Source organism: Rhopalosiphum maidis, chromosome 4 (assembly GCF_003676215.2).
Source record: "Rhopalosiphum maidis isolate BTI-1 chromosome 4, ASM367621v3, whole genome shotgun sequence".
Taxonomy (NCBI): Eukaryota; Metazoa; Arthropoda; class Insecta; order Hemiptera; family Aphididae; genus Rhopalosiphum; species Rhopalosiphum maidis.
This window is the reverse complement of record NC_040880.1, coordinates 52,045,399-52,556,563: the sequence shown is the minus strand read 5'-3', so window position 1 is coordinate 52,556,563 and position 511,165 is coordinate 52,045,399. Positions and strand designations below refer to the sequence as shown.

At 30.0% G+C, this 511,165-nt stretch overlaps 8 protein-coding genes and 2 pseudogenes across 9 annotated transcripts; 5 read left to right on the top strand and 5 right to left on the bottom strand.

The window, feature by feature from the left end:
• The first annotated feature begins 2,698 nt into the window (after positions 1-2,698).
• On the top strand, positions 2,699-11,547 carry LOC113557065 (annotated as a pseudogene).
• Positions 11,548-24,706: 13,159 nt separating this feature from the next.
• On the top strand, positions 24,707-38,418 carry LOC113558196 (annotated as a pseudogene).
• Positions 38,419-46,107: 7,689 nt separating this feature from the next.
• LOC113555901 (lachesin-like) lies at positions 46,108-443,598 on the top strand. The gene is made up of 6 exons (XM_026960513.1): positions 46,108-46,986; positions 88,786-89,148; positions 430,277-430,425; positions 434,722-434,932; positions 436,559-436,858; positions 442,509-443,598. Exons 2-6 carry the CDS (start codon positions 89,073-89,075, stop codon positions 442,688-442,690), a joined length of 918 nt encoding a protein of 305 aa, XP_026816314.1. The 5' UTR covers positions 46,108-46,986; positions 88,786-89,072; the 3' UTR covers positions 442,691-443,598.
• LOC113555900 (serine protease snake-like) lies at positions 322,950-325,781 on the bottom strand. The gene is made up of 7 exons (XM_026960512.2): positions 325,605-325,781; positions 324,453-324,707; positions 324,187-324,341; positions 324,017-324,126; positions 323,692-323,945; positions 323,430-323,602; positions 322,950-323,340 (listed from the first exon to the last, which is right to left on the bottom strand). The coding sequence occupies exons 1-7, from the start codon at positions 325,699-325,701 to the stop codon at positions 323,164-323,166; spliced, it is 1,221 nt and encodes a 406-aa protein (XP_026816313.1). The 5' UTR covers positions 325,702-325,781; the 3' UTR covers positions 322,950-323,163.
• Positions 443,599-445,812: 2,214 nt separating the features above from the next.
• LOC113558195 (radial spoke head 10 homolog B-like) lies at positions 445,813-455,825 on the top strand. Its single transcript, XM_026963697.1, has 6 exons — positions 445,813-445,837; positions 449,453-449,588; positions 449,782-449,962; positions 450,617-450,973; positions 454,361-454,505; positions 455,128-455,825. Exons 1-6 carry the CDS (start codon positions 445,813-445,815, stop codon positions 455,823-455,825), a joined length of 1,542 nt encoding a protein of 513 aa, XP_026819498.1.
• A 10,789-nt stretch (positions 455,826-466,614) lies between these two features.
• Positions 466,615-471,380, bottom strand: LOC113556354 (probable ATP-dependent RNA helicase DDX10). Its single transcript, XM_026961236.1, has 12 exons — positions 471,075-471,380; positions 470,350-470,541; positions 470,141-470,291; positions 469,343-469,586; positions 469,067-469,268; positions 468,844-469,006; positions 468,169-468,352; positions 467,934-468,110; positions 467,658-467,869; positions 467,364-467,581; positions 466,930-467,309; positions 466,615-466,859 (listed from the first exon to the last, which is right to left on the bottom strand). Exons 1-12 carry the CDS (start codon positions 471,171-471,173, stop codon positions 466,718-466,720), a joined length of 2,364 nt encoding a protein of 787 aa, XP_026817037.1. The 5' UTR covers positions 471,174-471,380; the 3' UTR covers positions 466,615-466,717.
• Positions 471,381-471,623: 243 nt separating this feature from the next.
• LOC113556352 (putative uncharacterized protein DDB_G0271606) lies at positions 471,624-477,995 on the top strand. The gene is made up of 5 exons (XM_026961231.1): positions 471,624-471,964; positions 472,049-472,684; positions 474,147-474,647; positions 477,249-477,441; positions 477,537-477,995. The coding sequence occupies exons 1-5, from the start codon at positions 471,884-471,886 to the stop codon at positions 477,665-477,667; spliced, it is 1,542 nt and encodes a 513-aa protein (XP_026817032.1). The 5' UTR covers positions 471,624-471,883; the 3' UTR covers positions 477,668-477,995.
• A 1,816-nt stretch (positions 477,996-479,811) lies between these two features.
• On the bottom strand, positions 479,812-483,127 carry LOC113556891 (uncharacterized protein C6orf136 homolog). The gene is made up of 6 exons (XM_026962107.1): positions 482,786-483,127; positions 482,414-482,695; positions 482,225-482,313; positions 481,935-482,159; positions 480,388-480,457; positions 479,812-480,322 (listed from the first exon to the last, which is right to left on the bottom strand). The coding sequence occupies exons 1-6, from the start codon at positions 482,921-482,923 to the stop codon at positions 480,146-480,148; spliced, it is 981 nt and encodes a 326-aa protein (XP_026817908.1). The 5' UTR covers positions 482,924-483,127; the 3' UTR covers positions 479,812-480,145.
• Positions 483,128-494,196: 11,069 nt separating this feature from the next.
• On the bottom strand, positions 494,197-497,198 carry LOC113556537 (histone-lysine N-methyltransferase SUV39H2). Of its 2 annotated transcripts, none has more exons than XM_026961546.1 (3): positions 496,798-497,198; positions 495,290-495,884; positions 494,197-495,223 (listed from the first exon to the last, which is right to left on the bottom strand). In XM_026961546.1, exons 1-3 carry the CDS (start codon positions 496,820-496,822, stop codon positions 494,572-494,574), a joined length of 1,272 nt encoding a protein of 423 aa, XP_026817347.1. In that variant the 5' UTR covers positions 496,823-497,198; the 3' UTR covers positions 494,197-494,571. The 2 variants fall into 2 exon arrangements, with proteins under 2 accessions (XP_026817347.1, XP_026817348.1); XM_026961547.1 differs by having other exon boundaries at positions 494,206-495,223; positions 496,813-497,198.
• A 7,326-nt stretch (positions 497,199-504,524) lies between these two features.
• On the bottom strand, positions 504,525-509,640 carry LOC113558957 (cAMP-dependent protein kinase catalytic subunit beta-like). The gene is made up of 3 exons (XM_026964548.1): positions 509,356-509,640; positions 507,975-508,362; positions 504,525-504,937 (listed from the first exon to the last, which is right to left on the bottom strand). The coding sequence occupies exons 1-3, from the start codon at positions 509,638-509,640 to the stop codon at positions 504,525-504,527; spliced, it is 1,086 nt and encodes a 361-aa protein (XP_026820349.1).
• Between the last annotated feature and the right edge of the window lie 1,525 nt (positions 509,641-511,165).

Genomic DNA, 511,165 nt, shown 5'->3' with positions numbered 1-511,165 from the left:
ACCACCTTACCATAATTTTCATCACGCCTTCGAGTTATCTAAAATTAACAATGAACTGTAATAGACGCCACATAATGGCTTATATAGATTATGTAAATTATGGCGTTATCTTTATAGATGACTGGAAGAGGGAAAATGAAAGTTTTATCAAACTCATTTTTTAGCTAAATCATTCATCCATCGTCCATAAATGTTATGAAGTATAAACTACTTTTATACTAAATGAGTGGACAACGATAATAAATTATATTTCAATATTATTCTTATTATTGGTACCTATTTTAAGAATTTTATTAATTATAGTAAAAACAAAGATGAACATATTTTAAGATTACATTATAATATAAACATTTAAATTTTCAACTAACATTATCAAAAGAAACAAGCAACACTTTTTATTACGATTAAAAATGTATTTAATGGTATTTATTCCAATTCACACATTTTTTTAATTCAAATATTCTAATAAATAAGTACGAGTACGACATTTTTATGCATACACTTCACAAGAGTAGACGTACATTTAACGTGTTTATTGCTCACTTATCTTATCTCGGCGTTTAGTGACCAAATAAAACGAGTTCAGGTAATAACAAGCATTATTACTACTACCTAATTATATTTTTGTTTTTAATAAATTAGTTTATATATCTACCTACAAAATACAAAAAATAAATACATTAGCTGCATTATTATAAACGCAACAGTAGTTTTTTTTATAATTTACTAATAATTAATTAGTTGCATACACTATATTGTAATGTGTATAAATTATCTTAAGAGTTGTATAGTTTCAAGGTCATAATAATACTATATATACAGTTAATTTCTAATATACTTTTAAATATAATTCAGATTACTATACTATTGAAAATACAATTTAAATTTTGTATTTAATAATATTTAAAAATGTATTTGATTTATATATTTTACAAACAGCTTAATCTTTTTATTATATTATTTAATTCATCAATGATCTTCGTTAATTTTATGACCTACTTATATCAACTATAATCGATCATGTCATTGTCGTCAGTTTGTCACAATCAGAAGATTTTTCGAATATTAAATGTATTCAGAATGTTCCCGAATAATTTAGCTACCTATTTTTAATTACAATTATCTGTATATTTCGATTATTTCTATTAATTTTGTTTCCTATAGAGACCCATACAAAAACGTTAAAATTATTTTCATAAAAGTAAAATTATACATACTATAATAAATATTTTAAAATGCTTGTAACTTGTTTAAAATTTAAATATTTAAAAACATCTACATAGATTATATAATTTATAGTTTAAACATGAGTTGTACTTAGTTAATGCATGAAAACGTTGTTAAAATATACGTAAAGAATATTAATTTTTTTTCGAAAATCTAAGCAAAAAAATTAAAAGCAAGACAAATATGCAGATGTAAGAATATTAAAGAAAAACGCACTTATATATTTTAAATCTCTAACATTCAAAATATAAATGCATGCAACTACATAAAATAAAATGGGGACCAAATAAAAAAAGTTTTATTAAATCACAACTCTGCTAATAAAATATAATTAAGACCCGGATTTTATGCAAAAATATTGTTGAATATGCTCATATTTATGAATACAAAAATAATAATTCATAATTGGAATAGTAAATATTCAATTAAAAAAGACTATTGAAATTTAAATTATAATTGAATTTATATAAAATAAAATTCTAAATAATATCAACTAATAATACTTTTATCCGTCAAATTATAACATTTTTCTGAGTATTATAAACAATTTATTAGGCGTAGGTATATGAAAAACTATTAATGATAGGGTATGCGTATTAAATTGAATGTATTATTAACATATTTTATGAACAAATAAGAATTGTATACCTGACTTTTGTATACGTATGCAAATTATATATGCTACAAACAAGTTTAATACATAACCCATACGTATACTAACGTATTTAATACTTATATACATATATAGTTATACATTATATATAATTCAAGTAAAAAGGCAAGTTTAAATTATAGGTTTTAGCTTGGAAAACGAAAAAAAAGTCATCAGTGTCCCCGCTTGACTTATTAGATATTCTTACTTAGTAGAACCTTGGGAACCTTTATCATAAAAATCAATAAAATCATTGTTAAAATATTTACGTATATGAATAGGGCTGTCTTCAGTTGTCCGTGTTGTTTCAATTGAGTTCTTAAAATGAAGTTCTCAACGATTTTTGAATTTTGGTACCAAATAAGCAATGACAATAAGAAATATGCTCATTAAACGGAGGGAAATCAAAAAAACATTATCTGTAAGTACATTTAGCTTTATTAAAAAAAAAAAAATATATAAATAAAAATAACGTGTATAATTTATTAAATAAATTAATATTATTTAGGAATCGCTATTCCAGTGTACACATTAGGACTTTTAGTTGCGATAAAATTATTGATACCTAATCCTCATTTCCACCAGTAACGGTACCTCAAGAATCTCCTGATATGTATAATTATTTATACGGAAATATAACTGTAGCCCCGTCGACAAAACATGTACAGGTAAATTGAATTATATAGATTATGCCATTATGGATATTAACTTATGTTAAAATACAGTATTTATAGTAATAAATAATAATTCATGCATATTATAATATACTTGTTGAATGATAACGTTATAATTTAATGTGTAACCAAATTATAGATTTTTTTAGAAAAAATGAATGAAATTTGGATGCAGCGAGACGGAGAAAAATTAATTTTAGTGTTTATCAAAACAAAGATGATATATCTGAAATACAAAGAAATAATCCGGAAATGGTTTACATAGCCTTATTATTCGATGATGATCCTATTCAAAATCATTCGTTAAGGTTTTATAATTTTATACAATTTATTAATAATATTATTTTAATCAGTAATAGTAACATACCTATATAATTATGTTGCATGATAAAATAACATTGATAAGTAGTTATTATTCAAACATTTCGTAACTATAGAATAGAGGCAATAGAGCATTATTGTGCATACGATTAATTATTTATCAAACATAATGTTGTTATATTTTGTAAACAAAGGATAAACTTCAACTTAATAACGAAAGGCGCAGCACATGTTTTTTAATGAAATATTTTATTTAATTATTCAAATTAGACAATTTATTTATATCAACTAATCCTTATTTTATACTTGGGTTTTTAGTTATAAGATTCGTACTAATCCGTTTTACGATTCATCACCATTACCATCTAAACTTTATGGATCAAGCCATCAATGTCGAAAAGTATCTGCTAATAAATTAACGAAAAAGTTTCTCCATCGGCATCACCATAATAACAATCTACATAATGAAGAAATATTATGTCCAGCAATTCATTACATATACTCTGGATTTATAGCCCTTCAGACTCTAGTTGATATCACCAAGATTTCTCTGTTACTAATTCGTCTATAACATTACCAGATTATAGTTTTGTTCTTTTTCCTAAACCAGCTTATACAGCAAGTGGGTGTGAATTATATTGGTTATACTTAGATAGATAATTTATTAAAATAATATTTGTAAAATCAAATTATTTACAGATTGGTTAATGGTATTTCATATGGTTATACCTCTTTATGTAGTGATTGCTTTATCGCAATTTATTACATATCTTTTAGTACAGTTAGTTGGCGAGAAAGAAAGGAAGATAAAAGGAAATGAAAATAATGGGTCTTAGAGAATTGGTATTTTGGTGTTCATGGTTCAACATCTACGCAGCTTATGTAGTAGTACTTTCATTAGCCAGTACTATAATATTATACTTACTAGGAGTTTTCAATAACACTAACTGGATTTTAATATTTTTATTAGTATTTTGTACTCGATTACAGTGATTTTCTTCAGTTTTATGATTTCTCCATTCTTCGACAAATCACGAGTAAGTACCAGCTATATTTTATGATATTATTGATATTAAATATTAGTGACATACGATGTAATATCAGTAATATAGGAACATATTTTAAAATTAAAATTACTAAAACCTTCTTAACTTATCTCAATGTTTATTATGTATTAAAAAAAAAACGATTATGTCTTCAGAAGATATTTTATATTTTATATTTATAAAAATTAGTGGATACTTGAGACTTCAGTCACTCAGTTTCATATTATTATTTACTTACAACAAATGATTTAAGGGATTTTATACCTTCTTGTATAGTATCAAAAATACAATAACTATTTAAAAACTATTAAAAAATTCTACAAACTTTTAAAGAAATGTTTTTTTTTGTTTTTTTTTTAGACAGCTGGAATTCTAGGAAATTTTGTACTGAATTTGATAAGCCTTTTGTATTTTTTGCATAATTTTATTGACCCGTCAAGTAAAAAACTAATGTGGTTAATATCCTTATTAAGTCCATCGGGTTTTGCATTAGCTATTGATAAAGCTATGGAAATGGACTTGGCGGGTGAAGGCCTTCATTTTAGTAATATTTGGGATGGTCCAGGAATGTCGTTTGGCGAAAGTTTAGTAATCATGGCATTTGATGCACTTATCTACGTGATTCTAGCTTATTATTTTGACATGATTTTGTCAAGTCAATATGAACGAAATCGTTCTCCTTGGGTTTGTTTTAATACTTCATATTGGTGTACTAAGGTTCCAGAATCAATAGAATTTGATGAAATTGATAGATATACCGTCTCAAATCCTGACTTAGAACCTGTACCAGAGTCCATGAAAGAACTTAAAGCAATTCAAATAACAAATCTCTGCAAGTCTTTCAAAGGATCAACAAAAAATGTTATAAACGGTAAATTAATTACCTATATTATTATTTATATTTATGAGTATATTAATTAATTTAAATTCATGAGAAATAACAAAACATTTAGTTTACATAAAAATATTATTGTATTTATTTAACCATGTTTTATGATGGTAGTCGACTTAAAATATCAAACAACTATTTACATAACGTACATACACTGTTTATATTACATTATACTATTATAATGTTAATTTCAGGTATAAATATGACAATATACGAAGGAGAGATAACTGCTATTTTAGGGCACAATGGTGCTGGCAAAACAACATTATTTAATATACTAACGGGACTTACTGAACCAACATCTGGCACAATAAAAGTATTTGGCTATGATGTTAGAAATTCATCAGATGTGATTAAAATAAGAAGAATGATTGGGGTTTGCCCTCAATATGATATATTGTTTGAACGACTTACTCCTAGAGAACATCTAAAATTCTTCGCTACTCTTAGAGTAAGTATATATTCGTAGTTAACAAAGAATATTTAAATTATATAATCATGTTCAAATAGAAAATTAGTATACATACTCTATACACAATACAGATATGTATATTATGTAAACTCTGTGCTGACATAATGTTTTAATTTTATTAAGGGACTAACTTCAGAAAAAATTGATGATGAAGTTCAAAAAATGCTTTTAGAACTTTATTTAACTGATAAAGCAGATAATATAGCAAAAACTTTAAGTGGAGGACAGAAACGAAAGTTATCGGTTGGTATCGCAGTAATTGGAAATCCAAAGATCATAATACTCGATGAACCTACCGCAGGTGTTGATCCACCAGCAAGAAGACATTTATGGTCACTTCTTCAAAAAAGAAAAAAAGGAAAGGTATTTTTATAACAAATAGATATCTACGAATAGCTATTTATGATGCATATATATATATAATAAATAGGTGATACTATTAACAACTCATTTTATGGATGAAGCTGACATCTTAGCTAATCGTATAGCTGTAATATCAAAAGGATGTGTAAGATGTTGTGGTTCTTCTATATTCCTTAAAAAAATTTGGTATTGGATATCATTTAACGTAAGTTGAAAAATTTAAATCATTATATACCAATTCGGAGTAGGTGCATAATATTTTAAAACTAACTACAAAAAATAGTATTTTCTGTATAATTTTGAAATTAGTATATGATTATACCTATTAAAATAATATATCAAACAAATTTAATTTATAACAAAAAAAATATAATATATATTATCGGGTTAGCGAATCACGTATAATTAAATATATTCTTACAAATATATCTTTTATATTACTACATTTAGTAAAAATTACATTAATTAACGAATAATCTGATATTTTTAGATTAATTCTAAATAACAATGCAAAAGAAAATTCGATAATAAAAATGATTAAAGAACACGTACCAAATGCAGAACGAGCAAGACGCCATGGATACGAGTTATCTTTTGTACTACCATATGACAGTGTGAGTAAATTCCCGCTCTTGTTTAGACAAATTGAAACAGAAATTAGATCTACAACTAACGACTTGGGTATTGAAAACTATGGTGTATCAATGACTACATTAGAAGAAGTATTTTTGTATCTTGAACAAGGCCAACATGACAATGCTGGAAAATTAGCAATTGAATTATTAAAAGGACAATCGGTGACAAATTTTAATAGGTGACTGATATTGATATATTATTATTGGTATATAGTATTAACTGCTATTAGCTAATAAGTTATGAATTAATAATTATAATAGTTATAACCCGAGCTACTGGTAACCTTCCATTTTATAACATTGAAAAGCACTGTAAAAAACATTATAACTTATAAGTATTAGTATTCTATAATAATTAAGAAATTATATAAACTTCTTGCCCTGCTTATAAGTTAGTTGTTTTATTGTTTTCATATATAAATGTTATAATTCATAAAATTTATACAGAGCATAATTTATTTATTTATAAAAAAATTTTTTAATTTCAGGGGATCAATTGATACAATACATAATGTTACTGTGAGATCAAGCATTATATATGATCCAACTAATTGGAGTACAATTATTGCCCTGCTAAAAATGCGAACCAAACGAGTATTACGAGATGTTCATAAGCTTTATGTTATGATATTATTACCTGTCGTATTCTTAGCTACTGGAATTATCTTAAACAAATTAAGTCATGAAATTCAACCAATACGAAATATTACTTTAAATAATAGTATGTATATCTTTATGTTAATATATTACTCGTTTAAAAAGTTGTTAATTTTTTTTTAAATTTATAATAGAATTCTTGATTTTTTGTTTAGTTACTGCCATAAAATTTAAGTTAATATTACTCGTATAATAGTTAGATTGAATATTAAATAATTTAAATTAATTTAACAAAAAATATAACAAAACAAAAGCTAAGATAAATATTTTTATTATTTTTATTGTGTAAATAGTATAATGTTATTTCTGGTCTAAATGGACATGTGTATGTGTAATCATGTTTCATGTAATAAAATTGAACGCGTGTAACGCGGGGTTAATAGTACCTATGTATAAATATATTATTTAATTATTTTGTTTTTATTACATATTTAATTTACTAAGTGTTACATTTATTTAACTGAATATTAAGTTTTTAAATAATTTTTAGATGTATATAAAGAAGACAGTCGACTAGTTGTAACTTCTGAAGAATTTTCAAATTATTCAACACTGGATTCAGATTTTTACACTGGCACGTTTTCCGGATTATTAGATTTGCCTTCCCACCTAGGAGCTTTGCGAGAACGGCACTCATATAATACAACTTATTCATCAATATTAGCACTTACAGTTTATTATAATGACTCATTTATACATTCGTTGCCGATAATATTGAATTCTATCACTAGCACCTTACTTGGGTAACTTGATAAAAAAAAATAAAATAAATCATATAAAATATTGATACTTATATCATTTTCAACATTTATACTAATTATTTTTCAATACAGGTCATAAATATATCGTAGTATTATAGTACATACCTATATTATAATATTAAATCTAGTTTAAGTAATTAACTTGATTTATTATTATATTACAAATTAAATTTGTATTTAAAAGAATAGAATGCTGTGTTTCTCCTATCTTAGATAAAAAGTACTCTAAAATGTATTGACTATAATTTATAGCCACTCATATGACCTATATAAATGACCAATACAAAACAGTATCTTATTAATCAAGTATCAAATGTCTTCATTTTTAATATTTAAATTTATTTTATAGAGATCAATTGATATTAAAACAGAACCGTTTAAAATGGAATACAAGCAAAATGAGTACAGTTTTAGTCGTTGTTCATCTGCATTTTTCTTAGGAATAGTATGTTTTTTTGTTCCTGTGAGTTTATCTGCTGATCTAGTCTATGATAGAGAGGTAACAGTCAATTAAGTTAATGCATAAATATATATTTTATTCGTATACTGTTAGATATTAGTGTTAAATTCCCTTAAGCATATTATTATATGTATGATTTGTTTAAATACATGCTGTGTTTGCATTTCATTTTTATTTTATTTTTAATAGTTTTACAATAATAGTTTAATACATACAATGTCTATAGTGAAATGTATGTATAAAATTATAAAACTATAAATATCAATGCTTGATAACTAAAAATCTCTGAGTACCAATTAAATTTAATATTTTATTTATTATTTTAATACTAAACAATATGTATCAATATATAAAGCTGTAAGATTTTATTATTTTATATTTTATAGATTAAAGCCAAAAACCAGCTTCGTATCAACGGTGTAACTTTTATGCAATATTTCAGTTCTTATTTTATTCTTTTATTTCAATGTTACTTAGCATATTCTGTATACTTATAATTCTTATAGCTTTATTCCATGTTGAAGGTTTAGATTCTCCTTTTGCAATAACAACCATGGTAATATTACTTACAGCATATTGTCCTGCGGCAATATTATCTACTGCGTGTGTATCATATTTTTTGAAAAAACTGATTCAGTACAGTCTATACTACCAAATGTGACCTCACTAATTGGTGGTGTACCATTTATAATAGTAGCTTCACTAGATATGCTGGGTATACTTAGTGATTTAGGATTTGCACTTCATGTTCTATTTTCTTCCACTAATTTCGTCTATGTGCCTTTCGCCATAATTTACTTCATAAATAGTGTATATCGGGAAAACGATGATCATGTTCCTTTTATAAAATATGTTAATAAAGAAATAGTTGCAATTTTAATGGGTTGCATAGGCCAAATTCCAGCATTATGGGTTATTTTAAAGATATTAGATTCTAAATCAAAAAATAAAAAAACTTCAACAATTACTATTGATACTCAAGATGAGGGTGACGATGATGTAAAAACTGAACGGATCAAAGTAAATAATATTATCAACGATCAAGTGGATTGGCCAGTAATTGTTGTTCAGGTATTCAGTGCGTAAATAACTATACATATTATTTCAAACTCAATTTTTGAGTATTTTAATTTTATATAGAATTTAAAAAAAGAGTTCTCAACCCAAAATTTGAACTCAAATATATTGTCTAATAAAAAAAAAATGTACGAATACAAATAATGAGAGAAACTTGCAATTCGAAATCTATCATTAGCTGTAAATTCAGGAGAAGTTCTTGGATTGTTAGGTCATAATGGTGCTGGAAAACAAAACTATGCGCATTATCACCATGGAAGAAAAAGAGTCATCAGGAAAAGTTTGTAAAACATTTAATACTCTTAAAGTCCATTTAATTTAAATTTATGTTATACATTTTTGATAATATATTTTTTTAACCGTCTTATATTTAAGATATTTATTAAAGGACATGATATTCAAGAATCTGTAGATATTGCATATAGAATGATTGGATATTGCCCTCAACATGATGCTTTATGGAGTTCATTAACAATCAGAGAACACTTGCATGTTTATGGTGCTATTCGAGGAATCTCAAAGATCAAATTAAAAAGTAAATTATTATTAAAATGTTGGTAAAAAATAAAATTGATATTTAGATGTAATTTTAAAACGGTTTTATCAAAAAAAAATATTTAATTTAACTGTTTAGCGTGTTTAATTTTTTTTAGTATTGTCGAAAAATATATTGAAGGCCTTCAAATAACTGAACATGCAGATAACAGGTTAGTTGTTGTTCAGGTGGAACAAAACGAAATTAAGTTTTGCTTTAGCAATGATTGGAAATCCAAAGTTGGTATTGCTGGATGAGCCTAGTACCGGCATGGATCCAAGGTCAAAAAGATATTTATGGGACGCTATAATTAGCAGTTTCCAAGGATCTAAAGGTGCAATTTTAACCACACATTCTATGGAAAGGCAGACGCGTTATGTTCTAGAGTTGGAATAATGGTTAAAGGCCAACTCAGGTAAAATTATTTTCAAAGACTTTTTACATTTAATAACTATAAAAAAAAAAAAAACATTTGATAGATGTTTGGGTTCCACTCAATATCTAAAAAACCTTTACGGCGCTGGATATACATTGGAAATAAAATTAAAGCCTCGCGGAGACATGGATGATGTTAAAAATTTTGTAATAACATCATTTCCAAATGCAATTCCAGAAGAAGAATTTGCTGATCGATTAGTATTTGGAGTTCCTCATCTACAGTTGAATCATTAGCCGATTGTTTTTGAATCTTGAAAATGGTATTTAATTTATTAGTTGTTATTTTAATATAATAGAATTTCATAAATCACTGTACTCAGTACTAAAAAAAAGACCATAATATAATACTACTGAATAAAATATTTATATTTATTATTTACCCACATCTGTATCTGTATATTATACTTATATTACTTATATTAGATTAGGAATAATTATAATTTAATATTTATAGTAGAAAGTGGTTCCCCCATAAATCGGTAATTTAAATTTAAAAAAAGCGGACAAATAGACAACTAATCTGTTGTAAGTAAAAGTGCCAATTAGGTCGTTATTGAATAGGTCATTGTTATAATGAATGTATTAAATTTGGATTCAATGATCAAATGCTATATATTAAAAATGATTCCGAGCGAAGACAATTGTCAATTTGTTAGCTTATATTTATATTACTAAGTAAATTAATTTATTATGTATTTATTTTAGTATTAAAATAATTTATTATAGTATGTCGCATACCGGACTATACGTTTTAACCCCTTTTCCAAAAACAGTGTACCACAATGTCCATTTTTATATTAAGATTACATATTAGTAATATCATAGGTTAAATTAATTTTTTCCGAAAACATGGCATTTATTATATTGTCAATTATAACATATATTATTGTAGTAAACTTTTGAGTCACTACTGATTTACCATAGAACGGTATGAATATAATTCGTGGTATAATTAGGAAAATCCTTAAAATTAATCTTTATATTTTGCACACACATATAAATATATATTATAATTTATAACATAAATAATATTAGCTATTAGTAAAAAAAAATATCTGCAGTAAATCTCATCAGTCCTTTTTTTGCTTATAATACATTGATTTATAATATAAATTTGTCTGCTAATTTTATTTAGTAATTTATTTATAGTACTAGGAACACATGTAGTTACTGCAATAATTGTTACTTATTTGAAATATTAACAGTTCTATTGATTTTTCAGCTAAAAATATGTACGACATCAAGAGTATAGCTTTAGCCAAACAACTTTAGAACAAGTATATTTGAAATTCGCACATTATGAAGATAGAGAAGTAATTGAAAACATTACAATGTAAATTAAATCATTAATTAGGTAATTTTTATCAAACCATATATAGATACTTACATTTACTCTTAAATAAAAACTTAGAATTTTAGATTGAATAAGTTTTAGTAATATAATTTAAAATTATATAAGAATTCTGAATATTTTAGCTTGGTGCTTTTAATTACTCATTTTAAGTTATGAATTATTAGTAGATAGTAATATAAATAATGTATAAATATATTTTAAATTAAACAATACAATATATTCGTAAAAATTAAAATAATTTACCTACTTTCTCTAATAATTCTACATAATTAATATCTTATGTTATAATTATTATTATTTTTAACAATATATTATATCCTTTTATTTTATAATACCTGTAATTATATATGGACTATATGTCAATGATAGTGATTTTCGATTAATACTAAATTACTATTATTGGCTTTTAATATGGCTGTCAAAAAATTTAAAAATAAGATACGCCTATCAGTAACAAAAAATACCTCTATTTTTTCGATACATCGAAAATACCATTAGCTAGAATACGAAACAGTAGATATTTATTCTTATTTTTTGCAATCCATTTAGTATCGTAAAACTTTTCTCTTGACATACAAATCTTGTCAAATCAGCTATTCTCTAAAGCTCTAAGGATATATTTGCATCATTTAATATATTATTGAACAATGCAAAATTATTTGAAAGTCCCAAGCGATCCCGCAGTATATGGGGATACTGCACCAAACGTTTTAATTGTTGAATCGATATTCGATATCTATTCGAAAGGATTGTTTAGCAATTTCAAAAACGAAATACTTCATTTGTAAGATGAGAGTGATATTGCTTTTGTCGTGAACAGTTTTGAATACTGTACAATGGCACTTGTCTTAACTAAGACGAAACTGTCAACATTGTGCAATGTGTAAAGGTCTATTGCTTTATTTATATATTTTTTTATTTTTACACCCCGATGCGTGGAATGGAAAAAATCACTATTTTTCCAATTTGTCTACAATTTTACGACCACGTAATCGCCACTAGCCAGCCTGAAAATGACATTCCCGCTCGTCACATATATATTTTTCCGATTTTGACGTACTATTATGGAATTCTCTAGGCAATGGGTTCCAGGAATAATGATAGTTGTGGCAAATCGCTACCGAAAAAAGTTTATGTTTATATATTATATACCTATACAGATGTTCCATCCCCGACGTATTTATGTCGGATGCACCTGAACGTTTTTCACAGTGGGGAATAAAACTAAAATTGAGTTTTTGTGGTGGAGTCACGTTTTGATGACAATTCGTTCAGTCTGCTTGTGACTATATTTTCAACACGCGTTGTATAACAGTATGAAAATACTTTGGTAATAGTGACTAAAAAAACTACTGATGATAAAATAACTATAAGGAATTTTCGATAGGTAACGAGTAATTAATATATGTATTTTTCACTTTTAATATTAGTTCATCAGCACATATTATGAAAACAGCAAGCAGATTGCATATTAAAACAATTTAATATATTCCATCGAAAATAGCTAGACATTTTGTTAAAGTAAAATAATTTTCAGAACTAAGGATTTAGTTTGAATATTCTTATTCGTAATAGTATTTTTATATTTTAACAGTATACCTTGAAAATTTAATAATTATTAAAGTATAAACTGTATTTTGTTTTAATAATAGTTTATGTATCTATATAATATATACATATTTATATTTTAAAGTCACTAAATTCTATTATAATTCACATTACATTTTTGATACAAAATAATGGTTTCCATTAAATTTTAAAATTATAATTTAATATCAGAACCACTATTTACCTTTTTAGAAAGTAATATTAATGAAATTATTTTCAAATTATCTTCACTAATTATTATTATATAAAAGTATTAAGTAACTCTACCTATTAAATACATTTTTGCTAGAAAATTGTGTACAATATATCATATATTCTGAGGTCATAATTTCATTAATAGATTATAGACACTATTAGACGTGAGATCATAATATATTAACTAACCATACGTATTATACGTATAGTTAGTTAATTATATTCACCTATGTAAATCCTGCCAGAATATTGATTAGATAAATTGATAACAAAAGGTTTAATGTAAGCTCTGCTAGTTTTATTTTTTACCTGTAATAGATACATGGAAACTTCACCCATACATTCATAGGCCTTCTCAAATAAAATACGTTTATATTAGTTGCGATGACATATGTTTAAACTGTTTAAAGTTCATAATTTTAGACTGAGTATTAAATACAAAAGTGAATAGGAAAATAGTAAGTGGATTCATCTATGTTTTAGATTATTGTAATTATCTTTTAGAAAATTTTCTAATATATTTGTTTTCATTTACTTTAGAAGCAATTATGTTGTCTAACTACAGAGTACTTAAGTTTTTAGATTACCTTGTTGATAATTATTTTAGCAATGACGCAGATATCCTATCTCATTTGTGGACTGATCACAGTGAAAATTTAAGTAGAATTGCAAACGCTTGTTAATCTTTACATAGTAATTTAAAAAATGATTTAACAGTCACCCAAATGTTTATAATTTTTTAAAGATCTTAACAAATTTCATTTCCTAATTTATGTAAAACTTAATAATATATCTCAACTAAATCAACTCAAAAATTTAAAAAATAAATTTAAAAAAAATGATAATATTAGACAACGCTATAAATAGTTAAAATAATGGATTTATTTATATGTATTATGTAAATATTTTTAGTTATTAATTTAAACTTAAAATATCTATAAATGTTACCACATAATTTTAGTTGATAGTTTAAAACGTAACAATATAATATACCTACATATTTTATTGTTATTACGAGTATTTATTATTCATCATTTTTTTTTAATAATATTATATACAAATTAATTTTATATTTTTAACTAACTCTTTAGTTCTAAGTTTTATATATTTTTTAGCATATTACACGTAATTATGGACGATTATTATAGCAATTAATAAAATATAAGTGTTAATTTTATACTGTAACCTGAATTTTTTCACTGACGGAATTTAAATGAACCCAATTTTACCTGATTTTTTCCTGGCGCAGCAACACTAAAAAAAGGTGTTTGTGGTGGAGTTAACATGCGTCCCTAGAGAGATATCGATAAGTTGGACATGCTTATTGTTACAAGTAAGTAATAGATGATTATACTAAATATTGATAATATTATTGATTGACAGTAAGACAATATGTGTTGATAACATTTCTTATGAAGAATTTTAGTATATAGAAATATATAACTACATAAATTATACATATCTAACGTATACTAATATAGTATTAAATCTTACTCGAGTTGTAATAATAGTTAAGTATAATAATATGATCAACAAAACTCGGTAATTTTAGTGAAATTAGTGTTTAGGTAAAGCATTGCGGTCCGGTGGCTTTGATAGCCTTTCAGCGGGCGTGAATAAAAAATGTATTTTTACTGAACTTTATCTACAAAATACTTAAAAAAAGTTTATTTTATATAAACGTACAATTCAAAAACACAGCCACTTTTACCGTACTTGTCAGTCTGCCACGCCTAATTCATTCGGTTTGTATTTAGTTTTATTAAATAAACTTTTGAATGCAGACCAGCGTTCGTTTGAAGTTTGTAAAAATATGTACCTACACGATTTGCAGTGGGTTATTAAAATCAAAATCAACACATTGTTTAAACACAAATGTTATATAATATTACACTGTAGAAAGTAGACGTCTTGTTAAATATTTTACACTGCTAACGTAATTATAAATTTATTAATGTACATGCGATACATAATATTATAATTGACTGTGCTAAGACAAAGCGTGAGTAAAATATCATCTGGTTATAGCAATATCAATAATAATTATTAGATTATAGAGTGTTGATATGTCTTTTAATTGTGTTTTATGTAATATTGCAATCATTTTCTCTTTGAAGACGAACGACATATTATACAAGATACAATATTATAGAAGCGTTTCCACGCAATATATTATTATTATAATGTAACACATTAACACTGCACTCTGCAATATTAAAAATTAATTAACAACATGTGTTTGTCCTTTGATGTGTTTGAACGAGATAAATTCACAATGAGAATAATTAAGTAAAAAAAAAAAAAAAAATGATACTTAAACTGTTTTTTTAACGCGAATAGTGGCATGAATATGACGTGTTTATGCGATATACCTACAATGTATATCGGTATTTACTCATGCTTCATAAACCACCAGACACCGGTCAAAATCGATTGTTCGAAAATACCTTCCCCCTATATGACTTTTATCTACTACTGCAGCTTATAATATAATATGCGCTATTCGTCCATGATCTTCATTATCCTATTAAAAAAAATAAAAATTAGTAGATACATAAAAACCGCGTAATCTCTTATAAAATCCCAATAAATATATTAAAATCGAAATTAAAATTTGACTAAACTATAAGCTTACTATCTATGTTCAAAATTAATAATATATAAATAGTAGACAACGATAAAAGTGAAAAAATCTCGTTGTAGGGTGAATACATTTTGGGTTAACTATTTTGACTGGTTTCGGGATTATAGTAGCACGAGTACATTGTATTTTAATGCGAAGAACATAGTTAAACATTGATGAAGTATTGTTTTTATTAGCGTTGGCGTAATATTATTTTTTGTTGTTTTATTTACAAACAAATTAGTTTATTTTATTGCAAAGACCCTGCGTTACAGATTTTATCAAAAATGTAATATGTTTATCTAAATGCACATTGTACGTGTATGAATGTTAAATTTACTCTGAGCTCATGTATTTATAATTTAATATTTAGTTCTGGATTTCCCACATTTATGTGTGATTTAAAATTTGAGATAGTTAATTCAAAACCTTTAATTTAAATAAAACAAACATATTATTAATTGTTTTTAAGTATATTATTTAGTAAATTCCCATAGCGATATTGAAATTACAATATAAATATGATACCCAATAGTTTTATTTAACATTAAAACAAAAATGTTGTTGTTCTTAATGCTTATAAAAATAAATGATTAAATTCGTTATGTCTAGTAATTTTTCAATGACATAAAAATAATGAAAACGATATTGAAAATGGTTTTATCTGTTGTAGGTAATTCAAAAAAAAAAAATTAAATTAAATGAATTTCGTGTAAATTACTTAGACGACTTTTATTTTAAAATGTAATTTTGGTAATGAAAATTATTGTATTTATGATAAACGTTTGCTAGTTGCTACGTACAATACCGAATACCATATAAATGCTTTATTTTATATTATGCACGTATTATACATAAAAGCTGAATGAATGAATAATTAAAATTATTAATAATACGTTTTTTTATGATTCACGTAAACATGTATGGATTATATTATATATTTATAACTAATTTCTCTGGAACAACAGTGCTCAATAAACATTCCAAATGCGCGAAAAATAATCGAATCGAATCTGTGTTTGTGAGGAGAGCCACAATTATAATTATAAAACGTATTTCGCTATTCATATAATATTTAATATAATGCAAATAGGTTTTTGAATTGATTCTGACGATACCATTCAAATTGAAAACGCTTTCCATAATACGACGTTTACACCAGTTAAACGTATGATGTTTAATGTTATACATAACGTAGACGTATGTATTAAAAATAATATAATGTGTATTGTTCCATTTAATCGCTCATATAATATAATATTATAGTTTTATAATTCATTTCTGTATATGCGTCTTACAATGTCAAGATTTCGGCACAGCGGTAGTGATGGTTGCCAAGTCAAATAATACATTAAAACGAAACGGCTATCAAAATAATTATGTACATTCTATATATATATATATAAAAGGTCAAACTTGACTAAAATATTAAAAAATGAATGCCTTTGATATTTTTATATGTCGAAAAAAATAATAAATAAGTCCCACGGTAAAATCAACGAACGTTTCAGTGGCATCCATTTTGAACGAGGATTCTACGTCATTATGCGTCAAACGGAGATCAAAGAACCCCGCGGCCGCAATCTCAGCATCCGCCGACGGACCGTCGAACGTTTTATGATAAATACTTCTCGAGAAAATTTGTAGTTTTCGTATACATTTTCTTTCCTCTGTGGCGACCGTTGTTCCGTGATTACGGGTCGCATTACTGCGCGGGTGCCTGCACTACCGCCGCGACTACTTTAATATTATTGCGTCATCGCCGTAGCCGAAATTAAAGGCTAAATGGGATTTAATAAGCCGATGTTGCACGAAAGTTTGTTTTTTTTTTTAAATTTTTTTTTTCGGTCAGCAGCCGTGAGATGATACCTACGATGTTCTGCCGCGGGACCCTGGTTTCCGGTTACGAAACCCAAATGAAATAACATCGACAGATTGCAATTTTATTTTACCACGTGTTGTTCGAGGCGTTTTCGTTTATATTTCAAAAGCGAAAACTGGGGACGTGAAACCGTCATTGTCAGCTTAAGTCACATTGCAATGTATTAATATAAAAAATATGTATAAGTACACCGGTGACTCGTCTGCACACAAATCGGAGGGCGACGTCGCTGCGTTTTAGACGACGACGAAAACCGTGGAGAAAAAAAATACACACGATCGACAGAAGAAAAATTCTGTAATATTTATAGTACACACCGGCAACAGTTTTTGCGGTCGTGCAGCCGTGCGGCGTCAACAGCAATAACGGTAACTTTTTATGTGTAGGAAATTTTTTTCGTACACGCGGAGATTTTGAGTTCACATCAAAGGCTCGCCGACCAGGACGACGACAGACTTTGAGAATAAAGTGGCTCGTTGACAGCTCTATTATTATTACTATTTCCGTACGGTCGGCTCGGCCAAACGATCCGACACACGTGATATCACATACACTCACACACACACACACACACACACACACAACACCACACACACACACACACTGTGATGAGTGTGAAAGTGTCCAAAGTGCCGACGAAGACATAATATTAATATTATTGTCATCTCGTCGCGTACAAATGCGCCCGACTGACGACAATAATATTATATTTATACGCGTATTGTGCGGCGCGGCGGCCAACATGGAACACGTGCAGTGTGTGCATGCGTGTGTGTTATATATATATACATTATATACACACGCTTTTCGGGGTCTGAGAAAATATGTAATATAATCGTCTTCCGCTCTCGTTAAATTTTTCGGTCAAGGCTCGTTGCGAAAACGGCTGAACGAGATTGAGACGTTACACCGATAATTAGTTGGTTTTCGTCTTTGCAGTTACCGCTGATTAGGTTAGCCCCCACGGCTTCGTCCCTTTGGAGATTTTGACATTACTGAGCTAGTGCCTAATTACGACCATCGGACCATTAAATCAAATATACGTAGAAAAATACTATTTTTAAATTATGCGACCACAATTATCAAAAAACGCGCAATTAACTCGTCTTCCACGTCTTTGTGTAAGGTTTTTTCTCGTATCTACATGATAATATGCATATTGAGTTTGGTCGCACGTATATAGAATTTCTATATGGATTGTCGTCCGTTTCTGACAGATATTTTCGGTTCAGATTATATACCTACGTACACTGTAGATATTTTCTTTTTTGTTAATATGCTTATGTTCGATGAAAATGTACTGGCACATTACAGTAAAATAATTATGTATGGTAACTATAAAAAATTATTTTAACTATTTTTTTTCGTATCGTAACATTTATCATTACATTTACAATGAATGTTTGAGCTCCCTTAAAGCATAGAATTTTAATTTAACTGTTTTTCAATTAGAATAATAAATTATTTGATTTATTCAAACAATACACAGAGATTGAGGTTCTAACACACTAGACTGGGATGATTTATTGAATTCCCTGTAGATCATATTAATATCTAATAACAATTATTTATTAGGTACGTCAGTATATACAATTAAGTATTGGTATAATTTGAATAATTTATACCAATTTATGGGATATTATTATTCATACATAAAATAACAATATATTCTCAAAACATTTTTGTTATTTTGTTTTAATGCAAAAAAACATTAATCATAGTAATTTGAATATTTCTCTACAAGGTACTTGAATATTATTTTATATTTACAATAAAATTTTCAAAATATTTAGACTAATTTAAGCTCGTTGTAGGTATTTGGAAATGTTGAATTCTATATAAATATTTTTTTTTTGAGTATTAATAACACCGTCTACGCATCTTCCATTGATATGCATCTACCGAAATTTAAAAACAAATATTATGAATTAACCGGCTACTTCTTTCGATATAGCACAAGGAACGTAAGTTCGAGTCACTGTAAATATGTATCTTTTATTAATATATATCTCTACTGATGAAAGACCAGAGATTAACCGGTTGCACTTTGGCTCTCAAAAGTCAATAGGACAACTCTATGGTTTACCTTTAATCCTTAAAGATCATAAGGAATATTAAATTAACTGGTTTCAGATCAGACAAATAGTAAGTATTATCATTATTGAAGTAAGATAGACAATATTAGTACACGAAAACTGTTATTAACAAACACACAACTTACTGATAAACCTTCAACAAATCATATCTGAACGTTCCATGGAACATATATATATATATATAATATATATTTATTCATGTTTACTTCGATCGAGTAAATTGATGAATCATTACCGTTTTTTGTTGTCACTGTTATGACCGTCTTAAACGTTATTTCGATATCTATTACTTCAGAACATTTGCTTCACGAGACTGTATGTTAATGCCTAGTCAACCATAAACTATATCTTACAATTTACAATTCATATTATATTGAACAATTATATGATGATACAATATATCAATGAAATTACTAAAAAATGTTTTGAATTAGAACTTATTGTGATGATAATTTTTAAAGTTAAATATATTATCCAAACGAGCCAAACCGAATACCAAAAATACAAAATCACATGGTTAGAATTCGACACATTATTTTCATACGAACATAATTTAAGTAGGTATGAATATATTTTAATCAATAAAATTAAATTAGTTTTGGGTCAAAAAACATTCATCTTGCAGAGGTTTTTCTTACAAATTTTGTTTTGTACCTAAGAAATTCACTGTACATTCACCAAAGTCTTTTGGATAACATATAAATAAGTTACGGGGCAGAGGGTGAGCTGAACTTTTCCAAACTAATAACAAACGGCGTATTAAATATAAATAAACAGTATTATTGGTAATATTTTACATGGATTTGAGACTATTAGGTATACCGACTACAATGCTACTACGTATACTTATTTTATAAAGGTATATACCCAATGTTGCGTGTAAAGTTCAAATAACAATATTAATTTCGAATATTATTATAATGACGTTTTTCAAATAATCAAATCCAATATTTTAGCATATTATAACTAAAACCATATTATTGTTGAAAACTCAATCTAAATGTCACTCGTTGTTAAGTCTGTTAAGAACCAGATCCAAAAAGGTCAGATTTTCAAATGTCATACTATATTAATTTATACTTCTTCGTAAAATTGATATCAATCGGGGATATGTTTTATCTCAATCAAAACTTAAAAATATTAAAATATAGTTATCAATATATGCACGAATATTGTATACCTATATTTATTATTATGGTTTATTATGATGTTTATCTGTAAATACAGTCGTATTATGACTCAAATCATTACTATAGAATGTATAAACTATAATACATAGTCAAAGTCAATAGTAGATACACTCCTTATTAACTTAATGGCCAAGTTCTTAAGCTTTATATAAATATACTTTGACATGTGATTGATGTGGATCTTCTTTCCTTGTTGAAATAAAGTGGATAACATAAAAATCAATACAATTTTGTATATTAAATAAAGTTGTAGTAATATTTTAATGATTAATTAAACAAACTGAAAACTACTGATAATACTAATATGCATATGTGTGTGTATCATATTTATAATGCTTACTCAGAGATAATAAGATATAACATGTGTTTGATTTACTTATATTATAATTCAATATATTTACTGAATGACGGTTTTTGATGTTTTAAATGTCTCAAAAAAAAAAAAAAACCATAATAACTAACACCTCAATATTATTATTACGAATATACATATAATAACTCTTTCGATTCACATAGAACTAATATAGAAAACTGATTATTTAAATTCCATCCATAAATTAATTTTAATAATCTATGTTGTATGGTGAAAAAGTGAAGCATAAACATCCAATCCGAGCGACACCACATAGACATCTCTTATTTCCGATCTCACTATTTCGCGTGTATTATTATTAATATTATTATTATGGTTTTGGAAGGTATCCTTGAAACCCTTTTTTTCTTTAACTGTGTATCAATATTGTTATTATTTATTATTTAACATCAATATTTGAATATTTGTGTGATAAAACAGATTTAAAAATAAGTGAAAAATAATCAGATATTGTGGTGTAGATAATATAGTGATTATCAAATTGAAAGATTAACATGGTAAACACTTGTACATACTTTCTTCCATTTACCATCATTATAAGTATCTATTTTTTTCAATATATAAACGGATTAAGTGTTAGAGAGTAAAACTGTTAGTTATATCACATTAAGTTGAGTGAATTAATATATTTTTAAGTTTTTAACTGTCACAGTGTAGGTCATAAAACTACGACGTGCTCGAAAAGTCCTTCAGTCTCATTAGTGCAAGCGGGTAAAGACTATTTTTTCCATTCTTCTATGATTATCTTCAGTACTTGACTGTAGTTACAACAAGACCTTAATACTATATACATGAATAGCACCTCACTGACAAACCACTTGCTCCGGCTTCCAATCGATGATGGCAGCAAAATTTATCTAACGTCGTAGAATGTAGAAAAATAAAATTGCAGTACTGACAATCTTAAACGTTAATGTGCTCAAAATTATAATTTCGTAAAATTATTTTTAAAAGATTTTATGGTTTTACTAGATTTTGTTATTATAATTATTTACCTTGGCATGTTTATTCTTTAATATTCATTTTAATTTTAAATGTTTAATTAATTTAATTACGTATACATTTACAGCTCTATCAGAATTCAATTTAAAATAATTCACAAATATAATTTTTTATAATACATAATCGAATGGTATAGAAATAAAAATAAATTTTAATTTTATCTACTAACAATTTATTTACTCATTTAAAAATGTATTAAAAAAAGGGTTTTAATTATAAAATGGTTAAATGTTAGATATTTTTGAGGTAACCAGTGTATGCGTAATTTAACTGCGCGTGCAAGTTAGATTTTTTTATAAAAAATGATAGTGCTGGATATTGTTAAGTATGAAATATACTCCTTTTCTTTAACAATATAAGTATCTGCAGCTTAATTTTATTATTAAAACCATTCAATATTTAAGTAAATTAATTTTAAGAACACTAAGTGCTTAGTGCTTACGTATATATAAATTATGTTACGAATTCAACGATACTTCCCCCTATAATAATATAGTTCTAAAGAAAATTAGAATGTACCTATACATAAAGTACTATAATAAGTAAATTAATTTGAATTTTAAGCTATTTCGCATACTTACTCGAAGGAATCAAATAAAAATTTATATTTTGATTGAAATATCATAAAACGTACACAATTTATTTCTACGATCGAGTAAACATATTGAATTCTCTAATATTTTCATACGTGTACCTACAAGGAGAAGGAACGTGGTATATTTAATGTGTATTCAATTTTTTAAATATGAAATTACGATGGTGATAAAATACTCATATAATAATATGTAATATATTACACATTTAAGATATGGTGTATTTAGATAAGGAAAACTACACACAACTGTCGTATGTGTCTGCGAGTGTGATTAGATGAAATATAAGCTGGAGCAACGTCGTTGCGTTTATTAATTGACACGGTCGAGTCCGGAAATCGACAGGTTTCATCAAATAACGTAGTAAAGTATGCACGCGACTATTCCGCGAGCAAAGAGACTCATGTCATGTGTGCATAGGACCCCGACTTGAAATATTCGGAAACGACTAAACGAAAACTTGTGTTTACACGATTATAAAAGCTTCAGAGTCGTGTGTCGAGACTGGCGCCGCACGAGCGGAAACGCACACATCTATCCTGTGGCACACGCTAGACGAACCACTGTAGCAGCCGCCAATTTCGACGTCGAAATTGATTTTACTCTTAAAAACAAATAATAAAAGGGGCTGCGCTGAGGCTAAGATTCCCTCCCGCGTGCCTGTCGTTCGTCAGTAGTGGCTGATTTGAAATTTAATAACACACGATCGCCGCTGGACACACGAAACACAGCAGCTAATGATGTATTTTTTTATTCTCCCTCGAAACAACCGAAAACGATGATGAACGGCATAGCTACATACAGTCCTAACGAATGAAGGGTTTAACGTAAAATATTCATTTCGAAAAATATAGTAACGTATTTTAAATTTTTCAAATATATAAAAATCTACGATTATACTTTTACTTTTCAAATCATACCATGTTCTATCGTTATATTTTTTTTAAATTTTTAAATTACAATTCCCATTTTTTTAAATTTATATTGCAAAATAATGAGTTTTCTGCTGTTAAATCGTTAAAAAATCAGTCTATATATTATAACGCCCCGAGACATACCAATACTATACGTGTCGTACACTGACAAAAACTTATTGTCAAAATATATACGTCTAAATAATATTACGAATCGCTAATATATGTCTTTATTACGATGTTATAAATAAATTAATACAACTACTTGTACAATAACAATAAAAATAACAACTTAATATAGGTATACTGCGTATTATGAATACCGTTAAAAAGAGATCATTTAGAAATTGAATATCGGAAAACTAGTTTTTAGACTTTTAAGATAAAATGTCTTTGGACCAGTTTTCTTTAAGGCGATGGTGTATGTATGATACAATGTATGATTTTGTTTGCAACACGAATTTTTTGTATTTTACCATTTTACCACACATGCGCATAATCAATGATTAATAATTATAATTTATATGTAGGTAATTTAGAATTTTTTTTAAATTTATAAAATATTTTGTTTTGAATATAACGGCTGATATTATAATAATACTTATGCTTATATAAATATTTATACGTATGCTATTTTATAATATAAATTCATTGGTTAAAATTGAGATGACAAGGTAAGTGGAATTCCTCTTCTAATTTTAAAAACCTTTTAATTTTAATTTCAGAAATCCTAGGGATAATTTAAATATATATGAATTCAAATAATACAAATTAAGTAAACAAATAAAAATAATAAAATATAGGTACTGTAATATACACTTTTTTATAAATAATAACAATTTAAAACATATAATAATATTAATCTAGATTCTAGATCATCTTAAACTATATTTTATAACATTATAATGATTATAATCAGTTTCGTTTAATATGTGATAATATTCTGTCTGTTTTTCTGTCTGTGATTGGTGAAGTACACCTATTTTATGATTTTTTAATGAGACAATACTATCAATTATGAGTTTGAGATTTTAAAGTTTTATATAAACTTAATTTATTATTGAGTATGACCAATATAATTGGTTGATATTTTCAGCTACCACAATTCATAATTTATAATTTGTGCCTTTCTTATACTATACTTATTTAATACTGATGTAGTAGGCACTTATAAGTTATTTACAAGTAATAGGTATTTAAATTATATATTTAATTGTTATTACATGAATAGTTCGTATGTACCTATTGTTAATGAAATTAAAAATGTTCATATCAATCTGAATTTATAATTAATAATATTTTATTTTTTGTTTATTAATTAATTATTATTATTATAAAAATATAAGAAGTATATTTTTATATTTACCAAAATAATAAAATCACAGCAGAATAATATAAAATTGTTTATATGTTTTCTAATTTCTAAAGTATCTTAAAAGAATGTGAGATTTAAATTTCATAGATTCCCCGTGGTTATATCTTTTGCGGATTTATTATTATTTTTTTTTGCACCTAACTAGATTTTGTACAAATCATACTGCACAGCTGGTGTGGACAGGTTTGTTATAGACATATTAAAGAAAAACATTCTTTTTTCGTATTTTGAGAAGTACACAAACATATATATATTTTTTAAATAAAAACCATGTAGTTTTAAATCCAATATAAATATTCGAATAGTTATTCTTGTTATTCAAAAAATGATAAGCGTCTCAAAAAAAATTAATAATATTTATCAGTACATATTTTAATAAAGATTTAAAAATAATCAATTTTTTTTATCATTATATTTATGAATTTATTCATAAAAAAAATATATTTCATTTTATAAAAAACTATTTTTAGGAATTTATTATTAGAGTAACAGTTTTAGTATAATTGAACAGCTAATAGCTATTTAAGGAAGTTTTCAAACTAAAAAATGAAATTAATTTAAAAAATAATAAATATACACTATTAGTAAAACATTAATTTATATAAGTACATAAGATACATATTAATTATTAATATGTTCCCATTATTCTTTTATATATGAATATATTTTCAAATATCGATGTATCTACCCAACGTTATTTTTTCAAATTAAAATCTATTTCAAGCTAACAGTTTTGTCTAAAAATTATACTTAGTGTTTGTAAAAACAAATGATAACAGAATAATGCTTTAAAATTATATTGTGATACTTTTAAAGTGCACTGCGATTGGTGGATTGATTCACCATATTATAATAGTTATAAATATTTTATTTGTTCAAAACTAACTTTAAATTTAAAAGAAAATATTGTGTAACAACCATTATATGACACATATATCTTACCTTATTGAATCATACCTTTACATCAAAAAATTAATACATCTAACTATCTAAGTCATAATATTTTCCCATTAACATATCACCGCGTGTAACTAAGTTTCCGGCATTATAAATTATAACCGTATTTCAATAACCAGGGTTATTCCAATAAAAAAAGAACTTAACTTCAGCTCAATCGATTACGTTCAATCTTCGACTAAAAACTAATTAACTGTAACCGGATTTTATACGATATATTATTTTGAACAATATTTTATAATATGTACTTTGTATATTTATGACGAACGGTGAAAGCGAGGGTGCGCGTATTTCATTTCATATATATATATTTGTATATTATTATTATTTTTTAAGTTTTCGTTGTTCCAAAGGTCTTTTCCACCCTCCATACCAGTAAAAAACACTGGGGACCCCGTTTATTATGAAAATTTCATTAAGAAGTTTTCGCGGCTGCACGCGAAACGCGATCAAACTGAATGCGGTGGGACATCTGTTGCCCCGCGTGTATCAAAACCGACGCCACCGCCGAGTACGCAATCCGTATATTGCCAAACTTAATCGTCAGTGACACGTTTCCCAGACGCTGTCCATGACAGTGTAGTGTAGAGCAATGCAGTGTAGTTTAGTGTAGTGTAGTGCAGTGCAATGTAGTGCGTATAGCGGATATATAATATATATATATATAATATATATATATATATATATATATATATATATATATAATAATATAAATGAGTCTACGCAAGCGCAATGTAGAGCAAAAGAAAAAGGCGCACGCGAGGGAGAGGAAAGTATTTAGTAACATTTGTTTCTTCCTCTTATCCCCCACTCGGTGTTGCTCGTTTAGTAGAAAACCGAAAGTTTCCCCTATCACGGCATATAATCGACGCCATTTTATTATGAAAGTTAAAAGTCTCGATTTCATTATCGCCAAAAATCTCTCGTTTAGACACGTGGAGGGGAAAAAACCAAAACATGACTAAATATAAACTGTATAAATATATACTGTTATATATTATAATATAAATATAGTAGAAATTGGAAAGGAGTAGTGTGATTTTGAAGAAAAAAAACACAAATAAATAATCGTTTCTGATAAAGAATAGAGGGGAGTCACAAAGTCGTAAAAGCGGACATTTCCGTTTTGACTTTTGGTAAGTACTTTGACTTTTTCGCTCTGTATACCTAGATAGTGGTTACCGATTATATAGTATATTATATGGTCCAATTCACACAATGCAACAATATTTTTAGTACGAGGGATCTACACTACATTCACTACTAATATTAATTTAAAATACATTAATCACTTCGTTCAGAATCTAAAAATTGGTTTTCTATTTATTTTAATTTGAGCATGCCATTTTCTTATTATGTTTATTAATATGTTTTCTTATTATTGTTTAAACCTAATCACATCGATTTTGATCGATCACAGTTCGATAAATATGATAATGACAATAGAAATAGATATAATAGGTATCTACTTTATTGTATATTTACATAATTTAGAATAAAATTAAATATTTTATAACCACAAAATGTAAAATTGATTCTTAAGTATGATTTTCAAATTGAAAACTAGGTATAATCTAAAATGTATAATACTATAATAATATATACCACGGTAAAAATTACAAACAAGAATTTAGGTAAAGCTAATATATTATTATAAGTATAATATATTTTTCAAAAATGAAATAATGTTTTGAAATACTTTGAAAACATTTTATTTAAAATTTTATGTAGAATATTGTCTTATAATATGATAAATTATTAAATTATATAAAAATATTCATTTGGCCGATAATGATTTATGGATGTAGTTTTCATATTAATAATTATAATGGGTTGATAATTATTCCAAATCGCGTTCATGGCACATATTTCACTTTGTTTGTAAAATATAATCTTTGATCAAACAATAGGTATTATAAAACGATTGGTTTTGTTAATTAAATTATAAATATAGCTGATTTTGTAATACGATCGGTGTATGTTCATTTATGATACCAATATCATTTTGTCTGTCTTTCACATAAATCGTTTCGTATTCGGTTTTTAAATTCATCAAAAATCCATCTGTTTAATAAATGATTTCAAACACTGATTAGAAAGCCAACAAAGAGATTGTATTATGTATATAAAATTGAAGCTATCACAAAGGACGTCATTTACAGACTTAGCCTAGGTTAAGTCAGGTAAATAATATTTACACGGAAACGCTGTAAAGGTAAACGCGGTTTAACAAATAAACTTCATCATGTACTAGCGACGCAGACTGAAAAATATACCAGTGCATTTAACAAATATACAGGTTGAATTAACAAGCAAATATTTGTTGATATAGTAACAATATGGTATATGTAGTACTTATTTCCATAATATATCATATATAACGTAAAGCATCTAAGATATATAATACATAATACAATTTCTATAAAAAAAAAACCATCCAAGTGTTAAAAAAAAAAAAATAATAATAACGCATTAAATGACAAATAAAAAAATGTTGCTATCACGAATGTTTTAGAAAATAATAACACTGTTTAAATAATGTAATAATAGTTTTAAATTCGATGTTAATAAAACTCCATGGATACGATAATATTTATACATACAATTTCATGTATGTAATTATTAATATATATAATTTTTGAACTGTTCTATAATACAAACTAATGCATTTAACTCTACATTCTACAAGCCATTGTTAAATCATATTTATAATAGGTATTAATGATTAATTTAATTTACGAAAATTGTCGATATCAGTAGTACTTAACAATTAGTATTATTGTAATTTAAACAGTACACTTTATGTTTGTCGAAGTTATTGTGGTCGTTTTTCGTTTTGTGTATAGCAAAATACGTTTCTGTGTGCTAATTGCTAATTAATAAAAAACAGTAAACAGGTATATGGTGTCCAAACAACAATTCCGCGATACTTAATAATAACTACGTTTAACGTTTTACGACCATTGTTACATTTATGGATTAATAAATCGTTCGAGATTATTAAGAGTAAAAAAATGCGTATATAAAATAAATATTTTTAAATACACTTAAGCTAATTTATAAATGTAGGTTTTATAACATTATTATAATACTATGAATTTATGAAATATGACCTGCGGTTTTGCCCATGTTTAAATTGTATTATATATAAAACGCTTTAACTAGGTTTGTTAAAACAATTTTTATCGAACATATTGCTTATAAATTAGTATCGTAGATTGATATGAATAAATTCGTGATATTTAAACTATTTAGTTTAAAATAATTAGTCTAAATATTTTGAATATATTATTGTTTACAGATAATTATATTATAAGTGATTTTGGAAAGTATCAAGTGGGTACTTTAAAATTTCAGTTACAAAAAAAAAAAAAAAAATAATAGAAACCGTTGTTTTTCAATTTGGTTTTTAGACGATCATATAAACGCCTAGTGGAAAATACTGTGTAAAATAAACAAATAACTATAATATAAATTTGCATTATGTTTTATTTATACAACACATTGATAAATCAATAAGTGTTAATTTTTAGAAATGCTCTAAAAACTATGCACGTACACAGGTTTATTATTTATTCTTTCTGAGAATTAATGTATTTTCCAGAATAAATACGTTTTTTCTCAAAAACCACCACGAATGTGTAAATTATATGGTTGTTGGCCTAGATAATGGGCACATATATAGCACTATAGTGATATATTAGGGGTCCAAAATCATCCAAATTCAGCCAGGATGGGGATAAGTCATATTAATTAAGTATTATGTATAACTCGAACTCGTGTAATTTTTACTGTTGAATAATATTACATCTTATTATTGCAATATCAATCCACTTACAACTTTTTGAGCTGAATACTATTTAGTCATCAGAAATCGTTGACTCGGTAAAATTGATTGAGTTGGCGCGCGACACTTGTTTTCGGACCTTCCTAATATTTTTCCCGGTTCACCTCATAAATAATTCATTCACTCACATTTTTATTTATTTATTTTTACATACACACGAACTCGATTACGGTGTACGTCAAGAACAGAATGATTATATTGTGGTCAGATTCGGTAGGTTGTCACTCGTACGTCGGCTTTCATTATTATACACGGCGTTCCATTTGAACTGACGAAACTACTGAAAACGTCGACTCCAATCAAACACCAGCAGTGTAATACACATGTGAAATTACTTCCGATAATAATGCACCGTCCATCAAACGCGTCTAAATTATATGTTATGTTATGTAATAATATTATATAATCATATATTATTTTCGCCAACACGCGCGGTATTATACATTATTGTACGGGGTGCGAGGCATCGATTATGAATAAGAAAACGATTTCGGTACCGAGAACCGACAGCCTGCAGTGTGTGCGTCTATATATTATATAGACGCAATAATTCAATAATATAAGAAATAATAATGGGCGAACAGTCATCATAATTTATTCGCAAACGCATAATAATATTATTATATTATTATATATATAATAACGACCGATGTAATATATTGTATGTTTTATAGTCCTTTTATGCTCGTCGGTTGTATATGTATTTATTAAACGCCGAATTGTAACAAACATTATTCGTTTTCGATACCACGACTGGCCCAACCTCGCCCGCCAAAGCTATCAGCGATACTTTTCTTCAACTATGTTTTTGTGTATAAAAAAAAATCGGGAGATTATATGGAATAATTCTGAATTCGGAACCTATCGTATACACGTATAATACATCTCTATCCAATCAATGATGTATCGTTTTGATTTTAGCATAAGTCTACCGTTTTGACATATTTGTAATAAATTTCTTAAAAAATATGTACTCAATGGAGTAACTTTAAGATATATAGTTGGACGATAACGCAATGTATTATTGTCAATATTGATATCGGCAGCAGAATATTTAAATATTTTATAAAATAATAAATTATTTTATTTCAATTATAATTTTAAAACTCTATATATTTTTATTGTATTTTTACTATTTCCACACAACTAAATGAGGAAGAAGTCGCTGTGTTATAAAATCGGTCGAACCATTTATAACTAAATAAATGTGTACCTGGGGTACTATAGTACTATACCCTATAAATGCGTAACCGGAGGTTCCTATATATAATATATATTATTATGTGAACGGGTAAAATGTAAAATCCCCTTTGCGCACAGTAAACTATATTTTTGCGTGAAATAAAATATATAATAAGTATAACACTATCTATGCAATCCAATGACAACTTTACTTAACCTGCCGTAATATTATTATTGTGTACCTTTATTATATAGATTTGTAAGCGAACATATTTTTATATAATATACACCAATCAGTAAACACGTATATAGTGAAATTATCATAATGTTCGTCAAGTTTTTACCACATTTAATAGTCGAAGGATACCAGTTTAAATTCTTCTATGATTATAAATTGCATCAGTAAAAGTATCTAACAAACAATCAAACGTTATCGTTTTAATAATGTGCACAGCTTTTCAGTTTGGAAACTTATCAACGATTGAGAATCAAAATAATTTTATTAGTTAAAGACGACATTGTGTTTTTTTCGGTTTGAAACGGTAGAAATTATAAACCGTTCGGCTGCTAGTAAAAAATCGTTATTATTATTATTAATAATAATAATAACAACACGATCATACGTGATATTTCATCCCAGGGCAATATTGTGCACGTCGTTGGACTTGTGACCGACTTTCGGGTTATCTATTAGATTTACGATTCGCGTTTTCTATTATTAGTTATTACAATATAAATATATATATGTATGACTATGGGTTGTACACGTACACACACTCGTCTCACACATACACACACTCAAGTGCGCGCCCTTTAAGCTTGTCGCGATCACACACCACCGTGGTCGAGTAAAATTTTTCGAAAACCAATATTGTATACGTGCGAAGCTCGTCGTTTGTTCGTGTATATATATATATATATATTGACAATACTTGGCGTATATGGCTAGTCGGTTTTTAGGACTGGAAAAGATCATCAACAACGTCGCGTGCAACGAACGAATTACGCGTTATAGCATCGAGCAAGCACTTCGGTAAACTGTTTTCGGAGCTAATATTTTAACGTAACTGCCGCTGTCAATGTGTGACGATGAAATAAATCGTGTCCCTCAGGAGCACTTGGGACTGTTCATTGCGAATTCTCACGGTATATATGTATTCACGTATATATGTATGTATAAATGTATGTATATATAATATATATACATGTATGTATGTTATCAGTGCGTGGAGCATGTGTTCACGAGATTAGAAAGTGATTCTTATTCGTAATATATATATATATATATATATGTATACGAACAACATCCAGCTCGAAGCACGCATGTGTAATAAATAAATACGATTTTAACTAATTATTATATATACTTGATATTTTGATGGAAACGTAAACAGTGAAAATAAGGTGAATAGAATGCAATACTATTGCGTCGTGGTTTGATAATAATAACACATAATATTATATATTTACTAAAAATTGCTTTGCTTGTGATTTACTTATATTAAAGACTAAAGTCAAAACATAATACATAAGTGCCGGTGATGTTGATGAGTATAATATTTTTGAATGGAAAGGGGATATCAATTATAATAAAATAATAAAAACAATAGATTCCTCTGAGATATAAATGTCAAAGCAAAAATTAGCCCTGCAATGCTACATTATACTTAGTAAAAGATTTTTGAGTTACAATATTCATGTTTATTTGATAAAACATTTTAAAATTACCAGTTTTGTTTTAGAATATAAAAACTATGGAAAAATATATGTAAATCAATTTCTAAGAAGTTTTCAAAAGCACAGGATAATAATATGACTGGATAGACCACGCCCATTGTCATTTGCACCTATGCCCGTAGGCAAAGTTAGTAAGACATAAAATAGTATAGACAGATAAAAGATAAATTAAACTTTCAAGTACATTAAAATAGAAAAAAACCACAGTAATGTATATAAAAAAAAATAAATATAAGTATAGAGCACTTAAAACCTTTGTAAATTTTATTTTTATTAAAAAACCACACATTTCTCTAGCACTAAAATACTATATAATATAACACAATAAATTCAGAATTTTACAATTCAAACCATGAATTATTTTCGCTATAATACATTATTTGGCTTATACATTCTATATTTAGGTTCGTATATTCTTCTTTCATCTAGCGTTCAATGCAAATTGTACACCTTGTTGTATTTAGTTTATTGTGCCAAAACTTTTTTGATTTGTCTTTACCAAGGTGTGGTGTTATATATAATACTTATTGTTATACCTTTCTTTTATGAATTCGTATAAAAGTTTGACTTTAATCGGACTACCGTCGACCATACGCTATACTGCTCTTAAAGTGACAATAATAATGTTACAGAAACTATTTATATTTGACATAGGTACTTCGTATCTAAATAGTATGACGTCTAGAACAATTGTTTATGATAAAATAAAAGGTGGCCTATGGTAGGCAATTTGAAACCGTATAATGTATGTTCATCGTTCATCGACCACTAAACAAAGTGCAATATTATTCGACTTAAACTTATTTGTGACATTAATGGGAATTGTACGAGTACATAGTTATTATATTATTATTGCACCTTGATAACCGTTTTAATGATTATTTCCATCAATAAATGTTTTAATATGTAATAATATATATTATATGTTGCTAAAAATTAAATTTTATTGTATTTTATTTGAAACTCAAGTGTATATTCATGTAAGTACGTCGGTGAGATGTGATTTATAGATTCTGGGCATTTTGAATTTGATTTTAAACGATGTAATCGAACGGAATTGAAATAAATGTATTTGACGTAAAATATGGTAACCGGTATTGGAATTGGATGAAAGGACAGTGACCATATTAAATACGATTTAAAGATCTTATGTAAATACCGTCTTAAATAAAAAAAACTACTGTACCACCAGTCTCCCACGTAAGGCTGTTGGCCTAGGATGGCAAGTTAAGAAAACTCAGAGTATAAAATAAACAATCGTACAAGGAGCGAGTGACCAATATTTAAGTGAACAAACCAATTAATTTATATGTACCGTCGTGCTACAAGTATATATTATAAAACTCGTCGTATAAAATACACAAACACAATATGAATAATATGAATAAAAATAAATACGGGTGCCAAAATAAAAGAAACAGTAAAATATTATAATAATTAACAATTTGGTAAGAAACAATAATATTGAACGTGATCGATATCACAGTTATCACGGATAGTATACAAAAACAAAATAACGATACCAAACTCCTAATTTCTGCCGACAGCTGAGTCCCTCACAGTGTGACCACTAGACTGGCTGCGCTTAATTATTGGACCTGATATCACTCTATTTTAGGTGACAGGTGCTAGATAGATCATTGACACACAAATTTGTGTGATATTTTTTACGTACTTCACGGATTTGTGATTCGAAAAGGGACGAAACGAAAGGTAATGATGACGTCTCGCACAACGACACAATAATAGTAGCGTAGACGACGTAACGACCTGGCAATTAATTAATACGCGGTACCAAACATCAACGACTCACACGGCCAAAAACGAGTAATGCGTCCACGCACAACGCACAACAGCGGCGATATCCCGCACGACAAGATATTGAATAGTAATTAAAAGGTCCGCAAATGCTTTTAATAAAACATACGTCAACGACGCCGAATGATACAAAAAATGGCACAAAATGGCCCACAACGAAAAAACACGCACACGCGACAAAGGCGATGTCTGGTACGACGGTCGCGGAAGAACAGATAGTACTTCATGCGTAGGTGGATATTCACGGTTGTCGTACAGTTAAGTGAGGAGAGGACGACGGTTGAGCTTGCCGAGCTTATTGCGTACAAAGGTCGTCGAACCTGGTCTCGAAATATCGCGATAAACGATAATCATATTATATCTTGAACAATTATTCAACCAAAAATCTCTATAAATATAGATAATGTTCAAATATTTACCGATATCTCTATAATTACCTTAGACAGTTTTGGATTAGTAATAACTAGTACCATTGTATTCGTGATTCTCCTATCAAACCACAATAACTCGCTTCACCCTCCACTCCTCTACATAGATTGTACTAAAACACAAATGGCATAAAATAAAAAATAAATTAACTCTACGCACATACAACGAAATGAACGTCAACATGTTATTAATCAATGAAATCAAGCTATCAAGTTAAGTCCTCACAGCTAATTAAAAATCACAATTCCATGCTGATCGCATTGAGAGTACTGTATATCATCTCGGATACGTATATGTCGTCGTCTTAATCCGCAATAAGATTATGTATAGGTATACTATGATACCGGTGATAATATGATGTCTATCTAATTAGAAATTTCTTTGTGATACTACCAAATACGAGTCACCATATTCGTGCGGTGTACAAATATGAAAACTAAAACCAAGTAATGAAAACTGGTAATACAAAAATCTCCACACAAATCGGACACATTATTTGTTATCCTAAATGTAAAACACCTTTTTTTTGCATAGCTGTTGCTCAAGACGACTACATCGTCACCATCCCTGCAGTAACCGGTCAAGTTACCTTTGAATAAACAAATTTTGGATAGTTCAATCCTTAGAATAAACCTGGTTCTAATTAATAATATGATGAATATGAAAATATGATTCAACAATTAACTGTTTACCACTTTTAGTTCTATGAAACGTAAGGGGGTCCAAATGCATAAACACTATTAATTCATTAACGCCGTAAAGAAACCCACAAATCAAAAAACAGTGAAATGTCGAGTGTCAGTTACGCTATTCAGAACGAGTATTTAAGCTACTGTAAAAAATACATCGAAACTACCAGGACATTATTAGGGATAATCGGACAAATCAATTTCATTAAAATCACTCTAAAGACTAAGTAAAAAAATAGGAACAAATGCACTTTACTACCCTATGCAAATTTTTCGATTTTTTTTTTTTGAACTTACTTATAGTAACTTAGTAACTATTTAAAAACAATAGTTCAATCAAAATTTGTCGGTTGGATTTAGTTTCGAAGTTATGGCATTTGGAAGTTAGTAATTTTGCGTTATTTACGCATACACGCTCACTATAGTTTACTGCGCCTATTACGAATATTGATGTTCTTTTTTTTGGAAACTTATGAAATTTAACGAGTTAAGAATGGCGATGCAATCAGAATTTATTGGTCAGGAGAATAATCTTAACTTAACTAAGTTATATACTTAAATTTCATTATGAATTATGAATAATATAAGTATTTATTTTAGTGACTCCCTTCGCCTGCCGGCTGCGGTCACAAAACTCGAGGTCCTCCGGACCTCTCGTTAGATGGGGGCTCGGCCCACAAACCTCCCGGGACTAAAATAGCTAACCTGTGGTGGGGGGGCAGTAAGTGACCTAAAAAAATAACTTAATCTTAATAAAACAAGTATAGTAGCTACCTTGCCTACCGACTCCTATCACCAAACTTAAGGGACCTCCTTTTGCCTACCAGCTACGTACGCCAGACTCGGTGGTCAAATAAAAAGTAACATAAGTGTATAGTGGCTTCGGTTGCACAAGGCACAACTCGAGGTGCTCCGGACCTCTCGTAACATTGACATTTAAATTAGTACAAGTTGTCACTTCCTTTGTCTACATAAGTAGAAATACCTAACCTAATAACCTAACCTAACTTGGTGTATCCAAATACTCACATTATACCTAATAATAATTTAATTAGAATAATCATTTAATTATAAATACGATTTTAGATAATAATTAATATTAAAAATACGATTTTAGATTATATTATTATATTATTAGGGAAACTTGATATTAATTATATACAAATAAAATGTCATTTCACCAAATGCTGTGTTCTAGGAAAGTTGACCTTTCGTGTTTGAATACTAGATTTTTTTTATTTAACATGGAAACATATAATTTAATTAAAATTTTTAACTGTGAGTTAAGTGATCTTCTCAATTCCAATATTGTCAAGCAGCTTCAGAATTGGGGTCTTGTTCCAAGAGAAGGTGACTATTTATGTCCTAGAGGGCATAAATTACGACTCGTAGAACGAAGTCATGTTAAAGACGCATATTCTTGGAGGTAAATTAGATATACACATATTGAATGAAATTATTTAACATATGAACTTCTATAGTGATATTATGTATGTATTACATATATTTCTAGATTCCGTGAAAAATACACGGATCGACATAAGAAATCGAATAGATATGAATACGATGTTTCCATAAGAAGTAACACATTATTTTCAAATTCACAATTATCAATTGCCAAAATTATTTTATTAACTTATCTGTGGATAAAACAAACCAATCAGATGTTAGGACGTTCATTATGGAAGAACTAAGCATAAGTCGACATACGATGGTTGATTGGGCTAATTTTTGTCGTGAGGTTACTTTTGACCATATGCTTTTAAAGAAAAATAAAATAGGAGGTGAATTTGTTGAGGTAGAAATTGATGAAAGCAAATTTGGTAAACGTAAATACCATAGAGGCCATCATGTAAAAGGCCAGTGGGTATTTGGAAGCATTGAGCGGGGCACTAATCGATGCTTTTTAGTCCCAGTTAAAAAAAGGATAAAGAAACTTTACTAAAAATTATTAAAGATTGGATTCTACTAAATACTACAATAATTTCTGATTGCTGGAAAATATGTATTTTACAAATATGTATGAATATAAAATTAATCACAGTATTAACTTTAAAGATCCAGATAATAATCAACACACTAACACGATTGAGGGACTATGGTGACATGCAAAATATTCACTGCCCCAATATAATAAAAAAAAAAAAAAACATCTATAGCTGGATACCTTTCAAAATTTATGTTTTTAAAACAATGTAAGGCATTAAATATTGATCCATTTACTGAATTTTTAAGAATTGGAGGTAGTCTTTACAGCCCGATTACAGCCGCATACGCTGATAATGATACTAATGATAGTGACGATAATGAGGATGAAGTAAGTGAAAACGAAACCTACATTTAGATATTATATTATATAATAAATAATTAATAGATATTAATAAACTCATTATATTATTAAAAGCATTTGTGTGTTTTAATATTAATCTATATAAATACTAATATTTATTAATTCAAAATTAACTTGATTGGCACCGTGCGTGACTAACGCAAGTAAGTAACAACAACAATATAGGGCATTATAGGCGTAAAAATAAATAATACTCATTAATAAACGTAAGTTTCGAGAAAAAAAAGAAAAAATCGTGAAACGTAGCGTTGCGCTCACGCGTAAAAAATGCAAAACTGCTAACTATCATAGGCTATAACTTTGAAACTAAGTCTGACTGACAAATTCTGATTGCACCATTGTTCTTACACAGTTAATATTAGTAAGTTACAAAAAAAAAATCGAATAATTTGCATGGGGTGGTAAAGTCCATTTTAGCCAAAAAATATTAATTAGTAGGCGCTAAATCAATGTAATTTTAAATTCTATGACTGCACAGATCCAAATTAAATATATATAGGTATACGTATCATAATATAGGCTACAGATGGATTTCCATCGTTGTGAGATCTTGTCCACAGAGCGAGGTACACCGAAACTGTTTTGACCGTGGGCTGTGGTACATTCAAACCAATATAAATTAAACGCCCTATTTTAAAGTTTTTAATTTTTTTCCGGCGAAATCAGATATTACTGCTAGTTTTATTTTTAATTTGTTAAATATACAGTTTTTTCTATTTCTGTCAATAATTTTGAAAATACTTACTTGGTCGTAAAAATGCTATTTAATCTAGGAAAAATGTCGAAAAGGTTAGGTGTGCATTTAGATTATAATAAAATCACTGTTATAATTTAGTTTAGCAAACTAATGGCGGGAAACCCATGGATACATCCATCAAACCAATCCACACTCTCTCCCTCAATCAAGGCACACAGGCATACTACAAGGATAATGTGACATGATGTGCATCTTATCTTAGCGTGCTACCCTTGTATAATCCTCGGGAAACTGTGCGATGTGTTCTTTCTAACAGGAAATGACGAAGCTTGAAAATAAAGACTTATTTCGTTGGAATTTAGTAGAACTGCTCTTTACGTAATTAATACGTACTGACAGACGACGAAGCGAAGACGTATTTATCAAAAATTAAACGGCTTCGTGGATACGGAGAAGAATGCCAAAGACCGCGTTTTCTTAAGTTAGACAGCGGTTATATTATCACGGTTATCTGTTCATAAGTTAACCGTTTAAAAAACTGGACAAAAATCGAAAGATACCGTGGTCAAAGGTAACCATGACCACGGTATCATTTGAATACAGTATGGTCGATGCTATACTCGCGGGCGGCGGGAACCGCAACATATTTTTCTGCGGTCATTCTTATCGGAATTCTATAATAACTCTTGTTTTTCTGTGTCGCATGTTCCGCGTAATTCGCAATACTCGATCAACAATATTACTACAGAAATCACAGTATTCTATGTGCCGTTCATTTGTGCAACACGTAATCGTAGTCCGCTCGCTTTTATTCAAAAAAATACGTGTCAGCCGTTTCCTCGAAGATTTTTTTAGGGCAGCGCGTTGAGATGCCTACGTAAGACGTAAGTACTTACACATCTTTCTGATTTACGGATTTCTCGCACCAGAACTTAACCGTTATTTGAAATTCATAATATTAATTCATAATTGCACATTACTATATGCGGAGCATCGTGCATGTGCATAATATATAATGTTAAATTCAAAATGGATTGTATTATGTAAATAAAATATAAAATAAGTAGTGCGAAATACGGTAAATAGTTCTGCAGTAAGTGTTCATATTATTATACTACAAAGATTATATTAATTGCGTCGTTCTCGTGGGTATCTTTTGAAATGTTGATCTAATTTTTATAATGTCAATATATTATTCCAGTAAATGCAATATGTATATGTTGTCAATATTTTAACATTTATTTTGTACCTACAAGGATCAAGGCTCAAAACTATTCATAATTATAATATAGTTAGTTACCCCTTTTTGTTTATTATTATAATATTGTTATTATTATTATTTGTAACTGTTATAGCGATGCTTACTTACTTTTGTTAATTTATGTTTTGTCTTCACTGCGGGGCGCGCAATTAATAAAGGTAAATATAATAAATACGTAGGTATCCGTGTGTACACTCCGACAGCGTACTCCATAATATTTTATAGCGTTCAGATTTATCGCAATAATAATTACCATCATACTGTCGTTTTTGAGTTTTTGAAAGACTCGGGAGAATATTATTTGGGTTCAATTAAGGAAAAATGCAAGTAGGCATATAATAAAATATAATATACAATAATATATATATATATATATATATATATATTATTATGATGTACATATGAACTTGAAAAGAAAATGTATAATTATAGAAATTTACGGCATACAATATACAAATATCATTATAATAATAATTATTATTTTATGTCAAGAAAATACGACTGAGATGATAAGATTTCTCTTGGAAATGTTCGCCTAAAATACGAAACGTACGAGGTGAAATTCTCTGAATACCCAACTTTATATATTCGCTACAAAAGCCCGAGTATTTTTTACGTACCTTTCTTGCGCGCTTTTGACTTTTGGCGTCTCGTCGTCGGCAGAGATCGTTTGTCTTTTGTCGTGACATTAATCGACCCACACTTTCACGGCGGTACGACACTTCAGCATAATATTATATAACATCATACAGTGTATATTATATATGTATAACGTATAATGCGTATAATTCTCCGCCATTTCATCACAGTAGTGGGGAACAAATATTTATTACCCAGTTTGGCCTTGCTACTTCACTTATTCTCTTATTCATTCGATATTCGATATAAATACAATACATTCATGTATATATTATATATTTATCAACATTTTTAATCGAATATTCTGCTTCATATTATATTCATAATATTGAAATACAACTTGCTCTTTAAGAAGGAAAAGTTGACGCTGGGCTAGCCTAAAAACAGATGGTTAAATAAATAAAGTCATTACAATATGATAGGATTGTGTGTGTAAATTAAATTTCCCCAAAACAAATCATGACAATTCTACACACTAAGTTCAATCCGCTTCAGATTGAATTGCTTTAAAATAATCGCTTTGGATATTAATATAAATTGCAATACATAAAAATAATTTAATAATTTATTTTTAAAATTTTATATTTTAACATGGTTAGTATGGACGTAGTTGAGTAAAATACAACAACTATTTATGTATTAATAGTTATGATAATAAAATAATATATCTTCATGAATATGTCGAAAATTAAAATTAGATTTTTTTTTTTATTATACGATGTTTGCTTGATAAATGCATGCGTGAAAATATAATAAAGTAAAATAATTTGAACTAACATATTTTAACATAATATTATCTTAGTCAAACTAAAAACTAATTTTTATTTGACAAATTTTACTACTCATATTTTTATACTCTTCAATAGTTCAATGTACATTAAATTTCGTTTATAGTAAGTTTTTAAAAAAATAGATAAACCAGAGTTGTTCCTTGTTTGATATAAAATTAATTTAAAATTAATTATAAACATTGTCAAGTGCAGTTGTTATAATTGTAAATTTTAGAGAAAATTGTTCTGGCCGAAAAGGTAACTGTAATTTTTGGTCGAAAAGGAGACCGCCCACCTATAGATGTAACGAGCTATGGTTAGCCGAACTTTTCATCGACATGAGATTATCCGTGAAAAAGCCCATATCCACTTTACGATTATTATTTTTAAATTGTTTAGCAATATCAGCCATACACTAGGTAATTCAACAAACACACTTGCCTCTTCTTTTATACTTTATTTGGTTATAGATGTTTGGAATATTTTATAAAACTTAAAGACCACATATATTTAGATATTTTTATGTCATTAAATTGATTTTTTGTGGAAATATATAAAATCTAAAATGGATGTATTGCTATTTGCTTTACAAAAATATTACCTATATATGTATTATAATAATATTATTTAGTTTCACAGGTATATATTGCTATACTAGGATAATTGTTAAAAATCATAAATAATTGTTTTGGTACAACGCTTATAAATATTAATTGCTAATATATTCAAATTATTATAGTGCCCATATCTTATCAATCCATATTATTTTAGACTATATTATCTGTAGCTCATAAAGTTGAATTACTCAGAAGTTACTTGTTCAAAATTTAAAAAAAAATCAATTATTTAGTTAGATCTATTTAGTCTTAGTGTACATACACTAAAAATGATAAATTGTATTTAAAAAATAGAAATTTGTCTACATAAGAATTCTTTAAATTACCTAAAAATCCAAGTATTTGAAAATATGTCCTTTAAGTTTATTTATAAATTCCAAAAATATGAATTTAAATAAATTTGTACAATTGGAGGAAATGGGGGTGAGTGTGTTTAGTAAATAATCCAGAACATTATAATATAGGTATGGAGACCACAATGTTAATAAAAATAATTCCATAACGATGTTGTATTATATGTGCGTTGCGTTCTGCCATAGAAATTCGTCGTTTCAGAATAAGCTAACATCACACTGCACCAATATTAATATGCATGTGTTTCGAGTGTTTTGACTGATGCGACCATGTAATTTTCATTGTTCAGATGTATAAATAGGATATTATATTATTATATTTCATCAATTATTAACATTTTGTTTCTTTAGATTTTATATTATACAATAATGGGTGTTATATAGGTACAAAACCACGATGTACGACAATAACGCGAATACATCATTTCGAATTCATAAAACGCGTGAGTGCGTTATTAAATCGTTATATAGTCAAATGTCTTGTATAAATAGATGGATACTTATAATATTTTATTACCGGCAATGTTGTTAGAAATTCTGGCAATAAAGGTAATGATTGGACGATGTTAGTAATACCGGTGGATACCAGTGATTGTCGGTAATCAGTTTATTTTATTTTTGACTGATAAATTAAGTTAATGTCATTAGACTGTCGGTATTTTTAAGATGATAATCGATTCATCAATCATGAGGTTACTTTTTTTCAAATCATATTACCTTTCGATTTTTACTACTTTTTTAGGTGTGGAGACATATTATGTGAATTATAAAAATAGTTTTTAAAAATGATTGGATAACCGTAAAGTTTCTGGGCTAACAACGTCATTGTAACATAACAATTTTAACTAAATAAGTTCTGAATTATTTTAATTTATTATTTTTTTTTCATTTTGACATAAAGAGCACGTACTTGCCTAATGTGCGTAGTGGTATGCATTGTTAAAATAAATAAAATTATCTACTTCTATAATATTGGTTATAGCTAAAATTAATAAATAGATAAATATTAGTATCAATTACATTAGCATAATAGGCACATGAATATTTTGATTTAAATATTCTTCAGTTATTTATGTAATATTTAGATAAATACATTTAATATTTTAACTTTTAATTTTAGTAATTTCAGTATGTATTGTCATTTCTCTAGGAAACTTCTGCAATGCTTAACCTAATTAGCTATTGTCAGTTATGATTAGTCATCGTAGAGAATGTTTGATCGCTGAAGTTAACATAAAATATATTATGGTATATGGTATAATATGTATGTATAGCACTCATGTGTGATAAACTGATAATCTACTTATAAATTGTTGATCCATCAATTTCGTCATCTCTATGAATATAGATGAATTTACGAAAACGCGTATTACACATTTACACGTATTTTTTAGCAGTTTGTGTATAATGGTTTAATTCTAAAATAATTTGTGAATTTTAAGTATGTCTAAATAAAGATTCATTGGTAAAGGCAAGGATTAAAGAGCAGTTATAGCTACAGGCTCCCCATGAACGATTTAAATGATAGGTTGTTACAATTGTTGTTGTTTTACTAAGAAAATAAAAATGCTATTAAAAGTATTAACTCTAATTATTATTATAGTTGGTCATAGACAATTAAAAATAATTATATATAAACACACTGGTTTGATTTAATTGATTGTCCAAATGTATATATTAGTATTATCGGTTATAACCAATATCATTGAAAATCATATCAAATAGAAAATCTAGGAAATAATCTAAATTTAATATTTAGAAACATTTAAAGTATGCACATGTGCAATACAAGTTATTATAATTCATAGTTGAATACACTTAATTAAATTTTGAATATATTTACATTAAAATTTAATTACGTATAAGTTAACTATACATTAAATACAATTTCATGTTAGGTATTCAATTGTTGAAAATACAAAATTATCTTGGTTAATATAAATTTATTTCAATCATATGTTTCTTATATTTTTTAAAACTTTTTATTACTGTTTCTTCATCGGACTAATATAATATATTTTAATAATGGATCTGTACTTCAAGACTCGTATATCGCTTCTGACTGAATTATAACTGAAAATATCTAAAAAATAATTATTCTATCTATTTCCTTAAAAGTTTATATTATGTCTCATGCTCACTCAATAATCAGTAAAGAACTTAATTTATCAAGTTTGTCTGATTGTCGCTTACATCCCATTAAGCCAATTTTATATTTAATTTCTAAATGTAATTTGTTTTATTAAATGCTTGAGAGAATAATTTCAATAGATACTTCCAACGGGAAGTTATTATGTTCTTAAAATCACTGCAATGTGACTTAAACTACACAGTTAAAACAAACATCATGTGAAAAAATTAGTGGGAGTTCCATTTCACTCAGGGCTTAGCTCAAAAATTACGTTAAACATGTATAATGAAAATAATGTCTAACGTTCTAAATGCTATTCCAAAGAAATGTTTGAAGTTGATGGGATATATTACATAGTTGATGGTCAGAGTAGGCGGCTGTCATTAAAAAAAAAGTTTAACTTAAATACTTCCGTAAACATAATGAATCAATTGCCTCAGCACGAGTAATCTTTGGTATCCTGACGAACAAAAAAAAAAAAAAATCACTTTTAAAATAACTAATATTACTTGTTGAATTATTAAAAATGTGTTTAGTTATTTCGAAGATGCACTGTAGTATTATATAGTATATAGCCGATTGTATATGTCACTGACCGGTCACCATAGGTTGCTCGACAAATCGTGAAATATGCACATCCAAGCCTGCAGTATTGACGAAGCCGACTTAAATAACACATAAACAATAATATATATAAATATATATAATATAGTTATGTATGTATATTATTATTATTAATTAGCATTTATATTTTTTAATAAACGATATAGGCGACGTCGAAAATCACAAATCTCTGTCCGAACTCGCGACATCCGCCGCTCTTCGTTTACAAAATTGTTCACTTCTTAAACGTATCACCTATTAAATAATAAATATAGATACGCACTGTACCCAAAATCTTATCGCCTAACCTAACCTAACCTAATCTGCAACGTGCACGATTATATACATAATATTATAATTATATGACGTGACGATAATAATATTGTTGTGTGACGTGCCAAAAACTCTCTGGTGGCGTAATAAATAAATTAATAAATACCAGTTTCGAAAAACAATCCGAACGCGTTTGTAAGTAGCCGATAATTGGCGAACGACAGGCGCCGGCGCCGACTCTTCTGGGCCGCCGACTACGGCGACGCTACGCGGCATCACCGACGCCGCCGCCGCCGCCACCACCGCCGAGCGACGGGCCAGCAGCTTGCCGGCGTTCGTCCCGAGTTTCCGTTGTGCGTCCGTCTCGTGCCGTCGCGAGAACCGCGTCCGCGACCGTTTCTGGTCGGTTTTATCTCCGGGAAATATATACGAAAAATCCGGGCGTAACATTGTAATATCATTGGATTGTGTACACGCGACGTTGTTGTTGCTGTGCGCGTACCGAACACGGAATTCCCAAACAAACGGTTGAAACGTTAAACTAAAAAAACAGAAACATAATAAAATATATAAACATTTTTTACTCTATACGAAATCACGCTCGCCCCGTGTCGTCACGCATATGTTATACAGATCGTGATTCATGTTTGATATTTTTTGATCGATTATCGTTAATATTCTATCGACGTCACCGTAAATCGGATCCGCAATCCGGCGCGACAGCAAAAACCGCCCGTGTTTGTGCGTGTGCTATCTCCGTCATCGTCACCGGTGCGGTTCGTTTCGGGCGCAGTGTATATACGTATAATACGACGTACAACATCGTACAACGTAATAATATAAAAATATTATAACACTGTTGTGTCGGTGTCGCGGTTGTGCGGGGGTGTTTGCGTTTGCGTGTGTGTGTGTGTGTGTGTGCGGGCGCGAAATGTTGGCCGACGAAATCCGTGTTCGCCAACGACGCTGACGATACGAAACCGACCGGTGGAAAACCGAGGTTTCGATCCGACCGCTGTAGCAGCGTTACGTCGCATCGTTCGCATCGCGAATAAGTGATAACATTCGAGCCTCCAGTTCAGGCGCTGCCATTCTTAGTTTACCGCGTGTTTTATTTTTGACGGTTGTGCGAATTTTTTAAGTCCACGAGGATTTCAGCGACCAGATCTTGTCGCAGTTGTCGACGAAGGATATCGTGAAATTCTTCACTGACCAACGGTAAGCGACAATATTGAACTACGCGTAATGCTTTATTGTAATAGAAATTGCAGCGCTCACGATACCGCGCTCGTATAACTCGACGACACTATGCAATCATTATATAACACAGTAAGATATTTAGCTAGGTCTCGATAGCGTAGTTTTCGTATATCGTCAGGGTGGCGCCCAGTAGGTCTTTATTTCGTGTTTTCGCAGTGGATCCATTCGAAATTCGGTCGGGTTGGCCATTATTTGGTTTGGCGTGCGACCTATAGAAACGGTGAACCAAAGTTTTGATTAAGGGTTTGGGAGAACACATGCGTGACAAGAGACACAGGAATTTTGACGTATACAAAAATCGAAGAGGTCAATCGTGTATTTATTGTTATAATGTGTGTAGAATTTTATGGGTAAATAATTTAAATAAAAAATTATAATATATTGTTTAGAGGCTATTCGCTCGTTTCCATCAGTCTGCAAACAATATGCACCATAACGCAGTTTTTTGATCGGCAAGTCAATAAGGGGTTTTGCAAGGACCCCACATCACATTGTTCGATGATGTACTGAATTTCCTCGAAAATTCCCTTTTTCTGGCCGATACGCACATATTAGCTATACAGCATGCCGCGAGTCATTAAGACTATAATAAAGCATCGACAAAATTTAGTATGTACATATTATCTGTTTATAGTATTTTAAAACCAATTTTCTACTAAAACGTGGATAGTAATTATTGCTCATTTGATCTACAATATTTCGGCGGTAAAAACTTACATTTTAATAAAAAAAAAAAATCGAATTGATGTAGCGTTTGTCTCGCTTTTGTCTAGATTAGTAGCTAACATATTATTATAAAATTATATTAACAACTTACAAACACATTCGTACAAAGCATTTGTCAAGTTAATCATTAATTATAGTATCGTAGTTTGTAGTTCTGCCTATACAAAACAAGAATTAAACACCATCAGTTAGATATACAAGATTTTAAGTTATGTAGGTATAATCTAAGTTTAATACTCTATAAGTCGCAAGCCTCTTCAAACAGTACTTATAATAATCGTAGACTTTCTCAGGAAATACATGTGAATTGAATGTGTTTAAGTGTGATATTTTATAAAGTACGGCATAATGAACAAAACACACTTTTTACAAGACAAAAAACTAAACACATAAATTATAACTATGATTATCGTGGCCATACTGAATTTAAATTATCAAAGTACACATTTACATGAGCAATAGTGACATACATAGGAATATTTGCAGAGCACTTGAAATATTTATCGTTTTTCTAAAAATATTTTTACACGTATAAAATGTTATTGTAGTCAAACACATTTTATTTTCATAAATATTCTATATAATCATAACGTAATAAAATATTTGCAATTAATAACAATATACTTATTGTAAATATGGTATACTATTATTATAAGTGGTATTTTTATTCTCTATTACAATATTATAATAAATTTTCAACACTATCTTATAATTTTTGATCTGTTTGTTAGAAACATAGTTGTCTACATCGAAACGAAAAATTATTTTGAAAATTTAGCAAATAAAATATTAAGTTACCTTGAATCGTAATTCTATAAAAGTTTGTGTAAAAATATAAAATTAAACTACTGATATATTATTTTCAATATAATATATTTAAGATCAAAAATATATTATGTTTGATATTTGTATTTATACATTTCAAACTTGAAATCTTTCATACAAATACAATCGGGCCAATATCCTGTAATAGACGTAATGTTCATGTTCATAATAAAATACGTTACGAGTACATTGTACAGGGATGGATTTTAGTTTCCATTTAAATTAGTAAATTGTTATTATGTCATAATATATTTTCTACTCTCAATTTAAAAGCAGTGGAAAGTTTACAAATCCGAAAGTACATTACTTCTTTTTGAACTAACTTCATAAATAATAAAAGTCATCGAGAACTCTACTTTTATGTTTACGTTTTTTCCCTTTAAAGTTTCGAGAACCTTTCCTCTTTTTTAAAAAATTAACGATATTAATAATTTTCAAAATTGCAATGTACATTATAACCATGCTATTATTATATTTTTATTTAATACATTATATTTGTTTGGAATTGAATGTTTTGCACGTCTTAAAATGATATACTGATTTTAATAGTTTTTATATTACATAATAATATATTGTATACATTAAGAAAAAAAATAACAAATAAATAAATATCCAGATTTTTAAATTATAAATATTTATAGTGATATTGAAGTAAAAATGTCTAACATTAATTAGAGGTGTCATCAAGCAATGTTTGTATTTTACATTTTTAAGTATAGTTATTGAAATATTAACTTAAAAATGGCGTAATTCGAAGAAGCTAAATGAGCTTAAATTTTATTTATTAAATAAAATAAAATAAAATAAATAAAAGCCCTACGAAAATAGATTATTTATATATATTTATATAAGTTAAATTTACATAAATTCAATTTAATTTTATCAATGGTTTTATTTAAGGTATTTATGAGATACACATTCGTATTCAATATTTTCAGAACTTTTATTTTTAAATAACCATTCAAATGTTGTGAAAATAATTTATTGTGATGCAAAATAAATGTGTCTTCTGACTAAATTTAAAGTTTAACTTAATATGTACATAGTACAGTATTACAGTATGCGCTACCATAGTGCAGGTTTTCAATTTTAAAATAAGCTACTATTATATTCAAATAATCAATTATTTACTTAATATTTAATTAAATTTGAAATGTGGTTTGAAATGTAAATAGATACCTACGTTATAATAATTTATAACAATACTTTAACTATATTATAAGTATAAAATACAAGCAAACTTGAGCAAAACAAATTGTCCATGTGTATATCCAATATATCATTATTCATTACTACCAAATATGTATCTTCGTATCATAAACAGGCTTTGCTATCTGTAGTTGTAATTGATATTTTCTGTAATAATTTTCTTTCAGTTGTAATAATAGTTATGATAACATCGTATATTGAAGTTTTGCAAAAAAAAATTGTATCAATAAATTTTATTTTTATTTTGTTGTTAAAAAGTTGTATAGTCAAAATCAGGCCATCCACTAAAATTCAGCAATTTCTGAATAGTTTTTTTTAAACTTAAAGTAGTATTAATTTAATGTGTTGATTAATTATCAATTAAATAGTTACCTATATAGAGTTATAAAATGTAAATAGAACAAACAATATTTACTTAGACAAACAAATACTATTATTATTGTATATTTTTTACAGAATAGTTTTAATGTGTAATAGGTATGTTCATGTTGTTTAAGAACTATAAACGGACCAATGTAAATACTAAATATTGTTATAATATTTTTACTTCCATTTTTTACTGTTTTAATATTAGCATCTAAATTATAAAATATTTTATATTTACAGTTATACAAACTTATATTAGGTATCATGTAACATGTCCGTACATTTTAAATATAATTAATAATGTATATATATAATTTTTTATTCTCTCTTTATCTGTAAAATAAGAACAATTCGCCAGGAATAAGAAAAAAAAAATAGGATAACGAGATTATTTCTGCAGTACAGTACACCCCTGTATTTTCTGTACTCATATCTACTATTATTTTCTACATCGTTTAATATATAAAAAAACCACTTTTATAGAAAATAGGGGTAACATTAAAAGGATAAATCAATACAGAGACAGTTAAACCATGGACTATTTTCATGTATTTTGGAAAATATCTCATTCGAAGAGGAACTCAAACTAATAATAACAATTCACTTTTAATCATAATAATTATTTTACACGGTCTAATTAACATAATACTTTTTAGCGACATTATCATATGACACTGATTTAAATAAATTAGTCATTATAGGTGAACCAAAGATAAAATTTTTAATTTTTTCCGCATAAATTTATGTAACACATTTTAAGGTTAATATTTTAAAATAAAATTAATAACTGTTTTAAAAATGAAATTCAACGAATATTTTAAATTGTTATTATCATTATTATTTCTGTATTATTCTCGTTTATGAAATATAACGAATACTTAGGTATTGTTATGTGTTATATTTGCTTAGATAAAAATCATATGCAAATTCATTCGTAGTGTGTATGCGAGAAATAAATTAATACTTGGAACCTATGACCTATGTAAATATTTTATACTGTGTATTTTAGTTTTTACGTAATTATTTGATGAAGAAATATTAAAATGTTATGAACATTTTTTTTTCATTCTAAAAATGAATAACTTCAGCAGCTAAGATGATTTTTTTTTTAAACTTTTATCAGGATTAATTTATTTGTTTAATATGCTAATCAAACGTGTATAATTTGTTGGGTTGTTTGTTCATAAAACCTTAAACAATACAAAATTACTCAATTTTAACTATCATTATTCAGAAAAGGGTCATGACGACGACAATGGTTATTCGTACTTCAACACTACCTGCAGTCTGATATAATAATAATATTATACCGTAAAACTAAAGGAAATAAATAATGTTTATAAATATGAAGTCAAGGAATTGAAATATTATCTCTAGTTGCGTGCAATCTGAGTTTTCATTCGTATCTATACAACTACTACAACAACACACTACAAAATAAAATCACTACCGGGAAATAATATATAATCTATTTTTAACCCTCTAACATTAAAAGAACAACTTTTAAATCTTTTATTTTCACATTATTCACACATACTCCACGAGCACAATTATATTATATTATATTTTGCGTTAAATTCAAATATCAAATTAAAAAAAAATATTTTGAATAGAGTGAATATATATATAATATATTACCTAACCTAACCTATATTATTATATATTATATATTATATATTTATAATTAAAAAGATATAAAATATAAAAATCTCATCATCGGATTATACAAACAAATATTTTAATACAATTATATTTTAAACATCCTGTAAAAAATTAAAATGCAAGTACTTATGTATATATTATGTTATATTTTAACGGTTTTCTAAATATTACAAAAAAAAAAAAATCTGTTCAAACGACTGCCTGCAGTCGTGGGTTATTTTATGTACTATATCAATTTAAATCGATATTCAATACTATTATCTATATGCTTGAGTGTTGGACGATCATCTACAAAAATAAGAACTGCGCGAGTCGTGTATAAGTTATAATGATATTATGAAAATATATTTAAATAATACAAGTTCATAATAAACGTGGTTTTTGTAATAATAATAATTATAAATGATAATATATAGGTTAAGTATTTTTGAGCGATATATTATTATCAAACTGGCGTGAGCTAAGTGATTGTTTATACATTTTTAAAAAGCCATCGTGATGAATATTATTATCAAACAAATTGACATTGACAGCCCGTCGCTGTGCGATGGCGGTTGGAGGTAGGGCGATTGCAAGGGTCACGTGATTATACGAGCAATTCATAAAACTCGCGTCTAGACGCATTCGCGGCTGATAGCCGAATTTATTCGTTTACCTCCCTCTAAAAAAACCACGAACACCTGGTTCAAATAATCCTCTTTGGCCACGGCGGAGGATGGATACTGTGTGTAAGTTGTCCCTCCACATAAAGTCCGAGTAAAAAAAATCTGAAAATCGATAGACCTAGACTATGTCGGCTGACTGAAAGATTGCTACTTAGAGAGTGCGTTCACGCGGTTATTCAATGTTATTATTATTATCAATATTATCATTGTTATTAATTTATTATTACTATTATGTATATGTATTTTAGAAAGTAATGATATAATATGCGATTATGACTTATTTTACTGAAATATTTTACCATACAAGTATAAAGTTACATTATAGTAGTATATTATTAGTACTTCAGTACTTGTCATTCAGAGAGAATAATATTATTTCTTAATTTATTGGCCCATTTTTTATGGAATACGATGTTAATTATATTAGAGATATGCGGTGGTTTAATTATAATTTTAATATTTATATTGCGTTAACATAAATTTTATTTAATATAATTTATGGACTTTTTTTTTAGAAATTTGTGAAAAAATACTATATATACCTAATTGTATTACTTTATTAGTATTATACTCGTATTGTAACATCGCTTAATTAGTTACATTTGACCTTTAACTTCGAGACTCAACAAGGTTAGTGTTATTACCACGAATTGTAGTTTTTTTAAAATTGTACATGTACCCAGCGTATGTATACATATATGCATTTTTTTTTATGAAATTAGGTCCTAGTATAATAACATTAATATAATTATTGTAATAATAATAATTCATATTATTTCTCACTATATTCACTGACTGCGTTAATATTATCTTATCACTAAATACATTTTTTCGAACTCGAATCCAAAACGTTCCAGTATGGGAGGACGGCTATCGCAGTCGGATGTTCTCCAGCCCCATGCTCCCCTTATACGTCGGTGTTGTGTTGTAATATACGTTGGCCCATACCCCTGTGGCTCTTCACGCCCATCACGACCGCGCGACCGATTCCTACCCAACAGGCGGCGGTAGAAGTGGCGGACTTTGCCCGTTGCGTGAAAACGTTCTTTGAATATCCTTAATGATGATCGATTAATGGTTCAAATGATGACAGTTCGGCGGCAAAGAGACGGAGTTTTCTCTTATCTCTCCGAGAGTTCGTATCCACCCCCTCCCCATTTGCGTACACGCACGTCTAAATACACAGACGTGCGCGAAAGCACACATAAAGCCCCGAGGGAATATGCAAATCGTAAAACCCGACTTTCGCGCGCGATTCAATTACCCTGGCGGCCGTCACTGCTGAAGCCGCCGCGGAACCACGCACATACACTAATGTTTTTACCTCCTGTAGCCACCGCCCATACAGCGGTTTTCAGGGGAACAAAAAAAAAAAAAAACTAAAATATCTCAACGGGTGTTTGTTCTATACCGCGTGTACACAATAATAATAATGCAACTATCTTGCGCAATACATACACAAATGTACGCCTTGTCAGCCTCTGCACTTAAGAGCATGTTCTTTGCGAAAATACCATATTTACAACGTCCGTTGACGCGTAACTCGTCTGTTGGCCTTCTACCGTGGCCCCTTCTCTACCGCACACGAGCGATCAACGCGGGTTTTCAGGGTTTGCACTCATTATTTATTTATATTAATTTTGGTACCGTTTTGCTGAATTATAAATACTTTTCGTACGACCCGTCATATATGTACGGTTGTTAAATCGTTTTGTCGTTAAAACATTATTATTATTATTATTATTATTCGCACACTTTCAATAATACGTTTGTATGTGACGTTTCACGTAGGTATAATTCTTATTTCGTGTTATCGCCTAAGTACTCTACACTATACAATATATAGGATAATAGTATGAATATATATATATATATTATTCATTGTGTACTTGTGTATTTATACACAGTTTTGGATTTTTTAAACCTTTTTTTTTTAAATATAATATTATAATATAGGTAGGTTGGTATATATATGTTGGTTCAAAATTGTAAAATCAATGAATTTAATAATCGCGCTCATTCTGTGGTTTATTTTTCAAATACACGTCGTGTAAACATTAATTAATATTAAATACGTATAGATATAATTTTTATTTAGATCATTATATTTTTCATTTCAAAATTATTATGATATTTATTAGAAATGTTAGGTATAATAGAATATAATATATTTATATGAATCTAAACTTTTTATAAAATGAAAATATTGAAGTTCAATGACTTACTTAAGTTTTTTTTTAGTATATTTTTCTTTTTAACTATGATAAAGACAATGAACTAATAATAATGTACACTTACAGTATAATATTTTGTTAAAAAACTACTTTTTATTGATTCATTATTTTTCAAATAGTTTTTGATATTAAATTAAATATTTCATTAGGTATTAGTTATTTTACAAAAATGTAATGTATTGTTTAGGCATGAAATATTTTATTCAGAATAAATGTTTTTTTATTAATAATATATATATATATATATATATATATATATATATATATATATATATAAATTATAATATTTATTATATCTGCATAATAATGTAACTTCTATAAGGTATGTATAAAATCGTTAAGTTTAATTGATATTAAACTTATAAACGTAACATCTGTAGTTTATATAATAGGTTTACATATTTTGAAATTAATATTTAAAGTTTAACAAAACGTATGGTAATTTTCTAACTGCAATAAAACTCATACATGTAATAATTTAATATAATTTTAAGTACATTAATAATTATTAAATTACGACTACCTTTTTCTAAATAAATCATTACTTTAAGTTTTACTTAAAAGATGAACTTCTAATAATAAGTTACTTTTAAATAAAGTTAAATTTTTGTATCAAATTGAAATGCTTATTGAAAGTAGTTTGATTCTAAACAGTATTAATTATAAATGAGCTTTTAAAAGTTAGTGTGCATTATTTTGTTTGGGAAAAATTAAGACTTTCGAACTTGTGTTTATTTTTTATTTTTTATCAAAAGGATTATTAATTATAAACATCAAAATATGTAAATGCTCTTTTGCTATGATCCAGATTAGGCTTTTAAAATTATGTCACTTTGTGTATAAAATCATTTTTGATACATAATATACACTTAGGTTAGGTATTAATATCGAAGGATTTAATAAATTATGACGTTACAGACAATTCAGAAAAATTTACTTTAAACTGTTTTATACATGTTTTTGTACTATTTGTGAATTCATGGTTAGGATTGTAATATAGGAATTAACATGCATGAGAAGTTACATTTAAAATGTTGTATATATGAAATTATCTAATTAATATAATATATATATTATATATATTGACTATTCAACTTATTACATGTAGAGATTTTAACAGAATTACATGTAAAATATTTATACAATAAGCTTAAAGACCACGTGCATGGCACATTAATATACCTAATTATTATTATAACTTAAAGCAAGAACTATATGAATATTATGATAAATTATCAATTTGATAAGCTACAAAAGTTACATAATTTTAGACGAGTATTGCAGGTCTAATCAAATTGCCTATTATATTAGTTATTGCAAATATACATTATACATACACTATTTATGGTATAATATTATAATATTTATATCATATTTGAGTATTTGCATAATACTTACGCTAGCTAGTAGCTACATGTATGAACTATTTCAACGCGACAACGTCAAATTAATATTAAAATCAATCGTGTTTTGTATAATCGTATGATGTAAAAAACCAGCGTAAATGTTTCTGTGTAACCATAAACAAAAAAGAAGCGCCCATAAATAAATACGCATATGATTACGGTTGATATTGGACATTGGCTTTCCATAAAACAATTATTATTAGTTTAGAAGTGTTGACGCGATTTAAAGTCTTTGTGACTATTAATAATATACAGTGTACAGGATGTCTGGCAGTACCTGTCCCCCACACATTTAACTCAATAAAGTTATATCATATATTTATTTATTTTTTTGCTTTTCGTGTTATTTAAACATTATTCGGAACAGCTTGCCATTTAAAAACGCCATTATTCGTATAATAACATTAAAAGCTTAATTATTTGTTTCAATCCATATAGAGTTATACGTTGAGATAAAGTGCGAGAAAAAAACAAAGGAGGTGGCCATGCAATACTGAAATTAACAAAATGTAATAGTAATAGTAATAATAATAACAATAATAAAAAAAATGATTGCGTGTACATGAATCAAACCACGGTCATCGTAGTAGAGAAACATTATAATATAATATATTACTTATATGGGCTATACGCATTTAGGTCGACTGGTATCCGCGACGGGAGGAGAAAGCGCTCTAAGTTTCCCGCAACACTAGTAAATAATAATAGTAATAATAATAATAATATATATATATATTGCTAATGTTTGTACAATATAATATTATTACAATAATGTTTTGTACATTAATACCGCGACAATCGCGCAGCAAGTGTATACGCAGTACGCACATTTAAACTATATACGGGTATAACATAATAATAACAATAATGCATGTGTATCGTCGTTGCCTTCATCATCGAGTATTGCAATATACTATATACACGAAAGTACATTATAGTACCTAACATTTTATTATAATATTATATTTCGATATGAGCGCGTGCGGGACGCGGCTACGATAATATTATTTAGGTATATTGAGAATTTCGTAAGAAATTGTGTTTTGGAATTAGGAACTTAACGAAAAACGTATATTGGTACGAACTCCGAAACTCGATTCTTGTTTATTTATTTATTTTTGTTTGCAGTTGCCAGCTCTGCGTGTAACCACATCGTATATACACTATTTACGATATGACTGGACGCCGCGGATGGCTCAAAAAAGTTTCGTTTGGAAAATTTTTAGATGGTAAAATACGATACAGTTGGCGTAGTTTATAGAGAGGTCACTTTTCCGATTATCACAGTATAGGTTTCTGTAAGCGTGTGAGGAAAAACTACAGAAAAATATTGTGAAATTTACGGTGTTGTAAATGAAATCGATTTTGGTCGTTTCCGCTGTAAATAAATTGTTATTCGGATAAAACTAATCTCGGCCACTTGAAACGTTTGTGGATTATTTATTTAAGTATATTAAAAAAAAAAATATATTCGTGTATGTTTTTTATACGAAGTTTCTTTTAAAATATTTTTATTATTTTTGAATAAAATACTTGGGCCGGTATTATAATGATTTTTTGAAGTTTTTCTTGTTGTTGTTGGTACAATTAATAAAAACAACAAACAAGCACATATTAGAAATAGGTACTTATATGGTTATTATGTTGATTTTAATTCAAAATGAAAAATATCAAACATTTGTTGCTTACCTATTACTAATTATTTTCATTTTCAAATTTCCTCGGATAAAATGTGCCTTTTAGGTCTTGAACTCTTGGGATTTGATATAACTATTTGTACGAGCTTAATTATTTTACTTGACTGTAATAATTTTGCCTCGCATCCATCTCGAAAAAACTTTTCTTCTTATACGATCACCCGTGATTGCGATGATTGTGTACAGTTAATTTTGATTTTACCGTGTTATCGAGGAAGTGAAAAAAAAATTGGAGACAATATGCGTTTTACACATTAGTGTAATAATATCTCATGACTTATTTCACATGCACCACACGAATATATCACACAATAATATATTATAACTTCCATGGTGACTACCTATATAATAGTATCTGTTTCCACATTATAATAATATCACGAACATATTATATACCCATTATATTTTATAAAATATTATTATGAAAACGCGAAGCGCACAATCGATGGCCTCTCCCCGCATTTTCTCTCTACGCTCACAAGCCCGACCACACTATAATTTGCATTCCGCCTTGCTATAACCTTTCGCCGGCGCTTGCGACTCCGAATTTTTGTTGTAGATCAACAACACCGTAGCTTTGCGTGACGCTCGCATAATAATATGATGTATATATTTTCAGCCACTCCGCTCGTTAACGGTCCGAAACGATAAATCGCTGCCGGAGCAGGCAGTATAATGCCCGTCTTCGATTTCGTTTTTCATGATTATATTTTCTATTTTTTTATTTAGTTTTACCGGTTTACCATTTTGCATCTTTCGCCGGGTCGGTCCACGGCCAAAAACATTATTATATGTGTAACTATATTAAAATATATTTTAAGCGAATGTATCTACTATCTATTTATTTATTGTGTGTGCATGCGTACATCATATTATTAGTTTATTAATGCTATGCATCTATGTACTCTTCTCGAAATATGGTTGAAAAATCGTCATTGAACATCGCACGTGCCGTGTTTGCGTTATCTTATTATAAAATGTTCGATACTATGGAGGAAATGGTTTTTTTTTGAAATGTTGATATATTTAAATACAAATTTAGTTTAGTAGAGTCTTAGTTATGAAGACGTATATAGTATTAAGAAAAACTATATAATAGTTCTTAAAATATTTTTTTATAAAGGACCTTTCTATAATATTTAATATTTATTTATACTCGAGCAATAAAAAAAATATAATATAAATTAATTTTATAACTTGATAGATTCAAGTATTAGAATTTCCATCCTTGTCCTGCATATAGTTATTTGAAAGTAATTCCTAAATGATTTTGGTTACAGAATAGACTCAGAAAAATAAATTAGTCTGCGAATCATGTTTTTTTTATACTTCCACATCAGTTTTGATGAATTCATTTAAAAAAGCGATTCACTAAATATATATTATTATTATTATATTTGATTTATAGTTAGTAAAATATTTTTTTTTTAAAAATGGAGATTTCAGAAATCAGTGTTCATGTATTATACAATATAGTATTAGTATTATAGGTACATTTAAAGGTGAATACATTTTTATAACCAATATTAATTTATAGAATTTATAAGAAATAATTCCAATCATATCTGTAAATTACATAGTTATTTATCGCCTGACAACTTTATGCATATCTATTATATAATAATTCAAAGTATTTTCGTGCTTAATACACAGTCGTATGTATGTAAAAAAAAATATTTTTGTATATAGTTTGAATTTCAAACACATCTCTGGTGTAGGCATCTCCTTCTCTCTTGGGATTAAAATGGACTCTTTAATGGACAGGATATAATAAATAATATAAATATTTCGAATATTCTTGGTCTGAAATAGTATGAAAATTCCGGAGTTAATATCTCTTTGGGTCGACTACACCTAAAATTTCGTGTTTTTTGATTTAAATACTATATTTCAAAAATTCATTTTTTTTTAAATTGGTTTTTGGAATTTTGTCTTTAATATTGAAATTTTCAAAAACTTCAGAATATTTTAAAACCAAGATTATATATGTTTAAAAATAATTTAATAAAATTTTTAAAAAAAAGTTAATATTATACTTTAATTTACATTTTGAAATACATATTTAAATAATATTTTTGAAATCAAAAAATAGGTCAATAATTATAATAACAGGTACACAATTTGATAATTTTTAATACATTTGTTCATTAAACTATTGAATTAGTTCCTTATTATTAGCAGAATCACAATATTGTTTTTATTTTTTTTTTATGCTCTTTAAATTTTAATAATCATATAAGATTTAATAAAAAACTTATTTAATTTTAGTTAAATTGAATGTATTAAATATATTTTATAGTTTTCTCAAATATTAATTTAACAATAATTTTTTTGTACCAATTTTTCTGAAAGCTTTTAGTTTTTCTGTAAAGTAATTCGACAAGTTAAATAAAATGTTTTTACTGAATGGCAGATGTGTCTGTACAAGTTATTTAAGCTTTTCTATGAACAGAACTATTTTTAATGTGAGATTATCATTAAAGTTTGTTCTAGTTACATGTTACATAATGTGTTTCAAACATTTTTCAAAACTTAAAAACAATTCTTCTAGTCTGAAACTTATACCATTACTGTAAAATAAATGTAACTTATAGATATCTGGAAAATCATATTTGTGAACGGATTTTTTTTGCTCCTTATCGGATGACAGTAAATACGTTCAAGAAATTTAGATCTGAAATATTTAATATTCAATAAATACAATAGAATTATGACCTACTACTATTTCAACTAGATAAATATTATAAAATATGTTTTTATGAAAAAGGAAAAGATCAAATTATTTCCCTTCTAGATAAAACGAGTTTTACAAAGACTCATAATAATAATAGAATAAAAATTGAATTGACAAAAGAATTTCAGGGAATGGCCACCGGATCTTAGAATCGACTATTACTTCCCCAATAGGTACTGAATGTAAGTTAATACTATCGTTTCCTGGTGAACGTTAGATAATTTATTTGGGCTATGGAGAATTTCTCGACGTGGTCCCCAGCGACTTTACGTATATTAGAATAACATAATGATATGTGAACGAAAATCACAAATGTGTACTAAAAGGAATAGCGTTAAATAAAACATGACGACGGGGCAAGGGGGAAATATGACATGACCATGTATCGGAAAATGAAAGAAAAACCTGAATTGTAGACCAGGCTAAAAGTTCTAAGAGAGCAGTGATATATACCGACATCAAAGGTTAGCAAGCAACGAGTCTATCATACATAATATTAATGCTACTTCTAAGACCAACACAGACAATACATCATAGCACTCTCGTGGTATAAAATTAGTCTATTGGGTATATAACCCATTTATAACATGTTTAACAAATAATGGGATTATATGCGTATTCATTGTTATTCAATATTATTATTATGCAAAATATTTATACAGGTATTTGTCACTACTCTAAAAAAGTAAATTATATTATACAATTTATGTACCTAATACATATTTTACTTATATTTAAATTTCATCATTTTGAATGCAAATTAAAATAATAAAGTATATTTGAACAGTCAATTAAAAATATTTTTTTTTTATTTCCTTTTCAAATTTAATTGCTTATTTAATATTTATATTATTGTGATAAAATATGTGAACTTTTATTTTAATTGTCAAGCGGGTATTACATTTAAAATTTCAAAATTAGATTTGATGATTAATGATTTAATTGTAAATAGAAAATGAATATTGACAAATTATATTTAAATTTTAAGGATTAAAATATGCGCTTCTATTTATCAGAATAATATAAAAAAATAATAATAAATGAAAACTGACATAATAAAAAAAAGAAATTATAATACATACCTACCTCACAAACACTATTTAACTTTAAATTTAATCTTATAATAAATGCAATGAATATATTTTCAATATTTATAGAAATTAAAAAAAAACATATTAATATCTATTAAAATCTACTCACCATTTTGGCCAAATAAAACATTTAAAAATGATTTTTTATTTAAACAATACTATATATAATTTTTGATATCGAAAAAATGTATATACTTATGTATATATTATATTATAATAATAATAGTTGGAATCCCAGTGAAATATTGATATTTATTTAATTCTATTTCGTTTATATAATGAATATATAATTGTACGTATAATTTATATGATTGTATATTTCTCAATTTTTAGTATAAAATGTTGTGTTTATTGTAATAATATTATACCTAATAGTTGAAATAATAATTAGTTGTGAGCAATAAAATATGAAATAAGTAGGTAATGTATATTTAAATTAATAACCAAATTAAACAGAGTTAAGTTTTAATTCTTATTAAAAAATATATATTTTTTATAAAATGTAATATATTTTATACGCAGGTACTTGAAAAGATTATGATTATAAACAGATTCTATCATGTATTATTATTATAATTGTTATTTGTTATTATGTAGGCTTACGCTTTAATGTGTTAGATACTTACCTACTGACAACGTTTGTGTTGGAGAGCTTTATTAGTGGTCTACATTTACTCAAATCCTCTGAAATGTATCGCTCTATGAGCATACTTAGTCACTCGATATTGTACCTACATAGGTTTAAATCATGTTTTCTGGTCCATTGGAGACTGTTTATTGGCCAACAAATACTATATATTGTAATTATTTCAACTCGAGGGACCATTCATTTACGTTATATGAGCCCAATTGATTATATAGTAAATTGACCTACGATATTGAATTGTCGAAAGAAAAAAATAGTGTTTAGTATAATAAAGTTCCCCTCATTGGACTTGGGATAGTTATAAATGCATTACCTAATTGGTACTCATAAATCGACACCATTGTTTGTAAAAAAATAATAATAATAATAAAAACAATGCATAATATTTATTTATAATTTTGTAATGCGAACAAATAAACCATTCTTCGTTATCAGTTTTTTGTTTCAAATGTGAATTTCACAAAATTTAATTTCTATTTATAAATTTCTCTTTGGACTCCAATAATATATTTTTTATTTGAGTGCCAACAGAATAAATATAAACTATAGAATTTACATGCATAATATATAACCACATAGATACTTTGTTTAATTATATTACTATTTCGTAGTTAGTACAATTAACAAGATGAGCTCCAATCTTAATAAAATTAATCTAATTTGATTAATTAGTCATAACAATGTATACATTTAATCGATAATTATAATTTTTACTTTTATTATATTCATCACAGGTATTTTCATAACATTAAAGGCAATAAGTTGCTATTCTCTTAGATTTGTTAAAACCATATCTTAAACAAAATTTCACGGACAAAAGTATTAGCACTAAATATATAATTTACATTTATGATTTATCAAAGCACAGGAAATTTTTTCAATTCAAAAATTGTGAATTCACAAATTTTTTAAATATACAAACAAGGCAGAAAATTACAATAATTTATGTTTATTTAAATATCTAATCGGTACAAGATATTATGTAAATGTATAGTTTTCTAATTATTATAGATCAGATCTAATGGCAGAAAAAAATATTCTACCTATTTGTGATCAAAATATCTATCCTTGCTACTTGCATAATAATATTATGATAATAAATTCAAATTATTGCTTACCTTTGGTAAAATATATGGTTAAACATTTAATTCGAGAAACTTCAATGTGAGATGTAATAACGATACACGTATAATTTGCATGCAATAATAAACACTAAAATATATTTTTATGAGCTATATTGTATTTATTAGATTTTAATATTGCATTTATTAAAATTATACATATATGTCTAGTATACATGTGTTCATCCTTTATACGTTAATAATATATTGATGTTCTTTCACTAAAAAAATTATTATACTCAAAAATTTTAATTTCTATTTGTACATAATTATCTAATGCTTTCATACATTAATATTTCATTTTTTATTATTGTTCAATCATTATTTTTTCAATTTTAAAATTGTCAGCCAATTTTCAATTTTGTTTAAACATAATTAACTAAGTGGAAATAAGTGGTTATAAAAGTTTATAATACCTACTTTTTAGGTCAGTAAACTTTCATCTGTAGTAATGGAAAGGCGATTGCTTTACTGAAAGCAAAAAATACGCATATAAATCAAAAACGTATTTCTAACATAATATTGTTTTAAATCCTACGTTGAACACAAGTCAACTGTATGATTATGAGATTGAATCAGTGGTATAACTTTATACTTATAACAACTTCATCATGACATACCTACTTATTTAAGTTTATACAAAAGATATCCAAATTTATAAAATTATTCATTCATTTGTTGTATTTTTCTATACTTTAATCTAATAATATTATGTATTATTAAATTGAATTTAGATCTGAACGTGCCATTATTTAGAAGGTGTAGTACCTAATGATTAGGAACGTTGTACGATAAAGCTCTTAGGGAGATATACTTAAAATTTTAATCTTTATCATTCTACCTCAATGAAATTAATGTTTTCAGTTTAAAATTAGATAAACAGAAAATAGTAATAAATTGTCTTAAAGCTTTTAAATAATTTTTATGTTCGATTTAAGATAAAATGTATACTAGCTGCAGTCATGTTAGGACTAGTAGAAAGCCTCTCCAATAGATTAATGGACATCATGCAATACCGATGAGGATATAAAAATATCCGAATAAGCAAAAATTGTTCATTTTAGTAATAAATCATCATTATTACTTAAGGTAAAATGATAAAATCTAAAACCCATTCTTGCAGCTCTTATCATATTTGATATAAAAGTGTTGTGTTCGTATATAAAGTATAAATGTTAAAGAACATCGTTTTACGGTAATATTATAATGATTATAGGAATACATTAATTCTGCATAAATTTATGGATTTGTTTTTGCCACCGTATTTCCGGCAAAATGAAAGACAATACTTAACGTATTAAGAGTGATATGTATATATATATATTTTTTGAAATAATCCAAAACCTATTATCAGGATATAGAAATAATAATAAATATTGTGTATAGTTTTATTGAGTTCTTATCTTTAATTTCAGTATATTATACGTTTGTACATGTGACATTGTACGTATTTAATACAATAATATATTAGGTATACTATAGGACCTATCATAGTATAGGTATATTAATTTCTGTATCTTCAAATTCAATCTTATATATATTTAATTTTTGTTGTAGGTATATTATAAATATTTAATAATTTACAATAAGTACTAGACACGCATAAAGCACCATACCTATTGTTGTTGTTTAATTATTTTTTTCATGACAGGACATGCAGAAAGTTAATTTTCGTCTTAAAAAGAGTTCTAACCGATTGTATTATAAACGTGATAATATTAGATATCGTGTTATTGTTATATTTATTGTTTGATCGCATTATAAAGTCAAATATTAGAAATTATAGATCAATTACTAAATTTTTAATGTTTACACATTATACAAATACATATTTTTTTTTTATCTAGTATACTCGTAATCGTGGTTATCTTAATAAGTTACATAATATACATAATACATTATAATTTACGAGTAGTTAGTAAATTAATAAACCCTTATAATTTTATGGTTACCTCCAAAAAAGAAAAAAAAATATTTATTCAAATAACAATTAGTCTTTACTACTTAAGATCTGCGCATATAATTTTTTAAGCTCTGTTTCTTTATGAAATACCCGATTTTTTGTTCAAAAAATAAAGTTTTACTTACGTGATAATATAAGTTAGAAGTTTATAACCGGTTTTTTATGGTAGTGATAACTATGGTAGATATGTATTATTATTAAACATATTATATTAAATACTAATTCACTTTATCAATAAAAATTAGTAATTTGTAACTTTTTTGTGTACATTATAGTATTATACATACAATTGAGTCGTTTAAATGTTTAAAACATTTTTGCTGCTTTTATAATTAGTAAATTAATTAGTTTTCTAAATGATCTTATGCAATATGTATGACAGTTTTCCTAAATTTTTGGACTTAAAAAATAGAGTCAAAAACTTAAAATACGGGTATATTATTTCATCATTAATATTTATTGTAAAATGTACCTCATATATTTTGCAAAGCAATAATCATATATAATTTATAAGATCACGAATAAGAACCTTTAATAGTTTAATGTACATTTTTGAACACTGTACAATGATGGCATAGGCGAAACTTATTTTATGCCTGCCGTGTTTTTACTTATGACCTAATTTTCAGAGTTATAAATATTTAAATACCATTTCTCATTTTGAAAATTACTTATTTTATATAGGTTTAATGCAGTGTACACTGTAGTACTTACATTGATAGCTCAAGCACTTTGTAACGTGGTCGGGGAATGACCAGTTAAATATGGAATATCCAGGGAGAGTAGGACTCTATAGATATAGTTTCTGTAGCCAGGGGTAGAATGTAGGAAACTTAAATGTAATAAAATAACTAGGATTCTGTTTCAGATGTTTTTAATTTTTATTATATACTAAATACTTATAAATAATGCTACTCACGGTAATTATCTTCTGTACTAAAAATTACCTTAACGTAGTCGTACGAAGTCCTGTAATCCTTTATGTCTAAGGTGTACAATCGACTGACTACCTATACATTCAGTGGCTTGGCCATAGGCCTTACAACTATTTGTATGTTTGTATGTGTGTGTTAATAATGCATTGGTCAGCAGCACAGTCCGTACGTATACATATAAGTGTCATGTAACATACTTATTTATATTTGTTACAACTTAAAATACATACATCAAGTATAATGATGAACGAAGTAGACGTCGAGAATATTTTAATCAATTATTATTGATTATTATTATTTATTGTAGTCATGTACCTTATAGTTAAAATTCATACTTTTCTAGAATTTTATTTTAACAGTTGTATTGTTGAATAAAAAAAAGTTGATTTATAACAATAGATTTTCTATCACATTGTCGCTTTCAACTACGCTCTTACAAGTATTGATAGGACATTGTAAATTGTAATAGAATGGTTATAATATTATGTTGTATCCATTACATGATGAGTGTGCGATTGAAATAAAAAAATTAAAATTATTTATATTCTGTCTTTGTTATAGTGAAAGAACCTACTTTAACATGTATTATGTCGTATTAATAACGTGCAATTATCCCGTGGTCCATTTTTTGAGTAATCTAGGTACCTATTTGTTGAATTATAACTTGTGATGTATATAAATAATTAATGTATGTAGGTTTATGGTATAACTTTTAGTCTACTCGTACAATAACGTAAACATGTAGTTATTTGCGGTATCAAACTAATATCAGGCACGATAATTTAATAAACGACAACCGCGCCCGCATTGGTTAACGTTTTATATTTTGAACCTTGCTATGAAAATTATATAGGAAGAGTCAATTGAGTGACGGAAAGAGGAGGTGATATTAAACGTCATCATTATTTTATTGCAACAACTAATGTTGTTAGCATAAATTATGAATTTTTGATTTCGCTGAATACAAAACGAGAAAGTACACTCCACTCGAATAACACAAAAGGTATAAAATGTTCTCGAGTAGTGCGTGTGTGTGTGTGTGTGTGTGTGTAAGAGAGAAAGAATACTGTGTAAATGTGGTCATGTGGACTTATGCTCTAAACGACTGGTGGGAACAGGTCGGCAGTGAAAAGTGAGCTTAAAACTCTTATGTTTTTAAAACTGGTAACGAAATTATTTTCACATAAACAAAGGGCACAAATAGTCTCTATATAGTATTGTTTTTTTCCACATAAGCGTATATACACACACATACACACATTGAGACACTCATATCAACAGTATAATACACTGTTTGTCTGAAAATACTTATTATTTATTTTTATTTTTTGTGGCTTACTTGTGTGGACTGCACATATATACACAATAATGTACACGTAAAATTATATTACACAGGTACATTAATGTAGTGTCAAAATGAAAACAAGTACATTCATTTCGAAACACCACATATAGTGTATAACAGTAACATTTTAAAATAATTCTTTTAAATAATTTCAAAGATAACTTTTGACGAAAAGTATGCTTTGAAGATTTAAAAAAATTAAATCTGTTTAACGTCTACTATATATAGATTACTATAAATTATAAAATAGATGTTTATGTTGCACGGCTAACAACTAAATCAAAATAAGATAGGATGTATAATGAATATTAAGTTATTAAATTTTTATTAAGATACCAACTAGCAGCTGATAGATGATATAAAATGCTTTGTAAAAATTGTTTAATAAAATTTCTGTCTTATCGTGATGATCGTTTGTTTGTTATAGTTATTTGTATTATTTCTAATGCGTCAAGCACGTTAAAAAAATTTTATTTAAGACGTTGATTATTCTAATTTTCAATCAATATAGACAACAAAATACAATTTTGCAATTCATCTATTTTTTTCTAACCGCGTTGTAAAATTGTATCCCGTTGAATTGTTGTTAAAAAAAAAAATAGTTTTAAAATTGAAGTACATATAAACAATTATAATACAATTATTATTCTAGTCAATTTTTGTGGGCTGTATAGACTAATACTTTGTTCTTAGAAGTAACAACGTATAATATTATAACTTCGAAAATTAAATTAAATAGAAAATAAAAAAATCCATACAGTAGTAATCATTTATTATAAGGTCATACGATACTTATAAAATAATATATTTTATAATTTATAATATTATTATATTGATCGAAATGGAACTACGGAATTCGTAAATCGGCTCCGAGTAAGGAAAGTATGGCTCACATATTCACATACTCACATACATTATAGGTCCCCTTGCTGAGACAAATAAATGAAATAAAACCAATGAACAACATCAGCAGCGATCTCGCACAAAGTTTGGTAGTACGTATATAATATACGAACACAAATCGACTCTGGAAATAACGTAAATTTATGGCATACCACGACCACACCGTAGACAGACAAATTGTTATAATAACAACATTGCAGTTTCGGGCCGTTGCGATTTAAATTTAAAACTGTGTAGCTTGATAGGTATAGTGTTAAGCGACCTATAAGATAAATTAATTCAGATAAAAACTTCTTAATGTTTAACACATCTAAATAAATAAAGAAATTGGTACATTATAGTTGTCATCCAAGATAAAATATCTTTTCATCTAGTCATCAAGATGAATAGGCACAATTGGGCTATTCTTTAATATACACTCTCTTTTTGATTAATTTACTACGATTTTTCAACTACATAGAGAATTTTTGTTTAATATTCTTGTATAAAATATGATCGGTTATTGTATTATACCCTCTCTGAAAATACATCGAGTATAAATACTGTATAGATGATCATTATAAGTATTTATAAAGTATGTCAGGGTTATAATAATAATTGTCTAGTATGCTTAAATAAATCAAAGGCATTAAATTATAAAATTACACAAGACCCGTGGCACGCGTACACAGATACGTACGTTCGTGTCGTTTTTCGTTTGAAATATGTATTTTGTGTTTGAATTACTTTAAAGTTTTAAAAATAAAAATATCTACATAAAAATAAGATCTTTATCATTATATTATTTATTTAGATAAAAATTCAAAATTTGATGATTTATCAGATTCTATATCTTGATATTTATTTACGAAATTATCTTTGAAGTATATAACTTATTTTTTTTTTCGGAAACAACTTTACCGATTAGATATAAAAAAAAATCCCATCTATTACATTAGAATTAACAGTTTATTGAAATCATTACCTCTTGAATACCTGAACATCTATATTAAATCTGCATCGTTTATGATATTATATCTTATTTTGTATGGTATATTATTTCAGATCTCCTACTAAACCATTGTTTCTGATATCTTAGTACAGCTAGTACTTTAGTCAGATTTTATAATAGACTATTAGCGTATTTCATCTATGACCTTATTGTCATCATTAAACTATATAATAGGTTTGGCACCCTCCAGTAATAAATAAATGTAAAGCAGGTGCAAGTATATCATCGTCATCAGTAGCACACGGCTAGGGCAAGCATAAAAAGGAAGAAAAAGAAATGTATTTAGTTTATAATGTCAAATGGCAATATGTAATGTCGTGATATAAGTTTTATTTTATTTTAGATGTACTATACGTATATTTACTCCATTATTCATTTATTATATTACATTAAAAATTAGAAAATATAATACATTTGGTTGTTTAAGTATGCAATATATAGACAAAAGAAATTGGAATTCCGATTTCACGGACCGTATTATTATATTACTGTACTACGGTTTTACGTTACAGTTAGAAGGACTGCATCGAGTGATTAAATTGTATTTGTTGTTATTTAATTAGGGAGGGGATGTACTTGCATTAAACACCTCCACAGCCATCGGTTGGTATTCGATTTAAAATTCAAACTCTATGCTCCATAATACTTGTTATGTCTTCACACTATGGTTGGGGCGTACGCAATAATAATACTACACCGATATCGCTATATTATACATGAAAATGAAAATACTACGAACACTACACGTTGCGTGTCTTCTGTTTGTCTCGCATAACACTATAATAATAGCACAATTGCCCCAGAGGGATCGCATATACATTTACCGATCCATAAATATCATACGAGTACCTACTGCAGTGTTGTAATTTCTGCTTCAGAGTAGCTTTAGGTCTTCAGCACCCTCGCGTATTGAGTTTTTATAAAAAAAAAAAAAAAATAGGTTTATCGTTTATACCGAAAACTATACATAAAAGATAATCATTTATTAAGTTTGAGATGTTGTCACGTCTCCTACATTCTCACTTTGAGCTTTTGTAAAAAAAACTTGCATGCGTTCGCTGAAGACTTCGCTGAATGTGATTTTTATAGTTCAAACGGACCCGATGTACTTTCTCGGAATTTGTATTATGCGCAAATACACCAATAAATATTATTTTGTAGGTATTATACTTCCGACGACCCTGGTACATAATTTTATAATATATTTTTACCAGTCTTATATCTTTTTCGCAATAGTTTCATATTTGAGTGCGAATTAACATGTTATAACATTTTCTCCACGCGTGTCGCTCAGTTTCGAATCAAGAGTAAATAATATTATTGTTATATTACTATTTTGATTTACTTTGTCATATTCATTATTTATATTTTCTTAGATTGAATATCTACGTGCTTAGGCGTAAAAGGTAAATTTTTTTGTGTTATAATTAGTCTTTCATAAAATATTATAATAGGTATAATATTATATTATAATCTTATTAATAAATAAGATTATGAAATCGAGATACCTCTCATACGTCCCAACTATATACATACATATTAATAGTAAAATATTATACTATCATATAAAAATAAAATATAAAACATGAATAGCCAGTGCGTGATAGTTGTAGTTATTTATTACTATCTGCTATTTAGTGATAGGTACGAGAAATATACGTTATATTTGTATGCAGTTCACAATGTTATTTACTATTTCAATCGAGCAAATAAAATAAACGTGTACACCAACACTTTTTAGGGACTTCTCATCTGTGAAAAAATCAACACAATCGATTTGCCGTGATATTGTTTATTATATTATATTAAACGACGGTACTCTTCGTGGTTAATTTTTAACACGGTATCTAATTTCTAATTAATATTTATAAAGTGATCTTCTTCGAGAGTTAAAAGCTGTAATGAAATCGATCTTATAAAAATATTTTCCAACTATATTATTTTAGCGAGGTTACAAACCATTAGACAGGTGAGTATGATTGTAATTTATCACCCTTCCGACTAACAACTAAAAGTCAAGGTTATCGTATACAGTTTGCTTTTAAGTCCTCTAACATCTGTTTGTGTTTTAAATGAAAACATTATATCTCATTAAAACTTGTGTTGGTAAATGATTCGGTTGGTGTTATTTTTCACATGGTTTAATTTTCATGTTCCATATTATTATGACACTACGATATCATAAAAACTTTTATTTTATTTATAAATTGTGATTTAAAGCAAACTTTGTCGTCTTGATCACAATGACAAAAAAACGAAATATGTTATTAATAATTAAAATTAGATACTGATACTGTAAATTACATATTTTAATAACAATAAAATATTATAGTTATTATTATAATTATTAATATTATACAATTTATACTTCTGTTTCTATAAATCTACTTAACTTAAATACAATAGTAATAATTGGCTATACAAAGAAGTTTATTTTTAAGTTTATTTTTAGTTTAAATTAACATGTTCAGCGATAGAAATTTAATTTAAATATTTTTAAAGAAACTGTAGAAATAAAAAGTTGTTAGATCCTTCTAGTTTAGAAACAAATTAGCTCGAAATAGGTACAATGTACAATTATACAATGTTTATTTTTCTTAAACAAACTGACTTGTACTAGTGTAAGATCTAACATAGCATTTAATATTTAAATGCCTAATTCAAGTTACACAGAACTTGTCTTCGTGTGTCTATATAAGTTAATAGATATCCAATACAATTTTTTTTTTTTTTATATAGACGAAAAGAAAAAGTATTTTAGTGATGGTAATAGGTATCAGTGGCGTAAATTGGGCTAAATTGTTAGGGTTGCAATCAGTTTTTAGGTTGGGCAGGCTTCAAATCAGCTGCCATTTATATTTTTTGTATAACACAATACCTAATACAATATAATATATATATATATATTATAAGTATAGATTTAAAATATTAAACTACTTAACTATTAACTTACTAAATTTATTTTTTAGTTAACGAATTTATCTTTCATTTTAAGAAATAAGTTAATTTATTTTTTTTTACATTCACTATTTTAGTCGTTTTTTTGTCAAAAAATATTTTCATTGTGAATTTATATAATGATATAAACAACTGAACTGTTTTTAATATGTATATTAAATACCTTGTTATTAATTTAATAAAATATTTTGTGGTTCTTTATTAAAAAATACACTAATACTCAATTACAAACACACAAATAATATCTGTATGAAAGACTTTATTTAATAATGTAAATTAATTATTTTCAGCTTTTAGGCACCTTAACTATTATTTAGATGACTATTGTTAGATAAAACACAATTAAACACTATTAATTAAAACACATACTATATAGAAATACTGTATGTTGTTTGAAATATAAACATTATGGTCTATAATTTAGTTGTGTGTTGATAAGAAATAAAGTACGGTAACGAATAAAAAAAAATATCTAACTGAGTTAACCAAAAATTGTATTAAACTTTTAACTTTTACTTTTTCTTATTGACGCATATCAACTTAACTGAGTTAAAAAAAACCATTAACTTGCCGAGCCTTGGTTTTTTACTGAAGGAATAATATCATTTACTGCAGTAGTAATCGGCGGCCTCTGTAATTATTATCAGCTACCATTGAGACTCGAGTCGGCCGATCACAATAAATATACATATTGGTATAATAATAGAAAATGATTAATAACAAAACTATAAATAATTGTGGAAAGGATATAAATATAATAATAATTCCAGTGCTTCAAAACAAAGTTAAACATTGGTTCTCAAAATATAAATTAGTTAATTTATTATTATATTGATATTTCAATTTTTTGAAAACTGAAATCGTGATTTTTTGGAGTCGCAAAAAGATACTCTTGCGACCTTTTGATATTTTCAGGGGTTGCAAGTGCGACCCCGTGCGACCCCCAGTTTACGCCACTGATAGGTATATTTGTTTAAATATTTTAAATGAGTGGAACGAAAGTTTTTTTTACTATAACTATTTTGAATTGTTTTTTATTTGAAATGGTGTAGAATAAATACAATAAAACTTTATTTCATTCTTTAAGAATAATGGTCAGATTAAATAGGACTCAAAACTTTTAATGATTAACTGTCAATGTTCACTAATATTTATATTTTACTAATTGTATGGTTGTATATCGGAAATCAAAACAATTCTTCAGTATTGTAGTAAGAAAAACAGTCATAATACATTATTAATTTATTAATTTTAATTTTTATATAAAATTTAAATATGTATGTATATATAAATTAAAGATTAATTATGTTTGAACATGAATATGCTCAATGATTTTATTACATGTGTAAACAATACCGCGATACGTGACATATTAATTAGACCATACATGTTCGTTTAAATAATTCGTTTGAATAATCAATAAATATATGCAAGAGATTCTATTTTTCAGTAAGCTCTAGAATAATGCACGTATTATATTTAAATAACCCATTAAAAAAAAATCATTTACATAAATTATTTTCAACTCAAATACTATTTTTTGGCTGAAAACTATAGTTAGAATATTTAAACAAATAAAAATTGAAACATTTATAAGTATAATATATTATTATCAATATCCATTTATAATTTTTTAAATTATTTAAAGTAAAATAAATACTATTTAATGGTTTACGTATTATGCAGTTTACTATCAGCATAATTAATTTAATTAGGTTCACCCATACTTGTAAATGAATACAATAGTATATATTGATTTATTAATAAAGTATAAAAGAGTCATTAGTATAGTGTTTAAATTCGGATTTATTAAATGCGTGTTTTGTTATAGCTAGGTAAATTGTGTAAATTATATTTTAATTTTTTTATAATGAAATACAAAGGGTATTTTTTGTCTATGCTTTAAGACTTTTAATCAACGTAAAGGCTAAATAAAACATAACAATACGTTAATTATTACAAAACGTGTGGGTACTTTTGAATGGCTACATATCGCTCATTTAGTATACCTATATCATACACAACTTACGGTATCGATTCAAGTCATTAATTGTGATGAATGCGATCTGCAATGGTTTGAATTAATTCAAAATCTAAATAATATAAAAATGTGTAAAACTAAAAAAAATATAAAATTAATTATTCAAAGTATTCATAAAATGGTCTAGAAATAGTTTAATAAAAATTCGTCATAATACCGCAATATTTACGTAAACATTCAGTTATACCTGCAGTTCTGTCACTTTAATATTAATATAATATAAACGCAATATGAGTGTATAATACGTATATTATATTATAAAAGATATTATAACCTATTTTTCGTAGTATCTGTTGCTAAAGTACAACTGTTAAGTTATATAAAATAATGGGGAGAGCATACCGAAAAATAACACGAAAACGTCGTGTTTATTGAGTAAAAGACTGAAAGCATATAGATACATTATACCAGAAGAAAAATATATAATATGTTATTATTTATCTCGAGTATATATTCCCATATTGTCGGGTGGTGCCTAAAACTGGTCTCGGGTGTATATAAAATAGACCATAGATTGGTAACTTTTGATAAGATGGGAAGTTACTAACCCATTATTTAAAGTCGTATAGCATGGAAATAATCAGTATCATCTCTCTTAACATCAAATCATAAGTGAAGAACTGCGTGCGTATTAAAAGGCTCAGTACATTTAGGAATATTAGTCGACACTTGTTTTTATATATAGATCAAGTTTACATAATACTATAATATATATATATATATTACTGGATTGAAAACATAAAATATGTATTTGTTTAATACAGAAAGTAAATATTAAGACACTAACATGTATACACGATATTATATATATAAAAAAAAAATATATTCGTGTATTTGGTTATTTATAGTAATTTATTTATATAATGTATTTGTGGGTTATGTTAAAATTACAGTCCGGAGAGAGTTCAGGTATAAAAAGGTGGTTCAATTCTAACTAATATATTTTAACCCTACACCCTACGATCCTAGAAACATGCTGAAATATTAATGCTAAATTTTAATTTGTTTCCATGAAATTATTGATTATATACATAGGTACCTATATAAATTATTTAGTTAAGAGATTTATGTTTACATATTCTTTATGAATTGATTGTATTATAAGTAATACATAACATGCAACAACTAAGTGCAATAAATACATTAAGGGACTATCTTTAAAAAAAAAATAGAAATAATAATTTTTAGATTTTCATAAAAATGTCTAACTCAATTAAACAATTAAAAAAAAATGCCAATGAAACATCCAGATATTAATTATTATAGGTAAATAATACGTAGTTTTATTTAAACAACGATCGATATGTACATCACGAGCAATTACCGTGTTAATATCTAACCAGATAATTTATTTTTATCATATAATTTTAGGCGGTTAAAATGCACCGCTTTTAAAGCGTATAAACGGCAATACTTATAATTTTACTATGATACTTATTTTTCGCTGAAAACAATTACCTCTTCACCCAATTATTTATACTTGTCGTACATCTGCAAACAGACCGATGAAATCGTTTAGTATCAAAACGTTTTTAACAAGGTGTTTATAATAACGTATATAATATACAACAATAGTCCATTATGGATAGTTACGACACAATAATACTTAATAATAATAGGTAATAATATATAATATTGTTATGGTCCACTATACGACCGACCACTGCATCCGTCCCGTCATTCGTGCATTTTTACAATATTGTAATGTACCTTGGCGGTATGATTTTGTTTAACTTGTGACGGGATTTGACGAAACTATGTCCAAGTGGCGTAGCGCACATCTTATGAATAAATATTACGTATTATATTATATTATAATATTGTGATATAATAATACAATATTACAATTTTATATTATAACGTTATTATTATTATTGCGTGATTATTGTTGTTTGAACAAAGAGAAATTGTGAACGAGCGTGTCTTTTATGTATAAAAAAAAAAAATAATAAAACAAAACACTTGTACATACAATTTAATATTTTTACGCAAGGCGACGGCGTACGAAAATTCAGCTCGTCAGTGCTCGCTATATACCTACGTATATACTAGCACACACACTACCCGCGGTGCTGCACCGCCGGAGGAGGCCCCCCGCCAAAGTTGGCCTGCAGCCAACACTCGTATAAGAATAATGTAAAGAACGGGCATCGTTGTCCCCCCATACCCCAAACACATCCCCTACACACACGCGCCCTCGACCAATTCAACCCTCCGACGGGCGGTTTCCCGTCAGCATCGCACACAGCCGGACAGCTGGGGTTGCATGGGTCGCGGATCACCAGATAGGTGCGTCGTTTATCGACTGGCTTTCTGCCGCGAAAACGCGTTGCGCGTCATGCGGACCGCGGGTCCGTAAATCACGATTATCGCGGTCGACGCGGACTTTCGTCGTTGTAATAACAATAGACGTCCGTACACTAATAAAACATGTCCGTTATGTGTGTGTGTGTGTGTGTGTATAGGTGTACATCAGTAAATGATATATTATTATGACCGTAATAGTGATACCTATGGCTATTAGGTATATTATTATCACAAAAAATATCGACGGATTTAGGTTAGAACGCGGTCGACTGCACTGCGTAACGCGTTTCAACACGTCGTCAAAACCCACGTTAACGTTTTGACGATCGTATATAGAGTGTCTCGCGAGGATTTACCCATTGCAATATCTCCTGAAATAATGGAGATATCATAATTCTGATTTTTTAATAAGATTCACAGGGACTAGAACTACAAATATTTCATGTTTTAATTTACTTTTATGTTTTGGTAAAAAAGTTAAAAAATGAATTTTTTTATTTAATTATTAAAAAAAAAAAATTGAAAATAGCCATTTTGTAAAGTTTTTTTTCTGAAAATATTGACGTTTAAACATTTTAATTTCATCAATTTCCTGATTTTTAATATTTTTTCTAGTATCGAAAAAACAGCAAATTATGTAATACGATAGTGCCATAGTGGTATCATTGTATCAAACATGTGGCCCGCGTGCTCGTACGGCTGGCGAACGGGTTTCAGTGTGACTCGCAATAAACGTTATATTTTATTTCTTCAACATTGTTAAATTTTAAAATAAAGTTAATAACTATTGCACAAAATATCAATATGTACATTTTTGTTATACCAAGTATTGAATACGGTTATATTATAATAATTATAATAAATAGATAAAACAAATGTATTTTGTTACTTTGAATTTAGTAAAAAAAGGTGTTTTATCCGCCAACTTATAAATACGTAATAGTTAATATTTTATGGCTTGTTGGTAATTTGAGTATAGCATAGTCCACAATTTAAATACTTAATTTAATGTTTTGATATTATTATTTTGTCCCATTTTTTGACAAGACATAAACATAATAATAATTTCGCAGTTTTTTCGAAAATAGAAAAAAATATTAAAAATCAGGAAATTGATAAAATTAAAATGTTAAAACATCAATATTTTCAGAAAAAAAACTCTACAAAATGGCTATCTCAATTTTTTTAAATAAATTAAAAAAATAATACATTTTTTAACTTTTATACCAAAACATAAAAATAAATTAAAACATGGAATATTTTGTAGTTCTTGTTCCTGTGAATCTTATTAAAAAACCAGAGTTATGATATCTTCATTATTTCAGGAGATATCGCAATAGGTAAATTTTCGTGGGGCACTCTGTATATGATGCATGGTTTTAAACGTTATATTTATTTTTATATTATCGATGTTGATATTTCATAATAATTATTAGGAGCCAACAAGGATTGTATGACTTTTTTTTTTTCATCAAAATCTTGTACGAGGTCGACGGAAAAAATTAATTTTTTTCTATTTAGTTTTACCATAATCAATTGAGTTTGAATGACGAAAATAAATCCACGAGTCATAAATTATAACAATTATTTACTCATGCAATATTGGAAGATTTAAAATAGCTTTTCTGAAATAGTTGGTGTTTGTGACGTACAACTTTTGGCGTGTAAACTTTCGATTTATGAAATATACGTCCTCTACATAATAAGAATACTAGTGTGTATACATTATATATTCTATACGACGATTCGAGTGAAAAACGATACATTTTGTGAGAAAAATATAATAATAATAATAATAATACGCAGTAAAAATACATTTGCGTTTGACGCGACGCGTCTCGTCGAGCTCCCGCGTTATGTGCGTAAAGGTTATTTCCCCGTATACATGTCGTTTTCATGTCACTACTTTCACACGGTTTTCAGTTTTTCACAAAGGGATAATGTGTATCAATGAGAATCAAACGTTGTCACTGTTGAGCGAAAAAAAAATAAAAAAAAAAACTATACGGTAAAAAATATTTTTCTGGTGCAGTCTGCAGTAGGCACCTGATGCGTATACAATATTTATATTGTATATCTGTGTACCTATTATATATAAATGACCCTAGATATCGCTCTCTAGTCCGTGGTGAACACGATTTATTTTTATTTTAAATTTCGTAGTGCCATTGCCCAAGTAAATATTATATTATTTGAATCTAATATAATTCAAATATTTTTTCATGCTGTAACTTCAACAATTCGAACGTCACCATTTCTCTTCTTTCGATATCAATGTCAACAGTGTATGCGATTCTTTATTTAATATAAATAATGTTCAACTATAACCCTTAGTAGATTTAGTACTTAATATATGTTTAAACATTTTACTTTGTGTGCTGTGTAGTACAAATAACAATATTTAATTGTTTAATAATTCATTTTGAATAAAATAGTATTTTTAATGAAAAAAAAGCTATAATTTAAAAAAAAAAAATGATACCACTTTCTATTCGATGAGATATAGCGATATTCATTTGCTTGTAAAATATATGATCGGAATACATGTGAGATGGCTGAAAATTATTAAACGTAAAATCAACAAATGTGGATAAAGTGCTGACACAAATGAATTATCAAATGAAAAGGCTAGTATTGAAATAAATGCTACCCTATAGATTTCAAAACACTGATAATATTCTAACATTTTTATTATCCTATATTTTTAAAGTTATTTCATTGGTTTCATTAATCATTTTAAAGATATTATTAAAATTTTAAGTCTCAGCCCCTGTTACTCAAACCCTCCTACTAATTGCGATAAATATCATATATTGATAATATAGTATTAACTTTATAAATATAATACGATTAAATAAAAATAATATACATTTTATAAACAAAAATATGATCATTGTATAAATTAATAATGAGATTAATAAAAAAAAGTTCCTCAACAAAATTATTTTACAAGATAGTTAAAAAAATATACATGAAATTACGTGCATCTGAAAAATGTCACTTAAGGTAATCAGCTAAAACTTCTTAAACCTCAGTGTGTTTAAATATGTATATTGAATATTTTTTTAAATTTCACATTATACAGTACATACTTATATTAAAATGTATACTTTTGGAATTATTATCAATATTCAAGGTCTAAGATTTATTTTTTAAATTGTTTTTCTTTTAACCACATTGAAGGATTTTACGACCACGTGACTATTTTAACAAAGTTTTTATTGTTTATCTTTAAATATAAATCAATTTACTAACCTATAATATAGTTTTTATCTACATACATTAAGCATCCACAAAGATTGTTGACTTGCAGTCTTAGAAGACATTATTATAGTACAAGTAACCTGCAAATAATAAATATTTAATTGGTGAGTAGTGACTGATGTGTATGTTACTTTGACATATAGCTTGTCATCTATATATGCGTATAGGGATTGTAATCTATATGGAAAACGAGTGACGCGTTTCACGTCTCAGAATCTTACATTATATTTATTGGTACACTAATTAAAATGTACGAGAAAATAAATTGTATTGAAATGTTGTTTTGGTATGAAACTGCTAGCGTGGCTTTCAGAGATTGGTATATCATGAAAGTTTATTTTTCCTGGAGCAATAAATTATGTGTTATTTATGGTGATAGTGGTGTTACATTTGAATTCGTCATCTCTCATTAGTCATTATATTTTTGTTAAATAAATGATACGACTAACATTAACAACAATTATTTTTGATAAATAATAAATTAAAATAAATAGAGGAATTATAATTTTGTGAATTAAGTATCTATTTTTTTATTTTGTTTATTTCAGTGGTCAGAAAGATGTTATTCAGAACTTATAAATGTTTAAAGTTTAACTACAAGGGCTCAGGCTAGCATCTATTTTTGAGAATGTCAAACACGATGTTATTCAACTTATACATGCATTTCAAATGCTAGTAATTCAAATGAAATATTTTTTTTTAAATATAAATTATTTTTATTTATTTTATCGAACGTTTATTTTGTGTATCGATGTTTTCATCTTGGAACTATTTTAAATTGTCAGACGAAATAAAACCTGTTATTACTATTGCTATTTATAGTCATTTTGACGTTTTTATATGGAATATTGTTATTAGGGAAATTATTCAGTAATTACTATTAAAACATGCATTTTGATTTAATAATTTTATGTAAAATACGCGTGAATATATATATATATATATATGTATATATATTTTTAATAACTATGCCAGTATATGAAATCAAAATTAAAATTTTCCTTGTTATTGAAATTTCTTGAGCAAATAACAAATTGTAAGCATATCTATATTTATTATTTCCCTTTAAAAAATATATTTTTTGTTATCAATATTATTATAGAATATAGATGTAACATTGAAATTCGTTTAAAAGTTATACTAAACAAAAACACGTAGTGCGTCAGGCGAGGAAATAATAAAGATCTTAATATGTATGGCTCTGACTTAGTATTTTGTTATGAAAAATCTCTTACAATAGCATTACGGTCCATATCAAAAGAATTTCTTGTAATTTCTAAAAGTGCTTTCTAATTGGAAAATATAAGAATAATTTTTAAAAGATTTTTCATTCAAAGATATTATTTTACTACAATAGTTACACGCCTTGTTGATATAATTACTTGTGATAATTTTTAATATATTTTGACATAGAATAACGTTTAACGTGTAAACCGAGATGATTTGACAAATATTCTCCAATTTAGTTAAGAGAAAAACATATTTCATTAATTTTTCAAACATTTTAGCAGGGGTTTCAAAAAATGTTTTAAATAAGTCATTAATGTTATATTGAAAATAAGAAAATTGTTTTTAAACGAATTATATTCAATTATTAAATTAAATTTAATCATATTATTTACATTAAATTTTGTCTTAAATTATTTACTTAATTTAATTATTGTAAGAAGGCAAATTATTTTAAAACATATTTTATCACATCTTATTGAATAATATAATGAATATTAAATATAAAGATTAATATAACTAGCTATTATATTTTTAATAATTTTAGGTTATTTTTAACACAAATAAAATAAAAATTAATTTCCTAATTTTGGAATTATTTTAAAAATTGATCAAAAAATTAACCTAATTTTCAAAGTAAGTTTATTTAAAAATAGAAAATTATGTATACAAAATTGATTATTTTTTAATTATTCCAGGAACTTATTATATTATAATAATTATATTTGTATATTATTTATATCTAATCCATTGATTTTTTTTAAATCTCATCATTTTATCGCAAAAATATTGTTTTAAAAAAATATTATCCCAGTTAATTATTTTCTACTTATGTCCAACAAATAATAATTTGTAAATAACTATTATGGTAAAACAAATAATAACGAGTTTTTTAATTTCACTTATGATAAAATCAATTCTGCGAGATTTTGAATGTTCATTAGAGTAATAGAGTATAAAGAAATTTATTAAAGTAAATTTATTTGACATCTAATTTAATTTGCTTATTATTTTTTTTATACTTTGAATTTTGAATTGCTGACTGTTGACGTATTAGACGTGTCTGTTTATTTTAAAATGCACTAAATGTTAAAGTATTTTTTGTTCTTTCACCTAACTATAATACATAGAAAGCAACCTTAAAAATTGCCAGAGAAGTATAAAAATAACATATGAAACGTTTGCAGTCTGTAATTGGGTTGAAAGAGTGAATGAAACAATCTATAGAATTAGGGCGAGGGCTGACTGAACAATTTAAAAAAAAGTAATAAATCCCCATTTTGCTTCGACGAGTATTGTTTCATTCAATTTCGACACCATAAATAAAACAAACACAGTACTGAATTGTATACATATGTGTAAATTAAATTGAATTATTGAATACACGATAACAACTTTACAGTTGTAGGTTTTAATTTATGACTAAATAACATCAATTATATTTATATATTATGAATTTTGAAAAGTTTTTTGAATTTTAAGTCTACAAATGATAATTTGCATTATATTAAAAATTTTAAATAATAATTGTCAAAATTTAAAATTAAGTATTTTTTATTGTTTGAACTCTTTAGATAAATAGAGCAGATATCTAAAAATAAAAAATAAGTTACATTTATTACTAATTGGGTCTTGTTAAATGAAAAACCCATTTTCTGTTTAGTTACTTACAGTATTTTTGCTAATTTTTTTCAAATTTATTAATTTATTATTTATAGCTTGGACAAATGAGGTAAAATCTGAGTTAAATGCAATCGAATTATACTTTTTATTAAATCTATAAAAGTTCTTTATTTAAATAATACTAGTAGCTAAATTATTGTAAGACCAACTGTAATCACGGTTTATTCCTTATCTCAATTTAATATCATAAAAAATATGGTAATCCCTTGATTAAAAATTAAATGTGATATTTTATATAACTTAACATAAATACTAATCATTGGACGTTATAACAAGCAGAGACATTTTGCATTAGTTATTAACTTAGGACAATAAATACTTATGCAGTATTAATGTTGATTAATGAATTTTAATAAAAATGATGGTTAAAATTAGATATAATTAATGATAATAAAAAATGAGTCAATTATATTCTTAAATATAACCAATTGGAAACAAAAATGTTTTATCGGGTATAGTAATGCAAATTGATAAGAGAAACTTATTTTTTATGTAGAAATGTTTGATAAACTGTTTTGTTAAGATTAAATCATCCCTCATCAACCAAACAATTAAATATACTTTTAAAATGTACAAATCGTAATAGATAAATAAATTATTTTTGTTTTAAATCTTCCGTGTAATTTACTACCCATAGTGAACCATCTGTGATAAAATTATACATTAATTTTCTTTGTGATTAAGAATCGATCTTGTTTGGAAAAATGAATCACTCTAATAATTATAATATAAAGTTCTATTAAGTAAATACTTAAATAGATGTTTAAGAATATTAAGTATAAGAAAAAAAATATCATATACTTATAGTATTTTAAATGTTTTAAAATATTAATAATCTAAATTCTTAAGTTTAGTCTTTTGTAATTAAAATAAATGAATTTTTAATTTAGTGAAAACTAGCAGCTTAAAGTGTATCTGTTATTGGTGAATGTAAAAATAAATATTTTTTTTTCTTAAGTAATCATATTATCTTACTTTAGGAATACACAAAAAAAATGTTATAAAATTAATTGATTCACGTGATTTATACGAATTCGAACACCAATGTTTAATAATGAAATAATAAATAATAACCATTTTTATGGAGACTATTAAATCCATTTCCAAATATCCAACAATTAATTAAGTTTTAAATATATAGCGACATCAACTTGAATTGTCACAGCATTTTTTACGATGTAAAGTATGTTATGAATTTTAATTAGTAAGCTAATTTGCTATGGTACAGTAATAGACTTCAATAACTTAAAATGGAATTGTATGTACTCAGCCAATGAAGGATGATTTACAAATAGACATTTACAGTATATACTTCAATTTTTTTAGTAATAGCAAAATAGTTTAACATATAACTTAATAAATGTGTAATTAGTTATACTACACACATCAATGCATCATTCATAACAATAACTGTCATTGAAATGTTTATCATACATAATATGGAAAATTAAATATCTTTCAAAATTATGCAATATTCACTTATTTGTACTTGAACTCTATTTACAGAAGAGAAATTCACAATAAATAGTAAATTTAACTTAGAAAAAATCCCGAAATCGTTAAGACATAATATTTGAGTATTTCGTATAACAACAATATTTATATATTTAATTTAAAATTAAAATAGCTGAACTTCAATCGAACCCGAATTCGAATTACTTATGAGATACAAAATCCTTTGGTATATTCTCACCTTCAAAGTTGTTTGGATACACGCCAATATGGATTTTCATCATCATAGATACCCGAATTATTTTGTTAGCAAACAAAGTGAAATACAATACAACTTTTCTCACTGAAAATGTAATACATATAAGATCAAAATGTATCCATCTTATTGTTACTTTTTTTCCAGTCATCTAACATTAATGCGTCTCCCAAATACAATTCTGTGGGTTGGTAACTGACTTAAATTAAATTTCTTAAATTTCACGTGGCATTAAGCTTCTTATTTCTACAAAGATAACGTAGATAACAGCTTGTAAAATTACTTTTTATTTTACTAAATATCCCCTTTCCCCCAACGATTTGCTTTTCACGAATATTAATGTTACAAATCATATGTATTTAATAATAATTTAAAGAATAATAATGGAATTTATTTTTATTATCTTGATAAATTTGACTCATAATCGTTTTAAATACTGATAGAATATTTTCAATCTGATTTATAATAATGAGTAATGGCTATGACTAAATATATTATTATGTTAATTGTAATAGGATAACAATGTTATACAATTTTATGTTTCAAAATTGATGTTAAGTGGTTTTACAGTTAATTAAATTTATTTTATAATTGTTATATATTTTTTATTAATCATCCCTAAAAACTTAAAAATAAAGGTGTATAATCTATATAGATAATTAATGTCTTATTATTAATTTAATATAATTTGAATTTTTATGAATTATTTAAAACGAAACTTACTAATTTGATAGGTTTATATAATATTTTAAAATTCAATTACTTGAACGTGTCATATTTAAAAAAAATCTGAAATTATTATTTTAATTATTATACAAAAATGTTATTTGTTTATTTTTAGGAAAACGTCTTTGATTGAATTTTATCGATTTCTAAGGAAGAATATTATTGCTATTAATAATGTATAAGCATAATTTATTAATAATCACTCGAAGATAAAATACTAAAATTTAAATTTAAATATATTTGTACAATTATTTATATTATCACATTAATTTCCCAATTGTGATAATATAAATAAACTGCTCAATATTAAATATTACTCATATTATAGTAGGAGGTACTCATTATAAATAATAATTATAATGATATGACCTTTGCAAATTCAAGTTTGCAGTCGTCAGACATTTACAAACGTAGGTGATAAATAACAGCGAAGTACCTACCTACACAATTAGTGTACAATTAATGAACGAAATACAATGTTAATTTCAAAAATAATTAAAGATACAGCATTATAATCGCCGATCATTTTATAGAAAAAGTAAACATCTAAACGAATTCGTATAATATACGTTTAAGCTGTTAAAAAAAAAAAAAAACAACTTAAGTAAATTAATTTATGTCTTGCAAAAACCCTTAATATGTAATTGAGATTTTAGTTGGCTCAGAAAAAAATGTAATTTATGAATCTAAACGATGCGTTGAATAGGTATTCGTAGAAACGTTTCGAAGATGTTATAATTATACCATTGAAACACGAAGAGTATATAAACATATTTATATTATTATATCTACTTAAATATCACTACGCTGTGATATAGTTGTAGAAAAAAGATATGTTTATTATTTTAAATAATAAAATTGAACAAATTATAGCAAAGTTGGTGCAATCCACAATAATAGGCAGAAACGTCATTGATATATAATTTATCACGATACATAGTGAAATGTTTTTGCTAATTTAGCTTATTTATAAACTTAAGTGGTTTTTTAATATTTTTAATCAATCATTACCACAGAAATTTACTATTGCAAATACAAAACAATTGACCCAACATATTAGAATTTTCATCGATAAGTATCCGATTTATTTATTTTTTTTTATTTCTTATTCGCGCGTAGACACTCGATTTTAATTACACTTTTGTTTATCGAGTATTTTGAATGCAATGAAACATTTATATTTAAAAAATACATTATTTGTTCAAAGACATCAATTGACACAACACCTGTAACTACCGATACAAACGTGTTTTTTTATGTCTTTGATATAGTTTTTATTTATCAACGTGGAAAAAAATACATTTTTTACCATATATTGAATTTTAAAAAGTAGTTTTTTAAATTTTTTAAGGAAATTAATAACGGAAATTAAATATCAATAATCACACCGGTTGTTCGAACAATGAATGAACAATGGGTGTCGTTTGGTATTTTTCAAGGTAATAAAAGACCTGAGTCTAAATATATATATTTTTTTTATTATTATTTCACCTCTCTTTCATTTTATATTTTCCTTACCAGAGAAGGGTTTCAATTTTTGTTCTGGTCTTGTTTAAACCCCAGCGCATAATGATATAGAAATTCTTTTTTTCTATTCCGCCTCTCTCGTTCCTGCCCCACTACACCAAACTTCAACGATACCACGTAAATAATGAATAGGAACACGTAGCTCATTCACTGCCCAAAAATACACTAAATAAATTACAAAATAAAGTACTACTAAACAGCTAATGATGATGATAATTGGCTTTATGCCTGTATATAAATTTCATTCGTCCGCTCGTTTTAAAGTGTGGTTCATGTAGATATTAAATAAATTTGTAGTAATAATTCTAATGAAAAAAAATATGGAACTTGTTATAAGAAAAAAAATGTTTGAATTGAAAAAAAAAGTTTTAAAAAAAAGGAAATACACGTATTTTCTTGAATATATTCTTTAGAAATTTAAATTTTTTTTTTTTTTTTTAATTTCATGTTAAGGTAAATACATAATTTAATGTATATATAAATACAACTATATTTTCATAATAAATTAATAATACGTATACGACAAATACATCTAAATGTTTCAATATTTAGACATTTCAAACATTGATTATAGAAGTTTAAGATTTATCAATCTATATATATTATTTTAATATAAGATTAATTCATAATTAGCAGAAAATATATTAAGTGTATGAGTGCTGCTGCGTTATTATAATGTAATGTAATATAATCTTTTTTATGTAAACTTATAATTTTAAATTATATTAAAATATTAAAAAGTTTATACCCCAGCTATATAAATGAATTAAAAAATAGCATACATATTATTGAAAAAAATATTTATTAATAAATGATAATTTTATGTAGACTGACTAGTGGCTAAGTGCTTTTTTTTATAATTTTCTGGTATTTTTAATTTTTTCGTTTTTAATGAAGCTGTGTCTCGTTAATTTCTCGATTGCAATATAATTTTAGGTAACTATAATATAATTTTTTATAATATGTCACTAAACAATGTTCCGATTGATGTGAAACTTATGCTCAGTGCATAAATCGTATTAATTTTTTTAAATATTTGTTTGGCTTTTAGTATTATCTAAAACAACAACTGTCAACTTCTAACAACTTAAACATTAATGTAATCATTTTAAGAGTAACATTTTAACGAATTAAGGATCACGACGAAGAATAAAATATATTAATATGTTTATTTAATCGTAATATTATAATGTATATGGGTTGTGTGTTTTGCTATAAAAACAATATTTGAATACTATTCTTCACGGAGTTTAGGTATAACTCAATTGAACAGGTACAGCATATACTTAATGTTTTTTTTTCTCCAATATATAACTATGTTGTCACGCAACAAATAAAATACGTGCGAGCTTTAAATTCGACCTAACTTAGTTACTTTAAAAGACATCCTACGAATTTAAAATATTCGAGAAATCTATTAGATTGTAAGTGTCGCCTGAATAGAGATAAAGAAAAATAATACATTCCACTCTGCGTGTGCCCTTTTTGAACACTTAAACTATCTCTAACTTAACGCCAAATGGAGTTTGAAAATCCTCAAAACGTTTATAAGACTTATTTCTCCAGTATTTTGTTTCTGTTAAAACAAATCTTCGGGATACTTGAATTTTCTGGTGGTTCAGTACTTTAGTGGTGGTCACCTTCACACTCTTCCTTCCCGTTGCGTTCGAAATGGATTGGCTATATAAGGTGACAAATTTCTGGGTGGCTTATGTGAGTGCGTGCACGCGTACGTTTCTCTAGCAAAATGGTATATGCCGGATGTAACCTAATTTGTATGTTGTTGTATTGTTTCAGGACTGTCAACAGAACCGGAGAACGGAAAAAAAAAATAAACGCGCCCCTTCTAAATTGTCTCCACTTTGTTGTTTGTTTTATGCATTTTCTCTGCTCTGTGCGATCGATTCGCATAGCTATGTTGACATTAACGGCACTGGAAGTAGACTTAATGTCCTAGGGTGGTTAGGGTTAAAAAAAAAATACTAAAGAGAGACGAGTAGTTAAAAGAAGAGTAGAAAATAAAGAAAAAAATAAGATTTAAAAAAAATTGTAAGCAAGGGGCGCGTTTACTGCACTTTAGGAGGATGTACTCGACAAAAGTAACAGTTATGACGTTCCTGGTGGCCATATTTGCAGTGAGCCCACTACAGTCTTCCGAAGGTAAGATATTTACATTTAAAAAGAGTTACGTGATTATATAAACAGTAAACACTCATTATTTTGAAAAGCAAATTTATTATTTTGGAAATACAGTGGAACCTCGATAAGTCGAAAACCATGACAAGTAAAAATAAATGCCATTCTCTTGCGAAAAGCTCGTTTACTAGAAAGAAAAACTATTGATAACTCGAATTTTCTTAGTTCTTCTGAATATAAACATTTAATGACGGATAATTATTTTAATTTGTATAATCTGTTTGTGCGTTCCGATAATCATAATCGCGTTTATTATTGTATTTTAATAATTTTAAAATAATAACAATAACAATACACACTGTAATTATATGTTTATTGTATATACTATAACTATTATATAATAACTAACAACTATAATATACATTTTAAAAACTCTTTAATTTAAAATGTTTTTCTAAAACCTTGATAACTCGAAAATCTTGATAAGTCGAAAAAATTGCATTACCCTTGAATTTCCACTTATCGAGGTTCCACTGTAGGTATATTATAAATATATTTTACATGATTTGACATTATATTATTTCACTTATTTTATCATTAAAATTTGAAATCAAAATAAATTATTCTTTAACTGAAATACAATACTATCGAATTATACCAAACGCATTTTACCTGCAATAGGAACCAATTTACTGACAGAGCTAACCAGGAGGTCTGGGGCTTAGCTTCAGTTAGTTGGAACCTACTATAGGAATAGAATTCATATATATATATATATATATACACGATTTCATAATATTTCATTTTTATTGTTTGGTTGAATTATATATATTAATTAGTATTTTTATTTTGAAACATTATAATCTATATTATAATATAATAATAGTAAAATAAGAGATTTTTATACAGAAGTATGAAATAAAAAATAACAGTGAGTGCAGTGAAAAGAGCGTCACGATAGAGATACTTAATAAACAATATCATACATTTAATATACCTGTATTATCATGCTTTGAAAAATTAAATTCAACAATTAAATAGTATTAAAACATGGTACTATTTTTATTCATTTGTTTAGGTATTATTATTAATAATTATTATTGTTATTGTCGTTTATTCGACTTTAATGTTTAATGGTCGCTAACGCGATGGTATAAGTGCTCCTATTTAATAATTTTACTGCCTCACTTAAAATCTTGATTATTCGAATTACTTAGTTTTATCCATTGGAGTAGTATCACCAGATTTCGCAAAGCTACATTATTACCGACTACGAAGTAAACCTAAATCCCATAGCAATTAAATTTGAATTATCACAAGTTAATATATCACTGTTCATATTCATTATGTCTCCTACACCCCAAGAAACTTCACTTTTATTTTAACGCCTCATTAACAACTTTTAACATGGCTCCAAGTCACCACAAGGAGAAGTAATTTTCTTTGAAAGTAAAAGTTTTTGCTATTTCTTTTTTCGAATTACAATTTAATTTGTTTCTATACCATTCGTAAGTTTTTCGCTGTATCGTAATTTCGTGATTATACCGTTATCCTTCTTTTAACTAGCCCCTTGTTTTCACTACCTACCTTTTAATTATTTTTTTCTCCAACTAACGATAAACTTGATTAACAGTTTCTTTCATGTACGTAACTCTTCTTTAATTCACATATTTAATTGAAATTAAAACAAAAATTTAATGCACAACGCATAATGTGTACATTGTATGGATATACTAAGGTAAATAGTAACATATATTATATTTTACATACATTTTGATAATTGTAATATATTTTACTACCATTATTATCAGTTATAAACTCCATCAACAAAATCTGATCGTTATATTATTCTAAACATGCAAATGATTAAGTAACTGTTGAAATAACTACATTTACAATTCAAATTACGCAACTCGAGGTAATATCAACGGGTTGTAGAAACCAATGTTTGAGAACTGCTTTACAAATCCCTTGTGTAAAGAGGTGTTTGTGAGAATATAGTTCAAAATATCTATAATCTTCATAAAATTTTCAAATGTATTTAATTTTTATGTTTAATATTCCAATTAAATTGACCGATGGACATTGACAGACCAAATCTATGAATTATGTCAATAACTATGTTTGATTGAAAAATAAAAATAAAACTATGTATTAGTAAGATACTTAAAAGTATATGAATACTTACACAAATTATAATGGGCATAGGACAAGAATACTTAGGTAGGTACTAAAGATGCTATTTTTAAATGATAGTATACGATTTGTTTTACTTTAATTGTAAATTGATAAACCAATCATTTTAATAATTTTACGAGAGAATTAAGGATACTTTGCTTTATTTACTTGATTTCAATATTCTAATAAATATTAAAAAAAGTATCTAGGTATTGATCTACTACTCCGCTTACCTAACATTTAAATATTTGTATAACTTATAAGTTACTCGTCCAAATTTTAATATTTATGTATCAAAATACTCCGAAAAATATTTTTTGTTAGAATATAAAATAAAAAATGTATGTTGTCATTCAAAAAATTAAAATACTTAAAAATATAAATAAAAAAACCGTTTTATTTTGACTGGAAATTAAATATTTTTTTTTTTTTAAACTTGAATAGTAGAGTAAAATGATGAGTGTTGTTTAATTAATGAACCACCTAGTATAAATTTACAATTTGTAATTAATTATATTTTTAATTGCTCATTCAAATTTTTAGGCTGTTTTATTCTGGTACAAATCATAAATTATCACCTTCGAGTTATTATAATATTTGATTTTTCTGTTACTTTTAATGTGAATAAATAGGTTTGAATTAAAATCTATGGAGTATTTAGAAATAATTTACAAACAACTTTTTTTGAATTTCTAATGTACCGAATTATTCAATAGTTTCATTCGGATATTATATTTTTTTCCACAGTTATATTGTAACACCATTTGTCTGCAGCTGCAAATAGCAATAATAATATTATCAACTCTATAAATGATACTAGTATACATCTAAATGTTTCTATATAGAATTGTATTCGTTTATACGGAGTACGTTATAGTACTATACAATTAAACGTATTGTCATGTATAAAACGGTAGTATAAATGAAATCTTTTTGGACCGTTTTTAATGAAAAATTTTTGATTTTAAAATTGACTGCAGTCATCTTTAATTACACTACAATGCAAAGGTATCTCTAAATTTTCAATCACCATAATACGAACTAGGCCCTATATAGGTATCACAGTCATCGTTATTATGTAGTATCTCGTACGTAAGAAAGAAAATAACGATAATACTTAACTAACGCCTTCCAGTCCTTATTAATACATACGATTTCAAGAATTCATGATTAAGAAAATATTTTTTTACCCATCAGACTCACACACCCACGATCGTCGAGATAGATTTTTTTCATTATATTGATCGATAATTATTGTTATGTTTATATATTATTTAATGTTTTTTATAGGCGACATCACCTATCACTCCGACTGGATATAGGCGTGGTATAAAAACGTACGTTGTCGTCGTATATTATATACACGGTAGACCGTTCGATTTCAATTAATGATACAACCACCATTCTTTACCACCGCTGACGTGGGCGTTCTGCTCTCCCCGGCCGTCGTTCGCACACAACTGCGATAAAAACTAGCCGGCACCGTTGCCACGAGTGTACAACTATAGAATTTAATTTGCACAAATTCATTTTGGCGTATCCGTCCACTTGTGTACGTCTAGCGTCCTATATTCCGATAATTGTAAGCGTCCTGAGCGTGTATGCACACATGTTAGGCATAACCGCAATGATGGTTGGTGGTGGCGGTTATGTAGTGGATCGCGGTACATGGTTCGCTCGATAACCCTGAGGATATTATTCGCGATGCAACGCACGAGGTCGGGCACTGCTGCCGCGCCGTGCCAGCCGGATTTGCCGGCGAATTTATTGCCGATAAGTTTGGCCTGGACCGGGAGCGTTCTTGGCACAAAACAAGATTCGGCTGCCAGCAAAAGTACAAAAGTTTCATTAAAGATAAAGAACCACCCTCTCAAACTTTACACTTCACAGTAATTACCATCGAAGCGGAATTTATCTTCGAAAATAATAAATGAACCCGCGAGAAATGTAATGCCACCGCACCGGTGTGGTGTGCATTCTCGTCGTTGCAATAGTATGACTGTTTGCTCCTCTATTAAAAATTTATATATATATAATACCCAAACCACCTCTACTCCTCCGCTTAACCACCAGAACCGTTCCATCAGCATTGTCAGGGACTTTTGATAATTATATTATGATGATCGTTGCCAAAAAATGATGCCTACCCCCTTTTAAGTCAAAATAATAAATAATAATATACAGGTATCTTAAACTGTTCCCTAGTATTAGATGTTGTATGATAAATTATACGTATTCACCTGATTTAAAATGCAAAATATCATTGGTTATCGGAACGACTTATAAAATCATGGACTCTTGTATATTATATTGGTGTATGTTATAAAGGTATATAACACAGAAAAAAATCATTAAATACCATATCATGTATACGTAAATGGTCAGTAAATTTATGAGTACAATTTTTAAAAACTACAGTTATACATTTAAATATGCTTACGTACAGTAAAGTTTTATTACACCATCTGTATAATATCCAAGATAATAATATGCAATCGTTTTATTTAAATGTTTTCATACGAAAACCGACAGTCTTATATATCTATTATTTTGCAATTTTAAAACCTACTCGTATGTAAAGTAACTTTTATTTAATAATTTATAATAATTATTAACATATTACATAATTTACAAATAAAACAAAGTAATACTTTCACTCTCAAGTTTTATATTAATTTCATGTTTTACTTTAGTTCGTTTTAATACAAAACTTTTACAGTAGAAGTATGCATAGTATGCACCTACTAATTAAAATGTTTTTGAACTTAATTCATGTTCCACCTTCAGTCGTTCAGTGTATCACAAAATGTAATAATTTAACTGCCACGCGGAATAAATATAATATACCATACCTATACGTTTTATTAAAACTCCATTTCTTCATTTTGAGTGTAATATTTATGTACTTAAAATGTCTTCCTAAAGTTGTTTTTGCCTTGGGATCGCATTGACAATAATACTACACTTAATATCGTGTAATTTACATACATCTCAAAACTTTCTAGAGATTTCCCTATGGAATATGAATAATTTGTTGAGTAGTAATATTCATTATATTATTGCTTTATGGTGGATAGGCAACTAGATTTATGTATATAAATACATTTTTATGAGGATGTGTGTTTAAATGTATTTTAGCTTTACTATGCGTACTTAATAAGTATTATTTATGGAAAAGAGTAATATTTAAGATTCTTGACTGACTTGTTTATATTTAAAAAAATACTATTAATATAAGGGCTTGAGAATTTAATAATTTGTTCATAAAAATATAATATGAATTGTGTTTTAAATTTGAATAGATATCCGCGAGATTATGCATGTAACTAATATTTTGAATGCTTAATAAAATTATTACTTATATTGATAAGTTATATTAAGAATAATTAAAAATAATTATGCACTCAATATTATTTCTTTTTATCTATTAATAAATATCTAATCTAACTTTTTGCGTTTAATTTAAATTATAATTTATGTATTACAACATAAATTCAAAGAAAAAATGTGGGTTTATATTGGTATTTGAAATGTCAACATTTGCATGTGCCCAATTCACACGCGAACCATACAAGAGGTACAAGTATAATTTGTCATTTTTTTATTTATTTCTAGATAATGTTTCATAACCACCCTTAAATATATTTGACTTATTAATGTATTATTAAACAAATTATATAAATATGTAGGTACTATCGAAAAATATTAAATAACAAAAAAATGCGTTTAAAAAAAAAATGTAACACTTACTTAATGATAATAATTATGTTACCTAACCGTTTTAACGTGACAAATTGTTGAATAAAAGGAGAAAATAATTATTAACTACTTGTTACTATTGTAATTCATAACAAAGTACCCAAGCAATTCAATAAAATTGTAATATATTAAATAACTATGTCTAGTTATATATTTATATGTTTCTTATATGATATTCGGATACTTTGTTACATTTTAAAACAGTATATACCATTAAAAAAATACTTTTGTTTTAAATATTAGCATATTTTGTATTAAAAACGTATTCGTTTTATGTTTACGTTAATATGATTGCATTGTATTTTAGTTTGTTTCCGTTGTCACAGTGTAATTCATCTGCAATTCATAATTCATTTTTTAATTATTCAACAGTAATATAAACTAAAAATACATTTTTTTTATTGTATGATATGTTGAACAAAATTAACAATTTAATCATATCGTTGTTGATGTATATTCTGTGAATCAAAAATTGAATTTATGCAATTCAAAAAAAAAAAATCGATAGTTAACAAAAATAGTTCCTATAAAGCACGTAATATTTTTCTAAAAAAAAAAAAAATTAATCCGATTAAACAGAATGCAATTATTATGGAGTATTATGTACGTATCAAAATATAAAATAAAATCATATTATACAGATATTTTATTCTTACAATATTATTTTATTTCAAATTAATTTTGTGTATAAAAATTTTTTTTCTAACATTAATATTTTAATTGATTCACAATTATTACAGTTATGACCCATAAGTTCAAATTCTTTGTATTATAGCACAACATAAACACTAAACAGTATATTAAATGTGACATGCTCACGAATTAAAACTCCATATAAGTATTTGTAAAAAAAAAAATGTATTGAATATTGATCTTAAATTAACATCGGCAGCAGCGGACATTAGTTTTATAAATTATAAATTATTTTTTTGAAACTTAATTTTCTTTTTAATCAATCACACCTCTATTTATATTTTAACGGTTATAATAGTTAGTAGTTAAAATAGGCTACATTTATTTCGTACGGTATCATATATAGATAGCGAGAGTTTATAATAAAATCGCAATATTTTACACTTTATATTAGTACATAATATATCAAATAATATGGGTCTAAGGCATGAAAAGTTGAAAGAAACAATTTCGTAGACAATCTAAAATAATAATGTAATATCGTTACCCCGCATCATCAGACTTACCGTGCTTAGAATTCTCTAATGGATTTTCCAACTACATAGATTTATGTCCAATCAAAACACGTTTATAATTAATTTCGTGGTATATATCACAGTTATCGAGATATATTGAGTTTTTTTTCTCCTAAATACAATCATTATTTATTTTTTTCTAATACTATCTAAATAATATTATGCGTTGAAAGTATGCGATTTTATGCTGAAATGTTTTTCCCTTTTCCTTTTATCCCATTAAACCGACAATGATAAAATTAAAATTAAATGATGTATTGAACTGCTCCCCTTCATCAGTGTATTAGATTTTTTTTACGGGCACCCTTTAATTTCACGTGCGAACTGCAGTTTCAACTCCCCGCAGAGGTCTCGGACATGTTATTGGAGGAAAAATGTGAAAACCGGCAATAAGGCGTTTTTCGTGTTGTCGTCGCCACCACAGCGGTAGTAAATACTAATAATACGTGCGTATATATATATATATGTATATATAAATAATAATAATAAAAAGCCAGTCGACTGTTACGCGAAAATGCAATGTAACGTTATTATACCCTATACTAGGTTGGTATATATAGCATGCATTATATAGGTAAACATCCAAAGGCACGAGGCTTTTTATTTTTTAACATTTTACTTAGTGTAAGGTTACACACGAAATTTGATTTTTAATACAGATAATAATATTGCAATGGCCTGCGATTTTCATATTTGATCGAAACACCATACTATTTACGCGCATGTGCATTATAATGCCATGTTAAACGTTTACATGTTTTCAATAATATAATATTACACTTTATATTGTTATCTATAAACACAATACAAATATGACTGATATTCGTGTCGATATCGCAGTATGAGTACCTATTATATAATATCGAATAACAGGAGCAGCATTATAACCGTGTGACGTAATGCTGATGATGACGACTCGTCTGTAGTTAATCCGGGACGGACACCTAATTGGGTCGTAAATTGTTACGACGGATATTTAAGCTAATTGACTGCGATTATTATTATTAATGAAATTAATATGGTATATTTGTCAAAATGTTTGTCAATCTGAAACCGACATCTAAAACAGATTTATATCACGATATTAATATACACAATATATATTATACATATAACATTACTTCTCTTCTATCAAAACGTTTTTATCGACCGTTCTTCGTCAATTTGTTCAACAATGTAGTCTTAAAACCGTAATGACTGTGGTACGTATTACAATCATTTTTTATGTATATTAATCTAGCGTTTTGACTACCGTTTAGCACATCGGCGCGTGTTGATACTCGTTACATTAATACATGAACAGATGACCATAATATATGACGTAATTTCAGTTTTAAATGTAGAAGGCACAAGTTTTGATCAGTCCAAATGGATAACTTAAAGATAACTAGCCTTGCCCCCCTCCCGCCAATTCAAATTATTGATCACGACCCGTAATGTGGTCTCGGCATCTGACCAGACAGCTGATTAAATTCTAGGGTTGGGTAAATCCATATTCTTAACCCCCCTCCCCCTCAAATGACGGCCCTGAATATATTATTATTGTTATATTTTAAAACGACCTGTTAGAAAGTTAATTATTTTTGTCATTCAATCGTGGTTCAAATGTTTTATGGGCGTGTGACTACACCGACTTGTGCCTTAGGCGTATTTACCACCAGTAAACATCTTTGTACTTGCGACGGAATCCGAGATCTCTATGACCCACCCACGACGAGGTTCGAGGACTGCTGCAGGCGTATAGATTGTGCGCACGCACTCACACTACGCGCCGGGACCACAATATAGACGATGGCGTTTTCGTCGTTTCCGGAAGATAAAACAATTAAACTGATACAAATTGAATTAGTTGGCACGTGGCAGTGATCGTCCGCGTATCTCTTGTACATACACCGCTGGCATGATGGTGTTAGAGCGAGGTGAAAGGAAAATTTGAAAGAGTGTGGTCTCAATCTCATGAATATAATAATATGGTGTATACATATAATATTAAGCACATTTATGATATTATAAAAACTAGCAGCATCCGTTTACATAATCGGAAATTATGCATCGTAATATACAGTATAGTATAGTATATAATTTTCCTAGTAAAACATGTATCACATCTACATTTTTGGTGTTTAAGGGACGGTCTGATTTTGAAAAACATGCAAAAACGTTTTTTTTGAATTCTCAAAAAATGTTGCTTTCGCCTTCGGAAGTGGATTTAATGCTGTTAACTTTTTAATCGTGGTTAATATAAACTTATTCATTGCACATTTTCACGAATATGATGCGTTTATACAAATAATATGTGATTCCGTGTTAGACTACCTGTATTTTAATTTAACTAATATTAAAAAATAAAAATTTAACGTCACGCGTATCTACGATATAATATGGCATGTCATGCATCGGTCGTCTTCTAGCCCCAAAACGGTAACGAGTAAGTTCGTACATAATATTGTTGTACAGGTACATGAAAAGAGTACGCAGTGACGTAGGTATTAATATTTCGAAATTGGATGCACTCGTTACTCGTTAAATATACACTGTGTATCTCTGCGATTCGATTTGGAGTTTATTCATTTAGTTAACACAGAAAAACGAAAATCACAGTAGGTAACTCGGTTTATATGGAATATAATAAACCGAACGGGGGCTGGAATAGAACTGCGTAAATAGTCAAAGTGCAAGCGTATATAACTATTTATGTGTACAGGTTGATCAATTTAAAGTGCCACAATAATATTATATGCTAAATGATTAGAATATCGTAAAATTGTGTTTGCAAAAATATGTTAAATAAAGAAAATATTGCACCTTACGTATATAATTATACATTATTATAAACAACATTTATCAAAACGTTATATTTTTACTATTTTTTTTTTACCTTATAGTATTTTTCCAAGTTTTTTTGTTATTTTAAATGAAATACTTACATTTTTAATTTCATATTCTGAAATAGAACATTTTTTTGAGTATCTGGATGTATAGAAACTGAATTACAAACAAATAATCAATTAGTTATAATTTATGAGTAACTAAGTTTAAATAAATGGAGTTGAATGGAATAGTGGTACCTTGAAATAGCGTAGGTATCTTTTTATCTAAAAATTAGTACAATTTTAGATTAGATCAAAGAACAGAACATGCTTTATATGAGGTAACTCAATTCATATATTATAGATGAAGTTGATAAAAATACATTCTCTGTTTTATTAGATTTAGCTATGCTTATTAACATCTATGCATCATAATATTCTTTTTCGTGCTCTTCTAAGTTTTAGAATTACTAACCGTAGTTTAATTTAGTTCAAAAGTAACATATATAATAGAAAACAAATAGTTAAGTTAAATGATACCTCAAGCGATGAAAAGGTATTCAAATACCGAGTTACACAGTATTTGGACCAATTGTACTCATATTATAAATATATTAATACAGTATGTGAGTTAAATGTAAATGGCAAAATATTAAATTATACTGATGATACTTGTCTGTTATTATCAGATAATTCGTGTGCAGAAGTAAATCTTGAAACAACAAAGGATTTAAACTTAATTTACAAATTAAAAAAGCTAAGTAAAAGAGGCTTAATTATAAATTATGACAGAAAATGTATTTGAAGTTTCCAATTAATAAATCAAATTACTCCAATCTTCTTCTTTTTATACATAACTGTATAAATATATGGAATTTGATCTTCAAACTTGCAATTAAATTAATATTGAAAATCTGTTATTTAAGTACTTATTATATTTGATGATAATTTAAGGATCTTTATATTAATAAATTAGTTGATAAGCTACGCTCAATAATTTATAAATTCGTTAAACTAAAATATATGTTATCGATTAAAAATATACGTAAAATATATTTTGTGTATTATCAATCTATACTCCAATACGATTTTCTGGTTTGGGGTGGCGTATAAAACAATAATATAAAAAATGTAAAACAAAACCAAGATTGTAGGTATATCAAAAATAATCTTAAAGGAAAAATTCTTTAGAGGATTCAACCAAACAATATTATATAATTTTGAGTGATTTACTAATAAGATTTTTATATCATAAAAAAATCACAATAATATTCATAGTTAAAAAAAAAAACTCATCTTATTTCAAAGTAACCAAATAAATTGTATTATTATTAAAAACATAGTTTTTTATCTGCCTGTAAAATATATTTAAAAACCTTTTGTTGACTATCTAGGTCCAAAGCTTTTTAACTATATTACTTTAAATAAATATATTCACTCCTGATTATTTAATAGGAGAATAATTCATGTAGGTAAATATGATATAAGATATAATAAATATATTAAATATTCATATAAATATTTTAATTTCTGTTGTGTTATTAATTATCATTTTTAAGTCAATTACCTATTAACTTTATATTAGGTATTTCGGTGTAGTACATTTTTCAAAATATTTTTTTGCACACAATAACGATATTGAGTGTTTGGCTATTTGTTTTCATTACAAAAATTTTAAATTAGATTCTGCTATGATTCCTCACGTTCTCAAATTTTGAATGATTTTATAAAAAATAAAATAAATTTAATATTTATATATCAACGTATTCGGCATATCTTTTATTTTAAATTCAAGTGAATTAAATTTAAAAAAATATATTTTAGTTAACATTAAGACTAAGAAAGTGAAATAATTACAGGCAAAAAACGGTGAAAAATACACTCACTACACTGTGTGCTTTTAATTATAATATTAAAATATTTTACACGAAAACTAGGAAAATGGGCGTAGCACGTTAAATGGATCATCCTGTATAGTCGTGACACCACTGCAAGGGAAACGAAAAAGAAATAAAAAAGGATATCGTGAGATATATAATAATAATATTACATGGTAGGTCCCCGAGAAAGGGTCAGCAGTGACAAGTGCGATAACGCCATACTCGACCATGTGCGTGCCGCTCAAAAATGGCAAAGTGGAATATTATGTGCTATATTACATTACACAATTATTGTTATATATTTTCAAGCATTCAATGATCATTGGTTCACGAAGTTATAAAATAATATGCCGTAATAATGCAAGTTTTGAGATTTCCTGCGACCGCTAACTGGTTTTGATCGCATACACCTCCGACGCCGTCATACAACGACTTAAATAGATTCTTATGAAGGCACTCTTGGTGATCTATCCACGCGGAAGATTGACGATAATTTATTCCATCGACTTAAATCGCATTTCGATTGTGAAATTCATCATGGTGTATTTAATATCGGATCTTATCGGAATTACAATCATTATAGTAAGTTTGAAGCTTTTCCAAAAATATGATTTAAAAACCATCACACAATACAAATATCGAAACATGACGTTTTAATAATAATGTTATATTTTATAGAGTTATTTTTGATAATATTTAATCAAGATAAATTTACATATTATACGTACAATACGCATAACCCAAAAGCTAATTTATAGTCATTTATAATGGTATAATATGCCGAGGTCAGATATATTATAATATAATTTATACGATATGATTATATGCTAATACTTTACCGTAATTACTTGTGAACTATTTTTATCAGTAAAACATGATTAGTAGTTAATTGAAGATACATGAAAATTATCCACAAGAAAATATAATTAAAACTGTATGAATTATAATTATAATTGTTATTACTCAAGTCATGTTATCTCTAACAAATTATCAAGAAAATGTATCTAAATTTCTTTGATATCTTCAAAATATTAATTTAAAACGTATTGTGGTAATTAGAAAATGAAAACTTTTTCAACTAATTATGCTGTTTGGTATACCTACATAATATAAAACCTTGAATTGTAGCAACGAAATAATATCATAACCAATTTCGTATAATATCTTAGAAATCTGCAATTACCTCTTGTGCTAGTTATAAGGAACTTACATTTTCGTGTTTCTTTGATACAATCGGTACATAATATAATATGAATAATAGATGAAACAGCAGACACTTATTAATGTAAATATGTTTTAATGAGACTTAATACACAATTATATTGTATTATAATTTCAAAAAAAAAAAAAATGTTATGATATACCTATTAATCGAAATTAAAATATAATCTAAAAAGCGTTATAATTAGTAATTATAATATTTTGTATTATTATTATCTTTATATACTATGTTTATTATGTTTTACCTGTTTTACATATCGATTATTTCAATTTTTTTTTTTTTTTATAAATTCGATACAGCTAAGTATTAAGTATTTAGATAATTTAGTTAATTTTTTAGGTATTAATCATCGTTAATTAACTTCACCAAATAACTAATAGCTTAACAGACGGTATAACAGTCGTGTAATATTATACGTGATCATGTAAAATTATTAGAACAATTTTTTCATACAGGTATTTTCTACTGTAACACCCACTAACATTTACAATTTAACGATAAAATATAATGTATATAATCACAGATTTTAGAGGTTTTTTTTGTGATACGATAATACATAATATTATTATACAAAAAAAAAAAAAAAAATAATAAATGATTTTCGATTAAATGTTATGTTTAATATCAACAAGACCTTTGCCGTGTATGTCTTATGCATTTTGAATCATATATAAATTTATACAATTTATATTATGCGTACAAAAATATATACGTATGTATTATTGTCAGAGTTATTCTATTCAATAAGACTAGTGAGTGGATTAACCGTAGCCATTCGAAATTTGTTCACGAGACGTTATACAAATGGTTGTATTTTCTACTTGAATAGTTTTTTAGTTTTTTTTTTCTTTTCGTTCTATACACCTCAAACATCCTTAAAGCTCAACCAGGCGTGACAACCGATTGCAAGGTATTCCCAAAAGTTCTTCGATAAATACATTTTGTAGACGCGGATCTGGTAATATTGATTTTTCTGTGGTAGAGTATTTTTCTATTAGTTTGAAACATACCTACTTAAACATGGAATATTGTTAATGTAATAAATTACATAATACATAAAACATACAATTTTTTTTTTCAATAAACATTCTGTATATATCATGAGAAAACGTATACACTTACGAAAAATATACAATGTACGTTGTATACTGTTTTAATGTCTTATTAAAAGTAAAAAAAAAAAAACCGGAGTACAAACCCTTTTTCTGTTGTCCGTAATTGCGATAAGATATGATTTATAATAAACAAAACATTAAAATATATATATATTTTTTTATATATACATATATAAATTAAAATTAAAGTCTTAATGAATTTACATATTTTTACTAATTTTAAGAAAATTTTAGAAATATAGAATTGTAATTCAGATTTTAATCGAAATTAAATAAGATTGAATCGCTTGGTTCTTAGTAATATTTATTTTCTTTAATTACTTTTCTCTTTTTACTATCTTGAAATACAATTACGCGTAGCTTGTATAATATTTTTTGACTCATAATTTACCACTATATATGATAAAGACGTTTTAAAAAAAAAAAAAAAATACATTTACAATTTTAAATAATTAGGTATGTTTTATTGATTATATATATATATATTTATTTTAATATTGATCTAACTAAGTTCAAAAGTGTTTGTACCTTAATATTTACTAACAGTCGTTAATCATAATAGTAAATTTTCCTAAAATGATTGAATATGTACGCCTTATTTATTATAAAGTTATAAATAAATCTAATATTTTAAATGAATAAAAAATATTCAATTTTTTTTATTTTATAAATGCATTATATACATGACCAATGACCATAATACTATGTATTGACGTACATATTCTATTGAATTGTATTGGTATACAAATTTAAGTTTTAATATTAAAATATTAAATTATAATTTAATACATTCAAATGGTTTTAAACTTAACTTGAATACTTGAATCACTATATAATATTATAACATAATAAAAACAATTTAATAGAAAATATGTTATTTCTTCAGACGTTGATATTCTATTTGATTTATTTTTCATTCCATTTTAGAAATAATTTTTTGTTTATTCTTAAAGTTATTAATTTTTTGACTATTTATATTCTTAAAAATGTGTCAAGAATACAATTTGCGTATTCATTTTAATATTGTATAATTTAAAAATAAACATTTTTAAATAATTGCCATTAAAAATATAATTGTACAATTTAATCACTCTTAATGATATATTGATATTTGAAATTTATTATAATAGAAATTTAACAACATTATTTAAATTAATTTAATTTAAACGATGTACTTGAATTTGTTCTTTATTTGATTGTTCAAGCGTTTTGAATAAAAATATTTAAATAAGTTTACTATAAATAATTTTAGTATAAATATTCTCTTATCTATAAAATAATATTTACTTATTTATAACCTATTTTGCAAAAATTAACGATTTTTATTCTTAATACATAAATATTACACTATCTTAAACAAACAATTTTTTTCCAACATTAAAAATTTTAGGTTTTAATGAGTTTTTAATATATTCAATTATTATTCAAAAAACTGCTGTATGAATATATATTAAATTATATTTAAATTTTAAATTTTTATCTCTAAAAATATTAAATAATGTTTTGTCTTAGCAAACATACTTTTAGAAAAATATAATTTAATTTATTTTTAGTAATATATATATATATATAGGTATACAATACAATATTTTTTAATTAATAGACAAAAACGTTGTTAACAATTTGCTCATAATATTATTATGTATTTTATTTTTATATTTTAGTATTTACTAACAAAATATATTGAATATTTTTACAAAAAAAAGTGAACTTAAGCTTCCACCACTGAAAATTTAAACGCAATTTACTCTGTACGTCATAAAGACGTACAGAGTAAATTATACTTATTATATTATGTTATTATATTTAAGACATTTTCCAACAAACCTATCATCGTATAATTTATACATTTTGTTTGAGTTGAACTATGACTATAATTCAGATTTTAAACGAAATTTTTAGAGACGGGCCTCATATGTATAGGTACATACGCGTTTACTTTTTGAGGTACATTCCACAGTACTGATTCGGTACAGTTTTACTAACATGATTTCAGAGAGACCTAAACGTGCTTTATGTTTACCAGTAAACACAACTAACTTGTGGTACATTTAAAGTTTGTTCGTACAAGCGAGTCATACGAGTCATACGGATGACAAAGATCAGAGTCAATTAACATGAATTTGGGTTGTGTATACAATGTAATATTAAATTGTAATAAAATAAAACGCTTGAATCATTGACTGAAGACAGATGAAATTTCAACGCAAATTTTACCGTTTATTCTGCCGTAATACAGAGTATGAGTAGGTAGGTACTTAATACTTATATTGTGTTTCTTTTTTGCGAATATTACACGATGTTGTGACACAATATTCTGGATAGGTAATCTTGCTATATATTGTTGCTACATCACGTTTGTTCATTTTTCCGGAATCTTTATAAACGTAAACCTGATTACAGTACTCGTGCAATAGAATTATTTGTATATCAAATCTAATATATACTTATACTAATCTATAGATCAATAGTTCATGTACCGCAATCCAATCGATATCTCAGAAAGTCTGAGAAATTTGTAAGACCATAATAATTGGTATGCCTATTACCGAAGAAGAGTATGAAAAAGTTCTTTCTCAAATATATGAAAATAATAAATTGAAAGTTGTGTATATTCGCCGAGATATTATCTGGTTTGATAATCACCATGTACACATTATAAAGGGATGCTTCATGTAATAATATATTGGATTAAAACCGTTCGAATAACTCTTGAAACAGCATCGCGTCTTCCGTTTAATTATACTATCCGAGTTGCACCTACGTACGCTAATTAAATTCGATTGCGAAGTAGTAGTGTCATATATAACGTATACGCACAAACACACAGACACAGACACACACAGACACACACACACACACACACACAGACACACAGACACACAGACACACACACACACAAACATATATATATGACCATGGAAAATGGCATTACCTGGGCTTGTGGATGTTGTACGTGTTACAAGCGTTTGTAATTGAATGTACGTTAATAATTGTCGCGTGTATACAGCAAAAATCTATAATCGCAGACACAGTAAAGCAGCGGCACCACTATTCGGCATGCTTAAATAATAATAATATTGAAAAACCCGTTTAACCGGAAATACGTGAAAACGATGATAATCTGTGGCAGTATAACTTTTATAGGAAGACAAAATGAAATATATAAAAGTATAACAATATCGCATACGATATTTGGATATACATATCATGTGTCGTCGTCGTGACGGTATTTTAACACTGGAGCTTTGTCTCGCAATTATACATAATGGTTTTAAACGTTATCAAAACGTACTTATACAGGAATTGACAGTATCTTATGACTTATTTGCATCTTTAATATTATGACGTTTGTAAAAGCGTATCCAGTACCTCGTGTGTAGATATGTTGTTCTTTGGTATATTTTTATACTTATAATATATTGTTTTGTCTTAAGATTATAGATACAAATGACCATAAATTATTTTGTTTTTGAATAGTTCAAGTATTTATGTACCTAAACTTTTTATTACTAAATCCTTTACTAATAATAAGTAAATAAATAATATTGAATTTTTTTACATATTTTGAATTTTTTTTTTTTACTAAAATAATTATTTAAATAAAATAATATATCATTTACCTTTTTATAAACATTTTTTTGCAACTATCTATTGTCCGTCCTCCTTATACCTCTCTCTTTCTTTATATAAATAATATATGTATTATAAATATTATAATATTGTACTATTGTATTCAAATTCGTGAATAATTTCGTTTTCTCACGAGCCAGTAAAATCAAACGGGAGATCGTTAAAATTCAATTACATTAGTGTAGGAGCTTCGTGCTATCGTCCATATCTTTATTGTCGTCGTATTAATCAACAGCAGACGATATTTGCGCGAACGTTGTTACTATGCATTATGTTTGGAATATTACTATACTTCGTACATGCCAGAGATGCTATCACAAAAACATAAAGTGATTTTATTACTTTTCATCGATTTCATACTGTCCGTCTGGTACACGAAACGATTTTCGGAGCGCTGGAAAACGATGCAATACTAGACGAATACGTTGTCATTATATGCATATCTTGCATACCAAGCATTTTCATGCCCATATTTTCGTTTATTATGATTTTTTTTTTTTTTTAATTCATAAGTATACCATAATAATATTTTGAAATCATTGAGATTTTTTTTTTTACTTTTTAATGAATGTTCTGTGATGATGATAACTTCTAGTTTCAAACGACAACGTTCCTTTTCTACTGTAAATTACTTGATGGTGATGATCAAAATTGGTGAAACACCCTATATATAATATAATATTATATATTATTTCACTTATGATATACCATTATCGTTGTATGAGAAAAAACGTTGGTAAAATAATCATAAAGTATAACTCCCCAGTGAAATGGGAATCTATCACTATTTAAATATAAGCCACAAGAGCACATATATTTTATGCAACGAAAATTCTAAATGCTCGTCTGTGGATAGTGTATTGTACTATGTTTAGTAATAATTCATATACATTTTATATTTTAATATACCACCAAAAAATAACTTGGTAATAATGAAGTAGTAGATATTGCCGGTTGAACAATTTCAACTCTGGTTGTTTGTTCTTAGAAGAGGGTTATACAACTTGAGATCTTAAATATGTTACTTACGTGCAAATTTCTCTGTTTACACATTTTCAAAACATTTTATAATATTATAAATTTATAAATATACTTTAAGCAAAGAACACTTATAATTCAACTTTTTTAGTTACAATTTACCAGTAAGTTTAAATATAACAGCTTGTAGAATAAAACTAAATCATGTCAAAATAAAATTTAAAATTACCCCCAGATGCATGATTAGAATATTTTTTAAACTATCCATTGTAACCGTTTATAATTTTACAAACAATGTATTACACAAAATTCACAAAATATTTTTTTTCTGATGCGTATAAGAAACGACGAGTAGTGTTATGACTGACTTATAAAATTATTATACACGTTAAATTGTCATCGAAAAAATATTATCTTATATTAGAATATAATTTTGAGTACAATTTTATATAATATAGCCTAAACAATCAGGATAGATACTTTGCGCTTGACAAAGATATAAATTTGAAATTCTGGTCATATCTGTACCGGTACAAATTGCAGTACACTTTTAAATATTAATGTATTTTTCAATATTTAAAATGTTGTTCATCTCTACGTCGAATTATTATAGTATATATGAACCACCAAGTTGCAATGTACAAGGTATTATATACTTTGCATTTTTCTGTTCCAATTGATGGCTGCATAATTTAAGAATTTCTGTCTGCAAAATAACCATTCCGTGGAAAAATTTAACAACCCAAAATATACATGTGTCACATGTAGTGCATTAATATGATATAATATGTAATCACTCAACACACATAATCGTGCTTATTATTTTATACAATTGAATACAATTTATTTCAAACCCTTGCAAAACAGGGTGATCTAGTGGATTAAATGATTTCATTTATTAGGTCTGGAATTATATGCATTCACATATTTTTATTTAATACCTAGATCATTTCTTCATTAGGTAACTCGAAACTTGGTCTAATTATTTTTTTTTTTGCTTATTTTTACAAATTTGGTAAATTTTTAATTATTTAGTATATTTCAACATTTTATAAAAATATTGATGATATCTTGAAAAAGTGGTACTAAGTGCATAATTACTCTATAACCCAACTATTTGATCACATTTTGATCATTTATTTATTTTTACCCATATTATATTGACTTGTTTACTTTTTGGTTAATTATGAAGTTATAATAAATGATTTATCAACAAAGCTTGATAAACAACAATAACGTCATAAACGAAAAACTTTTATAGATTTTAATAAAACTTATAATTTTAAATAACTATGTACGCTGTACCATAAAACACAACTCACAAAGTGAGTAGTTTATCTAATTTTTATTTTAAAATAAAATTATTTATACATAATAGCTATGTTATTATGACAAGAATGGTTTAATTTAAGATTATTCATAACCATAATTTGTGTTCATGTGAATTAAAATTCCAAAAATAAAATCATCCGTTTTAAAATATGTTTTGGAATTGTATGGGGATAGTCTTAATAATAATTGTAAAACATGTATCGCTTCAAATTCGAGGTATCTGTCGCAAAAATTAAAAAAAATCAAAATGTTAATAATTATTAACCAGCATACCGTAAAGCAGTCAATGTTAGTCAAAACTTGTGCATGGTATTGCTGGTAACAAAATATTCCTCTGGAAAAACTAAAGAGTTTGCATCTCTATTCGTTTTTTGTTAAACAATTACCAGCGAATTAATATTTATGCCCCTTCGGTTTCATCGTTAAGCAACGCGTACATTGACAATTAAATAAATAATTTGAATTGTTATTTTAACCGTCGAATGTTCGAGATACACACTGCACGCGGAATATTGTACACATCATCATATACGATTACTTTATCGAAGAATTCACCGTAGTTATAGCATTATTAGTGTGAAAACATGTCGACTTCTACGCGGGAGCTCGTACCAATTATTTATCCACTACCCATATCAAATTGCGGGAGTGAGATTTTTTTCTCTGTTTCTTACCAACGATTACGGAACGATAGTATTTGATTTTTATGTTACTGCCGCCCCGCCTTAACATCCCGTCGAGCCATTATATATAGGTAATACCGAGTCGGTGCAAATTGCAGTCGTATAGTTTTACTGTCGGAAACGGGCCACCCATTACCACCACACGTGGTACACGCGGTATATTTACGGTAACTTTAGTAGTTCTATTTGTATATACTCGTATATATATATAAACACCAGTATATGGTATAATCCACAAGTTTAACGAGCTATACACTCATTTTCTCGGTCAAGTCAATTTTTGCGTTTCAAACAAAAAAGAATGAACAATTTTTATGCTTGAGGATCGTTTTTGCAATTCGTATCTTTTTATCGATTATCGTGATATTATGGTATTATCATGAGTTTCCAATCATTTCAACATACCTAGTTGTCAAATATGTAATTATGTTTTTTATATAACTGTAGTGCTCTAACTTCAATGATCCAAATAATTATTAAATAAGGTATAGAGAACAAAGGTACGATACATGGATGTATTGTCGTATTATTTGTTTATTCTGTACCTAGTATAATAGTAATATCACTATATCAGTGATACAACATTTTACTATATAACCAAACTTCTAAATCAGCAAGTTTTCAACTGAAATTTTAATGTGATTATGAAAATTTTATATTATTTTTATCAAAATTAAAATTAATTTAAATAAAATTCAGGAATGTAAATTTTAGAATTAAACAGATGTCATATTTTTATAAAACGGAAATAATACCTAGTACTGTTTTTGTTTTTATCGTAACAACAAAAAAATAAACACAATAGTTTAATATTGTTAAGGCTCTGTCTCTAGTAATTTATTTAATTGTATAAAGGTTTAAAACATTATAATTGTACGTGGAATAGATATAACATGATAACTGTTTTTTTTTAATATAAAGTGGATAAATTACTCATAAGAAATATGGATTGTTTCTAATTAGATATAAAGGATTTATATTTTCATGTACGATATTTTTATTTATTACAATGACCAAAATCTAATATAAGCTTGGCTATTTTAAAAGTAAGGTTAAATCAAGTAACAAAAATGTTATATACATAATATATATATATATATATAAGCTATAAAAATTCCGATTTAAGCCGAATTGAAGGCGATACATATATCAGAAGTCTGAGCATTCACTCGTATAAAATAATATTACATTCCAAGTGACTTAACGATCTAAGTCCACTGTTTTAAACATTTAAACAATTCAAGAGCCATTCAGACATGTTTTAAATTTTTAAATTGTATACAATTATAGTTTTTAATTTAAAAGCTAATTCAGAATTCGTTTAATTAGTTACGTTATGAAAACAATGTCTTTAGTTGTTCCATTTTAATGATATTTCAAAAACATTATGTTAGATATTACTTAGTTCTCTAATGCAGTGTACTTAGATTGTTTGTTATTCATCATAGGTACGAATTTTGTCTACGACATGTTTAATATTAATAATATTATACTTGCCATCACACACTACAAATAATAATATCTAATGATACTGCGGTCTACAACCTTTATTGGACCGTGACACATTTAAATTATTATTTATTTATTGCAACTTCATAGTAGGTATTTAAAAAAGATACTAATCGATATATCATACTGGTTTATTTACATATTATGCGTAAAACTATCCCGATTTTCAATTAATTTATTACCTTTATAATTATATGCATTTTACTTCCTTCATTTAATTATTGAATAAAATGTACTTTTATTTCATACTTTTTTTCTAATTATTTAAAAATTATCGTTACCCAAAATAAGCTCAAACCCGGCTGGTTACCTTATGGTACCTTATATTATATTACACATAATATTTAAATCTAACTAAAAATCGAGTATGCCATGAATTGATTTCATACGGGTTAATCACATTTTTATAAGTTATCTTATACATAATAATATGGTAACGTGTTAACACAATGTCTAACTGTTTAAATAAGTATTAAAATATTAAGTTGTTAACATTACATTCTTAAAGATATTTAATATATATTGCTTCAGTACGCTAGTTTATCGATGCCGGTGACGTGAAAAAAAAATGTGTTTTCAATTACGATAATTGAAATCATGTGTATTGTATTAGCAATATTATTAACATTGAATAACATAACACCAATGGTTATAATATTATAATCAATGATATATGGTATTAGCATTCAGTCTCCGTCGTATGTTTTTGCGACAAAGTAACAGCTATTATTAAGATAGTTTGTAATGATTAGATTAGCACTGCAGTACTACGGAGTGATAGGCAATATGCATACTACAAACGGTAGAGATATGTATTGCTAACATAATGTATTTGATAATATTTGGAGAACTGAATAGTGGATAAATTAAAGTAGTATAATTTTTAATAAATAATATTGAAATATTAAGATGTTTTTTACAAACAGATACTATTATCTACATATATCTGGAATATGAAAGTACAATAGTAAATGCAATTCTATTCACTTTGGTGATTCAAAACTAAAATTCCTTATATATTATTATCAACATATCTGTAGCAATACACAATAGTATTATTGAACGTCAAAGTGATGTTGCGATATGCATATTATGATTCACTGTTTGTCTTGCCATTTATGATCCTACTTATTGTTATGCACACGGTACATCTAGAAATAACAAAGAGACATTTACCAAAAATTATATGAAAAATTTCGTAAGTCTTTGAGTGAAAAACTTGCGCTGACCGATGGTAAATAAACACTTTATGGATATTATCCACCGCATTATACATTATCATATATATTATTACGTATTGTTATTGTTTTAAATTTACAAAATGTTTTCATAACGCAAACAAAAACTTGTGGTGAAAATATTGTTTTAAATCCATGGTCAAACATTATGCTCTTGGATCGTTCACTGCGGACTCAATTCAAACGTGAGATTCTCGCCATCTGATGGCTGCGGCTAAGTAAATAATTAAGTAATTTTTCCGAACGTTCGTTGATGAGCTGTGGCCAACGGTATGGCTGCCTGGATAGTCATAGTTTGGACCAAAAATACACGAAATAATAGTAATAAAAATAAAAACCAATTATAACTTTATCGTCGTGTCTTACTACCGATGCATATCGAGTGTAGACAGACGTCGGCCGAAGGTTTGGTTGACATTTTTACTATGCGTGTGTATGCAACAACATCCGATTTTGGAATACCGTTTTTTTTCCAAGTAATAAAAAAAAAAGATTTCGTATGTGTATCTGTGTGTAAGCATTTTATGAGTGGTGAAATCCGTAACAAGTGTCGGAAAAAAAGGCGCTAAAAGTTGACGACGGGAGAACGCAGTGATTTCGAGGGACCTGTCTCGTGGGTTTTGACGGCCGTAATGGAAAGTCATAATGACGAGATGGTGGTTTTAATAAATCCTTTGTCGCTTTATAGTGGGTAGTAGTGGAAACTTTGTCGTGCACTTGATTAAAAAAAGTTACTTCGACCAATATAAATATATTCATACATATCATAATATACAATATGTATTATGTATATATATATTATATATAACACTGTGCTTCACCCCCTTGTCAGTTTGTGCTGTAAGATTTTGTAACGTATTTTCTACAAACACATACCTGTCAACTGCGTAATTATTATAATGGTAAGTGGTAACCACAGTGCACCGTACGGTATATCGTTTGTGGTAATAACCACTATATTCACGGCAAGCATTTAAGATATAGTCAGTTTTACTCTATCATTCATTATTTTCTCTATGGTATCGGTCCGAATTTGTGTCCGTCATATTGTACTATGAATATTATATTAATGGCGGTCTTGTCGTATTTTCCGTGACACTTTAAAATAAACCGTCGTTTATACAAATAGTGTTGTGTGCCTCATAATATTATAATGGTGTTCGATGTTAGTTAAGATGTCAAAAAATACGATGCTGTGCCGTTGAAAGATTCACACAATAAAGATTAATAACAATTATAATAAAAATGAATTATATATTCGTTAAAATACTTTTTATAATCAACATAGTGCGAGTACCGTGTCAGTAATAGTATGATATAGTCCTATACCAATCCACGAATATCTGTTTGTTTGAATATTAGCTTGTGTAGTAATAATTTGTGTAAATTATCAATACGAGTTACATGTGTATGGTTTAACTGTATTGCGACTATATAACGATTTGTAATTTTTTTTTTTAAACGATTTTTTGTTTCTTTTTTTTTTAACTTAAATAGTTTGTTTAAAAAAAAAAAAAAAACATTTAAATAAAATATCATTCCAAATTGTGTTATAAAATGATTTAATAATTTACACGGATACCTTAATTCTGTGTGTATATTTATATGAATACCATTTAATATACTATCCGTATTAACCACAATTGTCTGGAAAAGGTTTGTCTGTTTTAAACATTTTTTTTTCGTAAAAATTCTTCATAAACGACATTACGGATGTTGTTGTACAGTGATGAGTATTGTTTAAACTTTAAACTGATTCTTGAAAGTCCAAATTTTAATTGACCACGAAAGAAAACTTTAATTTTGAGATCTATTTAATCTATTTTGAATGTTTAGTCTTATGATTTACTTATCATCATAGCGAAACATGTTCTGATAGGAAAATGAATCATTTTAATAAGAATAGCAAATCTGCAGTGGTCATAGTTATTTATAGAATTAATAATATTTTATCAACGGCACGATGTCCAGTCAAAATGATTGCTTTTATGATATAAGGCATTGTGTATAGCTTTTGAATGACAGATATTTTCAAAACATTAAATTTTAGTAGATTGCCCGTCGTTCGCAGCAAATAAAACCAAACTTGTTAAGTTTTCAACTATTTTCGGGCGTTACGGTTCAGTTAATTTTACCACATCACATATTTTTTTGTTTTTGGCTATATTGACAAAGGTAATTATTTTAACAGATTTGTTTTTTCTCAGACAATTAGGACATAGTCGTATGTATTTTAGTGTATTGTTGATGCAAAGCCATACAAGTTTAAGATTAATGCCTTATATTTTACATTAAGTTCGCGTTGATACAGTCTTTAAGAATTAAATATATTCATAAGCTCAATTTTATAGTAGATTAATTCATCTATATTTTATACTGAAACCGTAGATTTTTATGTTTCATATACATTAGTAATTTTTTGTGAAATTTTATTGTTCATTTCCTTTACGATTTGATGTTTTTTAGTTGCTATAGTAAATAGCGCAGTATCAAAGTCAATCAGTATATTTTTTAAATAGATGATTATTATCTAGAATCTAGATAAACATTATCAATAAGTAGTTTGCAGATTAGAACGCAAGTTCACAAACTTTAGCAAAACCTGTTTTAGAAGTAGATCCGTCACCGATATTTTAAGCAGAGCATATGAAACATTAATTTAAATCGTTTTCACCTAATATACAAAATCACATAAGAATAGTCAGTTAAAGACTTTTAAATTCCATAGCTCTATTGGATTTAAAACTTTACCATACATTTATAAACAATGTTAAATAACTTTCTCATTTTTGTATGCACTGTTTGATATAATGCATCTAAAAATGGGTCTTGTGTTAATGATTATTAAGCAAATGTTGAGCTTGATACGCTGTAAAAATCAATTTATCTACGAAGGATATATTTGTTTAATTTTAAGGTTTTTAAATTCTTTTTTTATGTATAGTTATTTTACTATTTTGAAATTGGGGTAAAATTAAATTGTTTAAATAAACAATTATTGGGTTTGTATTAAAATTATAGTAGAAGCTACAAGCCTGAAAGTTTTATAATATTATTTTTCATTAAGTTTTGAGAAATTATTGATGATTAAATTGTATTGATATAAATTATAACAAATAAGAATTTCTTTTACTAAATATATAAAAGTAAAATATATAAAGTTGATTTGGTATACAATCAGATTTATATTATATTTGTGTTAAAGTTTATAATTTATATTCTATACATGATTGCCTGAAAACAAAGTTTGAGCGATTAATATTATTAAATTTACATAAAATATTCAATAGTATATACGAATGTGGAATGCATATATATGAAAAAAAAATGTACGAAAAATAATTTATTTTATAATTATGTATATTAAAATATAAATTATATTTTTGTTCCAGGTAAGAATATATTGATTATGATATATCGCGGATAATTTGTTACAAAATGTGTATATTCTATCAACAAAAATAAGTAAGTAATTTAAAATTTAATTACATTTAAAAAGATATCAAAAATTAATTGAACCTTTTCCGTGAATTTATTAGAGAATTATATAGATTTATATTTACTTTAAATATAGTTGATTACGACTGAACAAGGGTACATCAAATATATATATATATATATTTATTATTTGTATTTTTTATTAGAGTACATGTAGTAAATAAATTATATTTTTTTTCTACAACACATGTAAGTGTAAAAAAGATATTTTAAAAAGATTTTACTTTAAAAGTTCCAAATATCACCTAGTTGATGATATTCAGAATTAAACTTAAAGATTAAATTAAAACGTATAGAAATGGCTTAAAATTAATTAAAAACATAACGTTCAACTCAAAAATGATATGATGTTTATGTTAAATAGAAAAAAATATATTCATTTATAATTTTTTTGAATAAATGAAAGTTTCAGTTAATATTTGAATACATTACAATCATAATATTATACATGCACTTGTAAAACACGTTTTCGATTAATGTAAAAATTGGTTGTCGTAGTACTACTGCAGGTTTTTTTAAACATTTTTGCAAATAAATAAATTAACTGATTAAAAAAAACCTCTTTGTATACGTTTGTAACTTATAATCCTTTCGAAACGTACAATAAATGACTCAATTTTTTTTGTGTAAAACTAACGATAGCTATCATTATTTATAACCCTTCGTATTATCTTTTGAAATTTACATTGATTATTGTTATTAGAATACATGAAAATGAATCAACCTTATAAAAAGTAAATTATTTATTTGATATTCTGATGAAATTTCTTTTGAATTAATTTATATAATTTTATAATGTTATAATATAAGCAAATTATCTTTTATGGGTAAAAAATAAATATTTCTAAGTAAAAAGGCATATCATAATAAATTAATACTATTATCAATAACAAATTTTTAATGTTATTGGTTATTATACATGTATTATCTAATATCTTAGGTCTACTAATAAAATGTAATTTTTGAAAAATGATTGTTATAGCTATATTTTTTAATTTTTTTGAGCATACATATTGTACCGAACATAAATGTAATCAGTTTGAAGTTGCATTAAGCGTAACAATATATTAGAATAATAACGTAAATTTTTACGTTATTTGAACGAAATTGGGTTTTTATTTGATATGCGTACTAAACAAAAAAGGTCATATAGTATCATTATTTTAGATGCTGACACACGTCTATAAACCATATACGCAGCATCCGCCATGTTTTTGGTACGATAATATAATGTAATTTGTTAATTTGTCACGGCGATCGATAACTTATACTTGCACGTTTATTCATATATTTATTGAGAATGCTTTGAACAAATTCGACGGTTCGTCAAACAACCACAGACGTTTTCAATCCGATACATTCGTTGTACGATAGTTCAACGAAGTCCCCAATTAGTTAAACATATTATCGGACCATTCCCAATATAAAATAATCAAGTTAAAACCTCTTTTTATCACCAATAATCGCGGTTGCCTAAATAGAAATTGATCATACATTAAAACAGTAACATTAAATAACAATAATAATATTATTAAATAAAATGTTTTTCTACGACTATATACATAATAACATGCGTATGTGCCGCATATTATATAGTACATCACGCGATTTACACATGAACTGAAATTTTATAGAATAACATTAAGTTCAAACTCTTGTTATTGAAAGACTCATTTAATAATTTGTGCTGAATTTAAGTGCACTCGACGTTAATAACGAATAAACTACAAGAGTGGTACCTAATGTTTGATAAAATTTAATTTAATCTACTTGAGATCATATTATTATGATATTCATGTTATATTAACGATATTAGCGTTACGTAGAATAAACTGTTTTTATAGTGAACTAAATATAAAAAAATAATTGAAATAAAAATTATATTTTCTCAAATTATTATAAAAACCGACAAATTAGGTCATGTACAGTTAAATAGACGTCAAGAATTATTATACTTTCAAGTTGGTTACTTATTAGTTATTATAGGCGTTTCGTTTTTGGACTCCAATTTGTATAAACTCACATAATTTTACAATTATCGTACCATTAAAATAATCGTATGGCCTGCTCTGTCTCAAGAGATACTATGCAATCGATTCTTTCGGTCAGGACTACCTTCGCGTGCATAGATCTCCTTCGGCCAGTAGATTTATATTTTATTTTGTGGTTCGTCTGCATTGAACAATAAAAGACATTTTTGTGTTTGCTTGCATTTCCGCTGATGGTCGTTAAAATAGAACGGAACACGCACAGCGTCATTATCCTCTTCTCTCGCCATATCTATAATTGTTCGCAATCATCCAAGAGTATACAATGTATGTACATTTTCCTGCGTACTCGTAGGGCTTTTCTACGTAGGTATGCGGACTGCTTAGTTTTGTCTCTCACTGTATTGTGCGTTGTAAACGTTGAAATTTAACAACACCGTGTTATTGCAAAAACTTGGAATTAAAAATAAAATAAAAAAACAAACAAAACAAAAATGCACGACGACCCGTGTTCTAGCTGTAAAACTACAAAACCGATTCGAAACATTTACGCTCAGTAGGTACGTTTAGTGTGCGTTATTGTAGTTTCCGACAAGCGCATGATCCCGTCCAATTAAAACCTTAAGTAAAACGAAAGACGCGACGACGAAAAAAAAAAACCTTAAACGAGCAACGGATGGTTTGCATTCGGGTTATGGTAATTCCTCGAGTGTTTTCTCGTTCGTACCGGCTAGGACATACTACGCGTATACCTATATATTATGTCAGCACTGTATGACACGACGTCGTAGTTAACTAGTGGCGGTGCGGTCGCAGCGACGCTGAGAGATGGAAACAGAGAGCGAGACGCGTTTGTCTAGAGGTTTGTCTCTCTGTCCGTCTCGTTTAGTCACGTCCACCGATGCGAAATTACAACGTTTAGTCTTTCGCCCCTCCGCCTTTGCGCCTGTGTATTAACAGCTAACAGCGACGACTCACTTTAGTCATATGTATACATATATATATATATATACATTATACATATATATTATGTAGGGTCATTGGTTCCGATAAGAGGCTGTTGTTGATACAATACACACGGTTTTAATGAATATTTGTTCTTATTCCTCGCTTTCTATTCTTTTGATTTGATATATTACTATAAAGTATTTACCGAACGAGCAAACAGCGCAGCCGTATTTACGTGCACAGATATCGAACGAGCGAAACGGCCACGGTCGGAGCGGGCGTAGTTGGTGTTGTTTTTTGTTTATTCGTGCCGCGGTTTTTGTTTCCCCTCGGCCTCCGGTAAAATCGTATTTCCAATAATATTACAGACATTAAAATTGATTACGTCTCCCGTACAACACGCCGTCCAGTCGATACGCGCACAGTGCCGTAAAAAACACGCGCGCGTAATAGTCGTCGCTTTTTTTAGCTTCGTCACATCGTTCGTCGTGGTCGCCGCGAGCCCGCGAACGCGCGACCCGGACTCCGCCGCGACACGTTGTGTACGTTAATCATTATTATTATTATTATTATTTTTTTAAATGTATTTCACTACCTCTGAGACCCGCCGGAACGCGCTACGACGCAGCGACGCGAATCGTCATTAAGACATCGTCGTATGGCCAGAGATCGTTATTCGCAATCGCGTGCAGCTGCTGCCGTAGCACACGCGTGGAAAACCGCCGACAGTTTTAACATGACAGTGACAATAAAATAATAATAAAATCATATCGCAAACGATTTCGTTAAAACTTTCCGGTTTAATTGTTTTCATTTCGCGTTAACCGAGAGCGCGTTGAATTTGCCGAACGCCAACGGTTAGTAATCGTTCCGAGCGCGTCATGATAATAACCATATCTTTCCACCACAATAAAGTAATAACGACGAAGGTCTGCGCGGATAATATGCGCGCACGTATGACGGCGTCATGAGTAGGCAATTTCGCTACGCTCTTGCGTCTTTCAAGCCCCGTCCGTAGTGTGAGTGTAAGTTTGTATGTCGGACGAGTAATATAAACCGTTTTTGTTATTACGAGTATTATTATCATTATTATTATTATTATACAAAATATAATGTCATGCGAGTTCGAAACAAAACCTATTATTTTAGCGCAACGATAATGATCGCACATGTCGAATGTACAAAGACATAAACGACACAAAGAAACGTCGAAAGGTTCATCGAGTCTGTTCGATATTTCGTCGAACAACGGCAAATCGTGACGGAACTGTTGTGATTTGGCCGGAAATTAACCACTAAAATATAATTAAATGATTGGATAAAGCAGCACTCGTCCGATATAATGTATTTTATATACTTCATTCGATCGTATTGCAGTGATATTTTATTTAAACAAATTGTACGTATGTAATCGTCAAGCTGAAATTAAAAAATTCATCACATACCTCTGCGGAAAAATAAATTGAAATTTAGCAGATTAAATCTTAAAAAGTTAATATCGTCAAGCAAATACCGATGTAAGATTATATCATAGTATATATATATATAATAAAAAAACCATTTCATAAAATATATAAATCATTTCGTTACTTCAATTCCGACGTAATGAATAACTCAGATGGTTACACAAAACATTGCTTGTAGTTTAATTTAATATATTCATCGATATTATTAAAATCATTCACTCACGTTGTATGTAATGCAATATACTGAAAGACTTAACTTTAAATAATTTATTAATAAGATTTTTCTTTTTAACATTTTAGAAAAATCGATAACGTACAGAATTCATTATAATGTTTATGTCGTAGGCCATATGGAAAATTAGTTTTTTTGCAAAAAGACTAGGCTCTTTGCAATGGGGTAGCCCGTTTGCGAACTATTTATTATTTTTTCAAACAGCCTGCTGTTTTTCAGGCTCATCGCATAGCCTGTATGCGATAACAGCATTTAGGTCTTTTAAGAATTACAATAATTTTATGGTAAAAATCATTTTAATTATTTTATTTTAAGGGTTATTGATAATATCGCAGTACAATATGTGTAACATAAATGTAACATGTAATATAACTATTCATTACTTATTAATTTTGTAAAATAATTATTTCTATCTCATAGACATACTAATTTTTAGATTTTCATTTATCTTTAAATTTTAAATCATTTTAAGACTTTTGTAAGTGACTTGTCATTAATGACACAAACAATGTCTGACTTGATACCTTTTGCACATACTACTTAGTTGTAATAACACCCATTAATTTGGTTTTATAAAAGTCAGAGCTATCAGTGACAGCTATCATACTATGTTAATCAATACATAATATTGTTTTTAATTAGTTAGGTACCTAGTATCTACTTGGTTTATTAACAACTTTGAAAAGAACAGTTTTATAAAATATTACCTATGCAAGAAAATCAATAAATAAATCTATATTAAATTAAAATCTGTAACTATTTCAATATTTTAGTAATGGAGATATTATAATAATAGTATAATACCTCAAAAACTATTATAACTTACTATGTGTAGGGAATACTAAGTTGAGTATTGATGTTTTAAAATTCAAATATGATTATTAATTATGACTGAATAATAATATACTGCAATATTATACCTACTGCAATAAATGCGACGATAATAATATAAATCCCTATTGACCCTACTATGAGTATGATATTAATATTTACTTACTCTAACATAATCTATTCGTATATTTTGATAATCATATTTTTCATGATTTGAAGTTTTATAAAAGAATGTGTTCAAATTTCTACAACAGGATGACTTAGTAGTACTTGCTGCGCTAGTAGAGATGACATCTTACAAAAGTTTATACAAAAATAGAATTTTATATAATGGTAATTGAATGTAATAATATTTATAATACATTTTGCACATAAATATAATATGATAACAATCAAACAACTAGTCAAATATTCAACAACTGTACAAAATTAATAAGTAATGAATAATAATGTTACATGTTACATTTATGTACATATATTGTACTGTGTTATTATCAATAACCCTTAAAATAAAATAATTAAAATTATTATTACCAAAAAATGATTGTAGTTATTAAAAGACCTAACTGCTGTTAGTCTGTATGCAATGAGCCTGAAAATCAGCAGGCTGTTTGGAAAAATAATAAGTAGTTCGCAAACGTTTTCATATAGCCTACGACATTTACATAAAGAGAACATTCAGACGTGTAAACTGTAATTTTTCTTTCTCTAATTTATTGTAATAAATTATTACAGTTTAGTATAATTTTTTTAATTTTTTATAATATTGGTCTTCAATGATTTTTCTATACATTTTCGAAAATAGCAATTAATTACACTAGAAAAATAAATTTTTTTATAATCCTATCGTTAGTTTTCAAATTATTAAAATATGCGTTAAGCATACAAAATTTGGTTTTAATAATTTTCGTTCGCTTCGTATGATCACGATATTAATAATGAAGGAATAATGTCGATAATTGCATTAACAGATGAAAAATACATGTAGACACTTGGATTATTATACGTATATAAACGAAAAATGAAAACTTCTGGTACGCTTATTCTTATCTCATTATTTTTGTATCAAGTTTCGCGTGTATGTTAGTACCAAAAACCTTTCCATTAGACGAACACTTATACCTGCGAGGAATTTTATGCCATTATTCATTAAATATGCATAATTCTTCGGTATCACGCTCCGTCTTTCTTTATCTTCTACTCCATCTCTCTATCACTCTTTCCGTTATGCTCCCCGTGTACTGCCCGTCATTCGCAAAAGCTATCCCTTTTCTTATATTTCTCACGCGCAGACAGAATGTATACCCAAATACATTAAACGAATAGAACGGTGAACTCAAACGCTCAACCGTTTTATGATATCGGTTACAGACTTTGATAGACATGAATATAACTGTCATGGGCGGCAGTGGACTTTGCACACGAGGTAAATTATTCTCGTTTTAAACTTGAAACAATTTCGAAAACCTAAAAATTCGAGTGTATCGTGTAGCGAATTACCATTAGAAAATTAGATTTAAACGCTTTATAAAAAAAAAAAATGCGTTTGTTCGCCCTCGAAATGATGCAAATTAGAATTCTGACACTACATTAAGATGATGTACAGGTGCGTATTATTTTTATGAAGAGTATCTTGGCCTTCGCGGTTCTTCTTTTGTTTTTATTTTTTTTATGTTTAAGTTTTTATAAAAAACCACATGTTTTTTTTATAAATAAATTACCAAAGTTTCTAAAGGTATAAGAATATAATATTTCAAAACACATATTAATTTTCAGAGGTTTGAAAATAAAAATCACCCTGTAAAGGTACGCGTTACAGAGTTGTATTATTATATCGTAACGTGTTATATATTTGGTACATATTATACAAAAAACCATTCCGCGAGATATTGTTGATAATTTCTTGTGTTTGTATATTTTCATATTTATATAGGTAATCCCGTATAAATGTAAATATATAATAATTTATATTACCAAAAGTAAAGTTCAAGGCGAACATAAAAAAACTGCGTACAAAATAGGTTTATAATGCAGTTATTGCTATAAAAAATGTTTACGATTGATAAATTTCAACGAAGATTAAAATATTCTTATTGCAATTTATATGTAGAACGAAAAAATACCTGCATAGAATTTTTCATAAAATGCGTTTTTATTGAATTTCTTGAACTCTTTTAGTTTTCACAGAAGCCAGTTTTTTCAAAATTAATTTAATATATTTTTCAAACACAATTTTGATTATAATTTTAGGTAACTACTATTATAATACTGATATCGTTACAAAATAATGTTTTGTTTCATTAACATTTCGAGAAAATTATACGAATATATTATAGTTTTAAATGTTTTTGTATTATAATTTATAGCACCTAAATTTAATAATTTTGGATTTTAAAATTGTAGAAAAGACACAATTTTTGCACATATATTTTTGTAACGGAGTAATTATTTCAGTGGATCGACATTAAATAATATAATTAATAGTTACGTATAGTGAAATATTTTCGGTGCCCTATTTATTTGTATGATTAATATTAATTAAAAAATAATTATATTAAAAATACAGCTAAGACCATTTTTTCTATTGGTATATTGTGTAATTGTGGTTATAAATACTTAATATTATTTTTTAGTGATTTTCAACAATCATTATTATACTATAAATCAAGTGCTTTTACATCATGTCTATCTATCAGAGTATTACATAATATACAACACTTGAATTAAATTTAAAAAAATATATATTCGCAGAGATAGCACCTTAAGATCTTGTAATACGTTATCACAAAACATGTTGTTCTTACAACATGTTAACGTCAAGATTTTGATGAAAAACAAGATTGTTCGTTAACCAATGTTTATCTGAAGATGATATTATAGTAAAAATGAATTATTCAATGACGGAAATCATAAGGTTAGAAGTTATAACAATAATATAATCGGTGGTGACGTGCGATATGTACAATACGCAATTCCACAACAGAGTTGCAGCAACAATGAAACCGTTAGTGTTTTGCGTACCATATAAATTATTAATAGTAAATACAATCGAACGGTGTCTGGACCGTACCGTGGCAGCGGTGGCGTGAATAAACGGTGCGGTGAGATAATTATATTTATATTTTATTATTGTCGTCGACCTGGTCGGTTTTTAAAAATACGTGCCTCGCAAACTTAACTAGGTACGCACCGACACAGCGACGCCATTCCGTTTAATTTGTTGGTGGACCCCGCACAAAAGGATCGTTTAAGAATTTCTTGATATTACAACGACCATCGCCGACGTGGTCGGTATTATATTATTATTATTATTATTATTATTATATACGTTTGCGATTATTATTGTCTCATCGCGTAATTGTGTTTACCGATCGAACCGAAATCTAGAAATTCTTCTACTCGGCCACCTCCGCAGTACGATATTTATCTACCATCATTAACGTTATATATTATTTATTTATGCTATAGATTTTTTCAAACCCAACGGCGTTTCTCGATCAGTCTTGTTTTGTCCGTAGAAAACTTAACAACAAAATAATATTGCCGTTGGGATTTCTGAACATTTTCAATTTAACAACTATTACGATGTTTTTATATGTTCAGTTCGACCATATTATAAAATCGGTAATTTCGAAATCTCTCGGTATTATAACACGAATTTATCTATTTATTATTAAAAATACACACAGATAGTCTACGGATAGTGAATGGTTACAATAATTGCAATAATATCACTGACAAAATTAAATTATCATTAAATATGAACAGTATCATCAAGAATAGCAGAAAGCCGATTCTGCGTTGGAAATCCACACAATCCTTACTAAGGGCTGATTAAAGGTATAGTTGGTATGTAGTAGTATTGAGAAACGATACGTGTTACGCGTATAAAAATAAGTAATCAATACAGTTAAGGAGAGCTGAAGCATTTATTTTACCTATAATACTGTTTATATAAATTACTATAAGATAACTGGGATTGGATAGAAATATTTTGTCTGCTAGCAAGGACAATTTCAGGAATACAAATAACGGAATCATATAAAATATAATTATATAAAATCACTAGTTCCACAGCAAAAAACAATAATTTAAAATGTATAAGCTCTTAAAAAAAAAAATTGAATGTATCTATTGGAATCTTAAAACTCAGATGCATATTCCAAAGCAGAGCTTACTAGGCCTATAATATGCACGTAACCCGATGAGAGATTTTCGAGTTGAGTAAATCCGCTTTTGTGTTATTGTAGTTTAATGTTGGCATGCATTCGTTCTTTCTTTATTTTAGTTTTTACGAAAAAATATAGTTCACAGCCGTATAGTGTGAATTTGTGTTTCAAAGATTTTTCTCACAGCGTGTGACATATCAAAACTAGATTTAACTAGGTATGGCAGTGTGACATAATAAATTATAGTTTAAGAAAACTTTTTTGCTGCAAAGCGCGTAAAAGTTCTCGAATTATCTGACACACAACGTTACTCTACTTATTCGGATATTCAAACAATGGAATTATAAGATTTTTCAGTATTTTTAGTTTAGAAAAATTGATTTAATGTTCGAAAATATTGCATATAAATTAAATGCATCATCGTAAATTGTTCACGTATGTTACGCATAAAAATATACGCGAGTTTTTGGGTATTTGACTTACGTTTTAAAATCGCGGTTGTACGTAAAGTGTATTTAAGCTGTTTTTAAGCAATATCGTTTTAAAGCTGTCAGATGAAAATAATGGTCAAAAACCAAATCACATATTGATTTAGTACAAAACTATGGCACGCACTGTGATAGAATTGGTATTCTCGTATAATAATATTATTATAAATGTGTACACGATAGCATCGGACGTTCGACTAAACTTGACATTGGTTTGGTCTTCGAATATCAAAATATTCCTCTCCGGTCGTGTCAACAAGAGTGCTGCTGTTTGTTTTTTTTTTATTTTTTATTTTATTATATTATTCTCGAACGTCGATCAATGATGTATACGAATCTCGGTTCGGACAAATCCAATTTCATAGACGTCGTACATTTTCTCTTAAGTAGGTCAACGTCTAAGTGGAACCAATGAGCCATGTTCAAACTTTATCAGAAGTATAATGTGCATGTATATGTTTACATAGGATCAGTCTGAATACGGAGATTCAAATCAATATTGTATTAAACGACTGTGCAATAGTACGAAATGTACAATACGTAATGATAAAAATATAACGGAGGGAGTAGGCAGGGAAAAATCATAGTCATATTTTTTACTCAAACTCGTATATAAAATGTATACGTATTAGTAATAAGTACATATATATTCTATATTATTATTTAGTATTACTTTTAAAGAAAAATATTTACAATAATTTCGATAAAATATAATGTTTTACAATATCAATAAATATTAACAATCGAATTACTTATTTTGCCATGGTTATTGTTCCATTAATATAGTGAATATAGCTCTTGTGATTTTTAAAAGCTATCGAACATAAATAATAATTATTAAGTGCATAATAAATGTGTCCATATTTTTATTGCCAAATAACAAAATTCTATTTTGAGAATCCATAAACGTATATTAGCTACATGCTTACCCGAATAGCATTTATTTAGAGCGCGTAAGACGTAACCTGTAAATGAATTTCCAAGTATTTAAAATCAATTTATAAAATGCATTCGTTTCTCGAGTCTCTTAGACCAAAACACTTTGATAATTATCGTTAGACTTGTATTGAAAAGGTATAAGTTTGGTTAAGAACTCATTATAGTTCGACTTACGATTTTGGGAACAAGTTTATATTCAATTTAATATCCCATTGAATTTAGACCGCTTAATCTACACTACCAATGGTAGTGTAAACGTCAATCTCCCAATATACGGTGTGTATTATCTGTACTAGTGTAAGTCTTTACTATACATCATGCGTGCGTAATGTTTTCTGAAGCTTACACCAAGGGGTGAATGATGATAATAAATTAACCACTCGTAAACATAATAAAAATGTGTGGCGTAATAATAACGTAACAATGATCGTGGTAACTCGAAAGAAAATATCTTTCAACAGCTACCACGCTAAAGTAATCTTTTTACACGGTTTACCGTTTGGTTTATAGTGATCGAATAAAGTCAACCATAACTTCTACCTTCGGTTCAAGTAAATGACAAAGAGGGTGACCGAAAATCATACGTAACAGGTGTGCGTATGTGCGTTTTGTGTCATGATGAGATAGATAAGTGAAAAAAAAAATCATGCCATATTGATTAGGTCAAATTTACACACAGCAGACGGTTGATAATATTATTTTAAAGGGGTCTGTGTGATAAATTATGCTAAAGAGGTCTAACGAATGTCGTCATAGACGTTTTAAAAACAATTTCCCAGAAATATCGATGGGGGACCGACACCGTTTATGTACACCACCCTGTCACGATTTCGTTCACATAAAAATATTATTGACGTTATGAAGTAGATATTACAGTGTAATGTTTCAACTATGTAGTACTAGGAAACGTTATAAATCGAGGAAAAAACAAAATAATTTACCCGTTGATCTCCTAATGAACATAAGTGATCATATTATTATGGCTGTACAGAATTTTATCAAATAATTAGGTAGCAAAAGCTCGGCATGTGCCATTTTAAAGGTAGTGTACTTTTCGTACTCAAACGACAACGCGAATTGAACTACTTTAAATTCACATTACCGTGACGAATAAAAGGGCACCGTGCTAAAAGTGTTTCTAAGAGAGGAAAACTGTCACGCGGGGGGACCTTATTCCGATCAATACTACGGTGAATAGAACCGTTAAATATCGATTGGTATGTGTATTGATTATATATAATAGATAGATAGATAAACAATTTGATATTAATATTTGGCGGCCATGCATAATATGTATGATGCAACCGCTAAACGCGTTAGGGTAGTTGTAATGCTAAGGTGGTGATACCCTCACATATAGGTATGCAAGCACCAAAGAAAATGTCTAGATTCAACATAGGGTGGTACCTCTACCATAAATTTATTTGGTCCCGAGGGAGGGTGGCTAATCGCCGCTGTTTTAAAAATAGAATATTTGTTCTAAAAAAATGGAAATTGAAATATAATTGCTTGTATTGTTATCGTTTAAAATATGTTATTTGATAAAGCTGAAGATAGATCATGTTTTTTGTATCAACAACAATAGCATATTTTATTTATTACATGTGCCACATTTATTTAAAAGTGTACAAAATAATTTAATTGAATTCTGTTCGGTTAAAAGATGATAATAATATAATTAATATTATGAAATAAATAAAAAAAACATATGAGTTTGTAAATATAATCTTTAAAATAGGTGTGTTGTAAAAATAACAGATGTGCACATTTACCCGAATTACAATATTAAAATACAATAAAAATAAATATTACGTTTGAGATAAAGATTTGCTCTATTGTTGCGTTCTGAAAAATCTAGTGTATCTAATGTGGTAATAATATCAGTAAATACTCGCACACAAAGCCGGTTTTACTGAATCGTAACATTGACAAATAAGTTTATTTTTCGTAATAAAATAAATTATTAATAGTCGATTGTGCGATGTTAAGAGAATATCGGCTTATCGCTTTTTCTGTTATTGCCACAATCCGGTGAGGAATATGTTTTATTTAACGTTAATAATAATAATAATACATTTAACATTAATCATATTATAACGATACCTATCGGCAGCAATTATAAATAGAATTTTAATTCCCGAAAATCCCAATCTATACCATTGCCCATTCGTCTATTTTATAATCAATAGTATACGTTTCTCATCGCTAATATGACATCCTAACGGCGAAGAAAGCGGATGAACGAGAAAGGCAAGTATTTCAGTATTAAATTTGACAAGAGAATAATCTTAACCGCTAAATGATAATTATTGAGAGTAGCATCTAGGCGGCTCATGGGAAGAGCCATACGTCAAATTTGACTGTATTTATATAATATAATTATTAATTAATTATATTACATTTATATAATGTAATTATTAATTAATTAAATTAGCTAAATTTCCAATGTTGTTGTTCGAACTGAGTTATTATAACTTGAACGATGCTGTATAAACTTAAATAATGCTAACTCCCCAGACCCAACCAACCTCAAAATACTGAAATAAAAAAAAATTCTAACTTCTGAGATGTAAATTATTCGCCATCCAACTAAATCCAAGTTTTCACCAGGTTAGGTTAAGTCGTATATAATATGTATTACGTTATTGTTATACACCCATGTAGAATAAATTGATATATTTATTGTTCGGTGATGTTTTAATTTTGACATGATATGATTTAGTTTGATTATATTTCTGTTGCGGGACTACTACACTTAATGTCTAGAAATATAATATATTTTATAAATTTAACTTGTTATAATATTATATTTACGTAGGTATTGAAAATATTATAAATTACTACAACAATGATGTAGACACAAAAAAGACAGAAGATATTATTATGTGGAAACACCTTTGAGCAAAAGTAATATTTTAATTAAAAATCATTCAATATTCAAACATCTCAGATATTTTTAAAAATACATTATTTGTTTTTTATAATAATGAAATAATAAATGGCTTTGTTTTCATATTTCAATAGGACTGGAGTCAAGAATGATTTTTTCATCTATTAATTCGCCTATTGTTTGATTTTATGTGTAAGAATGTAAACAATAACACAGTTTTTTCTACATTTCATTTACAATGTCATAAGCAAATTAATTTTCGTTGTAAGTTAGTTTTAAATCTCTTCTAAACAATAACTCCTACTATATATTATTATTTTTTTTTTTTTTTGTTTACATTAATAATAATTTCCTAATAATTATTATTAAATAAGCCGAAAATTAAAATACTATTTATTTGATATCTTGACTTTTTATGTTTTTTTTTTTGTAACTGTAAGAAGTAGGAATATACAATACAGAAATAATTATTTGAACTGTATATATTTTATTGGTATTTTATATTGTAGCCAAAAAATCCAAAATATTAATATAGTACAAATTTTCATCTCATTTTAAGTCTGAAAATAGTATAAGTAAAAAAAAAAAAAAATTTATAATAATAATTAAATTAAAAGAACATTATAATATTTAAATTTATACTTTTTAAATTATGTGACGACAATTTTTACAGTTATACACTGAAAGATTTAGTTAAAGTTAATCACATGATAATATTATTATTAACTAATTGTTCAAAAAAACACTGTATACGAAATAATGAACTAAAATAACTGTTTATATAACCATTATTCATATTCGTCGATCTATAGAAATTTCGATTGACCGTTTTCGTATTATAGTTGTAAATCGGTATATATAGGAAAACGAAAACAACCGAATTCGGTAGCGTTTGATGATTTCACATTGTACGTGATGCGACACAACAACTGTCGGAAAACCCGTAAATGTTGACGCTGTGTATACGTTTGCTACGAGAAGCAGCAGAAGATAAATGATTTATTATATATATATATACACATAATGACGTGACGTTTCTCTCGCGGGGCGTATAGACTAACAGATCGACGTTAAAGTGTTGTGTTTGGGATACGGTTTAGACTTTCTATGCTATACTATCCCGATCCCGAACCATAAGTAGACGTGTATATTATACGTATGCAGACGACTTCGGGCAAATTGTCTTGATATTATTTTATTTCTTTTCCGGTCCCCAGTGACGTACCTTTCTTGACATGTCTGTGGGCCCGTAAATCATTCCGTGGCATCCTAATTTCGAACCTAAATGCCCCGCGTCATTTACGACGGTAACGATATGAATTCGTTTATCACGCCGGTATTATATATAATACGCTATATTTATATATGTATATACCGTTGTTCAATTCGTATGATACATATATAAATCTGTTTACATAAAACATGTCCTGACTATTCAGCGTACGACCAAAACTATGGTAGCTAGAGACTTGACGTTTTCGTGGAATCTTCGTATCACAACGACGAGACGCAATAAAAAAAAAGGATTTTCAAAAATTTAAATTTTAAAGACGCGCTCACACGAGAATTTTTTTGCTAACAAAAAACTAAAATCGAAAAATAAAATGTACGATACTCGTAGTTATAACGATTGGAAATAATTTTATGGAATTGAATTTTATAGTTGGTAAAAACCACCAAAGTTACAGTGTTAAAAATGTGTGTAGATTACATGCGACCGGAGTTTCAAATGGGATAGATCCACGGGTATCATTTAATATGTCACGGATAACGTCGTGCGGGATTAACTTGCAATGTATATAATAAAAAATATTCGCTGATATACGCTGAAATGTATACGATGGCATTTGAAATATTTGGATAGTATTTATCAAATGTAAAAGAAGAAATATTCACTCCAGCTTATATTTTTTTCCGTTAAGCGACCCCGCGAATCCCGAAAAATATATTCGACAAAAAAGTATAAATAAAATATGTAAATACATTTTTTTTTTTTTTTATTTTATCATATTTTCCTACGGAAATTTGTGTTTTTGATGATTTTCGTTGTTTTTCGCGTGTAATACGTATAAACTTAATTTTACTATTTAATTTAGCTTTATGTACAAACAAAAATTGTATAAAATTTGATTTGTTTCAATGTTTACAGGTAATACAAAATATGAAATTTGGTCAAAAATGTGTTACCATATTATAAGAACTTGTTTAACTATTATACTGTCGTGGTTTGATTTTATTATTGTTTTCGTTGACGAGTCGGAAGTCAAAATTATATGATTTGAGGTAAATTTATAGGTCGCCTTCAACGATGTTTGGAGATTACGTGTAGTAACGTTTGAAACGACGTTTATTTTATCATAATATATACATTTGGTGTACCTTTCGGGCGAACGCGTGTGTAGATAAGACCAGCGGAGTTCGTTTATCACAAGATACTGGAAAACGACTGCACGAGGACGGCCCGTAATTGCCTATCCAAGTCGCCGTGTGATTAGACCTTAATAATATTATTATTGTGACGTATAATAATAACGATAATAATAATGAGAATATCAACAACGTACAAATACCATTATCTTTTATATTATAATACCGTCGCGATGTATACTTCTCTCGGCAAAAAAAAAATAAAAATTAAATCACGTCGCACGTACCTCCTACCTCTCGTCGAATAATGTCTAATGTGGACACTTACTCGAATACGGTGTCCGGGCGCATTAATAACGAGCACCTGCAAATCCGTTTTACAATAATAAGTATTCGGTCCAATTGTTCGGGGGAGTTTGCTTTCAATGCGGGCTATCCAAAACTCTAGAGACGCCGTACCCGAACGTATTTGTTCAGTTGCATCCCGTTTTGCATGCCGGCAAAGTTTTGATCCCCTTTGGATTAAGCGATAGCTGTGTTTTTATTCCTTATCGTATTTGCAGTATCAAATCGTGTTTACATATTAATTTTCCACAGTTTTGTAAACATCCCATCTCCCGTATAAAATATTTCGCCGAATCGGGCGACTGTATATTATTACGATCTGACGGTTCGTGGCAGAGCGGATGAGCATCGAAATCGCCGGTTTTAAATATTATCTGTCGTGCGCGTGTTGCACCGTACACGCACGCGAAATATATTATTATCATATTATTACCCGCGAATCCTATTACGCTTGTAGTTTCGACTTTTTCTGCGCGTCTTTTCGTTTTTATTTTTTAATTATAAAATCGTTTTTAATTTCAGTACCGCGCAATATAACACGAGAATACGATAAATTTGAGTTCGTTCGTTTGACAATAAATACAAAGTGTTGCGACGCGAATAGTGCAGAGAAGATTTTTTTTTTTCTTCTGTACCGATTGCTGCGATCAAACGATATAACATCAATTTACGATCCAGACGCACGACTGTATAGTTTTGGTCCACTTTAATTCGATTGTCCGGCCGTACACCGTCGGACAAGTAATTCCTGTTCGCTAAGTGGTTCATTTCATTAGGCCAGTCGTTCGAAGTAAAAATTCCCTCCCGAGTCCGGTGAACTATCGCTTTGCAGCAAGAATACAATGTTTTTACTTATGCGTGTAGTATTACGGAAGAAGAGTTATCAATCGAGAACCGACAGATCTTACGAATTTCAAGGGGTGCGAAATAAGTTTAATTTGAACCGCGGAAAACCTACGGCCCTGTGACTATTTAGCGACCATGTTATACCGTTGACGGCTGTCCGCGGACACGTGTTTCGGTGTTCCGTCAAAGTGCATTGGATTAGATACTGATATTATATTATTATCGTATTCGATTGGTTGCGTGAAAGTCAACCAACACTACTTAGTGTCGATTTTAGGCAATGTTTCATAGCAACACAAATTTAAAAATACTTTTTCGGAGTAAGTGTAAATTCCCGGTACTTAGATTGTTGAATCATAATTGGTTTTAGATGTTTTGAAAAATGTCAATAATTTAATTTTTCTTATTAACTTTAGTACGTCAAACTTGTACTATCTTCGTTTAGTAAAATCTTTAAACACTTTCACATATTTTTATTTTTATTTTATTTAATTATTATTGCTTTTAATTATAATATCAGTAGTTTATGATAAATATTACATAAGATAACCTGAATACATTATAACCAAATTTTAATGCTATTATTTATCTTGCCTTTTATTATTTTTTATATTTTTCGTTTACAATAATCAAAGTGACGGCTTTAAGTGTTTTTTTATTTATTTTTAAAGAACCAACGATTTGAAAGTGTGCTGAAAAAATAATGGAAATTGATTAAATATCGAGAACCAAATCGAATTCAAGTTAGATACAAAAAAGTTTATATTAAACTACTATAACACTAAATTGATTATTATTAATGCAATAGTTTTATATGTTTTCACTTGAATTATTATAATATAATGATATTATATATTTATGTAGTGCGACCGTCATGGTTCCTATGCGATACAATATCGTCGAAAGATGTTATATCGATTGACTTTACTACACCTAACTGTTAGGTATATGAATCGTTATGTTAGGTAAGATTAGGTTTTGTGTGAGGAGAATTACTTTATTATTTTAAACACATTTTTATACTGAAAATATTCCAAACACTACCACTTTTGTAAATCGAACTTTGTAAAAAAATTCAATATGTTCCATAAATAGAAAATATCGCATATTTTTACTCAATTTTATTTTCATATTTTAATTTCGATATGTTTAAATCATCAACATTATTTTATGGATAAGTTCAACGACATATTTTAAATCGATAAAGTGTATATACAATAATATGCGGAGATTGTATTGTCCAAGAAAAATATCATGCAATGAACTGCGGACACTGCATGATTCCATTCAATATTATACAATATTCGCTTTTATACAGCCAGACATAAGATTTAATCGAAAACATGGCAAATAAATCGTATGGCAAATGTAATATTATTGTTGCTTACCGTGTAATTGTACCTTATAAGAATTCTACAGGGGCTACCTTTATAATATGCATAAGAAATATTATTTTTTATATACTCGCCTAATAATATTGCAGTATCGTTTTTATGACATCGTGTTTTCGAGTCATTACCGGGGATCAGTCTCGAACTGTGTACCATTTGTGTGTTTGTGTAAAGTGTGTAAAGGTACTGTGTATATACGACGACCTTTATATTGTGTCACTGCATTCTTTTTATTCGCGTATATCCGTTAAAAACTTGTAAGTAACGTTATATCCGCTTCCAGACTTGACAGTTTCTGTAGCACGTAGATTGCTTATATTCGAAAGTATACGTGTTACCCTCTCCTATGCATCCACATCCGGAAAAATAACAAAAAAATCTCTCTATAAACTGTCAGTTTGAGTGTCAAAACTTTCTTTTTTATGAACCGTATAACACTGTATTGATTTCAAATAGAATGGTGATATAGTGTATATATATTTACGTTTCCGCGTCGCATGCGTTCTAATAATACACATTGACATGACAAATCGAAAATAAATACGAATAGTTTTTTTTTTTTTTATTTCATGAGACAATACATGTATACCATAGGTATGGGACTTTGACGAGGTTACATTTTATTTATTTGCGTTTTCTATTATAATAATAAGAAAAAAAATAAATAAACAAATCACTGTTATTTTCTCGTGTTGATCAAAATGTATTCACGTATATTGCATGACACCTGTGTTTTCGTTTGCTTATATGCGCACAATCGTTGGGAAAGATACACTGCGTATAGTATTCGCTTGTAAGTAAAGTTGCATCATAAAATATATCGTGACACGAAAAAGCAGCAGAACGAAAAACGTCGCCTGCAGTTGACGATAATAATAATACTTACAATAATATCATCAAGTTTTTCTGGTGTATTATCACACGATTGTCGCTACGAAAAACGCGAACATTTATCTCGTCGCAAATCGTCGTTTTAAAATGTTGGCGTGAAAAAATTAATCCTGTTATCGTGGCCCAACGATGGTGTACGTACAGGCCGGCTCGTAGCGGCCGTCGATTGAGTTGTGTTATAATATCAAACAACAAATTATAAATAGCACATCCGACTGACCTGCGTGTTAACGTCGCATCGAGGAAACGATCACGGAACCGAACGAGAAAATAATATCAAGCTAAGTTTCGCCGCCGTACAATACAATATATTATCATAATATAATGTCGCATTATCATAATACAACGCGATCGTGCGTCTCCCGAGAAGATCGAACAAACGACGTCTATCCAGATTATTCGTCTCTATATCTATTCATGATTTTAGAACAAAGTGTCTCCGGTTCATATTTCACGACCCGACACACACACGCGCGCGCGCGCGCATACTGCAGAGCCCAACACCCTCGCATTGTTGTGTACGCGGCTGTTTGCGGATGTGTGCCCTTCTCCTCCCCTCTAGCCCCACACCGCCACACCACACGCGACCTCCCTAAGTATTATGAATAATAATTAACCAGAGAATAATGGGTTATTTATTGACGGCAAACGTACGGTGGGCGGCGAGCTTATTCCAAGCCGGTTGCTTAAAATAATGCCGCCGCCGCCGCACCACAATTTTGGTGCGGCGTGTAGGTTCATCGCTCGAATTGCGATGCGCGGATAAGAGGCGAGGCCAGGGCAGGGTAAAGAGTTAATTTTTTCACCCCTCCCGGCAGTACCACACCGGCACCTATAAAAACGATAATATTTTACTATTCGGCTAACGAATGGCAGCGATAACAATAGTAATAATAATAACCGTAATAATATATCGAAAAAAAAATCGCAAAAATCCTATATATATATAAATATATTTATACACCTTTATACACACCGCCGATGCTGCTGCAGCCGAATCGATCACCGAAAATAATGACAAATTACCACCGTTGTGCCACACCAGTTGCCACTCCCTCCCCGTGTTATATCCCCCGCCGTCAAACCCGCCTTTTGTAGATTTATAGATACGCGAACGCCAAAATTCTCCTGGGATACCGCCGCCGCCACCGTGGACATTACACAGAATCGTTCGAAACGGGTTTTGACCTCTCGCTATCTCTATCTCTCTCTCGTTCGATCCACATCACGAGCATCCTTGTACTCGTTTCTATAATATATTATACCTGAAAACGTAGACGTACGGATTTTTCGTCCTTCCAAACACCTGACCTTGACCGCCTGATTTACCCTTTTCCGACGTTTTGCGATTTTACCGACGAATTAATATATTTTTGAGTTTTTACTCGTATTCAACGGTAACTGCGCGGATGTAATAGCGAATAGTGTAGCGCTTTACTGGATACGACTGGATACGTGGTAATAAACCAATGATATTATTATTCAAGTGTTTCACTTTGGTACTTGGAACTCGGAAGTATACAATTATCGTTTCGGGTGATTAAAACGGGTTTATTTTGTTTTATACCTAATAGTAATAAAATATTATAACCTATATTAATATATTTAAGTTATAAGGCATTAGGTAGCCATAATATTATTATTGTTGCATTAAACGGCAGTATTACCTACTATATGCGAATAAAATAAGACTGTATGTCTGTATATATTATATTTATTATATTTCCAAGTTTTAGTATTGTCACGTTACTGTTTTCAATGGTGATAAAGTTTTCCAATAACATTATTTTATTGTGGTGTGATATAAGTAATCTTTTCAACTTTTACAGAAAGCTGAAAAGTATGTATAAGTACATGTACAGCTGAACAAATTTAACGGTTCTTCCTTTCTAATAAATGCTTTTTTATGATACCCGCTTATAATATATCGTCTGATCCTTAATCCTGTTTAATCTAACGATATAACAATACCACTATATGAGAACTTAAACCAATATATAAAGACCGAAAGTTTGTCAATATTGATTTTTATAATTCTAGCCCTACGATTTACCAAATGCAGTAGGTTCGTGGTTACCTATTTTATGTGATGCATAAAAAAAATAAATATATTAATCGCTACATGCCATTTTTATGCATTTACCTTATTCTAACTCTTCGAATTAAAAAATGTGGGCATATTTTAAAGTGTAATATTCAAATACTATATCTTTATTATTTTAATGACGAAATAATAATATTATATAAAATATTACGCTATTTTTCAAAAAAAGCTATAAATACAACAAATGAAAAAGAGGATTTTGTTTTAATCTTGCCATTGACTTTGAATGTTCTATTGGTACTATTTCGTTTCGATAATTTGGGTATATTTTGCTTGTAAGTCTAGATCAATATCGTTTTGTTGATTTATTTGTGTAGGCTAGCTGGATGATTTCATCGTCTTCTATTTAGAATGCTACTGCATATAGCCTACTGGAAATTATTATTTTTTTTTTTTTTTAAAAACTCTTCATATTAATATTTTTCATATTCGACTTATATTGATGTTTATTCATAAATATGTATGGCTACACTCGATGTTTGTCTGTCAATGACAAGACATTTTTATGACGTCCAGCGTTCCGGTATATATATATTATAAAATAAAAAAAAAACAAACAACATTTTATATTATATTTGCAACTCGGTCATGGGAACAAAAAAAAAAAAAAAAATACTGTTAAGTGTTATAGTTCCGTTTTTAGGTCAATCGTACAACATAATTCTTTTAGTTGAAAAGTGCTAATAAAATGACTACAATATTCAAAATAACGTAATGTCTTGATTAAAAATCTTCAGTGATTTTTTTTTCATTTCACGCTGTGTTTTTATTAATTATTATAAATATTTCGAACATCACTTTCATCAAATTCGCATCTGTTTATCGTCGAACTGTCGTCGTTTGAAATTTTTCATCATGGTCCTTGCATGATCTGCCTTTGTTTCTTTTGACCATAACCACGCAAGTTCACAATGGAAATAATTTGTTTTTCTTATTTTATAGAGATATAAGATATATTCTATGTACTACAGATATTTATATTATACTGTGAAAAACATATAATTTATACGTTATAGATTTTTATTAGTTTAAAATAAAAAATCATAATACGTTAAACTACTAAACAGATAAAGCAGATATATTTAACTATTTAAATATTATGAAAAATATATCTAAACACCCTCCGCCGATTTGGTATGTCTGTAATTTTTTCACGGCCGTTCTCAGAATTATAAACACGTAAACATTTTCTGGGGGGAGAGGTCCTCTTGCGTTGTGTGAATATATCACGTATTAAAAACATTTAAAGTCTTGTAAATTATTATCAATTATTATATATTTGTTTTTACTTAGTAATCTGAATTTTATTATTGTTTATTATTGTCTTGCCTTTGACTGTTATAAATTAATAATATAATTAATGAATACCCAATAAAAATACATACTATATACAAATAGAATAATCAATAAATAATAGAAAAATTACCACATATTAGTTATTAAATTATTATTCATGTGTCTAATCTAAGAAATAAAATTATAAATACATACTTATATAATACTATATTGTGTGACATATTTAATTTTAACTGTTAAATACTCAATTTTAAACCATATATATATATGTGTGTGTGTGAAGTGAAGGTATTATTTATGTTGTATACATACAGTTTACTAGACAATATAACACGACTTATATTAATGACAGCGTAGAATTAATTTTAAATCGAGAGTCCTAAAAGATGGTCGAGATGGATTAAATACGATAGTATAAGGCAAACAGTTTTATAAGAAAGACGGGATGATGGATATAAATGTGTACTAAGTTTAGCAAGTTGGGACTCTGAAATTTATCTGAACCACCTACAAAGGTGATTTTAAATCTCCAAACAATATTTTGGTAAAGATGGTAATATTTACAAAACACGGATCTTATAGCAACGTTGGTTAAATTCAATTACTCTATGTACAAAATTACCATAATCTATTGACGGATACTCTCTTAAAATCAGCAATTTCACGATGGTCTTAGAGATTACCACTATAACCAGTAACGTGATTATATTACTCCGGAGCTGATAATGTATATAGTTTATACTATACCCATCAATAGTTTTGATAGCAGTTCGCCAGACAGTCTTGTATGGGTGTAATATAATTGGATTTGTGTTGACCTTATTCGTCGTCACCTCCGGAAAGAACTGCGTTTTGCATCCATGGCGACGTAGGTATTATATAAAGGGTTTTAATTACATTTGCTTCTAAAAGTAGCTTTTAATAACAATCGTTCCTTTTTCTCTATCGCTGCGCGCTCGACTGGATAGGTGTAACCCGACTAGCGTATCGGAAATGATTTAACGTTGTATTGTATTTTTAGTCAACGCTAATAATGAAAATATGTGATATTCGCGAACAACAATAATTACTGTAAAAGCTTTGACGAATTAACTGTTACCATACAATATTGGGTTACATGTCATATGACTCGATAAAAAATAACTGATGATATAATATGATATACCTTATAGCCATAATTTATCGCCCACCTGTTAACCTTCTTCGTTTTAGAATGAACAAAAAATCAGTTGTCATTGTTTTGCATAACGTATGCACTGTGTTAACCGCTCGCACCATCTCGATTAACAAATTGTTTAAAAATACTGTATGCCATTAATTTTGGGAATACGATAATCATCGTGTACCAACTTTCAAACATTAAATCGACCGACATTAGACTGAAAATACTTTGGCGACCAGAGCTCCTCGTCCGTTTCGAGACTGTAGTCCCATCGACCGGTGGTTGCCCGCAACGATTGACGGCGGTGGAGAGGCATCGTAATGAAAGTCGGATACGAGTATAGGGGGTATAACATATTAGTCAGTAACCCTTTTTGTGGTTTTCCTGAAGTTCAGGGTGTAAAAAATTCACTACAGGAATACACTTCGCCGAGTATTAACAACTGAACCAAGTACATATTAGTTTGCTAAATTAACTTATATAATATTATACATTTTAATGATATATAGCTATATTATTTTTCGATGTAATAATATATCACAGTAAACGATCCAATTACTAATTTGTTGAACGTCATCTTGAAACTGTCATTCAGAGATCATCTTCATCAGTATTAATGGCATTTATTTGCAAAATGTGTGCAGGAATTTTAAATAGTTATAATCTATAACGTACAGGGCCAAAACAGCTCGTGCTACGTTTTAAAAAATATTAGTGAACTGATAAAAAGTTTATAAATTTGAAAAAACGATTTTACTGTAGATTTTTACTCTTTTAATATCTCATAATATAATAACGGACACTGTTAATTTTCAAAAGTAATCGATTTACCATAAAAAAAAAATAACCATCTGTGACCATATAATAATCCATTTTACCTCCCACACGTGATTATGCCACTGCAGCTCTGACAGGAGCTAGTCATTGAACCCATGTTTTTAAAACACATACCTACCTACGCATTATTGGTTATATTTATACGTTTAGCCATTTTGTGGTAATACAATTCACACTTCATACAATAACCACATACATAATTATTACCACAAAATTAAATATTTATTAAATTCCTTTGTTAATTCAGTCAAACGCAATATTGCAGTGTCGATTTATGTTTCTTCATTTGAATTAATAGGTAAATTAATACGAATTGGAAAGTAATTATTTTAAATGTAGATATTCTGCTGTATATTTTATACTTTGTAATAGAACTAAATTATAGTAAATTGTTAGGCTTTAATTGAGTATCTGAGTAAAAATGAATTGCTATATTATGTTTTATAATATTTTGTTGTTGCCCTTTTGAGTTGTTTCTGTATCAAACTATTATATTTATTACATACATAACATGCATATATTATATATAAAAATATAGAATGCGGTTAGCTAGTTACTAGACAATACTTTTAAGTGAAGCGGAGCTTTCAGTAAAACGATTTTAATCGCTCTAGAATATAATATGGAATATTATTTTTACAGAATAAAAATAAAACATGTTACGAACAAAACAAATTATAATAATACGCCGGCAACTCATAATATTATATGTATATACATTCACTGCAGTTCCGTTTTGCACGTTCTTAATTTATGTTTTTTTTTTTTATTATTATTATTTTTAATCTTGCCGAAACCGTAACAGCAAACAGCGTGCATGATTTATAACGTACTATTGAGAAAAAAACTTTTATATCGGTTTTATATATATATTTTTTTTTAATTTCCGACATATACTTATATTATTACAGCGCACATATATATATATATATATATATATTTACGAAGGCATACGACTAGTGGTGATATATATACAGAAAGTCGACAGGACAAGGTGGGCAAGAGTTGGTGTTGAAGGGTTCATTGTCGATCATTGGTCGTGGGTGGTGCAGGGCGGAAGATAAACGAAATCCTCGGGCACGTATATAGTCGTCAGTCGACGTCCGACCGTCGGTCGGGTCAAACGATAACAACACATCGTATCGTCGCACTCAAATGGGCGTATCAATATGGAAAATACCCGTTTTTGTGGGAGGGGGTGGCTTTAGTATTGCGAAGGCGGTGGTGTTGATGGAGAGGCGGTAGATGTGATACGCGCACACAATGAGATTGCAGCGCTGGTGGACGGAAGGTACAGTATGGCTGGATGGGACTGGGGATGAGAACTTGGCCAAAATTACGAACATTTTACAACGCAATTTAACAGGAGCTTAATTATCGTCGGTAGACTTCATTTCCAGTTACCGATTCCCAATTCATGAATTTGAATTGTGAATTCAGAACCCATTGTGTGTGTGTGTGTGTGTGTGGTGCTCTGTTGACACAACACTCAAACGTTCCACCATGGCCGATTTGCATGAGACCGTGGGGGATAAGTCTCCATGCGTACACACCCCCAAAACGCGCTTCGGTAATATTACGATTGAAAACTAGATATATTTTAATGTATTCAAACTTCACGCCGGTTTTGGTGATGTATAAACTCATCACATATACTATAATGTTATTTTAATTATAATCTTATTTTGGGCATTTTATCATAATAATTAATAGTATGATATTTAATAATTGTTGGACAGCATTCGTCGTCAGTGTAGATAGAATACGACGGTAAGTCGGTGTACACAATTCCCGACGAGGTTGCTGTACCGACAGATAATCATCGCGACTTGCGTCACTGTCCATCACCTAAAAATTTAAAAACACAAAAGCCAAAACCAATGAATTGTTATGTACGGCAATACCAATATACATATTATACATATCACACGTTTTCATTCTCGAAACTGATATCCCAGTCAATGCTACTACGTATCACGGTATTCGAACACCTGCTGTTGTTTCGACTCGTCGAAAACGCCAGAATCGTATATTATTTTATGTTATACGCATTATCATAATATCATTACCGATGGTTTAATAATAGACACTTTATTCGTATTCTCCGGTTTAAAATTTTATAGGTATATTATTATTTATTCGTTTGCCATAATCATATTCCAGATTTCTATACTATTACGAATATTGTTTTATTTTGGAATAAAATGTATTTTAATCTTTGTGAGTAAAATCAATAATAGCTTTAGTGAATAATTTTACAAACTATTATTACGTTTTCACTTTGTTCATATTCTTTTGTATCTGGTTATATGTGTGTATTTTTTTTATTATTCGTCTAAACTTCGTTTTAAAAGCCAAATCGATAAGCCCAGTCATGCGAGTTGTTTTTTTTTTTTATCGTCAGTAGATTTCAATTTTGACAAGTAGGCAATAAACTATATATCTAGCGTGCGAATTGTATTGTTTTCATAATCAAGTGACACGTCAAATCCAAATTGTCAGGTTCATTTTTTCTCGAGTAAAGCAAATGACGCGTGTTTAATATATACATTAAAACCTCTCTATAACGGACCCTTTATAAGACTGAATCCTTTTCATATAACTCAAAATTTCTAAAGTATACGTTAAACTATAGTAGCTTTTTCAACCTCTATGAACAATTTTTATAACGGGAAAATGTGTTGGCCCCAAGCGATTCCGTTATAGAAAGGCTTTACTGTACACACAATATATACGTGTTAGTATTATACTGTAACCTCAAAATGTTTGCTCGTTGATTTGGCCAACCGGAGTTGTGAGAATTCAAATACCAGCGGTGGTAATACATGGTAATAGACATTTTAATACCATACTATCGTACATTTTAGAATGCTATTAACTGTCCACGGTTGACTGGATATATTATGAGACATTTATAACGAAGCAGCGTCTTTGTATAAATAGCAGCTCGCTCGTTTTATTATGACAAAACGACGTGCCTAGTTTGGAATCGCGCGGGACTATTGCAATGTCGTGTGAATCAACGTGAACGGGTCGATGGATTTTGGTTGGCAGAGAACGATCGGTTCTCGGTAAAAATGAGTGTGCTCGTTTGCGAGACCAGCGCCCGGTGACGGGCGGAGATCTGTAGCGCACTCCTAAGTACAAAGTATATCCCTCTATATCGGCTTACAACTTTAGGGTTCCCCGCGGACCGCAAGACTCTAAGTCCCGACAAAATCCGCTCTGCGGTTTCCGTTGCGTATACGCACGCGGAGCACATTGGCGATTGTGAATACATACGACAGAAAATGTTCATATATATATACATAATGACAAAGCTGCTTTTCGCTCGTCGCAGACGACGTCTGCCGGGCACGACCGCGTTAATTAGAGAGACGTTCAAACCAATAAATGTTGTTATTATTATTGTTTGGTACTATTATTACTAATATCATTGTTCTATTAATCGGATCAGTAGAATACTACCAATATAATGCTAATGGTATACTTCCAATGCCGCCACCGTCAAACCGTTGTTATTGATTGACGGAAAACCGTCGCCGAAAAACCATCGTCGAGAGCTTCACTGTAATCCACCACCCTCCCTGCAGGCCACTAAGCCCGATCGTTATAGAACAATTCACCAGGTGTTTTCGTTATTCATTCGGATGTACGGTTGGGGTAAGTGCCTGTATATAAATGCGGTTTTTTTTTTTTTTTTGTTTTCATAACCCGATTTTTTCTGTCGTGGCGAGTGTACGAGTTGCAGTTGTCTGCCAGATAAGTCCTGTACGGAGTGCATGCATTTTTCAGCGATTGGTTCGAAATTATAAATCGCCGCTGTTGAAGCTAATAATTCTTTAGTCTATAACGTTTTTAAATCTTAAATCAAATAAGTTATATTATAAGGCATTTCGTCTTACCTTATATCGCGTATTAGCTAATCAAAAACAATCGTAAAATGTAAAGCTATTAATTGTTCTTAAGAATCCATTAAATAATATATTTTTGATGTGTTTCATTTAAAATTTTTCAAGTTTTTTCAACGCAAAACTACTGAAAATCTTAAAGATTGAAGCATTATTCCCGTTCCAAAATCGATGAAAGATAAAAAAAAAAAAATATCAAAATAAAAATTATTATAATATCATAAAATTAATACATTTATTATTTCACTAAGAGTCTAAAATGCAATAATACCTATATTATTGTATTAGACAATTTTTAAAAGAACGGTATCGTATTGAAGTTAATGGATTCACATCTCGTTGTTAGCATGCACGAAATCATGATCGTCACGATGTGTGTCACAAACCTATTGTTATGGAAGAATCCATTTCGTACGTCGCGTGTCGTTAATAATTATTACAATATATGATAAAATTATTATAATTTATAACACATAATACGTTCGAGTACGCATTTCGACGCAAAGCGTGATCGTAAGTGTGTACAATGTGCGAATATATATATTATGGTTCACCCGCTCATTTGTTTAATAACACACGTCCGTGCCGAATAATATTATCTAGAATATAATAATAATCATAATAATAACGATGGAAATTTAATTTGTTTACCCACACGCGTGGTTATCTGACGCACCCGGTTTATATGATTGTTGTTTTTTTTGGTGGTTTGATACAACGCACATATTATTTTAATGACGTGACTCGTACAGCGGTCAGTTTTACGATGGTTGTTCATGGTGACGATTGCATTCGAACACCACCACTGCTGTGTCTTCGTGCTTAGAATTTGTCCGCCACAAAGCATCGCACGATATTAATTATTCGGCTCTTTAAAATAATTTCAATATTACAATCGAATATCGTTTAATCTGCAGAATTTTATTGATAAAAATAGATTGAGTATATAATAATAAAAATGATTTTAGTAGTTGCTTAACACTATTTATTATTCTCACTTAAATTTTTCGGTTAAATCGTTAAAAATTACTCACGTTTCTATTCGACCGACTTTTACAGTAGTAATTATTACAGAACGTAAAAGTTATATTTCCATGTACTTGACGTTATTATGATACAGTTGAACGCAAACGATATAATATATAGAATAACGATAAACCGCGCGATCGGATATCTCACGGATTTGTGGTCTGGCGTTATCTCGTCCCCGCCGATTAGTATTGCCGAGTTTACTCCGCTACAGCGTTCGCTCGTCTTCGCGGTCATCCCGAAAACAGATCGGAAGCGCAAATCAAATGTTCCTCGTCTGATTTCCCGGAAACGCGTGTCCGTCTCCCACATAATACGCGCACTATCGATTTCCGACAGCAAGTCGCCCGTCCGCGCCATCATGTTATACCAGCGGGCGAGTGGGGGGTAAAGCTCACCGACTGCCGTACACTCCGTCTTCTGGCGACCGTCTCCCCGCACCCCTCTCTCGAACTCCGTGGAAGTTGCGATCGGCGTAAATCGATTTCACGTGTTACGCTTGTTACGCGTGTGCCAACCAAATGTCATGACATTACAATATATCATGAAATTGTTATACATTATACATATTATTATTATTACAATAGTGCTGCACATATTGTGAGGTCGAAAGAATGACTTGGAATAGGATGGTGCTTTAATGTCACATCGTGTGTATGTATTACGACGCTAAGTAGTTTTTCGATTACACGATGAATTTCGAGAAATAACGTACAACGTTCTGAATACCTATCTTTTATCACAATATTCGCGCGAATAAGTTATATTTTAATAATATTACCGTTTGAATCTGTACTGTAGTGTATCAAGTGAAAACATTTGATTTCTTTAAAAAAAAAAACATATTAAGTTATCATATTTTTATTGAAATATTTGTGTATTGTACGCAAAATCGTTCACGTCGTGATCGAAATAATCGTCCAAATAGTTATTATAAAATTCTCTAACACATATTGTATTGACTATTATAGGTAACAATGATTTTTTTATTTAATTTTGTGTATTTGTATATTTTGTCATTTTGATATTTGTTTTTTTTTTTTTTAAATTGGGTAATTTTTCTTTATTATTAACTTCTAGGTATATAGTGTCTGATAAAATATTATCTCAGTCGATTTATATTTATATTTTTCATGTTATATTTTACGAATTTGTTTTTTATTTTATGCAGATTAGCAGGTTACTATATTTTTTATGATTTTTAAGAAACTTCCTTTAAAAATCAAATTTTCATTTTTTTTTAGTTGAATTAAATAATATGAACATAAAAATTATTACGTTTTTTTTTTAATAAATTATCAAGATCTGATACTATTTATATTTTTAAAATTTGTATAGGTATTTTTAATAATATTAAATGCATTCTAATCTGATTTAAATGCATTTTTCAAGGGTATAGTGCATTCAATGCACAGGTAAAGTTATTATTCTAAAAGGTTTTTTTATGTGTTTTTCAAAAAAAAATATCGATACAATCATATAGGTAACAGAGTTTCAATATATTTCATGTTTATTATTAAAATAGTATTTTGTGAGCCAGGTTATATACATATAGTGTTTGACTGATAAATTATCAACTTTTCATTAGGTTAAACGTGACTTTTCGCTTGAATACTTTTACGCTTAATTTGCAGTCGTTAGAATAATCAAATTTCTCGATATCGTATGTGCACCTACGTTATGATATCGCGCAAAATTTACAAATTAAATCGGAAAACGTCAATTTATATTTTACTACTATATAAGCAAGGTACATAATAATATAAACGTTTTAACAGCTCAAAGCGTGCTGCAATTGTGTCCCGCTATTTAACATGAAACGGAAATTACAAGTGAGTTGATGTATTCTTAAACGTCTGTTTAAAATTAATTTACCATAGTCTTTCGTGTCGCGAGAGTGAAATATGAAGTAAATAGGTTATATAATATTGTATTATAATAAATTGGTTGCGATTTCTAATTAGCGTCATGTACCTATTATAAATAATAATAGTATAGTGTGTAGTGTACGTTTTATATTATTTTCGTTTTGCAATGGCGCGAAGAGGTGTCACCATAATACATTATACACGCCGGTCGGCACATCCCAATTATTTATTTTATCGTATAATACGACGTGTAACATTATATTTGGAATTCGACCGAAATTTATCGGTAACGCTGCTACTGTAGGTGGGTATATGTGATAATAATATATGGCTTGGAGTGTTGACCTATTCCGGAATTATTATTCCATTCATAATACAAATATCGTAATGATATTATTATCGTTTTTTAGACAACAGGATTGAGCTTTGCGGTCGTCGATTAGCCCGCGGCGGTATAGATTTCGACAACACCGATGACCGTTTATAGTAAACGATCATTCGTTGATTACTCGTCGCCGTCAAAATAGTAATACGTAAAATATAGTTGTACGGCTCGCTTACCCAAACCTTGGTCATCATGATAATAACATAAAATAGGTTATCATAATAAATATATATTATGTATCTAATGTGTATTAGATTATTATTTATTATATAACTTCGTCAGTCGTATCGAATTATTAATTATCAATGGTGTAGGTATATTGTAATAATAATAATATTATTATTATGTTACGTAAACAGCTTGATGTATATTGTATTAAAATATTGTTCGAACATTTTGCGAGAACACTATTATTACGTGACGTATACGCGATCGTAACCACTATTCGATAATTCAATGTAACATATTATGGTATACGTGTAAAGCGCATGCATAATAATATTGTGTGCAAAATATATGTAACGATGTAATATAATATGTGCAGATCCATTAACGACAATACATATATAAATACATTAGGTCATATATAGAATGCGGTGGTGGTTTATTAAAAATTTAACGAAATCGACCTATGTCCTTCGATTTTCAGAATATTTATATACGATAGTCACCATAGTGCTACTGATAAATAATACACTGTTATATGTTGTATGGTTTTGATGATATTTTATTATAAGAGTAATTTTCCATCAGTTGATAGATCGAATCATTTTATTTAATAATAATAAAAAAATTAAATTTCTCTATTATATATATATTAGTATAAAATATTATGTCAAATGTGTATTGTTTATTCCATCGTTGTTTAACAATCAGTCTTAAACTATTAGTCATTAAGTAGTTATTACATTTGCACAATATTATCATCGCTATCCCTTCCTGTTGTTTTGAATCTCTACTGATGATCAATAGACGTGGTATTATTTTATCGTATAGATTTTTTTTTGTTTGTTTACTTGATGTTTGAACCATCGACGAAATAATTAAAAACGCTCGCCGCCTTCAACTTTTACGAACAGACCGTCGATTTATTTGCACTATCTATATGGAGAAAATCTTGGAGATTCTTCGCATTCAAATGTTGATTGAATTATTGTTAGGTAGAAGACTTGAGTGCCAATAAAGAAGTCTAAAAACACGACTTGTAAAAAAATTATTTTTATTATAATGGAATTATAAATATTATACTGTAATAGGGGTACGCATTGAACTATATTCTCAGTGATGCCAAACGCTAGACAACACGTCACGATAAGTAATCCATTTACAATAGGTCTGTTCGGTGGTCTTATCGCGTTATACGAATACTATGTAATATATTCACAAGCGGACATACGGAAGGTACGACCATTTGCGGTCTAGATTGGTATAGAACTACAGAACTCTGAACTCGACTCGTAAATTACTATTCTCCATCGCTCTCTCAAAAGTCCTTCTCCCTCTTCGTTTTCTCTCTGTCACCCCTCTTATATATATAAACGGCGTATATAAATTATATTTATGTAGGTCACATCCAGCGTCGCGTATAAATAGTGGCGTGTTGTTTCGGAAGGGTCGCGAGTTACGTGCTGCGACGACTGCAGGCTGTTGATCGTCGACGGCACATACACCAACACATGACTACAAATACCAATATCGTCGTATATTCGTGTGTGCGTGTAATTTCGTTGTCCAAAGACTCCGCATAAGATACATTTTGGCAAATCGAACCGACCCGGACGTGCGATAGTGATGCTAGCGGTGGTGAGGACTGCGACGACAGATGTTCGACGAAAATGCTATATTGTCGTTTTGACCCGAATTTATATAAACGAGTATAATGTTACTATTGTTTCTTTTCTAGAACCGAAAAATATCGTTTCAACAAAATCGCTTCGATTCCACACGTGACGTGCGAATAACGTTCATGGTGATGAAAAAAAAAAAAAAAAAATAAAATAACTGTTATCCGGCGATGACATTGATCGACTAGGCGGTGTTTTGACGAAGTCGTCCCGATATATAATATTTTATATTTTGGATATTAAAATACAGAACTTTATGTGATTCCTTGCATAATTATATTTTCATGAGATCAGATGTGGACAAAACCAGGTACAGCGAAATTTAAAAAACATAATATGTATTAATTCATTTTTATACGTACCTCGTTAACTCTTTCATTTAGTTTTGAATTTAGAAAACTAAGTTATATCTAAATACTAAGAATGTCAGCTCTGAAGTTACTTTAAAAAGAAAAACGAACGGGGTTCTCTACCCTAGTGAGTATATATAGCTAAAATTGTGAGATATTCGTATATTATTTTGTTCCACACATACCGTAAATCACGCAAATATTGGATGTCGATATCATAATAATGGAGTGTATCTACAGTATTTGCAGTAACTGCGAGGGAAATGGGCGATTGATTGAAGATTGATGCGCTGCAAGTCATTCCGAAACATCATATATCATATTGTTATCACATGGTAACCATCGATACCGTGATATTATTGTGTGTACAGCTGATGGTTATACGAGTATATCCGATAAAAATACTATACCATCATGTTACTATAATATAGGCATTAGGCATACGGTTATCCCGAATAATATGCAGGTCGTACAGTTGTTTTCCGCGAACAACGTTCTGACGAGGGTCGACGCTTCCGAAATGTCGTGTCGCCGTTTATTTAATCAAGTGAAATCTCCTCATGAGCGCGATAATATTTCGGATTTCCCATGCGTGCGGAACGGCCGACTCGCGGACATACCATATTATTATATGATTATATGTATGTGCTATATTGCTATGTGATTTCGATAACGATTTGACTCGCGTATTATTATAATATAATAATTGTCCGTTATGGCAATAATCGAGGAAGGGGACGATTAATGTGATTAAGACGATGTGCGCGTGAGTGCGTGTCAGCGTGGCGAGTATGCAATGGCGAGAAGGTATATAATTATATTATGCATATTATTGTAGAATGTTGTATTATTGGTATATAATTCCGAATACCGCGTGTTATAAACCAATAACGCGGTACCATATGTTATGGCGTACTTCAATTATTCGTTTCCCTCAAAAACAATACACGCGTAGGTCTCCTGCCAACCTTTTATAATCATCACCTGACCGGTTATGCGTTTTCCACTTAACGAACCAAAAATGAGCAAATATATTAACATGGTATATAGATATACCGCGCTGGACATAGATGATGATATACGAGATGCATTAAGTACTTTTGATCAATGCGGGGAACGTCGGGGAAAAAACATTCCGTCAGAGTAGTTGTTGGTATAGTCGACGAAGACGAACCATGGGTCCGGAATGAACGTGACCGATATGTGCACATCCTCATCCTGCCCTTAATTGTGTTTTTCGAGTAACGTGGGTTTTTAATTAAAAACCTCTTTCGAAAACCGGGAAATTCGTATTTTGTTCCCTAGTGGTTTTTATTGTAGATAGAGAGAATTATCGTAGTCGTAAACCTGCAGTAGAGAGGTCGCGCTACGCATTATATCATGTGTACAGAACGATTCTTGTGACATAGTACTGTTCTCATTATCCTCGGCAGTCAATTGTTGTAAACTTTACCAACACAAATATATAGTGCTCAAAACACTTCAATTTATTTAATAATATACATTTTATTTTTCATAAAAATGCATGGAATAACGAGTGTCCCTTGTAAAAATAATAGCTACATTCTATACGTAGACAAAAATAATACGGCACATAAATGCTGAACAAATAGTAATTGCGTGAAGCGCAATAGTTCTATACATCATAATAACTAATATTTATACATTTATATATATATATATATATTGCTCAACGTATCATTGTTTATTTCGCTGACTAGATTGTGCGTGTATTAGTCGTCAAAACACATACACACGCGATTATTTCAACAAAAACTTGTATTAATATCAATCGTGACAAAAAAAAAGTAGACTATAAGTGAAACGCCCTTGAACGCTCTGCAAAATAGACACATTACTATAACATACTTGTAATACAGTGATTATTATAATGAGTGTACAAAACGCATTAAAAAAAACCGAGAAAATTGCTCTGCTACGCGGTAAATTTCGAGTGTAATTCGTTATCGAGTGACTGAGTATATCACTATTATTAATGTGATAAATTTGAATTCGATCACAACTCATTGTATACGAAAATGATTTTGAGCGCGAAAACGGTGTGTCAGTATCAGTCTCTATTAAACTTATAAAGATATTCTATGAATTATTTATATTATTATAAATATAAAACCTACAAGTAATTTGTTTTTTATTAATGATATGGTAATTTTAACTAATTCATTATGCAGAAAAGTAAAATATATTGTATAACAATTATTACAATAATATATATGATATATGCTATTGTTATTATTTTATTAAAATAAATTTTAAGTCAATACAAACTTATTGTGCAATATGTTTATGGTAGAAATAATATAATACACTATAATATATTAGTTCTTTAATAATATTATAAAAATTATTTAGTTTTTTGAAAATAATGAAAATAATAATTTAAGTAAAAGTTAATTTTTTTTAGTTTCTTTGATTATTTATTGATAAATTACGAAAAAAAAACAAAATACGTTTAAAGAGAATAACTTATACGTTGAATATAGAATTTCTTAAACATTTAAACTACGAACGTTCATAAAAAAAAATATGGATTTATGCTAAACTTTTTTTTTATTATTTCTGTAAGAACTAATGAGGAATCTTTTATAATATTTTCAAGACTTTAGTATTAAAATTAAAAAAAAATATGAACTAATCTACAAAATAATTTGTACATATTCATTATTTTAACGTCTTTAATCAAAATATGAACTTTGAGTTGGTCAAACCTGATATTGTAAAAATATTCTCGTTTTTCTGTTTACTGACTATTTTGAAAAAAATAATTTTGAGCTTATTTAGTCTTAAAAGATAATGTATTAAGGTGGGTTTCCACTGGATTATTTGCGTGTACGCACACGTTTATTTTGCACGCACATACATATGGTTGTAGTGGTTGTACATACACGTTCTTCTTGGAAAACACTTCGGTAAGCGCGGTTAATGTTGCTTTCTTCCGAATAGATAAAAAATTTGTGATTGCTACTATCACTCAGATTAGACCATTCGGACGAAAGTAGTTGAACTAGATTCAACTTCGTGGTATCGTGGTTATACGTGTGGTAAGAGCGTATAAACTCTCTGGTATACCAAAAGCTTACCATGTATACCAACCAATCACAGAAAATTATATTTATGCGCGTATACGTATGTAGTGCAAATCCGTCTATATATTACAAAGAATATAAATAACATACTTGTGTAAATTAATCATGAACATTTACATATTTTACATATTTTATTTCAATATAATGTAGAACTAAATGCATTTTTTTTTGTTTGTTTCAGGTAAGACCATAAAATTTGTTTTCAATAATCTGTTTTAATATCTACCTACGTATAAATAGGTAAGTAATTATAATATGTATTTATAGGTATATAATATAAATCATACTATTTTATTATCAACAATAAAAAAATGAGGTTAATATAATACAATTTGTGTAATCAACAATTATGTAATAAATGTTTTAATATAAGTGGTATATTTATATTTAATTAGTTCTACAGCTTAATTTATCTAAGCTGTAAAGGAATATCAAACTAGTTAAAATAATATTAGTTATGACTTAATACCTATATTTACTATATCTCTTATGGTTAGGTTATTCCTTATATTGTCTACTCATGAGTGTTTAATATGAATTTATATAATTACTTGTAGTACACTGATTTTTGGTTGATACATGTTGTCATATTCAAGGTCAAGCATTTAAAATTAAAACTTGATAAATTAATTAATTGTTGTCGTTTATTTGTTATACATGTTAAAGGATCCTGTAATATATTAATATGATATACATTACGTTGAGCAAACAATATTATAATTATTGATATCATGCTTGTATCAAACTTTATTTTATTAACATTAAGGATCTCGCAAAATAATGCATTATCTTGATCTAACATAATCATCTATAACATGCATATTGCAATACTAACGGTTTGAATCGTTTAATTGAAATAAAAATTAATTTTGTAGGTAGACATTTTGTAGAAAAAATTTAATCTTATGATGAGTAATAGTTTTGAATATTCACTGCATATTTGGAGCATTTATCGTAAGTAATATTATGTACTATGTACTTGTACTATAATAAATTCAGATGTTCCCACACGCGTACGTATAACAGGGGTAGTTTTTGACAGATTCTAAAAGGGTGAGGAGAAGCGTAAATATTTTAAATATACTTTTGAATGTAACTGTGTTTTCCATTAATAGGTACAGGAAAACTAAAAATTAATTATATGTGGTATACACTTTATAACTAATATGGTTATTATACCATGTTTATTTATAATAAATGTTTTATAATTTGATGACCGTGAGACATGAAATTTAGAGTGACTATGTACTTACAACACAAATAAACTAAGATATTGAGATTTTCCCCCTCCCCACAGTAAACCACCAATGATATTTACATAAATTTAAACAACTCATCATTTACAGGTTACAGTTAATATGTATTGTAAAATAAATATGTATATATTTATAGGTACATGTACAAATATAAACCAAACATAGAACCCAGATTTGCGTGAAAGTGTTTATATTATTATATACACATTGACATGGATCAAGACTATTTTTTACGAAAAAATCAATTTTTCTGATTTATAGATTTTTATATTAGAATTTTTTTTTTTTTGAGTATTGCCTTTTTTGCATATTATAGTTACTTGTTTAAGATAGTCCTACAGGACCAGAGTTCTACGTCTGTTGTATGTTGTTACTTGTATGCAAGAATATGATTTTTAAATGATGATTTAATACCTTATTTTATCGGGTTGAGACAAATTTATCAATAAAAATTATCATAACATTTGATCTAAAAGTTTATTTTTTTTCTGTTTTTTCTAATTAGTAAACATACTTACTAATTACATAGGTACACGTATCCATGTAATTCACAGGTTATTTTCATTATATGCAATAACTAATATTATATAATATACACGCCTATAAACCGTTTATATATTGCGTATAGATAATATAATAATAATAGTGTATATTATAATAATTTAATTAAAAACCAATCAAATAATATTATGATCATAAAAAGCGAATGTACTCACGTTTATTGTACAAAGTACTGAACCACCGCAGTACAATATTATTATACGGTGTACACCATTACTGCACGTATACACACATTTTTAAATTAGTTTTTAAAGGCACAGGATTTTTGAGATAAATATCTTATTTTTTACTCGTCCGCTACTTTTTGTTGCCACAAATAAATTGCGTTCAACAAATCGATTACAAAGGAGTGGACTTTTCACGTGTACTTTTTGTCGTCCCCATTCGTTGCATGAGTTTGTATGCGTGTGTGTGTGTGTGTGTTTGTGTATGTGTATTTGTAGCTTATAACTTGAAATCAGGTGCCCGTCGTGATTGTTATCTTATATTTATGAAAAAAAACTCGAATCTATTGTTGAATAGGTCTTTGAACACGGAGAAAGAAACCCATATAATATAGGCTACCAAGGTACACGTAGGTAATATTATATTACATACAGTGAACTATATGACATGGAGGGATGGCCTTTCAATAATTACGGATCAATAAAATGGAAATTAAAAAAAAAAAAAAATAATAGAAATAGGTACATGTTTTATTAATTATTATATACGGTTTTGTTTTTATGGAAATTCAATTTTTTTTAAGAACCCTGTTGTACCAACAATAAAATATCTTATTAATATTTTTTTTTCTCAACTCGATAAACTATTATTGTTTCTATTATTTATAGTCTATATTTTTTCCTATTAGTTTCTAGTTAAAAATTATAACAGTTCTATAATACGATATTTTCGTTAAAATATTAATTCATACATCTTGGCGGGTGGCAATAGTGTAATGGCGAATATGACCATATAATATCAACAATATCATAACACTGAGGCGGTTCTTTAAATCTGACATATGGTTTAAACACAATGGAGCGGAGCAGAGTAATAATGAAAAAGATTTCATGATTATTGTAATTAAGTGCCAGTTCGACGTAAAAAAGTGTTAGCGGCCGTCGGTTTTCTATAATTAAAATATTGTGTTGTATTTTTAATATTTTAAATACCTACAGTATAATATAATATAATATAATATACCTATTATTAGCAATGCAATAAAATTGTGTTATATCTTTATTGGTACATAGTACATTAATATTATTAAAGTACTTACCAAATATTATATTGGTAAATTAATCTATAGCTTTGATGAAAATACGTAAATATTTAATTCATTAGATTTAACTGATATGATATAATTTATCATTTAGAAATGGGCACATCGTCGTTAATAATACTGAATATAATATACTTAAAAAATAATAGTACTAGTAAGTTGTAACAATGACAGAATTTACATGAAAAGTACCTATTCATATGAAGGGAACAATGAGTTGGAAACGAAACAAAATAAAAACCATTATAGTTAATAATACATAATAATATTATGTGGTCAGTGCGATATCGACGTGCATTGTTAGTAGCCTATCTACAATTAAAAACATATTGTCGAATATAATATAAAATATATTTAGTTTATTAAAACTGCAGTATAACATGGAATTAGTGGGTGAAATGCTTTCAGTAATTACTCGAATGGGACAATAGTAGTTAAATAACGTTGGACGTAAATATTTAATTTTCAATTTTCAATCCACTAGATTTACATACACGAGTAACTTTTGATTAAAATTATTAAACTGTTTGATTTTACTACATTTTTGTTAGTTTTACATAGTTATACGTTTGTCGATTAGCATGTAATATTAATGAGATAAATTTATTTTCTCTATCTTTTATTATAATTTCACAGGCCAAAATACATTTATTGTTTTCATTAAAATGTATTTTATAATGAAATAAATAAATAATATAATATTTAAACTTTCAAAAAAAAATATAATATTACGGTCTTACCCATTATTATTATATAAACATATATTTTTATTTTGAAAAGATTTCCTTGTTCACTGTTCTAGTAATACCTACATAAATAATAATAATAATTATTATTATTAATACAATTATTAATTTTAATAAAATATTTTCTATTTTGTATAATATTATTATGACCTATCATCCGAATACAAAAGAAATTATCGCTTTTCTACATTTTACTTTATTATTATATAGGTAGGTAACAATTTTACGGTTTTCATTCAATAATGATAATTATCGGTATTATATTTTAAAATAACAATACAATACAATACAATAATTTTCACATCGGTCATTAATCGTTATAAGTACTCGTAATAATATAGTGAAATAATCCTTACACATCGTACAATAATATAATTTGTATATTATATTCACAATCCTCTATGGCCGGAACAAAACATTGTGTTTTTTTTTCACCCCTCGCAGTGTCGTTTTCTATTCAATGGCTGTAAGTATTATAATATTATAATCGTAATAATATATTATGTTACAGCGCAAGCGCCGAAATCGAACCATACCGTGTCGCGATGGTGGGTATAATTTTCGACGGTATCCACCCGCCACGGTGGTATACCCTCACTGAACAGACCACCGGGACGGGTCACTACAAGGGACGGAAACTCATAAATTGCCGAATTATTATAATATATTATATGTGATATATGTGTGTGTATGTATATGTGTGCGTGTGTGTAAGTTACCTGCGGGTATGTAAGTTACTTGCTGGTATGTATATAGAATTTAGTGGCAATACGATACAACGTTATTACGATCGCGTCCAGAAGAAGTCCTTAACAGCACCTCAGGAGTGTATGTTAACCAAAGCGGGCCTAATGTGCCGTCATCACGCGAAGACAACGGTAGCTATACACTATACTGTATAATATTAACAATAATAACTTCTCACTTTCGCATAGTTACATAGTAATAGTGTTAATAATTATAATGATATTATCGTATCGAGAACTAGGACGTATACCGCAGTAAGGTAGTATATTCGCACTTCTTGTAATAATAACATGCATAAATAATAATATTATAATATGGTATGTCTACTCCACGCTCCATTAAACGCGTGATATAACTAAGTTTGATTAACAATCGCTTATATTAAAAAATAAAAATACTAAGGCCTTTTCTATAGATAAACAATTACGGTTTGACAATTAAAAAAATATATTTCTAAATGAATAAGGTAGGTGTAAATAAACAATGAGAGAAAACCCATAAAATAGATTCATATAAAATATTAAGTTGGTGGATCCGATAATTATTATAATAGTACTTTTTGCACGTTTAATTTTATACGCATATTGTAGGTGTCTTAACCTATTGGCTATTTTAAATGTTATTGTAACTTAAAAATAAGTATTACAATCTGTAACATTAATAATTTTTAATATTTTTTTTGAATCATTACTGTTTGGTAAAAGGTAAATTGAAAAATACTTGTTTCTTCATATTTGACGGAAATGTTCGTATGAAAACTTAAATTTTCTTAAAAACCCAGATTTACCAATGACCAAATCGATTTATTTTATTTAGTAAATTTTCTGCTATTACAAACGAGAGCAGACATAAAATTTTTTTAAATATTTTATACCGTTAAATATACTGCAGTTGTTTGAAAATGTTGTATAGAAAACACTCAAACACTGTAAGAAGTATTTAATCCAAATATCGGTTACAATTTTACGATAAAAATATTCATTACTTTTTAACTTCAGTACAATACAATGTATACATGTATACATTAATAACATAATAACATAATGGTAGTGTTGGTATAATATATTTCAGAATATTTTTATTTTTATTTTTTGACACTTTTTGCATGTTTCCAAAAACGGTCGCTACGTTAAACTTTAATATTTATTAAACGAAACTCTAAGAGAACGTATTTTTATACTATAGAAAGAGGTTATAAACAAAATAAATTGAAATAAAACGCTTATCGTAAATACAGAGAGCATATATGTTTGATCAATTTATTATGAGTATTGTAATATTTTATTCTGGAACACAAAACTATATGACCGTTTTAATAAAAAAAAAAAAATAATAATAATAATAATAATAATAATAATAAAAAAAAATAAAGTAATAACATTAATAAATATATTTTATAGGATCGATATTTTTTCCGAGCTTGAGTAATTTTTTTTACCCAATGTTACCTCCCATATTTAACAACCGCATAGTTCGACATAGATCACATAATGTATGCTAAGAGCCTATACATACTACGTCGATATGACGCTTATGCTATATGATGTCAGACGTTCAAATTTCATCGTCGAAATGAGCTTAAAAACTGTATCCCTGTGTAGAGAGGAGTATTTCATACCATTATATAATATAAAAATGTAATATTTCGTTTATTCGCGGTGGTTGTGGCGGCATGTTTTCCAATGTCGACCGGAGACATGGGTGTGTTCGAGTATATTGAAAACAAAATGTTCCACACTCGTACAATATACATTATTATTTCTTATGGTATTATAGCCTATATAGATCTGGTGATCCGCTTATATATATATATTGTATATAGATTCCGTAACCGATAATTGTATAAATTTCGTTGATGACAATTCATTAAGCATCTGCGTACACCGACGTCTCGTTTATTTATTTGTTTGTTGTGCACGTCTCTGCGCCGGGATGGGATTCGAAACGATTCAATCGGAAACATCGCGGCTGATTTCACAACGATTTCCGACGTTTCGCCAAATGAAAAAATCTGTGTGAGAGCTATGATTCTCCTTTCCCCCAGAATGTAGTTGTGCTGTTTGCGAAAATCCGCTTTACGATGCGTCAGATTTTAGAGAACGTGCACCGTCGTTTAACACCCACCCGTCGACGTGTAATTAGAATAATGGAACGTGTTGGACTTTGAAATGTGTTATATATACATAAATTCGTTTTGTTTAATCGTATTCGGACGACCAGATGCCAAAACGTCTTTAATAGTTTGCTTTTTTTTTTTTCGTTTTTAAATGATTTAACACGTTCGTGACTTTTTCGAAATATTCCCCAATTTGATTAAAACTGCGATTTCTTTATGCTCTCTAGAAAACTGTGTGGTAAACTGGTAAATATATAATATGACGTAATGTATTGTACATTATATATAGGTCAATCGTTATTGGCTTGTAGCATAATAAAAATCTGTGTTGATCATCGCGAGTTAAATACATATATAATATAAGGCGTTTTTAATAAGATAATATACTCGCCACGAGAACGTTACGAAGAAATTGCTTAGAGCTTAAACATGTTCGGTCTATAATATATATATATATATATATTTTATATTTTTTTTTCGTCTCTGTAGGGCGAAATATTAAGTTTGTGTAAGACTCTATTGTCTATTGTCGTTCTCAATTCGTATATCGTACCCGGTCTGACGGCACAAAAATACATTTCGTTTAATCGCATGCAATTACGGTGTCGATAAAAACACCGTTTTAAGTTTGAAATCATTAACCGCATTATCTTAATCGTCCGAGTTTATTACATACATAAGAATATATATATATATATACATTTATATGCACTAACGTCAGTTCGAATATAAGTTGAAGCGCGTACGCGTACCGTTGTAATGTCCTCGTCCGCAAAAGAAACTCGGACGATTCACAATAACCGACTCTTGCAGGCGACGATGGGCCATCGGTAATCAGGTCAATCTTTATATCAACGAGTTTGTGTTTTTTCGTATACCTTTACGCCATCGTCGTCATCCTACTTAAATCTCGGAAATCCAAAATTATTATACCCGTGCACAATTTTGATCGAGTCATATTATAATTTATATTAACATATGACGTGGTACTGGACAATTCCTAGCTACAATTACTAGGTGGGAATTACCGTGAATTATCAGAAATGACCCAGAATATCAAGACATTCGCGTTCGTCCAACACTAATTAATAATACATACTAAATTTATAATTATTAATTAGTATATTATCCAATGTACAATGATATACTTCAATAATTTATACATTCAAATTTACAACTAAAATAATAATAAAATATAAAAACACCAACATAGTGATTATTGCAATGGTTAAATGGTGACACTGTTATATAGTTAGGTACTGTAGTACTCATAAAAATGAGATACGCAAGAGTGTGACAATATTTTCGATCGGAGAACGGTTAAGTACTCGCAACGTTGTAGCATAATAACATCATACCAAGACGGTACAATTTACTGTACAAAATACATATTTTAATCATATCTCAGGTGAATCCTTTGTACACGACCGGTTATCAATTACTTTACAGTGTGATAAAGATTTTACTTATTTAACTGCCATATGTGCTTTCAATTGGACGCAATTCAGCAACCACACGATCGGTTTTGTACTGAATATTTTGGTCAAGTTTGTCGAAACTGCACGGACCTCCACAAAAAGTCTGCGGATAGCTTTCTTTATTTTAGGTGTGTGTTTATATGCGTGTGTGTGCAATGCACATGTGTATATATACGTGTGATATATAAATAAATTAAAATCACAAACATCTCTTAAATATACGTTATACCCAAAATTTGTTGTATATGTGGTAAGACGACGCGGTATCCACTAAATATTCGTGCATCCTTCCACTGGTCAGCCACTCGCACACGTATCCTTTTTTACCCAGTGCATTATCGTTACTTCCGATTTATTCATGACATTCAATCGGTAATGTAACCCACGTTGCGACGATACGGACGTAGAGGAAAAAAAAAAGATAAATCATAATTGATATCGTCTGAGATCGGTTACATATAGATGTATAATGAACCGGCCGAAGTCTGTCACTGGCGCCGCATAAAAACCCCAATCGTCAGATATGTATTATTTTTACGTTTTCCGTCTGTCGTTTTAGAGACTCTATAGATCGTCTGTTTTTTTCAATGCGTATCGTGTAAAATCGTGTTTGTGTAACATTGTAAACAACGATTATTACCACTTTTAAGATACTTTTTAAATATTGTATTCTGGTCGCGAATAATTAATTTGAAAAGTATTGAAAAATGTAATAAAAACAAATAGTATTTTAGTACAAATCGTTTAAAAAAATATATTAGGTACTTATAATTATACTCATGTTAACTGAACTTTAATGGCATTTTCTCGCTATAATATAATTTATAATTTTATCAAAAACATTGTACCAAATGGTGTTTAACAAAAGGGGGAATATCGACTTGTTTTTTTTATTTTTATAATATTTCGAATCATCGTTTTCTTATTTTAATAAATTAAATGAGTTAATATAATTTAATAAATTGAATTCGATTTTGTATTATAACTTTTAAATTATTTTTATAATATGAAAAATGTATTATTTATTTAACAATTGTAATCTACATTGTCCAGAATAAATCTGAACTTTAAACTTGACAGTAAGCCATATTATATTGAAAACAATCGCTTGTTTTCAACCGGCTTGTATTTTAATTCAGAAATCAGTATTAAACAATCAGTGATATGTGACTATCCCAACAATTGTGATTGACTGTGATTAACACGTGTAATATTATGCTGCATCGATAATCAATCGTTTGAAAATTGTTTTAAGGGCATGCAAGTATAAAATAATATCACTGACTTAACGCTAAACAAATAAAGTAAAAAAATTCAATTTTTCAACATATAATAAATAAATTAGATTTTAACTAAAAAAGATAAATTGTCATTGCAATAATACAATTGAAAATTATCACTACGGAAATAAGCACGGGATAGTTCTGAATAAATATTCATAACTGATTTACACACTTTTTTATGTGGTAGGTAATATTCCCGTAAAAATATTTAAAACACTGATTTACATAAAATTACTTTTGAGTTTATATTCTCTTTGGAAATAATGGGCTATAATATGTGATGTTATTATTCAAATATTCCAGATTTTTTTTTTTTTTTGAAAATGTTGATGTGTATATCTTAAATTTTTTTTTTTTTACTTACATGGCATTGCTTCTTTTACAGACGAATTATGCGAATGTGTACCGGAGTGAATATATTATATATATTATGTATACGTATATTTTAATGATATTAATGTGGCATGTGCGTTGAGAAAATCACTTCTGTTAGTATATAAATGTATACTGTTAACGACAAATTTACGTTTATTTCAATAATAAACTGTCGAAATTTTCAGTAACCGTAATAATACCGTTTACGGATCTCCAATTATACAGCATAATATACATGATAGTATTTACAAATGTTTATTTATAGCCAACAACGTCGAGTTCAGTTGAACTGAGCGGTTCAAGTGGTCTGAAATTAGATACACAGGCCCCATACAAACCGAGTGGACGGAATATAATATTTTCATATAAATCCGATTTAATTCCAACGGCAACTTATTATTACTTGTGTTAAGTACTAATTCTCTTTGAACTCACCTTTTGAACGCCCACTAATTTGGATATTTCAAGCAACGCTTTAAGAACCACTTAAACCGGTACTATTGTTTATGGCGAGTACTGCTATGGACAATTAAGTATTAGGTTCGAATATTAATAAGACACATATTATATTATACATCACTATATTACCCATACAATATATTATATTACACAATAATACATAATGATAATGTGTGATAATACAACGTAATAAGAGTTCTTAAAATATCAGAATCTCGTCCGACTATAAGCAAATAAATAATAATTGTCATCAGAAAATTAAAATGGGACAACGTTTTTAATGTCAGATCTTCGGTAGCTTATTATTAAAATAATTTATATAATTAAAAATGTGTATTAAAACAATAAACGCTGACAAAAGATAATGAGCTTCGTTTTCTAGTTATAAATGTTATAATACTCGAATCCCGACAATCTATCTACTGTCGTGTCGCGAAAAATCATTATCTTGTATTTTTTAATGGTTTCAGGCATTTCAACGAAACAAATGGAATTTATCATCTAGTGATAAAAAAAAAAGACAGAAATATGATCGGTGTCAACAGACTAGCTTTTTTCTATATTAATATAAATATGTTATATACCTGCAATTTAACTTGATTCTGAGAAATACAAATGTTCAGTACATATTTCATTCATTTTTCCATATGAGACTTGAAATTCTCGGTAACTCGGAGATTCCATTGACTATTCTACATAATATTATAAATTTACATTTTAGAGACATATATTTGCATTTAATATTGAAATTGAAGATTTCGATCGAAAACGTCGAGAAAAGGTTTGATTAAATTATTTTATGTACGACAAGGAGTATTATTTATACGAAAACACTATTTCGGAAGGCGTTTAAAAGTCGAAAACGTGATTCATTTTTTATCACTATGCTGTAAAAATGTGTATGTTTAATATAATAATATTATACTCGTGAAAGTCAAATTAAAAGCACTTAAACTTAAGAATAATTAAAATCGAGTACAAATTGTTTTAACCGTTTCTCCATAATGTTTTCATAGCTGGTACGATTTCAGTAGATACATAATTATATTTGGTACCTATTGTTCGTTACAAGATGTGCACCAAGTTTATTACGTTAAATGTGAATAAACTGTACTCAGCGGTTAGAGTATATAGAATATTAATTACTATGATTTATAATACACATACATATTAACAGATACGAATACGTAACAACAATTAATATTCTAATAATTATATTTGAAACAGTTCGACGATTGCAGAATAAACCGTCAGTTCATGACTGTGCTCTCATATTTTAGATAAAATGTCAAGCTTTAACTGTTTTAAGTTAAAAAAATATAAACACATATGCTAATAATAATGTCAAGTTATACGAACAATAAAATATTAAAATTAAAAATCGAAACTAAAATCTATGTTGTGGACTTTGGTGGCATTTTAGCGCAATCTTTATTTACGTATAACTGACTATAAATAGCTAACTTCTTATATAAATATTAAATGGGACATATGCTTAGTCTTATCTTAGTCACCCAATTTAGAAACCAAAATATTATAAAAGAAAAATATGTATTCAATAAATGTATACATACATCTATAATATATACGAGTATATATTAAATACATTTGAATACCTGCAACAGGCAATCGGATATTTTTATCATTCAGTGGATATTTATTTATGCGATATTATAATAAATATTCAACATCTATTTACGTAAAAATTCTATACTTCTAAGCCGTTAAACTTTTATATAATGATGTAGTTCTATACGTTTTGAATAAATTGGAAAAAATATGTTTGTGCAGTTCTCCTTCTATATAACTATTTCAATTTATTTATACAAACAAAATAGATTAAGTTCTACGTGATTTTATTAAAATACCACTAAAAATAAGTAAAAATATTAATAAAAAAAAAATCGAAAGCTCATTCTGAAATGTTCTTTTCAATAGGAAACTGTACGGTTTATTTTAAATGTTTTAAATTTCTTTTCATTTTATTATTTAATAAATAAGTATGTAAAACAAGTTAAGAATCTTATGTATGCATATTAAGTAATTTTAAGTAAACTAAAAGATGCCCGATGGGGCACAATCAGTACAGCTACCACCAGGATTGGAAACTTTAAAAATGTTATACGAAATGTTTTGTTTGTAACGGTTATATTTATTTTACATTTTCGGGTAATCGGGTATCGTAGAATTACAATTTCAAAAATAAAAACTGAAATGAAAATACAAATAATTGTATACATTTTCGCATCATCTCAATAGTAATAAACTAATAAATAATAATAAAAAGTCGTGGAATACCGCGATGTCGACGCTTTGTATAGACAATTTCGGTTACACGGATGCCAGTGAATTATTATTTACGACGTTTTATAATAATATTATCGTGTTTGTTCAGTTCTGACACTGTATATTACGGGCACTACACATTAAATATACATATACAATTTTAACATTTTCTACACTATAATACGCATGCATAAAATAGCACCTATATATATATATATATTATTATAATAATGTATTGCAATGCATCATCTAGGATTAATTTTCCTAATTACTAAAAAATGTTACTAAATACGTATTCGTTCAAACATGGTCGATAAAAATGATGGAAATTTCATATTTTTTTTTCGAAACGTTTTCATAGTTTTGACGCGCATTTATGAATACAACACCCAACACAACGTTTATGTAGAAAAATCACCACTCGCATAATTTTATAATAAAAACCAGCAAACTAGTGGACATTTATAATTCTGTGGGTCATCAAAAACAGCGCCGTGGGTGTGATTTAACAATTTTCTCGGGAGGGGTTAAGTCAAAAGCTAAAAAATTGCACGTATGTGATGCATATCGGACCATGTCGGCGACACAGCTTCAATTAACGGAAAATAATTCATGTCTTAAAATCACACTCATATATAATTACATCATACTGCGGGTACAATATGGTATATGTTTGTCTAGTTAAATTTCTCAAACCGATCGCTTGCACTTCGATATAATGATATATTCATATAAAGTAATAGCGTATCGGTGTATCAGTCAATTTCGCCGCGTGTCTCCTCCCCCCCCCCCCAACACTCAAAACTTTCGCAGAATTTTAGTTTCGATAACATATTATTAAAGAGCGTTGAGTGCCACTAGCTGAAAATAGGTATTAATGTTAACCATTAAATAATATATTACACGCATCCGCGTTGTATAATATGTATTATATAGGCCGAGTCGTACTCTGCACGCGCGTTCCGGTCCATCAGGCTGAACGCATTACCAAAAACGACAAATACGTGCGCGGGCTACTTGTGTCGACTAAAAGGCCAGTATATTTACACAGCGTATAGACTGACACATAATATTCCAGATTCATATATAAGTGCACACAATATGCATTCACTTCAAAACGTGGTAAAAAAAAAAAAAATATATTATATATCATGCACTCGACATTGATTTATTTTGGTTGTTCGTGTATGTATATATTACAGGATTTAAATTTCAACTTTTTCTAAAGCGGGTATTTTTTTTATTTTTTGTTTTTATTTTAGCAGGATGATCGGTAAATGTATAGGTAAAATCGACCCAAAATATCAACAAAAAAAATTCGGAAGTGAAAACATTGCAAACACTTAAAACAATCTCACAGATCTGGTTTTATCACAGTGACAAATTATAATATATGAAACAAATATTGGTTATGTATTATTTGTTTTTTTTCTGGTTCCCAGTCCAAAAAAAAAAAATATTTAAAAACTAACCCAAATAGCCCGGTGACATGCCGTTGTCGTTTCAAGTCTATTATATCATAAATATTAATATTTTTTTTTTTTTGTTTTTGGCATATTATATGAGCAGGATAATTCGTGCACTAAACATGCACATAAGATACTGTTATTAAACCTTGTCAAAATCCTCGGTGAATTAAGCCATTGCCTTAATGTGAAGTTTGAAATTCCAAAAATCAAAATTTGATGAATAATTAATGCACATCGTTAGATAAAACGGGAAGGGAGCAGCGGAGTTTGGTGAATAATCCAGGATAATGTTACTATACAATATAATATTCTACAGTCTACATACGTGAGCCCGGTAAACGACAGCGACGTAGATACAAAATATAATACTATAAGATATTATTATACGTGTGATCAGATTTCGGAGGTTCGAGATTGGCTCATTAAACGGGAAAACACTTATGTACCATCAGATCACCACTTTGAGTTATTGTTTGCGTTTGTTTTACGCGTTTGAAAAAAAAATATCAGTCTACCGACAACGGCATAGACATAATGTATATATCATAGACAATAGACATGATATAATATTAATATGTCTATGGCATTTAAGCATACATAATATGTATATATACATGACGATTCACCAAACATGCTCGCCCCTGTTGTTTCCTTTAATAACGAATTTATTAAAATTCTGGAGTTTGGAATTTTTAATTGTATTTCAAAATCATGTTTTAATTCTTGAAAATTGTTGTTCTACTTAAAAAGCGTCTTGTGGCGATACAAACTTTTGTTTTGCAAATTAAAACCCCTTTACCTTCTCTATTTGACCGTAACTTTTTTAGTAAATATTCTTTTTGAAAATTTTGATTTATCTATTTCAAAATGTGTGCGAGTATAGTTTCTCAACCATTAAAATATTTATATTAAGGTCAATATAATCATTAAAAATAATCTTAGAAACATATAAAGTATAGCAGGTGTATTATTGTATTTGTTATTTATTATACTACAAATTATAATTTTTTATATACATTAATATCATTGCTGAAGTAGTCAAGTTGTAATAGCTTCTTAACATAATTTCTATAATTTTTGGTCTGAGTATGTTATTTAAAAATTTCAAAAAATTGTTTTTTTAATAACTGTATTATTAAGAAAAATGGCGACCATGCATGGCGAATCATTCTGTATATATATATGTGTGTATAAATACATATATATGGGTACAATAAATAGGATCGATCGCGCGTGACGGATGAGATTATTCCTGGCGTCGGCGACCGTGTGGTGGGGAAAAGGCGGTACAGGAAACGGAATAACGTCACCCGGTCGGCTTTCCTTTTTAAATGTCAAAGCGCGTGTCACTGTATAATAATATTATATTTTGTATATAATATATGTATTTATCCAATACCGTCCGCGTACGCGTTACGGTTTTGTTGTGTAGTTATTACGCTATATTTTTTCACATTTATTTTACACCACACACACACACACACACACACACACACACACACACACACACACACACACACACACACCTCTACCTCTGGCCGAGAGGGCGTCAGGACGATCAGAGAATAAATCGAAAAACGTATACTATAATGCCACCGTGAAATTACATCCCACTCATTCCCGACCATCCGCAGTAGCGTTTTGTTCTATAAACATTTTCTTTCATCCGATCATCGTCATTCCGCGTACACCTATTACACCATCACTGCACGGCGACGAGACGTGCTATTTATTTCCACAAACAGCTCAACGCAGTACGAGCGTGCGAGTATTTCGCAAAGACGACACATCGACAGTGACGTCTTATAATTCAAAGACTATTGTATAACGTTATTACGTATTATTGAACTATCGCAACATTTAAACGCGATAAATTTAATAATATGTATTATACTTACCTGCTGTATTACGTGTAAGCGCAATATATAAAACCCGAAATTTCTTGTACAATTATAATATTAGCGGACGCGCACGGTGCTTGTGCTGTGTAAAAATGTGTCGTAACCCACCGAAAGCTGACACGGAAAAGTACTACATTATAATATTATATTATGATGTTCCTTAAAGGTTTTCTTTTTTCTTTTTTATCCCACAATATTGTATTACCTACGCGTTTCGTACGAGTGGTTACAATTTTAAAAGCTTTATGCAATTTCGTTATTTTTAAATATAATATTGTACAAGAATATTATAAGCATTTATATTTTATATTTTCCTTCGCTCCCCCGAAAATAAAACAAAATATAAATGTTTATCACATAATCTCAAAGGAATGTGATGCACGTGGATTGCGGCGTATATTATATGTTTATATATAATATATATAAATGTACCAATTATATTATATTATATTGTGTGGCGCGCGTGGGTTTCGGCCGTTGGAATTGTACATATTATAGTATTTAATTTTGTTTGCCATGTTTAACTATTATAAATTAGATTAGCACGGAACGGTCATTTGTAAACTCTTCGCATCCGTATATTATTATATTTTTTCGACATGAACCCGTAACCGTCTCCACGCATATCCTTGCAATATATTTGAATCAATATCATAGTAATATGCATTTTTATTATTATTCTTTAGAGGTTAAATGAGTAAAACCCAATATATTTTAGTATTTTTTGTAACCGGCTGATGCTATCTACAACAGTATACATTACATAATATAATGTGCTTTAAGTAAAAATAAATAGAATTGTTTGAATTTAAATCGAATGCAACCAGGGTGAACACGTTAAATTTAAATTTAAAAACCATGAATTATTCAACATGTTTTATAATATAATATATTATATTACATATACATCACATCGAGAACAGCATTTTGTCTAAATGTCTGTGACCGTTTATGCGGAAACCTATTTTATCATCTAAAATATTGAAATTCATGTATTCAGAAAGATTTGTCCACGATGGTTCCCATAAATCGGTGGAAGTTTAATTAAGTAATCGACGGAACGATATAACTTAAGTTTCAAATAGGAAAATTATATTATGGTTTTATTAACGGAAACATTCGCATATAATCGCAAGATCAGAACTAAAAGGGCTAATTTGGTTTTTTTTCTATATCGAAAGACTAAATCGACGCAATTTACAATTGTTTTTTCAATACTTGTACAGATACATTTTTTTTCTGTTCTTAACTAAAGATAGTGAAAGATCAATAGTTTCATTTATCTATTTACACGGTAAGGTTATAATATTACTCAATATATATTCACTGTCGATTATAACAACTGTACAATTATAAATCATATTTTTTTTCATGGGGAAATTACAATTATTTCAAAATAAACAATTAAACAGTTCAGACTTAGTAAAAAAAAATAATATATTCTCAACCAAAATATGCAAAAAAGTTTTTAAGATTATGTTTTGCTTAAAACAAACTCAGAAATTAAACGCAGATTAGCTTTATTAGTATTTAGAATCGACAATATTATTATTAAAAAAAAAAAAAAACACACACATATACACACACACACACACACACACACACACATACGCATCATTGTAAGATCAATACTTTCATCTCTTCACTCAGAATAAAAAAACCATGTATATAAAATTAATTTAAAGTTTTATATTGCTCTCCTTAACAATTTGATCTTTTGATATAGCTTCTTTATGACGTAGTGATACGTACCGCCATTATTGTAATCGATTAGGTCATTTTTAAAAACAAAAATGGTTTTAAACAATTTCAAATATATTTTTACGAATATTTATGTTTGTAATCAATCCAACTAATTAATTTAAAATATCGTTTTTGGTTTTACTTATTTTTTTATTTTAATGAACGACGATCGATATTAATAATTTCATATTTTTAAATATTTGACTGTATATATATAATATTTTTTGATAATATAAATTACATAGTTAATCTATTTTTATTTACTAAAGCCTTAGTAAAAATCAGTGTTATGAAATAAAAATAAACTAACAGTATTCGTAGAGAATATGACCTTAAAAAAAAAAAAATATTATTTATGAATAAATCCGTTTGTTTGTATTTCTTTATGTTAATAACAATTATTATGAATATTAATAAAATTCTGAGCGATACAAACCGATATTATATGACTTTTCGTTTCAACGCATCAATTTGGTTTGGAAACCTGTTTTATTTCGTTTTTTATTCGTATTAAATACAAAAAATTCTACATCGGCGTTGTTGGTTCGTTTTATAATTTAATTGGTTAAGACAATATTCAACCGGAGCTGATTGCAAACGTATCCATGTTGGACGGGGAAAGCCGTTGCAAGTTACATTTTTGACAGAGGCAATTAATTATTTGGACCATGCTAACTGAAGTAATTTCATTAGCGTCTTGTCAGGTAGACGTTTTTGATTCGGTTACGTTTTCGCCTGTGCAAATGGTTGTCAAAAGTGTAATTATATTAATTGTAGTCATGCGAGAATCCGTACACGTTTTCCAGAATTTCATAATTATTTTTAGTCGAATCTCCGCGCACCATATTGCCATCAGTAATAATAATGCGTATGCAATAAAAGCGTTTGGAATTCACATTTGGTTATCTTATAGTGTTCTTGTATGTAGTGGCATAAAATATTATATCATAATACTACACATCATTCTGAACGCCATTTTCTAAATTAAATAAATAAACGCCCTGTTCTTAAAATGTTAATATTTTATTTATTATTATTATTATATACATGGATATTATTTCGGTAACACTGTTGTCGGTAGAGTCTAAGAAAATCGAATCGTGTACAAGGCTGTGTTTATTTTAATTATTACAGAAGAAGATCAAAAGAAATGAGTTTTCGGACATCCTAATATCGATTTACGGTGTAACTAATGTCAAAGGTCAATGAAAATAAAAAACATTATTATTGTGATAACAATGATATTTTCAATTATTATTGACCGTGAGATTGTTTCTCGTAGTCCAATGTAAAGCGGCATAGTCGTTAAAAGATACTTTTAAAAAGTATTTCTTATGGATCTAAAAATTCCAAAGTATTGAATAAAAAATAATTTAATTAGTTATTTAAATGAATATTCAAATACGTATTGAAATTTATATACAAACACACTAAAATCAAAAAGTATTTAAAATATTTAAAATAACATAAATTGTTTTCTTCGTTTTCTGGTCCATGTGAATTTTAGTTAACAATGCGTTATATATATATTATATGAGAAAATAATTTAGTAATTCAAATAATATTTTTGGATTTAGCACATTCCATATTATAACTATCCTAAATGTATTTATCATACATTTATTTTTCGTTTTTATTTTTGGCCTATTTTATGGATGTGTTTTTTTACATGCCAATGACACATTTAATCTGCTAATATGCCAAAAAATGAATACAACAAACAATATTACATCAATACTTCGTCAGTTATAATCTAAAATTATACATTTTATTTAGCATAATATAATATAGAAAATAAAAACAATTGTCACATGTTTAAGTTAAATCCCATAATAATATGCTTAGTGTAACTATATACTAATGAGTGGTATCTTGAGTTGTAACTTTAATTTATGTTTTTTTTTCCTCTATTATCATATAAGTAATTTAATTATGCATTGGTTAAATTGAATCTATGTATTAGAGTAATGTTCAAATAACAAAAGAAAAAAACACAATCAAAACTATATTTATACAAGTTACACCAAACAATTAAAAACTATTTAAACCTTAATTATTGGTATTTAGTACAATACTATTATTATCGGTGTCTAGGTTTTGTAAATATATACTTAATTACAATACATTTTCGTGGGTTAAATATTTTACATTTTTCTTTTTTTTTTTGTATTAAAAAAAAAATAATAACAATTTTGAAATGTATCTAAAGAACAAACAAAAGTATTTAAATACTTAAGTATTCAGTATTCGGATCTCGGTACTGAGAAGGCACAGGGTCCCGAAAGAGCTTTTATATTCAGATGTGAAACGCATAACCGACGTACGGATTTTTATTTTTTTATTATTATTTATTATTTTATTATTATTTTTTAAGTTTAAATAGTGAAGAAAAAATATTTGTGTTTACACGAAATGATTGAAAAACTTTTCATTTGATTTTAACTTTGATTAGTTTTTATATAGGTACCTTTTCGTATGCGCATACAAATATATATTTTACGTGTGTGAAAAAATCTATTATTTCGTTTCATACCCACATTAAAATCAAAATTCATATTTTTTTTTGTTATTAATTAAGTGTTTATTCTTGACTTTTATTTATTTCAATTTTTTTAAAATCTAATTGATAAAATCTAATTTATCTATTTGAAATGTATTATTTTGTTTCATAAAAAAAGTTCTACTCGGTAAATCCTAAGTCAATTACAGACACATACATACACATAAAGACCGTACAAACAATTTTAATTAAATATCATCATAGGGTATAACGCTAGCTTAATGTATAGTATCCACTAAATAATAACTCGTTTACGGCATACTGTGGTTCTGACGTCCAAGTCGTGTAAATTAAAATGTTTTCATTTATGTATTATATATTGTGTTAATTTGCTTTGTTTTTTAAAACAGAATGTGTTGTACCATAAGATACTATAGGAATTGTATAATTCATAATATTAAATTATGTGTGCGTACACAACATATTTTATTAACAAATTGAACATCATTGGAAGGAAAAGTTAAGTGGACAAGTCATACAGTTTATGATAACATATTATACTATATTATTCGAAACGTAAAGTTGACTAACATAATATCGACATATCCAACAAAGAAAATAGTTCAATATATAATATAGACAGTACTTGAAGAAAAAAATACCAAGAAAGGACGTAGTGATTCTTGAAAAATCAAGTATAATAAAATTCATATAAACTTATATTTTAGTTCTATGCAAATTACAAATAAGAAGTTATCAAAGTTTCAATAAAATCAAAAAAAAAAAAAAAAAATAATTAAAATATGAATACTTTATTTCAAACATGAATTTATTACTACTATAATTTGAAAAAATTGAGTTACTGCATCATTAGTCACGTCATTCAGGTATTCATTTAAAAATACATTATAATATATCAACATAATATGTAACATATATAATAGTACATTTATTCACTGGTATAAACATTAATTTAATTATAAATATATATATATATATTTCAAGACCGTGCGTAAATTAGATAGTCACTATAATAATAATATATATTTTTTTTTAATTTGAAGAATACGTCTTTAATATAATTATATTTTTTTTCTAATTAATCGTTGTCGGAAAAAACATTTGATTTTTAAAAAGATTGTTGTGTTTTAACGGATAATACGACTAGTTTATTTTCCATATTATTTTATTTTCTATCATTGTTGTATTTTTATTATGTATTTCTCCGCACAATCAACTAGACAAATAGTAAAATATACATAATAAGTTTATACCTATGCACGTATAATAGTATACACACGTATTACTATGTCACACGCAATATTATTTACCAAGTAGCCCTTCCCATCGTATACGCTGAAACAAAAATCAAAAATGTACATGAATAACAATACTAACCCACGCATACATATATTATTTCATTCAACGCGAATTATAGTAATAACAGCAACAATACGAATAAACCACCACGTCGCAGCTTCGATGATATTGGATAACGTTCCGTTTGCAATTAATAATTTTATAGACACGACTACACGAGTATAACATTTATATATGAAACATATCAGGTGGGCACTAGTGTATCGTGTACTCTTTACTATACACTCTTTTTTCCATCTAGAACATTTGCGGTCGGCGCGCAGTTGAGGCAAAACATCTCAAAGAACTCGGTGTACACGCAGAGAGTCATCGATTTTGTCATAATGAGCGATTCGAATGGCTCGTGTAGTCGTGTCCCTACACTTTTTCCATAGTCCCGACTCCGCGGTATTGTGATTTTTGTGACTTTGAGTTTGTCAGGAAAAATAAACCGCCCAACTAAGTAACGAAAGATATCAGTGCGAAAACGAGGTGATAGCTGCCACTCAAAGTTTGTGACTCGAGAAATTCGAATGTTATTTTTGTGAGGCTGACATCAAACTCGTAACGGAGTAAGTACGAAAAACGTATAAACTTCGACGGAAAACCATGTCAAACAGTTCGTTTTTATGTGAATATTATACAACAATAATAACTTGAAACGTCAAATCTTGTCTTTGAGTTACGACCGTTTTAGCGTTAAAACGGAGTAATTTATCGATACATAGGTATTGGGGGCGTGTGATTTCCTGTATCGTCATTGGTCGCGTATTCGCGGTATGGATGCGTTATAATACTATTATACTCTGGCGGCTAGCACAATATTATGAACCGAACGGGGCGAGTTCTCCGGATTCGCTGTTGTAATTTCTACGAATGAAATAGTCGACACTTCGACGGAGATTGCATACAAAACATATTATTATACAATATTATGTAGATGGGTAGGTAAGGCGGCGGCGGCCGTTTATCAACAGACGACCGATCGGTCCGGTGCGCGTGGAAGAACCGACAAAACGTTATAAGATTATTGCGCGTCTCCGGGGACGGCGAAAAGGTCCGAGATCGAGAGATACTCGATCGACGAACACTTTTCTCCGCAGACCATTCCACTGCAACGTTTCGAGTGTAATCCGTCCGAAACCGTTATGTACAGTGTACGTACACATTAATAACGCGCAATATAATGTTTGCCCGTGGTCAAAGATTATATTCATCGTCGTCGTCGTGGTCGTCGTATTGGTAATAATATTATAGAGGGTAGTAGTGCTCTGCATGGTCCGGTCGTAATCAGTCCGGTCCTAACATACAAAAACTATGAATAATCGGTTTGGTCCGGTTCAATATTTTTTAGGAGTAATCCAGTCCAGTCCTCAATAAAATGCATTATTTTCAGTCCCTTTCGGTTTCAAAAAAAAAAAAAAAAAAAATAATAAAAATAGTTCAGTGCGGTTCGGTTCGGTCCCAATCTAAGTGAGTTGTTTTTACGTAATACCGTTGATTATAAATACTATAGATAGCTCACTTAAAAACAATATCTCTCCATTTCAATACAAAACGCATCATTTTTCCAGTCTGAGCTAATATTGACTGAACCTTACGGTCCGGTCCGTTAACGGTCCGAAATGTTTTAAAATCGAACCGGCAGTCCGGTCCCGGTCAACTCTATATGAATAAATTTAATAACTGGTCCGGTCCGGTCTATAAATAATACGTAGCCATGGTTCGGTCTGAATTTGGTCTTCTATTAAACTTTCAAGCGTGGTCTGGTCCGAATTCGGTCCCTTCCTCGAATTTTAAGTCCGGTCCGATCTTTAAAATAACGGACCGTGCAGAGCTCTAGAGGGTAGTTATAGTTACCGCACCGAGTATATTATTGCATTTGTGGAAAAAATCGTCTATACATTAAACGTACCTAATTAAATCGAATGGGATCAACGACGGACGGTAAAAGGTTATATTATAATAATTATACCTTTTTAAACTCATAGTATTTTTTATCGTTATTATAGGTAAATAACAATCATATAATATGTAGGTAACCGTTGTAACTGTAGTTGTCAATTATTATAATACGTATACACGCGGTTTCTATTTTGCTGTCTACCCTTTTAACGCGTAAAATCATAAATAATGGTATTTTGTGACCGGTGCGGCGATGACGTTGGATGGCGTTGCATTACGGTATTCGATTATGCATGATATAACTACAACAACAAAAACAATGACTTTTCTTATGTACCGCGTCATCGTATTATCTTCATCTCGGGTTAAAGTTATTTAACGGAATACACTGTTCAATCAAAACAAATTATAATTAACTTTAAGCTTTCAGAGTATAATATGTTCTAATGTTGAGCACATAAAAAGCATTCGGAAAACTTAAAACACAAAACTTTGTAGTTCTTGTGAGAATTTTACGAAAAAAAAAAAAGAATCATCTAATGTATAATACATTTTATCTATAGGTCGTTACTGTTTCTTTTCAGAAAACGATTTCTTGGCCATAAAAACAAAATTATGGACTATACTTTAAATTAACTCTACACTTCTTTTTTTTCTTTTTTTTTTTTTACTGTGATTGTAAAAATGTGTTTTTAATTTCTAAATCAAAGATTTTATTGAAAACTTATTCAGTTGTCGATATTTTTTTTTTTTTTTTACAAAGAACTAAAACGCTATTTAGTTATCTATACGTACACCGTACTATATTATATCAATAGTGAATTAAACGAAAGCGAATATTGATTGTCTCTATAGTAATTTGTCTACGCTATATTCGACCGTAGGTTTTGTATTTCGATCACGTTCCGGGCGGGAACTTATCATTAGGCAACTGTACCGTCATCAGCGATTTCTTTTTTTTCGCCGCTCGCCTTTCACATACGGCGTGCTCGATGTACTTTTATTCGAGAACGAGTGGGTTGAACAGTTTTTGAGAAGTTATGTAAAATAAAAAAAATAAAATGGTTTCCCAAAAATACCTCAACGCGTTGTATAGGAATCATAATGCACGTCTGCAGAGACTCTATCTAACACTCACAACATTAGTTTTCGACATGGACATTGTCAATTTCTACACATCGTAGGTATATTAACTAATTAATAATAAATTATATAAATTGCTCTTAACGCTGTTTTTTTTTTACTCCGGAATTTGTCGAAAACTCTCGTGTATGAAAGAAATTCTTGTTTGTAAATTGCCGATAAATCAGGAAAGACGACAATCGACATTTGTTTGCAACGTTTCTCGTATATGCATTATACGAGAATATGGAAACATAGTGCACGAACTGTGGAGATCTAGGTTTTTGTTTTTAATTGCGTTCTTCGTTTTTTTTTAATTTTACTAATTTTTACTCAAACAATTTTAGTGCGATACATACCCGCACACACATTATATTGATTAAATAACTTTGTGATTTAGGTCGTTTTAATAGTGAATAATATAATATACTGGGTCATATACAGAATAGTGGAATTCTAATAACGAAAGATAAAAAAAAACTCCACTTACGAATGCCGTTGACATGTCTGGTGGTGAGTTTCAGAGTAAAATCGGACATTAAGCGCTTGTAAGGTCACTCGTGTGACACAACAAGTAATATAATGTTCTGACATGGCAGTGTGGTGCACACGTTAGAGGGAGAAACAAGCGGTTTCGTAGTGTTGGAAAATGTTCAATTAAAGCCAATGTAAAGAATGCTAATTTATCGTCATTTGGTCGTCGCTCCGAGCATAGTAACTTTTTTCACGTGGGCATAATCATTATTAATTATACAATTACAGTGAATAAAAAAAATATAAAAGTAGCCTATTTCACCGAATTCCGATTTTCGTCTCCGCGTGCCTTCGATTGGATTTATATTAATTGTAAACACTAATATATTTTCTTGAACATTACATTGATAAAAATCTGAAAAAAAAAATAAAAATAAATTATTTCAAGTGTTCATAATGATTGATATAAAATAATTATTACTATCGAAAATGCATTTTGTAATACGAAACGCCGCCGATAGATATTTTTATCTTTTGTAATAATATTATGCCGAGTATATTGTATAGTATACACATTTCTTGAATAGGTAGCATAATAACGATTATGGCCGATTAACCTATAACCACAAAATCTTATATACCAGAATTAATTTTTGAATACTTTTTTTTCTGTTACCTATTATAGTTAGGCTTTATTTTTAATCTCCGTTTTGTATACCGAATTAATGATGAAGACCGTTTTCGTTAAATACCTACTGTATAATGTATATATAAAATTAAAAGTTTGGTTTTTGTTATTAAAACGATAAAATTGTAACAGGTGTCCTACCACACTCCACATATTATACAATACACACACACACACATAGTATTAAATATCAAATAACAAAAGTTATTTCATTATGTACGTTTTTTCGAGTCTTAACCATCGACCTGTGGCCTCAAACCAGCTGGCATAAAAGATCACACGTGTACATTATCGACGTGCGCGATGTATAAAATACCAGAGACGTATTACGATGGTGAATTGTTTAAGATTCCGTTCGACGGTGGTTATGCACGTGGCGAGACAGAAAATAATGAATAATGACGTCCTTTCAATAATATAATATACACACACACATATATATATATAAACACTGCAGCACACACAACTCGTGGATATAAGTTATATACAACATACACACTATTAGTAGGAGCGATTAAGTCGATTTCGAGTGAGTGAGAATTCTCGGCATACCTAACCTATATCCGGTAAACGATGTGAAATCTACTATCCGCGTAATATTATCATATCCATTCGGATCTTATTATTTTTCGCGGATATCGTTTCCGTGAATTTTATAATAATATATTATGTGAATTTATAATGGTATATGCAATTACGTAAACGATATACGTCAGGGTTTTTCCAGAAACTGTGCAGCTGAATTTTCCGGTCCACTATAGTAAATTGCTATGTACATTTGGCGGGAGAAAAATAAGACAATATTGTATTGTGTAGGTAGACCTAATATGTTTGCTTGATATAATTGTGTACGATTTAGTGCTTAAAATAGACACGATAAGAAAAACAATTTCAACGTATAATTTATTTACAGTTTTATCGAATTGTGTGGCACGTAATAGTGGGTATTAAAATTAATAATAAAATTAATAATAATAATAACATGCCCAAACATCGGTAGCCGCGACCGTTCAACCGTATATTGTATACCTATGTTATATTATTGTAAAAAAAAATCTGAGGGTTTTCTCGATAACAATAATATTGAATGCGATATTTTATCGTCGTGATTAATTCGGTACGGTTTGGTTGGCAATAAACCCGACGGGGGTATTATGCAGATGACGTTGACATTTTAGAATAACGAAATCTGTAATTATTTACGGTACCTATTCAATTGTTTATATATAAGTTTACTGTCTCTGTCGAACGATTCCTTCGGTTTTAGTACATATAAACAAGACTTTTAACTGCCATCGATGCCATTTTATATCGGGTGGACGACGCGTTTTTAGACTGACGCGCGTGTTATATTATACTTTCGCATTATATTCATAATATTATGATGTTTGAGCTTCCGTTCTTAACGTGCCTGTACACATATTATATCGTGTGACGTATGTTATATTGTGTATGTTGTATTATTTGTAGTACTTACGCGTCGTTGGTGGCCAAGTCCTATACATGTATATTATATTCCGTAATGTATTGTTTGGATACGTTTCATAAAATAAATTGCGTTATAAAATTAAATTTTTGCGTCACAGTAGAGTAGTTTTCGAAACGCATGCCGTACAGAAAATAATATCGTTCCTAGCATTTTGCTAGTGACAAATAACAATGCGTAAATGTGTTTGAGAACAAATTAACGTTAAAGTGGGATGCGAACTTATTCAATGCATACCGTCATAACTTCGACCCGTTAACGAGAAATTCACTTGTAATTACTGTCATAAACGCATGTTATGTCTCGTTATATAATTGTTCAAAATCTTGAAAACTATTCAAATATTTCGCTTCGTCGGTGTTGTATTTTTCACTAAATTAAATTTTCTTAATGCGTCAGCTAACTTTTAAGGGAGCGAAAAAAAGAAAATTCTAAATAAGTTTGTATAATACTAAGAATTTCAGCTATATACTAAAATTCTTATCGATTGACCTCACGCACAGCATGTATTTATGTGAAAATGGTTTTGTGTATAATAAACACACACACACATATATATTATAATATTATAACATGCATAATATCAAATATGATATGTTTTATTTTTTTTTTACGAATATCATTAGTTATTTTTCAAACACGTTGACTGCCATGTGACCGCCAGCGGTTATCTGTAATTCTCAAATTGTATACTTTCGTGACCGCCAGTGCCCATAGTTGATCATGGCTACCGCACCACATGACCGCCGGTGACCTAATGATTATGGTTTTAAATTATTCGTTTTTCCATAGCGCTACAATAATGTTCTAAAATAAGCACAGTGACGTAGCGGGAAAAATAATTACGATTCATTTAATGTAATGAATACATTATTATTTTTAAATAATTTTTCAAGTATAATAGTGTAATTAACTATGAATAAACACGGAAAACAAGTTTGACTTACCGATAACTATATGGAATGCTCACCGGCGAACACATGACGGTTAACGGGTTAAATAACAGTTTACAGTTGTTGTTATTATCTATATTAAGTAGTTTACTGTATGCCGTACAACAGTCGTGTAGCTAAAATGCCTATTTATGACGCCGTGTTACGTAATGTTATTAAAATATTATAATACTTCGACTCAATCAGATAATATCGAACCGCTACTAACTTACTACTCTAAAGATAATATATGCATATTGATGTTTGATTTTGTAAGTGTTTAAAAAAAAAAAAACTAACACGGATAATAAGTAGTATAATTTTTTTTTAAGACAGTTTATAGAAAATATAATATAGAAACCACACTGGATAACTTGTAAGTCACTTAATACCTTAAACTGGGGCTACTGCGTGGTTACCATATCGTATTATTATTGTTATAATAAAATTATATATAATTTTTAACCATATCATATTTATTAGTTAATACGAATAATATAAGTAATAAATATTAAATTGATCATATTTTTTTCAAAAAACTGTTTGTTGTATAAAAATATGGCCTATTATTATTATTATTATTATTATTATTATTATTAAGTACTTATAGTGAATATTTTGCTTATAAAAGTAGGTATAGTTAACTCTGTTTCAACCGTACATGATATAGACATGGATGGCTTCACTATTGTGTTCAATTGTGCTCGAAAAGAATACTTGTTACTGACTATAAACCGGGTATAATAATAATATGTTTTGATGTTATTGTAACATAAATGCATTGTTATAAATTTATAATGTTATAATATTATCCGAATTGATAACCTAAAATTAAAATATTGTTATTTTATAATAAAAAAATATAAAAAATAAACATAGTTAGCTATGTTAAAATAATATTATACAAAGATACATTATTCAGTTATAAATATATTATAACTTTTTATTGACTACTATAATGATTTTTAAAAACGTGAAATTTAAATGCCAGTAACTTATTTATTTTAATTCACGTTATTCTATTTGTATTTCAATTCATAAAATAATATCATATCCCGTCGAAGTATTTATAAATTATTTGAATAGACGTATCAACCTTATTTCGAGATTAATTAATATCAAAACATACGCCCTTGAACCATTTACCTCTAGTTTAATGTATCACTTCATAATTTGTATATACATAAACACATTAAATTTATTTATAAAAATATTGAATTGATTTTATATTTATATAAACATTACATGAAAATAAAAAAAAATTTCAATATGTTTTCCTCGTTTTGCGCTAATTATAAATATTTAATAATATATAATATGATTTTATATATTTTTTGATTTATGTTAATAAAGAATATTATTTAATTTTAAAGCTTTGATAACGTAACAAATAAAAAATATAATTTTTTAGCTATATAAATATGCTGTTTGCTTTTATTTCTTAAATGTTACTATTTGTTTTATATAAAAATAAATAAATGAAATAAACTATGGTAAAATTGTGTTCGTAGGATAAACAAATTGTTTTTTCCTCGTGTAATTTAAAATAATTTTTTTTCCGATAATAATACTTTCAATGTTCAAATGGACAAAAAAAATATTTAAAAATATACTTAACCGCTATACTGGATCAATAAAAAGACTCACCTATCTGGAATTATAATACTAATATGTATATGCAAAAATAGCATTCTGTAATGCGATAAATTATTAGACGTTTATCAGTATTCATAGTTATGTGTGTGTGTGTGTGTGTGTGTGTGTGTGTGTGTGTACAACGAAAGGTCGTCGTCATAGTATTCTCTGGTAATTTGTTACGATGGTTTTCTTTATTATTATTATTATTATTATTATTCTCTGGCCCTCGAACTCCTGCAAAAGTCCTACAATTCCGTTTGTGAAGGGATAGTAGCGACCGCGTCGTTTGTGAGAAAACGAACATTAAAATTTAAAATCCCTTCTAATGGTATAAGATATATATATATATTTACGTACTATGTACCATTGCCCGGGAGAAAAACAAACTCCTTTTCGGGAAAGTTGGTCGATGCTGGAAGTGGGGTGTAAAAAAAGATGAAAAAACCGACTCTCGTCCGTCCGTAGGGCGATCGAACGTCGGGACAAAAGAAGTAGATGGTGCATAGACAAAAGCGGCGTCGAGCGGAAACCGCGAAATCGGATGGCAAGAAGACCTTCTCCTGGCGATAATACGCAGCACAACAATACGAGTATATAATACTATTACTGGGTGTTTCATTGGGAACGCTATATATCCTGTTTTATTCGATAATACAGTAAGTTATAAAAAAAACTATTTTTTGGGGATTTTTAATTATATTAATTAAAGACCATAATAATATTATCTCATCAATCATATTCTTGAGATATTTTTTATTACTAAAAAATTGTTCTGCGAATATCAAAACTTATTTTTTTTTTAAATAAGAAGCATATTTTTCTACTAAAATAATTCAACGAATAATTTTCTAAAAATTTTAACGAATATTTTTTGAGTTTTTTAACTTTGTGTGCTAAGGACAATATTTTTATAAATACACGATGATAATGGATTTGGAATATTTTGGAGCAACGGTTAATCGAAAATTGTAATTATCAATATCGATCTATCAGTACCTATTTATAATTTGCATAAATCGTTCGAATTAAAATAATATTAAAAAGTATTATGGTAAACCCAATATTACTCATATTTTATAATATTTTCGTATGATAATAACCGCACTACCGACTTCTACCGTATAATGTACACGTCATATCCGTGATCGTGAATTACGCTCTTCGACGTGCGAATCGTAGTTTTCCGACGATCAGGGCAAGAGTTGTAAACGGCTTGGGCGGTTAGATTCAATAATTTTAAACCGCCAATGATCTACGTCTCGCAGACTCGCGGAAACGGTCGTGATAATCAAAAATATGTGTACGCACGTGAATAGCTTGAAACTTTTGTTGTAAAACAAACATTTTTTTGTAACGACAGCTATGACACGTCGTTTTAAAATAATCGTCTTAAATCTGTAATCGATGGTCGAGAACACGACGTTGTACAGTTTTATTTTTTCACAGTTATGAGCAGTGTTTGCTTTCAAAATGCAAAACTCCTCTTGTATTTTCGACTCGGTGCACACACATATACATAATATATAATATTATATAGCGTGATTCACGGTGAAAATGTATTCGTCCTGTATTATCTGCGTACTGGCGAGCCTCTGTGGTCGTGTTCACCGATGTTGTTCGCCCAACACGGGACGCGCGGTGAGTGCACGGCGGACCTTCTCACTATTTCACTGTCCGCATTCTCGACGGCGCGACACGGTCGTTCGTCACGGCGCCGCGTCGGAAACAAACGAAATATTATCTGCATGCGCACCGCCCGGTCGATATAATTATGTATTATAATATTGTCATTTCACGCATACGCGGGTACGTGAGCCGAACCGAAGTCGCGTCTTCGGACGAAAAGTTTCTCGTCGGGTACAATACACCGTCGTAGCGCCGGCGCGGATCGCGGGCCAGCAGACGTGGGACTTCCGGAGATCGTGTCCTAACTCCTAAGTCCGTCAAGCCGAAGTCGGTCACGCGTATTAAAATATCGCAATATCGTTTTGGAATCGAGTGAAATACGACAACGGTTAAACGTCTTTGCGATTTATCGGGACGATATTATAAATGTATATAATATATGACGCGCGTATCGTGTCCGTCTCATACCTACATAACAGCTGAGAAAATTCTCGGCATCCGTTAGAACACTTAAAACCGATACGAATCGTTGACGATCACGACATAGGTACGCTGATTATCTGTATTTTATATTCGTACATGAAGTTTTCTGCAACCAATTACATCGACTATAACCTACACGTCTTGTGAGCTGTGTTGTGCGTAGTGTTCAGATGGTTTTTTTTTTTTTATACGAACCAGATAAATATATGAGAAATTTGCTCACAGTAACTTTAAAACATTTTAATACGATATATTATTCACTATCAGTTCTCCCCACCACCGTGTCATAATTTTATTTTGTGTAAGAGCGCGTTTACTACACTGCCACACATAAATCTTTTTTTCCACCACAAAGAAAATAGAATAAAATAAAATAATAGCCTTCAAACCTGCGAATCGTAGTATATTTTCACATAATACATATTTTATCATGGCATTTTCTTGGAAAATTTGCGAAACTTAAATTTTTTTTACACTATTACATAAAGTATACATTCATTTTTAATCCACTGCATTTTAAACATTGTTTTTATGGCAAGTTGTAAGTTTTTTGATTTATTAGTCATACTCTTCAACTTATGCCAACCACCGCCAACTTATTATTCCATAGGCGCGTGTTGCTTACATAGGTCTTACTTTCAAAGTCGAAATTTGCACACTCAAACGAATTCATACACATAGTTTCGATGCTTTTGTTCGTGTATGTACTCTGTATAATTTATAGAAGATTTACGACACATTTGCTCACTTTTTGTTGCTAACAATAATTAATAACACACGCAGACGGAGGTCGTTCGACACCAGCAGGGGCCATAGATCTCGTATCATAATAATATATATATATATGTATATGTATTGTATATGTATTAGATTTGATATCGACAAACAATTGTTGTTTTTTTTTTTTTTTTAGTATACGTTTCAATTTGTAAATAAACATTTTTTTTTTTTTGTTAGAATCTTCAGCTAATAAATGTCACAACAAATTTATAGAGATAATAATATGTAAGTGCTTCGTAGAAATCCGTTTACCATTTATCATGAAATGTACTTTTATTTTTTTAAATATATAATTTATTAGTTGTTTGTACGAGTAAAAAAAAATAATAATTTTTATTTTAAGAAGTTTTGTAATGGATATTTTATTTTTTATAATTGAAGATGTTTTTTTTAGCAAGGCACTGTCGTCGTTAAAGGACCTTCAGTTGACAAAAATCGTTGTATATACGTATATAAAAATGAAATTCATATAAAATTCGGTGGCTTTATTATTTTTTATTTAGTTCCTCCGGAACCGGGAGGGCGGCTTTCGCCAAAAAAAAAAAAATATATATATATAAAGTTTTGTTTCATACTTCATTTTAAATATACATATATTTTCAGCTATATCGTTCGATGCTTTTCCCCCCTTATCGATCTTTGCCCGTTATATCTCGCCGCAAGTGTTCGAACAATAGTTTGTACTTGTCAAGACAAAAGCAGACGGCCGCGGCAGTTAGTTAATAAAGAGAGACAAATGTAAAAAACATCGTAATCTTATGTAATATTATACATAATGATAATAGTAACATACTGAAATGTAGTTATTGACGCTCGACTGCGGTTAAAGGGTGGACTTGATACTCGCAACTATTTTTTGGTGTCTTACAGGATATAAATCACAGTAATTCTTATATGTTGCCATTTCGGTCGTATGCTATATAGGTATCATTATGGATTATAACACATTATAATGAAGCATACTCGGTTACTAAAAATAAATTCGTGTCACGCCATCCATTCTAGACCATAGCTATAGAATATAGTACAGAATAGTCTATTCTATAATCAATGGTTATACGATGGTAATTTGTAGTTTTCATGTTATTGTAGTATCTCTTTTCTGCAATTTACACTTGGTACACTTGTATAATATTATTTAATCCATCCACACGGTTATAATAAGGGACGGCTTTACATTATTATACATTCCGTAGTGTAAATGTAATTTATTTTCTGATTGCCTATAACAATATTCCATGAAATAATATTTGAATATTGTAAAAACAGTATTAAATCCCTCGATTGGTGAACAATTTTTAATTTAAAAACTATTTTCTATCTTGTTTTATTTAGTAATAATGAAAGTAATGCAGTATTATTATATGTAGTATATTACTTTTTTTAGGGAGGGACGATAGGGTAAATAAGACATGTAACTTAAGTCCAAATATAACATAAGATATATGTATTTATACATATACAAATTATATATACTATATGTATACAACACATGTATAATATTACTAACTGTGAATTTTAATTTATTGTTTAAAATAGCTGTACAAGTGGAGATTTTTTCAAGAATTCTTTGTTCATATATAAAATAAATATCATATTGTCATCGTATGCCACTTTATCAGTACTCAATTGAGTTGTGTGGCCAATGCGTAATAATAACAGTTGTTTAATTCATATAAACTTTCATACAATACAGTTATTGGTGCACGGCGAAGAATCCTGAAGCAAAAGCCTGTGAAGTATTATCGTAGTAAGGTATGAAATAGTAAAAAACAAAATTATGAATGTTTAATTTTTCATAAAATATTATAGTTAAATTCAATAACAAAATGTATCAATAGTATGACAAATCATCATGATTTTAATAACAATATTGTGATTTATTAACTTACATGATTACATTAACTATAAGATAAATACCTACGTAAATTATTAGTCTATTTGATAAAATTAGACGTTATCTATTGTTATAATGCACGAAATTTAAACAAGTGACATAACCTAGAAACGATAAAATTAAACCTAAAAATTTATTGAGCACGTTTTAGTTTTAAAAGACAAATTCTGAGTAAATATTGAGTGATGTTATTTAAGTTTATTACAGTACCTTAATGATAACGCGTCCTTATTCATAAAGTGCATAAAAACACATTTCTAATTCAAAACAATACTGGAGTATAGCCAATCAAAAACCATGAATCCACTACCAATACAGTAAAATATGAATAACTATAATAATATAATATATAGCTTTATTAATTGCCATTGTATTGTTTAGATGATGGTGTTGTATAGTATCGTATACGGAAGTAATAGTATGATAGTCGTATCTTCGGGGTCAGAATTGTTTAAGATGTCTATGTACATTATACACGCGCGACTGACCGATCGCGTGCTGTGGGCAAATTGACGCGGTTGATAATACGATATTATAATAATGATATTATTATATTAGTCGACGATTCGATTTCGGCAAACGATAAGCGTCGTCACGAGCGTCTATATTAGCCATTCGTACATTGGATTAGCGATTGTCTTAGAAACCGTTGTTTCAAAGCCACAAACGATTTCAGATCGGAATTGCAACTCGGGGAAGGGATGGCAGGATCCCACCGATATGTTATGAAATAAATACGTTTGTATAAACTATGAACATAATATAATCGTATATAAATACAGAGTTTCTATATTGTTGATGCACAATTTGAATGCATTTTCGTTCGATCGACTTTATTTCTTTCGGGTAGTTTATAACCCCACGTTAAAAATATTACTTACAGTGATTTTTCTACTATTAAACACAAGGAAATAATAGATATTGTAAGTATGAATATTCATTAATATATTATATAGATCTCAGGAGTCGAAGCTAAATAAAACATGTTCATATATATTATTGCTTTTGGAAAATAACTTTGAACAAATATTTCGTTCGATATAAATTTGTTTGATGTCTAGATTTTGATTTAAAAATATTTAGTAGGTTAATTTGTACTTGGTTTTTTTTATGCATATTAATTAATTGCATATTTCCACTGTTTGTTTATATTTTAATGATTTTTTTTCAAATTGAGTATCGAACCCTGATTTTAATTATATTATTAAAAAAATTAAAATATAATTAAAAACTTAAAAGACTTGAATGATCGAACGAACGGTTTAATATTTTACTACTAAAAAATATATAAAATATAGTCACATAGAGAAAAATTACCATGCTAAAAATAGAATGTTTCAAAGAAACGGATTAAACATGTGACACACTGATTTTGCATATAATTTTATGTTTTATATTATATACTATCAGTCACGACAAACAAAAAAAACATAAATTAATTACTATTATATAATATTGTATAATATATATAATATGTTTTAAAAAAAAGAGATGTATACAAATTGCACTGTGTGTAGAGTATTGCAAAGTAATTTATCGAAACCTTTTCCGTTTAACGGTGACCATTGATTGTATTCTGCTAATTTCTGAGGCCAATTTTTTTTATAAGGGTTGGCGAACGAACAAGGGTTGATTTTGGGGAGAACGTGACTTGCTATATAATGGCGTCATATTCGTCCACGTGTGGAATACATAAAATACAATACTGATAGTACTCCACTTCTACTTTCATATTCAATACGATAAGCTTAAACAACGATACTATACCCAAAACTATAAAATAACGTGATTTTATTAATTAATAATATTATTATCAAAGTCGTCACGTCCTGTAAAATCATTGCATAAAATATACTATTTGAGTGAACAAAAGTACTTCGAAGCGAATAGACTATAAATAATAAAAAATAATATATTATTTTTATTACTACTGTCATGTACTATTACGTCTGGAGGAATCCGGTCGGAAAAATACATAAAAACTAAAAAAAAAACCTAAAACGTCCGTTTTTCCGGTCCATGTTATTATTATATAATATAGAATTTAGTAGAATTTTTGTTTTAAACGTCGTCCCAGAAAAATGGTAAAAATTCGTTGTTTATTGGTACAATAATAAAATTGTATTCTGTTTTCTGTAACTTTAATAACATAGATTTTAATTATTAATTTTTATTTTTTAACTGTTCACTGTATTTTCCATAATTATAGATTTCGAATTTTTAATGTGTTATAAATAAATAGCTAAGGAACGTACATAAATATTTGTCTGAGCATAACAGTTCATTATAGAATTATAGTCCTTTGGGTAGATATGAATACAAATTCCCAAGGACATTTAATTAGTACTTTCGTAAGAAATAGTAATTTTAAAATCGTTCAAGTAGTTTTATGAATATACAAAATACATATTTTTTTAAATTGTATCTAACTATATCGATAATACTCAGACGTATACGAAACGTATATAATAATATAATGTATATTGTACCTATAGTAAAAATACTTCTGAAATATTCAAGTAAATAATTATAGTAATATAATTATTATTTTCATTTTATTTTATTAGGAATATATATACTATAAGTAAATTTAAAGCTTAGTGAACATTATTGCTTTAAGTGATATGGTTAGAGAAAATATCCATTGATATTATATAACAAGGAAAACAATTCTGTGATGGGATAATAGATTTGAAAGCCTTTTCAAACTTTTTACAAAACAAATATTTTAAACGTTTTTGTAAATCATTGCAAAAAGAAAACCATTAATCATATTTTACATTAAAACTGCTTAAAATATTTATACTACATCAGGAAATAGAATAATAGATTTTCCAATTAATTAACATAACGTCGTATAATGATAATAACAGAAATATAGCAAGTATTTTAGATGCGTTGTTATCATTATTTTTTTGTTTATTTAATAACATTTTTTTTCATTATTATAATTATGACACGGAGTTCTGCGGTTCATTTTGCTTTTAGACAACGGGTGATATTATTAATTATGTTAAAACAACATAAATTGGAAGTCGGAGGATTTAAATGAAGATAGTGCTAGAATACGTAGTTAAGTAAATTAATTAGTAGATTTTATGCAACCGTGAATAAAGTATAGATAATTATTCAGGTTTGGTCTTGATACTCAGATATTTGTAGAACGCTAAATTAAGTCATGAAAAATCATATAGCATTAGTGATTAAGTATTAATTTAAAATGCTGTAATACCGATGATTTTAAAGTACATAACATTTATTTTTTATCGTATAGTGGTTTCAATTGTTTATGTTCGTATTATATTTTCAGGTTTCCTATTTTTCTATAATTTGTAGTTTACCGAATTAAAATTTAATCACATCTTCCATCATTATAATATATTTGTATATTAACTTACCGTGACCATATCAATTTTTTTACCAATTATGATAATAAAAATTAAATTATGTATAATAATTAAAACAATCTTGATGCTAACATAAAATATTGCTTAATCAAAAAAAAAAAAATTCTTATGTATCTTGATTGATGAAAAGCAAAGTTTTTAGTTCTTCCTTTATACTACTAGTGTATTTATATGTCTTATTACTATATCAAACAAAAATATAAAATTAACGAGTTTATTTCAAAATTGTAGGCATATCCTACCTATACTTTTATTTTTTATTAACGTTAGTATAAAAACTATAAAGTAAATAATTATGCTAAGTATATAATTGTAGATACCACATAATATTTATTTTACAAATATTTTTCTTTAAATAATATATATATTTATTGGTTTTTAAATCTGATATTTTTTTCAGATATTTGTTATAATTTTAGAATATAAATATTTAAATACTATTGAAAGTTTCTGCCTAACGATTTCACGACTGAGTGTTTCGTTTTTATTTATTTATACGTGTAAATAAAATAACGGTTTAAATAAAAAAACCGATTTACAACAATACTATTTTCTTACAATATTTATACAATAAATAAATTGAAAACTATTGTAAATTGGTGATTCATGTTTAAATGGTCATATAAGTTATAAATCGTTATAATATAAAATTGCATGATAAATTTACAACAGATAATTTGCTCAAAAACTATTAAATGTTATAAATTCTTAAGTAAACGTTGTCACAAGCATATACACGACTTTAGGAATTATAAAATATTTTCATTTTAAATATATATATTTATTAAATATAATATTTAATTATAATTAAAGTTATAATTAATTTTAATTATATAATTCATGAACATATTATAATATTATGTTTAAAGTTCAACATTTTAATTAATCTGTGGATATCATTTTTTTTTATCAATTACTCTAACTAATGGAATTTTAAACTCTATAATCATCTATTCTGTAGCGCTCCATAGTGTGTTGATTGTATTTATTAAACATTGACTTAATTATAGCGAACGATACATAAAAAAATATTATATTAAATATTATGTATGAATGAGAAAGCATTGTCATTAAAATTTGTCGTGTACCATGTTTATGATGAATACAAAGTTTCCTTGCAGCAGTATGATATATTGTGTTTATTTTTTTTTCTTGTTTTCTACGGTTGAAGTTATTTTAGCCTTTAGCTGCCAACAATTCAATCTCCAAATGCTGACTTAATTTTTCGAACCGTCATGTTTTTAGGTTGTCTTTTCCAAACCATAAATATTATATAATTACACTACAAACAATATATTCACGGATATTTGTTATTGACCTTATATTTAAAAAGCCGCCTCTTTAGAGGGTCCCATTTCCAACATTTTTGCATACTTTATAATAATTTCAAATCAACGAATTAAGCATCGCGTGAATTTAAATTTTAAACCAAATAGCCTGCAACAGTGAATCGCCACGCTTCTCATAAGAAAAGAACTTTTATTTTAACTCGAATCTAATTTCACGTTTTACTTGCGTAATCTATTCGTGCTATGTATACTAAGATAAAACTCTGTTCGTTACGTATAGGTATATATTTTTTATCCAATGTAGTAACTTGATTTACGATTTTTAAACTATGAGTTTGTACATTAAATCGATTACTAAAATTGTATTGGTTTCAACGAGACTGGAATGCGAATTCACTGCGCGATTCTCGATATACGTGTACGACAGAGTTATAAGAATATTATGTTTGAAGTACTTACTCGTATAATATTACACTATTAGATACACTCACATCATTATATGTTCTAATTCTAAAGCAATTGGGAAATTATAATTTTATAAAATTTTTTTCAATATTAGAGTTATCGGAAAGTTTTAGTAGGATATATTTTTATTATTATTATTTGTTTAACAATAATGCTATATTATATGGTTAAATAAAAGTAGTAGCATACAATTATTTTACTATAGATAATATATTTTCAAATACTAATAATTCACATTTAATATTTTATTTTAAGTAATTTTAAACTTAAATAATGTTTTTGAATGTAGTCTGATAATTCAGGCCATATTAATATATGTATAAATGATTGTAAATATTTTTTTCCTACTGTACATTCTTCAAAAGTATGTTTTTAAAATTTTAACTATCAAAATATGGACTTTATTTATTTTATCCTATAATCAGGTAATAAATAAACCTAATGTATTGTTTATATTTTCTATAAAATGTATTTAAATATAATTTCAAGTGTGCATTTTGGTTGTTTTGCTTCACACAATATTTGGATAATAATATACATCAATATCTCAAGTAAAATATAATTATTATTTAATAATTAATTGTATGTATAAATTAAAAACAGCATTTAAAATGCTGGCATCATATAAAATTTAAATCCTGAATAAAAATAAAATACATAATAACCTGTATAGATGTTCCATACAAATCCGCGTGGTTCGTTGTGTATAATCATTAACCACTGTATAGTCGTGAGACAATACGGCTTATATGAGCTTAATAATTATGAATAATACATTTATGATTATGCACTTTTATAATTTATTAAGCAGAACAATTGGAAAAATGTGCAATTATAAATATTTATAAATACAAACGCGTGTCAGTATATTATATATTATTACAATATAATAATGTATACAAAAAATGCAGGTAGATAAATTTGTTTTATTCAGCAATGATTAATAAAATATGTAAAACGAGTTGGCCCACTACAGGAAATTTGTAACATGTTTCAAAAAACTACCGTTTTATGAAAATGTTATAATAATATATTATAGGCTATTTCGATCGCGTTTACATGGGGTTTTCATGTCTACGGTAGCTATTATCACATGTTAATGTACATTTTTTATATTATATTATAATCTGTTTATGTGTGTGGGGAACGAGAATAATTATTTCGATTTGTTTTTATCGATGTAATTTCCGTAAACGTAATAAGGCACAGGATGGTTTGGGAAACACATTTTTAAGTTTTTTCTTCAAATGCCACGAAAATGGCAATATGATTAACACTCGTATCATGACACATGTACATATAAAATCATTGGTTAACGATCGTAAAATTACACAGATAAAATTGCATTATAATATTATAAATCCCAAAAGGAGTTTTTGTCAATTGGAAATTTTTTAATATTACATAATCAGCCTGACAATTACAATATATTTGACAGAAACACAGTGGTATTTTCAAAATTAAATTGTCTTTTAACTATTTTATTTTATCTTTCCAAAAATCGATTTCACACTTCCATATTTTGTGGATTCAGTTATTCAGCATCTGTTTGCAATAATTGCATATAATATACACAGGTTTCGATTTGGGTTAATTTGAAAAATTAAACAATAACTATAAATGTAATAATACCTATAGTGTTAATACTTTATACCTGAATGGAAATCATAACTTAGGTATAAAAATTATTTTTCAAATGTTATTTTGACTATTTAAGAATTAAATTTATTTTATTCCTATAAATTAGGCTAAACCAATGTTCTATGTATTGTTTTAGTTTTAATTTTCACGTACATGGTATATATAGTATAGTATAGTATCATCACTCAAATGGTATTTTATAAGATGTCTAGTTTTCAATCAAATTCATCAACACCATAGCTATTAACTATTATACATAATTTATGTCTTTTCTCCCTTTATTTTTAAAAAAATATACAAGTCTGAAGTTTATGCATACGTACCTGTGCATATAACTTGCTTTGATATAACGACGGCGTAAATAAACAAATACACGTTACGAATTATAATTAAGTGTCTACAGACATTTTGAATAAAATTAGGTTAGTCATTTATTATAGTTGTGTCAGACTGCTAGAAAACTTGAAGCAAGTGCTTTAAAAAAAAATCTATTTTGTAGGTGAACAATAAATGTTAATTGCTATACTACTTAATTTTTGCCAAAGTTTCTGAAATAACTAAATTTGAATTTTGAATTTTTATTTTCACTTGTACGCGACATTTAAATTTACTAAACATATTTTAATTTACGCAGAGAAACGATTACATTATGTATAATTGAATAAACCTATTTCCGTTGAAAATATATTAAACACTGATTAGCCGTTTATTCAGAATTATGATCCATTCTTTAAGATCCGGTTGTTTGTGAAGCTACAAATAAAATATTATTACAATATTAATTTAATTTTTAGTTTACACAACTACTCTTTCTTGCTTAGAAAATGAATTCGTCTCATTTCGTAGAAGTTATGTTTATTTAATATAAACTTAACAGTGAGTTAACAAGGCGGTAAAAATAAATTAACAACATTATAAAATAAAAATAATTATGCATTTAATTACAGCTCTTTCAGTCATTTATTTAGTTGTATCTTACATTATATGCATTTAAAAATGCAAATAAATTTTCAAATAATAATACTAATCGTTGGTTTTTTAATAATACTTATAATTTAATAGAAAGTTATAAAGTTATCATCTCCCTAAACCGATTGAACATACATTATAATAAGATAAAATACTTTTAATGTATTTAAAATTCGTTATGATGTGATAACAAAACACAAGGTAATAACTGGATCCATATTGGTTGTTTCAAATATAGGTACATAACAATTATTACCTTGGTCTAACTTTAAAACTACGTATAGTTAGGTTTTTTCCTGTCTCTAAACGGCACTAGATAGGTATATATTTTAATGTAGATAACAAGTGACACCTAAGTAAGGGACAAAATAATAAAGTATATCAAATATCAAATATATAATATTTTCTTGTTTTCCATGACACTTGACTTTTGAAATTAAATTTAAAGAATGTTGAGCGAGAGCCCTTTCTACTGTACAGTATGTGTCTATAGTGGATCACTTTAATGGATGTAGTAAATTTTAAATCGATGATATATTATTATAATATACAAAAAGCGATTCAGAGCGATGATCTGTCAGCATATATCATTAGGTACATTTAATGATATGTATTTTAATATTGATACTAAATTTATTTATTTTACTACAAGTGTACGGTAGAAAGATTTTGATGAAATTTTTTAAACGCTTAAAACATTTTTTGTGAATTTACATTTAATTTTTTATTAACTTCTACTAATAAAATCTTATGACTGTCTATGTATATATATATTTATATATATATAATATATTTTAAAGGTTTTTTACCAAGAAAACATTTTTTATTGACATAAAAACAATTAAATCATTCAAATATATTTGTGTCCATAAATAATTTAAAAAGAGTCAAAATATTTTTGAAAATTTCATGTTACTTCAGTTATTAATTTTTGAATTATAATAAAATAATAAAATCAATTTTATCAAAAACTAGTTCGCATTATAAAATAACCGTTTTTTCATGTTTTTTTTTTTTTTTCAATTATTCGCGATAAATTGAATGCGTAAGTTAAAACCTGAAAGACTAAAAAATATACTGATCAAAAAAAAACTATTCTATTTTTAAATATTAACACTCGCGCGTACTTAGTATATCATATTCCGTCACACTTATCATATAATGTGAAGTATCATTTTATTAAAAGACGTAGCACGTGGGTTGTTGCTCGTGCATAAAAACGATTTGGGAAACGTCTTGAAATAAACGTACACACGTTTTGGTGTGCTCATATTATATACAACGTATTAAATAATATTATTGTTATTACATACAATAATGTATTTATGTAATGTACCGTCTGCGTATATTGAATTTATTATCAAAAGGTAATTGAAAAAATACTCATCGTATTTCGCGTCGGTTAACTGGCACGGAGAATTTTTCTTGCAATACCGTCGCATATGTGGGCGAGCCAGTGTGCGTGCAATTTAAATGGAAATTCACCAAACCCTCAGTGTTATATTTTTAAATATAAATATTTTGTTACGTTATTATGTCGGTGGCAAGCAACGGCACAGTGGCAATAGTAATAATAATATTATTCGTCCCGTTATTATAGTAAACGAGTTAATATGTCACGGTCGACAACCGAAATAGCCTATGGCTCGTAATGACGTCTTACTGTGAGTGGTTTTGTACGGGTGACAGGAAGAAAAGACAAAATAAAATATTATTTTAATTATTTTAACGTCATTATCGTTATACTTGAATTCCATAAACACGACTATTGCACATTAAATTTATGAACCGATAATACCTACGTAGGAAAATTGACTACATGTTTTTGAGACGCGAGTTTTTAGTGTTGTTATTTTTATATAATTTAGCATGCACAAAAAAACATCTACACGACTATATTGAACAAAGAAAAACGATTTTGTGTTATTAACTTATTTCGATCGTTTACAGTCTACGATATTAATAAAACCTTACCAAAGAGTCAAATTTCTATGTAACGTCTAAACGCATATTCAACTTTAAATATTGTTTTGTTATTTTTTTTTTCGCATTTCCTCGCATTCATTTATTCGGAAAAATTATGAAACGTCGCAAAATATTGATTCCGATGTCGTGAAGAAACGATTATTCAAAATTCACAACTATAATACAGTTTATTATATTACTTATCCGGAGTACGAAATATACTATATTAATATATTATTATGGATATATGCCGATGGTTTTTAATTACACGACAAGCATACACACAATATACGCGAGTGTGGCATGCAATGTTAAGTATAAGACGCGCATATACACGGTACGCAGTTTCACATATTAAACTCGAATGAGTCGAATCGATATGACGGCCGCCACCGCGATCTCTCGAATCACTTCTTGGAAGTGATCTCGACGTTTCCGCACCGCCGACGCAATACGCCGGGAGGTTAACGCGCTTCCGTTACAAATTTTCTTTTGCAAACGGCGCGTGCAAACACATACTCGCACACAGAGTACATAAATATATGTATACGTTTCGGCGCGTATAATATACACGACTAACAGGCAACATACTGGACGGATAGAGGACTTCCGGCCCCGCCCCCTTCCCGGATTTTCGCAGACATCGACCTCCGGCACAGGGCCACGAACAGAGTAAAGTTATAATACAATATAATGCGTATGTATGTATGTATGTAAGTATATGTGTGTGTGTGTGTATGTGTGTGTGTGTGTGTGTGTGTGCGCAAACCAACGACGTCTTGGACCCCAATTAATTACGGTCGCCCAAAGACTACGATGTGTACCTGCGGGCGTGTACAAGACGGATGAGCTCTGCCGTCGCGACGGCGTAGTGGACTTGGGCGCGAGCTGATTAAAACGTTTTACCTGCGGTGTTTGATTGCCGTCCGTCCATAATATCGCCGTATTATGTACGTTCTACAATGATAATTTAATATATTATTATAACAGAATACATCATACAAACTACCTTGGGGTATTCGAGCCATAAAACTATGTTGTCGCTGTATAAAAAGTTTATTTTTATTATTTGAGTTTATTTGTTATATTTTTTTATCGTTCAACATAGGTTTGACATATATTAAATATTAATAAACACAAAGCACTTTCAATATACTTTATATTGTTTTTATTTTCACACTATGAGATGGACACAATATAGTGAGTCGCTTTAAAAATATATAATAAGTAGTAAAATAGAAAACGTTTCTGAAACAAAACCGGCAACTCCGTATCGATGTGAAATAAAATGAAATTATTGCATAGGTTAGGTTAAAAACATATCGGACATATCGTGACGAAAAACTTATTTGTATTGAAATATTGTTTTCTCGGAAACAGACCTCTTCGCCTCTCCCCTTAGGAATTCGACTTTCCCAGTGTACCCCCGGGAGATCATAACAACAGTAGTATTTGTCATCTACGAATATGACATCTAAAGCTGGTCATCGATCATCATCAGCGGTTACCGTGTAAATAACATAATATACGTATTTCACGTGCCCGTATACGGTATGGGAACACAATTCGTAATTTAAAGGAAGGGCTAATCTTCGAGTGGAGATTCCTGATTACTGTGTACACTGTGTTATTTGTAACGTTCTAAATTTGCACGATATCAGTTTATTTTTTATCTACGCGTTCCGGGTAAGAGACTAGTTATTCCTAGTCGATCGGCTAACAAGCAATTATTTTCAGCTCTTTTGCATTCTACACATTTTGACAGAGATTATGTCACTATGCCTGTACGTGTGAATGATATTGATAACGATTGTTTTAAATATAGTTTTAAGTGAACCGATTGGAACCATGTCCCGCCGGGCGTAAAAAACTCCCCATGATGGACGTAGTAGGTACGCAGCTGTTATCTGAAAACTATATTATTGTTATTTTATTATTATACAGATTTTTATTGTTTTATAAAGTAACGTGGAAGATAATAACAGTTTTCTTTATTTTTATCCGTTTTAGTTTTATCCAAATGTTTGGGGTACGTCGATCGGTTGTTGTATTTTTATTTATTCTTTTCATCTCGTCCACGACTTCAATGGCAAAACAAACGAATCCAGACTGCATAATTAATGAATTAAAAATTCCTGAAAATTTGCTTTACAATGGCAAAGCGTTAAACACGTTCTTTGAAGGAAAAAGTAGCAGTACTTTTAAATAAACAATTCTAATTGAGTGCTCAAAGTCTAAGTAGGTAGCAATTATTTTTTAGTTACAAATTTTTATTTACAGTCGTTTATTCCATTTGTTTGTTATTTTATTTTTTTCTCACACAAAAGTAAAAATATTACCCAATTACATTAAAAATATCGTTTATATTATAACAAGAAATCGGTGGAAAAAAAAAATGTTGCCCTTTTTCTGTGTAACAGTATACTTAACAATATTCATTCAATTCAAAGAATAAAAACTATACAATAAAAATTTAATGAGCATATTACTGCTATTCGTTTACAATAGTACATTATAATATGAACACTTGTACGTACAATGATGCTGTAGTAGATGACGATCGACATTGCATAATTTCAAATGTCGGACGCAATGTAATTTATTTTATTTTTTTAAGATAAATAATAATACGAATAACAAGACCCGGTAATACGATGCTTGATTTAATAAAGTATATTATATCGGCGAATACGGGACTGTTAAAATATAATATAAACATAATAAATATAATCGTGTCGTAGCTGTATCGGGTTCAAAGTACAATCGACGTACGTTTTAGTCACGCCAACCCTCAATAACTTTGTATGCAACATGGTCGATGCCACTACATTATTTTAACATATTTTGTTCATTGTACCTACGTTTACAACACACATAGTTCACTCAAACCATAAATGCCGAAGATCGTATAAAGTTGTGCTAAACGATATGTCGTGTTCGTCGGTGCCATACCGTAATCGATTTCCACTGTTATTATTACTACTATTTTTTTTTTTTTTTTTTGTAGAAACGATTAAACGGCTCGTTGACATAATAATATTATACAATATGATAATAATGATGACACATCGATATTCGTGTTTCCTGTAACTACGAGGTGTATATCTTTACTATTATTTTTTATTTTTTTCGAAAATCTATAACATTTAAAGTGACGATCGAATAGTAAACGAATCATAAATATAAATACGCTGATTCGATTTTATAGGTGTGCTCGTTAAATACGTCTCACTGGACAACTGTTACTTTAAATTTTTTCCTCCGAGATAATATTATCGACTGCTCGTGTGTTATAATTTAACTTATTATATCGAATATTTAAACGAATAGCAATATGCGTACAAGCCGTAACAACCCAATTGACCCTCTCGAAGAGGATTGTAAAAAGAATGCGATTATAATCATCTTCAAATTCATTAGCGTTAGAGCAACCCATTGCTATTGAATTATGGCGAATCGAACGACCTAATACATTTAAACATATTTGATTAGGTACCCTTAATTACAGATTATCTAAAAATTATCAATTTCATTGTATCCTACAATATTATGTGCTATTAACGTTTTAACAACAATGAAAATCTATATCGGAGTATATTATCGTAAATAACAAAACCGTATGTTTAATTAAAATGTACATCGAAATTAGGTGCATTATATAATTTAAACTGAAGAGAAATTTAATGTATAATTTGTGCATTTAAATAGCGTGTTAAAATTATTTCAATTTCTTTGAATATATGTAAAAAAATTCAAATTTTATTTTAACTTTTTTCGTCAAATTAGAAAAAAATATATTTCGTAATATTATATTTTTTTTTTTTTTAGAAATTATTATGTTCCTTCTATAAAAAGTTGTGTACAACTTTTTTAAACAGTTTTTTATTACTTATTGAGATGGTTATTAAAATTTCACTTGTTTTGTTACATCATCGATACTCTAAACTATTATTTGTTTTTATTTTAAAAGCAATTTAAATGTTTGCTATACATTTATTTTCACAAAATACTATGCATACTTTACTTGTTTTATAGAATTTTTAAATATTGCAATATCATGGTCAATCATCCAAAAGGAGAATGTAAGTCATGAACACATAGTACGGTGTACATCAGCGGTTCTTAAATTGTGGTCCGCGGCCCCCTGGGGTCTCCGCGATAATCATGTTGGGGGTCCACAACAGCTTTAAGAATATAAAAAATAAAATAATTTATATAACAGTTTTATGAAAAATTAAATTTAATAAAAATAATTATAAATGTGTATGTTTTGGTATGTCTCCTTCTATAATTTGTGATATAAAATAATTATTATAATTTTGCAGGTTATTATAATACACAGATGTTTTGTAAAAAAAGGCATTCGACAAAAAATTGGTAGGGGGTCAGCGATTTCTAAAAATCTTTCATCGGGGGTCCGTGTTCTACAAAAGGTTAAGAACCACTGGTGTACATAATACATTATATCCATTTAAAATGTTGACGTATATTTTTAAATTTACCCAAAAACCGTCAACGTTTCAAATACATCATGTTAAGGTCAATTTATGTTCAATTTCCAATCTATAGTAAATATTCCTCGGTGACAAATGAACGTTTTTGACCTTTTTTACTGCCTTCAAACGTGATAACAAGAAACGACAGAAAAACGCATCGTGGTAAAAGCAACGTCAGCTACAGAAACCAAAGTTTAAACAAAAGTATCGGATCAAAGGTAGAACGGTAGACAAGTGGGTCCCATTCTGCATACAGTATTGTAGTTTTCGAGTTGATCATTGTAATGGATATTATGTAAAATTTGAATTCAATGGTTGGGTAATATATAGAAACAAGATGAAGTCAATAAGTTAATATTAAAGTTATTAAGAAAAATAAAAAACTTATTTATGAAAAAACCCTGAATTCATAAAAACAAACTAAAATAACTATTTTTTCAAAATATCTTATCATCTTTTATATACTATTACGTATGATATTAAAATTAATAAGTATAAAAATGTATTTTTTCTTTAATCAGTCACTCTCATAGTCCCGGTTCAGACAGATAATCGAGATTTTGCCGCATACATTTATACCGTATATTATACATCATTGATATTATTCTTTTAACCAAAAGCACATAACGTTGAACAGTGTAAATAAATCCATGGTATGAATAGGTAATATTTTTATTTTTAAAAATGTGTAGATAACCCATAGTAAAATCAAAAATATACGTAAAAGTTTCAAGTTCCCGCAAATTTTGTTTTTAAATATTATAAAAAAAAAATATATTTATAGTTAAAACATGCAATTTTGACCAAATTTAATCTATAAAATATATGTTTGTATATATTTTAGAGTTTTTGGTTCCAGTATGAGCTACACATACGAAGAACATTGTACTCGGTATTCAATTAGCTGTTGAAGCTTATAGGCGTGCAAACTGAAGATTTTATTATTTGCTAGAAAATAGATGGTAAACGCTCGCGATTTTGACAAATTTTGTTACAACTCTAAACAAGATTTAGACCTATATGCTATTTCGCCAGACTCAAAAACCGCCGGAACCGTATAAACGGTCGAATATAGTAATGGTTGGATACAAGTTTACGTTTCCACTAGCTATATACCGTAACGGCGTAACCTGGAATATTATACGTATCGTATATTACAATAATATCGTGTCTGGCGGCAACGTCCGCGTTAGAAATTCGGACCAAAGGCGCATCTTCTCGTAACGCTATATATCAAACGACTACAACATAATCCAGCATCGGGTACTGTAGTACACGCACACTACACCAGAGGCAGTATACTTGTATAGCATACATACGCACACGGCAATAGGCGTGGTGTACACGGGAGTTGTTCGAGTGTTGTTGTGGTGCGTGTAATATATACAATATATATTATTATTATTATTATTATATAGTCGCGGTGCTCGCGTAAATCAATTTAACTCGATGTCGAAATTTATTACATTAATTTCGTGTCGCCGCCGCCGGAGAAACGGATTCCAAAGTTAGCAAAGTGCTCGGTCACGGAAGTTAATCAAACTTGATTCCTGGCCGCGGGCCGCTATTAATCAACGAAAGTGTCGGTTTACGGTGTAATCACGTGATACGTCCAACAAAACGTTCGCGTGACTTTTGTCCGCCGCGCCACCCGGGCCAACCGGTATGAAATCCATTAACCCGACACCTGCCCGTCCCCCGTCCCCTCGGTCCGGGTTGATACCCTTTCGCGTCATCCGCCCACGCGGCAACGGTGGCGTCGGCGGCAAGCGCACCACAACGCGTCCGTATACGCGAAGTAATATTATATATCCAAATCGCCGCCGCGTGGAAGTGGCGGTCCTTATATATATATATGAGGTCTCCGTCTTTGGCGCCTTCTTTCAACCCCCCCTCTCCTTCCAACCCGCTCATACCTCGTTGCACTATACCGTGTTTGCGGTCACCACTCTCCCCCCCTCCCCACACGTTACCTCGGAGAGATATATCACGAGCGGTGCGAATACCGCCACGACCGTCTGTATCTATTTATCCTATTACATAATAATTCATATTGCATTCCCAGTCACGTCCTCGAGACCGTAAGCCTTTAAAATGTATATAATATCGTATACAAATACGTACTGTTTACATATCATATAATATTGTCATGTCCGTGAAAACGGTTATAATATATTTTGAAACAATCTCCGTAATCGCATCTATCCACGTTGACCAGCTCGACCATATTAACATAATATATTTGCACACTGCGCTTACAGGCCGCGAACCCGACTCGACGGTACCGAGACTCCAATTGTAAAACGGCGTTTGATTCTCTGCTTGTGAAGTCTTTTTCCGGTATTCGCCACGACGTTCCTGTACGAATCGTCCGAGTCGACAATCATAGTATAATAGGTTATAGGTCTGCCCGACGGTTTTCGGGTTCAAAACCTTTTGTTCTATCTCGCCGGACGAGCCGTAAAGTTCGAACCGCGTCATTGGTATCGGGACACGTGCGTATTTCCGAGTCGGAGTTTATCAAACTTTAATAACACAATAAAAAATTTAACTCTGTGCCAGATATAATTTATCTATAATTTGACATGAAAAGTACACAAATGTTCCGGACCAATGACTCCTATCAACTATAATCAGAAAATATTATGTTCGTTAATAATGTTTTACACCACGCGTTATAAAAAGTTAATTTATATATGCCATGCGTTGATGTGTGACAGCTGCCAAAATGCCAATCACAAACGTTGATAGAACGACTGAGTATGAAATTTATGAAACTAAATATATATAACTGGGTAATAAAATTCGAGAAACGCTATTTGTGTTGCATGAAAATAGTAATCATACAAAATACGATTGCACAGCGATTGTGAGCAAACAAAGTTGATACAAAAATATTTTAAAATTCAAAAAATTAAATATTTTTTCGATTTCTATGTTTTTGTGTTTGGTGTATTGTTGAACAGGGCGGAGAATCAGTCATATTATATACATGAGTACACCAATAAGAGTTTTAGGGTCATGTTTTTATCAAAATTTTTACCGAAATTGGCGAAATCGCATTTAAATAACGCGTTCTAGTTGATACATTATTAACCATTATTACATATAATAAAAATTAAATAGCATACACATACCAACGTAATATTAGCGTATGTAACCGATATGTGCATGTATATGCGAATGACTATAATAATATGTCCAGTAATCGTTATTATTTAAAAAATTTTAATCTATTTATTAGCATTAGTAGTAAGTTAAGTTTATAGTTTTTTGACGGTGTGACACATCCGTGACGAAAAATCCGCACGTTTACAATATTATATTTGAGCGTACAATACTACTACAATACAATAATATATCGTTTTGTATATTTTCATGACTCGACAAAACTCTTGACTATGTTTACGAATCGAAAGTCATTCACTAAAGTGTTTTGGAATGCAATCACTTTTGTTTCAAATTGCAGTTTTGAACCAATAATGTGTGGACTATAAATGGAAATATAAATAGTGCACCTTTTGCAGGCGAAACGTTTGCAGTACCTATTTGGCTTGAATACTGAACGATTTGCGTTGTTTACAAAATACTTAAACCGCACGCACGCACTCTGTTGGCAATGTATATCATACAAATTTATCTATTTACTATAATTCTGTCGATGCAGTTTATATGTGCTATTTGCAAATATATATGTGTATGTGTGCGAATGCTGCAGTGTATGACCCGATTATTTTTTTTTTTTTGCTCCGAGTAATTCTATTTATTTATCAAATACGACAAGGGATAACACGATATTCGTAAAATAAAATCACCGTAGCGAAGTAATGAGGTTTCTGTACGACGACGTAGTCGGCGAACAAAGTAAAGAAGTCATCACGATTCCATTATATATATATATATAAGTGTATATAGTTTGTTTGTTCGCCAAACGGATCCGCACGGTACGTAACTCAACCTGATCTCTGCCGTAAAGAACCGGACGAAAGTCTCTGCTCTACGTCATGGACACGTCTATATACATAAAGGTATGGCTGTATTGTGATTTGGATCGATAACTTCGCGAAAACAACAACGTGTACATATTATAAGAAACGTTTTCAAATAGACGACTGCAAATAACAATACAACAACAATGCTAATAATAATAATAATAATTGATAAGCAAATAATAATATGCTTTCGTTGTAATTTAAAGTCCGAAGGATTCGATTTTATATTATAGTTCGTTGACGAGCGAGTATTAATTTTTCTCGAACAAAACTTGAAACAGTTATGGAAGATTTTCACGTTAATGCGATCGCGGTAAAAAATAAATAAATAAAGACTGTGAAACGTACGACGTCAGTAATGGTGCAATAGAAATATTGTTATCGACGAGATTTATTAAAAATCGTGTGAAAAATCGTATTATGTTCAGAGGTTTGCATTATATTCTAAATAATACGAGTATTACAATGAGAATTATTGCGCGCATCAGTGAGTCGACTTGTCGCTAAAAATATTCCGTTTTTCAGTTGTACCCATCTCATTTGTACACAAAAAATATTAAATTACACGTGATACTTTTTATAACTCAAGATTCTTACAGCGCTGACAAGAGAAGTGGCCAATTAACAATACAATTATATCAAAAATCGATTTTGTGATTTTTGTGAAAATGGACATAATACCTTTTCTCCGTTTGACTCAAGTCAAGTAATTGTATAGTATATTAAGCGGTAATACGATGTTCTGTAAACCGGTAGACGGTGCGCATTATAACGAAACGTTTTAATAAAACTGTAATCGGATATTATATGTCTTCTTTTATTATACGCTCACGAAATATAATGATAAATGATAATATCATTTGTATTTGATATTGCAACAGTCTAGAAATGATTTTGAACTCTGAATATTGTCAAATACGGTCTATGTATTTTGTTCAAAAGCTGCAGTTTTTCTAGTTAAACGATTTTTATGAATAGTATACCAAGAAATCGAAACAATTTCTAATATAATATGTAACAATTTTAAACCTTAATCAATTACTTCGAGGAAATGATAAACTAGTAGGTAGATAGCTAATACTGCAATTTCGATTCTGTGAACATGTACAATAACTTATATCAACCCAAAAATAACAATAATTCTTTATCAAAGCGTCCCACATAATAATATAATAGGTATAACTAAATAACTAATAATAATATTCATATAAAATTAAGTTCCATGAATTATTAATTTCAAAAATACCTAATATATGATAATATTTGATGATAAGAAAGTAAGTACCTGGTACTTGAACTTCATAATACATTTATTATCGTTGATACATTTGTCGGAAAACTTCCTTGAAATACCATCATCGCCCACGATCGGTTTCCTACTCTCTATCTAGTACTGTCGTTATAACATTACGATGTAGTAGTAGTTCATAGATATGGCCAGTTCTTCGCAAATATACTATAATATTTATTAATTACAATAATTTATGTGAATTATCATCCAAACACTATATGATATGATCGTTGCATAGGTATTGTTTATTATGATCTATATAGTTTAACCCTGAGAGCACATTAGTTTAAACCGTAAAGAAGAAATCACACTTAAAAGGCTCAGATTTAGTCACACGAGCATCTCACCCGAGTACCTTATGGAATAAACCGATACTTACCAAACCTCCATTATGTCCAATTTATAATTTATAAATCAAAGCCAAGCACATTTAACGCGCATTAAACGCATTAATTTCAACGAGACCGGACATAAGAAGTACATAGTTCAGACAGTCAATATTAAGAATACGGACCGTTGTCATTGGCTCCTGCTTCATATCGGATCGATATTAAAATGTAAGGTAATGTAAGTACTACAATATTTTATTTTGTTCATTACCGTGTTATACCTTAGTAATAAACGTACTTAAAAACTTCAAATATATTTAATCGCCTACATAAATTTTATATTTTTCTCGGCTAGTCGATCACACACTAATCCTACAAATGCCAGGTAGGGCACTCGCGCTAATCGCCTTATAATGTTTACTGTGGAAACTCTGAGACACTTGTGGCGGGGGCGATCGAGATCGTTATTCAATCACGACCACGGTTTAATTGGCTGATTGAAAACGTGAGGTCCGAGTTTCGTCTCCGTTGTTCGTAATAATAAAGTGTGTACAGTATTACCGTAAAATATACTTTGCCGGACGCGTCTCGTAAATAGATTAAATGGTCACACCGGATATTACACCTGTAGTCTGAGCGCCACCGTGCGCTTCCAATAATATGATTATAACACCGCCGTGAATTGCGCGCGGCGGTAAACGTTATATAATATGTATATACAAACGATTATGCTGCAAACCGTACGTGTTATGGGACTTCTTATTTATTAACAATGCGATGGAACGTTTTTAATACCCCCGAGTTCGATTCGGCGGGCGTTAGGAACGCATTACATAATAAATCACCTGTGATCGGATACGCTCAATGAATCACGTGGTGCTGTACCTCTATATATATATTAGGCACTACTACACTACTACTGCTTCTACTATTACTACTAATAATAATAATAGTAGTAGTAGTAGTAGTAGTAGTAAAACACACGTACACGCGTATAAGCTTAGGTATAATATAGAACAGCAGACGATTCTTTTAGCACTTTTTTCCAAATCAATTTTTGTCGGGATTCTGATAAAATAATGAAGGTATGTTTTTACTGGGACTTAACGGTTGGACATATTATGCCTGTTGTAGTGCCTGAAAGGAAATCTGTAGTTTATTATCAGTGTATGTACTATCAGTAGCGCTCTTCGTATACTACGATTAGTGAGCTAATATCGTGCTTAACTTTTAATTATTTCACCTTCGGGTGTGAACAATATTTTTGTGTCCAATGCAATCGTATGATCGACATTAAATTATCATAAATTATACGTACGCTGAATACATTAAAATAATTGAAAATTAAAAACACATATTCTATTGTTTAAATGACGACTCATAAAATGTATTTGTTTAACCGATATACAGAAGTAAGGATTTGAGTGATAACTTAAAAGCATAAAACCGAGTTTTTATTTTCGTAAGCTATATTTTGTATTTTATCGTTTCTTTTCCGTGATCAATACTTTATAACATGGAGTAACACAATTATTACGTATGATATTATTAGATTATTTTATATGTACAATTGTCATTTATTTTTATTACATTTATAATATGCATATAAGATTCGTCATTGTATGTTTTTATTTTATTTAAGTAAAGTAATTTCAGTTGTATGAAAAATAATAAAAATAATTTTAAACACAGATAATCAATGGCTATTACAATAATGCACAATTGATAAATCGACCCTTAAAAATAACCGAACCCAATCGCTATATAAACAAAAAATAATATTCTAAGAGCAATCTGTAAATTTCCAATGTTACCTCGTTGAACTGTTATGATTCATAATACACTAGCGGCTATAAAAAAATATATAGAAATAAAAAAGTATCTATACTGGATCTTACATACGATGTATAATATTATATTTTACTAATACGCATACAATTTTTATTTCATATTTCAAAACATGCATTATGATTTAAAATTTCATAAATATCGAATATTGAACAAAATTGTATATCCCAAGTAGAGCGAAAAAGCTAGTGAATTCGTATAGTTTATTATTTTCTCTACGAAAAAACGTTTTCACCAGAAGAGTTGATCCAATTGGTAACCATTTTTTCTTTTTTTTTTTTTTTTTATAGCTTTTGCTGAGAAGTTATTAACTGCTTGCTTTTCTTCTACTAAATTTTAAGTATCTATAAAAAATATATTGATAGTGATTAAATTCAATTAAAAACAACCGTCGTTTATAACGATTATCATAACAAGTACTTTAAATTGCATGTAACAACAAAACAATAAGGTTGGGAATAACAATAAGTGTATAATAAAATCACTGCAAAAGTTACGCATACAATGTTACTGGAGTTTTCTTGCGTTTGCATAACTGCAATTCTAATCGAAACCCTCAATAATCACTTATTATCATATCGTTATAGCAAATAAGAGGCGCGCGCCTGATTAAACGATTTGAATATCGATCGACAGTAAATATTTACGTTTTATCGGTATATATAAATGGGCGACACCGTATATTTCGGTCAGTAATAATCCTATAATATTATCCGTGTCTGCAACAGTTGTTGTTAACTCCTCGTTGAATCGTCTAATTCAATGTCTAACGATTAATATTGGTACGTTTCTCACGAAATATTTTATAAAATGCATGCATATATCGTAAAAAACAAAGTTGTGTGATCTGAAAAAGATATCGGTTATAGAGACAACTATATTATATGGAGAATTAGTATTAAATCGATTTTAAAAATGTATTCAATAACTGATGCACCTGACTGTCGATCATAATCCAATCAAGATTTTCAATTTTATTGTCAGATTTTCAATTATTCCTATAATTTAATAGTTATTGTCCAGTTGTTTTACATTGTGTCAATGTTCGAAACACAACAATAACACTATGCGACGTGTCATCATAAAATGTAATTCTAGTTGTGTACTTATTATAACAATATTTGTTAGATTAAGCCTGAGGACTGTGGCTTTGTGTATATTGTAGTATCAATGAAAAACTTTTTTACGTGTCTAAGTCGGTTAAGTTAGGCTGATTCAACGCGACTCTTAATAATATATATAATATCATATCATATTAAATGTATAATGGTATATTTTACAAGAAAAATATGCCAAAACCCGAATTTTATTTTGTAAAGTATATTCAATGGCATCATATGTACCACGAGCGGAGAAACGATAAGCTATCGTATAAATACATTTTAGTACCGAACATTTTCCGTATAAATATCTAACGTTTGTTCGACAAACACCGCAACTGTGGTTTACGTCGTCGTCGAATGCCGGAAACGAATATTTTATTAGTGCAATCGTACAAGATGAATATTAAGCAGTATTAGTCTCCAGTATTGACGAAACGACCATAGTTGTCATTCATTATTGTCGGATGTATCATGTGTATCAGTGGTGATGCGTTCTGAAACGATCGTACGTGTCACTTAAATCAATCGATTCATCGTATCTCTATAGGTATAAGAGTGTATTTAATTAAATTTCTTTTGCTACTCACCGCGCGTCGTCGAGCACTACGGCGGTGTCGGATTCCGCACAGAAAATCGCGTGTTAATAATATAGTGAATAATCTCGCGCCCGTTTTTCAGTAGATAACCAAAAACAAATCGAAAAAGCAAAATATCATAATTCATACCGTTATATTGTTATAGGTATGATTGATTATTAAAAGTCATTAGCGTCATTCGGTATATCCCCGAATGGCGAATGATTATTTTGCGCACGGAGTATCGTAATAAATTGAACGTTATATATTCTAATCGATCATCGTGCAATAGTTTAGTATTGTCAAAAATCTTGCTCACCTGATACAAAATGAAAAAAAAAAAAAAAATTATAAATTGTAGAACTCTTGCGATTCGTGTAGGGTAATACAGCGACAACGTTAATGTACGTTTTCGAGAATTCGTTTTTAAATACTATTAAGTATTAATTATTTGATATTCATAATTACTAATTTCTAGCGTTGTAATATTGCTTTCCGATGTCCTGGTTTTCAAAGAATTAATTATAAGAGACATATCGTTTTAATATTATATTCTCACGAACAGACCGCGTTTAGAATGAAAACGTATTAATAAAATTCAAAAGCTGGTTTACGAGTAAATATCATTGTTTCCCGTGAATCGTATTTTACAGTCGGGCACACAGCTCATTGCAGAGAATTCAGTTTATTACGAAATAAACTATAACATCATAATAATGTGTGCACATTTTTTATAAAACTTTGTAATTCGATAGCGAGGTATGTGATTCCTGGAAAATAATACATTAGGTATATCATAAAATATATCCCGTGCAAGTACACATTTTAACGGAAACTCTAACGCGAAACATTCATTGTTGGCCAATTAATATCGCGTATACTTACCTACGGTTATTGTGAAACATGTTTCGTATTCTCGGGATTTACTTTTACAGCGTCAAATAATATTGTATGGAAATTAAACGCTATTTTCAAGTATCGATAAACCGTGGAGCTTAAACACACATTATTATTCATATTTCAACTCGCAGCGAATTTAAAATAATCCTATAATGTTATACACGAACACAAAATATGTATGCATAGAATATGAATATTATTATCGTCAAATTCGGCATAAATAATAATATTGATTTCAAAAGATTTTGCAGTTACAGGCAGTCGGCTGGGGCTTTGTTGGAGGCGGACGTCTTTAAATTTTAAAATAATGATTAAAAAAAATTAATATATATAAGCATTCGTATTGTACCTGTAAAGAAATTCTGCCGTAGAGTTTTTACGTTTTATCTCGATATTTTCAACATTTTTTTTTAAAAATCCGGGAAATAATTCTCCGTTTAATTTCTTATCTGCTAATACTTTTAGAATTACAACGTGAAACATTTTGAGAATTTATACTGTCCTAAAACAAAATAGTTATCTCGACTCGTTCGAAAAATCTAAAAAAACTTTGCAATCACAAAATATTACAATGAAAAGTTGAACCTTTAATTACGTATTGAATGCCAACAATGTAGAATCTGCAAATTCAAACATTATATACTAACATCCAACCAATTAAAAACAATACTATAATTAATGAAAAATTATTACTTTTCATTAACATTATCTCGTACAAATCATTCATTTATATTCAACAACCGTTGCTTTTATTTTCAGTGAACGAATATATTATAATAAATGAGATTTTCAGGGACATTTAAGTTTTATTTAAATAAATTTAATTTAATATTTATTTATTTTCAATATTCAAATATTTAATACAATTTGTTCATGTATTTTTCATATTGTGTACAATACCTAAATTATAATTAATACATTTTAACGTGTGCGATTTTTCTTGATTTTTTTTTTTTCATCGTCGATACTCTCGGAGAAGTCAATTGTATTTATATATATATATATATAATATGTATTCAAAACTATATCGTTTCTACTGATCGTTGTAAAAGTATAATATTATGAGTCTTAAAATTGATTTCTCAAATAAAACAAAAACATATCTTAAAGATAAATCTGTCTTCAGTGCATGTTTTTGTATTTTAATCACAACGTCCACAGATATAAGTCAAATGAAATAATGAAATATAATAATATAATATGAATTTAATAAAACTATTTGTTTTTATATTTTATGATGATAAATTATACTAACTGTTTTTTTTTTTTATTTTGCCTAAATTTTCAAGTTTCTTTTGAAAATAATAAAAGTTTTATTACATACAGGTATACATCTTATTAAAAAAATAATATAAATAACTAATTGATAAAATTCGTTAAAAAAAGAAAAAAATAATAATACGTATGTATTAAATTTCTACAAAAATATAAAATAATAAATACAGAAAAGTAAAACTATGTTGGAATTTATTAAAATAAATTATAAATCAGTACTCAGTATCGTAACATTGGAAACCCAAACACGTAGCCCTAATAAAAACTTTTATCATAAAGTTAATATTATAGTTCATATTCTTCTGCTAGTTTTTCTTATTTTTTTTTTTTTTTTTTTACAAGCATACAATTACCTTTGACTAATATAAAATATGTATACATTTGAAAAAAAAAATAAAGTATTAATTCAACTCATCATAAGACAAACCGAGTTATTAGTTTTCGTTATAAATTAAAAATTTAAAACCATAGACTTTTCTATACAAAATGCATATATTTACTTTTTCAATTTTTAATCTACTAGAGTTTCATCGAAATTTTCTTATAAACAACAACTCGATTTCCAACTCACTTTTGAATCACTTCATTTAAAAAATGTTATTAATGCATATTATTATAATCGTAACTAACGGATATAAATATAAATTAATTGTATTTATTAATAATTCATAATTAAACACCAAATGAAAATGTATTGATTATATTTTCAAATGAAATAAATTTCTCAGCGCATCGTATTGGCTATCTTATTTTTAAAAAAAACAATTTTTAATCACATGAACATAATTTTTTTCGTGGACGGGACACTCCGCTGGGCCTGCTGTATAGAAGATCGAATAATATTCCTAGTAATTAATAAACCTGTCTCCTATAACATTAAAATGCCTATTTTATATAGAAAAGCGTTTGATAAAATATATAATACTATAAATGCGCCTCATACTCTCATTTTTTTTTTTTTTTTAGCAAAAATCAACATTTTCTGCTGGTTTTTGGCACGAAATCCCGAGTTATTGTCTCGTACTTCCTTTACAGATTCTCAAAAATAAGCACATCCGTTTTAGTACACAATGTTTTACTGTACAATATATTATATAATATTCCACTTGTCGTTACCGCGATCCGTCTATAATAACGGCATATAGTAATAATAATAATAATAATAATAATTTCGTGTGTCGTGTGCTGTTTTCCCCGTTGATTCGGTGTATTGTGCTCTCGCCCGCCTTTTACATAATAATATACACATATTATAATAGTCACGTTGACATTCGATTTTGACAAATCGACAGTACACTGATACAATGTCATTTAATCATATTATATTATATATTATTATATGGATTGTGCCAGTATTATGATACATGCGCATACATAGCACGACACGTATATAGGATTTAAATTTACATATCGTCGGCGGCGACCCGCACGTAATATTATTTTGTTTTGTGTCAACAAATCGACTGCCGTGCGCTATATTTGTATTACTATTATTATTATTATTATTATTATTATTATTATATTGTCACCGTACAAATGCGGATTATGTGAAATAATTATTGTAGGCACCTGCTACCTAGGCACGGGCGCGGGTACCGAAATTGCCAATCCGAAGCGCTGTGTCATTCCGTTGAACCGTCGGCAGCAGTTTAATACATTTCTGTGATTGTGCGGAATGCGCATCTTCGGGGAAAGGCCCGCGATTCGTGATCGTAATAATATTATACTATTATTATATTGTACGAATATTCGCCAATAATGTAAATTGATTTCCTTTCATTAGAGGAGTTATAACTACTGTTATTGTGCGCGTACGATCCCGTGTCGCGTAATAATGCGATTGATTTGTAAGACATTATTAAGCAATATTTCACCGTCGACGAAAGTATTTAAGGCGGTGTTAACATTTACTAGAAATCGCGGCTTATCGACTTTTACGTCGGTGTAGTGATTCGACTCCAGTCACTTTTCAGTTTAATTGTGCCGTGAGTCTTACAATGTTGAATAATGTAATATAATGTGCGGATGATCGCTGTTTATTTGGAAATCCGGAAACATGATGCGAATGCAATTACAATTCCAAATCACTAAACGGATCTAACAGTCACCGAAACAGTTCTGAATACGATGTAAAAACTATTTAAAATTCTATTATTGATTCATCTTAACATTAACGTCTCTCCTTATCTTATGGCCAGAATAATATTCGATTTTTGTTTGGGACGTCATGTCACCTTATCACAAACCAACTGACCTACCGAGTCAATGAGTTATAGCGATCTCCTTCGACTAAAAATCTGCCATCTTAATCAATAGCCACCGGCTTTTAAAAAGCTTTTATAAACACGCACATAAGCACATTTTGTAAATAAATTGCTCGAAACTAATACTTTAAACCCGCATCTAAAGTCTTTCGGACAAGCAGAGGACACACTAGAATGGAAAAAAAAAGTAAGAACTAAAAATCTATTTTATTGTAATATCCAGTCAACACCATTTATTCCAAGACACAAGTCTGCCCGAAACTCGAGGAAACCAAAGTTAAGTAAATGCAAAAAAAAAAAAACCAATGTTTATTTATTTTTTAATAAAACCCTGGAGTCATAAAATCAATAAGACATTATTTCTCCGCGTGTAAGAGAGTCCTTTCAACAGTTTATATGCACTCTTATTTTCCCTTGGAACGTTGGTATAGTTGATATCAAAAATTCGGTTTTTGTATTTTAGTGGTATATACCTTTCAACAAAACACCGTCGACATGTATTACTTTGTAAGCTCGCGAATAGAAATGTGTTTGCAGGCTGTACAATATGCCGTTACCACAACAAAATTATATTATCGCCTTAAATATATTCATTCGACAGCGAGAGCGTGGAAATCATAATAATTTATATAAATACGCGGCCGCCGTCGTTTGCACCGTGCGCGCCTATCCCGTTTCTGGTTTTAATCACGACTTATTATAATATATACAACATCTATACAATACACACACACACACACACATTTATATATATATATATATATATATATATACATTATACTCGTGTGTGTATTAAATTATATCCGTTATTCCCATTCTATACATTGGTTTTACCTTTTACGTTATTTTATTATCGTACATTATGTTTTGTTTTTTTTTTTGCGATTATTTACATTTCATTGGATTATAATAATAATAATAATCTTAAAATATGCTATTATATGGGTTCACGCGAAATCCGAATACGAAGGATATAAATCAATAATGCAATAGGTACGCTCGTCACTAATTGCGTTTTCCATTATTCACATGCGTTAAAAAACAAAACGAAAAAAACCAGCGTTTACTGATTTTAAACACTCTAATGTCGTTTCGTTCGAAATTCACACTCGAGTGTTTGTTTTAAATTTAATTTATATCACCCGCGCGTATATATTTCACGTACAATAATATATTGCGTTTGCACTTTTTACGCGGTGCACTGCAATATTTTAATTGCACGTAAAATAATAGTATAGGACGTACGGGACGAGTGGACTCTTGTGTGTAAAGCTCTATAGGCGAATAGAATATATATATTATATGCTCGTGTATATTCATATAGTATTGTACATTTTCGTATACGTAAATGACATACGAATGCTATTTGTACAGCAGTCACCTCAGATCGGTGTGCGCGTGCGTCTCGTTCGCGAATAAAAATATCGTAATATCGTTATCGTGAATTAAACGGACACCGCGCCGCAGGTGACAATTCACAACACAAGGCTATAGTGGTTAAAACGTCAATCTATTATCAATGTAAATTGATTTTCGTGTGAAATTTCATGTAAGTGTAATAATGTGATCTACATGGTACATTATGGCCTTATACACAGCAATAAACGTAGATGGAACATAATATCAATAGTTGTATTTTTTTTTTAATTCTTTCTAAATATTCATATTATTTACAAATGACATTAGTATGGTAAACATTTTTAGAGAATTATTTGTGATTATAAAGTGATTGTCTTACGACAATTTGTATATATTTGATTTTTTCGTTATTGAAACCACACCCAAAGTTTTTGGAATATCAAAAAATATTTCAAGTACATTTTTTGTGCATCATTTCATTGTATCTGATCATTGTATGTATTTAGTCATTGGTTTTCCTCATACAGTCATCGTATGTTTTTATTGTTTTTAAAAATATTTATAATGTAAAACACTGCTTGCATACAAGCAACGTTGTGCACCGTTCGTATTAGTTCATATTTTATAGTTTATAATAAATTAATTATATATTATTCAGTAGGCACGCGTGAAATCGAATCGATCGCCGACGTTCGTTTTCCGCGTCCTTTTTCTACGGGCGAGTCTCGAGACTCGATATTATCGGAACTCGGAGCGTGGGAATATAATGATATTATAAGGGTGGTGGTGCCGGCGAGAGAACGCGGGTAGCGAATATTTCCATAAATAAGTACGATTTTCGCCGGCGAAAAAAATAACCCCCGCACAAAACAAACGGACGAAAATGTAGTATATATTTATGTATATAAATATAAGTATAAAAAAAGAAGGAAAAAAGGCTACCTCCGAAAGCTCCCGAGACCGCCTGGGAAATTTACTACAATTACCATCCGGTAATATTTATTTTTTTTAATTTCCTGTATCTCCGGATGAAATACGGACCCAACCGTTTTAACCGTAATCCACGGGGCAGTGCAGCCGCCACTGTGACTAGGACGGGAGAGCGCCTTAATTATTACGCCGCCGGGTTTTGCGCGCCCCGAGTGCTGCACAGCGCGATCCCCTTTATCTTCATTTCGTTGTCGGTTAAACGGACAACACTCGGCATCGTCGCGGTCGTGTTCGCCGGCATTCTACCCGCGATGTGCACACCCGTCCCACACCACTCGGGTCATTTTACACGAAAAGGCGAATCGGATGTACGCGCTCCGTAAAGTACCTAATAATATTAAAACGTGGATATCTCATAATATGCAAAGGATTCGTATGTTTTATGACTTAAAAAACTCGAATAAAATATGATATGCATGGTACATGCCCTGCAAAACATACCAATACACGTCCTCGAAAATATCAAATATGATATTATATAAATATAATAAATTCTATTAAAAACCATATTATTCGTAATTAATTTATTAGTAAAACAAGTATCGTACTTGAGCGTTTATGTAAGCTGTGACACCAAAATCTGTAATATATAAGTACTATTATAAGTTAGGTAATATAATGTGTGGTATCTCTTGCTCATGGCCGGATCTGAGGAAGGAGTCCAAGTGGTCCAGACACCCACCGGAATTTCTTAAATAGGTAAAGTAACTATTTATTACCATAATACCAATATAAATATTATTTTCAGTCATAAATGGCTTAAACTACAGTTTATTAAATCGGCTATTGACTGTTTTGTATCCTAATATCATGAGAAAATATTATATTATTATATCGTTTAACAATAGATTCTTATTGATCGATAACTACTGTTATGACGTCTCGATGGTCAACAACAATAACAACAACGACAAAAAAAAACAATAACAATATTATATTTGTGTAAATTAAAAATATTAGTTTAACGTGTCCATATCCCATACAGATGTTAGGTTAATCCTGAAGAAATATTAAACCAGTTTACTCTTAAGAGAGATAGAAGCATATTATGAAAGATATTAACTTACACTGTATTAGTGTACGTTTTATTTTTCCTATTTTGTACGTCTAGCGTAATTGTAACCTTTTCTAACAATTGTATACGCGCGCAATAAATCTCATAATCACAATAAGAAAAAAAAAACGTTCACTGAAATTTAAAATTTAAGAGAAATTATAGCTACATGCGAAAAATTAGTTACGAAAATAAAGTGGTTAAAATACAAACAAAAAACATTTTTTACTAAAAATTTTCAAAACAATAAAATTCACTATTTCAATGACATCATAGCTACTGCTATGCCAAGCCAAACAGATTTATAACTTGGTATGCAATGTAAACAGCTAAAAGAAGGAATTATATGTAAAGGTCATAAATATCTTACTAACAATTATAAGACCGTACGAGTATTCAAACATTGTATGTTCTGGACCGTGGTGTTAATCACGAAATGTTCAACAAATATTTTTATCCACTCGTGGTCGGCGATGGTGGAGTGTTTTTTTTATTGATATCTATTCTGTGTAAATGGTGATTTAGTAAAATATGGTTAAACATTTTATTTCCTATTGATTTTGTTGTTTAATGTGTAGAAGATAAAATTTACAAAAGTAACACACACTATAATATTATCATTATTATTTCGGTACAAACAACTTACTAATGCTTTGAGATTTCTTTAAACATTTTATCAAAATATTTTAATTATTTAGTGACCTCATGTTGTCCAACTGTTTCGATATATTGTCACATTATCCTGTTAGTAACTTATAGTTTAACGTGTGTCGACTTTATTGTATCATTTCGTAACCACCCATTAACGCCGTGGTCGCAATAATATTTTAATATTTAAGTAAAAATAATTCAAATTATAATTTATTTATATCGTTCCGAACAGATCAGTGATCATCTTATACACGAATTTAACTTATTTATATCATACACCCTATTTTGTATTGGCGTGGCATAAGATAAAACATGATACAATATCTGTATACATATTATTAAGTCAAACGAATTTGATACACCAACTTGTGTTCTAACTATGATACTAAGGATTCCACGTTATTTGACATGAACACAGTTTTTTATTTATTTATTTTTAAATCTGCTCTCCTTGTCGCCTTGAACCCGTTACTCGGTTTGCGGAAGAGGACGTATTATAGGCAGTAAGCAGTCGAGTAGAGATAAAGCCACACTAGTTTTTTGATCGTCGTAGTGTTGTAGTGCCGTAGTGGATGAGATAATATATATATTATATATTCGCGGGACGATATCAGAAGCGTACGGGGAGGAACGTAAACCGAGTAAATCCGAAGTATCATAATTTATGCATACGTCAAAGACTGAACTAGGCGTGGGCCAAAGGAGATTGGAAGATGAATAAAAAACAAATATATATATATATATTATATAAACTACTGCGACGAATACTTTTATGTCGTGGATGTAGTATAAATACAAATGTGGTGTACTTATGCCACGAGAAAAGTTTAAGACTCACCGGAACCGAGTGCTTGTGTGCAGGAATCCATTTTCGAAAATCCATGATCGGACCTTCAGCGGAACGATAACAAATACTAGACTTTCAACTAACAGAAAAAGAATCTGATATAGCTTATTTTTACTAAAATAATATATATTGTTAGATTTCCGAAAATAGCAGATAATATACGTTGTGATTTATACATGTCACTATAATATTATGTAGACGCTTTTGGATCACAAATACCGTTTCGTAATAATAATTATTTTACATAGAATATTTTCATTATTATCATTATGTATTACCCATACGACCCTCGACCTATTTTCGGTGGTTATGATGTGAAATAGAGACGAGCTTAATAGAAAATTAACTAATTTCTAATTTTGCTCGTGATGCAATTGGATACCTATCTTACTATAATGATATGTTGAAGGGACGAGCTATACGAAAACATCAAACATATCGAAATATAATACGAGTGGAATCAAATGTATTCATATCACAACGATAATAATTATTCTTGTCGTCGGTTCAGGACAACGTCTTTTTCGTTAAATTCGCCATTTCATAATACTGTAATAGTGTTATAAAACTATAATACTTTTATGTGCACGCATGTCGTTGTGTGAAAATGAACTTTAGAACCATTGAAAAATGACTGATTATATTTCATAAATTAAAATAAAATAAAATGTTAAATGTCATTTTTTATTTTAAAATAATTGCAATAAAAAAAGTAGATACCTACCTATTTTATGACGCGCGTACATTTTACAAAATTGAATGTGATTTTTCTAATTGTTCTGACGATTACATTTGTCCGGAGTCACGAGGGTATCGATTATTGGACGAAGGCATAATTGAAAATTTGCTCGAATGTACTTATACTAACAGTATTGGTACACGGGGACGGCATTCGAAAAATTAATCACCGAAGTGTGTGATCGTAATATTCGCATCAGTAATAATGACATTGTGTAACGGCGAATGGGGTAGCATATCTCCGTGCGACAATCAAAGTAGGCATTATTACCATTGTATAATTTAGTAGCCGGTGCGTTGTCCGCGGTTATTGATATAAATACAAATATCGTCTATATGATCACTCGCTCTTAATATGATCAGAATCATTCCATTAACGAGTGCCGTCATTCGTTTTTACGAGTTCATGTGAAATTTTAATTAAACTACAAAATAACCCGACTTTTTTGACTTTGCCGGCACTATTGTACTACAATAATATAATACTTCACACGATTATACGTGTACGCACAATACTGCAATATTATGCACACGGAGTTATAAAAATCGGTTTCCTAGAACGGCGCACGAGAATTTTGTAATAAGATTTATGTATAAAATCAAACGCGTGTAATGTACATATATTAATAACGTACAAGCTAATTTGTGCGGCTTTGAGCCAAGGTTCGGACCCTGATAGCCATTCCGCCGGCCCCGCAGCGGGTTCGACAAAATAAAAAATACATTATATGATTATATGACGTATAAATCATAGAGCCTTATTTTCCGTCCCCGTCGCCTCGTACAAAGTTACGAAACTCTCCGCCATATTGTTATTATGACTATGATGTACGTTATTGCATTACGTGATATCAACTATTCGCTTTGTAGACGTTTTAATATTTTCAAAGTATCTTCTAATTATTTAGACTACCTACAGCGTTTCGCGACGACGTGAAGCATACAGGAAACGGAAGGATCGGAGCGTAAAAAAAAATGATTTTATCCCTGTGAACAAACATTTGCACAGACGTCGTTATAAGATATAAATAGCTATATTATTATTACATCGAGTATTATTGTTTTTATTGATATTTTAGACGAGCTAAACATAATTGGCTGCCATTTAAAATATCATGACAATTATTATGTCTGGCTGTTATATAACAATAATTGTTTAGTAATATTTATGTCTGTTAAAAGCTAATTTTAAATTCATTATTTCAACTTATAGATACCGATCATTTGATCTGTGTACACCGACTGGTATAGAAGTCACATGCCGTTCTATGATCTATGGTGTTTAATGATCTTGTCATTCAAAATATTAAATATTTTAGTTACTTGTAACATTTTCGTCCTGGAAATCAATACAGTTTTTAACTTAACTTAAGGAGAGGAAGCAACACGCGTAACTGATATAATAATAATGAACAGGTGTCAAAAAGCACATGTGTTATTTTCAGTCTTCGTCGTTATCGCCCCCTCCCCACAACTATTATTTAACAATGTAAACATACCTTGGAACTCGTCAGTAAAATACCTCGGCTTGGCATTGGATAAACGGCTAACGTGGCGGCCCCATATCTTATCCAAATTTCAACTAGCATACCAGCGTCTTTCCATGTTATACCCCATACTAAATAGAAAATCTTCGATACAAAAAAAATGCTCTCTTCTTATATACAATCAAACCACTACGTCCACTACTCACTTATGATTGTCGGGTCCGGGGCAAGTGTGCGACCTCTTACATATCAGTAAAATTCAAATCTTCCAAAACAAAGTGCTACGTATAATTACAAATGCGCCTTGGTTTATTAGGAATACAAACATTGTAAATATCATTAGATGCAGATAGCCAACATCTAGGAACATCTTATTTTTAATTAATTAAAAAAAAAAAAAAAATGAACAGGATTGTTGTTCTTGTGAGAAAAAAACGATGACAACAATTGTGCGAATCGGAATATTTAACTTTTTAAGTATACATTTTACACTTAGGTATTTATTAGTTATTACTAGGGCTCGGATTTATATGCAAATACATATTTTTACTGTGACTCGATAAATTAATCTGGGCGAGTGATAAATTCGTTTCGAGGGATTTCCAATGAAATTAACTATATTTTGTTTTCCATATTTTTTTACATATTTTGCCATAAGTACATGTTTTTACATATTTCTCCATAATTCCATTCTTTCCTGCATATTTTTACAATTTGTTCATTTACGGTTTTTTAATAATTATTAGTTATATACGATTGTATTTTTCAATACAGACAATTTCCCATATTTCCAAAAGTACATAATAGTAACAAAATAATATCAATTATTGAATTTAATCTACATAGGTAGATACAATTTACTCCTTCAGACATAGTAAAAATGCAATACTATCCAATAACATCAGTGGAAGCTGAAAGATCATTTAGTCGGTATACGGCAATTTTACGACCAAATCGAAGATCTTTTGAATTTAAAAATTTAAAAATGGCTGTTATCATAAATTGTAATCAAGATAATTAAAAATTTTTTAGCTTTTTTTGTTAATATTTTATAATTTGTTACACCTTTTTTTAAAATAATTTTACTATTTAAAATATAATTTGTTTCATTAGAAACGCATATGGATATATTATATAATTAAATATTAATAAATAAATCATATTAGTAAAATACATATTTTGATTTTTCAGCACATATTTATGTACATATTTTGCTAATGTAAAAACATATTTTGGTTTCATAAATACATATAAATCCGAGCCCTAGTTATTACAAATTCGTACATAGCCATTACAGTTACATCACTCATTAGTTCTTACATGATATTCGTGCAGCCCCTTCATATACTGCAAATTGTATGCTAAAAACGGAATACTTTTTGAGTTTTTGAAGAAGCAACAAATACAATCGAAATTCGTATAATAAATCAGAACTAATGTGAATAAATAGCACTCACCTTGAACAGCAGTGTAACGAACACATTTTTTTTGATAAATTACAAATCGACGACGGTGGTCCAATTAAAAATAATAATCCAATACACGGCCTATCCTGTACAATACTAATATTTAATAGCCTACACGAGAACACTACATAGAAGTACCCAACCGTTATCGTGTGGGAAAAAAAAAATCTATTGAAGTTTTCTCCGAAAAAGCCTTTTTGCCACTTGACCTCTATATTATCATACGATTTTAGTTTTACACTTCCGGAAAATACGATCGGCATACAACAGCAGAGTAAAAGTCATTTCACCCCGGCGACCACGGTGAACAACGCCATTATAATAATAATATAATATTACGTAAACAATATCGACATGGGGTTATTATTATTGCACGTCGCAAAAGAAAATAATTTCTGGAAAACGTTTTTCTTCATATTATTTGGAAGTCTCGCAATTTATCAACAAAACCACCGTCGTCGGGGGGAGCGTTTAAAACAGCTCTAATAATAATAATAATAATAATTATCGACCTACATAGCTCTATAAGCTTTGTCTATGTACACAGTACAGTCCGCACAGTGTACACACAATATAATAATAAACCGCTGTGGTTTTGATTTATCGTCGTTATTAATTATATCCAACACATAATAATAATAATAATATTGTTCTCGCACTAGCGCGCGTGATTTACCACAAAAACGCACATGTGTTGCTGCCGTCCTCCGCGCGTTGTCTTATAAACGAAAACTCATTTATTACTATACTTATATTTTTGTTTTGATTATTATCGTCATGATTTTCCTTTTTGCTGATTTCACGGCGGTAAATCGATCATCAATAATCGCTCGTTTTTACAACGCAAACCGTTAATAATATACAATTATAACAATAATACATCTTCTATCGCATATTAGTTATTGTCTTATCGTGTTATAAATGTTCTATCATAGGTAATCATCATCATTATTATTTACATTATTTTACACGCGCTTTGATCAACGCATAACTTTGCGGATCTATGAGATACTTAAATTCTAAAACTTTGTTAACTACCCCCGTTATTGACATTCCTTATAGTCAAATCTATCCATATTGTCTTATTTTTCGATTGCATTAACTAGCTACAATAATTGTCTATTTCATCGAGCAAAATACGTGTTATACACTTTGCAATGTATAATTAAGAATATGACACACTCGTGTATTTATGCTTAACACTGTTCAAGGAATCCTTGAGAAATAGTTTGTGTTTCGTGAAACCCGCTTTTTTTTAAATAATATAAAACAATAGTTTTTAATAATATAAATAGTCCAAATATAATATAAAATAATTTTTTCGATAATCACATATATCTGGCAGAACCCTAAGGTTCCGCGGAACACATTTTGGTAAAAGCTGGATTAAACAATAATCATAGAATTTATGTCAATAAAGCAAATGAGCTGAAACAACAAATTTATAACAGATATTTAAGAGTATCATCGGAATGTGAGACAAGGCACTGTTCCGATAGACACAGTACGGAAAGTACTGTGATCATAGGACGAGTTTATATGGGTTTTAATAAAAATATACTATTGAAATTATAATCTGTTTGTGTTCATTTAAAGTATCCGTTTCACGTTAGTTGTACGTATACGACATAAGAAACATGATTAAAAAATATATATTATTTTTTATCAAAAAAAAACTGACATTTAACAATTGTCATACAAATTAATAGATAGTATTACCATTGATTATACAATAGTCTATTCTATACTAAATGGTATTATATTGTTCACATAAATTCTTTTACACTGGAGTTGAAGTTTATTGATTAATTTAATGTTCTGATATTATTTGTTTCAGGTAAAAATTGTCGTTTATTTCCAAAGACATGTAACACATATTATTAACGTCCATCCGGTAAGTACAATAACTGATTTTAAAGCATCGGAAACGTTTTATGGTTTTCCGGACATCAAAAACACCGTATAGGTATGAAAATACTTCAGAACATTTAGTCGTAAGTAAATTAAATAATGAGGATCTTTGATAATTTTATTAACTTAATATCAACACACATTTTTTTATAATTATTTTGAAAAGTAAATAAAATTACATGAAATAGAAGTGTAAAAAACATCAATAAATGTAAAGAATAAATTAAATAAATATTAAAGGTGGATATAAATAATGAAAAATACGTCTGTTATACCTAATTATCGATCAAATTTATTCCCAAATAAATATTTTAGTTCAAACCATAATTTTTTTTTCGGATTTTTCTACTTGAAGTATTGTTTTAAAAACTATATAGTTATTATATTTTTTATAGTGTAGTTTTCAAAATTAACAAATAACAATTTACGCTTTATACTATTTTAAGTTGTATGACCCGTTTTCTGAAAAATACATCCGAATAAATAAACTTGTAATATACTGTGAATAATTTAAAACAAAAATTGAATACACATTTAAAAGGCAACATTTAGAATGACATCAATAAATATATAATTTAAAATCAAAAGCAGATAGATAACATATATGTTATAATATTCTCAACATCTCATCAATAGTTAGTCAAAGTTGTTATGCCAAAGTCAATTTTTTAAAACTTTTTTACACAAAATTTTTTTAGAAAGTATTTTTTTTTTCAAAATAAAATTGTGCTTCGTGTTAATACATATAGACGAAATTAAAAATCTTTCTACTTCTATTTTTTTCACTCCTTTTTTATTTATTTCGTTTTAAACAAGAAATAACATCATAGAAACTCGATAACCCTTGAAATAAAAATCCACGCAAGGCCAATAAGTATTATATGGTCCAAACCTCCCGACGATGGTCCCGTTCTTTGGCTTCTGTACTCTGTAGGCTATATACCTTGAAATGGCAACATTATAAAACGGCGTTTGCGTCGTAAATATTCGACCGTAAACTATCGACGGAGTGTAAACCGGCCGCGGACAGGAAACAACGGTCGCTTTCGAAAATAAATTAAAATTCGGATGGAAAACCGGAATGGTCTTTTTTTCATCTCTCTTTTTTTTTTAACCTTTTCAACGGTCTTTTTACACCAAACACCCCGTGAATTATCGATTGGACCGTTTCCTTTCACACTGTCGTTGTTGTTCTCTCATCTCAGTTTCAAATCTCTCTTGAACGCGAGCTTTATACGCGACTACTCCTATGGGAAAAATATTATTTTCGTGTGTTTGAGTATAATGATTGCCATCACCGCCATTATTGTGGCCACCGTCGTCGTACCATAGAAGACGACTACTGCTGAGCTCGTTAGAATAGTATCCTCAACAGCCACACACAATGTACATGTCATAATATTTAATGGAAAATAAAAGCGTTTTGCATACGCGAAACTAACTGTTTACGAGAGCTATACTTTCGTTAAAAACAAAATGCGCTCAAAGATAATTTTATTTTTTTAAACCAGTTACATAATTTGGTGATATTTCACGCGTGAACATGGCTGCGGTGAAATCCATACGGGAAACAAGTAAAACATTTTAAACTTGATACAACGTACATATAATTATTCGTACAGTTAATGTGTGAATTTTCCCGGAGACAAGCATTTTGCTGGGTAATTTAGACTAATTTATCATATTATACAGCATCTCAGTCGGCTCTTATCTAAAGTCAGTTGTTCGAAGGAGTGCTCGCGTTTTGTTCAACGTTCCTCCCGACACCCATAATAATATATATATATCATTTTTTTTTTCGGCATCTGCCACGTTCAATGGGTATACGAGCAAAATTAATTGAAGAACCTAATTGTATGGAAATTTCGTTTGAAAATATCGCTCGACTTTCGGAATTATTCGACGTGAAAAAAAGCCAAAGCGATGACTGAACAGATTTCGTCTCGATAAAAACGTGACGGACTCGTGCACCCTAAAATATGACGTAAATTCGCAGTTATTTTGTATTTTTGCGGTAATCGTTAACTAGGAGAATGTACCAAAAATTAGAGACGTAGAGATTCATGATAATATATATATATATATTAGTATTGATTTGTGCCCGACACAATGTTTTTTTTTAATTCTTTGACCTTCGGTAATATTTTTCTTTCGACAAAACTTTACTTAAAAATAACCCTGGTATAAACTTGTAATATTATATAAATTGATACGGACACAAAAATAACACTAAAAATATATTTATTAGAAATCCCGTTATTGTTTAGTTTGTTTTAAATGCAATTAATAATATTATTATGTATATTTTTTCAAAACATGTTATATTATAAAATAATATTATTTTATTGTACATAAGAAATACGAAAAATATTTAGTTATTTTCATCATGCCAGTATCGTGAGGATTATATTATATATAAAATGTTGCAAAAAAAATCCTTTTAGTTGATTATACTTTAAAGGTATAAATCCTAAACCTTTAAATTTTAATTACACGAATAAACAGTATTTTCAGGAATGGATAAAAAAAATCACAAGTTTATCGATATAAGTATTAAAAATAATATTGTAAAAATTTCAAATAAGGTAATAAGCTAAAACAAAAAATGAACCATACATTTATGAATTAAAAAATCATAAAATAGGTTTATTTAAAAAAAAAATATATTAATACCAATGTATAGGTAATGGCCAAAGCTAAATTTAGTTTTCTTGCCAAAAAAAACTATTTTATCTTAAGATTACCTATGTAATTATATAATTCACCATGTTATATTTTGTTTCTCAGTAAAGACACTTATCAATTAAAAACTATTATAGTAGACGTTTGTTTCAAAATTAGAAGTTTAAAAAAACAAATTCCTGTTGACCCGCTTTCATCTTAATGTAATTTTATGACTTTATGTAGACACTAACTTAATATCATTTATGTACAAGAGTATTGTGATATAATGTTCGGCCCACACATAGAAATAATATTGTGTGCATAAAATATTTATAATACGTTTTATTTTACGTAGGTACGTCGTTTACTTGTGTAGTATAATATTCTAATATTCTTACGAGTGTTATTTTAATACGTTGTTTGAGTTTTGATGAAAAATCGATTACCGACGGCCAATTATTAATTATTATACACGTGTAGTGTATATTATTATTATATTACAACGTCGTTCGTTTCCGTTTACTTAACGTGATTGTTTTAATAATTTCTCGACGTGTACACATCCGTATTATTGCTATTTTTGTTTTCGCAATACATTATTATTGGGTATACAAATTACCAATAACTTCGCGTCTCGTCGCACAGTGGGCGTATGAAATCACCTGCTCCCCCACTCCCCACCGCAATCACCTGCCAGCCGAAAGCGAACCGGGCGCATCATCGCAAATAATGATCGAGTGATAAATCACATTATATAGTTGGACAACAATCGCAAAAGCTAGGACAAGGGCGTGCGCATAATATTATTGTTATATTGTGTTTTCGTTTTTCATGCGATCGAATGGAGTCGTCGGCGCAAGGTTGGATCGGAGCGCCTCCGTTAAAATAATATCGTCAGCGTCTCTCTCTCGCTCGCTCTCTCTCTTGCTCACATTGACATTTTCAAATTATTAACAAGTTATTAGTCACAAACGGATCTAGCACCGACAGCCATATATTATATAATATGCGTGCAGGTGCCGTAACAACGACACGGTTGCGCATGAGTATAATAATGTTAGGTAGTCGGCGGTCGGTCGTCCGTGAAATCCGCAAGTCACGTGGAAGACGTATAATAATAATAATAATATATTAAATTAAAACACTTTTCGTAGCGTTTCAATACAATACGCAGATACGTGCATCGTCAATGCCGCTGCAACAAATGCCCAAACACCATCGACCGATCAATCAGACGTCTGACGAATAAAACCAGCTGTCTCGTCGTTTCCGTCGAATCGCAGATTGCTCTGCAAATCGTTCGACTATACATATTTTCAAGACTATGGCTGCGGTTTGTCTCGTATACCGCGTGGGGCGCAAACCAAATCGTTCTATAATCTCGGCTTATTGATGAAATTGTATTGAAATCGATTTTTCATGCGCATCGAACGAACTTATAAATTAACCGTCGACGTGTTGTTTCCAAGAATGTATTTATTTCTATAAAGTTAATATTATAACATTATGATTTTTTTCTTATATATATATATATATATATTCAACGTGAGTACCTTTATTGTGCGTTTTTTTTTTTAGATTTTATCGGCCGTGGTTTAGGACGATGGTTAAAAATATATAATGCTATTATAAAGTACATGGTATGCGTTTTAGGTTTCTACGATATAACTTTATTATTATTAGTATGGGATAATGAATTTGCACATAAAAATAATATTATTATATTTTTTTTTCGGGTTTGACATTTAATAATGGACCGAAATAAAAAAAAAAAAAAAAAATAAACCTACCTACCTTTATTTTTGTTGGAGATTACGTGTCATACCAATGTAGGAGTTTTGGTACGTGTCTAATATTAAAAAAAAAGGGTTTCTCCGTGACTTCATAGGAGTTTATACGAACACCATTATATCGTACGTAGAACATAAAACACGTGAAACGCTTGTACCTACTCGCATATATTATCCAGTTGCTATTTATCGTTAAAACAATAAAATGTATACGAATAGAAACTAAGTATAACATTTTGGCGTACATTTTTTTTAAAAACTAAAATCAATCGGTTTTTTAGGTATGAAAATAGTCCGACAAATCTCAAGATCATTTGATTTATTGTACCTAATGGTCATATATTTAACTAAATTTATCGCCTATAAATGCGAGATTTTTACAGTTAGTTTCAGATCTCACCTTTTTTTAATATAAAAACAATACAACATCACGTTAGATGACTAATTCACGTAGTCAACGATAGATTGTTATTTTTTGGTCGTACTATACACTAACAGTTCCTTGAGACGACGGTAGCGTTATGGTGGTAAGAAATTATACCTCTTAAATAGTATCCATCTCTATTTTATGTACCTATTGTCGTATCTATGGACCAAAGACAATAAAATATCATTTGAGATGCCAAATTGCCGTAAGGATCAGTGGGCGTCACTGGAGAGCTTTTGACAAATGACCAGAGTCCTCAATTTACCCGGTCCCTTGTGGTCAAACACATAACTATATATATGTGTGTGTGTGTGTGTGTGTGTGTGTGTGTGTGTGTGTGTGTGTGTGTATTTGCTTTCTCTGCACAGGTCCTTTAGTAGTACAATTACCGCTGTCTTTTAGATGGTTATATACTCTGAGGGGATGAGGGGTAGTTCTGTTGGTAGGTGTGATGGTTTTGGGTGCGTTGGGTGTGGTATAGCATTCGGGATAATCGTTGAGCCGAGGTGACGCTGAGTAAACGCGTGAGGGTGTAGAGGGCCGGAAATTGTGTAGGGAGGACGAATGGTGTGGAAGTGTTCGGAATCAAGGCGAGAGGGGAGGAGTGGTAGGCGTAATTACAGGTGGATTTAGCTTTGAAAACTCGATCGTCACGTCCGTAGGACGGGTTCCGTGATTTCCACAACAGCCAATTCTTTCACGTTTTGGATCGTTCAGTATGTCTTTTTCTACTCTTTTCATTAAATATATATATAGTTATACCCGCGCGTTTTTTCTCTGTCTCTACTTTTCTCTCTTTTCTTTTTTCACTATCACTATCTCTATCTATCTTCGTCTACTTCACTTCATTATCTCGTCGTGGCTGCGGAAACGTGCTCGTTATAAAATCAAATATTGTAGACCGTAGACAGCCATCAGTTTTTCAGACAAACAGTGAGTATTCGTTTCTAATAAACGTTTGTTTTTAACACAATATTTCATACCTCATGATATAGTATATAGTATATAAGTATATTATAGTATTTAATTTTACGATATCCGTATTGTTTTGATGTTTTTAGAAGTTAGAAACAAAAAATAATATATTGTTTAATACAAAATAGACCTACGCTATGCTTCCATTAAAAATTTATTAATATTTAAAATTTCTGTTTTCTACGTTTTTCATTTGCACATATTATATTTAACTATTAAAATAATCGAGAATAACGTTTCGATTTGATTATATTTGGTTCTACGTATTGAACTCATTGGCAAAAAAATGATGTACAATTTAAAATTAATTACAGGTATCTAAATTGTATTTCAAACGTCAAAAGATAAATTTTAGTTTAATTAAATGTATTATAATTATAAACAATTAGCAGTATAATATATGTATCTGAAATTTAAAATAAATTAAATTTTTTTTTTTATTTAGAAATTAGTTTAATATCTTACTAAATGGAGTGTTACTGCCATCACAACAGCAGCTATATAACTGGTGTAGAAATGCATCGTTAGTTTGGTTCTATTTTCAAACACTTTCGTTTTACTTAAAATGCATTATTTATTCATGTTGTATATTTTTGAATCGATTATAAATTACTGCTCGTCGTTGCATATTATACATTATACATCATCGCAGTCCCCAAGTGAATGGTGCTCTGCATAGGTCACACTTAAACCCCGCGTATGGTAGTTTCACAAGAAAATTAATGAACATTATTTTAACTACGTATTTAGCGCTATGAAAAGATGAATAAACGACACGCTCAGTTGGTTAAAAGTTTTTTTTCTTAGTGCTATTTTCGCATGTAAATTATTTATATATGTACAGAGAGATCCATCTAACTTAAGACACTGATTATTACAGAAAATACAAACGTTTATGAAAATATTTCTTTACATAATTTAAGTTGTGACTTAACCTCAATCTATGAAAAATATTATAATTACTACAATTTTTTATCATTATGAAAGTTTAAATTTTTACTCTTTTAAATTACAATAATGTATTGCCACAATACATTATATATAAAAATATATTGATTTCATATTTCTAAGTAAAATATTATTTAGAGTATTTCGATCAATATAATATACAAATTGGGACACAACAGATTATTATTTTCTTTTTTTTATCTATTTAGGTATTCGAACTGAGAAAATATAGTATTGGATTTGCTCGAAAGTTTTTATTTAAAATTCCACTGCGCCTAAGATTTTTTTTTAGTAATATTCTTTAATCGTGCGTATTACAGCTGTGGACTTCTTTGTTCTCGCAACAATATTGTTTTGTCCACAATCTTATTTTAATTTACACTTTAAATGCATCAGATTTTCTTTTTTTTATCAAACGGTATTCGGGTGAGAAAATTAACATACCTAATGACTACGCTGTTTCTGATATTATGTGTTTATATATTGTTTTGAATTTGCATGGGAAAGGATTTAGAATTTTAAAATACCATTTACGCTTGGTAGCCTGGACGTTTTTAGCATATTTTCAACAAGAAAAGAAAATATATTCTATCAGAGGAGCTCAATCTCAGAAGGGATATAATATTATGCATTTATGTGTATATTATACGCATAAATGTATACATCATGATCATTTCATGTTTTGTGATATTAAATTATAACATGTAAGACAAAAATTGTACTGCGTGCCTAGAACCATGATGTGTGTCGTACACACAGTATCGGTATATATAGTTTTATAATACCTAGGTAATACAGGATTAAAAAAAAAAACAAAACAAATACTATGTAGTCGATTGTCGGTGGAACAACGATGTTCGAGTTGTTATGATATTATTTTTCTGATAAACCCAGAACACATTTATATTGTAATCGAATATCGTTTGTTAAACTAATGGAAAACATTTTTAATTTAAAATAACATTGTATATCATCATTCAAAAGAAGTGTATTATTTTAATGAGTATTATTGTATGTGAAACCATCACAGTTAAAAAAAAAAAATTATCTTCTCAGTTATACCACGGTTCAATGTTATTATTTTTAATTAAAAATACGAACGGCATAATTTAAAAAAAATCTCACTGTATTATACAATCGGTTGACGCATTGATTGTATACAGCACATACCACGGGGTCCTGTGCGAGATTTGCTATGTTATTATATTGGGTCCAGTAACGACACGAGTCATTACATCACATATACTTGCCGACACAAAGATCGCCTGGGTTTGCGCCAACTAATGACAACAATACGGTTTGTCCGTATATTACTTTTATATGTGTGTGTGTACGAGTTGAACGAATAGAGTTTGGAAACTCTAAATATTTCTAGTAGGGACCATAGTATAATATTATGATAACGTGCGACGATTACAGATAATTATATGGACCGTAACATTTAACAGTAATTTAACGTTAAATACTCTCGGTTTAGACCATTTACACTATATTATACACCTATATAATATTGTGAATATTATCTTATTTAATAGTAATATTTTAAGCCGTGGTTAAATATTAATCTGTAACCGTTGCGATATTATATACGTACATAATATTACCCATGTTATCGTTATAAACCATAACCCCTCCCCTCGATAAGAATCAAAGTTCTCTACTTTCTAAACCTTCTGAGCACCCTCTACACAACAGTAGGCACGGATGGATATCTTCAAACGCATTATTATATCAATGTGTGAATGTGTGATACTGTGCACCGACCGCGGTAACGTGGTAAATGCAGACGACGTTCGATAATTTTATGACAAAAAAATACCACCATGGTAAAAATATAAAATGTAATATCCTCGATATATTTATAATGCATTCCGGAAATATTGTTAAAAGCTTGTAAAGAAAACATGAAAGCATGGTATCAATTTTTATTTAAAAACGCAGGGAATTCGACAAATTATTTAATATTTTTAGTTTCATATTTTATTATTAAATATTTGTCAATATTAATACTTTTAAAAATATTATAGTATACCTATAAAATAAACCTAAATTTAATATTTATGACTCTATTTACTTATTTATCCTATCAGGTGAAAATTTTGAAATTTAAAATTAATTTAATTTTTCTCTCAATGCACAATAATATAGTGTTTAGATATATTTGAAAATTTTTAAAGAAAATGCCTACCAATGTAAGTACAACAAAATTAATTTTAACGGTTGCTTTTACCCGAATGACGCCATTATTTCCGAAAATGTTCACCAACATAGATTTCGTATTTAGTTAAGTACCTCATATTTTTTATTTATTCGTGAAAAGTTTTCGGTACTAAATTATTATCCTGTAATTAATATTTTTTTCATCCGTGGCTTTTCGCATAATGCAAAAAAAAAAAACAAAAGTGGAAGATGATTATAACAATTGAATAATAAGTGTCAAGAGCAGATATCTTGGTAACTCAAATACTCGCATTTCCATATATGTACGTAGCTCGTTCTGTATGTTATTTTTATCACTTCTATTATTCGGTCTCTTCACGAGTCCCTTATCCAAACTATTATATTATTGTCATATTATGCATTATATTTGCATACAATGCATAATAGTAACTACATATACATATAATATATTTCATAGTACGTTTGCATTGTACAGTTCTTAAGTACTTATGTAGGTACTGCATGTACATGTGAGCACTACAATGCTTGCCACGATGCACAATATAATATGTCTTTTGTATTCCACTGTCGAATAATAATGATAATAATAATAACAACAACAATAATAATAATAACAATAATTATGAAGTTTCTCCAAAAGTCCATTTAAATAATTACCTAGATTTTTTTCCATCAATAAGACTGAACAGTAACATTTTGTGCTCACCGGAATTCTACTGACGTCTGATTGTTAATAATATTACATTTTCCTGTATGCTTAGATTTTAAAAAAAAAAAAACTATAAAAGTTAAGTATTGGACGACTTTGGTTTGTATTCGGACACAGTGAATTACACATAATATAATATACATATTATAAAGATACGAATATCAATAAATACTCAAACGCTTCATAATAATCGATAACGGCATTGATAGCAGACCTTAAAAATAAGACAAGACGACACGATATAATAATACAAATCTAACCTCGCAATACTGTTTCCAATCGTTGTTTTACGTGTAATTTCAGTCGAAATGCCGCCCAGAATGATTATTAATATTATGCTTGTGCAAACTAACCTTTTTCCTTTTTGCGTTATTATATGCGTTATTATATACGTATTATATATCGTACAAGGTATACACAGACCGTCATTAAATATTTAAATATAAGAACAGAGTCAAGACAATAGATTAAATATAAAATTAAAGTTTCGTAAATTTATTAGACGTAGAACACAAATAATTTATAGGGTTATGAAAATTATGAACTTTGTTGGCGAACGTACGCGCGCAAATGCTAAATAAACGTCGCAAATATAAATTGAATTTATGCATTCCGCGTAGTGTAACTCGTTTTGCCGAAAATTAATCTATTGTTGTAAGAATAATAATATGTATTATTGCACACGCGTGGAAGTAGTCATATTATTGGTTCCGTTTTTCACGTTTGCGCGAAATATGTACGGGACACAGAACAGAAATAAATAACGTCCGTGACCTGTACGTCATAATATATAATAATATGTTTCACTCAGTCTTACCGTTATATCCGCAGTTAAACTGCTACCCTAAACGCGGGTGTTTTTGACAAAATATAAATGTTGGCAATAATAATATGTATAGGGCTGTTTTTCACATCATACTACGGCGGCAGACATTCGATTCGATTATGTCGATCGTCGAACGTCTCGAATAATATGATGTTAACCCTTTTTTCTCTGGAATATATTATCACACTCGTACCTAAATCAAAATAATCGGAAAGCACATCAACGTTTCGTGCACTTTACGCTTAAATACGTCGAGTATTATTTTTTTATTTTTTTATTTTCTTGTCGAATATAATCGACCAATGAAGTCGTTAACCTAACGAAGCGTATTATACATAATTCAAATTTATGGACGGAACTCTGCATCATTATTCATTATATTACTTATACGTCTTCGTATTAGTTATAAAAGGCGCGATACACATTTAGGCACCTATGTCGCTGTTACGCTTTGACTGGAGACACTATACCGATCGTAAATAATAAACCTGAAATTCATAAACGAGACGCGCGTACCGTTTGTTTTCTATGATTTTCTAATTAAACCGAAAAAATACATGTACAATCGAAAAGATAATAAATCAATGGGAAAAAAATCAGACGTAATTTATTTTCGACGTGTCAGGTGCACAATATAATAGGTACTCGCGACAATAAATCAAAGTTCGGCGGAGTCAAAATCTCGCTACAGAAGTTATTGCGGCATGAGTATACTCAGAACAAGTGTTCGTGTCCGATACAAAATAAATGCATATCGTATATTTAAAAAAAAAACAAAACGCACGCGAAGAGTGCAATGGCGGTGTCGACGTTAAGCGACATGTGCGGTAATATTATTCAAATTTCAATTTCGATAAAATATATATCGTTTAATCGCGTTTTCAGCCACCAAACCTGCAGATCCGGCAGTGTGTTTTATCGTGCTGACGTGTGGGTGTAAATGTATAATATAGTCGTATTTCCAAAGAACTCCGGTGTGTTGTTTCACCTTTGTGCGTCGAAATACCAATCGGGTTCATTGTAACTGCAGACCTTTGTTGCCGTCCAAAGACCACTTCCTGGTATTTCTGTTGACCACTTCCGCGTATTGATATTTGTTTTACACGTCGCTTCCTATTGTGTTTCTCGAAAAAATTCAGCACAGGTCTGTGATGGTATTATCGAGATATAGCAAGTATCCGATGTTTTAATTACAGCACTGGGCGCGCCGGGATGATGGATGGCGTAAACGAGAATATTTCGATAGGTATTAAAAAAAATAAACGGATCGAAGACATTTGGGTATATTATTGACAGAACGAATTTGATGCCGTAGGTATATGAAATGAGGATATATTATGTGATAGCAGAGTATGGCTTATTCGAATTTGCCGACTCGGTATGGTGAGCTTTGTAGTCTGTCCGAAATTTCGGATAAATCAGCTAATACGTTTAACATGACAGACGAAACAATAATAATTAATGTATTGCAATATGATTCGCAAGTTTTTTCTTTAATATTATCTGACCTACACGTACAAAAATTATACTTTTTATTTTCGTTTATTTTAATGACGCGTAGATACCTATAGCTATTGACTAAGTTGTACCGAGTAAACTTTTATTTTTCAATACATGCAATTTCCTGTTAAGTTCGCACTGCAATTACCTTATACAAAATATATAATAGTGCTAATAATTTGTAAAAATAATAATATTACCTTCGTTCACAGTTACAGAACATTCATAAAATGTTTTGAAACTGCATCCGTATTTTATACAACACGAAACATAAAAATTAAATTATTAAACGCATACAGATTAACGAGAAATGGATGGAAAAATAAAATTTGTCTGACTGTTTTTCCTTGAAAATGTATTATTGAATTATTTTACTAATTGCACACCTCATTCTGCAATATTATTTAAGATTTTGAAGTTATGAAATATTGTTGTTCGTATACAAATGTAATCGTCTTTTTTGTCGATTGCGGCGCCTTTTAAACAATTCAAATGGAAAATTCTTAATTCTTATAAATTAGGAGAATTCGTTTAAATACATTTATTTTACAATCTACCTTAATTAATTTCATTTTTTTTTCTTCATTACCTAATTATTAATGCAATTCTAATTTTACGGTTGATGCGTGTAGTCTGTACTATGTATACTGACTAAGTATAATTTGATTATACGTTTGTAGTAATAAAAAAAAAAATTGAAAAAAATAATGACTCGTGTTATATATTAATGATATATGGTTATGGAAAAATCAATAATTAAAAATTATTCACAACTGATAAATAATATACGCTGTATTTATTTGAAATCGGTAGAATGATATTTGATATTGCCTGGTAAGGTGTCTGATTTAAGTGAAATTACATTTTACACATACATTTTTCGTTATGGTATTTTTTAACTATTTATATCGATTAGTTTATTTATATTCAATGGATTTAACTTTATTTTATTTTGTTTTTTCGTGAGGTTTTTTTTTATTATTATTTAAAATTGACCTCAAGGATTATGTTTATTTCACGAATTTTGCTACCCCAAACAATTTACTTTGAAAGTATTTAAACTGAATTATTCGATAAGAATATTTAATATCGTTTCACTTGAAAATACAAGTATAGCTCGGCGAATATTATTACATTAACGACTGTATTCAAGAAAACTTAATGAATTGTCCTGTAAAACAGTAAGGGTCGAGTATTAACATAGAAAGTAGGGTCCATTATTTCTGGTGGTTCTAATGTTTATTTAAGTATTGTAATGGGGGATTATGATATGGCAAAGGAAATGACAAATAAATATTAGTATAATGTGGTATTTTAAAATAATAATAATAATTTATGTACAGTCCATATACCGGTCGTTTTTTCCCGTGTGATATACTTTTAGAAAAATATAGTTGGCGTTGGAGTGGAGAAAATATGTTACCTCGAAAAAGTACCTACGGCAAAATTAGAGTGAAATGTTAATTTTTGCTTGGATTCGTACCTTTTTGACGTCACAATGAACCAGACCAATTACAATTTTTTTCACGTACTTCCAAAAGGGTTTTTTTATTGGGGTTCTCTTTGTCCCATTTTCTATCATGATAGCGGATGTAAATTAAACTTCTACCGTTAAAGAGTCCTTTGAATAAAAACCCGAATTTTTAATAATAAAAAAAAAAACCTCTCAATTCTAAATCAAATATTAACAATGTTTTCTTTATATAAACTATCATGGACTGAAATGAGTAATATTATACTTATTTTGAATTCAGTTTAATATTTTAATTATGGTGTCTGTATAGATTATATATATGTGGAAATGTAGCCAATTAATTTCATATTTATGTAAAATTCCTTGGTGTGTATACCATTAAAAATACTGCACGTAAGTTCACGCAAGGTCACCAGTATCCATTCAAAGCTGATTATTTTTAAGTACATCGCATTTGTAATTATTTTAGAACAGCAAAAGCTAATAAAAATATGTCATAAACTCATAACTGACACTTATACCACATACATCTAAGATAATCGTAGTACTTTCATAGTACCTGTATTTCATGCTTTATGCAAATACAAAAATTACTATAACATTGCTTTTAAATTATAAATAATATAATAATATTACAATGCGCCACTGCCCTATGAAGATTATTTTTAATGCAAAAAAAAATTATTATTATTCAAACACCAAAATGGTTGTTAAAATTCTATGAAAAGACCATTAAAAAATAAAATCTAACACGAATTTATTAAGTTTGCAAATAAAGATTACTTATACTTTAATGTGCGTAGACTAATAATATGATTTGAATTTAAAATATAAATATCTGACCTGAACATCAACAATTTCCATTGGTTTCAGCAATAGAAAAATTATTTTCGTCTAGATACAGTGCGAAATAACAGAGAAATCAAAGGTATACGGTTATAAGTTATAGCACAATATGTTACAACTATTTATGTAATATATTCATATTATTTTTTCGTAAATTCCATAATTAATTGGTCGATATTGTTCGGGATTTTCATACAAATTGAAACGTATAGTTTCCTTTGTAAGTTATCACGGCAAAGTTGAACGGCATCTACCCCAAACCAACGTTAGTCGGGATTATGAATTGTTATTATGTTCATAACTTGAAGAGATTCACGACCCTAAATAACAGTTGATTACTATTTAATTAGTTGTTTAAAAATGAATCCGTTATTGTATTGTAAATCCTGAGTACAGTATTGTTTGTGAATATTTAACGGTAATTTTTTTTTATGTTGATAAATAAATAATATGAACTTAATTTGTAAAAAAATATTTTGAATTTCATAAAAATAATTTATTTTTTAATAAATTATACAACAGTATTAATTTCTCTACTGAAAAAAAAACACACAACAAACACACTATATTTTACTTTTATATTGGAATATTTATACATACAGAGTTAAATAAAAAAATTAAAGATATCATTGCCAAGTTCAATTCCTTTGCACTTTTAAAATATACTACGAGGAAAATCGAATAATTTTCTTTCCAAAGTACTAATATCATACTTTTTTTCCAAATAACAGAAAGTCAATTAATATTACTTGTCTTTGCGAAAATATAAAACATTAAAATAAATTACCGTGGAGCAATATAACAATACATTAATTAACATAATAAATAAAAAAATGTATAAACCTTTACTCTTATCAAAAACCAAAGTTTTTATTATTATTATTATTATTACAAATTATAGGAAACATGGATTATAGCTATAATATTATAAAGTATGTATCAAATAAATCTCTTATAAATACTGATTGTACTGCAATACGAAATTCGTACCTAATTTAATAACATACGGAAAATTGTAACGTCCATAAGGTTTTATTATTATTTATGATAATGAAAAAAACATAAACGTATTAACGCTTTAGTAGATTCTGCTATTATGATATAAATATTTAAGTAATTAAGTTGACTGTGTGTAACGTACCTACGCGTACGAACACATCGACACCTACGCATACCTATAAAAGCTATATAATGTGTATATATATATATATATATATATATTATATACAATAATTTAATATTTATAAATTTTTCAGATTTTGACAGAGTAGTGTTATGGTACGAGTGTTGCAGAAATGTAAAATAACCGACTAACGTGTGCGGTTTAAGCTTAACTATTGAGCGCGGAAGAGACACGGCGCAGTATAAATAACATTAACAATAACACGGTTTTAAACGAATTATGAATAATTATTATCATACGCGTAAAAACAATAGTGGCGTCGTCGGAAATTGATTAAATCAACAAAAGCGTGTCATAGAAATAGATGCGTTATCGCATAATCGATTTTTGTAAAACAGTTATGATAAATTGGGAAATTCAGCGTTCTTGTGACGTTCGAGTGATTGTACTAAACGTGATTATAACCGGAATATACCTATAACTTCATTTGCCGTCATCGAAATAAAATTTATTGTATACATTATTAAACCTAATATAATATAGTACAATAGTAGTATAAATAATATAATCTAATATTCTAATTAATTGCGTTTTCATTGATTTACGGTGGACAATTGATATTTAATTAACGTTAACGTGTCACACGTTGTAATGTAGTCTCTTCGTCGCCAGTCGTGGCGTTAGCGAAAGGGACTGATCGACAAGCCGTATACTTAAAGAGGTTAGAAAACCCATAAAAATAAAAGATATTTTCTAATTTTTTTTTTTTTTTTTTAATAAAGGTGGCCGACGTATACATCCTTTCCTCACGACTGCCACGGCTACGTTGGATCGAAATGCCCCGAGCGCTATAAACGTGCGAGTAATGTGTATATTATAATATATATTTATGGCGCGTGTTCTTTCTTTTTTTTTTTTTTTTTAATGAATATAATATAACATGTTCTCTTATTATTACGATTTTTCACCGGAGACGGACGACGACCACCGTCATTCGAGACTTTTTCCCGATGGGTTTTTTTTTCCACGGAGCCGAATCCTCCGGCCGCTCGCCTCGGCAGTGCTGTCCGGTCGATACACACTAGCCACCGCTACCACCACCACTACCACCACTTGGTCAACATCATCAGGCCTCGACCTCGACCAACCCTTACCGCCCTCGCCACCCCTACTGTTACGATTGCGTATTTATTTTATTTTATTTTTTACCGACCATCGCCCGCCACGGCCCTTCCGGTGGGTTCCGACTCGCGGAGACGAACTCCCATTCTAATCTCCCCCCAGCACCCCACCGCTTGACCTATGACAATCCTCCCTTAACTCATATACACGTGCTTATGCGTGTGAGTGCGCGCGTAACGCGCGTGCCGCCGTCAGACGTACATTAATATATATACATATGGTGTATACGCACAACACATGCTGCAATCGTCAACAGTATTCGTGTTCGGTATAAATCATCGCCGAAAAAGAAGCACACCATTCCATTCATCTGTACGGAAATTATTGCTCTTTTTCTTCTCACATTTTTTCCAACCACCACTCTACACTTCGGTCGTCACAAGTGCCTGAGTGTCTTGGCGCGTACGATTCGGGACGATTATTATAACGGTTTACCCAAAAACAGTGTAAGATCGGGTATTATTACTACTACTACTCTTACACATGACGCATTTAGTGTATACGTCCAAATTCATAAAAACGTCTATGTAGGTACATGTTTTGTACACTCTCGTTAAGAAAACCACTGTAAAACGTTTTCAAAGAACGTTATTTTATCCTGATACAATATCTTGTACGCAAATTCAGTAGTATAGGTACATTGTATATAATTTATTGTTTATTTACATTTTTTGGAGGAGAGGGTAAGTCTATTATGTTTTCTATTGTTCTATATTGAATATTTACTATTAAAATGTGTGGTTTTTAATACAAAACCTAATGACAAGACCAAGAGATTAATATAACCTCATATTTTGCACAGTATGATAGTAAACAATGGATATCGAGCATCAGCAATATGGATATAAGAATATCTTTAATGTTACAGTAAAATATATTATTTGTCGTTAGAGAAAAAAAAAATAATTTTTCATCCTACGCCATATACTTGTATTATAATATTCTATTTATCATGCATTACATAACATATTCGAAATTCTCGTATAATATATAACAAGTATCATACATTTTTGAAAAATGTCATGTAGTTTTATTTACACGGTAAACAGAGCATATAGGGCATACAAAAATTGGTCACCAAAAGTAAGCTCCAAGTCTAAAAAATAAAAATGTGTAACTCCTATAACTCCATACACAAATCGACACTAGTTTCCTTTTGAAAGCTCGACATTCAGGTCAAAATTAACACTAAAAATGTAATTTCGTATTATTTTATATTGAATGCTATTGTTACTATTGTAATATGAGTATTGTATTTATTTATTACATTGTATTGTGTATTTCCACTTTTCAATTATTGTTTTCTGATAGGGTTATTTGTTTTATATTATATATTATTGTAGTATTATATTATCAAATTAAATTATATATATATATATATAGAATATTTCTATGGTAGTAACAATAATAATAGTAAAAGTATGGCAGTGATAATTTTTTCCAATACGCTTAAATGTATATATATATATTTATTTTTTGGTCATTTCGTTGGTCACGGATTAAGGATTCCAAGTCTCTCTGATTGGATATATAAGTGTATATTACATATATATCGATAAATATAATATTTATATACTCTTATATGTGTGTGTGTATATATATATATATATATGACTTATTTATAGAAAAGATTACGTAGAAACACACTTTTCTATAAAATATTTTTACAAAAAGGTTCGCTGATCTCTGTCGAGACTATTATATTTGAAAATCTCTCCGTGTGCTATAGTTGAACTGTATTAATTTTAAAAGACTTAGACCCGAATCAGTTTCCTTTATAAGCTCGACGAACACTGTCCTATGTCATTAAGCTTCTCTCTCTATCTCCGTCTCTCACTCTCTGTCCATTTCTGTCTCTCTCCGTCCCTCTCTTTCTCACTTACTATCTCACCACGACTATACATCCACGTCACTCCCGTGTACCCGCAATGCGAGTAAAACTAAACGGTGGAGGTGTGCACTAAAATCCATAGCCCGTGCTCTCACCCCGAGGGGATAACCTGAAATCTTATTTGGATTCCGAATTGATTTGGTGCAATTGCTTAAAGTGTGTGCACGCGTTTTTGCACAACTCGCACACACGCTAAAAAAGTTCCCGAGCAAAAAAATAAAACCGTAGTGTATGTTTTTAAATATATAAAATACCTATTCCGTATAGAAATACAAAAATAATAATGAAATCACATAATGTTCTTACGCAATCACTGTTAATTGTTATACTTATACATATATATACATCCACATTAAATTGCGGTATATGCGAGAGATGACACATTGACATACCGTTCGTCCCGCGTTTTTGGGATAAACTGCCAGTTGAATATTTAATGATAAGTAATTATTATTAAACTTCAGTGTGTTGTGTTGCGGTTTTTACTGTCAAATTAACAGTAATAACACAAATCGGCGGCGTTTAATTTAATAAATATTTAGACAGTTTAATAAGATAATTGATCCGCGTTTTACTAACCCGATAATACAATTCAGACAGTAATAATTTCGAACACGTTGTTGTCACACTTATTCATTCCGACTTTTACGTTTAAAGACTGAAATATAACAGCATCACATTGTGTAGATGTGTCTGTGGAAATAAATAATATAAATTGCATTTGTTACTGTTTTAGGTCAAACAATCATAAAATTATTATTATAATAAAACCTAATTTTATTCCATATAATTGCAGCACGTTCGTGGTTCAGTTATTAGTTTCACATATGGGAATTCAGGCTTTTCCCCATTACTGTATTTACTAGATCAATAAAACACGTATAGTATAAATTGAACAATTTAACAGTCGAATAAAATTAAAGATTTCAATAGGGGATAACGTATAGATACAAATCAAAATATATTATATTTATGTATATTTTTTTCATTAGTTATGAATTCGTTGAACAAACATCGGCATTGTCCAAGTATTGACACTTTGTAGACTAGACTCGTAAACAAGTGCTTACATAGTTTATAACGCCATCGAATTTGGAAAAATAATAAATTATAATACTGATAACTCTTGAATAATGTACTATTTTTTTTCCCTTTTTTCTAATCGTCGTGTATCGTAATATTTGTAGGCGAAATTACACAACAGTTTAAAATACCTATTTAGTTACAAACGACGCCAACCCAAATGTACGTTAATTGAATCGTCGCGCAATCGATGACTAAAATAAGTGAATCCGCTGTCACAGAAAAGTGTTCTATAGGTACGTCCATCAGTTTTATGTAATTTTGACGATTTGGTAAAATATATGGGGCGTGGTGTAAATCAAGTTACGTAGAATTATATGGGGTGTTATTTTTTTTTATCATTATGACGGTCATTATAAAACATTTAATAAGATATTCACACAAACTGTAAAAATTAACAACCATAAACATTAGTGCTACAATAATTATTCTACGTTGAACGATTACAGTGTTATTGTTTCAAACCACGCAGGCTAAGACCAATACAGTCGATTCACATGATGTAAACATTATAATAAACTCGACGATAACAACATACGATTACTATTGTAAAATGGAACGCGCACTGTTAAATATAGATACAACAATTACATACAAACATATGACTGTAGACTTTAAAATAAAATATGTCTTGCGGTATAAATATGACATACCATATCCTTTCTCAAAAAAAAATTTAAAAAAAAAATACAATAACCATTATACAACATTATTTATAACAGGTGTACTATACGTACGGTTTAAATATGTATATTGATAATATTTAATGCGCACCCGGAATAATATATTATTGATTTGGGGTCTTCGAGAAATAGAAATAAAACCGACAAATTAACATCGAAAACTCGAGTAATGTCACGTCGCGCTCGCTAATTACACGCCTCAGATAAACTTCGGACAAATATATTAATGAATTATTTTCTCTTCTCGAAAAAGAAAAGAACCATTAAACCGATTTTAATAAATAAATGGACACCTCTCGTTGCAAACCCATCATCGTGTATTAATAATTCGGTTAATGGCTTATTGCTAACCGGTAATTCTATTCCATTAGGTAATAAAGCGCGTTTTACAATATTTTGATTTAATCTGTTTTTTCTGTGTCAATGCGTAAATAATTACATTTTATGATTATGTCTAGAAGAATCGATCCGGTCTAAACATGTTAGATTTACATAATTGAGTGCAAATATTACCACATTATTACATACAATATTATTTTACAGCACGTTTTAGAATTTTAGGTTTCGTCTTATTCGTTTAGTTTAGTTAGCGGAAAAGATTGACATTTTATCCGAAAAATGTTTATACTTATTTATACGCCAAATACCAAAGTTCACAACGTTAATTTTAATATATATTATATCGTTTTAAATGTACATGACATAAAGCGAATCTCTTATACGAAAACTGTTATACACGCCTAGCTAAAGCCGTAATGAAGTCCCGCGCAAGTGCGTAGATATATATATATATATATAATAGTAGTTTAGAAACACCAAAGCATTTTAAGTTTCAGAGCCGTCTAAACCGGAGTTATGGACGGGTCTTAATTTTTAGCGTGTACTTTCCGAACAGCTGGTGTTTGAGGAGAGCTTCTGGGTGGAAAACCACACGCGCGTCGTGTCGTTTGTCCTGTTTTAAACCGTCGATGTAATGCTCGTACTCGATCGCCATCGTGTTTTAATCCGTTTTAATTGCCGGCCCTTTATACGCCGATACCGCGGACGGACTTCCGGCGCGGAACAACGTCCGGGCGTGGCAGTGGTGGCGCGCGAGAATCCGCCGCCGAACGGCTACAGTGGACGGAAACAAATCGCCGGGACGGTATAATGTCGATTAATCGGCCGGATGGGATTTCGTCTGCGCCGTCGCCAAGAGTCGTGCATGATTAATTATCGTGATTATCCGTCGCCCGTGTCGAAACTACTACGACTTTCCTGCCCGGTATCACGACGCGTCGGTTTAAGCAATGTGTATTATTATTGAGGCGGGCGAACCGACGGACCCGGCGCCTATACAGGAAGTCTGAATCGAAAGTGAAAAAGCAACACATACTCCTTATTAGAGCAGCACATATATTATTTCAGCACCGAACCGGATGCAATAACATCGAGCGCGATCGGACGCCATTTTTCCCGTCTTTCATTTTTGAACCGCTTACTTTACACAGGGTTAAGTCTTCTCCGTGACTTGTAACAGCAACACTCGAAAAAATACAACAAAGAAAAAAGTTATTCTTTATTATAATATTCGTAGTAACGTATAATTCTATAATACGGTTTTAAAATTGTGCTCCGCGCGTCTTCTCTCCTCGATCATTGAACTTTAATTCGATCCGCTAATATTAGATATATTATCGGATTATAACGAAATCGTGATGCTGTTTTATCATAATATTGACCATCCGGAAATTCAATCGTAACTAATATTACTAGTTTTGCTGTTCACTGTTACTCGCTGTCCTAACTGTTCAATATTTATAGGTTTTTCTACGATTTATAATACCACAATGGGTAATACGGCATATCTCCGAAATCATAATTATGCTGTAGAGATAAGTCCCAAATAACGATCGTTTTGATCGAGCCGCTCCGAAATATTCTGTGACGACTTAGTTTTTAGCATTCGATTTGCTCACGAAATACCACGAATCTTTTATACTCTGAATTATTGTAGGTATAACATTTTAATTTTCCATCCTCTCGGTTATATCCACAGTTTTACAACGACGGAGAACAACAGCAGAAACTTTACTCATAAATAAATATATATATTCTGTATATTTTTAATAATATACTGAAGGAAAGAAAAAATTGATTGTATTTTAAACTTTAAACATATATTGTTTTGTTTGACACGTCCGTCCCGGAGCCGTACACGCCAAATCCACAAAATATATTACATCGTCGTTTAACGGCGGTAAATTATATAGTTGATTTCGAAAATATCGCAAATTGTATATCACGAAGTTCATATATTGTTTTAGGTGTAATAAAAATATGAAATATATTATAACGAAAGTATATAGTTTCCAAGACGTATAGAGTAGTGTGATCCATCATATATTATTATGATTCAGTCATTGGACGAGATAAAGTAGTGCATAACAAATAATTTATTTAGACGATATAATATTCAAGTTGAAAAGTGCGAAATAATAATAAAAATGTAATAACAGAGTTTAAATGTAGGAAAAAATCAAATCAATGATTATTTTGTTTGCATTTTATAAACAATACATTATATTATTTTCCTCAATCGAATTTTATCGACATTATTAAATTAGTATTCAGTTGGGTGCGAGTGTGTGTGGAACAAAATAAATATGATCAACTTAATTCGTTAGTGTAATGCACTAGGCCGATAATATTATATTGGAATAATATTTTTACTATATACGTTATCTAACGAGCTAATAATGCCACAAATATAGTTCCAAATAACGCTGATTTTCCATTCATCGTGTGAACGGAAGATAACAATATGTATTGTATTAACTGTATAATAGTGACTACACATCTTTACTAGGAACAAACAGATTGTAAGTATTACTATAATAGTATAATACATAGTTTGTATTCCTGTGTATGGTATCCAATTTTAATTATGCAATAATGATGTAACATCACAATTAATTTTTCCGAGTGGTCGAGACTGCAGTATATTTTCATTTAAACCGTTATCCGAGTATTTATCCTCAAGTGAATGTTTTAAAATAAATGCATTTTTCCCTATTTTTCTCAATTCAACACTTATTTAGACGCTGCAGTCTATGCAGTTATATTTTATTGACTTTTTTTGCAATACCTAATATTATATAGTTTTCGAAAAATTACGCGCCGTGATTAATGTGACTGTTAACCATTAAATATAACACCAGTAAATGATAATAATATGTAAAAACCGCTTTTACTGGACTAAACAATATATTTAAACATATTATAATACTATAATGTACATCAAAAGCTTATAAAAAATATCAGCATGAGCCGATCACTATATATTAATGCATTGGTGTAAACCAAATTATGGTATACGGTAAAACGTACATTTTATATGTCTACCACTGTCTCTCGTTTAATGCACCCGTGACATATCATTGAACTTCCACGATAATTATTTTAATCGCAGACAATTAGCAGAAGAGGAGGTGGTAATACGAAACGACGAATGTTAATTGTTGACATGGTAAAAGCTAATAACCTATTCGGAAACGTCCAATTAAAACGTTTATTATTGTGCAGTGACACCGATGTACTTTCGATGGCAAACAATACTTTTAAATCGATATGGAAGTTCATAATATTATTAAAACTAACGCCGGACACGCGAATGAAGCACGACGAAAAAAATGTACGTACAATAATGCTTTTATAAATTTTCTTAAGACCGTTTTGATGTTCAAAGTTCCATATGTCGTTTGGTTACATAGCTGAATTTTTTAATAACGGACACTCATAATTTTAAAAACTAAATGTCTTATGAAAAAATGTTTTTATAAAATATATAGCTTAAAGCCACTAAAAACAAAAGTTTTTAAGTACTTATAACTAATAAATCATCCGAAATTCAATTTGTATAATTTTCAGAAAAATAATGTTATATTAACATAATATGTATTCAAAAAAGTATACGAAACTTAAAAATTATTAAGACAAAAAGTAGTTGAAAATAGTCAAAATATATTTATTTTTCATTTCAAAAACACTTTTTTTTCTAAACGCGAAAATGTTATCTTCTACGGAATACTTGTTATAATGAATTTTCCGAGAAGATTCTTTGGCGGGCACCTATACCGCATCAACCCGGGTAATTTTCTGAACAAACAAAAAAAAATCGTATTCAAGTTTTGCTCAGTTAGAGCGATAACTTTAATTATTATGTTTAGTACAATACGCATAGGCACGCCTTATACGAGCGCGTGCGGCAGAAACAGCGCTAACATGTGCAGCGGTATGTACAGGGTGGACGGACACTTGCGCGAACGGGCAGCCGAGCGACGGACCATATGTTTTAATAGATCGCCGTACACCGGCGGCGTTGGCTGAAATATTTCGTTTGTCACTCGGCCGCGTTGACGTTGCATTTAAGCTTTCGAGACAAAGTTCCGGGTGAACCGTAAAGTCTCGGCTATCCCGGTTAAACGCGTACGCGCGCATGTGCGTCTATATATTATTTCGTGTGATTCGTTTCCGCGAGTCGCGTGCGGGCGTGAAGCCTATTGGAGCAGCTGCAGCGCATTTCGCTTTGCGCCGGGGAACGCGATATTCCACGGTCTGGTAAACCACGCCGTCACACGCATCGGCGGCGGCCAGAAGAGTGTCGCGCGTAGAACGGCGGGACATCGGCGCTTTTTCACGTGCACGTGCAGCAGTAAAGAGGAGGTCGTTCGGCGTCACGAGTGTGTTGTCGATAAAAATATGTTATTTTGTCGTACACTGCACATCGTTTCCTGTCGATTGAACCGAACGGCTTATTTGGCGTTTCGAAAACGGAAGATTTCCGATCGCGACCACCGAAAATCTCAAAACCGTGCCACGCGATATCTCACACACCCCCCTAACGATTATGGGTATGCGTTGAGCGGAATTCGACGACGACACAGCTACTCGTCCGAGGGATCCGCGTCGTTCCGCACCGCTATGTATAACATGTGGTTTGGACTCGAAAATAACGGGCGGCACAAAGCACGCAGTCGAGCGCGCACCGCCACACATCGCGATATTAATAAATACATATTATGTCGTGCGCATTATACAATAACAACGTACGGCGCACGGAGTCGATTCTATGGGCGTACGCATAAAGTTATTAATTTCGCTGTAAGACGATAACATATAACAATATATGCACTCGGCATTGGCCGTCCCGCTGCAGCCGGGGCAGCGTCGACGGTGTTCGGAGGGGTGTACGTCGTAATATCGATGGCGGCGCGCGCGCGGTCGTTGCGATATAATAATAATAATAATATTATATTGTAATGATAACAATATATATATATATATATATATGGAAGAGGGTTAACGACGACAGAGAGCAAACCGCCGCCGCAGCGATGTCCCGGCGGGCGGCGGCGCGCCGGTCGGTTTAGGCTTTCGAATTTTATGGCCGTCCCATCTGTAGCACATCCGCCGAGATATAAGAATATACGCGTATTATATTATATTATTACGCATCGGGCTTTTGGAAAGCGCAACCGCCCTCGGGGTTCGGGTGTGGGGAGGTTCCCGGGACGCGGTCGTTCGACTTGGCTTCGGACCAACTTATGAATATCGGAGATGTGTATATAATATATACGCGTGCACTCGCCCGTATGTGTGTGTGAGTGAGTGTATGGTGGCCGGTGTACATTATGGTTTGCAGCACACTATCGGGCGGAAGATATGAGTCAAAAAAAAAAAAATAGTAGTAAAAAAGGCATCCGAGTAAGTACCATCGTCCTCGCTATGTTATATAACAGTTAAATTATTTTTTTATTTTATTATCGTTATTATTGACGTGTGTATATATATATATATATAATATAAAAATATATTATGTACCGATATCGCCTCTATTGTTTTCCGATTTTTTTTTACGCTCGTCATAATATACGCTGTTCCCCCATCACTACACGCCACCCCGACGATACACATTTATATTCACAACCGAATATAATATAATATACCATGTAATTTTATTGCATCACGAGCACATAATAATAATATATTATTGGCATCTTTGGCGTTCGATTTTCGGGACGCTCCCCGGGAGACGTAAGAAAACTGCCATAGTCGGTCAAAAATGTATCGCGTCATCGTTTCAATGGTTGTCGCGTGAATGATACTCCTATTGCAATAACGAGTACAGTCATCCAGAACTGCGACTAAAAGTGTCGGATAGAACACATTCTGTTCGAACTAATTGTTAAAAATGTGCATTCAATAAAAACGACTTAATAAACAACAACTGAAATATAATGTCATATAATAAAAATGCATTGATAATTTAGTGCGTATATAATATATATATATATTAAATTTCACGATATAAATATAATATACTGAATAGGTAATTGGGTAGTTCCTGCGTAATGTAATAATCGACGTTGCATTATGTTACTTGAAAATGTCAAATATGTCCTCTATGTTCTATACTCGATGAGTATACGATATATACCTTATACCTAGTTACAAACCTGTCTACACGAATGTATGAAAGCATAATATATTATCAAGATATTTAATTTTCGATTGTCACCCCATCTCTCGACGTTTCCGAGATTATATTTTTTATATTTTTATCACAGTGAAATAGTATAATATACAATTACTAAGATTGTTTTAACAGTATTATATTAATATTGGGTAAATTGTATAAAAGTGATATTCCTTAGGCAATAAATAAATTCATTATGGGCTTATAATAGTAAGTGCTTAATCCGAGTGATTAATATTCATCACTTCGCTCCAAAATTTTAAAATATCCTCCAGTCATCAGGCATATCTCATAAATATAGTTACAGTGTATTCCGCGAAAGCAGTATGATTAATAATATTACCATAAGTGCACAGTGTCTACTATTTAACTGTTTCCCTTTCAAGGTATGAATTAATGATACAATATTCTAAAAGTCGTATCATATAGCAATGTATTATCGCAGCCACAAACAAATAAATTATCAAACAAATTCTCCGAATTTGGAGAAAAACGTATTAAGTAGCTAAGTACTTATAAATTTGCAATATGTTTGGCGACTCTACTGTGAACGGTAAAATGAACTCGGAGATATATTCCAATTATCCTTATTATTATAATTGAAGAATTATTTCGAGTTTGGTATACTGATTTATTATTACAAGTAGGCGAGTTTTCATAAGCTGCAGTTATAACGGTTTTTCAGTGGAAATGTATCGAAGTTCTTCGGTGTACACGACTCATTCATATTAATTTCAGAATTAAATTATTCTATATTAATAATTATGGTTTTGATATTAACGTCTCATTTTTATTCGTTATTATCAATATTGTCAAAGAACAAGAACAAAAGCTGTTCGATTTTTTTCCGTAAATTACCATAATGTAATATGCTACTAATTGAATTCAGCGAAACAGTTTTCGATATAAATATATTTTACAAACTATTACATTAAAATCATTAAATGTATACACTATGTTATAATAAGTAGTAAGTGATAAATTATGAATACTCTGTAGATTAATCATTTTATGACCATTTTATTACATTTTTACTCCGAACATAAATAACGTTGATTTTATAAGGATTCGATATGTTGCAACTTTATCATGACTAATACATTACTCCGATATAATATATATTTTATAAATCGTGTAAGAAAAAAAGTAATGTTTAATTAATGCAATATCATTTGAAAGATTAAGTATTATGTATGTTGCACCAACTGAATTTAATTACTTTTATTCAATTTTTTTTTTTTAAATCGTAAGAGTAAAAAAAAATAAAAATATACTTTACTCATTTACAATCTGAATACATATAACTAATTAAGTTCTGGTTTAAAATTACATTTTTATCACAACGAAATTCAAAGAGCAACATTCCGCTTTGAACTATGATATTAAAAATGTATGTTGAAGATAACGATATTAAAAATTAAAACGATAAAAAATAGTAAAAATGTAATTTGTTGTTTGGAAAACAATTTTCAAAAACACTTAAACCCACACAGAAAATTACTGCACGGAGATATAAATAAAATAATAATAATAATAATAATAAATAAAATAACCTTGAATAGTATACGCGAGTACGTACGGACCAATGAAAGTCCCCGTATTATTATATACGTGCAATACGCATACCTAACTCACGGCACATAATAATAATAATAATAATAATAATGATGATAATAAGCTATAATAAGCCGTGCGAATGCGATTAAACCGTCTACGGAGTGCTGCAGAAATCGGTTTACGTCCGTCAAAATTCCATTACGCGTCACTATCCGTACAGTCATGTTTTTTATCCCATACCGTGTTCGAACAATATGCCGTTATCAATGCGAACTATATTTATATTATTTCAGCGGGTGTGTTATTGCCGCTATTATTATTATCGTCATCGTCGCTGTTATTAGAATATTAGAATAATTCACGCGCGCCGAGCTGACGTACGTTATCTCGTCCGCAGTTCATATATTATACATACATTTATATGCATACATATGTATATATATTTCACGCATGTGTTTGGACGAGATAAGCTTCAGAAACAAGCTTAAAGTTATCCTCGTCGCTTTTAATGACACGAAATGTTAATGCCCCGCAGTCTGCTGCTGATGAGGGTAAATCCTGGGACTGCGGACCGGCGCCAAAACACGCATACACATGTGTGTAAATTATATTTGCACTACGTTGTAATGTTGTACTGGCGTTTCTTGTTTTTTTTTTTTTCTTTTTTTTTTGTCTTTTTATTTTACTCTTCCACCGACGTAGAAACAAGACTGACCGTTTCGAATCGTCTGGATATTAAAACGTCAACGAGATGACTCTACCGTGTATGTGTTTCACGTTCGCGCGATACGCCATTATAATAAATTAATAGCTACGATTTTCAGAGATTGCGGCGCGTGTTATGCAAATACGCGCCGGAGCTATGTATAAACGAGTTTATATGTATATTAGACTTACGTTTAAAAAAAAAAAAAAAAATAAGAGTCGACGTAATTTAATTAGTTAATTCGTTTTGACGTATGACAAATTTTATATTGTTATTCTCGAGAGCACGACACTTGTTAGTTTTACTCATATATTAAACAAATTATCATATTACTGGTCCTATAATTGGTCGGTCTACATTTGGCACAAGTCACGCTTCTGCGAAAATTCGTTTGGATTTGTCTAACACGGATTTAGACAATATATAATTAAAATTGAAGAAGTACACTCGATTTCAGTGACCGAATTAAAAAAAAAATAATAATTAAAGTAAACAACAATATATATTATCATTTTCATACTGGTATACGTACAGTATGATATTATAGTATCTCACTGACTGAACTATTAGTTAATTGAAATAATACTGCGATATATGGATTTTAGTGTTATGGTTTACCAACAATAATATGCATCTCACATGGTAAGTCTTACCTAAATCGTTTAAAATAAACAACGAGTACAATCAAATCAATTGGCGTGAGCTATACGAATAGTATAAGTAATATTATAACATACTGTATTATTAATCGAACTCCGGTGAATACATTTTGTATTTACATTCGATTCGAAATATTTTTTTGATGCAAACGAATCGAACGATAGTATGATGATAAAAATACTGCTGTAACACTTGTTTAGTATTTGACAAACAAATAATACATAACATCAATTCTACATCGCCGACGCGTTTATATAATATTGTATTGATTCGGTTCAAGAATTATATAGATAAAACTAATAACTTTTTTTGTTCAATTTATTATTACACTTTGATAGAAACAACATTTACTTTTGTATGTATTCAAGGAATGTTTATTTGGCGTATATCGTTGCTGAAGATACCCTAATATATACCTCACTAGAGTTCAAATAACGGAGTTCAAATACCAAGACTATTTTAGATACCACATTATTGCGAATCGAGCAATAATTATTTACCATTGTATTGTAATATAGATCAACTTATTTTTTAAACTGTTGTCGCTGTGCTGTTTTACTTACCTCGATCTGATCATTTATTGCAAACATCGTGAATGATTTCGAACAGAAATATATCGGTGATACTATTTAATTAAATAACGTTGATACAACTCATAATATATAATATGAAAGCTGTAAAAGCGACGAATGCGTCAGATTAACGTTAGATTTGGACACAATTAATAGTATTACCTACGAATATAACTGGTTGGACATAAATTGATTTTCAAGTCGAAACGTTTGTCGTTTGGGAACAGTATAATTTCTGTGCGGTGGTGCATGCATATTGTTTTAAATTATTTATAAGTTATATCCTCGTAATTTAAAGACATACGATTAATGATACTATTTAACAATCAATCGCGGCGGCAACGCACTGATTTAAACTTGTTCGGGCGAGAGTGGCTGACTAATAGCAACACAGACATATAATACAGTTGTATACGAAATGCTTTATCATCTTATAACGTAAATCGTGTATTTCGTGTATCTCCGGACGATATTCAAACGACGAATGGTTAATTAAATTAGCATTCACACGACGTTTGCGAGATGAGCTGACGATTGCTCTGTCGCTGCACAAACATCGCCGCCCCTATTTTTCCGGGTCTCGTAAAATAATAAAAAAAAGCTCGTAACGAACCTATTTGGTTTTCATTTTTATTAACCGCACGAGTGTGAATGAAAAAAAAAACTAACAATTTACAAAATATTTCATCACGAACTACCGGAGTGTAAGGCAGATTGGACGGTACATATTCATATATCGTACGCATTATTATTATCACAACGACGAACGCGTGACAGTACTAATATCATTACGCGTACACGAAGTAAATGGAACTATGCGCCTATGGGCACTTTTATACGTTTATGGATAGACGCAACCGAGTAAACGTGCACACGTTATAAAACCCATAGAGGTGTGTGTGTGTGTGTGTGTGTCTGTGTATTATTTGTATGAGAGAGAGAGTGAGAGAGAGTTCGCACGCTCGTCGTATTAGAGTTCTTTTTTTACCACTGCCGCATACTCGTGACCACCAGAGCAAATTTATATATGTTTTTTGTTTATAATATACGCGCGGTCGTCGTGTCGGTGCAGTTTCGTACGAGTGAATTTTTTCACCTATAATTCAGTTTGTGAATGGCGCGTCATAAAAATAAATGCATTTTTAGATTCCGCACGGTCGGATATATTGGACTACACGCGGCGCGGGGATAAAGCAATATACGACGGTCGTATATATACCTACAGGACGACGACGACGACGACGACGACAATTGTTAAACACGATGGATATTATTATAAATTATCGTATAATATCGTCGTCATTGAGATCGACATCGTTTGAAATACGATTATGGTTCGCTGCCAAAGTATCGGCGAACGAACGAATTGAACATGGCGGTGCGTATAGGCCTATACGACACGTGTGCTAAGGTGTATGACATCAAATGCGTGTATACCATCTCCACGGTTTCGGGGCACGAAAGAACAGCATCCATACGAGACCGAGCGATAATACGACATCGTTATGGCATTTAATACGACGGACCTTACAACGTGTTCATTCGAACACGGACAAACGTACCGAAATTGCCAATCCATCGCTCCGGCCAACAGTGATATTATACAGTATCGTGAATAGGTATCATTGTTATTGTTACGGGCGTGTTGTACAATGTATTGTTGTATTATACCTAAGCTCACTTAAATTATTGCTTTATGAGCGGATAACTTCTCGGCGTGATGGTTTATTAATTGTAGCTGTAGTTTTACTTGGTTCGATGTTGCGTTCGCGTTTCGGACTCGGAGAGATGGTGTTGAAATGACAGATAACGATTAGAATATTCGTGCTAAAAAATAACGGTAACCGCCCGTTGACATTAAATGATTCGGAATCCTTATCGATGTTCCGTTTTTAACGCAGGCTGAATCACATTTCAACATTTGGTTTTTCGAAAAGCCTATTTTCACGCTATAAATAGAAAACATTAATTCGTTTTTAAAAGTATGTCGCCGATACCGTGATTACAATAACAGTATTATTCTCGTGGTAAAACGGGCGCACACATATTTCATGCGCCGAATTTGCCACGCCTCTATAATAATAGAAATAGTAATACAATTATAATATTATTATGTGCGTACATGACCTACATGTCATGCGTACCAATATTATTTAATGACAATATCGTCTCTTGCAATCGCATTATACCTACTATAATACAGATAATACACGTGAAATATGCACGGACAAACGCATTTTCCTAGATCATTTTTATGTCGCGTGCCACCAGACAATAAATTGCGTGCTCAAAAATATATTAAGCTTTTGTGTGTAAGAAAAATAAAATAAAAAGTGCATAACTATTGCCACGGTTAAAGTTGTTTCGTGAAACGTCGAGAAAACTAAGTTAAAATAAACACTTCTCGGCGGTAAACGAATACCACGCAGTATGATAATGTGATATTTTAATTTATTATAAAATAATGATTTGCGTAGTGTGTAGAATATGAAAAACCGAAAATGAATTCATTGGGAACTGAGAAAAGTTTAGGTAGCATCGTGATTGGTCGGCTGCGCACTCGCGTGCGATGCAAACTCGCTGTTGTGCAAAGTAAAAATATGTATAATAACGAATTCGTGGAAACTGACTACACTGAACAATCGTTGCAAACAAGCAGTATACACAATGAAATAATATAGGTCGTAAACAAACGTAGACAACAATAAATACAGTATATACGGTTTTATTTTTTCTTCGTCGAAATTTATATCAAACTTTTGTAATATGCGTAATATTTACAAATTGCCATTTAGTATGTTTAAAAACGAATCATTTATTGGAAGGTGAATAAACAAATTTAAACAAACAGTATTCGATTAATAGATTGTACATTTATAATTTTATTACATGTTGTATAGATAAGTCGATATTATATCGTACAGTAAATATACTAATAACAGCTGTAAATAAACCGGTCAGAATTTCAGAGATTTATCCGATGTCGTTGTAGATTATCTCGTGTCACTATGTTATGCTACATGTGTAGTATGTGTTTGGTGACATGCAATGGGTCATAAAACGATAAAAACTACGTTTATGGTCTCAATCTATAGCCGTTGTCGTCGTAACAAGCATCCGCAGCTATACGATAACACGCGGGTAGTATGATGAAGAACAGTAAACGAATGGAAAATATTATGTAATAATAAATATTAAACTGATCATGGTTTGACTGTTCTTTTTTCAATTTCAAAATCATCAACATCAATATTATGGGCATTTGAAATTGTTAAAAAGTAATACACGATATGGACACAAACCAACACGTTTACTGACGTTTATTCGTTTACGTATTGTATTAATTATGTGTTGGTCGGCCGAACATTTTTCATGCTAAAATTTAAATCACTATTTTATTATACAGGCAATTTATGCAGTGCAATACGTGTGCATACATTACTATATAATTTCCGTGCGCATTACAAACTGCATTTTTTATTGCGCGCAATTAAAAGCAGTGGACGCCGATGAAAAAAAAAACCCGTCTAGAAAAACACGAATTGTCCCACTCGACCCACGCGTAATGGTTCATATTATACAAATAGGAATGCGGTAATGTGTGAGACTGGCATTTAGAGTAATAATAGTCTAAACCACGTATATATATATATATATATAATAATAGTATATATTATACATAATAGTACAGCTTAGGTACACTATACCGATCTACCTGCCGTACGCGTTTTATACGGAACACACATGCACACGTTTATGACCGTTAATTGTTTTTTTTCGGCGGCGGTGAGTTTTCGGGGCATTTTTTTTTTTTTTTTTTTAATATGTTTTGTTCTTGCTGCTACCGTTTCGGCACACGGAAATTAGTTTCGTTCGCTCACACGTGATTAATTACTGGCGACATTAAACTTTGCGGTCACGCGCTCAAACATTTTTTCCACTCGAGCCCTCACAATTTCTTTTCCATTTCTCGACTCCTACGCGGCCATACCTAACCCACACCGCTTTTAGTTCCCTCCGTACATAGGCGTATACTTTATATTATGTCCGTTGCCGTCACGATAATACGGGTGTAATGTATATACCTATATTGTATCGTATTCACTCGTCTTAACCACCGAGTAGACGCACCCTTTTGTAAACGTTTATACCCATGTATTAGATGAAGGTTAGCTCGCTGATCGAAGTCAAACCATTGTTGTGAGTATGCTTGTCCGATTACAACACGTATAATACCACAAGTTCGGCGTGACTACGAGACAAATCTATAGTAATGAATTATTTATGTCCGAGATAATCATAAATTTATGAAAAGTGTCTACATTTGTTATATCAAAAAGTTTAGTTTTACTTAATATGCTCGTTCTTATTTTTTTAATTACTTTGTATTGCGAAAAAAACGAATATTTTTACAATTTGTTACCGTTGCACATTTTAAAAACTTAATTGAACGAAAATAAGAAATTTTAATTTCGTATTTTGACGCACAATACTTTTTCGGAGTGTTTCTATGTACACAAGTCAATAACAAAATATTAAATTATATAATAGTTAATATAAAATTCACAAGATAATAAATCAGTTAAATACCTTAATTGTATAATTGTACAGACATTTTTAAAATTTAAAAGAACTGTGCATACGCAAAATAACCGTAAAAAGTAATAGACGATTTGTAAATAAAGTAATATAATATACCCGTATTTTAATAAATTGGACAAGGTTTTAAGAAAAAACAGGTATACTGTATGTGCCTATGTCTTAAGTAAGAAACCAGTATGTGATCAGAACATAACTCATTTTTGCATATTATTTTTTTACTAACTTTCCTCGGTAATATGCAACTTATATATGTCAATTTTGTAGTGTTGACAATTATAACATAAAAAACTTATAAACTTATTATAATTTCCTTTTTTTATAGTACTCCGATGATATAGTTACCGATAACCGACATTAAACGATAACAATATGATACTAAATTTTCAGGTACGCTTTTCAATGTGATAATCGAGAATATCTTATATATTTTTTATACATTTCATAATCACTATTGGTTATTACATATTTCATATGTAAATAAAAAACAAAGCACTGTATTTTAAATCTGTTTCTGTTAAATTAAATTATTTTCGCCTATCAAACGATTGAGAATAAAACAAAAAATAAAATAAACGAATGATATTGATTTTTCTTTCAAATATTATATCAATAATTAATATCTACGTAAATAATGATAAATTATAACACAGTCGACAAAATGTATTATTCGTATCAGGATACATTATTAAAACGATGTACGTATATGTTCTCCGCATGGATATCAATATTGACTATCGAGCAAATTCGGACTGTTTGTACAGCTGTCCAGTAGTAGTCGTCTATCTTATATGCACACATTAATTACGCTATACACGATAACTTATGCTCATTTTCATTTTTCCCGGTAATAACGAATTCAATTTATTTTGATTCTGCTTTTCGAAATTTTTAAACATACCAAAAGACTACATTTTGAATTATTTATATTTTTATACCATTTAATTAGTGTTCTGAAGTAATTAAAAATGTATCTGTTTAAGAAGAAAACCAGCCATTTTTGCCGTAAATTATTAAGTAGATGTTTTTTGTTTTTTTAATGTTAATGTTTTATAATCAGTGTGGGCTCTTCAAAACAATTACACGGCACACACTAAATTACATAAATACATTTTAGCTTGATATTTTCATTATTAGTTATTTTTGTATATTATCCATATTCTTAAGACCTCTGTTTCTTGATAATTATATTTGGAACAAAATTTGACGGCATCTAGTTTCAATCACTGTTAAATTAAAATTCGAATGATTAATTTTTGGGTTATTAAAATATATAAAATATCAAGAATACTGTTCCTTAAAATTAATTTTATAAAAGTATAAAATAGTTGTAACATTGAATTTTTACTACACAATTTTTACGCATTAAAACATTATTATAAATTAATATTAACTAGTTTGATTTTAAAATCATCACATCACCCATAATATATATCTTCAACCTATTATCAGGAACCTTTAGTACACGGATGAATAATTAAAAAAAATGTCATTCTTAAAATTTCAATTTTGATGCATTATTATTTTCTAAAAAGCTATCAGCTTGAAAAATAAATAGGAAAAAGATTGTTAAGAAAAGTTAATATTGCTACCAGGCATTCTTTAAACAGTAAAAAAAAGTCTATATATTTGAAAATATGGTCATTAAGTATGTTTAAAAATTCTAAAGATAAATTCAAATAAATGTATTTGTAAAGAGAACCACGAGAATGAGTTTGGTTTTGGCGAATTTCCCTGTATAGTGTACGCGGGCCCGGTGTTTATCATCGCGTTAATCTAAATCGCTACGGCGCGCGCGATGTGCGTAATTATTCGAAATAGGTAATGGATATTTGATCGCACAATATCGTGTAATATAGTTCCAGAGAAATATACGTGAAGTGCAGTGTATCATAATACTATATTTTAATATTAACATTTATACCAGTGTTTACCAGACGGTGACATGTTTATGAAAACGAATTAAACAATAACGGACGGTTTTCGAAGTGTTTAATAATTTTTTTTTGTTTTCTAATCAGTAGCCAAATAACCATACCAACGAGAATTTATCCAATTTTTATCAGTCCATCCGTCATTTTGGTATTTGAGACCCACGATTCCGTCGTATTACCATCAGCAATGCGAGATACCGTCTTAATGCCACCTACACGTCAATGTACCGTAATTGCATAAACAGTGCGCCGGTCAATAGACTAGAATAAAATTATTTTAATATTATTACACGTAATTTACCTACCATCTGATATCAAGTTAAAAGACAGACGAAAACATTGTACATAATATAGTATTATCGTTATTATGAAAAACGAACCACGCAAACGGCTGATGTTATCTTTATTTAGCGACTGTTTTTTCATTTGCGAATGTAACTTAAGTTAGTAGTTATAGTGATTTAGCAATGACTTCTATACATTTTTTAATATTTATTCTTTGTAATTTTATTATATTTTTAGTAAATACAAAAGACAATTCACGACGTTTGTGATCAAATAATCAATTTCTTTAATTCGAAATTCACATCTTTTGAAATTTTTAGGTTTAAAGACCATAGTTTTTAATTAAATAGAAACATTTTAATCGGGTTAAAGTCAATATTTTGAATAATTAACAAAATTCGAGAACTTCAGTAAAATTTTTATTTTTGTAAATTGTTAATACCATTATTTGATTGCACAGCAAATCTTCCCGTACAGACTTATTTTCAGCTTAATAATTAGTGTGTATAAAATCATTAACTATGCATATTTTTATTTAATATTACGAATAGTATATGAAAATTATTTCATTATTATTAAGTCGTGGTTTTCAAAAAAAAAATATATATTTATATTATTGTTTGACACACACGTCATAATTTTTATGCATATTTTATTATTTTTTAGTTCATTTATGTCGTTTTTCTAGTTAGGTATGCGTTTACAATATATTGTTACAACATTAGATCCTGGCGTGTTAACCGTGGACGTTTTTAGCTCGTCACCGAGATAGAGGTACAATCGTAATGTTCTTATTGTTTCTAAAACTCGAAACTCCTCTCGTCACGTTTATGTGACCATTCTGAAAGCCGTGTTATGCGGTTCACTATAATATTTATATATTTTATTATCCAGATCTATAACTATGTGTATCCCGGTTCATCAACCACCTGCGGGGGATCGTTTGACACGCCACACATAATAATAACGATTCTCGTGCATAACAAGTATATTATATTATTATATATGAGCATAAAACATTACTCCGAACGACGGTGGTGGCGTTACCGCATTATATTATTATTGTTATTACTTTTCACAGCCATCTTGTTCACACAGAGGACGATGCTCGTGTACATATACTTATGCGTTCCTCTCGTATTTCGTTATCGACCATACAGTATAATTCTGTGACCAACTGCAGGTGGGTGTGTTTGGAGTGGGGCGGTATGCGAGGAGTTATATAATATTGCGCGATGTGTCTAACGTACACGATGACGTGACTGCCGTCCGCACACGCAAAAGGGTGTAGTAATAATACAAATTTACATAAACAAAGACACGTTTTGATTGAAAATATCATAGTTTTCAGTAAAACATAATAATAATGATGATAATAATAATAATAATAAATTAACTGCGGACACGTCGTTATTGACTTCAATTGGTTTTACATTTCAGTGACGACGACTGTGTCGTATTGGCTTAATAGCGGTTTTCCGAAAACGAAACAACCGAACATACCGATAATCATAATATCGTGTTATTATAATCACCCCGTATATAGTGGGGTTTATTTTATCAAGTGCTTAATCCGTCGAGCTACACAGCTGCAAATATACGAGTATAGCGGCGGTACGGCACTAGCGCGCGGTTAACGAGGGTCGGCAGTGTACATAATATCGTATAATATGTATACTATACACAGCGCGTCCAACAAGTTTTTGTACCGACTCGGCAAAATCACACACGAAATATATATTCATACACCGCCATAATGTGGCGGCTGCAGTAGCCGCGCGTTTTTTCCCCACTTGTCGTGATTTATTATTATTAATAATAATATTATGTACACGAGCGTAATATTATAACGATATTCATGATGGTATTGTGTAGCATATAATATTAATTGTGTATAGCCACTGTTTACGGTTCCCATGTACCGTTGGCGTGCGCGTCGCATTGATTTCGCGCAATAATAATTAATTCACAGACACGTTTTTCGAGCGCGTCCCGCAATAACAACAATAATAATCATTATTATTATGTTATAATAATGTACGGCCTTCGAACACCGACGTCAGCTGTATACACTTCAAACGATTATTGCAAACAATATTATTGTTTTGCCTCGTGCACTTCAATATACTTTTCCTGGTCGAGCGACGTTCTGCGAGTTCGGCCGGCGAAGGCCACAAGCGTATAATAATATAAATCGTGAACGTCGCGAACGTCACGATATGACGAGGAATTCGTCTCTCTGTTAAATACCGAGAGATATTATGTAAAGGGTGTATTGGCGCTGATACGATAGGTACTTCGCCATAATATTCAACGCCGTTACACTACCACTGACATTTTATTATTACCGTGTAAGCCCACGGTAGCGGGTGTGAGGTCGACTTCACGTAGAATCGGAATTAGATTAAAAACCTCTCGAATGTTTGTTTTATGCACAATTTGTTTTCTCCTATCATTGTATTGCCCGCCGATAATGGCGAAACGAGAACTCGAGTGGAAAACGATTTCCACTGTCCCGCGGTATGTTGATCTCTTTGCACATCCGGCAGGGTTCCTGAACGATAAAATTTATAATTACATAATTACGTCACGTTTACTTGACGAACTAAATATTTTTCCTCTTAAGTGGATGTCTAATACACTCGGCAAAATTATAATGGTAATGATAAACTATATTTTAATAGTCTATGCTTATGTATATAAGGTACGCGTGTAATAATTATTGTATTTAATTAACGACGAACGTTAAGAAATAATAATAAAAAAAAAAAAAAGATTTCATGGATACCTTTTTGTGTCACGCGGGGTATACTATGAATAATAATAATAAAAATTAATATCACGATAATGGAGTTTCGAAATAAATTTCAGTTAATGGAACGATAATGTATATCAACCGATATTGTGACGTTTTATTATGATAATATTATGTTTTACGGCTGTCGCGGTCATTTATACATTATTACCTGTAGAGATGATGTTTTAATATTATGTTAACGTCATGGATAAAACAGCTAGTGTACCTATTTTAACGATTTTTTATGTCAGCGAGTCAGTAATAGGGTATATTATTTTTGTGAGCTACAAAAACTGCAACCAATAACGCCAATGCGATAATATAATATATTATGGTTTAAGATCGCGTTTGGTTTTATAATTTCCGGATATATAGACTACAATGGCAACATTTTGTATGGACATTTATGTTTTGTCAATCAATATGTATATATACTATATAGTCGCTGTTTTTTCATTCCAACTCTCTCTCTCTCTCTCTATATATATATATTAGAATATTTTTAAATGTACGAACGAAGTAAATTTGAAAAAAAAAAACAGATAAAGATCGTAAAAAACTTTATACACGCTACTACATAGTAAAGGATTTTAATGAATATGGCTGATTTGACCTACTTTCTAATCGATTATGGATGGTAGCAATAGTTTAAGAGTATATTCAATTATTGGCAAGGCCATGACACTAAATTTGATTCAAATTAGAGGACGAACGGAAAAAAGAGCAGATTAACGCTAGGAAATGTAATCGGAATGTGTTAGGTAAGTGTTTCTCAAACTTTTGGTTACGGTGACCTACAAATGTACTCTTTGTTCGTACGGTGAGCCATTACAAAAAATAAATAAAACACGGCATACCTAATATTAATAACGATTTTTATTTTTAAATTTTAATATAATTTATATTGAACAGCGATCGAATGCTAAGTCCCGTCAATAATTATGAATATTTTGAAATCAAAATTAACTTATACTTTACTAGTCGTTACATTGTTTGCGACCCATCGAAATATAATAATGCGATTCGATTTTAAGTCGCGACCCACATGTAAGGAAACACCGCGTTACACCGGTTAGGGATATATTCTCTTAGCACGCGATTACATCACAGTGATTTCTAAAAGCGATCGCGTCCGTAAATATGTGAGTTGCGCGAATGAAGAAACGGGAAACAAAATAGTGCGTCAAACTATGTGTAAAACCGTGTACGGTATATAGGTAATAGCGCTATATTAACGTACCGAGTATATAATAAATGGTCCGCATACTACTCCCGAACGGATTATCGTTATTAAACATAATTTAAAACATCGGGTCGGTAAAAATACGCAACCGTGGAAGGAAAAAAAAACACGTATAACCCTCCCCCCCCCTCACCGTTATAATTGTGGTAAACATTAGCATGAAAATAAGCCCTGCAGTGCCGCGGTGCGTGGCGTCGTGTATGGCATTATGTAATATGTTAGCGCGAGGCGATTAAACGAGCTCTACCAAGTGTAATTATTTCGTAAAACACACTGTGCAACATAACGTCATTATAAACGCGTGGCGCCGCCGTATTGTGCACCGCGATTGATTTCAATTACACGGGATCGCTGATCAACGCTAAAAATACGAGCGCGCGACCGACGGGATAATATTGTGAATCTGTTTAAACGTCGAGGGCGGGGCGCATGCCGATGCAACGCAAACGCGCAACAGGGATACGCGCCGGAAGGATCGATAAAATCCAACGGTATATTATGATATTGTACAACAAAGATCCGCGAAGCGAACAATCATAACGTACGATATGCACGTATACATACTGGGGCGCCCGCATCGTCCGGACGACGAATATCTCAATAACGCGCTGGTGATGGATGCGTTTCGCGAATATCTGATGGAATACGCCTAGTACGCGACATAACGATATATTATATATACGAGTGTGTATTATTATTATTATTAATAAAAGGGCGGAACACAAAAAGATGAAGGATGCCCGCGCGTTCCGAATATACGTCGGGCCAAATGTTTATTGATACTTCATCATCATCGTCGTCGTCATCATCATCGTATTATTATTATTATTATTATTATTATCATCATCATGCATGCGAGTATTACGGGTATATATTATAGGTAGGTAACCGTCATAATAATATATTATTAATATTGTTACGATTATGACGCATTAAAATATTTTTTTTTTTTTTAAATAAAGGCGTGCAAAGGTGGTGTAGAGCGGAATGTGCTGTTGTTACGTTTCTAAACTTTAACGATGTTCTATCGGTAAAACCAGAGTTGACGAACCCGACGACGTCAAACGACCAATCGGAGCGATATTTGTGATAGTGTTTACGATCGATATAATAGAACACCGCGATATAGTACTAGCATGTTTTACGTTTAAAGTTTCTTTCTGTTGAACACGAAACCACGTGTGTATTGGACGACGAGCTGATGGCGATGGCTTGTCGATAAAATACAATATTACGGTAGACACACGAAATTAAGTATAATAAGATAAAATGGAATACAATATACTCGTATATACAATAAGACGGGGAAACGACTCATTGTACATATATATTATGTACCGCTGCAAGTCGGATTTAGAGCAGAGCTTTGTGCGTTAATCTTTTAAGTTCCGATGGACGACGAGTAGGCAAATTTCAAAAATCGTATACAGTCGTACATATAGTTTCGAGTTTTAACCGCATTGACCTACATAGTAATGCAGTGGGTAATAAAGTAATAGTGTATTTACTTTTCCATAAATGTGTCACAACTGCTAACCCAATTACTCGACCAACTTTTGCTGTTGACTTATGTATAGTAACTGATGTTTATGATTATGCAAAATTGGCGTGAATCTAATAACACATGAAAATTATCCTTTTTACCCTCAAATAATATGCTAAAATATGCGAAATAGAATTTCATATGCGTTTGATAATACAATTTCGCTGTATTTTTTATAATGAACCAATTGCTTTATTTCATTACTTTTCAAAAATTACTTGCCCAAAACTGGACGCGTTAATATTCAATGTTATACGCATTTAGCACGTTAAACAATTTATTTGTAAAATACTTTTTGATTAAAATTAATATTTTATTAGGTGAGTCACTATTTTACATTTGGTATTCAATTATATTATAAAATAAATAAATATCTATACTCTATAGAATTTAATTAATATAACAAAATATATAAACTGTCATCAGAAAATATTATATTTCATCAAAGTACCGATGTAGACAATGCATAAGATTAATTACTTACTTTTTATATTTTAATTATAAACGTAACAGTTTTTATATTGCTCTAATAATAATATTAATAATACCATTACGCGTGTTAGGAACACATTTTAATTGAAAATTAACAGTTATTATGTAAATTCATCATAGAAGTGAAAATAAAAAAAATATATTTCAAATTGAATTGATAATTATAGTAACTATAGATAATAATAATACTGCACAGTGGTAAATATAATTTCTAATATTTAGTAGTTTTATATATATATAATATGTGTGATAATAAATAATAGTTTGTGAGTATGTCAAAAATTACTATAGTACCTACGTAGTTACATTAGTTTAATGAAAAATATAGATTTAACGCAATTTGAATACGATGAAATTGTTTAACACTTCACGAAAGTTCAAGGTGAAAATAACGAGCTTAGAACTGTTGTATTATTACAATCGTTGCCTCGCAAAACCTCACGTAGACGATATTCACCAAATAGTCGGCCTCTCGACTTGATATCTGTCACCTTTTGGGGGACGACCGGTGTTTATGTGGACAACGAAGAGAACAGCACTGTGGTAAGCACGTAGCGCTAGAGACTTTGAAATATCGAATATCAGTTTAATGGCGTGTGATTTGTGTGCAAAGGGTGTTCGTTGTTTACACGCCAAAGACAACAGGAAAACCGTAAAAATAGCTCACTTTGATTACCTATGCCACATACCCTCGCGTGTGAGTGTGTTACTTTTAACACACCGTCCTTAAATCGAGGCGCCGACGCCAGGACGCGTGTACATAATATAATGTATAACACTTATTATATGGTCGGCGCGTTACAAATATAATATACAGTGTGTGTCACGGCATTCGTCCATGCCGATTAATCTTGTAATTTATATTTTCAAACTATAGACCATGCGAAAATGTATTTCCTATACGCGCAAAAAACAAAAGAACAATCGACGATAAGTATACAAAAACAATGCTCATCTATCCGTGTGAATATGTTAATACCTCGGCGATTATCGACCTTTATACTAACTGTTCGGTAAGAGTGGTGTGTTTGGCGCAAAGATCGGGCACACAAGAGTATATTATTGTAATTTGACGTGAAGGCGAACGGAAATGTACGACGACAAACGCTATACGAGGTACCCGGTGCACGATACCGATACACTGCAACCGTGTCGGCGCCCGGCAATTTACGCAGTTCACGAAGGGTTATGTTTATATAGACGGTACCGTCTCGACGGCGACATCATTAGCGGCGTGCGCGTATCATATCGCCTTTGCCTCGGAGTACACACACAAATCATCATTTAATACGTATTATTATTATTATTGTTATTATTATAGTGTGTAGTGTGCACACTCGACGGCGGCGTGTCGATCCGGAAGGGTCGTCGTATAGACGATGAGACGGGGACGACGAATTAAATTAATGTCTCGGCGGGCCGTGCAGGCGCGAACGGTTATGTTGAAACAATTGCTGCAAATAGCGGGGGAAGGTGGCACCTCGGTTGAGGTCCCTCGCAAGTCCCATTGAGAATTTTAGATAGCAAAAACAAGTGAATGAATCCATATAACAATGGGTTAACGAATTGTAAAAACATCATTCCTATATACAATAGTGGGCTGTAAGGTAGTTATACGTTTATTGTCAATTCTTATTTTGTCGAAAATTTCGCATACATTATTACAGTTCCAATAGATTTACGGTATAAATTGCGGTCCTTATGTATCAGATTGGACTAGGCCGGACTGCCGTTTCGATCTGAAAAAAAATGTTACTCCAAACGTTTATATACCGGACTGGTTCGCGGTGTATTAATCCGGGCCGAAGTGGACCGTTTGATCCCCACAATCTGATAAAAATGAACCGAAGAAATGTCTGTTTATTAATGCTACAATATGAATATAATGTGGTATATTTATTGTATCGACATTGATAACAGCATGTCCGTGGTGTATGAAGTACTGTGTACTACTACACAGGCACAGTTACGTAGAAACTGATGTAAAATTCAAATTATTTAGTATATATAACTAATAACTTACTCGCACTAATATAAATTTACACATAACCGCGTGTCACATTATAGTGTTATATATATATTGTTATTAATTGTTTTGTACAAGATTATCGTGATATACTTACGTATATAAATAATATAGTTGATATTAGTAAATAATTATATTATAGAGTGGCGCATGTTGTACTGGAAAAAAAATCATTTCTTTTGCAGTATAGTTAAAATATTATTAAAACTGGTACCAACGTGGCGATATGCGTTTACGCACACAAAAAGTATAATAATATTTGAGCATTGGAAATACATAGTATTCGACATATTTTCAAGTATCCAGAATTATTGCTTTTTGAACAACAATGAAATAAAAAATAACAAAAAACGGAGAGTCATTGTTTTTATTTGGCAGTTTTCCACAATTCTAATAAAAACTACCTGTGAAATCCAAAGTCAAAATACAATACCCATGTCAAGATTCCAATCAAACGCGGCTTCTAATAATGGATTTTAAAAACTTTTTGATCACTCTTTCGATCCATAAACGTCACACATCCTATTGTAAATCCGTCATCGTTTAGGATTTAAATCAAGATGGAAAATAATTTTCACATTTTTTTTTCCTTGTATTAATTTTGACACCGACTATAACTGTATAAAAATAAAAACCATGATAATACTTTTGACCCAGTTACGTTTATTTTCATTTTTTTTATGTCTTCATAGCATGCGGCATATTATTGTTGTTTTCAATGTTTTAATTGCTGGTGTTATCTCTTCGACCTGAATGATACAGCAGTATAATGTAATACTCGTCCGATGAGTATTATACAATAAATGATTGGTAATTATTAACGTATCGCTGTATCAGTCGTTTGCAATACTGTATAATAATATTAAAATATTAAATAGGTACCTACGGTGTACACGGATAATATTTACAATGTTGTAAAAACGCATATATGTATCATTTATATTATGATATATCTATAGAACAATATAATGTACCTACATGGGGCTATATTGTTATAATTATGACTTTTAGACTCTTTTGAAATATTAATTGTAACAATAATTGTAAAATTTATTTTTCAACGACCATTTAAAACATTATTATTACCAAATACGACGTTAAAAAGAAATAACAGTATCCAATTATACAGTATTATTATATAGTTAACAGTGGCTTCAACGTCGTACATTTTAATGTTACTAATAAAGGTATACATACAAGTTTTTAATTACTAAATTTAGTTTACATTAGGTATTTTAAGTACGAATAAATAAACATTTTATGAGCAATGTTATTGTTTTAATTATATTCGTGTATCCTATTACAACGTTTCAATCGTGTTTTCCCGTACGTATTTGTATTATTTTTTTTTATTCCTTTACTTAGTGTTTACCATAAGCGTGAAATGTGGTAAGTAGAACTCGCCCCAATCAGCAAAAAAAAAAAAAAAAAAAATGGAAATTGCTTAGAAAATGTTAAATAATATGTACCATACATGTTCAATTTCTTAATGAAAAAATGATAATAAAATAATATTATTTTTTTTTTTTTTACATTAACTCGGAAATTCAGTAGATTGATATGTATATTATTATAACTGAGGCTGTGTATTTTTTTGAAAAATTCATTGTTTTCAGATTACCATTTTAAAAATTATCTTATTTAACGCAAAGTCTAAATTATATACTAATGTGAATTCAATATTGAAACTTTTATTATGCATTTTTGAATTATTTGGTCTTTAGTGACCTATTTTAGGTCATTTCATTTTATCGTTTTATTACCTTTTCGATATTTATAATAATTTCTGTCAATTAAAACTTTTTACCAGCATTCTATAGTAATTTTATTTATTTAATTTTCGTCTTTTAAATATTTTACATAGTACATTGTAATACTATTTTTAATTTAAATATTTTACAGTTTACAGATTTTTGTAGTCTTCAAACTATAATTCTTGATAATAAATGTTATATTTATAGCGTATAAAATACTGGATTTTTGATATTAAGGATTAAATTCTCAGCCTAATTTATTATTTCTATGATCATATATATAAGTAAAGTTCGTATGCAATTAATTTATACCGCTATGTTACGATTTTGATTGTTTACAGAACATCAATTATTACTGAGACTCTGAAATAATGAATAATAACAATATTATTATAAAACCGTAAACACGGCAGAGACGGTATATCACAATATTAATATTGTTACAATTACAGAACCTGAAACTAGCTAATTAGCATTAATTGTTTTATAAAATGCACGTTGAAGATATGTGTGGATTTTTAAAAACAATTCGCAGCTGTTAAATTTAAAACCGAATTCGCGCATACAACGCCAATAAGCAAGCGTAAAAAACCAATAAATAAATGTAAAAAGCATCCATTCGCAGACCCGCGAGTTCCCATTAAATGTCTATTGGATTACAACTATTATGGCTAATAATATATAGCCCGACAACGCGGATAGGAGACTAGAAGGAATAATAAAATGAAAATGTAGTAATATTGCTTAATTGGGAATTAGATTTTATATTGTTATCCTTTCTGCGAGTGTAAGCGCACAGATTAATTTGGTCTTTCTTTCTTATTCAACAATAATAACTTCTCTCAAACGCGTCGCGATCAATACACCACCACGCGCAGAACACTACACACACACACACACACATACATTACACACAAACACACACATATACATATATACATATATATATGCGTGTATGTACATTATGTAACAATATAACATACAACATACTAAATGTGTATATATATATATATATAGTGCAGTAATTTATATGTTATGCGTATCGTTATTATACGCATACACAGTGTTTAATGTTCCTAGCCACTCTCGAATTGAAAATAAATTAAATCTCGAACCGGCCGTATCGTTATTACGAATACGAACGGAGCTATAACGATAATACTGTGTCAGTCCGTTGTATTATCATTATTATTATTATTTAGATGTGGTTGTGATATTTCACCACTACCCGCGGCCGTACTCGGCGACAGAAAACGCTAAAAGTGCAGTCAAAATAATTATTAACATTTTCCATAGCTATATATATATATATATTTTTTTGTTATCGATTTTCTATCAAGCCCGTTCACGAGAACTCTAATCACGATGATAACAATTTATTAATTATGATTTTTGTGATCGGAGGACAAGGGTGCTGCTGAAGGTCACTCAATTCCAAAGTTTTCGCCACCCGTCCCCTAAATAATATAAAACAATAAAATCGTATTATATTTCGTATCGTAATAATAAAAATATCTGCAAACATCGACTCTGCGGTCATCGGCGGAAAAACCTCGGAACGTCCGTACGACCGGTACGCATTGCGATGTCATACCGGTGCTTCAGTAGCATATAGGTACCCACTACGTCAATCGTTTACTTTTAGGGGTAACGAGCGTTTTGTTCGCGCGGTATAATAATAACGGTGTCGCGGTTACGGATCGATCGTCCCGCAGTAACCGTCGGCGCGGTGCTCTCGGGATATCGTCATACCAATTGCCATCGTTTCGAATGCATGAGCGCCAAGATACGTTTTGTCCGTCGCTGCGTCGATGACCAGCCGTCAATACGCGGCGCATCGTGCAATTATGTATCGCGTCGTTTGGTTTACACGCCGTCGCACATCCGCCGTGAGTTTTGATAGACGGAATGTTACATAGCTGCAGCTGATGTCGCGTAAACGCCATATCGTATCTATGGGGTTGGGATGTGACGCGTACCGCCGAACGAAAATCTATACGCGTTTCGACTGTTCAAAAGCCGGTTTCCGGCGGGATTAGGTACCAACGTAATATTGACACAATACATTGTATATATTATTATTATTATTATTATTATTGTGTATGGACGCGAAAATCGTGCCCGATAATACATAAATACCTGTAAATATATATTGTTATTTTACATCAAATTGTTTGCGCGCGTATTTTCTTTTTACTTCGTCTCATACAGTCCTGTAATAATAACATACCTTTGTGTATATAATATATACGATGTTATTAAGAGGAGCGCAGTGAAAAATGTCTATATAATAAATGCGTAATGTGAGTTTTTACAGTATATATATATAGTTTACTTTTAGTTCAAACCACATTTTTATTCCAGTAAAACAGGCTGAAATTTCGTTATGTCGGTAGTAAACATAATAGAATAGGATGTAGAAAACGCGAACGGCTGTCGAGCGGAAAAACCGTGAGAACGAAAATGAATATCAAAAGAATACGCGCGCACTGCTCCTCTCGTCCTTTGGTTTTCGTACACGTGCGCAAAAGTTAAACAAACGCCCTGCAGCAGCGACTGAGAACGAGATCGAGTGCATTCAAATTTACTATAAAGTTAGCGCTCTAAACGGGACTGCGAAGACTATAGACAAACATGCACAGATTTCCGTCTGCAGGATTTATTGTTTATACAACAAACGGCCGGATGAGTTTCAATTCATACATAGGTACCCGCGTGTCTATAAACGTCGGCCGAAAAGATTTCTACACGTTCTCGTGTTAACCGTCGTCGTTTCTTCGGGATATTCGAATGTAGTGCCTCGTCCGCCGCACACCCGCCGACAACCGGCAACTCGTCGCACAACCGGTCGTACGAGATATAGTCGCGGTCCACGACGGATTATATTTGCGACGTTTCGCGGTACATATTGTGTTTAGCGTTCGTTGCGAAACGGCTTTTTCGTAGGCCATTATCTGCAGTGATTAAAAACAATTGTAATAATACATATTTTAATACGTTGTAATGTCGGAAATCAGAAAAGTAAATGTGACCTGAAATCGTGCGTTTTTATAGTAAACCTGACAGGTCAATATACACATGATATTATTATGTTTGTATCGTTTACTGTATTTTGTGAGTTCTTCGGTCGAATGGATTCGTTCGAAATAATAGGAATAGTTTTATAGACGCCGTGAACGTCGGTCCTTGACCACTGCAGATACATTTGTTTCGCGCACGCCTTGTGCTTATTATATGATTTATAGTTCAGGTTATTTGTATATAATATGCGCGTAAAGGCGGAGTGTAGTAATTCAAAGTTACATCTTTCCACGCTGCATGTGTCAAAATGCGTCGGAACTAATGAAAACGCATCGGCCTCGGTAGGACACGTCTAATAAATTATACATAGGTGCCGTATATTATTGTATAAGTAGAAACATACACCATATAGAAGTCGGTTGGTGTTTATCTTATGGTTTATCTATAACGTTCTTTAATATATATTTATATAGTTATAAATGTTTTCTTTTTCGACCCTCTGTAATCAAACGGCAAATTACATTTTATATCGTAGGCCTACTACACGCGTCGGCCATTACGATTGTGGGGTTTCGTCGTTATGAACGTCTACACGTATATCTGTCGACAGTCGTGAAGCTGCGACGAGAAGTGATCAGAACACGAATTCAGTCGGACGGTAATGCGCGACTCGTTACAATATAATAATATCGTTATTCGACACACGTTCGTGATGGTATTTGCAAAATCTACAAAAATGATTATTCGTAAGCCGGTCACATGAACAAAAAAATAAATAAATAAATGTCAGACGAAAACATTCAATTCAAAACCCATCACGGACCGTCAAAACAGCTCACTAACAAACTTCAGCCGTAATACTGTTCGTAAAGCTATATTATCGCACGGCGTACCAATCACAGTAAATCGCATAGTTATCGGGATGGTTCAGACAGCAGTATTTCAATATTGCAAAAAAAAAAAAAAAACTGCACTAATACAGTTTAAAACTTCACCGGTATGGGAGGCGCATTGTACCTGTACTGTTGATAACGCGAAATACGTGTGCATGTGCGTGCAGAGTAAATACAAGCGGGTCGTTCACAGCGATTTCTCGTTGTACCGTTTAACCAGCGCGGCAAAACTAGATATTACGGTAGGCCGTTGTTGTAGGCACGTCATATCATTGTTGTACAGTACGATATACCGATACGAGAAGTATAGCAATATTTCATTACAATGTACGATGTACCTTTTGTATATTATGTTGTATTCTGTATTTCAATAATTGTATTTTTGTTTTTTATTTGTTTGTGTTTACTCACAAACTCGGAGGACAAAATGCTTGCCTGAAAACGGATAAATTATGTATCGTCAAGCAGCATAAGTTTATATTGGAAAAGTTTTGATATGGCTAACCTTTAATAAAATGACGAAAGAACGATGATTAGTTACTGTGTGGCTTATGAGAGCTATGCAAAACTGACGTTTCGTAAATTAATATTGAATTCCTTTATTTTACTTGATTACTTTCGTCTTCTGGTAAACAACATTGGGTCTGATACGAGCAGTCACGCGAGAGAAATATTATCATCGATTTATTGTCTTCAACAACCCATCAAACTAAACAATTCACTTAATTTCCACTAAACATCAACCAGCTATACTTATACACACATTTCGAACACAATACATATTTCGATTTATTTATTAGAGTTTTATTTTTATCAATTCAATTATTTCTAAGGTTCAATCGTACATCGAACAATTGTTATCAATTTTTATGTGGTTAATACTCAATAGGAATATTTGTCAACAGCATGTTCTGATCATTCGGCTAAACACGTGACAAACGTGAGTGCACGTCTTTTGTTTTATTTTTTATTTTTCATGGAAGTCTGTTAACATCGCATTATATTATGAATTCACATGAAATTAATATTAAAAACTATCAAAAATTCACACTTTATACAAAAAAAAAAAAAAATATATAGTATACCCGATTCGCCAACTCAAACTATACTATTATCCTATGAACACCATAAAAAATTTTAATTTATATAAATTTAAAAATTTTATGGTGCATTTATATTGTACAAATATATTTCAATTAACTTAAGTAGAGTTAAATTTAAAACAATCTCGTTTAATTAATGTTTAAAAAATTAAATTAATAAAAACCAGCAGTGACTTAAACACATTCATAAGTTAAAATCAACTTAACAAACTAAACTTTGTATTAAAGCTAAACTTGTTAATGAGCAGTCTGAGAGTTATTTAGTTGTGTATCTACTCCTCGCCGAGGCCGATAACATACTCGTATATTTAGACGAATCACAAATATTATTACTATTTAGGAGAGGAAAAATGTTAACATAAATATATTAGTATTGGATCACTGAAATTAAATTATTATCATACCAATATGTCATACTTTTATCGTGAAATACTATTTCTGCATTTGACGTTTTAATATTATAATAATTTACCGATATTGGTTAGGTAGTCCGTTGACATTTCGTTTCTCAGACAAACGCCGCAAACGAAATGCGTACCGTACCTACATAATGACATTATATTATACTTACACACACACACACACACACACATATCGTTATATCAATATGAATGCTTTTCCACTTGGCCGTCAGTTGTTTTTATACGTACAGATAAACACTTGTTCATGTACAGCGTGACAGCTAAACCAACACACTTTTTTCCGGCAGATCAATATGGACTCGCAGCTCTGTGAAACCTGTATGTGTGTACTACACACAAACACAATAAAATATTATAATTTAATATCATATACGACAAAGATATAGTTTGAGACGAGACCATATACGTCCCGTTATAATTTTTATAGTGATTTTATGGTTAGAACATTTATTTACACTATTCACAGTGATATCCCTTATTCGGCTGCGCCCACAGAACAGCCAGTATAGATAATAATACGTGCACAGTGTTCCGAATTGATTTATTTGATTTCAGTAGGTGCGCTATACATACCCGACCCGTTGTTTGTGGCGAAACAACATAAATACAGCGGCACCATCTGAAAAAAAAGATTTTAAAGTTTTTTTGACTACTGCAGTGGGGTGCGTTGAGAAACGCCTGAGCCAAGTGAAGCGTTTCGATCAATTGCTGTCAAAATCCCAACTGATAACCAGAAGAGTACTATGAACCGAATAGCCGTTCTCCTGATATTAGTGTTTATGTATATATATTTTTTCTTTGGAAGATATTTAAATAAAAAATAATTTTGCAAGAGGTACATAACCACACGAATGGTCTTTATAAATTGAAAATCTTTCAATACACTCTATCGGCTATATAATATAATGGTCTATACATGCTTAAATACGTTTATATCTTAACTACTAAAATCGTACGATAAATATTTTTGGAACGCCTTATGTCTAAACAATTTATATGTACAATTAAGCATAATATATTTATGTTTACATATTACATTATTATATCAAATTAAACGTTTTATAGGTCAAGCATTGCAGATATTTACCCGCACGGCACAATATTATTATGAACAGATAGGCGAATAAGTTGAAAAATATGTCTACATTTGAAATATACACGATATATTGTTTTTAATATCATAATATTTTCAGATTTAACGAAAAAAATAGTAACGAGCAATCATATCCATTCATTAAGACCACTTGCCTAATGTCAATATTAGCTTATAAATAATATCGTAGTTTTTTGTGTTTTCAAAAATGTTTTTAATTTAATTTAATTACTATGTAAATACTAATACGATACCCAAACAATTAAAAATGTATTATTTGATATACTTTTGCGTAGTATTAAGTACACAAGTATTTTTCGCAAAGTTGAATAATATAAAAGTAAAGACTTTTTGCTTAATTAAAATTGTGGAACTACGCTCAAACAAGACTACTAGTTATGATGGAATTTAATCTGACATTTTGTTTGGGTTTGGACATTGCTCCGAGGAAATGTTTTATATTTGCATGTATTCAATATTTCAAACGAGATTGTTCGTGCGTAATTTTATAACCTAATACTAGGATAGGTAATCCGTTTAAAGTTCATAGTCCACTTTAATTATTTTGAAGTCTTAGATTTTTTGAAATTTTTTGGTCGACAGCGTTAATTTTACATCTCATAGACTAAAGCTGAATAGTTTTTGGAATAATTCAATTTCGAGCGAATAGTCGTACGTATTTAAAAATTAGACACGTGGATTGGTCGAGTTTTATTCATACGGTCTGTACACTCAGAACACCAAACGGGTAATTGCGATTTTCTTTTCTGTACCCGTGACAAATAAATATCGGTAAATTCGGACAGCAGATCGTCAACGAATCGTCTGCTGCACGTCTCGTCATCCGACCGAACACGCGCGTCGCGCGTATCGCATTGTATGCATACCGATTGCAGTACAGTAAAGCACATTCAACACGGGTATACCGTGCCATTATATCTCCAACAGAAATTGCAGGCCGGTGAAAAAAAAAACGTATCGTCGGTCGGTGAAACTGCTCTTGTTGAAAACCTTTGTCATATATAATTGTGTTGGCTGAAAAAAAAAATAACTCCAACGCTATAAATATATATCACACCGTGCGGTGCGTCCTACCTATATTAAACAAGAGAGACGGCTCAGAGTGTGGAACAGAATGAAATAAAAAAAAAGTATACATACACCACACCACTACATAGTGATTAATAATATTAGACCCTTGTAAATTGCGCGCAGCGGGCGTAGTGTATGACTATCCGGGTAAAATTTTCCTCGTAAAAAAATTCAACGCTATTATTAATTACCAGGCGTGGCGAAATGTCCGCCCGCGCGCCGCGCACCGCTCGGGGAAACGGCTCTGTCGCGAGCTATAAGTCGTTATTAACTTTTTTTTCCCTAACCCCCCCCCCCCCCGTCACTCGTCCCGTTCGTCGTTACGCGGTATCACGTTCCGTAAATGATATAAATACCGCTGAGCGCAAACATCAAACGGAAAACGATTCGTCGAATGTACGGCACACGCTACAATACGCGTGCAACGTCGTTCCCGTTCAGCGGCAGCCTTCGCCGGACTCGGTGGAAAAAAAGTCGCGCCGAACCGTTAACGGGCGCGCATCGACGTCACACGATGTTCTCCAACACCGTGACGATCATTGTTGCGACGACCGCGACGGCTGTCGTATGGTCGCGGCCAGGCGAGGCGACGTGCCGCTCTATCAGATATTTTATGCCCGTGAAATATGTTTTGGGATGGGCTGCCGCCGCCGACCGCCAGTTATGCATCCCGTCGTCGCGCGGAATGCGCACAGTCGCATCAGCATTACGTTGTGCACGCAAATCACGGCGTACATTATAACCGTAATATATATATATATATATATACACCCGAATCGAATTATCCGAATAACCCGACGGCACGGGCGTCGGGATAACACACACGCGCGTATAACGGATAGCCGTATTTTACTGTGGAGTCGCGTGTATCGCGACACGATATGCACTCGATGTTCATGTGTGACGTACATAACATACATCTGTGCGTAATGAACTCTGTCCGGGCACCATACACTGCGTACTACGCGAATATTTATACGATATATACATAATACGTAACGTAGGTATATGAGAAACGCGATGTAAATCGGAGAAAGTTTTTAGTCCGTCGCCGGGCGAAATAATTACTGTTATATTGTTTTCCGCATTCGCACTCGGAAACTTTACCGGGTCGATCGAATTATGTATAATATAATATATATATATATACACTAGGAAAACGTTCCGTAATATTCACACAGATGTATGATATATATATATATAAATAATATACACTAGGTACCCTATCCCTCGGGCGCAAGCGTCGTCGTAACTAACCTATATACACACACGCACGCACACATATATATATATATATATATATAAAGCGACGATTCCGCGATTAAACTACAATTCCTACCTACGAAGTTGATTAAAAACAAACGTTTTGACGTTATCCCGCCAACTGTGCGATACTACTATATTTTAGATATATATATATACGTTCAAAGCCATAAAGGACCGACCAACAATAACAACGATACGCCCCCGCAACCGTCATCGACGACAAATCGATAAAAGATCTATTATATCGTATGATTGCAGTCGTCGAGGTCTACCGCGACTAAACTAAAACGTACACGACACTTGCCTGTGCCATATCGTTCAAATGTACCTGTACCTTGGTAACTCGTATGCATAAAGAGGGGTAATGGAAAAAAGAGCATTCGTAACGAATATTTAGGTGTAATTTACAGCGTTTATTGCAATGACGATCCCGAAATAATATCGCTCGTGAACATAATAATACTGTTTTAGATGTTTTAATGTTCTTCCTAATACTATACACGTCGATGGAAACACATTTAAAATCATATTTTAATTACAATAGTTTATTTTTTTTTTATCGAAAACGTCATTTCTGTTTGAAACTATCATTTTTCGTGTATTTCCAATGCGCATTTTTTTGTCTGGCGTAAACTGTAATGATAATTCACTATATTTTCTAAACTTTGAATAATTATGTATTAACAGTTTAAATCATCATCGACCATCATCACATCGGTGACTTCATTATCTTCATTCCACTATTTCCGTTCTCCGCTAACAATATCTATATAGTGCTGATGACTCGAAATTATTTGTGCAACCAAATCATATGATCATCAGATTCTAAGTTCTTCAACATTTTATGATTGATTTTTTTTAGTTATTACTAAATATTATTAGATATTATTTTAGCTATCGCGGACGTCATTAATTTCCTCCAAAATATTTTTTCCTCTTTTGAGAATTTTAAAAACAGTGACATTGAACATTTTATAATTTATCATTTTAACTCGGTATGTAATCGAAAACAATGCTATAAACATATTATTCGATTTATCAAAATATGATTTTTAAAACGAACGTAACGCATTGAAGTTATATTTTTTCCTCCTATTTTTGAGATGTCTCTAGTAATCACGTGTTCCCGCAATCAAGAGTCGACTGTATTTTTTTTTATAGATATACGGCAATAGTTTTATGAATACGACGTTCTCCAATCACACGTACGTAATACGTACATGCGTACATAAGTATTTACGTCATTTTCGTCGTGACGACGAAACGGTATTTTCTTATTATTACTGTCATCAACGATAACGAAGAACCGCGATAACGTCCGAACACATCGATCGTCGTACCTACTACATTATTGTCACAGCTTGATACATTTATAGTGTGCAGAGAAAACCAAATTTATAATATTTATACGAGAAAATAAACAGTGAAACACAGTGTGTATTTTCGCTTCAAAATTCATTTTTTCGTTCGTTTGGATTCTTAGATATCACGTAGGTTCACCGTCGTCAACCTCCTCGAAAGATAAATAATTAAATAATCGTAATATAATAATCCGCCATTGGAACACCCTAGGTATTAAACGTATTAAACATGCATTTTATTTTATCATTAAGGCGCGTGCATTTCTGCTAAGTGAAAAATAAATCTCGAATTATTATTCCCAACCATTCTGAACCGCACCTTTTAGGTTAGTACGTATCATAATATTATTTATAGTAAAATAATTGTATCGATTTATGTGTGCTGTGCATTTCGCTCGTGTGCCTCGTAAATACACCTACTGCCGGATAACTCTATGCAAGACAAAATAATTATATTATTGTATAATATATGCGTATATATGTACGGGATTTATAAAATATTATATATTGTGAAATTACGACGAAACAAATGTAGAAACGCATAAATCCATAGATGATTTAAATTTTGTAATTTAAATAATTTAATTTGCCAATACGGAACGTTTAAAACCGTAAACATAAATAAGAGTTACACATTAATATTACATAATAATAATATTTACAACCGGTGTGGCATTTATGAGTGGTCCATAATTCATTAAGCAATTCAAATTTACGTTTGAAATTATGTAAATTACAGCGTTACTGTGGCGGCAGTTCGAATCCAATCGAGATGATTCGACGGGAAATATTCGATTAGGATAAAAAAAAATAAAATAGTAATTTAAAACTTGGTATATCGCCGTAAAATCAACTGAATCCCCTAATCGAACCGTTTGAACGCTGTGTTTTTATCGGGATAATATTTTGTTTTTTGTTCTACGTTTTTTCTCGTCCCCGTCGAAACGTCAATATATATATATTAATGTATATATTCATACGTAATACCTAATATTTCAATCACGGTCGACAAAATTATTACAATACGTATGTGGCAGAGGCTCGTTCGTTTTGTTCGTTCGGTATTTAAACATATGTGAATTAATCACAACCATAATCACTCTTATACGTTCAAATCGAAATTGGTTAAAAAAATTGTTACAAATGACAAAACAACGAAATAAAACCGATTGGCGGGCGACGAACAGGCGCAAAAACTCAAAGCTCCCTCTCATGCCCCGAGAAACCAGGTCAGGCCCCGTAAACTCACACACAATATTATACTTCGGTGGTCGGCGAACGCTGAATATTCGCGTGCAAATGTCGGCGAGCGCACGAGAGGGGACGATGAAGGATTCTGTTTGCGGTTTCATCAATCAAACGTCTCTGGTCCCATCCACCCCGAACACCGGCCGCCGCCCGCTGCACGAACAACAGTGCTATTATGTCAGCGTCTCCTCGCTCTCCCCGAGAATGGATATCGGATGATCATCTGTAATTCAGATTTCCTTTTCGCGATACGCCGCTGCCGTCTCGGGGGTGGCGGTGCGCAGTAGTGGCGGATGGGGTAGTGGAGGTGGCCCGGACTTCCTGCACAAAGTCGATAATGCCTGCGGCTGTATCGCCGCGTATTTACGCACACAAACATAATATATACACACGCGGTGACTGGTGGTCGACCCGGCGTGTCAGTGTTAGGAGAAGGATACAACAATATAAATACCGCGGACACGAAAGTACACGAAAATTTAACGTGTCGGTTTTTTCCCCTTTCGTTATCCGTTTTTCCGTTCTCCTACCCTCCCCCCCCTCGACGCCGTTTTCGTTTACTCGCGTATGCAATAAAAATAACAACTCACGTATGCATATACATATGTACGTATATATTACACGTAAGTACGGGCTTAAAGTAAACGTCGTCGTCTAAATGCTGTTATATTATTTATAGGACTACCGCGATGACGTCCAGCCGTACGATATATTATACGGATGTCCACGCGTGCGTACGTAATGCGAGTACCGATGTATACGTATTATATTATTATATTAGCCAGCAGCGGATGAAAAATTGGCAAACCGTCAGTGCGAGACGCCTCATTTTACTTAACGAAATAGTTAGAATCGGTATTTTAATGATTTTTACCTCGGTTCCCGCCGAAGTCGGTTAAAAGGACTGTAAAGTTTTAATTAGTTTCGAGAAATAATACACATTCTTGCCCGTATAATAAGTTTACACAGTTCTCCGTCCGAGAGAGTTCAACGACGCTGGTACCCTCGCGCAAAAGAATAATATATAATGTTTTAATCTACTGAACAATATCAGCTTATAGTTTTCAATTACTCGTATACCTATCGAGAAAATGAAAATCGTATTGAAAACTTTCACGGTTTCGAAACTAACACTGCAGAATAATGAATATAATAATATGCATTATACTCTATGCCTAATAGATTATAGATAAAGACGACCTGATATCTTATACAGAAATAAGATTATTAGTCTGTGTCTTATAGATATTATTATATTACCTTTATAAGTATTACGAAATAATTTGTTTAAAATAAAATAAATAATAATATAAGCATATTTATTAATAACATAAAATATATAGTAGGTGTATTGTGTATGCACAATAAATATTAGTTTTCTGATATTACATTTATTATTATAATTGTTTGAGCTTATATTTAAAATAACTTATTGAAATTAAATATACTGTTTTATCAAAAACTCAATTTAATTATATATAATATTGTAGTTCAAAGTAGAATAATTTATTGTCAGCTCAAGTTTCTAATCGCAATGGGTTATAGTATTTATTAATCAAATATTATATTGCTATTATAGCTATTATAGCTATATAATAGTATTAATAATTTTAAAACATGGTAATTAAAAACAAATTTGTATTATTATAAGACATATAAGTAAACAGTTGTTCTTAATTTAAGTACTATAAATGTTAAATGATCCCTTTGCATTTTAAACATTTATTTGGTTTAATATAAATTGAAATCTTTTGGTTGTTGAAATATTAAAGGTTTTGGAAGAAACAATTTGTTCTCGACAAATTAATCTATATTTGGTTGAAACTTATTTTAAAAAGCCATTAGATAATACTCAATTAATGTTTTATTTAATCTGTGGTATAATATAGTTTTATTAAAATATTATGTCAATATTATATATTTTATATGAAGTAAAAATTTTAATTTTGTATAATTCACAAGATTTCATTTTTTGTTTGCTTTAATAGTGAAGAAACTAAAAACGAGGTACTCATAACAGTAGGTAGTAGATACTTATACTGTACACTTTATACTTATTCTCTGTAGGTACTTTTAATCATAATAGCTTTTAAAATTAAGAATATTAAGGTAGTTTAAATGGTAGCAATTTCATCTCATTTATTTTTTACTTTACTTTAAAAATTGAGTATATAAATGATTAATAATCCATTGGTTATAATTAGTGGGTTGTGTTAAATTAAGCACTGAGTTAATTAATGGGTTTTTCGTATTTCTTTTTTTCATCATTAAAAATGTAATAATGGTGAAATTCTTGTTATTCAATATTTTCTTATTGATCTTTCCTAATTTTTAGTTCGCTATTTTTGTGGTTTTTTTTTTTTAAAAAAAATTCAGAGATACTTTTGTAACTGTTTATTTTATTTTCAATTTATAGAGGCGTAATATAAGTATTTGATATATCACATTATTATTATCCATACTTTTATTTAAAAAAATTATAACTTGTTTTATCTTTGTATAATGTCACCCTAACGGCTAACGTAGGCATATCAAATCATGGTTTTTTTATGTAACGATGTTATCATTTTAGAAACATTTTATATCTTATAATCACTACGATATATTATATATGCGCATTGGATCACATTTCACTCGCGGTACATTTTGTTCGAAGAAATCTTCGTCTGGAGTTACAATATATTCTTGTTATGTTTCTACATTATTATTACATTTTTTTTTATTCTGTGATAATAAACAATAAATTAAATTTACATTGATGCAGCTGTCAGATTATAACTCAAAGCTTATATCACAGGTATATTTTATTAGTATGTATACATATTTACTTAAGGAACGACATTATTGTTGTATTTGAACAAATAACAAATAGTAGGTATACGATTTGTAGTAGTAAACTCACTTGTTTTTTGATAGAAAAACGTTTTATAATCTGTCGTTTATCATTATGAAGTATGAGCTTATTTGTAGGTTTAACGTTTTCGCGTTTAATGTACCTAATAATATATTAGTTTCATTGGCTTTCCCGTTGAGCGAATCTATGTAAGTCAATGATTTGAAGAATTATTATTGTAGGGAGTTCGTTTTTAAAAATAATTTTTAACAAAACTTTTTATATACTGGTAAGCTATTTAGAAATTATATATTGGTACGTTCAGTTGAGTTTTAAACATTTTTAGTAGATATTTTTCATGAATTATAACATATAAATTATCAATTTAGTTATACGCATTGCTGTAAATTAATGATTGAGTTGATAAAGGTCGTTTAACTGAAAACAATATTAATTAACCATTGTTAAACATTGTTTACGTCCTATGTATATTAGATGGAATAGTAGAATGCATATTTAATTAAATAAACTGTTAACTTGTATTGGTTAAGTATAAGAGAGATTGATTTAAGATGTAAATTTGTGTTACCTATGGTTTAAAATAACCTGTGTGCAAAATCGACGATTGGATATTTGAAAACAAAAAATTTAAATTATCATATTGCTATTAACGATATCAAAATTATATTATTGTACAAAAATATTAGTTATAGTTAATATCGTAATACTAATATGGTCTATGGTTGATGAGCATCATGAAAGTAATAAATGGTAGCAGTCATGAGAATATTTAATAATTACTCAATTTGTTATATAATAATGTTATAAACAGCATGAATCATCTAATGGCAAAAAATATTCTTTACTCATTGGTTAAAATAAATTAAAATTCGTGTAAATAGTAATGAACGATCTTTGACATTTCATTATGTAAATCGGCTTTTAATAATCTAAAATATATTAAGTGAGATTCAGCTTTATAATATTAGTTATCTATACCGTTTAAGGTGTATTATTGAAATGTGGTTAAAAACAAATGTTTTTTTTTGTGTTAAAAAATTTTGTTATAGAACATCAGTATTTGTTTATTTTACATATTTATTAATATGAATCTGGTCATACGATCACTATTAAATTGTACTTCCAAGCGTTATTGCACGGTATAACGGACAGACGTAACTGTAATGCCTTGGCATCAATGCTTGGAATTCAAGCGTGAAAATTATATTATTATATACGGTTATTATAAACAGGGTAGTTGAGTTTGAAAAGCATATTTCTTAAGCTTATTTTCGACCAAACAAAAACAAATTATGCATCCAAAATTGTGTATCCGAGACAAAGTTATAAAGTACGATTACTTATACGAATAATATGAAAAAAATCATCTAGAAAATTGGAAACTTAGGACTTACAATTCTCGTATAATACTATGATACTATTATTGTTATTATTATTAATAATAATAATAATAATACTGTGTAATACTATAATATAACGAATTGTACGTTATCTCATCGTGTTTTGTACCTAAGAAGTCCGAAGCAGATTTCACCTTCGTCAAACATCTGTTTATATTATATAGTAATAATAATAACAATATTATAATATACAATAATATTCAATGCGATAGTGGCTTACCGTGTTGTCATTCACCGTTTCCGTGCACCCGAGAGAACTTGCCGCAACAGCTGCGATCGTCTGTGAATACACTTGCACTTACCTTCTAACACACACACACACACACACACACATAAATCTATATATATATATATATATATATATACAGAAATGTATTCAATATTTCGATATTATCATATACCTTATTGTATATATATATACGTTCCCTTTATAACCAATACCGTGGCAAAATATATATATAGCATAGCTGTTGTTCGCGTGGGAGATTTCTCTCTCGGCACACTGGTCTACCGCGGATTACTACTACGTACCTACATATATATATATATATATATATATTATCGTACTTTTGTAATATACATTCGACGCGAAATATGTCCTCCCACGGCAAAAATCTTTGACACCAGCGCCCCGACATCGCGTGGCATTTTACTATTATTTCATTATACATAATATTATGGTATCGTACCGTCGTGCGCGTTTCGCCGTCAATCGTGTGGCCGGCAAGAAGAAAACCGGATGCCACCGTAGTGGTATACTCCTCCGAACACGACAACGCGGAACGACAACCGTAATCGTAGCATTATGCGCGCGAGGGAAACCGCTCGTTTTGACAGCAACAACGGCGGCAACAGCACGGCCCGCGCGATACGCGTATAATGCCATCGTGCGCGTGTCTGGTGTGCTCGGCGAGGATTAAAACGATATTATTGTATCGTAATGTTTATGTATTGTGAACCGGATGTCGTTCTAAAGTCCGCCCGACTGGGAACCAAGTGCGGATGTTATCACGGGCGGAATAGGTCTGCGGAGCCGAAACATCGACGGCGACCGTATTACGTTCGCGTAGATAATATTACAATAATATCATAATGACGTCGAGCGCACGTATTTGCGGAATCGTTCTTGTTTTATCGTTCAAATAAATCCACTGGGCGACCGCCGTGGCCGTCGGGCGATGTCGCGGAATCGGTTTACAACGCCCCCGCCATCACGAGTGTACACGCACGACAGTCGCGTCGACGGCCTTCCGTATTTGCACGCGACCAGTGTACGTCCTACGCTGATGGGTACGCGCGAAAACCGTTCGTTCTAACCGGTGAAAAGTATGTTTCTTGACGAATGGGCTCGGTAAATTCATTTTACACTAAGCACTATTGTCGTCCGCTTGTTTAATATATTGTTTCGCAGTCGGTCGGAACAAGTCGACGATGTAGCCGATCGCTAATAGATCGTTACGCCGACGATAACGGTGCCGCCACGCTGTTTGATTAATAGCCACGAAATGATCAAATGCAAATAACGGCCAAATAAATCACACAAATTCTATTTTATTTATCGAAAATAAACGTAATACCGTTTTCTCATTTCCCCTGCGTATTATTATTATTATTTTTTTTTTTTTTTAAAGAGTTTCCTCTCGCCGTTTTAACTTTTAACGGTTTGACTTGTGCTTTTTTCACGTCAAAAAATAATACAACTTTTTCAAAAAGTTATGCTCCGAAAAATGTAAGCCCATATAATTAATTGCCTTACAAACAGAAGTGTCAAAAAGTATGCTTATTGAAACTACGTATACCTACGACTATTAGTCAAGACAGCGATTTATTATCGTTATTTTTATATTAAACCTAAAACAACTAATCAGAACTCAGATAGGCCTTAACGATATATTTAAAGAAATAATTTATACGAAATACTTATTTATTTATTTTTTTTTTTTTTAAACATTCATAATTTTTTTACAATCTAATACCAACAAATATGACTATTATTAAAGTAAAGAACTTTACGAACATCACTATTATAGTACTAATGACGAAATGATTGAACAATCACTTAAATTAAACGAATCAATGGTGCGATCTAATTGTCCATTATGTATTATTTAGTGACCGATATTGTTGGTCCATTAAACTAATATTTTTTTTTTATGCAACCGGGATTTGAGATTTAATTATATTAAATGTATAAAATACTTTATATAGGTAACAATATATTATTTATAAATTATAAATTACGTATATTTGTATGTCATATAGTTATATATTAACTGAAAACAATGATGCTAATATAATTTTGTATTTATTTTTGTTTCAGGTAAGATTCTTTGGCCGGTAAAATAATGTCTTTAATATTTAACGGATTTAATGTATACATCTACTTACATCTACTTATAGGGTAAGTTTTATTTGCGTTACCTAATGGATTGTAATATAATATATTATAAAACGATATTTTTCACTTCAATCAGTTTTAGATTTGTTGTAACGTATTTCCGTAGCCGTAGTATAATTAAAATATTCTATCTATCAAGAAGAATACGAACCTGATAAACATATACTCGTACACACATGAAAACTCCGAAATCGTGTAAGGTACATCGATAATGGTCGGTTGACAGAACGCTACATTGATCGGCCAAATATGACACGCAAAGCGTATGCAAATAATATCCTTATGATATTTAATCCACCACATGAGAAACCAATTCAACTCTAATAACTAAAGTAAATTGTGAACGCGAGTGCGCTCGAATTCATGTGTGCTAACGTAAACGATAAAACTTTTAGAATCTCAATTAAAGCGTTTATGTATGTACACGCGAACGCGAAATATCATCGTCTCTCGTCAGCGAGTGTTTAAGGAATTTTCAGTGTTTCTCGAGCGACACAAACACAAAATGTATGTAGTAACACACACTAATACTCATTTTCGTTGAATTTCCACAGATTTTCATTACCGATTTAGTAACTGAAATTATTTTCTTGCCGCTGTTTGTACGTATACGCTGTCTTCCCTCAAAACCACACACATGTACATCCCGTACTCATTACGATTTCAAAACACCCCTTCACTTTATGCCACGCTAGTCCACTCCACCGCAGTCGCTTTTTCGTTCTTCCCGTCTGCCTCAGTTCGTTCCGTTTACACAGTGTAGTTGACCGCATAACTCGCGAAACGCGCGAGCCATTCGACAAATCCGTCCCTACGAAACTTTTCAATTCGTACGGCTTCCCTCCTTTCCTCGTGTCCGACCGGCCGTGTCTTGTGCGTCACACCACCACCACCACTACCACCACCACCACCACCACCACCACCGCTACCGCCCGAAAATGTTTTCACTCGAAACTTACTCGACGCCCATAAACAATACACACAACTACGTGAGGGTTCGTGCTGGGCTTATGTCCGAAATTCCTGTAAATTGAACTTTTTGAACCGGACTATGCGCGCTGTACAGCACTCAACCAGCCGACTTGCCCGACCGTGTGGCGCAACAAGAGTGGTAGGGATTGAGGTTTGGTGGGATGGATAGAGTGAGAGTAAAAGAGAGTAAGAGAGTGAGAGAGTTAAGCCGTTTTTTATATGCACAACAACGGCCGCCCAACATGAACATCCGCAGAGTACCACAGCGTCTATGTATATAATATATATATATATGTATAATGCCGTGTACCGCACACGTAGACCGAAAGATTTATGTATAGACATTTTATTGCTTTCCGAATACACCGAGAAACCAGAAAGAGAAAAAAATCCTTACGCCCTCCCCCTTCCCCCCACTGCCATCACATATGTGAATTCTAAAAACAAGAAAAATAGATTTTACGTGAACTGAAATGAAAATTATTCGGAAATTGTATTACGGTTTTATATGTATTGTGTATTTTTATATTGGGTTGATGTAATTCGTCAATTTCAACGCCATGTACAGCACGCGTTCACAAACTACAGGTTTTGTAGGGAGAGAGGGGCTATAGGGTCATTCGTGGCTTGCAAATATATTATACTTTAAAATATCTATTAAATGCATGTTGTTTTGCAGTGCATAATATATAGGAAATCATCAATTACCCTGTGTTTTATACTCGAAATAGCTAAAATAACTATTTATTTTACAGACTGAATATTGAAAATTTTTATAAAACAATTTTTATTATTTAAGCCTAGCAATTGTTATCGAATCTAAGCATTTGAGTTCGAGAAACGGATATTTTTTTTTTCGTACGCACAATTAATGATCATTGATTAGTGATTGTTTTTATTCTGATACAATTTACCTACCTACCAATTAATTATTATATTTTGTTATTCAACTTTTTCTTAATAATACAAACAATTTCAGCACGATTAAATTATTTTATTTTAATATTAATAATATTTAATATGTATTACTGATAATAAGTAGCCCTGCTCTAACACAACCTGTCAAATATCGTACAAAGCACAGCAGTTGTTGATGTAATTCACTTTATTTTTATACAAAAATTATATTAAGCAAACCGTGCTTATATTTAGGTACTTTCAATTTTAAGATTACTTGAAAGATTCAACGTGATATACACATTAGATTCATAGACGATATATTTCAATGAATTAGATTTTTTTATATAACTTTGTATATTATGCATATTATTAAATAGTAAAAATTTAATACCATAACGGTTAACATAAGATAATGAAAACGTTATACGTTAGTAACGTTTTACCAATTTTTTTTTTTTACAAATATTACTCGGTATACATTTATTTAAAATATAACTACGTTGTGTAACCTTATTGTAAACATATTTGGTATTTATAATAACATTTCCATTGTGTCCATATACTCCATATTACATACATATTTTCTTGAAATGAAGTTTGAATTACTTTGAATAGTTCGTAGAAAATTTTTTAAAGTACGATAATAAAGAAGGAACGTCAACAATACATTTTTGCAATTATTTTAAATTAAAATATGGTTTACTATAGCGTTGCGGAGATTCAAATCATTTTTCCAATTAGATCATTTTTATAGAATATTATAGTACGTATATTATGTACAATTATGAAATGTGAATAGTTTTTTATAGCAATTATTTGAATACTGGTACATTTCTGCCTTTTGGTTATCGTCATTCATCGTGTCCATAGTTAATATATCGTTATTTCTTACTGTGGTTTAATCTATTTTTAAAGTTCTTAGGATGATATACGAATACGGGACTTATTCGTTTAATATTATTTTTACAATTTATTATTAAACACGTTATAATAAATTTATTAATGAGTATTCAATATAATACAATGTTTTGTGTCAGTTGCAAAATAGGCACAGATTGCACTGGCACACACACAGCAGCAGGGGCATGACCGTTGTTCTGAACTATAATCGTACTTTCTGTAAACTCTTGGATTACTGTTTAATGATAAATAAACAAAAACTGACAATTAAGCCGTAAACTTTGCGAAAACGAAAAGTTTAAGTTCGGTCTCGTTATTTTTTCTTTCTGTGCATAGCCAAGATGCGTCAGAGACATTCACGGTCCTCCCACGGTTTTATATAATAATCCAATAATATAATGTCATTCAATTCAGTCGCTACAACTTCACTGTTTCAGGTATGAGATATTGCTTGGTATTTCATTAATTTGCCGATCCGAGAATTTTGAACGTGTCGAAGAGACGAATTACACGTTATTCACTAACACGTCATTTAGACATATTGCATGTACTATGCGTTCGTACTCGCTGGTCGGAAACCAAGTCACGCCGCTATATTTCAGTAATAGGGAAAAGGCTTTTTAACACCTGCTGTGATTGTTTTTTACATCGTCGTTCCACACAATAGCACCGACGGTGTGATTGTTGTTCGTAAAACGTTTTGTTATCGGTGTTTGATTTTACGCGGATTTTTTTTTTTTTTTTTGTAGAGACAATAAGAAAGTTCCAAAACTTTTTTGCAATAGACTTCCGAATCGGTAATTTAAAACAGATTGTTGTACTGTACACAGAGCGGATTTCTATAGCCGGTTATTATTTGAGGACATTTTGAAAAAAATAGAGTAAAAAACTAGACTGAAACCCAATCGTTTTCGTCGGGTCACGCCGTGCAAAAAAATCATCGCCGAAAATGTTCGATCGCACCGGTCTGCCGGTACAATTAGAGGAGATGCATTTTTCTGTATGTCCACCACCGCGGTTCCCGTCACCGGATCGTTTGTCTCGCGGCACACGCTGACCGCGAAAACGCGTAACTTGTTTACCCTTCAGTGTTCGTCGATCGTCCCGGATCACACCAGCTGCCAACATCGCACACTGTACATTTATATGCGTTAAATACGATCCGGCGTGTGTCGTCCCGGACGCGCGAGACAAAACCCGCGACCCCGACCCCGATAAATATCGACGAAATTAATATTTCATGATCCGCCCGTGTATATCGTATAATACGTATAATAATATATTGCGTACGACGACGGCGAATTCTCGCGATCAAACGCGTGTCCGTGTGCGTGTGCGTACGGCAAAGCGAAAGACGCCCAGAGAAATATATTGCCGGGGTTAATGGCTCGTCGGCCACGTCACATAAATCCCGATCTATTATAATAACAAACGAGAACAACGCGACGACGACGACGACGACGACGACGACGATTCGATATCTATGTATGTGTATACACATATACCATGGGTGTATCATGGCCCGGGACGTTTCACCTGGGGTCCGGTCCGTATATTATCGTAACACGACGGTTGTCTCTGCTCGCGACGGCAGATATGCGTGCGTGCGTGTGTGTGTGTGTGTGTGAGAGAGAGAGAGACTTTCGAACTATCGAATGAATGAGGAGGTCGCCGCTAAAAAGTGCACAGTTATATTATTTTATATTATAAAGTTTTGTCGACGCGTTTTTTTTTTTTTTTTTTGTGAGCACCCGGCAATAATACTATTATAATATATACTATCCGTATTTCCTACACTAAGTAGATGATCGTACGTTGTAATTAAATGGGTTTTCAATTAATACACGTATTATGCATACAGTTATGTCGCGAAACAATACTGACGCGATAATTACCAGTCACACCACAGTAAATCACGTCCTACAATGGCACGGGATCTTAGGGCCGCGATGCCCGATCGTCCGGAAAATCGGTCCACTTATTATCTATTTATTAGTTTGACACCCACAAGGCGGTTATAATGTAGTGGATTTTATTATGGATCAGCATAAATAAAAGAATATTTAATTACTCGCATTCGTTTTATGAACTATAATTCGATTTCAAAATGTGATGATGATTCAATTATATGATAATCCTGTATTTATTAGTATGACATAGGCAACCGAGTTAATATTATGAACTATTTTTGTGATAAAAAGAATTTAAAAATAGAAATTATTTTTTAAGTTGAGTTACATATTATATACTCGTTCGTCTGGCCTCTGACGTCGAATTCTCGTATTTCTCTATTGCGCCCGTTCGTCCATCTTATTAATAATAGTATTTTAGAACCGAATTAAATGGCCATAATGAGATTTGTCTAGCTAAAAACTAGCTCATATCTCTTATTGATCTTTTTGCTTCTCGTTTGTTTATATATTTGTTCATCAATCGTATTGTATGAACATACATGATATATTTGAATGTTTGTAAAATTAATATTATATTAGAAAAATGTCGTGTCCCTTATTTGCACACACCCGTTCTATGTAAATTAATTAAAATACGTTATGTACAGGTCTATAAAATTTAAATACACAGGTTTTCTGCTCGTCACATAAAAATAAAAATAAAAGCCGATTTATAAAAGAAGAGTCAAACTTTTAAAGTAACAAAGTACTGTACGAAAATAAATATAATATTATTACATAGTGATTTCTTATAAAATTATACCAAATCGGCATATATTATCACCCCATCATTAAACATGTTTAATTTACTCCTGAATAAATTATTTTTGATGATGTATGGTTGTGGTCAACAACGATTTGAAAATACGTTGGCTCGTGAACTTTGGCTTTTAATCGAACATCTATTTTCAAATTATTTCAGAATAACCCCACTAAAAAAAAAAGATCTACTGATGAGCAGTAGTTCAAGTCACATAACGGATAGATAACGAAATTAAATTTTGTACCAGTCTACGACGATTGTATTTTATCGTAGAAAACTTCAGGAGAGACCGAGTAAAAATGTTGTTTTAATTAAAAAGTTTTGTGAATTATTTTGAAGTTAACGGACATGTCATTAAAAAATAACCTTTTCAGACAAGACAAGAAAAAAAGGATAACCGGTGACTTACGTCAAAAAGACCTCACTAAAATCCATATTACGTTATATTAGGCTTATAATACGTTACTTCCTGTGCGGTTGTGTCTATAATATAAATGTTCAATAAACCATTCGACTGTTTATATTAATACAAGTAAATTATATATTTATATAATATATTATGTAAAAAATGTAAATCATAGTGTGTGTGTGTAGTAACTATATGATCAATAGTGTCATACACGCAAAGTAGGATTATATCCATATTTATACTTGCACAGGAAGAAAAATCTTCGTATAGCCAATAAAATATTAGGTTAAGTTGGTAAATTTATAATAAGCCAATAAATGTTGTATTGGTTTAAATATTGCACTTTCGATGACCTCGTATTATTGTTTTATTTTTTTTTTTTACAAAAATTGAGTTATTGAGTTAGTAAATATGTTATTTTATTTTCTCACGCAATTTCGTTTATTTTATGATTAATTTTAAATGTTCAAAAAAAAAAAGACATAAACAAGTATTATAAGTATACAAAATGTATTACAAGAGTAAATAATAACAAATATAATAAGGAACACTGATAACCGGAGCATCGGCATGAATAATGCGACAAAGCAATGTAAACATTGGAAGGCTATTTCAAATGATCTTTTTAAACGATATCGACGGACCGTGATTTTAAATCGCTATCCTTACATAATAAATTACCGATTCTTATCATAATATGACATATACTTAACAATCCGATTAGTTAAAAACAAAATATGAAAAGTTGTATTACACCTTTTCACTTCCAGTACATTTCATAAGACAGTATGATGTTATGTAATTTAAATAAATATAATATTTTTATCGATACAATTTATAAAATCGCAACTAACGGCTAATTGGTTATATATTTTTAGTAAAATTAACAATATTCTAGTTGAATATATTGAATATAGAAACTATGATTTTTAATTATAACTTTACATTTATAATATTGTTAATTATACAGTACTTACATAATAATATTATTATAACATTGGTTAAATAACCTATAATATTATAATTTTTGGTACTTACGCTATTATCTTTAAATTTAAAACTATTTCACTTATTCAACATCATATTGTTCTGTGATGAATTTTAACAAAGCCGATTAATATTACAATGTAATTATCAACAACCAATATATATATATATATATATAATTTAAGTTTTTTAACATGTAACTCTCTACTCTCTACCAACACAAGCTCTGCTTAAAGGTAGCAGATATAACAATGTTTTTATATAAATAAATAATGACAATAAAAAAAAAAAATGTTCATTTCTACGATGATACCGTAAGAATGAAAATTCATTACATGTAGCTATGAACTGCCTATCTATGTTACCATTGTCTGGAAAATAGTATGTATTATGCTCAACTTAATGTCCGTGTAAAATTGGACCGCTTGCACGGAAATGTTGATTCGAATGCACAAGCACCGTAAAAAATATAATTTCTTAGTACGTGGACAATTTTAAATCACCTATACCGTTTGTTAATTAATCGAAAATGGTTAGACAAAAACGGAAAGTACTGTGAAATACGGTAAAAAAAAAATACGTGATTTTTCGACTTTTTAAAAACGAAAAGATGAGTAAAAAAACGTCATTTACTAAAAACAAAACTTAAAATAATTATAATATACGGTTATCCCATCCGATGTTATTTATCTCAGTGGCGAGCTTATTAATAATTTTGCTACATCTCTCTTTGAACGGTTGGCACGACGCTCATGATGTCGTTTGCTACCACCGAGGTTGCAAGATAAACAATTAAGAAATTGCTTTTATCTATAAACATGTGCCAATGCACGCTCACCATTCGTCCGACCCCCTCGGCGAAAACTTTTCGAGTTATTTATTATACATAATATTATGTTCTTGCTGTACTGTTTCGGCACAATAATTATAATCGCTAGTGCAATGTGCCCGTAGATTAGAGGAATCGAGTATTATAGCGATCGTATATGCGTATTATATTCGTACAATTATTATTGTGCTAGAGCGGTGCCGGGACTGTAATAATAATTCATGTACGCGAAACGCGATAAACTTATCTCATATTTTCTGGTCGCATATGTTGTAGAATGCTAAACGACGACGATCGTTAAATTTGTATATTATATAATATATTAAATATATACATGTGTGTGAATTTAATTAAATTTTTTTTTTCGTGAAAATTTCAATCCCCTATAAATTGTTTGTTTCTTAAGATTTTAAATTGTACAATACATGATTAGGATTGCTCAGTAAATAACGAGTATGAAAACAATTTATGTACGGCGATGATTACCACTTACGACTTTCTGTAAACACACGATACACTGACAAACATTTGGTCGTTTCGGTGAAATTCTTATGGTTTGCACCCCAGTTGTGGGTATTACACACTTTACGACGATATATTATACATATCGTATAATCACACGGATGACATACATTTCATTGAAATGCAAAAAACGACTAGCACCAGCACGTCGTAAAACGTTAATTATTTATTAACGATATCGTGACGCGTTTATTATTACACACGGTTACTTTTAATTAATGACGTCGTAAACAATTCAAAACTCGAAATATAAAGGATATCATTATGCGGTTTAATGCTACTGAGTATGTGTATAAGTCTTTTAGAAAAATTCGAGTGAATATAAACACGATTATCACGTGTATAAGCTAAATATACACCATTATAATAATAATTAATAATCATTATTTTTATTTTATTCGATACCCCATCAAATTTAATAATGACGACTCAGGACCAACAACACTTTTACATTAGATAATTTTATTTATTTTTTTTTCGTGAACTCGATTTGATTTAAAATTCCGTTGCTGAAGTTCCGACCTTCAATTCGAACACGCAAGTGCGTATTTTAGGGAACTATTTCAGTCTTGATATATATATATATATATATAATATATTATCAAAATACCAGTTTTATATACGTCGATACTTTTACGTTTATTGACAAATTTTGTTACTTTTCCTTCCCTCTGTATTTTGTAAAAACGCGTGAATTATTCCGTTTTTACTTTTTTTTTACTCCGTACCCAAACTCCGAACGGCTTATCTTGTAAATCAATTCGACGCAGTCGGATTTTGATATAACTGAACAAACAAGTGAAATATTATTCAAAACCTCAGGGAGATTTTAATGCTATTATCGAAACCGTAATCCTGTTTCCTTAAACATTACGTCTTCCGAAACACATGTATTATATAATATTATAAGCGAACGAGTGGCGGTTAACTGACATTTTGTGCTGCTATTGTTTTAATTTCTACTCGATGTTACAGACACGAAATAAGAATAAACAAAACATGTAGATTTCTTAATCGTATTTTATAAACCAATGACATTTTCGATTTAAGGTTTTATACAGTAATTTTTCTAAAATATACGTGTATATCTGATATTACAATATTAGTTTTTAAATATTTTATTATAATTGTACGTGTATAATAATATGATTATATGGCTTACTCAATTCTTACTACATTTTCGGGTTATCTAAAAGAACATTTATATGGGCGAGTTCAAAACATTTTTTTATGAGGGTTATTAAAAAATTTAAACAAACGTTAACTATTTAAATATTTAAATCGCAAAATAACATTTCAAATAGTTTAAATTGTATTAATATCCTATACATAACGATTAATCGGTATTGAAAAATAGTATTATATTAGCCGCATATTATTCACTTCATTCGGACGAGTAAGTGGATGTGGTATCCATAAAATGCGTAGGTATAGAATTACGTTGTTAGAAAAAACTGCGAAAAATCGATAATTCTGAGTTAAAATTGTAAAATTGATATATAAACTTTAAGTTGCTAGCGGATACGCACACGGACACACACACACACACACACATCGAAGGAAGCCTACGAAACGACAGAGAATTATTTATTGCTCGCGATATTTCCGTAATAATTCTTACAAAACTGTAAGTCGTACGGGTGCGTCAGGATATCAGCTCAGTCTTCTCCATCCCTCTGGTTCCTGTAGGTCCACCACACCAGTACCGCGTTTTTTTCGTTCCTCGTCCCGTCGCCGTCCGCATCTAAGAACGGGCCGCAGTAGCAGCCCCGCCGGAGGGGTGCGAGTAATCGTTACATAAGGCCCTTCTGTAGGACATTGTGATTTATATAATCCATAATTCATGAAAATAGGAAAAAGGTGCGTCCACGCCCCATCGGTCGGTTCAGTGTACGCGCGCACGGTATTCGACGGTGATAGGTGTCCGAGAGACCTACATAAAAATAATATATTAATCGGGATAAAACCCGTTCAGAAAAATTAAAGGATTAAATCCCGACAAATTCTGACAAACTTCCGTGAACTGTACACAGTATACCCCACATTAAGAGATGTTGTATAAACACAAATTTTTGTCTAAAATTTTTTATTTTTTTTCTCTACGTTTTCCGACGGAAGAAATTAAAAAGTAAGACTGTGATTTGGGTTGATCAACGATCAATACTTTAAACGCAAAATAGTTATTCAACCATTACATAATTATACGTTAATATTAACAATTATACATTTTGTGTAGAGTCAATTTTATAGATTTATATAATCCTCAGGTTTAATTACAGGTATGGTTAACGATTATTTTTTAATTTGAGCGATATTTGGTTAGGATTTTTTTTTTAGTGTATCATATTGTTTGTAATTTTGTTATATCAAGGTTTGATGTAATACTGTTATACGTAGAATTATTATATAAATTTAAAAAATATAAACGTTGACTGAAAATTAATTTGGTTGGACCATACGATGAAACATTTCATTAATAGCGACAGAAAACTAAGTATAATTCAATAATATTGTGATGATAACAAAACATTTTTTTTCCTCGAAATCGAATGAGTAAAAAATCTCATTACTCATCTAACGTAACAAAACAAAAATATTTCATGTTATTTCCGTCTATATATGAATGGTCCTTTAAAAAAATAAATATAACAATTATAATACGTATACGATAATCCGTATGATAGGTCTCATCAACGGACGCACTTCAGACTTTATGTAAATACTTTTGTTTTCAGTACTGTTATTATTTATTGTGTTCTACGGTATTAATTATACTCTTCTTGTCAATCTTGGGTCTTGATCTGTTGTGTACCACAAATAAACACATAAACATTATTGATATCGTCAAATTTCGAGTAACCGTTCAACTAATGCTTTTCTTTGTAAGCAAGTAATAATTTTAGTACCTATACATACTTACATACCTAATATAAGTTATGCTGTCGGTTAACACATACAAATAAAAAACGATATTAAATAATATAATATGCATTAATGTATAGCACGTAACCAGTTAAACGTTAAAAAAAAAAAATAATCATTTTATCATAATGTTATAATATAGACCTATTGAAAAAGACTACCACTGATCTCACACTAACGCCGGTTCATTTCCTCAGCCCTCAAATTTGAGTTTTAATTTTTTTTTCTACAGCTCTCCTTTTTAATCTCTTGTTACAATCGCTGGTAAAAATATTCATTTTTCAAGTTATACGAGTATTAAAATCGATTTTCATCAGAATTTCATTAAGATAAAAATATATAATTTGCTATAGTATTGAAATATTAAATATTATCAGATGATGGTATCTATGAAACGATAGCACTATGTCATTTAAATTTTTCAATAGTTAAAATACCAACATCACAATGAAGTTTAGTTTTATGGCGTATAAAATTGACGACAATAATTACCGTTTAATTATGGTATATACGCATTAGTTAAAATCACCGTGACATTGATATGCGCCATATATAAATAGTTAGATTCGCGTTTGGAATCGGAGAGTTTGAACATTTGTTGCGATATATTTGCGTTCACTGAACATCAACATGACACTTTGACAGCGTTCAGCCGTCCGTCGACCGTGATATTCCAATGGCGGGCGGATGACGTTAACCGCGGTTTACCGCAACCGGAGCGTATGTTGTACAGGGTGCTCCGGACCCCGTTTGACAAAAACGATGCATTGAGTTTGCACGTGATTCCGGCAATAAATTCCAATACAAATCGCAATGGCCCTGTACATTATGCGCGATGTGCGTGTCCTTTGGAGTATATGCACTTAGAGACGCCGAAGAGTATTATGACAAATTACATATTATATTATTTAACCCGACGACCCGACAGCACGCGAGAAAAGTCGCAATAATGATAATAATAGTAATAATAATAATAATGGTATGTTCGTTTGAATACCGTGTTATAGTAATATACAATAATATAATACGTTGCAGCCGCTATCATTGAGCTCAGTGGCGGGTTTAAGGGGGTGGCTATGGGCGCATTAGCCCCCCCTCCCCCTTGAGACTGAGAAACTATTTTTTCCTAAGGCAAGTATTATGATTTATCAATAACAATTATAAAATATCGTCATAGAACCATAGAAGAATAATATATGGTTATTTATTAGGTGAATGCTCTGAATGGTTCTGACACACAGCGCGGTCTCTGTAAAATTATATATAATTGTCCACCTCCGTCCGCGTACAGCTAAGTAAATTCTTGAACCTCAATAATTAGCCCACTCCTTAGCGACCTTAAAAACCCGCCCCTGATTGAGCTGTCAACAAAGGCAAACCGTTTTTTTTTTACAAAATGTCCTATATATATATTAGTACTGATAATAATAATAATAACAATAATATTAACTACGAGATAGATTTCAAATTATTTTTTTCTGTTATGCTATACGCTTACATTTTATATTGCCATGATAAATCAATAGAGAGAGAAGCTTCACTATTTCATCAATAGGTTTTTTTCTAAATTAAAAAGCCACCGTAATCTACACAGAAGGCTTTCATAAAGTGGCGTCGTGATATTTTAAATTAATTTTCTTTTGACCATTTAATCCCAATAAAAGTGTCCCTAATGACAAGGCTTCTTATTCGCCAAATCCCCGTCTATGTATTTTCTTTACTTATTGCTAGTATATATATATATATTTATCGCCCATAAATTTGTATATTGTATTCTTATCAAAGTTAGGTATAAAATATTGCTATAGTATAATACGTCGGCTCTACGCATTTCGTACATATTATCTTATTCTATTAAGTTAAAAAATTATAGAAATTAATTTCGTTTTTGATGTCGAAATTCAAATTAACTATTTTTATTCATCGGTGTTTGTCGGTTTCTCTGTTAATATTATAAATGCAACAGTGATTATTAACATATTATAACCATTCATATCTAATTCCACTCATATAGTTTGACACGAAAATTCGACATATGACAACATGGTAACATTATAATTAATCGTATTCAAACTAAAAATATCAGGGATTGACATTTACATATCTACTTACCCGTGTACCTATTTGTTATGTTTTCCAGCTAAACACAGTTACAAACGTCCTTGTTTAATATAATCTATTCTATAATTAGTCTTGTTGGGTTTTGTTGTAAAAATATATAGTTTACTGTATTCTCTTAAATATTTTTCTCAGTGCTTGTATTATAATATGTTACAATGTCACTATTATGTATCATAGTGATCAATTGAAATTAATTTGATTTCATAAAAAAAAAAAAAAAAAATTAAAATAATGATATTATTAATTTGTTATTAGGTATTCCTAAACATCATTGGAAATAATTTTTAATAGAAATCTATGTCTATCAGGCCGTCAAACACCGAAAAAGCTACAGGAATCACGCTTTTCTATGACATTAACCACTCCATCACTACAGAAGTGTTTCTGTCGAGGAAAAAATTCGTGTCAGTCAAATTATATATATATATATATATATTTACAATATACATCATTCGAGATTTTTTTTTTTCAATTCGATTGACTCCGCGCGATCGACGCTAAACGAAGCTAACGGAAACTGACGGGTTTATGCGAAGGCGTGCGTGCTTCAGCGGGGCCTTCGACGTGATGTACAATAAAGTTTACTAGGGAAAATCAGATTCTCTATGCTTATGACGTCTTATATATGTATGTATGTACTATGTATGCATGGTGTGTGTGTGTGTGTTTGTGTGCACGCATGTGGACAAGGAACGATGGCGACAAAAGGTATTAAACGCTATATATTGATAGGAAATCACTATTCCTATCACGCCATATTTCAAAAGATGTTCTTATATGATATACCTTTTAACATTCTTCCGATGTATCGGTATTACTGTTGTGCGCGTATATATAAAATTTAAGTCCCGTTCGTACTAAAAAAAAAAATAACATCGTTAACATTTTTTTTATATATATTATATGTATTGTGCTTTTTTCGCCCACGTGTCTCTTGACGTAAAGCCCCTTTGCGCAAAGGAAATAATCTGTATAATAATATACAGAACTGTAAGCGCGACAAATCCCACGTACGGTCACCCATCCTAGATTATGTGCCTACACCATCACTGACGACGACCTGCGTGGCTTAAATCGGCACCGCGACATCGGGACTTTATAGTGAAATGACTTTTGGGTCACGTCAACGTCCAACTACGAGATATATATATATATATATAAATACAAACGTCCTGCTCGTTTGAATTAAGTATTTAGATCGTCACAAACACCGTCGTCTACCTGCTGCGCCATGCATTCCGCTATTACATGTTATACGATATAATATGTTATTATTAGTTCTGCATGTTAACTGTACTTATTTAATTATGTATAATGTATTTTTGTGCTCCAATTATATGCGGACATGGTAAAGACTGGCGCATGGTTGGTATTTCTAAACAATATTACGTATTATTGTGACATTAAAACAAAGTCTAAATCTGTTGAATAATTAACATAGAATTATATATTAAGTAAATAGAATTTATTTTGACGAAATGTGACTTATTTCAAGTGCTCAATAGAATAGTTAATCAGTGCAGCGCACATCCTTACATTATTATTTTCAGAAGTACTCAGTTACTTTATTAGTATACCGATAAACCTGTCTCTACAATGGTATAACTTTTGTATAACTACAGACACGAGTTGTATACATAATATTATTATTCACGGCCTGGGTGTGGACATTTTTTGGAGCCGATTTATCACACATCTAAAATATTGTATTCGTTTTTATACCAACCTACCAACACACGGATTATAGGTACCAGGGTCGGCGCTAAGTATTTTGCCGCCCTGTGCAGTTAATAAAATGCCGCCCCTTTCAATACTTTTTGTCATATAATTAGTACATAGTATTATTTATTTTATACAAAATTAATTATAAACTGGACTAAATTGTAGGAGAATAGGAGTTTAAACGGTGAAATAAATAATCAATTTATTTATTTACATTTTACATTGTTACACTTAATATTTTTTTCACAAAAGTTTTTTATTTACATTTATAAAAATAAATGGTAGTTCATATTTACAATTAATAATTCATACAACAATAAATCATAATTTTATAAATGTTTTCTTGCTTTTAACTTAGCAAAATCGTCGACTAACTTTTTCTCTGTTAATTCTTGACCAACTTCGTGTTCAATTGAGATCATGGCTAGACCACAAAGTCGTTCGTTTTTCATTGTTGAGCGTAAGTATGTTTTGATAAGTTTCAATTTCGAAAAACTTCTTTCACCAGTTGCCACTGATACTGGTAATGTTATCAAAATTCGTAAGGCAATGGATAGGTTTGGTGCAAAGTCACCTGCATTTATCACAAATGTTAAGAGTTCATAAGGTGTTAAGTTATCATCAACCATAGCTGATACTGACTTTAATTCATGGGCCATTTCAATTCCATTGATATCTGTTGAATCACCATCGGTAAGAAGAATTTGTAAGTCTTTGCAATGTTTTAATAGTTCTTCATGTGTAAGATTTTTTATTTTTTTTATATTGTAAAGAAACGAAAAATTGTTATTATGTTCTTTTAGTTGTTCAAATCTATTATTCACGCTATTTATAGCTACATCAAGTGTAAAGTAATAAAAATGTATTTTGAATTGCTGTTTTGGGTCAATAACTGGTTCATCGTTGTGTTCATAATCAAAGTGTTTACGAGTACGTCGTGGTTTAACTCTACCCCGTGAGTTCTCAAAAACAGACTCTACTCCCATTTCCGTCGCAAGTGCTGTTGAATCTATAATCATTTTCTCAAAAGATTCTTCAGATCTCAGTTCATTTAAATGTTTCAATAAAGTTTCTAAAATGCCCAAAGCTAAAGATATGTCAAAATTTGGTTTTTGCATTAATTTATTAACTGGATTTATATGATTAAGTATGTCGTACCAAATGACAACAGAACAAATAAATTTAAATGTTTTAATAAGATTACATAAACATTCAGCTTCATGTTTTACCATCGGATCTAAATTTATATTTTCTGATATTTCAAACAAAGCATCATAAATTTCACCTATGTAATTTCGAAACGGTTTAAGTGCGTCTATTCGACTTTCCCACCGGGTTTGACTTAATGGTTTGAGTGTTAGTTCTTTAACATGTTTTAAAAGAATTTGCCAACGAATAGTTGAGGCAGAAAAAAAGTTGAATACTTTTTGAATTATATCAAAAAACGCTACAGCTTCTTTTGAAGATTTTGCGGCATCATTTACAACAAGATTTAAGGAATGCGCACTACAAGGAACAAAAAATGCACGTGGATTAATATTTCGAATGTGCCGTTGGACTCCGGAGTGCACACCTTTCATATTGGCTCCATTGTCATATCCTTGTCCTCGCATATTACTCAAAGGTATATTCAGCTCACGTAATATATTTAAAAGTACATCGCATAGATTTTCTCCAGTACTATTTTCAACTGAAATAAAACCAAGAAAATGTTCACGTATGGTAACTTTTGAATCTTCAATTGACACAAAACGAATAATAATAGTCATGAGCTCCGAGTGACTTATATCAGGAGTACAATCTAGTATAATACTATAATACTTCGCTTCGCTAACCATAGTAACTATGCGAGACTTAATAGACTGAGCTAATAAATTAATCATCTCATTTTGAATATCTTTTCCTAAATAATGGCTTATATTTTTTTTACTATTAATTATTCTTCTTACATGTTCAGCCATCACAGAATCATACTTAGCCATAAGTTCAATTAATTTTAAAAAATTTCCATTATTATGTTTGAATAACTGATCAGATGATCCACGAAAAGCTAAATTTTGATGACCGAGAAATTGTACTACCGACATGATACGTTGTAAAACTTCATTCCAATGCCTACACTCAGATTCTAAAATACGTTGGTTTACGTCATCAATTGTTTTTGTTTTTTTTAACCTCAATGACAATTCTAACCATGTACTATATGCGGTCAAATGATTTTTTGATGTTTCATGTCCTTTTAACATTTGTGTACAATGCCTCCAGTCATTATACCCTTCTAAAGCCAACTTAGAGTTTGAATTATCAAATAGTTTACAGCAAAAACAAAATATTACGTCATTGGAAATAGAGTATACAAGCCATGTTCTTGTGACATTTTCTCCATTACTCATACTTCGTTTGTAATGAAATTGTGTGAATTTTCGTCCTTGATCATCTGAAGGAAATACAAAATTTGCATTTAACGGAGCAGGAGGGCCTTTTTCAACCAACAATGTTTTAAAGTCGTTATTAATAATTAAAGGCCATTCCGCAGGGTCTGTACTGATAACATTTTCTGTTGAACTTTTGGCTACTGTAGTTTCAGAAGGTACAGTGGCATCTATAACTGAGAAAGAGTCAACAACTTCACTAGGTTGTACAACTACAGCATTTGAAATATTTAATGAAGAGGAAGAACCCGTTAAAAATTTTTTGATAGAATTAGACTGTTTTTTAATTACAGCTTCTTTTTCACGTTTTCTTTTCCTATATTCTGCACCTGAAAGTCGCTGTCTACCATCCGACATATTGGCGCTTTCTTAACTTTTTACTACATAAATAAAAAATATAATTTGTTAAAAATAAGCATGTCACTAAAACATGGATAAATGATCTTTGAGTCTGTATTTAATATTTTTGCCGAGAAACATGAAAATTGACACTTGTCATTTTCTAACAAAAATCATCTCAAATTTCTTTAAAAAAAAAATGTGATAGTTTTAAAAAAAGGGTAACTTACTAAAATTTTTTTAAATATATGTTGACGTATGTATACGGTTGAATTACATAAAATGAGAACACAATGTATGAAAATAATACAGTTTTTCAAAACCCCAAACAAACAATACAATTATTATTATTGACTATCCTAATTCCTAGAGTCAACCCAAATAATAAAATAATAATATAGCTAATAGGTTTTTAATTTTGAAAATTAAAAATTCACTTCCTAAATATATTAGGAATATATAAATACATTCAAAATTTAAAATCAGATATCGGGATGTATTCTTTTTTCTTAATTTTTCATTGTATTTACATAAATTACCTACTTAATATTAATAATATTACAATTATTTAAAATAAAAAAATTACTCACCAAATTATTAATATTAAAATATGACGTGTTGAATGTTGAATGTTGATCGACTAAATAATATGCACAATGCACAGCACTCTATAATCGTTGACACTACGACTCGTTAACAAATGACATTATACTAGGTACGTATAGTTCGATAGTTGTCAATCGTCATAAGTAAACTAGTTTGTATCGCTGACAATAAATTACGAGTATTGATTATTGTATATACGATTTTGGGGATCTTTATCATGATTTGATTCGGTTCATGTTTACTAATTGGAAACCATAAAGATATTAGATAATCGCGAAACACGCCGAGCGACAATGCTAGCGGCTTGCCCGCACATTATATTATACCTAATTATCTACTAATAGCTCTTACTTAGGTACTACATACAATGACACAGTTCCAGTCAAAATAATATAATGAGCATTATTTTTATTTTAGATTTACAGTGAGTAGTGGTGAAAAATACATATTTTTATTTATAAACAATGCCGCCCCTAAAATTCTAAAAAAATTGCCGCCCTGTGCGATCGCACAGGTCGCACGTGCCTTCCGCCGGCCCTGATAGGTACTGTGGATACATTTGTATAACAATATAATATTACTATATGCAACTGCATCGGTTTCACTGCACTCGCCATTGCATTGAGAGTTTTTCAGACTGAGTTTATAGGCACAATGTTCAAATATTATATTTAATTTCTGAAACATTCACGAACACAAACGATTATATCGATACTGTTGGTTAATATATATATAATCCCGGATATTGCTATTATATAAGTACCTGATCTATTATTGTATTGTATACGCAAATAATAATTTATCGTAACCAGTACGGGAAGAGCAATGCGTAGTTCATCCGTTTAACGGCGAAATCTCGTTCAGGCGCACAGAATATTATTATGTTTTTATAGTTTTGTATTATATGTAACCGACGTATATATATACGAATACGGATATTTGTTATTCACTGCGTACCACGGCCACTGCCGCCGAGAAAATTGATTAAACAATTATTTCGATTCGCGGTTAAAAACGATACCCTGACCGGAGGCGGACGTGCACATATCGCGGCGGCGATTACTAATTCGGCCGAGCGATCGTCTCGAAACATGATTACTAACCATAGCCACGTTGTATTTTCTTTTGCACGATTTATATGCCATAAAATATTATTATCATCAGCCGGCGCAGAACAACCTTTTTCTACCAATTTCGGTAGTTTTTATGATGGCTGGCTTAGAAAATAATTTTACCTATTTTCGACTTAGATCTCGGCATCGTTTTGTTATTTTTATTAACTTTTACCGTAACGGGTGACACACGAATCAAGGAACAGTGGTATTTTAACAATTAGCTGTATATACAAAATTGCATAATACCATATACAACTATTAGCGTTCACGGGTTATAGAATGTTTTTTATAAATAACGCACTCGCGAGGGACAAGGGCCACTAAAAAAAAAAAAAGTTATTTTAAAAGCTGCGGTTTCATTTTCCAAACGACCGATCAAACGAACCTTCACCAAATACACCGAAGATAAACACTGGCCTATGCCTATGGTATACACTATTAATACATTTATAACACTTCTTCCACATCCTGAATTCAAAACATAATATTATAATATTTACGAAGAATACTACCAATTCCTTTTCCTCCGTATGAAACATACTATAGGTACCAAACTTGAAACACTATAATTATTTCAAATAGTCTTAAATTTTTTAAAAATGTTCTAACACATAATTTTGTAAACAGCAATTGTTGAATTGTTATCGTTATAATTTTTAAGTTCTTTGATTTTTGTTTATAAAAACGTTTACCAATATATATTTAATCATATACCGTAACAGAATATTTTTTGAAACATTCAGAATTCTGATTCATAAAAATTGAATTTTCAATGAGTAGTTTAACTACAAATTAAGTTAGCGTTTAACGTTTAAATAAATAGAATATATAGAGACGCAGAGTTACAACGAAAAATATTAGTTCACCCGTTTTAGCTTTTAAGTTATAATTATTCAAACTATTAGTTTAGAGTTCTATTTTATATAACGTAGTATAAAATAAATTAAATATATATTTTGATGATTGAAAAAATGTTAATAATACTCCAATGGTGATACTAAAGACGACGATTTTATTACAAATGTTTCGCAGTCCCCCTTTTAATTTTTTTTATTCTTATCGGTCAAACATTAGTGTGCCATTAGTGAACATGTATGCAACTATTTTCAGAATTTTTAAAAATTTAAAAAAAATGGGGATGATGTGTGCGTGATTTTATTCACTGTGGCTCTTCCGAAATTGATTTATTTAAAACTGGAGATTAAGTATCCTTAATGCGTTACTCGAGATATTATTTGATATTCTATGCAGCAAAATATATACAGTGTGTTTTTTTTTTTTTTATTGAAATTTTATTGCGATGAATTTTCCATATTATTACATTAGTATAGTAACACTTATTATTATGAACACGTAATTTTGAGGATAGTGTGTATGTAGCAATATTTTTTAAGTTGAGTGTTATAAGTTAAAACTATTTATCATATTCTCCCAGGGTGTGAATCGATTTTAATAAGTACATTTTTATCAATAACAAGTCAATACAAAAATATCCAAATAAATTTTCACAAACAATAACACGAATAGCATTGCGTTGACAAAATAAACTTAAAGTAGTATTTATAATAGTTTCGGAGTAGTATTTTAATCATAAAATGTATATTCTAAAGATACATACAAACAATTATAATAATAATACTAATAATAAATTATAAATGGTCATGACAATACATTCTTGTCTCAAAAAATAGCTACTGTACGCAAAGGTTTTAGTTTTTTTTTAAGCCTTAATAATACATAATCATACATAGAATCATATAAATATAACATATGAAAACAATAATTACATTTATTTTCCCCAAAGTAGGTAAGTTTTCCGTTTTTAAAAAATATGCATCATAAGTAATTGTAATTCTACCTATTATTTTAAAACACCTATATTGTATAAGTATTTGATTAAATATTTAATTTACAAACAAAATTTCACAATCATGCTGTGTTTGTGTACTCGATGTATTAATTTTGTTTTATTTGATTAATTTAATCTCGTTATGCCATTCCGCTACAACAAATACAAAAATCTCTTCAGACAAAATTCAACCTTAAAGGCAAGCTGTAATTAATTTAAACTGTATTTTTCATTTTATTGCTTATTTCAAATTGATTTTAAACAAACAGTAACAATATTAATACTACTTTAATGTGTTTATGGTTTTCTTTTTTTGTATTTTTTATAATGATGATGTTGATGTAAAGAATAATCACTATTTCAAGGTATTGGAATAGCATTAGAGATATGTTGAGGTGGGTTTAAGATTACGGTCATATTTAATTTTTACATTTTATAAATTAATATCTCATTTTAATAAAATTTATAGTCCGACGGGTTTACGCATGTAACAAGTAATAATTTGCATTTTAGTTTTAAAAATTTGTTATAGACCGATATTCAGTAGGTAATTAAGTTAAATCATTATTTGTTCATACATATAAGCAACTGTAGTATAAAGCTTACTGAAAGTCTAGTTTCCCATATATTGCCAAATCCATCCCTTCAATTAAGTGTTCATAAAAGTAGGTAATCAGGGTACATCTGATTCACAGCCGTTGAGAATAAGCATTTTCTTATCGATTGAGGTCAATTGGGTTTTTGTGTTTGTTTTCGTTTTATTCCCCTTAACTTGATTGGTTGTGCACATTTTCGGTATGCTAGTCATTGGTAATACTTACTTTTGTGTATTTTCTTATCGAAAAAACCTTATTATAGAACGATGCCATATTGCACCTGTCGTGTTTCTTTTTTACGCTTGTTTGACTGCAAAATTGAATTTTAGTTTTAATATTTTCAACCTAGTCTATAAGATAAATTTGATAATTGTTTGATGTTATAAATCATTTAAATATTATTCGTTTATAATATAAAAAGAAATAAGTACCTACCTATGATAATTATTAAATATGTACGTTTATTTTTTCAATTTGTTCAATCGCTATTTTTGTATATGTTACTCTACGTATTTTAATAAATCGTTTTAAAGTTATATTGTTAGTATTATTATTTGTAATTTGATATTCTTCCGATATAAAACCAATTAGTTATACAATTAACTTGTAGTGATTCGGGTAAATTAAAATTTACCTAATAACCTGGAATATGAATACGTAGTACCTACATAAAATATATTCTGTGGTGTTATTTAATGGTAACCATAAAATTATGAAAATCATTTGTGATTAACAATTAATGAGATCCTACTTTTATTTTTGTTAAATAATAATTTCCAAACCTATCAGTAAGCATTTCAAGCAAGTCTGTGTAGTAATATTAATATATAAATTAATAGATAAATACAGTTTAACAGGAAATAACAAATTATATGAAATAATTAATACGAAATTTAATGAAAATAGTAAAATAGTTCAAATCATAACTTATATGAAAATGGTATTATGGTCATGGATAGAATTGTATTGTATAAGTATTCGAAAGTAAAAGTCTTTGCCTTTATAAAATTATTGATAATACTAAGCAAGTTAAAAAAAAATAATGAAAAACCTGAAAATAAAATAATTTTATCCATTCAGTTAATATACATAGAAAAAAAAATATTTAAGCTTATAATAGTTAATTCGAGATTTAAAAATATTCATTTAAACACTCAAATCTAGTAAATTGCTTCATACATGATTTAATAAGAGGATTATAATGATTTCAGGACTATTAATTTTCAGAGCTTTAATCGATTTTATCAAAACAAAAGTGAAATTTAGTTTTAAAGTGTATTTTGAGCGTGACCAAAGTAATTTATCCGTTTGACTTGATTGGGATTCAATTAAAATTTATCTCGTCGCTTTAAATAATTAATTATAATATTATGTACGTCCTACTTACCTATGTATATATATATATATATATATATATAGTGTATACAACATAAGTTGGGTTACGCGAAGTCGCCTATTATAACAACCGAAAGTAACCCCTTAATACTTATATCTAGGCGCTCGTCGATCGTCTCCCTCGGTCGTATCGCCATCGTGTATATAAAATATGATATTTGAGTGTGCAATCGGCGGGGGAAAAAAAATCTCAAAAACTCAATGCTATTATTTTTACACAAGACAAAACCCTCTGTAAAATTCCGTCGAACACGTATGAATCAATATCGAGAATCATAATTTCACTCGCACCGTTATTACTCGTATTACCATCGCGCTACGCGTTGCTAACGATATAATATTATACGAAAAGGAACCGTTTTTTGATTTAAAAAAAAAAAAAAAATCACGGAGATTTGCACACGCATCGCGATACTACTGTACGCATATGCGTGTATTTAGTCGTTCATGTGTGTATCGTATTACGCGCGTGCTCGTCGCTATCGGCAATAACGTAATATTATCGTTACAGCACCCGCAGTCGTATTAAAACGACCGGTCGGCCCGTATTGGCGGGGGGGTGCGCGGCTAAAGTCCCCTCTTTTCGGGGCCGGCCGTCGGCTCTCGAGATCGCGTCTCCTGTATATTTATATATATATATATATATAATACACCCTCCGCCGGCGCGCACACGGCAACGCGTAAATCGGTGTACAAATATGCCTTGACATCGGTCGGTTATACCAGACGGCGGGTCCGGTCGTTACGCCGCCGTCGGGATCACGACGGGCGGAAAACACGGGCGAAGACCAATGTTAAAGTGGCGGTGGGGGGGGGGGGTGAAATGAACGACACGCGGCTACATAATATAGACGCGAACAGGGGGAAACCGCGAAGAAAACGAGAGAGAAAGCGTAAAAAAATGATCGTGTGCATGCAAATAAACGGCGGTGGGCGTGTTCGGCGTACACGCGAAACTGTGGCGATTATAATGATATATGGGACGCTGTCGTCGAGCGGATGCACAGATGCGCCAAAGCACCGCTCATTACGGGCCAACAATGGGCTCGGATTATTTTCTTAGACAATATAATAATGAAAACCGCGCCGGGCCCCGAGACCTCGACGGCACCGCCACCGCTACCCCCCCCCCTACCGCCGCCAAGAGACTGTCGGCGTGGGCAGGGAACGCGGCTTCGGCGGGGAGGGCGTTCGTCGGGGTCGGGGACCGGTGTTGGGGAGGTGCGGGGCAGGGCCGTTCGGGAGGTAAATTCGAGTCGTATATACGGTTTTCTTTTGTGGGTCGCGCGGACGTCTGGGCCGTTATTTCTTCTTCTGTTCCTGCCTACTATGTATACGTATATATAGACTCGCTTGGTACGACTATTATTATTATAGCTTTCCGTCTGTCGCGTATATACCGCGGACGACGACGGAGCGCGGTGCACAAAAGCTCTCCGGGCCAGGTCCCCAGGCTCGTTTGCGATTATTACTTACAATAATATCACGAGCCACTCGCTTCGCGGGGACTTTGAAAAATCGCCGGCTTTTATTTTTTTTCTTTTAAATGCGTTTCCCCGCGCCCTCCGCCGTAATCGCGCGCGTTGTTTCGAAACGGCAGTTTGCGAACAGTTCGAGTCTGCATGTTAGCTGCGACTAATTTGTATTGCGGCTCGAGATTAATATTCGGCGCGCGATTTTTAGACGGTTGTCGTGTCGTTTTCGCGCAAGACGTCCGAATCGCCGCGCGTCGCGTGACGTTCCACGGGAGAAACATTTTCCCTGGCGTGCGGTCTCCCGTTTTGTTGGCACGGGGTAACCGCCGATATTATTGTTATCGTCGTCATCGTCATTATTGTTAATATCATTAGTGCGGTTATGATCATTACGACGGCGACAACGGTGATGGAACTCTGGTCGTTACTTTATGCGCATAATAGTACATAATATTAGCATTATAAACACTATAGCGCTAAACGATAAGTGCACACACGTGGCACTGTAATAAAAGATGGTTTCGCGTATTTGCGTACACGTGGACGGGAATTATTTATCGACAATATCGAAATGCGGTCGAACGGTTATATTACAGTAGTTGTTGTCGTATGAACCGCGCCCAATGAAATAGACACGAAACCGACCGACTTGTCGACGTACAACGGCAGCTGCTGAACTTCGCGGTTCGTCGAATAAAAAGGAACCGGGAGAGGAGATATGACGAGGAGACGTACAAATTAATACGATAACTCGCAGTGATGTAAAATTATATTATAACCGTTGTGAAAGTCGCAGGTGCGCGCGCGCTCGTACGTATAATTATCGAACGTGCCGAAAATTCTGCGTTTGCGCGTGCAGATACTTACGCGAATTCCGTTGCACTGTACAATAACACATTTAACGGAAAGTAAATAACAATAACACAGACAGGTAAATATTATACGGTCGTATTGATTCAGCGCGATCGTTTTGTGTACGCTACACAACAGCAGAATATGATGGTATGTAAACTTCGAGTATAATAATAATATACGTTGGCACGGATGTACAATATTGTCTGCGCAGCCAGTACGGCGCAGACACGATGTAAATACATAATATTATTGTTCTTTAACCATATTCTACTACCCCGGTATAAAACTCGGAATACCCCCGCTTGTAAATCTAGTGCACCTCAGTGAATCACGTGAAAAAAATACAACACACGGCGTGAGATCTCCGAACTGGCCGAACTCCCCTTTATTTAATAATTATTTTACATCGAAGCGCAAAATATTTTCTACTGCGAATGTCCTATCAAAGACGCACGTCGATGAACGATATTATCTGGGAGGTCGGAAAACCGGAAGAAACGAAAACGTAAATACGAAAAGTCGCGCTCGATAATAATATGTTTATCTAATATTTTATTATGACTTCACTTGTATTTATTTTTAGAATAACGATAAGAGATGCATCGACGCAGTGTCGCAGAGTCTCGTCTCGTCGTCTCGCGTTGGCGAATGGAAGCACAGAAGATAAACTCCGCGGTATTCCTCTCCTAGGATTTCTGGTTCTCGTCCTTCTAATTTTTTTTTTTTCATGTTTCTATGAATTTCGTTAATATTCCATTGGCGACGAGTCTCAAAGTTCACACGGTATGGAGTTATTATACACTATTGCATACATATATATATATATATATATAAACCAAAACGCATTTAAACGAAAAGATTAAGCCGCTCGTCGAGTAAGCGCTTTTGGCGTTGCCGCGCATATAATATACGCGTGCTTCCGTTCTACTGGATATTATTACGGTTGTTTATTTTATTTTTTTTAACGGCCGAAACGTATATACGATTTCATTTCGTAGCCAGTAATTACGCACATCGGATTATATTATAAAAACGAATCACGTCGTATATAATATACAGATTGCAGCGGCGGCGGCGGCGGCGTCGGCGGTACACACGACTGACTTTAATGCCACGTTTTTCTTTTTATTGATACCTATCGAAAACGAAACGATCTTGTTCAATCGTAAATTGTTTTTATCCTCTTGCGCTCGACATTCCCATAAATCGGTCGTAAATCTGTTGGAAATCACGGTGCGATTTTGAAATGCTTTTCTATTCGACGTTTTCCCTATAATTCCCCTCTGTCCGACCTTCTCTCTCTTTCACACTCTAACGCCACTCGTTCTCTTCTCGTCGGGTGAAAAATAATATCTTATAAAAAGTAAAACTTTTGAATACTCAACAAAAATATTCAATTACACGGTTTACCATGTCCACGCACTTGACATATAGTTTGTTGTGAATCGCGACGGTCTCATTAATAGTTATAGTACTGTACATATAATGACATAATATTATATCACGTAAACGTCGGAAAACATTTTCGTTCACCAAATACATAACAATAACGCGTACTGGACATATTATAGGTATTTACCATTCCAGATATACGCTTTTTAAAATTGAGCATTGATTAACATTTGAAGACTCAGTTTATTATACTGTTCTAAAATTGTATCCGCGTGATACAGAACTATATTACTGTATTACGCGTTTATTAATTTACTTTCATTTTTAAATCGATTCTTTTTTTTTTTTTTGTAACTAAAAAATCAACAATATTTATTTCAAACTCTCGAGTACCAACTACCGAGTGCTGGTAGTAATGAAGCCCGTGAAGTCAAAAATTATTTTATTTTACTTATTTTTTCTTTCACTGAGATTATACAGCCGTTTAAATTCAAAAATAACTAAATAAGCTTGATTTAATCATGATCATCACTCAACATGGCGATATCATATGAATAACTACTTCAAATCTGATGGTTGCTGCGAATGTTATTATAAAGTTTTTAGATTAATTTTTTAATATTAAAATTTTCAGTTGTCGGGCATAACTCACTAGAGAATTTTTGACCGGTGAAATTGAATCATCTAATGTAAGGCACGCTTAATTTTTCAGTCCAACGTAATTCTAGCAGCGTTAAAAGTTTGTTCTGGGATTTATGCATTTTGCTGTTCCGGGCAGGTAACCAAAGGTCGTATATTTTTACCGCTTCGCCTACCAACCGACGGCAAAACTTTTCGCTCATTGGCCAATTCAACATTCTATAATGTCTAACACTATTCACAGTGTAAAAAAAAAAAAAAAAATGCGAGAGAGAACTAAATTAAAACTTGGGTGTGGAAAAAAACTCTGGTTTGATTTCGCACGAAAAAAAGTCTCGCGCTGATTGTCGACTTTCCTACTGTTATTCTCAACATCACGTCTGCCATACGATATTTCGTTCACACAAAATGGTTCGAAATTAATATTCTTGTGCTATATCATACAAGAAAATAATGAATATTTATTTATTGTACAAAATAGTAATAATAATAATAGCAATAATAATATGAATATAAATAAATAACACCAAAACGGCAAACCTTTTTTCTAAATTAATTTTATTGTCAAAGGAATTAATTTTATGAAATGTTATTTTACAAACGGTATGAAAGAAAAATTCATGATTTGTTTTAAACACAAAAAGTGTGTTCATTTATTTAATTAATTTCTTTAAAAAATTGTATACTCATAATTAAAACAATGCTTGTTAGTAAAAACTACACAAAACTTTGTTAAATCCAAATATATGAGTGCACTAGAGAAAAAAGCTATTATTTTAATTGAACAGTGAGATCTAATATAAATTAATATTGTTGTACTTAACTTTAAATGATGTTAAAAATGGTGTTATCTCGATGTGCATAATGCACATAACATATTATATTAATTAATTTACAAATCATTGATTAACCGCATTATACGTAGGAATACAATCATTTTGCTCATGGTGTATTCTCCATTTTGCAGTTGGTGATATAAAAACGATATGCTAGACAGAAAATATTATGTCTTCATCAAGTAATGTCCATAACATACTCGTAATTTATTAAACACGTGTGGGATTTCGTCTGTAGGCACGTCGCGTCAACAGCAGTGTTCATGGTTTCTAATCACGTCGTATCCGAGCTAATATTCCTATTGGTTTTATTGCCAGCTTTATTCAATTTGAAATGCTTTCTAAACTAGACTGCAATCGCTATAATTGGTAGTATTGTTCTAAGAAATATTCCGATTGCAAAAATGCAATAGAATAACATACGCGGTACATCATACATAAAACGTGTCCTCTCCGATCAACGCGTACTGTACGACCCGGTCTAAAAATACAAAATATTGTTTACGTTGCATCGGTATAAAGACGATGGACTAAATCATAATCACCTGTAAGTAGTAAGTAATACTTAATCTCTAGTCTATGAACATAAGAAAATACGGTGTACCTATCGTTAAATCAAATTGCAACACTATTATGCGTTATCATTGTTTAATATGCAAATACATGATAAAAGAGCTTATTCGTTTAGACTATTAAAATAAAAAAAAATAAATCAAGATAAGAGATTTAGAATTTTTCAAAATCAAATATTTTCAAAGCATTGCTTGAAGACGTTTATATTAAATGGATCATCTTGTAAGTTGTATGGAAACGTTATAATATTTCAACGATAAATCGTTGCACGCGACATATTTATACAATATCGATTACGTCTCGATAACGTTCATTGTCTAAATTCTCTGGACCACCTCAAAAGATTTTTTCCAGACATTCATTAGTCACTCCAAATTTCAATAGATGAATGGCATGTTGAGTGCTGGACCTCGAGTTGACTGCGACACTTAAAACAGTGCGCGCTGGTGGTCCCTCTATTACTCGCGGTGTTATTCTAAACCCTATTATGACCAACATCGCACGTCACCGTGTAATTTTGCTTGTGTTGCATAGAATAAATGTCTATCAGGTGTCGGCGATTATCTTGATTTATCGTCGTCTTTCAGTCACCTATCTAATATATGTAGATATTACTAATTAAACTAAAATGTGGAAAATTTTAAATACGTTTATTTACTTACATTATGATACTTGCGTAGAGGCAGACTTAAAATGCCGAGGAATAAATCAAAACAAAATCTTTGATGTTTTAAACATTTTAAAACATAAATAATTTTACTATTAACAAAAGACGATTTCTTATACCCATCAATTTTGATTATTTTAAACATGATATAATATCAAACATTTAATGTTATATATTGTAGCTTATAGATATTTATTAATAAATTGACAATCTACATACATTTTAAAGTATTATTCAATAATACAAATTGTTATAAAAATTACATAGGCATCCATTACCCAAGTATATTTTTGGAGAAGTTAAAATAAAATAATCAAAAATTTGGAAAAGTCAATCTCAGAAGACTTGACGCCAAATTAAAATTGTTTTTAAAAATTCTTATCGTTGCATTATATCAATCAGTACGTCGAAAATATAACACGTCTATATAATCCTATGTTATGTGTGTGTGTTAGACAGAGACATAAAAAGAATCGCTTCAAATCTCCTTAAAATATATAAAAGATAATAAAAAACAATTATGGTATGTATAAAACTATCTTTTTTTTCAAGATGTAGTTAATTGACTATGTTTGCAACTTTAAATGTTTTAACCATCAAGGAATTCAAATGCAAAAGGCACAAAACCAAAAATGATCAATTTAGAATTTTCGATATCTGTGATAAGTTATAAGTATAACTTTACTATTATCACTTATTATTATTTATATATGGACTCTAAATATTCTAATGTATGTACATTAGACTCGGACTTAAGTACTCGCAAACGATTTTGTGATTGTTAACTTTGTCTTTTACTGTAGGTATGCTTGATTAAGGGTACTGACCGACTTGAACTTGACAGTTGACATTGATATACACATATTATGACTAAAAGTGAGGTGATCTGAAAATCTGAGTATCTGAGTTGTCTTATTTTCAGTTATTCATTTGATGCTAATCGTTCATCTTCCTGCCCATTGTAATATAGGCAATAGGTCGTGTTTGATGTAACAATAGGTCTTTGGATATTTTAATCTTGAGAATAGATCAATACAACAACTACGACTTCACATAAATATTCGTTCTATTATATTTCTACGTGCGGCAAATGATATTGTCGAATCACGCAAATTTTTATTTTCAATAACTATTTTATTGAATAATTTATTATTTGAACGTATTATTTTTCATGCGCCAGAGTACCTACATTCAAATTTTAAAATAATATTTTATATTTATCGCTTGTTTAACTATTACGTATAAAAAGTTGATAGGTAGAAAATTATAATGGATTGTATAATTAAAAAAAAAAAAAATCAAATTAATATTTCAAACGTATATTTTTGTTCTTCATTTTAAATCTATTATGTTAACGATACAAATAATATTGGAGTATAGAAAGATTGACATGACCCACAGTTACTATAGACAATTATTAAAATATAAATTTGAACAGCGATTATATTATATAGTTTTAATCAAGAATAAATAAAATTTAATTCGAACCCGTGTTTTATTATTGTATTAGTCATTAGTTATTTAATTCTTGGCCAAACGATTTGTTCAATCCATGAAATGTAATTCGATACCCGAGTATAAACACCAGGTTTATCCTCTCCGCAGTATGTGTCCCCAAATGACGTTATTCCTATTTGTGAATACATACACGTGTATCTATTATGTATTATTTGAATCGGGCCACCTGAATCGCCCTATAACATTATAAAAATAAATTGTAATTTAAAAAAAATATTCATGATACAAAAATGTAATTATATGTAAAGAAATATAAAATACTTACTAAACAAGTATCATTTCCACCTCCCGGATTGCCAAAACATAACATGAGGTCATCCACTATTCCTTGTGACAATTTTTGATTTCTATTTAACATGTGTTTGTAACTTTCATCGCACTGTTCGGTCGGAACATAGTTTATACTTACTTTTAATAATTTCGAGCTTTCAAGTTCAGCTAAATATTTTTATTTTCATTATATTTATAAATTATAAATGTATGTAGGTGTATTAAATAAAATATTGAATACAAAAGAACTAACTTACCTGTATCAACTCTTCCCCATCCTGTAGCTATTATTGCTGGTGGTCTTAAATAATGATCTGTATTGAGACAAATAGGTCGTATAAATGGTGAGAAGTCTACATCTCTTTCTAAACGAAACAATGCTATATCGTTGTAAAAAGAAGGTGCTTTGTAATTTGGATGTATTATGCGTTCAACTATTTTATAATCTTTAGGGTTAGCCTCGTCACTTTCCGAGTCATAATCTAGATCTCCTAAACGGGCCCATATTGCCCTGAAAACATAATTTTTTTTTATAACAGTTTATAAAGTTAATATAATGTGTGTATATGTAAGTAAACATACGGGTTTTGATTTTGTTTTTCACAGTGAGCTGCCGTTAGTACAAAATTCTTACTTATCAATGACCCTCCACATGCCCACAAACCTGGTTTTTTATTATAACCTAACAAAGCCTATAATTATATAATATTAAAACAATAAAATAAATATTATACATTTCACATTTTTGTCACCATGTGTGGAAATTCCTTTGGTTTAGCTTCTGTGCCATTGGTAATTAAGGTAATGGCATCATAACAATCTTTAACTTTGATGTATTCCTGATTATTTGATGTTAATATTGGATCCTGAATTATATAATAAATTAATTCTGAATACTGAGCGCACACTATGTAAAATAAAAACATATAAAAATAATTATTAAATAAATTATTACAAAATAATTTAATAAATAATAAATTAATACATTTTTTATTACAGTAATACATCCTATACATACTTTCAGTGGCTGAATATGTTCCCACAATTGGTTTTTTTGTTGTAGAAGTAGATGGTTTAGGAGGTTGAATTGTAGAGGGTGGAATGGTAAGGGTTTTATTTGCTGGCGGACAACAAACTATTGGAATTGATCCACTGAATGAGCATAGTTGCGGTATAATATTTTTCTTGATTCCTTCCTTTGCAACCGGACAGTTTTCAATATTCCGACAAATGGAGTCGGGAGATTTTCCATTACCTTTGCGGCAAATATCACCTATATATGAATGATATATAAATATCTATGTTAATACGTTAATATTTCAGTTTATTTTGATAGTCAATTTATTGATATTGTTAATAGTGTTAATACTGTAATGTAATATTGCAAAATTCAAACGCTACTTAATTTACCCTGTGGGATAAATATTATTTGATATTTAAATAATTGAAATATATCCAATAGAAATCTGTTATCTTTCAAGTACAAACGTCTAAGTGTTCAAAAATAATCACGAGAACTGTATGACTTGATGACGATTTATTCAAATTATCAAAATTGCATTAAGAATATTGTTTTTATACTTTTACGAGAAAACGAAATCAAGAACTATACATAAAAAAAATATTTATAAAATATAAAAAAAAATTATTGTACATAAAATTGGATATTATGGACTATTTTGAGGTAAAATATGAAAATGCAAAAATATTTTTTTTAACTTATTGAATGTAGTTTACAATACAGTTAATTTGTTGATATTGTCATTTGACATCACATTTCTTTAAAACATTCGTTTATAGCATTAAAAACTCTTAGAATAATTAAATATAAAATATAAAAAAAAGTAACCACTAGGTATAAAGCAACTGTAATGTCTGAGTAAAATTGTAATTCAGTTATTACATACAATTCTGGACGAATCCGACGAAGGCGGTCTGTTAAACTATATTACAAAGTATTTATTGTAGTAACTATATTACTTATGAAATTTTTTTAAATTTAATTCTTGTATAGGTAAGGTAAACTCCTAAAAAATAAACATTATTGTAAAAACAATAGGTTTACACTTGCACACACACATATATATACATATATATATATATCCGATATATCGTAACAACTATTTAGGAATTTGGACTATATAATAAAAATAACAAAACGTAATCGTACCTTCATATAATTCCAGAATTTGTGCATTGTATCCCAAATTCATAAAACATAATATAAACACAGTAAAAAAATATTGCAAGTTTGTATATCTTCTCATTATTAATAAAACAGTTCAATATCTTATTTTAACAAGAGTTTATTAATATTTTTGTTTAAAATAACCGACTAAGTATACAGACTACAATGTATTGAAGATTGTTTAAATTAGTTAATTATACAGCAAGTACACACACTCACACATAAACGATAATAAGCCCCACTTCACTATACTGGTTCTTGACCATGGAATGCAATATTATATTATATTTTTATACATAAATTTTGAATATTTACATTCAGTAGACAAGGTCACATCCTTTCATATTATAATAACAAATTAATAATCAGTGGGTAGAAAAATTATATTTATTTGTTTATAAACTGGTCTGCAGTGGTGACGATCGATTATTCGTTTATTTTTATATATTTTGAACTGTTCTTAGAGAAATTAATTATGATATCCATTATTTTTGTTTCTTATGAAAACTAGTAAGTAGCAATATATTTTAAGGAATTAAAATTTAAAATTTTTAAGTGAAGTACCTAAGCAATAAGTTTAGAAATTCGGCGGCGGCGGGCCAGGGGCGGATAGGGCTGTTTTACGTTCCCGGGAATTGAATTCAAGGGCCCAGAACGAAAGAGCCCAAACATTTTTTGATGGCTTCGCTCGCAATACACTTATCAAACAAGTCTATATATAATTCTTACTCTAGTATTATTTTATTTTATTATAAAACTATTCAATCATAATTATTAATACATTATTTTTTTTTTAATACATCACTCTATGCAACCACCTTATAAATAATATAATAAGGGTTAATTTAAGTTAATATTTCTTTTTCAATACTCATTACATTAACTTCCTAAATGATTTTGTGGCATTGAATGTCTTACATAATTTTTTACATACTTAAGAGAAAAAAATCCAGTTATTTTATTGCACTTATATATATATATATTAGAATAGGTAATAGCAATATATTCATTATCCATAATGTACATAGAAAACGGGCATGGACTAATCGTGCCTAAAACAACATTTTCCTTTATGGTCATTATACCAATTGCGCTCATATGTACTAAGATTCTTGCAAATTAAAATTTATTTATTGATCAATTGATTACTGATTTAAATGACTGGGTATTTTTTATGAGTATCGGGAATTTCATGAAACGAATTTATAATGTAATATGACTGGTATTTAATTTTAACGATCAAAAAATAACTTGTAAAAATTATTTATTTATTTTACTTATTATTATATAAAGGGCACAAGCCCAAGGTGCCCAAATCAGTTAGTGTTTTCATTTATTATATAATAATTTTAAGTTATAATTTATAACTAACGAATACATTTTCCTTAGGTATTGTAAAATTTTTTGAGCGCAATTGGTAAACTGACTAGAAAACGTACTATAATATGTCTATACACAATGTCATGTATTATTAACGTAAACGCATTTATTTCATTTTTAATTATAAACCAACTACCGATAAAATAAACTTAATAAACTGTTTCCGAATTGTACATAGTTCGATATTATTATTGTATTATTAATAAAATTTAAAACATAAAATACCGTGTTGAGACTGGGGGCCCCAATAATTGTTTGGTACAGACAATCCCGATTTCCCAATAGGCCTATCCACCCCTCTGAAACGGTTTCAGAGGTCGGAAAAGAAAACGGGCCGCAAATAATACAATTATTTTCGCGGCGCGGTGAGCGTACTATACTAAAATCATAAGCCGACTGTCACACACATGATTCACACGATATTATAGTTACTGATACAATCACAACCGACGGACTTTTCGATCGAATTTCGCGCGCGCGTCCAAATTTGCAGGTGTCAGCACTGCGATATTCGCGTGATGGCAGTGACGGTGAACGCATACAGAACAAATAAAACGTCATCGGGCACACACACACACACGCACACATATAAAGAAGAACGTGGAACTTGTGGTGATAGGAAACGGGCGGAAAGTGGCGTTAGTGTCGGCAGGAGACTTTTTTAAATCAGTCGGCCGTCCGCGGCCGGGTCGGGGTAGATACCGGAAATTCGAATTACTCTCCTTAATCGGTCATTTATTACGGGGCCCTTTGTGCGGCGGCGGGGGGGGGTGTCTCGCGTTAGGAGGAACGTTTTAATACGATATATTATAACAACCGGAAAAACAGAGTGTATATTATTATGGTGCACGTGCAGTCATCTCCTCGCGCCCGCCGCCGAACAGAAGAGTTCGAGAAAAATAGCCGCGCAATTTATTATACCCCGTTCCCCCCCTCACGCGCGGCTTCGGTTTTCCGCAACTGCAGCACTGTCGGTACGGTATATATATATATATATTATATTGTACACCTATAATACTAGTGACAGTAGGTATATACTGTGTATGGCGGCGCGGAATCGGCATCGACGCAATATAACATGCCGTTGGACTATTCGGAGTGGTGTGCATATGCGCATCGTTATAATAATATCGATATGTCGTCGGTTGACTGTCTAAAAACTGTAAGGCGCGCGGATGGCGTGCCGAATTTTATTAGGCGCCAAAGGATTGAGGAGAAACGAAGGAACGCGACTACACTGCGCATACATACGATGTCACGACGACGCCGACGCTGCATAATAATATTTTATTAAAAAATATGTCGTACACTATTTTAAACTCTTCTGTGCATATCACACAATAAAATGATATCGTGTAAAACTACTGAACTACGGCTGTATAATGTTTTATGCCCGTGTTTCTGTATAAGTAGATGATACGTCACGTCGATTTTTTTTTTCTTACCTGCGCTCGTTCTTTTCGGTCTGTGTTGATGTGTTTTGGAAACATTTTTGTTTTAAGTGGTCACGGCTGCTATTCGTTCACTATTTCTACGCGTTTATTCCAACACATTTTACCTATTATCTGACGGTCTATTATTTCTATTCAATAGCGATCTATATTTTGAACTCTGATTATATTTGTATGCACACAATATCCCATACACGTATTATGTATATTATATATATATATGTGTGTTACGTCACATAAAATTATATATATATATATATATGTGTGACGTTGTGTAACCAATAGTTTTGATAACCCACGCTTAAAATGATTACATAAATAACAACCATTCATCCTAAATCAAAAAATATTATTGGTTATATTTCATAAACATAGAACAATTTAATTTTGACACATGAAATTAAAAATTTAAGTTTTCATAATAATTATGTATTAAATAATTCAAATTATATAAAAACAATTTGTTTTCCCTTCAACACAAAAATCAAGCGAAAAAATGTGATATATTGATGTCTAGGTTTTATGCTGTAATGGAATGTTCGGAAAACACATAATATTACCTATATTTTATATTAAATTAATCGAGAAGAGTTTTCCTTTTGAACACAACGCGTTTGTTTTTTTTTTCATATATATATATATATAACCTCGCTTGTATAGAAGAAAATTAACCACTACTTCATATCCACGGTACTTGTTCGTGATTAAAATACGAAGGTACTTTAATTTAATAAAACAATTAATTTTAAGCGTCTTTTTCCAAAAATAATTAACCGATTTTTTAAGTTTATTGTTTCTGAGATTCGAATAATAAAAGCTCGGCTTGAAATGTAATTAGTAGACAAAGGGCATGAGCAATTTCCTATAAATTAATTCTATGAAATTTACATAACTATTTATATATAGTATTATCCGTCCAAATATTTATTGTAATATAATATTTTAATAAAATAATAACTTTGATACTTTATGTTTTAAACTATAGAAAGTACTGTAGTAATGGCATACCTCTTGTTTTAAAAATAATTTTTAATGTACGTGTTATATTGGTTCTATAGTTAAATATAAATTTATAATATTTTCTTAATCAATATAGGTACAGATTTGTTTGATCCAATATAATATATCAATTTTAATGTTTTACAAAATTCAATAGACAATTTTAAGCTAAAGGTGTTTATTGTTTAGTTTTAACATAACTTATTACGTATAAGTTTTGTCAATACTCAATTAAAATATGGTCCGATATAAGCTATAGTATAACTATCACATCAAAGCTTATAACCCGAGAGTTTTTTATACTCACGTTTCAGCGTATACTTTTTGCTTTTTAACAATAAATATTAATGCATTTCAATTTCATTTGCTGATGTATAAAGTTTAAAAAATAATGTTCCACAACACTATGAATTTTTAAGAAATAAATCTATGTAGGTAACAAAGAAGTGAGCTCTAACATAATATATTTGACAGATTAATAACGAATGTGTACGAGTTAATTTAAAAACATGTGTGCAAACAAGTTATGAATTATAGATGTTATTAACAGGTAAAATACAACCAAGATTCAAACAAAATATAATACTTAAACAATATTTATACGTGTTAAAATAACCTTTAAGTAACTTTGAAATAACTAATTCAATGAAAAATTGTAAAAATCCTGCGATATCCTATTTTGATATTTACAAATTTTAAAACATTGTTTTATAAGACAAGTAGGTAATAAACAGTTTTGAAAAATTAGGTTAAGTTTGATTTATTATTTTCAAGCTCAATAAAACTGTTTTGAAAAATTTATAATTTTTTACGTTTAAACAAATAGTGTATTACACTTGTGAGCCATCTGTCTACATAAATGAAAACGCATGCAAAATTAATGTCGAAAAACTCTATTTTATTTAAAGTTGTTCGTTGGTTATATAAGAAACGACGGATTCTTGTGTTAGTTATGCAGAATAACGATGGTAGTAGAAGAGAAAAATGGGGGTTGAAAATAGAAGACATTAATTCACGTACTGAAGAATGACATTGGAGACTGAAGGATAAAAAAAGGAAACATTTCTAGATCAGAGTGAATGTACAAAGACGCCTCTGAAATCCAGCTCTTTAGAATAAGACAAAAACTATCTTTTTTCTTTTTTTTACATAAATAAATGAAAATAGTTATAACAACAATAATAATAATGATGACAATAATAATAATAAAAAAAAAATGTAAAATAAACATTGTCGGATGTAATATGATTATTTTTCATACATTCTTTGTAATTTCGTAAAGACAAATTACATAACATAATCCTCTCAAAAACACAAAAATGAATTATATTAAACATTAAATGAAAAAAAACTTGTATCCGAAGATCATTTGTATCCTGTGGGTTGTAGCCCTGCTGGCTCTTTTTGAAACTTTTCATGGTACGAAACTTTCTAAGGAAATGTATTATATAATGTAATGTATGCTTTGTCTCAGTCTTAAAACTTTTCACGTATACGTCGATTGAATATCAGAATATATATGTATGCATATACCTTATACATATAAATGTATCTTATAGTATATATATATTAATATATATATATATATATATATATAAACGGATGATTAATCGTGGGCATGTATCATATAACATATATCTGTAGGATCGTCCACTGAAAAATTCCGTTTTCAATTAATCTAAAAAAAAAAAAATATAGCTATTCGTATGATACAATTAATCAAGAAATTAAAACTAAATTTAGTCATGATCGACATTTTTAAATTTTTGATACAATCGAACAATAATCATTTTGTAGTTAAGACAAATTTTTAATTTTAATTTAAATAGTTTAATATATATAAGTAGGTAACATATGAACATAATAAATAAAATATAATATTATGTATTATATGTTAAATAAAAAAACAATACATTTATAATTTTTTTAAATATGTTTTAACTTAAACTATGTATAAGATCGAATTATTGTAGTCTTAAGCTAACGATTTTTTAAAACTAAAATAATTTATCTACAAACATTATTATATGTCCCTAGAATTATTAAAAGTTGTCATTAAACTACCAGCTAAACAAGATCTTCAATGAATTTTCGACTTTAGTTGAAAATTAATGGGAAATCTCAAAGACAACCATACATTGGAGTAACACTTTTTGCTAAATCCGCAATGGTGTTATATGAAAGTATTAAAATACTTTCCAACCCAATAAGAAAAAAATGTTTTTAGACATAATATGTACAAAAAAAAAAAAACACTATTATTATTTATTTTGTAGATTCAACAGTAACAAAAGTGAAAGTTTCAAATATGTTTGGCATCGACTTTTCTTTAAAAATAACGAAATTCTTGCTGTATATTTGACAGTAGCTAGACAAACATATTAAATTTATTGGAGTTTCTAAATTTCGAGAAAACTATTTGTATGTTAAACAAATTTCTTCTTTTCTTTTGTAATAAAATACTATACATGAACGAGTCATGTCCTTGTAGTAAAATGTTGTATTTATGTTTTTTTCTCAATTTAAATCAAAAACAAGAATGTTAAACAAATATATTTTATATTCCAAAATACATATAGGATGATCATTAATAGCTATTAAGTACTAAGTTGGATAATTATTTTATGACAAATCAATACAAACCAAATTCAAAATTAATACGCAGAAACCATAATACTACTACATTAATAATTTCAAGACTATGATAGATTCTTAAAAATGTTAAATAGTTTATTGTTCGTTTAATAATCCACGATTAAATAAAGTTTTGAAAATCGACTTTTGTTAATCTGTTTAATAAAGTCTACAATCTAATCAAAACGTAGTAGTTTCTGTGAATCATAGTAAGTTATGATTGAAGTAGTTGCTTATTTATTAATAAAAAACGCTTCACTAAAAACAGCAATTTCCTAAACGTAACTATTTTTTTTTTTTTTTAATAATAAACATGAATAAAAAGTTAAGGTTTCAGAAAAACTTATCTTTAAGTCACATTTTAATATTGTAAACACTATGTATATCAACTTCCACTGTTTTTTATTTTTATTTGATTTGAACACTACATTTTTGATAAATTACTGTTTGTTCTCCACATAGCCGACGTAAAACCTCAGGATTTTTACAGACGTATGGCAACACGTGGCTGGAAAACAACATTATTCTCATGACGTATAATACACTGTACACGTTGATATTATGATAACCGCATCATCCGCGTTTCATTCACCACCTGTATTAGCGCCCGAATATACACTGTCTTATATACTTTTTAGTGTTCTCGCATATTAGTTAGGTATTACACGCACATGCATAATATACAACGAGGTTTATCCGATATAGACACCCCCAATAACTTGGGAATAGTAATTTCGCCGTCAAATTTCTTCGGGCAGACGAAAATATGGATAATGAAAAAACAAATTATACTTTAAAATTAATCTTACGCGCAGCTAAAAGCTTCTGGGATTCATAACAGGAGTGCCATGCTAACGACAGTACAATTAAGATTTATTATGAAATTGCTGTCTTGTGAAGGAAGAACCTACACCGCCTCTACTACCGGATTGTCGTGTACGCGGGCATCACCGAATGGGTTGATGGGTGAAGGGGATGGGCAGAGTCAGAGAGAGGGCTAGCTAGCTAGCGAGCGAGTTATCCACCAGTTAAAAATGGCCATTGTTCCATTCTGGCCAAATTTTTCTCCTCTATAAATCAACGGATTCGATTGTCATTTAAAAAGATTTTTATTGTGACGTGCCGAGAAATGATAATAACGATTCGAGGAGCACCGTCGGGACAATGCTCGACCAAAAGTATATATATATATATATATATATATATATATATATATATATATATAAATATATATGTAGGCCAACTCCTCCCCGTGCAGAAAAGGCTTCTCATCTTTTGTTTGTGTGTTTTTTTCCTCCGTTGCTATTTTTACGAGTCACAAACGCCGCGGAATGACCGCGTGACAATGACTCTCCGCCGTAACCTGACCCGTATCGTTTTCGCGCCATTAGAAATTTAACACAAATAGTCAGATAAAGAAATAATATATATATATATATATATGTACACTTCCGGTACGGCAGGGATGACATTGTCGTGGGAAATTGATTTCGTGGAAAACGTATTGTTTCGGAAAAAATATGATTCACCCTCCGAGATGTTCGCATAATACCCGCTCGCACTCTTTAATGTATCCGATATATATTTCAAAGCCGTAACGTAGCTAAAATTCAAGTAGAACAATAAGTAATTCGCAGTTGAACAATGTACTTCCGCTATAGTACCCGTCGCGATACGCATGAATCTCGCGCTGGTAAAATAACTATTGATTTTACCGTGTTTAATAATATATTTTTAGATATTTTATACAATTTATAAGCACTTAGTGATATATTACAACCACTATATGTATGTTTATTATATTATGAATAAAAACGAATTGGGATTCGATTGTCCCCGTTCCTTTTATACTACGGTACTTTCAGATTATTACTCGGTTCGTCGGTGAACAATCAACACTTTACCGTTTACCATTACGGTATTATTAATTTTGTCCTTTTCGCACGAAAATGGAAGTCAAATCAAAATATATTTATAAACTTTAATGGAGTTATGTATATATATATATATTCTCACATTATAATGAGAAGTTACAAAATAAAGTGAATTGATTCCTTTTTAATTGATAATCATAAACGTTACTAAATTATCTTATTATAACAATGTATATATTAATTTTATTTGACAAAAACTTTTGATATCATTTTAACTGACTCGCTGTCATAGAATCACATTTATTCTGTTGTACAATGATCATTCGTTTATGGAGGCAGTGAGATATTTCTCGTCATTTTATTTTAATATTTGTGAATAATGAAGAATTTGTCAAAATTAATAATATTTAATTGACTTTTTACACCATAAGATTATCGTTCCACGAGTTAGTTTCGTAATCAACTGATTGATTGGCAGGTTTAAACTTCACTTTTTATCATGATTTTTACCTAAAAATATGTTTACGACATTATATCATATAATTATAATACGTTTTATGAAACATAAGTATTTTATGTTAAATATTTCTGTTATCAGTGAAACATAACATCGTTTTCGTTAGAAAGATCCAATAAACAAACGTTATCAAACGACCATGATGTTTGTGTTCCTTCATATACTATACCATACAAACATGGTTTTGTACACTCGTACTTTTAAAATTAAAAATATTTTTAATTTTATGTATTTTCAATGCACGCTAAAGAACATTACAGTACTATCTCCAAGATAACATGAGTTATTCGCATTTGCACTGTTTACGCGCATATTTAATAAGGTGAACACATCATGGCCACTATAAGTAATTTTCAAAACATCTCTACAGAATACCCAAAATAAAGGATGATCTAAAAATGTTTAAAACATAACATGTTATTTTGGATAACTATTTTAATAATCTTATAGCACTATAAAAATTACCATCAACTTGTATCAATAAAATAACACAAAAATACAAAATATAAGCATTAGTCGTCCGTCGGTATATCCGCTTCAAAAATCAACGACAGAGTTGGATGGCATTCGCTTAGATTTCTCTAACTCAAATCGATCAGAGGAAAAACAAAAGGGGATTTATCTAGCGACAGTGGTGAGAGGTCTTCGCAGTGTAGAATAATGATTCACTGGATTAATGCGCGGGTTTGTGCAAATACGTTTCACCGAGTCTCGGGACAACAAAGGTGAAAAAGTGTTTGCTCTGCACGAGTGTTTGATATATAATATGTATGATAAAATGCTGTGATTCCCGTCAATAATGTCACTCAGCGCGCATGTAATAAATATATATATATATATAATGATATGCCACATGTGCTATAAAATGTGTACACCGGTGGCGGCGCACTGCATATTATGTAATTTATTTAATGGCGGCCGTCTTCGGACCCGAACCCATGTGCACCGGATGGACTGCTATCGGTTTTGCACGGCGTAAAAAGGATCCGGCTTTTTCGCAGACAGATAACGTCGTAATCATCATCGAAATCGGCTATGTAATATGGATATAAAATATATATAATGGCCTAATGCATCGTTTTTGACGACTTTAACAGCAGATAGTCCAACGACGGACGGATGGCGGCTAGCGAGTCGAGTGCAATATTGTTACACGACGCGACGGCAAACTACGTATAATACACACATATGTATGTACGTAGCGTTTTCACATAAACCGATCTCCACCTCTTTTTTATCGTTTTGATATCTTAACGCCATCATCGTCTCTACCCTCCCCTCCCCCCACCGACGAACATCTTAGGGCACATTGTCCTGCAAATACATCGTATCCGTATCGCAACACGAGTATAACCATCAAAAAGTCGCTTACGTATAAATATATATATATATATATTGTGTGATGTGTGTATGTTGCATGAAGCTTTTGTCATCGCCAGAATACAATTTATTAATATATATATATATATATATTGAACCACATACGTCCGATCGAGGACAAGAACGTAGCCGTTTTTCTAACGATTTTTCCCCTTCATTTCTTCACTATCCGCTTTGCCGATAAAAAATAATGTCACGCATTACACCTGGTGATCCATTATTATTTAACGCGCTGCGCACATGGTTTCTTCGTAAATGTCCTTTTTTTTTTCATTTTCATTATTATCTTTTCTATTTTTTTTTTTTTTTTGTTTTTTAAACATTATTACCATATAATAGGTAAATATAAAATAGTCTCAACAAATAAATCAAATTTGTTTTTTAATATTAAATGTCTATACGCATGTCATCACATCGAATTGTTGAATTAAAAATAAGTGGGTATACAGGTCGGCACTGCAGGGGTTAGATACTTGAACTCTTACTATACGTTAATCCGCACCTCTTGAGTTTAATTTAACATATGTATAATATACCGGTAATCATAGCACAACCTTAACGTCTAATGCGTATTACACTTGAAAATAATCACAACAAAAGCTTTTTGTTTATTAATTTTTTTCCCCGACAAGATGACATAATTATTTTTATGATTATGGAGATTTATATACGTGAAACGTTTAAATTATGAAAAAAAGTTTATCTTCATTAAGATAAAGTGTATGGTGAAAATGATGGAAAGATAATTTGGTAAAAACGTTTAGTCTTAAACCAAAATATTATGGTACAAAGAGAAAACAGCGTTTCGATTTTGTGCAATTAAAATAATTTAATAATTAGAAAAAAAAATATAAAAAAACACATTAAAGAGAAAGTAAATGGTTTCTATTCTCTAATTAAAGTTTAAAGTTATAGCAATTAATAAAGTTTCAAGTCGTTTCGTATAAATTAATTCAAATGTATTACCAGGCATTTTTTTTTACAAAGATATAAACAACGAATATAGTAAATTCATTTTCGTGCAGGACAAAAAATAAATAAAATTATATACGGTATTTTCTAAATTTATTCCAAAACGATGACATGTAGATAAATGTCTAATGATCGAGAACTATATATATTTTTAATTAATTTTGAAAAACTATTTTATAACAATAAACGTCAAATATTAAAAATATATTTATTGAATATTATTCTCGATTGTATTGCTTTCAATGATGTATTATTTAAAAATAAGAAAAATACAAACATTACAAGTTATCAACACAATATATACTATAAATGCATTTATTTCGCTATAGCTAAATCAAAAATATTTGCTGTGTTAAAACAAATGCATCAACAATTTAAAATGACTAAAAAGTAGGTTAATAGTGGATATTGCTCTACTGTATAAATAATGTCGAGTGAGTCATTGTTATGGATACGTTAAATTTGAATTCAATGATATATCATTATAAGAAAAATATTTCTGAGCGAAAACGGCAAATCAGCCTACGATATGACCAAGTGATATAACTTTTAATATAACTATCAATGTAATTTATTTAACTTTTAGTATTTTAGTAGGTTGATATAAGTTTTTCGGTAAATATTGCATTTATTATATTATTTGTACCATATTATATCAACTTATATAGCTTAAAATATGATTATATTTTTCTGTAAATACGGAAAACAGTAAAAATATATTCATAGCATAAATAAATAATATCTTAAAATAAATCGAAAATGTTATTACGTATAGAAAAATGTATGTAACAAGATGATATATGAAAACGTTTAAGTTTCCACTAAAGTTTTTAAATTATAACAAAATAATTAACAATCGTTATTTATTGTTTAAATAAGTAATTTCGTCAAAATGTTAACACTATAAAATGTATAAAAATAATTATCATAATATTTTTCCTAGATTTTATGGTTCCTGTGTAAACTATTTATCGGAAATCCAATATTCAATTTCCAAAATTTAGAAATAAGACAAAAAGTTTTTAACTTTTTTTACTACAAAAAAGCTTGCTATTTTTTTTATTTTATTGATTTTTAATTCTAACTTAAAATGGGTATAAAAAATAATTAACTATATTAAATTTTAGTATTTTCATAAAGATATTTGATAAACTAAACTTATGAAGGATTTTGTATTACATTCTCAAAAATGTTGATCAAGTGAATCATTTTTTATACACATTTATAGAAAAAAAACGAATACTTGTAATGCCTAAAAATAGCTCAAAAATAGTTTAAAAAAATTAAAAACTAAATTATAAAATTAAAATGATTATATAAGCATTCCAGTGGATATTTCAAATATCTACTGTTATTTAAATTTTTGAAATAAAACAAAATATCAAAAAATAATGAGAAGAAATAACTATTTTACTGATCAATGTCGAATGACGTAAAAATTTGAACGTTAAATGCTCATTAAAAAAAATAATTTAACTTTCTAGCAGATTTTTTCTTTATATATATATACTATAGTTTCGTGAGACAGCATGGTGCAATGGTCACACAGTTGACTATTTGGCGTGCGCAGTTATAGGTTCGAATTTCGGTACAGTTACTCATAACTTCATATAACACCATCACTGTCGTTCCAATTACTCTACCTTGCCCCACCCGGGTCCACTCTTCTAAAAGTGATGTTCACACACGTAAAAAATTGTTTTCTTAAAGAAGAGGGTAGTAGCACTAGACACACTCTATCCTTTCCGGGTGATAAGACATTGACAAAGACTGATTAATTCGTATCAATGAAAAAAATATATAATTTATCGGCTGAAAACGTATAAAGAACTTTGTATTAAATAATTGAATCAAAATGTATAAAAAAAAAATTAAAAAAATTAAACATTTATCATTCTTATAAACAGCTCAAAAAAAGTCAAAATATTTTGAAAATATTATCGTAAGTAAAACATAATAATATAATCATTTGGTATAAATTTAAAGTATCTGCGGCTATTCGATTTCGTGTCACTTCAAAAAACAAAATCGATTGTGTCAATTACTTCTCGTTTATGAGTACACAAAATGAAATCAGATCATTGTAAAATCGATACGTGCATCGTTCCGCTCAAAATCTAAAATAAATGTAATACTAAATTTAATATTCACTGGATATACCCTTTAACGAGTTTGACGGCTTGAACTGTAAACATTAAACGTTAACTTACTTATCAACTTACTGTCGTACCTATACAGAGTATATCGTCTGGTACCTATTGATACAATTTAAAACGGTTTATACGAAATACAACAACTATACTAATCATTGCGATGTAGTATTAAAAAAAAAACCACGCTTCATAGTGTTGTTAGGGGATTGCTATATTTTATAAACCATATAATTTCCGGAAATCCGATAATATAATGATATAATTGTACGCAGTATGAAAATCACATATTGTTGTACGGCTTTACTCGTGGTATTTTATATCGAGTGCAGTGAGCAAAAATAATAGGTAATAATAATAACTTCAAATACTATGACTATATAAATATAAAATATATAATAACTATTATACATAAATAAACAATACACATAGTCGACTGAAAAAAACAAATATAATAAATGAAAAAGTTGTTGTTCATCCCGAATTTTTCCTGCAATTTATATAAAGCAGTACAGTAGTGTGCACTGAAATCCGTATCATGATGGGTAGACGAGAAATGAAATTTCAGCATATTATCATATATATTTAATAGTTTCACATATTTAAATGGCTACATATTTTATTAAAATACTACTATGACACTAAAACAGTTATGCACGTGGATCGTTTTATTCGCGTTTAGAACCGTTTTAAAAACAATAACAATAATGTATTAATCTGGCCAAAAGTCATTTTTTCCATTTTCACTTCACAGTTATTACTAGGCCTAGGATTTATATATGCAATATAAAATGGTAAAATATGCATTTAATTTTATTAAAAAATGCTAAAATATGTAATAAAAATATAATAAAATATACAATGAATTAAACAGTATTTTCCTAACTATTTAGAAAAACTTGTGAAAGAATCCCATATAAAAAAAAAATATCTTATAATTTAAAACGAATTTAAATAATATTACTATTTTTGTAAGCACCAAACTAAATCATTTTTGTTACTCTTACTGAGGTTTTTAAATAAATCCACAGCATTTTTTTATATGTTTTTTGTCAAATACAAAATCAGTGATTTTATGAAATTGAAATTATGACTATAATAATAATATGACAACATCTAGCTCTTGCACTACTTTCATTAATATTTACTATAAAACATGATTTTTTTTTGTGTTTATATTTGAAATTATATACGCAGAATAAAAAAGTATATTGTGTGTTTTAAAAGTTAGCTGGTTCTTAGACATAACTACTGATAAAATTTGTAAATGGATGCTGCGAAAAACATATCAATGAATATAAATCCCAAAATATTATAACTTCGTTGGTTGGCTCTTGAATAATATTATATGTCACGAGCTTTACGCTGCTCTAACGAGTCTTATATTATTATCAGTTCCTAGGCAAAACCTATAGAACAGTAGCTCGACTGCCTCCATACTACAATGATAATTTATTTTTATGACACTTCAACTCCGAAACAATGTTTCTTTACTCGTTTTAAAAATTCGATTATGGTGTGTAACCAAAACATTCTCACAGAAGTCGCACGCATGATCACACGTTTAGAATGGTGATGTACACCGGCCCACCGGTATACCGAAATTTCCTTTTTACGGTCAACCCATGTAATATTATTATTAATTTATACTTTTAGAAAAAAAAAATGATATATAGATAATTTGCTACTACGTATATTAACGGAAAATCTGACACCACAGCTGTTCGAAAACGATATAATCACACGAGTGCTCTGTGGTTTTTATACTTTCACGACGATAATAAATTGATAATAAATAAGAACGATTTTTGCGCACCGCTCATCTGCCCGTCTGACGCTTTCGTCTTCAATTATTATACGGTTTTTGATTTTCCTCTTAATTTTCCTCCCTTCCCCCCCCCGCACGTCGACACGCTTTCGCGGGATCTTTTAGCCGTAACGACAGCACGACAATCCTTCGTCGTGGTAATAATGATCGCAATAATTGCCGCGTGTTTTCGAAAAACCATAATTCTTGTGCACAACTTCTGCGGGGTCGTACACGCGAGTTCTGTGCGGCGCGTGCCATACACCGCGGTCGCCCGTGACGCGTTGAGCGTGTAACGTGTCGTGACATTTCGCGTACAATACTTCACGTGGAACGTGACGATCTCGCGTGGAGGACCGCGTGAAACTTTTAAAACGCCTAATTGAATACAACGCGCCGGTTATCCTTTTTGGAAGTATCGACCTATGAATGTTACCGGCAACGTTTAAAACAAAATATACAGACACCATATTACTACTATCATTCTTGTATTACAAACTTTGGGACGGTTTAATGCGCGTGGCGTGTGTGTTTGGTTTCGTTAAAATGCGCTTTAAAATAATAATATTGTTGTACACGTTAAAATCAAACTCTGCGTGTATAAGATTAGTTTTTCTGTACCCGGAACATTACCTATATTTACTATCACTATAAACCATAATTAAAAAACATAGTAAAACAGTAACCCGCGACTGCCGCAGAACGTACTCCTATTAGCGGACTCCGAACACCGCCGCAACGATGAATGTTTACTGCAAACAAAACCTTTTATACAATACATATTTTATGTGTACCCATTGTTGCTGTATTCACTAATAAGTAATAATCAACACTATTTATACGTCATCACAGTTAGTAAAAAACGGTTACAGCGAACAATATAATATAATGTAAACATTTTATCGAAATTGTAATCACATGCAACACGTCGAAACATTTAAAAACTATCAACAAATAAAATAAATTAATCATTTTTTTATTTCTATATTTATAAAGTAGGATATTTATTATTCGTTGAAATGAGATCTTTATGGGTGTCGAACTCGAGATAAGTATAAAATGATTACACTTAAATAATAACATAAATACGATATTTCTTTTGGTTGTACCAAATTTTAAAATAAATCAACAAATATTGAATTTATACTTTTACTGCGGTCGTAAGTACAACGATATCGCATCCATTAATCTGAAAACGTACAACTACCGTGTCACAGTGAAAACGATAAGTTTTTTTTTTTTTTTTTCCACTCGACGCTAACCGGCGGTGGGTCAAGAAAAATTATACTCGTTCGTCGCACATGACGTAGGTAACGCGCATATTACGCAGTGTACAACGACAGCGAAGCCTCAACAACCCCGTCCACACGCTTGCACCGCAACAATATTACTGTAACATTCAATAACTCGATGGTGTGCGCGCATTATACCTATTGGGTGTTAACGACATTATGTATGCGTACAGGTATTACGATTAATTAGGTAAACGTATGCGTAGGCGGTGTATACCGTGTCTATAGAAATTGTTTAAGGAAAATGCGAGGCCGAAAAACGCGTGTTCGCCGTGTATGTGTGTGTGTGTGTGTGTGTGTGTGTGCATCGCACATCAGCTCAGGCTGTCTGTCCGGGAATAAAAACTTTCCGTTGTTTCATGCACGTTCCCGGAATATGATAATAACATTGTACGCGCGTACCTGTGCACTATATTATAATGATATAATGTCAAATGTATCGTAGCGGTGAAAACTTTTAATAACGTGAAATAAAAATGTATATTAATATTGCGTTGCATTATTTTTTATACGATACGTATTATAATAATAATTATACTACTCGCCGTTTTGTTTTCACGGGCGCGTGCATCAAAGGGGTTCCGCATTCGTGCCTTTAAAATAGGTACTTATTGTCGTATATAATTGTTGTTTTCGGTTTATTTTAGACCAAAAATGGTAAGATGGTAACATTTCGATACAAGTGTACCTGCATTGAAGAAATGACATGCAATTATATTATGCATACGTAAAGTTGTTAAACATCGTTCTCGATTTGCATATCATAAAAATAAGCGCTTCGACTCGACCTTAACTAAAAATGCAGTTTATTGGGATGAAAACAAAGATTACAACAATGTAAATCAACGCCATTAACTAATGTGCATACTGCATACATTTTGTCAACAGTATAAAATGTAATTATTCGAGATACATATAGAACCTACACATCGAATAAGGATCGATGTTAGTGAACGGTTTGGACACTAATTTGTTCAAAACATTTTTCAAAATTGTTTTGTACAATTCGTAGTACTTCCTTTGTGCCTTTGTGTATTTATTTTACTATAATAACAGTAAGTTACTAGGCAATGTAATAAGTGAACTTTGTATTTTAATTTTTTTTTTTTTTTTTTTTTTTTAGTTTCTTTGTTTTAATTATATACGTACATCAGTAAGCTTACAAAGAAAAGTGCTGATTCAGTATAGATTAAATTTAAAATTTATGCTAGCTACGTTCATATTCATTTTAAATTTAAAATGAAAGGCACGTTTTAAACTCGTCAAATTTATCGTACTACTGTATACAATGAAAAACTACAAACCAATTTGCCATCCCTTTATAGTACTTATATACGAACACATTACAAGGGTTAAGTATACTTACTGGGGCATCCGCGCTCATTGCCGTGGTTATGAATTTTGATCCAAAGACATTGTTCGAATTCATGTGCGTAATAAACAGTTTACGCATTCTAAATATGACGTAAACAAATATATAATCATAAAATCATAAATGAATATATATATATTATAAATATCGTATGTGAAATATTGTTTTGTAAAAAAACTTGTAAATAAGTTACCTAAAGTATTTTTTTTTCTTCATTCGAGACATAATATTATAAACGTCAAACGCGTGTACAGTGAAGTACAATAGCAATAAAAGTAATGTTCGATCACTAAATGCATAGTAATAATAATAATATAATTATTTATACTATACTATGTATGCATTACATGACGTGCCACAAAATAATCTTCAAGAAACTTAAAAATAGGTGTATTGAGTTTTAACAGCGACTCGTTACAATGTGTCTGTTAAATTATTAAAACCAAATTAATTTCTACGGCTAAACATATTTATTAATTCTCACAATGCTATATCAATATATCTTCATTGTTTTAAAATTAAATTCAATGATTACTACTTATAAAGTATGCCTCTGAAAATGATCAAAGCGATAGGGTCTAAGTTAAGGAAAATTAATTATATTTTACTATTTTGAATTACAGCTTATATTTTTAATTAAAAACTACAAAACAGAAATTTTGTTCTGAAAAATGTCTTACCAAAAAATAGAATTTCAAACGAGTAGTTAATTAGCTTTAACTGTTAGAATAAATGTATCCACGACGTAATCGATATTCGGTATTATATTGTATAGATATATTTTGTGTACCTGAGTATAATTTCAAATAGATTCTTGATAAAACTTTAAAACGTTTAACACAGTAACATACAATAGTTTAAGTTATGTTAGGTGTTAATAAGTTCAATAGAGCTATTTTCAACAATTTTTTTTAGTACTATTTTTATAGGATTCCATTAGAAACAATATTTTTAAAAATACAATTCATTTTATAATTTCTTATCGTTAAAATATTTATATTTTCACTCTTTTTAAAGACATTATTGATTTGATAAAACTAAGTAGAATATTTCTTGGAATATTCAATACATATAATTCAAACTTTGAACGAACAGTTAATTAGATTAATAATTTAAAACTTAGATAAGTGGAGTTGTATACCAACATTTTACACCTTGGTCTACTTTACACTACCTATCTAAACTTTAAATTTTTATAGATAGCTCTCTTATTATTAACAGCTCAAAATGTACGAATTGGAATGTAAAATAAACATAAAAAAACATTTTTTTTTTCAAACATTTTATTTTATTATAACTTAAAATTTTATAAGAAAAATATTTTCAAAAACTTAAATAATGTAATATTTAATCAGTGTTTAGTATTAAAGGCCTAGCAGTTTATCTCTCTCTCTCTCTCTCTCTCTCTCTTTATTTCTCTATATATATATATATAATTGTAGCGACTCCTATTATTCCGTTCCATCGATTCCAGGAAAGTCCCGTTAAACCCCGAAGGAGCGAATATCCTTTGTCACACTGCGTATACATAATCCGTTTACGTTTCTCGTTCCCGCCGATCTAGTTTGATTCGCATGTGTACGGTGGCGTTAGTGCTTTTGTTTACCATACATCCCTCTGAGGTAAACATATAATATTTGAATATATGCAACTAATATGATTCCTTTCTGTATTACGACGTTCCCGGCGGACGCCCAGTCAAAGGCCGTCAGTATACGACATGATAATATATATTTTATATTATATACCTATCTACGGTATATCATTATATATATATATAAAGCTGCACCCTTATAAGAACCCCGACCTTTTGTTGTAGTTTGAATTTTTACGTAATTTGCTTCTTAGATATAGACGGTGGCTACATGCAACACAATGGCGGTAACAAAAACGCATGCGCACACGTACGTCCGTTCGATCTCCGCTGCGAACTGTAAAAGTTACAAAGTGGACAAGACGAAAATTTAATAAAACAAATATTTTATACGTTCGACATGTGCGTGCGAAAAACGGTGCGTGTGCTCGCGGGTAGTGGCGAGAGCTGTATTATATTGGCGAGAGGGAGCGGAGAAAAAAATACGAGAACGCCGAGAATTCATCATCTCCGTTTCCGCTCCGGGCGATACGTGACTTTTGCTTGGCACCTTTTTCACCTGCAAATTTATTACCGACGAGATGGGTTTTTATTTTTTCTATTCTCCCTGTTTGCTCACATTTTTTCGTTTTTTTTTTTTTTTTTTTATTTTTACCCCCGCAAGACTGAAGACAGTGTATATACCGACGACCGACAAGGGTCCATTTCGGCTGACATCAAACTATATAGAATTATAATATATTATATTATTATTATAGTTCTTTTCTGACATAATAATATGTAACAGTTCGGACTAAAATGAAACAACCCAAATTCATATTATGAAATACAGAGACACGTCTTGTAACGTATTTAATGTTTTGTTGTTTATTGTGTATTATCTTTTCTATGTTTTTAGTTTTAATAAATCACCTATAATAACATATTTATTACATTGTATGTTTTGTGCACGATTCGTGTAAACGTATTTTGTATTAAACATGAACTATATTATTATTATTATTAAATCACAACTTATTATTTTATATTATGTTTAAACTAAAACTTTACTTTTCTCTCAATAGCTGGAAAACTAGAACCTTTTAGCTTTATTATAAAACCAAAATGTATTACTTTAAAGTATAAATAATTAATATAATTCAATCTACACACTACATATAATCGTATTATAATTGATAATGAATTTCCGTTATCTTCTGAACATTTTTATTCTATTATGCAAGCACACAAACAAAATATAAATTATTTTATGATTTATAAACGTTTTATTACTTTAAATACTCAATAAAAATATGAATACATATTTCCTTCACGGATACTTTGTATTTCATATGATAAACTACCTATTTTATTTAATTAAACGTTGAAACAGTATGCTAGCAGTTCATAAAAATCCCTCATATTAAAACGTAACTTATTTTTGATATCAAAAAAAATAAATAAAAATAAAATATAATTAAATAACAAAACTTTTAAACGCATTTAATATGTTTACATATTATATACTATATTTGTTTATTATGCATTACGTTTGGATGCGCGTATCACAATATTAATTGTTAAATTTGATTGTACAATATTAACAGATATATCATACATAGTTAATTTAATTATAAAATATCTGAACAAACGACATAAATAATCAAATGATAATACAAGCAAATAGATATATAATGTTATAAAAATGTTATAAAATATAAAAATAAATCTTAACATGACTAATAATAATATTTTAATAGTGTACACACCGCCGTTATATTTTATTACAAAGTACATTTTAACACCACTATACTATCAATAATTATGATTTATCTTTTCAGTTATTTGTCTCGTCCAGTGTATCCATTGACATCTAATTGACATATTATTATTAAGAATCTAAAAAATTAATTTTGTTTTTTTAAATAATAACGCATAGATACATCCATACTTTCAAATAATAGAAATATTTATAATATATGTATCATTTCTAAGACATATTCTGATATTGTACATTATTCATTCCTCTCTCTCCCTCTAAATATCAGACAATATTTCAGCGACTGAGTGTCTGGTATTTAAAGGTTTCACTGTATACAAAAATATGTTACTGCAGTAAACGTAAATAATCCAAGCATTATACATAATGAAATGTATTTTAAGATATTATACACAATAGCAATTATATATGAAATTTATTTTTCGTATTGACTAGGTGTTATACAAAATAATAAATAAGAAAAAATAAGTATGCAAATAAATATTTTACTTTGACATTTTTTGTGTTAAGTGAATAAAAACGTTTGTACTGTACCTATTGATAGTTGACTTATCTTTGCAATAGTTGAAAGTGTCTTGTAGTTTTTTATAACTTCCAGTTTTCAATATAATATTAAATGGTTGAAATGTATTTTTACTTTTTATTCATTGGTAAAAATCACAAGTCGACATGTTTTTTTCTAATATTTTCAACTTCTTATTAACTCAAACTGCAATTTGTATCTTTCATCTATTTAAACTCATCAATACAACATTTCACGACAATACGACATTATACAATTACGCTATTTTTGAATTTTCGTTCACTGATCATTAGCGAATAGATATTGTTTAATTGCTGGTCCATGGAATACTACAATTTTATGATATTTTGGCCGAATGGTCCGAATATTGCAAAAGTATTGTACTCGGCACGTACAACATAAAAATCCAATCGTAATTTCCCATTTGGTATTAATCAATCGCTGATTTCCCTTATCACAGATAGACATCGTTTGATATCAACGGTCTGTAGCAATTTTAGTCTTGATTTTCAAATACCAGATAAATTGTACCTAGGGTCGCCTAGTATAATAACATAATGTGATGAAAATAATAATAACAACGGCATTTGTCTAGAGAAAACTATCAGGTCACCGCACGGATATATTGACGCATTTAAATAAATAATAAGGAATCGTGTGTGGATGAGGAAGATACACGTCAAAAAATAAGGACAAACACTATGTCATTTTCTTATCGTATATCGGCAATAATCATACAATACACTGTATACATATGTATAATATTATATTACGAAGTACGCGTTTAATAATAATTTGACACACGTGATTATTATAAATATTTCTATTGTTGTTGTCGTTACTGTTGCCGTTAAACGCGTGCACAATGTATTATAAGTGGATGCTCGACTCGTCGACCACCTGCGATTTTGGCGGCTCCGCGACCTCGAAAAGTCCAATGCGTATGCGTTCATTCAAGTACGAACAGTACTGGGAAAACGCGAACGAGCCTCTCTTATCGTGAGACGTGTATTTCAATACGCGGCAAATCGTAATGACGTATAACCCGTACGCGTGTAATATGTGATATGCATCACCGTGCGGTCGAAAAACGTCGCGTTCAGCATAAAAAAAAAAAAAAAACGCGTTCGCGAACGAAAAACGGACGACTCGCCGACGACCCTACAAAACAGTATACCGTACCGTTATTATTCCCGTGTATATAGGTAATTTAATCCCGAAAACGTTCGATGGCATTGTACATTACGCGGGATCCGAGTCGGTCCAGTGGCGTTTAACTGCGCGCATTATTATTATACGCAGACACGCGAAATCCCGCGGACCGGAGTGTCCCGCGCGCGCGTGCCTACATCGCATATTGTGCACACATATATAGTGTATATATATATATAAAACGTTAAGCCGTATGCGACGGGTTTCTGGACGTCGATTTTCTCCTCTACGCACATAACGCCATTTTATTGTTTCCCCGTTCGACGGCAGGTCCCCCGGAAACGGAATTATCGATTCCGCCGTGCCGCGAGGGGCCGGCCGCGGCCATGTGCCATACTCGTACGATAGCAATATAATATGCAACAACAGCGGTCTGTCCCGGACAGTATTTCGATTCGTATTTTTTGACGCGAGCGCCGCGTAAACGGGACAATATTCTTTTAAATAATTATACGAACACAGAATACTTCGATAACCGTTGACGTTTTTTACGATATTGTGTTTTTATTTTTTTTTTACGTTCTCGAGTCACAACACGTATTTTAAACCTCGGAGTTTTTTTAAAACTGAATGTTTTTACAAAATACTACGATACGACACATAAGGATGTGATTTAAAATGAGTTAATAATTTTTAAGTGCTTAAAGTTTAAATTATGAGTGTTATAGAGTTGCACGAGGGCACTCTGTAAAATTCAGGTACACCACTTCGTCAACACTTTAAATACATATAGTAAACCACTAATTTACTAATTGTTTGAAATTCTACTTTGATATCACATTATCGTAACACTCAATCGGTTTTCTATTTAAAAATATGAAATTTAAAATGTGTGACCATTCAAAAACCTATAAAACTTAAAAAATAATAAATGATATTATTTTTCCTTGATAATTTTATACAGTTGTATTTAAAAACAAATGTAAAACATAAATAGTTTTTTTAAATAATAAGTGTCTAACGTTAAAAGAATATAAATTTATATTTTAGTCAGTGGTTATTAATTGACAGAGCTACAAATATGTATTTTACAGGACATCAATATAATCTAGATGTATATACGTTGTATTAATTCATTTTAGAAATGTATAATGTGATTCGATCAACTTGTTCGAGATTATCATAATTTATGTATAATTAATAAATTATGATAGTGCGAAATACGTATTATTTTAATAACAATAATTTTAGGGAGATATTATACAGGGAAAACTCTCACTAATCCAGCCAGTAAGTAAGTTATTGTGTTCACAATAAACCAAAAACGTGAAAATAATGTAACATAACATTGTTTAATCACAAAAATAATGATTTAGTGCGTCTGCATTACGTTGATGTACTGTTGATGCACTGTTTTCATAATACAGCGATTTGTATTATGATAAAGCAAAATTACCACTAGTTTTATAAAATAATGTAAAATAAATTTAAAGTTTCAGTTGTAAAATCACGATAACACGGTGTTATTAGATGGGCAATTTAACTTTGTCGCGCAGTCTAATTTTCCGATATCTCGCAAATAGTCTAACGTTTATAATAATATGCATTGTTGTGTTTTAAATTCCGAGCGGAGCAAACAATTTACAATGATGTGATTTTTAATTTGATAAGACACTTGAAATTTTCAAAAAAATACTTGTAATTTTTTTTTTTTTTTTGGCTGGCATGAGATTATTTTACAAAATATATTTAGATTGTTTTTCAGATTTTTACTAAGTTATTTGAAATCTGTATAGTATTTATTAATTATTTTTACGAAATTGTTGTTTTCATGAAAATATTCCACATAAAAAATTCTTACCGAATTCAAATTAGAATAAACAGAATAAATTGGAATCCACAATATTCGTTTAATTCGTTTTCATATTTTCCTCTAAGACTTATTTTTTTCTAGCGGTAGCCAATTACTTTAAATATTAAATTTGTTATTTTTTGTGGGCGTTATATGCTAGACTTGACTCTGTGTTATTTATATTAACACATTGAAAATATAGCTTTAAATTTAAACTAACTTAAGTCATATTGGCCTATAACAATAATAATAATAATATTATACACTCAAATAAAATATATACTACTAGCATTTTGTTGACAACTCTTTTACGTTTTGTAGTTTAAATAAATGTACTGTGATATTGCTGATGTAGTTGGTATTCTACATTAAGAACTCAAAGATGAGGTGGACGTTTGAGTTTTATCGACGTACTCTACTATAATACATTTTGAAGTATACAGCGATAAGATGCATAAACAAGAAAAATAAAACGACTGAATTAAAAGTTCTTTCTTGTCTTAATCTCGACTAATCTTGAATGATTTTAAACTGTACAATAATTCCTGATGCGATTGAATTGTAGAAAACCCACAGAAATACGTAAAACATATAGTTTTTTCCGTCGTGTATATTGTATAAATAAGCATAGTTTAAACATATCTCGATCTATTATACATAATATAACATTATTGTATTCAACTATCTAAGTGCAATTTACATCGTATATTTACAATAATTTTAATGATAGTTTGGTATTGGGTGGTATCAGCTAACTCTAATGGTGTTCATGAAGGGCACGCGCATGCCATTTTTCCGTTTGTTTGTATGTGCGTAATTCAAGTTCGACTCGAAACGAAAAATTTGATCGCACAAAAATGCAGACGTCTTACACTATGATCGTTTGCTTAATAATGTTTCGCTTGTTCGACAAAAGAACGAGCATTTTTCGTTTTTTTAATAATCAATAATAACATCTAATTTCCAAATAAAAAATAATCGATTATCATTAATGACAGTTTTTTGCATCAGCTTTCGGAACGAAGATTAACGTCGACCATCCGACAATGTTCACAACTTACAATATAATAGTATTTCTAGTTAACATAAAAATGTTGTCATCGTTAATTTTTTCCCAAAATATCATGTAATAATATAATCTTTATAAAGTGGGCGACCGGTGCGAAACCGTCCGTTATCTGCATATAATAACAAAACGTAACAGTGTTCAAGTCGTATAATAATAACGACCGTCGCACACAAAATACATCAAATTTATGTGTACCTAGTATAATGTATAAATTATTCCTCGTCGGTCGTTGTAAAACCACCACGGTCGATGGTGTTTAATTTCGCAGGAATACGAATTTGACGTAAATAAATTATAGAAAATAATTGAAATTATTAATTTGTGATGTATTCCGGATTTGTTCAAGCACACATTACGAAAATGCACTTAAACGCATGTATTTTTTTTTTTTGTTGCAGGTAAGAATATATTTTGTACAATACCATAGTTGAGAGTTCACGTAGCAGAGCCACAGAAGATCCAGTAAGTGACGTAATACATAGGCACATCGCACATGGTATTTTGTTAACCGATGTCATAATAACTTTAAGTTTAGTTAGAGATGGTTAATTATTTATACATTTTAATGTAAAACGATGCATTAAGAACGTGCACTGAAAATTATAGAGATGATTCGCATTATGTATATATTGTATAATACATATTTAAACATAAATTAATAGAATAAAACAGGGATTCAAAAAGGTATAGCATACTTCTCGAGTTCACATAAATTTGTCCAAGACTTTATTTTCGACATTTACCAATATCAGTGTTGTGTAGATTATTTCGGAATTTATTTTTAATTCAATTTAAAAATATATGTATATCGTAACATTTGACTATTTGAGTTATTAAAAATTAGTTTTTAAAGGTCAGCAATTACATTACGTTTTCATGACTATATTAATAAGTGTTTAATGTAATATTCATTATTTACACGGCACAGTGGCACACATTTAAGCTGTATTAATATATATCATATATATTTGTTTTATCCAAGCACTTTGCCCTTAGTCGACCTATTCTCTAGACTTCACAGTCTTCGACTTTTTTCTTTGTGTGTACATAAAAGACTCAGCTTATGTATTTTCCCTTTCCGAGGGAAATTTATGAACTAAAAATTCGCCTGTAATGGCATCAACCTGATGAAGGTCGACATACTTCAACAGGTTTTTAGGCATTTTACTATTTCTCGTATACAAGTTGTAGTGGTGGCATTGAACATTTGTAAACATACTAAGTAACCAAAACTTGACTTAATTGCAACCTTTAAACCTTACCTTAACTCTTAATTATACAAACTGCACAGTAAACACATTTTATTATTATTATTATTATTATTTCGAATAGGATCGATAATTTTGGAATACCCTGTGTTATTCACGTTTAGCATAGTATACAAATTAAATTTAATGTATATCCTCCAGTATCGATACCCCGCGGATAGAGCCTTTAACCTGAAGACAATACAAAGAATTAGATGATTTGACAGTTTATGATGACAAAATCGGGCGCAGTTTAAACGGAAAAGTTTCTCGAACTAATTTCAATAGTGCCTAATGACACGCACTGTCGTGTAGTTATCCATAAGAATCGCGATATATTACAGTGTCGGTGTCGAGTAATTTTTCAGGATAACGGCGGCGGCCGTATACACTTGTTTTACAAAAACGTTTTATCGGCAATTTTTTTACTATATTATATAAATATCAAAGAATTATTGTTCGTTTCGAATGTATTAGTATTTTTTTTTTTTTTATCGCTTCTCCCGAATAGTGGCCATTGGGCTGGCGATCATCGAGCAGCAGCACTATAAAATTCGGTGTACGGTATACGCACGTGCAGCCCATAATAATATATTATTTTACACACAACGCCGTCACATATACTCGCGCATTTACTCGGGTCTCTAGCCGCGCGAGCGGCCGTCGCGGAACTTGACGTAATCCTGTGGGCGGCGCTGCGAGTTTTCGAAGCGTGAGTAGGTATAGTAGAGGTGGGCGGCGGTAGGTACTCTGAAAATATATACGGTCCGCAGATAAACTTTATAAACTAGCCGTATATAACACGCTCTACAACTACATAATATATAGTTTAAAACTGAAAACGCATTAAATGCAATATCGCGTGCTGCACTCTCCTCGACGTCGTCCCCCCGCCGTCGTAAACACTATACGGCGGTGCAAAGTGGGAATGTCATTATTATTATTATTATTATTATTATTATTATTACAGTAAGTTGCTGTTATAATATTATTATTATCACCGGCAGTATTGCACTCTGCTGCATTATTATCGCCGCCACGGTAGTTGTTATTACTACCGGCCATATATACCCTCTCCGTCACCCCGTCACTACACCGCACCGTACATAATATTATACGTATTAAATACCACGCGCCGCCGTACGCACTATCAACCCGACGACCGCGTCCCCCTCCGCCGCCGAGACAGAGTCGTCTCGATTTTCTTATCTGTCCGGCGCAAACTCCGCTGACTCGATACGCCGCCGCCGCGACACTGTATGTATGTATATAATAATAGTAATGTTATTATGCGCGTGTATAATGTTATGGAAGCACGTCGCGCGCCGCCGTCCGAGATAAACGAATGAAGTACACGCGACCTCGCGGCGCCCCGCCGTTCGCGTCCGCCGGCCATTCGCCGCCGCCGCCGCCGCGCAGTCAGGGTCTCGTCGGTCCGTTCGAGAGACGGTCAATTTTTTTCCCACTGCCTTTCCGTTTCCGGACAAATTAATTAACCAACTCGTTTCGTACGATTCCGAGCGCCGTCTGTGCACCACATCGCGGTGTATAGATATTATATTATTATCATACGATGACGTTCTGCTATACGACCATGCGTGCGGCGGTACACATACAACATTATGATATTAATATGATACATTGTACACCGTTTGGATTGCGCATATATATTATATATATATAGTATTTCGCCGAGCGTCGATCTCGTCCGCGTCATTATGTTTACGACCGAAAACAGAGCTATACCGAATCTATTCGTAACGATCGAAATAACTCCGGAATATCGGAAACTATTCTTTGACTTTTGGCGCCGTACGTCCCTCGAATAGTGTCTTCGATTTCGACATCATATAGTTGTGTACTACTGCGCAAAGTAAATTCGTTGCTATCGAAATAAAAATAAATCTAAAATATTGTTCGTCGTATTTTCGAACTAATCAAAAAGTTATAGAATTTTAAACGCATTATATAACTATATTGTTATGAATGGTCCCCGAAAGGGAGCAATGTAATGGATATCATTATATCGTTATTATACCGTAAATCGATCAATATAAAATATCCCAAAGAACACGATATAATTTTATAAAATATAATAATAAATACCTAGTATGATTTACCGTTCTTCTATAATCAATAAAAATAATTATACATATTAAATATTCTTCGTTGATTTACGAATCGAACTTGATAAGCTAAAATATGCATATTTATTTATTATCTCTAGTTATAGATAGCCTAGGCTGGAGAATCTTATTGACGAACAAAAAATAAAAATACATATTCTTTAGCAGAAATAAACATAATTTTGTGTTTACATCACTCGAGTTAATTTTATATTGCGTTTTAATAATGAAAAAAGGTTAGATTGATAAAAAGGTCCAATCAGATTTGATAATTTTCAGTCTAATAAATTAACAAGGATATAATATTAGTCGCAAATATTTCAAAAGTAGCTTAAAATGATCCAAAATGTATCTACTATAATTTACAATTTTTAATTTATATATTTATTTATAAGCATATGAATATTTTAGTGTAATAAAAAAAAAATGTTTAATAATGTAAGTATTTTATTCATAAATTATTGTTCTACAAAATTTTTATCAAATGAAAAATAAAATATTTATAGGTGTACACTAAAAGGGATTACCTACTACTATCAAAATAAAATACAGTGTATTCTCATTTTCTCAAGACTTATATCAATACATCAGACTAATGCGTATCAAATTATATTGACTTTAAAATACATTTAACCAAAAGGTTATTTCGTTGTAATGATGGAAACACAACTAATATAATATGTACTTCTATTATTTTATTATGAAAAGTACTTACCATTATGTACTGCACGCGATAGATACAAACTTTTATATTTGTATTCGAACATTTTGTAACGTCTGAAATTCAATTTGTATACTTTTCATAACTTTTACCTTGTCTATGTGGTTCTTTGAAGACGAAGTTCAGAGTACAGTTTCATCCGATTTTTAAACACAAATAAGTGTTAAACGGTCTTTTTGAAAAGAAATAACATTAAAAGCGTTATACAGCAGAGTAATTTACATTTATATAAAATGCTACATGATAATCCAAATATTACTTATCTTTTAAACAAAATTAATTTAAAATGTTTTTTATTATTTTATTAACAAAGGAAACTTAATCATAGAAGCAATCTACATTTTAGCGAGAGTCAAAAACTGCAATACGTGCGACAAAATTAGCGGAACTGCGATTTGTAGGTCAATTTCATTTATGTTTACAATGCCAATTAAATAAGATAATATGGACACGTAATGCAAACAATAAAATAGTATTTAGCTCGTATTATTGCGAATACATTCATCTGATTTGAACGGGTGCGTATAAATTGTTGAATGTTTAAACATAACTACAAATATATATTATATATTTAATGATAATAGTTTTAGATTTATAGATATAAGGTTTTGTGGTTAAATACGGGAGACATGGAGAGAAATTTGAACGGTGCATTTTCAAACATGAGACCGAAACGCGTTCAATTTATAACTACTTGCAGGGAAATTGTAAAAATTACATTTTTGCGTTTTTTTGGTAACTCCAGAATGAAAAATTGCTTCAACAAATAAAAACAGTATTACCTCCGGGAGACGATAAGCAATTGTGTGTTCACTTCACCACGAGTATATGTATCTGGCGGCGCACGTACCCGAACGTTTAATCAACGTTTTAACTGTTGGTGAACAACGTTAATGTTGACTTCCTGAATTTTTCTACTAAACTATTGGCAATAAAAATAAAAAAAAAAAAAAACGGGAGAGGCAAACACGGAGGAGAAGAGTGTAAGAGTTAAAAAAAAAAGATGCATGCGGGCATTCTCCCGAGCGGAATTTAATGACTTCGGCCAAGTCATCAAAACTTTAACAAGCATAAAACATTTGGAACGGGAGCTTTGACAGCAGATATATATATATATATATATATTTTACTGAATCCTCTCTTGGTCAAATTTACTGCAGGGGGTATGTGTGTGCGTGTGTGTACGTGTGTGTGTATAAACATACTCACACCATAATATATAAGGACTTTATCAACGAAAATCCCCGTTAATAAATTTGAGGGGAAAAAATACACACTGGCACAAGAGACTGTACAGTTTACACGATACAGTTTCGCAGCAATGAACATTCGTCGTCGCTAACTACTTTCACTGTCCGTTAAATACACACAATGAGCAACTTTCTTCCACCGCGTCCGCTTTGTCCTTAAAAAGCCGATTAAATCCGGTTCACCGGAAAAATACGACCGCAGTACATGACATAACAATATAATATAATATGTAAGACGCATCTTTACCATCAATACATGTTACATTATTATTATTATTATTTATTTTTTTTTTTTTTTGCGACAACCGACACAGACTTGACATATCTTGTGAATTTTTTTTTTTTGTTATTTTGTTATTGTTGTTGTTGTTGGTCAAAGTTATAAGAGCCTAAAGAGGATTTATATTCTTTCTCCTAGTTACTTCGGGCTTATAAACCCGCACAAACATATCTGTATATATAATATATATACAGAGAGAGAGAGAGAGAGCTACCCGTCGCCGTCCCTCTGCTGCAGCCTGCAGTGTTCTGCACGCAAACTCGCACCGGGTCTTTTATTTACTTTGTTTCTGTCGCTACGCACTCTTGTTTATCTCGTTTTGCCCTCTCCTTTTTCCTCTTTTTTTTTCCCCGAGTCGAATTTTCAGATCTCTCACACGCAACGTACTAGACACATATACCTACACTCACAAAATTGTATATATATATATATACCTACATTTATATACATGTCGAAACACCGGCGGTACAGGTTTCCAGTTGTATATTATACAACACGTAATAAACCTCTCCTTTACACACGACGAATACAGATGACTCCCGCACAGTTCCACAACATAATATATTATACATAAATGTGTGTGTATACAGAACCCAAACGGCATTTGTAATATCTCCCGCGAATCGAGCTTGAAAACTAATAACTACAACACGTATATACATGGTATATTACGCGTGTGTGAGTGTATGTTCGTAATTGATAAAAATAATAGTACTAGTAATAATCCCCGTTTGGTAGTGCCAGCCTCGCAGAAATGTGTGTATGTGTAGGTATTTACGCAATGAATCAATTCTTGAGAACAACATTTTAAAACCGGAGGCTGGTGTTCAGTGGAAAAACCAAACACAAACGAGATGAACAAACAGTCAAACGGAGTTCAATTTAGTAGCAAGCGTACGAACGAACAGCCTCGGAATTAATAATTTTATTTTGGTTTAAATTCGAAAATGGAACACAGTCGTCGGTCCGGAGATGGTTCAAGTTAGGACACTCCGATTGCAATATATAATATTATAAGATGCAAACCGTAAAATATTTCCATACCATTCTATCCGGTGGCGATTATAACTATTTTATTTTATTTTTTAACATCCAATTAAATTCAACATAATATATTTCAAACAAAATAAACCAATGAGTGGCCGTCGTTTATGTTATTAGCATATGATACGGGTAGGTTTTATTGTATCAACGAAGTTTTTATGAGCAAAACATTAATATTTACTTGACAAACGGAGTATTGTTTTCGTTAATTAGCATATAATACTTAATTAACTAGTTTTAAAAGACTGGAGATTTTATAAATTTACGAAGAGACAAAGTTGAATATGATAATTACATTTAAAATTGATTATTCAATCAAATAAATAACAAGAATTACAAATATGTCATAAACCCATGCAATTTTATGGTTTATACGGTTGCATGAAAAACAAATATATTCCATTTATTTATTAAGCATACAAAACATTATACATAAATATCAACAATTTTATCCCGAAACTCAATTAACCGATTGATGAAAGTCGTTATTAAATAACGACAAATACAACATTTATATTTTACTTAGAACAGTGTTGATAACGATTCGTTTAAATATATTCATATTATGTTTATAAATATATAAATGCAATGCGCTATGAAAATTATTTTTTTTTGTTAAATGAACTTTGCCAACGATTTTCATTGAATGTATTAACAGTTCGATTCGGTTAGCAAACACTTTCACTCCCGAAAAAAAAAATACATTTTTCATAAATCGTTTTTGCGTAGTTGTCTAAATATATTTTGTTTTCTCTTTCATATTTTTTTATCGAATTTTTCTAAATTTTTGTTTAGATAAAATTAAATATTCAAGGTACAAGGTTTTAAAAATATTTCGATTGACTTAGCAGTGATTCTGGAGGCGTACAAATCGTGAACGCGCTGTGAACAGTGTTTTATATTTCATCGCGTAAAAAAACGAAATTTACTATTATTTGTCATCGAGTTCACTATGAAATATGTATATATATATATATATACAAAAAAGTCTAACGCATTAAAATCGCTTCGTTTCTTTTCCGGATAATGCGTTTGATTATCGAAAACTTTTAACGATTCAAAAGTGTGTATTATTATATAGTGTTACTGTGCCACCACTGTTGTTATTATTATTACTGTTGTTGTTGTTGTTGTTGTTTTCTGTGGGATTCAAACTCCGGAGACTATACGCTGTTAAACACAACTTACATCACACACATATCCGCCCACCCACATGTACGATAATATTGTGTACATGTAGTGGATACAAGAAACGCTCGGCGTCTCGCGAGATGGCGGCGACGATAGTGTTGGCAGTGCGCGCAATACCCACGAAGAGCGACGCATTTTTATTAGCGTTCGGCGCGGCGGCGGTTAAATGTCTGGCGCGGTTCCCAGTGCGTTGTTAACAAGCCGCACGCGCGCACGGGAGAAACGACGACTTGGACGACCAAGACGACGGCGACGACGACGACGACGACGACGGAGGAGCGAGCCGAGAGCGCAGAGGGATCGAACACGGGAGACACCGAATATATCAATCGCGTGCGCCACTCCGAGATTTATCGCCCTACGGCGATCGCGGAGCCAAATGTCTCCGCGGCCCGCGCGCTTATTTATCATGTCATATCATTATACGGACGCGCACACCGATATACCTAATTTATGTATTGTGTTCTCGCGTTCTCGTTTATTGCTATTATTATTTTAACGATGTCTTACGCGTTATATCCACTGCAGTTGCTGTTGTAAGGATAATGCGCGACCATTGCCTAAAATGCGGTTTTAGAAATTAAATTTGTAATTTGTACGACACGCGCGCACGCTGTACCAGTATATCCGTGCGCTTATATGCACCACCGAGGAGTACCCATCTCAGTCCTCAGATTGAAATTGAGTTTATTCTGATGACTAGATCTATTGCAATGCGAATGCTGACCTGTTTAACCCGTAAAGGCGTGTACGAAACAGAAAGGGTTTTGTTTTAATATCATCTATTATTTCGCATACGTGTATATAAGTATATTGAATCTATTTTACACAATTTAAGTCTCAGCGGCTGATTTTAAATCGATAAAATATTTTATACGCTACTTATGATTGGTATATACCACTATGATTAAATTGTAGGTGCTTAAATTTTATCTATAAATAATATTACGTCCTATTTTTGAGAGATCGTCAGAGCTTATAAATTATTTTTTTCTCCCCACAACGTTTGATAATTAGGAAATTGTTATTCGGACGGCGTCGTCAAGAATTTCCTAACAACAACTTTCGCTAAAAAAAACTATGAGGTAGCTGAGATAATGTAAATTTTTAAGTTCACAATAATGTTTATATTTAATGAATTTATAGTTTGAAAATATAAAATTATATTCAAAATATAATTATTTTCAATTTAATAAATGTATAAGGCATAATTATTAATGTTTTTTCCATTACAAATTGTGTAGCTGTGTAGCTGAACTTTTATTAACAACAACGTAATACAGTTGTTTTAAAATGTAGTTCGTTAGTTAAAAACATTTCATAATGAAAACTAATTATTACAATGAGTATATTTAAAATGTTGTATACTTTTATAAAATTCTAATTTTAAGTTTAAATCTGAGTTAATATTTAAATCCTCAAGTAGGTATACTTCTTGAGAAATTAATAAAAAAATATTGAAAATAATAAATTATATATAAATTATATATAAATTGTGTATAATAGTTATTTATATGAAACGTGTAAGGATTACTTGCACATTCTTTGTAAGACATGTATTCATTTTATATTAATACCGAAATTGTGTTTTCCTAATGAAGGAACTTGTATAATGACTAATTTACATGCAAGCTTTAAATTCACTTTTAAGTAAACCAAGGTAAATTGATTATGTCTCCAAGTTTCTTAAACACAGCTATGACGTTTTACAAGAATTAAAACGTACATCAAATTAAATACAATATTTATAAGCCAGTAATAATTATAATATGTGGTTTTTTTAAAGTAAACACTCGTTTTCTTGAAAAATCGATTAATGTTTTTGTAAATATTTTTAATAATGATAATTATTTTTCCAAAAAACATTCTTATTGTAGCTACTTAACTATCTTAGTTCTAAACTGATTTTAAAGGTTGATATTTTGGATTCTGAACGGAGTGATGAGTGTATTTATTTTACAATGATGTGTATTATTTTTTTTTTTATTGTTGCGTCTGTCATCACGTTTTGGAGTAATAAAAATGTTTCGATTTTTGACTTCAGCCCCTTTTTGAATAGGAAAATTCATTAAGATGGTACTTTGGAGGGGGAGTCAAAAGTAAAAAATGTCCAGTAGTTTTCAAAAGCATCGGGGAAAACGGGAATTTTTACGCATAACCACTTTTCGACAAAATCGATTTTTTTGATTTTGCTATAACTCAAAAACGAGTCATTTCAAATACTTAAAATTTTCACCAAATGTTTATATTATAATTATATACTAACAATTAAAGTTTCAAAATATTTTGACCTTTTTTAAGCTACTTATAGACTATTGAAATTTTCGACTTTTCTGAGTTTTTTTTTCTTAAAATGCCGATAAAAAAAATTTGGCTATCCAAAAAATCTTTAAAATTTAATACAAAGTTTATTATAAGTTGTACTTATCGTGAAAAAAAAAATTAAAAATCGTTAATCACAGTTTTTCTTTATAAGCATTTAAAGTTCAAATGTTTACGAAATATATATAAATCACAAAAATTTGCAAAGAAATTTGAAGTTTAAAATTCATAAAATTGTTGTGATTTATACTTAAGGTTCAATAATCCAATACTAGGTTATCCATAAGTTTTCCTTCAAGTAACTGTAAAAAAAAAAATCCATTGTCAGCATAGAAAACGTTTTATGAGCGTATTAAATTAAATTTTTTATGAAACCGCGTAAAATAACGATATATTACAATTTAAATATAGGTAATAATATAATATATCCAACTAATTATCATTGACTGACAAATCATCTACGTTCAGAATCGTTTTTCGTATACAATGATACCCGTCATTGCACTCAAATTTGACACATTCATTATAGTGACCAGTGACCTACTCTCCAACTCTACTATACAGCAGAGCGATACCCACTTTATTTTATGTTCCTATCTATTTGTGCGATAAATTATTTCAGAAGTCTACTTATGTGGACGTGATTTTAATATGTGTTGTCTTCGTAAATCATCAATGTGACATTTGAACACCATATATGACTTTAAAATACGTGCAAACGTATATTTCAAGATACAATTTAAAAATCATGAATATGAAATTTCAGCATAATGGATAAAAATAAATATATCGTAGTGCTAAGATTGAACATTTTTTATTCGAAAGAATTATTCAAAACACATTATCATTGCAGAGTACTCGTCTCCAGAATTTTCAAGGTATAATAAATTATTATACCTTGAAATGTTCGTGTTTATATTGTAAACAGGACATTTGATTACGGCGTACTCTGTCTTTACGTTACTGTTGAAAAATGTCGGAAATTGGCTTTACAATTTTTTTTTGTGCATACAAAATAATCTATTTGAAATTACATTACATCTGAAGGCTTATGAATACTTTTTTATATAAATGGTCTTTTTTTTAAACTAAACTATACCAAGGGTCATTACAATTGATTATTCGAGTGCACAAACAAACAATAGTTACAAATGGCATTATATAATATGATCATAATTTAAAACGCATATAAACGTCGATAACCGAACAATTAACTAAAAAAAAATTAAGGAATAATTTTCATGTTATATATTAAAACTCAATATAGGTACATAATAGTCATAGTACATTGTTTTATAATGATTTTTGATTTAAAACACGAAAAACTTTTATTTGTCATGAAAGTGTACTTTAGCAACTTTATCCCAAAATCCAGTATAGGATGTTAATCCGGGATAGCGAATATTCGGCTGTTATTAAATGCGACTAAACTCATAATATGCCGTCGTCTTACTGTACAAATATTATAATAATTCTCTTAAATTAATTAGAACATATTAAAATGATTTAAACAAACAATCCACCCCGATCAAATCGCTGTCGTGTAGCTAAGTACAGCATTATAAGTCTAATGGAATTTTTGCTTTTGGTTGGTTAATCAAAAATATATAAATGCTCCAGGAAAATCGTATAAAAGGAAAAATGTCTTAATTATTTTAACATTTCATAATGCAGGCAAATAATCATATTTTTCCCCGGTTTTTAACTCTAATAATTATTTCACATCGTATATTCATGATCTACGGAAATAAAACTAGGTATATACTATGTCTTAAATATTCATAGAACTAAATTGTCTGCATAAATTTGATTTTTACTATTTTTTATTTTGTTTTGATCCTTTTACTATATTGTATCAACTACTATTTTTTTATTTTGTAATATTAACGGAGTTGGATATTTTTTTTTAAATGTTGATAAGCAAATATCGATTATTGAACGAATATAGTTTATTATTTATAAGCTTTCAAGTTTTGAGGAGTGGAGTAGTAGAGTATATACCCCGTGTATTTTTCCCCACCACTGTGTTTACCTAAACTTTAAATGCTTATAAATATTAAAGTATTGGTTCAATATTTAATAAATATACTCGCACATAAACATTTTTAGGAAATCGTTTGCATCAGATAGTATTAAATTAAATGTACGAATAAGAGTTATCGTTTACTCGATATCAATAACATAATAACATTAATTACTGTTGTATTACCAACTATGATAATAATAATAAAAGTATAATACGTAAGAAGTTAGGAATCTTTATAAAAAAGAGTATGAAAATTTACCAAAAAAATGAGTATTTGACTTTTGAAAAAATTTTAAAAATATTCCAAACATTATTAATCTCTGTAACCAACACATCTGCAACGATTGATTCGACACCGTGCGCGCGCGCACTATACTACTATGTTTTATTGTTGTTTGATATTAAATTTATAAAATCGGTATTTTTAATCGAATATTTTGACGTAGCTATTGTTAATGTTTTATAATGTCAAGACGTTGGTCGATATTACGAAATCGCAGTATTGCGCGAGAATAGTTGCAAAAACAAAACCAGTCCACCTTTTGTCCACAGCGAACTATAATAATTATAATATAGAGTTGGTCAACTCCTGGAAGTTCGCCCCGGTGAACAGTCGCTATAATAACGCTTGAAATCGGCGCTAAACAAATGGCCACGATTTGTCGAAATTCCGGAGTCCGGTTTTTCTATTGGCGAGCCATACTCTGTACGTGATATGCAAAACGGCAATATCTGTTATATTTTATGTATAATAACATTATGACCCCCGGGACTATCGGGGTGGCGGCCCCGTGGCCCGTGTTGTACGTCTATCGAAGTGTTGCGGATAGAAAACGTTCTTGCGCTCGGCGGTATAATATTATTATAATAGAACGTTATAGTTTTGCGTTCCGGATGCGCGATATGATATTATTATGGCGTAATAAAAATATATTATATAATACACGATACGAATATAGAACGGTCCGTCCGGGGCGGCTGGTCCGGAGATTTATACCGGTCACATCCTGTGGTCCACTCGGCAGCCGTCGCCGCCTTCGGGTACGAAAATAAAACAAAAAAATAAAATCCCCGTCGACGTTATAAAAACACGATTTTCGCCGTAAACGAAAAAAAAAATTCTACGAAAAACAAATCCATAACCACGACCGCCATATAAGTTGGCGGGATTTATCGCACTGACACGAATAATAAATTAAAAAACTTAGTGCCAACGGCCAATGATGCCCTGTACAACACGGGCTTAGCAACCGAAATACTCCATTATGCCGCCTCGCCGCCGTTTAGGTCGGCTCTACGCGGAATCACAGACTCAACAAATGTACTCGCCGTGGTGCCGTTTGAATATTTAAATAGGACCGCTTAAACGTAAACAACCCGATGGGACCAACGTATCGACAGTGTCGGGCAACGTTATCTTTTTTACGTATAACATCAATAATTTAACACGAACATTGAGGTATCACCCGACCATGCACAGAAGCCGAAACGTTTTGTTTGTTTTTCTCTTGCTTTATCTCATATTATACAGGCTGATTGTATGTAAAAACGTGTGAACCAATTAATCGTTAAGATAATCAGACATTTAAAAGTCTCTCGGGCGTATCAAAGTTTTATATACCTATAAATGTCACGAATGGCAGTTAGCGTGGCACGCTCGGCGCGTCTTGGCTTAATGACCGAAAAATTTGTCTGTTCAAACCCTCGTCAGATTTGAATTTTAAAATATCGTGTTCCAAATAACTAGTTGAAGGTTCGACTCCAGTAGTCTGGCTCGGTATTCCATCACTGGACGCATCAGCGCGATTTCGAGCTACAAATGCGGGCCAATGAGGTGTACTAAAAGACATCATGTAACTCCCTCTCACATCATCACCCCACAACAGACGTGACACCGCTGAGTATTCGCCTCATCGTACGTATATATTATAACATTAGGTACGCGTGTATATTCACTGAAAGAATATAAATCGAAAAGCGGGAAAATATGTATGCGCTCGAGTACATTATCTGTTTGGAGTAATTTATTCGTACAAGTTTATGTGCATTTGTATATATTATCATTATACGTGCCCAAGTCGCTAACGCTGCGCACAAGTCTCCGGTCGCAAAGGCGGTGGTCGGCTATTTTACGGCACACCAGTCACGTTCCGAAATCCCGGATAAATAAATATATATATATATATATATATATTGATACACACTTTTTATTCTCCATTATGATTGTTATTATTATTATTATTATTATTTCAAGCATACACCACTCCCATACATTTATATATTGTATTATAATATATATATGTATATAGTGTACGCACTTAACGGTAGTGTTGATGACACGTTTTATTATATCATCTTTTTCGTATGTCTTATATATCGTACACTCTTATTAAAAATTGTCGTCTGTCCACCGCCGTGTGTCTGATTGTAATGACTTGCGCTTCTGCGACACGAGTGGACGAATTTCGGCGAAGTTAATGTTGTTTGAGAATAACTGATGATTAAGTTGATAATTTATAAATCCATACGATTTAATATATTAGTTGTACGTAATAATATTTATGGATATTTCAAAAAAGCCAGATTTGGCGTAGATACGTTGTCAACGACCGAATGGCATTATCAACGTAGTTTTCATGTTATTGTCCGGTATTTTATTATTATTATTTTTTTTTTTTAATTAATTCAAACTTCAAAATAAACTTAACTTTGTTACCGCGTCGTTTTTGACACAATACGTATTATAGGTACTATATACTACTATGGCCATGTATTCATACATTTTTAAATGGCATTAAGACCTGTAATCGCTCTATTTTACATTTTCCAAACAATATTGTTTGTACGGAGTATTGCATAAATAAGAGATCATTATAAGTCCAAACCTCACTCGTGTACACTCTTACCAAAATGTACTTACTGTGAAACGTAATTTAAAATAATTATTATAAATTATTGTTTGAACTGTACAACGTTAATGGTCTACTTTTGACAGCGGTTAGGTGTCGACGAGAACGACGGTGAGTACATACGATTTGGATGTTAAGTATTTCATGTCTATATTAAAGTCGATTTTGGATCATGGTAACAGTATCGTTGGCTCTAGGGTATCGTTAATAATGTTGTTTTGTACTTAGCACCATATGTACACGTTCGATGGGGAAGGGAGATATTTATTTTAACTTAAAAGTGTATACAGAAGCACCACATGAGCCGGTGGAATTATGTACACTTTACGTATTCGTAAATAATTTAAAAAACAAATATGATCGGTCGACAACTCAGTATTTCAAGGCATGATAACATTATCAGCTAAATTTCAAATAGAGCAATACCTAATTGATTGTATTTTAAGTAATTTTGTATTAGTGACACCCCATCAATAATGCATCAATAATTGTCAAACCGTTCAATACACGCGGTGATGTTTCAAACTGTTGTATAAATATCGATACAATAAAATCCAAAATGTCAAGACCCAGTATAAGCGTACAAAATATTTATAAGATTGACACATGATAACGAAAAAACCCTGTGGCGCAGGCTGTGTTGCGTGCATTTATCGTTATAATAATCATAAATCGTGACTTGATAGCTAACTTGAAAAACTCGATATTGTTTTATCGAAACCATTATGAGTCAATGGTTGTATGACGTGTAAATTACTATTTTTCATGCTATAAATACGAATAAATTGCTGTGGTTTTGAAAAGTATTGAAAACGTAATTTGAACATCAAAGTGCGCGTATTTTTAAATTTTTGAAATTCATATAATACGGAAATAATTATAATATATTATTTTTATATTTGTCTAAGGCCTATCTATTGGAAAACACCTTTAGTCACAAATTCGATATCGCTCTATTAACTCGTTCATAAATGGTGGATATGATGATTATACGAACAGAGTTTAGACGAAAGCAATGACGGCTAATATTGTTCACTAACCCGTCGCAACAAAAAAACATGGTTATTTTGACGTATACACAAATATATCCAAGGACACCTCGAATTTGCATCTGAATTGTCGTACTGGTGAACCATAAAATAAAATTCAAAAAACGGAAAATTTATGTTAGATTAGGTTAGGTAATAATTTATTTATTTTTACGCTTCCACGAATTAATATAAATGATTACCGACCGCGAAAGCACACGTCTTACATTACCTATATTGCCTACACGCGATGTTTTTAATTTTTCATTCGAAATATTATTATTATTATTTAAGTGTTTGCTCGTGGCCCGTCAACGAACATCAACCGTTGTATCTATATAAATAAAATAATATACACTCCAATGGAAGGTTATAATATATTAAAAAGAAAATTATTACAAAACTGTATAGCAGGGTCGTACAAAATCAATGACCTAACCGCTTGATATACACTTACACATACACATTTAACGATATTTTTTTAAATATAATTTATATTGTTTCACTCTATTGTTTGATGGGTATAAATATTAGCAGAAGGTGTGCATATTTAAAAAGTGTACACCACATTAATTACTTAAGAGGTCAAAAGCACATTTTTAATGATATGTTTACCAAGCATTTAAATAAAGGCCACCGTTTTATTTGATACCTAGTCACTATATGACCGATTAACACGATGTTCGTTAAATGTGTACTCGGTACGTTCCTTTTATAATAGTTGTCTAAAACCGAAAAAATAATGTCACCTATTGTGAAACCTGAAATGGCATCGTCTATACATTATTTTTGTTTTATAGTTACGCTTCGTATAAAAAATAAAATGATGATGTAGCTCTGATGAATAATAGATAATATCAAGTGTACCTTATCGTCACTGAATACCGAGTGAATAGTTTACTGTAACGGATGTGTTTAAATCATTGCACGCAAAAAACTATATTTAATGTAAACCATAATATATATCGGCTTAAATTTCGAAGGATATTGCTGTATTATATAATATTTATACTGTTATTAATAATTGATTTTTCTATTAGTTTTCTAACTTTAGACGCTTATAAAAAAAAAAAAAAAAATATTAAACACCGAATTTAATTTGAACTCTCTCTATCAAGCATATTTTGCGAATTTTCAAACGTTGTTAGAAACTTTTTAGAATTGTTTTCGTTTTACCCATTGAAGGCATGTTAGACGAATAGTTACCAAAACAGCGTCGAAATTATTGTGCAAAACTTGTTAGACCTGGTTAGGACTTTACTGACTTTACCCTTTGGCCTTTGATATTATTCGTATAGTGATAACTTAACCGTGTCACCATACTTCAGTCGTATAATAGAGAAAATGATACCAAACTATAATATAAGTAGGTTTGGTTACATTGGTACATTGCACTTCATTGGAATGTATCAATTATCAAATAATTCAAAACCCGAAATTTGTATTGTATGCTATTAGTTATACATTTCTAAATAACAATAGTTTGTAACATTTTTCTAATTCTTTATCACTATTTATACTACCTACCTATTTTTAGACTACTGATACTTTTTTTTAACTTATGAATATAACAGTTTTGGAACCCTCTCCTCTTGAAAAAAAATCAGGTTACACTATTGTTGGTTATATATAACCATAGAACTTTTTGTAAGTTATTAAAAAGTTATTAAATTGTACGTACATATGTGTACTACCGACTTGAACAAGATAGGCATATTTCATCAGATTTTCATGAGTTATAATGTTTTAACTTCTATGAATCTTGATTACATACATAATTAAAATAATAACTTTTATTTAGTTTTAAATATTTACCATAAAATTAAATAAAGTATAGCTATTAATTTCTCTTGATAAATCTTAAATTATATTTAAATGTTTTCACTTATGTTTTGCCTAAAAATCTCACAATATAACCGAGAAGTATTTATCAATAAGCTATTGCAAAAAAAAATATAAATGAATGACAAATGTTTAAATTTAAATTTATAATATTAATGCTATATTAAGTATATATTGTATAGGTACTAGCTGATCCAAAAAAACATGTGAAAACTATTTTTAAAGCGACGACACCTAACCAAATCCAAACCAATTTGGGGGGAGGGGATACATACCAACTGAACCTAATATTTAAACATGGATTTGATAGTTTTTTAGGTGTCCGAAATAAATATTATAAACAAATAATAAATTATAATAATATATATATATATATTATATCGGTATAATTTTTTTTAAAAATCTTGTTAAGAGATAATTAATTATAAGCTTGTAGTAAAGCATCTGGAAATGTTAATTAAATACATGACCATAATATGACCAATAAAATGACCATTGAAATCACTGTATACGATTTATGTCAAGTACATTTATACTTTCTTACTGTATTAGTTATTTTACCTCACCTATTAAGGCCGTATTATGTGTATCCGTTTTAAACATGAAATAACACGTTTTACGACTCAATGCATTAATAGATGTTTCCGAATACTTCAACATCCATTAACCCGGGTTAAACCCATATATTTTCAAAATAATCAAAAACATAAATACTTACTTAAAAAAAAATTAAATTATAAGGCTTCTAGATCTTCTGTCGTAAATTTAAGATATTATGATTTATGTTAGTATTGATATCAAAAAATAAAACAAAGTTCGGATAAAAATTACGGATTTCTTATAATCTACGTTTAAATTCCTAATAATTAAGATTTTTAAATATTTTTATTCAAATACAGTTAAATATTTGTAATTATAACCTACTGTGTAGCGTTATATTTAGGTATCTTTTTCAATAAACTTACTAAAGTTACTGAATTTTTTCAAACTTAATCCCTGAACCATAAATTAGGGTGTAAGATAATTATAATAAAATAAGTTTTTCTGAGATAGCACATTATAAAATTTTATGAACATACTTATGTTTCTATAGAATTCTTAAAAAATAGTTATGATTTTATGACTTTTTTTATTGAGTTATTTTATTATGGTGTATTATATAGTGTTTTAAAAAACGACATATTTATTAGTTTATTCTATAGGTAGATAGCTATGGTACTAAAAAATAAAAAGGGTATAGTAATAAACCATTTATTATTGTTTGTTTAATTTCCCTTCTTTTCGTGTGTTCTATAATAGTGTAATATATTAAATAATCTAAAATTGTCCGTAGCCGTTTTTAATATTAAAAATATACGAGCGTAAATCAAATGCTGTGGTGGATCGATAGAAAGTGATTATGTTTGTAGGTTCAACCGAACTGTTAGTTTAATATTTTCGACAATGTCGTGAACACAATATGTAAACTCACATCCAATATTCCGTTTATTATTTTTTGTTTAAGACTCGAATTATTTAGATGTTTACTTTTGATTGTGTTTTTCTAGTAAATAATTTTTTTTTACTGTTTCTCCATTATTTAATATATACGTGAAGCAATCACGTCGGAAAAAGGGAATAAAAAAAAAAAATGGTGATTTGTTTATTCACCACCTTGTAATAGGTGATACTGTTGCGCATCATTTTGAAAATAATGATTAATACTCCGAAAAAAAAAAAATTCATTAAAATATAAAACAAACTTAATTTTGATTTTCAGTATATCACGATACATCTCGTGATCTCATAAATATACACGTAATTCGAACTTTTCTTAACATTTTGCAATATCGATTTTGTAACCCGGATAATAGGGAGGCTTCGAGCTATATTCGAAGCGTACAGCGTAACATAGTTTACCTGTATAATAGTTATTTATGGAGGCATGAAGTCGCTACACTCAAACACCATGTATTAAGTTTAAAATAAAAACACCTAAGGTGATCTAAATTCTTACAATTTTCACACGAACGCGATAGGTAAAGTCATTATTGTTTTAATACCATATTATTAAAAGCACGTCTAATAGTATTAACTTCGACTATTTTAACGGTCTAGCCACAGAAGATAAATCAAAAGTCTTACATTGAATTTAATGAATTTTACTTGCGTCTTTTTTAGAGACGAATTTTCGGATAAATGCAACGGGATCACTCAGTACATACCGCGTCACCTATGATCACTTAGATGTCTTTCGGAATGAGGGTCGCCCGCCTCAGTGTATCCAAAAATAAAATGCCCCGAAACCCAATAGATTATTACCGCTGCAGTTCACGAAGGACCGCAAAAGACAGACATCATGATCGTTCTGCAGGGTACATTGTGATGTGTAGAGCATACACGGATGTCCGTAGGTATAAGCGGTGGCGTTTTTGTATTTTCGCCCAAATAGACGTTTACTCGCGCAGGGCGTGCGTCGTTATACATTATTGTATTTCACGTGCACGCACGTCGTCGTCGTTTAGCTCTATTAATAATATCGTCGAAAAGTGTGCGTGCCTAACCCTGGTCTATACACACACACACACACACACACATACACACATATATATATAGGCGAACTCGGAGAGACGACAGTGTATGTGTATAATGCGTGTGTCTGTGTGTGTGTGTGTGTGTGTGTACATGATGGATGTAAAATAATATTACACGCATTGTATTATGTGTATCGTATATAATAATATACACACTGTATATTATATATACCTATACGGTAAGTAACAAGCCCCGGTGCGGCCCTATTGTTTCGGGCACGGTCGGAAACGGTCTTTGGATTTTCAGCGGAAAACACGCTACACACACACACACACATATATATATATATAGGTTTATACAATTGTTGTGATCGATCTTTTAGCGGCGGTGTACCCGTCAGAGATTTGTATTTCGGAAGTTCACAGTGGAAAATCGGTAAAAGCGTGTCTAGCCCGCGCACATACATATGTATATACGCCGGTAATAATATAACAGCTGCGATTAAATTCGGCGCGGGCCCGCCGAACGAGCGTACAACAACTCGCAGTACTAGCGATATGACGAGACTATACACCCTACACCGACGGCTGACTGATATTTTCTTTGCATCCTCACCATCGCCGCCGCCGTATTTCATTTTATGATATTATATGCGTGTTAAACTTAACTCCCGGACAAAAAAAATCAATACCCGCGCACGACTACGGCAGTCGTCGTATGTCGCGCGTGACGTGTGACTCTCGGGCCGTATCAGAGTTACGCGATGAAAGTCTAATTGGTTCGGGTGGCGACTGTGCGAGCTCTCAAGAGTCACATAATATACACGCCGTGCTGTATTTTTCTTTTTCCGGATCTTAGATTTCTCGAGTGTTGCCGAGAAACCTCTCGAGCGGTCACCAATCCCGGCTTCCTGTATAGCTACCCATATTCGCAGAACGTATTCGCGGTCTCAGAACATTATTTTATGATGAGCGCTGGAATTCATCGACAAACCAGAGACGATTTCCGCTCGACCGGAAATTAATTAGTTCACATTTCACTCCTCGAAAACGTTGGAAATCACCAACGAGTAACCTGCACCGATTTTACGAGTAAAACCCGAACTAAATCGTTATTGTCAAACAGACGAATAATGATAATAAGTTCAGTAATCGTCCGACTTAGTAGCCTATACACAGCGCATCCGGCAGATTATGAAAATAGAGTTCTTCGTGTAGTAGGTACATCAGTGTATTATCATTAAGTAAAATAAATATTTGAAATATCACAAAACATGAAAAAACAATAAATTCTAAAATTACATAGAACTACGCGTTGATCCCGTCTTACATACAGCGAATCGATAGTGGCGTTAAAATATAATATTATAATAATACCCGTCCGTGTAGCATTAAGGACACGTACTTGTTATTCATAAACGATAAAACGTATAATTATTAAGTAGACAAAAACGGTAAAACGTAAACGCCGCGCGGCACTGTGCGAATATATTACCAGTTCAAATACTCGCAAGTACTTGACATGCATCGCTAAACCGGGCAACTGGACCAGTGCATTTTGTTATATTACAATAAAGATAATATCGTTAGACCGTCCCGTAAAATATTAAATACAATTATTTGTGAACATTAGTCAGTAAAATGTACACTATTTTACATAAAATATAATGTTTTAAATTAATTTTATTTTAATTTAACTAACATACAATGGTATTTAAAATAATATACATATATTTATTATATATATATATATATTATTATTAACAATCTCCGAAAACGCGATGTTGAAATTCAGGATGTTAATTCTGGATACATAATATGTATATAGCTACCTTAAATATTTCACGTGTTTTTACGTGTTTTTAAGATTATATGAAATCGATTCATGAAAATATCTTAGTACTGTTAATACTCACGTAAATATTAATCATAAAATCGAGTTCAGTTTCAAAAATGGAAACTGTAACGTGAGGTTTATCCATAACGCTTATTTTGTTTAAAATTTTTAAGTTGAACGGTAAAATGTTTTCGAATCATATTAAATCATATTAAATATCAATCATATGGTTATATACAAATTTGAAATATTGACGCATCTACCAATAACATTCAACTTATTTTTTACATTGTCATATAATAGTTTTGCAATTTTCATAATACTATCCTGTAATTTGCCATCGTTCCATCAAATCAAAGAACTGCCAACTAGTATATGGAAAACAAAAATTGTAAAAATATGTCATGAAATTTCTATATTGCGTTTCGATGAAAAATATTGTGTTTAGAAATGAAAAAAAAATATTCACCAATATTTTATAAATGTATTTTGCCAATCTGTCCGGAATGAATTCATTCAATTAGGTCAATGGGGATTACAATGTACGAGTATAGTTGACCACACACCGTAATGCGATTTGCTGTGTTTTTGCCAAATTAAAAAAATAAAAAATAAAATTACGTTAAACGAAATAAAAATCCATACATATAAATAGACGTCACGAAATTATTGTTAAAATTCATTTCACTGGTTCTGCAAACGCGGAACTATGGTATAATGGCCAAATGAGTGCGTAAATAAGTAATTGAAAACACAAATAAGTGACATTAATTTTTGTTTCGTTACATTTGTATTTAATCGTCCAAATAATATGATTAAAGTGCAAACATAATAAAATATAGCCGAAAATTTCCTTTTTTGATTATTTTATAATTGCGTTACGGTATAAATGTTGTATGATGGGAATAATAATTTTAATAATACAATAACGAAATGTATAAATCCGTACGTCATGTCTGAAAGTTTTCAGTGAAAAACGTAATTAACACTTTCCGAATAAAATACGATTGCAGTTTAATTGGATTATTTTTGTATCGCAGTGTTTGTCGAAAGAATATCTCTGAATCTCTGATTGTTTTCAAACGGGTTACCGGCGTTTCATGTCCACATCTAAAACACTGACGATTTACAGTACAATTATGTGCTTAATAATTATTTTTCACATTATCATTATATGATATTCACAAACACTTATATTATAGAGACGTAGTGGAACGGGAGAGACTAAATAATAAATGTAAAATAATGTGTGATTTTGGATTGGATACCGTTTTGTACCTTACCCGTGTTGTTTAACGAACGCCAGAGAAAATACCGTACAAAATATATAACCAACAATACAGAGTCAAAGTAACCTTTTTTAAAACAACATCTTTGTGGATATTGGATTTACCGTAACACTCCGAATCGCAATAGTTAGGTAATTAACGTTATTTTTTTTTTCCACTTTTCTCACATCATAATAGTTTTTTTTTATCTATTTTTATGGACGTGTCATTACGCTTTACTAAAGTGTATGATTAAATCACATACTTAACGTCTAGTACAATATTGGTGTTACCATTAATTGATGTGTATATAAACGAATCATTTAAAAACTAACGTCCAAGTCATAAAATAATTACAAATTTAGACTATTAAAACTTTTAACGGGAATATTTTGAGAAAAAGTTTTGATTTAATAAAATAATTAAAAACTTTTAAATATTAAAATACATATATTGTTTTGCATGAATTTCCTTAATAACTGTTTTTATTTTGTTTGAAGTACGCTGCTGCCACAAAAAAACTATTGAGGAGAAACAATTATATTTAATATAATATATTGACAAACAAACAACTTTACAATAATAATTGATAAAGTTATTTTTATTATTAAATTTATTATATATAAATAAATAAGTAAAACTAAATTTAACTTAATACTTAGGTTAAAAATAAGTTTCACGAGCGGAGACGTTCATATTTATTTACAGTTGTATAAATGTGTTTTTGGATCACAATCGGGAGTATTTTTGGTCTGCACTTTGATGGTCGGTTCAGAGAGTTTTATCTCTTATACTACCGTTTATTTGCATAGGACATTCCCAAAGAAAAAAAACTTCTTTTTGAACAGCATTTAGATCATTTTTCTTTGCTCTCTCGTGGGAGGGGTTAAAATATATGTGACAGGCTTTATGTGATACGTACTTTATCATTATGGGCACATGTGTGCCAAATCACAACGATTCTTATAAAATAACACCGTGGAGGTATTTTTTTATCATAAAATATTAAAAGTGTGATTTTACAAAAGTTTACGTTAGGGAAAAAAGAATCACGCATGGTGTGAACAAAATACCTATCGTTGAAATACTTAATAAATAATATAATACAACAGTGTGCGAGTCAAACACTCTACTGCAGGTCCAGCCAGCGTATGAATATAAATATACTATAATATTATTCATGTTAAAATTCAGCAAAAAACACAAATATTGAACAATTTTTTCGGTACCTATATAAAAAAAAAAAAATATGCCGAACAACGTGCACAGTATAATTTTGTTCAAGTTTACCGACCATAATCATTTTTTTTTTCAATTTCATTGTACTTTAACCTATTTTTTGAATCAATTATAAACCAAAAATCTTTGATACTGAAATATATTATTATAAATTCAACAATTTAAAATCTTATTATAGGTATAATCTTATTATATTTTTTAAATCATATCCAATTTTCAAATTAAATAAACTGTTTTAACCTAATTGTAATTAGGTTAAATCTTTTCATGTTTTTAACTTCTATCTTAACAAAAATCAGATTATTTTAAGCAATTTTAGTTAACATAAAATAACACAAACTTAAAGTTTAAAGGAGATAGGTCAATCAAAATCGAAATTTTAATAATTTAATAATATCTAATTTGTAATATGTGTTTGATTTTCTAAAAAACAAATTAAAAAAATGCTTACCTACCTAAGGATTGATACATTTTTGTTGATACAAGTTTTCTTCTTGGTAATAAATTTACTAGAAATTAGTTATTATAAATTATTTTTATTTATTCCACAACTATATTTATTCGATGCATAACAGTGTATTGACATTTGTAAAAATTATATTTATTACTTTCCTTCGTAAAAATAAAATTACTATAGCTTTACAAACGGATATCATGTCCCGTACTCCCATATAAGCGTATAAGTATCGAGTAGACAAATTGAAATATTTCATTTGTTTTAGTCTCAGAAGAAACATAAATTGAAAAAAAGGAATTCATTCTTTGGTAACATGATATTATTTAATACAAGTTTGATCTTCTGTATCTTATTTATATTGATTTAGTGGGAGTAACATTATTACAATATTGGGAGTCGTTTGCTAGTATTTACTAAACGCGACCTTCCATTCTGTATGTATCCAAATAATCATATTATATTGGAAAATCCTATGCTAAGAATTCCTTGAAAGCACACTAATCCTAAAAACTTATTGAAGAAAATTACAATTTTTTGACTCATTTCAATTAGGTATATTATTTCATTATACGTCTTACTGTTGTAGTTGCTCATGAAGTGAATAATATGATTTAACAGCGAAAAAAAACGTTAATTGTCAACACATTTAATAACAATTGTTAAAATTAAAACTACTTGACGTGTTAGTTTTATAAACTACAACAAATACGAATTCTATGTTTCAAACAAATTGTCAATATAACTAAACAGTATTTACAGCTTTCGTATATCTAACTGTACTGGTAGGTAATACTTGAGATATAAATTCACATTATCTAGCAAAATAATATATCACTTGTGTTATGATAACTTTTTTTTTTTTGAAACATTTAGTGAAGTCTATTTTCAATACTTTGTTATATTTGTATGGACGTACATATTTTTCAACAACTTTTTTTCGTATATTTAACAACAATAAATTTTAGATGATTTTTATAATTTGTGAAAGTTTCCGCTGTTACCGTTAGATCGATACTTTAAAATTTATATAGTATCGCGACTTCTAGTCAAACTATCTAATACTCGTACACAGTTAAATGACTTCAGACGAGTATTGTTCGATAAGGCTTTTGGACCCGTATTCCAAGAAGGTTAAGTTAGAGAATTAAGTGCCTATTAAAATTGAATATTTTACGCTGACCGGAGTCGTTAAACCAATACAACTTTTAGTCCCCAGGGTTATTGATAATTAGATGTCATGGACGAGGTTTACATTATATATTTATATTATACGCGACTAGCTCAATCACATACATATAGATACATAATGACACTACTAAAATGTACGCAACGGAATATACCTACCTAATACTATTATAATATAAGTATCACAAATATAAAACAATAACTAAAATGTAAAGGTGTGTACAATGCGTATATACTATGTTTATATGTATAAATTATATATTTAAAAAATAGTAATATTTTCAAGATTGAATGGAATGAAAAAAATTTTTTCAAAATCCCCATATAGCGGAATTGGGGAAATAGACCCCATAGACTGTTCCAAGAAAATCGACAAAACTAAATGAATGAATGCGTGTTATAATAAAAACGGATCGACAGCCACTTCACAAGGGGTCGATTACGAGTAAAATAAAACGGTTAAAAGCGACACGTATAAATGTATTTTAAATAGTCGGCACAGTATCAAATATACAACATTAAATTCAAAATCTCATCTCTGATATCCTCTCTTTATACTTAAGTTATCATTTATTCCAACTATACTATTGAAGTTTACAGTATATGGCAAAAAGCATACACACTAGAGATCGCGTTAAATGTGATCGTTAATGCAATAGATAGATACCCCATTAAAATTTATATATTTTATAATACACGTAAATAAATTATATAATTCGTGCGTAAAAAGATTAAAAATTCTTTTTCAACGTCATTTACATGGTGTAAGTACTTATTTTTACAAAGATACTTAACCTGTTATATTGTCGCTTAAAGTGTAACAGCGTGTATCTCAGTTTTTGTATAGTTTTTCAGGAAACACAAAAAACACGTGATTTACACCAATTAAATATAAATCAAAACATTATCATTTTTTTATTTAATAGTTTCATTGAACGAGTACTTGAAATATCAAAATTTGAAGTTTATTGAATAATATTCTGTATTTTACTAAAATACGTATTGTTTGAAAATACTATAGTATAATACCTATAATACTATTATACATACAATAGATATCTGAGATGGGGTTTTTACTATATTATATAGTCCTACAATAAATGTCAACCTTCTAATTAATTTTTTCTTTTATACACATAAATATAAATCCATTATTAATTAATTTTATTTTAATAAACACATAGGTATTCATTGTAAAATTAACTCCATCGAAATATTTTTAACATGTTATTAAAGATTAAAATGTTAACATTAATTAATTTAAAAACTATACATTTTATCGCTTTTATACATTTTCCAAATATTAACTAACAGTAATCGCTGAATAATAATTATATATTTTTACTTTTATGAATGAAAACCAATCATCCATAGTATCTACTAATAATAATGTAATAAATTCTATAAGAGATCAATTAAAAATGTTTCAAACTGACATATTTTTTAATTGTTTTAATTGAGTGTACTGCCATATTAAATTTCACTATATTTAACATACAATTATCAACGTTATTATAATACAATTTGTTTGATTACCTAATGATTAGGTCCTAATGTATACTTTATATGAAAAATTACAATTTATTATTACTATGAGTTTAAATTTTTTTATTTACATTTATAACATTTTATCAAATAATAAAATCATAAATAATTGTAACCGTAAAATTAAACTAATACGTTTTTATTAAATGAACACTTCATTAAATACAAATATTGTATTTACTGATAAATTATGAAATGATTTAGCTACTTTCTTTTTGATGTAAGAACGTTTATGATTTGAATGACTTTATTTTTATTCTTATTTAGTGTAGTTTTTATACAGAGTTGACAAAAATAAAATAAGTTTGAATATCCTTCTTGGTATATTACAGGGTCAACTTGTGGTTGGCATCTTATTAATAAAATCAAAATTTACTTACTATTATAAATTATAAAAACTGACATACATTTATAAAACGTATTACATTTTTGCTCGTAACATAATTTAGTTTATTCGTGTAGCTTGCGAACATATTCATGTTGACCACCCTGACCCTGCTATAGACCATGGTGCTTTAATATAAGTATATTTGAAATACTATTATAAATTTATACAACCCGATAATATAATAATTATTAGTTATGTTTCAAAACACTGTAGCCTGTAGGTTTGGTTATTGTTAGACATTGTTGTTCAAATAAATTCCAAAATTGTTTTCTCAAAAGAGCCATTCTCATTTAATAGGTATTATATCTACTTAAGTGAAATTTTCAATATATAAAGAAAAACTTTCGGTCTAATAACTAAGATTTAAAACAAAAATCATTATAATATATACCTCAATCAGTACTGAATCTAAACACAATATTAATTTTAATAAACTTCGTTTAACGTAAACCGAATGCTCAGTTTTTTCTTTAAATAAGTTCGTTCAATGAATTCAACGCAATATGAAATAACACATAGTTTTAAATTAAACAAAAATCCCATTTTACAGTCTGATTGTTTCTATCTAACATATTTTGTTTTAAAAATATATGTTACGTTTTTAGAATTTTTGAAAATTTTAAATTTTAAATGTAAAATTTATAACTATGAAATTTAACTATAAAGGACAAACGGGTGAATTGAAAAAATTATTTAGTCATCTATAATCTTACAAGTTTGGTTTTAACAACAGTAGCATTTTAAGAAATATCATCATACTATACAATCGGTTTACGCAGTTATTTAATAATATAAATATAAAAATAATATTATATTATATATAAATATATATATATGTGTATATATTATTATATTTTATAATTTATTATAATTAATATAATATTTAAAACGTGCTTACTTATAATTATTTAGAACAATCTAAATTTGAAAAGTTTTAGTGTATTAATAGAAAATGACCTACGGGTATATATTCAAAATATTATTAGTGCGTTTGCCATGCAATTCTAATTTTTTCTCAAAATTGTATTTAAACTTTCAAGTTAAGAAATAAAGTACGAAAATTTTGTATTTAATATAAAGATGTATTCTAATACTGCAAATAAAAAGTTTCACAATTCAGAAAAGAAGAGAAAAACGCGTTTTAATTATACATGCAGCTATAGTCTATAAACTTAGGTTTATAATATTATAAAGAAGATGTTTATTGTTTATAAATATTTCACATTTTGTTTTAGATAAAATTATTTTTTTAAATTATATGAAAGTATGAAAATTTAATAAATTTGTAATTGATTTTCTTATTATATAAAAGTTTTGGATAGTATAATATAGTCTCTCGTAGTATTTTTCTATTCTCTTTCTGTCTTAACATCAAAACGAATAAACAATAGAAAAATGTAGTTCAAATTTTATAATAATAAATAATTACATTAATTAACTATATTTATTGTTATATATATTATATCTTAAATTAGATATATATATTTAAAAAAAAAAAGAGGAAATAAGGTAACATCTCCAATGTGCAATGTAGGTAGGTATTGAGTGTACCTTGTCATTGAGTGATGTGTTAAATTTTAAATTCAATGATAAATCATTACATACGAAAATATAAATAAATATTATCAAATTTTAACTTTTTTTTAGTTACAGTATGAACTACTTACGAGGAACCTTTTACTAAATTTTAATTTCTTAGTTATTAAAGTTGAACTTTTTATAAACCTTTTTACAATACTTCATTATTTTGGTGAATTCAAAATTAAACGTTTTTACAAAATATTGTGACCCATGTATTTTCAATATTTTTTTTATTGGTAAATTAATAACTTTTGATAAACCTTCTGTTATTGAATTTATAATGTTTTAAACCAATCAAAAACATTTTATTAAGATTTACAAAAAAAGTAATTGAACATTTATAATATAATATAATCAATTGATGAAAATGGCAAGTATCAACGCATTAATTCGTTTTTAGTAACATTGAAAAAACAAAATCGATTTTATCAAAATTGGCTTTGCATAAAAATTCTTTTTTTCCTTAATATGATTTCGAATATTTTGAAAAATCTTACTGAAATATTTTTTTTTTTATAAAAATTAAATCCGATTTTCTATCAGAAGACACTTATGTACATAAAAAAAACAAGCGTTATTTCATAGTAAAATCAATACATTTATTACTCCACAAAAAAACTAAAAAAAAAATACTAAAATAGAAAAGAATTTTAATTAGAAGTTTGTTGACAAAAGATTATGTATGGAAATGATTATATGGATTTCTAATAGAATTACAATTATTCAAAATTATATTCCAAAAATATTATTTAGATAAGATGTTGTCCTAAAAACATTTGAGACATTATAAATGTATATATTTAGATTTAAATGTAGGTAATGAATACATTTACATAAATTAAGCACACTTACTCGGAGTTATTCGATTAAAAATTGACTAGTGTTTTATTAAAGAAAGAATATAATATTAGATATGTAAATTGTATATTTGTATACTGTATATTATTGTTTATTATTATTTTAAAGTTTTCTTTAATTTATAATAATTATAAAACTAAATTACATTATATTTTATTTTATTACTTTGATATACCAAAACTACAAATAAATTGTTCCAAATGAAATATAAAATATATATGTGAGATACGCATATAAAAGAAACTAAAATACATTTATCCATATGAGAATCGTAACTAATAAAATGAACTCAAAAATATGCTGAAGAACGAAATAAAAATAAGTTTAGAACCTCTACCGAGTATACTTTGTATTTCAATTTTTTATGAAAAGAATTATTGAATATGACAAGTTTTTTTAAATAAAATAGAATTATATATCACAAACCGTCGAAGTACTAGTGATGCGGGAAACCAGCACATATGAATGTATACGAGGTACAATATTGTGGGAAAATAAAATTATATTTACTAGAGTAAAATGGAGAAAAATATCTGAAAAAATAGGAAATAACTACTGTAGTCGCTATGGGTTTATTCGTTTTCATAAGATCATACAGACAGCCGCATGTAACATTGATACAACAGTAATATAAGGAATATAATATAGGAATTTCAAGTAGTAAATTTAAACCAATACTAATAAATATTATTTTATTTTTATTTCAGGTAAGAGCTCACAGTACATTGATGATACTAAACGATATTCTAAAAGATATCTTAGCGAGTTTGTAACACTAATAAAGAGTAAGTATGTAAAATCAGTAATCTTTGGTGTGGACATAAGACACAGACCGTGTCTATAAAATTATGTTATCTTCTTGTAAGGCTATCGTAAACGCTTATAAATTTACTCACTTTATTTAAATTAAAACACTCGGCTTTTCAACAGTGGTAAAAAACCACGGACTTCGTAATAAAGTATAAATTTTATAATTTTTTTTTCTGATCGTTATACATGATAACTTAACTCGGCTACATTTTATGCTCACTAAAAATTATTCAAAACCTAATAACGTCGAAACTAAGTTTAATTTATAATTCCCAACATACTACCAAGAGATAATTATTGCTTCAATTATAACAAATCGAGTCGTTTAAAATGTCTGTGAGGTTATCGAAATTTCGGCGTGTGGGTATAACTTAACAAGTTACTTTAGAAAAAAAAATTGTAATCGTATAACCAGTACGTCGTAACGCACAAACGTTAAACGAAAACCTGCTCAAACAAGGGCGTAGCCAGGGGGGATTCAGGGTTCAGACTCCCCCCCCCGAAATGTTTTCTTGAAATAAGATTGAATATGTTTAAATGGCTATTATATATTTAAAACTTGTATAATATAACATATTTATACTCTTGAACCTCCCCCCCAACATTTTTTTCTGGCTACGGCTTTGTGCTCGAATGTTATATTAAACGACGATAACATTGTCAAATCGTCTAATAATTATGCGATCTCCACGCCATGTGCGACTCGTGCGAGCGCAGCTTCTGCAGTGAAGTACTACCGCGATGATCGCGTTGTTTTTTAATTAAAACTATGAGCATCGATATTGCTCGTAATAGGCCGTCCGCGCATACCGCGAATACTCCGCTCCGTTCCGGAAATTTCGCTGAATAACATCGCCGGCCGAATAGTTGGCATACGGTTATTACTATAAAATATTTTCGACCATAAACACGCGAAAACGTAGAAAACGGTAATATACTCGGAACGCGGTAGAAAAATTACTTGTGTACGTTTCATTAAACCGGCGGGCGTATGTGAAATCTCCCCGGGCGCGCGCGAGAGCACCGGCAGATAGTAATTTCCGCGGAATTCGAAAATACGTTTTCAGACAGACGTAGTAGAACATTGTTGTGTGTCGAGAGATTCGTCGAATTTCGTACCTGTACGCGCGCGCGCCCGCCTTAATATTATAATACGTTCGAGATGTTATATCGTACGAAACACGCGCAGCGTTATACAATAATACGATATAATAATATTATAAATCGTGGAAATAAAACACGCGACACGGTGCGCATCGACGTGTGCCGGCGGCGGAGCGAGGCGTTTTCTCGGAACGGTATATTAATAAGAAAATCGTGCTCGACGTAGAGCTCTGCACGGTCCGTTGTTTTAAAGATCGGACCTGGACTTAAAATTTGAGGAGGGGACCGAATTCGGACGAGATCACACTTAAAAGTTCAATAGAAAAGACCAAATTCAAAACATTTCGGACCGTAAGGTTCAGTGAATATTAGCTCGGACCGGACAATGATGCGTTTTGTATTACAATGGAAAGATATTGTTTTTAAGTGAGCTATCTATAGTATTTATAACCAATGGTATTACGTAAAAATAACTGACTTAGATTTTAAGAACTGCGATTGAGACCGAACCGAACCGCACTGAACTATTTTCATTTTTTTTTTTTTTTTTTGAAACCGAAAGGGACTGAAAATAATGCATTTTATTTGTGGACTGGACTGAATCGCTCGTTAGAAATATTGAACCGGACCAAACCGATGATTCATAGTTTTTGTATGTTAGGACCGGACTAGACCGGACCATGCAGATCACTAGACTGCCCGGTGATTAGGCAGTGAGTTGTAGTCGTCTAATGTTTTATTCGCACACACACACACACACATACGGCGGCGGTGTCGATATCGATAATATTATTATTATTATTATTATTATCGTTGTTAATAGTACGTGGCGTTTAAAAACAACGAGGCAACAGCACCGAATCCGTTACCACTGCTATGGGCTTCTAAGCCGGACGGGTTGTACACCGAAACGCTCGACGAATGCGCCGGCGGGAGTCACAGGTTGTACGACGATAACCAAACCTGTACATATATTATTGTCGTTATGTGTATCATAAGCACCGGCTTTGTCGATCGGTATTATTTGAAATCCGTGCCAGTAAATAACGCGTAACCGACGACGTATTAGGCCAAGTCGTTATTATGACCCGATATTATGATTGGGCGTATTATAATGGTACTATGACTGTGTACGCCGTTGTTTGTTGTACCGATTCGGTGATAGATCAGCCGACGCGTTCGTTACGTCTTCGACGCGTTTGCGGTTACTTCGGACGCGTTTCGGCATAACGTTATGATGCCGTTTGAAAAGTACAAAAAAAAAGCCTTCTGTACGAGATCAATTACTCGTCCGTTTACAGTAAGACATAAAACTCGACCTGATAAGTATAAAAAAAAAAAAGTCCTTAGAACACCATTGACAGCTGTTATATTTATAGTTTGACTCCAATACTGCTAAAAAAAAATATTATTCCTTCGAGAATACCTCTAAGTTTCGTTTATGTCAATGGGGCTCACATTTGAATATTGAAAGTTATAGTCAACTTTTGAAAGTTCTTATTTTTCCATAGAAACTCCAGACGTTTCGGATGTATAGATATATACGATTTTTACTGAAGCAATTTGACAGTTTTTCTACTGGAGGGTAAACATAAATAAAAATTTCATAGTTTTGGAACTCTTGGGACAATTTACCTAAACAAATTTCAGGATACTCGTTTGTTTATTTTAGATTAACTTTAGAATGGAATATTTTATGTTTTACTTTTTATTTTATTTTTGATGATTCAAAAGTTTAAACTTTTCTAACAAACTTTTATGAATAATATTTTCAAATTTTACGCAATCTAAATAAAATAAAAATAATAAATTGTTAAATAGAATCTGAGCTATTACAAATACATATTGTGTAATATAATTTTTTGTAAATTGATATATTTTATGAGACGATTTTCAATGTTAGCTATAAGCATTTTAAAATGTACAATATTTAATTTTATTTCCATGTATTACAACCACTAGTATATTTTTTAATTATTTTTATTTAGATATATTCAATAAATACTATTTTTCCTCAAAAATCTCTTATTCAATATCAACATTTAATGTCATTGTAAGACAAATAAAATAGATAAATTATATTTCATAATGTATATTCAAGTTTTTATTTGGTTTTGAAATTGATATATCTATGGGCTATGACATATTTTATGTAATATTAGTATACTCAATACCGTACATTAGAATACTCTAATACGTTTTAATCATATAAGCTCGGTAATAATGAGTAAAAAAAGTAAAATAAAATAAATATTTATGTATTTTTATTTAACGGCTGAGTGATTTTTAGGTAACTGAGAATAAAGTTTTTTGATTTTAACAATTTCTACAAAACTTTTTGATTTTGATTGTATAGGTCTGAAACAATAAAATTAAAATATCTACATAACATAGAATCAAGCACGTTCCGCCCCCTTTTTCCTTCAATAAAATACTTATTCAAAAAATTATTTTTGGAATTTTTAAATATAATATGATCTTAAAGGCTATGCTCTCGAATTCATGTGATTTTTTTTCTACTTAAAAAATGCCCTGTAGAGATACAAACTTTTGTTTTTCAAAAAAGAACCTCTGCCTTTTTTTCTACTATGAATCAATAACCGAAGAATTTTTCTAAAAAAAAAAATGACATTTAAAAAATAGAAGTAATTTTTGAATTATTTAACTTTGTATACTAAAAAATTATACTTAGATAATATCCCATGATGGTAGGTTTGAAACAAATTTATCACGAGGGCTATATTAAATTGAATATTTTAGTAATGAATATGTCACATCCACTTAGTGCAATCGTATTTTTCATGAAATGGATATCCATTTCATGTACTACGATCATATCGTGTAAGTCAAATTTTAGTTCATGAAATGTACATATATTTTATCCATTTCATGAAATGGAAACTCTTATTTTACACTTTGTGTAATATTTTAATTAATTACATCAATAGGTAACTTTTTGTGAAATCAAATAATAACATTGATACGATAACACAAATCTAGTACCTTTTAATTGTAGACATTAATAGATACCTAATAGGTATTATAGAACCTACTGTAGTACTGTACTACATAGGTGTGCGCACGGTGGGCTCCGGGTGTGGCTGGGCACCCTCCGACATGTAATTGGGGCCCTGAAATTTAAATCCAATAGCATATATTATATGGATCCGTATTTCAGCTAATTTTACTAGAATAAAAATGGTATTTTTTCTAAAATATGTCGTGAAAAAAATGATGTTTCGGGATAAAAAAAATAATACAACGTAAACTATTTTAAAAATTGCGCGGTAAAACTTATTATGATTATAACAGCTAGATGTTATTGACTACAAAAGTAAAAATAATAAATAAATATTGCGATTATCTTAAAAATATATTTTAGATCCAACTATCTAATGAAATATATTATATTTCTTGGTACTAGTAATACCACTGATTAATATGTGATATAATGTAAGTTATGTTTATTCGTGCATTATAATTTATTAATATATGTTCATGTATTTTTAAGAGAGGGCCCAAATTAAGAAAAAGGCCCGAAAAAATTGTAAGCACCCTCCCCCCCCCCCGAAATTCAGGTCTGCGCACGCCTATGCTGTACTACTAACATGTTATCGACACCTGTTATCGACAAATAATCGGATCAATTGTATGAGTGTAATACGGCTATGGCGTTCTGGAAAAGTTTTATATTATATTATATCATTTTTATTTTTATTTTTATACGATGCCAGTACGTTTTATGACTTGACGCGAGCCGTATATTACCGTTTATTACAAAATAATTATTTTATATAAAATGGAATTTGGTTCATTTTATGAATTTTATAAAAAATTAAATGCTTACTACGCAGACAAACCTGGGAAAAAAACCACCTACTAAAATGAGGTTCAATTGAAGAAATCTTAGCAGCCAAAATAAAAATGTAATTATTTGTTGAAATATTTCATATTTTTGGGAGGCAAGGTTTTTCAAGTTGTATTTGTAAACACCAATGTTAATCAAAACGATGTGCTTGTTTTAATGCTTCTGTAAAGTGTAACAGCCGTTACCACAACTCTAATATTTTTAAAAATAAGTAATAATTTATTATTATTATAAATAATTATAATAATCATGAATAAACGTAATAGATTAAAAATTAAACTTAATTTAAACTGATTGTATTTTTTCATAACACGGAAAGTTATTATTTCGATTTCACAAAAAGTTACCTATTGATGTAATTAATTTAAAATATTACACAAAGTGTAAAACAAGAGTTTCCATTTCATGAAATGGATAAAATATAAGTCCATTATATGAACTAAAATTTGACTTAAACGATTTGATCGTAGTTCATGAAATGAATATTCATTTCATGAAAATACGATTACACTAAGTGGATGTGACAAATATATTCTATCTACACTTGTAATTTTTTAAAAATGATTCAATCATAATAAGCATTAAATCCAATATTACATTTATTTTATACTTGTATATAACTATTTTTAAGGACTATTGTCTTTAGCATAAACATTTTAATAACTAAAAAACAGGTCGTTTGAATTTTTAATTAGGTACATCAAAATTATCAAAAAAATCTTATCCACTAAATAATTATAGTATTAAAAGGGAGTTACGATTTAAAAAAAAAAACAGAAGTTTTTATGGCCACCGAACACACTCCTCTTTAGCATAGACTTTAAATACGTTAAAAATTCGGAAAATAATAGTATATGAATACATTCATTACTAAAATAAAAAAAGGGGTATAAGCACGCTTTTAGTAGATCGCCCTTTATAAAATCTATAATTTAGCGTACCCGAAATGTGTTACTGTGGAGTACAATGGTTTCAAATCAAATCGTAAATGTGAAGTCGGTTGAAGTGATTTCGATTGATACACAAATTATTCGTATTTCCGCGTCAACGTGGATGGTACACGAGTAAATGGATTGACTGCAAAGTGCCGATTGATCAGTGGCGGGGAAGATAGAGATAGTGTATTATTTGGGTTTTTAATAACTATAAATAATGTACATATATACAGTTGTCTTTGAAACCCCCTCGGGCACGTCTCCTAACGACCGGGCGCATCTATACATATATACGAGTACGAGTATGTAGGGTGCCCTTGTCGCGGAGTAATCGAGGTAGTGAGGCAAAGCGTTGAGTGTTGGGGCGGTGAAAAAGGACGAGGAAAGTAAAAAAAAAAAAAAAAAACGAGCAAAGAAGAGACGAAGCGAGCGCAGCTTTGGTGGCGGTGGTAAACCCGAAAAATTAAGGACAAAAGAAATAAAATTGATGAGTTTTCTGGAAGGAGCTGAGAGCGCGCGCGCGGGATTTTCCCGTGTGTCGACGGCGGGTCGGGGATGTTGTGTTTCGCCGGCGGGCGGTTGATTGATGAGCCGGCAGTTGTGTAGGACACGGGCGGACGACAGTATTGTCGGGGGTGGTTAGGGGGTAGAGACTTTAGTGGAGTAGTGGTAGTTGTATGTGGGGTGATTTGGATAGCGAGGTGGAGAGTAGGAGGTCTAACCGACGTCTGAGATATCGCCTCCCATCCGATTGATAGCTGGATAGACGTCTCCGGATACCGGCAATTTTTACGGACAGACACGAGCGTTTTCTCCGCCGCCACCGCCGCCACCGCCGCCGCCACGCCCCGACGTCGTTTCTGCCAGCACAAATTGTACGCAATTTCTTATTGCCTCGTCCCGAGGCGGTGTGTCCCGCGTGCCATTCGCAATAGTGTGGCATTACTGGTCGTGACGGGCGATGGCGGGGTGGTGTAGTGACGTGTGGGCAAGGTGCGATCGACGACGGACGTGTGTCGGCAAAGAGGGGGGGAGGAAGGGGTGGTAGACGAGAAAGTAAGAGAGATTCGAATCCCAGGACCCGGTTAATCCGTCGGAACACGTATAACGCACCCATTGTAGACGCAGTCTTCGACGCCACCAAATTATATACTTGTGTGTGTGTGTGTGTGTGTGGTGTGTATGTACTTGCTATGGTCTTACTGCACGCGCGAGGTAAAACGTCCAAACAAACGTTCCGTTAAATTGTACGGCTAAAGTTTCCAAACGAATCCAATTAAACGCCGCGCAAAAGGGGTATTTATTTGACCCTCCGCAACCCTTCTGCACGCAGCCGGTGCTCTGCATGTACGACTGCACCACCGGTACAGTTTTGGGTACGTTTTTCGCAGAGTACGTCGTGTCGGAGATGGAGTCGTATATGCCGTGACTACACTACGCCACAACCGTTGTTGATACAAACAGGCCTCGAGTGACTTACACCATAAACCACCGTAGTGTGTGTGTGTGTGTGTACATGTAGTGAAAAGAGATTTTCAAACGAATGAGGTGGATGGTTTGCGTGACTGAATTCTGGACTATGATTTGTTTTTTTTTTGTTTTTTAACAGACACTATCACGCGCGTGTTCAATTACGAAAATAAAGTTAGGCGGATAAAAATGCATTACATTAAAATGTTAATTTAACTCGACCTATAGAATTTTATCGTCTTATTCTCAGTGCAAAAAAATATATTAATATTAAACGTGCACGAGAAGTCAAGCTGTACAAAATATAGTTTCCAATACTTTTAGTAAGTTAATTTTACATGGTACCCGCATACTCGTAAATATCAATTTAACATCTTATGTATAGATAGTTATAATAATTGGATTATCCTATTAATTTAGTTTTATAAAATCATAAACATTGTTCCCAAATTAACAGTATATTCCTTCAATTTCATATTAAAACCATAAACATATAAAAGCGTAATTATATTATAAAAATATATATATATGTGAATTTAAATATAAATTCGATTTAATGTCGAAAAGTTTATAAAAAAAAATTGAGCCAATTATATTAACTTTGCCTCCAATCCATAAAATATATATATTCAATTAATGATAGCGCTACGTTTTGTAAAGTACGAGCGTTATCTATAAATTTATCATTTGTTTATTTTATTTTCGTATCGGTTATAAGTTTAATTACTTTTGAAATATTATTATATGATACACGTATCGTCGTTTTTGTTATATCCCGAATTTATCACTTAATCATAAATCATCAAGAATATTATGTTATAGAATATGAATAAATTTGAATACATAAAGTATTACCATGCTTGGCGCAATTTTTTAACATAAAACCCGGGTTTTGATGGCTTCAAAAAAATAAACAGTAACCGTAAAAAAATAAATTTCTCTAGCGACTACTAAAAGGAGAATACGATTAAAGATTAATTTATACACACGACTTAAGATTAATGACACTTTATTACGGTCAAGTGCATATCTCTCTAAAATTATTCAAATTTCTTTCAATTGCTTTGTAAAAAAAAAAAAAAAATTAAATTTAAATATAATTGTTGTTTGAAGTGTAAAGAGAATTTCGTCTTCAATTTAATAATTAGCTAAAAAAAAAAAAAAAAATAACGGAACCACAAACGTGAACCAGTTGATAATATAATTAATATAATTGAATTGTATATGTCTTGCATAGAAACGTCTTAAGGTTTTTTCTGTTTTTATAATATGAGAAACGCACAATTAAATAATGTATATTTTAAAGAATTTTAATTAGATTTTGTACAAAAAATAATTTGAATTTACAAGAAAATTCGATAAAAATCAACAGAACGTTGAACATTTCACATTACACGTAAAATATAACATATTATATATTTCGTATCACATTGAAACAGAATATCTATTTTTTTTTCTGTGAGCGGTTTCAATTTGGATGCATCATCGGTACACAAATTATAATTCGTTGACATAACCGCGTCACGTACACAATATATATATATATATTTTGTAAGTGTATCTTAAATTATATGACACGTTTGTCATGATCGCCGACCGCCGCCCGTTATGCACCATCGCTGGTCCCGAAGAAACGTAATAAGTTGACTGGCTATTACGTCCCCGAGGACGAGCGATGCACGCACATTTCGATTAGGTTTACGGTTCAATGTAGACTCGACGTGCTCGGCCCCCTCGGCACGAGATAAGACGAAATTAATGAACTTTGTGTCACCCCGGATAATATATAATGTAGACATTGCTTTCGAACAGTATAAAAATCTTTACGATACGGGACGTTTAAACGGTTTGACGCCGGATAATAATATTATTATATGAGAGTGGCCGGCGGGGTGGCGTTCGGATCGAGTGAGTATAATTATTACGATGTCGATAACTGCGCTATACTTGAACATTTATGTGGTGGCAGACCAATCGATTTACGATAGTCCCGTCGCCGACCGACGTTCTATATACCACGGTGTTTTTTTTTTCCGGCTTCGCTCGTCGCGCGCAATCAATATTGTACACTGCAGCAGCCTACCGAAATCGAATTCAACGGGAAACGTTATATTATTGACTTCTGTGGAATTGACCTGAATATGCGCGAGGTTTTTTTTCTCTTTCTCCACTCGAAATTACAATAATAATAATATGTACATATGTATGTATATTTTTTTTTAATATCTGTTTTCTACGATTTTTTCCTTTTCAGTAGATACCCGGCCGTCGAGGTAAAAATACCCGACAAAAACCTTCGCACAAAAATACCAGTGATTTTTTTCCCAGAACCGTTTTAATAAATCCCATCGATTCGGGGGTCCGTGTAAAGACTGTTCAAATAAACATGATGGTACGAAAACCTTCGATAACCTTAGCGCCAAAGTGAAGGATATGCCGGCGGCGCGGTGGGCTGTGTACGAAACACAAGACCATTTCGCCGATAATATTTCACATTCATCGCAGCGGCGTGTTACACATAAAGCCAATGTATATAATTTATATATATATATACACACACACCTATAAACGTTGTGTGTGTGTGTGTGTGTGTGTTTACTTACTTTTTTCCGACCGAGAGGAAATTCTGAAAATGTTCGATGTGCCACCACCGTCGATTTGATTCCTATATAATAATATTATAGTGTGTGTTTATCGACTTAATTCAAATAATCCCGACATTTCGTCCTTTGCTCTCGCCGTCTCGTCCCGTTTTTTATACATTTTTCAACTGGTGCATTATTTATACATTATTGCCTGTCTTCGAGCGCGCATTGGAAAAATAATCGGCTTACGGCAAACGTTTGTTTAATATTAATTTTCCCACGACCTGGATTTGTACACGCGCGCATGCACTTATTATATCTACACGCCGACCGTGTTTTTATTTTTTATTCATCCCTCACAGCAGCCGCCCACCCCACTATCGCTCAAATGCGCTGTAATTTGTATTTGATAAATTTATTTTTTCCTTCGTTGTAATATATCCAAACAGAACAGTGCGTTTATTACCTCCGCGTATACGCAAAAAAAAAAAAACGCCGCTGGGTTATTAAAAAAAAAAGTATAATAACAATCGTACAAATTATTTCAACGTTATCTAACGCATTATAGGCATGCCGTTATATTATCATTTATGCACGGTCTGTTTAAAAATTAAAACCAAATAACACCTAATGACCTACGATACTCACTCGAGTACCGTCGGAAATTATTTGGAAACGGAAATACGGAATACCGCGTTTTCAGATGGAATCGCGCAACCGCCAATTAAAAATTGATGATAATTTATTGACACGTATTATTTTTCCGTAACGGCGTAACGTGTAACGTAATGTTAATTATAATGTGTGATGTAAATACGTGATAGACTGATGCACACTCAAATCATAAATCAAAAAACCGTGGTCATTTTTATAGCCGTGTAGATATATACTTTTAACAATACAAATATAAAATTATAACTATATTTACGTTTAAATACAAATATGTATAAAAATATCGGACAAGATAAACACGACTGTGTGTATACATTCAGTTTTGTTGTTTATTTTCGTCCCCGCGATAACCGAGGAGAACTATAATACTATACTATACTAATGCGGCGTTTTATTTTTTGAAAACTTTATTCAAATACTTTTCGTGTGTCGCTATGGGAAAAATAAAAACACCAGCTATGTTCAAAATGTGACCTTTAGCAGCGAAACCAGCAGAATTGTGTATGAAGATTTCTTCCTTTTTCTCTTTTATCCTTACCTGGTTCCAATAAAACAAACAAAACGCCAGCAATATAATTTTAAAAGCACACATTTATATTTGCTAGGAACTCTTTATCTTCATAGCTCCTAAAGTGGATGAAATAAAAGAAGAAAAAAAGAAGTATAATGCCCACCATCTATATTGCTTCTGTCAACGATAATTCATTGTTCAAGCTCTATGGCGTGTGTTATAAACATAAAAGCAAAAACAGATACATAAAAAAAGCGCACGAAAATATACAGTTATTCCGGTTAAATTAGATAGGTTTAAAATTGAGAACATATTACATTAATTGATATTTTAAACAATGCAGTTTAATGCGAACATCCTAATTTGCTCAGGACTCCACTCACTAGGGACGACGAACGAATCGATGTACTACCTAGTTATATTTGTTTTGTGCTTCATTGAAAAAAACTCCATCGTAACAGCGAGTTTAATCTAAATTTATTTTTGGCCAAGTAATGAATTTTCTCTGACTTTTCTGTTCTGGGAATTTGGGTTTATATAAAGTGAACTAAAAAAAAGATTTTACACGAGATTACTTTTTCCCCTGTATTCTTTTTTTTTTTAAATCATCATTTACTCCTTGCATATCCCAACGCGTTATTACTGTATTGCCGTTAGTTTGTCCATAGATGTATATTCGAACAGTGTAATACACAAAATGTTATCTGATATTCCCCTTAAAATTTATTGAAGATTTTCAATTATTTTCATTTGAAATTAAGAAAAATTATGTAATATTATTACATAATTATCAATACCGAAAACCATTCTGTAAGTGAATAAAATAAGCGAAATGTTGTCAATAACTGAAAATGTATAATAATATGATTTAAAAAGTATTTTCATTTTGTTATAAATCAATCAGGTAGTATTACTGAGAAACATTTAAAAAACACTGATTATAATTTATCTTACAGAAGTGAAAAATCTAGGCTCTAGAGCATATCGATTATATAATTTTTTATACATCTAATAAATACAGTGCGTTCAACAATAAATTATGTCTAATTTGTATAGTTGAGTAAAATTATAGCAATTTTATTACAGTATAAATGACATAATATGATAAATAGTATAATATAAAATAGTTTATTCAAAAGACACTTATTATGACACAATTAAAATAAATGCTGTAAAAAGTTCCCCTTTTATTTATATGATAATATAGTATTTGATTAATCATGTAGACCAATTTCAAAATATAATGTTTAAAATGTTTAAATCTCAAAAAAATATTTCTCAAACTTATTTTAAATATTAAAATGCCCTAGTAATAAATAAGATTGCAGCCTGCGGGTATAAGAAATAATAATAAATATATATATATATATATATATTATATGAAAATTGTCTAAATAATTGAATAAATTAAGGTACAAATATTCTGTTTCCTGCAGGAAAGATTAATTATAGCGTTAACTAATACTATGCTATGATATCGACTTAATGTAGATTTTATCATGTTAAATTAAATAATATTACTTCAAATTAAATTGAATATAAAAAATTGAAAATCAACTTAGCACGAACAGGTTTAAACGAAGTATAGAACATTGATATGTTCAAACTCAAAATTTAAAAGTGGAAATGTTAAAATCTAATAAAATAATCAATTATTATTTATGTCTCATGATTTCTTGAAAATATTTCCGTTCGTTTGGGTACCACATGTATGGTCTTGTTGAATATTATACAAGTAGTTATATGTGCAATATAAATAAGGATACCTACATAATATATGTATATATATATCGTGTAATCGAGTAAAAGTTTTAATTTTCAGTTTAATGGCCACACGAAGTTGTATCTATTAAACTGCATTACGGAAGTTGCAACCGATTGGGTTTCAACCAAGGTAATTTACGATTAAATCTAAAGTTTTTGAAAATATCACGACAAATTATACCTACACCAACATACGTAGGTAAAAACGGCACCTTTATCGTCAATTAAAAACTTGTAAAAAGCTTGTTCCTAAACTAAGTACTTGAAGATTTGTTTCGTTTCAGTATTATGAATTCCACTGTCAATATTTATTATATTTATTTCAATATGTCTACGCCAGATAAGAATATTGAATTCTCGGTTGGTTTTTCATTCTCAAAACTCCCTTTTATACATCAAAACTTTTTTTTAATATAATATCATCGAATGAATAAATTATTTTTATTATTTAATATAACATTAAGGTTTTCGTTAAAAAATATTATTCTGTCACACTCCCACACTCTATCAATAGATGAATGTATTGATGATTGAAGGATGAGCGATTTTAATCAATTTAATCGACAAACAATTAATTTTATTTTTATAGCCTGCCAACATTGATTTTAAACTGATTCCAGTGCTCCATCCAATTCTTGTGACAAAATTATACTGATTAATATCGTGAGAGAAGGAGTTAATTAATTTGAATAACTGTGAATTTTAATAATACATTAACGTAATAATGTAATGAAATATTTTAGATCTAAAATGAATAATAAAAATTATAAACTATAAAATGACCTCAGATATGACTGATATTCATTTTTACAATTAAAAATATTAATATGAACCGTGAAATTGTAAACTATCTGGTTTGTTTATTTTTCAATTACAAAATCGTAGCTATAAATTACAAATTCAATAAACAAAATAATGTTGCCGGATGAAAACAGAACCGCTTATTTAAAATCCCATTCCTGAATTAAAATTAAAATAATAATTAAGGTCCACGCGCAAACAATACAACGTTCGTATGTTATCACGAGGTTTTGAATCTTCTTCTATTATTAGCATCACGACTGCTGTGTCGTATCAACAATTGTCGTATTGATCGTTTACATAATTCATTAAATTTATATGATATAACAATCGTTGTAACACAATCGAGAACCGATTACGCCGCGAGACAGACACTTCGTCATAACGCCGCACAGTAATAATGCTTTCGAGCGTACTTTACTATATTATTATACCGTCGTCGTTTCCTCATATTTTTCGTCTCGGACCAACGTCCGCCACGTGGCGTCCTTAATTTTTCGGGCCAACGAAAACCGTAATGTACACCACTCGTTCACATATAATATATTATTATACGTCGCGCATATATAAGAGGTTGTGTGCGCGCGTTCGTGTGCGAACGGTGTAATAATGTTACGTATTAAGGTGCGAACGTGCGCGCATGTGTGAAAAACTCACACATCCGGTGGATGCTGAGGCGGCGGCGAGAGGTGGCGAGGGCGCAATCGAACGGGTGCGAATGATCGAGTGGCTTCGCCGGGCTCCGCTCGTATGACCCGTCGAGATCCCTCAGCTGCCGCCGCCATCCCTCGCAGCACACCACTGCTATACCGAATATATTAACCTCTCCGCTGCCCGCACACCGTCCCGTCTTTCATCCAGCCGCACACACACGCGCGCGTAAGACGAATCGGAAAAACGCACACACGCGCGCACCGGCGCCCTTGGGTGCGTAGAGAAAAAAAGAAGATATTACGTGTGACACAAATCCTGACACATGCGTTTTCTTACGCATTTGTCAACAGTTATTTATACCCGAGGCGACGACGACCGTTTCCCGAGCCGGTGCGGCAATAACTGCCGGCGGAGGCGGCGTCTGTGGATGACGACGAGCGTGTGAGGAGAGTGAGAATGAAAGAATTTCACTTACACGGTTTTTTTTTTTTTTTTTTGAGTGCGTATATTGTCGATGGGGTAAAAGGTGGCTCATAAATAACTCGAAAAATGTCTTCAGACGTCGAGTCCAAAAAAAAAAAAAATAATAATAATAATAATAGATGAACGACGGGGGGAACTTCGACGGGCGTCTTCCGCGCCCATACTACTCCGTCGCCGCCAATAATAGTAAAGCAGGTACATACGTTTTCGTACGAGAGTCGGCGAGAGGTCGGCGCACGTGTACACGCTAAAACTATACACATGTATAATATATTTCACATATCTATTATTGTTATCGTTACTATTACAATATATACGTATACGCATGTCGTGCATGTATTTGTTTTTCGGTAACACCTCAATACATAGCGGTACAGCAGCGGCACACGCGGACGAACGCGCGTTTTTATATTCACTGCATACGGAAATATATTATTATGCCGTCGGGGGTGGAAAATAAGAATAAAAAAAAAAAGTTTCTCGTACTACGCAAAAGTCCGAACATGACCTAAAATGCGCGCATTGTTAAGTGAATATTATTATTATTGTTGTACACGGAAAGCTCGCCGGACCCGCCGCAATGCTCAGTGCGTTGTTAATGCTTACCAGTTGTCATCATCGCCATCGCCAACGCCGTCGTGCTCGTAGCCACGGGAGATTACGCTCGTTCTGTTTAAATAAAACCTTTTATGAATGCTCAAGAGACTGCACAACTGCGACGGACTGTATTTCGAAACACGTCGAAAAGCGAGAAAAAAAATGTGATTTCAATGACAGAATTTATAATTACACGTTTTCGAAAAATAGTTACACATCAAAATCAAAACCTTATACGCGATTGTGAAATGAAACCTTTTTGAACGCATTCTTTTCTTTTTTTTTTTTTTAATCCATTGTACAGCCTTTACTCTAAAACCTGTAAATCGTATCACGAAAGACCGAGTACAATTACTTTTTTTACGTTAAATGGACGAGAGTGAAAAGACTTTTATTACCTCGCGTTTGTATCCCAAATCTGTCGTCCCAAATTTATGTTTAGTTGCCTACCTATAGTCACTATTTTATAACCAATACACACCCATGTAAACTAAAGATTTCAAATCAACGACTGACCATATTAACAAATAACATAGTAGTTATACATCTTATAAATTAATATTAAATAGTACATAAATGCATAAAACGTGTGCTACAAGTGCAACACCATTAATATTATTATTATTATTATTTTTTTTTTTTTAATGTAGGTTTTTTTAGTTTCTGGTATTTTTACTATAATAATTTGTTTTTCGTTACTTATTATAGTTATAAATTATGATCACAATCTGTTGTGTAAATATAGTTAAGTTATTTAAAAACTAACGAGTACAATTATTATGTTGAAACTTCTACTACAACAAAAAAAAAAACGTTTTTAAATGCAAGAATTAAACCGAACATCAAGTTCATTTAATGTTTAGATGAATATTGTTTATTAGTTTCATAATTATATTTATATATGATCAATAAATTCTATAAATAAATCGTTCAATTATAAATATAATTTGTAAGACATTAATATTCTTAGTAAATAATAATGTGAATTGAGATTGAAATCTACTTGAAAATATATTAAAATATCTGTATCTGTGTGTTTTTAAGAATTTTAAATGTTTCTAGATATTATTTTTTATAATAATTTTCATGAGCAAATAATAAAATACGTGACCATACATGAATTAGATATGATGACACATTTTAAAACTATGTATATGACGGTTGCTTGTGATAGAGATTTCCATGACACATTATTCTGCCTTGATCAGAAAATGTCGGACACTGGAGAACAATAGGTCGTATAGTGTGTTTATATCGTTTCTAATATGTCCTCGGAGAGGGCAAAACAATATATGGATAATAATGTATGGTTTAGAAAGAAAAAAAATAGCACGAAATGTAAAAAAAATTACAATAAAGGATCCTCGGCACGCCCTAAATCATATCTATGGAATATGGAGTAAGTATTTCGGAGGGATCTTAAAAAAAGGTATGTTTATTTTCCTCCACGGATGACATTTCGCTAGCGGGTTGGCCGACTGCGTAAGAGCCAATGCATTCGAATGACAAGAAGATAATTCGCAAAGGTTGTTTAACTTCTGAGTTCGGACTGAGGAAATGGAACAGACTCTAGGGAAACGTTGAAAATAAAATTCGTATAATAAACAAGATAATAATTTAAGATACTTAAAATACGAACCTGAGAAAGTCGCAATAAAGTTTTCAAAGTTCGTCATCAAAAATAGAAAATATAACATTCTATTTGCATTCGTTCTAAAATATTATAAATAATTTATGTTCTACATACTTAACTGTATATGATAAGTGGATGCTCACTGCCATAATATCAACGTATACTGTATTACTGTAAGCATAACCGATATAGTATGTTAGAAAAATACGGCAGAAAATAATGATCTTTTTTTTATCACATATAATAAATATTACTCTTACCAATATTAATAATTTCGTGAGCAGAACGTTTTATTCCACGTTTTTTTAATTTAAATTATAAAAAATTAAAACAGTAGTTAAATGTTAAATTGTTTAAGTGCTTTTAATTGTGTCAATTCAAGTGACTTTAAGCAAGACTTAATGGTTTCAAATTAAATAATACTCTATCATATTTTACAATAATATTTTAATAGTTGAATATTTGTCTAGTTTATTCTTAATGATATATTATTTTTCTTAATATTTCTTATTGTTGTTACGGGAAAAACATTAAACTGAAATGTAAATAATTGTGTACATTTATATTCTTTCAATTATGAAAAATACTATAAATGTTATGTTCTTATTTTAATAAATATTATTTCATTAATTAAAAGATTGTTGTTATTTTATATACTTATAGTTATAAATTAAAACGTCCAAACTTAAAATTCACAACTTAAATTTATTCGCAACGAAAATTTAACCCCAATATTTTTAACAGCATTTATATAAAATATGTACAAGTTCACAAAAAAAAGTATTATAATTAGGTAACGGATTTAAATTCTCAAAAGAACATTTTTTTTAACAAATGCACTAAAAATATGCTCTTAAAATGATTTTGAAAATTTGTTTAATTATATAAATTTTTATTCTTAGATATTAATTATTCGTATCATTTTCATCATCTTCTTATTATCCTATTTTCTTTTTACTCTGAAAATTATTTTCAAAAAATTAAAATACATTTATAATAGATTTATTCGTTGTACTTTTACCTTGTGTTTCATAATAGGACTGTATAATCGGTGCTGCTTATTTTTTTATCGAATTTTATCAATTCCTATATAAAAATGATTTAAAAACATAAAAAAAAATGCACTGAAAATGTCAAAAAATGCAAACTAAAAGTTACGTTTTTTAATTCCTTGGTGTATGAAATGAACTTTGTTGCGTGGAAATTTGCATTTAAATACCTTCCTCAGTTGCTCATATAATTATCTACTAAAAACCCATATATTTTTCCGAGATTAACAATAATAATATACTACATTTTGAGAATCAAACTAAACTAATATTTTGGTAAATAAATATAAGATATTAAAAATATGTGTAAAACGAAGATAGTTACACAATTAGTATGTCTCATCTGTTTTTGACATTCTCTATTAGACAACACTGCTTAGTGAGTATTTCAGTTAACATATTATAGAGTTCAAAGGTTCTAGTTTCTAGCGTATTCTTTATAAAATACATAACTAAAATCAATGAAATTCGCATCTTGTCAGTTTTCACGAAAGATTTCGTATGATCATACACAATGGTGCATAAATCTAATTTTAGTCACGCGTAAAATAGAATTTTAAGAATTTTCCGGTTTTTTTTTCTGTTTTATTGACGTCAATGTTTTCTTGAAAATTGCAAATACACAAGGACAACATATTACTTTTTTTTTTCGACAAGTATTATATTATTGGTTCTTTTTAAAACACTTCTTTAAGGCTTTTAAAAGAAAAATGTATATCAACTGCCTTTTACGATTTTTTCGTCGAAATTGTGGGAATTTCATCACTATAATATATATTTAAATTAAATTTTAATTTTATATTGGTTTGTCTGAACTAAACGTTTATATTTAAATCTATAAGCTATTGCCTTTATTAATATTTTTGAACATTACATTTTCCAGACCGTACAGTGACTTACATCTGCTATATTGTATGTATTTTGTGAGTATTCTTTCGGCAGCTAAGAGTTGATTGTTTACTTAAAAACAGCATTCATATCATTCTACGAAGACAAATATATTAACTTTAACGGACACGTAAAAAAAAACGACCATAAATTAAATTACAGTTTATTGTAATCATATATTTTAATAGAAGATATTTTTGTTTATAAAAATAATGTGCGACATTTTAAAAGCACGTTTTACAATTAATAAGCCAATAGCCGATAGAATAACGGGCAATTTTTGAAACATTTACTCGAACACAAAAATGTAAACAACCATATCTTAAACGTTGAAATTTTAATAACTTTATTTCACATGCCGTTGAATATACTTTTTAGTTTTTAAATAATACATGTATGTTGTATATCGAAATAATAATAAAATGGGACGATAAATTTTGGAATAAAATATTAGATGTTGATTTATCAAGAACAATATCTACCTATTTAAATAATACTGTGCGCGTCGTGTACGTGTATATGGTTTGCACGAGTACAATTTCTCAACAGTTTCGCGGCGTGAGAACGAATCGCCGGGTTATTATGAATTTTATGGAGGCAAGTGCCCGGATTTATGGGTAACAATTATTCGCGTGCAAGACAAACGGCCGTTCGCTTCAACGTATAAATGTAAATGTGGGCTTTCCGCGCTGCCGCAGCAGCTGCAAGGCGACGGGCAAACGGACGAATCGCTAGAATTTTATTTATTTTTTTATTTTTAAAAAACGCTAAACAGTCACAATAAGTTGAAACAAATATCGCGGGTCACCTGACAGCATACACAACCGGGCCATTTATCAATACGCCGCGCGCCGTCCTATCGTCCCGACATATCTTCCGTAAATCTAAACGACGGGTTTGCTAAAACCTCGACGACCGTCTTCGCCTATCCGCGTACGGTTTCGCATTCGTTTTTGATGTTCATTTTGTGCGTTTGGCGTTTCGAATATTCTCGCGCTCCTCACCCGGCAGCATAATATACCGACGTCGCGTTGACCAATGACTCGGCCGATGATGACGGCCGTTAAGAATAAAAAACGAAATAATACTGTTCCGAAAAAACAATCAACGTTTTTCGTTCCCCGAAAAAACTCGTTGCCGTCTACACAAATATGACGAGAGCTGCTGCAGTTGGGTGGGTTCACTATCTTCTCTAAGTACTTTTTTTTTTTTTTACATTTTTATCGTATACGCCGCCACTTTCGTGGAAAATCGTATTAACTATTGTATTCGCCGGCGAGACTATACCGTGTACCTATTGCCGCTGCTGCTCTCGTTAAACGAGTTTTAAATTATAATCAACTATAAATTTCGTATTTTACGCCGTCCTTACACCATGTATTATTAAGCACATCGCTTTGAATTTCTGACGAGTATAATTATTATTGTTAACGAAATTCAATCCCTCGTTCGCGCGTAAGTAAGACGCATTTACGGCACAACGTTAATAATTAGATTATCCGCGTTCGTCGTGTTTAAAAACTAAAAACAGCCAATACATACCTACCGGTATTATCGGCGAGGCATTTATCCGTTGAAACGAGTTTTAATATCTGCACAACATCGTACATAAAATGAAAAATCGATTAGCGCTATTATACAGAGGGACCTTCGACTCCGTCGTGCATGATGTACAATAATATGATGGGTTATTACATTATCCGGCCGGCCTGCTCCTGTGTACAGTATCACTCGCACCCTTTGAACCGCGTTATATATGTATACCTTCGCGGACGACGGCAAAGTCCTCCGATAATACATTATAATATTAAACCATAAGATGTATAAATATTATAGCATATTATTATTATTATCGTACACCATAATATGCCGACATTTCATGGCGGTCTAATATTATATTCAATGTTTCATATAATATTATTTCTAAATCTAATTATATCCACAAATGCATATTTATTTATAAGCTAATGCAGTAAAAAAAATAAATAAATAAATAAATAATATTTTACATAAACTAATTGCTGATATAACTTAAAAAATTTGAATAAAAATATCAAAACGTTTGTTTAATCTGATGCTATCGATTATGATTAAAATGTTGAGGATTGAATTGATATTTAAAAAAAATAAAGTTGTGACATTAATGTGAAGAGTTTGAAAGCGTATATTTTGACAACAAACTAGAGTGGTATTATTAAAGCGATCAATTATATTGTCCATTTAAAACTCGACAGTAACAAAATTCATTCACTGAAATTTTTTTTTACAAATAAAGCGAAATTTATAATTTATGTATAAAATATTATTTATATTGTTCAGATTCCATTATAACGGACTTTCAAAATGGCATGCGAATATAAACTAAAGTATTTTAATACTGTTTCACGTGCAAAAATTATAGAGAGTGAAATACGAAAATATAAAATGTGATTACACATAATACACATAGGTAAATAACAAAATTAATATTTGATATTTGTAAATATTTCATGATTAAATAAATAATACCTCATAATATCTATAAAACACTAACTACAATTTTGTTTAATTAGTACCAAATTATTTCTGTTATCAGAAATTTATGTATTTTCTTATTTATAAAATCTACATATTATTAAGAGTGCATAATATTTATTATTAAAATATAGTATTATATTATATGAATTTAAAAAGTAAACGTTTTCCTAAAAACTACTATTTTGATAGGATACAACTCTAACTATTTACAATAAATTAATATTTTATTATCCAATCAGTCCGTACAATTCAATACACGGCAGTATTTAAAATAAATAAATATTGAATAGTCAAACACTACATATTGATTATACTCGTAATTAAATACAAAAAGAACGTTGTCTACTTAATTCAAAATTTCGAAATAGTTTTAAACGATGATAATTCAATTGTGTTCTTCATTTTAACGATTTTGGGAAATAAAGAAGTATATTAAAGCCTATAGCAACAATTTAATCTGATTTATGTACAGACTTAATATTATCCTATTTAAAATAAAATATTATAATATCTTGTAAATGTTTTTATCTTCATAAATAAACCATTATTTCTTGAACAATCTTTATACATTCAGTTTAGATAGGTAAAATTTCAAATATTTTATCAATGTATGTCCATTTATTGAAAATTAAGTATAAATCTTATAATATGTTCTATAATGTGGTAGAGTATCCATAAATTATTTCTTAATATTATTATTTTTATACGTAACCATAGGAATATCATTAATTTAAATTAAAAGTTTACAACTAGAACGATCGTCCTTAAACTTCTATATCAAATATCAAAAATTCATATTCGTGACTTATCTATAATCGATCCGATTTGTGTGAATAAATACAGTGATCAACAACAAAGTACCCAATTACAACACGTGTTCGTCATTTACGCTCATAATATTAAATATGTATAGCAAAATAAAATAATGTATTGTTAATATTATAGTTCAATGCATTTAGTCGAGCTTTTTAAGCCTAAAGTTTAATGGTTTACAAAAAAAGACATAATAAAAATATATTTATATGTTGTTTTTTCTGTAACTGCGTTTGTGTTAGACTTGTCAAGTGGATAATCACGGAAATCAAACAATATTAAATTTGACGATGCATTAATGACCATCTTACACTCCAAAGTATAACTCTATGAAAATGCATCCTATAAAAAATATTTTAGAAGCTTGTTGTTTACTGATTTATCCAAAAAATATTTATGAAAATAAAATTAAATCCTACTTAATTATATATATATATATATATAATCATATAATATCATTAATATCAATATATCATAATATATAGTGTCTATGATAAAATAAAGTGAATTGAAATGGCCATAATATTATGAACGATATTTTTTAAATTCCTGTCTAAAATTGTATGGTTGATATAAGCGCAGTATACAATTTTTTATATTAACAATGGGCTAAAATTTTTGTTTTTATCATAACACGAACGTATGCATACCTCAAAATGTATTAATATGTAAATACTTAAGAACCTATCAAATAATATTAATATACTCTAAAGGCAAAAACTCAACTATTGAACTAGTTGAGGATAATAATCTCAGAATTTTAGTGGTGACTGAGGTGAATATAAACACAATAATGGGAATATGGGCGGCTCGAGGACGACGATGACGAACTTTTTATACTATTTTTACTAGGCTATTGGAATTTTTTGCTGTCTTTTCACCCCCTAATGTACCAGCAAGAGCAACGATGAAATATGCATAATTTAGAATAAGACACCGAGTGACGTTCTAAAGTAGTGGCATAAAGGAGAGGGGCATTTTTCCACCAAATAAAAACTTGGTTATTGGACGTCGAACGGAGAAACCACCTCGTCACAGTAAAACGCTCGGAGAAAAAAAAAACGTGTCTCAGCGGTGATCTAGCGAGGAATGCGTCCCATCTTATATACACGTGGCGCGGAAACGTTGGCGGGATGAGAGAAATATATTGACAAGAAAGCGCTGTGGCGGTCGCGCGCACGTCAGAAGAGATATACGTTATAGCTGCAACGACTGTCTGCAACACGGCGCTGTGGTGGTGAGGGGAGGTGGCAATGGGGTGAATAGGTAGAAAGGAAAAAAGTATATAATATATATATATATATATACATACAGAAAAAGTATACGCACATAACGTATAAGAACAATGGTAAACGCTCTTGGGCCATTTGGCACACGCTCATCATCATTTGTCTCGACCGAAATTCTCGAGAGCGCTGTATTATTATATATATTTACCGGACGAGGACGACGGACGCTTCGAGCTGTGTAACAGCTTTATGTTTTCTGTTTTTTTTTTTTTTTGTTTTTTGTTTTTACTCAAGTGCGCGTTCTTTACTGACGTTGGAATTTATCATGTCCAGGAAATTACGTACGCGATGACGGTAATATAACTGCGACCGATACAGGACCACGGCGGGATATGCATTATGCTCGTTTATGATGGTTCGTGTATGAAATCACCATGTGGATATCCGTATGAATATTATACAACGTTACAGCACTTTTGCAGAATATTATGATAAAGGCGAATGGTCAATTAGCCTTAATCGGATCGACAACGTTCTATCGCCATTGATAAGCACGATTAAACAGTGGCGAAAATAAGATGTTTTTTTTTTTTACAATATTGTCATCGTCATTGCCAGAAAATATTAAATTGAAATATTGTGAGCTGTTACAACACATTAACATGAACACTATAAATATTAAAATATAAACGTTATCGTGAGCATAAGTTAAGTGATTGTCGTACCCGTATGTGCTGACTCCGCCCTACTATCGTTCATCATAGCAAATTAGTGTTCAAATCGATTATATACTGTTTTCTGTGATATTAGAGTCAATTTATCAACCTTAAAATTAAACATATTATCCAGGCCCTAAATTCTAGGGCTCATAGATTTTTAATGATATTTTGATTTTTTTTTTACTAAGTTATAGCTCTATAAAATATTAAAAATTTAAAATGATCATGACCCTTTTTTTAAATGTAAATATCGATAAGACTATATATGATGTCTTAAATAATTGTCTTACCTAGGTTAGGTTAGGTTAATGATATATAAAATAACTCTAATATTAAAGCAAACGGCACAAATCGGATTCTGATGACCGCAAATTTGCTATGATAAACGATAGTAAGACGGAGACAATCAGACATATGCGGGTACGACGTCCTGTTAAATATTACGTTATTATGTAATTAGCAAAATATGTTAAAAATAATAACAAAAAAAATTTAACTTGGACATAATATAAAGAATATATATAGTTTAAAAATTCTATAATAAAAATTAAAAACACATGTGGTGAATCGTGATCCATAAATATAAAAATATAAATAACTGAAAATATAGCGGTGTATACTTAAAAATTCTGAAAACCATAATTGATGGCGAGTAGATTGCTGAATCACTATACATTTATACTAAAATATTGATTTAAATTATAAGAAAAAATACGATGTAATACAAAAACCAAATTAAAAATGACCTAAAATATGAACATAATTTATGTGTAAACATAAATTAAAAACTATATTCTTAAATATTATGAATTCATGAACTTACGAAATTTAATTATATCATTTTCTGAATGATCTTTTATTTTAACTACAGTTTGTATTGTTTTAACTATAGTCGTACATTACAGGAAAATTAAATGTTATACGTTTTACTATATATGCGTTTATTGTACAAACAATATAACCATTTATCGATTTATTGATTACTATACTTGGAAAATTTATTTAGTGATAATTTGTTATAGAACCATGTAAAATATAACATTTCTTGTTACATTTAATATTGGTGTTAGTATGTTCTTAAGATCTCTAATAATATATTGTTAGTGAAGTATTTGTTAAGTCAGTCAGTTAGATTGGATGAGATTTTAAATCCTTTTGAGACATATACGTATAACGTCAACGATGCCTTTGAATTCGGACCGTGGCACTCAAGCGGCACTATTCGATGTTTTTCTCATTTGTTCTCCAGCAATCTGAGATGTCCTATAGATTTTGTATGATCTTAATGGCCTCCGATGGCTTACAAAGGTCAAACTGATAGATGTAGAAAACACACTCTATTGTACAACAGATAACTATCAGATACAAAGTATACCCAGAAGATAAATTGGATACACGTTAAGAAAAAAGATACGAATAGTCATGAAAGGGAAAAAACGATAGAATATAAAAACAGATCATTTTATATTTTAATCATAACGCATTGGGGTGTATACTTTATTTTAAATCTACGGACGGTCGTGCATATCAAACACGGTCATTAATATAATATATATAACGCGCATACGTTTACAACAACAAATGTTAATAAAACGACGTCTCTATTAAAAAAAACTCGGGATATTAACCTATTTGATATAGGAAAAAAATGTTAGTGAATTACGGAATCAACGAAAGGTTCATTTCATTCAATCAACACAAATATCGTATATTTTCAAAGGGTATCAAATATTGTTTCTCTCAGTTTACCTAATTATATTTAATTTGTTGTAATGATCTGAGAAACGCTGCTTTTTGTAGGTAGAGTTTTAGTTTTTATAATTCCGGAATTTTGATCAAAATTTGATAAAAATAAATATAAAGTAAATGACAATTTTCATTGAACTTCTATATGCTGATAAAATTAATTTTACTTTATAGGTACATAAAAATAGGTATAAATATATTATCGGATTTTGTCTTCTGTTTTAAATATATGCATATTTCAACATTGTTATCAACTGAAATCGGAAACTTTCCATTCATTTAATCCCACTAGAATACCAAGAATATCAGACGTATATCATATTAAGTTAATTAAGACATATTATATTATTATTTGATACTAACCTACAAAAAATAGATGGAAGTAAACACGCTAAACGCATATTGAAATCAAAGTGCGACGTCAAATCAATCGTTATTTTCGTCAGGATGTTTGAAAATAAATTTAAGACAAAAAAACATTGCAGCTATACTATAAAATATTATTGGTTATAATACTAATTATATAAATATAATTATATTATTTTTGTTGTTTTATCGATGAAATTTATTAAAATCTGAAATCACAATAAATTGCGACCACAAAAATGGAACTTCAATCGATACGGAATATATTATTATAATAGCCACTCACTTGAAATACTGATTTAGTACGTCATATAAACGTGATCGTCGACGAATGTATTATGAATGCAGCCAATCGCTGTTCTCATTATATTTAATATTTATCAACTCGTAAAAAATATTAGTCATAATCATCATCATCATTTTTTATGAATAGTATAATGTATTTGTTATTTGTTGACGGTAGACAAAACCAACAAAATACAGGCATTAGATTACCTTTTTGTCAAGTCATTAATCTTTATTACGATTCATTTAACGTCGGAATGTCATTTCTAATTTATTATTAAAACTTAACTTTTTTATAAACAAAACAGTCACTTTCTTGTCACGCTATTTGAAATCAGAAAATTCACCGTCGTTCGAAACAGTAAAATAATAGCATATTTAGATAACGCTTAAACTACTGAAATTGGTGTACTTAAATTGCATATGCACCACGCCGGCTTACGAATATATAAGTAATATTTAATAAAATATTTTAATAATATCTATAATAAATATTAACATTTTTTGGATTTAGAATGAAAAAGTGTTATCTAAAAATATCAAATTGTTCAGAAAATCAAAATTTAAACTAATATACGAGTATATCATCTAATTTTATTAAGAATAATAAATTTCTTGTAATTGTTAAATCTAAAATTAATATAGATGTTCTGCATAAAGTCTTCAAATAAGATTTGTTCTAAATAAAACTGATGGGAAAAAAATACAATAACAAAGTAAAACGTTTTGATCAAGAACCAAAAAATGGTAGAGATAGAGAATTTTTTAGTTGTGAATATATTTTTTTCAGTACGTTACATATTTTTTATGCTGAATTAAATATGTTTTTCTCGGGTAACGAAATTTGATTAAACGAAAGAGAATTTAATGTGATATTTAAACCAAAATAATAGCATAATGGTATTTTTGTTTATAGAATTTTTTATTTTGTTTAATAATTAATAACATATTGCACTGTAAACCAGAACACTGTTATAGAACATTTCTAAATTTAATCTACATGCGAAAAAAAAATATTTGTAGAGAAATCAAGATTTAAAGTTCAAAAATTATTATTTTCTAAACGAGAATCATTTATGATGATTTAGTTTCTTGTCCGCTTATTAAAATTGGAGCAATGAAAATATATGACGCGATCCGTCGTGTTTGCAAAATAATCTTTTTTTTTAAATTATATGTTTTTTTATGTACGTTTATAATAATTTTATAAACTACACCTGTGTAATACAAAGTAGTTAAATATTTAATTTAACATTTTTTTTTTTTTTTTTTTAAAGCAAAAATCACTATATAAATTTTTACGAAAAGAGTTACACATTAAATGGATCATTCAGTGTATTAGTTATGAATAGCTAGCAGAGATCAGATCATACAAAAATAAAATACAATGTTCTTCGTCTCCGCCACGTTATCACACTCCACTATATATTACTATAGTGCTGTTAATTAAAGTACATAACTAATATAGGTGTTCGATCGATCGCAAGTATATGCATATATCGGTTTGGTATTACTGATAACGCGGTTGTCGTGGTCAACATAATACAACGATGTAACAACACAGCCTTTGGTGTTTGGTTACCACGTTATTATTTTATGCATATTATATGATATATATATAGTATGTACCTATCCATTGTAAATTTGGTCCGAAAGGCAAACCACGAGGACCGAGTCGCGCGTTTAACAATATATTCACTATAATACTATTAATTCATACGAGTTAATTCTGCCACAGTTTGACAATATAATATTATGAATTACGATATTATGTAACTTCAGTAGAACTGCACCAGTTGTCGTTTCGTTGATTATCATTGCCGTTATTTTTGTGAGCATCTGCATAGTTTTACATTTGTATTTCTCCGTATAATGTTGCGATGAGACGAGTTATTTTTAAATGTATTACTTGATTACTGCACGTTTCTAGAACCGTTAATTATTAAAGACGCGCTAGTTGTATTTTATTTTCTTTCACGTTAATATTTTATTCGGTGGAATTGTATCGCGCCACTCCAGTCGGGTAACGTAATAATAGAGTATTATAAGTTGTACTTTATTTTTTTTAATAATATATTTCCTTCGAATCCTAAGAACATGATAATTTGTTTTCAAGCCGCGTGTTTTCTCGACCAGATATATACAGCAGCAGCAGTAGAGCTTTTCCAGTGATGAATTATGTTCTCCTGTTATGTACCGACAACGTCGTTGACAAGTTTTATATCAAAATTGATGATACCTCCATCGTTGCTATACTATGTATACCGATGATTTCCGTCGTTCCAAGATTAAATACTAAAATCGTTAAAGCAAACCGCAATGTAACCATAAAATGAACAGACCTGGTAGAAATCGTCAGCTCGTATGATGTGGACATCTTAAAGTTTTTTTCTAACTAAGAGTGAAACTTAACTTACTTTAAAATACATTCTTACTCAATCCCGAATATATGCAAAAAGGAAGAGAAAAATTAGTGTGACACTGTCATATGTCAGAATCTCTCAACCCAGACGCTTGCAATGTTCGATCAACTCTTGATTTCTTAGTAACAGCTGATCTTTTTAAAAAAATATAAAGTAATAATTTAAGCACATTACCTAATTTATATATTTATATGTGTATGATGTACTAAACGTAAAATACATTATTTGTAAATATTTATAAGTTCAATTGTGTCATTCGCTAGCCTTTCATACCGCAACCATCGCTTTAATAAAGAAAAAAATTGATTTCAAATAAGCTGACAGACAACTTAAAAAAATTAAATGTACTCTCGTGCCATAGATTGCAGGAACACACATACAGTGAATGTTATAAATTAAAAATGTAAAATATTTAAAACAAGATAAAAAGAAAACAACGAAGAATACTGATAACAGTATTATATTGTGCTATTTTATCATTTATAAATTTGTTATTCATATTTTTGAATGTATGGAAAAATAGAATATTGATGGCATTATTTATTTATATATTCAAATCGGTTAGGTTGATAGGGTTGATAAAAAATAATAACCCGATCTCATTCAAATTCGTAATTGTGAAACATAATTTTTTGTGAAATTGACCGTCTAGCAGCAATAAGTATATTTCATAATCGACATTCGAATATGCCTGAAGTAAATTAAATTTTAAATACATTATGTTAGTATGTACTACAATTTGTAAACATTTTTTTTTTTTTTAATTAAAAAAAGACGATACTGTTAATATCTTAAAACTACCTTAACGGTAAATTTATAAAAGAACACAAATCTGATTACAACTTATAACATTATTGTTTTATTTTTAATTAATATTATAATATTTTCAGGAAAAAAAAAATTAATCTCTATCTTTTATCCTTAATGTTCTATCAAAATATTTTTTTAAGATGTAATTTTTCTTCAAATTACTAATTTTTATTATATTTATCCAAGTTTATACTCACAGAAAATACATAACTCAAACAACGATTTTCAACTGTAACTTAGTGGTTGAGCTATATTATTATTATTATTATTATTATTATATTATGCTATAGTGGATTATAATTAATATTACACCTAAAGTTTATATGACACATGATTAGTTATAATAATCGAATATAATATTAATACCTAAAAAATACATGTCATCTAATTTAATTGAGACGAGTAATATTTTAATTATTTATCCGCTACGTCGGTAAGATTAGATAGCTAGAATATGAATTAAGTATAAATAGGTTGAATTGTAAATTGTAAAAATATATTATATAACGAAAACGATTAAAACGTTTATTAATTTAAAAAAATTATAATACAAACATAACTTGCTCAAACTTGCTAGGTATTTCTTTTGACAATCCTTTCATATTATGATAAAAGAAGATTTGATGTTATAATATGAACATAACAAACTCAGCTACCCAAATTGAATACCTGCATTTCGTAAAAACATATAATGTATTTTTTTAACTGTTCTTTGGAATGTAATGTAATCCGCATAAAAGCAAAAACTAGATTAAACTTGTAAAGTTTTATCAAAACATTTTCATATAACTTGTCTAAAGGAACATATAAAAAATAGTTTTTGAATTAAACATAGTTTCTATCAAAGATTCTGTAGTATATAGGTACAAAAGATCAACATATTATAAGTGAATAAAAACTACAGTGAATTTGGTAATTATTTAAAAAAAAAGTTTAAAAATATTATTTTTCCTGTGTGTGTGTATTTAAATAATATCAATAAATGAACAACGTATATTTTAAAAATAATAAACGAGTTTATACTTTATAATACGTATATCTTTTTGTTATCCTCATATTTCATTTCACTAATTAATATAAAATAAAATACATCTATCTCGTATTCTAAATGTTTTTTTTTCAATTATTGAATTATCGTGAAATAAAAAAATCTTTTGACGGTGGTGATAGATACACTTTGACAAGCATGAGAGATCTTTCTGAAATCAGGACATCAGGTAATTAACCTAATATTTATAAACGATTAAAGTAAAAGTCAACAAAACTAAATGACAGTCAAGTTAACCATGATACAATACATAATTGCAATTTAATCTACTATATTATAATCTGTTTGTGTTTAAAATTCAAATAAATATTTAAATAAACTTGTTTGAAGCTAAAATATTTAAACAAATGTGAATTTTGAATGATTAGTTTTTGTTAGAAAAATCACGTTAATAAAGAGATAAGGATAATTATTATTTATTCTGGAAAATGTTAACGTTAACATTTACAGTCAAAGCAATCTTTAGAGATAAGAACCAATTTCAATATTTACTACTTCTTTCACATATCTAATGACAACTTATCTGCAGTTTTTTTAACTTGGTAAGTTATTAAAACAAGGCATCAATACGAGTGAGTTGAAAGCGATGACTAAAGTTTGTCATGTAGTCGGCAAGCTTTGCTCAGTGGGCTGTATAAAAAGGACGAGAACTGATGTGCTTGAGTTTACAAACTCATGCATGGTCGATCACGGACCATGGTACATGTCAGTGACCAAAGTAATGTTAGTTAATTAGTAAGTTTTTCGTGAAATATATGAAGGAAAGTTATAAATATGGGTCTGTTTTATCGTCAGATGTCCGAGTCAGTCACACCAGAGCGAAAGGTCTCTATATGCACATATGTCATACATATTACATATATATATATGTGTGTGTCTGTGTCGCGATGCATATTTTTCTTATTATGATTTTCGTCGATTAAGGTAAAAATGATAAAAATTACATGCATTATCCATCTTTGGATCTTTGGTTATTTATTAAAACCCAGTGAATACTATTTACAAACTAATACGGAGTTAATATTTTTTATTAGTATTAAGATTATACAATTAATAGCGTCAGCGTTGAATAAACATTAAGCAAAATAGTACTAAGTTAACATGCTCGGATGAGCACTAAAAGGATAGAACGCTATGTCAAAGTTAAATTACAATGCTATTATATTTCGTGTCTCCTGAACTGTCTTTCATTTTGCGATTTTCGTGACTGTCATATAATTAGTGTGATGTATCTAAGTGAAAATACGTAAAAGTTTTTCTGATATCAAATATTAAACGTTTACAATTAGTAGCATCCAGTGTTAGATTTGGGAAGATTGAAATTAAAAATGACAGTATATGTATGATCTGAAGATTTGTGACAGTAAATATTTAACTTTTGTAAAATAGAATAGGTATATAAGAAATATAACATTTAATGAAACATTTTGTCTTTCACTTGATTAGCAATATAGTCACATATATTAGTGTGGACTATTATTAACTATCCAAAAAATATTAACAACAATTTTAGACTTTACTAATAAAAATATTATAACAATAGGTAAAAAAAAAATAGCTATTAGTATTTATTATGAAAATATATATATATGTCAACGTTTAATAAATGATAAGATGAAACTAACGTACCCGAATAGGTAATGCATAAAATATACATTAAGTATTTTAATAGAGAAATAAACTCTGATAGAAACCACGATCATATCATTTAACTAAAAAGTATGTCCTCATTTTTAAACGAATAATGACTAAAAATATACGATTTTAGACCTAAGACCGTTAGAACAACGAAGGAAACATTCATTTTAAAGTTAACCACAGCATAAACTTTTAGAACCCAGTAATAATCTGCATAGTAATACGAATGAGGGCTTTGCTGATTATATTATAAATGAGTTTTATGCATAATAATACATTAAAAATGTGTGACATCTGATACCTTCAAAAAGTGTAACTACTACCTACTCCTCGAATATGAGTATTATTTTTTTAATCTATTCATTATTAGAACTTAAAAGCACATAATAACGTAGTAAAATTTAGTAACTAAAAATTAATATTTCAAAATTGAACTATGCGTGGTGTAATATAATTTAATTCATAGTAATGTTTACTAATTCTCTAGAACTCTATAATTTTCTTAACGAAAATAACTATAAACACAGTAATATAAACCAATTCCTTCTATCACAAACAAAAATATACGCACATAACAGTATAGAAATCTGATAAATTTGACATTATCTCAATTACTGAAATACTGAAACTGTGTTCGGTCAAAAAAAATCATTAGTAAGTTATTTTGTGTGTAATATTTTTTAAATGACAAAAGTATGGTAAAGTACACTTTTTCATTGGTGTTAAATAAAATATAGAATAAAACAAGAATAGAATAAAAAATAATGATTACAAATTGAAATAAGCGCAAGTCTGATTAGTAGTAAAAATGTAAAGTACAAAAGAAACTCTTTCTGGTTCACTTTTATTTACGCCTGAAATCTGCACAAAATATTATTTTTTTGTGTTCAGATGCCTACAGTATATAATGTAAATTATATATTATCGTCAAGTGGAAACAAATTAATTTGCCAAAATAAAAGCAATTGAAAACAATAAAATATATCTGGCAATAGCAATCGCAGTTTAAATCGTGTATTGGTTTCACATAAAGTCTAAAGTTGTTCAACTGCTATGAGTTTGCAAACATTTGAAAAGACAATTTTTAGCTAGTAAATTTCTTATTTTCTATTTAATCATGTCATTATTTGCAGTAATTTTTATGAAATTTGATGCCGCAGCACAAACTTCGTCTGTTCGGTGGTTAACGAGTTCCGGTTTAAGATAAAAATAAAGTTTTAGCCCCTAAAGTGCAAGCAAGAAAAGGGTCAAAAGTTCAACTCCACTAAAAACCGGGCATTTTAATTTCATTATAAACATTAAAGTCAAATTATACGGTTGTAAAAATATAAGATGATAATATTAACGCAGAAAAAATACTGTTTAGAACATCTATTATTAAAAAAAAATAAAACACCTGCTACGACGCTGGACGACCGATAAGTATTGTTCGCCAGCAACCCTATTTTCTCATTCAATGATTTCGTTTCGACGTTACACAATTATCTCTATGTTCTTACACGTATTATGTGAATTACACACGTGTGTTAGCGTACACGTCAAATGGCAATAATCATTAAAATATTTGTGTTTATTCTGAACACGTTTATTAAAATTACGTACCTATATGTACCTATATGGGTATTATGTCTAACATTGATAACGAAAAATCCGTGAACCTATGTCCCCGATTATAAAATACTCATGTACGCAGAAGAGGAAAAAATGGCTTTATAACATTAATAATAAGCTCTCGGAATACACAGACTCAATCGATAGTCTTTTAACTCAGTTGAACGTTAACACTATACACAATAAGTGTTGTTGTTTTTTTAAACAATATGTATTAAATTTATATAATCGGACGTTACATACCTCTATTTTTTCGAATGATTAAAATACATTTTAGTCGCGTTGGCGTTACATTAAATTAAAATCTACGAGTATTAACCCTCCGCGTGCAACATACATAACAATTGAATTATAGAACTTCCGTTCGACTGCCTCTGAAAAACGTCCATGCTTTAGTGACATCGTATTACGCACGTAATCCCGGAAATATATGTTACAAGGTGGCTGATAGAATTGTTCGATGTGGTCTTATAATACCATTTAGGTCAAAACTATTAATCCTGTTTACGAGGAAAACCCGTAATACCACTCTGCCTTTTCTTAGTGAAAAAACCGCTTGTTTTTTTTTTTTTTTTTTTTTTTAATGGATTCTAAAAACTAACCACAACTGGAAGAAAAAAAAAAGTTTTCCAATTCACACAAAAGAACTTGTTAATACGATTTCGAGGTCATGCGAAAGGACACGGATGCAAGCAAGGAGAAAAAATCCTACTCAAATGGATATACAGATAAAAATATGTGAGCATAAAAAACATCTACAGAACAGTATAAAATTGTGTTTATGTTTCCCAAAGACATCTTTGGTAGTCATTGAGAGAGAAAGAGTAAAATAAAAAAAAACTGTCCTGGGGTGTAGTTGGTGAGTACAAAAAGCTATGGAGAGAAAAAGAAACGACAAAAATAATGAGAGCAAAAGAGAATTTAGAGTTCAGCTTTCATTATCATAGAAAGAAAAACGATTTCGTAGACTAACGTCGTAGTCGTCGCACCGCTAAAGTACGTAAGACCAAGTCGAAACAGTGGATCGTTAATATTAAGGGTGCTCGGCTGTTATGCTAAGCGAAATATTACTTGTACCATATGTGTGTACTTACTAACTATATCGCCTTGGCGTCCGTACTAATAGGCAGTATCCGTATTATAACGGTTGCAAACGTATTAATATATTAATAATGCGCATACCGCACACGGGATGTAATATGCAACGGTGCTCGTTAAATTTGGTTTTCAATTAAAACTTAAATATACGATTCAATAATTATGTTTAATTTTTGCTAACAGCATTATAATACGAGATGGAGTTTGCAACATCCCGCAGCCATTCACGTCTTATGAATAGTGGTTTCTTTTTGTTATCCGAGAACACCATAGTATTTATTTTAAAGTATTATATTATTAATATAATATAAACGAAAAAAACATTGTCTGTAAGATATTATACAAAAACATAAGTCATTGTATAATAGCTCCATCCATAGAATAAAAATGTAAAAAAAATATATAGTTTTGCCGTTATTAATATAATAATTAATTTTATTGTGTTCTGTACATCATATTTTATACTATTTGCTATATTATTATGTACTCATAGCATATCTTAGTGAATTTAAAATAAATAATTTAAGCGCTTACGTCGTTCAATTATTATTTAGAATAAGAATGTGGATTATGATCCCGAGAGTTAATATATTTTATTGTTTATTTTTACCATAAAATACACAAATATGGTTGTTAGCAAAATCAAATTGTTTATACTTATATTACAGTGCATAAGTCTGTTAGTTACTTCTCATGCCATGACAGTTTTTTTTTTCGCTCCTTCTTAAAACAGTCGAAATAGACATACCGTATAGCTTATATGTCGGTGGACGAGAGTTCTGTTTTATTTTATGCTAGATTGCGCAAAAGAGGATTATTATAAATCTATAAACACATAGTATAAGACTTTCCGACCACTTAAAATTTCTATAGATAAATAATAATAATACAAAAGTTTGCTTTTTACAGCAGCAAAGCGCGTGACTTACTACTTTTGTTTCGTCGGATTCTGACATCGATGGCTTATTATTGCAAATAACTATTTAGAAGTTTGATTTAAATTTAATCAATCGCGAGTACAACGATCCGAAGATTTTAAATGTTCGGTTAATTATTAACGTCGGCCGATTGTGTACATCACCAGACAAAGCGCAGAGCTTTTACACAGCAATGACGGAATGCAATAAAGTGAGAACTGTGCACCGAAAAGTAACGGAAAAACAAAAAGTTTCTGTAAAGAAATTCTAGTGTAATATAAGAACGACGAAAAAAACTGGATCTCGATGTTATCAATGGAAAACTGATATAACTTTTCAATACTCGTAAACTTTCTAAACTATATAATTGCTTGCTCGAGCGGTGTATAGTGTTTTTTTATTGACTTTCCTCGGGTACAACGCGCGAGGGAACCGAAATTTTCAACATGGTCTGAGGCACTCTGATCTGTAAAGTAACGAACGAGTCGTAATTATTTTTTCTCCCGCAACGGTCTTGACAGTAACGGTAAGCGATATCACGTCGTACGCCTATAAACGTATGCAGTTATTTTAGTGATATTTCGATAGTCGTATAGGGAATTTCGAACCTCGATTTCTCGATACTGGCACAAAATCAAACCGGCGCCTTAAGCGATAGTGTGTTAATTTTTACACACATAACACCAATGTAACATCAATGAATTTTGGATGATTGTATTGTTTGCAGAAGAAAAATAACAAACTTAGACGATGCGTTGTAGATACGTATACCGAGTTTTAATACGAAACGTCAAAAAGTTCGATTATCCGCTAGTATAGTGCCGAGAGAGTGGTGCGTCTCGTCGTTTCTGGGCTGTACAACAAAATTAACTACGGCTAGTGACATTATGTATAGACATGTTAGAAATACGTATAACTTATTACGAACACAGTTATTATATATGCGTATAATAATAAAACGTGTCTGCCGTGTGCGAACGCTTACTGCCGGTATACCGCAGTACGTGATGAGCCTCTCGTTAAACGATCGTAGTTTTTTTAGCCGGTTGTAGAAAAGAAGATGGTCGCTGTGATGGGACGACGGGAGAACGGGTGGAAATAAGCGTTAAGATGGTGTCTGCGGCGGCGGCGGCGGCAGTGGCGGCGGCTCGCGTATAGTCTGTCTAAACGTTGCGCCAGCGAAATATTATGATTAACACGCGGCGAAAATATAAATTATGAGCACTTGTCAATGTCGTTTCCGCCCGAGTTGGCCGTAAGAGCTGTTTTTCCGGTCTTAAAATTTCATTTTGACGGCGGTGAATGGTAAACATCGGGGCGAATCCAAAAAAGCTTTTAAGCTGTTAATGACACATGAACGTGCGCGCATATAACGCAGTGGGCTGGACGGAGGCGGTGCAGTAGTGCGTCGTCGTCGTCGTCGCACACGCGATGACACTATATATCCACTCGACGGGAGCGTCTGATGGTAGTGCCGACGTTTCGGCGATAGGACGGATCGGGGGTGGACGACGTCATTTCGTAATCCGTTTAACGCGGTGAGGAGTTCGCGAGCACCTACTACTACTACTACTACCCGGCATTACACCCTTTGCCCGGAATGGGAACTCGAAATTTCCTCTCGGGAAAACGTAAATTCATTAACGGCGCTCAGGTTCAAAGTCACCCAATGTACGTTGTCAGCGAGCTTTTGCGCAAGCGCCACAACCGCCTCCACCGCCACGCGCAATTACGTATCAGGCGTATTACAATATAATATATATATATATATGTATAGCGTCTAGTAGGTACCTCATAATATATGGGTACACGCGAGTAGGAACCAGCACCGGTCCATGACGCTATACAAGAGCGTTCCGGAGTCGTAATGATATAAGTGGCGTCCGGGCGACAAAGGTTTGAAGAGGGTCGCGTCCATTGGCCTGCCCACGGTTTTCGATCTGCCTACACGCGCGTCTCCTAAAATATCGTAAACAGCCCGTTGGCCCGAATAGATAAATCATTTTATTTAAATTACTCTCAAAAATAAATCTATACACACCTCCTTAGTTCGTCGTAGGAAATTCTAAGATATTTAAATATCAATCGTAATGTGACTAAAAAAATTTAGTTTATACGATTCGAAGTCAAAATGTGAATCGTGAATACGCCCTTCGATTATAATATTATACGCGTGTGTTTGCTGCCCGGAATTTCACGATTGTCATTTTTCATTTTATTCAAAATATACGCCTTTACATTATTAGAGTGATGTCTTTTGAATTTTAGTTCCGACTTAGACTTGAGATTAACTATTATACTGTAACGATTAATGATTTCAGTGTATGTAAATAATTTCATCATTAGTCATTTAATATCAACGTATTGCTAATCGAATTGGCTCTAGGTACTCGTCTAAGATTTCTCTCTCTTTGTTAGCCAGCGTTGGTGGTGCAATAAGACACGTCTCGGTCGACGACCGTAAACAACCCGTATGTTTCTCCCAAACACCGAGCCATTCGTTATGATTCAACAGACATTAAATCAATCTTCTTGTACGAATCCGTTTTCGGAATTCCTCTTCTTGCTATGTATACCAGCTCGCCGGCCAAGTCCGCCGCTTAGGTCCCTCTTCCCCGCGGCGGATATTCATCATCACCGACACTGCACGCTGACTATGCGGTGGGTACGCAACCGGTCGATATTCATCATTATGTTATTTAATTATAACTTACCAGACCATTGGGCGCTGCAGGTTCCGCTGCGATCGAATAAATCAAAATATCCGGCCCCCAGACGGCAGCGTATAGTTTCATCGTCACTAATAAAAACTATATTTGCCAGCAATCCCCCCTCCCCCCTATCATAATATTGCATGCGATAGCCATAACAGCAATAATAATAATATAGTAATATCTTGAATATTTAAGTATGTAATAAATTCTTTCGGGAAACTCGGCGATGGGGTGGTGGAATATAGAGACGCTAGCTAGAACGGTCTGGCGCGAACGAGCGTTTTGCGGCCAGCAGGGGGTAGAAGAACGGGCTTTTAAACTCGAGCTAACTACACGTTTTTCTTGCTATGCAATGACTACCCAAAAACTTTTCTCGATAACTCGAGTCCTACGCCGCTGAAAAGATTTCTACACAGCAAGAGTTTTTGTGTGTGTGTATGTGTGTGTGTGTGCACGTGCGTATGAAATACTGAGTCTGAACGAGTGTAAATATGTATATATATATATAGCTTTTAAAAATAACAATCCGAGTTGTCGGTGGAGGCTATAAGAAATTTGCTGAAAAAAGAAAGTTCGGTTTTTTTCCCGGCGTTTTATTATTATTATTGCTCGCCGCAATTATCGCGACCTAGTGAACACCGTATACATTATACACTACTAGAGAAGAAAAAAAAAGTATTACTTTTTCCGTATCAAACGTTAACAATTTCCCGCTCACGGTGGTTGAACACGCCATACACCACTCGCCATATCTATACGCCGGTCGGAAGACACCCATCCCCACGCCACGTGTCTTGCACACCGTTGTTTTATTATTTAATATTATCATTAAACCGTACACGTGTGAAACGATGACATTCTATGCATAGAAGAGGAATACCAAAATTCCCATATATTTATAGTTTTAAGATATTCATTATCAATATAATACGACTGAAACAAAGCACGACACCTGATAAAAATTGAACGAGATGACATTAAACGAATAATTATAGTGTGCCGACGCTTTGTTTGGAACGAATGCATAAAATAATATGGCTGCACGACTCTCGGTAAAACTGTATTATATATCAAACAATATGATTTAATTTAACAATAAAATAAAGAAATAAATTAATGTACACACAAATGAGTTTAACGCAACAATATATTATGTCCCCATATGACGGTTTATATGCAGAAATATTGTGATGTAAAACACAAATTCAACTGCGATTTCTCTTTATTTAAATTCCCGCAGGTTACGAATACGTTTTGGGTCTTTATTTTATTATTTTATATTAATAAATGCGTACATAATATATTATATGAGTCTGCCTGTATATTTTATAAGGTATTCTTGAATTTTCTCGTTCAGTAATTTAATAACAGTACTAAAAACAAATAAACGAAAACTAAACATTAAATATAAGAAAATACATAGTTTGCTTTCAAAATTTAAACTAAATACTGAATTTTCAATTTACTTTTAATTTCAATAAACCCGATAAAATAAAATTTTAAATCATTCTATACGATCGTGAGAAGACACGACATTCCGTTAATAAAAATCAATTACGATTATGAATACATCATTTCAAACTTTGATTAAAATTTTATTGAGCGTTTTCCAACCTCTAGAACTAAAAAAACACAAATGAAAACGTTAAAAAATTATTGTACATTATATTAAGTACATAACACGCGGTGTGTTACAACTAACAAAGCAACAACGTACATATACGTATCAGAATAAAACACTGTTGGTATTGGTTATGATATTATAATATATGCTCTTTATTACAAAATAAATAATAATATAACTCACACAATTGATATTAAACGATAAAAAATGAGCTTGTGTACCTATAGTGACTACTGTCAATTTCACATCACAGTTATTTTCGGTTTTCCCATTAAAGTTTCACCATGTTATATGTACACATTTTAAAATCTATTCCTTATTTCCTTATTTATGCATGTTTATATACATTTTTATTTATATATATTTCTCAAAATAAAATGAAAAACTTCTTGAAAACTTTTACCTTTTAAATTGAGTTCGGGAATGAAAATACAGGGGTGTCGTGCGGCAAAAATTGAATTTAATGCACGATGGTCGTGATAACATTACTGAATAACGTGTCTAAAATTCATAACTTTGAATAAATTATTTGTGCTAGGAATAACATTGTTCAGTTTGAAAATACATTATTTACTGAGTAAACGACTGCGAAAAAAATACGATTAAAAATATATTATGTAGACTAAATTAATAGGTAGGTAATTATAACAACAATAAATTAATTAAATTAATCAAACTATAAATATAAACTTGTAGTTTATACATAATTTGTTGTTATTTGTTTAACTGATTCTTGTTATATACTATTTTAAATAAAGTATAAGTGGCAAATATATACATTTTAGGTTGATATTTTATTGTCCTCGTGCTTGTATGCTATAATTTGGGCATGAGAAACAGATAACAATATTATAATCTTCATAAAATTAACTCATACAATACCTATTAAATGTTAGTTGTTTATTACATTTAGAAAAATTTACTTTACAGAGTTCTAAACCTTAAGTAAGTTTACTTTAGTAAATAAAAATGTTTTAAAGTAGAAAACATTTATTAGGTATAAATCAAAAAGACTTCTAAACTATATAAAATATGTTATAATATGTTAACATAATATATTTTAGAAAACAGAAGACGATAAATTATGATAAAATTTATATGAATAGTTAATGTCGTTTAGGCCACTAGGATGTGAGTATGCATAAAAAATGAGTTATATTTTTATAATATTCAATCAAAATCCATTTCCCTTCTAATTTTTCATTTTATCCATTCATTACCCATACTCTGACAATAGTAATATTTCGTGAATTGGCAATAATATATAAATTTTTTATTTGATTTAATTTATTAGATATTAATAAATGTATTCTTTTAATTATATCAATGGTACTTTAATTAGTTTGATTAAAATTATTTTATTTAAATTAAGATTTTTAACTTGAGCAGTATTTTATACTAATTGTTAGTTTTAAAAAATTTTTAATGGGAAAATACTACTTACAACTTCTTATAATAGTGATAAATGATAATAATAAAAATATTATTTTTAAATAAATATGATCTATCATATTATATTATTAAATTTAATCAAAATAAGTATTGCTAAACGTATGATAACAATAAATAAAAATAAAAAAATTGACTGATATTTGACATCACAAATTATACATATAAATATAATGTAATAATTACACATTTACAATCGTGATTATATTTAAAAAAAAAAAACATTAATATAAACAACTATAATTCATTATTTAAACAATTTATTTCATAAACAAAATATTTATGAAAATTATTATTAATTGCATTAAAAACTCGGATTAGGGTTTGAATTTAAGTTAATAAATAGAGTATAAAGCATTACGTATTATGAACAATTTAAGAAACAACTCCCTTGAACTAACATTACCTATGATCAAAAACATATTAAATTATAAAAGTGCGTATTTATATTATACACAATATATTATATTATAATACATTTAAAATAATGCTAATAACAAATATTTTATTTTAATTATGCATTGTACCACAGTAGATGCCCATAAAGCCGAAATAAAAATTTCAGTAATTAGAACAAACCATTCGGTTTTTAATTTGTTTGTTTGTTATAATTATAATTTATGATAAAATTCTGTAGATATCCTTAAATTTCAGTCCCTCTCAATAAGTCTCTTGTACAAATAAATATTTTCTGAGTAGAGTAAAACCAACGCTCATTATAATTGTTTGTTCTCAATATATATATATATATTTTTAAAGAACCATATGAAAAATATGCTTTCATTTTTACAGATATATATATATATGTTTAATATTATGTAGAAAGTTTCAAAATAATTATAAAAACTTCTTGATACTTCGGTTCTAGTGTTTCAACGGATTTTTTACCTCGGTATACGTATATAATAGTAAATTTCACTTTGATAATTTTTATCTTCAGAAATTAATCATCCAAAGTACAATATTTTAACCACATCAAGGGAAAACATATTATAACAATATAGTAAAGGCTGTACTATATAATAATATTATGAATACCGGAGTGGATGTCACTTGTCCCACCATTGTGCGGACATTTACGCTGTAGGCGAGTATAATAAAAATGAGAGAAAACACAAGTACATATATTATATAGAATAAATATACGTCATGCGTGAATTAATATTAGTTCTATTAAAAAAAATATAAAACTAAGATAGCCGCTATTGTTTTTGTTAACAAAATATTTAAGGATTCCTTAAAAAAAATTGCTCATCAAATTTAATAATGATTATAATTGTATTATAAACCGATAAAAACTCTAAGAGAGAAGAATAGAACGGCAAATGACCCCGCGCGGAGAGGACGGAAATACGGAAACCTATCTCGTGACGTTTTATAAGTTTCGATTTCTTTGTACGATTGCAATCCACCTTGGTTCCGTTCGAGAAGAACGCGCGAATTAGTTAAAATGAGAAAATTGATTAAAAATTAACGATTACTGCGGAGTAACAACGGTATAAATCTTGTGCGTGTGTGTTTGTGTGTGTGCACTGTGCATAATTTATTAAACGGAATATATCCATTAAATAGACTGTGATTCACCTCGACGTGGATTACAGACGTAAAAATGTCGACCCGCAAGCCACCGGTGCATTCGTTATTTCGTTTTATTGATAATAGCCCGTCACATCATAAAATGTAAACGGTAATGTGCGATCGAATATTGTTTTGCTGTGCGCCCTGTCGTGATTACGTCGTGTACCGCCACGTGGCCGCTCTAGATAATAATATTAATATTACTGTTATTAGTATTATTATCAAACATAATGGAATTCGGCAATACAATGACCGGATAAACGGTTTCGCGACATAATTATAACCGGTGGTGTGTTCTCGAATTTCGTCAAAAATATAGATAGCGGACCACACGTATGTGCCGTATATATAAATTATAATAACTATACGACCGCCGTATTTCATGGTTTGTGCATTACAATATTAATAATATGTGCACTTCACAACCCATACAGTGCCGAATATACAACATGCACGTGTACACGAATACAATACACCGATCGCTAGACGACCAGTGTTTATGACGTATGAAACTTGAATTTTATGAATTCAGATGACCCGCGATTGCAGCGATCAAAACACAATACATAGTACCTACTAACAATTGATTTCTCTACACCGAATATTGTATATGCCGTTATATTATTGTTGGATCTCCGTACCTATAACTGTGTAGTCCGACAAATCCGGCATTTTTGTTATTTTTGAAAAATTGTATTTAAAACATATTGAAAAATGTTTCGTTTCGTTTGCGTTTTACATTAATTTTATAACTTACTGGTCAGTGCAGTAATAGTAGTTATTAAATACTGTAGTTTACGATTCTCAACAAATCAGCACGATATGAATCAACATAATGATTTACTTTATTAAAATTACTTTGAATTGTTGACAAGCCTTAAGGTTTAACAACACAATGCTAACAAGTTAAGATGATACAATTTTTTTTTTTTTAATAAAGAAAATTTCAAAAAGCACTTGACTATGAGAATAACAAATACTTATTTAAATGTAAATAAACATTATACCTCGTCGAAATTTTTATATGAAGAATTATAAAAAGATTTTTAGTTGGACAAATTACTAAGGGTTAAGTAAGCCATTAGAATGCATAGTATTTCACTATTCTAATTCTACAAACATATGATTTTTTTGGATTAAGTAATTTTTGTATTTTGAGCTTCAAATATTTTACAGGATTATCAAAAAAAAAAATTGCTTTTTTAAGTCTCTAAATTGAAAATTAATGGAATGTAATTATTACTAAAAATTATTACTATTACAGCATGAGCATGCTATAAGAATACAAATATTTTAAATATACAGTAAACAAATATATAGAATATTCTTTAAAACTATATAAAAATATTTGTACCTAAAATTTTAATTACAATAACATGTTTTTTTATTTATTCATATGAGTATTCAGAATAATATTTGCTTTAAATTTCCATCGAATAAATTGAAAACGTATTGTACTTGTACAAGTAGTTATTTATTTTGGATTATCCATAAGTGAAAAAGAAAACGAAAAGCAAAAAAGCAATAAATAAATAATTTGTATAGAATTCTCAAATTTAGTTTAATAATGTATCACAAATAATAGCTACCGTGTTTAATAAACTCATATTTATTTAGACTAAAGCAGTTCCTCTCGATTTTTTTTTTTTTTTTTTTTTTTTTTAATATCAAAACAAAGTTGGAAAACAAACCACGCTTATATCAAAAATAACGAGTCAGTTCTAACTCATTCTTCATTTCCGTAGTTTAAACTATTTACAGGAATATAAAAAAAATTGTTTCATACAATAGTTAAAATAAAGATTATACTCGTATTTAAAGTATTTATAAAATTGGCAATTAGTATGGTAAATTAGTGTAGTTAAAACAACTTTATGGTATAAAGTTACGCATAACTCTTGTTAATATATTACAACAATATAAAACCCTGCTATTTCTAAGGTACATGTTATAATACACGAATAACGATAATATTATACCTTATATTACATTATCATATCCAAAATAAAATTACAATAAAACAATCAGCACAAACATTTAAAGAATATGAACAGTCGTGTAAATAAATTATTAGAACTTATAAAATGCAAGAAAGAGTAACTTTAATGTACTTGGTTAATTTGTTTTTATTATTATTATTATTATTGTTGTTGCGAAGAAAAAAATGTTTAGATAATCAGCCAAATTAAAAACATTACTCAAAGCATTAAACGTTCGACGTAAAAACTATTTAAGAGTATTTAATTTTTTCGGTGTAGTGAGGAAACTGAAAAAACGTCGTGGTTTTATGTTCTTAATTAAAACGTCGTCGGCTTGAAACAATTTTCTAAACCACAAAAACGAAAAACTTTCGTCTTAAGCCAGTTTTTAACACAGTTTATCCGCGCACTTTGCCGCATAACAAAAACGCCTCAACAATGTCGAAACATCGGTGTCACGAACGAACACGATTACTATCACGATTATTTCGTTTTAACCAGCGTTTGGAGCAGTATAAATTTTAAATTGAATTCATTCACGCATTTACATATCCATTTGCTTTCAAATTGAACGCAAAGTGCATTAAAAATGTATTTTTATTCCAAAAATAATATATCGTTCATGTTCTTCTTTACTAAAATTATGTTTGAACAAAAAAATCAAAAAAATACAGTACGGTTTTTGTGTGAAAAATTAAATAATCGATAATAAATATAAAAAAATAATTCTATTCGTAGCATCGGTTTTTATTTATGTTGTTTAATTTTTTATTTAAAACAGTCGAGGGACAATTCAATATTCGTATATAAACAGAATAAGTCATCTGAAATAAATCTGCCTGTCTAGAAAACCAAAGCCTCGGAACTCAGAAGAGACAAAGTGTGATATAATACATACTTTTGTTCGTGCGTACACCTACCGCCATAGTTCTTAAAGAAAACATTGCCCCAGTCGAGCAACACAAATTGTATGTATTTCGAATTTAAAAATGAATTTATTTTTTATTCGCGTTCGCGCATAAAACGAATAATACGCGTTCTTTAACGTCGTTCATTATTTACGAACTGAGTGCATTCGAGAGTGCAATCGTCAACCGAAAATAAATGAAATAAAATAAAATGAACGCTTTGGTTTGTGTGTGCGTTCGTTCGAACACTGTAATTTTCGAACGCCCGACGCACGTGTTTGTGTGCGCATCTCGGTGTACACATCAGATGTATAATACGTGTATATAGCGTGAAAGCGGTATCGTCACGAGTCTGTGCAGTCCGTGCACGCAATACGCGAGAGTGTAGCCGGCGCAGAAAACCGGAGAATCGCCGCACGAGCCACGCTGTACATTGTGTGGCTGCCGCATGCGGGTTTAATGGTATTCGCAATGAACGTTTGCGTCGCGGGCTCCTGGTACGATGGAGCGGGTGGTGGGTGGTGGTTGTGTGGAGGGGAGGGGGAGCGGAGAGAAACTTTTAACGATAAAATCCACCGCCGAGGAGGTCATTAAGCGCTCGACCCCAATTAGTATATTGTGCAAAGGGTGTATACGCAGCGCCCAAAGAGAGAACACTCGACTGGACGGCGAATGCGAATAGAGCAATAACCGTAATTTTTTTTATTTTTTTTTTTTTTTCCAGAAAAATACAACCCTCAGCAGCAGAAAAAACAGGTGTCCGATTTTTTGGTCAGGCCGTTTTTCGACACGTCCGTATCGTCCAACATCACCACGCAACTGGGTGGTCACGCTTACATGCCTTGCAGGGTCAAGCAGCTCGGTAACAAGTCGGTGAGTGTATAAAATTGAAATTAAATCAATCCGTTTGGGCCATCGCGTTGATGTTTTAGATTGATAAACCGGAGTTATTTTCATTTTCGATGTAACCATACCTTCAAACATACCTACACGAACATAGAATAACATATGATTTTGAGTATATTCGCACGTATTGAAATTCGTTAGCGCTTCATACGTAATTGCAACAAGACATTCGTAAAAAAAAGTTCGTAAACCTGAGTTTCTTGTGCGAGAGAGTACTCACCCCCAACGCAGAATAAGTGTGTAAGACAGGTATTAAACAAAAACGTGCATACAACGCGAAATCGATCCGCGCACTTTGGCAAACGATGAGCTTAATACAATAATACGCATGTTATGTCGGTGGTGTTAAAAATAACGGACGTACGGATTTTGTCGGCTGAACGGATTGCGCCCGAGATCGACGGCCGCCGCGAAATACCGAGCGGGCCGTCCGAAAAACTCGTTTCGGGGATAAACGACAACCGGAATGCGTGTTATATACTTTTCCGGTTATAACGACCGCAAATTTCACGAGTGCAGTGGGCGCGAAACGACGGGCAGACCCCGCGCAGTAAATTAAAATGCTCGAAACAATGTGTATTGCGCGCGTTTGGCCGTTATTCCGAATCGAACGTGAAGGGAATTCGATTAGCTGCGGCGTATAATATAGATAAACTATATATAGGCATTAGAGGTACCTATATACCAATAATAGACTATATAACGTTACCCGGCGGAACGTTTTTACAACGCCGGATGCGGATATACAATATTCAAGTATATACGTACATACATACATACATACGTACATACGTACGTACATACATACATACATACGACCTAATACGATTATATATTTACAGAACGATTTGCCGATTTTTATATTAAACAACGTTACGTTCTTGAAAATTGCAGAGAAAAATATACCATTGCGACTCGGGTTCGTGGAAAACTTTTCGCACTATTTCAAGACACATCTTCCCGACCCCGGAGACTTTTTATTCGATGGCTTGTGTTTTGAATGTATTTAGCATATGATTTAGGAAATATGGTTTCCAAGACAATAGTTTTAGATTTTAATTTCATCAGTCCTCGACCGTAAAACGATCACATGGTGTTTCGAAACCAAATAACTTTTATCGGACAATTACCTCATGTTGTTAGTTTTTATAATCATCTACAGATAATGCCTCCGGTAGATTTATGTCTAGACACTTTTCGTGATTGCATATCGATATTATTTTTCGAATTATTCAGTTTAATAAGGTCATATCATATTGATCAACTCATCAATTTATTTACGAATGTAATTTTTAATCAAGATCATCAATTTACGGCCATATATATATATTTTATTAAATAATTACATAACGCTTAAGACAAACACAGCCATACGCATATACGGCAATATAAATTTAATTTAGTTCTCGCATTTTTATATTTATGTTTGAAATAACATCTAAGCGTAAAAAACGGTGTGGTGTCGTAAAAATGTACAAATATTTTATGAAGTATTCTACTTTTTGTAAGAAACTCATTAATGACTTCCAATAAAATCACAATGTGCTACTAAAATAAAATATACATCAGTCCTATTACGACTTGAAGGGACTAATTCGATTATTGTCATGTCTTACAGAGTGTTGGACAACTATAACAGATTTGTTAGTACAAAATATGTGTCCTCCGTCTAGGCGTATAATACCAGTGAATAATCGGTAAAATTTAACTACTACTCGATATTGTTTTTGAAATTCTCAGGACTGCGAGAGCTCCGAGCTTGATTAATCACTATAGTTCCCTTCAAGATGCTTTACGTACATTAATACCACGGACGGGTGGTGATTGTAGGCGCGATTTTGCGCACGTAATATTATGCTTTTATTGCAACGGCGATGGCGACAAAATTTAGCAGGAGACGAGGCAATTTTCTATTTATGACCGGTCTGTCGCCGTGGCTTCGGGTGGGATCGTAAAAATACACGACAGGGCTTCACCACGCGTCCACCGCATAAACACGAGATTGCACTACGATGAAGATACGGCAAAGGGAGTGGAGAGGATAAAATAATAAAATAAATAACTGGGCGACAAAGACGAGTGAAAAGTTTCTATTTTTTTCCCTCAATTCCCTTCACCTCTATCCGATCATAGCGCGTTATAAATAATGTATATATATATAGTGTCTCGAGCACAATTGTTAAGCTTCTCCGCTGGTGACGGCCAGTGGGGTGGTTTTTACACGATAGTTATTTAATCAACGTTCCCCTTGCCACGGGGCACTAAACAAAATTACCTTTTCCTCCGCTGCAACAGCGCAAATGACCGGCCAGCAATGTGACCGAATTGACGATTTAAAAATATGTGCTACTACAATATATGTGTGTAAAGGTCTACCCGGCGGGGCGGCGGTTCGGCGTGGTGGAAGCGCGAAGGACGGGGGACATTGTAAAAATGAATCCGGGGGAACCGTTAAGTTTTCCGAACAGTAACGCGTCCCATTTAAACTCGTGTTATTGTCGCGCAAAGCACGGGGTAAAAAAATATCCCGCACCTTTATACTTTATTGTTATTTCTTCCCCTGCCACTACTGCCCAATCACGCCCGCTCAACGAAAATCCATTAACTCACAGTTACTTCTATAAGCTGCTGCCGCCGTTTCCCCTTAAGAAAAACATATCGCGAAAATTTCCTAAAAATACCCGAACGCGTCGAAATAAAATGTACGTGACATAATGTTATACGCTGCTATAGTGCAGTGCACGCGTCTTTTTAAAGAAGAACGGTATTAAGTTTTTTTTAAATAAATTCACTCTAGCAAATTTCAGACTTAATAACGAATATTCGAGTTTTTCACAAATTTCAATACGTTTTTTATCTCATTAAAAAAAAAAATCACGAAAATCACTTTATGCAACCAAAACTAATACCAATGTACAAGTATTGGATAATGTATATAATCTATAAAACATAGTTGTTTTTTTTTTTTTTTTTTTAACATTTACGCTACGATACCTCTAATATTTGTAATTATACGGTCTAAACGTTTCATAATGAATTCGAATTTTTCCATAACGATATTCCATTGTTTTGATCGTATGTACCACCATATTATATTTTTCCGTCCAAGTATTTTTTGTTTCATTTCGCAAACCCATCAATGAACAAAACACGAAACGACAAGGTCTTCTGTTTTTTAATATCGGTTGAACATGTTATACAGCAATTTCGGTACGAATATGACAATTGCGTCAGATTCTAATATTATAATTTCATGATGTCTCAACGGTAATGGAATTATTTAATGTAATTGCATGCCGAATAATTTGCCAAATGTGGCCAATTGTACTTAAACTGCATTAAGTCATAAATCTTTTTGTGAAATATCAAATTACCACTCCACTTATGCAGTTAGCACACAATGGCCGTTAAGAGCCACTGTAATGGACCGAATAATGGCTAATCAATATATATATATATATATACAGGTTGCTTAATATTGGTATAGTCTAATAATATATAATAGTCTATAATTAAAATCAAATCCAATTTCAAATAGTTAAACGATATAAATTTTGTAATACAGATATTTGTTGAAAAAGTATCGATGAAAACTGTATAATATGAAATCATAGAAAAAAAATTGATTACTCGTACTCTGAAAAAAATAACTAATTAAAATATTTTAAAACTAATCTCATTTTTTGTATAGCAATAATTTCTAAATAATTACTTACTCTCTTGAAAAGTAAAATAATTATATTACTTGCGGTTTATAATTAAATATCTATTTATTTATTTTATTTATTAACGCCATCGAGCATAATTTTCATTCCACGAAATTTTATTCAAAATAAAATATTATCATCACCATCCTTCCTATTGTATTAATTTATTATATTAAATAAATAAAACTGTTAAATTATCATAGCTAAATGCAATACTAACGATTCTCTAAAGTACCCTCAAATTAATTTAAAAGCATATTTAGTCTTTTTTATAATATTAATAAATTATTTTTTTCCTACAGATTTCTGTTTCATACTGCGGTGGCATCCCGCCAGCGGAACTTTTTATCTTTACCTATACCCAAGTTTTAATTTCACATTTCGTTACCCCTAACAACCCTCTCTTGAGTATGCCAAGTTTATTTCAATCTCTCGGTTATTTTATTAATTAAAAACATAAACCGGGATTATATGGAAAATCATAATAATTTCACTTTTTTATTTTATCGAGTTTATTTTGATTTAATACAAATCTATGCGGGTTTATGTATTGCAGGTGTCATGGATACGGCGGCGGGACTCGCACATACTCACCATTGATTGGTTGTTGTTTATCGCCGACGATAGATTCCGGATATTTCTAGTAGAGCCCACGTGTACGTGGACGTTGCAGATAAAATATGTACAGCCCAGGGACGCTGGCATTTACGAATGCCAAATTAATACATCACCTAAAATGAGCCATTTGGTTCAGCTCAATGTCGTAGGTAAGTATCGAGTCTAAAAAAAACATATTCTGAAGTTATAATATTTATGCTTATTGTACACACAGTGTACTCTCGATTATTCGTGGAATAGGGTGGCAGGGTATCCACGGACAAGCGAATCCCGCGGATAAACCGAAAAATTACAATTACGAATTAAACGTATCAAAAATTGCCAAAAATTATTATTAATATGTATTAAACAAGCATATTTTATTTTATGTCGTTAACGAGTAATTAGTTATCTCCATAGGCGTGCGCACGGGGGGTTCCGGGTGTGCCTGGGCACTCCTCCCCCCCGACATGTAATTGGGGCCTTAAAATTTAAGTCCTATAGCATTTATAATATGGGTCCGTATTTTAACTAATGTTACTAGAATAAAAATGATATTTTTTTTAAAATATGTTTTGGGATAAAAAAAATAATACAACTTATATTGCAATTATCTTAAAAATAGATTTTAGATCCAACTATCTAATGAAATATATTATATTTCTTGGTACTAGTAATACCACTGATTAATATGTGATATAATGTAAGTTATGTTTATTCGTGTATTATAATTTATTAAAATATGTACATGTCTTGTTAAGATACATGTCTTGTTAAGGGCCCAAATTAAGAAAAGGGCCCGAAAAAATTTTAGGCACCCCCCCGAAATTCAGGTCTGCGCACGCCTATGGTTATCACAACCCAATTAAACCGATAATTATGTATAATGTAAAGATACATATAATTCTTTGTATATATACTTATATTATATAAGTATGTAGATGATTCCGCGGAAGACAACGGATAATCCGCAAGGCGAATAGTTCGCTCGCGAATAATCGAGAGTACACTGTATATATATTATATACGTCATAAATTATTGTGACTTGCAAAAACCGTATAAATACCAATAAATGTGTGCGGATGAATATAATACATACCCGTGATATTAGTGTTATTATTTATTTTAATTATATTTCAGCGTTAAAATCGTTATGCGCTAGCTGTGATCGAATTTAATTAAAAGTCAAATTTATATATTTATAATAAAGTGTAATTATTCTATTAATGCAGTATGCGATTAAACGAATTTTCGGTCACTTTCTAAATTATGATTACACGGTATTTTCAAAAACAATATTTTATCCCATCATATTTGTTGAAAAAAATAATATTCATATTTAAAATATTTCGGTGTTCGATATAAATGTAGACTAAAAAGCCGAAATGCGTTTAGAAATTGTTATGTCTAGATGCAACGTATCATTGTGTCATTGTCTATAGTCGTAATCGATTATATTTAAAATATCATATTAAATCGATTTTGTTTAACAGTATTTCATTGAAAACGAACTGTACATGCAATATTCTTGATCACGCCGCGAGTTTTCAACGATTATCGCGTAGACCGTATAAAAACGAACTTAATACATTACATCCAAACAAGTTTCGTTGTTGTCGCATAATTATTTTATAATGTCACGCGCATTGAAAACCCGAAAACTCCGATACGGCCCCGTTAATTAATAATAACGACAAGAGAAAAAAATTTAAAAAAAACACCAATCGAGAACAATATTATTACTATGTTATATAAATGAGTTAACACTAAACATATTATCCGTTTCGTCCGGCAGTGCCAAAGATCGAGATCATGGGCGAGTCGGACATCCACGTGATGGAGGGCAGCTCGGTGAGCCTGAAGTGCGTGATCCGGCAGAGCGTCCGGGACCCGGACTACATATTCTGGTACCAGAACAACAAGCGGGTGCTGGACTACGGCAAGGGCGCCAAGGTGATCAGCAGCGAGCGGTTGGACGCCAACACGATGGTGGCCACGTTGACCATCAACAACGCGGTGCGGCACGACTCGGGCAACTACACGTGTCAGCCGTCCAATTTGGACTCGGCCAGCGCATACCTGCACGTCTTGAACGGTAAAATACGTGTAAAAAATAAATAATATTATTTTTAAAACGGTAACGGACGTTACGATAACGCTGTCGGTCTTTCGTTCACCGCAGACGACGACGTGCGTACGACCGAAATTAACAAAACGTTTTAATAATGCGCGCCATCACGGGCAGGCGGGCACCACCTATTCGGCTTAGATTTTATTCAAATCTACTAAGCAGTCTGCAGTTGTTCTTCCGAAATCCCTTTACCCCACCACGGCCATTATTATAATGTTCGCGAACGATCCGACTGTACGTGCGGCTCGTACACATATACACACACACACACACACATATATATATATATACACTGCACCTCTATAACCGCGAACCCTCTGCTGTGTTTGAAGTGTTTGACTTAACAAATGCGTTTTTCGTTGCCGGCGAAATCGAATGGAAATAATTCAAACCAAATAAATCATAAGTTCATAATATATAAGGTACAGATTTTATATGTTTCCTCGGGTTCGAATTTTAGATTCCGCCGCCGGCGTTTAATTACTCATAAATTATGAACAAATAAATAACATCATTGTAACTTGGTAAGTACTCAAAACTATACGAGCGCTATAAAAAAATTTAACAAACAACGAAAGCACTTAAAGTGTCAAACTCCGTACACAAATCTTGTTTAATATTTTTTCTTCGAGCCGAAAACTATTTGAGTTATTATTTCTATTAAATAATAAGCGTTGGAAAAAGCGAGAAAAATATTTGTTGTGTATAGTTTATTGGAATTCTTTAATTTCTAATGTGGCTAGGTTTAACACTAAACGCGTTTACGAGTGATTTGTAACCGTATTCGAATTGTGCGTTAAAAATACATTACAGAAATTACAATCAACAAGACGTATTGATTTAAATTTTAAAATAATATTGTATTATTCTTGATAGGTAATATTTTATGCAAAATTATAATTTTGGCGGCGCGATAATATATTGGCAGTATTGCTACATCTGTGTTTAGGTGTCTTTCAAGAGATAATCACGTGATTCAATACATTACAAAAATACGACAACTCGAAACCCCCAGATGGAATAAATAATAACGTTCATTAAAAGCAAATAAAGTGTATTGATATTTCTTTAATACTTATAACAAATTCACAAATATGTTTTAACGAAATTCACAAAAAAAATATAAATATTGTATCGTTGTACACGATTTTTGTGCTCAGTTTATGTTTTATATGTTTTTGTTTTAATATCAAAAATTTAATAATTAATTAATAAAATTACATCGTATGAACCAAATTTCGATGTCGTGATGTTATTACAAAAATACACACATTTTCGTTTAAAATAATCAATAAAATATTTAGAATGCTTGTATTGGTTTTTTTTTTTTTTTTTGTACATATTCATATTTAAAAATAATATTACATTTTTAAATATATAATGTATAAAAGTACCTATATATAGGATAAAATATTTAACGTTCCACAAAAAACACATATTTTAAATTATTTCTCATTTAAAAATGCGTCTAATATGTCCCGATAAAATGAAAATTATTCGGCTGTTATATATTGGAAATCAATAATGCCATTAGAGAATGGAAAAATGGTATGTAAGGAGTTACATACCATTAGAATATTTTTTTATTAAAACAATGTTTGTTTTATTCAATACTTAATATTATTTCTGAGTCAAGCTGTAAACTGTTTAAGTTACTTGTACAACCTAACCAATAACAATCAAATACAGCCAAATTCTCTGCAGCAATTTTTTTAATTATATAATTATAATCTTCATATTTTATTTATGCTGTACCAAACCTTGTTTTAAATGTGACTTTAAGTATGTTGAACTTTTATTAAATAAATTTAATATGCATAAATTGTAAACTACAATGTTTATTTATTGTTATTGAACGTTTCAAAAAAAAAAAAAAAATGGTTTATTCGTTAAATTGTTTATTAAGTGATATTTCTCATCTAAAACAATATTTTTTTATATGCGAACTGAAACACAAAAGATACTTAAAAATGAATAATAATTCATTCATTAATCATTGGGTTTTCGAGTATATAATATACAACCATTAATTTTTCCGCGATACTTATTATATTTTTACGCAACGAAAATCGGTAAGAATGAAATAAAACGCATTCACAACGACAAAAAATGACTAAATTTACAAAACAAAAGATATGACATTCAATTCTTTGGTACATAATCCGAAGCGTGTCCCGTCTTTAGAAATAATTACCAGACTATTATCATTCGCGATTTGAAATAGGAATCGCGTCGGAGAGGAAAATGGTGAGGAAAACTTAGGGACACGTCGTCCAGTTATTGTCACTGAAACGGTCAGGCATAGACATTGTCGTGCGGTTATGGATACGGTATTTAATACCGACTGGTACCGTTGAAAAACGGCTCTGTCGGCGAGCTCTCGACAAAATATTTTTTTAACGTCTTTCCGGGTCGCTGTCGCAATTTTTACCGGGTATCTGCTACGCATTCGAACACAATATAAAATGGCGAAGGAAACCGACAAATTCTGCACGTAACACACACACACACACGCGCGCACACGCACACGCATAATATACCGTCGCTGGAACAAGACAATATCGTGCTAAATAATAAATTGTCGGCGCTCTTTAAAATATAGTCGTATAGTGCGCGGGATGGCTTTATAATATACCTATGGTTTCGGGTGAGCACAAAAATTAGCAACACCGAGTAATATTATACGGCACGATGTGTTAATTAAATTTGCCGTTGGGTAGGATTATAAAAACGGTCGCCGTGAATACATTTCCATATTAACGCGTCGAGAGACGAATGAGATGTGAGCGACTGTGCGGGTGTGTGTGCACACGCGTATATATGCAATATAATATTATATAATTTTGCAACGCGCGGGGCACAGTTAAAATTCACTCGGATTATTCAAAATCTGTATATTCTACTAATAATGATTCGCATTTTCCACCGTCTAATTCTCTGTCCAAAACTTAATCACTGCAGCTATTATCGTTTACCTGCTTATTATTAGTCTTTAAATTACTGTTATCAAAACATCAAATTCGTTCAATCGTCATTGAATTGTGACTTTTGTGCCGTGAATTAAATTTGCTTCATTTTTTTTCTCTGTTTTACATTAGAAAACCCTAGAGCTAGGCAAATACTGAATATTGTAAATTGTACAATACGATTTTAAAACGAGTGTATTAACTGTACATTTATTGAAAACATATCGATTAAACGTAACTTTGGATAATGACACTTTAGTCTTGAGTGAATATAGCGTCCAGGCCCCACAGTATCAAATTGATAAAAAAAAAAAAAAATCACTCCTTAGGATTACTCTATCGATTTGTCGTCCGAAATTTCAACTTCAAAAACTGCTCTCGCGATAGAAAATTTAATTTTAATACTATAAAATTGCTAACTCATCGGATATTCGAAAATGTGAACACAATAAACGATTAATCTTATTCCACTACTAGGTTACTATAAAAACGCGAACATAGGAAATTACATCTCCTAAAAGTACTTCCGAGAGCTCATTAATATTCATATGGTATTCGCAACTGCTCCTGTGTATAGAACTTTCAAAAAGTTAACTTGAAAATATTATATTCCGAGGCATTAGTGTGATTTCTAAAGTATTTAAACAATAAATAATAATCGGCGTGTTCCCTGGTGTATTATTGAAAAAAAATCAAACGCTTAATTAAAAATAAACTTTTACCATACATTTAAATGTAAATGTTTAAATTCTACATAACTTACTTAAGTTTTGCATTTAATTTAACACGAAAGTTAGTTCTTTATAAATTAGTTACTTTGAAATGAAACATTATTTTCTATACAATTGAGTACATTTATATTATATAATTTATTAGAAAGTACATATTTTTGAATATGTAATATATTAAAACTGAACAATTTCCTTTGGTCTTTCGTTTAATTTAAAACGTTTTGCTAAAAATACAATTTAATTATATTTACATTTAAAACATAAACTTAAGTAAATTAATTTTTAAATAAATAACTTGAAACTATGTTTGTATAATATTAAACAAACACTACCTCATTGATTCTGATAGCTAGTGTTCGTGATCAACTATAAAATATAAAAGTAAAACTTTCAATTAGGCAGTATACACAATAAACTGGAAAATAAAATTAAGTTGTTATTTATTAGTCTTATATTTTTCTTAACTTGTATTATTCTTAACTTATATTTTTTATCTTCAAATACTAATTCGTTATTTCGTATAATTTTTCATAACAAGTTTATATTTTTCAAGACTGAAACATTAATAAAGTTAAGCGCATAGTACTACACTATAAGACTTAAATTTATTTGGATCGGACTCGTGAGAAATATACTGAAAAACATTTATTTTAGATTAGCACAGAATAGTATGACAATGAACTTACCGGGAGCATACAATATCGAATTCCGTCGTACGTTCATTTTTTCGAACGCCGTTCGTCATAAACAGTAAAAGAGAAGAGAAAAAATAATTGTTGTTGAACAGGATCGCCGTACCATATTCAAAACGGTTTCCTCTCAAGCACGCGATTGAAGTATATACATATTTATATAAACAGGGATACAGGGAAGGCTAAAATTACTTTTCCCAGTCTGAACTGGGGAGTCGCCAGTGAAGTAATATAATCGAAATAAAATATATACCAATATAAAATAGTAATTCCAGCAGCAGCGGTTCTGTTTATATTAAATTGGAGTCAGGAAATCGGCCGATTTCGTAGGACGTTGTATTTTCTGAGCTCTCATTTTGCCGACTACAATCTTTATGTATAGTGTATCGATCACAGAACACCGGCTCGTTTACAAGTTGTACAACACCGTAATTCGATCCGCCGTTATTATGTTCTGAAGTAATAATAACACGGCCCTATCCCGCTCGACACGTCTCTCGAGTGGTCGCGCTATCGCGGACGCGCGGTGATCTAGAGAATAGAAACTATGGTGACAAAAATAGATAATCCCTCTAAAATATATCAAAATATATTTCTAAATTACTTGTACGCGTTATAAATAATCTGTATTTAGTTTAAAATTTTATCGAACTTATTATTTTGAATCGATTTTAAAATGTTAATTACTACTTCGTGTTTTTCATATGTCTATCTGTTGTTTTTATTTTTTTATTTTTTTCATACATTTCGACAAGGTTGAAAAATACACAGTACGGCGAACCGAAATTATTTTCGTCAGATTATTATATTATTAACTATTATCGAATACCATATAATTAGTATACTATACTATAATTTGATCCGAAAAAATATTTTAGTCTTTGCAACTCGTTATATTTATTGCCGCAGTGAAAACCTTAGATAGTGTACTGCCGATCGTCGTAAAAATGACGAAACGCGATTTTAAAACAACGCAAGAACGGCGGTGAGAGGTGAAATAAAATTACGAGCCAACCCCAGAAACGCGAGACCCGTTGTTCTCTGTATCTCTGTATCCCGTTCCCCCACACCTCTTCCTTGTCTAGTCTAACACGATAATATAATATTATAATGTGCGCGAGTGTCGAATTTATAAAATAAATAATAATAATTTTATTATAATTTATAATAAAATGGTTTTTTTATATTTTTTTTTTTTTTTTGTTTTCTCTGTCCGTCCTCGTAGGCGAACATCCGGCCGCCATACAACGGGGACACAGTTCCGGCACTCAGATACCCATCCGCCTGTTGGGACCTCTCTCGGCCGTGTTGGGGCTCAGCTCCAGCCACTCGACGAGGGCCGCCCTGCTGACGACCGCGTTCGCCGTCGACCTGGCCGTCCGGACGCTGTACTCGATGATCGTCTAAACGGGCGACACCAAGGGAGCCTATCGCGAGCCCGCAGTACAGCCGCCGCCGAACCAACCGAACGACTTACATACCAAATAATCAGAAAAAAAAAACCCCACAAAAAATATTACACACCACGTCGCCGACGGTTAAGCCACGTCCGAGTACGTGCAGCGAAGCGTATATCGATGAAATGCGCGCGAACACTGTGCGCGCACAACATACAATAATATGTTACCAAAATTAATTTTCCGACGTACAGTATACCAATATCGCGCAAAGACGATTTGTTTTCATTATTATTATTAATATTTAAATTATTACCACGCGACGAGTCTATGTATATAATATTAAACTTGAACCGCGGGTGTCCGTCGGCGACGCGTTCTTTTCCGAACGTGTACAGTTTTTTACGTGTATTTACTTATAACTATCATCATTATTATTATTATTATTATTGGATGTCTAATAAAAAAAAAAAATTGAAAAAGTTACTGATTAGCTTAAAAATAACGGTAAAAATTTTTTTATTTTTTTTTCAATTATATTACACAACCGTATATATATATTATAATATTATACCTAATATACGTATTGAGTTTACGGCCAATTGACCAATGATTATATTATATTATATGTTATGATTTATACCTATTATATAATATTATTATTGTCATATTGTACATAATTGTCGATAACCCGACAAACGAATAATGACGTACAGTGATGGACTTGTATTGTTCACTTGTAAAAATTCTACATTTGCTTATTATTTTGATATACATTTTTTCAGGCATTCCAAAAGTCCATGAAAATTATGTGTTTATAAATATTATTCGAGAAAAATAACTTATAATAAATAAAACCATAGGTTATTATTATTATTATTATTATTATTATAATTACTATACTACTACTAAACTATTTTGCTCTAAATGTTGTTATTGTTTTGATTTGTTCTTTAAATGTATTGTATAAAATTACGCTAAAAAATGATATTACTTACGGTTGAAATTTATGTACAGCACGTGTATACTAATTTTTAAACATTCTTTCATTCTAGTCTATGACGATTACATATTGATATATAAATATAACTACTAATGGTGCGCTGTTTATGTAAATTATAACGCTATAAAATCAAATATAAACAAAACTAGTTTATATTTTGCGTTCAGTACAGTAATATTACCTTAAATTATATTATAATTCCATTAAAATATTAATATAATTTATTATCCACGTAAATTAATATTGTTCTAGCCTTTTTTGATTGTTGTAAATTAAACATTTTATTTAAACTTTATTATGAGTCATATACTTAAAAATATATGTGTTGGTTTTTGTTTATGTTTTGCGATACTATTTTCCATATTTTGTACAGTGATGACGTGTTATGTTTCATATATTATTATTTGATCAAAAACTTCAAATATTATTATTTTTATTTAAATTGTTAATTTTTCTGATATAATAAAACAACAAAAAAAAAATTAATAAAAATAGTTATATAAATATATATATGTATATTATATAATATAATATATTATACTACTTATTTACCTACTAAAATTGTATAAAAAATATATTATACATTTTAGATAAGGAAAATGTGTACCGTTAAACTAACCTTTAATTTATTGTAATAAATGTTATATGAAATTATGCAAACTCTGTCTCTAACAATAGTTGACTATATACCTATATACCTATGTGTGTGTGTGTGTGTGTGTGTCACCAAAAATAATTCACACCATACATTTGTATTCATTATTCGTACGCTGCAGCGGCAGTATGCAATTTAGCAAACATTCGTTGGGATTTAGATTAGGTAATGATTATTTCACACACGAGCTTGTCGTCTCAATTTAATCTCACGGGTATAATTAAGTTAACTACTGCCATTTCTTCAAACGATAAATATGGAAATAACTGTAACTAAAGTGCTAATGTTTCTACAGAACAGCTTAATTTTAATATGTAAATCGAGTAAAAATATTTAAACTCTATTCAAGAGTACCGACGAATTGTCACGGGGAGCCTGTCGATCAAACGCTTATGCAAAAACCAAAATAATGAACGACATAGAAAATAGGTTGGTTTTGAATAAATTCGTATACATACTTAATCTGTACATAATTTCTATCAATGTTGATAAAAACGCTCTTGAAAAATATACATAAATTAGCTTAAATTATTATAAAGACTAATTTTTATAAATCGATATTATTTAAATGTGATGGCACTATTCATTACAGGTCAATGTCTAGTGATATGTCGTCCATATACTTTATCAGCGTATATAAATATAAATGTATGATAATAATATCGAAAACTGACTATGCCACACCGCTTCAGATCATCAATCACCGTTGTCACTTGTCATTCCGGTCTAAACACTATGGTCAGATTTAAAAATGGTCTTTCGGTTTAAAATATTAATGTGGACAAGTATAAAAGAAAGTTTATTTTTTTTTTTTACCGAGACAGTAGGTTTAAGTACACCTTGATGAGACGAAAACCTCGCACCATAATATATGGGTAGTCCAGGGTGAGTCTGGAAAAGTTCGTCTTCGACGTTCGACATCCGCAAAAAAGGCAGCGATAGTGGCGGTGGCGTATCCGGGTCAGTTGGTATAACTTTAAACATACCAAAAAACATTTACGGTTTCGTTTCTCGAACATTGAAAAATAAGTATCCCGGACCGATAATATATGACAGCGTGGCGGTGATGGCAGAGTTTCGATTTTGTTCCGCTTGTCATAATTTATTGGAAAAGTTGGTTGACTTCGTTGGCAGTCTTATTTTAAACTTGTTCTTTTATGGGACGAGCCGGCTAGAGTTAAACGACGTTTGTGTATGTGTGTGTGCATGTATATTTTAATATTTGTACAACAGCACATATTTTAGATTTTTTTTTTCTGATTACTAGACGAGGTCTAAAAGAAAAAAATAGAAACATTTTTAAAAAATCATTATCAAACAGATACAGTCGACGCGCGATAAAAAAAAGGTAACATTTAAGTAATAGTTGCCATGTGACCATTATACCTAGTTATAACTTGCTGGTTGCCAAATCTGAATTCGATCGCAGATATTTCCATTGCAGAAAACACTTTAAATTTAATTTGTAATAAAAATGACTTCTTCCGAAAAACCAAAAGGTAAGTGCAAAATTTTAATATCAGTTTAGTTGAGATAAATAGTATTTGTAGGTTCACAACACCTTTTTACAGGGATATTACAGTGGTTATACATTTTTGCTGTCACACCGTAAATAAAATATCACACATGTTGTCTACACAAAAGTATTTATCTTGACTCTTGAGAAAAATTTAATTTTTGCAAATTATTATTTCAAGTACGTAATAAAAGAACACGAAATGTATAAACAAATGATTTATTGATACATTTTGTTTTTAAACTTAAGAAAAGCTCTTTTTTTATTTTACATACATGTTTAACATATAGGATTTTAAAATATTTGTAAAAATCAAAATGATATAGAATATAAATACTTTGTGTGTAGCCATTATCTATTAAACAATAATAACATGTGTGATAAGGTGCATACCGTAAACATTTTTGATTAAGCGACAACTTTACGATAAAAAAAAAACTATGTTAACTTTCTATGACAAAGTACTGTGAACATACAAATATGTACTACTGTCTACTGGAATATATTAGTCTACTAAGTTGAAAATATCAACATTTTAACATAAAAAATTATATATTTGTTCGTCGTATAATTACAATACATAATCTAATGTACAATGTAAAATATGTTTACTAAAATAATTAAAGCAGTCGATAAAAAAACATTCAATAATATACATAAAAAAAACTTTGTAGTTGCTATTTTTGTTCATTGCTCGTTTAAAAAATTAAAACGTTTTTTATGGTACTTTATAAACATTAAAAATGAAAAAAAAATGGTAAATTCTCAGAGGAAATGGTTTTAATAAGCATTTTGTTCTTTTATTTATTCAACTTTTTTAGAAAATTGCATAAGTCTGCCAAAATATATTTGTTCTTTAGACATTACTGTTCTAAATTGCACTCACTCAATTTTTATATAAAAAGTGTACGTTCAATTAATGTTCATCACAAATGGTCTTTGTATTATTTTAAAGTACTTCCGTGACTGTTATTTAAGACATGCTATTTTATACGCTTGAAATTCTAAAATTCAATTGTATAATAAAAACTTATACTTAAATTTTTAACACGCATTATTAAAGTTTTAACTGATATAAGTGAAGTTGTTTGAATAATAAAAACAATATATCAGAATATAAGCATTACTCATGTTAATAAGACTAAATAAATTAAATACAATTAGTTTACTATTCAATGAAAATATTTTAATATTCAAATAATGAATTTTTTAACGTATTATTATTATTGTTTAAGGTATGATTTACTTTTATATTAAATATAAATAACTAGGATTTCTCTTTAACTTCAAAGTAAGAAATGTCAGTCACATATAAATTAAAATATTATTTAATAACAAATAAAAATATGCTAAAATATTTTAATATTTACATTTAAATATTAACATAATACAGAATTTCCTAAACATAATTATTGGTCTACAGGTTTTTAAAATACCCATAAAAACTATTTAGGATATAACTTCTAAATTATTGATATTAAGTATTTCCTTAGATTAAAAATTCTATACACAAACAGTATTGTTTACAAGCAGATAATTTTTGGTATTTTCCAAAAATATTAAAGGTACAACTTACCACATTACCGGTACTCCGTGAGCAATATAAAAATATTTTGAACAATTCTATAGTTAGTATAATCATTAATCATCTTAAAACTTTCAGCATAGTTATTTCCACATATTGTTTATTATAGAATTGTATAGACGCAATATAATTTTCATAAAACGTCGACCATACGAGGTTACTCATATCATATTTGTTACCATATAATAAGATGTATTAATACATTTTAAAAATCTTAACTCGTAAATTATTTTTATGTGCACTTAAAATACCAAGCCCCGACGAGTACCCAACACCCGTCCGTACAATATTCTGTCCGTTCCTTTTTTACATAAAAATATAAATCATTCCTGTTTAAATAAATTGATACTTGAATATATACGTTGCAAAATAGTAAAAAGAAAGAAAGAAAGAAAGAAAGAAGATACCTCGATATAGAAGAAATAATATCTAAGATATTATTGTTAGTTATATTTTTCCCCTATCTGTCGTATAAAGTATATCGGAGTCGTGTAAGATAATATAATGTATTGGGCTTTCGGTCAAATTAAATTCCTTTGCCATTCCAGAGTGTAAGCAATTGCGTTAAGTGCAAGTAAACGTCAATGCGGACCATTTGAAAATAAAGATTAAAATAAATATTAATATTTTGTACTAAAATACGTCTTAACCTATATGGCGGAACAAAAATTATTAATGCGCAATAGTAACGTAACCATGGACAACGTATACGTATCATACCAACAAGAGACATCGGATATTGTTGGATGAATATAATGTATAATATAATCTATACACACCAAACAGCTGGCTTGGGTCCAACTCATAATTCCTAAAACGGCCAATGAAATACTCGTAAAATCTGAGTAAACCGAGCTTAATAATCAATTAATTACAGTCGCTATTATACTCAATGCCAATGCGTCTTCTATAAATTATTTGAAAACGTAATCTGTTAGTTACCTTGAACGGAATTATCAGCGAATACTACGTTTAATACGCTCATATAAACGCATAGATAAGAACAATCGATTATACGCTTTCCAAAAACATTCAGTTTTAAAACATTTAAATTGCACAACTTAAGTTTATATTAACGTTAATAATATCAAAGTTATCTGAAAACTTTTGAACACCCCGTGCACATTAGCCGGAGGTTTTCGTTTTAAATTAATTTAAATAATAACTATATACATAAGAGAACCCGAAAACTAAAACCTAAGCTATTTAAGAATAATTGTTATGTTATTATGTTATTATTTGCTTATTATTTTGTTTATTACTAACATGTTATTATTTTTCATAATTATATGATAAGAATTTCAAAATGACCCCAAAAATAGAGCATTGCAAATAAAAGATTTATAAACAAATTTTAAATAAATAAAACTGTAACGCTTAAATTTAATATTAATAACGATTATAAATTATAAGATAACTGTAATCAAATATTCATATAAATTTGCCCAACTCACATTCTCCAAAATATTTTATATAACTATCGTTAGGTGCCTCTAATGTGAAGCTCCTTCATGTCATTCACTGTCCTTTTATATCTTATGCTAAACCTTTTACTTATTGTGCCCCCCAGTAAAGATTGTAAATATTAATTTAAATAAACGTCTTTTTTTTTAAAAAAAAAAAAAAACTATCGTTATCAAAAAAGTATACTAAACTCTGTGATATATCATAATACAACATACAGTACTCATCTTACTCGGTGGTCCGTTCAAATCCTATTACATTAGTATAGTTATGATCAGTTCAAACACACGTGATAATTATATTCTTTTCTACACTATTTTTCTACTGATAAAATATATGCACGCCACTAACATGCAAAATCTTGTAATGCGTAAAATAAAAACAATTTCTCCGTGATAAATATTAATACAAATGTCAGTGACTTGCGATTATGATAAAAGTCAAACGTAATAGGTTTATTTAAATTAGTGAGAAAAAATTACATTATATTATTTCATATAATATATTATATTTTATATTACTCGATTTTCATTCGAATATTCACATCAGGGGTTCCGGTAAAATCGTTGAGATTTTTGGAAAGCTTCGATGACAAGTGGCCGCTTTCTGAAACCGCCCGGGATAAAACCCATCATAAATTGAATGCAGCATTTTACAATTCGATGATCGGTTATGTTATTGATCAGTAAGACGAGATGATTTTTTAATCTTAAGTAACATTAAAAGCAGAAATAATTTGTAAAACGTTACCGCGTTTAAATTTAATGCATTCAGTATTTTGGTGTAATTATATTAATAACGATAGTTAAACGTTATTTTACCGTCGCGTTAATTTGACAATAACTATTTATATTTTAAAAACCCAATTTTTTACAAAGCAAAGAACAATTGTCGTCATCGGAAATCACAGAAATGCAGGAAAAACTTGAAACAATCAGTGAAACACAAAATATAGATCGATTAACGTATAAATCGGGTAACGTTTTCGAAGGGCAATTGTTCGAATGGATCCCACACAACAAGGGACGTTTATGCCTTGACAGCGGCATCATTTACGAGGTAACACGTTCACAGCCGAATATCAACATAATAAGTTGACAAATACATATTTATATCTTAAGAACCTAATATTAACTATACTTGATATAGGACTTCCTTTTGGTAACAGCCTAAAGGCTAATTGGCAGAAATTCTCCACTTTCCTTTTCAACTAACAATGTGATTTTCGGTCAACGTCTTATTACTTGACTAATAAAGTCAAGGAGTGGTCTTCTGGTGCGCTATGGCACTTTCTATTATTCTACTGAATACCTTGACTAGTTGTTATGGTGGAATATAATATGTCCAATTAACTTAGTTCTACTCGTTTTCAAGATCTCCGAGAAGTTAATAGTATCTTCAACTCCTTAGATGACTGTTTAGCAATTTATGTGTTCTATCCATATTATTCTAAGTAACCGTGGTCTATTAAAAATCTTTGTTTATCCGTATCACGTTTTATAGTGTGTCGGACTTCGTTCATAAAATTCACATACCTATTTCGTTGACAACCGCTACATCGTGTTTAATTTAATTTTGGTGCGGTACCGAACAAACGCACGAGGCATTTTATATATATATATATATATATAATCCTTGACCAACACCTCGACGGTGACCTGACCGTTTATGGTTCACAATCACTTAGAGAAAAGTATTAACACACATCCACAGGGACAGTTAAATGACGGTATTCCCGAGGGCAGGGGCTTCATAAAATGGCTGGACGGCAGTTGGTACAGAGGCGAATTCCTGAAGGGCCTGAGACACGGCAGGGGACTGCACGTGTCCTGCGAAGACGGCCGCCGGTGGTACAGCGGCGAGTGGACCAACGGCAAGAGGAACGGACGCGGAGAAACGTCCTGCTGCGTCGGTCAACCGGACGGCGCGTTGAATTACTCCGGTGACTGGGTGGACGGGCGGCCGCACGGCAGCGGCACTGCGATTTGGCCGGACGGGACACGGTACACCGGTGGCTGGGCACGCGGCCGTCGGCACGGCCGCGGTAAGACAGTGTGGCCAAACGACCACGTGAGTTTACTTCGGGTTGTACGTAATAAGTGTCGAATTCTGTTGGATTAAACGAAATTTTACGAGAAAAAATTATACAATACTTCCCATACTGCGTAGTTCACTTCCCGCAATCGTTCGTCCGCAAGCAGAACGCTTAGCTCGACCAATCAAATTTTACCTTCGTCTAATCAAACACTTTTCATAAATTGTCTGTTGTGATTCCTTTTTTTTTTTTTTTTTTCATTTCACTCGACTTTATCATAACACACACGGTTTTGTTTTCTTCGCGTCTGCGTATAACGCCTTATAAATGTCCGCATACTTAAATGTACGAATTTATCTTTTAATTTTCGCCAGCCGGTTGGCGTTTATCCTAATAAATAATCGCCTTAAGTTTCGAGCGAGAAAGCTGGGTGGTGGGGATTGTGCTTACGTGAGCTATACGCGCCATATACCACACCCCGAGATCTTGTTTGATAGCAACCGGTCGTAAACACATACTGCGCTTTATGCGAGTATCACTCTATACGATAATACTACCATAGCTGTAGCTAATATGCAATTACCTGATATATTACCGGCTCTGTTATAGATTTATTTGAAATGTATGGAAAACAAAACGGTGAACAGCGTGTTTTGGTCGGATATATTTTGATTTCTAAGACGAAATAAACAGATTTTATTTTTACATTTAGAATGGCGTGCGTCCTAATGGGTACATGATACGTTAAATATACTCGTAAATAAAATATTGCCATTCTATATGTATAATATATCAATGATTCCATAGCTAACAATCTAGAGGTCAGTTCAACTTTGTTATAATATAGGCCAACGTGCTCAAAAGTCGATTTTAAAATCGGTTACACAGTTATCTTATTACGGAATCCAGATTATCATTCTAAAATTGACCGGACGAGGGTAAAATACATACAAAACACACAAACATGTAAACATAATTGGTCACAAAAAACCCGGAAATTGCTGTTTTAAATCCCAAATGTTCGTATTTCATTATACACAAATCGCTAGAAATCCGAATTGGGAACTTACGTTGCCGTTAGTGCGTACATATAATTTGTCTAAAGTACATACAACAATACTATATACATTCATCAGTTCTTAAAAACCATCACTGCTACGACTTGGTAAAAATATTTACTTTTCCATTATATGCAATAAATAATGTAGTGATGTGCGCATATACATACTACGGTGTGCTTGACATGTAAGCTTTTTCGAAAAAGTCACTTGTAAGTGTATTATGATTAAGAGTGCGTGAAAAAAGTCTTGTAAAATGTACACAAAATATGCGCGAGTAATTTACACGTCAATACTACACGACGTCGTGTGCAAGCGTTGGTCAATCTCAAATGCAATATATGTGTGTGTGTACGTGTGCGTGTGCGTGTGCGCGTATCTGTATAAATATATTGTCCTCGGCGGACTCGCGAGAAAACGGGTGTGCACTACGTGAGAAGATTCGGAAAATAATTTAAAAGAATTTCGTCGGCGTAATCGCATTGAACTCACGATAAAACGCCGCCGGTGAACTACTCTTTGTCGATCGCTCAATGTTTGGTTTGGAATTAAATTCCTTGAGGAATATTCGGACAGGAGACGCGAAAGGCGTAATGGCATTACGCAATAATAAATATATTATTATTATATTTTTATTATTATTATTATGACAATAACTCCGTGGAACAGAATGCCAATAAAAGAAAGAAAAAAAATCTTAAATATGATTCTTCTCGTACGGTATCTATACTATCATTGTAACATGCGACAATGTTGGAAGTGAGCAGACTTAAAAACACCGTCTGGTGATGGTGTAGTAATCGTCGCAGTTTCTAGTCTAACAGACAATTATGAGAGTAAAGTGCGTTTGGTTTTGTAACTTGAAATCGTATTTCTGTAGACACGCGTGGTCGAAGTTTTTCTATAAAGTTAGGTGATATGTATATGATAATGTACTCGTATGTTGTATGGAGCCTAAGACATGTTATTCTATAGTAAAGTATTTTATGACATTTCGTTCTGGCGCTCATAAACAAAACTCGTCATTAAAAATTAAAATAATTTATTTTATTTCAAAATCGACAAAATAATAATAGTACGCGAGTATGGTCTAAATATTTATGTTCAAACAATATTTACGGGGATTAATATTATACATCATGAATATGCGATGTCATGATGACATATACATAATTTTATTCGCGATTTTCTATTGATCGTTGTTAAATATGACCAAAAGTTGTCTGTAAATAATAGTTTCGAGTAGGTACGCTTGCTATATTAAATATATGAAAACTGTTGTTTAAGCATTTTGATATTTTAAAAATGAAAATAATAATGTAAATAATTACTGCTGTCGATCAAGCTTACTACATATTATTAAGAACGCAAAAATTGTTCGAATTTGAAAATGTCTTTGTGATGCAATTTAAATTATTGTAGAATACGATGTAACCGATTAAAAATACGAAATAACGCATTCACGCGGAACCAAATCTATTACTTGTGACTAACGAGTTATGGCCAGTGATATGATGTAGCCGATGTAGGTACCTACATTTTTATACACAGACTTGTCCTTCAGCGGTCATCGAAACGTAAAAAAAAAATGATATGGGAACGCCAAATAATGCGTTATAACAGTTATAATATATTTGTTAAGTAATTCCGTATTTCAACAAAAATACATAACATGTTTGTTTTAATATCATATCCAGATATATTCTTTTTTTTTTTTTTTTTACTTCTCTGGTTATTTTTTTCTAACCTCGATATTAAAGTTTAAAATTACTTTTATGCGGTTTACCTACAAGTTTTAAATTATTGTTCTACGATATATAATATTGTAGTGATTTAAACACTGACAATATTTCACAAACTATTTTAAACCTTTACGTGTTATTCTGTAGTATATGATTACATTCAATGAAACCAATAGACAAACAGTCTACCTCTACTTAAACATTGTTTTCCTAAAATTATTTTTTTTTTATATATATATTATAGATTAGTTATGTTAATTATTTCGATAATAAACTAGTAAAATAATAGGTAAACATCGAATATAATATAACATTATAAAATTTTATTGATTAACACCAATAGTTCTATATCTTCTTTAAATAATAATTATTATTTTATCAGACATTTTGAAAAATACATAAACTGAAAAATAACACGCGTTTTCAGTACAATATAATTATTATAATTCTGGTCGATTATTCGAGTATGGGATGTCTTGCTGATCACATCCGTATTTGCATTTTTCATACTCCATATTATGATAAATCATGGTATGTATTAAATTTGTATTTCAAAAATACGTTTTCGTATAATAAATATACTATAAAAACGTATACTATAATAATATAATAATTATGACAGGTATATGAAGGTGATTGGGTGGACGGGCTCATGGACGGTACAGGCACATACGAATGGAATAGCAATCCTCGAGACTACGACCGGCTTGTACTTCTATGCTTGTGTGACAAGTACACTGGCCAATGGTCAAAGTCAAAAAAACACGGTAAGGATAAGCAATACAAGACAAAATAATAAATAATCTCTAGGAAGTTATTAATTTAACACACCGAGTGCAATTGAAATGATATACGTTTCGTAGAAGTGTCAAACTTTGAAATGGTATCTTAAGTTTACGAAGCCTATATACGGGGAGTTATTTCAATTTGAATAATGGATTTTAATCTTAGATATGAGGACACATCATTTTGACAGTATACCGCGTGACAAAGATGGACAAACATTCCATGAAGTTCTTTGCGACATCATCAAATAATAATAATAATAATAATGCATATTATGATTAACCTATATAAATATGGGTGTGATTCGCGCTTTAATCGAGGAATTTATCGTCAGCAAACTATTTATAATTTACAATCACCCGATGTTTGAACGGTTAAAATTAAACCTCAATTATCGTTGAATAATTTACACTAAGACACATTATGTTTGACAGCAAAAGTTCACTCATGCACGTGTTCTTAATCTGTACGATTTAGTACATAACATATTTTATTTTTCGTGACGTGTTCAAAACAAAAACTATTTTCGATTCACAATATGACGTTATGTGCATAGCAATCTTATTCATATCGTTTAAATACACAATATTAATCTCAACGCAGGTCTGGGTGTATTCTATTCGGCGGACACCGGAACAACGGTGACGGGACGCTGGGTGAACGACTCTCTGGACGGTCCGTGTGAAATCGTCTTGTCTACCGGTCGGCCACCAAAGGCTTCCGGTCTCGTGTTTCGTGACAACGTCCTTTACGAAACTTCACCGGAAACACCTCCTCCCACCCCTAGTATGAGTCACAAACCTGCTGTGTCGACTCCCGGTCGTAAACGTCGACTTTCGTATAAACCTATCACCGCCGTCGCTACAAATTGTCAACTTTTAGTGGCCTCCGGAAGCCACGTCCAAGAGTCCTCTATTGATTCCCGTGGTTTCCAGGCAACCGCGTCGAACCGTCTAGTTCGGGCCGACATCCAGTTGGCGGATCAAGAAACGAAATGCGGTTACGACCTGACAGATCATGTCCTGAATATAGCAGCCAAGTGTAAGGAGAAACTGGGTGTGGTCACCACTCCAGCTTTGGACTTGGAACCGGATCTCCGAGACGCAGAGCGCGCACTCGGCGTGTACAATGAGCATCTGGCAGAACTTTACCGGGCTTACGGTGCATTTTTGGCTGACGGCCCGATTACTTACCGACCACTGATGACTCGTCTCGGACTTTGGCAGATGATTATTGACAGCCGTCTCCACACGTACATTTCACTGGCCGACTTCGACGACCTGTTGTGTGAGTATATATAACATATATAACACTATTTTTATATCGCCACTTATTTATATACGCTTTAATATGCTTCGATCGCTGTCAATAAACTCTTTAATATTATAAAAATACTAATACAATAATATGCCATCGATCGGTATCGGTCTTCCGACTATTTGCAATTATCGAAAATGTTACTAATAATTTTCCTGAAGTGTTAGAACTCGAAAAAACTATTTGAACTTACGCTATTCCCATGCTGTCACAATCATGTCCGACATCTCTAATATACCTTCGTTCTTATTTAAAATTAAGTCACATCCAGAGTATATAACAGTATTCGAGTTAAATAAACGTAAAGATAGATATTTATATGATGTGACAAAAAGTGTTTAAAAACTCCATGTTATATGCTTATACATACACCCAATACTATCTTGACAACATTCATACACACTATAATTATTTCTCTCGTTTTTATCGCGCTTTGCATACGATTAATTTTTTATGTACATTAAAACGCGTTGTACAATAAAAACAGAATTCAAATCGGTTGTTCTTTTACACCATCGATTATTACGCACCTAAAACAAAACAAAAGACTCCGCCAGTCCATCACTTATATAAACATGGCGCACCGTTAAAAAAAAGATCTCATTTTTTTAAGTGACAACGTGATATTTCACAACAATACGTATAATTCGTGTAGATATAAATGCGTCCGTTAAAAAAAAAAAGACAAAAAATTATACACATAATAACACAGACAACACACTAGCAATGGTATACACGATTTAACACACCATGATTAATATCGAAATGTATTACAACGTGGGTAAAGATGCTTCAGTCCTATTATCAAACACTCAACACATACTATATATTTAATATACCTCTATGTAAAAAAAGCATTATTATTATTATTTTAATCACAGCACCAGTGCAATTTAGGACAGGGTTATGTGGTGACGCTGAACACGTACTTAGTATGATTAAGTTTTTCTTTATTTCAATTAATAATCTTAAATCCTAATAAAATATTATGTCCTATTTAGCGATACGACTACCAATTATTTCTAATCTTTACCCCTTTTTTCAAATTAGTAAACGCGTTTATCGTTTTTATAACTATTATTACACGTCATAATCTCCCGTAAAGGCGTACATAACATCGCCACCTTACATAAAGTATAATAATTATTGTGTACGACTGTTAGTATGTAAGTACCGACCCGCTGTTGTCAGTCTCTATCCCGTAGCCGCTTATGCACAGACTCACAGCAGGACAAACGTACAAATATATCATACACATACATAGTTTGTTATACGATCGCTCGCGTCACCATACACATTACGGCACTTGGAGTGGTATTTTTATTATTGTGTAATTTTTGTAACCAAAACTGACGAAGCATATCGTAGTGGCTTCAGCATAACAGTTTTGACATGATATAATCATTAATTATGCATACAGAGCAATAATTTACATTTTATGTGCTCACCCAATCGATTATTTAGACATTATAGATTATTTGTAAAAACTATAAAAATCGTTTGCCGATCATCGTATTATTATCTCAATTGATGTTTGCGTTTACTGTTTACTTCTTACAACATCACACATCCATCGTGAGTCAATCATAAGCCATATATTATTGTTATTTATTGATTTTTTATTCACTACCTAATTAGGTATTATTATTATTATTCATCACAATATTTTTATCATGCTACTTACCTTATTATTGTAAGAGGCGTTATGGCGATGTACCGCTTTTAATTCCCAAACATTATTATTGTTACCAACAAAAGCATCAGCCTTGTTTTTTCTTATATAATATGTATTTTCTTTCTTTTGTCGTGAGGGTCGCAACTCGCCACGTCAATATATTGTTACTCACGTGGTCGAAAACCTCATTAGATTTAATTGAGATTTGGTATACATAGCAACTTTGATAGAGGAGGGTAATTAATAAACGTTTGCAACACATCCTAAAAAATAATCCTTTACCACTGGGATCGTGCACTCTTCATCATACGTGCATTGCACACACACGAACACGTGCATACATAAACACGCAACTTGGTTTGTAATGAGATGTAAGCTAGAAGACAAATAATAAATTATAAATTATAACTACGCAATCTCGTTTATGTTTCGTGCGTTGCAATTTCCTTTATTATTAAACCGTATATTACAGTCTGCAGCCACGAGATAAGTCTAATTAAAAACTGGACAGTAAATCTTATGCATTTACCGCGTGGATCACAAAATGTAAATTAGTGTTTTAAATTTTAACGTGGAATTTATCACAAACTCGTAATCAAAAAATGAACAAGATTAATCGTTGGAATCACTGTGCAATATCTGGGAACAATTTCAAAAATGAAAAACATCGTGCTAATCCGTGACGCATTTAGACAATAATGTAGAGATAATAACGTTTGGCGCAATTAAAATGCACGGCTTGTGCATTTTATCTCGTATAGTATATGCAGTATGTGCCTATATAAATTAAATGCTTGTACAGATTTAGCAAGACTATATTATGTATGTATAGGCTTATAATATAGTCGTCTTAAACGACGACAACGACGACGTTGATATTCTTTACGACTACTCGTTATACAATATAATTATTGCGTGATTGCGCTTGACTCGTGAAGTTGATACTTAACGTATATATTATAATATTATACAGTAGGTATATAACTATAACGGTAACTATAGATTCGTCCCCGGAGATCAATCGGATTCCGCGAGTTTTGAGCGCGCACAAACATTATACACGCTTTAAGCTATTTATGTTTATATTTATTTATACTTACATGACGATAATATATTGTTTTATGCGACGTTCCGAATGCCAAACAGACAAAAACAAGAATTACGCGTTTGTCTCAGCGCACGATCCCTTCGAACCCATTTACCTTTGGCAATTCGTTCATGCTGTCTGTACATTGGCGACGGTGGCTTACGACTATACGCGGCGGTGGACTGTGCACAAGACCAATCGCACGGCTGGCGGCAATGGACTGTTGGCTTCAGCTTTGCACGATCTCTTCGCGGAACACGTGAAAATCGACATCATTCCGACGTCCTACGGTGAAAGCGAAATATCGAATTATATTTAAAGAGTAATTCAAAATGTATGTTACAACCATTTAATCATCTACGTATAAAATATTCATAGTGGAAACAATTTTGTAACACGAAAGTTTTTTTATTTAAAAATACCTATCTAAAATGATTGGTAATTTTTATATTTTTTTCCACTATATTTTAGTGGGGTCAACTGAAGAAAATCAAATGAGATACTATACATTTTTTGGGGTTAGATGAGCGAAGTAGTAGACCAACATTTTGTGGGGTATCCCTGGACCACTTCACTGGGCTCATCAAAATTTTAAATACTAATAAGTAATAACTCATCAAACTACTCATCCTAGTTTCGATTTGTATTGTGTGTATCGAAATATTCTAAAAAAATCTTTATATTATGATTGCAAAAAAAGTATAGATTCCCATTCGACTTTCTTAAGTTGACCTCCAAAACCTTCACTAAAATATTTATAAAAAAATATAAAAATTATTAATTGTTTTAGATATTTTTTAAACAAAAAAAACTTTCGTTTAAAAAATGTTTCTCTGCTATAATTATTTTATACTTTTATGATGAAATGGCTGTAACATACATTTTGAATTGTCCTATATACTTACAGAGTCATCGCCGTATTAATTAAACAACTTACAGTAGGTAGTGGCTATAATTGATTAGGGGAGATATCTAAAGTTTAGATTCTAAACCAACGGTTCTCAACCGGTGATATATTTACGCAAAGAAAATTTCATTTTGTGAATAAGGAAGTTGTATTCTAATTAAAGCCCCTAAACGAAAACAGTAAATACCTTTAGGTGAACGATTTTATTATAACGTACACAATTTATTATGTTTCTATCATAATATCATTGTTCATTAGTGATATTGTTTCATTTAAAAAAAAAACTTTATTTATAATTAATATTCATCATAACACAAATAACTGGAAAATGAGTGCTAGATTTTAGGATAATTTAAATTAAACCAAAAGTAATAAAATTTAGATATAAATTAAATTAATAATAAAGGGTACTAATTTAAATATTATAAGTACTAACGAACAGAATCGGATAAACAACGAAATAAAATTAATTATTTTGAATTATTTGAGTTTGCTTAAAACTTTTAAAATACCATAATAGAGATTAATTAATCGCGTTCTCTACCTCTGTCAATTTATATTACTTTAAACACTATCTCTACTATCCAATAGAATCAGTTATGACCTCGTAACCGTCTCGTTATTCGGCTACGAGCAATTTTGTTTGTAATGCACAAAATTCGAAAAAAAAACATATTTTTGTATATAATATAACACAATTTCGCGAGCCTTCAGTAACGATGCGCGGTGTCTAAGAGCTCCGAACAAGGATCAGATGAGTTCTTTACCGAAAAAAACTTTTTTTTTTTTACTCTATTATCGATCTCGTATTGCGACAATATAATAATTCAATGTGTTTTTTTATCAACATCGATGGCGGTCGCTGCAGTAGACGCGCTGGGTGACGACCCGTCTGCAGCGGTCGGGCGTTGGGCCAACAGCCGAAAAACGATGACGACCATGTACGACGTGTACCGGGCGATGACGACGGCGGACGCGGAGAGCCCGCCGGCGCCAATCACAGTGCACCGGCTGATCCGATTATGCGGCGGAGACGACGGCGTCCTGCCCGCCGTGTTTGACGTCGTCCTCGGACTAGCCGGGGAGGTGGCCACCGCGGCGGCCGTGTTCGCATTTTCCACCAGCACTGTGGCCACGCTGCTGTCGGAAGCCTGTCCGACGGCAATGAACAAACGCGAAGATTTCTCGCACGCGCTGTTGATTGCTTTGGACGAGCGGCTGACGTTCGCCGATTGGTACCGTTTCGCGCTGATGTGCGTGCGCGACTGTCGCATAGTGCCGGCGCCAGAGACGGCCGATAGCGACGCCAGTTTCACAACAGAATAGATGAAATAAGTAATAAAAACAACAACAAAAAAAAATGTCACGTTTTCTGTGGTTTCGCCGTCTATAGGGGCGACATCTTCGAAAACCGCCCTCTCCGGTTGGCAACACGTTAAAAACCTGCCGAACATTTATCATAATACCTATGCTGTTATCAAACGTTTATTTCCATTTCATCCTAATATCGCTCACTCCCTCGCTCTGTAGAAAACAAAATTATATATATATATATACTTTTCCGAATTGCAGGAAATTCCAGGAAAGGCGGGTACTTCCTATCGCTATGTCCGGTCTCGCAACTGTCGCTCGTCCACCAATTTATCGCGGAATTAGACTCCTCGACCTTGGGGGGACACTGCACCCGGAGCGACAAGCAGATCCAACGTGCCCCGCGGGGCTCTCCAATCCTACTTGGACGTACTTGGGATCGAGTTAGATGGGTTCTGCCTAACCTGTCAATAAATCAACTCGTAGTGTTCCCGCCCTTACGGCTGTAAAAAATATTATATAGAAAATGATTTAACATTTTGAAGTTTTTAATTCCTAATCATATTGTTGTTTTAAACAAAAATCAAAAATACTAAAATATATCATGCAAAATAAATAGGTACATACTCGTTTACCAACCGTGTAAAAAGTATGCGAATAATTATAATAATCTAAATCGTGTACATTTTTTATCAGATTTAAAACATCTCATTCCAATAAAAATATGCGTTCACAATAAAATCCATTCCCTGCCCGCGAGTCGAGTCTCGCATGTAGTAATATCGTAAGTTATTATCAATTAATAATTACGCGCCTAATGCGCAGTGTACTTTAATAACTGTATCGTGTACGATATCTACGGGCCACGTATCTATTGCGATGGATACGATACGAGCTTAAATATCATTATACACTTTTTATTTTATTTTTTTAATGTGTTAAACCGTTATATCCAACTATCCGAGTAATTATGCGATCGAAATATGAAAATACTTGTTGTATGACAAACACTAAAAAGTTGTAATGCCTCGTGAATATCGGAATATACGCGACTTACATATTCAATTACATACATCGTAAGTATTAATAAACAATAGTTGCTATATTTTGTCTTAGCGTAAAACGTCCAACCTTTCGGCTAACAGACTGTTATAAGCCTGTTTGCGCCTGTTATGCGTCACAAAGCGTGGCATCCGTTATATTATTACAATAGCCCGATGGATGAGTACGAACAGAAGTGGATCGTATTGATATTTGTGCACGGGCGTATGTGAGAATATTTGAAATCACAATATAATTTATACCCACATTGGCTACGCATTATTATGGTTACCATCACGTCGCGAACGGAGAATATTGAATTCTGTAGTAATATAAATAGCTGGGCCGGTGTGCAAGCGCACGCGGCGTCGAGAAAAGAAAAACCGGCGGTACACTTTTGTATTTATGGCGATAAAATCGTTTAAGAACAAAATACCTAATAATAATTACACTCGACGGCAACTGCGATACAGAGGTGACAGACGACGGTGTATAATTATAACGCTATCGTGACACTATTACTCGGCATTACCTACTATTACTTATCTTATTATGATGATATTATTACTGCGGTGTCGGTGCGTAACGATCCCGCTGCGAGCGCTTTGAAAAAAAAATGTACCTAATGTTACTTTTTCTCGCGCTCAATAGGATCCGGCGCGTTAACGGAACGCCGTTCTGGGAGAATGAAACTTTTTTCACAAAGTCAACTCAGATATTAACTATACAGCGAACAAAACCAGCGGTAGACATTATAACATTGCAAAATGTATACATCCCACGGCCGCGATTGTTCCGGGCCGAAACAATACGCGAGAACAAAGAGTTGTATAATAGCAGTGGTTGTCATTTGGGTTTTTTTTTTTTTTTTTAACGGGGGTGCCAAAATTTAAGCAGGGCAATTTTCTTTCATTGTCATGTCACTTTTTCTTTATCGCAGTAAACACACGGCGTTTTGTGCGCCTATGTGTGTGTGTGTGTGAAACTGAAAGGTTGTAACTCTATAAATATATTTGATAATTAATATTTTAATGAACTAAAATAACTAGAAAGTTTAAAGTCCGAAAACTGCTTTTGCCGTACATACGGCATGCCAATAACACGCCTTTACCTATAGCCTATAGGCACTTCTATGTACAATAAATGTACATAATACACTATACCTTCAGAGGTCGTGCGTATAATATATTAATGTACCTTTACATTGCGGTCATCACAATATTACAGTTAATCTTTCGCGCATTGGCCATCGCATATTCACATGTATGTAAATCGTACAGCAGATTAATAAAATATATAGACGAAAATAAAGGTGCCAAAGTCAGAGTAGTATATACTGCCCTCCAACTCTCTGCCAGGTACAAAATCGCTCCCCGGGGGATAGGCGACCATTAATCATCGGCTATTTAATGGTGACGTTTTCATTATAATAAGTCACTGGTATAATACAGTCATTTTTTCCAATCCCTACGAAATGACCGAATTAGATTTTCGATTTTTCTTAAACGTAGGCGTGCGCATATTTCATATTTGATACGTTTACTGTGTGTTTAATTATTTAAACACTTGATACCTTGCGATAATCGGGCCACGTTTTATCTAACTATATTCTACCCGATTTGTATACCCACATTAATTGTTTCATTGACGGCTTCCTGAGATAAATAAATAAATATTACTCTACAGAAAATAAACGAACACGAATACAAATACCCGTTTAACATTTTTAAATTCTAAAACAAATTAAGAATTATTTAAGTTTATTACATATAAAAACAAAATAAATATTCAGTACCTACGATTTTGCCGCTCTATACAGCCGCATAGTTTTCAGTGCCTTAAATCCGCCATTGCCTGACAAGCAGAAAATTTGACTTTTCGACTTTGATTGCCTAACCTGACCTGACATTGGGGATACTTACAATTGCCTACATAATATTTACTGTAAATCCAGTACCCAAATATTATTGTTGTATTTAATAAACAAAAAACAATATTTTACCTAATACTTATTCTCCTTTTTTATCTATACGACTTTCTTCAACTGTTAAAAATACTCACTTCTCTGTCCAAAAACCAAAATAAAGGTTGATATAATGGTATGTATATACATGGATGTGTGCATAATATATTAGACTTTTATTCAAGGTTTTATACAATTTATTATGTAAACAAAAATAGTTGAAACTTGATACTCACATTATATATTTCAATATTTGCCTAAGTAAAATATAACAGTTTTTCTAGTCTAAAATTAACCTATTGGACCTACTTTATTTAAATTTCTAAACATTAGTTTAAAACACCTTATACCCCCGTTGAGTTCATTGTTCATCTGTCCATCCATCCATTTGTCACTTACCACTACAAATACGTATAGAAACAGCTGTATTAGAAATACATTTAACAAGTGTCTTATTAACATGAATATTTTATTACTATTTTATAACGGTTCAGATGGACTATATATTTATTATTAGTATTACACTACACATATTTTACTGAGTTGACCGTACACTATTTTAATGTATACACAATCGTTGTTTCCTATTGTCATCGTTGGAAAATAAGTAATATAAATAACTGACATAATACTTAATATTTTTGCATAAGCCTAATCTAATTGGTGAATTATATTATAAAATGTAATGATATTAATATATATTATTATTATTATATAAAAATGATTAACTAAGCATAAAATAATAAATTGTCGGCAACAGAATAACACTGCATGCAGTAATGTACCTATTTTGCCTATACTATACGCCAGGTAACTCTCCGCTTAATTTGGGGCAATGTATTAAGAAGCACAAATAGTAATGTGATCATTAATACTTGTATTTTATAAACTCGTAAATAAAAAATTATTTTAGTGTTAACTATAGGTAATGTAAATGATAGATATTAAATATATTAGAGATATCACAAATAAGAGTTCTAATAAAAAACGCATCATACCTGTTATCCATGGAAAAAGTTAATCGTTGATGTACATATTTGTACACGTTGCATGTTTTTCAGTTTTCTTTTCATTTGAAAAGAAAAAAAATCATTTTGCGGTGGTCAATTACACTCCACTTATGCCACACCTAGACACCTAGCTCTATAACCGGAAAAAGAAGAAAGGTGTATGCGTAAATTTTTATTCTTATTATTTTGGGGAATTAAATGAATATTTAAAACTAAAGATATATTGTCACAAATAGTCTATTAACCGGATGACGTAAAAACGCATATTTAATTTTCGAACTTGCAATGCATAAAATAGCTAAGTCGTAGAGTAATTATACATTTATTTTTCACCTAATAATAATAATAATACATTAATACATAGTATATCTGTCATCCATAGCGAACAAGACAATCCTCATAATTTGTCGAAAAGGATTAACGATTCTTAAATTTCAAGTTATAATATTCACATAAACAAAAAAAATAGTGCGGTCCGTTCGGTTTTATTTCTCGTTTTCTCATATCTATTTCACAATATATTTAGTTCAGAGTTATAGTGCCATTCGTCAGCGGCGAAGATATACGGCATGGTATCGCAGTAAAATTAATGTTTTATGTAAATTTCTTTTCCTATTATTTTGGGGCTTAAATTTACTATTTTTTATTCAAATAAATGTAATTAGGTGAACGAATATATTATTGATAAACTCAAGTTTATTGCTAAGTTAAATATATTTAAATGGAGTAAATTTGATATCTGTCCATAAACTTCATATTATATTAACATGATCAATCAATCGTTTTTCTCAAAAATAAGAAATAAAAGATATTTTTTGTGCATACATACTGTTATAATGAACATCTATTAATTTACGATGTCCTGATTTCACAGATATTACCTTCCTGAAAGTATGATTCTATTCTTTATAATTAAAAATGTATAATACCGTAAAAAACACATAGCCTTTTACTTCACGAATTGATAAATAATATTTATTAATTTCTTATAGTGTCAAAAACCTTCCAATATGCATATTGCATATATAATAATTAAAAAACATTATGGTAGTAGGTATGATAACATAAAACAAAATAATATACTCTTAACATAAAAAAGTACAATTTGTTTTAACATGCGGCCTTGTAGAGGCCTTGTTTTTCACTAAGACCTTCAGAGTCTATCAGAGGTTTTCTGATAGAAATAATATTAAATAGATTTTAACGAAAAAAAAATCATACTACAAATAGTCAATGCTCAATACTACAATGAACTGAATAAGGTGGAAAAAAGACAAAATTTCTGATATCAAAAAATGTTTGGGTTTTTCTTATTTGTTTAAGAGAAAATGTGGTAAAATTATCCAAGTAGATAAGATAAAATTAATCTAATTAAAAATGAGTGATAGATCAATTGTGCCCCTAGGATATGGATTAAAGAGAATTTAAATAAGTTGGCAATATAATTTCAAAGTTGACCTTTGCCTTATACTTATAGGTCCGAAGAAGCCACTTTCCATTCAATCAGTTTAGATAGGAATATTAAATTAGTATTTGACTAGGTACTTAAAAACTGGTGTATAGCCTTGCAAAGACACTTATCTTTCTATTACTCACATATTCGCTTTTAAACTTGGATATTCATTTATTGGTCATTGAGTAATTATATTATATATAAATCTATATTTTATATATACTTTGATTCTGAACTCCTACAACTAACAAAATAAACTAAAAATACTAAATAATATGTATTAATGATATAAATTGAGGGTTAAAAAAATAAATAATACAAAATTACAAAATTGTACACATTCATAAATCGATTATATTTATATTAAACCAATCAATCAATAAATTTCAATATCAATTAATAAAAATAAAACCATTATATAACAAAAAGTTACACATCCAACATTTTAAGCACTAATTCTTCATCTTCCATTAAACTCAAACCTGTGTCTATGGGTTCATCTAAGTCTTCTTCATTCTTCCTTCGTTTATTACTATTGTTTTTATTAGTCAACAATTTTCGTTTAGGTGGTCTGTGTTGATGTAAAAACAAACAAAAATTAAGTTATATAAGTATACAATAACACACATTTAAAATCTTACCGATGAATATTTGATGAATCATCATCAACTTCAGATTCTGAAGCAGAATTAAGATCGTTAGGATCGAAATTATCTTCGGAATCACCACTCTCTTGTTTGCCATAAACCTTATCTGGATCAGGTAGCCAAGACAGATCAACAGATGCTTCATCACTAGAACTTGCATCCTCCATTTCAGCTCTCTTAGCTTCTTCTTTGGCTTTCCTCTTTTCCTCTCTATGTTTTGCTTTAACCTTCTCTCGGAACAGTTGTTTGTCATACACATCCTCTTCACGTAACATTTGTTTGGCTTGTTCTATATCAATACCACCCTTATCGCTATTATTCTCATATTCTCGAGCCATTTGTGAGACTTTTGTTTTAGCCTTGTCCAGTACAGCCTAAAAATAAATGTATGAATTACAATATTCAATTTGAATTTAATAATACCTTACTTCTCCAGTTTCATCAAAAACAGTTTTCTGATTTGGCTTGATTTGTTTTTTAATCATTTTTTTTGCTACTGCTGCTTTAGTTAAAGGTTTTTTTTTCTTTTTATTCAAATTATCAGTTGATAATTCTACTTCCTCTTCAAAATCTTCAGTTTCTGGGATATTGTGATCTTTTCGTTTTACAGTGAATAAATTATCATTTTCTTCATCACTATCGTCATCTTATAAAACAAAAATTATATGAATAGTTAATATGTAAATATGTTTAATTTGAAATTTAAAAAAATTAATAATTACCATTATGAAAATTATACGAGTCTTTAACAGATGATTGATACGGCTCAGGTTCGTCGTCTGAAATTTCAGAATCAGATGATTTGTTCAATTTTTCATTAAGATTTTCAACTACAGTTTGAGCAAGTGTATCCTTTTCTTTTTTCTTGGCTTCTTTAGCTTTCTTCCATTTTTGTAAAAATCTTACACGTGGTGGAATCGCTAAACCTAATGAACTTTTACAGGCATTAAGATTAAATATAATTATCAAATATTTATTCAAAAAAAATTGTTATGTACCTAGCAAATGAATCTGTATCTAAAGCTGAAACGTCAAAAACACTTTTGTCTTTCATTAAGAATACAGATTTTATATAAGAAACAAAAGCACGCTGAGCTGATTCTTTCAAAATGTGATCTTTTGCTAAAGTAGCTTCTAATGTCCGTTGCACTGATGTCAATTTATTAGGATTAACTCTGTAATTAAATATTTAAAGTTAAAATACATTTTTTTTTATTATTTATATATAGTTACTTTATTTCTGAGATTGGAATTTTTTTATTTTTCAATTGTTCTAAAATAGCTAATTCAGAGGGTAAAAGTACAAGCAACGATTCTCCAGATTTCTGAAATCTAGCCGTCCTACCAGCACGATGAATATACTCGTTTGCATTTTCTGGACAATCCAACTGAACAACCCAATTAACAGCAGGAAAATCTATATAGAATATAAAATACAATTTATTATAATCATCTATATTCTATACTACAATTAAATAATTTTATACTGACTTTTGTTATTACATTTTTAATTCAGTCATTAATTATGGCATGGATTTAATTGCATATATCTAATAAATTTATTAAATATATACTTTAAGAGTATCTATTATTTGAGTAACCTTATAAAATAATAAATAAGTTAGGCGAACATAGCTTAAATAAAAATTACAAATTCATTATATTAAATATTACAAAATTGAAAATATATAGCAAATTATCATAATATATGTTGAAAATTAAAAATAAATAATATGATATAGTCAATGAAAATAATATATTATTATCTGTTATTAAAATATTAAATTGTTAAAAAAAATTATAATTTTTAATAAATACTATTTTTCTAATTGATTTAAAAGATACCAATATATATATAAGTATTTTTTTCTTTATAAACATTTAAGTAAAAAAAAATAATTTAATTACCAAGTCCTCGAGCAGCAATGTCTGTAGCGAAGAGAACAGAACGTTGTTTTCTACTAAATGATTCGTACACAGCCATACGTTTTGTTTGATGCATTGTACCATACAATGCTAATAAACTAGTTCCTGGTCGTAGTTTACATAATATTTCATAAAAATATTTAACCTAAAACAAAAAATTTATCTCTATTACAAATCTATATTAAATGGTTGAAATAATTCTTACCTGTTTACAGCTTGACATAAACACGAGCACTTTATGGTGTAAATGATTTTTTATGAACGACCATAACAAACTCATTTTATCATGCAATTCACATACCATATAACTTTGTACTAAGCCTGATGGAGTACTATGCTCTGATTCTTCGTGAACAGAAATTGAATGAGGATTATTTAAGCTGAGTCTTATCAAATCTTTCACAGATCTAAAATAAAATAAATCAGTATACAACAAATATATTATACTTCTTAGAAAATATATTGATGTAAGAGAGCCTACTTGGTTTGAGTGGCTGAAAACAGAAGTGTTTGCCTTTCAGGAGGCAAATTCTCTATAATATTGTTCATAGTTTGCTGAAAACCCATATCAAGACATCGATCAGCTTCATCCAATACTAGTACCAGCATATTAGAGCAGTCAAACAGTGGATTTTCATCCATATGTTGCAATAAACGACCTGGCGTGCAAATCATTATGTTACATTGGTCTAAACGTTTACGCTCAAATTTCAAATCTTTGCCACCTATAATACATTCAAAATAGTTGTTAATTACATACTAATAGATTATTAAAATATTATATACAATAGATATATATGTATGGTGTAAAAGAAAAAAGTGTACAGACGACCATTTAAACAATGTTTGAATGCAATCAAAAAACAAAATTGATATTATTTTCCCACATTTATAGGGTTTGATTAATTAAATTTTTTTTCAAAACAAATTTATCATTAACCCAATTTTTTTTTGGATTATTTTAAATTTATAAATTGATAGTTAAATTACAACACATTATATACATAATCCAAATAATAAGATGATGTCATCATGCTAACTAGTACTTAACATTTACCTATTCTTAATAGATATTTATGTATTTTGTTACCTACCTTCAATACATTTTTATAAAATTCTTGAAGTAGTGTTATTTCTAATTTCAAATTACCATTTTGTTATTATTTACACTAGTTAATTACTATTGAAATCAAATCTTCATTTAAGATTCATATTGTTTATTATGTTAACCCTGATTTGCTTCTACACCATTGATATGTAAAATATTATACCTACTTACCAATAATTAAACCAGCAGAAAAATCATGGTGGATCCCAATTTTACGCAATGTTTCAAATATCTGATATGCTAATTCTCTTGTAGGAGTTATGATCAATGCTGCTAACCCTTCTGAACGATTCCATTTGTTGCAATACAATATTTCCAATACCTGATAAATATATCAATTATAAAACAACAACCTTAAATAGTTCTAATAGTTTACTAACCGGTATTAAAAAAGCTAGCGTTTTACCACTACCAGTCTTAGCTGCACCTAATATGTCTTCACCACGTAAGCTATAGCCAATGCTTTCACGTTGTATTTCAGTAGGCACAAAGAATTTGTTTTCTTTTAAACCTTTTAGTGTTGGTGCCGACAAGGGAAAATCTTCAAATTTTTCAATGGCATTTGGATCAATCTATAAAAAAAATAATAATTCTCAATTTCATATTATATTCCACAATATTGTAATATTATACATAAATAAAGCAGAGGGTCTATAGTTAAAAAATCACAAAATATACGAGTATATTTTTATGCATTTATGAACTATGCTGAGGACTGGTGAACTATGAATATTACACTATCTACCCTTTCAACATAAATAATTTCTAATCACCCCTGCGTATGTGATCATGTTACAGTCAAACACAATTGTACATACAGCAGTCAAATAGAGACAATAAGCAATACCCAAACATGACAGTTTAGGTATTAAATTTATTGATATCATATTTTTGATGTAAAAAAAAAATAAAAAGTTAAAAACTGTCAACTGTACACAAATGCGTCGATGTGCGGAAACAACAAACATAATAAAGATGAATAAACGATTGTACGCTGAACATTATATTGTAAAGTATGTAACATTGTACCATGTCGTAGAGAACGAGAACTAGAAGGGCGGAAAAACGGCCGACCGTAGTCATCAAAATATCAAAAATATGTTACCTGTTCGTACGATTCTTTGAGTTTGCCGATCACGACATCGATAGACTCCTTCTTTTGTTTAGGTCTAAAAACTTTTATTTTACGTTTCTTGTACACCATCGCGAACAAATCGGTTGTCGTAGACTGTTAATGATTAGTATTACCACTATTGCCTATTTGCCTATTGCTTAGTCTTAAACAGTCAACAATCAATCGACGGTAGTTGATCATGGAAAACACATTGATAGTGTTATGTCGATGCTTTATTGATATGAAATATCGCGTGGGACACGTGCTGTCGAGCTACAAACAGCAAGCTATCGGAGAACTATAACAATAACAATAATAATCTAAGGTTATCACCCGTGTTATCATACATGATCGTGCTCGATCGAAAAGTCCGTGTGGTTCGAAACACGAATACTGCGTTTTCTACCTCCACGGCCCCACCCGACGACTGACGAGTGACGATGATTCCCACCACGATTCTACTCCTGCGTACTGTTGTTATCAATATTTCGACGTAAATAATAATAAACACAATATACATGTAATATAAATTATCAAATAGTAAAATATATACACATCAAATATCGGTATAGAGATAGGTAGACGGTGTACATTTAATTTAATTATAATTCGTAGTAGTTTTGTTTAAACGCCGACGTTTAAAATCGAAGAGTCAACAATCCTTTTCGACGCTCCGAAGCGGAATATATTTACTATTCTCGTTCGAATATTTATCATATCTTCCCGTTCGCAGACGACCTCATCCATCATCGACGAGGCCGCCGGTCGGTAGACGAGTAAACACAGTTCAGGTCAGCGTCATGATGAGTTCGAGTGGTGTCATCGAAAGCGATGTGAGCGCGACGCCTATGGAAACGGATGATGAAATCGAACAATTTGTGGTAAGTGTTACTGTCGATGATTGTGCTCGATGGGTTTCGTATATATCTATTACTTACTGTGATTTTATGTTTCATACGTTTCAGGCTCAGACTACCGACATTGAAATGGCACCAACGTCAATCTCGTCCCACGTCAATCTGCCCGTTTCGTCAGTCGCACCAATTTTAAGCTCGTCGTCACCATCGGCAACAGCTCTCAATAACAAACCGTCCACTACATCTGTAACTCTCGGCAATCTACTTGTACCACAAGTTGCCCCACTCATCACTTCAACTATATCGACCATCGCTCCACTGATCAATCCGCCCATGTCTCAGAATGTACATGCAAATCACACGACAGTGTCCACAGTCACGTCTCTTAATAGTACTCCAGTATCAACGTTAGCTGTGCTCAATAACCCTTCAGTAGTGACCACCACCCAGCAAAATATTGTAATGCAACAACTCCAATTCCAACAGTTACAACAACTCCAACAGCAACAACAACAACTCCAACAGCAACAGCAACAGCTCCAACAGCAACTACCACTACAACAGAAACAACAGTTACCGACACAACAGCAACAACTTCAACACCAACAGATCCAACTCCAACAACAACAACTCCAGCAAATGCAACAGAAACAACTACTAATACAACAGCAACAAATAAAACATCACCAACAGCAACAAATAAAACAGCTACCGCAACCACAATTACTACAGCAGCTGCAACAAGTAAGAATTCTATCTTATCCAACTAATTTTAATATTTTTTAGCACCATAAACCATAGCACTCCTTGCTTAGTTACTCACTCTATTAAAGATTGCACAATTTAAGTTTAAAAATGAATAAAACATAATATATTATACAAATTAATTGTTAATATCTTTGTTTTGTTATATCGTTCTACATATGACTACCATTACTTCCGTAGGCGACATGAACACAATCAACAGAGGAGAAGATGATAATTTATTATTAAGATTAACCCTAAACATTTTAAACTTCTACAGTTTCACAGCAACCTTTATACAAATCAAAATTTAGTACATGTCTTATACTCTTATTATGTAATACGTTTACAGAACACTGAAAGCATTTTAAAGTTTTTCCTGAAAATTCTGGTAGGATTAAGATTATTAGCTTCCTTGGATCCACCACTGGCATCAGTTTATTTATTAAGTTGTAACCACCACTCACCAAAAAGGACCTAAAGAAATACCTATAATTTTTTAATTAAAATATTTGAAGATTTTATTTAGGTATAATCAATCAATATGTCCACTGTCCTGCAAAAATACATTTTTTTTTAGTTTTGTTTTAAATAGTAAAAATTAATTTTTGGAACTTATATACTTTACCGAGCACCACTATTTTTTGTTATTATTTGATTAAGTAGATGGGATCATTTATTTGTTGACATAAAATCTGGTTAAAATCAGAATCAGTAGTTAGACTAAGTGAAGTCATTGTACAAGAAACAAAGCCCATTGTGAAGTACAGTTTTTTCAATACTGCACAGATGTTTAAACATTTACTTAGCTATTTCAGTAAAATTGTTGTGTCACATTGGATAAAACGGCATTGTTAATTTGAGTTACAAGGCTCAAACACATTTCTCATACCTCTAAGATTCTTGGACATTTTTGCTATTTTTAAATTTAATTTGAATACTTATTTTGCATATTATTATATGCCAATATTTAATGATTTTTTTAAACCTAAATAATCAAGATTTTAAAAAAGAAAAATTTGATACGTATCACTCTAGTATGTCGGCTATTAGCATGTCATCCATGTCAGTAATTTAACTTCTCAAACGCTCAATTTTGGATTGATACTTATGTAACTTATATATTCAAATTTATTCCTTGGAAATATTGAATTATTTAATTATAATTATCTCGTTTTTAACATATTAGTACTTTTGTTTATTCCGCATCTCAACTATTACTTGTCTTATTATGTTTTGTTTTAAGTTTTATAAAGGTATACCTTGTAAATAATAAATAAAAATATGCGAGTGTAATGATTCCAAGTCAGTGGATGTTAAATAATAATAACTGATAAGATAATCTAAAAATAAAATGTCAACTTTTATAAATTTTAAATTGTCTCATCATGAATTCTAAATTATTACAGTAGGTATACAGTTTGGTAAATAGGTTATTTATTATATTGTTTTTTGTGTACAGCAACATCAACAGCCGCAACAGCAATCGGCACAGCAGCAACCTCAACAACAGCTACTGCAACAACAACTTTCGTCTCAACAGCAACAACAACTAACATCTCAGCAGCAACAGCAACAACAACAAATAACGTCTCAGCAGCAGCAGAATCAACAACAACTAACGTCTCAGCAGCAGCAGAATCAACAACAATTAACGTCTCAGCAGCAACAACTACCACAACAACAAACAACACAGCAACTACCGCCACTGCAGCAACAGCAGCAACAACAACAACAACAACAGACAGTACAGCAGACACAACCACAAGTGACACAACAACAACAATTACCATCGCAGCAGCAACAACAAACAGTACAGCAGCCACAACAACAAATGTCTCAGCAACAACAGTCACCATCACAGCAGCAGCAGCAACAAACGCCACAACAACAGCAATCACCACAACAATCACAACAACCACAACTCACCATCAAAAGCTTGATAAACGCAGACAATGCGGCTGTAAGTATTTCTTTAAATAATCTTATTAACTTATCACATAAATTTAAGTAGTTGTTAGAATTGTTTATCATAAAAGTAATGTTTATAGTAGGATATCATCAAAGTCTCCTCTATATTCTGCCCTGCTATTAATAAAAGCAGTATCTAACTACATTTTGGGAAAATAAAGATTTGTGGTTTTTTTTTTTTATAAATAATTAAAATAACTTAAACATACTTTTTTACCGAAATAGATGAAAAATTATGCAAAAAATTCAAATTTGCTGTTATAATTTTGGGATAAATAAATTATTTTTAACATTTATATCTTAAAGAAAATTTGCTTTTCACTCTAGCATTACTGACATTGCCAGTTAATACCAGTTATCATCAATATAATTTAGCATTAACAGTAAAAAATACAGTAACCAAATAAATAATAAAAGAAAAATATTTTTTTGAATTATTAATAAATAATAATTACATAAATATTGTTTTTCAAATCATTCCATGAATAACAATAAATATTTCGTATATACCAATAAATACTGCAAATACAAAAACTATTATAGTGTATTACTAGAAAAAATTGCAGTAGAAGCATTAAATGTTTTAAGTTCTAATTGTGAACATAGTAATTGTATAGTGTATACATTACACTATAATACGGTCTGTGGTCTGTACAGACTGAAAATGTGCAGCCCGTCCTGGTTCAGTAATTTTTTTTAACGGTCAGGAATCAGCCTAGATACAATCTTTCATAAGTAAGCTCAACCCTAAATGACTCTGTTTTTTTGAAGTAGTCTGATCTGGCCTGGGTAATTTATTTTTTAGTTGTTTAAATACTTTTAGTTTTTACATAAGTATTTTTTTTAAATTAAATATACTAATATACATTTTTATACACACAATACAAAATATATGAAACATAATCTTCCATTTTTCCTATAGAACATAGAAGTTAGGTCTGTTCTGGTTTCAGCTTCACAGAAATCCAACTCGGTCTAGTTTAATTACCAATAAAAGAGATTTGACTCAAAAAAGTCTAGGCTTATTACTTTTGTCCAAAAAATGATCTGACCTAGTTTAAAAGTTTTTGAACCTGGCCCGTGCAAGTCATTAATGTATACATAATGTTTTTAACTGTAAGAATAGTTAACTATTTTTTCCTCTAGGAAATGTACAATTTTTGTGAATGTTCCATAATTATAACATTTTATAATTTGATTTTTAGGTATTAGATTTTGATTGCCTTAGTTATATGCAAAATGACTCGATTAACAATATTTCATCAAAACCTTATTTTATAATTACTGTATCAGATAAATGTTTGTACTGAGGTAGTGAGGTGTAAAAGGTTTTTGATTTAACTACATTTTAAAGTATGACTTAACTCAGTATCCAAACATTGGCGTAAATAATCAACAAATAACAATCTATGCCTTTCAAAAAAACTTTTCACACAAATTTTGTTTTATAAAATAGCAATAGTTTATCTGTTCACTGGTATAACTTACTCAACAATATATACCACCCATATTTGTAATAGATGTACTTTTATGTCTTGAGTAATCGAAACTTACTTTATTAACTTTTAATTTTGGTATTTTTCTTGGTTGTTTTCATTAACTTGTCATGTTTAGACAAGTAATTGAAAAACTATTACTTGATTATTTGATGCATCCAATCCACTTTGTTAAGTATATATAGATAATTTAACTTTTAAAAATGATTTATTACCACATTTGATAGTTATTTATATTCATAGTATTATATAGAAATGTCTGACTATGTAATTTATTCATTAAAATATTTACTATAGATTGAAATCCATATATTATTATTTATTGTATATATGTATTTTTCATGAAATAAAATGAAAAATTAATAACCTTTGAGTATATTAAATCACGTTTGCCAACCAATTCAATTATTTATTGATGTTAGGATGTCATAATGTGTATGAAAGTCTTTTTTTTCTGTTATTGCAGTTTATTGTGCAATGTAACTGTTTATAAATAGTTTCTTGGTCAGCTAAGTTTTATGTCTTCCATTTCTGAAATTATAATTTATACTAAATTATAATTAGTATTATATTTAGTAAAAAAAAAAAAAAAACCACGCGAGAACCCACCTTGGCCCACATTATAAATACAGTAGAACTCCGATTATCCAAAAGCCTATCAACCAGACGAGAAAAAAGATTAACAGCATACACATAAGGTTAGGTATTGTATAAAATAAATAATGTGTCAAGTCGACTATTTCTTTTTTTCTTTTAAAATATGTTATTGTATTTATAGCTTATTCTTTTTCAGTTAAATATTATAATAAAATGATTTGTTTATTGTTACAAATTTCAAATTATGTTACATACATACATTCGTACAATTATATAACTCTTAATATGTCATGTGTCAATCGTTCAGATATTTGCTTATCCGGACCACCCTTAACATTAATTAGTCCGGTTAATCAGAGTTTTACTATATTTAGTGAAAAATAATGTTTATAAAAATGAAATAATACATAAGTAACTGATTTTGTCCTCAACTATTTTTTATATTATAATATGAAACAACTTTGTAAAACATTTTATTCATTTATTTATTTTTTTTACAGCTGTTAACAAAAGCACGTTTACGTGAACTAGTCAAAGAAGTAGATCCAAATGAACAGCTAGAGGAGGACGTAGAAGATCTTATGTTGCAATTATCCGACGATTTTGTCAATGAATTAGTCAAAGCAGCATGCGTATTTGCTAAACATAGAAAATCAAATATTGTTGAAGTTAAAGACGTCCAAATTTACTTAGGTTACTATTAAAATAATTTTTAAAATACTTGTCAAGTATAAAATGATTTAATTAGAATTTGAACATAATCTATAACTATTGCTTATGTTTTACAGAACGGTACTTAAATATGTGGATACCTGGTTTTGGTACAGATGAATTGAAACCATATAAAAAAGCGCCTATTACTGAAGCCCATAAACAACGAACAGCGCTTATCAAGAAAGTTGCCAGTAAAAAATACTAATACAAATGTTGATTTGTTACACGTCACCAACACTACTGTTCAGAATTTCTCAACATTTACTTTTGGTTGTTTAAAACACCACTTAAGGACTATTTAATATAAAATTGGTTGAATGTAAGACTTACTCTAATAATAAAACAATATTTTTTCATTATTAAAAAGCTGCTTTAACTTTCATTGATCATATTCTTAAATGATTTTTTTATAAAATATCTTCTTCAACCAGGAATAAATATTTCAATGTTACAAAAACTTTTAAATATATACTTATTCTGGATAGGCTAAGTTTAATACAACCATTGAATCATATAATATAATAATATGAATTATTATCAATCGAAACTCTTAAACTATTATTGTCATAATTTAAGAATAAAGAAATTTTTGAAAATAAAAAGTTTTCTCAGTTAATAGATCAAGAGTGGTAAACATGAATGTGATCGTAAACTATATGCCTTAATGGATAAATATAATGTTACAAAAAACCAAAATAGCCACAAATTGACTATCCCTGTAATAAACCAAGAAGGTTATTCAAACTTTTTTGTCAACTCTGTATTAAAACTACATAAAATAAGAATAAAAATAGTCATTCAAATCATAAACATTGTAATATCAAAAAAAGTGGCTTAATCATTTCATAAATTCATCAGTAAATACAATAATTGTATTTTATGAAGTTCTGATTTAATAAAAACAATTTACTTTAATTCGGCGGTTACTATTATTTATAACTAAAACTAATTATATATTAATCTTCAAGTCAACATGAATATTCACATTATCAATGTATAATTTTATAGTATTACCATATCACTATTTAAGTACGTCATAATATTAGCCACAAAACAGAATTTATTGAATACAAACAATTATTGATACTTTATTAGTGTATTAATGAATTTATGAAATGACTTAGTGATATTACAGTTTTTCTAACTCGAATGGTTTTTTTTTTTTTTTTACTAAGCAATGTTTCCCTTGTTGGGGTTGCACAATCAATTTTTTATTATATATTGAGTATATTAATATAATTATCATATGTACAACACACAATAAATATATGTATAATATAAAGAAATAATGTTATGATGCAATGGTGCCCAGATGGGTTACCAATTATGATACTGTATGTTGGGGAGGGGAATATAAATAACTAATAATTAATGTTTATGAACTACTCATACAAATGAAAGAGTTAGCAAGAAAATTCTCTTACGCCTCAAAAACCAGAGCGGATTCTTCAGTTATAACTGTACGTTTACCACACATAAAGTCATAAGATTTTAACATCAAAACTCACAAACTGTAGTCGTAATGTAAAATATTTAATAATAATTATAAATAGCTGCTCAAGTTTTAAATTTAAGCGGAGTAATATATGCATTCGCATGTGCATTACATAACACAACAGCAATACCTTTTCTAACACGTATTGTTTAAAATTAACATAGCAAATGCGACCAACGCCCTATAATGTACAATGCCACGGCAGCTAATCTTAATTCGCGGTACTAAGTAGGAACTAAATTGTTGCAAAAATAGCATTTCAAGTTGTTACTATTGCATTTGCATATTTTTCACTGTAGTCCTCTGAATTCTGATCAACTTGTGAATTTTAAATTATTTACCTAGCACACTTTAAACCCACATATATTTCAAATTAATTGGGTTATTTAATTGATCTGTAGTTTAGGCTACAGAGGAGTCAATATATTTATAGTAAAATTACACAAACTAAATACGAGTTGATTATATTAATTGTAAATAGTAAATACACACCGTCATTGCATACTCAGGATTTTTTACTTAGATTCAACTGTTGCTGTATTAATTTATCTCTTTAAAAAATGCTAAATTACGATTTGTTTAAACATTGAATAAACCATACAAAAAATTATTGCTTCAGAACAAATATAAGGAAACATTATTTTTACAGTATGAACTGGAAAGGTATAACGGCATAAAACAACTAATGGTATCATTTTAGTTAACAAATTTATTAAAAATATTCATGATGGTCAGCAGTCACAATGGTCACATAAGTTTATTAATAACAAATGGCATCTACTTATAAATTTCATATTTACTCAAAAACATCAAATTAATAAAATACAAAAGTGAAGTAACATAAATACTCAATATTGATTATATTAAATTTGGTGAACCAATGAAGCGTTATATTTATGTTTGGTTTACACGACAAGTCAATTGCAATGCTCATCTACAACAGTATTTTGTAATTCTATAAGCAATTCTGTGTTTTTCATCACAAGTAACAACATTCAAGGTGTTGGGTTTAATTAAATATCTACTTATTTAACTATTTTACATTCAACAAACATTTCTTCATAATTAACAAAACAACAAATATACAACGGCCACATAAATATTATTAAACAATAATTTCCATGGTATAAAAATAATGGATATATTCTTTGACAGGGCTCGAAGTATTATTAAATGTTGTCTTTAATATTAAATAACATCTTCTAGGGACATAATAACCATTTTCAATAATTCATTTGTCTGTTCAGAGTCAAATGAAATTAAGCAATCCAAATTACCCAACTGTGGTGATAGTCCTAAAAAGAGAGCCAATTTTGTCGCCAGTGGATTTTTTTCCTCAATTACTGGGTCGTTATCTGGTTGCATCTAAACATAAATATGGTAACATGACAAACTTTATATTAGCCACAAAATATTAAAAATTAACATACTTTGTCAGCAGTAAGCTTATGAACCAAACCATCAGACCCTAAATAGAATATTGAAAAACCATCATGCCACCTAGAATAAATTTAATTAATTAATTTACTAATAAAGTTAGATTTTTATTAATTTTTTTTAAATTTTGAACGGAGTGATAAATAATGTATTGATTTTACAATTATATGTTTTTATTCTTAAACCTATTTTTATTTTATTTTTTGTCTGTCATCACGTTTTGGAGTAGTAATAGTGCTTTGATTTTTGACTTCAGCCCCTTTTTGAAAAGAAAAATAAATCTAGTAGGTAGTTTGAGAGGTCAAAAGAAAAGAACAATATGGTTTTTTAGGGAATTTTTACGTATAGGCAGTTTCGACTTCTTTATTTTACTGCAATTCAAAAACGAATCATTAAAAATACTTTAAATTTTCACCAAATGTTTATATTAACATAAACTATTTACAATTAAATTTTCAAAATATTTTGACTTTTTTTAAGCTATTTATAGACAATTGAAATTTTTAATTGTTTTTTTTTTTTTTTTTTTGAAATGCCGATATGAAAAATTTAATATTCCAAAAAATCTTCAAAATTGAAAAGATTTATTATAAGTTTATTGTAGTAAAAAAAATCAAAAATTGTTGATCACAATTTTTGTTTATAAGCATTTAAAGTTATATATTTACGAAATATGTCAAAATCGTGAAAATTTGCAAGTAAACCCAATACAAGGTTCTCCATAACTTTTTCTTCAAATAACTGTAAAAAAATTCTAGCGTCAATATAAAAAAATTTTTATGAATGTATGAAATTTAATTTTTTACGAAATCACGTAAAATAACGATATATTACAATTTAAATATAGATATTAATATAATATATCCTACTAATAATCCTAAACTGACAAATCATCTCTGTTCAAAATCGTTTTTCATATACAATGATATCTGTCATTGCATTCAAATTTAACACATCCATTATAGTGATCTACTCCCCATCTCTACTATACAGCAGAGCGATACCCACTTGCCTTACCTTTTTTTTAAATTATGATTTCAATAATAAAGATAAAATTTGAATAATATCTCTATATGTTGATAATTGTTAATATAGGATACTATTAAAATCATTGTTAAAATATATTCTTAAATTTATATTATAATAGAAAAATGAATATTTAATTTAATTCCTTAAATAAACTTAAATAGAATTAATCAGTATGACTAACACAAAAAAATTCTTCTAGTACAGAAATTTGAGAGATCAAATTAAATAAATTTTGTATGTAGTTCCTAAAAATATTTCTTTAAAATGTAATTAAATGGAAGATTCACTATATAAATTGAACTGGCTTGAATGAAAGAAATATTATTAAAATATGAAGTTAAAAGAATTGGGTTTTGTTAAAACTACATAATTATAAGATATTAATAAACTTAAAATTATAATAAAATCTATAAAAAGTCAATTGTAAGATAAAAAACCTTAGAATAAATGCTTAACTATAAACTTATTAGTTGATTTTGTTATCAAATTATACAAAAAATAATTCACATACGATTCTACATTTTCTTTAATGACTTGTTCCAAATTCCATAGTCTGAATTTCCAAAACTTCAGAAACACTTTCATTCCTGATATACCTTTGATTCTCCAACGTATTTTAATCGTTCCATCTTCTGGATGTTTGGTAATTTTTAAAATATCAAATTTTACAAAAGCATACTTAATATGGCCCATCAAACGCAGTATAGAAATTATTGACATAAAATATTCTAAGCCTCTAAAAATAGATTTCATGTAATAAGTTATGAATTGTACAGAAATTATTTTTCTTTATTTACTTACACACTCTTTGTTCCTCTGATGTTATTCTCAAATACCAATTTGGGATGGTATAATGCATAATCTAAATTTTGCTTAAACATTAATGGTAACTAAAAGAAAAAAAAATGATGGAAAACATAACTTGTTTGAGTTGTATTATGTAAGTTAAACGTATAGTAACAATACCTAATAATATAGTTCATTACTTACATCTTCCCCCAACCTATTGTAAACACGGTCTAGCTGTTCTGCACTTGGTAGTCCTTTAGAATCTGACGTGCTAGTATTTTTGTCAGACTTGATGGGATCGTCTTGTTTAAACGCACTGCTGTGACAAACATCATTTTCGGGATTTGTGTGTCTGTTAAACCATTCAACAGCCGCTGCTTCTGCAGATTGTTTGTTTTTGACAGGTCGAACAATGTAATCGAGCAACGGTTGTGACCGACGTAACGAATTTTCGGCATAGTTGATTTTGCACAATGTTTCGACCTGAAACCGGAAAAACCACCACATTGTAGGAAACACCCTTGGCAGGTGACCTTATCGGCAAGCAATTAAGGTCACGGGCGAGCGAATTACCTGTGGTCTGGCCAAGTGATGCTGTTGAACGGTGTCCGACACGACGTGACCGCCGTACGCTGTCGTTTTGGCCGTGCCCAATAAGTACTGATGACCGTTTCCGATTTTCGTGCAAATCTTGCGCACGGAGTTGGCCATGGTTCCACACTGGAAACCGACGTTGACGAGCTCCAAACGCGAGTGCAGAGTTTAGATGTTGAAAAAAAGCGTTGGCGAGACGCTCCTCAGTGAAAATCGTCTCACATCGAAAGAAGAAGAGCGAATACCGCAGGGCCGGCGGTAGTGCGCGCGCAAAGTGAAATGAAGAGATGCGCACGGACGACGGACGCGCACGGTCAAACGTCCAAGTGCCGAACAACGAACGTTGATAACGCGCTATGGATCACGATGGGCGATATCGAATATGATAAAAATGCGAGATAACACCGTAGCCCCGAAAAGTGATTTCACCGAATAATACTACAACTGCTCCGAATACATTACTACGAAAATCAGTTATTACTCCGAATGTGACTGTTAAAAATTATGATACCGTGTACAATTACCGTAATAATATTACCGTTGTCAATATAATAATTGTTATCGTTGAAAATTTGCCGTGTTAATAAGTAAAAACGAAGAGACCGCATTATAAGCAGAGGCGTATTTAGAAATATTTTTTGGTAGGGGCTGAGGTAATTTTTAATTTTATTGAACTTCTACAATTTACGTATGATAGGACATAATAAGCAGACTTAATAAATATTTCCTGGTTTTGAGGGAAAGGGGCTGGGGGGGGCTTCGGCCCATAAAAGGGAGCATATAAAGTGTTGGAACTAATATCACGGAAATCAAAAGTTACGAAAATAATTAAACGGAAAAATATTTTACTGAAAAAAATTTAAAGGAAATATAATTGCAATTGAATATAAATTAATTGAAAATAATTTCACGGTAAATAATATTAAGGAAAAAGAAAAATTGGATTACTAATTTTATGGAAAATGACTAGTTGGAAAATATTTATAAATGAGTCCTAAGATGAAGAGCACCTAAAAGTAGATCGCTAAAGATACGGAAAGCTAAAAACGTAGAAATCCAATACAACGGAAAACCAAAATTTTGGATAGTCAACAAAATGGAAAACTAAATACGAGGAAAGTTCATATTTTAAAATTTAATTAAAGCAAAATATATAGTAAAATAAAATTCATAAATATGTAATTTTTTTTCCCCACTTCGCCTATAAGATTCGTTCGGTTATAAGACTCACTTTGTGCTGGTCCCAAAGTGAGTCTTATAAGCGGCGTCCACTGAATTACCTCCAATACGCGTTAACTGTACTAAATAACCAACTAAAAAGAAAACCTATTAAATACGCAATTTTTCAATCCGTCGTGACTATAGTAAGTATAGGTAATATGTTGTAATAATTATTATATCGATTAAATTTCGGGGAAAAAAATATTTTGTAAAGTTCCAAAATTTTGGCAGTTCTAGTAAAATAAATCCGACGTCCGACCGGCCACATGACTTTGAAAAATGTTCAATAATTTTGGGGGACTAAGCCCCCTAAGCACTCCCCCCCAATCACCGCCTATGATAGACGAGCACTAACCGACATTCTTATAGTCCGTGGTAATTTTAGTTTTAAGTAAGTTATCGGCATAATGGTCAACAAAAAACAATAAGAAGTTAACTAATGTGAAATCATGTAAAAATGACTAAAAATGTGGGGAAATGACCTCGAAATGTCAAAAAATGACTCAAAAAGTAATAAACACCAAAGAATGCAAAATAAAAATTAGTTGTTCAGATTCTATAAACTATATAATGGGTATACGGTTACTATAGATAATAATTATATTTCAACCACGGACTAAGATATCCTAGATATGTCTTATTCCGCGATTTCAACTTTAGTAACTACTAATAATTATTAGTTTTTATCTAAGATTTAATAATTATGAGCGAACTTACGTATATATTTTTGACATCTCTGTTTAATTTTTAATTATTTTGGCGTAAACTAATAAATTTAAATATTTATCAGTTTACACTATAGGTACCTATATCTATAAGATACGTTTGTGAACACTTCTATTTTATAATTATACATTAGATTTAGGTATCAAAATAAATTTTATAAAAGACATTATTTTGGTTTTGTTTAAAATGTTTTCACCTTGCTGTAATAATAATTTACACGACATTGTAAAAATTAATAACTAACGATTATGACTTAAGTCATAGTCATATACATTTATTTATACCAATAATAATAGTATTACCATTGATTATAAACATTTATAATCAATGATATTACTCTGCAGCACTACAGATATTTTACTGAGTTGACCGTACACTATTTTAATGTACACACAATTGTTGTCTCCATTGTCATCATTGGGAAATAAGTAATAGAAATAACTGACATAATACTTCATATGTTTGCATAAGCTCAATCTAATTCGTGAATTATATTATAAAATTTAATGATGTTGTTATATAAAAATGATTAACTGAACATTAAAACATAATGATATAATTATCGGCAACAGAACACTGCAGTAATGTACCTATTTTGCCTATACCAAACGCCAGGTAACACTTTATTTGTGACGATGTATACGTATAAATATTAAATAGTAATATGGTCATTCATATTTGTATTTTATATATTCATAAATTAAAAAGTACTTACAATTATTTTAGTGTTGACAATAATGTAGATGGTAGATATTAAATATATTAAAAATATCACAAAAAAGAGTTCTAATAAAAAACGCATCATGTATTCATATCTACATTATCCGTGGCAAAAGGTATCCTTGATGTACCATTGTACACGTTTATACACGTTGCATATTTGTTCAGTTATGGTTATTTTCATAAAATATCTCATTAATTGACTTTCCAGTTCGATGTTGCATTAAATTTTGAAAGAAAACATTTAATTTGGCGGCGATCGTTTGCACTCCACTTACGCCACACCTAGACACGCCTATAGCTGTTTAACCGGTAGAAGAAGAATATATGTGTATGCGTAAGTTTTTATTCTCATTATTTTGGTGAATTAAATGAACATTCAAAACCAAAGATATAAATATTGCCACGAATAATCTGTTAACCGGATAACGTAAAAACGCATATTTAATTTTCGAGCTTGCAATGCATAAAATAGTTAAGTCGCAGAATAATTATATATTTATTTTTATACAAAATTCTAAGATTATTACAGAAGCTTCACCGTGTTGTAGGTGGACCATAGTGTAAAATACAGTGTATATTATAAATCATATACGATGATGTTTACGTAAGTTTGTTTTCTATCCCATTTAATAAATAAAATGTAATTATATTTATTATTATTCTTTCAGGTAATGTACCGTACTACGGTTGTGAGTGTTCATTTATTTGTATTTTTCTGATACATTGATAAATTACCTAAATTTTTTTTTTATCATATAGCTACATCATATAGCTCTTTTTCAATATATAAATACAAATTTATTTTAATTGTCCTGTTGTTTAGAATTCTTATAAATGAGTGACGACTGAGGAATATAAACGGTGACGACTGATTAGAAAGTTAAACATTTAAAAAAAATTCCATTCTTAAATTCCAATTAATTATATAATCAAAATCAATGCCCGAACCAACCATACATTTTGGGAGGGGTTTAAACCTCTAAACTCCCCTCTCCCCTATATACGTCACTGCCAACTCGGATAGGTAAATAATAAAATTATATTTTCTAAAAGTTTGATTATTTTAGTTTTATTTTTTTGGTAACCGAATATTTGTCTTGAATCATGGACTACCCACGAGCGAAATATGGTTCATAAATCTGACGAAAAATGTGACGGCTGTGTTTCAACTCAGAGGTTGATTGACTGCATAAAATAGCTCAACTGCAAATCAACTGCCATTACCGCGGGATTACTTTGATAGCATGACGAGAAAAATTCAAATAAGTCAAAAGAATTTTCGTATTTTATATTATAATTTAATTTGATTATACAAATTATAAATAATGGAAATGTTATACAAAAAAATGTTAAAAATGTTATAACTGTAAAAAATATCAGAATATTGCATCATTAGAAATGTTACAAAATATATATTACATTTATGTACCTAAATGTTGTAATTTGTTTTGACAAAAATACTTTTAATTTTAGTTCTAAATAGATGTTTAATAATTTATTAAATGTAGGAATGTAAATTTCATTTATTGACTATTAACATAACATGCTACCCGCCACCCACATTTAGTAGCTCCGAAATGCAATGGTAAACAGTGTTGGGATTTATTTAGATGAAAATATTCTCTTATATATTATCTTATATAGATTAAATTCTCCTGTCATCTTTTTATTTATCTGAGATAAAAAATTCAGTTATCTATATTAGTTCGTTTACATATTTTTTTTTATGTATAAGTATTTATTTAATATTAAAGTACCTATAAACATTTTTAAATTTTATGTTTGAAAACCATAATAATGTAATGTAATAAATATAATATTATCATATTAAAGTAGAACAAATTTAAAGCATCTTGATAGTCAGCAGTACTCAGCAGCCAATAATTGTTGGCTATTGTGTTATTTCCGTTTATTTATAATGTATACCTGCCGGTTATTTCTTATTAGTTACATTTTCTGATCGGCAGGTGGCGGCAGAAAAACACAACAGTTTATAATGTTTATATAACTACGTACAATACTAATTACTTATAGGTAATAATTATAGCGTATTTCTGCGAATACCGCTTATAGTTATATGCATTCATTACTACGTATAATATTATTGTTATCCCTTACAATTATCCACGAGAACATACGGATCTGTCTCATACATAGAAACACGGCCCGCATACGTCGATTGTACAACTGCAACTATGTTATATTATTATTGTTGCCATTTGTCGTTCTCTAATACTCTTGTTGTTGTTACCTAGGTTCCTACCTATCCTTATTTCAGTTTTTGACTAGTGATATTTAAAATATTTAAGTATGAAGCGGTTTTTGACTGGAACATCTGTGAATAATATAAAATATGATTCTAAAAAACCTAAAAGTACGTCAACTTCATTTGGTTTAGCATTTATTTATATTATTACATACAATAACAATACGTTGTATTGCGTACAAAATTTAGTCTTCTTGGGTGTGGGGGAGATATAACCCCTATTACCTCCTCCATAGATACGCCACTGATATAATATGGTATTTGATCTAGTGGTTCCCTCCACCTAGGGAAGTTTTTGGCAAAGCCACTGCATGTCTGCATAGTTCTTGCTTAGTATAAAAAAATACAAAAATATGGGGATCTATTTTTTATCTATTATCTAGATACCTACTTTAGGAATTTTTATCTATTATATTTATAATATTTTAGTTATCTATTCCCAACACTGAATTGGATAATTAAAATTTGTCAAATATGAAGTCCTGTATTATAAGTTAATAAAACAATAATTGGTAGGTAATAATAATAGTCTATAAGAAGAAATCTTATTTAATGTTAAATTATATTATTATTATCATTAATAAAATTAAATTTAGCAGGTAATTATTAGAGCAGAGGACCTGTAGTATTTATTATTTTCCTATTTGTTTTGCACAGTCATATTATAAAGAGTACACAGGGCTGACCCAGGAGAGGGTTGGGAGATCAGATGACCCACAGTTTATTTCTCGGTAAAATCTGATCCTTCAAAATGACAAACTATACATAAATATGTAGAATACTGCAATAATCAAAAATTAAATAATAATAATTTATAAAATGTACACAGACTCAAGAACATTTCTATACAAATATTATTAATTTATTAATATATATTACTATATGCATAGGAAGTCGTAAAGACTGGTTATTGAACTATTGAAGTATAAAATATCGAGTAATATCACGCAGCCGGCTTAAATCAACAAATAATAGCCAATAGGTACACTTAAATCGAAAAACATGCGTATAATAAGCATTATACTGTACGCGCACCGTACAGTCTATACAAAACATACACAGATATGTACTGTTATTTATATAAATAAACAGGGTGATTCTTTTATCATAAAACACTCGTTATTTCAAAAAGTATTCATGTTTTTTTGAAAACATTTTTTTATATAGCTTCAGGTTATTAAAAAAACAACGTTTTTATTAAGAAATTATATTTTTAAATATTTTTTTAAGTTTATTACTTTTTTAAATGACAACATAGTTTTAATTTCATATTCTAAAGCAGAATAATTTTCTGAGTAATTATGTATTGGCCAAATAATTGTAAATAAAACAAGTTTCGCTATAGAACAACGGTTCCCAAACTTTTTCCCATCGCGGCACATTATTATTAGTTAATAGTTATTATAAGTCACGGCACACGTTAAATAAATATTATCTACTTATCGAATATTACGTAGAATGATGTCAGGTATTATAGGTTTTTACGGAAAATTAATCTCCGGATTTCACACGTAGAAAAAAAACAACTGCAATTAATGTTTCCATTAACAGCAAATGTTGATCAAGATGGAGAAGTAACATGTGATTTGATAATTAATAATCTCATAATTGTTAAAGAAAAAATGAAAAAATACTTCCCATCTTTGATTGGGTGTGCAATCCTTTTGCAGTAACATCAGATGTAATATCACATCTAAGATTAGTTGAACAAGAACAACTTGAAATTAAAATTTAATGAACTTAAACCTTAAAGCATTCCAGTTTTGGAGTTTTATTAAAACCGAGTATCCGATAATTACTGAAATTGCAATTAATATATTATTATCAATTTCTACAACATACCTCTGTGAACTTGGGTTTCCGCACTAATAAAATTAAAAATAATAAACGTGAACGACTTTTATCAGTTGAACAAGAATGCCGGTATATTTATCATCGATCCCTCCTAGAATTGAACTATTGAGCAAACAACATCAAGCACACGTTTCACATTAAAATGTATAATTACATCTCTTTTTTTGGTAATTTTAAAGTTAATTTTTATATAATTATAACTAAATATTTTGAAAAAAATCATTTTATGTATTTTTATAAAAAAAAAGTCGTGGCATACTCTTGGGAAACACTGCGCTAGAAATAAAAAGTCGGATTTTAGTATAAAAATTTATAAAATGAAGGTTGAACTATTTTTTAGATTTATAACTAAAGTCGTATAAAATGATCTTAGTTCTGTGACTTTCCAAAATTAAATTTTTTCTAATGATCTCGATAATTTTCAGAATTCTGAAGGAAACAATTGTGCTAATTTAATATTATGCAACAATTAATGCCATTAATTGTGTATATAACAAATTATAATCAAACTAAGATATTAAAATATATATTTACCTGTTTTATAGTCATGATTTTATAAAATGTTATTTAATACAAAGCACATTCGCGTCTTGTAGTATAATCGGAGCAATTACGTCTATATAGTACGTTTATTCATTATTATAACAAATGACACAAATTTACAAAAAAAATAATGAACTCGCGTTACTTGCGTAAAAAGAGCGCACATCTTTCATGAATAGCCCCCACCTCCCAAGTGAATATGACGATTGCAATATTTATGTGATATTCATTATAATTTATAGGAACTTACTGATATAATTATTATTAGATATAGGATATAGCTATCAGAAAATAATTGCATTCAGCCATAATATGAGTATATGGATTGTTCACTGAATCACTTCACTAAAGGATCAACAGACCTTATTATTATTTTTTGATTTTTAATTTTAAAGTGTTCCTGTCAGAGTCATCTAACTTACTGATAATATTATTTAATAATTAACATTTTAGCAGTTTTAACAATTGATAAATGATAATACATAATTATACAAATTATTTACAATGATATCTTATAATATATTTTAATGTATTAATTATATTACACTGTTAGATTATTATTATTATTATTAATAATTCTGGTGACATAACTTGTATAGTGGCATCACGGGATACCTTAATTTTTAATAATATAATATAGCTTGGAAGGAACAAAATCAAAGGAACTACGGAGTCGTTGGATTCCTATGACTTCGTTCCATTTTTAGGAACTTATCGGAATGTATACATGTAGTTTCTTTTTCATGTTTAGGAATGTATTGGAATTTCGTTCACTTTTTAGAGGAACGATTTTTTTCGTTCATTTATTTTTAAATAAAATTAAATCAACAAAAATGTATAGCTTGTATTGAAATTTAGTAACTAATATAAAGAGGTCTAAAAATAAACCTGTATACGATATTATTGATAATGTTTACAAAAGTTAAAACTATTACTAAATAACAATGTGTTATGTTTAAAATTAAAATAATTATAGTACAAAAATGTACCTATGTTCTTTTACTTTATTTTACTTCACATTAAAAGGGAACGAGGAAAGGAACTAGTTCTATCTTTAAGACAGAAACTGTAAAGGTTTTAGTTCCTTTCTAACAAAAGGAACGTGAACGTGAACTAGTTCCTTTTTTTAAAGGAACTTTCCAAGCACTGTATAGTGTATATAATATAATCATATAACTCTATAAGACCAGTTAACATTTAACGTAGGTACTCAGCATAGTGCAGCGTACCTGTAGGCTGTGCAGTGTATATAGTCACTGCACAGTATAGATGTCGAACTGTAACTTTATTATGAGTTAATGACATATCTAAATAATATTTATTAAATGTTTCAATGATGAAATATTGAAATGTCACAGATTTTGACTATTGTAAATTGTAATGTATTATGTATATTTGCTATGTAAAAATGTTACTTCACATGCGTATTCAAAATAAGTATACATAGCTATGTTATAATATTAAGTATATGTTAGTTAGTTACCTTAATTTACTTTGTACACCAAATTAGCTATCGCACTGTAACTTTCTTATGTCATTTAAAAATAATGTCTATAAAACTATTAAAATTTCTCCATCACTAAAAGACATTTCTCAATAGACAGTAGTTAACGTCATTACATTGCACACCGGTTGCATTCGAAAACTTTGCAATACTCTGTGTTCTGGAAGAAGTTAGACAGCTTCTTTTTCTGAGGACGACAAATTAAAATAATTTATGTTCTCAAAAAAAAAAAAATATTTTTTAGATAGGCGCTATTTAATGATATAATATTCAGCTGACGACTTTCTTTTTCTTCGAGTTAGAACCGACGGCGCCGCAGGGACTGTTTTCGTATTACCTACTTTCCCATGGGCAAAATGTACTAATAAACGAATGTAATCAAACAAGTCATTGATTCACGACTTATTATTTGTAACCAGGTGCCCAAAACGGCTATACGAGATAGTAGATATAACCGGAAGCTAAAAGTACCAAATATTTAGCTATCGCAGTATTATCCAGTAACACTATGTTATATAGGTATATATAGCCATATAGGTACTTATTATTTATCATTTTAAAACACAAGCTATTTGGGCTTCAGCTATTAACCTTTGAAAACTACATAATTATAAAAGTGCAATAGTCTTACGACTTTATAGTAATTAATTAGATAAAAGATAAGTACAGTGAATATAACAAAACAATAGATTAATAAATAATAGATTAAATATTTTAATTTTTAAACGTATTAAGTGCATTTTTAAATTTTAATATTTTACACACACGTTTACTTAAAAATAACAACAAGAGAACACGCAGATACTTTTAAATTGGATGTCAATTTACTTCAATATTTAATACAAAATTGCAAATGTATTCAACATTCATAAGACTTCAAATTTAAAATTAAAACAGATTAACATATTGTTTGTTAGTAACACTACACACAAGAATGCATTGTTCTCTAAATAAGGATTCTATTAATCGTGCCTAATAATATTAGCAGTATTACTTATTTAGTAATAATTAGTACTCTTATGTATAGCACAGAGATTTGTCGTATTCAATACTTCAACAGAACAGTAGAACACAAACTTACCAGTAAATAACCAAATACATTTAAAATACATAATTATACGACATTAACATCTTTTGGTGATTAAAATAACATTATACTATCTTGAAATTATAGATTTTTTGTACTGTGTTATTGAGTAGGTATTTACTGTTTACCTAATCTAAACATATTTTGAATGCACAAAATAAGACATTGTACACACGTCATGTCTTATCTGCTTAGCAACACAAAACATAACAAAAATGTACGTTAATCAGTTCTAATTCTGTGTAGCCTCATAAATGAAAACAAACAAAAATAAAATAATTTTACAATATGTAAGCATAAAGTATATTTCATTCATATAACTTGATGCAGTCTTTTGAAAAAAAAACATAAAATTAATAATTTATTATACAATTTAGTTATTTGAAAAAAATTCTAATTTATCACTTACAATGTTAAAAATGTCTTGAAATTAACATTTAAATTATATATAAATTTACAGTTAACTATAGTCACATATTTAACATTAGTTACATCAATTTGCATTGTATTTCATTAATATGTAATAAATGGTATAATATACATTAAAAAGTGATAGTTACAATCATATTGTAGTATGAAAATCAAGTAAAAAGTTTTCTGTTTAATATGTAACAATAAACTTGAACAAATTATTTAATTCTTAAAAACAACTGAATAAATATAAATTATACTCAGTCTTTTAATATATTACAAAAACATTTAACATGATTTTTATTCATAAAAAATTATAAAAATGTTTTCATTTAAAGGAAACATTGAAACTGCACATAATTTTAATATTTAAATTAAAGTAAAAATTTTTGCAGCTCCATTTTATCCAACAATAATGGTTATTTTAAGTCTTAAAATACAATACAAAAGAAAACATTTACAAATAAATATATATATATATTTATGATATTTGTTTATGTATTAAGCAATTTAAATATCAACAAGGTTTTCATGGTTATTAAAAAAAAAAAATCATACTTGTGTTTACTATACAAAAAATAAATATATTTTAGTCTAATGAACAATCTGAAAGTACATTTTTCATTTAAATGTATTAATGGGAATTTATCATAAGTTCTTAATGGAATGAATAATTCAAAAAATTAACTGTTAATATAATATATAAAACAAATTGACATTAAAACTTATAACAGAACGAAAAGATGATAATTAGCAATTTTAAAGATTAATACTAATTGAGTAATAAATTAATTCTTAAAATATTTTATTGTATTATTATAATATAATACCAAATTAAACTTTGGTATTAATATTTTTTATGCTAGATTACATTTGACTAATTTAAAGAAATTAATAATTTAAAAAAAATATATATATATATATAAAAGCAATACATTTAATACTTTTAAATAATTTATACTTGAATGATTAGCTGAATGTATCTATGCATTTATAAATATTTGATTATAAGCAGTACATTTTGTAAGATATTTAGTTACATTAATTAGGTACCTCAATAGAAAATCTTATCAACTGTCTAAATGAATTCATTTATTAAAAATAAAAATTTACTAGTGAAAAAAAAATTAAACTGCGAAATAATTATCTAATAATTTCAAAAATACATATAAAATTAACTAATTTCTGATACAACTGAAAAAAAATATTTATGATGTACTATTAAGACATCATGTTTTGTCTTCACCTTTAAATCAGTAATATTTACATTATATACATATAAATTACCCTTTTTTGTCAAACCCAACACTTAATTAAATTGATTCAAAATTATACTTTTTCATAATAAGTAAGGCTATTGGAGAATAAATAATAAAAAAAGTATTAGTCAATAAAAATTTAGTGTCAGTATGAAAACAAAATTATTTATACTAACACAGGTAACCACGGCAGTTTTTAGATTGACATTTACATTTAATTCTCCGACTTTCATTATTGACAGAAGTCATATAATTGAATGTAATCTCTTCACCTGCATCAATATCTCTAGATGCAAATAATGCCAGGGTTGGAATATTAGTATCCAAACAATCAATCCATACAGCAAATATGGCCAGATTAGAATCACACGAATGATTTATAAAATGTGATACATTACCAAAAGTAGTTGCATCAATAGAATAAACGCTATCATTTTTATCAGTATTATAGTCAAGATCAAACAAGTATGTTGACTTTGATCCATGAGTGACAGCTCGCTGATCTGCTTCTGATTTGGTGATTACTTCACCAGTATATTTGGTAATATACGTACCCTGCTTTATACTTATTGATGTTTTGACTCCCCAACCGCGATTATTATCAGTTCGGAATATTTGAAGTTTTAAATTCTTACTTGGACCATGTTGAACCACTCTGTTTACACATGTTTTGTCACAAGAACATTTTTTATTACACTCATAAATAGGAGTGCCTTGAGGAACTATAACGCGCTTAAATTTATTATACGCAAGTTGAAAATCGCCAAAATGACATTCAGTTTTTTTACGTTTTTTTCCTCCACAGGTAACATCACAGTGGCACCTACATAAAAAATTATATAGATTATTCATTTAAGTTAAAATAAAATATAATTACTCAAATACGTACCAAACTGGAGGGTCGTTTGGAATAATAACTCCTTCGCCCGCCACACATTCATCCACATAATAAAACCGTTTGGGTGGGCCTTCAAAGTCTACATCGTTTACAACAGATAAACTAAATCCACAAACTGCAGCCATTTCATTTTGCCATTTAGACAATTTTTCAAGTTGTTTTTGCCTTTTTCTGTTAACTTCAATTAGCATCAAATTATGTCTAATCAATTTAGTTAATGATGTACTCCTACTACTTGGCGATACCGTTGATAAATAGGCAATAGTACCCCTAACAAACTTATCTTCTATAGATGGCATGCCTTCCACGAGCACACGGTGCAACAATTCAAGCAATTCTTGATCAGCAAAAATATTAAGTGAATCATACAGCTCTTTAAAACGTGAAGTTTTATAAATGTCAGCAGCAACTATCTTATTTGATCTGTAGTCATTCAATGCGTTAGAACAGTTTGTTAAATTTCGATATGGTTCCCAGGTGCACTGGTCCATAGGATAATTTTTCCATTTAACGAGATACATTGTTTTGCTCCCATATGTATCATCGAATAAAATGGACTCAATTTCATACTCGTTATCAGCCACTCCTGAAATAAAAATGGGACTTTATTTAATTAAAACAATTTTGATTTGCTCAAGATAAATATTTAGGTTAAATTAGAATAAGATATACTTAAAAGTACTATGCATTTTTTTTTTTTTTAGAAGAGATATAACTTATCAATAGACAATAACACATAATTAAGACATTAATAATATGTACAATGGAAAATTAGGTAAGTAAGCTAAGTAGGTACGATATTTTTGTTAATAGCTGAACAAATTAAGAGAAAAGGATTATTTGTTAAATCCTCGCAAATCGGAAGTTATTTAAAATTAATATAAACTATGGTTTTTAAAACGAACATTGTGTAAAGTGAATTTAGACCCTTGTCATTGACAATGGAAAATTAAAATCATGTTGGCGAAATTTAGACAGTGTCATCAATGGGTGGTTTCTTCGTTCAAATTGTTCATGTTTTCTTTATTTTTTTCACATAGCTCATACTCTTATTGTGCCTTAAGATTGTGTATAATTTATAACAAACAATAAAATAAATATATATATATTTGCGAAATCTGGGATTTAATTCTTTGTTATTATCATACAAGTCAGAGACATGGAAAATATACTAAATAAACTGTTTGACAAGTGTGTTTTCTAAGCAACAACGTCAGTAACTATCGTTAAGTTCGTTTAGATTATGGTTTAAGATTATGGCCAAGTCCAGTTCCCTAGAGTGTATGGTACGTTTGATTGTAACGGTTCCAAAAAAAGAGTCCACCAACGCTCGCGCAACACCAAACACCGCTGACGGGGGACGCGGCGCGACGGAATGGAAAAGCCCGTGGGAATGCTTAAGGACCCGCGGACATTGATAACAGAACACCGCCATCCTAGCGGAGCGTCATTCAATGACGCCACACCATGCGAAACCGATTTTAAACAACATAACGTACCCTTGGAGGACGTACCTTTATGCATTGTAGTGACTGTGAGTATGAAATCAAAACAAACTGAAAAACGTTCGTCGGACCGGAAACGGAGGCGGTAAACGGATCTGGCTGCAGGCGGACTCGCACTCGATCGAAATTCGCAATGTACGTACACTGTACAGGGACACGTACGGTATCGGTTTCGGTTGTTATTCAGTTAGCGCGGGAACCGTCGAACGAATGAGCGGGCACAACGATGGGCGGGCGGACAGCAGCGACGGTTTACGGCGAGCCGGGGGAAAGGGTGAAGTGCCAGGCGTTATTACTGCTCCTGCTCTGCAATGACTACGACGGCGTACCGACGCCACGGCGATAACGACGAAAATGAATGGTGGCCGTACGGTGTATGTGGTGGTGGGGTACTGCAAGACGTCCAGTCCAACGGTCGGTTTTCGAACCCGCCAACGCGGTGCCGGAGCTACAAGATATGGCGGACTGCGTGCCGCAGTGTCGCCAATACCGGAATACGTGCAAAAACGTTAACAGCGGTAAACGGAATAAACGGATACGCACATTGCACATTGGCGGGAAACTAACTACTAGATGATTTAATGATTAAGATGGACCTCCGTTATTTCCAATTTTTCCGTAATATATTACAATTATTACACGCATCACTCGAAATGCGACCTTTAAGGCTTTAAGTACACTGTCGTGCTGTTTGTATTAGGGATGAGAATTTCAACTCATTCTGGTGAACTGAATCCTTCAAATCGGCTCAGTAGTCGACTCTCAACTCATCAACTCCCGATATGATAATTCTATTCAACTCGTGAGGCTCCCCACTCTATAGATAAAATAGTTCATGAGTTGTTAATTACCACCTAGCATCGTAAACGTCATCGGTTTATGACATATCCATAAACGAATCTAATAAAGTAATAAATAATAATGATTAATTATGAAATGGTTTGATATTTAAACAATTTAGTGGATTTTACCGTAACGCTTGATCAATTCCCCATCAAAGGTCCGTTTCATATGGGCGCGTATCATACGTGAAGCACGTAGGTTTTAGATTGAGTTCCTATCGTCGGAGTGTATTTAATCAATGTAACCTAGTTGAGTCCCTTCAGCCTATTATTGATATGTATTGATTGCTTACGTTGTTTTTAATAATAATAATAATAATTATGTGTAATATAATAATGTTAATAATTAAATAGTTGTTGGTAAAAATTTAAATCATACATATTTTAAAAAATCAAATCTCCAAATTTGCTTATTTATATATTTATTTGTCTGCTCCTGTAAAAACTTCTTTTTCTATTGTTTTTTTACATGATCTTTTTGCTTTGTTTCTTAATTTTATATATGTATCAAACTGTATTCCCAGAAGTGTCCACAAGAATAAAAATATTTGGATGTCTCAAATGAAAAAAAGCATTTAATTTTGAGTGAATTTTACTGTGTAGGTACTATGTAGTTATGACATTTTATCCATACGGACTCAATTCAAACACATAAAAGTAGCATCGACTCAATTCAATATCAACGACTTATTTTATACAAAATCTAAAATAATTTATTTCTAGGAATAGTATCTTTTGTTATATAAAATACAATTTAAATTTTTTTATAGTATATGTATACTCATCATCATCATTATATTATTATTTTTTAATTTCATATATTATATGTACAAAATGTTTATAAATAAGAAGGGGTGTGAATTGTCCTACATGTAATAAATAAAAATCGTTGGTTTCAAATGTATTACCTACATAGTACATTCGTACATAACATATTACAAAAATAGAAGTTATACACATATTATAAATTATAATAATATGCCTAATATGGTGAGCAAACAATAGTAGTCTGAGCATGAATGTAAAATTCTGTCAATATGCATCGCATGATACAAGAGACATGACATTTGACTCCTAAATTAAGAGTTGATTAGGTTAAGTTTTTATTAGTTTCAAAAAAATAATGCCTAAGTAATTTATAGAATTAATGATATATTTCCAAATTATAATTAGTACCTGATAAAGTGATAACCAAGTTAAATCTATCTCATATTTTACCTCCATACACTTTAGTAGTTTACTAACAAATACTGTCACACTGAGAAAGTGAAAAAAACTCGTATAAAAATAAATGTTACAATTATTTGATAATAATCACAGTTGTACATTTTCAAAATAAATATTAAAGAAAAGCAGATTTTTAATGTAGCATTATTATTATTTGTAAAGCACAATTAAAATTAAAAAAAAACCTGTTATACAAATAAAAATAGGTCCAATTAAGTATATTACATTTGTATTCCCATGAATATTAAATACATTTAATTAATATCCTACATTGTAGATTATTATAGAGCTTAAAATATTTAGGAAAACTTAAATAAATGACCATTTAATTCTTTTAAAGTTCACTGGATATCCGCAAACAGAGTAAGGACACCATAAAACAAAATAAATATATCAAAAAATAATTTTAATTAGGTATTTGATAAATTAAGTACTTATTCCAAGTTTAAAGATTATATAATTAGTTATATATATAAAAAAAAAGATTAAACTTATCAATTACATAACAAAATTATTATTTTTATATTTTTTTCAAATAATTTTATAAGCAACAAATAAACTATAGTAAGACTACTAAATAAATGATATATTAAAGTGGTTAAAATAAAAATTACTTTTAAAAAATAAATTAAACATGATTACTTCTAAAGTTATAACCAATACTCTATCAATGACGTATCCTTTTTTTATAAATATTTATAATTATAAGTAATATTACTAGTTATTATTTATGAAAATAAAATTAATTTTTGACTGTGGAGAAATTTTATGGTATTTGTGGTGTTCTTGACTGTATAACTAGGTTTGTAGAAATTATTAATTGGTTATGTATAACATACAGGCGATGAATAAGAAAGATTACAATTATTGTAATGTAATAGCATTGATTAAATATATAATATATTATAGTATATTTAATCAATGGTAATAGGTAGAAAATATTTTAAAGTAAACTAATGTATTAATAATAACCTACGGTTTGTAGGGGAATTCATAGTGAATATTGACAAGTAATTCACATAATTCGGAGAAATCGAGGATTTTGAAATTTAGTCAGAGTTGAAGTTTTGAAGTACTTAAATCAATAAGCTAAAAATGATGGTCATGGTTGGTATTTAAAGTAAATTTGATTCATCAAGAAAATAGTATAATTCATTTATTTTATTATGTTTGCATGTGTATGTTCATCAAACTCTCTTAACTTTATTGTAATTGTTCATCAAACAAATTACAATCATCTTTTACACGTTCAGATAAAACAGTTTCAATGATTTCATATGCATCTATCATTTGGGTTTCAATAATTCTCATATTTTTCACGGGTTTCAATTTCAATTGTTTAATTGTTTAATGTTTTCTCTAACTCCAGGAAAATAAATTCTAAAATCAAATTTATAACATTTTTAGAAAAAAAAAACAGGGTTCTAGGTCATGCATAATATATTTTCTTATTCCTATATATCTACTGGTAAAATTAAAAGACTATACAACATAGTGTATGTTAAGAAGTAAGGGATAACTGACAATTTAAGCTTTTGTACACACAAGCACCAGTTCTTCTGACCATTTCATTTTAAAATTAAGCTTGATAAATTATACTTTTAATCTTAATATCTTTTTAGGGGTGATTTTCTGAGAGAGCATACAAAATAAAATATATATTACAACATTTTTCAGGTACTACATATTTTAAATATTATTCCCAATAAAGTTCTAATTGATTTCTTAAAACTTTAATATAGCAATGATTATATATCAGAGGTAGATTTTTGAATAAATACCAAATAGTAATCAAACGCTCACATTATTTGAATAATATAAAATAGAATAGAATTATATAACTTAATTTCTAAGACTTAGCTGCTAAAAAAATGAAGTCCTAATGCCAATTCTAAGAACACTATAAGAACAATTTAATTTTATACTTCTGAAAAGTAGTAAAACTGTCACTTGAGTTGTTTTGCCTTTTACCAGTTGATATTATACTAAAAAAATGTCTGTGTCATGTTTCACAGAAATAATTTACAATCAAGTACATAGCTACCTAATGCCTGATATATATTTATATATTATTAAATATTATGTACTGTCTTCAAAAGTTTAGGTACTTATGTAAAATAATAAGATCTTAAGACGTGACCTGTGAATACACTATATTAGTAGGTATGTATGCGTCTGCTGTAATAGCATTATGCTAGATGCCAACCTGCCATACAGTCGACATTTACTACAACTGCAAGTGTCTGGTGTCAGCGATGAGTGAACTTCCTGAACTTCACTCAGAATTCAATGGAATTCACATAAACATAATATAAACATTGCAGTCATTGCACAATAAATATTAATATTATGATACATGTGGGACGTCAGCTGGCAAGAACTGTTATCAGAAAGTTACAGATTTGAACTACTTAAATTTTAAAGGCAATATAATCAATTAAAAATAACACTTAAAACGTGAAAAAAAAACAAAAATAATCATTTGTTGATTAATAAAATAAAATTTATCCATCAAAAACATACTTTAATCTATAAATCTATATAAGATGTATACATGTGATAATACTCATTTATATAAATTTTAATAAAGAAATAAATTTATTTCAAAAAATTTTTTTTTCTTCATTTGACATGTAGTAAAATTATATGTGAAATATTTATTTTTGTAGTCTTTTCACTTTCTATATTTAATATTGTAATGCAATTAATGTATAGATATGGAGTTCATTGAAAAAATTGAAGAAAATATAAGTGTTAATGAAAAAGATGCAGATGTCAGTTATGAACTAATTTACCTACAAGAGGACCAGGTGGACACAAGTTCAATACAAAACAAGGAAACTCTATCTCAAAAAAGGATTTCACCGTAAAAGTAGAAGTAAGTTAACTTATTTGTATACAAAATTACTTTTTTTTTTTGTTGATGCATTTGCCTATATTTTAGATTTTGGTGACTTACTTGATGGATTCTTTTAATAAAACTATGGAAGGGCATAAAGATTTTATTAAAGAAGAAAATGGGAGGAAGAACAATTAAAATCTGACCAAGAACAAGTGCAAAAAGTTAACAGGAATTTACTAGCCTACTGACCACTAACTCAAGCCTAAAGATTAATTAATTACCTTATATAAATAACATTATGTATATATTTTTAAAATAACTAAAAAAATTGTTAACCAAAGACTGGAAAATAATGCAATAAGATATAAAATTATTAAGTTATTAAATGTATTTTGTTTTTAAATGTTTAATAAAGATTTTTAAGTTTTAAACTGTTTTTAACTGTCTTACATGATGTAGTACTGACTACTGATGATTGTTATTATTCGTATAGTTTTTTAAGACTTCACGAATGTCCTTTACATGTGGTTTAGCCCGTGTCACTGTTACTTGTTGAGGTTGTGGCAAAGGCGAATACAGTGGTCCTAAACAGGGGAGGGGCAATTTGTTAGTTATCAACTAAAAAAAGGTCATCATCTATTTCAAAAAAAAAAACTATTGAAATATATGATACTTATTTTGTGAACAGGGGAGGGGAATTACCCCCATTGCCTCCCTCCTTGGGTTGTGGTCTTTCAATATTTACTTCATTTAAAGATCTTAATCAGCATGGACTGAAACTATCTTTTTCAATTATATTGTGTAATATGACACAACTATCTATCATAATAGGTATGAATTTGTAACTAATATCAGCTCTTCAACAACACTCTCCATCTAGCATTAAAACGACCAAAAGCATTTTCAACAAAAATTCTTGCAGATGATAGGTTAGTATTAAATGACTCTTCCTCTGGTGTAAGAGCTCTTGTGTAAGTGTAACCCTTCAGTAACCAAGGTATCACACATACGATACACAGTGTGGTTTAACCGACCATAAACAGTTGTACTATTGGCAGTGGCGTATTTACGGGGGGGGGTCCAGGGGTACTAGACCCCTCTCAGAACTTCTAAAAAAAAAAAACTAAAAATTCTTACATATTTGCAAATCCCTGCAGACGCTCGGATTTTGTATTTTAAAATATAATAAAACAACTATTTTTTATTCTTTTAATCTATTTAAAACTATTTATATCAGTACCTATCTATATTATGTCGAATTTATTAGACCCCCCCCCCAGAAAAAATTGAAAATACGTCACTGACTATTGGCATTTACCCAAATAGCTCACGGTAAACTATATAAATATAACACAGTGTTTGAACTGACAATAATTGCACTCCGAATGCATGGTGCTACCAATGTAAAAATTCGGTATTCTAAATGACCTATAACACTGTGCAGAGACGATAAATAGTAAATGCACCGTGTTCTACATAACTGGTTTATTGCAGATGATTTGACACAACCATCATGTCACAGAAGTTGTTACCCGGGTTGCCATGTGCAGCGATGTGCGCCGATCAAATAAATAATTCATCCGATCAAATGATGATACGATCTCATGATTACTTACTCGACGCTCACACATTGACATTAGATACATTTTAATCAATGACATTTGACAGTACTTACTTGACACTTTCGACGCTTGAAAAGTGCGTGGCAGGAGTAGATACCTACTGTAATACTGGATTTAGACTGATGGACTCTGGTTTTAATAATTACGCACTTGCAGCCTAAAGGAATGGCATTCGATGCTCATAGTTCATCGAAAGTTAACAATAAAAATATCAGCATTCTGGATAACAAAAAAAAAAAAAAAAAACAACAGGCGAGTGCAAATAAATTATTGTAAATTTATATTTTGTCAATATTTGTTCTATATTTCACCGTCATCGCACGCGGTTAGTGGTTATGCATTATGTTCAAGTACACCAAATTTTTCCGTGACGACTGCAAGTATTTGCAGACATGAGATATCCCCTTTTAATTTTTAAAAGATGTAGAATTATAATACTGAAATATTTTATGATTGTCATATTATATCACTATATAAATATTCAGTCTCGTCTGTTTATTCTTTCTCTGATTTTTCGTCGTGATACTTTTTGGGTTTTAATTGTTTTGATAATATATAGTTATTCTTTATAGTGCACTCTTTATCTGATATCTGAAGTCTTCTAGTTTTCTATCCATCTTAAAATGTACAAAATAACTTATATACAAATTTTGTTTGAAAAAAAAATAATAGCTTACAATAACTAGATGTATTGAGTTTTGGTCGAGAAGGTAATTATTTGATGATACTCTACTCGTTAGTCGTTTTCAAAACGTTTTTTGTCCAATCAAGAGAATAGAGATACAACTTGGATTAGGCTGGTATATCCATATTATTCTAACCTTATTAATATATACATTTTTTGTACTATATTACATAATATTTATACGTAAACGCAGAGAAGATATTTATTCATTTCTTGTAAAAAATAAAAATATTACATTTTGTGGTATTGATTCTTTTATCAATATTTATTTATAAAAATCACAGTGCTAAAAGAAGGTTAACAATAATAAGTACAATGTACGTCTGCAGTACTTATCTATACACGATTTGCTAAATAATTTCGAAATAATATTATCTACTCTTTTTTATTTGTCATTTTCTATTACCTATAAGCTTGTTGATTTCCAACTACCCTGCCCGTGAATCATGAAACTAGCTGTTTTCTTGACGCCTTGGTGGCAAACTGTAATGGATCTTACGATCTCAAAAATCCTTGAAAATGTCACCGAACATGTCTTTGCTTGCACCGTAGAACAGCTTGCCGTGTTGCGCCTCGAAGTTGCTAGTGTCGACGGTATCACTGATTACCGGCACGTACGGTGGCGTCACGCGCCTACCGAACGCCTCACACCAGTCCATGTCACCGAACCACCTGTGCTTCTTGATGTCCCGGATGCCGTTCGCCAGATTCCCGTACCGCCTGGTCACGTCCACCTTGAGCATGTTCCGCAACAGGTTGATAACATCGCCCGAGAAGCCCAACGGACAGCTGTACTCCCCAGTCACGATGTTACTGAACAGCTTCCCAGTGTCGCGATCGACGAACGGCGAACGGTTGGCCAACATCTCGTATAGAAGAACTCCGAGTGACCAATAGTCAACCGCTTTTCCATATCCTACGGAATGAAAATAACGACGACAAAGTAGTACCTACGTTTTTGCGTATACGGTGTATAGTTCAAAGGTTCCCAAAATGGTCTAATTTGACCCCCCATGGGGTTAATTGTGATCTGCAAGGGATCTATGTCAAAGCAAAAAAAAATAGGGGTACATGAGGTGTAAATAGGGGTTCATATGCTGTACTAGTAAATTTCGTTGGAAATCGTTACATACTATGCACAGATATATAAAAATACGTAGGTACATACAAACTATAAACATACAGTGCCGAACTTAAGGGTCTCGGAGCCCCAAAGCAGCTACTAATTACTAAAGGAGCCTTTTAAAATTTATTAATAAAAACTGCTTTTAATGTGCTGCTTTTAAAACTGTATAAGGTGTGGTTCCGATACACATTATCACTTTATAAATCCATAACAATATAGTGTAACATAATATTAATTTTCAAGTTACTGCTTATACTTCATAATAATATTCTTATAAGCCTATTTCTATCTAAGCATTAAAAAAAAAAAAAAAATAATATTTTATGCACGAAATACTTCTCCATGTATCAACATTTTATAGGGCATTTTTTTTTCTTAGGCCACGGAAAGATAAGGTCCCCTAGGTAGCTGCCTAGTTTGTCTAGGCAAAAGTTCGACACTGTAAACATGTTTATTTATATATCTGCGGTACTATATCAATATGTTATCATTAATTGAGTTTACTTGAGTTTAATATGTATAAATGTTAAATATTTTATTCACTATTAAAATTTAAACTTGATACCTATGCTTTTATGTACATGAAGTAATTTTTTTCATTTAGCTCCTCCCTCTCTCCCGTTATTTCATTTATAGATCAGCACCTGTAGGTAAAATATAGGTTGAGGCAGATATCGAAGCTATTACTCGAGGAACTTCAATGCCCCGTCATACAAATGTTCAGAAACTACGTGAATAGCGAATAAAGACGGCTTAATAAATGTATAATCTACAATCTACGATAATATTTGTATACATTATTTTTAGACATTTAAGTCTATTTTTATTAAATGTTATTATTATTAACTTATTAATTTAAATAAGAATACGAATAAAAATGAAAAATTATATTAGGTGACTATTATACTTTATCTTTTATCTGTCATATCGGTTGATTTTCCAATCGATATTTCGGTTATCGATCAATTGAACTATCATACATAATGCTATATTATGTATTTAATAGTACCTATATGAATTAAAAATTAAAAGTTCTGCATAATAAGCGGTATTATATGTTTGGTACGAATTTGTAATTTTATTTTTCGGTAAAAATACTGTGATTTAAAAGTTATATGACTTAGATACGTATATGCCATCATTATTCCATTATTCAATAGGCCTATAATTTAAAATAGTATTAAAAATTATATTTTATATTTTCTACTATTATTTATTATTTGTAATTAGTCAAATATTATACTGTGTACTTAAATAGTTAAATGTATTAAATAAAATTTGTTTGATAATAATATTAATTGCTATTTTATTTATTTACTTTTATAATATTATTACGGAAAAACTATAAACTTTTTATATAATTCATACTTTATTATATCTTTATATAACCCCTTTTATATAGATAAACAGGCAGGTAGTTGATAAGTAGATCGTAGTTAATTATGTAATAAAAGTAGGACTTTGTTATAATTATCATAACTGCCGGTGGTTAAATCTCTATGCTTCGTTAATTATGATGCATTAATACATATAATTATAAAATACAGAAAACTCATAATATAAAACTACAGAATAAATTATATTCTTTTACATTTAATCTATTCAGATCAACGACCCATAGAATTAATATACATAACATCCATTGTTACTTATTATTAAAATATATAAGAGAAAAAAAATACGAAAAAAAAAATAATAAGTTTGATAATTATTGTCCAAATCGATCTGAATTCTAAACAGATAATTTTCTATATTTTTATTTAGTGAGATTTTAACTATAAATTATTATAGCTCAACAATTATTTGAAAACGGAATGACAAGAACAGAAAAATAAAATAAATTTTAATGTTGGAAAGTGATAACAGCTGATAAATATATAGTAATAATACTAAATAATCTTTGTTTAGGTGAACGGTTCACGTAATAAGCCTCATACAATTAAATTTTAAAGCCAATTTAGAAAATAAGATTGAGAATAGCTTTTATTATGATAGCATTATTATAGGAAAGAGCATTAAAATAAAAAAACCTGAGATTAAAAGAACAGAAGAGGTAATTTTGATGAATTCTATAGTGTCAGGGAGAAGGCCTTATATGAATATTGAAAATCATATGCCTCCCTCCTGTACAGTTAAGGAGGATACAGTATATGGAGTGTTGTATGGTTTCATTTATATAGGTAATTGAAGGTTAATTTATAGGTAATAGGATATTCTTACACATTGAATAGTGTAAGAATATCACAATTTAAAAGCAAAGGTTTTGGTAAACTATTAAAAGTTTTGGACGTATTTGTAAATTCATAATACATCTGCAGTAGATTTCAAATAGTGTGGTATTGTAAGTAGTTTGCTGAATAATGAATTAATTACCAATAAAATAAACAGTTTATATCTATCAATCTGTTTTGAATCAAACTGTTTTTGGATGTAACCGTTTAAATTCATTTGATAGTTTATTTTTGTACGTTCTTATTACAGGACTTGTTAAAATAAAATATGACATCAACAAGGCAACATCGGATCGTCTTAAAATATACGTGTATATACAATATACCACTTGTAAAGCATGCGTAAATCAGTGGCGTATTTAGGATTTAATTAAGGGAGGAGATATGATTAAAATTGTCGATATCAAACGTAATTTCAGCATTTCATTACCTATACCTACTCAGTACTCATAAATGGAAAAAAACATAACCACAACCATATAAAAATATCTAAAAAAAGAGGTCAAGACTCAAGAGGGGAGATATATTTCCCTAATTCCCCTCCCCCCGTAAACACGCCACTGGCGAATATACTTTAATGTGTTATTGCGCCTTACCTCGTCTGAGTATAATTTCTGGCGCCAAGTATTCAGCAGTGCCACAAAACGTGAATGTACGACCCTTTATGTGTTTGCAAAACCCGAAGTCTGCGAGTTGAGCATGTCCGTTGACGTCGATTAGTATATTTTCGGGCTTGATATCCCGATGCACCAAGTTCAACTTGTGTAGGTATTCAACGGCCAGCAGAACTTCCGAGAAGTAAAACCGCGCTTTGTACTCGTCCATAGGTCCGTATCGTTTCATGTGCGTGTGAATGTTACCGCCGCAAACGAATGGCATGACAAAATAAATGAAACTGTGATCTTGGTAGAAATACTCGAGACGAATTACAAACGGAAAATTTATTGATTCCAAAATCCGTTTCTCATTAAGCATTCGCTGCACCTGACACAAACACGATATTTAACTATAGACATCACCTATATTATAGTATGATAATACACCACCGCGAATCACAATAATTTTTTTTTTTTTTTAACATACCTACCCTCTACATAGTTACTCTATGTATGATATATTTATTATAAATACTAAATACAAGTATCAATTTATTATAAAGGTGATCATAGTAGGAAACATCGCTCCGGAAACAACTCGGTAGCCCCTTTCTGCAAATTTCCGAATTTGCATAACTATTCTTCTTGTACCTATTTAAAATTATATTATGCGTACTGTGTTTAGATATATAAAACAGATACGGATTATTGATGACGGTACGATGGAGACTTTGATTTGGTCAGAAATACATAATGTACATTATGCATCATGTATGATACAATCATATTATGCTTATATGCATTAACGGTCGTTAACAACTATTACATAGGTATTCATGAATATGTTATATCGTTATTTGTGACTAAACATGGATTCAGTTATTTAAAAAATATTATCCCTCTTTAATACTATAACAGTATAACACTTTAGTTTATACAGACAATACAAAATACTCTATTATTTAAATTGACGAGTATCCAGAAAAACTATAGGATTTTCTGTGTAATGATATTACATAATTATGCATGTAGTCAGGTAGTAGTTTAAGTACTTTAAAGACCAGATGTCACGATGTTCTATTGCCCGGAAACGCTAAAAACACAAAAAATATTATTAAGAAGTTAATGAACTACCTACTCAATCTACTGATCAATAAACCTATGTAGAATTGTATTAAACCACAAATCACATCAAAGTATCACCAAACCTTTACTTGTATTTATCTAAAAGTATTTATTATAATGAAGTTTAAATTAAGATTGTTTGTGCTGTATAGGCACACCAGGTAGCTATGGATATTTCGTTGTGTATACAGAGAAAATTTAGGTTCGACAAATACGACAAATAGTGAAACTCGGTATCCAAACTTGCAACACTTACATTATGACCTTTAACGATTTTCTTTTTGGCAATTACTTTTGTAGCATGAACAGTACCGGTTATATTGTGAGTGGTTAATGCAACAGATCCAAAAGATCCTTCATCCAAAATGGTTGTCACACGAAAGTCCGACGCTTCAGCTGGTGGGCAATTATTATTATTAAAGTAGATATCGTTAAAATCTTGTCTCTTTTGGTTCCAGTATTCGGTAAGGCCACATGACGATGTTTTAGCGATCGTCATATCTTTCCTGCTGTTTTTTTGTCTAAATGATAAATTACCCATAGCTCTGTTTGGAAAATAAAAATTAATTGCGTGGAATAAAATAAAAAGGCAAGTATATAAGATATAGGTAATGGATATCTACATTAGTATGATATACAAAATACAAAATAAATGGTTGTTTGACTTTGTTGTTACTAAGTAATTTAAGTCTTTGCTGTTGTGTCGAGTATATTATTATATAAATAATAAATTATACCTGTGTCAATAAATAATTAACAATTTAACTATTATTCAGAATGGGAAGTATAGGTTTAGGTGCAGAATGGTCGATGCCCGATAAGTATTAATTATCGTGCCTATACATATACTCCGGCACGGCGGCACTCATTAACTCATACCTATTTTCAGTACACACATACCCACCTAATAAATTATTCTTATAGTGGGCTACTCCTTAAGTGTTCTTTAAAACATTTTGGTGAATCAGGATTCACTTATTGCAGATATTTACCTACCTATATAACATTGTAAACTTATAAATAATAATACTTGACACTTGTTATATTGTTATAAAGTTAAATTCAGATACGAGTTCTAGTATTCATTAGCGGGGTGCGATTAACTATGAAAAAATAAATCATATATTCATATAATATAATATACACAACTACGACTGCGGTTTATTTTGAACACTTAATATTTGAATAATGATATTGTTTTATATCATAAATTCATTAATGCATTAAATTTACTTGTACTTATATTTTTAAAATAATATCTCAACATACAATATTATTTTGTGTTACATCATAAAAAATATGCTATATTGTTGCCGCCGTATAGTCTAAACAATCTAAACGGTAATACGGCCTTGTATATTATTATGTTGTCATAAAATAATATGACATTTTTAATATCAAAAATAAATAAATTTGATTTATAATGTACCGGTATTTAAAAAACAGTATTCGTTATGGTTAAATTAAATTTAAATTTTGCTGGGCCATCCTCTAAAAAGTCTAAAAGTAGGTACCTACTACCTACATTATATTGCAAATATAATACCTATCTATAGTTATATTGTAGACAGTCTTTATTAACTTAAATTATCCACAAGTGGAGTAAATTGGACATGAATTAATTTACCTATACCTACTCATATTCTAGCAGATTAACGGCAGTATAGTAGATATCTATTGTATGTTCTGTGCCACTCGTAAGTCACAGTCCATTTCACCGTTCTTTAAACATTTCTCAACAGTCACAAAAATTCAACAAATCAACCAGTTTTCAAAGTGAATATTTAATTTTTTTTTTTTTGAATTACAACAGAATAACAAAAAATTGTTTGAGGATAAGTTGTTATTTTATGTGTGCATATCCAATTAAGCCGTAATTTGAACTGCAAACACTATTACAAAATGTATATGGATTAATACTTAACTTATTTTAATTTTAGTAATAAAAAGTTAACAAGAATCTAGTCTTACGCATTAAAATTAAAAACGTTTTATCGAATTTAACCAAAGGTGATCACAGATAACACACAAAAAAATTTGTATATCATATAATTAAAAAAACAATG

Excerpts from the sequence above, each read along its gene's own strand:
- LOC113555900 (XM_026960512.2), bottom strand. The coding sequence starts at position 325,701 with ATGAGAAGATATACAAACTTGCAATATTTTTTTACTGTGTTTATATTA. Across the intron at positions 324,127-324,186 it reads CAAAGGAATTTCCACACATG|GCTTTGTTAGGTTATAATAA; the intron begins GTGACAAAAATG and ends ATATAATTATAG. Across the intron at positions 323,946-324,016 it reads GAAAAACAAAATCAAAACCC|GGCAATATGGGCCCGTTTAG; the intron begins GTATGTTTACTT and ends TTATGTTTTCAG.
- LOC113555901 (XM_026960513.1), top strand. The coding sequence starts at position 89,073 with ATGTACTCGACAAAAGTAACAGTTATGACGTTCCTGGTGGCCATATTT. Across the intron at positions 89,149-430,276 it reads CCCACTACAGTCTTCCGAAG|AAAAATACAACCCTCAGCAG; the intron begins GTAAGATATTTA and ends TTTTTTTTCCAG. Across the intron at positions 436,859-442,508 it reads ATACCTGCACGTCTTGAACG|GCGAACATCCGGCCGCCATA; the intron begins GTAAAATACGTG and ends CCGTCCTCGTAG.
- LOC113556352 (XM_026961231.1), top strand. The coding sequence starts at position 471,884 with ATGATGAGTTCGAGTGGTGTCATCGAAAGCGATGTGAGCGCGACGCCT. Across the intron at positions 472,685-474,146 it reads TACTACAGCAGCTGCAACAA|CAACATCAACAGCCGCAACA; the intron begins GTAAGAATTCTA and ends TTTTGTGTACAG. Across the intron at positions 477,442-477,536 it reads AGACGTCCAAATTTACTTAG|AACGGTACTTAAATATGTGG; the intron begins GTTACTATTAAA and ends TATGTTTTACAG.
- LOC113556537 (XM_026961546.1), bottom strand. The coding sequence starts at position 496,822 with ATGCATAAAGGTACGTCCTCCAAGG. Across the intron at positions 495,885-496,797 it reads TAAAGGTACGTCCTCCAAGG|GAGTGGCTGATAACGAGTAT; the intron begins GTACGTTATGTT and ends TTTTTATTTCAG. Across the intron at positions 495,224-495,289 it reads CCAAACGACCCTCCAGTTTG|GTGCCACTGTGATGTTACCT; the intron begins GTACGTATTTGA and ends TTTTTTATGTAG.
- LOC113556891 (XM_026962107.1), bottom strand. The coding sequence starts at position 482,923 with ATGGCCAACTCCGTGCGCAAGATTTGCACGAAAATCGGAAACGGTCAT. Across the intron at positions 482,314-482,413 it reads ACAATAGGTTGGGGGAAGAT|TTACCATTAATGTTTAAGCA; the intron begins GTAAGTAATGAA and ends TTTTTCTTTTAG. Across the intron at positions 480,458-481,934 it reads ATTAAAGAAAATGTAGAATC|GTGGCATGATGGTTTTTCAA; the intron begins GTATGTGAATTA and ends AATTTATTCTAG.
- LOC113558957 (XM_026964548.1), bottom strand. The coding sequence starts at position 509,640 with ATGGGTAATTTATCATTTAGACAAAAAAACAGCAGGAAAGATATGACG. Across the intron at positions 508,363-509,355 it reads AAATCGTTAAAGGTCATAAT|GTGCAGCGAATGCTTAATGA; the intron begins GTAAGTGTTGCA and ends TGTTTGTGTCAG. Across the intron at positions 504,938-507,974 it reads AGAAATTATACTCAGACGAG|GATATGGAAAAGCGGTTGAC; the intron begins GTAAGGCGCAAT and ends TTCATTCCGTAG.
- LOC113558195 (XM_026963697.1), top strand. The coding sequence starts at position 445,813 with ATGACTTCTTCCGAAAAACCAAAAG. Across the intron at positions 449,963-450,616 it reads ACAGCGGCATCATTTACGAG|GGACAGTTAAATGACGGTAT; the intron begins GTAACACGTTCA and ends ACACATCCACAG. Across the intron at positions 450,974-454,360 it reads CAGTGTGGCCAAACGACCAC|GTATATGAAGGTGATTGGGT; the intron begins GTGAGTTTACTT and ends TAATTATGACAG.
- LOC113556354 (XM_026961236.1), bottom strand. The coding sequence starts at position 471,173 with ATGGTGTACAAGAAACGTAAAATAAAAGTTTTTAGACCTAAACAAAAG. Across the intron at positions 469,587-470,140 it reads TTCTGCTGGTTTAATTATTG|GTGGCAAAGATTTGAAATTT; the intron begins GTAAGTAGGTAT and ends AATGTATTATAG. Across the intron at positions 467,310-467,363 it reads TTTTTGATGAAACTGGAGAA|GCTGTACTGGACAAGGCTAA; the intron begins GTAAGGTATTAT and ends ATTTATTTTTAG.